At 43.7% G+C, this 414,317-nt stretch overlaps 3 protein-coding genes and 1 pseudogene across 5 annotated transcripts; 3 read left to right on the forward strand and 1 right to left on the reverse strand.

Moving 5' to 3' along the window:
* The first annotated feature begins 80,611 nt into the window (after positions 1 to 80,611).
* Positions 80,612 to 83,768, forward strand: LOC141167334 (nodal homolog 2-A-like). Its single transcript, XM_073654755.1, has 3 exons — positions 80,612 to 80,897; positions 82,816 to 83,522; positions 83,616 to 83,768. Exons 1-3 carry the CDS (start codon positions 80,612 to 80,614, stop codon positions 83,766 to 83,768), a joined length of 1,146 nt encoding a protein of 381 aa, XP_073510856.1.
* A 13,143-nt stretch (positions 83,769 to 96,911) lies between these two features.
* LOC141166847 (uncharacterized) lies at positions 96,912 to 108,547 on the reverse strand. 3 transcript variants are annotated; one of them, XM_073653959.1, is made up of 4 exons: positions 108,433 to 108,512; positions 104,879 to 105,301; positions 98,862 to 98,949; positions 96,913 to 98,717 (listed from the first exon to the last, which is right to left on the reverse strand). In XM_073653959.1, the coding sequence occupies exons 3-4, from the start codon at positions 98,938 to 98,940 to the stop codon at positions 97,105 to 97,107; spliced, it is 1,692 nt and encodes a 563-aa protein (XP_073510060.1). In that variant the 5' UTR covers positions 98,941 to 98,949; positions 104,879 to 105,301; positions 108,433 to 108,512; the 3' UTR covers positions 96,913 to 97,104. The 3 variants fall into 3 exon arrangements, with proteins under 3 accessions (XP_073510061.1, XP_073510060.1, XP_073510059.1); XM_073653960.1 differs by lacking the exon at positions 108,433 to 108,512 and having other exon boundaries at positions 96,912 to 98,717; positions 104,879 to 105,045; XM_073653958.1 differs by lacking the exon at positions 104,879 to 105,301 and having other exon boundaries at positions 96,914 to 98,717; positions 108,433 to 108,547.
* A 192-nt stretch (positions 108,548 to 108,739) lies between these two features.
* On the forward strand, positions 108,740 to 362,447 carry LOC141167335 (uncharacterized; annotated as a pseudogene).
* A 21,411-nt stretch (positions 362,448 to 383,858) lies between these two features.
* On the forward strand, positions 383,859 to 402,108 carry LOC141166848 (uncharacterized). The gene is made up of 3 exons (XM_073653961.1): positions 383,859 to 383,971; positions 392,905 to 393,573; positions 396,182 to 402,108. Exons 2-3 carry the CDS (start codon positions 392,931 to 392,933, stop codon positions 396,301 to 396,303), a joined length of 765 nt encoding a protein of 254 aa, XP_073510062.1. The 5' UTR covers positions 383,859 to 383,971; positions 392,905 to 392,930; the 3' UTR covers positions 396,304 to 402,108.
* Positions 402,109 to 414,317: the final 12,209 nt, after the last annotated feature.

Genomic DNA, 414,317 nt, shown 5'->3' on the forward strand with positions numbered 1-414,317 from the left:
GTTCTCAAAATTTTGGGTGACAGTCATTACTGGTTTGTGACACTTCTAGACCCACGCTACAAGGAGAACTTTATATCTCTTATTCCTGAAGGTCTACAAAAATGGGGCTGTACCAGAAGGCCCTTGTTGCGGAACTATTAAAAAAATTCCCATCTGAAAACGCTGGCAGCAGAGGGCACTCTTCGTTGGACAACCAAGGAGTACAGGCGAGAGAGACACAACTTCAATCCAGCAGAGGCAGGGGAACACTGTCAAAGTTCTGGGAGAGTTTTCTCAGACCCTCCCATCGTACAGGCCCTGAGGCGTGGGGTACTCTCACATGGAGTGCAAAGTTTGGGAAGATGCTGAGGGAGTACCTTACCGACCGTACCAACGTCCTCCGTGATTCCGCTGTGCCTTATAATTATTGGGTATCCAAGCTGGATACGTGGAATGAACTGACTCTCTATGCATTGGAGGTCCTGGCCTGCCCTGCCGTCAGCGTTTTATCAGAGCGGTTTTTTAGTGCCGCTGGTGGAGTGATAACTGATAAGCTCATCCTCCTGTCAACGGAAAATGCTGACAGGCTGACTCTTATAAAAATGAACAAGGGCTGGATTGGGCCAGACTTCTCAACACCACCGAATGATAGCAGCGTAACATAAACTCAAATCCAGTGTCTTTTCTTGGGAGGTGTATTCCCATGCACCTTTTCACACCCACACATGGGTATACGCTTCCTGATTTTGGCTATTTACTCTTGTCCTCCTCCTTCTCCTCATCCTGCACCACCATATCACCAGGGTGACCGTGGTCCGTGATGCAACACCCACATAGTTTTTTTTTAAAGGGTGTTTATGATGCCTGTAAAAAAACATTTTTATACAGTATGTTCATGTATACCCCCCAGGGGTAAATGTTTGTCAGCCCATACACTTAGTTCATGGGCATTACAAGAATAGGAGTCCCGCTCCTTTCTAATGGGAACATTTTTTTATGAGGCCCTCCTCCACGTCTCTTCCAAGGGGCATTGAAGTGCCTCCAAATTTTTGGCAGCCCTTGCATTCACTGCATAGGCCAACACTATGGGAGACTCCTTTCTTATGGGAATTTTTCATTACTGTGGCCCTGCTCTGTGTGACTTTAAATTCTTAGTGGGGTTTTTCCTAAAATTGGTCTGCTGTTGGACTCACTGCATACCCTATAACTGTATAGCAGACTCTCTCCTTTCTAATGGGAATTTGTCATTACTGTGGCCCTGCTCTATGTGTCTTTAAATTCTTAGTGGGGTTTTTCCTAAAATTGGTCTGCTGTTGGACTCACTGCATACCCTATAACTGTATAGCAGACCCTCTCCTTTCTAATGGGAATTTGTCGATACTGTGGCCCTGCTCTATGTGTCTTTAAATTCTTAGTGGGGTTTTTCCTAAAATTGGTCAGCCGTTGGACTCACTGCATACCCTATAACTGTATAGCAGACTCTCTCCTTTCTAATGGGAATTTGTCGTTACTGTGGCCCTGCTCTATGTGTCTTTAAATTCTTAGTGGGGTTTTTCCTAAAATTGGTCAGCCTTTGGACTCACTGCATACCCTATAACTGTATAGCAGACTCTCTCCTTTCTAATGGGAATTTGTCGTTACTGTGGCCCTGCTCTACGTGTCTTTAAATTCTTAGTGGGGCTTTTCCTAAAATTGTTCAGCCGTTGAACTCACTGCATACCCTATAACTGTATAGCAGACTCTCTCCTTTTTAATGGGAATTTGTCGTTACTGTGACCCTGCTCTATGTGTCTTTAAATTCTTAGTGGGGTTTTTCCCAAATTTTGCAGCCCTTGCAGTCACAGCATGGGCATTACCACTATAGGAGACCCGCTCCTTTATAATGGGAACATTTTTTTTACTGAGACCCTCCTCTATGTCTCTTCAAAGGGGCTTTGGGTTGCGTCCAAATTTTTGGCAGCCCTTGCAGTCACTGGATACGCAATAACAGTATAGGAGACCCACTTGTTAATAATGGGAACAACAAAGCATAGCCGGCTGATGGCTCTCTAACAATAGCGAGGGCCGACTGCTGGCCTTTTAAGAATAGTAAGGGCTGTCTGATGGCCCTATAAAAATAGGCTTTATGACTTTCAGAGTCCCTACATCATAAATAAAACAGGATGTGTCTGATGATGAGTCACACACCACATTGCCAGATAAGGTTGTAAAATGTTAAAATGCCATTTCCCGGTGAATGCATTTGTCTTAAAAAATAACGTAAAAAAACCAAAACAATAGGATCTTTCTTTAGTATAAAAAACAGTATTAACCTCAATGTAATCACATTGTTCAGCTCCTGCACCTCCTCCTCCATCTCCGAAATGACCACATCAGTCACAAGCTGACAGCATTGCAGTACTGCCTTGGCCAAGCAGCAACAGGCTGTGCTGAAGATAACATGCTTAATGCTTAATTGACAAACCGCCAAGCGCTGCAGAGTTGTTGAAAGCTGTAACACAGCAGCCTGATCTGTGGCTCTCACCGCTGAACATACAGCCAGGCATGGTGATGTGTGACAATGGGCGGAACCTAGTGACGGAGAAATGACACCCAGAGTAAATACGGTTTCCCTCTATGCCAGTCCTTTCAACGAGATAAATACAACTCTCATCAAAAAAAGTTGTGGACTGGCTCCGTACCGTCCCTGGCCACATTCACCTGTCCACATGTTTGTGGTTAGGCGGTCCTTCCCAGTAAGTGCACTGGGAGGGCATGGGCATGAGTAATGTTGTGGGACCCGTGCTTGTGGAAGGCGGAAACGACACCGGGAGAAACAGTGGCTGCTGGGGACCGAGTATAGACACCCGGCCGCCGCTGGCAAGAGGTTGTGAAAATCTTCCGCCTCCACGAGCCTAAAAGGCCATATTTGAAATGCAAGCAGCTGCCCAGAAATCTGGCAGTTTAGGGTTGCGGCCTGTGGGTGGGTGGGTGGGTGTCTGGCTGCATACTTGCGCTTGCATTCCAAGTAACAGAAAACTAAGCAGATGGTGGCCTTTATCATCATCCTGAAGGAGAAGCCAGGGCCCACCGGAGGGGTCTCCGGTTCTCTGGTGGGCCCGTCCAACCCTGCCGAGAAGTAGCCCTGGCTAAGAAAAGTGTGGGGGAAGTTTCCCGGACAGTCTATGGCTGCTTTTTTAATGAGGATCGGACATGCTTACGCCTGTTATTTCTTAAACCGCATTGCAGATCAGGCCATTGTCCAACTCTGCATCCATGAAATTAAATGCGCAAAGAAAGATGTTTGTGTGTCAAAGCACCACCGACAAGTGCGAGTTGATGTTGGACGGGCTGCCATTGCTTCTGCAACAAGCTGCATTAGAGGACTTCCTGGGAGAAATGACACCCAGGGTAGATACGGCTTCCCTCTATGCCAGTCCTTTCACTGAGCCAAATACAACTCTCATCAAAAAAAGTTGTGGACTGGCCAGAGGCGTACATAGGAATCATGGGGCCCCATAGCAGAAGCTCTAATTGGGCCCCCCCCCCCCCCCAAAAAAAAGTTAATAATTGTTGGGGTCACCAAAGAACAGAACTCACAACTTTCCATCCTTTACATAGTAATTTTCCTCCTGCTGAAGTCCTAGATCTCTCTTTCATTTCCAATAAAAGGGCCCCCCAAACACAGTATGATACCCCCATGGTGAATTCCTCCACATACGCAGTATAATGACCATACTGTACCCCACCTCAACTCCCAGGGCAAAGTATGCTGACCCCAACACAGTATGATCCCCCAACTGTGAGCCCCTAGAGCTAGAGAGGATGGTACATAATAAGGGAGGGTGTTATACATAATAAAAGAGGAAACTATATAACTAAGGATGGCACTATACATAATAAGTGAGCACGCTATATACTAAGGGACTGTGCTATACATAATAAGGCTACATTCCTGCATCTCTGTGCAGTGTCGGTGTGCTGCCCTGTTTTACCGACGCATTGAGCATGTCCTATTCTATTCTAATCCTCAAAATCGGATCAGAACAGGACATTCTCTGACCCTCTTAGATCTCATTCTCAGATCCGTGATTTTCATGGATGTGTGAATGGATCTATAAAACTGTACGAGTCCGTGGACCATCCCATAAAAAGATCTGGCAGCACACGGACATTTCACACAAATGTGAGAATGTGGCCTAAGGGATTTTACAGATAACATTAACACTCCAAGTCACACAGTGCAGATACAGAATAATATTTACATCCAGGCACTTACTGCTGACGTCTCAAATGATCAGAGTCGGTTTCTGCTGCTTCTTCTCCATCTGGTCAGACCTTCATGTCGACATCTCCCAGCCACTACTCATCTTGTCACGATGATCTCCAGCCTAGAAAATAACAAGGTCACATATTGTACTGTATGTTTACATGTGTCTCCCCCGCTCTGCGTCCTCGAATACAGATATGTAACCCCCCCATTAATATACTATTAGCCAATTAGTAATCAAAATATAAAGTGATAAGCAGCACTGTGCCCCCCATTAACTATAATCTGCACCGGCCAATAATATAAATTATTCAGTCTCTGTGACTCTCCCCAATTAACTGTAAGGCTATGTGCACACGGAAAATATACAAGGCTTCACAGTACAAGCAAAGTGAAACCCCCATCATTGCTCTCTCCAAGCACCCTCATCATGGCTCTCTCCCAGCACCCTCATCATTGCTCTCTCCCAGCACCCCCGTCATTGCTCTCTCCCAGCACCCCCATCATTGCTCTCTCCCAGCACCCCCATCATTGCTCTCTCCTAGCACCCTCGTCATTGCTCTCTCCCAGCACCCTCGTCATTGCTCTCTCCCAGCACCCCTATAATTGCTCTCTCCCAGCACCCCCATCATTGCTCTCTCCCAGCACCCCCATTATTGCTCTGTCCCAGCACCTCCATCATTGCTCTCTCCCACCACTCCCATCATTGCTCTCTCCCAGCACCCCCGTCATTGCTCTCTCCCAGCAACACGTCATTGCTCTCCCCTTCCCCACCATCCCCATCATTGCTCTCCCCAGTCCTATCAGCCCCATTATTGCTCTTCCCAGCCCCATCATTTCTCTCCCTAGCCCCATCATTGCTCTCCCTAGCCCCATCAGCCCCATTATTGTTATTCCCAGCCCCATCACTCCTCTCCCCAGCCCCATCAGCCCCATTATTGCACTTCCCAGCCCAATCATTCCTCTCCCCAGCCCCATCAGCCCCATTATTGCTCTTCCCAGCCCCATCATTCCTCTCCCCAGCAACATCAGCCCCATTATTGCTCTCCCCAGCCCCATCACTCCTCTCCCCAGCCCCATCAGCCAAATTATTGCTCTCCCCAGCCCCATCACTCCTCTCCCCAGCCCCATCATTCCTCTCCCCAGCCCCATTATTGCTCTCCCCAGCCCCACCATCCCACCATCGCTCTCCCCCCACCTCCCTTCCCCAACGTTTCAGTAAAAAAAAAAAAACTTACCTCAGCTCGCTCCCCTGCAGCAGCATCCTCCTGGTTGCCGGCAGCTTTCTTACTGACACAGGTGCGCGCTGCATGATGACGTCATCAAGCTGCGTGCGCCTGGGTCAGGGAGGAAGCAGAGGAGGAACCCTCCAGCTCCGCTGCCATTCTCCTGCCAGCAGCGGAGCAGCAGGGATCGCTCCCTGACCGCTGCGTGGGGACCCGGCGCAGCTGCACCGGCGGCGGTATGTCCACCACTGGACTGCTATGGGGCCCTCCCGGTTCACGGGCCCCATAGCAGTCGCGTGGTCTGCCGCCATTGGCGGTACGCCACTGGGACTGGCTCCGTACCGTCCCTGGCCACATTCACCTGTCCACGTGTTTGTGGTTAGGAGGTCCTTCCCAGTAAGTGCACTGGGGAGGGCAGGGGTAATGTTGTGGGACCTGTGCTTGTGGAAGACGGAGATGATACTGGGAGAAATAGTATGGACACCCGGCCGCCGCCGGCATGAGGTTATGAAAATCTTCCGCCTCCACGAGCCTAAAAGGCCACATTTCAAGTACAAGCAGCTGTCAAAAAATTGGCAGTATAGTATTGCAGCCGGTGGATGGGTGGGTGGGTGGGTGACGTGCTGCATACTTGCGCTTGCATTCCAAGGAATGGGGTAGGGACATCTGAACGCTGTACTGGGACAAGGACGTGGACGGTGATTGTTGCAAGTCTGCAACAACAGGTGCATGGCGGGAGGCATCTTCGCATGCGCCAAGGATCACTTATGATGGGCACACTTTTAGGCAGTGACCTGGGAGTCAGAAATGTTTCCAGAAGTCTTCCCCATGCTGTTCCCATGTCTTTTCAGCACTGTATGCATATGTCTGATGATGTGTCACACACCACATGGCCAGATAAGGTTGTAAAATGTTAAAATGACATTTCCCAGTGAATGCATTTGTCTTTGTTGAAAGCAATGCAAAAGTGCAAAAACGCATCAAAAACACTATGTGTGAACATAGCCCAAGGTGTGGAGGAGTATTTTTGGTTTTGGTTATTTATTTTGCCTTATATACAAATCATTACCCTGGAAAGGATGTTCCTTAATATATTTCCCAGGAAAATCCATTTTGGTTTTGTTTTTGTATGTTTTATTGTGAATCCGTAAAAGTGGCGTAATACTCTGACCACGATGCTGACAGCAGTGATCTTGGAGCCAGAGATGCTTCCAGGGGTCTTCCCCATGCTGTTCCCATGTCATTTGAGTACTGTTCCCATCAATTTGGGCAATATTTAGGCCCTCTGCAGACCGCCGGGGGGAGCCGCCTGAAAAATGCTCGAGTTTCCCATTGACTTACATTGGGCTCGTTGCTCTGGTCAAGCACCCGGGTATTCCAATTTGCTCGACCCGAGCAACGAGTACCCGAGCAATTTAGTGTTCGCTCATCACTATAAGTCACCTCTCCTTCTCTACTGCAGAGAGAGGTTGTCGAAATTGACTCCTCTGGGCAGCTAAATTCCATGTGGTGTCTGCCACCCATCAGCGGAATTGTGAGGTATATTCAGCTACAGAGCGCCGCCCTTGACGTAGATTATGCAACTTGATTTCAGCAGTAGCACAACGATTCGGGTCATCAAACACTTGATCCATAGCTGTGATGAAAGAACCTAAGTCATTTAGGCGATCACAATTCTTTTCCACATAAGTTGAGGCCCATGCAAGAGCGTCATCAGTCAGGAGATTAATGATGAAAAGAACCTTTTTCCTGTCACTCGTAAATGGAGAAGGTTGCATTTGGAAATGGATGCAACATTCATTAAGGAATCCACAGTAATGATGGTGATCCCCGCTGAACTTTGTGGGCAGTGGCATGCGTGCGTTTGATTCCGGGCCTGAGTTGTGTAAATCCAGAAGTTGCCTCTGCAATTCAATAATTTATTTTTGCTGACCCAACACCTGTGTTTGTTGTTATGTTCTGCTACCAGAGCTAAGGAAAGAGAGGAGATCTGTCCCTACGATAGAACTCAGCTTAATCCCTACGATGTAACAGGGGACCTGATCCTGCGATCAGACCTGCTAAAGTCCTAAGCTAGTCTGTACGGAGACCTATAGATGTGGGGAAGGAATCCCTACAAGTACTAAGGACTGGGAGGAAAATGGGACACCTCCTAACAGAAATAGTAGCAGACAGACGAGCAAACAAAATATATAGAACATAGAGGTCCGTAGACCAAGCAAACTAACAGAGTTAGATACAGAGCACAGGCTAGCTAGAAAGTAGTTATACAATGAAGTCCAGCAAAGCCAGAAGGGCGGAGCAGGATTAAATAGGCCAACAAGGTCATGTGACCAGCAAAGGAAAAAACCTAAGAGCAAGGTTCTAACATTTGTAACTTAGAAATTTTTTCTTGGTATGTAGTACCAAAATGTTGAAGTTCAGAAATTTGTTGTCTCATGGTGGCTGCAAGAGACTTCATATTGTGCGCAAGATTATTCTGTTAGTAACTGAACTGGGTAGTGATATTGCAACCATTAGAGGCAGCACTGGTCGGTAGCGTAGTCAGGGAAGCCAAGAATTTGGTACATAGGAAAGCAGTATTGTCTTTGTAGGATTTAGCAGGAGAAGGAAGAGCTTGACTAGAGGCTGGGAGCTCAATAACATCGCAAGGAGGGAGGTGCCAGGCCAGGTTTAAGTAGGGTGTTGAATCAGGATGAAGCCAATCAGGTACACCATAGGGTGAAGCTACTCAGGAACAATATGGGTACTAGAATCTAGATTAGCCAGGAACTCTTCAGCTTGCTGAATAGCTCAGTGGGAAGAGCTGCCACCTGATGCACAAGGTGCTGTGTTCGAGTCCTGACACGATGTGAAAAGGTCCAGGTGGCAGAGTCGCTGTCACATGCCCAAAAGCAGCAGTGCAGAGCAGTGCTACATTGGAACAAAGACCTGTTCTCAGAATTACCGGGTTGTACTCAGGTCATAGAGCATGAGGTTCTCAAAGAGCCTCATGTTCGGGTGAATTTGAAGCCATATCAGATTCCCAAATCCCACCGAGAAGTGATCTCGAAAGAGGTGAAGCGGATGCTGTGCCTGGGAGTCATTGAAGAATCCAAGAGTGTCTGGTCCAGTCCCATAGTCTTGGTGCCGAAACCAGATGGAGAATGGCGGTTTTGCAATGACTATAGGAAGCTGAATGAGGTCTCTAAGAAGAAGGGGAACAATACCCGAGTGACCACGTGATTCCTAGCACTTCAGGATATTAGCTTCCATGTAGAACATAGGCTTCGGAAACTGCAAGGCATTGCTGATGCTCTGTCGAGGGTCCACTGTTTGATGGCGGAAGGGTAGAGGGGGGGTATGTAAGATGGCCGCCAGACAGGTCCTTGAGGGGAGATATGTATCATCGAGGTTTGTAGCTTCGGTGATGTAAGCCCAGGAAGCATAGGAAGCTCAACCGAGTCATTGCTGAAAATGTTGATACCCTTGAAATTGTTCCAGATATTACCCACATCTGTAAGTTGCCACAGGGGACTTTGAACGAGCATCACATGCTTGAAACAAAGTTGTTTACCTACAACTTTGGAAAGGTGACAACAATTTTGTCTGACCCATTTTGGAGGTTTTCTGTGAAAGTATGTCTAATTTGCCTTTCTTTTCTCTGTTTTTTTTTTTGTGTTGTTCCAATAAACACAAAGGAAATAAACATGTGTATAACAAAACATGTGTAAATGCAATCATTTTCTGGGAGAAATACTTCATTTTCTGGAACAATTTCAAGGGTGCCATGGCTATACTTTTATATATACATTCATACATGCATGTTTTTATACATGCATACTTTTATACAAATATACTTTTATACATACAATACATACAAACGGTACTTTTATACATAGATAGATATTTTTACACATACAGTACATACATACTTTTATACATAGATACTTTTATACATTTTTGTGCATGATTGAAAAGAAATTCCTCCATTATTTCTGGGGTTTTTTTGCTCACGATGCTTACTGTGTAGTATTTATAATATGTTTTTTTTTATGACGGCCATCATGGTTACAAGAATACAATATTTTTTAATAGTTTTTCAACTTTTGCACCGTATAAACACTATGTTGCTGAATTTGAAGGACCCATAAAACAGTTAAAAAGTGAACAGAGCTTTAAGGGGTCTTGTGGTTTTAGATTTTTTTTCCTATAATATAATAGCATGAGGTTAAAAAATAAATTAAAATCTACACACCTTATATATATATTTTTTTTACATTCTTTAGCCACACTTGGTCCTTTGATCGTTTCAGTAAAGCACTCCAAATCTACTGGATTGTTAGATTTTCTAAATAATTATATTCCAGATTAAAGACATTTCACTGTAGAAACATCTTCAAATATACAGCTTGATTTTTCAAGACAGGAACCAAGTGTAACCATTACATGAATCCTTTGCCCCTGTTTTCAATAAAACTCTGCTATGTATCACTGGTCTCCATGGCACTGGAGGATTCTGGGTAATTTTAATCATTGTCATATAACAGATGTTAGTGGTCACCAGATCAAACATGAAACCACAGAAGGAAAAAATTGTGATTGTAAACCTTTTGCATAATAAACCTCAGGCCTCTCCCAAAGATTGCGGCTTTTTTTTGTGAATTCAATATGATTCTCCAAAATTATGGGCTGCACAACAAAAAAACTGACTCATTGACTGCCAGAAATCGCTGCAAATCGGAGTAGTGTAGAAGATATCAGCCTGTTCAAAAGTAAAAGGAAATATTTTTATTATATTCTACAGTTTTTTGGACTTTTTAAATAAATAATGTAGAATATTTTGTAGTGAAACCTCTATGCTGGTGTTTTTGGAAAATATTTTTTTTAATATTTTTATATTAATGCATTTATTTCAGAACATTTATAAAGTTTTATAAAGAATAACCTTACATTAAAAGGAGTTGTCTCATAAAAAGAAAAAGCATAGGGCCAGATACATTAAGACCGGCATTGCTCATGCCGGTCTTGATGAGCAGATAGGGTGGAGTCAGTCACTCCTGATTCATGGAGAGATGTATACACCGCTTCATGAATCTGGAGCATCGGATGAGTGGCGTACACCTCATCACAATTCCTACTCCAGTCTCTGCTGGTGTAAGATTTGAGGAGTAGCGAATGCCACCACTCTTTATGAATTTGACAAGCGGTAGTCACCTTGCCCCCCGTACCATCACAGCTTCGTTCACTTAGTAGGATCTTGGGGTAAATGCTGTGAGAACGCCAAAAGTCGCATAATTTTAGCACAGCCAAAATTGAGTCAAAATTATGTGAATTTTCAAAGCTTTTTACGTCAAAATACTGGTGTAAAAGATTTGATGAATCAAGCTCATAGTGTAAATTATTATTATTTATTTTGGAAGCATCATTGATTCCATGGTGCCGTACATCTGAACAGGGTTTACATATAAAATACATATGTAAACTAATGAACAAACTAAGAGTGACTGACTGGTACTGAGGTGCAGAGGATGTTGCCCCCATGAGTTTACAATCTACAGGGGTTTTTGTGTTTGCAGCAGCTCTGGTGGTAGTGAGGAGACAGCGTGGTCATTGCAAGCTGTAGGCTTTCCTGAAGAGATGAGTTTTCAGATTGCACCTAAAAGTTGTAAATATGGGAGACATTCGGATGTGTTGAGACACTGAATTCCCCAGAACTGGGGAAGCTCAGAGGAAGTCTTGGAGGTGATTGGGTGAGGAATGTACAAGAGTCGAGGCGAGAAAGGGGTCTTGTGAGGCCTAGAGGTTACGTGTTGAAAGAACAGCATCTGGAGATTAGTTTGGAGATATATGGATGATAACAGATTATGGATGGCCTTATAAGTCATGGTTAGTAGTTTGAACTGTATTGGAGAATAGAAAGCCAGTCAAGGGATAGGCAGAGGGCATAGGCGGAGGAGTAGTGTGGGAAGAGGTGGATAATCGGGCAATTAATTAATTATAGTTAGAATTAGTTGACCACCCGATTATAGAAAGGGGACATGAATTATTTGTCCTAGGGCCTCCAGCACCCTTGGGCTTAGGAAGCCTTTACCACCTAACCTTTTTGATTGTCACTTGGTGATCCTACCCAACTCAGAAGAAGTTGGGAAGTTTGGTGAGCATGTGATTGACTCCCACTTTTGTTGAATATGGGAGTTTGACTGTCTCCACTGCCAACAAACTTTAGTGAGAGGGGCACACAAATGCACTGTGACTCCTCCTTTTTGTGGCTACAACAGGAGGTTAGATGGTGGTCTTTTTCGGGAGGCCAAGTTTTTGTCAAGTAGCCACCACCTACCTTGATCCAGACTGCCAATGAAATAAAGGGGCTGCCATGTAATACATGCCAGGGCAGAGACCGCCAGATGGCTTTCACCTCTGGCAAGTAGATGGGAGTCAAGAGCAGAAGATCTCCCTCTTTGATGTCCATATGCACTTAGTCATTCTTGTCAACTCTCCCAGAACATTCTTGAGACTCCCAGAAACAGTGAAGAGCTCCCAGACTCCTAGAATTCTTTGGGGTACAGCAGAAGCCTCCTGAAACCTACCGGCAAGTATCTTGAAGGTTTTCTGTTCATGGTGCTCTGGTTTTCAAAAGCACCTACAGACTCAGTGTTGAATGTGATTGTCCCCCAGTCTTTGTGTTATCTTACATTATAACCTGTGATCACTATTACAAAACTAAAGATGAATGCCTAGTTATCAAGATTCCAATTTTTTTAGATGATCACTAGAAAAATGAAGCAGCTTTCCATAGGATAAGTCTTAGGGGGTTAATTTCAGCAGTGGTCCAATCTAGTCTAGATATCAGCGACTGGTCTTTCAGAAAACACACAGTCTCATGTTAAAAGAAGCACATTTTAAGAGGACACGAACAATGAAGTAGAGTGGAGTCTCTCTCTAGTGGCACATTTATAATATTACACTCCAGGTTTCTGCATAAAAAAACAGTGATCAAAACAGTGTCAACTAAGTACCCTATGGTTTTTACATGTACTATTACTAGTTACTTAGTGCAGGGTATTTGTTCATTTAGTTTTTATTCTAGCTCATGTGGAACAGGCAGTTCAGTTCTGAGAACCAGCTCATAGGAAAGATACCCTGGAGTTAAAAAAAATACAACGAAGAGCCACAAAACTGATACGGGGCATGAAAGATCTTACTTGTGAGGAAAGCTTAAGATAATTAAAATACTTTAGTCTTGAGAAGAAACGTCTAAGAGGGGGTCATGAATAACTTGTACAAGTACATAAATAGTTCATACAAAAAATGGGGTCAAAAGCTCTTTCATGTAAAAACCCCTCGAAAAACAAGGTGGGCACTCCCTCCTTCTGCAAAAAGACAGGTTTAATCTCCAGAGGAGACAAGACTGTTTTTACTATAAGAACTATCTGTGGGATATTCTACCTCCAGCAATGGTTTAAAGAAAGGCTTAGATGCTTTTTAGACAAAAATAGCATATATAATTATAAAAATGTGTAAAGTTCTTAATGTTTGGTCCAGTGAATCTGACTCGCCCAGGGGGATATGGGGGACTCGGTACCCGGGCCTTTACCTTCTTGTGAGGTCACGGCAGTCGGCTCCCAGGCCCGTACTCTGGGGTCACTCTTTAAAAGGGGCTTGTTACTTGAAGGGACGAGTAACAGTTTTGTCTCGTGACGCCACCTGTGGTTCCTGGTAATGGGTACCAGCACTGCTGCAGACCTCCGGGGGTGATGGGATGGCAGCTGGGATGCTTTGGCTCCCCACAGGCGGGGCGGGCACCCGGGGCAGGGTTGATGGAAGGGATGCAGGTGAGAGGTGGCCCGGTCGGATCAGGGGGAATGATGGACACGCACACAGGGGATTCGCTTCAGTACCTTTACTGGTGTAACGGCAGGTATGGTCCAGGGTATTCAGTAGGAAGGGTGCACTTCTGGACTCTCCCCAGTGAGCGGGTAATAGGCCTCCTGATCCGTTTCTTCCTCTCTCTCTCTGAAGCTCCTGGCCAGCCTGGAACTAGGCCTAGCTCCTGTCCTGTTTCACTCTCTCACCTGTCGGCTTGGTAGTAGAACTTTTCTCTGGCAACCACCATCCCTGGACGCTGGGGCCTTCGTGGTTCCTAGTTCTGTAAATGATTCTAGCTTCAGGTTGACCAGGGGTTTGTAATCTTCCTTGTATGCCGGTTATCCCTACTGGGTGTAGAGGACCCTGTAGGCGCAGACCTGGTGTCCGGCTTGTGTCCTGGGGTGAGCTAAAGGTGCTCCTCTGCCCCCTTAACTCCTCTCTCCTCTCCTTGCCTCCGGCCACACTCTAGGCCCTCAGGCTTCAGCACGTGCTTTGGGCCCTGGCTTGCCCTCAGCACAGCAGCACAACACCGATCTCAAGTGCAAGCACACTCTCCCTACCTAACTCTACCCTCCAGTATATATATCTCTAACAGGGCTCCCTCTGGTGGTATGAGGTGGAAGGGTGGAGGTGTCTGTGTGTACTGAGGGCCTCTTGTGGAGAAGTCCGTCCATGCACCCTTTTGGGTCCTGTGGTACCTGTAATAGCAGGGTGCCACAAATCGACAATTGTGATCAGGAGGGAAAGATTACCTCTTTTGGGGAGGACTGGGTCACATATTATGGTTGTATACATACCACATTACATTAATCACTTGCCATCCCTCGGTTGAACTTGATGGATATTTATCTTTTTTCAACCATATTAGCTACGTACAGTAACTATTAAATTGACATCTTATAGCGAGTTCTTGGGACTTTATCCCCTTCCTTATATAGGATGCAAATGAATGTCCCATGTCAGGTCAGGTCCTCATGTTTGGACTGATCGCAGCATAGTTAGCAGATGCCGGCTGTGTCACACAACCACCATGTATTTGTAGTAGCTGCGACTGGAGCTAGTTCCAATCACTGCTGTTTAACCATATAAATGCCGCAGTAAATCACTGACTCACTAAATGATGTGATTGCCGATATGCGAGCAGATTGTCTTTCAGTCATGGGCATATTGAGGGCCCCCATCATCTCCAATTTAGTCCACCAGTGGCTGGGCTTTATAAAAGAACATACCATCACGCAATACCATCAGGGAGATATTTGATTGGCTCTAAGGCTATGTGCCCACGATGCAGAAATGAAGCAGAAAATTTCTGCAGCATTTCTGCATCTCCCTGGCAGAAAAAACGCATGCAGATTGTGCATGCGTTTTTCCTGCAGAATACATGCGGATCCACATGCAGATTCACATGCGTTTCCGCATGCAGATTGACAAGCGCTTTCCAGGCGATAGCATCACTTGGAAAGTGCTTGACAACTAGGTCACACTATATAAATCCATGCAACCGGCTTGGATTTATACAGTGTGAACCGTAAAAATTAAAACAAATAAAGCTATACTCACCCCCGAGGCCCCGGTGTGTGCTGCAGCGATCGTTCCTGTCTGGTTCCCGGCTGCCGGCATATCACGAGAGAGAGCGGTGAAGGGCCTGCGGTCACATGACTGTGACGTCACCGCAGGTCCTTCAGCGATGCCGGCATTCAGAGAGAAGCCACCGGACAGGTGAATATAACTTTATTTGTTATTTTATTCTTTTTTTACAGATACAGTGGTACCCAGGTCTGGATGAGAGTCTTCTCTCCTCCAGAACTGGGTACCATCCGCACATAGAGACGCATAGAAGCCGCTTGTACAAATGTACAGTCGCGGTTTCTATGCGTTTCAATGCAATGGCGGGAGTTCCGCTGCACTTCCGCAAAATTAAATGACATGCTGCGGATTTTTGTACGCAGCATAAACGCTGCGGAAAAATCCGCAGCATGTGCATAGAACATGCGGAATCCCCTTGGGGACCATGGGGTGCGGATTACCTAGCGTTTAACAAGCGCTTACGCTGCGGAAATTCCGCAGCATAAACGCTTGAAAAACGCTACGTGGGCACCCAGCCTAAATTTATTCTACAGTAGGACAATGACCCCAAGCCTACAGCCAAGGTCAATAAGAACTATCTTCAGTGTAAAAAAGAGCAAGGAGTCCTGGAAGTGACGATATGGCCCCCATAGAGTCCTAATCTCTACATCATCCAGTCTTTCTGGGATTACACAAAGAGTCAGAAGGATTTGCACAAGCGACATCCACAGAAGATCTGTGTTTAGTTCTCCTAGATGTTTAAAAGAATCTCCCTGCCAAGTTCCTTCAAAAACAGTTCTAGTGTATCTATCACTGATGCTGTTTTGAAGGCTAAGAGTGGTCACACCAAATATTGATGTGGTGACGGTAGTCGAACCCCCACTGTTCTGATATCCTGGGTCCGTGTCACCATCCAGCGCACCAGGGCAAGAGCAGGGGCACTGGACAAACTGGGGGGCCCACTCGCTCTAGGTAGCATCTAGAATGGAGTTGTTCCTGTTAGAGGATGATGTCATTGGTAGGGATGGGGCCTCCTCCAGTTCAGGGTGGACCAGATACCAGGAATCAGCGTGGTGGTGCTGGAGATGAGGTGATACTTCACTACACAAGATCATGGAGGACTGAGGAGCTGCATAATGGGTCAGTATGGAGACGGGAATTATGTATTTTAGTTTTTTATATATAGGTCTTAGGCTATGTTCAAACATCATGTTTTTTTCAGCATTCTTGATGCGTTTTTTTATGCAAATTTTTAGCTTCGTTTTGCAGTACCAGCAAAGTCTATGAGATTCCAGAAATCTCATGCACACATCATGTTTTTTTTTGTTCAGTATTTTGTGCTTGCACGTTTTTTTGCAAAATAGAGCATGTTACTTCTTTCAGCGTTTTTTCAGCATTTTTTCACCCATTGGAGGTAATGGGTGGTGAAAAAAACACTGAAAAAAAGCACCAAAAATGCAGGTGTCAAGTTTTCAGCGTTTTTTCAGCATTTTTTGTGCCTAAAGCAGAATGAGACTTTTTTTTCACTGAACTTTATGTACATGCATAACAGAAACAAAAGGACAGTGAAAAAAACGCTGAAAAAACGCACCAAAAAAAAGCAAGAAAACAGCAACAAAAATCCTGAACAACCTCCTGGCAAGAGATCAGGTTTTGCTGCAGGAAATAAACGCAGAAAAAAACATGATGTGTGAACTGTGAGTGGTCTAATACTGTACTACATGGGGTGTTGCATGTAGTTTGTCTTCCACAGGGAATGTGTAGAAGTTGCATGCACGGCACTACATGTTGTGGAGGATTGTATAGGGGAGTGATGTTGCATGTTGGGGGCTTGCATAAGTAAGTGGGTAATATTGAGGGTCTTGCACAGGGAACGGGTGATGCATGCATGTGCTGCATGTTGTGGGGGCTTGCACAGGGAATGGGTTAATGCTGCATGTTGGGGTCTTGCATATGTAAGGGATTCATTCCTCTTGCACATGGAATCTGGCTGATGCTGCGTGCACATGGCTGCATGTTGGGGGGCTTGCACAGTGAAGGGGGTGCATTATGATATGTGGTATGTGTTAAAGGGGCCCACTAAGACTCTTTTGCCTGGGGCCCACGAAAACCTGCTGATATCGATGACCTATTTAAATGTCACTTGCTTAACCCAGCAGGAAGTAGGGCGGCGTCTAAAAATCACTAAAGTTGACAAATCCCCGGGCCCGGATGGGATACACCCACGAATACTGCAGGAATTAAGTAACGTCATAGATAGACCATTATTTTTAATCTTTAAAGATTCCATAATAACAGGGTCTGTACCACAGGACTGGCGTATAGCAAATGTGGTGCCAATATTCAAAAAGGGGACAAAAACTGAACTTGGAAATTATAGGCCAGTAAGCTTAACCTCTACTGTAGGTAAAATCCTGGAGGGTTTCCTAAGAGATGCTATAATAGAGTATCTGAAGAAGAATAACCTCATGACCCAATATCAACATGGGTTTACGAGGGACCGTTCCTGTCAAACTAATCTGATCAGCTTTTATGAAGAGGTAAGTTCCGGACTGGACCAAGGAAATGCAGTGGATGTTGTGTATATGGACTTTTCAAAAGCTTTTGATACGGTTCCACACAAAAGGTTGATGCATAAAATGAGAACAATGGGGATAGGGGAAAATATATGTATGTGGGTTAAGAATTGGCTCAGTGATAAGAAACAAAGGGTGGTTATTAATGGAACACACTCAGACCGGGTCTCAGTTAACAGTGGGGTACCACAGGGGTCAGTATTGGGCCCCCTTCTTTTTAACATATTTATTAATGACCTTGTAGGGGGCATACAGAGTAATATTTCAATATTTGCAGATGACACTAAACTCTGCAGAGTAATTAATACAGAGGAGGACAATTTTATATTACAGGAGGATCTATGTAAACTAGAAGCTTGGGCTGATAAATGGCAAATGAGCTTTAATGGGGATAAATGTAAGGTAATGCACTTGGGCAGAGGAAATAAAATGTATAATTATATGCTTAATTGTAAAACACTGGGCAAAACTGTAACTGAAAAAGACCTGGGTGTATTGGTGGACGACAAGCTCACGTTTAGTGGCCAGTGTCAGGCAGCTGCTGCAAAGGCAAATAAAATAATGGGATGCATTAAAAGAGGCATAGATGCTCATGAGGAGAAGATAATTTTACCTCTATACAAGTCATTAGTGCGACCACACTTAGAATACTGTGTACAGTTCTGGTCTCCGGTGTATAAGAAAGACATAGCTGAACTAGAGCGGGTGCAGAGAAGAGCGACAAAGGTTATTAGAGGACTGGGGAGTCTGCAATACCAAGACAGGTTATTACACTTGGGGTTATTTACTGTGGAAAAAAGAAGGCTTAGGGGTGATCTTATTACTATGTACAAGTATATGAGGGGACAGTACAAAGACCTTTCTACTGATCTTTTTACTCTGAGGCCAGAGACGGGGACAAGGGGGCATCTTCTACGTCTGGAGGAAAGAAGGTTTAATCATAATCACAGACGGGGATTCTTTACTGTAAGAGCAGTGAGACTATGGAACTCTCTGCCGCATGATGTTGTAATGAGTGATTCACTGTTAAAATTTAAGAAGGTCATGGATGCCTTTCTTGAAAAGTCTAATATTACAGGTTATAAATACTAGATTCCTTGATAGGGCGTTGATCCAGGGAACTAGTCTGATTGTCGTATGGAGTCGGGAAGGAATTTTTTTCCCCAATGTGGAGCTTAGTGTTTGCCACATGTTTTTTTTTTTGCCTTCCTCTGGATCAACATGTTAGGCTATGGGTTGAACTAGATGGACTTAGTCTTCCTTCAATCTTAAAAACTATGTTACTATTCTACAAAGATCCTTTAAAATTCCCTTAAAACATTTTTAGGAGATTATATTGAGATATACAGTGTTTAAAAAGTCTGGCTCCTGGGAGACAATGCAAAATCGGTAACAGGACCACCTACCACGTGCCTTTATAATACAAAGCATGAGGGCCCAGGTGCAACTGCCACCCCTTACCCACTATAGTTACTCCCTGAGCACATCTTACATCTCATATGGACATTACGATATAGGGGAAATAATAGAAAAACAAGGTGAGCTCTACTGTTCTCCATCAATAGGAAGAAAGTGGATTAAGTCAATTTACCGTTTAGAAACAATTATGTATATACATTGAGAGCTACAGAAATGACGCTCTTGTTTAACTTCCTGGCTAGTTTATATATTGATTGGAAATACAGATCTTCTTCCAATATCACTGGTTGATTGCAATATAATGTAATTTATCTCTGATCCATACACTGTAATCAGAGGTGGAGTGGCAAAACAATCTGGATAATTGAGGTTCCTTGTTTAAGAGCTGCTAGGGTTGATGGACGTATGGTAAGAACATAGTTGACATGTGGTACCAGGGGTATAGCTACTTTACCAAATCTTTTTTATTGGAATTTACAAAAGTCAAATGCACAAATACAAAAACTAACATCAAGAAGTACAAAGAACTGCATAGAGTTGTACGTTTCAAGTAATAAATGGTTGCTTGGAATTGCAGCCATTTTTTTTTTTTATGAAAGAGGAGAGGGATCAGTAACTTTTGAGTTGGATATCACAAAATCTGAAAAGAATGAAAAAAAGGGGGGGGGCGAGTGGAGTGATAAATTGAAGGGGGGTGGAGGATTACATGGATGCTTATAGGAAAACCGTTTCTAACCAAGTTGCGTCTGAGCATAAAGACCCCCCATACACATAAGTCCAAAGTCGTCTGAACAGACCAGTCTAATGTGTATGGAGTCTCCTGACTTTCCCTGATAGATGATTTTGGGGGGTAGAAGGATCCAGTCTATTCTCACGGATCATTTTGTTCTCCCTGGAGACAATCTGCTGCCAGAGGTGTCATGCAGCGACTCTTTCATAAAGAACAGGGTGGGGACAATGTATTTTCGTGCCCTAGGCAGATGAAGCCAGTGGAACATCCCACATCCAAACAAAGGAATGGGTCAAAAACTAAGGTCACAGGACCCCTAACGCATTCCCCCCTCCAGATGTGTCAGGTAACAAGTTCTGATGACTATTTACACTAGAATTGTTACATTTTTCACCAAAAACTACCAGCAAAAGTAAAAATAAGTATTATACTTTAGGGGTGTGGCCTATCAGAGAGTGCAATTTCACAGTTAGATATAGGAATCACTGATTGACTGGGGACTGTTTACATGACACCAGTGACATATAGTGATATTCATTCCTGACTTCCTCTATTTTAAACATGAAACCCAAGGATAGTCATGGAAACTAATATAGCTCAATTCTAATTGGGAATACGTCTGGTGGTGTTTGCGTCCATCATGCATCAAATATATCTTGCAACAAAACTGATGGTGGTTCTTTTGCAGGATTCCTGTACTTATGGTGGTTCTGGTGAAATATTCATGTAGTGATGATGTTTCTAGGGATAGTTGTTCTGGTGCTGTATTTGTGTACTATTGATGACTCTAGTGATGTATTCATATACTGACAATGGTTCTGGTGATGTATTCATAACCAAAACAATCATCAGTACATGAACACGACACCAAAATCATCATCAATACATGAATGTGTTACCAGAACTACCATTAGTGCATGAATATGTCACCAGAACCATCATCAGTAAATAAATACACAAGAACCACCAACAGTACAGAAACACATCACCAGAGCCACCAAGAGTGCAGAAATGTAGCATCACAAATATCATAAGTACAAGAATACATAAGCAGAGCCACCATCAGAGCAGGGGGTTGGACCAGATGGCCCTGGAGGTCCCTTCCAACAAATGCCCGATGGGCTGCGACATTAAACTACAAAGTGGGCCGCTGGCCGCTTAAACCTCCTATGAAGCTTACACAACATACAACCCGCGGGCCACATGCGGTCCGCCAAAGGGTTTGTTGAGGCCGGCGAGGTTGTCAGGAAGACACTGCTCCCGTCTCTCCTTCCTCCTATATTCAAATTTATACACGCCTTTCAGACGTGAATACATTTCAACCTTAGGCACCGGGACTGGGGCAGAGGAGTGAGCATCAGCCCCAGCCCCGACATGCAGTAGCATGATGAGGTCAGCACATTGCTTTATTAGCCCATGCAGCAACGTTTCGGTTCCATAATAGAGAAAGATCCTGTTTGTCACCGTGATAGGCCAAGCTGTGCACCCGTTGTGACCTGACAGTCACAGTTACCCCTAGGCATGCCAAGATCTCTGTATTCATGTTGGCGTACTCTTTTGCGGGTCCCGTTGAAGCACCGGAGCGCGAAACAGCCATCGTCCCAACAGTGTATCACATGCTCCCCTGCCTGTCTGTTTTTACTATGGATCAAGAATAAAGGAGTGTTTTTCACATTTACCGGTGAGTGCTACTCTTTTTTTTCTTTTGCAAGTACGTTACCATAGACTTTCTTCACTGTAGCACCCGGTTAAAAATGGGAGGAGGTGTGTAATAGAATCCCAAGGATATATTGGTATGCGGCAAAGGCTATGAATGGTGCAGAGGTGCCGGTATTTTTCTGCTCTTAGACTGGACCAGTGCTGTTGCTTTAAAAGCATTCAACAACTGTTAGAAGTAACACAAGCACATGAGACAGGAAGTGTTGTGCTCCAGAAGCATCCAGCAAATAGTGGGGTTAACACAGTCACAGGAGAAGGGGAGTGTTTTAGCAGATCCCCAGGGGGATTGTGGGGAAGTTGTTTACTCTCTGGCTGGAGCCGAAGAGAAAGGTGGTGTGTGTGTGTTCTGTACCTCACAGAAGCCCCCTGCAAGTGAAAAGTATTGAAGTCAGGAGTGAAGCTAAGCACAGGTCAGGTACAGTTCCTGAACTAGCAGTGCAGAGTATTGTCAGGTAGAAAGATAAGGACTGGAAGAAATGGTGTCACAGGGATCATCTCCCTCAGCAAACCCTCTCCCCCCTCTATCTCACTGTGCTGTAAAGAATGCTGTGTTCATTAATGTGCCTTTGCATTAGAACTGTGCTGTCCTGTACTACTGGGAAGACTGTGAACTGCTGCGCTACTAAGGAAACTGTATTGTTTGTCACTGGAGCCTGTTGCTCATAAAACTTAACTTGCACTGGCTGTGCGACTTCTTATTAAATGCTACTGTTCTACCGTTTATGAGGACTCTTCTCAAGTGTGTCTGGTCAGCAAGTGAAACAACCTACGTGTCTGTGCCTGAGTGTCAATACCCCTGTGTGCCTGAGAGAAGCGGCAGCATATGGTCTATCGTCACCCTGAGTAACGGTTCACCAAGGATTCCAAAGAATTCCAAAGAATTCATGTAACCTGTCTCGCCCCTATCTGAACCTAGCGGCATGCGTGTAACATTGGTGGCCCGTACGGGGAGTCCTGAGCGGGAATTAGCATATAGAGGGAGAAAAGGAAAAGTGTCTGGTAAAACACAGCAGCACAGCACCTCAACTCAACTCTGCTACACCAGCTAAAGGGGACCAGTCCTAAAGAAAACTCACTAGCAGCAATGGATGTGGAAATACAAATGGACAGAATTAGTGAGCTGCTTCTTCAGTTAACCTGTGAAGAATTGAGAACAGTAGCAGAACATAAAAAGATGTCAGAAGAACAGATTTCCAAAGCACACAACCGCAGGCAACTATTAGCTGCCATTAATGCAAAAATGGATGAGCTGGGGGAGAAAGAAGCTGAAGATGTCATGGGGACATTCCTAGAGGAACTAACACAATTTCTAACCAGGTTAAAGTTGGAGGATGGAGGGGCGGCACCAATTACCAAAAGCGGAAATCTCCGTCCACAGACTGAACTACAGGAATTGAAATAACAATTCAAAGCCCTAACAACAGCCCTGCAAGAATCGACCAAAACCACTGAACGAGTGATAGACTCAGACAGGACCTTTAACCTGCTCAGGTTAGATAAATCAGGGAGACATTCCCCTCTAACCCCACAAATCACCATAAGGAAGGAATTCAAGATCCTGGGACAGATTTCAGAGTGTGAACAGAAAGAGAGACTGTCTTATAGGAACTTGTTGCACCAGATCGATGCAGGCTTACAGAAAGGCTACCAGCCAGATGAGATTGTTGAGGGGGTGGTGAAAGCGATCAGCCCAGGACTGAACCTCCGTAGTATGCCAGAAATTAAAAGCCAATTGACCTTGCAACATAATTTTAAAAGGGCACTATAAAGAAGAGAGTACTTCTTTATAGTGCCCTATAAAGAAGAGAGAATTGTTCCACCGACTCATTAACCTCTCACAGAAAAACAATGAATCACCCCAAAATTTCTTGTTCAGAGCAATTGACCTGAAAGATAGACTGTTGTTTGCATCCAGAGATGTAGAAGCGGAAGAGAAGTGTGATGCTGGACTAGACTAGAAGAAGTTCTTGAGATCATTGGGAATGGGATTAATCAGCAAAGATATCAAGTTGCAGCTGAAACAGTACCTAGAAGAACCTGGCATTTTGGACAAAGTCCTAATTGAAAAAATGAATAAGGCTGCTAGTTTGGAGTCAGAGAGCGAACAGAAGTTAAAGAAAGGCTCTGCTCCTAAAATCATCAAGATGAGTCAGCTGAAGTTGGAGACCTCCGGTGGCCAGTCCGAAGATCATCATAGAGATCCTCCAGTGCCACCTCTGAGAGGGAACCTTAAATAACCAACAAAAGAGAGGCCTGCCAGCGCTGACTGGGAGGAAGTAATAGGAGAACCGCAAGCCGAGTTGATTGAGGTGAAAAAGTTGATTCCTTCCAGGCCAGAACCGATATCCCTCAGACCCAGGAATGGGTTCCAAAACAGAAGATACCCGGCATGTGAAGCGTGCCGTTCATCAAATCAGAGTACGGTGTGTGTCCACTGTCTAAGATGTGGTAGGAAGGACATTATGCCAAGGAATGCCAATGGTCACGGTCGTTTGGGTTAAAAGACAGGAGATTACCAGTGCAAATCCAAATCTCACCAAACCCCAGAATGGCGCATGAGGTAAAACGGCTGCGTCAGTACTATCCCCAAGTGTGTTCCCGTCTACAACAGCTGCGAGGGAGACAGGGGCATCAGTTACTTATTGCCCAGTTCGGAAGTCAAACGATGTACTCCTGGGAGGGGGATTCCTCAGTCAGTAAAAATAGCCTCATCAGCCTAATCGGTGAAAGGTGCTTTATACAGTGACAGCTAGATGGACTCCTAGTAAAAGCACTGTGGGACACAGGAGCCCAAGCGAGCCTTTTAAATGAAGAATGGAGAAGGTGCTACCTGCCACACACTTGCCTTCGGTCACTTAAAGAACTCTTGGGACCAGCGGAACTCCACGGCAAAGCCGTCAACCAGACCGAAATCCCTTTCATAGACTAGGTGGAAGTGACTTTCCAACTCAGGGCCACGAAGAACAGCAACACCATTGAGCTTTTGGTACCTTTTCTCATGACCAGTGATCAGAACATGGCAGAGGATCCTATCCTGGGTTATAATGTAATCAGTGATGTCATCACGAAACACAAGACAGGGGCGATGGTGGTGGATGCAATTACCACATCGCTCGCCATACCCAACGCCGTGGTGGAAAAACGTGATTCATAGAGTAAGGAAAGCACAGAATACAATGAACCTAAAAAAGTCAAGGTAGGCTTGCGCCCAACCATCATACTTGCAAACCAAATGGTGGGGGTGAGGTGTGGAGTCCGGGTAGAACCGGGAAGAAAAGTCCAGAAAAGACTGTTTGTGCCAAAAGACTCCTCAGAACTTCCGGAAGGCCCAGTTCAAGGTGAGACTGTGCTTCCAATTCCTACTGGTGGGTTTGCTCGAGTGACAGTACCGGTGATGAATACTGCAAAACACGAAATTAGACTTTATCCAAAGACTGTGTTAGGTCACATTGAAACTGTTAAAATGGTATATACAGCCAGTGTGAGACCAGACCAGGGGTCTACAGTGAATTCAGTCTCCCCATCAAGGAACAGGAGTTGCCCATGGGAGGAAATTGCGCAACCCACCTCGGGGTCCTGGGATCCCCCAGAACCCCTGGAATACTTGTCTGCTGAAGATTTAGCGGTAGCAAAACAGATGCTGGGAGAAGAGTGTCATGCGTTCTCCAAAGATGACTCTGATATAGGCTGTATCCCGTCGTTGCATTTGAAAATCAATTTGAAAGACACGACCCCAGTAACCAGAAGTTACATGTCTGGGCCAAAACCATTACAGCGTGAAGTGAAAGAATACTTACAAGATCTCATCAACAGAGGTTGGGTCCTGTGTTAGGAAGAAGGACGGTACGTTGAGACTCTGTTGTGATTACCGGGAACTAAACCGAAAGTCAGTACCTGATCGACACCCGATACCAAAGATCCAGGATATGCTGGATAGCCTATCAGGAAGCACCTGGTTCTCTGTCCTCGATCAGGGTAAGGCATACCACCAAGGGATTTGCGAAGAGTCCAGTAGACCCTTGACAGCATTCATCACACCGTGGGGATTATATGAGTGGATACGCATACCGTTTGGGCTCAGTTCAGCTCCAGCAGAATTCCAGAGGAGCATGGAGACATGTTTAGGAGAATTGAGGGACGATATCTGCCAGCCGTACTTGGATGACAATGTGGTACACAGCAAAACCTTCCGGGAGCATGTTGAACACGTGAGGACCGTATTACAATGGTATCAACAACACAGAGTTAAGCTGACTCCAAAGAAGTGTGAACTGTTCAAAAGACAAGTCCAAATTCTAGGGAAAATTGTGTCCAGAGAAGGATATACCATGGACCCAGCAGAAATCGCTCCTATACTGGCCTTAAAAGACAAGTGGCCCTCTATCGTCGGGGAGTTGAGGCAGATATTAGGATTCCTCTCCTACTATCGTACTTACGTTCGCAAATTCTCCAGGATTGCCGCTCCACTATAACTCCTCTTGCAGGGGACAACAGAGACAACACCCACGGAGAAAAAGAAGAACGCGGGTAGGACTGGGCTTTTTGTACCAACAGCCCATTCTCTGGAGAGCAGACCACCAGGAGGTATTGGAAGAACTAGTAGACTACCTGGTAAAACCACTTATCTTGGGATATCCTGGTTTCAATTTACCATTTGTTCTTCATTGTGACACTTCTCAAGTTGGACTGGGAGCTGCCCTGTATCAGCATCAAGATGGAAAAATGAGAGTCATCGGTTACGGTTCAAGAACATTGACAGACACCGAGAAGAATTACCATCTACATTCTGGAAAATTGGAGTCCCTGGCATTGAAATGGGCTATCTGTGAACGATTTAGAGATTATCTCTATGACAGCAGAGAGTTTGAGGTATACACTGACAACATCCCTTTGACCTATGTCCTTACTACAGCCAAACTGAATGCAACAGTTCAGAGATGGGTCGCTGAACTAGATGACTTCAATTTCAGCATCAAGTACAGGCCAGGAAAATGCAATATGGATGCTGATTGCTGACGGATTGTCAAGAATGCCACTAGAGCCTGAGGAGTTCATGGAAGAATGCTCGGAGGAAGTCAGTCTGGAAGCAGTTGAGAGCACTACCCAAGCAGTACAAGCTTATCAGGAGGAAGACACACCATTGTGGTGTCCGTTGACGGTGGAAACCACCATAAAAGCGAGAGAACAAGATCACTCCTGGTCTATTCAGCAACTACCAAAAGGGAAAATCTGTAGAGCACAACGGGAAGATCAGATAATTGGTAGAATACTACTTTATGTGGACCAAAATCGGTTTCCAAGGAAACGGGAGAGAGACAATGAGTCACCAACAGTATGTGTTTTAATTAAAGAATGGACGAAGCTCTACCTCAGTGAAGACGGTATCCTGTATCATAAAGGAGGAAAAAAACGTCAGTTGGTACTACCCAGAATATTCCATAGGTTGGTCTTCAAAGAACTCCATGAAAACATGGGACACCTGGGAGTGGAAAGGACAACAAATTTGATCCGTGAACGTTTCTTTTGGCCATACATGCAGAGAGATATTTAGAGGTACGTGACCAGGGAGTGTGGGTGTCTGAAAGATAAACGTCCCAACACGTTAACCCAAGCACCTATGGGCAACATCCAAACTACGTATCCGTTTGAGATGGTCTCAATAGATTTTCTACATCTCGAGATGTGCAAGGGTGGTTACGAATACATCTTGGTGGTGATGGACAATTTCACTCGATTTGCTCAAGCATATGCCACCACCAATAAATCGGGTCAAACAGCAGCAGAGAAGATATTCAATGATTTTGCTTTGAGGTTTGGGTTCCCTACAAGATTACACCACGACCAAGGAAGAGAACTTGAGAACCAGCTCTTTGCCAAGCTAGGAAAGTACTGTAGAATTCAGAGATCCCACACAACACCCTATCACCCAGAGGGTAATGGACAAGTGGAACGTTTTAACCGGGCATTATTGTCGATGTTGCGCACTTTAACTGCTGATGAGAAGAAAGACTGGAAGAGCTCCCTGTCAAAAGTGGTACATGCCAATAACTGCACAAAGAGCGATGCGACGGGTTACTCACCCTTTTTCCTATTGTATGGACGATCGCCAAGACTGCCAATCGACATCATGTTCGATACTCCGATGTCAGAGACTTGCAGAACGTATCCGGAGTACGTTCAGAAATGGAAGGAACGGATGGTAGAAGCATACAACATAGCGTCCAAAGTGGTTACGCAAGGACAGAGCAAGAGTAAGGAGTACTATTATAGAAAATGTTATGGAGCAGAATTGGCACTGGGAAGCCGGGTGCTAGTCAAGAACGTACGTGAGAAAGGCGGTCCAGGAAAACTTTGTTCTTACAAGACAAGGTGTATGTGGTCGTAAGGAGGAAAGCTGATGACAGCCCAGTGTATGAAATCCGATTGGAAACGCGGGAGACAAGAAAACCAGAATAGTCCATCGGAATTTACTACTACCCTGTGATTCTCACCACAACAAGACTTCCCAGAAGTAGACCGACATCGTCTGAGATCGACTAAAGGACCACCACAGACTGAAGCTCCGGAAGTGGATAGTGACCTTGAAAGTTCAGATGGAGAAGAACACACCATTGTATTTCTCAGACTGGCAAGGAGAGGGATGTACTATCCTCAGGAGAGTGAACTAAGTCCTGAGGCTCCAGAGTTCGTACCAAGGAGTACAGATGAAGTTCAATTCAGATCTGATGATCGAACACCGGCCACTGAAGAGACCAATCGACACTCAGGAGAAGCGGAATTACCAGACCGTGCAGAAACAAGCGACTCAGGAGAAGTACAGGAACTTACAGAGGCAGCTTCAATAAGCATCTGAGGAAGCACGGGAAATGAGTGCGGCGGAAGAAACTTCTGTGACCGAAGAACCCGTGGTCTCTGATGAACAACCCACCAGGAGGATGTCGACTCGAGAAGTGATGCTGACGTATGAGATACTTGGTGAACCAAGTTAAGTGCCAAGGACTGTCGACTGGAAACAGGTATCTCTGCCTGTGGACCAGGTAAGCCCACTTGAGTGGTATTCACCACCGAGAGGCAGTATGGAAGATGTTGCCTGATGGAAAGACTTGTTGTCATGCTTTCATTTTCCTTAAAAGACTTTGTAGAAACAAAGAACTGTTAAAGCATAGAGAGATAGAGCTGGTTGAAGACGTACGAAAAGCTCCAGATGAAGAGATGCTGATTGTTTTAATTGTGTTGTTTATTTCTTACAAGCATCCTACAGGAAAAAGGTCATACGATTAGGTTGTTATCAATGTTTATGAATGTTATACCAATTTCACAATGCCAATTTGTATATACAGTTATCCAACTTTCACCTCTGTCTCAGAATTGGTCAGATTGACCAATTAAGACGAATGTCGAGGACGACATTCAAAAAGGAGGGAAGAGTGTGACATGCAGAAGTAGTGCTGTTGCAGAGTGTGACTTGCAGAAGTAGTGCTGTTGCTTTAAAAGCATTCAGCAACTATTAGAAGTAACACAAGCACATGAGACAGGAAGTGTTGTGCTCCAGAAGCATCCAGCAACTAGTGCCGTTAACACAGTCGCAGGAGAAGGGGAGTGTTTTAGCAGAGCCTCAGGGGGATTGTGGAGAAGTTGTTTACTGTCTGTCTGCAGCCGAAGAGAAAGTTGGTGTGTGTGTGTTCTGTATCTCACAGAAGCCCCTTTCAAGTGAAATTATTCAAGTCAGGAGTGAAGCTAAGCACAGTTCAGGTAGAGTTCCTGAACTAACAGTGCAGAGTATTGTCAGGCAGAAAGATAAGGACTGGAAGAAATGGTGTCACAGGGATCATCTCCCTCAGCAAACCCTCTCCCCCCTCTATCTCACTGTGCTGTAAGGAATGCTGTGTTCATTAATGTGCCTTTGCCTTAGAACTGTGCTGTTCTGTACTACTGGGAAGACTGTGAACTGCTGTGCTACTAAGGAAACTGTACTGTTTGTCACTGGAGCCTGTTGCTCATAAGACTTAACTTGCACTGGCTGTGCGACTTCTTATTAAACGCTACTGTTCTACCGTTTATGAGGACTCTTCTCAGGTGTGTCTGGTCAGCAAGTGAAACAACCTACGTGTCTGTGCCTGAGGGTCAATACCCCTGTGAGCCTGAGAAAAGCTGCAGCACATGGTCTATGGACGTCCTGAGTAACGGTTCCCCAAGGATTCCAAAGAATTCATGTAACCTGTCTCGCCCCTAACTGAACCTAGCGACGTGCGTGTAACACCAGGTCATAATAGCCCTTCTGCGGTTTCCCCGTTAGATATGGTGCCAGTACCTCCGCCCACTGCTCTGGAGGCAGTATCTTCTGTTCTGCAACCCTTTCAAACATAAGAATGCCTCAACATCATTATCCGGGGTCATCTTTTGCAAGGCTCTCCTTACCATCTTCCTCACATTTGAATCATCACCTTGACTTGGAAGTGGGGAGCTTTCCTTGCCAAGGAAAGTCTCTGCCAGGAGTTCCACCTGCCGTTGCATCTGTTGCATCTGTTGTATATCGAGGTCGTTGGTCTCCTGCTGAACCTGCTGCTGGATGTTAGCCTGAAGCAACTGCTTAATTAGCTCCTCCATGGCTTCAGACCATGCTTGCACTGCTACAGCTGCCTTGAAACAGGACATGTAGTTTCCAGACAGTAATCAGCTGTATCCTCTGGGATTTCTGCCCGCATTCAAAGCACTAATTGTAAGGGATTAGCTCTCTGGTAGATGCTGGTGCACACACAAGGATCTAGTTCATTGGTTCAAAAGAAACGTGTGGTTTATTAAATGTCCATAAACCGTCCAGTTTAACAAAACAAAAATCCTCTTCTGGGCACAAAAAGTATAACAGAACTAAAACGGAAAATAAATAGTCCAAACATAGCACGGGTTCACCAGTTTAAACATCATACCTTCAGTCAGCCTCTAGCAGAGACTGAGCCACACAAGCAAGGTCTTTCACCTTGCACACACTCTCCTAATACAGTTGGACTTCCTTATATCTGCCGAACCACTCCCCAGGGTGTTGATATATGAACAGCCAGTCTCACCCATCTCTCTGACTGCTTGTAAACCCTGCCCTTAGCACACTTTTAACTCTCTCAGCACTATATGCGCTGGAGTCTGCTTTTCCGGGCTTACATCACCGAGGCTACCCTCCTCAATTATACATTTCTCCCCTAAAGGACCCATCTGGCGGCCATCTTACAATATATACTGCCTGAATGTTGGGTAAGTCGAAGTATCTATAAATATACACTGCACAGTACCACTGTCCTGTATACTGGGTGTAATTCTCAGTATCTATATTATTCTGTATACTGTACATGGCTATGTTGATAAAGTATTGTGCCGACTGACAATTTAAGGATTATTACATATGTATTTGTTAGGAGCATTAATTATAAAATTAAGCACGTTAACATGCTAAATCCTAACAGTGTGTAATATACTCACTGTCAGGATTTGACACTGCTTGCCAGTTCCAGCAGTTATCACATGACCACTCATATGTAATTTTCATACTTAAAGGGGTTGTCCGGTCCAAACCAATAAGTCTGCACTCATTCTGTGTGACTGCAGACTCATGAATCCCCCCCAGTGCACACACTGTGCGCTGCAGGGATTCACAAGTTTCAGACCCGGGACCGGAGGGTGTGTATGAGTTATATATACTCACGGCCAGTGGGTGAGGCCTTGCTCCACACACTTTAATTGAGCCGAGGCTGCACCCCGACTGAAGACGCGGTCGGCCAGTGGGCATGGCCAACTAGAGGGCGTGGCCTCGCATAATACAAGTGTATGGAGAGCAAAGTCGCACCCACTGGCCGGTAGTATGAATAACACATACATACCCTCTGATCCGAGGTCTGAAACTGGCGAGTGCACAGTACCTGCGCTGGGGGGATTCACGAGTTTGCAGTAACGCAGAGTGACTGCAGACTTCTCGATTTGGACCGGACAGTCACTTTAATCACATACCAACTAGCTTTTCTTTCTGCTTCTCTCAAAAAGACACAGGCTGTAGTATGTGACTGTAAATATGCAAGTTGCATATGAGCGGTCACATTATGACTACTCAAAATATAAAATAGTTATTATCATTACTGTTCCTATTAATATTACTGTTATCACTAGTCAAAATTTCTAATTAATAATAACTAAGCACAAGATTAAGAAATGGTTCAGCATGAATTACAAAGGGGAAAACTCTCGAAAACACTACGGGCCCAATTCATTATTGTATTTGCATCTGTTTTGTGTGGAGTGTTTTGCACCTATTTTTGTTTGCACCATATTCATCTTTCCATATGCGCATTTTTTAAAGTCATTTTATGTGCTCCTCTCAGGCTATGTGCACACGTTCAGGATTTGAATGGAGAAATTTCTGCAGCGTTTCTGCATCTCTTGGACAGGAAAAACGCTGCTGAAAAAAATGTGCGTTTTGCTGCGATTTTTACGCATTTTTAAAGGAGTTTTTAATGCATTTTTTATCTGTTTTTGTACAACAATGAATGCTTTTTGGACCTAAAGAAAGATATTTGAAATAAAGACACATGGGACATCGCTTTAACCCTTGGATTACCGTCAGACTTGGGGTGAGTATATTGGTTAATTTAAATTATTAAAAATGTGTCTTTGGTATTTCAATTAAAGTGTTTACTCTGTGTGTGTTTATTTAACTCTTTATTTAATTTGGTTTGGTAATGAAAGGGTCTGATTGACATCTTATCATCACTAGTGTTGAGCATTCCGATACTGAAATATCGGGTATCGGCCGATATTCGCGGTATCGGAATTCCGATACTTAATTCCGATACTATTGCAATATCGTATACCGGAATCGGAAGTTCCCATAATGCAATGAGACATTTTCATTTTATTCAGCCAATGAGGATCCTAAGAAGTGTGGGCACATCCTGTTAGGCATGTAGGCATCTTAACTAATGGCATGGCTGTGATTGGCTGCTGAAATGATGTCATGATGCACTATAAAAGCCACCGCCGCCATTTTGAGCTCACTCTGCTGTGAATTCAGTTAGGGATAGGACGCTGTTGTTCTGAGGGACAGTTTTAGCTACCTATTTGCTCTATACTGCTTTACCCAAGCTACTTTCTAAATCACTGTGCCTTGCAGTGCTAGTGCACAGTTCCCTGTGCTGTTCACCGCTATCTGCAAGGTCTGTGTGTGTGAGTGCAGCTCACCCTGTAGTGTGTGCTTCAGCCAAGTCTGGTTGTAGTGCACTCAGTGTGTGTCACTGCCTCATACATTGTCCTTTTTTGCCAATTCATAATTTTTCCTGATATCTCCTATTAGTGTGGTGGTTCCATCTGTATTCAGCTAAATTGGTTCCAAACACACTATATAGGAGTAGATAGAGAAATTTTTTTCCGTCTTGCAGCACTAGTGCACAGTGCTCTGCATCTGTACTGTTCACCGCTGTCTGCAAGGTCTGGTGTGTGAGTGCAGCTCACCCTGTAGTGTGTGCTTCAACCCCGTCTGGTTGTAGTGCACTCAGTGTGTGTCACTGCCTCATACATTGTCCTTTATTGCCAATTCATAATTTTTCCTGATATCTCCTATTAGTGTGGTGGTTCCATCTGTATTCAGCTAAATTGGTTCCAAACACACTATATAGGAGTAGATAGAGAAATTTTTTTCCGTCTTGCAGCACTAGTGCACAGTGCTCTGCATCTGTACTGTTCACCGCTGTCTGCAAGGTCTGGTGTGTGAGTGCAGCTCACCCTGTAGTGTGTGCTTCAACCCCGTCTGGTTGTAGTGCACTCAGTGTGTGTCACTGCCTCATACATTGTCCTTTATTGCCAATTCATAATTTTTCCTGATATCTCCTATTAGTGTGGTGGTTCCATCTGTATTCAGCTAAATTGGTTCCAAACACACTATATAGGAGTAGATAGAGAATTTTTTTTCCGTCTTGCAGCACTAGTGCACAGTGCTCTGCATCTGTACTGTTCACCGCTGTCTGCAAGGTCTGGTGTGTGAGTGCAGCTCACCCTGTAGTGTGTGCTTCAACCCCGTCTGGTTGTAGTGCACTCAGTGTGTGTCACTGCCTCATACATTGTCCTTTATTGCCAATTCATAATTTTTCCTGATATCTCCTATTAGTGTGGTGGTTCCATCCATATTCAGCTAAATTGATTCCAAACACACTATATAGGAGTAGATAGAGGAGCCTTTCTGCAGCATTGGGCCCTGCAGCCCCAGCCAGATTAGTATTAGCCTATTTTTTGCAGCCTCATCTATTGCATTGTAGGTTACCTTCCTACATTGTAATAGCTACAAAAAGTTTGTGATACTATCGTTATTACATCTTTAGGCACATCCAGTGTCTTTTTGTGACAAAAAAAACCTAAATAAAGTTCACCAAACACTCCACTTTACAGTTGTGTAGGCCACATTAGCTCATATTAAAGTCTAGTCCACACTTTATAAAATTAGTGTTTCTTATACCTGTTAGCAGCTGTTCAGGAATAAGCACACTAAGCCCTTAGTACTTTTCTGCCTATCTTTATCAGTCTACCAAGATGAAGAAGGCAGGGAGTAAGGCATGTGGTCGTGGTCGTGGGCGTGGGCGTGGAGTTTCTGCAGGGAGAGGACGTGAGGATTCTGTGCCTGCAGGGAGAGGACGTGGGGATTCTGTGCCTGCTGCGGGCACCAGTGACTCAGCATCCCCCAGTTTTACCAGGGAACAGTCCTTTATGCGCAGCTTTGTAGGAGCTAGCCGTACCCCACTGCTGCGCGAGGACCAAATTGAAGCCGTTGTCGGATGGATGGCAGCTAACGCATCGACTTCAATTAGTTCCAGATCCTCTCAGGTCCTGAGCACTGAAGAGCACCCATCTGTCTCTTCACCACCTGCCAAATTGCCCAGGCAGTCAGAGAGCCCTGGACAGGAGCCATCTCTACTTCTGTTCTCTGAATCTCTTGGCTTGGAAAGAGGGGGCCAGCCAAGCAGAATTCGAGAATTTGAAGAAGAGGTAGTATGCAGTGATGCGCAACCGTTTTGTCTCTCTGAATCTGAAGAGGCGGGTGGGCCAGTGCCTATGGTCAGCAGCACACCTCAGTACGCATCTGATGATGAGACTCAGGTGCCACTTTCTGGTGCGTACTGTGCTGTCGAGACTACCCAGGAGAAGCAGTTGTTTGAAGAGGGTGGTGTAGATGATGAGGTCCTTGACCCATCATGGCGTGAGGGACAGGAAGGTGGTGGGAGCAGCTCTGAGGAAGAGATTCCCCGAACGGCCCAAAAAGGAGGGAGAGGGAGGGGGCAGACTTGGTTGCCTGTAGCCTCCACTTCGGCACCCATTAGGAGCATGGCTCTTCCAAAATCCAAAGCGGGCGCTCCCAAGACTTGCAGTGCCTGGTCCTTTTTTGACACAGTTGCAGATGACATTTGCTTTGTCAAATGCAAGCTGTGTAATCAGAAGGTGAAAAGAGGGAAAAGTGTCAGCAACCTCAATACCACAAATATGTGGAAACATGTGCGGACCAAGCACGTGGTGGAGTTACACAAACACACTGAAGACCTAGGCCAACCTACAGCGCCACCTACCACCTCTTCAGCTCGTGTTGTAGCCTCTTCCTCCAGCTCACACACAGCTGGTTCGGCTTCCTCACAGGATCGCCATGGAAGAATCTCTGGCACTGTTGTACAGAGACACAGTGTAATTCCACCCACAGCACCACTTTCCCAGTCATCCTCACACTCCCAGGCCAGTCTACAGCCATCGTTAGCACAGGCATGGGAGAAAAGGCGCCCATACTCGGCAAACCACCCCCGAGCACAGGCTCTGAATGCTGGCATTGCTAAACTACTGGCCCTTGAAATGCTATCATTCAGGCTGGTGGAGACTGACACATTCCGTAACTTTATGGCATTGGCAGTCCCACAATACAACGTGCCCAGCCGCTTTTATTTCAGCAGGCAAGCCGTCCCTGCCCTGCAACATCATGTGGAGGGAAAAATTAAACATGCGCTACAAAACGCCGTCAGTAGCAAGGTCCACCTGACCACTGATGCGTGGACCAGTAAGCATGGACAGGGACGATACCTTTCCCTCACTGCCCATTGGGTAAATGTTGTGGAGCCGGGTACAGATCTTGAGAGTGGCGCTGTACGTGTTCTGCCAACTCCAAGGATTGCAGGAATCCAGTCTGTACACATTGACTCCTCCTCATACTCCAGTTCCTCTGAATCAGCGCTGCAGGAGCCGTCACGGTCTACCTCCACATCGACCCGTGAACGGTTACCTGTTATGATGACCGATATGAGCACAGCCGTGGCCAAACGTCAACAGGCCGTATTAAAATTAATTTCTTTGGGGAATCGAAGCCACACAGCGCAGGAGCTCTGGAATGCCATCAAGCAGCAGAGTGACGTGTGGTTTGTGCCAGCGAATCTCCAGCCAGGCATGGTAGTGTGTGACAATGGCCGAAATCTGGTGGCAGCTCTGGGCCTAGGCAACCTCACTCACATCCCATGTCTGGCACATGTGCTCAACTTGGTCGTGCAGAGTTTTTTGAGGGACTATCCGGATCTTGATGCACTGCTTCACAAGGTCCGCATAGAGTGCGCTCACTTGCGGCGTTCCAGCAATGCAAGATCACGCATTGCAGCTCTGCAGCGCCGATTATGTCTTCCGGAACATCGCATCATATGTGACCTACCCACCAGGTGGAATTCAACGTTACATATGTTGGAGAGGTTGTGTGAGCAGCAGGCAGCAGTAATGGAGTACCAGCTGCAGCAGGCGCAAACAAGTCGCAGTGCGCGCCGTTCACACTTCACCACCACTGAGTGGGCCTCTATGAAGGACATTTGCCACGTTTTGCGTGCCTTCGATTATTCCACGCGGATGGCGAGTGCAGATGATGCACTAGTCAGCATGACTATCCCCCTTATCTGCCTGCTTGAAAAAACACTGCAAGCACTAAGGGACGAGGTTTTGGAAGAGGTGGAGGATGAGGAGTCACAAATGCCATCTGCTTCTCTACAGTCTGCGCAACGTGGTTCCTCACAAAGGCCTAGGCAGGGGACACTTTGTGAGGAGGATGAGGAGGAGTCAATGGATGAGGAAGACATCTGTCCAGAGGAGGGAGGTACACAATGCTCTAGTAGTCAGTATCTAGAGCGAGGGTGGGGTGATGCAGAGCAGGCAGAGATCACGCCTCAAGCAGGGGACAGCGTTTCTTGGCCAGTTGGCAGTCTGCAGCACATGGTTGATTTCATGCTGCAGTGCCTCAGAAACGACCGCCGCATCGCCCACATTCTCAACACGGCTGATTATTGGGTGTCCACCCTCCTAGATCCTCGCTACCGGGACAACTTACAAAGCCTCATAACACCATTGAACCGGGAGCGTAAAATGCGGGAGTACCAAGACGCACTGGTGCATTCCATCATGTTCTCCATTCCAACCGAGAGCAGTGCTGCTAGTGCTTTACAAAGCAGCTCAGTGCGTCGAGGCAGTGGAGGAAGCTCTGCACAAAGAGGGAGCAGAAGCAGCGCCTCAGCACAAGGCAAGACCAGTATGGCCGAAATGTGGCAAAGTTTTGTGTCCCCGCCGCCACAAATGTCTACACCATCACAGACAGCTCCAGTCAGCAGGAGGCAACGTTTCCGTCAGATGGTGACAGACTACATGTCTTGCCCTCTTAGTGTACTCCCAGACGGCTCTTCTCCCTTCAAGTTTTGGGTCTGTAAGCTGGATACATGGCCAGAGCTTAGTCAGTATGCACTGGAGGTGCTAGCTTGCCCTGCTGCTAGTGTATTATCGGAACGCGTCTTTAGTGCCGCAGGTGGTGTACTAACAGACCGTCGCATGCGACTATCCTCCGATAACGTTGACCGGCTTACTTTTCTCAAAATGAACAAGGCCTGGATCTCTCATGAATTTGCCAGTCCTCTTCCAGAATAAATAATTGGTTGGCAACAGTATCCAGGTCTCCTGTTCTGTTCATGTTTCTACCACCTGAACTGTAATCCCTGAGCTCCAACACCGCCAGTTGGCGCTCGGAAGTGCCGTCTGCACAGTCAACACTTGCTGCCGTGTTATTGGGGTTCAGTAACGTCAGCTGTTCTCCTGCTGTGCGGACGGCAATTTCTCCTGCTTTGTCCACATCCACTGTACTACACATTTTAAAGTTGCTCGAATTACACCTCTGGCTCCTCTGTTTTCATTCTTATCCCTGGGCTCCAGCACCGCCAGTTGGCGCTCGGAAGTGCCGTCTGCACAGTCAACACTTGCTGCGGTGTTATTGGGGTTCGGTAACGTCAGCTGTTCCCCTGCTGTGTTCACGGCAATTTCTCCTGCTCTGTCCATATTCACTGTGCTACTTATTTAAAACTTGCTCCAATTACACCTCTGGCTCCTCCGTTTTTAGTATTTACCCTGGGCTCCAATACCGCTAGTTGCTGCTCAGAAGTGCCGTCTGCACAGTCAACGCTTGCTCCAGTGTTATTGGGATTCAGTAACGTCAGCTGATCCCCAGCTGTGTGTCCGGCAAATTCTCCTGCTTTGTCCACATCCACTGTAGTACGGATTTAAAACCTCCTCCAAATACACCTCTGGCTCTTCTGTTTTTAGTATTTACCCTGGGCTCCAGCACCGCCAGCTGGTTCTCGGCAGTTCCATTGGCTCTTGTACCTTCTGCTACCCATCCGGGTTCCAGTACCGTCAGCTGGTTCTCGGCAGTGTCTTTGGCACGGGTACTCCCTCCTGCCCAGCCTGGTTCCAGCACGCCAGCTGTTTCCGGGTAGTGTCAACGTCACTTTGCCTCCAATGCGTTGTCCTGTCGTGTTGCGGTCGGGTTAGCCGACTCTATGGTGCCTGCAGTTTAGGTGACTCCTATGTGGGCTGCGGGATCTGGCAATGAAGGCTGGTTCCATAGTGCCAATAGGACAAGCACCCTCTGTAGGACTGTGGGTTTTGGTAACTGCGGCCGGCTCGCGGCCTTGAACTTTTTTTTTACATGGGTACCTTCTGCTACCCATCCGGGTTCCAGTACCGTCAGCTGGTTCTCGGCAGTGCCTTTGGATTAGGTGCCTCCTTCTCGGTATCCAAGTTCCACCAACGTCTGCTGGTCCTTGGTAGTGCTTTCTGGCACAGGTACCTCCTGCTTAGTAACCGAGTTCCAGTAACATCAGCTGGTCCTCGGTAGTTCCATTGGCTCTTGTACCTTCTGCTACCCATCCGGGTTCCAGTACCGTCAGCTGGTCCTCGGTAGTTCCATTTGCTCTTGTATCTTCTGCTACCCATCCGGGTTCCAGTACCGTCAGCTGGTCCTCGGTAGTTCCATTTGCTCTTGTATCTTCTGCTACCCATCCGGGTTCCAGTACCGTCAGCTGGTTCTCGGCAGTGCCTTTGGATTAGGTGCCTCCTTCTCGGTATCCAAGTTCCACCAACGTCTGCTGGTCCTTGGTAGTGCTTTCTGGCACAGGTACCTCCTGCTTAGTAACCGAGTTCCAGTAACATCAGCTGGTCCTCGGTAGTTCCATTGGCTCTTGTACCTTCTGCTACCCATCCGGGTTCCAGTACCGTCAGCTGGTCCTCGGTAGTTCCATTTGCTCTTGTATCTTCTGCTACCCATCCGGGTTCCAGTACCGTCAGCTGGTTCTCGGCAGTGCCTTTGGATTAGGTGCCTCCTTCTCGGTATCCAAGTTCCACCAACGTCTGCTGGTCCTTGGTAGTGCTTTCTGGCACAGGTACCTCCTGCTTAGTAACCGAGTTCCAGTAACATCAGCTGGTCCTCGGTAGTTCCATTGGCTCTTGTACCTTCTGCTACCCATCCGGGTTCCAGTACCGTCAGCTGGTCCTCGGTAGTTCCATTTGCTCTTGTATCTTCTGCTACCCATCCGGGTTCCAGTACCGTCAGCTGGTCCTCGGTAGTTCCATTTGCTCTTGTATCTTCTGCTACCCATCCGGGTTCCAGTACCGTCAGCTGGTTCTCGGCAGTGCCTTTGGATTAGGTGCCTCCTTCTCGGTATCCAAGTTCCACCAACGTCTGCTGGTCCTTGGTAGTGCTTTCTGGCACAGGTACCTCCTGCTTAGTAACCGAGTTCCAGTAACATCAGCTGGTCCTCGGTAGTTCCATTGGCTCTTGTACCTTCTGCTACCCATCCGGGTTCCAGTACCGTCAGCTGGTCCTCGGTAGTTCCATTTGCTCTTGTATCTTCTGCTACCCATCCGGGTTCCAGTACCGTCAGCTGGTTCTCGGCAGTGCCTTTGGATTAGGTGCCTCCTTCTCGGTATCCAAGTTCCACCAACGTCTGCTGGTCCTTGGTAGTGCTTTCTGGCACAGGTACCTCCTGCTTAGTAACCGAGTTCCAGTAACATCAGCTGGTCCTCGGTAGTTCCATTGGCTCTTGTACCTTCTGCTACCCATCCGGGTTCCAGTACCGTCAGCTGGTCCTCGGTAGTTCCATTTGCTCTTGTATCTTCTGCTACCCATCCGGGTTCCAGTACCGTCAGCTGGTTCTCGGCAGTGTCTTTGGCACGGGTACTCCCTCCTGCCCAGCCTGGTTCCAGCACGCCAGCTGTTTCCGGGTAGTGTCAACGTCACTTTGCCTCCAATGCGTTGTCCTGTCGTGTTGCGGTCGGGTTAGCCGACTCTATGGTGCCTGCAGTTTAGGTGACTCCTATGTGGGCTGCGGGATCTGGCAATGAAGGCTGGTTCCATAGTGCCAATAGGACAAGCACCCTCTGTAGGACTGTGGGTTTTGGTAACTGCGGCCGGCTCGCGGCCTTGAACTTTTTTTTTACATGGGTACCTTCTGCTACCCATCCGGGTTCCAGTACCGTCAGCTGGTTCTCGGCAGTGCCTTTGGATTAGGTGCCTCCTTCTCGGTATCCAAGTTCCACCAACGTCTGCTGGTCCTTGGTAGTGCTTTCTGGCACAGGTACCTCCTGCTTAGTAACCGAGTTCCAGTAACATCAGCTGGTCCTCGGTAGTTCCATTGGCTCTTGTACCTTCTGCTACCCATCCGGGTTCCAGTACCGTCAGCTGGTCCTCGGTAGTTCCATTTGCTCTTGTATCTTCTGCTACCCATCCGGGTTCCAGTACCGTCAGCTGGTTCTCGGCAGTGTCTTTGGCACGGGTACTCCCTCCTGCCCAGCCTGGTTCCAGCACGCCAGCTGTTTCCGGGTAGTGTCAACGTCACTTTGCCTCCAATGCGTTGTCCTGTCGTGTTGCGGTCGGGTTAGCCGACTCTATGGTGCCTGCAGTTTAGGTGACTCCTATGTGGGCTGCGGGATCTGGCAATGAAGGCTGGTTCCATAGTGCCAATAGGACAAGCACCCTCTGTAGGACTGTGGGTTTTGGTAACTGCGGCCGGCTCGCGGCCTTGAACTTTTTTTTTACATGGGTACCTTCTGCTACCCATCCGGGTTCCAGTACCGTCAGCTGGTTCTCGGCAGTGCCTTTGGATTAGGTGCCTCCTTCTCGGTATCCAAGTTCCACCAACGTCTGCTGGTCCTTGGTAGTGCTTTCTGGCACAGGTACCTCCTGCTTAGTAACCGAGTTCCAGTAACATCAGCTGGTCCTCGGTAGTTCCATTGGCTCTTGTACCTTCTGCTACCCATCCGGGTTCCAGTAACATCAGCTGGTCCTCGGTAGTTCCATTGGCTCTTGTACCTTCTGCTACCCATCCGGGTTCCAGTACCGTCAGCTGGTTCTCGGCAGTGCCTTTGGATTAGGTGCCTCCTTCTCGGTATCCAAGTTCCACCAACGTCTGCTGGTCCTTGGTAGTGCTTTCTGGCACAGGTACCTCCTGCTTAGTAACCGAGTTCTAGTAACATCAGCTGGTCCTCGGTAGTTCCATTGGCTCTTGTACCTTCTGCTATCCATCCGGGTTCCAGTACCGTCAGCTGGTCCTCGGTAGTTCCTCAGCTTTCTTGTACCTTCTGCTACATTTCCAAGTTCAAGCTTTTTGAAATGGTTCTTGGTAATCACTCTGGATCTCCCTGACGAGGACCCTGAAGACGAGGACCCTGAAGACCAACCCTAAGAAGACGAGGACCCCGAAGACAATGACCCTGAAGACGAGGACCCTGAAGACCACCCCGAAGAAGACGAGGACCCTGAAGACCACCCCGAAGAAGACGAGGACCCTGAAGACCACCCCGAAGAAGACGAGGACCCCGAAGACGAGGACCCAGAAGACCAACCCGAAGAAGACGAGGACCCCGAAGACGAGGACCCCCGAAGACGACGACCCTGAAGACCACCCCGAAGAAGACCAAGAAGATGACCCTGAAGAAGTTCACCAAGAAGACAAAGAAGAGAAGACAAGCACCAAGATACAGAAAAACAAGAGACAGAAAACCAAGAAGCAGAAATACAAGAAGCTGCAGAACAAAAAGCGGAAGAACATTAAGCATAAGACTAAAAATCAGAGCAAAAGATAATATCTAAATTATAAGCAGAAGATGACTAAGCAGTGTATGGGGGTGAGTCCGTTCCTCCTCGTGGTGCCCCTGGAAAAGACCTGCTGCTGCAGGCCAAACTGAACGCGGACAAATCCTGTTGTAAATCTTTTGTGACGGGCAGAACGAAAGGTGTAATGTCCAACCTTTTATAGATAACAACTACAGGAATGCCTGTCACAAATAAGAATATGATGAAGAAGAAGAATATGAAGAAGATGAAGAAGTAGAATATGAAGAATGTAAAAAAAAGAATAATACGAAGAAGGTGAAGAAGAAGAAGGTGAAGAAGAAGTGGATGAAAAAGATGCTGAGGATGATGAAGGAGAAAGTGTGGGAGAAGTAAAAAAGAAGGTGAAGAGCATGGAAGTAGTGAAACATAAATATCTGACAAAATATAAAAATACTTAACATAGTTAATATTTCCGTAACTCAGAACATAATAAAAAAATATTAATTCCTGCTATTCCATTTGACTGGGCTAAACCTCTATGCCTTTATTGTCTCCCCCACCTCCCCCAATACATTCTACATTATTCTTAGTTGTTTTCCTTCATGTAGAAATAACCTACAAGGAAAGAAAGGGTTTATTTTAATTCCGATATTTATGTCCCATTGACTTGCATTGGTTTCCGGTATCGGAATCGGCGATATCCGATACTTTTTCGGTATCGGTCCGATCCAATCCGATCCGATATTTCCCGATATCGGAAGGTATCGCTCAACACTAATCATCACCAAACAAAAGGGCTAGGTGTCAGCTAATCCCATAAACCCAATCTTCATTAGAATTTCCATTCAAGTCATTTCTGGGGCAGCTGAGAACTGCTATTTTTAGCCTAGGAAGGTGCCATTAGGCAAACATGTTCCCTGGCAATTAATAACAGCTCACAGCTGTTTCGTTAGCCACTATGTCCCCCCGTTCAGTAACAAGCAGCGCTTTGGATGCAGTGTATATTAGCTGCGTCCAAAATTCTGTAATTTATTGCCGCACTAAGTCTCTGCTACAGAAATTTATAGAATCATAGAATCATAGAATGGTAGAGTTGGAAGGGACCTCCTGGGTCATCTGGTCCAACCCCCTGCTCAAAGCAGGATTCACTAAATCATCTCAGACAGATGTCTGTCCAGCCTCTGTTTGAAGACGTCCATTGAAGGGGAACTCACCACCTCTCGTGGCAGCCTGTTCCACTCATTAATCACCCTAACTGTCAAAAAGTTTTTTCTAATATCTAATCTGTGTCTCCTCCCATTTAGTTTCATCCCATTGCTTCTAGTCTTTCCTTGTGCAAATGAGAATAAAGATGATCCTTCTACAATGTGACAGCCCTTGACATATTTGTAGACAGCTATTAAGTCTCCTCTCAGTCTTCTTTTTTGCAAGCTAAACATTCCCAAATCCTGCAACCGTTCTTCATAGGACATGGTTTGCAGACCAGTCACCATTCTGGTCGCTCTTCTCTGAACTTGCTCCAGTTTGTCTATGTCTTTTTTAAAATGTGGTGCCCAAAACTGTACACAGTATTCCAGATGAGGTCTGACCAAAGAGGAGTAAAGACCGATAATGACTTCACGTGATCTAGACTGTATGCTTCTGTTAATACATCCCAGAATTGTATTTGCCTTTTTTGCTGCTGCATCACACTGTTGACTCATGTTCAGTCTATGATCTATTAGTATACCTAAGTCTTTTTCACATGTACTGTTGCTTAGCTCTATTCCTCCCATTCTGTATATGCTTTTTTTCATTTTTATTGCCCAGATGTAGTACTTTGCATTTTTCCCTGTTAAAAACCATTCTGTTGGTTGCTGCCCACTGCTCCAGTTTATTTAGGTCTTTTTGAATCCTCTCTCTCTCTTCTCTAGTATTAGCTATCCCTCCTAGCTTTGTGTCATCAGCAAATTTAATCAGTTTACCCTCAATTCCTTCATCTAAATCATTGATAAAGATGTTGAACAATACAGGTCCCAGGATGGAGCCCTGTGGTACCCCACTTGAGACATTCATCCAGCTGGATGTGAAGCCATTTGCAACCACCCTTTGAGTCCGATCACTAAGCCAGTTATGAATCCACCTAACAGTTGCCTGGTCCATTGCATACTTGGTCATTTTTTCAATAAGGATGGTGTGAGATACTTTGTCAAATGCTTTGCTGAAGTCAAGATATACTATATCTACAGCATTTCCCTGATCCACCCAGTCAGTGATTCTGTCATAGAAGGAAATTAAGTTAGTCTGACATGACTTGTTAGTTACAAACCCATGCTGACTCTGGTTAATCACTTCATTCTTATCCATGTACTTACATACATGTTGTTTAATAATTTGTTCAAAGATCTTTCCTGGTATAGAAGTCAGACTCACCGGCCTATAGTTCCCTGGGTCCACCTTCTTCCCCTTTTTGAAGATAGGAACAACATTTGCTCTTCTCCAGTCTTCTGGGACTTCTCCTGTTCTCCAAGAATTTTCAAAGATTATGGAGAGTGGTTCTAAAATTTCTTCTACGATCTCCTTCAGTACTCTGGGGTGTAATTCATCTGGACCTGGAGACTTGAACTCATTCATGTTAGCTAAATATTCCCTCACAATCTTTCTGTTTACAGATAACTTGGATTCCTCTATTCCTTTGAAAGGACAGTGAAGATCAGTTGATGTTACATTTTCTTTCTGAGAGAAAACAGATGCAAAATAGGAATTAAAAAGTTCGGCCTTCTCAACATCCTCTCTTACCATTTCTCCATTTTCATCCTGTAAAAATCCTATAGCATCTTTGACTTTTCTTTTACTTTTGACATACCCCCAAAATCCTTTTTTATTGCTTTTGACATCTCTTGCAAGCCTTAATTCATTGTCAGCTTTAGCTAACCTGATACGTGCCCTGCAGGATCTGCAGACTGCATTATAATCTTCTTTAGATATGCCTCCCTCTTTCCATTTAATAAACATTTCTTTCTTTCTTTTTAGCATGTGTTTAAGTTCTGTGTTCATCCATCCTGGTTTCCTTAAATGCTTCCCATTCTTCCTACTTTTCGGGATTGTTAATGATTGTGCTTTGAGAATCTCATTTTTAAAAATTTCCCATCCTTCCTGGACATTTTTGTCCTTAAGGACATCCAGCCATTGGATCCCTCCTATTCTCTTTCTGAGTCTCTTAAAATCTGCCTTTCTAAAATCTAACCTTGAAGTTTGAGTCTTCACATGTCTTCCTCCTCTAGTTATCCAAAATTCTATAATAGCATGATCGCTGCCTCCTAGGGTCCCAGCCACCTTTACCTCCTCAACCATTTCCTCCCTGTTTATAAGGATTAGATCCAAAGTAGCAGATCCCCTTGTTTTCTCCCCTACCTTTTGGAAGATAAAGTTGTCAGCAAGAGAGGATAAGAATTTGCTTGACCTGTTAGTTTTACTTGAGAGAGATTCCCAACAAATGTCTGGATAGTTGAAATCTCCCATGACCACTACGTCATATTTTTTGGAGAACTTGGTCATTTGATACATAAAGAGTTCATCCATATCTTCAGCTTGCCCAGGTGGCCTGTAGTAAATGCCTACAATGGTGTCCTTTCCGTTGTTCTCTCCTTGTATTCTTACCCAAACAGTTTCCACAGAACTCCCAGTCTCTGAAGCTTCAATCTCTGTGCAGATATACGCTTTTCTAACATACAATGCAACACCTCCTCCTCGTTTATCAAGTCTGTTTCTTGCAAATAAGTTGTATCCTTTTAGCCTTTTATTCCAATCATGTGTATCGTCCCACCAAGTTTCAGTGATTCCAATGACATCATATTCCTTTTCCTGCATTAGTAGTTCCAATTCTCCTTGTTTGTTGCCCATGCTTTGTGCATTTGTATAAAAACATTTTAGTTTGTGATTGGTTTCTCTTCCTCCCATATTTTTATTATTTAAATTGTTTTGTCTTTGTTCTTCTTTTCCACTTCCAGTAGCAGAGATCTCAATAGTATTTGTCAGCTGTATGGCTTTTTCTGGCCTTTTGCTTCCCTTCCCACATTGTTCTAGTTTAAAGCTCTTCTGATGAGTGTAGCAAGGCGACTTCCAAATACATGTTTTCCAGTCTTCGTAAGGTGCACCCCATCTCTAGCAAGTAGTCTATCGTATAGGTAATTCATTCCGTGATCCAGAAATCCAAATCCTTGTTGACGGCACCATCGACGTAGCCAGTTGTTCACCTGTAGAATCTTATTCCACCTCATTGTTCCATGGCCATCCACTGGGAGGATGGATGAGAAGACCACCTGCGCTCCCAATTCTTTCACTTTCTTGCCTAAGTCTTCAAAGTCACTGCAGATGGTTTCCAGGTCCTTTCTTGCGGTGTCATTTGTCCCCACATGTATTAGCAGGAATGGGTAGTGATCTGTAGGTCTGAAGAGTCTTGATATCCTGTCAGACACATCTTTAATTTTTGCTCCTGGAAGACAGCACATTTCTCTTGAGGTTATGTCTGGTCTGCAGATAGCGGCCTCTGTTCCTCTTAACAGGGAATCCCCCATGACCACCACTCTCCGTTTTTTCTTCACAACATTCTTCTTTCTCCATCCAGGAGGATTCTGAGGGCTTACAAGGTTATTCATTGCTGGCAAAGTCTTATTTTGCTGTATTTCTTCATGGTTCTCCTGCGTGAGAGCCTGGTACTGGTTCCTGAGCAGTATAGGTGCTGACTGCCTCTCGATCCTCCTGCTTCTGTGGGTCACATGCTTCCATTCCTCTGTTTCGTCAGGTGCAGTTCGAATTTCTTCTCTTTCTGAATCATGAAGAGATAATTCTGCTCTGTCTAAGAACTCTTCACCTTCCTTAATGATTTTCAAGGTAGTTAACCTCTCTTCTAGATTTTGCAACTTTTCCTCCAACAGGGACACAAGCTTGCATTTCTGGCATGTGAAGTTTGGCTTTTCCACTAGCAAGTCTGTGAACATGTAGCAGGATATGCAGCTCACCAAATGGCTCCTGGACTCTTCCATGTTCTTATTGTTAATGTTCTGAAAACAGTGAAAAAAGCTTAAAAAAAAAAGCTTCAAAATGCGCGCGCCGGTAGGCGCGCGGTTTACCGATGTCCTCTTTTCAGCTCCAACAGCCAAAATCCAGTGTTCTTTGAGCTCGCGGAGACTCTTCACTTACCCCAAAATGCAGTGGGAATATGCAAATTATCTCCTCAGGACTCCTCCCCTGCCGTGGGTGAGTTTGAGTATGTGCCCACGATCAGGAGCCGCTGCAGGTTTGAAGCTACGTGTTTATGCAGCGTCAAACCCGCAGCATCCAGATGTTACAGCATAGTGGATGGTATTTCTAGAAATTCCATGTCCACTATGCGTGCATCTGAGGCTACAGATCAACCACGGACACTGACATGCGGCGCGTCTTTCAGGACCGCAGCATGTCAAATTCTCTTGTGGAGTCGCTGGTCTCCACAACAGAAATTTGACCACTAGAATGAATTGAATGCGGTAAATTCGGATGGCTAGGTGAACACATGTGAATTTACCTGCGTTCGATAGAATGCAAAAATATGCTGCATCCAAAGCGCTGCTACATCCGGATTGTGAGCACATAGCCTAAAAAAAATAGCTTGGCCTCCCGCATCATTTTCATAACCAGCAGAGGGAAAGCTGATATTAGGAGCCGGGGAAGGGACCATTAGCCAAAAATGTTCCCTGGCTATTAATAACAGCCCACAGCTGTTTGCTTAGTCTTTACTGGCTAGATTACAGGGGGAACCCAGAAAAAAAATGATGTAGGGTCTCCCTATAAAATCTAACCAGAAAGGCTAAGCAAACAGCTGCGGGCTCATATTAATAGCCAGGGAAGGGGCCATGGATACTAGCCCCCTCCGCGGCTAATAATATCACCCCTCAGGAGTCCCAGAAATGTTGCATCCATAAGATGCACCATATCAGGCGCTTAGCCTCCGCTCTTCCCACTGCCCTGTAGCGGTGGCGAGTGGGGTAATGGGGAAGGGGTTTATGTCAGCCTTGTATTGGCGGCTGACATGAAGCCCAGGTTAGTAATGGAGGGCGTCTATAAGACACCCCCATTACTAACCCCGTAGTAAAGGTTTACAATGCTTTTTCAATAAAGACACGGCCAGAATAAAGTCTTTTATTGAAATAAAATTACACGTTTTAATAATCTTTTTATTATTCTCTCAATCTCAGACGCCATCGTCTCCTGGAAAAAAATAAATAAATAAAAAATAACCATATCCCTCACCTGTCCACTGTCATGACGTAATCCAGATTGTCCCACGGTGATCCGTTTCACTTCTACAGCAGCCACATCAATCACTGATGTGACTGCTGTAGAAAATATCATGATACACTGACAGGAGTGTAATCACTCCTGTCAGTGTATAGTGCTGTGCTGCAGGCTGAGGTCATGTGAGTTCATCAGCTGATAATCAGATGATTAGCTCTGGTAACCTCTTACTGCATCAGTGGAACATGGAAACATTCATATAAATATTCCCACACAGCACCGGTGCCGTAAATTGAGGTCCCAGAGCTTGTCAACTGATCTTCAGCTGATGAACTCACTTGACCTCAGCCGGCAGCAGCGATGTACACTGCCAGGAGCGAGCGCGCTCAAGTCAGAGTACCGCCAGCCGCCGGGATGATCGCGTCGCTGGGGGACATCAGGAGGACGGCGGGACACCGGAGAGGTGAGGATAAAAGGTGTTTTTTATTTTGATATTGATATTATTTTGATATTGATTTTTTTTTTTTTTTTTTTTTTGACACCGTGCACAGCCCCGGCTCGGCTGAGGAGACTACTTCTCCCTTCTGTTAACAGCGGGAGCGGCGGTTGGACGATGGGAGAAGTAGTCTTCTTCCCCGACCCTGAGTACCATTTTTGCAGCGTTTTTGCAGCATATTTGACCCATTGACTTCAATTGAGTCAGTCACATATGCAGCAAACAACCACAGCAAATCTGCAAATATATTTATATCTGCGGGTTTGCTGTGGTTCAAGTGAAGTCAATGGGCCGGAAACGCTGCATTTACGCTACGAACAATGGACATGCTGCACTTTTTACCGCAATGACAATCCTGAGCGGAAAATTCCGCATCATGTGCGCAGCACATCAGGATTGTCATTGCATTAGCTGCCAGATGGATTACATAGAGTTTTTGATGAATTTCCGAGCCGAAAAAACGCTGTGAAAACGCATCAAAAACGCACAGTGTGCACTTAACCTCAATCTCTTTTCAGTTTGCCACCGTGGTTTAAGTTTAGGATTTCTCGTTTTTTTTGGCGCTGGTTTCATCATTTGTGACTTTTCAAAATGTAGTGATGAGCGAGCACTAAAATGCTCGGGTGCTCGTTGCTCGGGTCGAGCAAATCGTAATGCTCAGGTGCTCGACCAGAGCAACAAGCCCACAGTAAGTCTATGGGTAACTCAAGCATTTTTCAGGCGGTCCCCCTCGGAGGTCTGCAGGGGGCCTAAATTTTGCCCAAATCGATGGGTACCGTACTGAAATGACATGGGAACAGCATAGCGAAGACTCCTGGAAGCATTTCTGACTCCCAGGTCACTGCTGTGAACAATGTTGTCAGAGTATTACGCCACTTTTACGTACTCACAATAAAACATACAAAAACTAAACCAAAATGGATTTTGCTGGAAAAAACGTTAAGGAACATTCTTTCCAGGGTAATGACTTGCATAAAAAATGCTCCTCCACACCTTGGCTATGTTCACACATAGTGTTTTTGACACGTTTTTGCACTTTTGCATTGCTTTCAAAAGGTAAAAAATACATTCACCGGTAAATGTCATTTTAAAATTTTACTACCTTATCTGCCCATGTGGTATGTGAGACATGATCAGACACATCCTGTTTCATTTATGAAGGAGGGACTCTGAAAGTCACAAAGCCTATTTTTATAGGGCCATCAGGCGGCCTTTACTATTGTTAAAGGGCCAGCAGTTGGCCCTCACTATTGTTAGAGGGTTATCAACTGGCTATGCTTTGTTGTTCCCATTATTAAGGAGAGGGTCTCCTATACTTTTATTGCGTATGCAGTGACTTGCAAGGGCTGCACAAAATTTGGAAAAACCCCAATACCCCTTTAAAGACACATAGAGGAGGGAATCATTTAAAAAAAAAAATCCCATTATAAAGGAGCGGGTTTCCTATACTGTTATTGCGTATGCAATGACTGCAAGGCTTGCCCAAAATTTGGAAAAAAAACAATACCCCTTTGAAGACACATAGAGGAGGGCCTCATTTTAAAAAAATGTTCCCATTATTAAGGAGCGGGTCTCTTATACTGATATTGCGTATGCAGTGACTGCAAGGCCTGCCCAAAATTATGAAAAACCCCAATACCTCTTTGAAGACACATAGAGGGCCTCAGTTAAAAAAATGTTCCCATTATAAAGGAGTGGATCTGCTATACTGTTATTGCGTATGCAGTGACTGCAAGGCTGCCAAAAATTTGGACGCACCCCAATACCCCTTCGAAGAGACATAGAGGTAAGGCTCATTAAAAAAATGTTCCCATTATAAAGGAGCGGGTCTTCTATATTGTTATTGCGTATGCAGTGACTGCAAGGGCTGCCAAAAATACTGAAGCACCCCAATACCCCTTTGAAGAGACGTAGAGGAGAGCCTCAGTAAAAAAATATATTCCCATTATAAAGGAGTGGGTCTCCTATAGTGGTAATGCCCATGCAGTGACTGCAAGGGCTGCCAAAAAATTGGACGCACTCCAATACCCCTTTGAAGAGACGTAGAGGAGGGCCTCATTAAAAAAATTGTTACTATTGTTAAGAAGTGGGTCTCCTATACTGTTAATGCCCATGCAATGACTGCAAGGGCTGGTAAAAAATTGGACGCACTCCAATACCCCTTTGAAGAGACATAGAGGAGGGCCTCATTAAAAAAATTGTTTCCATTGTTAAGTGTGGGTCTTCTATAGAGGTTATGCCCATGCAGTGACTACAAGGGCAGCCAAAATATTGGACGCACTCCAATACCCCTTTGAAGAGACGTAGAGGAGGTCCTCATTAAAAAAATTGTTACCATTGTTAAGGAGTGGGTCTCCTATACATGGGCTGAAAAACATTTACCCCTGGGATGTATACATGAACATACTGTATAACATACAGAATGTTAGAGGTAGGCCTCTGAAAACATTTCCTGCAGGCATCATAAACACCCTTAAAAAAATGTATGTGCGTGTTGCATCAAGGTCACCCTGGTGATATGGTGGTGGAGGATGAGGAGAAGGAGAAGGAGGAGGACAACAGAAAGTAGAAAAAAATCAGGAAACGTATACCCATGTCTGGGTGTGAAGAGGTGCATGGAAATAGACCCCGCCAAAAAAAGCCACTGAATTTGACTTTATGTTCCGCTGCTATCATCCAGTGGTGATGAGATGTTTGGCCCAATCCAGCCCTTGTTCATTTTAATAAGAGTCAGCCTGTCAGCATTGTCAGTTGACAGGCGGATGCGCCTATCAGTTATAATGCACAAAAAAACCCGCTCTGACAAAATGCTAGCGGCACGGCAGGCCAGGACCTCCAAGGCTTAGAGAGCCAGTACTTGCCATGTGTCCAGCTTGGATACCCAATATTTATAAAGCACAGAAGATTCACGGAGGACGTTGGTACAGTTGGCAAGGTACTTCTTCAGCATATTCCAAAACTTTTCCCACCTTGTCAGAGTACCCCATGCATCAGGACCTGTGCGATGGGAGGGTGTGAGAAAACTGTCCAACACATTTGACAGTGTTCCCTTGTCTCTGCTGCATCGTATTTGTGTCTCCCTCGCCTGTACTTCTTAGTTGTCCAAGGAACTGTGACCGCTGCCAAAAGCGTTTTCAGATGAGATTTTTTTTAACAATTCCGCAACAAGGGCCTTTTGGTACTGCAACATTTTACTAGACCTCGTACAATGCGAGGGTCACGGGTAAGGCAAAGCAACATAAAGTCAGCCATGTGTGCCAGACTGGTAACAGTCAAGTCTTCCCTGTCCTGACCAAGAGGACAACTGTCCATGCTCTCCTCCTCATCCTCCTCCTCGTTCTCCCTCTCCTCAGGCCATCCACGCTGAACAGACGGTATGAATGTTGTGTGGGTAGTACCGTCTGTAGCGCAGGAAAACAGCTACTGTTCCTCCTTCTCCTCATCTCCTCATTATCACCCAATCCACGTTGAGATGAAATGAGGCTGGGCTTTGAGACATCACCCTGTATGGTTCCTTGCTCCATCTCATCATGCTACAGCTGCAATGCCTCTTCTTTAATTGTGATTAGCAAGCGTTTCAGAAGACAGAGAAGCGGGATGGTGACGTTAATTATGGTGTCATCGCCACTCATCATCTTGGTGGAGTCCTCGAAGTTATGGAGGACAGCACAGATGTCTGACATCCATGTCCACTCATCAGTTCCTATGTGCGGAGGCTGACCTGAATGCCGACGGGCGTTTTGAAGCTGGTACTCAATAACTGCCCTCTGCTGCTCACAAATCCTTCCCAACATCTGCACCGTTGAGTCCCAACACGTTGTGACATTGCACACCAGTCAGTGAGTTGGAAGCTGAAAATGCTGCTGAAGCACGGCGAGGGCAGCGGAAGCTGTAGATGACTTTCGAAAATGGGCACACATGCAGCGTACTTTGACAAGCAGCTCAGGCAGATCTGGGTAGGTTTTGAGAAACCACTGAACCACTAAGTTGAGCACATGGGCCAGGCATGGTAAGTGTGTGAGGTTGCCTAGCTTCAGAGCCGCCACCAGGATCTGGCCATTGTCACACACGACCATGCCTGGCACAACTTTTCAGAGGTGTGTGGTTTGTCCCCTAAGCATATTAGCTTCAGCAGTGCCTATTGCTGCTTGGCCGAGGCAGTGCTGCAGTGTTCCGTCCCAAGGTTCAACTGGGTCCCGGCTTCCATTATATTAGCCCAGTGTGCCATCAGCGAATGTACCGTCCATGGCCCCAAGCACTTGTCGACGTATCCGTGGTTAGGTGGACCTTCCCAGTAACTGCATTGTTGAGGGCATGGCTAATGTTCTAGGACACGTGTTTGTGTAATGCGGGGAAGGCACACTGGGAGAAATAGTGGCGGCTGGGGACTGAGTACCAAGGACGGCCGCCGCCATGAGGTTGCGGAAAGATTCCGTCTCCATGAGCCTAAAAGGCAACATTTCAAGTACAAGCATTCGAGAAATATGTGAGTTTAGTAGTGTGGCCTGTGGGGCACTGGCTGCGTATTTGCTCTTGCATTCCAAGGACTGGGGTAGGGACAATTGAACGCTGCGCTGGGTCAAGGACGTGGACAGTGATGGTTGCAAGTGTGCAATGACAGGTGCAGGGCAGGAGGCATCTTCGTCTGCGCCATGGACAGGGAATTGGCAAGCACACACAACTGCGGAACAGGCAGTGGTGTCACCCGCAGACACTGTTTCTGGACCCTGGCGTTCAGCCCACTTAGTCGGGTGGTTTGCTGTCATGTGCCTGAGCATGCTGGTGGTGGTCAGGCTAGTAGTTTTTGCTGCCCATGCTGGTGCTGGCGTGGCAGATGTTGCAAATGGCCTTTTTGGGTTATCTGGACAGTCTTTAAAAAAGAGCCAGACTCTGGAAGACCTAACAGTTGGACTGGCAACTTCCCTCGTGTTGTGTTCCAGGGAACAGTTGCCCGCCTTTTGTCTGTGGCCACCCAACTGCTTGTTCCTGCCTGTTATGGTGCTACACATTGCTCCTCCTGTGTGCTGCTGCCTCGCTATGCATGTCACCTTGCCAGGTTGGGTCTGTGGCTTCATCGCCCACCACCTCGTCTTCCATGTACGCACCCTGGGCCTCCTCCTGACTTGCTGGCAATTGTGTCTCATCATCATCATCAATATCCACTTCTTGCAACAGTAATTGCACTTTCCCACCGTTGCCTTCGTGTGACCGTGGCTGCTCAAATATTTGGGCATTGCTACATGCGATCTCTTCTTGCCCTGCTTGAAGCTAGCTGGGCGAGAGGCCCGAATCTATAAATGGAAAAGTGAACAGCTCTTCGGAGTGTCCAAGTGTGGGATCAGTTGTCTCTGGGCACCCGGCATGGTGGGAGGAAGGAGGATCGGGTGAGGAATATGTGGTCCAGATTCATGGCTACTGAGACTTGACTATGTGGAAGACAGGGTGGTGGTGGCAAACTGACTGGATACATTATCTGCTATCCAACCAACAACGTTTTCACACTGCTCTGGCTTCAAGAGTGGTGTTCCGTGGCCCCCTAGTAATTGGGACAGGAAGGTAGTTCGACTTGATGTGGGTGTTTGTTGTGCTTCCTCAGCAGGCACAGTTTCATCTTGCCCACGGCCTCGGCCTCTGCGTGCACCATCACCATTACGTCCACTTCCCCATCCCTTGCCACGCGCATTTACCATTTTAAATGGAGTGTAATATTTGGCCCGCTCCACAAAATGTCTGTAGTATTACCGCAGTAATATGGGATCACATCTGATGACCATGGTTTTAGGAAGTGGTCTTATAGACATGGTATTGGTCAGCGACCAAGTGTGAATAGGTTCAACAAAACACAGCTGCCTGACTTTAAATGGAGTGGAATATTAGGCCCTCTGCACAATATGTCTGTATCATTACCACAGTAATATGGGATCACGTCTGATGACCACGGTTTTAGAAAGTGGCCTTATAGATATGGTATTGGTCAGTGACCAAGTGTGAATAGGTTCAACAAAACACAGCTGGCTGACTTTAAATGGAGTGGAATATTTGGCACGCTCCAAAACATGTCACGATTGTTAGCGCAGTAATATGGGATCACGTGTGATGATGGAAAAGTTTCTCTGCTTACACAATACAGCAATGCGAATTAAAAAAAAAAAAAATCTACCTGTATTCTACTAACAAGCAAATTTAGCAGTAAAATGGAGTACTGTATTGCTTTTTATGCAAATAGCCAGGATTATGAGCAAAGAAAAATACCCCTGATATGTAGGGCTATGGATATCTGTAACAGCAGCAGCAGACAGAACGTGCACAGAACGTGCAATGGACCCTATTGTGCTGTATAAACTGTCCGCAAACCCTGCCTGCCAAACTCCTGCTATCACCCTCACCAGTAATATATGCATACATAGTTACATAGTTTATAAGGCCGAAAAAAGACAAGTGTCCATCCAGTTCAGCCTATTTCTTGTACACTGCAGCTATTCCGCAGCGTTGATCCAGGGGAAGGCAGAAAAAAAAACATGCGGTATAGGCCAATTTACATCATTGAGGAAAAATTCACTTCCCGACTCCAATCTGGCAGTCAGATTAAATCCCTGGATTAATTAACTATCACTAAGCATAAGATGTAATTTTATTGTTCTCAAGAAAGGCGTCCAGGCCTCTCTTGAACTCATTAAGTGAGTTGGACATCACCACTTCCTCTCCCAGAGAGTTCCAGAGTCTCACGGCTCTGACCGTAAAGAATCCCCTTCTATGCTGGTGCAGGAACCTCCTTTCCTCCAGACGCATAGTGTGCCCCCTCGTCTTTGTCACCATCCTTGGTATAAACAGGTCATGGGAGAGATCTCTGTACTGCCCGCTGATGTATTTATACATGTTTATGAGGTCTCCCCTAAGCCTTCTCTTTTCCAATGTAAATAGGCCTAATTTTGACAACCTCTCTGGGTATTCTAGTCCCTCCATTCCCTTTATTACCTTAGTCGTCCTCCTTTGTACCCTCTCTAGCTCCAATATGTCTTTCCTGAGCACCGGAGCCCAGAACTGTGCACAATATTCTAAGTACGGCCTTACCAGCGCTTTATACAGAGGAAGAACAATGTTCTCATCATATGCCCCTATTCCTCTTCTGATGCATGCCATGACTCTATTTGCCTTCGCAGCTGCTGCCTGACACTGGGCACTCCAATTTAATTTGCTGTTGGATTAGTGCAGCTGGATTAGTCCTTAAAAGGACTGTTAGTTTACATGTATATATTCAGGTGCATCTCACTAAGTTAGAATATCATCAAAAAGTTAATTTATTTCAGTTCTTCAATACAAAAAGTGAAACTCATATATTAAATAGAGTCATTACAGAGTGATCTATTTCAAGTGTTTATTTCTGTTAGTGTTGATGATTATGGCTTACAGCCAATGAAAACACAAAAGTCATTATCTCAGTAAATTAAAATAATTAACAAAAAAACACCTCCAAACGCTTTCTAAGCATTTAAAAAGATCCCTTAGTCTGTTTCAGTAGGCTCCACAATCATGGGGAAGATTGCTGACTTGACAGATGTCCAGAAGGCAGTCATTGACACACTCCACAAGGTCCCAGAGTTCCAATTTTCATTTGGAAATCAAGGCCCCAGAGTCTGGAGGAAGAGTGGAGAGGCCACAATCCAAGCTGCTTGAGGTCTAGTGTGAAGTTTCCACGATCAGTGATGGTTTGGGAGCCATGTCATCTGCTGGTGTAGGTCCACTGTGTTTTATCAAAACTAAAGTCAGCGCAGCCGTCTACCTGGAAATTTTAGAGCACTTCATGCTTCCCTCTGCCGACAAGCTTTTTTCTCCAGCAGGACTTGGCCCCTGTCCACACTGCCAAAAGTACCAACACCTGGTTTACACACAACAGTATCACTGTGCTTGATTGGCAGCAAACTCGCCTGACCTTAACCCTATAGAGAATCTATTATAGAGAATCTATGCGGTATTGTCAAGAGAAAGATGAGAGACACCAGACCCAACAATACAGACGAGCTGAAGGCGGCTATCAAAGCCACCTGGGCTTCCATAACACCTCAGAGGGCCACAGGCTGATCGCCTCCATGCCACGCTGCATTGATGCAGTAATTGATGCAAAAGGAGCCCGACCAAGTATTGAGGGCATTTACTCAACATACATTTCAGTAGGATAACATTTCAGATTTTAAAAACCTTTTTCTAGCTGTTATAAAGTATTCTAATTTACTGAGATAATGACTTTTGTGTTTTCATTGGCTGTAAGCCATAATCATCAACATTAACAGAAATAAACACTTGAAATAGATCACTCTGGTTGTAATGACTCTATATAATATACGAGTTTCACTTTCTGAATTGAAGAACCGAAATAAATTAACTTTTTGATGATATTCTAATTTAGTGAGATGCACCTGTAGCTGTGGAATACCTGACTAAAACAAACACCAATTCTCTCCCTCACTCAGCAGCAGATCTCCCTACTCTGCCTGTTTCCGGGGTAGAGTGTGACGAGCCTAGGGTCACCAGGTCTTATATAGACCTGATGACACTGTGCGGCCAGCCAATCACTGTAATGCCACAACCAACATGGCTACGGCATTACAGTGTGTGGCAGGCAATCTCTGCATGTTAATTGGCTGTCTAAAGAGCGTCAAACATGCAGGGAGGGGACCCAAGCTGCCGGCTGCCGGCCGAGCAACCCGGAAATACTCGGCAAGCACCAAGCATCTCGGGTGAGTACCGAGCAATGGTGATTTTTGGTGATTTGGGAGCAAAATTTGTCAGCGAATACCATAAGACAAAAAAAAAGTGACTTCAAAAAATCATAAATGATGATCTTTAGTACATTGAAAGGATCATCCCTGTATAAACTATTTTGGAATATATCATGGGAAAATATTAAATGACTAGTTCTAGGATTACTGTAAATGTTCTCATATATTAGCTGAATCCTCAGTAACATACAATAGGTTCTATATGTTCTCCATTCTTAAATTAGGGTTCTGCTTTACTGATATAAGATGCACATTTTTTCTATTAACAGATATTTATCTCACTTTCTTTTATTAACAAAATAATAGACATATGCGTTCTGGCATTGACCTCGATGGTCAATGTTAGAATTAAAACTACACATTTCCAAACTGATCAGGTTTCTACATCAGGCCTCTAGTGAAGGATCATATTATAGAAAAATTGTACATGAGAACCACATGTAGCAAAAACAAAGACAAATTTTATTAATTACGGCAATACAAAAGAAGGTGCATTAAAACTGTTAAAAAGTAGGAAAGCACAAGATGGTGCCACAATCCAACTTATAATGTGTAACAGGCGGCAAGTCAAAGAACATATATATGTCTTATGTTATACAATGAAATGAGTCAATGTTCCCTAATAGTAAAATACACTTCAGAAAGTTATATAATATCAAGGGTAACTTAAACCAAACAGAAAACTAACAGAACAAAAGAACCAAAGAGATGTATGAAAGGAAAGAAATGACCTCCTGTGGAATGTGATGCCAGGCCCCGATTTAAACCTTGTAAAGAAGTATTTCTGTAAATACCTCTTGTTGCCATATTTGCCTGTGAGCGGCGCTATCGCTGACCTCTCGATCTGCATCACCCCCGACTCTGCTGATGTCACGTCAACTTCCTGATTTCCTGGATTCTCCCAGGCGTGACCAGGTCGCATTCCCCTGGATGGACTGGACTGCGGGCGGCGTTTCATCGCACATCACAGCCCAGTATCCAGCACGTGCTTGCGGCCAATGTAAGGAGAGTAGAAAGGGAAAGTGCGCGCTGGATACTGGGCTGTGAAGTGCGGTGAGAAGCCGCCCGCAGTCCAGTCCAGGGGTATGCGTGCGACTGGGTCACACCTGGGAGAATCCAGGAAATCCGGAAGTGGATGTCAGTGGCGGCTGCAGCCGGGGTCACGTGATGCGGATTGAGCGAGCAGCGATAGCGCCGCTCACAGGCACATATGGCAACAAGAGATATTTACAAAAATGCTTCTTTTCAAGGTTTAAATCGAGGGGTGAATTATATATTGTAGTGGACCACCATTATTTAGGGAGCAAAAACAGGTGTACTCAGCACTTTTAGGTTCAATATATTTTTATTAACATATATAACATTGCAAGTAAGTCTACAATTGAACATAGTCTTAACATGAGTGTGAGGCTGGAACGATTCCTATGCCTGATGCAGGTTCAAAATAGTGATAAAATTATACAGTAATATTTTTAAACCTCTTATTATGATATATATGTCAATTACCTTGTTTGTCCAACACAAGTGTATTAAAAAGAAAGAAAAAGAAAGAGAGGGGAGAAAGAAGAGAAGGGGAAAAGGGTTAATAGGTCACTGATTTTCACATTTAATAGTCTGAGCAAAGCTTAATTATGAAACTATTGAAAAAAAATCGCCTTGTATCAACCATGTCTGAAGGTGGTTAGATTCTTTGAACTGAATCCAAGGGTACCATATAGCAAACCATTTTGAATCTGACCCGTTATCAAACGCCCTGAGCTCCCCTACTCGCTGGAGCCCATCCACCGCCTCCACCCAGTCTATTCTTTTTGGTGAGAGAGAAGATCTCCATAGCCGTGGTATAATTTGTCTAGCGTCAATATAAAGTATGGCAAACGGTCCTTCTAATTTTTCGAGATAGACCCCCAGGAACATTGATAACAGAGCTATCTCGCGATCTGGCTCAATCTGGGAATTGCGTAGGCGATTGTAGAGAAAGAATATGTTACTACAAAGTGGTTTGATTCCCTGACAGCTCCACCAGATATGTAACACTGACTCGGGAGCACAGGAACACCTCCAGCAGACATCCGCCACCCCAGGATAAATTCTATGCAATTTAACAGGTGTTCTGTACCACCGGACCAAGATCTTATAATTCAGTTCCTGTAATCTACAAGACAGTTAATTTATGGGCGAGTATGAAGGATTTTGTCCACCTCTCAATTGGAATGACGCATTCCAGCTCCTTATGCCATTAGCCAATGAAGTTCAAAGGTTTGTCCCCAGTCTCTCCCGACACTACTACATTATATATTAATACATATCAAAAAAGGTCAATGGTTTACAACTTCCAATTCATACAATATCCACAAACAAACTCAAGCCACATGAGCCCGGTTTTAAGGAAGATATGAGTACAATTATTTGTTAAAATTAAATAATTTTTATTTCAATAATTAAAAGAATTTTTTTGTAAAAAACAGGTACCTTCAAAATTCACAAAATCAAATTTCCATTAGAGGCTTATATTATTACAGTAAACTACCTCCTCTGATGTATCAAGAAATTCTATTCCATTTTTATTGCACCCTTTCCCTAATAATAAGGTGCTGAAAAAGTTGAACCCCTTTATTCAAAAAATAAATAAAAAAATCCAGAGACATAAAGTGCAAGTGCAAAAAGGTATTTTCCTCTCTGTATTGAAAGATGTATAAATATAAATACACTTGTGAGTATATAAATAAGTGAATTTTTGTTATGTTTTACATTATATCTTTCAGACAAAGTAATGACTGAAAGATAGGGGAATAAAGCCAGCAACAATTGATTTAATACCCTGAAAAGGGAACTGTGCATATAGGGACAGATTCATTCAGTATTCACAGTTAACAGACACAAGGTCCTAAGGAGAGTACTTACATATTTCAGTATCCAGCCTATGGAGATGAGATTGCGGTCTACCCCGATGACGCCGTTTCGCCTTGGGCTTCTTCAATGGGGGGCGCCCCGCAATCTCATCTCCATAGGCTGGATACTGAAATATGTAAGTACTCTCCTTAGGACCTTGTGTCTGTTAACTGTGAATCCTGAATGAATCTGTCCCTATATGCACAGTTCCCTTTTCAGGGTATTAAATCAATTGTTGCTGGCTTTATTCCCCTATCTTTCAGTCATTACTTTGTCTGAAAGATATAATGTAAAACATAACAAAAATTCACTTATTTATATACTCACAAGTGTATTTATATTTATACATCTTTCAATACAGAGAGGAAAATACCTTTTTGCACTTGCACTTTATGTCTCTGGATTTTTATTTTTTTTTTAATAAAGGGATTCAACTTTTTCAGCACCTTATTATTATGGAAAGGGTGCAATAAAAATGGAATAGAATTTCTTGATACATCAGAGGAGGTAGCTTACTGTAATAATATAAGCCTCTAATGGAGATTTGATTTTGTGAATTTTGAAGGTACCTGTTTTTTACAAAAAAAATCTTTTAATTATGGAAATAAAAATGATTTAATTTTAACAAATAATTGTTCTCATATCTTCCTTAAAACCAGGCTCATGTAGCTTGAGTTTGTTTGTGGATATTACATTATATATTAGAGAGATGGCATAGGTGGTGCTTCCCTTGTGAAACATAAGTGTTGGAAGGAGGTAAGAAAATGGGGCAGCTCAGACTCTGGAGACAGGGACCTAATATAGCTATGAAGTTGAAAATATTGCAACCAGTTTCCAGGTGCCCTCCTCATCTCCTAATTTGGCCTCTAGAGTTTTAATTCCCAATTGATCAATCTCTGACGCGTGGTATAGTCCCCCTGCGGTGAGGGAAGCACCCCATGAGTGAGATCCTGCGAGGAGACGGGGAATTGGGGATGATCTGCCAAAGGGGTAAGCAGTCCTGGTATATTTGCCATGTGAAGGTGCCCGGCAAACCCCCTCCAGGCGTTAGCTATTTTGAGTAGCATAGAGGACATATTAATTTTCCCTAGGTTAACATTTAGAGGTAACCAAAAGATGCTTTGATATAGTGTTGCGGAGAGCTCATGTTCTATTTCTATCCATACTTTAGATTTTCTATTACGAAATAAATCTAGTATTCAGTTTCCAATGGTTGCGGCATGGTAGGCCATGTGCACTCCAGCTTCCTTGGGTCTAGTTAACTGTGTATAACTCAGGCGAGGTCTTCTATTGTGCCATACAAAATTTCTCATCATTTTAAGTAATTTAGTGAAGAAGAGTCCATCAATGTTTCAGGGGATGATGTAAAAGAAGTATAATATTTTAGGCAAAATGTTGATTTTGAGCATGTTAATTTTTCTGAACCACGAGAGTGGGAGATTGTACTCAGCACTTTTAAAAGTGAATATATAAAGGTTTTTCAACTGGTATGGAAAAAAATTATCCTTTTTTATGATCTGCAACAGGTTTGCTAGTCTCAAAATGAGTAGACAGTGACATAGGCTTTTGCTCAAGCTTTCCAAAAATTATCCCTTTTTTTTAGAATTCTTTATTTATTGATTATATACAGGTATAATGGCAACAACAGAAACAATTATAAAACAAAAGTGCAATCAAGAATAATGTGAATCAATGAAAATAAGGGGTAAAAAAAAATTATCTGAACAAATAATTCAGTTCAACCAGAATGTGAGTAGATTGAAATGTTCAGATCAAAGTACCGTAACCAAGATAAACAAGATGAGTACATCAAATAACTAAGAGTTGGATAATGAGGGAATTAATTTAAGTAAGTGTCAAAGGGGTAAATAATATAGTTAAGTAGGTAGAGGTGCGAGATTATGGTAGTAGAAGAATGGCAAACAAGGCAAGGAGACCAGGTCTTTTGGAATAGTGAATGCGTGTTTGTTTCACAGCTTGAAAGTTCTTCCAGTCTATTGATCAATCCTATCTTATGGAGCCATTCTAAGTGGGTTGGGGGGAGGATTTTTTCCAATGAAGTGGGATTAGATATTTTGCTGCTCCTATCATTATAGCCAAAAGATTGTATTTTTTTTCTAAGTGCTTGCAAGAGCAAGACAGTAGTACTTTGGCTGCTTTTAAATTTCTTGTTATTAAACCCAGATCGCGTAGTGTCCTATTTACTTCTGTCCAAAATATTTGTAAATTAGGGCAATTCCAAAATATATGTGACAGATTACCAATACTGGTACTGCATCTCCAACATAAGTTGGTGTCTGAAAGGTCCAAATGATGTAGAAATTCAGGAGTCCTATACTACAGAGATAACATTTTGTAGGCATTTTCTTGTAGGAGCGTGCATCTAGAGAAACCATGGGAGTTAGAAAGAATATGTTTGACTTCAGAGTCATTTAGAGTAATGCCTAATTCCTTTTCCCACGAGATCAGATAAGTCAGTTTATACGTTATTGAGGGGGGGAAGCTATGTAGTTATATATTTTAGATATCATTTTGGGGAAAGAGAAGGGGAATTTAGTGAGTAGATCAAGCCAGGACTAGTTTCCAAGACATGGAAATTTTTGCTTAAATTGTTTAAGAATGTCAATGATGTGAATCTGTTCTAAAAATTTGATAGGTGTGTTTTCTAGCTTCTTTTGGCCATGAGTTTGTCATGGGAACTTTACTGGTTATTAATTGGGAAATGGTATACATGGGCAAATAAAACCACAGGTCATATAAATCTATATTGGGGTCAAGAAAATAATGTACGCTACAGATTGCGGCTAAAACTGGAGGAGTAGTTGAAGCTGATAGAGTGTTAACTAGAGCCCTCTTAATTTTTAGGGTTGTGATAGTAATGTCATCTAATTTGTTGTCTATTGGGGGTGGGTTATCAGTCCATATATAACGATTTTATTGTTTACAAAGAAGAAGAAGTTCAAGGTCGTCTTTGCTAGTTTGTTTTTGGGAATGGACCATTTTGAGCCACATGCCAATGTGAATTGCTTTGTATTATGAATTGATGTCTTGTAGTCCAAGGCAAACTAATGATTTAGGATAGGCAAAAAGTTTGTATGGTAATCTTGCTTTTTTATATTTCCACATATAATGGGAAATGAGTTGATTAATAGCTGTAAAAAAAGGTTTTAGGAAGATTGATAGGAAGCATGTTCATTGTGTATGATATTTTTGGGAATATGTACGATTTATTACATGTATCCTACCAATTCGAGATATTTATAGTAAGTCATAAGATTTTAGGAGGGTTTTAATGGTGTTGGTAAGTGTTAAGAAATTATTTTGGTACAATTCTTTTAGATCACTGGTAATTAGAACACCTAGATATTTGATATCTTTTGAGGACCATTTAAATGGGCCGTTTTCTTTAAGATTCTATATATCTTTTTTTTAGGCGGAAATGTTCAGAGCTTCTGATTTGTCTAAATTGATTTTGAAATTTGATAATTCACCAAATTATTCAAAAAGTTTGTTGAGTTTGAGGAAAGATTTCATAGGGTCTGTGAGTAGACGTAAAAGGTCATCAGCAAAAGCTGTAGTTTTTTGTTCTGTATGTTCTACTTTTAGTCCTTGAATAGTCGGATTTTGCCTCATCTTTTGTATTAGAGTTTCCATAACTAAAATGAATAGTGAGGGGGAAAGAGGGCATCCCTGCCTGGTTCCATTTTGAATGTTGAGGCTCCGGGAAAAGGAGCTTCTGACTCTTCCTTTCACTGGAGGTAGTAAATAAACTGTTAGGATTGCATCAATAAATGCAGTTGGGAAGGCAAATTTTTTCTAAAGTGCTTTCCATTAAGCACCAGTTAATTCTATCAAATGCTTTTTCTGCACTGGTTAAGAGGAGAGTCTGGGGGGTCTTTCTTTTTAAGGCATATGAAATTGAGTGCAGGATCCTAGCGGAATTATTTTCCCCTTCTTCGCCTTTCACAAAAAAACGTTTGATCTGGGTGTATTAGTTTTGGGAGGATTATACTTATTCTTCTAGCTAGAATTTTTACCCAGAGATTTGTGTCTGGGTTCAGTAAAAAGATTGGGCGGTAGCTACTACATAGCATTGGATCCTTGCTTTCTTTAGGGATGATTGATGTGAATGCTTTGAGGGCTTGCTTGGAGAAGGGAGGGAGTCCCCGAGTGTAAAGAATTAAATAATTTTACTAAGTGGGGTAGTAGAGATTTGATGAATTTTTCGTAATATATAACCTCAAAACCATCATGACCAGGTGATTTCCCATTGGGAATAGTTTGAATTGTGTCTAGTATTTCCTGTGGGGTGATTTGAGATGTTAGTACCGTATTTCATAATCGCTCAGTTGGAGTGTAGGGAGTGTCAGAGAATTTAGAAAATCATTTATTTTTTGGGGGGCTTCCAGCAGGTTTTTCATTGTGTTTGGTGTTTCTAAATTATAAAGGTTTTCATAGAAAAATTTAAAGAAATTGGCAATATCTTCTGTTGTATTAAGTAATGTTTTGTTGTCGGCCAAAATCTTTCTGATAAAGGACCACTCTGATAAACCACAATCCCACCTTTTGTGTGGTTTATGAAGAAAACAAAAAGCGAAAATTCCAACTATTGGTAAAAAAGATTTTTTCAAAACTTTATTCCATGTAAAGTTAAAAACTTGTATCCAAGGCAGAATGTGCAAAAGTGACACATTTTGAAAGTATGCAAACGTTCTTTATCAAAGCTTGTTCAAAATGACTGACTGCCAACCTTAAATCAAATCAACAACAAAAGCACATGATAGAATAAAAACAAAAACATGGGAAAATATAACAAATGTAAAAATATAAAAAGGACGAAAGAATTCAGTGAAAATACGAAGGAGATGAGAGCAACGTTATTACTAATGGTATGCAATTTCGCTCCTCAAATTTAAGCCATGAGGAAAACGAGTACACAGATTAAATATCCAAAAGGCTTCTCTGGTCAATAGATGTCTCTTCATTTGTCTATGAAAAATGACGGTCCCCACAGTTAGGCCTAGTGCCCACGATGCAGAAATCAAGCAGAAATTTTCCTGAGCATTTCTGCATCTCCTTGGCAGAAAAACGCATGCGGTTTTTACATGCATTTTTGAAGCGTTTTTGATGCATTTTTGCATGCGTATTTGCCATGCGTTTTTCCAATGCATTGTATAGGCAAATCTGCATGCGGAAAAGCACAAGAATTGGTCATGTCCGGATTTTTTCTGCAAGTAAAATCCGCGCAGAAAAAATCCTGACCATGTGCACAGACTTGCAGAATGTCATAGGAAGTCATGGGATAAGTTATGCAATGCGTTTCTGGAGTGTTTCCGCGCTGCAAATCTGCACCAAAAACGCATCGTGGGCAAACAGCCTTAATGTTAGTGATATCATTTAGATTTTCAGTGATATGGATCTTTAATTTACGAGACGTACATCCAATGTACATTTTATCACACATATTAAATTTTATGACATACACACGTGGTCAAAATTGTTATTACCCCTCGTTTAATAAAAGAAAAACCCACAATGGTCACAGAAATAACTTGAATCTGACAAAAGTAATAATTAATTAAAAATCAATGAAAATGAACAAATGAGAGTCAGACATTGCTTTTCAATCCTGCTTCCACAGAATTGTTAAAAAAAATTAAACTCATGAAATAGGCCTGGACAGAAATGATGATACCCCTGAAAATAATGTGACAAGAGGGACATGTTAAATCAAGTTGTGTCCACTAATTAGCATCACAGGTGTCTACAATCTTGTAATCAGTCAGTGGGCCTGTATATAGGGCTACAGATATTAACTATGCTGTTTGTATGTGTGCAAGGTTTCCAAGCTTCAGAGCCACCACCAGGTTCCGTCCATTGTCACACATGACCGTGCCTGGCTGTAGGTTCAGCGGTGACAGCCACAGATCTGCCTGCTGTGTCACAGCTGTCAACAACTCCACAGCGGTGTGCGGTTTGTCCCCGAAGAATATTAGCTTCAGCACAGCCTGTTGCCACTTGGCCGAGGCAGTGCTGTAGTACTTCCAGCTTCTGATTGATGTGGTCATTTCAGAGATGGAGGCTAAAGAGGAGGAGGAGGTGCAGGAGCTGTAGAATGTAGGGGCAACCTTGATTGACCCAGGGCCCGCAATCCTCAGCGTCGGGAGGACATGTTTCGTCCCAGGGTCTGACTGGGGCCCAACTTCCATTGTATTAACCCAGTGTGCCATCAGCGAGATGTACTGTCCATGGCCGCAAGCACTTGTCCACGTGTCTGTGGTTAGGTGGACCTTTCCATTAACTGGGTTGTTGAGGGCACGGCTAATGTTCTGGGACACGTGCTTGTGTAAAGTGAGGACAGCACACTGGGAGAAATAGTGACAGCTGGGGATTGAGTACCAAAGAACAGCTGCCACCATGAGGTTGCGGAAATATTCAGTCTCCACGAGCCTAAAAGGCAACATTTCAAGTGCAAGCAGTAGAGAAATGTGGCAGTTTAATGCTGTGGCCTGGGGGTGGCTGGCTGCGTATTTGCGCTTGCGTTCAAAGGAGTGGGGTAGGGACAACTGAACATTGCGCTAGGACAAGGAACGCGGTTGCTGATGATGGTGGTTGCAAGTGTGCAACGACAGGTGCAGGGCGGGAGGCATCTTTGCCTGTGCCATGGACAGGGGATTGGCGTGCACGCACAACAGTGGTACAGGCAGTGGTGTCACCGCAGACACTGTTTCTGGACCCTGGTGTTCAGCCCAACTAGTCGAGTGCTTTGCTGTCATGTGCCTGAGCATGCTGGTGGTGATCAGGCTAGTAGTTTTGGTACCCCTGCTGATGCTGGCATGGCAGATGTTGCAGATGGCCTTTTTGGGGTTAACTGGACAGTCTTTAAAAAAGAGCCAGTCTCTGGAAGACCTAACAGGTGGACTAGCAACTTCCCTCGTATTGGTGTCCCAGGGAATTGTTGCCTGCCTTGTGTCTGTGGCTACCCTACTGCTTGTTCCTGCCTGTTGTGGTGCTACAACTCCCTCTCCCTCTGTGCTGCTGTCCTCGCTATGCATGTCACCTTGCCAGGTTGGGTCAGCGACTTCATCGTCCACCGCCTCATCTTGCACGTTTGGACCCCAGACCTCCTTTTGACTTGCTGCCAATTGTATCTCATCATCATCCACCTCTTGCGACAGTAATTGCAGTTTCCCACCATCACCTTCGTGTGACCGTGGCTGCTCAAATATTTGCGCATCGCTACATGCGATCTCCTCTTGCCCCGCATGAAGCGGGCCGGGCGAGAGGCCCAAATCTATAAATGGGAAAGTGAACAGCTCTTCGGAGTGTCCAAGTGTGGAATCACTTGTCTCCAGGCACTCGGCATGGTGGGAGGAAGGAGGATCAGGGTGAGGAATATGTGGTCCAGACTCACGGCTACTGTGACTGGACCTTGTGGAAGACAGGGTGGTGGTGGTGGTGACAAACTAACTGGAAGCATTATCTGCTATCCAACCAATCTTTTCACATAATTTCATAATGCTATAATCAACATGGCTGCGGCATTACAGTGAGTGGCAGGCAATCTTTGCATGTTTATTCGCTGTTAAAACGGTGCCAAACATGCGGGGCGGGGACTCAAGCTCCCACCCGAGAATTCAGGAAATACTCGCCGAGGAGCAGGATCAAGGAGTACAGAGCAGGAGCAAGCACGCTTGCTCATCGCTAGTAACAATGTTTTGAGCTTTTGACTTTCAGCTCCATATTTCACCATCCACTACTGCTTTGAATGTGAGAAAACCATCATTTTATAGCCAATTATCTTGCTATCTCATACATAAATTTGACTTGCAACTATTTTTCATATGATTAGTTATGCAGATTCTTGTCATGTCACTGCATTGTTACTGTTTTGCTCCTAAAAATCTAAATGCTTGATGCATGATATAATCACTGCTTTATGCGGCTAATACAGATGCTCCAAAATATGCAACGCTGAATTCCAACAGGTTGTGATGTTGCAAATCTGGCGGTACCCAGGCAGGCTGTTCTAATTTTGCAAAGCCTGGAGGAGGTGCTTCATCATGTAAAAACAAACATTTTCCTGGCAATGGGCACCACCTTCCTCGTGCAGGCATCTTTTTTAAAGAAATTTTCCATAATTCAGTTTAGGATGTGTGCAATGCAGAGAGTGTGAGTTGCCTTGCCTAAACCTAAGGCAGCCACAATGTTCAGGGCATTGATGCTCACAACAATGCTCACTGGTATTTGATGGGCAGCCATGCAGTGTGAGATTTGCTGCTTGATATACAGCAGCAACTTGACTTTTGTCGCCCCCTGCTTACAAAAAACTGTTTGGAAGTGCTTTACCGTTCATGAATTATATTATTATATGAAATCTGTGCCCTGTTTCTGTTGGGGATGGGGTGATGTCTATTAAGGAGGATGCGGAGAAGGTGATGGGGAAGGTATATACGTTGCTTCTCCAAGTGTTTATAGTGCAGTGCTCTTTCAAGCTCAAGAACAAGTCAAGTGAGCGGCCCATGTTCTACTGCACGTGAGAGTACAGAGCGAGCACCCCTTCCTGTGAGAAATAAAGGTGTTTGGGTATCTACCAGTGAGGCCTAGTGTATGCCATCATTTCTCGAATTGCTTCGGACTCCAAGTGTTACAGCAGTGACTGTACCACCAGCAACTTGTCCAGGTGGTAGTTGACTTGACACACACTTGGATGACTGGGACTGCATGCCCCCACACACAATCCGTCATGGATATCTGACCATGCGACAAAAAAGAATCATGAGTAGTTGGAGGATGACAAGCAATCGTTGTGGATGACAATGTTGGTGATGATGACGACGTCCTGCACACACTGCTTTTTATTTTATTTTGAACACTTCCCAGTAAAACCAGTAGGAAGCTTATTCAAAGAGTATTTGAAGCATTTTTTATGTGGATTTGCAGTAAAATTTGCTTTTAAATCCTCTTAAAAAAAACTGTGTGAATAGGCCCTAAAAAGGAAAAGGTGATGAATGCATATGGCTCTCTACAATAGGTCATGGGTTTTGTGATTACTGCCAAATGCTTCACAAATCCTATTACCTATAGTGAAGAGAGTCACAGAAGGCCACCTGTCTAATTCACATACCTCATTCTGGAGTACTGAATGGGTGATGAGATCTCATTCTCCTGATGTATGAGGCATCCAGCGATATGTACACTGGGCATATTACTATTTGCCAATCCCTGCTCCTTAGATGCCAGCCAGTACTCTTCTTTGTGTGGCTGCTCCCATATAGTTAATCTGTCAGATAAGCATTTTTCTACCCATATGGTTGGGGGCCGCACAGAATGCCGTTGATGGTTGCATGTGACCCCGGGCCGCAGGTTGTGCACCACTGGTGTAGGAGGACAACTTGAGCCTTGCTCAGATTGCAGGCCAGCTTGTTTTTCCCAAATGAGCAGATGATGTGGCTTCAAGAACTTATAATTCATAGTCTAGTTGAGCTGGACAACCACAATTTATTTTCCTGCTGCAGCGCTTGCAGAGTCCCAAAGATTTGTCTAACACCAATGTGGAGCTAAAGTCTATCACTCAAGATGCCAGCATGAAAGTAGTGCCACAACAATGATGAGACCTTTCAGGCCCAGTTGAGCCTCCACCGCCAACAGCATGTGACCTGCTACAAAGCTGACCACAGAAACGCGGATTTTGCTTGAGCGGATCTTTTAGCGGCACGCCATTTCTGCTGTTTATCGGTGAGGTTGATGCCCTAAACAATTAATAACATCAACTCTAATCTGATTTCCAGGTCTTGTCCACTACCCAGTCATCATCATCCTTGCCTCGGCTGACAATTGCCAAAGTGTAGGAAATGTCATGAGCTCCTTGCCCCCACGCCTCATTCCTCTAGCTGTGACTCAGAATGCCAGTGTCCCTAGTACCCCACCTGGCAATGCCACCAACACAGCTAGGCATCTGAGTTGTGTCCTTCATCTCCTCTGGCCTCATGTCATTCTAATACAAAGATTGAATGCATATCTCATCCAATAAATCAACTGGAAAAAGTTGTTTTTGTGAAATATCCTTAGTCCCCTGAGTTTTGTGGCTTAGCAGACTAAGGTGCAGAGGAGGTGGACTGTGCAAAACACTGACTCAAACTGACTGTCACTGTCACAGTTAACAAGACTGGCGGGCTGGACTGTTAGACAGACTGGCGGGCTGGACTGACAGGCAACGGGACCTGAGGGCTGAGGAAAGTGTTAGCACATAAAACAACAACCTTGCACAGGCACCTCCATTTTGGAGGAGGTGCCTTATATATGAGAAGTCCTCCAGCCATTGGCCGGGGACTGTTTAGGACGGCGTGCGCGGTCCTTTTAAGAGGGAGGCAGCAGCAGGGGAGCAAGAAGACGCTGGACCGGGACCGCGGCGGTGAGGGGAACGGCATCTCTGCCCGGCAGGAGGCAGAGACGCCGATGCTACAGTACGCCCCCTTTACACCCCCTCTTCTTTAGGCCCGCAAGAATTTTTTTAAGAAGATAATGGGCATGAATGTTCTCCCTGGGTTCCCAAGACCTCTCCTCTGGGCCAAACCCCTTCCAATCCACAAGAAAGAAAGTCTTTCCTCTTACCCTCTTGGTGGCCAAAATGTTTTCTACCTCAAAGACGTCCTCAGCGGAGACTGGAGCTGGGGTGGTACCTGGAGCGTCAGAGAAGGAATTAAGAACAACTGGTTTGAGGAGGGATACATGAAAGGAGTTGGGAATCCATAGGGTGACCGGGAGTTTCAGCTTGTAAGCCATGGGATTGATTTGGTTCAGAACCTTGAACGGACCGATGAACCGCGGACCCAACTTATAAGAAGGTATCTGGAAACGGACATATTTGGAGGAAAGCCAGACCTTGTCTCCCGGACAGAAATGAGGTGGATCCAGACGTCTCTTATCAGCATGCTTCTTCATCCGCTCGGAGGACAGAAGAAGCGCAGATCTAGTGTCTTCCCAAATAGCCGAAAATTCACGGACGAGAGACTCCGCGGCAGGATTGTCCACTGAAGAGGAGACGGGAAACTGAATCCGGGAGTGTCGACCGTAGACCACAAAAAATGGGGATTTAGTTGAAGACTCGCTCTGATGGTTGTTATAGGAGAACTCGGCCCATGGCAGGAGCTCAACCCAATCGCTATGGTGAGCATTGACAAAGTGCCGAAGAAAGCTGGTAAGGATCTGGTTGACACGTTCCACTTGACCATTGGACTGAGAATGATAAGCAGAAGAGAAATCCAAAGAGACATCCAGCAGCTTGCACGTGGCTCTCCAGAAGCGTGACGTGAATTGAACTCTGCGATCCGAGACAATGTGGAGGGGTAGGCCGTGGAGACGGAAGATGTGATGGATGAAGTACTTAGCCAGCACAGATGCAGACGAAAGACCAGGCAGAGGGATGAAGTGGGCCATCTTAGAAAAGCAGCCGGCGACCACCCAAATAACAGTACAACCGGCAGAAACAGGGAGATCCGTGATGAAGTCCATTGCAATGTGTTGCCATGGAGCGGAAGGCACGGGAAGAGGAAGAAGACAGTCAGCTAGAAGATGCCTGGGAACCTTGTTACGGGCACAAGAGGAACAAGCCGCGACAAAGTCCGCAACATCCTTGCGCAGGGAAGGCCACCAGTAATGTCGGGCGATGAGCAGAAAGGTCTTCCTCTGACCAGCATGACCAGCTAGTTTGGATGAATGGCCCCAGAGTAGAACCTTCTTTAAATTCGGAACCGCTACAAAGGTCTTACCGGGTGGAAAATGAGACAGGTCAAACGGAGCAACAGTCATAACTTTGGAGGGGTCAATGATATGTAGAGGCTCCTCCTCTTGGTCTGGTCGGAAGACAGAAATGAGCGGGATAGAGTGTCAGCTTTAACGTTCTTCTCTGCCGGGCGGTAATGCAGAGTGAAGCAGAATCGGGCGAAGAATAGAGACCACCTGGCCTGATGAGGATTTAGTCTTTTGGGGTTCTGCAAATAAGCGAGGTTCTTATGGTCAGTGTAGATGACCACCGGGTGCAGAGCCCCCTCGAGCAAATAGCGCCACTCCTCCAGCGCTAACTTGATGGCCAGCAGTTCTCGATCTCCTATAGAGTAGTTGATTCGGATGAGGAGAAGAGCTTGGAGAAGAATCTGCAGGTCACCATTCGCCCGGGCGAGGATTTCTGGGTGAGCACTGCTCCGGCCCTGGAGGAAGATGCATCAACCTCCAGGAAGAACTGCTTGTTGCAATCCGGACGGTGTAGCATAGGAGCGGAGGAGAAGACTTGTTTAAGGGAGACGAAGGCCTTCTCCGCTTCGGAAGTCCATTCCCTGGGATTAGCTCTTTTACGGGTGAGCGCAGAGATGGGAGCAGTCGGGGAGAAGAAATTAGAAATGAATAGGCGGTAATAGTTTGCAAAGCCCAGGAATCTCTGAATCGCCTTCAACCCCTCCGGTCGGGGCCACTTTAAGACGGCAGACACCTTCTTGGGATCCATCCGCAGACCAGTCTCACAGATAACATAGCCCAGGAACGGCAGAGAGGTCTGCTCAAAAAGGCATTTCTCGTATTTAGCGTATAGGCGATTCTTCCGGAGCCTCAGCAGAATCTGACGAACATCCCTCCAGTGTGAGGGCAGATCCGAAGAGAAAACCAAGATATCGTCCAGGTACACCACCACGCAAGAATACAGGAGATCTCGGAAGATGTCGTTGACCAGCTCCTGGAAGACGGCTGGAGCATTACAGAGACCAAAGGGCATCACACGGTATTTGTAGTGACCGTCCGGGGTGTTGAATGCCGTCTTCCACTTGTCTACCTGGCAAATGCAGACCAAATTGTACGCCCCACAAAGATCGAGCTTGGTGAAGATCTTCGCGCCTTTAAGGTGGTCAAACAGCTCCGAGATGAGAGGCAGGGAGTACTTATTTTTGATGGTGATCTGGTTAAGGCCCCTGTAATCGATACAGGGACATAGAGAACCGTCTTTCTTCTTGACGAAGAAGAATCCTGCTCCAGCCGGAGAGGAGGATTTCTGGATAAATCCCCTAGCAAGATTCTCCTCTATGTACTCAGACATGGCATGGGTCTCGGCCAGCGACAAAGGGTAGATTCGCCCACGGGGAGGAGAAGCACCTGGTACCAGGTCGATGGGGCAATCATACGGCCTATGAGGTGGTAGTGTCTCAGCCTCCTTTTTGTCAAAGTCATCCGCATAGGACCAGTAGGGCGCCGGCAGACCAGGTAGATTAGCCGGAGTAGACGGGGGTCAAGCAGGACGAACTGGAACCAGACAGGACTCATGGCATTACTGACCCCAATGGAGCACTTCACCAGATCTCCAATTCAGGAAGGGCTCATGTCTTTGTAACCAGGATAGACCAAGCAAGAGGTAGAGAGTGAGACCGGACAGCACATGAAAGGAGATCCTCTCCGAGTGCAGCATTCCCACCTGAAGGGTTACAGGCTCAGTGACAAGCAAGATGGTCTCCAGGAGAAGCTTCCCATCCACAGAGGCAACCGCTAATGGTTCAGCCAGAAGTACGGTAGGAATCTGGTAACGCTCCACGACGGCCTGTTGAATGAGATTCCCAGTGGCTCCAGAATCCAGGTGGGCTGTCTCAAAGAAGCGGGTCTCACCACTGGAAATGGAAATAGACAGAGTCAAAGATGGAGAGGGTTTACTCTTGCCTAGGACGACCTCTCCGAGCGGTCCTAGACACTGGAGTTTCCCGGCCTCACCGGGCAGGAACGGATCAGATGCTCTATACTGCAACAGTAGAAGCAACTCCCCTCGGCTCGGCATGTCTCCAGGCGAGACATGACCATCTTTGTTTGGTCAATTTGCATAGGCTCAGACGAACACGCCCGGGGAATTGCTGGTTGCGAGGCTGGCCTTTGGAATGTTGGAGCATGACGTGGAAATCTTCTCTCCCGTGTAGTCTCCTTAGCACGTTCCAGAAAATGGATGTCAATCCGGGTAGCTAATGACACCAGGTCGTCCAGGGTGGAAGGGATGTCACGACCGGCTAGCTCTTCCTTGATCCATCCGGAAAGACCCTCCCAAAAGGTGGACAACAGGGCCTCATTGTTCCAGGCAAGTTCGGATGCGAGGGTTCGGAAACGTATGGCATACTGGCCCACAGTGAGACTCCCTTTGCGGAGATGGAGAAGTGAGGAGGCAGTAGAAGATTTTCATCCGGGCTCATCGAAGACCTTCCAGAAGGCAGAGAGGAAAGCCAGAAGATCGAACACCAGGGGATCCCCTCTTTCCCACAGGGGGTTTAGCCATGCCAATGCCTCCCTGGTGAGGTGAGACATGATGAATGCCACCTTGGCCCGGTCGGAGGTGAACTGGTGTGCCAGGAGTTCAAAATGCAGCGTGCACTGATTTATGAAGCCCCGACATAAGACGGGGTCACCACCAAAACATGGAGGCGCAGAGGGCCGGGGTCCAAAGCCGGGTGCCACGGCGCCACTGGGTTGAGGTGCCGCCGGAGCGGGTGCCGCTCAGTTAGAGACGGAAACAGTCGGGGTGGACAGCGCATCCAGGCAGGAGTTGACTGTCCACAGATAGGACAGGATAGTATCCTGTTGGGATCTCTGGCGAGAGACCTCTTGATACAAGTCTAAGAGCGAAGGAGCCTGGGAGCCACCGCGTTCAATGGCTTGTGCAAACTGTTACGGGTCCGGGTGGTGGAACCTCTGTGCTTCAGTGCAAGGAGGGACCAGAGGGGCGTGACTAAGTGCCTACTCGGACCGACCAAGGTCACACGGCGGCTTAGTCGACACCGTGAACCAGGGAGGGACCGGGCAGGTGAACCAGGTGCCACTCTGGGACTGACCTTGTGTGAGAGGAGGTGACTCCCACAGGTCAGATGACTGGAGCTGACCGGTACAGCAGATGAGCACGGCAGGAAGGCTGGCGGGTGGTCCGGGTAGATAAGCCGGAGGTACAGCTGGTAGCCAGACAGGTGCTCCGGGTAGGCAAGCAGGCGGGTAAGGTGGATAGCCAGACAGGTGCTCCGGGTAGGCAAGCAGGCAGGTAAGGCGGATAACCATACAGGTGCTCCGGGTAGGCAAGCTTGGCAGGAGCTCCGGGTAGGCAGGCTGACGGGCACGGCAAGTAACTGGCAGGTGCTCCAGATAGGCAGGCTGGCGGGCGTGGCAGGTAACTGGCTGGTGCTCCAGGTAGGCAGGCTGGTGGGCACGGCAGTTAGACAGACTGGCGGGCTGGACTGTAGACAGACTGGCGGGCTGGACTGTTAGACTGACTGGCGGGATGGACTGACAGGCAGCGGGACCTGAGGGCTGAGGAAAGTGTTAGCACACAAAACAGCCTTGCATAGGCACCTCCATTTTGGAGGAGGTGCCTTATATAGGAGGGAGTCGCGGTCCCTTTAAGAGAGAGGCACGCGGTCCCTTTAAGAGGGAGGGAGCGCGCATGCCCTAAGCACAGTGCCTGGGAAGCTGTGCGCGGTGCGCCACAGCAGCGGCAGGGGAGCAGGAAGATGCCGGACCGGGACCGTGACGGTGAGGGGGACGGTGTCTCTGCCCGGCAGGAGGCACAGACGCCGATGCTATAACCTGTGTGTTTTTTTGTGGATTATCTCTGTGATTTTAAGGAAATTTATTAAAGGTTACATTTTATTAGAGTCTCTTAAAAATGTTGAACAAAACTTATTCTACCCTTGAAAAAAATAAATAAATAAGAAATGCTAGGTAGATACACATGATGCCCAAAAAGCCAAGTGCAATAACAGCCCATAGTATTGTTGTGGCATGTGCAGGTCTCAAATTTGACTACTTAAACAGGCATTCAAAAACAGACCTGTATAGCATAGCATAATAATAATAATAATATGGCCTGCAGAGTCTCCGGACTTGTCTCCCATTGAGCACATCAAGGACGTCATTGTTCGGCAACTACACAGGCAGCTGCCAGCGGCATATCTTGATGATTTACCTAAATGCATTGATGATTTGCCCAATTTCTACACATGCTGCTCATACTCCATACTGACTAAATCAAGATGTTTTGAATATGTTTTTTTTCATATTTTCATTATTTGCAGATAAGTAATATGTCTTATCCATACTGTGATTTCCATAACTCCATGACTTTTCCTTCTTGGTGATATAATTTCAATGCTGAGAAGTGTATTTATTTTTTGACATAGCCGTACTTGGGCTTGTTTTTGTTGGTTTAAGTTATATTTTGTAATGGCAACCTTTTGAGGTTCATACAATGTATGCAGTAATATATTTTTCTGGTTGGATGGAAATAAAACCCAGTAACTTTGCAATTGCTTTTTGGGATTTTTTTAAAACATTTTTCCTGGAGTATAACTAACATAAAAACTTTATTCTATGGGTTTTTACAGATGCCCAAATACCATATTTAATACTTTAGTACAACATGATAACTTTTTTTTTCATACAATGCATTACATTTTATTAAATGCAACATAGCTTTTTGAGATGTTTTTGTTTTTTTAACAAAACATGCTGCAGTTTTCATTGGTATTTGGAGTTTCTGGAGAATGATACTTAGATGTAATTACTAAACTTTGAGGTTGTGGAAAGCCTCACATTTAAATGAAAGATATTAGCAATTATAGAATACAATACATGAAAGAGACTACATTTATTAAACAGAGGATAATCCTATCTCATAAGCTCCGTCAGTAGATGTTACTATTAACACCTACACCGAAAGCACAAAACCAATTTGTGGCACCTATGACATAGAAGTGTTACTGAGCAAATAATGGCCCCAGTGGTCTGTATTGTATAGGGTGAAATAAATACATCATTTGAAGTTAAGGATCTAAGTTTCTTACTGGTGTTATCTTCTCACTGACAGAAGAAGAGCACACATTGGCATGAACTTTCTCAAATACTTTTATTATAACCTTTGACTTTCTAATTATTTTTGCCTCCTCATCTCTTATTTTCTTTATGTAGTTAGTACTATTTTTATTCTGTAGTAGAAAGCAATCTATTCAATTTCCCTTCTTTTGCCTTTCTGATTTCAAAACTTTTCTCTTTTCTAAGTTATATTCCGTTACTTCCTTTTTCAGCTTTAACTTTGCTTCTTCATATCATCCCTCTTTTCAGGCTATTTCTGTTACTACTAGCTTATTTATTTTATGTTTCTATGTTGATAATTTTTTACCATTCAGAAGAAATATTGACCCACATTTTGACATTAATATGACATTGTTAAATTGTATTCTACAATAATCACATGGTGTTTTAGTAAAAATAATTTTATATTATTACAATTAGTAATAATTGTGTAACATGATTGTTGACCTTATTTTTTTTTTGCTCTCAACTGACAAATCATTGGGAGTTATCCTTCAATATGTCTTTAATTACAGGGAACATTGAAATACAATTGGCAGAGTTGAGGGTTCATTTTGTTCCTAGGAGAACCCATAATGTGACCCTTGACATCTCTCACAGTAAAGAAGGCAAAGGATAAACTTTTCATGGGAACGATAAAAATTGAGTTTAGTAGTGAAAGAGGACCCACTTTGAAAACTATCAATAACACTCAAATAATACAATCCTATTTCCATAAAGGTGAACATTTTAATATTAAAAAAGCCATAGAGGAGAAGGGAATGCCCAAGAATGGTCAAGAAAGCAGCTGTACACAAGTGTACACGGATAGAGTTATATTAGTGTTTTTTTCCGGTGTTAAAAACAGAAAGACAATCTGCTAAAGGGTACGGACAAATAAAACAAAATTTTAGGTTCAAGTATAATATGAAACAGAGGTTTTGGTTTGGATATAAAAAGTGTTTTTACTGTTATATGTAATATTATGTCACACAATTTATACATTCAGATGGATAGATTATAACAGAGATGAGCAATTCGATTGAACTGTCGTAGTAGGTCCTCCATGGCAGCTGGTCAGAACTTCTTTGCATCCTTGGTGCCTCTGACGTGAGCTAAATCTTCTGACGTCTTAGGCTGTGTGCCCACGATGCGTTTTTTAAGCGTTTCCGCAGCGGCAAAAACGCTGCAGAAACACTTAAAAAACACATGGTAGAAGGTCTGCCATGTCCCCCAATGATAATCCGCATGTACTGTGCACATGCTGAGGAAATTTCCGCTGCGGATTATCATTGCGGAAAAAAACGCATCACTACCAATTATTTTGCGGAAGTGCAGCGTTTTCACCGCCATTGACTTGCATTGGAACGCTTGGATTCCGCATCACTGTTTATGTAGATGCGCATTCCACGTGTTCTAATGTGTGGATGGTACCCAGGTCTAGAGGAGAGGAGACTATCCTCCGGACCCGGATACCATAGAAACTGTGAAAAAAAGAATAAAATAAAAAATAAATGTTATATTTACCTTCTGACGGCCCCCGCTCTCCTTCTCTTCACTTGCTGGCAGCTCGCGATGGACTGGAGGACCTGCGCTGACGTCATAGTCATGTGATGGGTCACGCGATGCTGACGTCGGTAGGTCCTTCAGTGTACCGCAATCTGCCGGCATGAGAGGACGAGAGTGAAGCAAGACTGCGGGGGCCATCGGAAGGTAAGTATAGATTTGTTTTTTTAATTTTAAACATTCTTTACAGTCGCACTATATAAATCCATGCCGTTTGCATGGATTTATATAGTGTGACCAAGTTGTCAAGCACTTTCCAAGTGATGATAAAATCGTTTGGAAAGCGCTTGTCAACCCGCATGCGGAAATGCATGTGAAGAACGCTTCACATCCGCATGTCCCTGGCAAGAAAAATGCATGTACAATCCGCATGTACAATCCGCATGCGTTATTTCTGCCAGGGAAGATGCAGAAACGCTCAGGAAAAATCCGGAGCATTTCTGCATCGTGGGCACATAGCCTTAGCGTCACATGAGGCCCAGTGACTTGGCCTCACGCACCATCAGGACATCGTGGAACCATACTAAGCACCAAAGGCGTGGAGGATACCAGCACAAGGATACTGGGCATAGAAATGAAGACCAGTTGCCACTAAGGACAGGAAGGACTATGTGGCGGACCAGGGCAGTGCAAGTCAAATTACTCATCTTAAAAGACCCCATACACAATAGATAGCTGATGGCTGAAGAATGATTTGTATGATAATTCTGCCGCCATCAATCTCTCCAGGCTCTCCCATATACAACAACGCTCAATCTGCCAAGCGCTCCTCTGTTATCTATGAGAGAGACACTGCCGGACTCCTCTCATGGTGGCTTATCTCACGGTGAACAAAAGAATCGGCATGTCGGATCCTTCTCTCCACTACATTGTTTGTCTGGAGAGAGTTGGGAGGCCCCTATACACATTTGACTGCTAGTTGAGCCCCATAAAATCAGCGGGTTTGGCCGACATTAATCTAATACATAAAGGGACCTTAATAGATCGATAGATAAAAAATAGATATACAGATAGATATTTAAAGTTGAAGACATTTTGTTATTTTTTTTCCCTAAAAAATCATAATTTTGAATCATTTTTTAATTATTTAGATATAGCTAAATTCATAAAATATTTTTATGTTATGAAAGATGCTTTAAAATATAAAAGTATAAAGAAAATTAAATTTGTCACTGGAAGGCATGAAACATGAACACTTGGAAAAAACTGTTCTTTAAAAAAAATAATTTAAGAAACTAAAAAAGTAATGCAACTTGATCAATTAGTTCACATTTCACATATTTAAAATAATGATCATGACAATAATAATAATCTATTTTTTTTTTTATTTAAATTGCATTATGTCAAGTTTTATTGAGTTTTCAATTATATATGACTATTAAATTAAGATTTGATATATTTTCTATTTCTTATAATCATGTTGTGAGAATTTACCAATGGTAACAAAATAAGGTGTATTAGTCTCTTGTCTTTCTATTTTATGACTATAAACACAGACAGGAGTGAAATTATAGTGGGCTGCAGTTGCACCTGGGACCTGGAGTCTTCAAGGGCCAGAAAATTCTCCTTGGCCCATATGGGAAGAGCAATACTAATAAAGACTTGCCATATTTGGGGATTCTGTTGGCGATTTTGCATTGGGGCCCACAAGCTTCAGGTTATACCAGTGAATGCAGATATCATTTTAGATAGAAAGATAAAAATGCACAGGACAGAGATACATGATTTTGATAGACAAATAATCACATTATCATTGTAGAAACTGTATCCCCCTCAAAGAGTTTTACTGTTTTTTTTAACTCTTAAGAGTTTGTTTTACAGACATTACAGAACATTTATTTTACATTCACAAGTATTGATGTCAGCTAATGACTTGATTCATTATAATAACAGAGGTGTCTACTCTAAGATCCCTTTGTTGAGATCACATAGATGAAAGGTCAAAGGTGTTAACATGGAGGCTTTTGATCTATAGGTATATAAGGTAGGAGAACCCTCAATACCTTAGTTTAAATCTCCTAAGAATCAATACAGAAGACCTCTAGAAAGATGTCTTGGTTCACCTCCATCTTATACTTCACCATCATCTCCATGATTCTAGGAATGTCTTCTTCTCGACCAGGGCAGCCAATGATGATTCCTCTTCAGCATTCAACTCTTGGTTTGAAGGCTTCACCTACATTACATGGAAAGACACAGTTCCAGAATATGAAGCACACTCCCTTTATGATGGAACTCTACCAGACTCTCATCTTGGGGAATATAACCAATCTATCAAGCCAGGAATACTCCACTCTTCAAGATTCTGACACCATTCTAAGCATCAGTGCCAAAAGTAAGAACACAGTCTTTGCTAATTATATGTTGATGTTTAACCCCTTTTTGTATTTTCTCTAGACAATGTAGATATCTACAATTTTGATTTTTACTAAAACTATATTGTTATACTGAAAATCACACTTTATTTAATATATAGCAGATTTCATTATACCTCAAACTCCACCCTCCCTTCCTCTCAAAAAATTATACTATGGTTACTAAATAAGTCATACTCCTTTTTTCCCCTACTTACTATGGTTACTAAATAAGTCATACTCCTTTTTTCCCCTATTTATTCCATTTTTGCCAAGCACTTTCGACTATTCCCTGGTTTCCTATATTAACATTTTTCACAATCTTTTATTTTCCTAACCTCCGTTTCTCATTGATTTACATTTGGGACTGTTCTAGCCATCCAGTTTTTAGTTATTGATAGACAGGCTAGAATTTTTTTGGGTTATAAAAAGCCTTCAAAATTCTTTTATTCGTGCATTGCTTTTTTCTCATGCCCCATATAAATTTCCCACATTATTTCTATATTACTCAGCCAAAACGTGAACAACTTAGAACATTTCCACCATATATGTGATAGGTCAGCATCTTCTTCCTTACACTTTCAACTAGTGATGAGCAAATCTACCAAAATTCAAATTCGACAGTTCACTCGAATTTGACCAGGAAATACAATTCACATAAAAGTTATTTGATGTTCCTTATTATGCTCTGGTGCTTTAGGTAATATCTTTACGCTGATACTCAATTAAGATATAGGGTGATAAGGTCCTGGTTTCAGTTTATCTTTATTTGCTTTAAGTATGTGATTTGGTTCTCTAGTTGGTCTTTCATTTGTTTATCAGTTTTAGGATTTTTATTTTGGACAAGTATTCCTCAAGTTCTGTCTTCTCATTGATAACTGAAGAAGAGTACAGATTAGCATGACATTTCTGAAATACTGTTATTATAATCTTTGCCTTGCTAACTACTTGTGCCCTCTCATCTCTTATTTTCTTTATGTCGTTAGTACTACTTAGATTCTGTATTAGAAAGCAATCTTTTCTGTTTCCCTTCTTATGTAGAATCACTTTCTGATCTAAAAAAATCTTTCACCTGCATTTTTTTTCTAGGTTATATTCCGATGACTCGTTTTTCAGCTCTAACTTTGCTTTTTCAGATCTTCCATCTTTAGGGTTGTCTCTGTTACTATTACTATCCAGATATTCATATAGCACATATATGATTTTCTTTCAGCTAGGGACATAATAGTATAAGTCCCCCTCATCAATATACCAAAATTTGTAGAGTGGATTACTCCAATATAATTAATTCCTACATGTGAACACCAGAGGTATTAACAAACCACCATTTATTACAATTCAAATATAATTTTCATTAAGAAATATTAACAAATGCACATATTTAATACAAAAATAGTATTTTTAAGAGGAGAAAGTCAACAGAAAATGACCACATAAAACGCATTATCCTCAAATGCATAAATACAAATACAATGTGCTTCCATATATGATAAAGCAAAATATTAATAGATATAAAGGAACGGAAAATTGATTTGAGAAGAACATTCAATGCTTACCCATAGTGTATGTAGTATGGGGTCCACCACAAACGCCCCAACTCGCTTTTAGTGTATAATGCTTCTTCAAGGGCAGTGTGTAAAATTCTTTCACCTCTAACTTTGTTTCTTCAGATCTTCCCTCTGTTCAGACTCTCTCTGTTACTATTAGTTTATTTCTGACTTTTTTATGTTTATATGTTGAAAATGTTTACCATTTTTAAGGGACGGTGGCCAACTTATTGACATTAACATGACATTGCTAAAATTATATTCTACAATAATCATATGATGTTTTAGTAAAAAGTGATAACTGTGTAACATGGTTGTTGACCTTAATTTTCTTTTTTTTTTTTGCCACCAGATTGCTCTCAACTGTCAAAACATTGGGAATTATCCTTTGATATGTCCTCAATCACAAGGAACATTGAAATACAATTGGCAGAGTTGAGGATTCATCTTGCTCCTGGGAGAAGCCATAATGTGATCATTGACATCTCTGACAGTAAAGGTGGCGAAGGAAAAACCTTCCTGGGATCGGTGAAAATTGACTTTAGTATTGAAAGAAGACCCACTTTGAAAACTATCAATATCACCAGAATGATACAATCCTATTTCCATCAAGGTGAACATTTTAATAATAAAAATTACATAGAGGAGAAAGGAATGCCCAAAAATGTTCAAGAAAGCAGCTGTACAGAAGTGTCTACGAATAGAATTGTATTGGTTGTTTTTACCAAGGACAATCCTTCTGCTAACCTCCATGGATATCCCAACCTCATCCAGACAGTTGAGTCTTCTAAGCATGTGACGACCCCAGTGTCTGGCATTAAAAGACTTAGGAAAAGTAGAAGTGCAGAGCAAGCTATGATCATGGCCAACTTTCCCACCAAACCTACTGTAGATGGAAAACCACTGTGCAGAAGAGTTGACATGATGTTGAACTTTGTAAACTTTGGATGGGGGGACCAGGTTATCTATCCCAAAAAAATCAATGCATATAGATGTGAAGGAGCTTGCCCTATACCTTTAAGTGAGATCTTCAAGCCAACAAACCATGCGTATATTAAGGTAATTACTTTTTTTTTCTAAAATATTACATATACATTTATACCATTGTAACAAATAACTTTCATAATGATTATTTTTTTCTTTTGTTTTCAGAGTTTGGTTAAGTTGTACAATTCAGATGAAGTTGATTACCCATCGTGTGTCCCAGTGAAGATGAGTCCATTATCCATGCTGATGAATGAAGGAGGAAGGGTGGTATTGAGGAACCATGAAGATATGATTGTTGAAGAGTGTGGATGTCACTGAGACGATTTAACATGACTTACACCTTTGATAACTGGAATGGGAATGTGCTGTAACCAGTCATGATCCCTCAGAAGAACTCCCTTGGATCCCTATTTGCATACCAGACTATTGTAGCATTGAACTGCAGGGGTGTACTAAAGGGGGCACAGAGGATCCCTGGAGCCGGAGAATGCTCAAAAATCACTTTTACCCCATTTGCAAAGACAAAAACAACTAAAGATGCGAAATGAAGAGTTGAAGCCGATATAAATGATTCTACTAGGCACTGAACTAAAGAATTTTTTAAATAAGTTTTTAAAATATGGTATTTTATTCATTCTGATTCCTAAAGTAATATGTGTATAAATATGTAAGTACGGTATATATTTCTACTTTGTTAGGAATAATTAAAAAATAATACATTGCAATTCTGTCTCTTGTGTGTTTTATAAATTGGCGACAATCAGGTGGTGGCTATAGGAATCTGATGTTATTAATGACATCAAAGGGATTCCCTGTACAGAGGGAGATCAGAGAAATGCAGAGAACATGAGAGACGCACATATAAGGATCGCTGTTAACATTTACTGATCAGTGTATATGGGGATATGAAGGAAGACAGGGGCAAGAGGGAAGTCCTAGCATGTCATGGTGTCCCACAATGTAAAACATATGCCAGTCTTAATGGGATTGTCCATTTTATTTGGACTCCTTACTAATGTGTGGCAGATGGGAATACAGCACATTATTATTATTTATTATTATAGCGCCATTAATTCCATGGCGCTTTAAACATGCGTTGGTTTCATCCTTGTCCAGCTCAAACGCAGTTAGTCGTGGTCAGGAGCTCGTCCCTATAGTGCATCTACACACATGTTGGCCCAGGATGAGGAGGAAACCAGAGCATGCACATTTGCCTCCCCGGAAACTCGCGGACGGATGAGACTGATTACATAGCTCTCCATGTCACGTGATAGACGAGAGCAATGTAGAAGCAGGGAAAAAGGGTTCACCTCAGCAGGGAGCATTGCTCACAAAAAATAAGTAACAGCAGAACTTCTGATGAAGATATACTAGTAATGTATTTCTTTTTTTTCTTTATATTGAGATATATTGGAATTGGCTTTTTCCTTCATTTTTCTGCTCCCATTTTTTCACTAGGATTAATATAATTATAAAATCCTTACAGTTATATATCTGGCTGGATATGGAGGGTCTCCAATCTCATGAGCAATTTTTTAATGTAAATAATCCTGCTAGATTAAACAGAGTTGCTTCTATTTTTTCATTGAGAAATTTCATCTCATCCTGATTTGAACACTCATATGCAAAATTGGGAAAAAATGATGTCACCACGACTAAAATCATGGTGGGATTTCAAAACTTTACAAGCTTATGTTGATAACTGTATGATTCCTCGTGGTTTACGTTTGAAAAAAAGGCCAACTACAGTGTATAATAATGAATTTGTGAAATTATGGGATGATATTTTATCAAACTGCTCACTAAAGTTAATTCAGCTTATTTTGAAATATGAACAGTCTAAACTTGATGAATTAGAAAAAAATATAAAAGACATTGAAATTTCTATAGCATCTCATGCCAATTCATCAGCGTACACTGCTTTTCAGAAGAAAATCAGTGAGAACCTTACCAAACGAGAAGACGATATAACGAAAATTAAACAAAATAAATTTCAATGGGATTCAATTGACTATTCCACAAATCAAGTGTATGATTGGCACATTCAAAGACGCAAGGAAAAATCTCCTAAATCTATCCTGAAAGAAAGGGCATCAAAAAAGACAACCAGGAAAAAATATTCTACCAAGAGTTGTTTTTACTTCCACAGAAATAGATTCTAGTGATCCACCTACTGACATTTCTGATGTAGAGATAGCCACATTATCAAATGAGCCAAATCCTACAACGAAGAAAAAACAGCCTATAAAAAAACTATAAAAAAACTAGGCGTTCAGGCCGCAAACACCGCAGAAAAAGTGCATCAGTATTTCACACGGAAGAGAATTTAATCCATCAGAGTGAGAATTTTACTGTAGTCAACTTGTCTGCTACTATAATCAATGAAGATGAAATAAAAATTCTCAGTAAATGACTTCATTTTGTACCCAGTTCCCAGTCCAATTTATTTTCTACTTTAATTGATGTAAACAAGTTTGTTCGTAATATGACTATAAAGAAATTTTTTTTTGATCCCAATGAAGGTCATGAAACATCCGAGGCAATAACTTCTCGTATTTTTGACTCTTTTCTGCCCTCCTTCAGTGAACAAATTTCAGCTAGACATTTGGAAAATTTGTCTGAAGCTGATCTTGCTATTTCATCGCTTCATGATACTCACTTCAGGAAAAGAATACCTAATCCTACTTTTTATCCAATACAAGGTAGGAGTAATTGTATGGATGATTTTCAAGTATTAGTGGAGGCTGAACTAAAAAAACTTGAATGCCTCAAATAAAATCAAAAAGGAGAATCTCAACAAGAGAGAGAAAAGTGCTTTAAAGTCTCTACAATAAAATGAACGTGTCATTATAAAAAACGCGGATAAAGGAGGATCTGTGGTAATCATGGACACTAAATTGTATGAAATGCAAATCTGTGAAATGTTGAACGACTCAGCTACATATAAACTGCTAAGATCTGATCCAACTAATACAGTACGGATTCAATTTAGTACTATCTTGCATGAAGGAGAACATCTGGGAATTTTGGATCAAAAACAAGTTGAATTTTTCAGCCCTCTTAAACCAAGAGTACCTCTTTTTCATGCACTGCCCAAACTACATAAAAGGACATTTCCACCTCCAATGCGACCGATTGTTTCAGGCATTGACTCTTTGTCTGAACATTTATGTGAATGGATTGATGAGAGACTTCAACCTTTCACGTGATGCTCTCCCAGTTTTGTCCAGGATTCCAAGTATGTGTTAAATATCATGAATGGTTTGGAATGGACAATCAATAATAGCTGGCTTACATGTGACGTAAACGCACTATATTCTATGATTCCACACACTTTAGCCCTTTATGGGATACGCATTTATATGGAGAGATATTCCAAATATAGCACGAGCTTGCGAGATTTCATATTAGATGCTACCTGGTTTTTGCTGAAAAACAATTACATCAAATTTTCAGACAGTTTTTTTCTACAACAGAAAGGTTGTTCTATGGGGGCGAAATTTTCCCCCTTTATTGCTGTTATTTTTCTGAATTGGTGGGAGGACAATTATATTTATTCAGAACTGAATCCATTTCTATATATTGTTACATGAGATATATAGATGATGGTTTAATAATATGGTCCGGTCCCCATGAGTCAGTTTATGATTTCACTCAATATATTAACAATAATCCGTTTAATATTTCTTTCACTTTCCAACATGAAAAGGAGTCGATTCCATATTTGGATATCAACTTAAAAGGGTCAATTATAACTGGTAAAATTGATCGCTCCCTATTTCGCAAACCTACTGCTGGGAACTCTATATTGCATGCTAACAGCGGCCATCCCAGGCATGTTGTGAATAATGTTCCAACAGGAGAATATATTCGAGCTAAAAGATGTTGTACTAACAGAGAGGTTTTTTTGAAGGAGTGCACTATTATTGACCGCAGATTTAAAAACCGTGGCTATTCAACTAATGTGCTCGAAAGAGCAAAACTTAGGGCTGATAGTAAAAGCAGAACAGAATACTTACAGCAGAAAAAAACTGCACGAGAAAATCTGCCTAATCTAACTTTTTCAACTACATATAGCAGTAATTTTCATCAAGTGACTGATGTGATTAAGAAATACCTTCCAGTATTATATGCTGATGACACCTTGAAAAAACTGCTAGAAAAAGGAGTACATTTTGAATCCAGGAGAGGAATTGCTATTGGTAACATGATATCACCTTCTGATCACACAGTAAGGCAAAAAACTAAAGCAAAACGCAACTGGTTATCTGTGTCCGGTTCATACAAATGCGGCAGACGAAAGTGTGGCTTATGTCCATACATGGATAATTCTAAGGAAATTAAAGCCCCAGCTGCTCCATACACACATAGGAGCTGTACATTTATAAATTGCAGTACAGCCTATGTGGTTTATGTTATCACGTGCACGCCGTGCAATCTTCAATATGTTGGTTGCACCACACGACCTCTCAGGACCAGAATTGCAGAACATATGTATGATGCTGCAAATGTCACAACAAGAGCTCTGTCAGGAGCATCTTACCATTTTCTGTCTGTCCATGGAGGTTGCAAAAAGAACTTCGGCACTCCATACATGAATATATAAGAAATATTGTATCTAAACTGATGTCACTTTGAAAAATGAAGGTTTTTTGCGCATAATTTGGCCAATTTATGTGTGCCCATCAACCACGACAAGGTCACCTTCATATGATGGGAAACTACGCTACGCTACCACTGGATATGCCACTCTTGGGCTGTAAGCCTGTATGAACAATATGTCTCTGCTTGGGCTTTAAACCTACAATGTATGGGCTGGTAGAGCTAGTTAAAACCACCTGTGAATGAATAGAAGGAATTAGTGGGAGGGACGCATGGTCAGAAAAAAGGCTGTCAAAATTCTAATAGTGTGAACACGTACCTGCTGCAATGTCCCAGGAGCGGGATCCCAAAAATGATTAATGTCCATGGAGGTTGTCTGGACTTTTTTCATGTTCATGCATTGGAGGAGGCTCTCACCAGTGATCGAGGCGGGGATAGAGATAAAGTATTGCATTTTAGAGAAGCGCAATATATTTTTAAGTTTAATTGCAGAGTCCCTTCTGGATTGAATAAGAAAATGGATATCACGTATTATTATTGAATTAATGCTTTTTGCACCTATGACATTTGTTTGGTTTATTAGCATAATTGTCTCATCTACATGATTAATTGCTCACCTTATTCACTTTCCTCTCCTTTTTTTTATATTTAACCCAGCTTTTGTACTGATCACAAGACATGTTTAAGACTGAGGACATTTTTGTTCGAAACGCGTAATCCCCTGGATCTACAATTGTAATAACATGATTTTAAAGGAATTCTAATAAACATGAAGTTTTAACACACATTCAGATTCTGATTTGGATGTCTGTTGCTGGATCCCTGTTTTTTGTTGTATGGAGGACTATGTGGGGCCCATTATACTGTATGGAGGACTATGTGGGGCCCATTATTCTGTATGGAGGACTATGTGGGGCCCATTATTCTGTATGGAGGACTATGTGGGGCCCATTATACTGTATGGAGGACTATGTGGGGTCCATTATTTTGTATGGAGGACTATGTGGGGCCCATTATACAGTATGGAGGACTATGTGGGGCCCATTATACTGTATGGAGAACTATGTGGGGCCCATTATACTGTATGGAGGACTATGTGGGGACCATTATACTGTATGGAGGACTATGTGGGGCCATTATTCTGTATGGAGGACTATGTGGGGCCCATTATACTGTATGGAGGACTATGTGGGGCCATTATACTGTATTGAGGACTATGTGGAACCATTATTCTGTATTGAGGACTGTGTGGGGACCATTATTCTGTATGGAGGACTATGTGGGGCCCATTATACTGTATGGAGGACTATGTGGGGCCCATTATACTCTATTGAGGACTATGTGGAACCATTATTCTGTATTGAGGACTGTGTGGGGCCCATTATTCTGTATGGAGGACTATGTGGGGCCCATTATTCTGTATGGAGGACTATGTGGGGCCCATTATACTGTATGGAGGACTATGTGGGGCCCATTATACTGTATGGAGGACTATGTGGGGCCCATTATACTGTATTGAGGACTATGTGGAGCCATTATACTGTGTGCAGGACTATGTGGGGCCCATTATTCTGTATGGAGGACTATGTGGGGCCCATTATTCTGTATGGAGGACTATGTGGGGCCCATTATTCTGTATGGAGGACTATGTGGGGCCCATTATTCTGTATGGAGGACTATGTGGGGCCCATTATTTTGTATGGAGGACTATGTGGGGCCATTATTCTGTATGGAGGACTATGTGGGGCCATTATTCTGTATGGAGGACTATGTGGGGCCCATTATAGTGTATGGAGGATTTTGTGGGGCCAATTATACTGTATAGAGGACTTGGTGGGGCCCATTATACTGCATACTGGCTGGCCCATGACTTTGTCCAAGTGTTTCATTTTGGCCCTCTGTGTGTTTGAGTTTGACATTAATGATGAGCGAGTATGTTTTGTTAACCCTTTCGCCGAGTATGCGCGGACGAGCACCGAGTAGTTACAGCTGCTCGGTGTTATGTTTGAATCACTCCTGTGTGCATGATTTGCAACTGTTTGACAGTTTTAACACATATGAGGATGGCTTGTTTCTTACACATTCCTCACATGTATTAAAGCTGTCAAACAGTTGCAAATCATGCACACGGGAGTGATTCAAACATATCACCGAGCAGCTGTAAATACTTGGTGCTCGTCCGAGCATACTCGGCGAAAGGGTTAACAAAACATACTCGCTCATCACTATTTGACATCCATGTTAGTAGGACCCACAGTGTATGGAGTGTATGCAGCCTGAAGAGCACAGATCCGTAAACTGTGCAGTGGTTGTTCTTGGGGCTGTAGCTAATCTCCCATTACAGTGGTGCAAACAGCAGAAATAGGATAATAGTCCCAAATTGGCTGATTTTTTTGTTGTCTATTTTTACCCTTTTGGGTTGATTTAATATCTAGCAGTTATTCCTTGCACATTTGGAATTGTATACTTTGTATTATCTGTCCAGCAATTATTTTTGGGTATTGTGTTACTGGCATATATAGTCATTTTTCTATATATCATCACACTCTATATCTGGGACTTATTGCACCATAGGAGGGCTGCCTTTTCAACTGATTCCACAGGCAAGGGTAAGTGGTAATACACACTGTAGGGATGGTACTCACTCAGGTGCGTTGAGAGGCAAACAGGAGGCATGTTCCTTTAAATGTCCACAGCGATTTATTAACTTCATAAACAGGCAAAAGTAAAAAGTGAAAATAAACAGCCTTTAGTGCAGGCACAACAAAGGAGAACAGTACTATGAACAAAGTCTCTGGTACACCGAACATGTGGTCACACAGGCTGGTGAGCGTACAGCACACAGCTCAGTCTGGAGACCACACACAGGCCTTCTCCCTCCAAACACAGACTATGTGCCAAACAAACAGCCTCCATTTTATAGGCTGCAGCCTCCATTTTATAGGCTGCAGCCTCCATTTTATAGGCTGCAGCCTCCATTTTATAGGCTGGTGACCACACCCAGAGGTGAGGTATGTGGGTAGCTGAACCCGCCCATTCTCTCCTAGCTACCTGTACCCCGGCTCCCAGGTGCACCAAACGATCCTCTCAGTGCATGCGTGCACTAGAGAAAATACACTGGGTTACATCCCAGAGACCAGCCATCTCTGGGATACATACCTCCCATTGACTACAAGACTATTAGCCACCTTACAACACTAATATGTGTTTTTACTGATAGTGGCTTTACTTCTCGTGATATTAATAAAGTATAATTTTGGTTATATATTGTTAAGTATATACAGTATATGCTATATACACTTATTTCATGCAATAAAATGCAATTTAATTATGTAAAAATCATACAATGTGATTTTATGGATTTTTTTAAGATTCTGTCTCTCACAGGTGAAGTGTATCTATGATAATAATTACAGACCTCTCCATCAGTGTATCAAATACTTATTTTCCCCACTGTATATATATATATATATATATATATATATATATATATATATATATATAATGTATAATTATGTTATATTTTTTGTACATATGTGATTTATTCATACTTGTGATGCCTACCGTAGTGTTGTATATATGATATATATTTTAGGTTGGCATTGAGAAGACACTATAGTCATTCTCATAGTATAATATCAATCAGATGACAAATTAAAAGACTAACGTTTGCAAATGAAACTGGGAATAAAACTAAATATAATATTTATTTGAATTATTTCTCCATTTAACCTCTATGGGGTTGACATACACAGCTGAGGGGTCCTAAAAGGGTCAGTGTATGACTGGTATTCTCTTTAAGGTGCTCTATGAATCCCTAATTCATACACCACTCCTCAGGTCCTGCATCAGGTATAACAAATTGGGCCTCATTTATCCAAACTGTCTAGCAGGAAGACTGTTCTTGTTGCCCATGAAAACCAATCAGAACTCAGCTTTCATTTTTGCAGAGCAGTTTAAGAAATTAAAAATAAGCGCTGATTGGTTGCGATGGGCAACAAGGACCGTCTTAATGGTTTGATAAATAAGACCTAGAGGATCAGTTTTCTGAGGTGTTTCTTATAACTGATTACTGATCATTTTTAGCCTCATGTATAGCTTTGTGGCCATGAAGAGATTTTACGAGATTCCCCGCTCACAGAGTAGCCATCGTTTTTTTTTTGCCAGTATGGACAAAGTGTTAATGCAGTATGGAAGTTTCATGCAAAGACTCTCTCTGTTTTGGGGGTTCGGTGATGGCTCACAAAATTGGACTTGTCTGTGAAGCCTTTACCACATTCTGCATATTCGTACGTTTTTTCTCTTAAGTGAGTGTATCGCAAGATAAGATTCCAGAATTATGTTATTTTTCACATTTCACATACCGTCCAGACGTCAAGTCCTTTCCCGGAGTCAATAATTTGTTTTATGAAAGTTGAGCTACAGGAAAAACTTTTACTGCAAATATCACAACAACCAAAGAGCCTATCATCCGCATGAGCTTTTACAATGCCTTGAAAAAGGATTCACACCCTGTAAACTTATCCAACTTTTTTCATGTTACACCCACAGACTTAAATGTATTTTATTGGGATTTATTGTGATATACCAACACAAAATAGCAAGTATTTTTGAAGTGTAGAGGAAAAGATACATTTTTTTTTATAAAAATCTGAAATTTTTATACATATATCTGTATATATATCTATATATAGATATATCTATATACATAATCTATACTTTTAGTTGTATTCTGATTTCCGTTGTCTTGTTACTCCTATGTCTTGATCCGCTACCTACCTGATTCTCTGACCTCGGACTGTTACCTGACTACGCTTTAGCCTCACTCCTGTTTATTACGAGCCCTCTTGGTACTGACTACAGACCTCTTGACTATCCTACCTCACGATAAGTCCGTGAGTAGTGACTAGCGTCACATTACAATTGGCCAGTCTGGAGGGTCTTCCGGGGAGATGTGTTCTCGGAAAAAGAGGCAGAGATATTACCTCCCCATTCTCCTTATGATTGTGCTATTAATCTTATCCCTAATGCCAAATTGCCTAAAGCTCACCTGTATATTTTATTGGGTCCTGAATGTACCAACATGAAAGAATATGTAAACGAAAGTTTACAGAAGGGTTATGTCTGTCCTTCCTCCTTGCCTTTAGCTGCTGGGTTTTTCTTTGGGTGGGTCTTCGTCCTTGCCTCGATTTCCGTGAAGTAAACAAAATTACGGTTAAGATTACTTACCCACTTCCACTCATCCCTGACCTATATAACCAGCTTACTGGGGCTAAATGGTTTTGTAAACTGGATATTAGAGGGGCTTATAATTTGATAGGCATCTGGAAGGATGATGAGTGGAAAATTGCATTTTTAACATTTGAGGGTCTATTTGAAAATTGTGTCATGCTTTTTGGGTTAACCAATGCGCCAGAAGTCTTTCAAAACTTCATGAATTACATATTTCCTGACATTGCTAGAAGGTTTATTGTGGTTTACCTTGATGACATTTTAATTTTTTCGCCTGATCTAGATTCACACTATGAACATATCCATTTTGTCTTACATAAGCTCAGGGAAAATTCTTTGTTTGCTAAGTTGGAGAAATGTACTTTTTCTGTTCAAGAAATATCATTCATGGGGTTCATTGTATCTACTGAAGAGTTTAAGATGGATCCTGGGGAGGTGAAGGCTATAATTGATTGGGTTCAACCTTGAGACCTTAAAGCATTGCAATGTTTTCTAGGATTCGCCAATAACTACAGAAAGTTTATTAGGGGTTTTTCACAGATCGTTAAACTTCTTACTGATCTCACACGTAAGGGGGCTGATCTTAAAGTTTGGTCGCTCCATCCTATTGGAGCCATTAGTAAATTGAAAGAGTGTTTTCTATCTGATCCAAGAATGTGCGGGAAGATGCATTATCATGCAGCCTTGATTCAGTTTCTCCCCCAGAGCCTCTATCCTCCATTCTTCCTCAGCATATTGTGGTGTCTATGGTATCCTCAGAGCTGGAAGCAGAGATCTGTGAAGTCCAGTCATTGGCTCCTTCCACTACTACAGGGTCCAAATTATTTGTGCCTGTGTATCTAAGATTACGTTTGGGCCCCGCTACACTGAAAGCCATTGCTAGACTCTTTTGGTAGCCATCCATGCTTAATAATATTAAACATTTTGTATCCGCTTGTGATGTTTGCGCACGCACTAAAGTCTGTCATAACCGGCTGGCCGGAGGCTCCATAGCCAATTCCGGAAAGACCAAGGACTCATTTGTCCATGGATTTCATTATAGATTTGCTTGTTATTTGGATGGTACTTGACCGATTCAGTGAACAGACAAATTTTGATCCATTATCAAAGTTACCTAATGCTGGAATACTTTCCAGATTATTTATCAATCATGTGGTGAGATTGCATGGAAATCACTCTGAACATTGTATCTGAAACAGGGGGGTGCAATTTGTCTCCAAGTTCTGGAGAGCGTTTTTCAAAAAATTGGGGATTGATTTGTCATTTTCCTCTGCCTACCAAATAGGAACATATACTGTATATATATATATATACACACACACTTTTGTATTTATGTCCTTCCAACTTTATAAGGAGCCTGTATACTTTATCTTGTGATCTATTTGCAGTCACTTTTCTCACTTGAGTTCTCATTAATTGCACTTACTTATGCGCTAGTTGTTTTTTATTTGCAGTACAAGTGATATGATAATGAGTTGTGCTTTATGTTCCCGTGTTTACTTCTCTGACACACTGCAGATTTGTTTGTTCCCATCCATGCTTCCCTTGCTTCTTGTACATTTCCACATACACACATCATGAATACATATTGTCTCTCACATTCCCCTTTCATGCGGAGTGCGCACATAGTAGCTGGCCGGTGTGCAATGAATCCAACGAGCATCGCACTTCCCCTCCTCCCAGCTGATGTGTCTGCGGGGATTTGTGACGTGGCACACTGTCTCCGAGTCTTCCGGCATGGCACTGCCTCCGGAAGCGCCATCCAACTACATGTCTTGTACTGATGGGTGAGTGCCTATCTAAAGGAGCCCTGCACACTGTCCTATGTATTCCCCCCAAGGAAGCTAACGCGAAACACGTGTTGGGGTACTCGTCCTCACTCTATCCAGGTTGTACAGATGAGTATCTCATACATGTGGTGTGTGTTGAAATGTATATATATATATATATATCCATATATAAGTTGTGTCTAACTCTTATACAAACAGTCAAGATATTATGGGATTGATTTTCTACCCTCTATGTGATTACCCTCCTTTGGGTATTATATCTAGCAATATATACTACTAATAGTGCACCACTCATCTGATACTGATGTTGTTTATGTATTGCTGTCTGAACCATTGTCTTTATTTAATGTATTTTATGGTATGGACTATTGATTGCCACACATGGGAATTCAGACTACCCATTAGACCACATATTCTATATTACTGATTCATATTTATAGCTTCCATAATCTCTGTTGCATGGTTCGGCAGTGTACAAACTCTCTTTACCAACTGACCGATATTGTCGTCTGTGTGACCTGGCTGTGTGGGGTCTCTTTGTCACTTCTCCCCTTTTAGTATTTTAATTGCGTATAATGATGAATCAATAAAAATTCACTATTTTATCTTATAGCTGCATCAGCTTCGCTTTCTTTTTCGTTTTCTAAGAGGTTAATGTACCTGGAATGCAGACTAAAGGGGTTCATCTGCCATACATTATGCCACCCTACACCATAATCCCGGGACTTGGACTTTTGTCCTTCGTGAAGGCCTCTTCATGGCATAGCCCACATGGTCTCGTCAGGATCGAAGAATGTGTACACAAACCATAAGATGGCTTTTGCGCGATATTGGGCGTGGAGGCAGATGTTCAACTACAGGTGTTTCATTAACCTGCAAATGATATGCTCTCAATGGCAACCATGGTGCAGAGCAAGTTGGATATGGAGGCTCTAATGGAGGTCTATCTACTTCAGCGATGAGTTCCGTATTTATCTTGGATGCAATGATAGCCGGAAATTGGGGCAATGCCATTAAGAGGCCTCAATTTTGTTTCCATTTTCTTATCATTTGCATATCATTAACACGTCTAGCGATTCTGTGATTTCCATAACTCCAAGACTTTTCCTTCTTAGTATTGATATTTCAATGTTGAGAAGTGTTTATTACGCATGGTGCAACTGTATCGTGTCTGTGGTTGGCTAACGACATGTGTTGCCCATAGGTGACACTAGTGAAATAGCCTTCTTGCTTCTGTTGTGCATACTTTATTCTAGGTGAGCATTACACTTCTGCTCACTAAGAACTTTCTGGGAGCCGAAACAATATTAAACTTGTAAAGAATCAATCACTCCTTCTCACATTGGCTTTATTTCAGTTTTCGAGTTGGTAACATCTTCAAACAAATTTTTTAATTACAGCTCTAAAATTTTGAAGCCAACAAAAATGTCCTCTAGGCTATGGATGTGGTTAAACAGAAATTCTCCATCCCTCATCCTTATCAATATTGTAACAAAATTGTAAGCTAACCAATTTGAGGCCAGTCAATGTTTTAAGGCAGCCACATTTGTAAAGGACTTTAACTTCAGCCAAAAGTATCAACGATGTGTAAAACATATAACTTATATTTCAATTAACACTTAAATTCACCAAGTTAATTATCTGGTTACTTTAACACTGACATCACCAAATATGCTAAAGAGATGAGAGCACAACAATGTAAATTCATATATTAAAAAATTAAAGGCAAAAAGGTCTGAAAGTCCATCAAGCTGTCATAATTTATGTGCGAAACACTTGGCCACTTCCACGCAACAATGGATCAATGACAAGTTGGAGAAGTCAACAAGTTCTGTAATACAGACATATACAATTCAGGTTTATTTAGAAATATGAATCCATGTAACTTTGAATTAGGCATAAGTATAATGTGATTTGCTAGCCACCATGACGCAAATAAATATTCAGATGTTGAAAAATGCGATAGTGCTAGTTCTTGATTTCTTGGCATAAACAGATATCTGTAATCTTATCCTTGTTGTACAATACATTTAGGCCTTCTCAAAAATTACAGTAGCTGTTTCAGACCCTCTACGGTCCATTTTGGTGTCTATAATCTGAGTTGGTTGCTCACCTCTACGGTGGATTCTCTGATGTTTAATTAGCGTTGAACAATCTGTAAAACTTCTTCCGCAATCTTTACAAGTGTAAGGCTTCTCCCCAGTGTGAATCCTTTGGTGTTTCACCAATGTAGAACTATCTGAAAAGCACTTTTCACAGACCTTGCAAGAATATGGTCTCTCCCCAGTGTGAATTCTTTGGTGTTTAATTAAAGTGGAGTTGTCTATAAAACTTTTGCAGCAGTAATTACACACATAAGGCCTCTCGCCTGTATGGATTCTCTGGTGTTTGACCAAGGTTGAGCTATCTGTGAAGCTTTTACCGCATTCTGTACATGCAAAAGGTTTCTCTCCAGTGTGGAAGCGTTGATGGACAATGAGGTGGGAGTTACAAGAGAAGCATTTCCCACATAATGTGCACGTGTATGGTTTCTCCCCTGTATGGGTCCTCTGATGGTTCACCAGTGTTGACCTGGCAGCAAAGTTTCTCCCACACAGGATGCAGGCAAAAGGTTTTTCGCCTGTATGAGTCCTCTGGTGTTTCACCAGGGATGAACTGTCGATGAAGCTTTTTCCACATTGCGAGCAAGTAAATGGTTTGTCCCCAGTATGCGTCCTCTGGTGTTTCACCATAGCGGATTTTTTTGTAAACCTATTTCCACAAGTCATACATACAAATGGTTTCTCTCCAGTGTGTACCCGTTGGTGTATCACAAGCGTTGAGCTGTCAGTGAAGCTCTTTCCACATTCCTGGCAAACAAATGGCCGTTCTCCTGTGTGAGCTCTCTTGTGCACTATAAGATGAGCTTTAGAAGAATACGTCTTTCCACACTCTTTACACGCATAGGGCTTCTCTCCAGTGTGACTTCTACGATGGACTACTAAGGTGGAGTTCTCAGTAAACCTCTTCCCGCATTCCATGCATTCAAATGACTTTTCCCCTGTGTGGATCTTTTGATGTTTAACCAAATTTGACCTGTCTGTAAAACTCTTCCCGCACTCGATGCAAGTGAAGGACTTTTCACGGGTGTGAATCCTATGGTGCTTTACCAGATTTGACCGATCCGTAAAACGTTTCCCGCAAACGGTGCACGTGAATGGCTTCTCTCCCGTGTGAATCCTTTCATGTTTTACCAGGGATGGACGGTCCGTGAAACATTTTTCACAATAGGAACAAGAGTAAGGTCTCACACCCGCATGAATTCTTTGGTGTATAACAAGGTGTGAATTATAGGAGAAAGTCTTTCCGCAAACGGTGCATGCATGGGATTTTTGACCCCTATGGGTCTTTTGGTGCTTCACAAAAAGTGCACTGTCTGTAAAACTCTTCCCGCAATCTATACAAAGGTATGTGGTCATCTCCAACACATTTCCAGTTTTGGGATCTATGGAGTTGAAAATGTTGTAGCAGTTGTCTACTATTCTGGTGTAAGTCATGCCAGGGTGAGCTTGAATGTTGCTAATATACTTTTCCGATGGCCTCTTTTCGGCTTCTTGATTTGATGTGGCGCAAGCTTCTCGTAGTTTACTTATCATTACAATTTCTGTACAAAACAATAAAGCTGAAATTACTAAAAAAAATCCTAAAAAAAATCTTACTAAGTGTGTAATTCCAAAGGGTGAAACTTAACATGCAGATGTCAGTCCACCCATCCACAAAATGACATGACACGTACGCATTCACTTACCTTTACTGGAGTCGTCATCATCAGATTCTGTAGTGTTTAGCCTTTCGTTCCTAGATGACCTTTCATCTTCATAATACATTGTGATAATCTAGGTAAAAAAAAGAGTTGTGTCATTACAGAGACCCATGAACTAACACCTCTGGGTTCATGTGCAAGACCCAGGTAGGAGTTATCTATCTGGACACATTAGTAAAATCTCAATCACTTTCATTTTTTAGATGGCGGAATCTTAAAGGAACCTGTCGGGAGGTTTTAGTACCACCAACTAGTCTATGCTTAGGTGGCTGTAATGTAGATTAAATCCTTACTTTTTTTTTTAGTAATCCTTTATTCCAATCCCAAGTAATCGCTTTTTGTAATTTTTATGTAAATCAGCTTCAAGTGCAGGGGGATTGGCCCAGCACTTACAGCTCTCCAGCCTCTTTCCCCACCCACCAGTCTTCTGGTCACTGAAAGACAGGTCACTCTTGTCTGAGTGATCAGCCTCTTCCATCAGGTACTATCACTTTTTGGGGTGGCGCACATGTAGATCCATGGTCTGCGGGCGTCAGGGGTGGTCTGTCATGTGACCGCAAGTAAGCGATTTGCCTACTTCCAGACACATTTTGACTAGAAATGCCCTGCCTTGCAGATTTCACTTGTATTGTGCAAGGCAACACATGTCTAGTAGGCATATGGCTGCATGTATGTAAACTGCATACTTATGGTCACGTGCCCATCCTCTCCCAGAGAATCCTGACAGCACGCACTGAGCACATTGTGAGGATTCATAAGTCTGCAGTCACATAGACTGCAGACTTGAAACCCCAAGCCTAGACAAACCCTCTAATCTGCATCACAGCCACCTGACATAGATTAGATCAATTGGGGTACTAAAACAGGCAGCATGGTGGCTCAGTGGTTAGCACTGTTACTTCACAGCATGGGGGTCCTAGGTTTAAATTACACCAAAAACATCTGCAAGGGGTTTGTATGTTCTTCTAGTGTTCGTGTGGGTTTCCCAGTTTCCTCCTACACTCCAAAGACAAACAGATAGGGAATCTAGATTGTGAGCCCCAAAAGGGACAGTGATGGTGATGTCTGTAAAGTGCTGTGGAATTAATGGCGCTATATAAGCAAAGCCTAAAAAAATAAATAATAAACCTGCTGACAGGTACAATTAATATCTAATCTACAAAACTGAAGTTGCAGCTGGCATTAACTAGGGCTGATGAACCACTTTAGGGTATGTGCACACAACATTTGCTGGAAAAAGCTCTAAAAAAAACATTACAAAGAACAAACTTAATGCACATCAATGTCAAAACTACACGTTGTACACACGTTCAGTCTTTCGTCACTTCTTTTTTTAACTGCTTCACGCTGCGAAACGGCTAAAAGAAGTCACTTGTTCATTCTTCGGGCAGCTTCTGTTTGGAAGCCGTTCACTAAGTAAATTTTAAATTATCAAAAAAAGATGTCGATGGTGGAGCCCCTAAAACAACTGAAGAGACACCCATGAAGGTGCTTCAGGAAAAACACCACCAGCTTTTTCCTGAAGCATCTTAACCTTGAAAAACTCAGCGAGTCTGCCGGAGTCTTATAGATGTCGTGTGCACATACCCTTAAAGAGGTTATCCAGTTTAGAAAGAGGATTTAAAGCAGGCCTGCACAACATGCAGATCGCCAAATGATGTTGTGCGGCTGTTCTGGATACGTCGCTCCCCTTCGGTATTCAAATTTGCGTCTTTCAGACATGATGTATTCATGTAATTACCCCTTTAATTTTTTTGCAGCCCTTGGGATTGGTTCAGCATGGCAATGTGGTCCTTGGACCAAAAAATGTTGTACACCCCTGATTTAGAGTATACTTCTGAAGGACTGGCTACCAGGACAAGTCTAATTTTTTTTTATATTTTACAGCATTCCAAGAGCTAAAACTTTTTTTTTCCCACAGCATAGCTACATGAGGGCTTGTTTTTTGCAGGATAAGTTTTACATTTTTGTTTTTCCATATAATTTATTGTTTGACTTTTTAATCAAATGCACTCGGCTGCACTTGGAACATACATAGGAGTGAACAGAATGAGTCCTCTCAGCCAGCTCTCATGCCCCTGCGGTTACAGCAGCGGTTGAAATAGCGGTATGGCGGCCTCCATTCTGGAGATAGGGGACCCACATTTATTAGACATTTTTGCCATATTCTGTGGAAATGTCATAATTTTCTGTTATGAGACAACAACTTTAATGAATGTATAAATAAAAAAAAAAAAAAAGGTGTCTGATAGTTTATTAAACTCCAATTGAGACCCCTATTGTAGTTTGATGATCTGGGGACAGATACTTTAGAGGTCAAGTGTCTAATAATTTAGGGATTTGGTCTAGAATCTGATCATTTCGGAGTCTGGTCTGAGAGCTTATACTTTAGGGGTTTGGGCTAGAATCCGATAATTCAGGGGCCTGGGCTGGAGTCTGATAATTCAGGGGCCTGGGCTGGAGTCTGATAATTCAGGGGCCTGGGCTGGAGTCTGATAATTCAGGGGCCTGGGCTGGAGTCTGATAATTCAGGGGCCTGGGCTGGAGTCTGATAATTCAGGGGCCTGGGCTGGAGTCTGATAATTCAGGGGCCTGGGCTGGAGTCTGATAATTCAGGGGCCTGGGCTGGAGTCTGATAATTCAGGGGCCTGGGCTGGAGTCTGATAATTCAGGGGCCTCAGCTGGAGTCTGATAATTCAGGGGCCTCAGCTGGAGTCTGATAATTCAGGGGCCTCAGCTGGAGTCTGATAATTCAGGGGCCTCAGCTGGAGTCTGATAATTCAGGGGCCTCAGCTGGAGTCTGATAATTCAGGGGCCTCAGCTGGAGTCTGATAATTCAGGGGCCTCAGCTGGAGTCTGATAATTCAGGGGCCTCAGCTGGAGTCTGATAATTCAGGGGCCTCGGCTGGAGTCTGATAATTCAGGGGCCTCGGCTGGAGTCTGATAATTCAGGGGCCTCGGCTGGAGTCTGATAATTCAGGGGCCTCGGCTGGAGTCTGATAATTCAGGGGCCTCGGCTGGAGTCTGATAATTCAGGGGCCTCGGCTGGAGTCTGATAATTCAGGGGCCTCGGCTGGAGTCTGATAATTCAGGGGCCTCGGCTGGAGTCTGATAATTCAGGGGCCTGGGCTGGAGTCTGATAATTCAGGGGCCTGGGCTGGAGTCTGATAATTCAGGGGCCTGGGCTGGAGTCTGATAATTCAGGGGCCTGGGCTGGAGTCTGATAATTCAGGGGCCTGGGCTGGAGTCTGATAATTCAGGGGCCTGGGCTGGAGTCTGATAATTCAGGGGCCTCGGCTGGAGTCTGATAATTCAGGGGCCTCGGCTGGAGTCTGATAATTCAGGGGCCTCGGCTGGAGTCTGATAATTCAGGGGCCTCGGCTGGAGTCTGATAATTCAGGGGCCTCGGCTGGAGTCTGATAATTCAGGGGCCTCGGCTGGAGTCTGATAATTCAGGGGCCTCGGCTGGAGTCTGATAATTCAGGGGCCTCGGCTGGAGTCTGATAATTCAGGGGCCTCGGCTGGAGTCTGATAATTCAGGGGCCTCGGCTGGAGTCTGATAATTCAGGGGCCTCGGCTGGAGTCTGATAATTCAGGGGCCTCGGCTGGAGTCTGATAATTCAGGGGCCTCGGCTGGAGTCTGATAATTCAGGGGCCTCGGCTGGAGTCTGATAATTCAGGGGCCTCGGCTGGAGTCTGATAATTCAGGGGCCTCGGCTGGAGTCTGATAATTCAGGGGCCTCGGCTGGAGTCTGATAATTCAGGGGCCTCGGCTGGAGTCTGATAATTCAGGGGCCTCGGCTGGAGTCTGATAATTCAGGGGCCTCAGCTGGAGTCTCATAATTCAGGGGCCTCAGCTGGAGTCTCATAATTCAGGGGCCTCAGCTGGAGTCTCATAATTCAGGGGCCTCAGCTGGAGTCTCATAATTCAGGGGCCTCAGCTGGAGTCTCATAATTCAGGGGCCTCAGCTGGAGTCTCATAATTTAGGGGCCTCAGCTGGAGTCTCATAATTTAGGGGCCTCAGCTGGAGTCTCATAATTTAGGGGCCTCAGCTGGAGTCTCATAATTTAGGGGCCTCAGCTGGAGTCTCATAATTTAGGGGCCTCAGCTGGAGTCTCATAATTTAGGGGCCTCAGCTGGAGTCTCAATTTAGGGGCCTCAGCTGGAGTCTGATACATTATGGACCTGGTCTACAGTATGATAATTCATGGTTTAAATCTGGGATCTGATAACTTAGGGGCCTGGTCTTTAGCCTACTAATTAAGGGACCTGATAATTAAGGGGTGTGGTTTAGGGTCTGATGAACAAATGCTCCTTCTCCAGGGAAGGGTGCATTAAATGTTTACTATTGGACAAAGTCTAGGTCCTGGGTTCTAGGGAGAGGAAGATAGCGGCAACAGGATGAAGTAGATCCATAAAAAAATGACACCATTCTACATATTTTCAAAAGTTGTCAGGTTTGAGCCATTTGTTAATGATTTTGACCTCCTGAATTCAAACCTGAAGATGAACATTTTTAGTTGGCTCTTGTTTCTATGATATCAAAGTGTTTTCCTTACTGCTACAAATAATTAAAGCATAAAAGTTTCAGTACTTTGTAACATTATTATTTTTGCAAATATAAAGATGCAGAATATTTTATACCAGTTTTCTGATATTTATTTAGAGGAAACTTCGCATCAATACAAATAACTAAAACATATCTAAACACTATTGCGAATTATAAAGAGTTACAGAATTGCACTACAAAATTTGGTCCTCATTCAGTGATGACGCTTTTTTGCTCGTCTCTTGTACTCCTGCATCGGATCAGCTCTTACAATTGTCCAACAGTAATCTGCAAGCATTGATGGATTCCATTTTCCTTTATGTATTTTCTCCATCGCCTCAATATCTTGGTGAAATCTCTCACCGTGCTCGTCGCTCGCTGCTCTGCAGTTTGGTGGGAAGCAGTCTAGATGTAAGAAATGAATCTTTAAGGACATGTTACAGCCAAGATCCTTACATGTTTTGAGATTTTCCACCAACTCTTCATAGTTATCTTCTCTTGGGTTTCCCAAAATATTAGTTATCACTAAAACGAATGCTAACCATGCAGCCTTTTCCTTGCTCTGCAACAGACGGAGAAACTCCACATCTTTAATAAGCTTATGAATCTGAGACTCCTTCCTTTATCTTCGCTTCACTTGAGTTAACTTGGAAATTTATCAGTGCGATACTTGAATGCTTTTGCATTTTTATCCATTGCCTTTACAAAGTTCTTCATTAAGCCCAACTTGATATGCAACGGTGGTAACAAAACCTTATGTGGGTCAACAAGTGCTGGATACAGGACATTTTTACTCCCTGGCTGACGTGAATGTCAGAGAAGCCAGTCTCTTATTGTAGTGATATCCTCTTGCACGATTATCCCACTCACACAGAAAGCAGCAGTACTTTGTGTATCCACCCTAGAGATCAACTAGGAGAGCAACCACCGTTAAGTCACCACAGAGGGACCACAAATGTTGGTCATAGTTCAGGCACCTCAACAGCTGAAACCTGTTGTCATAAAATTCTTTTATGTAGACTGCATGACCAACTGGAATTGAAGGTAGCGCATTGCCATCAGCAAGACGGCTTTTAGGCTTGTTTTGAACGAATCGATGAAGAGCCTCCATTCCTCTTCCTCGGCTATGACCTCTTCAGAGCTTCAACTGTTGATATTGTTGCATGGCACAAGATCGCCCTACATGAAGAAGTATTGAACAAGATCTTTATTCTTTATCATGGTTGCGGAACAAAGAAATACAGACATCGTCCGGTAGGAGATTCCACTACTGTAGCCTGGAACCTAAGAGCTCAGCCTTACTCTTGGGCAGATCCAAGTCTCTAACAAGATCGTTCAGTTCACTTTGTGTTATACAGTGTGGTTCAGGTGAGGTTGCTGACATAAAGTCTGGGTCATGCAAGGAAGATGCTTCAGGATACCAAGAGCCCTCTTCTTCTTCACTGGACTCACCTGAAAATGTTTCTGGTGCTTTTGGAACCGGTAGTTCTTCTGTATGTGGTACTGGAAGTATTGCAGATGGAATGTTTGGATACTGTAAAATCCACTTCTTCTTTGAAACTCCTTTCCTGATGGAGGACACCATGCAGAAATAGCAATTGGTAGTGTGATGAGTTGGCTCTCTCCACATCATTGGGACTGCGAAAGGCATAGATTGCCTCTTCCCATGCAACCACTGGGTAAGATGTGATGCACATTTATTGCAGCATATGTGTGGAGCCCAACTCTTGTCCTGATCTCCTATTCTGCAACAAAAATACAGGTTGTAGGATTTCCTTATCATGGTAGTCAAGTTTCGCCTTTGTGACCCAAAAGTAACTTCTCCGCATATGTAGCAAAAACTATCCACTCTGTTAATGGAAGAATGAGGCATATCTGAAAAAATATATAGAAACATGTCAATATGCTAAGAAACGAAGCTAAGAATTCCTAAAACTGTATTCCTTACACAGAGAGCATTTATAAAAGTAGGTGATTCAACTGTAATTAGGATTGTCATCAGAGCTGAGTTGGCATTTTTTAATTGGTCACCCTAAGAGGAGAGAATACTTAGGCTGTGTTCACACGATGCGTATTTCATGCGTTTCCGCGGCGTTTTTGCAGTTGCGTAAACGCCGCGGAAACGCATGAAAAACGCATGGTAGAAGGGAAGCAATGTTCCCCAATGGAAATCCGCATGTGCTGTGCCCATGATGCGGATTTTTCCGCAGCGTTAACGCTGCGGTCAAAAATCCGCAGCATGTCAATTAATTTTGCGGAAACGCGGCGATTTCGCCGCCATTGACTTGCATTAGAACGCGCCAATTCCGCAAGACAGCATTTGTACTTGCGTAATTGGTGCGTTCTAATGTGCGGATGGTACCCGGGTGTGGAGGAGAGGAGAGTCTCATCCACACCCAGGTACCATTAAAAAAGCTGTAAAGAAGAATAAAATAAAAAATAAATGTATTCTTACCATCTGTCGGCCCGCACAGCGCTCCCGCTTGGTTCCCGGCACTTGCAGTGAGTTGTAGGACCTGCGGTGACGTCAGAGTCATGTGACGGGTCACGTGACGCTGACGTCGGCAGGTCTTTCAATTCAAAGTTGCCGGCGAGGGAGAACAGATTGAGCAGGACAGCGCGGGCCATCGGAGGTAAGTATATACACTCTCTCGGTTCACACTGTATAAATCCATGCTGTTTGCATTGCATGGATTTATACAGTGTGACCTAGTTATCAAGCACTTTCCAGGTGATGCTAACATCGCCTGGAAAGCGCTTGTCAATCTGCATGCGGAAACGCATGTGAATCTGCATGTGGATCCGCATGTATTCTGCAGGAAAAACGCATGCACAATCTGCATGCGTTTTTTCTGCCAGGGAGATGCAGAAATGATGCAGAAATTTTCTGCTTCATTTCTGCATCGTGTGCACATACCCTTAAGGCTCAATATACTAAATCAGTGGTTCCCAACCATTCTGACCTTAAAAGCCACATTCAGCTCTGAGAAGGTCGAGAGCCACATCCAGCTCCTGCCGCCCTACAAACTCACCGTTACGGGTATAATAATAACTAAAGCTTTTCCACAGAAATCACCCCGAAGCAGTATACTAAGATCAAGGGGTTCCCACAATACCCCGATTCAGTATTCTCCCATCAAGCACTCCAAACACATTGGCATCTAGCTTCAAGCACCTCATCTGACAAGTAGTATCATCCTGTTCCCAGTGTAACATACTTAACACATTTACGACCTAACACGTATAGGTACGTCATAGGTCGCCTCCTCCTGTTTGATGCGGGCTCCGGTGCTAAGCCCGCATCTTTTCCGGCACATGACAACTGATTTCATCAGCTGACATGTGCCCCTAAAAGCCGTAGGTGGAATCGCAATAACGGGCAATCAAAGCTTCGTATGTGCCCCAAAATGGTATCAATAAAAACGTCAGCTCGGCCCGCAATAAAATAAGCCCTCACCCGGCCCCAGATCCTCAAAAATGGAGACACTACGGGGGATCGGAAAATGACGCCATTTTTTTTACCACTTAAATAAAAAAGAACCTATGCATGTTTGGTATCTGCAAACTCGCATCGACCTGGAGAATCATAATGGTAGGTGAGTTTTAGCATTTAGTGAACATGGTAAAAAAATAAATAAACAATTATGGAACTCCACTTTTTTGCAATTTCACTGCACTTGGAATTTTTTTTTCGTTTTCCAGTACAAGATATGGCAAAACGAATGATGTCGTTCAAAAGTACAACTTGTCCTGCAAACAACAAGCCCTCACATGGCCATAATGATGGAAAAATAAAAAAGTTATGGCTCTGCAAAGAACGGGAGCAAAAAACAAAAACGCAAAAACCCAAGGTGGTAAAGGGGTTAAATTATCTTGAAACCCCTAAGACCAGTATATGTGCATCCAGATCTGCTCTTCTGTGCAGGGCTACTTACAAAATTCACTATTTTGAGATGTGCTCTTCATACCTGTTTGCTAGACCTGGAGCTAATGCACCAAGATGGCAGACAGCCGTGAGCTCCATGTGGCCCCCGAGCTACAGGTTGGGGACCCCTGAACTAAATAGATGATGTAATAGAAGAGCTACTAACAATGCAATAATGATGATGATGAAATAATAAAGATGCGATCCTTCTATAAGCCTGTAAGAAAGGTGTCGTAAGTAATTACAACCTCCTCTGGATCTTGAAAATTAGAGCCAATCAGCAAATTTAAGCTTTATACTTGTTTTCAGCAATTAGTTAGAGAGGTTGTCCACAATTTTATCATTGATGACCTATCCTTAGGATCGGTCACTAACGTCTGATCTGTCGGGGTCCGACACCTAGCACCCTGCCGATCAGCGGTTATCGGTGGTGGCTGTAAATACTCACTTACAGAGCTGCTCCGTCTTCTGATAGTGGCCGCAGCGGGTACTGCACATCCACCTATTGATTTGAACAGGAGGCGGATGTGAAGTACCCTGCACCGGCCACTATGGCAGCTGAGAATTTTGACTCAAGTGGCAAAAATGTATGACGCTGCGCCTCATTTCGTTTAGTTTCATCTGCCCCTTTTAGCCCCCGAGGAGGATACGGTTTTGCAACTATGTCGCACGCAGGACACAATTAAGGCAATCTAGTAAAGATCACATTCCTATGGCCAGGACGGAGTTTGGTCGAATAGAACATAACGATTCTCATTCCCTGACAGCAAGCTGAGGTCTTGATAAACAAGCTAGAGAAATTACTTTATGCTCCACCTGCAGTACCACTCTACGATCAGCAGGGGGCATCAAAGACATAAGCCAGACATAAGCAGGGACAGAGGGGGCGCTGTACTGGGAATAATACTGAAGCCACACTTAGGGGTCTCCATTTCTCCCCCGGGTCATGCACACGTCCCGGTTTGTACAGTTCTATGTCATATTAGGACGTGTGCTGCCAGTGTGACATCCAGCATGGAGTAACGCCGCTCACACCGCAGCTGAGGTAACTCCGTCATCATCACCAGCGCAAATCTCCTACCTGGTGCTGCCCGCTGTCTTTGTGTAGAAAGGCGGAAGGGCTGTGGAGGGATCTCAGGCTCCTGATTGGCTGCTACGTCATGTGACGTCAGCGGGAAGGCGCTGTAGTTCTGTAAACTACCATTCTCATTGGTGAATACCGACCTTGGGACTTTAATTCCCAGCATGCTCTAGGTTACTTTACTTTCCCCGTTTGTCTACGTGGGTCTATGTCTCTACATTCCTTTATACGTCCCTAGGGCTACGTCACTTCTGTTTACTGACGTCTTCTGGGAATTGTAGTTTTTTTTTAATGCAAGTAAATTAGCGCTGATGGGCAACTGGACTACAACTCCCAGATGTCTTTTAAAGCAGGTTGTAATATGGGAGATATAGTTCTCACTGAGCCTGCAGAGAAAATCCTGGCCTATTCATATGGATTTTATCTATAGGAACCTGGCAGATATTGGCAGTGGCGGTGACCTGGACTCATTGTGAATAACCTGTGGTGTGTGGTGCCTGCTGGGTATTGTAGTTGTGGTGTAGCAGGACTACAAGTCCCAGGAATCAAGATTATAAGTGCAGGTGGGAAAGCAGGGGAGCAGGTAATGTGTGAGCCTGTGTGATGGCATGTTCTTATGTGTCACCTGTGATGGTGGGGTCCATGTGTGTGTACAAGGTCATTCACTCACTAAGTTACCTGGAAACATTGCTGTAACTTCTAAAAGAGACGATTTCTCACATTGAAATTGGGACTGTACACACCTTGGCTCACCAGAAACTGATGTTTTAACCCCTTTACCCCCGAGGGTGGTTTGCACGTTAATGACCAGGCCAATTTTTACAATTCTGACCACTGTCACTATATGAGGTAATTACTCTGGAACGCTTCAACGGATCCCCCTGATTCTGAGATTGTTTTTTCGTGACATATTCTACTTCATGATAGTGATAACATTTCTTCGATATCACTTGTGTTTATTTCTGAAAAAATTGGAAATTTGGCAAAATTTTTGAAAATTTCACAATTTTCAAACTTTGAATTTTTATGCCCTTAAATCAGAGAGATATGTCACACAAAAGAGTTAATGAATAACATTTCCCACATGTCTACTTTACATCAGCACAATTTTGGAACCAACATTTTATTTTGTTAGGGAGCTATAAGGGTTAAAAGTTGACCAGCGATTTCTCATTTTTGCTACAAAATTTACAAAACCATTTTTTTAGGGACCATGTCACATTTGAAGTGACTTTGAGGGGTCTTTATGACAGAAAATACCCCAAAGTGACACCATTCTAAAAACTGCACCCCTCAAGGCGCTCAAAACCACATTCAAGACGTTTATTAACCCTTCAGGTGCTTCATAGGAACTGAACCAATGTCGGAGAAAGAAATGAACATTTAAATTTTTCTCACAAAAAATGTGATTTAGCCCCAAATTAGCATTTTTATGTGGGTAACACAAATGGACTATACAATTTGTTGTGCAATTTCTCCTGAGTAAGAAGATACCCCATATGTGGGGGAAAATCACTGTTTGAGCACACGGAAGGGAAGGGGCTCCATTTGACTTTTTGTATGTAAAATTTGCTGGAATAATTAGCGGACACCATGTCGCATTTACAGGGCCCCTTATGTGCCTAAACAGTGGAAACCCCTTGCTTCACAAGTGACTCTATTTTGGAAACTACACCCCTCAAGGAACTTATCTAGATGTGTGGTGAGCCCCTTAACATTTGGGATCACGTTTATCCTGCGCTCTACGCTGAGCACTAATATTTTGGTTTCCATCTATATCTCCGAGTGACATGATTCAGAGGAAACCCCCGAGAGATCCATTCTCTATAATGAGACAGCAGAGTTACTCAGGACGCCATCTGGCCTCTGTTCAGCATTGTTATTTTTTCAGATGTGCACAAAACTGTGGCCGACGGCATTTTATCTACGCCTAAAAAGACGGACACCGCTGGATCACAGGCCAGACGGCATCCACAGTGTCCCCCATCTGCCTCATTATAGGGAATCTTCCACCAGGGGTTCCGTCTGAATCACGGAATCGCTGAGTCCTAGAGAGGGAGGGATGATGAAAGGATCAAGAAGGTCTTTGCAAGGCCAAGGGCAGCGACCTTCTACAGTCAGATCCAGAATGACTGTATGTCAAACCTGACACACCCATGAGAGCTGGGTATTGATATGGGTCTGCAAGTGATTAGCTCTGATCGCTGTGGTTTAACCATTTAAATGTCACTTGAAGTTTCTGACAGCAACATTTAATTGGCCCAGTTGCGTGAAGCAATCATTTCGGCATACACAGCCCCCTTGCCATGGCAGCCGAGGGCCTATTGAAGGCTCCCATTAAATTGGTACTCCTATGAAGCCGATCCATAGGAGCCCTTTTTGAACACGACAACACCAGGCCACATGTTGCTTGTGCTACTGTGAGCAGCCTGCATGGCTTAAGCATGTTACCATGGAGGCAGAGTCTCCGGACTCCCATCGAGCTCATCTGGGACGTCATTGGTCGGCAATTGCACTAGGAGCTGCCAGAAGTGGATCTTGATGATTTGTCCAAGTGTATTCAGTGCGGCAGAACATTCCTCTGCATGTGGCGTTCATACTCCGTACTGAATAAATCGAGATGTTTTCAAAATGTTGTTTCAATTTTTTTAACATTTGCAGATCAGTAACCTGTCGATCCATCCTGTGATTTCCATAATTCCAGGACTTTTCCTTCTTATTGTTATAATTTCAATGTTGAGGAATGTTTATATACAGTGGGGAAAATAAGTATTTGATACACTGCCAATTTTGCAAGTTTTCCCATCTACAAAGAATGGGGAGGTCTGTAATTTTTATCGTAGGTCACTTCACCTGTGAGAGACAGAATCTAAAAAAGAAAAAACAGAAAATCCCATTGTATGATTTTTACATAATTAAGTTGCATTTTATTGCATGAAATAAGTATTTGATGCAATAGAAAAACAGAACTTAATGTTTGGTACAGAAACCTTTTGTTTGCAATTACAGAGGTCAGACGTTTCCTGTAGTTCTTGACCACGTTTGCACACACTGCAGCAGGAATTTTGGCCCATTCCTCCATACAGATCTTCTCCAGATCTTTTACATTTCGGGGCTGTCGCGGGGCAACATTGAGTTTTGGCTCCCTCCAAAGATTTTCTATTGGGTTCAGGTCTGGAGACTGTCTAGGCCACTCCAGGACCTTGAAATGCTTCTTACAGAGCCACTCCTTAGTTGCCCTTGGCTGTGTGTTTAGGGTCATTGTCATGCTGGAAGACACAACAACCCAGGAGGTTGTTGGCCAAAATCTCACGATACATGACCCCATCCATCCTCCCATCAGTACGGTGCAGTCGTCCTGTCCGCTTTGCAGAAAAGCACCCCAAAATGTGTTTTCCCCACCATGCTTCACGGTTGGGACGGTGTTCTTGGTGTTGTACTCATCCTTCTTTTTCCTCCAAACACGGCGAGTGGAGTTCATACCAAAAAGTTCCATTTTGGTCTCTTCTGACCACATGACCTTCTCCCATGCCTCCTCTGGATCATCCAGATGGGCATTGACGAACTTCAAACGGACCTGGACATGTGTTGGCGTGAGCAAGGGGACCTTGCATGCCCTGCAGGATTTTAATCCATGCTGGCGTAGTATGTTACTAACAGTAATGTTTAAGGCTGTGGTCCCAGCTCTCTTCAGGTCATTGACCAGGTCCTCCCATGTAGTTCTGGGCTGATTCCTGACCTTTCTCAGAATCATCCTTACCCCAAGAGGCGAGATCTTGCATGGAGCCCTAGACCGAGGAAGATTGACAGTCATCTTGTGTTTCTTCCATTTTCTAATAATTGTGCCAACAGTTGTTGCGTTCTCACCAAGCTGCTTGCCTATTGTTCTGTAGCCCATCCCAGCCTTGTGCAGGTCTACAATTTTGTCTCTGGTGTCCTTAGACAGCTCTTTGGTCTTGGCCATGATGGAGAGGTTGGAATGTGATTTGAGTGTGTGGACAGGTGTCTTTTATACAGGTAATGAGTTCAAACAGGTGCAATTAATACTGGTAATGAGTGCAGAGTAGGAGGGTTTCATAATGAAAAACTAACAAGTCTGCGAGAGCCAGAATTTTTGCTGGTTGGTAGGTGTCAGGATTGTCAGGAATTCACGAATACATGATCCTGATTACTCACTACATAGCTATCGGCAAGTGAGCTTATGGCGTACACGCCTCCGGATTCCAACGCATGGAATATGTGTATATGTTTTTAAACACCTAGACAACGGATGTAAGCAGGGCCTAATCATGCACAAAAAACAAAAAGAGATTAGACCCCAAAAATGTAACTTTTAATTAAATATACTAAAAAGGGCTCAACAATCCCCACAACAACAAACCATAACACAAGGAATAACAGGGATAAGTCACACATCATGCAGCAGTGACTGAGTGTCTGGCGAGAGGGACTTATGTCCTCTCCAGGTCCCCTGATGAACCCTCTTTTTGGTTTTTGAATATGTGTATATGCCCCCGTACGGTCACTGCCAGCTTCATGATAGCCCAATTACGATTATTCGCTGCCACCACCGATCAGTTTTAAGATATAATACAGGCCTGATCGGACGCCTGCTTTCTGGTAGCGTATGGCTTCAGGGAAGGAACGATTACAGAGCAAAAGAAACAGGACTATTACATTTTATATTTAATCCAAAAGGGAGGCAGTGTTTATGAAAAATATACAAAGGTTTTACAAAGGGAGACAATATAGTACAGAATATACAGTTACACGAAATAAAATGGGATTAAAGACTAACTTACTATACAGATCGCAGAGACGATTCAGTTTAGCTGGAGGGGAGGCACTCCAATTCTGCTCGTTATTGAACGGGACCCCTGCTATAAAATATATACTCATGGCATACTCACAGATCCGGAAAAACATGCGTATTGTTCCTTAGCTGACCCTGCCGCTAAAAATGTGTCCCATCACAATCGGGGTTATAGAAACTCTGATATTCCATATTTCATTTTGGTGCCGGCGAGACTGCAGATTGAACATATGTGCAAATGGGGATGCCCTGGGGGTGAGAGAGAATTCATTTGAAGCTAGTAGCTGTATCCTCTTTCCCCAGGTGTTTATTTATCACAGGTCTATGCTACTAGGAACTACATTCGTATGTTAATTAGCCTGGACACTTGGTGGCTCCTGCTATTTGCATAGAAGCCACTTCTCTAGAGTGTAAGCTCTTGATCCTTTTACAAATACTATAGGGGAGCTGGAAGAGGGGCTTGGAGGGGAACTTCAGAGGGAGAGGGAAATTTTCAGAATTTTCTATGACAGTAGGTAATCAAATACTTATTTCATGCAATAAAATGCAAATTAATATGTAAAAATCATACAATGTGATATTCTGGATTTTTTTTTTTTAAGATTTTGTCTCTCACAGGTGAAGTGTACCTATGATAAAAATTACAGACCTCTCCATTCTTTGTAGGTGGGAAAACTTGCAAAATCGGCAGTGTATGAAATACTTATTTTCCACCACTGTAGATAAAATCTCATGTATTTATTTTTTTTCTTTTCCATACAGGACCTTTTTTTGGGCAGAATCATGCCTAGCTGTTTGGTAAATCAATGTAATAGCACCACTGGAAGAAAAGGCCAGAGTGAGCAGATAATTCTGCACTCTTTCCCTAATGATATCTCAAGAATAAAAGTATGGCTGCAACAGACCGGTCAGATCTTTAAAGATCTAAATGCTATGGCCCAAAAGATATTGGATAGGAACCAACAGAACAAATATCGTCTGTGCTCGCTCCACTTTACCCCAGATTCGTATATTAGAAATCCCTGCTATCGAAAATCTTTAAGTTTTGTTGCTGTACCCTCTATTTTCCCAAATGTCGAAGAAGGGGAAAATATCATTGAAGAAGATTTGAAGAAAAAAAATCTGAAAAGACAGAGGAAAAAAAAAATAGATGCAAGAAACAAGAGCCTTCAACATTCTTTGATAATACTTCCAAACAACATAACTATCCAAAGTATAAAAGTGGGAGAGGACCTTCTTAAGGTCTATCACACCAGCTTCCCTAATGAAAGACTATATGCCCGGGAAGAAATGCTGCATGATGTGGAATTGACAAAAATTGGGTTTTGCAACATTGAAACCCAGACAGATGACACTCTATCGAATTCCCCTCTTGTTTTTAAAGAGAAGCAAGCGGTAGGATCTGATGTTCTGGACAGGCCGCCCTCATCCGGTGCGTATCAACATATTCAATTACTGTGTTGGTAATATTTACAAGTAGAGATGAGAAAAAGGATTTGCAGACAATGGCCATGTAATTAGTCCATGATCACTAGAGCTTTGCGAACCTTCTCCATGGCGGCATTCCCTTCTCCAATTTTGATTAGTCAAACAGCCACGATATCATGCGTCAACAATTATGTCATCCTAGACCTTTGAATCAAAAGTGGAGCCAGGAATACCAGTAGGTAAGAGGCTACTCGCAGGGCTCTGATCTGGTAATCCTGGGCTACTGATGTGGCCGCTGGACGAGGGTTCTGCAAATCTTTTTTTTTTTTTCTCATCTCTATTTACAAGCCAAGGACTTTTTCAATTATTATAAGATTTCTTTGAAGGTTCTAGCATTACTATCGTTATCAATAGCAAATGAGTCACTCCTGATCTGGGCCACATAGAAAGTACCTTAGAGACACAAAGGAGGCAGACAATTAAAGGAATTCTATCAGCACAAAATGACTGTTCAAACCAAATACAGGCACTCGTTGCACCCTTAGCGCTGCCAAACACTTAAGTGCTCCTTCCCACCTGCTTGTTTTGCCTCTATCTCCACCCTTCTCTGGCTGTATGAAGCCAGAGCTGTCAATCAAAGAAGAGGAGGGTGGAGTTGGAGAGAAAACAAGCAGGTGGGAACGTTCACTGAATGTTTGGCTACGCCATGTTGCACCCGAGTGCCTGTACTTAGTTTGAGCAGTCATTCTGTGCCTACAGAGTCCCTTTAAAATATTATTCCACAACATGCTAGTAAAAAGATTCAGACTTATTTTGGGGTTGTATTTCTATTCTTACCGAGCTTACCAAAGCTCCTCTAGTAACAATATTTCTACTGAACCAGCGCCGCTGGTCCAAACTCTGTTCTCTCCCATGCTGCTACATGAGGCAGCTTTTCGTCTCTTGTATTGGTTAAGCGCAGATGCACTGAAGCTGGCCGGATCGGGAGGTAATGGTGTGCTCTAGTGATTCATGCCGGTCTCAGCAGCACTAAAATGCTCGATTGGAAAGTCCTTGTAAGCGCTGAGCAAGTTCGGCCATCGCTTCTACTTGGTGGCCAGTAACTGAGGCCGTAAGTCATAAACAATAAAATAAAAAAAATTACATTCATATACACCTTCTTGAATTTCATCTATCTCCTCCCTTCTCTGGCCCTATGAAGCCAGAACTGTCAACCAAACAGAAGGATGGAGATTGAAGGAAAACCAGTTGGTAAGAAGATGTATATAAGTTATTGGCCCAGCCGTAATGCTCCGAGCGGCGGGACTTAATTTGAACGGTCATTCTGTGCTGACAGAATCCCTTTAGCAAAAAAGCAAACCTTCATATAAGGAAACTAGTCTGATAAATCCCGTTTTGATAGTGCCATAAGTTTGTACAGTGAGCACAATGCCATTTTGTGTCTGATGTTTAAAACACATAATCAATATGGTTCAAATTGTGAAAAAACGTTTTGTTTTTTTTTGGGGGGGGGGGGGTTATGTCACAGATTGCACCAGCATTTAGCTTGATATATCTTCCCATTGATTTTATATGGTTTAATTTGGATTGTGCTAGACCGCCCGCACTGACGCACATCAGTGTTGAAAAACAACATTTTATGGTCAAAGTTTTAAAGGGGTTTGCAGGTGAAAATAAGTTATCATCTATCCACAGGATAGGTGATAATTTATTAATCTATGGCATCAGACCGCTGGGATGAGCACCGATTGGCAGAATAGGGAGCTTTTATCCCTGTTAGAATGAAATGGAGTTCACATACTTGACTAGCCAAGCGTAGATGGAATAAAGGACTTATTACATAGTGTCAAGATTGAAAGCTCGAGCATGAGACTCTTACTCAATACGAGGAAGACCAAAATATTGACCACTGCCTGGTACTACCAGTACACAATTGAGATGGTCGGCGACGAACTGGAAGTTGTAAAGGGCTTCAACCTACTCGGATCAATGATCACTGAAGATGCAGCGGCGACACCAGAAGTCAATAGGAGAAGAGCAGTGGACAAATCAACAATGAAGTCACTGGACAAGGTCTTCAAATCGAGGAACATTTCACTGGTGAGGAAGACACGGCTCGTAAATAGTCTGGTCTTTTCTGTAGTAATATGTATGCGAATCCTGTACAATAAAGAAACAAGACAGAAGACGAATCAACGCCTTCGAAATGTGCTGGAGAAGGAAGTTATCAATACCATGGATGGCAAGAAGGAACAAATAAATAAATTTTGGAACAAATCAAGCCATATATGTCACTCAAACCAAGGATCACCAAGCTACAACTTGCCTACTTTGGACACATCATACTAAGAGAGCAATCACTGGAGAAGGACATTATGGTTGGAAAAATAAAAGGAACCAGGGGAAGAGGAAGACCAACAACCCGATGGCTTATTATCTATCTCGGCTTGCACAAGCTTGCGCTTCCTACAGAGCATTCATCCATCAAGTCGCCATGGCTCAAGATCGAGCTGAAGGCTGTTAAATAATAAAATATATAAAAAAAAAAAAATTAGCCACAAAATGTTGTTTACAAACGTTTTCTCTTTATCAAAGTTTTCGATTTGTTCATAAACTTGAGAATTCTCCAATCAGTGAGGTGTTAGTCAGTTTAGTCTTCTTTCGGGCGATAGTAAACTGTTTATTTTTTAATAAACATTTTTTCTATTAATATTCCATTTACTTTCAGATGATCACTGTTGAAAACAATTTGACTTTTTTATCAAGATCACTTAAAAATTCTGTGCAGATTGTTTTTTTTAATACACCTTTATAATAGTGCTATGTCTGAGATCTTCTTTTCTATTTTTTTTTTATATATATATCAAGAGAATGCCAAGAGTGTGCAAAGCAGTCATCAAAGCAAAAGGTGGCTACTTTGAAGAACCTAGAATATAAGACATATTTTCAGTTGTTTCACACTTTTTTGTTAAGTATATAATTCCACATGTGTTAATTCATAGTTTTGATGCCTTCAGTGTGAGTGTACAATTTTCAAAGTCATGAAAATACAGAAATTTCTTTAAATGAGAAGGTGTGTACAAACTTTTGGTCTGTACTGTATGTGTTTGGCCAAGATCAAAGAGCTGTATAAGGACCCCAGGACCAAAATTGTAGACCTGCACAAGGCTGGGATGGGCTACAGGGCAATAGGTAAGCAGCTTGGTGAGAAGGCAACAACTGTTGGTACAATTATTAGAAAATGGAAGAAACACAAGATCACTGTCAATCTTCCTCGGTCGGTCTGGGGCTCCATGCATGATCTTTCCTTGTGGGGTAAGGATGATTCTGAGAAAGGTCACAAATCAGTCCAGAACTACACGGGAGGACCTGGTCAATGACCTGTAGAGAGCTAGTACCACAGGCTCAAACATTACTGTTAGTAACACACTACACCATCACACAAGGTCCTTCTGCTCATGCCAGCACATGTCCAGGCCCTTTTGAAGTCCGCCAATGACCATCTGGATGATCCAGAGGAGGCATTGGAGAAGGTTATGTGGTCAGATGAGACCAAAATAGAACTTTTTGGTATCAACTTCAGCTGCCGTGTTTAGAGGAAGAAGAAGGATAAGTACAACCTCAAGAACACCGTCCCAACCGTGAAGCATGGTGGGGGAGACATCATACTTTGGGGGTGCTTTTCTGCAAAGGGGACAGGAGGACTACACAGTATTGAAGGGAGGATGGATGAGGTCCTGTATTGCAAGGTTTTGGCCAACAACCTCCTTCCCTCAGTAAGAGTATTGACAATATGTCGTAGCTGGGTCTTCCAGCATGACAATGACCCTAAACACACAGCCAAGGCAACTAAAAAGTGGCTCCGTTAGAAGCATTTCAAGGTCCTGGAGTGGCCTAGCCAGTCTCCAGACCTGAACCCAATTGAAAATCTTTGGAGGGAGCTGAAACTCAAAAGATTGTGACAGTAAGGCATCCAAGATGGTGCCTCCTCACAGCATACTGGCCAGAGAACTGGCGACTGAGATAACTGCAACTAAACTGGAGTGATTTGTGAGGGTGATGGAGGATTCCTTCGCACACTCAGGGGGATATTCATCCTGCAATGTAGCTGAGGGACGGGTGACTGGGAAAATAACACGAGGACATCACAAGGCTTAAATGTGCCCCTCCCCAGCAGCAGTTGAGAGAGCCCTTGACAGAACCCCTGAGAGGACAAACAACGGGTCCAAACAATGTACTCGCAGAAGAGGAAAAAGCAACTCTTAGAGATGTATACTCAGCCATTAATGGCTGCAGCTCTTTCCTGGATGTCCTTAGCATGCAAGTTGGAGGACTTAAAGAAGATATTAACCGCATTAGACATGCTATGCAAAAATCAAATGAAAGAATGGGGGAAGTGGAAAGTAGAGTGGGTGCTTTGGAGGACCAAGTACCATGCATGCAGAAAAATGTTAAAATAAATAAGCAAAATATCTGGATGATCTGGAAATTGGGCTAAGACTAACCTACACATAGTAGGGGTACTGGAGAAGGTGGAAGGTCAGGACCTGATGGTATATATTGAAGCCTGGCTGCTGGAAAACTTTGACAAAGATGCCCTATCCCTCTACCCCCTTCTTTGCCCCAGAACATGCCCATAGGGTCCCCACTCGACCTGGACCACCTGGTCAGCCATGTCCTTCTATCATACCCTGAAAGGATGTCACAGTGTAGAGGGATCATCCTTTATTCTCAATTGTTTCTTCATTTCCATGTGCAATGGAATGAAACTAAATGGGAAAAGATACAGATTAGATATGAGAAAAAACTTTTTGACAGTGAGGGTGATCAATGAGTGGAACAGGCTACCACGAGCGGTGGTGAATTCTCCCTCAATGGCAGTCTTCAAACAGAGGCTGGACAGACATGTCTGAAATGGTTTAGTGAATCCTACATTGAGCGGGGGGTTGAACCAGATGACCCTGGAAGTCCCCTCCAACTCTAACATTCTATGATTCATTTTCCTCTGCCTTCCACCCTGAAACCAACAATCAGACTGAGAGGACAAATCAATCTTTGGAACAAATTTTAAGGTGCTTTGCGGCAGCTTGGCAGGAGGATTGGTCTTCATTTTTACTGCTCGCTGAGTATGCCTTTAACAAACGGGTAAATCAGGCTGCAGGAACATCACCATTTTTTCGTAACTATGGTTTTCCATCCCCATTTTGGTGAGTTTTGTATGATTTGTTTTGGTTGTCCTGGATTGGAGGTCGCTGTGCAGAGACTTGGGGATGTCTGGAGGTAGGCTGAAAGAATATTGGGACTGCTCAGATTCGCCAAAAATGGAAAGCCGATTAGCTGTCATCCAGAAACATCAAGCTTAAGGTAAAATCGGCGTAGTTGGGTCCGAAGTCCATCAGTCCATATGAAATTCTGGACGTCGTCAATCCGGTGGCCTTTAGGTTGAAGCTTCCTCCATCTCTCTGCATCCCTGACGTTTTCCATAAATCCCTGTTGAAGGAGTTTGTCTCCTCGGTGGTGTCACCCTTGTCCCTACCTCCTCCGGTTGCTGTTAATGGCAGTTGAGAATATGAGGTTCAGAGAGTTGTTGAATCTCGTAGGGTCCGAAATTCCCTCCAGTATCTCATCCACTGGAGGGGATACGGACCTGAGGAGAGATCCTGGGTCCCAGTTTTAGATGTGAAGGTCGAGCGGTTAGTCAGAGCCTTCCATATGAAGTTTCCTGGGAAACCTGGGGGTCCAGTGAGTCCTCCTAGAATAGGGGGTACTGTAGCGATTCCACCCCTCAGTACTGAGCTGTCTATGCAGTGATGTGACAGCTCAGTTGTCCAGTCTGATGCCGGTGCATGCTGAGCTGTCTGTGTTTTTATTGACAGCTCGGCCGTCCAATCTGAGACAGGGAGGTGCTGAGCTCTCATTGGGTGCTCCTGCTTTCCTTGACTGTTCCGCTACATAACTGAGCTGGTAGTCTCAGCTGTCAGCCGTAGCTTCAGTGAAATGTGATTGTTTACTCTGTGCCATGTATTTTGCTTGTTGATGTATCACTGCCTGACCTTGGACCTTGTTCTGACCATCTGTCTGTTTAACCCCTTTGCTCTGATCTGCTATCCTCCTGGTATTTTGACCTCGGACCTTTACCTGACTACGACTCTGTCTCTTCCCTCTGTTTATGACGTACCCTCCTGGCTATTGACCTTGGACTCTTCGACTATCCCAACTCACAGCTTGTCCGTGAGAAGTGACTCAGCGTCACAAATCCTTTGCAGGCAATGACTGCCTGAAGTCTGGAAGCCATGGATGGTACCAAACTCTGGTTTTCTTCCTTTGTTATGCTTTGCCAGACCTTTACTGCAGTTGACTTCAGTTGTTGCTTGTTTGTGGGTCTTTCTGCCTTGCGTTTTGTCTTGAGCATGTAAAATGCTGCTCAATGAGGTTGAGATCTGATAATTGACTGAGCCATTGAAGAATATTCAATTTCTTTTCCTTTAACTCCTGGGTTGCTTTCGCAGTATGTTTTGTGTTATTGTCCGTCTGTACTGTAAAGCGCTGTCCAATCAACCTTCCTTGTTTGAATCTGAGCAGAAAGTATAGCACTGTACACTTCAGAATTCATCCTGGTGCTTCTGTCTCCAGTCACATATCAATAAACACTAGTGACCCAGCGCCATTGGAAGCAATGCATGCCCATGCCATCACACTGCCTCCACCATATTTTACAGAGGAAGTGCAGTGCTTTGGATCATGAGCCATTCCAAGCCTTCTCCATACTTTCTTCTTCCCATCATTCTGGTATAAGTTGATCTTAGTTTAATTTGTCCAAAAAATACTTTTCCAGAACTGGGCTGGCTTCTTTAGATGTTATTTTCCAAAGTCTAATCTGGCTTTTCTATTTTTAAGGCTGATTATTCGTTTGTACCTTGTGGTGAACCCTCTATATTTGCTCTCATGAAGTCTTCTCTTCATGGTAGACTTAGATATTGAAACACTGACATCCAGGAGAGTATTCTTCACTTGGATGGATGTTGCGTATGGGTTTATCTTCACCATGGAAAGGATTCTGCGATCATCCACCACTGTTGTCTTCCTTCCGTGGATGTCCACATCTTTCTGAATTGCCAAGCTCATCAGCGCGCTTTTTATTTGCAGAATGTACCAAACTGTTGATTTGGCTCGTCCTAACATTTCTGATATCTCTCTGATGGATTTCTGCTTTTTTTCAGCCTAATGATGGTCTGTTTCACTTTCATTGACAGCACCTTTGAACTCATGTTGTGGGTTCACAGCAACAGCTTCCAAATGTCACACGTGGAATCAGCTCCAGATCTTTTTCCTGCTTAATGATGGATTAATGACGGAAAAGCCCATGCAACCCATTATAGAGCTTTTAAGATAATTGTCCAATTACTTTAGTCCCTTGAAAAAGAAGCTGCTACATATTAAAGAGCTGTTATTATTAAACCCTTATTGCAGTTAGGATGTGAATACTCTCAAATCAAAGCTGAGAGTCTGTACTTTAAGCACATATTGATTATATAACTGTATCTTGAATATGTTTTAGTAAACAGGTAAAACTTATCATTGTCCAAATATTTCTGGACCTAACTAACCATATAAAAATATATATACAGGGTGGGCCATTTGTATGGATACACCTAAATTAAATGGGAATGGTTGGTGATATCAACTTCCTGTTTGTGGCACATTAGTATATGGGAGAGGGAAAACTTTTCCAGATGGGTGGTGGCCATGGCAGCCATTTTGAAATCAGCCATTTTGGATCTTTCTTTTTTTTAATCCTGCTTCTGAGGATAAGTTTATCCGAGTCACCAGCCTCAGAAATCGCAGGTTAACAGCAGCTCAGATTAGAGACCAGGTCAATGCCACACAGAGTTCTAGAAGCAGACACATCTCTACAACAACTGTTAAGAGGAGACTTTGTGCAGCAGGCCTTCATGGTAAAATAGCTGCTAGGAAACCACTGCTAAGGACAGGCAACAAGCAGAAGAGACTTGTTTGGGCTAAAGAACACAAGGAATGGACATACCTGGTTCCTACCGTGAAGCATGGAGGAGGAGGCGTGATGGTGTGGGGGTGCTTTGCTGGTGACACTGTTGGGGATTTATTCAAAATTGAAGGCATACTGAACCAGCATGGCTACCACAGCATCTGCAGCGGCATGCTATTCCATCTGGTTTGCGTTTAGTTGGACCATCATTTATTTTTCAACAGGACAATGACCCCAAGCACACCTCCAGGCTGTGTAAGGGCTATTTGACCAAGAGGCAGAGTGATGGGGTGCTGCACCAGATGACCTGGCCTCCACAGTCACCAGACCTGAACCCAATCGAGATGGTTTGGGGTGAGCTGGACCGCAGAGTGAAGGCAAAAGGGCCAACAAGTGCTAAGCATCTCTGGGAACTCCTTCAAGATTGTTGGAAGACCATTTCCGGTGACTACCTCTTGAAGCTCATCAAGAGAATGCCAAGAGTGTGCAAAGCAGTCATCAAAGCAAAAGGTGGCTACTTTGAAGAACCTAGAATATAAGACATATTTTCAGTTGTTTCACACTTTTTTAAGTATATAATTCCACATGTGTTAATTCATAGTTTTGATGCCTTCAGTGTGAATGTACAAATTTCATAGTCATGAAAATGCAGTAAAAACTTTAAATGAGGTGTGTCCCAACTTTTGGTCTGTACTGTATATAATTAGCTCTGTCAAAAATTAAGAGACCTCTGCACAGTTTTCTAAACATCACCATCTCTTCATGTCTGACAGCCATTTCATTCCAGTGTCAGTTGAATTCCAACCACAGTCCACCTCATTCTACTTAATGTGCTTCTGATTAGGTGATCACCTGAACCGAATCTTATGTAACGAGGGAAAGTATAAAAAACACTACTGTGGTCTTCACAATCCTCTTGCAATAGGACAAGCTGGATGGCAAAACAAGTGCTAGGAAGAGCCCAAAAGTAATTTGAATGAAAAAATAACTTGTAACCATACCAAAGGAGCTGAAAAGAAAAGTCTTGAGTGAGGAAAAGAAGGGCTCAATTCTGGCTTTACTAGCAGAGTGATACAGTGAGCGTCATGTTGCCTCCATCCTTTAAAATTTCAAAGACGGCAGTCCATTACAACAAGGTCAAGCAGCAGACATTGGGGACAACAAAGCTACAGACTGGCAGAGGGCTAAAGCGACTCTCCACTGACCGGGATGACCGTCATCTTATTCGAATGTCACTCAGCAACCGCAGGATGACATCAAGTGACCTACAAAAGGAATGGCAAATGGCAGCTGGGGTAAAGTGCATGGCAAGAACAGTTGGCAACAGGCTCCTAGAGGCCACAAGTCATGTAAAACTAGAAAAAAGCCTTTCATCAATAAGAAGCAAAGGAGAGCCAGGCTGAAGTTTGCCAAAGACCATAAGGATTGGACCATAGAGGACTGGAGTAAGGTAATCTTCTCTGATGAATCTAATTTTCAGCTTTGCCCAACACCTGATCATCTAATGATTAGACGGAGGATCAGTGATGATCTCTGGGTGCTTCAGCAAGGCTGGAATTGGGCAGGGTAATCTTTGCGAAGGACGTATGAATCAAGCCGCATACAAGGTTATCCTTGGAAAACACTTGCTTCCTTCTGCTCAGGCAATGTTCCCCAACTCTGAGGACTGTTTTTTCCAGCACGACAATGCCCCATGCCACACAGCTAGGTCAATCAATGTGTGGATGAAGGAGCATCACATCAAGACCCTGTCATGGCCAGCCCAATCTCCAGACCTGAACCCCATTGAAAACCTCTGGAATGTAATCAAGAGGAAGATGGATAGTCAAAAGCCATCAAACAAAGAAGAACTGCTTAAATTTTTGTGCCAGGAGTGGCATAAGGTCACCCAAAAGCAGTGTGAAAGACTGGTGGAAAGCATGCCAAGACGCATGAAAGCTGTGATTAAAAATCATGGTTAGTCCACCAAATATTGATTTTTGAACTCTTCCTGAGTTAAAACATGAGTATTGTTGTTTCTAAATGAATTTGTTTTCTTTGCATTATTTGAGGTCTGAAAGCACTGTTTCTTTTTTTATTATTTTGGCGATTTCTCATTTGATGCAAATAAATGCAAAATTTTTAGCTTTGAATTTCTTAGACATGTTGTCAGTAGTTTATGGAATAAAACAACAATGTACATTTTACTCAAAAATATACCTATAAAGAGAAAAATCAGGGAAAATGAAAATTTTTGCAGTGGTCTCTTAATTTTTGCCAGAGCTGTGTGTATATATAAGTCGATTTGAAAATTAGTGGGTTTTTGGCCATCTAAAATTTTTCAAAAACAGAATTGGAATACTACAGAATAACTCAAAGATGAGACGTTCACCTGACTGATTTTTACTCCATTACTAACCTGGGCTTCATGTAAGCTGCCAATACTGCCAAGGCTGACATGAACCCCAACCCTATTACCCCACTTTCCCCAGCACCAGTGTAAGTGGGAAAAGTTAAGGCTAAGCGCCAGATTTAGCGCATCTTATGGATGCGCCATTTCTGGGGCCGCTGAGAGCTGATATTATTAGCCTCGGAGGTTGCCAGGATCCCTTCCCTGGCTATTAATATCAGCCCGCAGCTGTGTGCCTAGTCTTTGCTGGTTAGATTTTACAGCGGGACCCTATGTCAATTTTTCTGGGGTCCCCCTGTAATCTAACCAGTAAAGGGTAAGCAAACAGTTGTGGACTGTTGTTAATAGCCAGGGAATATTTCTGGCTAATGGTCCCTTCCCCGGCGAGTAATATCAGCCCCTAATGATTGGCTTTCCCTTTGCTGATTACGAAAATGACGTGGGAGCCATTTTTTTTTTCATTCAAGAGTATGTGCCCACGATCTGGACGTAGCAGCACTTTGGACGCAGCATATTCTTGCTGCGTCCAAAGCGCTGCGTTCTATGTGTTCACTGAACCATGCGGAGTTACCGCATTCAATGCATTCTAGTGGTCAAATTTCTGTTGTGGAGACTAGCGACTATGCATGAGAAATTGACATGCTTCAGTCCTGAAAGACGTGCCGCATGTCGGTGTCTGCAAGTGATCTGCAGCCTCAGATGCACGGATAATGGACATGGGATTTCTGGAAATACCATTCACTATGCTGTAACATCTGGCCGCTGCGGGTTTGATGCAGCATAAATACACAGCGTCAAACCTGCCGCATTTCCTGATCATGGACACGTACTCAAACTTACCCACAGCATGTGAATTTCCTTAGTGGAGATGCTAGTCTCCTCTGTAGATTTTGACTGATTGAAATATCATTACATGCGTTGTTACCTTTTTAGTCAGCTGAAAACTGTTAGCTTTTTCAATGCTTCTGGTTTTTAATGCTATTATGGCTTTTTCTAGATTCCGCGGTTGCATTATCTATGGGACTGATGTCTAAGTTGAAGCTACATATGGATTCTTTGCTCCGAGAGGTAAGATGCTGTGCAGAGTGCTGCCACTTCCCACAAAGTTGTCCATCCTAAACCATATGTTCTTCATAGTAACCGGTTTAATTTATTCATTCATACGTCCTAATAGGGCCACTGCTGCGGAGTTGCCTACTTGTTACAAGCCCCTTTAAATGTTAATAAGTGCCATCTTCACATGTTGTGTCAAGGCATATGAAGTTGATAGATGGGTCTGCCTGCTTTCTGTCAGTGAATTTAAACATTGTTGATAACATCTAGAAAGCCTTTTCTAGAAATGTCCATAGCCATTAATATTTGCATTAGTTTAATTTGCATCGGGGCTCTGGATCTTTAAGCCAAATCTATCTCCAGATTTCACAACATACGTTATTGAATAGATCTCCTAGTCTTGATATGGTTGGTGTCAGAATGAGTCCAAGTGTATTCAGTCTCTGCCTGACTGACAGCTATTCAGACTCCACCCTCCCAGTTTAACTGACAGCTGCAGTTTGTACAGAGCAGCATGAGATCTCAGCACTAGAGAGGAGGGACACTAAGGAACTGCCAATCAGGATAGGTGGGCAGAAATTTAGCTTTACATTTCAAGATACATTATACATCCATTCTAATATTAATTGTCAAAATAGATGCACCAGCCTCATCAGGTCTAAGAGATCTACTATGCAAGGGTGTATCCATCGCAGTCACAGATGATGCAAACGTCCGTGCGGGTGTGGGCCCATCGATGCCATCACTGAGGACGCACATTCAGCTGAAGTGTATTACAGTGCAGAGACCCTCCTGCTCTCTGCACTGCAGTACACTCCACCATCCACCAGCCATTCAGAGGCCGGAAGCTGATGTCGACGTGCCCGTCACAAGCGGCACATGGCAGAGACGTCATATGCTGCTCATGGCTGGCCGAAGTGAGAAAAGGTTATAGAAGAGGAAGCCGAAGCTGTGGAAGGTAAGCAGATTTTTTTTTTGATGTGTTGGAAAAGTGATAGAAAGGACATTATACCAGAAAGGGGCCCAAGATGAGGGACATTATACCAGAAAGGGGCCCATGATGGCGGACATTATATAAGGAAGGAGCCCAGCATGGGGGACATTATATCAGGAAGAGGCCCAGGCCCATTATTACAGGATGGGTGCTTGGATGTGGGACATTATTATAGAAAAGGGCAAGGAGGGGGACATTACTACATGTAGGGTGAACACATATGTTTAGAACACTGCAAAGGCCCATACATATGACCAACATTGGGGTGGGGGCCCAGGTCCAAATTTTGCACCAGGGCCCATCGGACTCTAGTTCCACCACTGCTACTATGTACAGTTGAAACCAGAAGTTTACATTCACTATATAAAAAGACACATATGCATGTTTTTCTCAATATGTGACTTGAAATCAGAATATACCCTTCCCGTTTTAAGTCAATTAGGATTAACATAATTTTTAATATTTGCCAAATGGCAGAATAATGAGAGAGAGAATGTTTTAAGGCATTTTTATTACTTACTGTGAAGTCAAAAGTTTACATAAACTAAGATTACTATGCCTTTAAACAGTTCTGGACTGCCCATATGATGATGTCATGTGTTTGGAAGCTTCTGATCTGTTTTTTTTGGCAACATCTGTGTTAGAGACACATCTTTTGGATGTCTCTAATTAAACACACTGCTTCTTTGTGTAGTATCATGGGAAAGTCTAAAGAAATCAGCCAAGTTATCAGGAAGAGAATTGTGGACTTGCACAAGTCTGGCTCATCCTTGGGTACAATTTCAAGATACTTGAAGCTGCCTCGTTCATCTGTACAATTAATTATACGCAAGTACAAACAAGATGGGAATGTCCAGCCATCATACCGCTCAGGAAGGAGACGGGTTCTGTGTCCCAGAGATGAATGTGCTTTGGTCCGACGTGTGCATATCAACCCAAGGACAAACGTAAAAGACCTTGTGAAGATGATGATGAAAGCTTGTAAGATTGTGTCAATATCCAAAGTGAAACGAGTACTGTATCAACATGGGCTGAAAGGCCACTCTGCCAGGAAGACGCCATTACTCCAAAAGAAACATAAAAAAGCCAGATTAATGTTTAGAAATGCACACAGGAACAAAGACCTTAATTTTTGGAGACATGTCCTGTGGTCTGATGAAACTAAAATTGAACATTTTGGGCATAATGACCATAGTTCCGGTTGGAGAAAAAAGGGAGAAGCTTGAAAGCCTAAGAACACCATCCCAACTGTGAAACACGGGGGTGGCAGCATCATGTTGCGGGGTTGTTTTGCTGAAGGAGGGAGTTGTGCGCTTCACAAAATAGATGGCATCATGAGAAAAGAAGATTATGTGGAAATACTGAAGCAACATCTCAAGACATCAGCCAGGAAGTTAAAGCTTGGGCGGAAATGGGTCTTCCAAATGGACAATGACCCGAAGCATACTGCCAAAATGGTAACAAAGTGGCGTAGGGATAACAAAGTCAATGTTTTGGAGCCCTGATCTCAATCCTATTGAATATTTATGGGCAAAGCTGAAAAGGCAGGTGTGAGCAAGGCGACCTAAAAACCTGGTTCAGTTACACCAGTTTTGCCAGGAGGAATGGGCCCAAATTCCGACCAACTATTGCGAGAAGTTTGTGGAAGGATATCCCAGACATTTGACCCAAGTCATTCAGTTTAAGGGCAATGGTACCAAATCCTAATGAAATGTAAGTAAACTTTTGACTTTTCAGTAAGTAATAAAAATGCCTTAAAACATTCTCTCTCTCTCTCATTATTCTGGCATTTGGCAAATATTACTCTAATAATTATGGTAATCCTAATTGACCTAAAACGGAAAAGGTTTATTCTAATTTCATGTGAGATATTGTGAAAAACATGAATGTGTCTTTTTATATAATGTATGTAAACTTCTGGCTTCAACTGTATGTAGCTTATATTATTTAATCTGGTGACAGATCTGCCTTAAGCTATTGTTCCTTTAGTAGTCATCCTTGTTTCTTTATATCTTAGGTTCCAATCAGGTTTGATGATGTGGCGGTGTACTTTTCGGCAGAGGAGTGGGAGAGCTTGGGAATGGGGGAAAAGCTGATGTACATGGATGTCATGCTGGAGAATTACTACACCCTTTTTTCTCTTGGTAAGACTCTATGGTCAAAATGAGAACTTTTATGGCTTTTATGGACACTTAACCATCTGCTTTCCTCTTCACACATTTCAAGCCTTGTCGGGAGTCTGAGATCTGTTTGGGACAGGTGACACTGATCTGATAACTGGAGATATGGAGGTAGTTGCTAAAATTTTATACAAAAGCCCATGAAGGAGAAACTCAAGATCATCCTTTTCATCCCTGGAGACCCTATATTATACCTCGCCTTCTGCTACCTACAGCTGCAATTAAAATTATTCAAGCCCAGTTGCCCAATTACAACTCTGGCTTAGTTGCAAAATTCACAAACTTTCTGCTGCTTGTCCTTGTTTCCTTGGTTAATTGAAATGTAAATAACCCAACTAATATAACAAGTGGTTTCTCCAAATTCTGCACAAAATGCCACTTTTACTGACTACTGCAGTCTCAAAATTATTCAACCCCTTCATGACAAGTGTCTTTAGTACTTAGTAGAGTTCCTCTGGCTGCTATGACTAGAAATGAGCGAACTTGTTCGGAAAACGTTCGGTAATTTAAAATTCGGCATGAACATTGTACATTCGGATTCGTGTTCGGATTCCCGAGCATTTTGCTCAAAAGTCGGTCGAGCCCAAACCCGAACATCCCTGGTTTCCCACGCTGTCATCTGCGTGACAGCGTGGGAAACAGTGACTCTGATCATTGGTAATATCATTACCACGGGTCAGAGCGCTGCAGGATCACGCTGTCAGATGTCAGAGTGATCCCACAGTTGTGACAGTGACCGGCGGTAAAAAGCTCCCCAATGGTCACAGGCGTTGGCTGGTGACACTACTACCCCCATTAGCCGATGCCTGCTGTCAATGTAAACAGCGAGCGCAGGTGCCGCTGATGGGAGAAGTAGTCTCATCAGCCAGCGCCTGTGCTCACAGTGTAAAAAAAAAAAATTAAAATAAATAGATATTAAAATAAAAAACACATTATACTCACCTATCCGCCGTAATCATTTGTCCCCTGGCAATCAGATCAACCGGCAGCACTCTATACACTGACAATATATAGTGCTGAGCTGCCGGGAGAGAGGTCACATGAGTTCATCAGCTGATTATCAGCTGCTCCGAATTTTCTCACTCAGTGGTGGTGCAGTAAGTGAGGTCACCGGAGCTCATCAGCTGATGAACTCATGTGACCTCTCTCCCGGGAGCTCAGCGCTATACACTGACACAGGAGCGATTTACACTCCTGTCAGTATATAGCCGACTGTCCTCTAGAACAGTCACATCAATGATTGCTGATGTGACTGCTCTAGAAGTGACCCAGATCTTCGTGGGACACTCTGGACTATGTCATCATGTCGGTCAGGTGAGGGATATGGTGGTTTTTTATTTTTGTTTTTTTACAGGTGACAATGGCTTTAGCGGATTAGGCGTTAGGTGAGTATACTGTGTTTTTTATTTTTAAATAAATGATTAAAACCGTGTGGATTTTTTTTTAAAATAAAGGATTTTTTTCAGGCTGTGTGTTTATTTATTATGGGGGTGTCTTATAGGCGCCTCTCCATTACTAACCTGGGCTTCATATCAGCTGCCAATACAAGGCTGACATGAACCCCAACCCTATTACCCCATTTGCCACCGCACCAGGGCAAGTGGGAAGAGCGAGACTAAGTGCAAAATTTTGGGCATCTTATTGTTGCACCGTATTTGGGGTGGCTGAGGGCTGATGTTATTAGCCTCGGAGGGCGCCAGCTTCCAAGACCCCTTCCCTGGCTACTAATACCAGCTCACAACTGTCTGTAATAATATCAGTCCTCAGTGGCCCCAGAAATGGAGCATCAATAAGATGTGCCAAATCTGGCCTTTAGACTCCGCTTTTCCCACTTGCCCTGGTGCGGTGGAAAGTGGGGTAATAGGTTTGGGGTTCATGTCGGCCTCATATTGGCAGCTGACATGAATCCCAGGTTAGTAATGGAGAGGCGTCTATAAGATGCCCCCATTACTAACCCCATAGTCAAATTTGAAATAAATTAACACCCAGAATAAAGTCTTTAATTTTAAATATTGACACGGACTTCTTTATTTAAAAAAAAAACAAAAACACTTTTATACTCACCTGTATTCCCATTCCATTGAAGCCCATGTCTCCTGTAACGAAAGTAAAATAATAAAGCAACATAATGCTCACCTGTCCCCAATGTGAAGATAATCCTTCAGATACCCTTGTCCCCTGTAAATGAGTTAAGAAAAAAAGAAAAAACATATTCCTCACCTTTCCGACGTGCAGATAATAATCCATTTGTGTCCCGCGGCGTGTCCAGCTCTGCTACATCTGGCATGATGCTAGCGTTCAGCCTGTCAGGCAGCAGAGACACTGAACTGTGCATGCTAGCACAGCTCAGTGCCTCACGGTGCCGTCAATCACATGACCGGTGTTCATAACCAATGAACTCCATTCACCTCAATGACATTAAGCGACCGCCATGGGAAAGTTGTCACATCGCTCGCGGTGACATCATTGAGGTCAACAGAGTTTATTATCAGCACGTCTGAAAGGTGAGGAATAGTAGTCTCATCAGCCGGCGCCTGTGACCGCGGTAAGCTTTTTACCGCGGGTCACTGCCAAAGCTGCGGGATCACGCTGACATCTGACAGTGTGATCCCGCAGCGCTTTGACCGGTGGTAACTATATTACTGACAATCAAAGCCCTGTTTTCCACATTTCCACGCTGTCACGCAGATGATAGCTTGGGAAACTACTGATGTTCAGGGCCCCGTTTGGGTTGGGGCTTGGGTGCCCAAACACGAACCTTTTTTTGATGTTCAGGTTTAGTCGACAAACCTGAACATCAAAACGTTTGCCCATCTCTAGTTATGACCTGCTGCAAATGTGATGTATAGCCAAACACCAGCTTCTGGCTGTGTTCCTGAGGAGTCTTGGCCCATTCGTCATGGACAATAGCCTCCAGGTCACTAATATTCTTGGGTTTGCAGCTGCACCTGCCTTCTTTACATGCCACCAAAGATTCACAATCTTCCATGACTTCTTCTCAAATCAAGTCTTGGTGTATTTTCGAGGTATTCTTGGGATGATTGTCCTGTTGGAAGGTCCAATGATGCCCAAGCTTTTAGAAGAGATTACATTTTCTCCTATGATTTCCTTTAGCTTGATTAAATCCATTTTACATCAGGGATAAAAAAACACACACCCCAAGAGCAGGTCTGAACCGGATTTCTCTGTGTGATATTGTAATAAGGTCACAGAAATCTCAATGCCTGTACCTACTGTTAATGCAGGTGACGGGGGAAGAGCAGAGCTGTGTGCCATCACATACACCTCTTTGATTGCATGCCAGACATGCAGCTCTGATCTCCTGGCATTTCTAATCACAAATAAAGCAGAGAGGTGTATGTGATGACACACAGCTCTGCTCTCCTCCTGGCATTTTTAATTATAGATAAAGCAGAGAGGTGTATGTGATGACACACAGCTCTGCTCTCCTTCTGGCATTTCTAATCACAAATAAAGCAGAGAGATGTATGTGATGACACACAGCTCTTCTCTCCTTCTGGCATCTCTAGTCACAGATTTAGCAGAGAGGTGTATGTAATGACACACAGCTCTGCTCTCATACCCTACCAATAATCACAGTAGCTTCTGGCAGTGAGAGCTATGTTTTCTGCTTACACATATTAATCTTTGCAGATCACACAGAGAAAGCCTGTTGTAAGCTTTTCTGTGTTAGAACCCTCCTGTTAGTTTTTTCTATTTTGCTGGTCACATGAATTTTTGCCTATTTAATCCAGCTCCGCCCCCCTGGCCTTGCTGGACTTCAGTGTTACATTTACTCTTAAGCTAGCCCTGTGCCTTGTACCTTACTCTGTAGTTTTTTGGGCTACATTATCTCCAGCGAGGGCTTTGAGATGGACCCGGTGAAGGTTCAGGTGGTTCAGGAATGGCCTAGGCCTATTGGTTTGAAACCAATACAGAGATTTTTGGGTTTCGCCAATTATTACAGAAAATTCATTAAGAATTTTTCTATAATTGTTAAGCCGCTGACTGATCTTACCAGGAAAGGTGCGAATACGGTCCAGTGGACTACTGAGGCCATTGAAGCTTTTGTGTATCTCAAGGAGAGGTTCAGTTCTGCCCCCATCCTTATGCAGCCTGTTGAGACCAAGCCTTTTTTGGTCGAGGTTGATGCTTCTTCGGTGGGGGTCGGTGCTGTTTTGTCTCAGGAAAACAAGGATGGAGTACATCCCTGTGCTTTTTTTTTCAAAAAAAATTTCTGAGACCGAACTTAATTACGATGTCGGTAATCGGGAATTGCTGGCGATTAAACTCGCATTTGAACATTGGCGTCATCTCTTGGAAGGTGCTAAATTTCCCATTCAGGTTTTTACTGATCATAAGAATCTGATCTATCTTGATGCTGCCAAGCGCTTGAATGCCTGTCAAGCTAGGTGGGCACTTTTTTTTCCGCGGTTTAATTTTTCTGTTACTTACATTCCGGGTACCAAGAATGTAAAAGCTGATGCTTTATCTCGCAGTTTTTCTCCCATGGTTGGTACCGAGGAGGAGGAGAGCATTTTACAGGAAGGTGTTGTGATAGCAGCATTGGACTCCGTTTTGGAAGATGGGATTCTGAAAGCCCAGGAGGATGCCCCATCTAACACTCCCATGGGAGGTTGTTTGTGCCTAGGAACTTTAGGAGAGATTTGTTTGTGGAGTGTCATGACTCTCGGTTGGCAGGTCATCCAGGAATTTCGGAGACTAAGAAACTTGTAGGTCGCAGTTTTTGGTGCCCTGGGTGGCAGAAGGAAGTCATTAAGTGGGTGCGTCAATGTACTGTGTATGCTAGATCTAAGTCTTCACATGCTCCTGCTGCAGGGTTGCTTTGCCCTCTGGAGGTTCCTAGTGCTCCTTGGACGCATCTTGCTATGGATTTTATTACTGACCTTCCTGCCTCTGAAGGTTTCACTGTTATCTGGGTGGTCGTGGACCGTTTTAGCAAGATGTGTCACTTGGTTCCCTTCATCAAACTGCACTGCGCCAAGACACTCGCTAAGGCTTTTGTTAAAGAAATTGTCAGGCTCCATGGCGTTCCTACCGACATTGTTTCCGATAGGGGACCTAATTTCGTGGCTCGTTTTTGGCGTGCCTTTTGTGACAGGTTGGGAGTCCATTTGTCATTTTCATCTGGTTATCATCCTGAGTCTAATGGACAGACAGAAAGAAAGAACCAGGATGTTGAACAGTTTTTGCGTTGTTTTGTGGCTGACAATCAAGAGGGATGGTCTGAGTTTCTGCCACTGGCTGAATTTGCTCTTAACAACCATACATCCTCTTCTGCTGGGTGTTCTCCTTTTTTTTGTTGTACTGGGAGACATCCGTCGTTTGGGTTATTCTCCAAATTGGTATCGGCTGTGCCTGAGGAGGAGAATTTTTCCGGTGATTTGGAGAGAGTTTGGACTGATGTACGTCGTAACCTTCAAGAGGCTAACAAAAAATCCAAGAGGTACTTTGCCAGGAAACGTCAAGAGGTTTTGTTTACTGTTGGTGACATGGTTTGGTTGTCCTCTAGGAATCTGCGGTTGAGGATTCCTTCTAAGAAATTGGTCCCGAAGTTTGTGGGTCCGTTTAAGGTGCTTCAGGTAGTTAACCAATCTGCTGTTAGGTTGGAGGTTCCTACCTCCTGGAAGATTAATCCGGTGTTTCATGTTTCCTTATTGAAAAAAGCTGATGTTTCTGATAGGGACGCCACTGTCTCTGTTCCTCCGGTGGAGGGAGACGGTGAATTTGAAATTTCTCGCATTCTTAATTCTAGATGGCTTAGAGGGAGATTACAGTATCTCGTCGCTTGGAAAGGTTTCGGTCCCGAGGATAACTCCTGGGTAAGGGCGGATGATGTCTCTGCTCCTAGACTTGTTGGAGCGTTTCACAGGAGGTTTCCTGATAGACCTGGGCCTGGAGGATCCGGAGGATCCTCATAGAAGAGGGGGTACTGTTAGAACCCTCCTGTTAGTTTTTTCTATTTTGCTGGTCACATGACTTTTTGCCTATTTAATCCAGCTCCGCCCTCCTGGCCTTGCTGGACTTCAGTGTTACATTTACTCTTAAGCTAGCCAGGTGCCTTGTACCTTACTCTGTAGTTTGCTTGGTCTCTTGACCACTAGTACTTCTGTTTGTTTGTTTGTCTTTGCTCTGCTACGATTTCCGCTAGGAGGTGTCCAACTATATCCCAGTCCTTAGTTCTTGTAGGGACCCCTTCCTTATATCTATAGGTCTGCGTTCAGACTAGCTGAGGACTTAGGCGGGTCTGTCCACAAGGAACAGGTCCCCCGCTGCATCGTAGGGAATCAGCTTAGTCCTATTGTAGGGACAGTTTTCCTATCTTTCCTTAGTGTTTGTAGCAGTTCATAACATTCTGGGTGCGTTTTCTTTGTCCTTTTTCCCAGACACATGATGTCTCCTGCTTATCTTTGAGCTACATCATACAGGGAAAAAAATAACTGCCCCTTTAAACCACCTCCTTGGTTAGAGTGGAAATTATCATATAATCTTTCAAGCTAATGTCTCTGCAATGGAGATGAGAAATAAATAAAATAAAAACTGCCAACTTGTTTTAAAATGTGTGCTGATTTAATCTGGATCGTGGCGAGAGCTACGATCTACGACTCGTTTTAAATCTGAGGCCAAACTGTAAAGTCCCTTTCCCAAATCCCAAGCATAGCCGCAGGATGCACTGTTCGAGGTTAAGTCACTGCATCCCCTGAACTTCATGATAAACTCTATTGTAACTGCTGACATAAGATTTTATCCAATTTGCTTCCACAGGATTTGTCTATGAAAAACCTGAAATCATCTCGATAATTGAAGAATTTCAAGACCAATACCATACAGCAGGTAACCGATAAAGGAAATCTGGCATTTGTGTCTTGTAAATTTCTGAACTTCACAGGTTTTATGTCTTTTTGTACCATGTTCTCCATCATTATTTCAGCTCGTTCTCCACAGTTCACTTTGCAAATAGTCTCAATCTAGTAGCGATTCCTAAAGTAATATTTTCCTAAACTAAAAATCTGGTGAATAGGGGTTAGGCAACTGACACAGTTCCTGATTGATCCATGATAAAAGCTGATTGTTACGGATCCGGGTGGTGGAACCTCTGTGCTGCGGTGCAAGGAGGGACCAGAGGGGTGTGACTAAGTATCTACTTGGCCCGACCAAGGTCGCACGGCGGCTCGGTCGACTCTGTGAACCAGGGAGGTAACGAGCAGAGGGACCAGGTGCCACTCTGGGACTGACCTTGTATGAGAGCAGGTGACTCCCACAGGTCAGAAGGCAGGAACTGACCGGTACAGCGGATGAGCACGGCAGGCAGGCTGACGGGTGGTCCGGATAGACAAGCAGGCTGATTCAGCTGATAGCTAGACGGGTGCTCTGGGTAAGCAGGCAGGTGCTTCCAGGTAAGTGGGCTGGCGGGCACGGCAGGTAACAGGCAGGTGCTTCCAGGTAAGCAGGCGGGCAGAGCCCATAGACAGATTGGTGGACTGGACTGTAGACAGACTGTCAGGCTGGAGGGAAGTCAGACTGGCGGACTGGACTGAAGATCAGACTGGCGGACAGGACTGACTTGCAGAGGACCTGAGGGCTGAAGCAAAGTAAGTTTCACAGAACAACAACCTTGCACGGGCACCTCTATATTGGAGGAGGTGCCCTTTATAGAGAAAGTACTCTGGCCATTGGCCGGGGACTTTTTAGGATGGCGCGCGCAGCCCCTTTAAGAGGGAGGGAGCGCACGCCCTAAGCACAGAGCCAGGGAAGCTGCGTGCATCAGCAGCAGCTGCAGGGAGGCCGGAAGACGCCGGAGCAGGACTGCGGCGGTAAGGGGGACGGTGTCTCTGCCTGGCAGGGGGCAGAGACGCCGATGCTACACTGATCCATGTCTGTCCCGTTTCAAGTGTAGTACATGGTTTCTCCATTGACATAAGGTTGGGATAAGCAAACCTAGAAATGCGGTCACATTTTCTGGGTTTCACCAGTGGTGTCACTCACCTTTGGTTCACATTTTTCCTTTTTACATGTTTGTTTTTGTGTCCAAAATAAGGTGCTGTGACAACACAGCTTCTAATCTTAATTAGCTATACGTCTAGATTTGTTAGGCCAAGAGAAATACACAATTGTGTTTGTGTTGTCTTTTGATTGTATGTGTTTTTCTTTGGCTGGTTAAGAAGGACATATTAGTATTTGTATAAACCTGATTGTCGACTAGTGACATATTGCACTAAGCCAGCTAGTTGTTGCTTTTACAAGAGCTGGGGGATACCAACTATTTAAATTAAGTGCTCAAACAATGAGACCTGAGCCCTGCACCTTTCCCCTTGACCTTTGATTGATGACCTGAGCCACAGAAAAATATAAAAAGGGATTTCTTTCGTGCTGCAAAGAGAATCAGATTCAGAGACACTCTTCAGGATAGTAGCTTGGTAGCATGGCTCGATCCAGAGGGGGTCAGATTTGGATTCTACAGGATTCCAGCCTAAGGGTACACGGCCCTGACTGGAAGGATACTGATCTACTCCATTGACCATGAGAGAACCCATGGATACATTTGGGGAAACCAGGTTGGGACAATGAGGTCACTTGACCCCATGGATATGTTGTTTGGGGTTTCCAGGTGGGACCCTCCGGTCGCCTGGATCCCATGGAGACGTTCGGAGAAGCCAGACTGGACCAGTTGGTTATCTGGCCCCATGGAAACTCTCGGAGAAGCCAGGATGGGACACTCGGGTCTCCTGACCTTGTACCTCGATAGAATGTCAGCTTCCTAAGCTTGCCACTACCTCTTTTCTGTGGTGGGCCGCCAAAAGCGGGGGGCCACTGGTTGAGGTAGTTGGCCCTCGAAGTCCCAAAGTCACAGTTGATCTATTCCCGGCGGGCCAAAAAAAGGGGTATTTGCTGGGATTGTTCTATCTGTTTATTGTCTGTTTGGTGGTTCAATAAAATATTGCCACACTGTGTTACCCTAACGCTGTGTTGTCTGAGTAGTATTACACCCAAGGAAGACTCCGGGTCTTCACAGGTGCATATTAGTTTACCCCTTTAACGACCATCGATACGCATTTTTACTGTGTGATTAGCAGGAAAACCTAAAAAACCCCGATATAAACCTGTTATCACTGTAATCACACTGACCTGAAGAACAAATCCACCTTATCACTTATCCCGCACAGCGAACCGTGCAAAAATAAAAACAATTCTTGTACTGCTGTCTATTGGTTCATTCTACCTCCCAAAAATCGGAATAAGGCTCAGCTCACATTTATTTTTCGCTCTCCGCTGAGCGCTTACGTCGGGGTTTCTGTCTAAATTCCCCAAAACCACGATTGATAAAAAACCCAAAACGGAACCACTCACTTATAAGGCAGATGGAGTCACTTTGGAGTGGTCTGTGTTCCAGCGGTGTAGCATCATTTTTGGCATCTTCTTAGCGCACAAGTGTGGGCGACCACAGATCTGTGCACACCTAAATAGGAGGATACCACCTGAGTAGACGCCAAATGGACTCCAAAGTGTCTCCATCTGCCTCATTATGGTGAGTGGTTCCATTAGGGGTTTCATCAGAATCACATTTTTGTGGGACTTACATGGAAACCCCAACGTAAGTGCTCAGCGTAGAACACAATAAAGTGATCCCAGCCTTATTCTGGAAGTAGTTGAAAAATGTTATGTACCCTAAAATTTTACCAGTAAAACCCTAATTTATCCTGCACAAAACCAGCCCCCACTCAGGTCCGTCATCTGTCACTGGAACTATAGGGGGTCCCACGTTACTGATAGGACAGAGACTCTGTAAAAGGGACATGGCTCCCACCCCCTCAAATAAAACCCAGTGAATTCTGCGCTCCCAAATCCAAATGCCCCCCTCCTTCTGAGCCCCACTGTGCCTAAACAACAGTAAGCGGCCACATGTTTGGCATTATTGTAGTGGGGAGAGAGCACTTAACAATTTACGGGGTGTGTCTCGCCAGAAGCACAAGCTGGGCACAATGTATGAGGGCCCTACCAACTACACTGTATGGAGGCATAAAATATGAGCACTAAACTGGCATATTTGCAATTCTCCAGGAAAAAAGCCTGGCGTGGATGTTACAAAATAGTCACTGCAGCCGTAGAGGTGCAATTTATACAATAGGGTCACTTTTGTGGTTTTTCTGCTTTTCTGCCACCTTTAGGGTTCCGCAAATGTCGCCTGCAAACTATTTTAGCTAAATCTGTACTGCAAAACCAAATTTCGCTCCTTCTCAGCCCTGACGTGTGGCTTAACAGTAATTTCTGACGACATGTGAGGTATCACCGCATTTGGGAGAAATTGCATAACAAATTATGGGGTCCGTTTTTACCTATTATCCATTGTGAAAATTAAAAATTTGGGGCTAAAACTACATTCTTGTGAAAAAATTAAAATTTTCCATATGACAACCTAATGTTATCAAATTCTGTGTAGTACCTGTGGATTCAAAATGCTCACTATAGCCCTGGATAAAATTCTTGAGGGGTGTAGTTTCCAAAATGTGGTCACTTGTGGGGGGTTTTCCACTGTTTAGGCACATTGGGGGCTCTCCAAATGCGACATGACGTCTGCAGACAATTCCATCAAAGTCTGCATTCCAAAACGTCACTCCTTCCTTTCCGAGCCCTGCCGTGAGCCCAAACAGTAGTTTCCCCCACTTATAGGGTATTGGCGTACTCAGGAGAAATTGCACAGCAAAGTATTGTGTCCATTTTCTCTTGTTACCCTTGTGAAAATAAAAAAAATTGGGTCTGTAAGTACATTTTGTGGGAAAAATGTGTTTTTTAATTTTTTTATTTTTACGGCTCTACGTTATGGGGTATCAGCTTACTCAGGAGAAATTGCACAAAAAAATGGTATGGTGCAATTTCTCCTGTTACCCTTATGAAAATGCAAACTTAGGGGCAGAAAAACATTTTATGGGAAAAATGTGAAGATTTTATTTTTTTGGCTCAATGTTATAAACTTCGGTGAAGCACCTGGGGGTTCAAAGTGCTTACCACACATCTAGATACATTCCTTGAGGGGTCTAGTTTCCAGAATGGGGTCACTTCTGGTGGATTTCCACTGTTTAGGCATATCAGGAGCTCTCCAAACGCGACATGGCGTCTGCTCTCAATTCCAGCCATTTTTGCGTTCAAAAAGTCAAACTGTGCTCCTTCACTTCCGTGCGCCCAAACAATAGTTTTCCTCCACATATGTGGTATCGGTGTACTCAGGAGAAATTGCACAACAAATTTTGGGGTCCATTTTATCCTGGTACCCTTTTGAAAATAAAAAAAATGGGACTAAAGTAACATTTTTGTGAAAAAAAGTAAAATGTTCATTTGTTCCTTCCATCTTGCTTCAGTTCCTGTGAAGCACCTGAAGGGTCAATATACTTCTTGAATGTGGTTTTTTAGGGGTGCAGTTTTTAGAATGGTGTCACTTTTGAATATTTTCTGCCATAGGGCCCCCAAAGTCACTTCAAATGTGATGTGGTCCCTAAAAAAATGGTTTTGTAAATTTTGTTGGAAAAATGAGAAATTGCTGATCATCTTTCAACCCTTCTAAGTTACTAACAAAAAAAATATGTTTCAAAAATGATGCAGATGTAAAGCAGAAATAGAAAAAACTGATCGGCGCTTCCAAAACAAGAAATAGATGTGAACAGGTGCTTACTAGGAGCAGCCATCTCCATATACAACTAACAAACAAAGTAGCACTCTGTAACGCTAAGTATGCAAACATGAAATATATGAAATATAAATAGCATTACTGATGTAGAAAATAGAAATAAATGTGAAATCTAAGCGCATAAATTGGCCAATTCATGTGTACCTGGTAGCCGCGATAAGGCGTTTCTCAAAATACCAGGACCTTATCAATGTGAATTCCTCTCTATGAGACATCTGTCTGCTTATGTGTGGGATAATAACATCCTGCTGTAATTAAAATCGCCTGTGGCATAGAGGCGGAGTGCTCAAAGCTTATAAGTAGAAACGGAAAAAACTGACCAGCACTTCCAAAACAAGAAATAGGTATGAACAGGTGCTTACTAGGAGCCGCCATCTCCATATACAACTAACAAAGTAACACTTTGTTACGCTAAGTATGCGAACATGAAATATGAATAGCTGCTGTAGAAAATAGAAATAAATTAGAAATCTTAGCAAATAAATTGGCCAATTCATGTGTACCTGGTAGCCGGGATAAGGCGTTTCTCAAAATATTTTTTTTTCTGTTTCTATGTATAAGCTTTGACTGAGCACTCCACCTCTATTTCATATATTTCATGTTCCCATACTTAGCGTTACAGAGTGCTACTTTGTTTGTTAGCAGTTGTAAAGTAGACATTGTGGAAATGTTGTTCATGCACTATTTTTTGTGAAATAACTCTCTGGTTTAAGGGCATAAGAACAAAAAGCTTGAAAATTGCGAAATTTTTAAAATTTTTCGCCAAATTTCCAATATTTTCACAAATAAACGCCAGTCATATTGAACAAATTTTACTACTATCATGAAGTACAATATGTCACAATAAAAAAAATCTCAGAATCACTGAGATCTGTTGAAGTGTTCCAGAGTTATTACCACATGAAGTGACACTGGTCAGATTTCAAAAATTTGGCTTGGTCATTAAGGTTAAAATTGGCTTCGTCCATTAGGGGTTAATAAAACATCTTTATCAGGGTCACAGCTAAGGTGAAACATTGACAAGATATGCATTTAACACTTGCAGATTTGTGGAAATTTTTCACCTTGTCTGGATTTGGCCTTAGAGATTGTAAGGAGTGCAATTGCTAAAGCTTAGGCCCCCGTCTTGGCAAACATATTATGGCTGTGTCAACTTTTTTTTAAAATATACAGAATTGTATGTAGAGCCTAACTTCATGGTTGCTCTGTACACTAGGAGCTAGGACCCACCTTCTCTCAACTACCCATCTCTTGCAATTAACATTTAACCCTGTGCTACTTGCTTGGAGCCCATTCTCTCATTACAAATTCTAGAAAAATTGCACTTGGCTTGTACGCCTTCTTTGCCTACATGAAGATCCCACCATGATTGGCTGCTTTTCGGCCTACAAAAAAGTAAGGTCAAATCTTGTTCTACTGTTGCAGATGTGCAGCCCATCAGGGTGAAAGAGGAGCCGGAAACTGAAGTGTCCACTGCATATGGGACATCGGAGAGTTCTGTGGGCAGAAAATCGGGACGTCTGTTACATGCGCAAATGTGCAATAGAGTTGAGCAGCCGGCCTGTCACTCAGAAGCCCCTATAGGGCAAGATCTGGTAGATCAAAGTTTCTATAAAGGTAATATGTTTTTATTTTCATTTCATTCTTCATTCATTGTACATATTTCACACTAAATATGTATAAATTACAAGAAATATACGCATTATGCATCACCAACAACCCCAACCCTCCTTCTCGGTAGAAATATATATAATTTATGAGTTTGGTGTCCTACAAACCTCTTGTCCCAAGAATACACATTCCAATCCGGTTGATCCATATATCTGTACATCTGGAGAAGCTTTCCTCATTTAATTTTCATTGTTGTGTCTTATGACATTAATGACTTATCCTCAGGATTGGTGGGGGTCTGATTCTTTGCACTCCCCACAGATCAGCTGCTATTAGCTTCAGTATTGGCGCCATTGAAGATAATAACAGCTGATCAAAGGGGGTGGTTAGTGTTGGACCCCCACCGATCCTGAAGATGAGTCATCAATATCATTGTAGTGGAACCCCCACCCTCCTTTAACCCTTGAAGAGACTCTGTCACCAGGTTTTGCTACCCCAACTGAGAGCAGGATAATATAGGGGCAGAGACCCTGGTTCCAATGATGTATCCCTTACTGGGCTGCTTGCTATCATTTTGATAAAATCACAGTTTGATCTTCTGCAGATGTATCAGTTCTCTGAATGATGAGTTCTGTATAACCCCGCCCATACCCCTGATTGGCAGCTTTATGCCCATGCACAGCGTACCCAGAAACCGGCCAATCCTCTTTCAAGACTACTCGGGTCTCTTCATCAGGCTCAGTGAAGAGACCTGAGTAGTCTTGAAAGCTTGCTATTTGTTACCATCTTTTCAGTTAGACATTAAAAATGTATCAACCACTAAGGACTCTCAAGTGTTAATATTTTCCTATCTATTGGCTAACATGGTATAAAGAATATATTTTTCCTTGGTGATGAACCAAAAATTTAGCAAAGATATATAATTTTATATACCCAACACCCTTTCCCGATATCTGGAATAATTTTCGAGAAGATAAAATAATTTTCCTCAACCTGTTACACAATTTGGAGATTGATCTATATCTCTCACTTGTGTCCTACATATATTGTTTAATTTATTGTTCCCTTTCTATGAATAAATACCAATACAGAGTCTAACTCATCGAAATTGGAGAACAAGACTCCCATTCAAGCCCCTGAGATCTGATGTGACATGTCAGGAATACTTTCCAGTTTGAACAATGGTGATAAGCGCACAGTGGCCGGTCTGCCTCTGAAACATGTCTTCCGATGCTTCGGAACATCTCGCCCCTTACTCTTCTTTAGAGTTAGAGCCCCTTTCCCTCATCACCCATTATAGGAAAAGCATTCACTCTGCTCCCAGACCTCCATTGCCTACATGATAATCCCACCGTGGGTGTTTTGATCTTTACTAGGTGTATATGCAACAAAGGTCACGGATGAATCTTCTATTCCTCTGTTGCAGATATGCAATCATTCATAGTAAAAGAAGAACCTGAGTATTATTCAGAGACCGATGTGTCCAAGAGATATTTGCTGGTGGAAAGTCCTGTGTGCCGCCAACAGAAGCTTTTGGTACGATCACAAAACTGCAATGGACTTGAGAAGCTGCTCTATCATCCAGAAGACTCTACAAGTCAAGAACTGGTAGACCAAAGTTTTTATAATAGTAAGAAAGCAATTTTTTTATTCAATTAATGTGAAAAATATAAGACTCCTACTCGTCATACAAGTCATCCCATCACCCCAGCCCTCACCACTACCATAAAAGTACCATGGAGATAGGTGCACTCATACATGGTCACTTTTCCAACTCCTCTTCTCTTTATCAGGGTGCTATAATGGGGTCAGGACAAAATACTGCGTGATTGCGAGCCAATATATAATCTTGAAAATTACAGAATTTACCTCCCCAAAGCTCAAAGGATCCTGATTTTAAGTATTTAATAATCAACATTACTTTCTAGTTTGTATCCCGGAAGATGAGGAATGAATCTGCAGTCTGTCTCTGAGAAGACCTGTCAGCTCTCCCATGTCTTGTTTTCTTAGACCTCTGCCTTGTGCCAATCCTCTGTTTCTCCTACAAGGAATGTATGAATAAATTGACAACCAGGTGTCAGCAATTGGGGTCAGGTGTTCCTACACAGTCCGACACTGTCCAATCAGTGCTATTACTATCAGACCTTGTAGGGGAATGGTAACACCCAGTTGTCGTACAGGAATACCAGAGGAACGGCACGATGCAGAATTAAATGACAAGATGCTCCAGGATTGTCGTTCTATGGGGAATACAGGTATTCTGGAAAACAGAAGATGTCAGGACAGCTGTTGGGTCTAATTACATGTTTTTTCCCATGTGAGGGTATATATGTCCCCCTAACCTTACTTTTCTTAGTTGCTGTTGATTTTATGCTCCTCCATTCTAGAAAGACAGTGCACTTTATGCATACAATTCCCATTCCTACAACTCCACCTTGGATGGTGCGTCGTTCCAGCTCGTCTATATCAGAATCCCACTCTGACCGTATAGACTTCTACCCATCTTGGTGTACATACAATAAGGTTGTGTTCACACTGAGTATTTTCAGGAGTTTTTGGAATGGAAACTATTCAGAATCCTCCCCAAAAATTGCTTCAAAAAACACTTCCAAATCCTTTCTATAGGAATTCCTTGTGGCTGTTTATATGAGGAGTCTTTTAAACTTCTCTCTTTTTTTTTTAAACCTGAAGATGTTTTGGAAAACGCCTGTGGTAAGCAGGTGTATGGTAATTCTTTTGGAGCGCTGTCCAATTAAAAGGCGTCAAAAAAACTTTTTAATATATAAAAAAAAAAACCTCTTCAACAGCCTCGGGAAAAGAAAAATTGCTCCAAAACCTCCCCAAATACAGGCGTTTCTTGAAGCATTTCTGCTTGAAAACTCATGGTTTCTAAACTCCTTTAGAAAAGGAGCCGCCTGAAGAATGAGCATGTTAAAATCTATATTATAAGGCTGGATGCGTGTCTCTGTCTGAAGCCTCATTAGACTGAGCATGCTCAGTGTGGCGCCATGACGACAATATGTCCAGGACAAGAGAGAGAGGAAGAGAGAGACACATTCCTGAGTACACCCCTATATTATCAGTACATTATACATACAGCGCTCAGCATAAGTGAGTACACCCCTCTGTATCCTCAGTACGTTACACATACAGCGCTCAGCATAAGTGAGTACACCCCCCTGTATTCTCAGTACGTTACACATACAGCACTCAGCGTAAGTGAGTACACCCCCCTGTATTCTCAGTACATTATACATACAGCGCTCAGCATAAGTGAGTACACCCCCCTGTATTCTCAGTACGTTATACATACAGCGCTCAGCATAAGTAAGTACACCCCCCTGTATTCTAAGTACGTTATACATACAGTGCTCAGCATAAGTGAGTACACCCCCCTGTATTCTCAGTACGTTATACATACAGCGCTCAGCATAAGTGAGTACACCCCCCTGTATCCTCAGTACGTTATACATTCAGCGCTCAGCAAAAGTGAGTACACCCCCTGTATCCTCAGTACGTTATACATACAGCGCTCAGCATAAGTGAGTACACCCCCCTGTATTCTCAGTACGTTATACATACAGCGCTCAGCATAAGTGAGTACACCCCCCTGTATTCTCAGTACGTTATACATACAGCGCTCAGCATAAGTGAGTACACCCCCCTGTATTCTCAGTACGTTATACATACAGCGCTCAGCATAAGTGAGTACACCCCCTGTATCCTCAGTACGTTATACATACAGCGCTCAGCATAAGTGAGTACACCCCCCTGTATTCTCAGTACGTTATACATACAGCGCTCAGCATAAGTGAGTACACCCCCCTGTATTCTCAGTACGTTATACATACAGCGCTCAGCATAAGTAAGTACACCCCCTGTATCCTCAGTACGTTATACATACAGCGCTCAGCATAAGTGAGTACACCCCCCTGTATCCTCAGTACGTTATACATACAGCGCTCAGCATAAGTGAGTACACCCCCCTGTATTCTCAGTACGTTATACATACAGCGCTCAGCATAAGTGAGTACACCCCCCTGTATTCTCAGTACGTTATACATACAGCGCTCAGCATAAGTGAGTACACCCCCCTGGATCCTCAGTACGTTATACATACAGCGCTCAGAATAAGTGAGTACACCCCCCTGTATTCTCAGTACGTTATACATACAGCGCTCAGCATAAGTGAGTACACCCCCCTGGATCCTCAGCACTTTATACATACAGCGCTCAGCATAAGTGAGTACACCCCCCTGGATCCTCAGTACGTTATACATACAGCGCTCAGCAAAATTGAGTACACCCCCTGTATCCTCAGTACGTTATACATACAGTGCTCAGCAAAAGTGAGTACACCCCTATGTATTCTTAGTACGTTATACATACAGTGCTCAGCGTAGGTCAGTACACCCCCCTGTATTCTCAGTACGTTATACATACAGCACTCAGCATAAGTGAGTACACCCCCCTGTATTCTCAGTACGTTATACATACAGTGCTCAGCGTGCGTACACCCCCCTGTATTCTCAGTACGTTATACATACAGCGCTCAGCATAAGTGAGTACACCCCCCTGTATCCTCAGTACGTTATACATACAGCGCTCAGCGTAAGTGAGTACACCCCCCTGTATTCTCAGTACGTTATACATACAGCGCTCAGCGTAAGTGAGTACACCCCCCTGTATTCTCAGTACGTTATACACACAGCGCTCAGCATAAGTGAGTACACCCCCCTGTATTCTCAGTACGTTATACATACAGCGCTCAGCATAAGTGAGTACACCCCCTGTATCCTCAGTACGTTATACATACAGCGCTCAGCAAAAGTGAGTACACCCCCCTGTATTCTCAGTACGTTATACATACAGCGCTCAGCATAAGTGAGTACACCCTCTGTATTCTCAGTACGTTATACATACAGCTCTCAGCGTAAGTGAGTACACCCCCCCTGTATTCTCAGTACGTTATACATACAGCGCTCAGCATAAGTGAGTACACCCCCCTGTACTCTCAGTACGTTATACATACAGCGCTCAGCATAAGTGAGTACACCCTCTGTATTCTCAGTACGTTATACATGCAGCGGTCAGCGTAAGTGAGTACACCCCCCAGTATTCTCAGTACGTTATACATACAGTGCTCAGCATAAGTGAGTACACCCCCCTGTATTCTCAGTACGTTATACATACAGCGCTCAGCGTAAGTTAGTACACCCCCCTGTATTCTCAGTACGTTATACACAGAGCACTCAGCATAAGTGAGTACACCCCCCTGTATTCTCAGTACATTATACATACAGCGCTCAGCATAAGTGAGTACACCCCCCTGTATTCTCAGTACATTACACATACAGCGCTCAGCAAAAGTGAGTACACCCCTCTGTATTCTCAGTACTTATACATACAGTGCTCAGCGTAAGTGAGTACACCCCCCTGTATTCTCACTATTATATATACAGCGCTCAGCGTAAGTGAGTACACCCCCCTGTATTCTCAGTACGTTATACATAGTGCTCAGCAAAAGTGAGTACACCCTCCTGTATTCTCAGTACGTTATACATACAGCGCTCAGCGTAAGTGAGTACACCCCCTGTATTCTCAGTACATTATCCATACAGCGCTCAGTGTAAGTGAGTACACCCTCTGTATTCTCAGTACATTATACATACAGTGCTCAGCGTAAGTGAGTACACCCCCTGTATTGTCAGTGCATTACACATATAGCGCTCAGCATAAGTGAGTACACCCCCCCGTATTCTCAGTACGTTATACATACAGCGCTCAGCGTAAGTGAGTACACCCCCCTGTATTCTCAGTACGTTACACATACAGCGCTCAGCATAAGTGAGTACACCCCCTGTATTCTCAGTACATTATACATTCAGCGCTCAGCATAAGTGAGTACACCCCCTGTATTCTCAGTACGTTATACATACAACGCTCAGCGTAAGTGAGTACACCCCCTTGTATTCTCAGTACGTTATACATACAGTGCTCAGCAAAAGTGAGTACACCCTCCTGTATTCTCAGTACGTTATACATACAGTGCTCAGCGTAAGTGAGTACACCCCTATGTATTCTCAGTACGTTATACATACAGCGCTCAGCGTAAGTGAGTACACCCCCTGTATTCTCAGTACATTATACATACAGCGCTCAGCGTAAGTGAGTACACCCTCTGTATTCTCAGTACGTTATACATAGAGTGCTCAGCGTGAGTACACCCCTCTGTATTCTCAGTACGTTATACATACAGCGCTCAGCGTAAGTGAGTACACCCCCTGTATTCTCAGTACATTATACATACAGCGCTCAGCGTAAGTGAGTACACCCTCTGTATTCTCAGTACGTTATACATACAGCGCTCAGCATAAGTGAGTACACCCCCCTGTATTCTCAGTACGTTATACATACAGCGCTCAGCATAAGTGAGTACACCCCCCTGGATCCTCAGTACGTTATACATACAGCGCTCAGAATAAGTGAGTACACCCCCCTGTATTCTCAGTACGTTATACATACAGCGCTCAGCATAAGTGAGTACACCCCCCTGGATCCTCAGCACTTTATACATACAGCGCTCAGCATAAGTGAGTACACCCCCCTGGATCCTCAGTACGTTATACATACAGCGCTCAGCAAAATTGAGTACACCCCCTGTATCCTCAGTACGTTATACATACAGTGCTCAGCAAAAGTGAGTACACCCCTATGTATTCTTAGTACGTTATACATACAGCGCTCAGCGTAAGTGAGTACACCCTCTGTATTCTCACTGTTGTATATAAAGCGCTCAGCGTAAGTGAGTACACCCCCCGTATTCTCAGTACGTTATACATAGTGCTCAGCAAAAGTGAGTACACCCTCCTGTATTCTCAGTACGTTATACATACAGCGCTCAGCGTAAGTGAGTACACCCTCTGTATTCTCAGTACATTATACATACAGTGCTCAGCATAAGTGAGTACACCCCCCGTATTCTCAGTACGTTATACATACAGCGCTCAGCGTAAGTGAGTACACCCCCCGTATTCTCAGTACGTTATACATTCAGCGCTCAGCATAAGTGAGTACACCCCCTGTATTCTCAGTACTTTATACATACAGCGCTCAGCATAAGTGAGTACACCCCCTGTATTCTCAGTACTTTATGCATACAGCGCTCAGCATAAGTGAGTACACCCCCTGTATTCTCAGTAAGTTATACACACAGCGCTCAGCATAAGTGAGTACACCCCCCTGTATCCTCAGTACGTTATACATACAGCGCTCAGCAAAAGTGAGTACACCCCCTGTATTCTCAGTACGTTATACATACAGCGCTCAGCTTAAGTGAGTACACCCCCCTGTATTCTCAGTACGTTATACATACAGCGCTCAGCGTAAGTGAGTACACCCCCCTGTATTCTCAGTACATTATACATACAGCGCTCAGCATAAGTGAGTGCACCCTCTGTATTCTCAGTACGTTATACATACAGCACTCAGCATAAGTGAGTACACCCCCCTGTATTCTCAGTACATTATACATACAGCGCTCAGCGTAAGTGAGTACACCCCCCTGTATTCTCAGTATATTATACATACAGCGCTCAGCATAAGTGAGTACACCCCCTGTATTCTCAGTACGTTATACACACAGCGCTCAGCATAAGTGAGTACACCCCCCTGTATTCTCAGCACGTAATACACACAGCGCTCAGCATAAGTGAGTACACCCCCCTGTATTCTTAGTACATTATACATACAGCGCTCAGCAAAAGTGAGTACACCCCCTGTATTCTCAGTACTTTATACATACAGCGCTCAGCATAAGTGAGTACACCCCCCTGTATTCTCAGTACGTTATACATACAGCGCTCAGCATAAGTGAGTACACCCTCTGTATTCTCAGTACGTTATACATACAGCGCTCAGCGTGAGTACACCCCCCTGTATTCTCAGTACGTTATACATACAGTGCTCAGCATAAGTGAGTACACCCCCCTGTATTCTCAGTACGTTATACATACAGCGCTCAGCGTAAGTGAGTACACCCCCCCTGTATTCTCAGTACGTTATACACACAGCACTCAGCATAAGTGAGTACACCCCCCTGTATTCTCAGTACGTTATACATACAGCGCTCAGCATAAGTGAGTATACCCCCCTGTATTCTCAGTACGTTATACACACAGCGCTCAGCATAAGTGAGTACACCCCCCTGTATTCTCAGTACGTTATACATACAGCGCTCAGCATAAGTGAGTACACCCCCCTGTATTCTCAGTACGTTATACATACAGTGCTCAGCATAAGTGAGTACACCCTCCTGTATTCTCAGTACGTTATACATACAGCGCTCAGCAAAAGTGAGTGCAGCTCCTGTATTCTCAGTATGTTATACATACAGCGCTCAGCGTAAATGAGTACACCCCCCTGTATTCTAAGGACATTATATATACAGCTCTCAGCATCAGTGAGTACACCCCCTGTATTCTCAGTACGTTATACATACAGCGCTCATCATAAGTGAGTACACCCCCTGTATTCTCAGTACCTTATACATACAGCGCTCAGCGTAAGTGAGTACACCCCCCTGTATTCTCAGTACGTTATACATACAGCGCTCAGCAAAAGTGAGTGCACCTCCTGTATCCTCAGTACGTTATACATACAGCGCTCAGCGTAAGTGAGTACACCTCCCTGTATTCTCAGTACGTTATACATACAGTGCTCAGCATAAGTGAGTACACCCCCCTGTATTCTCAGTACGTTACACACACAGCGCTCAGCATAAGTGAGTACACCCCCCTGTATTCTCAGTACGTTATACATACAGCGCTCAGCATAAGTGAGTACACCCCCCTGTATTCTCAGTACGTTATACATACAGTGCTCAGCATAAGTGAGTACACCCTCCTGTATTCTCAGTACGTTATACATACAGCGCTCAGCAAAAGTGAGTGCAGCTCCTGTATTCTCAGTATGTTATACATACAGCGCTCAGCGTAAGTGAGTACACCCCCCTGTATTCTAAGGACATTATATATACAGCTCTCAGCATAAGTGAGTACACCCTCTGTATTCTCAGTACGTTATACATACAGCGCTCATCATAAGTGAGTACACCCCCCTGTATTCTCAGTACGTTATTCATACAGCGCTCAGCGTAAGTGAGTACACCCCCCTGTATTCTCAGTACGTTATACATACAGCGCTCAGCAAAAGTGAGTGCACCTCCTGTATCCTCAGTACGTTATACATACAGCGCTCAGCAAAAGTGAGTACACCCCCCTGTATCCTAAGTACGTTATACATACAGCGCTCAGCAAAAGTGAGAACACCCCCTGTATTCTCAGTACGTTATACATACAGCGCTCAGTGTAAGTGAGTACACCCCCCTGTATTCTCACTGTTATATATACAGCATTCAGCGTAAGTGAGTACACCCCCCTGTATTCTCAGTACGTTATACATATTGCTCAGCAAAAGTGAGTACAACCTCCTGTATTCTCAGTACGTTATACATACTGCACTCAGCATAAGTGAGTACACCCCCCTGTATTCTCAGTACATTATACATACAGCGCTCAGCATAAGTGAGTACATCCTCCTGTATTCTCAGTACGTTATACACAGAGCACTCAGCATAAGTGAGTACACCCCCCTGTATTCTCAGTACATTATACATACAGCGCTCAGCAAAAGTGAGTACACCCCCTGTATCCTCAGTACATTATACATACAGTGCTCAGCAAAAGCGAGTACACCCCTCTGTATTCTCACTGTTATACATACAGCGCTCAGCGTAAGTGAGTACACCCCCTGTATTCTCAGTACATTATACATACAGCGCTCAGCGTAAGTGAGTACACCCTCTGTATTCTCAGTACATTATACATACAGTGCTCAGCGTAAGTGAGTACACCCCCTGTATTGTCAGTGCATTACACATATAGCGCTCAGCATAAGTGAGTACACCCCCCCGTATTCTCAGTACGTTATACATACAGCGCTCAGCGTAAGTGAGTACACCCCCCTGTATTCTCAGTACGTTATACATACAGTGCTCAGCATAAGTGAGTACACCCCCCTGTATTCTCAGTACGTTATACACACAGCGCTCAGCATAAGTGAGTACACCCCCCTGTATTCTCAGTACGTTATACATACAGCGCTCAGCATAAGTGAGTACACCCCCCTGTATTCTCAGTACGTTATACATACAGTGCTCAGCATAAGTGAGTACACCCTCCTGTATTCTCAGTACGTTATACATACAGCGCTCAGCAAAAGTGAGTGCAGCTCCTGTATTCTCAGTATGTTATACATACAGCGCTCAGCGTAAGTGAGTACACCCCCCTGTATTCTAAGGACATTATATATACAGCTCTCAGCATAAGTGAGTACACCCCCCTGTGTTCTCACTGTTATATATACAGCGTTCAGCGTAAGTGAGTACACCCCCCTGTATTCTCAGTACGTTACACATACAGCGCTGAGCATAAGTGAGTACACCCCCTTGTATTCTCAGTACGTTATATATACAGCGCTTAGCGCAAGTGAGTACACCCCCCTGTATTCTCAGTACGTTATACATACAGCGCTCAGCATAAGTGAGTACACCCTCTGTATTCTCAGTACGTTATACATACAGCGCTCATCATAAGTGAGTACACCCCCCTGTATTCTCAGTACGTTATACATACAGCGCTCAGCGTAAGTGAGTACACCCCCCTGTATTCTCAGTACGTTATACATACAGCGCTCAGCAAAAGTGAGTACACCTCCTGTATCCTCAGTACGTTATACATACAGCGCTCAGCAAAAGTGAGTACACCCCCCTGTATCCTAAGTACGTTATACATACAGCGCTCAGCAAAAGTGAGAACACCCCCTGTATTCTCAGTACGTTATACATACAGCGCTCAGTGTAAGTGAGTACACCCCCCTGTATTCTCACTGTTATATATACAGCGTTCAGCGTAAGTGAGTACACCCCCCTGTATTCTCAGTACGTTATACATATTGCTCAGCAAAAGTGAGTACAACCTCCTGTATTCTCAGTACGTTATACATACTGCACTCAGCATAAGTGAGTACACCCCCCTGTATTCTCAGTACATTATACATACAGCGCTCAGAATAAGTGAGTACATCCTCCTGTATTCTCAGTACGTTATACACAGAGCACTCAGCATAAGTGAGTACACCCCCCTGTATTCTCAGTACATTATACATACAGCGCTCAGCAAAAGTGAGTACACCCCCTGTATTCTCAGTACATTATACATACAGTGCTCAGCAAAAGCGAGTACACCCCTCTGTATTCTCACTGTTATATATACAGCGCTCAGCGTAAGTGAGTACACCCTCCTGTATTCTCAGTACGTTATACATACAGCGCTCAGCGTAAGTGAGTACACCCCCTGTATTCTCAGTACATTATACATACAGCGCTCAGCGTAAGTGAGTACACCCTCTGTATTCTCAGTACATTATACATACAGTGCTCAGCGTAAGTGAGTACACCCCCTGTATTGTCAGTGCATTACACATATAGCGCTCAGAATAAGTGAGTACACCCCCCCGTATTCTCAGTACGTTATACATACAGCGCTCAGCATAAGTGAGTACACCCCCTGTATTCTCAGTACATTATACATTCAGCGCACAGCATAAGTGAGTACACCCCCTGTATTCTCAGTACTTTATACATACAGCGCTCAGCATAAGTGAGTACACCCCCCTGTGTTCTCACTGTTATATATACAGCGTTCAGCGTAAGTGAGTACACCCCCCTGTATTCTCAGTACGTTACACATACAGCGCTGAGCATAAGTGAGTACACCCCCTTGTATTCTCAGTACGTTATATATACAGCGCTTAGCGCAAGTGAGTACACCCCCCTGTATTCTCAGTACGTTATACATACAGCGCTCAGCATAAGTGAGTACACACCCTGTATTCTCAGTACGTTATACATAAAACGCTCAGCGTAAGTGAGTACACCCCCCTGTATTCTCACTGTTATATATACAGCGTTCCGTGTAAGTGAGTACACCCCCCTGTATTCTCAGTATATTATATATACAATGTTCAGCATAAGTGAGTACACCCCCTGCATTCTCAGTACGTTATACATACAACGCTCAGCGTGAGTACACCCCCTTGTATTCTCAGTACGTTATACATACAGTGCTCAGCAAAAGTGAGTACACCCTCCTGTATTCTCAGTACGTTATACATACAGTGCTCAGCGTAAGTGAGTACACCCCTCTGTATTCTCAGTACGTTATACATACAGCGCTCAGCGTAAGTGAGTACACCCCCTGTATTCTCAGTACATTATACATACAGCGCTCAGCGTAAGTGAGTACACCCTCTGTATTCTCAGTACGTTATACATAGAGTGCTCAGCGTGAGTACACCCCTCTGTATTCTCAGTACGTTATACATACAGCGCTCAGCGTAAGTGAGTACACCCCCTGTATTCTCAGTACATTATACATACAGCGCTCAGCAAAAGTGAATACACCCCTCTGTATTCTCAGTACTTATACATAGAGTGCTCAGCGTGAGTACACCCCTCTGTATTCTCAGTACGTTATACATAGAGTGCTCAGCGTAAGTGAGTACACCCCTCTGTATTCTCAGTACGTTATACATACAGTGCTCAGCAAAAGTGAGTACACCCCTCTGTATTCTCAGTACTTATACATACAGCGCTCAGCGTAAGTGAGTACACCCCCTGTATTCTCACTGTTGTATATACAGCGCTCAGCGTAAGTGAGTACACCCCCCTGTATTCTCAGTACGTTATACATAGTGCTCAGCAAAAGTGAGTACACCCTCCTGTATTCTCAGTACGTTATACATACAGCGCTCAGCGTAAGTGAGTACACCCCCTGTATTCTCAGTACATTATACATACAGCGCTCAGCGTAAGTGAGTACACCCTCTGTATTCTCAGTACATTATACATACAGTGCTCAGCATAAGTGAGTACACCCTCTGTATTCTCAGTACGTTATACATACAGCGCTCAGCGTGAGTACACCCTCTGTATTCTCAGTACGTTATACATACAGCGCTCAGCGTAAGTGAGTACACCCCCATGTATTCTCACTGTTATATATACAGCGTTCAACGTAAGTGAGTACACCCCCCTGTATTCTCAGTACGTTATACATAGTGCTCAGCAAAAGTGAGTACACCCTCCTGTATTCTCAGTACGTTATACATACAGCGCTCAGCATAAGTGAGTAGACCCCCTTGTATCCTTAGTACGTTATACATACAGCGCTCAGCAAAAGTGAGTACACCCTCTGTATCCTCAGTACATTATACATACAGTGCTCAGCAAAATTGAGTACACCCCTCTGTATTCTCAGTACGTTATACATACAGCGCTCAGCAAAAGTGAGTACACCCCCTGTATCCTCAGTACATTATACATACAGTGCTCAGCAAAAGTGAGTACACCCCTCTGTATTCTCAGTACTTATACATACAGCGCTCAGCGTAAGTGAGTACACCCCCTGTTTTCTCACTGTTGTATATACAGCGCTCAGCGTAAGTGAGTACACCCCCCTGTATTCTCAGTACGTTATACATAGTGCTCAGCAAAAGTGAGTACACCCTCCTGTATTCTCAGTACATTATACATACAGCGCTCAGCGTAAGTGAGTACACCCTCTGTATTCTCAGTACATTATACATACAGTGCTCAGCATAAGTGAGTACACCCCCCCGTATTCTCAGTACGTTATACATACAGCGCTCAGCGTAAGTGAGTACACCCCCCTGTATTCTCAGTACGTTACACATACAGCGCTCAGCATAAGTGAGTACACCCCCCTGTATTCTCACTGTTATATATACAGCGTTCCGCGTGAGTACATCCCCCTGTATTCTCAGTATATTATATATACAGCGTTCAGCATAAGTGAGTACACCCCCTGCATTCTCAGTACGTTATACATACAACGCTCAGCGTAAGTGAGTACACCCCCTTGTATTCTCAGTACGTTATACATACAGTGCTCAGCAAAAGTGAGTACACCCTTCTGTATTCTCAGTACGTTATACATACAGTGCTCAGCGTAAGTGAGTACACCCCCTTGTATTCTCAGTACGTTATACATACAGTGCTCAGCAAAAGTGAGTACACCCTCCTGTATTCTCAGTACGTTATACATACAGTGCTCAGCGTAAGTGAGTACACCCCTCTGTATTCTCAGTACGTTATACATACAGCGCTCAGCGTAAGTGAGTACACCCCCTGTATTCTCAGTACATTATACATACAGCGCTCAGCGTAAGTGAGTACACCCTCTGTATTCTCAGTACGTTATAGAGTGCTCAGCGTAAGTGAGTACACCCTCTGTATTCTCAGTACGTTATACATACAGCGCTCAGCGTGAGTACACCCTCTGTATTCTCAGTACGTTATACATACAGCGCTCAGCGTAAGTGAGTACACACCCATGTATTCTCACTGTTATATATACAGTGTTCAGCGTAAGTGAGTACACCCCCCTGTATTCTCAGTACGTTATACATACAGCGCTCAGCAAAAGTGAGTACACCCCCTGTATCCTCAGTACATTATACATACAGCGCTCAGCGTAAGTGAGTACACCCTCTGTATTCTCAGTACATTATACATAGTGCTCAGCATAAGTGAGTACACCCCCCTGTATTCTCAGTACGTTACACATACAGCGCTGAGCATAAGTGAGTACACCCCCTTGTATTCTCACTGTTATATATACAGCGCTTAGCGCAAGTGAGTACACCCCCCTGTATTCTCAGTACATTATACATACAGTGCTCAGCGTAAGTGAGTAAACCCCCCTGTATTCTCACTGTTATATATACAGCTTTTAGCGTAAGTGAGTACACCCCGCCCTGTATTCTAAGGACATCTATAATATAAGGCGGGATGCGTGTCTCTGTCTGAAGCCTCGATAGACTGCGCATGTGTGACGCGCAGTCTGGCTCCTGACAGAAGCAGGCATCCAGCCGTTACAGGTAAGAGGAGTATATGGCGCCGGAGATCGTGGTATGTGTAGACACTGAACGCATACCGCGATCTCCGGCACCATACTTACATACTTACCTGACCGGGAGGAGCGTTGTCGCGGCGCCTCTCTTCGCTGGAGACCGGGGGCGGAGTGAAGACGTTGGACTGGCGCGTGCGCATTGTGCTATCCGGCGCCATTTTACTGAAGACACATTTACAGTGTGTCTTCAGCAAAATGGCGCCGGACAGCACGGTGCTCCAGCGCTGCACTCCTCCCCCGGCCTCCGGCAGAAGAGGACGCAGCAGCGCTGGAGTACAGAGAAGAAAGGTGAGTATAACTGTTTATTTTTTTTGTATGTGTGTACAGTGTGAAAGGGATGAGGGGACCACACATAACAGGATTGTGGGGTGAGGGGACCATGCATATATCAGGATTGGGGGTGTGAGGGGTACCACACATACCAGGATTGGGGGGTGAGGGGTACCACACATACCAGGATTGGGGGTGAGGGGTACCACACATACCAGGATTGGGGGGTGAGGGGTACCACACATACCAGGATTGGGGGTGAAGGGTACCACACATACCAGGATTGGGGGTGAGGGGTACCACACATACCAGGATTGGGAGTGAGGGGTACCACGCATACCAGGATAGGGGGGTGAGGGGTGCCACGCATACCAGGATTGGGGAGTGAGGGGTGCCACGCATACCAGGATTGGGGGGTGAGGGGTACCACACATACCAGGATTGAGGGTGAGGGGTACCACGCATACCAGGATAGGGGGGTGAGGGGTACCACGCATACCAGGATAGGGGGGTGGGGGGTGAGGGGTGCCACGCATACCAGGATTGGGGGGTGAGGGGTACCGCGCATACCGGGATTGGGGGGTGAGGGGTACCGCGCATACCAGGATTGGGGAGTGAGGGGTACCACGCATACCAGGATTGGGGGGTGAGGGGGGTACCACGCATACCAGGATTGGGGGGTGAGGGGGGTACCACGCATACCAGGATTGGGGGGTGAGGGGTACCACGCATACCAGGATTGGGGGTGAGGGGTACCACGCATACCAGGATTGGGGGGTGAGGGGTACCACGCATACCAGGATTGGGGGTGAGGGGTACCACGCATACCAGGATTGGGCGGTGAGGGGTACCACGCATACCAGGGGTTGGGCGGTGAGGGGTACCACGCATACCAGGGGTTGGGCGGTGAGGGGTACCACGCATACCAGGGGTTGGGCGGTGAGGGGTACCACGCATACCAGGATTGGGGGGTGAGGGGTGCCACGCATGCCACGATTGGGGAGTATGGGGTACCACGCATGCCAGGATTGGGGAGTGAGGGGTACCACGCATGCCAGGATTGGGGGGTGAGGGGTGCCACACATACCGGGATTGGGGGGTGAGGGGTGCCACGCATACCGGGATTGGGGGGTGAGGGGTGCCACGCATACCGGGATTGGGGGGTGGGGGGTGCCACGCATACCGGGATTGGGGGGTGAGGGGTGCCACGCATACCGGGATTGGGGATGAGGGGTGCCACGCATACCGGGATTGGGGATGAGGGGTGCCACGCATACCGGGATTGGGGATGAGGGGTGCCACGCATACCGGGATTGGGGATGAGGGGTGCCACGCATACCGGGATTGGGGATGAGGGGTGCCACGCATACCGGGATTGGGGATGAGGGGTGCCACGCATACGGGGATTGGGGGTGAGGGGTGCCACGCATACCGGGATTGGGAGTGAGGGATAGGGTGCCATGCATACCAGGATGAGGGATACCATACACACCAGGATAGGGATGAGGGGTGCCACGCATACCAGGATTGGGGGTGAGGGGGGCAGCACATACCAGCATGGGAGACCATATACCAATAAAAATGCTCGCCCCCCCCGGGCGTAGAACGGGTTCAATAGCTAGTAAGTGATATAAGATGGAACATTTTCACAGCGATGCCGTTTTAACATTACTTTGCATCATGTTCATTTTATGGGGCGCTTTTTCTGGCGGATTGCAGGCAGATAGTGTGACCATGTGCACACAGCCTAAGCGTCACATATAAATCCTTTGTATTTCTCTTTCAGCAGCACAATCCATCACAGTCAAAGAGGAGCTAGAGTATTTTTTTGAGACTGATGTGTTCCCCAGATATTGGACAACGGAAAGTTCTGTGTGCGTCAAACCGGATCTTATGTTACCAGCGCAAATGTGCAATGGAGTTGAGAAGATGGTCTGTCATTCTGGAGACTCTACAAGACAAGACCTGGTAGGTCAAGGTTTCAATAATGGGAATAAATCTTTAGTTCAGGCAATTCGTGACCAGTATGAAGGAACGACGTGGGTTGGGTCAAGTGTCACCAAGTCTGAAGTGATGGCTGAGCGCAAATCCCATCTCACGGAGAGATCTCACAAATGCACGGACTGCGGAAAATGCTTCAACAGTACTTCACACCTATTAAGACCGAGGAGAATCCATGCAGGTGAGAGGCTTTATTTATGTGGCAAATGTGGAAAAAGTTTCATTGATAGCGCCTAGCTTGTCATACATGGAAGGACGCACACCGGTGAGAAGCCATATGCCTGTAGCAAATGTGACAAGAGGTTCATATGCAAGTTGCACCTTGTGAGACACCAGAGATCTCACACGGGTGAGCGGCCGTACGTGTGCAGCAAATGTGGTAAAAGGTTTGCTCAGAGCTCCAATCTTCTCACTCACTTGAGAACCCACACGGGGGAGAAGCCGTATTCTTGTTCTTATTGTGAAAAATGTTTTATCCGGAGGTCCCATCTTGTGCGTCATCAGCGGATTCACACAGGACAGGGGCCCTATGCTTGCAGTGAATGTGAGAAAAGCTTCACAGAAAGTTCTGGTCTGCTGAAACATCTGAGAACACACTCAGGGGAAAAGCCTTATGCCTGCAGCCAGTGCCAAAAATCATTTATGGACAAGTCCGCCTTGGCCAACCATCAGAGAACTCATACAGGGGAGCGGCCATATCCTTGTAGAGACTGCGGGAAAACGTTCTCTCACAGCTCCGCTCTGGTGAAGCATGTCCGTATTCACACTGGTGAAAAGCCGTATGCATGCAGAAAATGTGGGAAAAGTTTTTCTCAGACCTCGGCCCTTGTGAATCATGAGACAACTCACACTGGAGAAAAGCCATTTTCATGTTCTGACTGTGGGAATTGTTTTACACAAGCGTCCTCCCTTGTAAAACACCAGCGGACTCACACAGGAGTGAGGCCATACACCTGCGGAGAGTGTGGGAAGAGTTTTACATACAGCTCCGTGCTCGTCAAACATGAGAGGACGCACAAAAAATAACACATTGCTTAAATATAAATTAAAAAAAACCTTTCCCAAACCTAAAAACACCCTTAAATTAAATGGTTTCTCCAGGAATAATGAAAGAAAGAAAATGTCATTAAGAATAAATATCTTTAGTTTAGAAAATCGTATTCATTTTGTCAGGAGGTAATAACTACAATCATCACCATCTTGTTACACTGACAGAAAACAAAATAATAGGACAGGAGCCTCTGAGCATGTGCAGTAGGACGCTCTGCTGCTGTGTCCTGGAAGGAACTTATACTATTAGCTCCAGGACACAGCAGCAGAACTGCACATGCTCCCAAACACATCTTGTGAAAGGGTTATTCCCACACTATCAATCATGTAGGTTTTCTCTGGCCAGTTTGCACATGCTCAGTAGACGCTTGCTATTCTTCTATAATGGGTATCCTCCTCTTAAAGGGGTTGTCCGGGCATGGGAATTTGATTACTTATCTAAAGTATAGGCAATTAATAGCAGATCAGTGGGGGTCCAACTACTTTTGCCCCCACTGATCAGTTATTTTTTTTTGTTCCAGCAGCCGGGTTTAAACACAATGAATGGAGATGCTGAGCACAGCTTTGTTCAAACTGTAGCTGCCGCTGCTGGGTACTGCAGGACAGCTCCTGTTCTTTTGTATAAAACCAGTGCTGCAGTGGCCGCTACACTTTGAACAAAGCTGCGCACAGCAGCTATTTTTTGTGTTGTTGCGGAAACCCCTCTGTAGGGAGAGCTTTGGGGGAGACGCTAGGGGTCTCCACACTTTTGGCAGTCTTGACCAAATTAGGGCTACAATATACACACGTGTCTGTGTACAGAGCCTATCTGCTGGGCCTTAAAACAGGGATCCTTTTTATTATCAAGTTAGAAAAAGGAAGTGAATAACGGTAGCAACATACAGTGGTGGCCAAAAGTATTGGCACCCCTGCAATTCTGTCAGATAATACTCAGTTTCTTCCTGAAAATGATTGCAATCACAAATTCTTTGGTACGATTATATTCATTTAATTTGTCTTCAATGAAAAAACACAAAAAGAATTGTCCTAAAGCCAAATTGGATATAATTCCACACCAAACCTAAAAAAGGGGGTGGACAAAAGTATTGGCACTGTCTGAAAAATCATGTGATGCTTCTCTAATTCGTGTAATTAACATCACCTGTAACTTACCTGTGGCACCTAACAAGTGTTGGCAATAACTAAATCACACTTGCAGCCAGTTAACATGGATTAAAGTTGACTCAACCTCTGTACTGTGTCCTTGTGTGTACCACATTGAGTATGGAGAAAAGAAAGAAGACCAAAGAACTGTCTGAGGACTTGAGAAACCAAATTGTGAGGAAGCATGAGCAATCTCAAGGCTACAAGTCCATCTCCAAAGACCTGAATGTTCCTGTGTCTTCCGTGCGCAGTGTCATCAAGAAGTTTAAAGCCCATGGCACTGTGGCTAACCTCCCTAGATGTGGACGGAAAAGAAAAATTGACGAGAGATTTCAACGCAAGATTGTGCGGATGGTGGATAAAGAACCTCGACTAACATCCAAGCAAGTTCAAGCTGCCCTGCAGTCCGAGGGTACAACAGTGTCAACCCGTACTATCCGTCGGCGTCTGAATGAAAAGGGACTGTATGGTAGGATACCCAGGAAGACCCCACTTCTTACCCTGAGACATAAAAAAGCCAGGCTGGAGTTTGCCAAAACTTATCTGAGAAAGCCTAAAACGTTTTGGAAGAATGTTCTCTGGTTAGATGAGACAAAAGTAGAGCTTTTTGGGAAAATGCATCAACATAGAGCGTACAGGAAAAAAAAAGATGCATTCAAAGAAAAGAACACGGTCCCTACAGTCAAACATGGCGGAGGTTCCCTGATGTTTTGGGGTTGCTTTGCTGCCTCTGGCACTGGACTGCTTGACCGTGTGCATGGCATTATGAAGTCTGAAGACTACCAACAAATTTTGCAGCATAATGTAGCGCCCAGTGTGAGAAAGCCGGGTTTCCCTCAGAGGTCATGGGTCTTCCAGCAGGACAATGACCCAAAACACACTTCCAAAAGCACTATAAAGTGGTTTGAGAGAAAGCACGGGAGACTTCTAAGGTGGCCAGCAATGAGTCCAGACCTGAATCCCATAGAACACCTGTGGAGAGATCTCAAAATGGCAGTTTGGAGAAGGCACCCTTCAAATATCAGGGACCTGGAGCAGTTTGCCAAAGAAGAATGGTCTACAATTCCAGCAGAGCATTGTAAGAAACTCATTGATGGTTACCGGAAGCGGTTGTTCGCAGTTATTTTGGCTAAAGGTTGTGCAACCAAGTATTAGGCTGAGGGTGCCAATACTTTTGTCTGGCCCATTTTTGGAGTTTTGTGTGAAATGATCAATGATGTGATTTTTGCTTCATTCTCTTTTGTGTTTTTTCCTTGCAAGCAAATTAAATGAAGATAATAAGACCAAATAATTTGTGATAATACTCAGTTTCTTCCTGAAAATGATTGCAATCTGACAGAATTGTAGGGGTGCCAATACTTTTGGCCACTACTGTATATGGGCATAAGATCATTTGAGCAGAAAGTTTATAGCTTATAAATTCAACTCTCCGGTAACCTACACTTATGAAACCAGACAATGTCTAAAACAGTTTCCCAAATTAGCAAGACTTACATACTGTCTGGTTACTTTTAAAATAAAATAAAACTTAATGCTAAGCAAGAAGTGAAAACCAAAGTTATTCTTCTGAGATATAAATTGTCTTAAATGATAATAAAAGTAAGCTAATTAAGAACAACATCTACAAGACATGAGAAAGACATGAGCCATCGTGAGGAACAGTATTGACGGACGCGTGTGTGATGGAAGTGCTGGGCCGTCTCCTGTTAGCCATGGAAATTATTATGTTTGGTTAATGGCCAGATAGTTTAGGATTTATTTTTTTAATGTTGATGTGATTTACTTTACCTCTATGAGAAGAAAATAAAGTTGATTAATTCCAGTATGAATAAAAACCTTTACTTTTGTATTGAAGTTTTTATTGAGTTTGAGTCTAAACACTTAAAGGGAATCTGAAAGCAGTTTTTTTGCTATGTAATCTGAGAGCAGAATGGTGTAGAGGTAGAGAGCCTGATTCCAGAGATGTATCACTTACTCTGCTGCTAATTGTTGTATCAAAATAATCAGTGTTTTATTTGCCGAATTATATCACTAGAGGACGTCTGATGTCCTGTAGTCATCCTGCTCCCTGTAACACCGCACCACTGAATGGCTTTCTGTGTATACTGTATATTGACAGAAAGCTGCCAATCAGGGGTGTGGGCAGGGTGGTACACAGCTCAGCATTCAGAGAGCTGGTAAATCTGCAGCAGAGAAAAAAATGATTTTATCAAAACTATACCAAGCAACCCAGTGAGTGACACATTGACCACTGGCTCCAGGAAGTCTTCGATCAGTGCTTTGAACAGAGCAAGCTCTTACCTAGCTACTATGGAATAATTGAATTAACCTCTTCCTTCACCCATATAGGGGTGGGGGGGGACTGCCTAGCCTTGGAGTGATTACAGAACCTGCAGGCGGTGGTACACCTCATTTTCACATGTCAGATTATAAAAGTTGCATCCCCCAGAGCAGAGGGAAATGAAGTCTATGCCCCCAGGTCTCCTGGATCAATTAAAGGCTATAATTATACTTTCATAGGCTGTTTATAAAAATGATCAAAAAAAGTAAATAACCCCATAAATTCCAGAGCCAAAGACCTGTTGAGCGGGCGTATTAGATATTTTAGTGTTTCTTTTATTTTAATACTGCCATTTGCCTCATACATCACTGTTTTTGGTATAAATTATATTACCACATGTCAAACAATTTACCAGTTGGTGCAGTAGTTCCTAAGAAAACCATCAGAGTCCGCATTCATGATCTGCAGGTTTTTGAGTCTGTGTATTTGAATAATTAATTGAAAGGGGAGTGTTCAAAATAATAGCAATGTGGAGGTCAATTAGCGAGGTAAGTCATTCTGTGAAGAAACAGGTGTGTATCAGGTGGCCCTTATTTAAGGGTGAAGCTAGCACATGTTGTGTATGCATTTCTCCTTGAAAGCCTGAGGAATATGGGTTGTTCAAGACATTGTTCAGAAGAACAGCGTACTTTGATTAAAAAGTTGGAGAGGGTAAAACTTATAATGAAGTGCAGACTGTAACGGGTCTGGGAGGTGGAACCTCTGAGCAACGATACAAAGGGGCAGTCCTTGTAAGGAAGCGGGTGGCTCCCAGGGTAGGTGGGCAGGTAGTCACGGCAAGTGACGGGGACAGTCTCTGGGTAGAAGGGCAGGGGGTCACGGCAAGTGACGGGGACAGTCTCTGGGTAGAAGGGCAGGAGGTCACGGCAAGTGACGGGGACAGTCTCTGGGTAGAAGGGCAGGAGGTCACGGAAAGTGACGGGAACAGTTTCTTGACAGGCGGGTGGTCACGGCAAGTGATGGCTAAGCCTCCAGGTAGGCTAGCAGGCAGGTAGCAGGCGCACGCTCCCAGGTGAGCGGGTAAGAGTCTCTGGACAGGCAGGTGGTCACAGCACGTGACGGCAGAGCCTCCAGGTAGGCTAGCAGGCAGGTAGCAGGCGGACGCTCCCAGGTGAGCGGGTAAGAGTCTCTGGACAGGCAGGTGGTCACAGCACGTAACGGCAGAGCCTCCAGGTAGGCTAGCAGGCAGATAGCAGATGGACGCTCCCAGGTGAGCGGGTAAGAGTCTCTGGACAGGCAGGTGGTCACAGCACGTGACGACAGAGCCTCCAGGTAGGCTAGCAGGCAGGTAGCAGATGAGCGCTCCCAGGTGAGCGGGTAAGAGTCTCTGGACAGGCAGGTGGTCACAGCACGTGACGGCAGAGCCTCCAGGTAGGCTAGCAGGCAGGTAGCAGATGAGCGCTCCCAGGTGAGCGGGCAATGAGATCCATAGACAGACTGGCAGGGCTGGTAGGCAGACTGTCGGACCGCAGGAATGCAAGTAGATAGACAAGTATCAGGCAGGTATCAAGCAGGAATCTGGCAGGTAACTGGTAACGGGACCTGAGGGCTGAAGCTGAGTGATAGACTATGCAACAACATTGCTCGGGCACCTCCATTTTGGAGGAGGTGCCTTATATATGGTGAGGTCCTCCGGCCATTGGCCGGGGACTCCTTAGGACGGCGCGCGCGGCCCCTTTAAGAGAGGGGGAGCACGCTCGCACCCTAAGCACAGTGGCTGGGAAGCAGCGCACGCTGCCAGCAGAGCGGGAGGAAGACGCCGGGCACGGAGCAGAGATGTGAGGGGAACAGCGTCCCTGCCTAGCAGGAGGCAGGGACGCCGACGCTACAGTACCCCCCCCCTTTAGGCCCCCCCTTTTTTAGGCCAGACAGAAATTTATCAAGGATGAGAGGGGCTTGGATGTTCTCCCGGGGCTCCCACGTTCTCTCCTCAGGACCAAACCCCTTCCAATCTACTAGAAAAAAGGTCTTTCCTCTTACCCTTTTGGTGGCCAGAATGTTCTCTACCTCAAACTCGTTTTCAGCGGAAACCGGAGCAGGAGGCGTACCTGTAGACTTGGAAAAAGAGTTAAGTACCACGGGTTTGGGGAGAGATACATGGAAGGAGTTAGGGATCCGTAAGTTGGCCGGGAGTTTCAATTTATAGGCCACTGGGTTGATTTGTTTGATAACTTCCAGTGGGCCGATGAACCGAGGCCCTAACTTGTAGGAAGGAATCTTGAGCCGGACATACTTGGACGAGAGCCAGACTTTATCTCCAGGACGGAATTGTGGAGGATCCAGGCGTTTTTTGTCAGTGTGTCTTTTCATCCGCTCGGACGACTGAAGGAGTGCGGATCGGGTACTCTCCCAAATGGAGGAGAATTCGCTAACGAGAGATTCTGCAGCCGGATTGTCCACCAAGGTGGAGACGGGAAATGGGATCTGAGGATGCTGACCGAAGACTACAAAAAACGGGGATTTGGAGGAAGATTCGCTCTCGTGATTATTGTAAGAGAACTCGGCCCATGGTAGGAGATCCACCCAGTCCGAATGGTGGGCATTAACGAAGTGCCGGAGGTAACTGGTCAGGTTCTGATTGATCCGCTCCACTTGACCATTGGACTGTGGGTGGTAGGCGGAGGAGAAGTCCAGGGTGACGTCCAGCAGCTTACATGTGGCTCTCCAGAAGCGTGAGGTGAACTGAACCCCACGATCCTACACGATGTGGAGGGGCAGGCCATGGAGACGGAAGATGTGGCGGATAAAGTCTTTAGCCAGCTCGGGTGCAGACGGAAGGCCCGGCAGGGGAATGAAGTGAGCCATCTTGGAAAAGCGGTCAGCGACCACCCAAATGACCGTACAACCGGCAGTGACAGGGAGATCCGTTATAAAGTCCATAGCTATATGCTGCCACGGGGCAGCAGGTACTGGAAGAGGAAGGAGGCGACCGGCTGGCAGATGTCTCGGAACCTTGTTGCGGGCGCAGGACACACAGGCTGAAACAAAGTCTATTACGTCCTTGTGCAGGGTAGGCCACCAGTAATGCCGGGCAATAAGCTGGAGGGTCTTTTTATGACCGGCGTGGCCAGCTAGCTTAGACGAGTGACCCCAGTGTAGGATCTTCCGATCAGGTACAGTTACGAACGTCTTTCCGGGAGGGAGACGATTTAGATTCACGGGGGCCACCTGCATTACTCTGGCGGGATCAATGATGTGCTTAGGCTCCTCCTCTAGATCAGACACCAGGAAGGATCGGGACAAGGCGTCAGCTTTGATGTTTTTGTCTGCCGGGCGAAAATGAACGAAATCAAAGCGGGCAAAAAACAAGGACCACCGGGCTTGGCGCGGGTTAAGTCTCTGGGCGCTCTGGAGGTAAGCCAAGTTCTTGTGCTCCGTGTAAATAATTACCGGGTGAAGAGCCCCCTCGAGCAGGTAACGCCACTCCTCCAGTGCCAGCTTACTGGCCAATAACTCTCGGTCTCCTATAGAATAATTGCGCTCAGAAGAGGAGAAGAGTTTGGAGAAGAAGCCGCAAGTTACCATTCTTCCGGAAGACGACTTTTGGGTAAGTACTGCTCCGGCCCCAGAGGAGGAGGCGTCCACTTCCAGGAAGAATTGTTTGTTGCCGTCCGGACGATGCAGCACCGGGGCGGAAGAGAAAGCCTGTTTTAAGGAAAGAAAGGCTTCCTCTGCTGCGGGCGGCCATTCTCTGGGATTAGTGCCCTTACGAGTGAGCGCAGAGATTGGGGCAGTCCGGGAAGAGAAGTGCGGTATGAAGAGGCGGTAGTAGTTGGCGAAGCCCAGGAACCGCTGAATAGCCTTCAACCCCTCTGGTCGGGGCCACTTCTGGATGGCAGACAGTTTCTCAGGATCCATTCGTAGGCCGGTCTGAGAGATTATGTAGCCCAAGAACGGAAGCGAGGTCTGCTCAAAGAGGCACTTCTCATATTTAGCGTAGAGGTGGTTCTGCCTGAGCCTGAGCAGGACCTGACGAACATCCCTCCGGTGAGTGAGAAGATCCGGAGAGAAGACCCAAGATGTCGTCCAGGTACACCACTACGCAGGAGTAGTGAAGGTCCCGGAAGATGTCATTGACCAACTCTTGAAAGACGGCGGGAGCGTTACAGAGACCGAAGGGCATTACCAGATATTCATAGTGGCCGTCCCGGGTGTTGAATGCCGTCTTCCATTCATCCCCCTGACGGATACGGACCAGGTTATACGCCCCACGGAGGTCCAGCTTGGTGAAGATTCTAGCCCCCCTCAGACGGTCAAATAATTCCGGAATGAGCGGAAGGGGGTATTTATTCTTCACCGTGATCTGGTTAAGGCCTCTATAGTCTATACAGGAACAGAGTGAGCCGTCCTTCTTTTTGACGAAGAAGAAGCCTGCTCCCGCCGGGGAGGTCGATTTCCGGATAAATCCCCGGGCCAGATTCTCCTCAATATATTCAGACATGGACCGGGTCTCAGCAGCGGACAAAGGGTAAATGCGCCCACGGGGAGGAGCAGCGCCGGGCATCAGGTCGATTGGGCAGTCGTATGGTATATGAGGGGGTAATGTCTCTGCCTCCTTTTTATTAAAGACGTCCGCATACGACCAATAAGGAGCCGGAAGACCAGGTAGATTGGCTGGGGTAGGAGAAGGACAGACAGGATGGACGGGAACTAAACAAGTCTTATGGCAGTCCGGTCCCCAGCGAAGGACTTCTCCGGTCTGCCAATCAAGCACGGGTGCATGTTTTTGAAGCCAAGGTAGGCCTAGCAAGAGGGCGTGAGAGAGTCCAGGCAGAACATGAAAGAAGATGCTCTCAGAGTGCAGCATTCCCACCTGCAGGGTTATGGATTCAGTGATGATTTGGATGGGATGTGGTAAGAGGCCCCCATCCACGGCAGCGACAGATAAGGGTACAGCCAGAGGTTTGGTGGGAATGCGGTATTTCTCTACCAGGGACTGAGAAATGAGATTTCCGGCAGCTCCAGAGTCAAGTTGGGCTAGTTCAAATAACGGTTCTCCCCGCAGATGATAGAGACCGACAGCAACAGAGATGGAGAGGGTTTACTCTGGTCTAGGACGACCTCTCTGAGCGATCCTAGACACAGGCGTTTCCCGACCTCTCCGGGCAGGAACGGATCTGGTGCTCCTTACTGCCACAGTAGAAGCAGCTCCCCTCGGCTCGGCATAACTCTTGACGGGTCTTGACCATCTTGTTCTGGTCGACCTGCATAGGCTCGGGTGAGTGCGCCTGGGGAGTAGCGGGAGAAGTGACGGATTTCTGAAAGGTAGGGGCTAGACGTGGAAACCTCCTCTCACGGGTGACCTCTTTGGCGCGTTCCTGGAACCGGATGTCAATCCGGGTGGCAAGAGTTAAGTCGTCGAGAGTGGTAGGAATGTCCCGACCGGCGAGTTCATCTTTAATACGGCTGGACAGACCCTCCCAAAAGACAGACACCAGGGCGTCGTTATCCCAGGCCAGCTCCGAAGCAAGGGTACGGAACCGTATGGCATATTGGCCCACGGTGAGATTTCCTTGATGGAGGCGTAGCAGAGATGATGCGGATGAGGTCTTCCGTCCGGGTTCGTCGAAGACTTTCTGGAAAGCCGTGAGAAAGGCTGGCAGGTTGGACACCAGGGGGTCTCCTCTCTCCCATAGAGGATTTAGCCAAGCCAGTGCCTCTCCCGTGAGATGGGACATGATGAAGGCTACTTTGGCCCGGTCAGAGATAAACTGGTGGTACAGGAGTTCAAAGTGCAGGGTGCACTGGTTTATGAAGCCCCGAGCTTGAGTGGGGTCGCCTCCGAAGCGAGGAGGTGCAGAGGGAGCTTGGGTGCCACCGGGTTCCATGGCCCGAGCAAACTGTAACGGGTCTGGGAGGTGGAACGTCTGAGCAACGATACAAAGGGGCAGTCCTTGTAAGGAAGCGGGTGGCTCCCAGGGTAGGCGGGCAGGTAGTCACGGCAAGTGACGGGGACAGTCTCTGGGTAGAAGGGCAGGGGGTCACGGCAAGTGACGGGGACAGTCTCTGGGTAGAAGGGCAGGAGGTCACGGCAAGTGACGGGGACAGTCTCTGGTTAGAAGGGCAGGAGGTCACGAAAAGTGACGGGAACAGTCTCTTGACAGGCGGGTGGTCACGGCAAGTGATGGCTAAGCTTCCAGGTAGGCTAGCAGGCAGGTAGCAGGCGGACGCTCCCAGGTGAGCGGGTAAGAGTCTCTGGACAGGCAGGTGGTCACAGCACGTGACGGCAGAGCCTTCAGGTAGGCTAGCAGGCAGGTAGCAGGCGGATGCTCCCAGGTGAGCGGGTAAGAGTCTCTGGACAGGCAGGTGGTCACAGCACGTGACGGCAGAGCCTCCAGGTAGGCTAGCAGGCAGGTAGCAGATGAGCGCTCCCAGGTGAGCGGGCAATCAGATCCATAGACAGACTGGCAGGGCTGGTAGGCAGACTGTCGGACCGCAGGAATGCAAGTAGATAGACAAGTATCAGGCAGGTATCAAGCAGGAATCTGGCAGGTAACTGGTAACGGGACCTGAGGGCTGAAGCAGAGTGATAGACTATGCAACAGTATTGCTCGGGCACCTCCATTTTGGAGGAGGTGCCTTATATATGGTGAGGTCCTCCGGCCATTGGCCGGGGACTCCTTAGGACGGCGCGCGGGGCCCCTTTAAGAGAGGTGGATCGCGCGCGCGCTCTAAGCACAGTGGCCGGGAAGCAGCGCGCGCTGCCAGCAGAGCGGGAGGAAGGCGCCGGGCACGGAGCGGAGAGGTGAGGGGAACAGCGTCCCTGCCTAGCAGGAGGCAGGGACGCCGACGCTACACAGACAATGATAGGCTGTTCAGCCAAAATGATCTCCAATGCTTTAAAATGGAAAGTAAAACCAGAGAGATGTGGAAGAAAACGGAGGACTACCATTCGAATGGATCGAAGAATAGTCAGAATGGCAAAGGCTCAGCCAATGATCAGCTCCAGGATGATCAAAGATAGTGTCAAGTTACCTGAGTACTGTGACAGTTAGAAGACCCCTGTGTGAAGCTAATCTCTTAACAAGAAGTCCCCTGCAAAGTCCCACTGTAAAAAGACATGTACTGAAGCAGATACAATTTGACAAATAACACATCAATTGGCCTAAGGAGAAATGGAGAAACATTTTGTGGACTGATGAAAGTAAAATTGTTCTTTTTGGGTTCAAGGGCCGCATACAGTTTCAGACGACCCCCATACACTGCATTCAAGCCACAGTACACTCTGAAGATAGTGAAGAATCGTGGTGCAAACATCATGATATGGGCATGTTTATCTTACCATGGTGCTGGACCTATTTACCGCATACCAGGGATCATGGAACAGTTGCATAAATTAAAATACTTGAAGAGGTCATGTTGCCTTACGCTGAAGAGGATATGCACTTGAAGTGGGTGTTTCAACAAGACAAAGATCCTAAACACCAGTAAACAAGCAAAATCGTGGCTCCAGTCCAACAAAATTGAGGTTATGGAGTGGCCAGCCCAATCCCCGGACCTTAATCTGATATAACACTTGTGGGGTGACATAAAAAATGCAGTTTGAGGCAAAGCCAACAAATGCCCAAAAATTCTGGGAAGTAGTCAAAGCATCCTGGACTGGAATAACAGTTGACAAGTGCCAGAAGTTGGTGAACTCCATACAACGTAGATGTGAAGCAGTTCTAAAAAACTGTGGGTATACAACTAAATATTAGGTTAGTGATTCACAGGAATGCTAAATCCTCAAAAAAGAGAGTACATATTGTGAGTTTGTAAAGCCAAATGCAGATACTGCTATTTTTTTAGAACAGCCCAATGTTCATTTTTGTTATTTTCTGTAAAGTAGTTAAAAATTCTATACAATTCTCCATGTTTTGAATTAGAAAACAGTGTTCAATGTTCCCAATGCATGGAAATAAAAACTAGTATCAAGATTTTGTGCTTGACTCACGATTTTGAACACACTGCTATTATTTTGAACACTACAGTATGTATATAATATATATATGTCTCTGTTTAATGTGGTAAAATTAGTAAACGCAGAGTATCATAGACAAATTCTGCAGGCTTTTGTTAGAAATTTTGTTGGTAATATTTCAGCACTGTATGTGTGTAACACAATTTTTGTTCCTGGGTTCTGTTATATTTCAACTGCTCACATATAAACTTGATAAAAAAAAATCACCAACATTCCTCATGAACTTTGATTTTGTCATAATGGCCTATGCTAGTTTTGTACTTAATGAGATAAAACACAAAATTTTGACTTGTACTTGTGTTTTATCATAGAAACAATAAACATTTCACTACAAATATACAATTATTGTAACATCCCTGGCGGCGTGCTGGCATGGCTTACCATCTCCCACCATGCAAGACCGCCAACTTACCTATCAGTCCAGGCTGCACACTTTGCTCCAGTATGTGCTGTGTGCATGTCTCTTGTCTGATTGCTTAGGGCGGCGGCACTGTTACTGCTTGATTCTTAAACTTACAGTGTGCGCAGTCCTAATGCCTCCCCAGCCTATTGCTGTGAGTCACTGGATACTTAAACCCCCTCCACCCAGTGTGTTCTGTGCAACTGAGTTGCCAGGTCCTGTCCTGTATCTTGTCTGTTTCCGCCACCCTGGGGGCTGAGTATCCAGGCCTGTTACCTGTATCTGTGACTTCTAGTCTGTTTCTGCCACCCTGGGGGCTGAGTTCCCAGGCTGGTTCCTGTATCTTGTTCCGGGTTCAGTGCCTGTCTGAACTGTGTCCTAGCCCGTTACCTGTTTGTCTCTATGTCCGTACCTGTCCTTTTCCTGCAGTGTCTGAACCTGCACCTAACTCCAGCTCGTTGTCTCTGTACTTCCGTTTGCGAGTTTTGTGTCCACTCGCTGCTTCATTGTAAGTACCTTGTGTGTATCTGTATCTGGTTCTGCTTGTCTCGTTTCCCTGCCTCCGTATCTACCTCCTGTGTTCTAACTATCTTTCTGTGTTTCCCAGTCTGTTCCATGTGAACAGAGCCCTGTCCTGTCTGCCTGCACCTTCTTCTCAGTTCTGCCTCGCTTGTCCACCGCACCTGTGGTTTCGCCCTGCTCTGCTTATCCACAGCGCCTGCGGTTTCGCTCTGCTTGTCCACCGTGCCTGCTGTTTCGCTCTGCTTGTCCACCACGCCTGCTGTTTTGCTCTGCTTGTCCACCGAGCCCGCTGTTTCGCTCTGCTCTGCTTGTCCACCGCGCCTGCAGTTTCGCTCTGCTCTGCTTGTCCACCGCATCTGCAGTTTCACTCTGCTCTGCTTGTCCACCGCGCCTGCGGTTTCGCTCTGCTCTGTTTGTCCACCGCGCCTGCGGTTTCGCTCTGCTCTGCTTGTCCACCGCGCCTGCGGTTTCGCTCTGCTTGTCCACCACGCCTGCTGTTTTGCTCTGCTTGTCCACCGAGCCTGCTGTTTAGCTCTGCTCTGCTTGTCCACCGCGCCTGCGGTTTCGCTCTGCTCTGCTTGTCCACCGCGCCTGCGGTTTCACTCTGCTCTGTTTGTCCACCGCGCCTGCGGTTTCACTCTGCTCTGCTTGTCCACCGCGCCTGCGGTTTCACTCTGCTCTGCTTGTCCACCGCGCCTGCGGTTTCGCTCTGCTCTGCTTGTCCACCTCGCCTGCGGTTTCGCTCTGCTTGTCCACCGCGCCTGCGGTTTCGCTCTGCTTGTCCACCGCGCCTGCTGTTTGGCTCTGCTCTGCTTGTCCACTGTGCCCGCGGCTCTGTTCCTGTATCCCAGTCTGTACTGGTCCCTATCCAGCCTGCGTTCCTACCTGCCAGTATCTGCCAGTCTGCATACCAGCCGTGCCTGCCAGTACCCGCCTGTCTGCATACCAGCCGTGCCTGCCAGTACCTGCCTGTCTGCATACCAGCCGTGCCTGCGAGTACCCACCTGTCTGCATACCAGCTGTGCCTGCCCGTTCCTGCATTCCCTGGTGTGGGTCAATAGCTGTGACCGGGGTCTGACCTGGAGTAGCACCTGGGCCACCTCCCACGTCCCTCCTCAGACCACGGAGTCGATTGAGCCGCCGTGTGTTCGTGGTCGGATCTGGCGAGGCCCCTAGTCACGCCCCTCCAGGCACTCCTCGGTTCGTGGACCACTAACCACGCTCACGCCAGTCAGTCCGGGCGTGAGCGTAACATTTATTATGAAACTCGATCAATGCTATGTATAATATCTAAAAAAACTATTCTATCTTCTGGATTTGCGACCATATTGCATATCACTTTCACGAATAAGTCCCCAAATATAGTCTCCCATCATGTTCTCGTCATACTGTCCTTGGGAACGGTGTTCAAAGTTCGTTATGTCCTGGTGAAAGCGCTCGTCTTGTTCCTCTGAATAAGCTCCCATGTTCTCTTTGAATTTATCAAGATGGGCATATAAAAAATTTAGACTTTGAGTGACGTCCTTCAGCCCATAGTTTTCGTCTTTGTGATTGCCTAGAAAACTTGGATGCTTTTCATCTAATAAGTTCCATTACTTGAGCCTTGATGTCAGAAGCTCAGCATAGGACTTGGTGAGACCAAGGTTCTTTGATCACATAGTTGAGGTCTTTTTGTTGTATGGCATCGGTTCCTCAGCTGCATCTGAAAAATTTAAACCGGGATCTTCAATGTATACCTTGGTGTCTGACTTGCTGCTTTCTCCTGAAGGTAGTTGATCTCTGTGTGGAGGAGTTGGTAGAGGGAGCTCAGGGCAATGAAGTACTGGGGCGATGGATGAAGGACTGTCAGGATACATGACAGGTGGTGCGTTTTTGCCAGTTCTCAAAATTTTGCTAAATAAAAATCTGCCATCTAAACACACAAAATAAGGTGCCCACGGTTTGTCTTCATCCCCAACAGGCACGTCAAAGTATGCTTTGTAGGCCTCACACATCTTAGTAGATGATTTCACAGAGAATTTGAGAATTTTTTTTGCTCTTGTCTTTATAAATTGGCCACAGACATAGCAAAATGCATCTGTCGGATGTATGCAACCTCTTGAAGCCATCTAAATTAACTGTAGCCGTGTACACAAGTTTACTTACTCTGCAGAAGAGCAAATGAAATGGTTAGTTTAGGATAACTGTATTTATACTGCTATGTACACTTCTGGACAATTCAAGAATGTTCTAGATAATTCTGGACAGTTCTAGGAACTTTTTGATAGTTCTCACAGTTCAGGAACCTTCTCGAAGTCTATACTCAGCACTGAATATATCACGAATATTTTTAAAAATAGATAAATTTCAAAATATCATTGTGCTGACCACAAAAGCAAAGTTTATGGGGAATAACTTTTTTTCTATTCATTTTAGGTACAAAGAATTAGGAACACACACTTGACACCTGTGAACAAAAAATTATGTATAATTGTTACATAGTGATTTGGGCACTGTATTTTGGCATTAGTTGGCTGTAATTTTTTATTTTTTTGTACATATTTGAGTACTATATGATGCTATTTGGGCTTTGAATATTGATATTATTTTAGTCTTCTATTGTGATTTTGTTCTGTTACCGTATTTTGAGCACTTTATATTGAACTGTATAGTGGTATTTTGAGCACTGTATATTGGTATTAATTAGATAGGATTTTTTGGTACATATTTGGGCACTGCATGTTGGTACCGTAATTATTTCACTGTATATTGGTATTTTTTTCATTATTTGAGCAATGTATTTTGGCATTATTTGTGCTCTACATATAGTAATCATTTTAGTACTGTATTGTGATGTGTTACTGAGTATTTGTTGTCTGTATTTTGTAATTTTTGTGTGAATTCTGTTTGCGTTGTCTGTATTTTGTATTTGCTGTCTATATTGTGTACACCGAGTGCAGAATTATTAGGCAAATGCATATTTTGATAACTTTGATACTTTTTATACATGTTGTCCTACTCCAAGCTGCATAGGCTTGAGAGCCAACTACCAATTAAATAAATCTGGTGATGTGCATCTCTGTAATGAGGAGGGGTGTTGTCTAATGACATTAACACCCTATATAAGGTGTGCTTAATTATTAGGCAACTTCCTTTCCTTTGGCAAAATGGGTCAGAAGAGAGATATGACGGGCTCTGAAAAGTCCAAAATTGTGAGATGTCTTGCAGAGGGATGCAGCAGTCTTGAAATTTCCAAACTTTTGAAGCGTGATCACCGAACAATCAAGCGTTTCATGGCAAATAGCCAACAGGGTCGCAAGAAGCGTGTTGGCCAAAAAAGGCGCAAAATAACTGCCCATGAATTGAGGAAAATCAAGCGTGAAGCTGCCAAGATGCCATTCGTCACTAGTTTTGCCATATTTCAGAGCTGCAACATTACTGGAGTATCAAAAAGCACAAAGTGTGCGATACTCAGGGACAAGGCCAAGGTAAGGAAGGCTGAAAAACGACCACCTTTGAATAAGAAGCATAAGATAAAACATCAAGAATGGGCCAAGAAATATCTTAAGACTGATTTTTCAAAGGTTTTATGGACTGATGAAATGAGAGTGACTCTTGATGGGCCAGATGGATGGGCCAGAGGCTGGATCAGTAAAGGGCAGAGAGCTCCACTCAGACTCAGACGCCAGCAAGGTGAAGGTGGGGTACTGGTATGGGCTGGTATCATCAAAGATGAACTTGTGGGACCTTTTCGGGTTGAGGATGGAGTGAAGCTCAACTCCCTGACCTACTGCCAGTTTCTGGAAGACACCTTCTTCAAGCAGTGGTACAGGAAGAAGTCGGTATTGTTCAAGAAAAAGATGATTTTCATGCAGTACAATGCTCCATCACATGCATCCAACTACTCCACAGCGTGGCTGGCCAGTAAAGGTCTAAAAGAAGAAAAAATAGTGACATGGCCCCCTTGTTCACCTGATCTAAACCCCATAGAGAATCTGTGGTCCATCATAAAATGTGAGATCTACAGGGAGGGAAAACAGTACACCTCTCGGAACAGTATCTGGGAGGCTGTGGTGACTGCTGCACGCAATGTTTATCAAAAACAGATCAAGCTACTGACAGAATCTATGGATGGAAGGCTGTTGAGTCTCATCATAAAGCAAGGTGGCTATACTGATCACTAATTTTTTTGGTTTTTGTTTTTGCATGTCAGAAATGTTTATTTCTAAATTTTGTGCACTGATATTGGTTTACCTGGTGAAAATAAACAAGTGAGATGGGATTATATTTGTTTTTTATTAAGTTGCCTAATAATTCTGCACAGTAATAGTTAGCTGCACAAACAGATATCCTCCTAAGATAGCCAAATCTAAAAAAAACCCCACTCCAACTTCCAAAAATATTAAGCTTGGATATTTATGAGTCTTTTGGGTTGATTGAGAACATAGTTGTTGATCAATAATAAAAATAATCCTCTAAAATACAACTTGCCTAATAATTCTGCACACAGTGTATATTTGTGTGGATCAGTGATGATGAAAGCTATGCCGTCGGCAGTCTATTTTGCCATCAGGGACACCCGAGGTTTCATCTGAGATGTCAAACTACGCATACTGACCAGCGCCAGCATCGGCAGCAGGACGTTGCGCGATGAGGTGGTTTGTATTGACAACATACAACGCAAATTCAGTGTGGCTCCTTCACGGGTGCCACGTTACTGCGTGGAAGAAAGGCCTGGCAATCTACTTGCGCATTGTGCCAAGAAAACTTGGAGAGTACAACTAAAATAATTCAATATAGTGCTGGAAGATTCACCCCTAGGTCGGAAGGCACTCAACGAGCTACTGGGGAAGAGCCGCTGGTCGGCCTGAGTATGACCAATGCTCATGATAGGCCTGGATCAAAGCCGCAAGGTCATCTTGATGCTGATGTCACTTGGTCGAAAGGTAAGATCAAAACCTGCAGAGATATCATAAAGTTCGGAATTTGGAATGTACAAACTATGAACCAAGGCAAACTTAACATCGTCAAAGCCTATATGGACAGAACAGGACTTTACTTACTCAGAATTAGTGAACTAAGATGGACTCAATCTGGGCATTTCCAGTCAAACTAAAATGGGGTCTACTATTCTGGCAATGATAACCGAAGAAAAACCATGTCGCTTTTATCCTCAAACAAAGATTGACCGGCACTGTCCTGAAGTGCAAGGCAGTCAGTAACATAGTAACATAGTTTTTAAGGTTGAAGGAAGACTAAGACCACCTAGTTCACCCCATAGCCTAACATGTTGATCCAGAGGAAGGGAAAAAAAAAACCCATGTGGCAAACACTAAGCTCCACATTGGGGAAAAAAATTCCTTTCTGACTCCATACGACAATCAGACTAGTTCCCTGGATCAATGCCCTATCAAGTAATCTAGTATATATAACCTGTAATATTATACTTTTCAAGAAAGGCATCCATGCCCTTCTTAAATTTTAGTAGTGAATCACACATTACATTATCATGCGGCAGAGAGCTCCATAGTCTCACTGCTCTTACAGTAAAGAATCCCCACCTGTGATTATGATTAAACCTTCTTTCCTCCAGATGTAGAAGATGCCTCCTTGTCCCCGTCTCTGGCCTCAGAGTAAAAAGATCAGTAAAAAGGTCTTTATACTGTCCCCTCATATACTTTTACATAGTAATAAGATCACCCCTAAGCCTTCTTTTTTCCACAGTAAATAACCCCAAGTGTAATAACCTGTCTTGGTATTGCAGACCCCCCAGTCCTCTAATAACCTTGGTCGCTCTTCTCTGCACCCGCTCTAGTTCAGCTATGTCTTTCGTATACACCGGAGACCAGAACTGTACACAGTATTCTAAGTGTGGTCGCACTAGTGACTTGTATAGAGGTAAAATTATGTTCTTCTCATGAGCATCTATGCCTCTTTTAATGCATCCCATTATTTTATTTGCCTTTGCAGCAGCTGCCTGACACTGGCCACCAAACGTGAGCTTGTCGTCCACCAATACACCCAGATCTTTTTCAGTGACAGTTTTGCCCAGTGTTTTACAATTAAGCATTTAATTATACATTTTATTTCCTCTACCCAAGTGCATTACCTTACATTTATCCCCATTAAAGCTCATTTGCCATTTATCAGCCCAAGCTTCTAGTTTACATAGATCCTCCTGTAATATAAAATTGTCCTCCTCTGTATTGATTACCCTGCAGAGTTTAGTGTCATCTGCAAATATTGAAATACTACTCTGTATGCCCCCTACAAGGTCATTAATAAATATGTTAAAAAGAAGCAGGCCCAATACTGACCCCTGTGGTACCCCACTGTTAACTGAAACCCAGTCTGAGTGTGTTCCATTAATAACCACCATTTGTTTCCTATCACTGAGCCAGTTCTTAACCCACATACATATATTTTTCCCTATCCCCATTGTTCTCATTTTATGTATCAACCTTTTGTGTGGAACCGTATCAAAAGCTTTTGAAAAGTCCATATACACAACATCCACTGCATTTCCTTTGTCCAGTCCGGAACTTACCTCTTCATAAAAGCGGATCAGATTAGTTTGACAGGAACGGTCCCTCGTAAACCCATGTTGATATTGGGTCATGAGGTTATTCTTCTTCAGATACTCTAGTATAGCATCTCTTAGGAAACCCTCCAGGTTTTTACCCACAGTAGAGGTTAAGCTTACTGGCCTATAATTTCCAAGTTCAGTTTTTGTCCCCTTTTTGAATATTGGCACCATATTTGCTATACGCCAGTCCTGTGGTACAGACCCTGTTATTATGGAATCTTTAAAGATTAAAAATAATGGTCTATCTATGACGTTACTTAATTCTTGCAGTACTTGCGGGTGTATCCCATCCGGGCCCGGGGATTTGTCAACTTTAGTGATTTTTAGACGCCGCCGTACTTCCTGCTGGGTTAAGCAAGTGACATTTAATGGAAATTTTTTGTTATCACTAATCATGTTTTCTGTCATGCGATTTTCTTGTGTACATACGGTTGAAAAAAAATCATTTAGCATATTGGCTTTTTCCTCATCCTCATCCACCATTTCACCCAGGCTATTTTTAAGGGGGCCAACACTATAATTTTTTAGTTTTTTACTATTTATGTAGTTAAAGAATATTTTGGGATTATTTTTACTTTCTCTGGCAATGAGTCTCTCTGTCTCAATCTTTGCTGTCTTGATTTGGTTTTTACAGAATTTAATTTTCTGTATTTATTTAATGCCTCATCACTACCTACTTGCTTTAGTTCTCTAAATGCTTTTTTTTTGTCACTTATTGCGCCCCTTACCGCTCTATTTAGCCATAGTGGTTTCCTCCTATTTCTAGCATGGTTTATTCCTATAGGGTATATATTGTGCACAGGTCCTATTCAGGATGCTAATAAATGTCTCCCATTTGCTTTATGTAGCTTTATGTCTCAGGATATCGCCCCAGTTTATTGCACTAAGATCATCTCTCAACCATTGTAATTTTGCCTTCCTGAAGTTTAGTGTCCTTGTAACCCCTCTACTACACATCTTATTAAAGGTTACATGAAAACGTATTATTTTGTGATCACTATTACCCAAGTGAACCCCTACTCGTATATTTGATATGCGGTCTGGCCTGTTGGTTAATATTAGGTCTAGCAGTGCCCTCCTTCTTGTTGGGTCCTGAACCAGTTGTGAAAGGTAATTGTCTCTCATAGTTGTCAAAAACCTATTACCTTTGCTTGAACTACAGGTTTCTGTTCCCCAATGTATTTCAGGGTAGTTGAAGTCCCCCATAATAATGACTTCTCCTTGAGTCGCTGCTTCATCTATTTGCTTTGAGGATATTTTCCACTGCTTCCATTATTTTTGGAGACTTATAATAAATCCCTATCAGTAATTTATTATTTTTTTCACCCTCCCCTTATCTCCACCCACAGGGACTCTACATTTTCATTAGATTGACATATATTCTCACGCAAGATGGGTTTTAAGGATGATTTTACATATAAACACACCCCCCCTCGCTTGTTTGTACGGTCATTTCTGAACAGACTATAGCCCTATAAATTAACTGTCCAGTCATTGCTCTCGTCCAGGCATTGTCTAAGATATCCCCACCATGTCATAATTATTTTCCAACAAAATTAATTCTAATTCCTCCATTTTGTTGGTGAGGCTTCTGGCATTAGTGTACATGCATTTTATGTATCTTTCTGTACCTCTATTCCTTCTTACTATATTGACTTTTCTAACCCCACCCCCAATTTCTTTATTTCTGCCCAGGTCACTATCTGCACTATCTTCCCCACCTATAAAATGAAAACCCTCCCCCCCAAATCCCTAGTTTAAACACTCCTCCAACCTTCTAGCCATTTTCTCCCGCAGCACAGCTGCACCCTCCCCATTGAGGTTCAGCCCGTCCCTAGCGTAGAATCTGTAGCCAACTGAGAAGTTGGCCCAGTTCTCCAGGAACCCAAACCCCTCCTTCCTACACCATTTCCTGAGCCACTTACTTATCTCCCTAATCTCCTGTTGCCTCTCTGGCATGGCATGTGGTACCGGTAGTATTTCAGAGAATACCACCTTGGAGGTCCTTGCTTTAAGCTTGCAGTTTAATTCCCTGAAATCATCTTTAAGGACCTTCCACCTACCTCTAACTTTGTCATTTGTGCCAATGTGCAGTGATAGTCATCTCGATACGATCCAATCCATTTCACAGTTATACAAGTCTACTCACCAACAACATATCCTGATGAGGAGGATGTTGAACTATTCTACGATTAAGTTCAAGAAGAAATTGACAAGACTCCAAAACAAGACATACTTATTATCATGGGAGACTTGAATGCCAAAGTGGGCCACGGCAAAAATAGAACTGTTGTTGGAAACTTTGGACTTGGTGAACGAAACAAGGCTGCAGGAATATTCATTGACTTTTGGATGACAAATCAACTGTCCATCATGAACACCTATTTCCAAAATTGCAAACAGAGACTCCGAATGTAGCTTATAAGAATCAGATTTACTACATAGATGTTCACCAAAGATAGAGGTCGTTGATAATTACCATGAAAAACAAGGCCAAGAGCTGACTGTGGAACTGATCATGAACTTTTAACAGCAAAGATTAGAGTCAAGCTGTGCAATCGGACTAGACAACAGGATGTTTCCATCTTCGATTTGACCAACATACCTGAAAGTTTTAGGAACAGTCTGCGGAACCGATTTACATTACTGGACACGGATGAAAAAAAGCCTGGACACGTATAAAGACTATTATTGTTTAGGAGACCAGTAAGACAAAGAACTTTATTACCATAAGATATGTACAGAGATAGAAAGCAAGCATCTGAGGGGCAAGACAAGAAAGGCATTCCTATGGGTCAAAGAGATACGACAAAAGTTTCAACCAAGAGTGGGCATGTTGAAATACGCTAAAGGGAACAAACTGAGCCAGAGTAAATCAAGGAAAGATGTCAAGAGTACACAGAGCACCTCTACGAGGATGACTCAATGATACGGGAAGAAATTGAGACTGGAAATAATAGAGAGCCGAAGATCCTGAAAGACTAAGTCTTTGCTGCGATAAAGCTTCTGTCAAACAACAAAGTGCCTGGATGTGAAAATATTCCAATAGAGCTGATAAAGTCTTCTAAAGCAGCAGTTGATGTCATCACACGCCTATGTCAATAGATATGGACAACTGGTAAATGGCCCAAGGACTGGACAAGATTGGTATTTATTCCTATTCCGAAGAAGGAAGTTGCTATGGATAGTTTCCACAATCAGACTATTGCACTCATACCGCATGCCAGAAAAATATTACTGAACATCCTACAAAGACGGTTACAGCCTTACTTTGACTGTCAAAGGAACAAGCAGGATTCAGAAAAGGCAGAGGAGCAAGAGATGTGATTGCTATCATTAGATGGATAATGGAAAAGGCCAAAGAATACAACAAGAAGATCTATTTTTGCTTCATCGACAACAGCAAAGGCTTCAACTGTGTTGATCACCGGAAACTTTGGAATGCCATGAAGGATATGGGTGTGCTGAACCATCTGATCAGCCTCATTAGGAACCTTTATTTACATCGACCAAGAAGCAACAATCCAAACGGAAACGGCAACATGGCATGGTTCAAAGTAGAGCGAAGCCTCGGCTGTCACCATTTCGCTTCAATTTACAGAAGCTATTTTCAGGAAGGCTGAACTTGACGAAAAAGAAGAAAGGAATCAATATTGCTGGACGAATCATCAACAATGTTAAATAGGCAAACAATATAAGATTGATAGTAACAAGTGTAGATGGAATGAAAGACTTATTACGGAATGTCAAGATGGAAAGCTCGAACATGGAACTGCTACTCAACACAAAGAAGCCAAAGATATTGACTACTTCCAGGTATAACCAGGACACATTTGAGATGGAAGCAATGAACTGAATGTTGTAAAGGACTTCAACCTCCTCGGATCAATGATCACTCAAATTGCAGCAACGACACCAGATGTCAATAGGAAAATAACTATGGGCAAATTATCAATGAAGTCACCGGACAAGGTCTTCAAATCGATGAAAATTTCACTGGCGATGAAGACACAGCTTATACATAGTTTAATCCTTTCTGTAATAACATACGGATACGAAACCTGGAAGATAAACAAGACTGAAGAATCAATGCCTTCGAAATGCTGGAGAAGGATGTTATCAATACCATGGATGTCAAGAAGAACAAACAAATCAAATTTGGAACAAATCAAACTAGACATGTCACTCGAAGCAAGGATCACCAAGCTACAATTTGCCTACTTTGGACACATAATATGAAAGAGCAATCACTGGAGGACATCATGGTCAGAAGAATAGAAGGAACAAGGCGAATAGGAAGACCAGCTGCCCGATGGCTTGATACAATCAAGATAACAGCGGAGAAGACCCTGTTGGACCTACAGTGGCTGGGGAAAGTATTTACCCCCTTGGCTTTTTACCTATTTCATTACATTACCTGTTTTAAATATTTTTGTAATCCAGTTTGTGTGTGTGATGCATCCAGCAATATATAACCAGTAAAAGAGGGAGGGAGAAGCGCACCAACGCTGCTGATGGTATAATCCGCTGCATATAATTATAAATGGTGGGTGCCGTATCCAGCTGAAAGAATCAGCCATAGCAAACAAGTAGAAGGAAGTTCAGCACATTCATCCATTAGTAATGTTTAAAAAATTAGTTGCTTTATTGTTGTGCGTTTTTTCCTTTACCTCGTGTTCTGAGAAGTAAAAGCTTGTTATCCCATGTAATCTGCTCTGTGAAGTTTCTACCGCAACTGTGGGTATCCAGAAGCTGTGCAACAGGATCAACAATGGAGCAACTAATTTTTTAAACATTATTATGGATGTGCTGAACTTCCTTCTACTTGTTTGCTCACTGTACTAAATAGTTGGTGAAGTGAAAAAAATATAGACTTAAATTTATGGGATCAAATAACTAAAAATTGGCATCTGCATGTTTATTCACCCCTTTTGCTATGAAGCCCCTAAAAATTTCTGGTGCAAGCAATTACCTTCATAAGTCACATGCATAGTGATAGGAAGTCCTGGTGTGTGCAGTCTAAGTGTTACATGGTCTGTCAGTATATACACTTTACCTTTTCTGAAAGGCCACAGAGGCTGCAACGCCATTAAGCAAGAGGCACCTCTAACCAAACAACACCATGAAGACTAAGGAGATCTCCAAACAAGTCAGGGACAAAGTTGTTGAAACATACAAGTCCGGGTTGGGTTATAAGAAAATAAAAAAATATCCCAGTCTCTGATGATCCCCCAGAGCATGATCAAATGGAAAAAACGTGGTACCACAACAAACCTGCCACGAGAGGGTTGCCCACCAAAACTCTCAGCGCAGGCAAGGAGGGCAGTTAATCAGAGAGGCAGCACAGAAACCAAAGGTAACCCTGATGGAGCTGCGGAGCTCCCAAACAGAAACTGGAGTATCTGTTGATACGACCACAATAAGCCATACACTCCATAGAGGTGGCCTTTATGGAAGAGTGGGCAGAAAAATGGTCTTAGTCAAGGGGAAGATGCATGGTGCGAAAAACAGAGATCTTCTTGAACAAAACCTGTTTCAGTTTGTGTGATTTGAGACTGGGACAGAGGTTCACCTTTCAACAAGACCCAAAGCATACTGCTAAAGCAACACTCGAGTGGTTTAAGGGGAAACATGTGAATGTTTTGGAGTGGCCTAGTCGAAGCCCAGGCCTTAATCCAATTGAGAATCCTTGAAGATTGTTGTTCACCAGAGGAAACCATCTAACTTGTAAGGAGCTGGAGCAGTTTTGCCTTGAGGAATGGACAAAAATCCCAGTGGAAAGCTCATAGAGACTTATCCAAAGCAACTTGCAGCTGTAATTGCCACAAAAGGAGGCATAACAAAGTACTGACATTAGGGGGGGGGGGGTGAATAGTTATGCACACTGAAGTTTTCAGTTTTTTGTCCTATTTGTTGCTTGCTTCACATTAAAAAGAAATCCAAATGTTCACAGTTGTCGGCATGTTCTGTACATGAACTGATGCAAACTCTAAAAATAAATTTCAGGTTGTGCGGTAGCAAAATACGAAAAGTGCCAATGGGGGGTGAATACTTTTGCAATCCACTGTATCTAGGCTTGCACAAGATTGAGCTTCCTGCAGAGCGTTCATCCAAGTCGCCATGGATCGAGATAAATAAATAAATATGGAGTCTGATATATTAAAGGCCTGATCCAGAGTCTGATATTTTAAAAGTCAGTTGTTTGATGAGAACATTTAGGAACCTGGTTGAAGGTCTGATAATTATGGGTCTGGTCCGAGATCTTATACTTTAGTGGTCTGGTCTATAGTATGATAATTTCAGGGCCTGGGTTGGAGTCTGATACGTTGGGGCCTTGGTCTGGGGCCAGACCTGGTCTAGAGTATGATAATTTAGGAGTTATGTCTGAAATCTGATCATTCAGGAACCTGGTCCTACATCAGTTAATTAAGGGGTCTGGTCCTGTCTACTAATTAAGGGTCCTGGTCTGATGAATGGAAGCTCATTCTCCAGGGAAGGGTGCAGTAAATGTTCGCTAATGGGCCCAGTCTAGGTCCTGGCTTCTAGGGAGAGGAAGATGGCGACATGATGAAGTAGATTCAGAAAATACTTTTATTGTTCTTTTATTTCTGAGGGAGGCGCTAATCTGTGAATTTTGACTCAAGTGGCACAAATGTGTTACTCTGTGCCAATTTTGTGCCACATTTCATTTAGTGTCATGTACTCTGTGTTTTTTTGTCCCCGAGGTGATGCGGTTTAGTAATTATGTCACGGCGCCCTCTAGTAAAGATCACATTCCTATGACCAGGACGGATTTTCAGCTTTTGGTTGTATATAACATAAAGATTCTCATTCCCTGACAGCAAGCAGAGATCTTGAGAAAGAATCTATAGAAATGACTTTATGCTCCACCTGCAGTACCACTCTGTGATCAGCAGGGGGGCATCACATCCATAAGACAGGCATAAGCGGGACAGAGGGGGCGCTGTACTGGGATAGTAGTGAAGCCACACTTGGGGGTCTGCATTTCTCCCCCGGGTCATGCACACGTCCCGGTTTGTACAGATCTATGTCATATGAGGACGTGTGCGGTCAGCGTGACATCCAGCATGGAATAAGGCTCCACACGCCGCATCATCACCTGCGCATGCGCACATCCCTTATGCGCACTCAGCCCTTAGCCTTTTTGTGGGAGGAGGAAAGCACTGTGGCCGGAACTCAGCCTTCTGATTGGATGCTGCATCATGTGATGTCACCAGGTAGGCGCACACTCGCGTGCCGTAGTTCTGTAATCTACCATTCTCATTGGTCAATGCCGGCCGTGGGACTTTAATTCCCAGCATGCGCTACGTTGCTTTATACGTCCCTAGTGGTACGTCACTTCTGTTTACTGACGCCTTCTGGGAATTGTAGTTTTTTTTTAATGCAAGTAAATTAGCGCTGATGGGCAACTGGACTACAATTCCCAGATGTCTTTTAAAGCAGGTTGTAATATGGGAGATATAGTTCTCACTGAGCCTGCAGAGAAAATCCTGGCCTATTCATATGGATTTTATCTATAGGAACCTGGCAGATATTGGCAGTGGCAGCTCAGTGTCGGTGACCTGGACTCATTGTGAATAACCTGTGGTGTGTGGTGCCTGCTGGGTATTGTAGTTGTGGTTTAGCAGGACTACAAGTCCCAGGAATCAAGATTATAAGTGCAGGTGGGAAAGCAGGGGAGCAGGTAATGTGTGAGCCTGTGTGATGGCATGTTCTTATGTGTCACCTGTGATGGTGGGGTCCATGTGTGTGTACAAGGTCATTCACTCACTAAGTTACCTGGAAACATTGCTGTAACTTCTAAAAGAGACGATTTCTCACATTGAAATTGGGACTGTACACACCTTGGCTCACCAGAAACTGATGTTTTAACCCCTTTACCCCCGAGGGTGGTTTGCACGTTAATGACCAGGCCAATTTTTACAATTCTGACCACTGTCAATATATGAGGTAATTACTCTGGAACGCTTCAACGGATCCCCCTGATTCTGAGAATGTTTTTTCGTGACATATTGTACTTCATGATTGTGGTAAAATTTCTTTGATATCACTTGTGTTTATTTCTGAAAAAATTAGAAATTTGGCAACAATTTTGAAAATTTCGCAATTTTCAAACTTTGAATTTTCATGCCCTTAAATCAGAGAGATATGTCACACAAAAGAGTTAATGAATAACATTTCCCACATGTCTACTTTACATCAGCACAATTTTGGAACCATTTTTTCTTATTAGGGAGTTATAAGGGTTAAAAGTTGACCAGTGATTTCTCATTTTGCTACAAAATTTACAAAACTATTTTTTTAGGGACCACATCACATTTGAAGTGACTTTGAGGGGCCTTTATGACAGAAAATACCCAAAAGTGACACCATTCTAAAAACTGCACCCCTCAAGGTGCTCAAAACCACATTCAAGACGTTAACCCTTCAGGTGCTTCAAAGGAACTGAACCAATGTCGGAGAAAGAAATGAACATTTAAATTTTTCCCACAAAAAATGTGATTTAGCCCCAAATGTAGCCTTTTTATGTGGGTAACAGGAGAAAATGGACAATACAATTTGTTGTGCAATTTCTCCTGAGTAAGCAGATACCCCATATGTGGGGGAAAATCACTGTTTGGACACACGGAAGGGAAGGGGCTCCATTTGACTTGTTGTATGTAAAATTTGCTGGAATAATTAGCGGACACCATGTCGCATTTACAGGGCCCCTGATGTGCCTAAACAGTGGAAACCCCTTGCTTCACAAGTGACTCTATTTTGGAAACTACACCCCTCAATGAACTTATCTAGATGTGTGGTGAGCCCCTTAAATCTCCATCTAAATCTCCGAGTGACATGATTCAGAGGAAACCCCCGAGAGATCCATTCTCTATAATGAGACAGCAGAGTTACTCTGGACGCCGTCTGGCCTCTGTTCAGCATTGTTATTTTTTCAGATGTGCACAAAACTGTGGCCGACGGCACTTTTATCTACGCCTAAAAAGACGGACACCGCTGGATCACAGGCCAGACGGCATCCACAGTGTCCCCCATCTGCCTCATTATAGGGAATCTTCCACCAGGGGTTCCGTCTGAATCACAGAATCGCTGAGTCCTAGAGAGGGAGGGATGATGAAAGGATCAAGAAGGTCTCTGCAAGGCCAAGGGCAGCGACCTTCTACAGCCAGATCCAGAATGACTGTATGTCAAACCTGACACACCCATGAGAGCTGGGTATTGATATGGGTCTGCAGGTGATTAGCTCTGATCGCTGTGGTTTAACCATTTAAATGTCACTTGAAGTTTCTGACAGCAACCTTTAAATGGCCCAGTTGCGTAAAGCAATCATTTCGGCATACACAGCCCCCTTGCCATGGCAGCCGAGGGCCTATTGAAGGCTCCCATTAAATTGGTACTCCTATGAAGCCGATCCATAGGAGCCCTTTTTCAACACGACAACACCAGGCCACATGTTGCTTGTGCTACTGTGAGCAGCCTGCATGGCTTAAGCATGTTACCATGGAGGCAGAGTCTCCGGACTCCCATCGAGCTCATCTGGGACGTCATTGGTCGGCAATTGCACTGGGAGCTGCCAGAAGTGGATCTTGATGATTTGTCCAAGTGTATTCAGTGCGGCAGAACATTCCTCTGCATGTGGCGTTCATACTCCGTACTGAATAAATCGAGATGTTTTGAAAATGTTGTTTAAATTTTTTTATCATTTGCAGATCAGTAACCTGTCGATCCATCCTGTGATTTCCATAATTCCAGGACTTTTCCTTCTTATTGTTATAATTTCAATGTTGAGGAATGTTTATATACAGTGGGGAAAATAAGTATTTGATACACTGCCGATTTTGCAAGGTTTCCCATCTACAAAGAATGGGGAGGTCTGTAATTTTTATCGTAGGTCACTTCACCTGTGAGAGACATGATCTAAAAAAGAAAAAACAGAAAATCACATTGTATGATTTTTACATAATTAAAAGAACAGAACTTAATGTTTGGTACAGAAACCTTTTGTTTGCAATTACAGAGGTCAGACGTTTCCTGTAGTTCTTGACCAAGTTTGCACAGACTGCAGCAGGGATTTTGGCCCACTCTTCCAGTCAGATCTTCTCCAGATCTTTCAGGTTTCGGGGCTGTCACTGGGCAACATTGAGTTTCAGCTCCCTCCAAAGATTTTCTATTGGGCTCAGGTCTGGAGACTGTCTAGGCCACTCCCGGACCTTGAAATGCTTCTTACAGAGCCACTCCTTAGTTGCCCTTGGCTGTGTGTTTAGGGTCATTGTCATGCTGGAAGACACAACAACAACAACACAGGAGGTTGTTGGCCAAAATCTCACGATACATGACCCCATCCATCCTCCCTTCAGTACGGTGCAGTCTTCCTGTCCGCTTTGCAGAAAAGCACCCCAAAGTGTGTTTTCCCCACCATGCTTCACGGTTGGGACGGTGTTCTTGGTGTTGTACTCATCCTTCTTTTTCCTCCAAACACGGCAAGTGGAGTTCATACCAAAAAGTTCCATTTTGGTCTCTTCTGACCACATGACCTTCTCCCATGCCTCCTCTGGATCATCCAGATGGTCATTGGCGAACTTCAAACGGACCCTGGACATGTGCTGGCTTGAGCAGGGGGACCTTGTGTGATGGTGTAGTGTGTTACTAATGGTAATGTTAGCGTGAGCAAGGGGACCTTGCATGCCCTGCAGGATTTTAATCCATGCTGGCGTAGTATGTTACTAACGGTAATGTTTAAGGCTGTGGTCCCAGCTCTCTTCAGGTCATTGACCAGGTCCTTCCATGTAGTTCTGGGCTGATTCCTGACCTTTCTCAAAATCATCCTTACCCCAAGAGGCGAGATCTTGCATGCAGCCCCAGACCGATGAAGATTGACAGTCATCTTGTGTTTCTTCCATTTTCTAATAATTGTGCCAACAGTTGTTGCCTTCTCACCAAGCCGCTTGCCTATTGTCCTGTAGCCCATCCCAGCCTTGTGCTGGTCTACAATTTTGTCTCTGGTGTCCTTAGACAGATCTTTGGTCTTGGCCATGATGGAGAGGTTGGAATGTGATTTGAGTGTGTGGACAGGTGTCTTTTATACAGGTAACGAGTTCAAACAGGTGCAATTAATACTGGTAATGAGTGCAGAGTAGGAGGGCTTCATAATGAAAAACTAACAGGTCTGCGAGAGCCAGAATTTTTGCTGGTTGGTAGGTGTCAGGAATTCACGCATACTTGATCCTGATTACTCACTACATAGCTATCGGCAAGTGAGCGTATGGCGTACACACCTCTGGATTCCAACGCATGGAATATGTGTATATGCATTTAAACACCTAGACAACGGATGTAAGTAGGGCCTAATCATGCACAAAAAAACAAAAAAGAGATTAGACCCCTAAAATGTAACTTTTAATTAAATATACTAAAAAGGGCTCAACAATCCCCACAACAACAACCCATAACACAAGGAATAACAGGGATAAGTCACAAATCATGCTGCATTGACTGAGTGTCTGCCGAGAGGGACTGATGCCCTCTCCAGGTCCCCTGATGAACCCTCTTTTTGTTTTTTGAATATGCGTATATGCCCTCGTACGGTCACTGCCAGCTTCACGATAGCCCAATTATGATTATTCGCTGCCCCCCACCGATCAGTTTTAAGATATAATACAGGCCTGATCGGACGCCTGCTTTCTGGTAGTGTATGGCTTCGAGGAAGGAACGATTACAGAGCAAAAGAAACAGGACTATTAAATTTTATATTTAATCCAAAAGGGAGGCAGTATTTATGAAAAATATACAAAGGTTTTACAAAGGGAGACAATACAGTATCGAATATACAGTTACACAAAATAAAATGGGATTAAAGACGAACTTACTATACAGATCGCAGAGACGATTCAGTTTAGCTGGAGGGGAGGCACTCCAATTCTGCTCGTTATTGAACGGGACCCCTGCTATAAAATATATACTCATGGCATACTCACAGATCCAGAAAAACATGCGTATTGTTCCTTAGCTGACCCTGCCGCTAAAAATGTGTCCCATCACAATCGGGGTTATAGAAACTCCGATATTCCATATTTCATTTTGGTGCCGGCGAGACTGCAGATTGAACATATGTGTAAATAGGGATGCCCTGGGGGTGAGAGAGAATTCATTTGAAGCTAGGAGCTGTATCCTCTTTCCCCAGGTGTCTATTTATCACAGCTCTATGCTACTATGAACTACATTTGTATGTTAATTAGCCTGGACACTTGGTGGCTCCTGCTATTTGCATAGAAGCCACTTCTCTAGAGTGTAAGCTCTTGATCCTTTGACAAACACTATAGGGGAGCAGGGAAGAGGGGTTTGGAGGGGAACTTCAGAGGGAGATGGAAATTCTCAGAATTTTCTATGACAGTAGGTAATCAAATACTTATTTCATGCAATAAAATGCAAATTAATATGTAAAAATCATACAATGTGATTTTTCTGGATTTTTTTTTTTTAAGATTTTGTCTCTCACAGGTGAAGTGTACCTATGATAAAAATTACAGACCTCTCCATTCTTTGTAGTTGGGAAAACTTGCAAAATCGGCAGTGTATCAAATACTTATTTTCTACCACTGTAGATAAAATCTCATGTATTGATTTTTTTCTCTTATTTTCCATACAGGACTTTTTTTTGGCAGAATCATGCCTAGCTGTTTGGTAAATCAATGTAATAGCACCACTGGAAGAAAGGGCCAGAGCAAGCAGATAATTATGCACTCCTTCCCTAAGGATATCTCAAGAATAAAAGTATGGCTGCAACAGACCGGACAGATCTTTAAAGATCTAAATGCTATGGCCCAAAAGATATTGGATGGGAACCAACAGAACAAATATCGTCTGTGCTCTCTCCACTTTACCCCAGATTCGTATATTAGAAATCCCGACTATCGAAAATCTTTAAGTTTTGTTGCTGTACCCTCTATTTTCCCAAATGTCGAAGAAGGGGAAAATATCATTGAAGAAGATTTGAAGAAAAAATATGTGAAAATACAAAGGAAAAAAAAAATAGACGCAAGAAACAAGAGCCTTCAACATTCTTTGATAATACTTCCAAACAACATAACTATCCAAAGTATAAAAGTGGGAGAGGACCTTCTTAAGGTCTATCACACCAGCTTCCCTAATGAAAGACTATATGCCCGGGAAGAAATGCTGCATGATGTGGAATTGACAAAAATTGGGTTTTGCAACATTGAAACCCAGACAGATGACACTCTATCGAATTCCCCTCTTGTTTTTAAAGAGAAGCAAGCGGTGGGATCTGATGTTCTGGACAGGCCGCCCTCATCCGGTGCGTATCAACATATTCAATTACTGTGTTGGTAATGTTTACAAGTAGAGATGAGAAAAAGGATTTGCAGGCAATGGCCACGTAATTAGTCCATGATCACTAGAGCTTTGCGAAACTTCTCCTCCTCTTCCTTCTCCATGGCGGCATTCCCTTCTCCAATTTTGATTAGTCAAACAGCCACGATATCATGCGTCAACAATTATGTCACACTAGACCTTTGAATCAAAAGTGGAGCCAGGAATACCAGTAGGTAAGAGGCTGCTCGCAGGGCTCTGATCTGGTAATCCTGGGCTACTGATGTGGCTGCTGGACGAGGGTTCTACAAATCTTTTTTTTTTTTTTCTCATCTCTATTTACAAGCCAAGGACTTTTTCAATTATTAGAAGATTTCTTTGAAGGTTCTAGCATTACTATCGTTATCAATAGCAAATGAGTCACTCCTGATCTGGGCCACATAGAAAGTACCTTAGAGACACAAAGGAGGCAGACAATTAAAGGAATTCTATCAGCACAAAATGACTGTTCAAACCAAATACAGGCACTCGTTGCACCCTTAGCGCTGCCAAACACTTAAGTGCTCCTTCCCACCTGCTTGTTTTGCCTCTATCTCCACCCTTCTCTGGCTGTATGAAGCCAGAGCTGTCAATCAAAGAAGAGGAGGGTGGAGTTGGAGAGAAAACAAGCAGGTGGGAACGTTCACTGAATGTTTGGCTACGCCATGTTGCACCCGACTGCCTGTACTTAGTTTGAGCAGTCATTCTGTGCCTACAGAGTCCCTTTAAAATATTATTCCACAACATGCTAGTAAAAAGATTCAGACTTATTTTGGGGTTGTATTTCTATTCTTACCGAGCTTACCAAAGCTCCTCTAGTAACAATATTTCTACTGAACCAGCGCCGCTGGTGCAAACTCTGTTCTCTCCCATGCTGCTACATGAGGCAGCTTTTCGTCTCTTGTATTGGTTAAGCGCAGATGCACTGAAGCTGGCCGGATCGGGAGGTAATGGTGTGCTCTAGTGATTCATGCCGGTCTCAGCAGCACTAAAATGCTCAATTGGAAAGTCCTTGTAAGCACTGAGCAAGTTCGGCCACCGCTTCTACTTGGTGGCCAGTAACCGAGGCAGTAAGTTATAAACAATAAAATAAAAAAAATGACATTCATATACAGTCATGGCCAAAAGTATTGAGAATGAGACAAATAGTAATTTTTCCAAAGTTTACTGCTTCATTTTTTGTAATGGCAATTTGCATATACTCCTGAATGTCAAAGAGTGATCAGCTTATGAGCAATTACTGTACTTGCAAAGTCAATATTTGCCCAGAAAATGAACTTTAACCCCCAAAACACATTTCAACATCATTGCAGTCCTGCCTTAAAAGGAGCAGCTAACATCGTTTTAGTGATTGATCCATTAACACAGGTGTGGGTGTTGATGAGGACAGGGCTGGCGATCAATCAGTCATGATTAAGTAAGAATGACATCACTGGACACTTTAAAAGGAGGCTGGCTCTTGGTATCATTGTTTCTCTTCAGTTAACCATGGTTATCTCTAAAGAAACACGTGCAGCCATCATTGCACTGCACAAAAATGGCCTAACAGGGAAGAGTATCGCAGCTACAAAGATTGCACCTCAGTCAACAATCTATCGCATCATCAAGAACTTCAAGTAGAGAGCTTCCATTGTTGTCAAAAAGGCTCCAGGGCGCCCAAGAAAGACCAGCAAGCGCCAGGACCGTATCTTAAAACTGTTTCAGCTGCGGGATCGGACTACCAGCAGTGCCGAGCTTGTTCAGGAATGGCAGCAGGCTGGTGTGAGTGCTTCTGCACGCGCTGTGAGGCGGAGACTCTTTGAGCAAGGGCTGGTTTCAAGGAGGGCAGCAAAGAAGCCACTTCTCTCCAGAAAAAAACATCAGGGACCGACTGATATTCTGCAAAAGGTACAGGGAGTGGACTGCTGAGGACTGGGGCAAAGTCATTTTCTCTGATGAATCCCCTTTTCGATTGTTTGGGACATCTGGAAAACAGCTTATTCGGAGAAGAAGAGGTGAGCGCTACCACCAGTCTTGTCTCATGCCAACTGTAAAGCATCCTGAAACCATTCATGTGTGGGGTTGCTTCTCATCCAAGGGAATCGGCTCACTCACAGTCTTGCCTAAAAACACAGCCATGAATAAAGAATGGTACCAGAATGTCCTCCAAGAGCAACTTCTCCCAACCGTCCAAGAGCAGTTTGGCGCCCAACAATGCCTTTTCCAGCATGATGGAGCACCTTGCCATAAAGCAAAGGTGATAACTAAATGGCTCATGGAACAAAACATAGAGATTTTGGGTCCATGGCCTGGAAACTCCCCAGATCTTAATCCCATTGAGAACTTGTGGTCAATCATCAAGAGACGGGTGGACAAACAAAAACCAACAAATTCTGGCAAAATGCAAGCATAGATTATGCAAGAATGGACTGCTATCAGTCAGGATTTGGTCCAAAAGTTGATTGAGAGCATGCCAGGGAGAATTACAGAGGTCTTGAAGAAGAAGGGGCAACACTGCAAATATTGACTTGCTGCATTAACTCATTCTAACTGTCAATATAACCTATTGATACTCATAATATGATTGCAATTATATTTCTGTATGTGATATAAACATCAGACAAACACTAATAAAAACCAGAGTCCAGCAGATCATGTGAAAATATAATTTTGGTGTCATTCTCAAAACTTTTGGCCATGACTGTACACCTTCTTGGATTCCATCTATCTCCTCCCTTCTCTGGCCCTATGAAGACAGAACTGTCAAGCAAACAGAAGGATGGAGATTGAAGGAAAACCAGTTGGTAAGAAGATGTATATAAGTTATTGGCCCAGCCGTAATGCTCCGAGCGGCGGGACTTAATTTGAACGGTCATCCTGTGCTGACAGAATCCCTTTAGCAAAAAAGCAAACCTTGATATAAGGAAACTAGTCTGATAAATCCCGTTTTGATAGTGCCATAAGTTTGTACAGTGAGCACAATGCCATTTTGTGTCTGATGTTTAAAACACATAATCAATATGGTTCAAATTGTGAAAAAACGTTTTTTTTTGGGGGGGGGGTTTTATGTCACAGATTGCACCAGCATTTAGCTTGATATATCTTCCCATTGATTTTATATGGTTTAATTTGGATTGCACTAGACCGCCCGCACTGACGCACATCAGTGTTGAAAAACAACATTTTATGGTCAAAGTTTTAAAGGGGTTTGCAGGTGAAAATAAGTTATCATCTATCCACAGGATAGGTGATAATTTATTAATCTATGGCATCAGACCGCTGGGATGAGCACCGATCGGCAGAATAGGGAGCTTTTATCCCTGTTAGAATGAAATGGAGTGCACATACTTGACCAGCCAAGCGTAGATGGAATAAAGGACTTATTACATAGTGTCCAGATTGAAAGCTCGAGCATGAGACTCTTACTCAATACGAGGAAGACCAAAATATTGACCACTGCCTGGTACTACCAGGATGCAATTGAGATGAACGGCGACGAACTGGAAGTTGTAAAGGGCTTCAACCTACTCGGATCAATGATCACTGAAGATGCAGCGGCGACACCAGAAGTCAATAGGAGAATAGCAGTGGACAAATCAACAATGAAGTCACTTCACAAGGTCTTCAAATCGAGGAGCATTTCACTGGTGAGAAAGACACGGCTCGTACATAGTCTGGTCTTTTCTGTAGTAATATGTATGCGAATCCTGTACAATAAAGAAACACGACAGAAGACGAATCAACGCCTTCGAAATGTGCTGGAGAAGGAAGTTATCAATACCATGGATGGCAAGAAGGAACAAATAAATCAATTTTGGAACAAATCAAGCCATATATGTCTCTCAAACCAAGGATCACCAAGCTACAACTTGCCTACTTTGGACACATCATACTAAGAGAGCAATCACTGGAGAAGGACATTATGGTTGGAAAAATAAAAGGAACCAGGGGAAGAGGAAGACCAACAACCCGATGGCTTATTATCTATCTCGGCTTGCACAAGCTTGCGCTTCCTACAGAGCATTCATGCATCAAGTCGCCATGGCTCAAGATCGAGCTGAAGGCTGTTAAATAATAAAATATAAAAAAAAAAAATTAGCCACAAAATGTTGTTTCCAAAAGTTTTCTCTTTATCAAAGTTTTCGATTTGTTCATAAACTTGAGAATTCTCCAATCAGTGAGGTGTTAGTCAGTTGACTTTAGGATTAATACTCTTCTTTCGGGCGATAGTAAACTGTTTATTTTTTAATAAACATTTTTTCTATTAATATTCCATTTAATTTCAGATGATGTTCACTGTTGAAAACAATTTAACTTTTTTTTATCTAGATCAGTTAAAAATTCTGTGCAGATTGTTTTTTTAATACACCTTTATACTAGTGCTATGTCTGAGATCTTCTTTTACATTTTCTTTTATATATATATACAGTACAGACCAAAAGTTTGGACACACCTTCTCATTTAAAGATTTTTCTGTATTTTCAGGACTATGAAAATTGTACATTCACACTGAAGGCATCAAAACTATGAATTAACACATGTGGAATTTTATACTTAACAAAAAAGTGTGAAACAACTGAAAATATGTCTTATATTCTAGGTTCTTCAAAGTAGCCACCTTTTGCTTTGATGACTGCTTTGCACACTCTTGGCATTTTCTTGATGAGCTTCAAGAGGTAGTCACCGGAAATGGTCTTCCAACAATCTTGAAGGAGTTCCCAGAGATGCTTAGCACTTGTTGGCCCTTTTGCCTTCACTCTGCAGTCCAGCTCACCCCAAACCATCTCGATTGGGTTCAGGTCTGGTGACTGTGGAGGCCAGATCATCTGGCGTAGCACCTCATCACTCTCCTTCTTGGTCAGATAGCCCTTACACAGCCTGGAGGTGTGTTTGGGGTCATTGTCCTGTTGAAAAATAAATGATGGTCCAACTAAACGCAAACCGGATGGAATAGCATGCTGCTGCAAGATGCTGTGGTAGCCATGCTGGTTCAATATGCCTTCAATTTTGAATCACTCCCCAACAGTGTCACCAGCAAAGCACCCCTACACCATCACACCTCCTCCTCCATGCTTCACGGTGGGAACCAGGCATGTTGAGTCCATCCGTTCACCTTTTCTGTGTCGCACAAAGACACGGTGGTTGGAACCAAAGATCTCAAATTTGGACTCATCAGACCAAAGCACAGATTTCCACTGGTCTAATGTCCATTCCTTGTGTTCTTTAGCCCAAACAAGTCTCTTCTGTTTGTTGCCTGTCCTTAGCAGTGGTTTCCTAGCAGCTATTTTACCATGAAGGCCTGCTGCACAAAGTCTCCTCTTAACAGTTGTTGTAGAGATGTGTCTACTGCTAGAACTCTGTGTGGCATTGACCTGTCTCTAATCTGAGCTGTTGTTAACCTGCGATTTCTGAGGCTGGTGACTCGGATAAACTTATCCTCAGAAGCAGAGGTGACTCTTGGTCTTCCTTTCCTGGGGCGGTCCTCAGGATCTTTAAATGAGAAGGTGTGTCCAAACTTTTGGTCTGTACTGTATGTGTTTGGCCAAGATCAAAGAGCTGTATAAGGACCCCAGGGCCAAAACTGTAGATCTGCACAAGGCTGGGATGGGCTACAGGACAATAGGCAAGCAGCTTGGTGAGAAGGCAACAACTGTTGGTACAATTATTAGAAAATGGAAGAAACACACGATCACTGTCAATCTTCCTCGGTTTGTCTGGGGCTCCATGCATGATCTTTCCTTGTGGGGTAAGGATGATTCTGAGAAAGGTCACAAATCAGTCCAGAACTACACGGGAGGACCTGGTCAATGACCTGTAGAGAACTAGTACCACAGGCTCAAACATTACTGTTAGTAACACACTACGCCATCACACAAGGTCCTTCTGCTCACGCCAGCGCATGTCCAGGCCCGTTTGAAGTCCGCCAATGACCATCTGAATGATCCAGAGGAGGCATGGGAGAAGGTTATGTGGTCAGATGAGACCAAAATAGAACTTTTTGGTATCAACTTCAGCTGCCGTGTTTAGAGGAAGAAGAAGGACGAGTACAACCTCAAGCACTCCGTCCCAACCGTGAAGCATGGTGGGGGAGACATCATACTTTGGGGGTGCTTTTCTGCAAAGGGGACAGGAGGACTACACAGTATTGAAGGGAGGATGGATAAGGTCCTGTATCGCAAGGTTTTGGCCAACAACCTCCTTCCCTCAGTAAGAGTATTGACAATATGTCGTAGCTGGGTCTTCCAGCGTGACTGACCCTAAACACACAGCCAAGGCAACTAAAAAGTGGCTCCGTTAGAAGCATTTCAAGGTCCTGGAGTGGCCTAGCCAGTCTCCAGACCTGAACCCAATTGAAAATCTTTGGAGGGAGCTGAAACTCAAAAGATCGTGACAGTAAGGCATCCAATATGGTGCCTCCTCACAGCATACTGGCCAGAGAACTGGCGACTGAGAGAACTGCAACTAAACTGGAGTGATTTGTTAGGGTGATGGGGGATTCCTTCGCACACTCAGGGGGATATTCATCATGCAATGTAGCTGAGGGAAGGGTGACTGGGAAAATAACACGTGGACATCACAAGGCTTAAATGTGCCCCTCCCCAGCAGCAGTTGAGAGAGCCCATGACAGAACCCCCTGAGAGGACAAACAACGGGCCCAAACAATGTACTCGCAGAAGAGGAAAAAGCAACTCTTAGAGATGTATACTCAGCCATTAATGGCTGCAGCTCTGTCCTGGATGTCCTTAGCATGCAAGTTGGAGGACTTAAAGAAGATATTAGCCGCAATAGACATGCTATGCAAAAATCAAATGAAAGAATGGGGGAAGTGGAAAGTAGAGTGGGTGCTTTGGAGGACCAAGTACCATGCATGCAGAAAAATGTTAAAATAAATAAGCAAAATATCTGGATGATCTGGAAATTGGGCTAAGACTAAGTAACCTACACATAGTAGGGGTACTGGAGAAGGTGGAAGGTCTGGACCCAATTGTATATTTTGAAGCCTGGCTGCTGGAAAAGTTTGACAAAGATGCCCTATCCCTCTACCCCCTTCTTTGCCCCAGAACATGCCCATGGGGTCCCCAATCGTCCGGGACCACCGGGTGGTCAGCCACGTCCTATTATCATACCCTGAAAGGATTTCACAGTGTAGAGGGATCATCCTTTATTCTCGATTGTTTCTTGCATTTCCATGTGCAATGGAATGAAACTAAATGATACAGATTAGATATTAGAAAAAACTTTTTGACAGTGAGGGTGATCAATGAGTGGAACAGGTGGCCACGAGAGGTGGTGAGTTCTCCTTCAATGGAAGTCTTCAAACAGAGGCTGAACAGACATGTCTGAGATAGTTTAGTGAATCCTGCATTGAGCTGGGGGTTGAACCAGATGACCCTGGAGGTCCCCTCCAACTCTAACATTCTATGATTTATTTTCCTCTGCTTTCCACCCTGAAACCAACAATCAGACTGAGAGGACAAATCAATCTGTGAAACAAATTTTAAGGTGCTTTGCGGCAGCTTGGCAGGAGGATTGGTCTTCATTTTTACTGCTCGCTGAGTATGCCTTTAACAAACGGGTAAATCAGGCTGCAGGAGCATCACCATTTTTTTGTAACTATGGTTTTCCATCCCCATTTTGGCGAGTTTTCTATGATTTGTTTTGAATGTCCTGGATTGGAGGTCGCTGTGCTGAGACTTGCGGATGTCTGGAGGAAGGTTGATAGAATATTGGGACTGCTCAGATTCGCCAAAAATGGAAAGCCGATTAGCTGTCATCCAGAAACATCAAACTTAAAGTAACATCGGCGTAGTTGAGTCCAAAGTTCATCAGTCCACATGAAATTCTGGAAGTCGTCAATCCGGTGGCCTTTAGGTTGAAGCTTCCTCCATCTCTCTGCATCCCTGATGTTTTCCATAAATCCCTTTTGAAGGAGTTTGTCTCCTCGGTGGTGTCACCCTTGTCCCCACCTCCTCCGGTTGCTGTTTCCTGGGAAACCTGGGGTCCAGTGAGTCCTCCTAGAAGAGGGGGTACTGTAGCGATTCCATCCCTCAGTACTGAGCTGTCTATGCAGTGTTTTGACAGCTCAGTTGTCCAGTCTGGTGCCGGTGCATGCTGAGCTGTCTGTGTTTTTATTGACAGCTCGGCCGTCCAATCTGAGACAGGGAGGTGCTGAGCTCTCATTGGGTGCTCCTGGTTTCCTTGACTGTTCCGCTACTTAACTGAGCTGGTAGTCTCAGCTGTCAGCCGTAGCTTCAGCGAAATGTGATTCTTTACTCTGTGTCTTGCATTTTGCTTATTGATGTATCACTGCCTGACCTTGGGCCTTTGTTCTGACCATCTGTCTGTTTAACCCCTTTGCTCTGATCTGCTATCCTCCTGGTATTTTGACCTCGGACCGTTACCTGACTACGACTGCCTCTTCCCTCTGTTTATGACGTACCCTCCTTGCTATTGACCTTGGACTCTTCGACTATCCCGACTCACAGCTTGTCCGTGAGAAGTGACTCAACGTCACAAATCCTTTGCAGGCAATGACTGCCTGAAGTCTGGAAGCCATGGACGGTACCAAACTCTGGTTTTCCTCCTTTGTTATGCTTTGCCAGACCTTTGCTGCAGTTGACTTCAGTTGTTGCTTGTTTGTGGGTCTTTCTGCCTTGCTTTTTGTCTTGAGCATGTAAAATGCTGCTCGATGAGGTTGAGATCTGATAATTGACTGAGCCATTGAAGAATATTCCATTTCTTTTCCTTTAACTCCTGGGTTGCTTTCGCAGTATGTTTTGTGTTATTGTCCGTCTGTACTGTAAAGCGCTGTCCAATCAACCTTCCTTGGTTGAATCTGAGCAGAAAGTATAGCATTGTACACTTCAGAATTCATCCTGGTGCTTCTGTCTCCAGTCACGTCATCAATAAACACTAGTGACCCAGCGCCATTGGAAGCCATGCATGCCCATTTCATCACACTGCCTCCACCATATTTTACAGAGGATGTGCTATGCTTTGGATCATGAGCCATTCCAAGCCTTCTCCATACTTTCTTCTTCCGATCATTCTGGTACAAGTTGATCTTAGTTTAATTTGTCCAAAAAATACTTTTCCAGAACTGGGCTGGCTTCTTTAGATGTTATTTTGCTAAGTCTAATCTGGCTTTTCTATTTCTAAGGCTAATTAATCGTTTGTACCTTGTGGTGAACCCTCTATATTTGCTCTCATGAAGTCTTCTCTTTATGGTAGACTTGGATATTGAAACACCGACATCCAGTAGAGTGTTCTTCACTTGATTGGATGTTGTGTATGGGCTTATCTTCACCATAGAAAGGATTCTGTGATCATCCACCACTGTTGTCTTCTGTGGATGTCCAGGTCTTTCTGAATTGCCAAGCACATCAGTGCGCTTTTTTTTTGCAGAATGTACCAAACTGTTGATTTGGCTGGTCCTAACATTTCTGATATCGCAGATGGATTTCTGCTTTTTTTTCAGCCTAATGATGGTGTGTTTCACTTTCATTGAGAGCTCCTTTGAACTCATGTTGTGGGTTCACAGCAACAGCTTCCAAATGCAAATGTCACACATGGAATCAGCTGCAGATCTTTTACCTGCTTAATGATGTATTAATGACGGAAAAGCCCATGCAACACATTATAGAGCTTTTAAGATAATTGTCCAATTACCTTTGGTCCCTTGAAAAAGAAGCTGCTACATATTAAAGAGCTGTTCTTATTAAACCCTTATTGCAGTTAGGATGTGAATACTTTCAAATCAAAGCTGAGGGTCTGTACTTTAAGCACATATTGATTATATAACTGTATCTTGAATATGTTTTAGTAAACAGGTAAAACTTATCATTGTCCAAATATTTCTGGACCTAACTAACCATATAAAAATATATATATAGGGTGGGCCATTTATATGGATACACCTAAATTAAATGGGAATGGTTGGTGATATGAACTTCCTGTTTGTGGCACACTAGTATATGGGAGGAGGAAAACTTTTCCAGATGGCTGGTGACCATGGCGGCCATTTTGAAATCAGCTATTTTGGATCTTTTTTTTTTTTTTAATGGGAAGAGGGTCTTGTGACACATCAAACTTCTTGTTGAGAATTTCATAAGAAAATCAATGGTGTGCTTGGTTTTAACGTAACTTTATTCTTTCATGAGTTTTTTACAACTTAATGACCACTTATAAAATGTGTTCAAAGTGCTGCCCATTGTGTTGGATTGTCAATGCAACCCTCTTCTCCCACTCTTGACACACTGATACTGCAGAAGAAATGCTAGCACAGGCTTCCAGTATCCGTTGTGTCAGATGCTGCACATCTTGTATCTTGATGGTATGGTGTGGTATATGGGGTACAAAGATAGCGGGGCCATTCTTCATCAATGGAAACCTCAATACCACTGGATATCTGAAAATGCTACATGATGATGTGTTGCCCTATTTATGCACTGAAGATGGCACGTTCCCTGAGTTTTTCCAACAAGATGGTGCACCACCACATTATGGGTGTCAGGTCCGAGCATTCCTACATGAAGCCTGGAGGTGTGTTTGGGGTCATTGTCCTGTTGAAAAATAAATGATGGTCCAACTAAACGCAAACCGGATGGAATAGCATGCCGCTGCAAGATGCTGTGGTAGCCATGCTGGTTCAGTATGCCTTCAATTTTGAATAAATCCCCAACAGTGTCACCAGAAAAGCACCCCCACACCATCACACCTCCTCCTCCATGCTTCACGGTGGGAACCAGGCATGTAGAGTCCATCCGTTCACCTTTTCTGCGTCGCACAAAGACACGGTGGTTGGAACCAAAGATCTCAAATTTGGACTCATCAGACCAAAGCACAGATTTCCACTGGTCTAATGTCCATTCCTTGTGTTCTTTAGCCCAAACAAGTCTCTTCTGCTTGTTGCCTTTCCTTAGTAGTGGTTTCCTAGCAGCTATTTTACCATGAAGGTATGCTGCACAAAGTCTCCTCTTAACAGTTGTTGTAGAGATGTGTCTGCTGCTAGAACTCTGTGTGGCATTGACCTGGTCTCTAATCTAAGCTGCTGTTAACCTGCGATTTCTGAGGCTGGTGTCTCGGATAAACTTATCCTCAGAAGCGGAGGTGACTCTTGGTCTTCCTTTCCTGGGGCGGTCCTCATGTAAGCCAGTTTCTTTGTAGCGCTTGATGGTTTTTCCAACTTCACTTGGGGACACTTTGAAAGTTTGCCCAATTTTTCGGATTGACTGACCTTCATTTCTTAAAGTTATGATGGCCACTCATTTTTCTTTAATTAGCTGCTTTTTTCTTGCCATAATACAAATTTCATCAGTCTATTCAGTAGGACTATCAGCTGTGTATCCACCTGACTTCTGCACAAAACAACTGATGGTCCCAACCCCTTTTATAAGGCAAGAAATCCCACTTATTAAACCTGACAGGGCACACCTGTGAAGTGAAAACCATTTCCGGTGACTACCTCTTGAAGCTCATCAAGAGAATGCCAAGAGTGTGCAAAACAGTCATCAAAGCAAAAGGTGGCTATTTTGAAGAACCTAGAATATAAGACATATTTTCAGTTGTTTCACACTTTTTTGTTAAGTACATAATTCCACATGTGTTAATTCATAGTTTTGATGCCTTCAGTGTGAATGTACAATTTTCAAAGTTATGAAAATACAGAAAAATCTTTAAATGAGAAGGTGTGTCCAAACTTTTGGTCTGTACTGTATATATGTTAGCTCTGTCAAAAATTAAGAGACCTCTGCACAGTTTTCAGAGTGAGGAAAAGAAGGGCTCAATTCTGGCTTTACTAGCAGAGGGATACAGTGAGCGTCATGTTGCCTCCATCCTTAAAATTTCAAAGACGGCAGTCCATTACAACAAGGTCAAGAAGCAGACATTGGGGACAACAAAGCTACAGACCAGCAGAGGGCAAAAGCGACTCTCCACTGACCGGGATGGCCGTCATCTTATTCGAATGTCACTCAGCAACCGCAAGATGACATCAAGTGACCTACAAAATGAATGGCAAATGGCAGCTGGGGTGAAGTGCACGGCAAGAACAGTTGGTAACAGGCTCCTAGAGACAGGCCACAAGTCATATAAAGCTAGAAAAAAAAAGCCTTTCATCAATAAGAAGCAAAGGAGAGCCAAGCTGAAGTTTGCCAAATACCATAAGAGTTGGACCATAGAGGGCTGGAGTAAGGTAATCTTCTCTGAGTCTGATTTTCAGCTTTGCCCAACACCTGGTCATATAATGGTTAGATGGAGACCTGGAGAGGTATACAAGCCACAGTGTCTTGCACCCACTGTGAAATTTGGTGGAGGATCGGTGATGATCTCTGGGTGCTTCAGCAAGGCTGGAATTGGGCAGGTTAATCTTTGCGAAGGACGTATGAATCAAGCCGCATACAAGTTTATCCTTGAAAAACACTTGCTTCCTTCTGCTCAGGCAATGTTCCCCAACTCTGAGGACTGTTTTTTCCAGCAGGACAATGCCCCATGCCACACAGCTAGGTCAATCAATGTGTGGATGAAGGGGCACTACATCAAGGCCCTGTCATGGCCAGCCCAATCTCCAGACCTGAACCCCATTAAAAACCTCTGGAATGTAATCAAAAGGAAGATGGATCGTCACAAGCCATCAAACAAAGAAGAACTGCTTAATTGTTTGTGCCAGGAGTGGCATAAGGTCACCCAAAAGCAGTGTAAAAGACTGGTGGAAAGCATGCGAGGACGCATGAAAGCTGTGATTAAAAATCATGGTTATTCCACCAAATATTGATTTTTGAACTCTTCCTGAGTTAAAACATGAGTATTGTTGTTTCTAAATGAATTTGTTTTCTTTGCATTATTTGAGGTCTGTAAGCACAGTTTCTTTTTTTTATTATTTTGGCGATTTCTCATTTGATGCAAATAAATACAAAACTTTTAGCTTTGAATTTCGGAGACATGTTGTTAGTAGTTTATAGAATAAAACAACAATGTACATTTTACTCAAAAATATACCTATAAATAGAAAAATCAGGGAAAATGAAAATTTTTGCTGTGGTCTCTTAATTTTTGCCAGAGCTGTGTGTATATATACGTCGATTTGAAAATTAGTGTGTTTTTGGCCATCTAAAATTTTTCAAAAACAGAATTGGAATACTACAGAATAACTCAAAGATGAGACGTTCACCTGACCGATTTTTACTGCCAATACTGCGAAGGCTGACATGAACCTCAACCCTATTACCCCACTTTCCGCCGCACCAGTGCAAGTGGGAAAAGTGAAGGCTAAGCGCCAGATTTGGCACATCTTACGGATGCGCCATTTCTGGGGCCCCTGAGAGCTGATATTATTAGCCTCGGAGGGGGCCAGGATCCCTTCCCTGGCTATTAATATCAGCCCGCAGCTGTGTGCCTAGTCTTTGCTGTGTGCCTAGTCTTTGCTGGTTAGATTTTACAGTGGGACCCTATGTCAATTTTTCTGGGGTCCCCCTGTAGTCTAACCAGTAAAGGGTAAGCAAACAGCTGTGGACTGTTGTTAATAGCCAGGGAACATTTCTGGCTAATGGTCCCTTCCCCGGCTAGTAATATCAGCCCCTAGTGATTGGCTTTCCCTTTGCTGGTTATGAAAATTACGTGGGAGCCATTTTTTTAAATTCAAGGGTATGTGCCCACGATCCGGACGTAGCAGCGCTTTGGACGCAGCATATTCTTGCTGCGTCCAAAACGATGCGTTCTATGTGTTCACTGAACCATGCGGAGTTACCGCATTCAATACATTCTAGTGGTCAAATTTCTGTTGTGGAGACTAGCGACTACGCATGAGAAATTGACCTGCTGCAGTCCTGAAAGACGTGCCGCATGTCAATGTCCGCAAGTGATCTGCAGCCTCAGATGCACGGATAGTGGACATGGGATTTCTTGAAATACCATTCACTATGCTGTAACATCTGGCCGCTGCGGGTTTGATGCAGCATAAATACACAGCGTCAAACCTGCCGCATTTCCTGATCATGGGCACGTACCCAAACTTACCCACAGCATGTGAATTTCCTTAGTGGAGATGCTAGTCTCCTCTGTAGATTTTGACTGATTGAAATATCATTACATGCGTTGTTACCTTTTTAGTCAGCTGAAAACTGTTAGCTTTTTCAATGCTTCTGGTTTTTAATGCTATTATGGCTTTTTCTAGATTCCGCGGTTGCATTATCTATGGGACTGATGTCTAAGTTGAAGCTACATATGGATTCTTTGCTCCGAGAGGTAAGATGCTGTGCAGAGTGCTGCCACTGCCCACAAAGTTGACCATCCTAAACCATATATCCTTCATAGTAACCAATTTAATTTATTCATTCATACGTCCTAATAGGGCCACTGCTGCGGAGTTGCCTGCTTGTTACAAGCCCCTTTAAATGATAATAAGTGCCATCTTCACATGTTGTGTCAAGGCATATGAAGTTGATAGATGGGTCTGCCTGCTTTCTGTCAGTGAATTTAAACATTGTTGCTTACATCTAGAAAACCTTTTCTAGAAATGTCCATAGCCATTAATATTTGCATTAGTTTAATTTGCATCGGGGCTCTGGATCTTTAAGCCAAATCTATCTCCAGATTTCACAACATACGTTATTGAATAGATCTCCTAGTCTTGATATGGTTGGTGTCAGAATGAGTCCAAGTGTATTCCGTCTCCGCCCTCTCTGCCTGACTGACAGCTATTCAGACTCCACCTTCCCAGTTTAACTGACAGCTGCAGTTTGTACAGAGCAGCATGAGATCTCAGCACTAGAGAGGAGGTACACTAAGGAACTGCCAATCAGGATAGGTGGGCAGAAATTTAGTTTTACCTTTCAAGATACATTATACAGCCATTCTAATATTAATTGTCAAAGTAGATGCACCAGCCTCATCAGGTCTAAGAGATCTACTATGCAAGGGTGTATCCATCGCGGTCCCAGATGATGCAAACGTGACAAGGTCCGTGCGGGTGTGGACCCGCCAACGCCATCGCTGAGGACGCATATTCAGCTGAAGTGTATTACAGCGCAGAGACCCTCCTGCTCTCTGCACTGCAGTACACGCCACCAGCCAATCAGAGGCCGGAAGCTGATGTCGACGTGCCCGTCACAAGCGGCACATGGCAGAGACGTCATATGCTGCTCATGGCTGGCCGAAGTGAGAAAAGGTTATAGAAGAGGAAGCCGAAGCTGTGGAAGGTAAGCAGATTTTTTTTTTGATGTGTTGGAAAAGTGATAGAAAGGACATTATACCAGAAAGGGGCCCAAGATAAGGGACATTATACCAGAAAGGGGCCCATGATGGCGGACATTATATAAGGAAGGAGCCCAGCATGGGGGACATTATATCAGGAAGAGGCCCAGGCCCATTATTACAGGATGGGTGCTTGGATGTGGGACATTATTATAGAAAAGGGCAAGGAGGGGGACATTACTACATGTAGGGTGAACACATATGTTTAGAACACTGCAAAGGCCCATACATATGACCAACATTGGGGTGGGGGCCCAGGTCCAAATTTTGCACCAGGGCCCATCGGACTCTAGTTCCACCACTGCTACTATGTACAGTTGAAACCAGAAGTTTACATTCACTATATAAAAAGACACGTATGCATGTTTTTCTCAATATCTGACTTGAAATCAGAATATACCCTTCCAGTTTTTGGTCAATTAGGATTACCATAATTTTTAATATTTGTCAAATGGCAGAATAATGAGAGAGAGAATGTTTTAAGGCATTTTTATTACTTACTGCGAAGTCAAAAGTTTACATACACTAAGATTACTATGCCTTTACACAATTCTGGACTGCCCATATGATGATGTCATGTGTTTGGAAGCTTCTGATCTGTTTTTTTGGCAACATCTGAGTTAGAGACACATCTTTTGCATATCTCTAATTAAACACACTGCTACTTTGTGTAGTATCATTGGAAAGTCTAAAGGAATCAGCCAAGTTATCAGGAAGATAATTGTGGACTTGCACAAGTCTGTCTCATCCTTGGGTACAATTTCAAGATACCTGAAGGTGCCTCGTTCATCTGTACAAACAATTATACGCAAGTACAAACAAGATGGAAATGTCCAGCCATCATACCACTCAGGAAGGAGACAGGTTCTGTGTCCTAGAGATGAATGTGTGCTTTGGTTCGACGTGTGCATATCAACCCAAGGACAAAAGTAAAAGACCTTGTGAAGATGATGGTGAAAGCTTGTAAGATTGTGTCAATATCCACAGTGAAAAGAGTACTGTATCAACATGGGCTGAAAGGCCACTCTGCCAGGAAGAAGCCATTACTCCAAAAGAAACATAAAAAAGCCAGATTAATGTTTGCAAATGCACACAGGAACAAATACCTTAATTTTTGGAGACATGTCCTGTGGTCTGATGAAACTAAAATTGAACATTTTGGGCATAATGACCATAGTTCCGGTTTGAGAAAAAAGGGAGAAGCTTGGAAGCCTAAGAACACCATCCCAACTGTGGAAGCCTAAGAACACCATCCCAACTGTGAAACACAGGGGTGGCAGCATCATGTTGTGGGGTTGTTTTGCTGCAGGAGGGACTTGTGCACTTCACAAAATAGATGGCATCCTGAGAAAAGAAGATTATGTGGAAATACTGAAGCAACATCTCAAGACATCAGCCAGGAAGTTAAAGCTTGTGCGGAAATGGGTCTTCCAAATGGATAATGACCCGAAGCATTCTGCCAAAATGGTAACAAAGTGGCTTAAGGATAACAAAGTCAATGTTTTGGAGTGGCCATCACAAAGCCCTGATCTCAATCCTATTGAATATTTATGGGCAAAGCTGAAAAGGCAGGTGTCAGCAGGGCGACCTACAAACCTGTATCAGTTACACCAGTTTTGCCAGGAGGAATGGGCCCAAATTCCGACCAACTATTGTGAGAAGTTTGTGGAAGGATATCCCAAACATTTGACCCAAGTCATTCAGTTTAAGGGCAATGGTGCCTGTGAGGACCTGGCCACTTACTAAATACTTCTCCAGCACTGAGCACCCATTTTCATCGATCTTATTTTTGTATTTTGTTAGAAATTTGCTTGCTGTGTTTTGTTAGTGATTTGTTTGCTCATCAGTTAAACCTCAGATATCTATTCCATTCACTGACCATATCTCCGAGACCTTGGGCCATTGTTCTCTCCGTCACCACAGGTAGTCTCACATGCAAACCCAGGGGATGGGTTCCACCTGAGAAAATATCTCCACTAAAGCCCCCGTCTCACATAGCGAGATCGCTAGCGAGATCGCTGCTGTGTCACGGTTTTGGTGACGCAACAGCGACCTCACCAGCGATGTCGCTATGTGTGACACTTTGCAGCGATCAGGCCCCTGCTGTGATGTTGCTGATCGCTGCAAAGTGTCCTGGACCATTTTTTGGTCGTTGCCCTCCCGCTGGTCAGTACACATCGCTGTGTGTGACCAGCGGGAGCAGCGATCAGGCTGGTAACCATGGTAAACATCGGGTTACTAGGGGCACACGCGCACCTAGTAACCCGTTGTTTATCATGGTTACCACTCTGCTACAGTGAGCCGGAGGTTACCGCTCTCTTTAGCCGGCTCGTAACCATGATAAACAACGGGTTACTAGGTGCGCCTGTGCCCTTTGTAACCCGATGTTTACCATGGTTACCAGCCGGCTCCTGCTTCAGCAGCAGGCTGGTAACCAGGAAGGACATCGTGGAAAGATTCTTTCCACGATGTCGCTGCTCCCCTGATAGTTGGTGAGCCTGCCTGTTTGACAGCTCACCAGCGACCACATAGCGACGCAACAACGATCCCTGACAAGTCGTATCGTTGTCGGGATCGTTGCAGCGTCGCTAAGTGTGACGGGGCCTTAAGGCACATTAGCTGGGGGAGGGAGGGGTGAGCTCTTCTGCTGAGTCAGGGGGCTGAACCCTGTGCAGGAGAAAGAGAAGATTCATTGCTAGTCGGACGGAGAGCTGGGTGGAATCCATCATCCGAAGGAGCATATGCTGTGACTGCCAATATACCGGCGGGAGATACAAAAAGCTGTGGGCCAACCAAAAGTTGGGGGACAGTGGGCATCACCTGGTATGGGGCAGTGGAACTGCTGATCCCAGGTTGGAAATTCGAGGACTAAGAGAATTGCCTGTTGGACATTTACCTGGAATTTCTGTTCACCGTGGTCGGAAGGAATAAAACTATTTGCATCGATAACCTGCCTAGGTGATTATTAAAATCCAAAACCGCACATCTTTACAGTACCAAATACTAATGAAATGTATGTAAACTTTTGACTTTCCAGTAAGTAATAAAAATGCCTTAAAACATTCTCTCTCTCTCATTATTCTGGCATTTGGCATTTGGTAATAATTATGGTAATCCTAATTGACCTAAAACGGAAAAGGTTTATTCTGATTTCATGTCAGATATTGTGAAAAACATGAATATGGGTCTTTTTATATTGTGTATGTAAACTTCTGGTTTCAACTGTATGTAGCTTATATTATTTAATCTGGTGACAGATCTGCCTTAAGCTATTGTTCCTTTAGTAGTCGTCCTTGTTTCTTTATATCTTAGGTTCCAATCAGGTTTGATGATGTGGCGGTGTACTTTTCGGCAGAGGAGTGGGAGAGCTTGGGAATGGGGGAAAAGCTGATGTACATGGATGTCATGCTGGAGAATTACTACACCCTTTTTTCTCTTGGTAAGACTCTATGGTCAAAAGGAGAACCTTTATAGCTGCTATGGCTGTTATGACTAGAAATGAGTGAACTTGTTCGGAAAAGGTTCGGTAATTTAAAATTCGGCATGAACATTGTACATTCGGATTCGTGTTCGGACTCCCGAGCATTTTGCTCAAAAGTCGGTCGAGCCCAAACCCGAACATCCCTGGTTTCCCACGCTGTCATCTGCGTGACAGCGCGGGAAACAGTAACTCTGATCATTGGTAATATCATTACCACGGGTCAGAGCGCTGCGGGATCACGCTGTCAGATGTCAGTGTGATCCCACAGCTGTGACAGTGACCTGCGGTAAAAAGCTCACCAATGGTCACAGGCGTTGGCTGGTGACACTACTACCCCCATTAGCCGATGCCTGCTGTCACTGTAAACTGCGAGCGCAGGTGCCGCTGATGGGAGTAGTAGTCTCATCAGCTGGCGCCTGTGCTCACAGTGTAAAAAAAAAATAAAAATGGATATTAAAATAAAAAACACATGATACTCACCTATCCGCCGTAATCATGAGTGTCCCCTGGCAATCAGATCAACCGGCAGCACTCTATACACTGACAATATATAGTGCTGAGCTGCCGGCAGAGAGGTCACATGAGTTCATCAGCTGATGATCAGCTGCTCCGAATTTTCTCACTCAGTGGTAGTGCAGTAAGTGAGGTCACCGGAGCTCATCAGCTGATGAACTCATGTGACCTCTCTCCCGGGAGCTCAGCGCTATACACTGACACAGGAGTGATTACACTCCTGTCAGTGTATAGCCAGCTGTCCTCTAGAATAGTCACATCAGTGATTGCTGATGTGACTGCTCTAGAAGTGACCCAGATCTTCGTGGGACACTCTGGACTATGTCATCATGTCGGTCAGGTGAGGGATATGGTGGTTTTTTATTTTTGTTTTTTTACAGGTGACAATGGCTTTAGCGGATTAGGCGTTAGGTGAGTATACTGTGTTTTTTATTTTTAAATAAATGATTAAAACCATGTGGATTTTTATTTAAAATAAAGGATTTTTTTCAGGCTGTGTGTTTATTTATTATGGGGGTGTCTTATAGGCGCCTCTCCATTACTAACCTGGGCTTCATATCAGCTGCCAATACAAGGCTGACATGAACCCCAACCCTATTACCTCATTTGCCACCGCACCAGGGCAAGTGGGAAGAGCGAGACTAAGTGCTAAATTTGGGGCATCTTATTGATGCACCATATTTGGGGCGGTTGAGGGATGATGTTATTAGCCTCGGAGGGCGCCAGCTTCCAAGACCCCTTCCCTGGCTACTAATACCAGTTCACAACTGTCTGTTTATAACTGTCTGTAATAATATCAGCCCTCAGTGGCCCCAGAAATGGAGCATCAATAAGATGCGCCAAATCTGGCCTTTAAACTCCTCTTTTCCCACTTGCCTTGGTGCGGTGGAAAGTGGGGTAATAGGTTTGGGGTTCATGTCAGCCTCATATTGGCAGCTGACATGAATCCCAGGTTAGTAATGGAGAGGTATCTATAAGATGCCCCCATTACTAACCCCATAGTCAAATTTGAAATAAATAACACCCAGAATAAAGTCTTTTATTTTAAATATTGACACGGACTTCTTTATTTAAAAATAAAAAAAAACACTTATACTCACCTGTATGCCCATTCCATTGAAGCCCATGTCTCCTGTAACAAAAGTAAAATAATAAAGCAATATAATGCTCACCTGTCCCCGATGTGAAGATAATCCTCCAGATACCCTTGTCTCCTGTAAATGAGTTAAAAAAAAAACAAAAAAAAAAAACATATTCCTCACCTTTCCGACGTGCAGATAATCATCCATTTGTGTCCCGCGGCGTGTCCAGCTCTGCTACATCTGCTTGACAGGCTGAACGCTGGCATGATGCTAGCGTTCAGCCTGTCAGGCAGCAGAGACATTGAACTGTGCGTGCTAGCGCAGCTCAGTGCCTCGCGGTGCCGTCAATCACATGACCGGTGTTCATAACCAATGAACTCCATTCACCTCAATGACATTAAGCGAGCGCCATGGGAAAGTTCTCACGTCGCTCGCGGTGACATCATTGAGGTCAACAGAGTTTATTATCAGCACGTCTGAAAGGTAAGGAATAGTAGTCTCATCAGCCGGCGCCTGTGACCGTGGTAAGCTTTTTACCGCGGGTCACTGCCAAAGCTGCGGGATCACGCTGACATCTGACAGTGTGATCCCGCAGCGCTCTGACCGGTGGTAACTATATTACTGACAATCAAAGCCCCTGTTTTCCACATTTCCACGCTGTCACGCAGATGATAGCTTGGGAAACTACTGATGTTCAGGGCCCCGTTTGGGTTGGGGCTTGGGTGCCCGAACACGAACTTTTTTTGATGTTCAGGTTTAGTCGACAAACCCGAACATCAAAACGTTTGCTCATCTCTAGTTATGACCTGCTGCAAATGTGATGTATAGCCAAACACCAGCTTCTGGCTGTGTTCCTGAGGAGTCTTGGCCTATTCGTCATGGACAATAGCCTCCAGGTCACTAATATTCTTGGGTTTGCAGCTGCACCTGCCTTCTTTACATGCCACCAAAGATTCACAATCTTCCATGACTTCTTCTCAAATCAAGTCTTGGTGTATTTTCGAGGTATTCTTCGGATTATTGTCCTGTTGGAAGGTCCAATGATGCCCAAGCTTTTAGAAGGGATTACATTTTCTCCTATGATTTCCTTTAGCTTGATTAAATCCATTTTATATCAGGGATAAAAAAAAAAACACACACCCCAAGAGCAGGTCTGAACCGGATTTCTCTGTGTGATATTGTAATAAGGTCACACAGATCTCAATTGCCAGTACCTACTGTTAATGCAGGTGACGGGGGAAGAGCAGAGCTGTGTGCCATCACTTACACCTCTTTGATTGCATGCCAGACATGCAGCTCTGATCTCCTGGCATTTCTAATCACAAATAAAGCAGAGAGGTGTATGTGATGACACACAGCTCTTCTCTCCTTCTGGCATCTCTAATCACAAATAAAGCAGAGAGGTGTATGTGATGACACACAGCTCTGCTCTCCTCCTGGCATTTCTAATCACAGATAAAGCAGAGAGATGTATGTGATGACACACAGCTCTGCTCTCCTCCTGGCATTTCTAATCACAGATAAAGCAGAGAGATGTATGTGATGACACACAGCTCTTCTCTCCTTCTGGCATCTCTAATCACAAATAAAGCAGAGAGGTGTATGTGATGACACACAGCTCTGCTCTCCTCCTGGCATCTCTAATCACAGATAAAGCAGAGAGGTGTATGTGATGACACACAGCTCTGCTCTCCTTCTGGCATCTCTAATCACAAATAAAGCAGAGAGGTGTATGTAATGACACACAGCTCTGCTCTCATACCCTACCAATAATCACAGTAGCTTCTGGCAGTGAGAGCTATGTTTTCTGCTTACACATATTAATCTCTGCAGATCACACAGAGAAAGCCTGTTGTAAGCTTTTCTGGGTGCGTTTTCTTTGTCCTTTTTCCCAGACACATGATGTCTCCTGCTTATCTTTGAGCTACATCATACAGGGAAAAAAATAACTGCCCCTTTAAACCACCTCCTTGGTTAGAGTGGAAATTATCATATAATCTTTCAAGCTAATGTCTCTGCAATGGAGATGAGAAATAAATAAAATAAAAAACTGCCAACTTGTTTTAAAATTTGTGCTGATTTAATCTGGATCGTGGCGAGAGCTACGATCTACGACTCGTTTTAACTCTGAAGCCAAACTGTAAAGTCCCTTTCCCAAATCCCAAGCATAGCCGCAGGATGCACTGTTCGAGGTTAAGTCACTGCATCCCCTGAACTTCATGATAAACTCTATTGTAACTGCTGACATAAGATTTTATCCAATTTGCTTCCACAGGATTTGTCTATGAAAAACCTGAAATCATCTCGATAATTGAAGAATTTCAAGACCATTACCATACAGCAGGTAAACGATAAAGGAAATCTGGCATTTGTGTCTTGTAAATTTCTGAACTTCACAGGTTTTATGTCTTTGTACCATGTTCTCCATCATTATTTCAGCTCTTTCTCCACAGTTCACTTTGCAAATAGTCTCAATCTAGTAGCGATTCCTAAAGTAATATTTTCCTAAACTAAAAATCTGGTGAATAGGGGTTAGGCAACTGAGACAGTTCCTGATTGATCCATGATAAAAGCTGATTGTTACGGATCCGGGTGGTGGAACCTCTGTGCTGCGGTGCAAGGAGGGACAAGAGGGGCATGACTAAGTATCTACTCGGCCCGACCAAGGTCGCACGGCGGCTCGGTCGACTCTGTGAACCAGGGAGGAACCGAGCAGAGAGACCAGGTGCCACTCTGGGACCGACCTTGTATGAGAGCAGGTGACTCCCACGGGTCAGAAGGCAGGAACTGACCGGTACAGCGGATGAGCACGGCAGGCAGGCTGACGGGTGGTCCGGGTAGACAAGCAGGCTGATTCAGCTGATAGCCAGACAGGTGCTCTGGGTAAGCAGGCAGGCGGGCACAACAGATAACAGGCAGGTGCTTCCAGGTAAATGGGCTGGCGGGCACGGCAGGTAACAGGCAGGTGCTTCCAGGTAAGCAGGCTGGCAGAGCCCATAGACAGACTGTCGGGCTGGAGGGAAGTCAGACTGGCGGACTGGACTGAAGATCAGACTGGCGGACAGGACTGACTTGCAGAGGACCTGAGGGCTGAAGCAAAGTAAGTTTCACAGAACAACAACCTTGCACGGGCACCTCTATATTGGAGGAGTTGCCCTTTATAGAGAAAGTCCTCTGGCCATTGGCCGGGGACTTTTTAGGACGGCGCGCGCGGCCCCTTTAAGAGGAAGGGAGCACACGCCCTAAGCACAGAGCCAGGGGAAGCTGCGTGCACCAGCAGCCGCTGCAGGGAGGCCGGAAGACGCCGGAGCAGGACCGTGGCGGTAAGGGGGACAGCGTCTCTGCCTGACAGGGGGCAGAGACGCCAATGCTACACTGATCCATGTCTGTCCCGTTTCAAGTGTTAGCACATGGTTTCTCCATTGACATAAGGTTGGGATAAGCAAACCTAGAAATGCGGTCACATTTTCTGGGTTTCACCAGTGGTGTCACTCACCTTTGGTTCACATTTTTCCTTTTTACATGTTTGTTTTTGTGTCCAAAATAAGGTGCTGTGACAACACAGCTTCTAATCTTTATTAGCTATATGTCTAGATTTGTTAGGCCATGAGCAATACATAATTGTGTTTGTGTCGTCTTTTGATTGTATGTGTTTTTCTTTGACTGGTCAAGAAGACATATTAGTATTTGTATAAACCTGAATGTCGACTAGTGACATATTGCACTAAGCCAGCTAGTTTCAGATTCAGAGACACTCTTCAGCATAGTAGCTTGGTAGCATGGCTCGATCCAGAGGGGTCAGATTTGGATTCTACAGGATTCCAGCCTAAGGGTACACGGCCCTGACTGGAAGGATACAGATCTATTCCATTTACCATGAGAGAAACCATGGATACATTTGGGGAAACCAGGTTGGGACAATGAGGTCACTTGGCCCCATGGATATGTTGCTTGGGGTTTCCTGGTGGGACCCTCCGGTCGCCTGGAACCCATGGAGACGTTCGGAGAAGCCAGAATGGACCAGTTGGTTATCTGGCCCCATGGAAACTCTCAGAGACGCCAGGATGGGTCCCTTGGGTCTCCTGGCCTTGTACCTCGATGGAATGTCAGCTTCCTAAGCTTGCCACTACCTCTTTTCTGTGGTGGCTCGCCAAAAGCGGGGGGACACTGGTTGAGGTAGTTGGCCCTGGAAGTCCCAAAGTCACAGTTGATCTATTCCCGGCGGGCCAAAAAAAGGGTGAGACTGTGTAATTTTGCACCATCTTGGGTATTTGCTGGGATTGTTCTATCTGTTTATTGTCTGTTTGGTGGTTCAATAAAATATTGCCACACTGTTTTACCCTAACGCTGTGTTGTCCGAGTAGTATTACACCCACGGAAGACCCCGGGTCTTCACAGGTGCATATTAGTTTACCCCTTTAACGACCATCGATACGCATTTTTACTGTGTGATAGCAGCAAAACCTAAAAAAAAACCATATAAATCTGTTATCACTGTAATCACACCGACCTGAAGAACAAATCCACCTTATCACTTATCCCACACAGCGAACTGTGCAAAAATAAAAACAATTCTTGTACTGCTGTCTATTTGTTCATTATACCTCCCAAAAATCGGAATAAGGCTCAGCTCGCATTTATTTTTCGCTCTCCGCTGAGCGCTTACGTCGGGGTTTCTATCTAAATTCCCCAAAACCACGATTGATAAAAACCCAAAACGGAACCACTCACTTATAAGGCAGATGGAGTCACTTTGGGCTGGTCTGTGTTCCAGCGGTGTAGCTTCATTTTTGGCATCTTCTTAGTGCACAAGTGTGGGCGACCACAGATCTGTGCACACCTAAATAGGTGGATACCACCAGAGTAGACGCCAAATGGACTCCAAAGTGTCTCCATCTGCCTCATTTTGGTGAGTGGTTCCATTAGGAGTTTCATCAGAATCCCATTTTTGTGGGACTTACATGGAAACCCCGACGTAAGTGCTCAGCGTAGAACACAAGATTGTGATCCCAGCCTTATTCTGGAAGCAATTGAAAAATGTTATGTGCCCTAAAATTTTACCAATAAAACCCTAATTTATCCTGCACAAAACCAGCCCCCACTCAGGTCCATCATCTGTCACTGGAACTATAGGGGGTCCCACGTTACTGATAGGACAAAGACTCTGTAAAAGGGACATGGCTCCCACCCCCTCAAATAAAACCCAGTGAATTCTGCGCTCCCAAATCCAAATGCCCCCCTCCTTCTGAGCCCCACTGTGCCTAAACAACAATAAGCGGCCACATGTTTGGCATTATTGTAGTGGGGAGAGAGCACTTAACAATTTACGGGGTGTGTCTCGCCAGAAGCACAAGCTGGGCACAATGTATGAGGGCCCTACCTACTACACTGTATGGAGGCATAAAATATGAGCACTAAACTGGCATATTTGCAATTCTCCAGGAAAAAAGCCTGGCGTGGATGTTACAAAATAGTCACTGCAGCCGTAGAGGTGCAATTTATACAATAGGGTCACTTTTGTGGTTTTTCTGCTTTTCTGCCACCTTTAGGGTTCCGCAAATGTCGCCTGCAAACTATTTTAGCAAAATCTGTGCTGCAAAAGACAAATTTCGCTCCTTCTCTGCCCTGACGTGTGGCCTAACAGTAATTTCTGACGACATGTGAGGTATCACCCCATTCGGGAGAAATTGCGTAACAAATTATAGGGTCCGTTTTTTACCTATCATCCATTGTGAAAATTCCAAAATTTGTGGCTAAAACTACATTCTCGTCCAAAAGTTTAAATTTTCCATATGACGACCTAATGTTATCAAATTCTGTGTAGTACCTGTGGATTCAAAATGCTCACTATAGCCCTGGATAAACTTCTTGAAGGGTGTAGTTTCCAAAATGTGGTCACTTGTGGGGGGTTTTCCACTGTTTAGGCTCATTGGGAGCTCTCCAAATGCGACATGACGTCTGCAGACAATACCATCAAAGTCTGCATTCCAAAACGTCACTCCTTCCTTTCCGAGCCCTGCCTTGAGCCCAAACAGTAGTTTCCCCCACTTATAGGGTATTGGCGTACTCAGGAGAAATTGCACAACAAAGTATTGTGTCCATTTTCTCTTGTTACCCTTGTGAAAATAAAAAAATTTGGGTCTGTAAGTACATTTTGTGGGAAAAATGTGTTTTTTAATTTTTTTATTTTTACGGCTCTACGTTATGGGGTATCGGCTTACTCAGGAGAAATTGCACAAAAAATGGTATGGTGCAATTTCTCCTGTTACCCTTATGAAAATGCAAACTTGGGGGCAGAAAAACATTTTATGGGAAAAATGTGAAAATTTTATTTTTATGGCTCAATGTTATAAACTTCTGTGAAGCACCTGGGGGTTCAAAGTGCTTACCACACATCTAGATACATTCCTTGAGGGGTATAGTTTCCAGAATGGGGTCATTTCTGGTGGATTTCCACTGTTTAGGCATATCAGGAGCTCTCCAAACGCGACATGGCGTCTGCTCTCAATTGCAGCCATTTTTGCGTTCAAAAAGTCAAACTGTGCTCCTTCACTTCCGTGCGCCCAAACAATAGTTTTCCTCCACATATGTGGTATCGGTGTACTCAGGAGAAATTGCACAACAAATTTTGGGGTCCATTTTATCCTGGTACCCTTTTGAAAATAAAAAAATGGGACTAAAGTAACATTTTTGTGAAAAAAAGTAAAATGTTCATTTGTTCCTTCCATCTTGTTTCAGTTTCTGTGAAGCACCTGAAGGGTCAATATACTTCTTGAATGTGGTTTTTTAGGGGTGCTGTTTTTAGAATGGTGTCACTTTTGGATATTTTCTGTCATATAGGGCCCCCAAAGTCACTTCAAATGTGATGTTGTCCCTAAAAAAATGGTTTTGTAAATTTTGTTGGAAAAATTAGAAATTGCTGATCATCTTTCAACCCTTCTAAGTTACTAACAAAAAAAATATGTTTCAAAAATGATGCAGATGTAAAGCAGAAATAGAAAAAACTGATCGGCGCTTCCAAAACAAGAAATAGATGTGAACAGGTGCTTACTAGGAGCAGCCATCTCCATATACAACTAACAAACAAAGTAGCACTCTGTAACGCTAAGTATGCAAACATGAAATATATGAAATATAAATAGCATTACTGATGTAGAAAATAGAAATAAATGTGAAATCTAAGCGCATAAATTGGCCAATTCATGTGTACCTGGTAGCCGCGATAAGGCGTTTCTCAAAATACCAGGACCTTATCAATGTGAATTCCTCTCTATGAGACATCTGTCTGCTTATGTGTGGGATAATAACATCCTGCTGTAATTAAAATCGCCTGTGGCATAGAGGCGGAGTGCTCAAAGCTTATAAGTAGAAACGGAAAAAACTGACCAGCACTTCCAAAACAAGAAATAGGTATGAACAGGTGCTTACTAGGAGCCGCCATCTCCATATACAACTAACAAAGTAACACTCTGTTACGCTAAGTATGCGAACATGAAATATGAATAGCTGCTGTAGAAAATAGAAATAAATTAGAAATCTTAGCAAATAAATTGGCCAATTCATGTGTACCTGGTAGCCGGGATAAGGCGTTTCTCAAAATATTTTTTTTTCTGTTTCTATGTATAAGCTTTGACTGAGCACTCCACCTCTATTTCATATATTTCATGTTCCCATACTTAGCGTTACAGAGTGCTACTTTGTTTGTTAGCAGTTGTAAAGTAGACATTGTGGAAATGTTGTTCATGCACTATTTTTTGTGAAATAACTCTCTGGTTTAAGGGCATAAGAACAAAAAGCTTGAAAATTGCGACATTTTTAAAATTTTTCGCCAAATTTCCAATATTTTCACAAATAAACGCCAGTCATATTGAACAAATTTTACTACTATCATGAAGTACAATATGTCACAATAAAAAAAATCTCAGAATCACTGAGATCTGTTGAAGTGTTCCAGAGTTATTACCACATGAAGTGACACTGGTCAGATTTCAAAAATTTGGCTTGGTCATTAAGGTTAAAATTGGCTTCGTCCATTAGGGGTTAATAAAACATCTTTATCAGGGTCACAGCTAAGGTGAAACATTGACAAGATATGCATTTAACACTTGCAGATTTGTGGAAATTTTTCACCTTGTCTGGATTTGGCCTTAGAGATTGTAAGGAGTGCAATTGCTAAAGCTTAGGCCCCCGTCTTGGCAAACATATTATGGCTGTGTCAACTTTTTTTTTAAATATACAGAATTGTATGTAGAGCCTAACTTCATGGTTGCTCTGTACACTAGGAGCTAGGACCCACCTTCTCTCAACTACCCATCTCTTGCAATTAACATTTAACCCTGTGCTACTTGCTTGGAGCCCATTCTCTCATTACAAATTCTAGAAAAATTGCACTTGGCTTGTACGCCTTCTTTGCCTACATGAAGATCCCACCATGATTGGCTGCTTTTCGGCCTACAAAAAAGTAAGGTCAAATCTTGTTCTACTGTTGCAGATGTGCAGCCCATCAGGGTGAAAGAGGAGCCGGAAACTGAAGTGTCCACTGCATATGGGACATCGGAGAGTTCTGTGGGCAGAAAATCGGGACGTCTGTTACATGCGCAAATGTGCAATAGAGTTGAGCAGCCGGCCTGTCACTCAGAAGCCCCTATAGGGCAAGATCTGGTAGATCAAAGTTTCTATAAAGGTAATATGTTTTTATTTTCATTTCATTCTTCATTCATTGTACATATTTCACACTAAATATGTATAAATTACAAGAAATATACGCATTATGCATCACCAACAACCCCAACCCTCCTTCTCGGTAGAAATATATATAATTTATGAGTTTGGTGTCCTACAAACCTCTTGTCCCAAGAATACACATTCCAATCCGGTTGATCCATATATCTGTACATCTGGAGAAGCTTTCCTCATTTAATTTTCATTGTTGTGTCTTATGACATTAATGACTTATCCTCAGGATTGGTGGGGGTCTGATTCTTTGCACTCCCCACAGATCAGCTGCTATTAGCTTCAGTATTGGCGCCATTGAAGATAATAACAGCTGATCAAAGGGGGTGGTTAGTGTTGGACCCCCACCGATCCTGAAGATGAGTCATCAATATCATTGTAGTGGAACCCCCACCCTCCTTTAACCCTTGAAAAGACAATTCCCATTCCTACAACTCCACCTTGGATGGTGCGTCGTTCCAGCTCGTCTATATCAGAATCCCACTCTGACCGTATAGACTTCTACCCATCTTGGTGTACATACAATAAGGTTGTGTTCACACTGAGTATTTTCAGGAGTTTTTGGAATGGAAACTATTCAGAATCCTCCCCAAAAATTGCTTCAAGAAAACACTTCCAAATCCTTTCTATAGGAATTCCTTGTGGCTGTTTATATGAGGAGTCTTTGAAAATTCTTTTCTTTTTTTTAAACCTGAAAATGTTTTGGAAAACGCCTGTGGTAAGCAGGTGTATGGTAATTCTTTTGGAGCGCTGTCCAATTAAAAGGCGTCAAAAAACTTTTTAATATAAAAAAAAAAACCTTTTCAACAGCCTCGGGAAAAGAAAAATTGCTCCAAAACCTCCCCAAATACAGGAGTTTCTTGAAGCATTTTCTGCTTGAAAACTCATGGTTTCTAAACTCCTTTAGAAAAGGAGCCGCCTGAAGATTGAGCATGTTAAAATAAGTGATTGCAGACAGATAGTGTGACCATGTGCACACAGCCTAAGCGTCACATATAAATCTTTTGTATTTCTCTTTCAGCAGCACAATCCATCACAGTCAAAGAGGAGCTAGAGTATTTTTCTGAGACTGATGTGTCCCCCAGATATTGGACAACGGAAAGTTCTGTGTGCGTCAAACAGGATCTTATGTTACCAGCGCAAATGTGCAATGGAGTTGAGAAGATGGTCTGTCATTCTGGAGACTCTACAAGACAAGACCTGGTAGGTCAAGGTTTCAATAATGGGAATAAATCTTCAGTTCAGGCAATTCGTGACCAGTATGAAGGAACGACGTGGGTTGGGTCAAGTGTCACCAAGTCTGAAGTGATGGCTGAGCGCAAATCCCATCTCACGGAGAGATCTCACAAATGCACGGACTGCGGAAAATGCTTCAACAGTACTTCACACCTATTAAGACCGAGGAGAATCCATGCAGGTGAGAGGCTTTATTTATGTGGCAAATGTGGAAAAAGTTTCATTGATAGCGCCTAGCTTGTCATACATGGAAGGACGCACACCGGCGAGAAGCCATATGCCTGTAGCGAATGTGACAAGAGCTTCATATGCAAGTTGCACCTTGTGAGACACCAGAGATCTCACACGGGTGAGCGGCCGTACGTGTGCAGCAAATGTGGTAAAAGGTTTGTTCAGAGCTCCAATCTTCTCACTCACTTGAGAACCCACACGGGGGAGAAGCCGTATTCTTGTTCTTATTGTGAAAAATGTTTTATCTGGAGGTCCCATCTTGTGCGTCATCAGCGGATTCACACAGGACAGGGGCCCTATGCTTGCAGTGAATGTGAGAAAAGCTTCACAGAAAGTTCTGGTCTGCTGAAACATCTGAGAACACACTCAGGGGAAAAGCCTTATGCCTGCAGCCAGTGCCAAAAATCATTTATGGACAAGTCCGCCTTGGCCAACCATCAGAGAACTCATACAGGGGAGCGGCCATATCCTTGTAGAGACTGCGGGAAAACGTTCTCTCACAGCTCCGCTCTGGTGAAGCATGTCCGTATTCACACTGGTGAAAAGCCGTATGCATGCAGAAAATGTGGGAAAAGCTTTTCTCAGACCTCGGCCCTTGTGAATCATGAGAGAATTCATACTGAACAAAAGCCATTTTCATGTTCTGACTGTGGGAAGTGTTTTACACAAGCGTCCTCCCTTGTAAAACACCAGCGGACTCACACAGGAGTGAGGCCATACACCTGCGGAGAGTGTGGGAAGAGTTTTACAAACAGCTCCGTGCTCGTCAAACATGAGAGGACGCACAAAAAATAACACATTGCTTAAATATAAATGAAAAAAAACCTTTCCCAAACCTAAAAACACCCTTAAATTAAATGGTTTCTCCAGGAATAATGAAAGAAAGAAAATGTCATTAAGAATAAATATCTTTAGTTTAGAAAATCGTATTCATTTTGTCAGGAGGTAATAACTACAATCATCACCATCTTGTTACACTGACAGAAAACAAAATAATAGGACAGGAGCCTCTGAGCATGTGCAGTAGGACGCTCTGCTGCTGTGTCCTGGAAGGAACTTATACTATTAGCTCCAGGACACAGCAGCAGAACTGCACATGCTCCCAAACACATCTTGTGAAAGGGTTATTCCCACACTATCAATCATGTAGGTTTTCTCTGGCCAGTTTGCACATGCTCAGTAGACGCTTGCTATTCTTCTATAATGGGTATCCTCCTCTTAAAGGGGTTGTCCGGGCATGGGAATTTGATTACTTATCTAAAGTATAGGCAATTAATAGCAGATCAGTGGGGGTCCAACTACTTTTGCCCCCACTGATCAGTTATTTTTTTTTGTTCCAGCAGCCGGGTTTAAACACAATGAATGGAGATGCTGAGCACAGCTTTGTTCAAACTGTAGCTGCCGCTGCTGGGTACTGCAGGACAGCTCCTGTTCTTTTGTATAAAACCAGTGCTGCAGTGGCCGCTACACTTTGAACAAAGCTGCGCACAGCAGCTATTTTTAGTGTTGTTGCGGAAACCCCTCTCTAGGGAGAGCTTTGGGGGAGACGCTAGGGGTCTCCACACGTTTGGCAGTCTTGACCAAATTAGGGCTACAATATACACACGTGTCTGTGTACAGAGCCTATCTGCTGGGCCTTAAAACAGGGATCCTTTTTATTATCAAGTTAGAAAAAGGAGGTGAATAACGGTAGCAACATACAGTGGTGGCCAAAAGTATTGGCACCCCTGCAATTCAGATAATACTTAGTTTCTTCCTGAAAATGATTGCAATCTGACAGAATTGTAGGGGTGCCAATACTTTTGGCCACCACTGTATATGGGCATAAGATTATTTGAGCAGAAAGTTTATAGCTTATAAATTCAACTCTCCAATAACCTACATTTATGAAACCAGACAATGTCTAAAACAGTTTCCCAAATTAGCAAGACTTACATACTGTCTGGTTACTTTTAAAATAAAATAAAACTTAATGCTAAGCAAGAAGTGAAAACCAAAGTTATTCTTCTGAGATATAAATTGTCTTAAATGATAATAAAAGTAAGCTAATTAAGAACAACATCTACAAGACATGAGAAAGACATGAGCCATCGTGAGGAACAGTATTGACGGACGCGTGTGTGATGGAAGTGCTGGGCCGTCTCCTGTTAGCCATGGAAATTATTTTGCTTGGTTAATGGCCAGATAGTTTAGGATTTATTTTTTTAATGTTGATGTGATTTACTTTGCCTCTATGAGAAGAAAATAAAGTTGATTAATTCCAGTATGAATAAAAACCTTTACTTTTGTATTGAAGTTTTTATTGAGTTTGAGTCTAAACACTTAAAGGGAATCTGAAAGCAGTTTTTTTGCTATGTAATCTGAGAGCAGAATGGTGTAGAGGTAGAGAGCCTGATTCCAGAGATGTATCACTTACTCTGCTGCTAATTGTTGTATCAAAATAATCAGTGTTTTATTTGCCGAATTATATCACTAGAGGACGTCTGATGTCCTGTAGTCATCCTGCTCCCTGTAACCCCACCCGCACCACTGAATGGCTTTCTGTGTACACTGTATATTGACAGAAAGCTGCCAATCAGGGGTGTGGGCAGGGTGGTACACAGCGCAGCATTCAGAGAGCTGGTAAATCTGCAGCAGAGAAAAAAGTGATTTTATCAAAACTATACCAAGCAACCCAGTGAGTGACACATTGACCACTGGCTCCAGGAAGTCTTCGATCAGTGCTTTGAACAGAGCAAGCTCTTACCTACAGGGGTGGCCAAAAGTATTGGCACCCCTGCAATTCTGCCAGATAATACTCAGTTTCTTCCTGAAAATGATTGCAATCACACATTTTTTGGTCTTATTCTCTTCATTTAATTTGCTTGCAAGGAAAAAACACAAAAGAGAATGAAGCAAAAATCAAATCATTGATCATTTCGCACAAAACTCCAAAAATGGGCCAGACAAAAGTATTGGCACCCTCAGCCTAATACTTGGTTGAAGAACCACTTCCGGTAACCATCAAAGAGTTTCTTACAATGCTCTGATGGAATTGTAGACCATTCTTCTTTGGCAAACTGCTCCAGGTCCCTGATATTTGAAGGGTGCCTTCTCCAAACTGCCAATTTGAGATCTCTCCACAGGTGTTCTATGAGATTCAGGTCTGGACTCATTGCTGGCCACCTTAGAAGTCTCCAGTGCTTTCTCTAAAACCATTTTATAGTGCTTTTGGAAGTGTGTTTTGGGTCATTGTCCTGCTGGAAGACCCATGACCTCTGAAGGAGACCCAGCTTTCTCACACTGGGCCCTACATTATGCTGCAAAATTTGTTGGTAGTCTTCAGACTTCATAATGCCATGCACACGGTCAAGCAGTCCAGTGCCAGAGGCAGCAAAGCAACCCCAAAACATCAGGGAACCTCCGCCATGTTTGACTGTAGGGACCGTGTTCTTTTCTTTGAATGCCTCTTTTTTTTTTCCTGTACACTCTATGTTGATTCTTTTTGCCAAAAAGCTCTACTTTTGTCTCATCTGACCAGAGAACATTCTTCCAAAACGTTTTAGGCTTTCTCAGGTAAGTTTTGGCAAACTCCAGCCTGGCTTTTTTATGTCTCGGGGTAAGAAGTGGGGTCTTCCTGGGTATCCAACCATACAGTCCCTTTTCATTCAGACGCCGACGGATAGTACGGGTTGACACTGTTGTACCCTCGGACTGCAGGGCAGCTTGAACTTGTTTGGATGTTAGTCGAGGTTCTTTATCCACCATCCGCACAATCTTGCGTTGAAATCTCTCGTCAATTTTTCTTTTCCGTCCACATCTAGGCAGGTTAGCCACAGTGCCATGGGCTTTAAACTTCTTGATGACACTGTGCACGGAAGACACAGGAACATTCAGGTCTTTGGAGATGGACTTGTAGCCTTGAGATTGCTCATGCTTCCTCACAATTTGGTTTCTCAAGTCCTCAGACAGTTCTTTGGTCTTCTTTCTTTTCTCCATGCTCAATGTGATACACACAAGTACACAGGACAGAGGTTGAGTCAACTTTAATCCATGTTAACTGGCTGCAAGTGTGATTTAGTTATTGCCAACACCTGTTAGGTGCCACAGGTAAGTTACAGGTGCTGTTAATTACACGAATTAGAGAAGCATCACATGATTTTTCAAACAGTGCCAATACTTTTGTCCACCCCCTTTTTTAGGTTTGGTGAGGAATTGTATCCAATTTGGCTTTAGGACAATTCTTTTTGTGTTTTTTTCATTGAAGACAAATTAAATGAAGATAATAACACCAAAGAATTTGTGATTGCAATCATTTTCAGGAAGAAACAGTATTATCTGACAGAATTGCAGGGGTGCCAATACTTTTGGCCACCACTTTAGCTACTATGGAATAATTGAATTAACCTCTTCCTTCACCCATATAGGGGTGGGGGGGGGCTGCCTAGCCTTAGAGTGATTACAGAACCTGCAGGCGGTGGTACACCTCATTTTCACATGTCAGATTATAAAAGTTGCATCCCCCTGAGCAGCGGGAAATAAAGTCTATGCCCCCAGGTCTCCTGGATCAATTAAAGGCTATAATTATACTTTCTTAGGCTGTTTATAAAAATGATCAAAAAAAGTAAATAACCCCATAAATTCCAGAGCCAAAGACCTGATGAGGGGGCGTATTAAATATTTTAGTGTTTCTTTTATTTTAATACTGCCATTTGCCTCATACAGTAGTGTTAAAAATAATAGCAGTCTAATATGACTAACCAGATTAATCACTGTTTTTGGTATAAATTATATTACCACATGTCAAACAATTTACCAGTTGGTGCAGTAGATCCTAAGAAAACCATCAGACTCCGCATTCATCATCTGCAGGTTTTTGAGTCTGTGTATTTGAATAATTAATTGAAAGGCGGTGTGTTCAAAATAATAGCAATGTGGAGGTCAATTAGTGAGGTCAATTATTCTGTGAAGAAACAGGTGTGTATCAGGTGGCCCTTATTTAAGGGTGAAGCTGTTGTATATGCATTTCTCCTTGAAAGCCTGCGGAATATGGGTTGTTCAAGACCTTGTTCAGAAGAACAGCGTACTTTTTTTAAAAAGTTGGAGAGGGTAAAACTTATAATGAAGTGCAGACAATGATAGGCTGTTCAGTCAAAATGATCTCCAATGCTTTAAAATGGAAAGCAAAACCTGAGAGATGTGGAAGAAAACGGAAGACTACCATTTGAATGGATCGAAGAATAGTCAGAATGGCTAAGGCTCAGCCAATGATCAGCTCCAGGATGATCAAAGATGGTGTCAAGCTACCTGAGTACTGTGACAGTTAGAAGACGCCTGTGTGAAGCTAATCTCTTCACAAGAAGTCCCCTGCAAAGTCCCACTGTAAAAAGACATGTACTGAAGCAGATACAATTTGCCAAAGAACAGATCAACTGGCCTAGAGAAATGGAGAAACATTTTGTGGACTGATGAAAGTAAAATTGTTCTTTTTGGGTTCAAGGGCCGCAGACAGTTTCAGACGACCCCCATACTCTGCATTCAAGCCACAGTACACTCTGAAGATAGTGAAGAATGTTGGTGCAAGCATCATGATATGGGCATGCTTCTCTTACCATGGTGCTGGACCTATTTACCACATACCAGGGATCATGGACCATTTGCATAAATTAAAATACTTGAAGAGATCATGTTGCCTTACGCTGAAGAGGATATGCACTTGAAGTGGGTTTTTCAACAAGACAAAGACCCTAAACACCAGTAAACAAGAAAAATCGTGGCTCCAGTCCAACAAAATTGAGGATATGGAGTGGCCAGCCCAATCCCCGGACCTTAATCTGATATAACACTTGTGGGGTGACATCAAAAATGCCGTTTCTGAGGCAAATCCAACAAATGCCCAAAAATTCTGGGAAGTAGTCAACGCATCCTGGACTGGAATAACAGTTGACAGGTGGCAGAAGTTGGTGAACTCCATACAACATAGATGTGAAGCAGTTCTAAAAAACTGTGGGAATACAACTAAATATTAGGTTAGTGATTCACAGGAATGCTAAATCCTCAAAAAAGAGAGTACATATTGTGAGTTTGTAAAGACAAATGCAGACACTGCTATTTTTTAGAACAGCCCAATGGTCATTTTTTTGTTATTTTCTGTTAAGTAGTTAAAAATTCTATACAATTCTCCATGTTTTGAATTAGAAAACAGTGTTCAATGTTCCCAATGCATGGAAATAAAAACTAGTATCAAGATTTTGTGCTTGACTCACGATTTTGAACACACTGCTATTATTTTGAACACTACTGTATGTATATAATATATATGTCTCTGTTTAATGCGCTAAAATTAGTAAACGCAGGGTATCGTAGACAAATTTCTGCAGGCTTTTGTTGGAAATTTTGTTGGTAATATTTCAGCACTGTATGTGTGTAACACAATTTTTGTTCCTGGGTTCTGTTATTTTTCAACTGCTCACATATAAACTTGATAAAAAAAATCACCAACATTCCTCATGAACTTTGATTTTGTGACAATGGCCTATGCTAGTTTTGTATTTATTGAGATAAAACACAAAATTTTGACTTGTACTTGTGTTTTATCATAGAAACGATCAACATTTCACTACAAATATTGTAACATCCCTGGCGGCATGCTGGCATGGCTTACCATCTCCCACCATGCAAGACCGCCAACTTACCTATCAGTCCAGGCTGCACACTTTCCTCCAGTATGTGCTGTGTGCATGTCTCTTGTTTGATTGCTTAGGGCGGCGGCACTGTTACTGCTTGATTCTTAAACTTACAGTGTGCGCAGTCCTAATGCCTCCCCAGCCTATTGCTGTGAGTCACTGGATACTTAAACCCCCTCCACCCAGTGTATTCTGTGCAACTGAGTTGCCAGGTCCTGTCCTGTATCTTGTCTGTTTCTGCCACCCTGGGGGCTGAGTTCCCAGGCTCGTTCCTGTATCTTGTTCCGGGTTCAGTTCCTGTCTGAACCGTGTCCTAGCCCTTTACCTGTTTGTCTCTATGTCCGTACCTGCCCTTTTCCTGCAGTATCTGAACCTGCACCTAACTCCAACTCGTCTCTGTACTTCTGTTTGTGAGTTTTGTGTCCACTCGCTACTTCATTGTAAGTACCTTGTGTGTATCTGGTTCTGCTTGTCCCGTTTCCCTGCCTCCGTATCTACCTCCTGTGTTCTAACTATCTTCCTGTGTTTCCCAGTCTGTTCCATGTGAACAAAGCCCTGTCCTGTCTGCCTACACCTTCTGCTCAGTTCTGCCTCGCTTGGCCATCGCACCTGCGATTTCGCTTTGCTCTGCTTGTCCACCGCGCCTGTGGTTTTGCTCTGCTCTGCTTGTCCACCGCGCCTGCTGTTTCGCTCTGTTTGTCCACCGCACCTGCTGTTTCGCTCTCCTTTGCTTGTCCACCGTGCCTGCGGTTTCGCTCTGCTTTGCTTGTCCACCGTGCCTGCGGTTTCGCTCTGCTCTGCTTGTCCACCGCGCCTGCGGTTTCGCTCTCCTCTGCTTGTCCACCGCGACTGCGTTTTCGCTCTGCTCTGCTTGTCCACCGCGACTGCGGTTTCGCTCTGCTCTGCTTGTCCACCGCACCCGCGGCTCTGTTCCTGTATCCCAGTCTGTACTGGTCCCTATCCAGCCTGCGTTCCTACCTGCCAGTACCCGCCTGTCTGCATACCAGCCGTGCCTGCCAGTACCCGCCTGTCTGCATACCAGCCGTGCCTGCCTGTACCCACCTGTCTGTATACCAGCCGTGCCTGCGAGTAGTGGGACCACTAACCACGCTCATGCCAGTCAGTCCGGGCGTGAGCGTAACAATTATTATGAAACTCGATCAATGCTATGTATAATATCTAAAAAAAACTATTCTATGTTCTGGATTTGCAACCATATTGCATATCACTTTCACGAATCAGTCCCCAAATATAGTCTCCCATCATGTTCTTGTCATACTGTCCTTGGTAACGGTGTTCAAAGTTCGTTATGTCCTGGTGAAAGCGCTCGTCTTGTTCCTCTGAATAAGCTCCCATGTTCTCTTTGAATTTATCAAGATGGGCATAAAAAATATAGACTTTGAGTGACGTCCTTCAGCCCATAGTTTTCGTCCTTGTGATTGCCTAGAAAACTTGGATGCTTTTCATCTAATAAGTTCCATTACTTGAGCCTTGATGTCAGAAGCTCAGCATAGTACTTGGTGAGACCAAGGTTCTTTGATCACATAGTTGAGGTCTTTTTGTTGTGTGGCATCGGTTCCTCAGCTGCATCTGAAAAATTTAAACCGGGATCTTCAACGTATACCTTGGTGTCTGACTTGCTGCTTTCTCCTGAAGGTAGTTGATCTCTGTGTGGAGGAGTTGGTAGAGGGAGCTCAGGGCAATGAAGTACTGGGGCGATGGATGAAGGACTGTCAGGATACATGACAGGTGGTGCGTTTTTGCCAGTTCTCAAAATTTTGCTAAATAAAAATCTGCCATCTAAACACACAAAATAAGGTGCCCACGGTTTGTCTTGATCCCCAACAGGCACGTCAAAGTATGCTTTGTAGGCCTCACACATCTTAGTAGATGATTTCACAGAGAATTTGAGAATTTTTTTTGCTCTTGTCTTTATAAATTGGCCACAGACATAGCAAAATGCATCTGTCGGATGTATGCAACCTCTTGAAGCCATCTAAATTAACTGTAGCCGTGTACACAAGTTTACTTACTCAGCAGAAGAGCAAATGAAATGGTTAGTTTAGGATAACTGTATTTATACTGCTATGTACACTTCTGGACAATTCAAGAATGTTCTAGATAATTCTGGACAGTTCTAGGAACTTTTTGATAGTTCTCACAGTTCAGGAACCTTCTCGAAGTCTATACTCAGCACTGAATATATCACGAATATTTTTAAAAATAGATAAATTTCAAAATATTGTGCTGACCACAAAAGCAAAGTTTATGGGGAATAACTTTTTTTCTATTCATTTTAGGTACAAAGAATTAGGAACACACACTTGACACCTGTGAACAAAAAATTATGTATAATTGTTACCTAGTGATTTGGGCACTGTATTTTGGCATTAGTTGGCTGTAATTTTTGATTTTTTTGTACATATTTGAGTACTATATGATGCTATTTGGGCTTTGAATATTGATATTATTTTAGTCTTCTATTGTGATTTTGTTCTGTTACCATATTTTGAGCACTTTATATTGAACTGTATAGTGGTATTTTGAGCACTGTATATTGGTATTAATTAGGATTTTTTGGTACATATTTGGGCACTGCATGTTGGTACCGTAATTATTTCACTGTATATTGGTATTTTTTTCATTATTTGAGCAATGTATTTTGGCATTATTTGTGCTCTACATATAGTAATCATTTTAGTACTGTATTGTGATGTGTTACTAAGTATTTGTTGTCTGTATTTTGTAATTTTTGTGTGAATTGTGTTTGCGTTGTCTGTATTTTGTATTTGCTGTCTATATTGTGTACACCGAGTGCAGAATTATTAGGCAAATGCATATTTTGATCACTTCGATATTTTTTATACATGTTGTCCTACTCCAAGCTGCATAGGCTTGAGAGCCAACTACCAATTAAGTAAATCTGGTGATGTGCATCTCTGTAATGAGGAGGGGTGTTGTCTAATGACATCAACACCCTATATAAGGTGTGCTTAATTATTAGGCAGCTTCCTTTCCTTTGGCAAAATGGGTGAGAAGAGAGATTTGACGGGATCTGAAAAGTCCAAAATTGTGAGATGTCTTGCAGAGGGATGCAGCAGTCTTGAAATTTCCAAACTTTTGAAGCGTGATCACCGAACAATCAAACGTTTCATGGCAAATAGCCAACAGGGTCGCAAGAAGTGTGTTGGCCAAAAAAGGCGCAAAATAACTGCCCATGAATTGAGGAAAATCAAGCGTGAAGCTGCCAAGATGCCATTCGCCACCAGTTTTGCCATATTTCAGAGCTGCAACGTTACTGGAGTATCAAAAAGCACAAGGTGTGCGATACTCAGGGACAAGGCCAAGGTAAGGAAGGCTGAAAAATGACCACCTTTGAATAAGAAGCATAAGATAAAACATCAAGAATGGGCCAAGAAATATCTTAAGACTGATTTTTCAAAGGTTTTATGGACTGATGAAATGAGAGTGACTCTTGATGGGCCAGATGGATGGGCCAGAGGCTGCATCAATAAAGGGCAGAGAGCTCCACTCCGACTCAGACGCCAGCAAGGTGGAGGTGGGGTACTGGTATGGGCTGGTATCATCAAAGATGAACTTGTGGGACCTTTTCGGGTTGAGGATGGAGTGAAGCTCAACTCCCAGACCTACTGCCAGTTTCTGGAAGACAACTTCTTCAAGCAGTGGTACAGGAAGAAGTCGGTATCATTCAAGAAAAAGATGATTTTCACGCAGGACAATGCTCTATCACATGCATCCAACTACTCCACAGCGTGGCTGGCCAGTAAAGGTCTAAAAGAAGAAAAAATAATGACATGACCCCCTTGTTCACCTGATCTGAACCCCATACAGAAACCTGTGGTCCATCATAAAATGTGAGATCTACAGGGAGGGAAAACAGTACACCTCTCGGAACAGTGTCTGGGAGGCTGTGGTGGCTGCTGCACTCAATGTTGATCGAAAACAGATCAAGCCACTGACAGAATCTATGGATGGAAGGCTGTTGAGTATCATCATAAAGAAAGGTGGCTATATTGATCACTAATTTTTTTGCTTTTTGTTTTTGCATGTCAGAAATGTTTATTTCTAAATTTTGTGCACTGATATTGGTTTACCTGGTGAAAATAAACAAGTGAGATGGGATTATATTTGTTTTTTATTAAGTTGCCTAATAATTCTGCACAGTAATAGTTACCTGCACAAACAGATATCCTCCTAAGACAGCCAAATCTAAAAAAAGCCCACTCCAATTTCCAAAAATATTAAGCTTGGATATTTATGAGTCTTTTGGGTTGATTGAGAACATAGTTGTTGATCAATAATAAAAATAATCCTCTAAAATACAACTTGCCTAATAATTCTGCACACAGTGTATATTTGTGTGGATCAGTGATGATGAAAGCTATGCCGTCGGCAGTCTATTTTGCCATCAGGGACACCCGAGGTTTCATCTGAGATGTCAAACTACGCATACTGACCAGCGCCAGCATCGGCAGCGGGACGTTGCGCGATGAGGTGGTTTGTATTGACAACATACAACGCAAATTCAGTGTGGCTCCTTCACGGGTGCCACGTTACTGCGTGGAAGAAAGGCCTGGCAATCTACTTGCGCATTGTGCCAAGAAAACTTGGAGAGTACAACTAAAATAATTCAATATAGTGCTGGAAGATTCACCCCTAGGTCGGAAGGCACTCAACGAGCTACTGGGGAAGAGCTGCTGGTCGGCCTGAGTATGACCAATGCTCATGATAGGCCTGGATCAAAGCCGCAAGGTCGTCTTGATGCTGATGTCATTTGGTCGAAAGGTAAGATCAAAACCTGCAGAGATATCATAAAGTTCGGAATTTGGAATATACAAACTATGAACCAAGGCAAACTTAACATCGTCAAAGCCTATATAGACAGAACAGGACTTTACTTACTCAGAATTAGTGAACTAAGATGGACTCAATCTGGGCATTTCCAGTCAAACTAAAATGGGGTCTACTATTCTGGCAATGATAACCGAAGAAAAACCATGTCGCTTTTATCCTCAAACAAAGATTGGCCGGCACTGTCCTGAAGTGCAAGGCAGTCAGTAACATAGTTTTTAAGGTTGAAGGAAGACTAAGACCACCTAGTTCACCCCATAGCCTAACATGTTGATCCAGAGGAAGGAAAAAAAAAAAACATGTGGCAAACACTAAGCTCCACATTGGGGAAAAAAATTCCTTCCTGACTCCATACAACAATCAGACTAGTTCCCTGGATCAACGCCCTATCAAGGAATCTAGTATATATAACCTGTAATATTATAGTTTTCAAGAAAGGCATCCATGCCCTTCTTAAATTTTAGTAGTGAATCACTCATTACAACATCATGCGGCAGAGAGTTCCATAGTCTCACTGCTCTTACAGTAAAGAATCCCCGTCTGTGATTTATGATTAAACCTTCTTTCCTCCAGACGTAGAAGATGCCCCCTTGTCCCCGTCTCAAGCCTCAGAGTAAAAAGATCAGTAAAAAGGTCTTTGTACTGTCCCACCATATACTTGTACATAGTAATAAGATCACCCCTAAGCCTTCGTTTTTCCAAAGTAAATAACCCCAAGTGTAATAACCTGTCTTGGTATTGCAGACCCCCCAGTCTTCTAATAACCTTGGACGCTCTTCTCTGCACCCGCTCCAGTTCAGCTGTGTCTTTCCTATACACCGGAGACCAGAACTGTACACAGTATTCTAAGTGTGGTCGCACTAGTGACTTGTATGAAATTATGTTCTTCTCATGAGCATCTATGCCTCTTTTAATGCATCCCATTATTTTATTTGCCTTTGCAGCAGCTGCCTGACACTGGCCACCAAATGTGAGCTTGTCGTCCACCAATACACCCAGATCTTTTTCAGTCACAGTTTTGCCCAGTGTTTTACAATTAAGCATTTAATTATACATTTTATTTCCTCTACCGAAGTGCATTACCTTACATTTATCCCCATTAAAGCTCATTTGCCATTTATTAGCCCAAGCTTCTAGTTTACATAGATCCTCCTGCAATATAAAATTGTCCTCCTCTGTATTGATTACCCTGCAGAGTTTAGTGTCATCTGCAAATATTGAAATACTACTCTGTATGCCCCCTACAAGGTTATTAATAAATATGTTAAAAAGAAGGGGGCCCAATACTGACCCCTGTGGTACCCCACTGTTAACTGAGACCCAGTCTGAGTGTGTTCCATTAATAACCACCCTTTGTTTCCTATCACTGAGCCAGTTCTTAACCCACTTACATATATTTTCCCCTATCCCCATTGTTCTCATTTTATGTATCAACCTTTTGTGTGGAACCGTATCAAAAGCTTTTGAAAAGTCCATATACACAACATCCACTGCATTTCCTTGGTCCAGTCCAGAACTTGCCTCCTCATAAAAACTGATCAGATTAGTTTGATAGGAACAGTCCCTCGTAAACCCATGTTGATATTGGGTCATGAGGTTATTCTTCTTCAGATACTCTAGTATAGCATCTCTTAGGAAACCCTCCAGGATTTTACCCACAGTAGAGGTTAAGCTTACTGGCCTATAATTTCCAAGTTCGGTTTTTGTCCCCTTTTTGAATATTGGCATCACATTTGCTATACGCCAGTCCTGTGGTACAGACCCTGTTATTATGGAACCTTTAAAGATTAAAAATAATGGTCTATCTCTGACGTTACTTAATTCCTGCAGTACTCGCGGGTGTATCCCATCCGGGCCCGGGTATTTGTCAACTTTAGTGATTTTTAGACGCCGCCGTACTTCCTGCTGGGTTAAGCAAGTGACATTTAATGGAGAATTTTTGTTATCACTAATCATGTTTTCTGTCATGCGATTTTCTTGTGTAAATACGGTTGAAAAAAAATCATTTAGCATATTGGCTTTTTCCTCATCCTCATCCACCATTTCAGCCAGGCTATTTTTAAGGGGGCCAACGCTATCATTTTTTAGTTTTTTACTATTTATGTAGTTAGAGAATATTTTGGGATTATTTTTACTTTCTCTGGCAATGAGTCTCTCTGTCTCAATCTTTGCTGTCTTGATTTGGTTTTTACAGAATTTAATTTTCTGTATTTATTTAATGCCACATCACTACCTACTTGCTTTAGTTCTCTAAATGCTTTTTTTTGTCACTTATTGCGCCCCTTACAGCTCTATTTAGCCATAGTGGTTTCCTCCTATTTCTAGCATGTTTATTCCCATAGGGTATATATTGTGCACAGGTCCTATTCAGGATGCTAATAAATGTCTCCCATTTGCTTTGTGTAGCTTTATGTCTCAGGATATCGCCCCAGTTTATTGCACTAAGATCATCTCTCAACCGTTGTAATTTTGCCTTCCTGAAGTTTAGTGTCCTTGTAACCCCTCTACTACACATCTTATTAAAGGATACATGAAAACGTATTATTTTGTGATCACTATTACCCAAGTGAACCCCTACTCGTATATTTGATATGCGGTCTGGCCTGTTGGTTAATATTAGGTCTAGCAGTGCCCCCCTTCTTGTTGGGTCCTGAACCAGTTGTGAAAGGTAATTGTCTCTCATAGTTGTCATTACCTTTGCTTGAACTACAGGTTTCTGTTCCCCAATGTATTTCAGGGTAGTTGAAGTCCCCCATAATAATGACTTCTCCTTGAGTCGCTGCTTCATCTATTTGCTTTGAGGATATTCTCCGCTACTTCCATTATTTTTGGAGACTTATAATAAACCCCTATCAGTAATTTATTATTTTTTCACCCTTCCCTTATCTCCACCCACAGGGACTCTACATTTTCATTAGATTGACATATATTCTCATGCAAGATGGGTTTTAAGGATGATTTTACATATAAACACACCCCCCCCTCGCTTGTTTGTACGGTCATTTCTGAACATACTATAGCCCTGTAAATTAACTGCCCAGTCATGGCTCTCGTCCAGGCATTGTCTAAGATATCCCCACCATGTCATAATTGTTTTCCAACAAAATTAATTCTAATTCCTCCATTTTGTTGGTGAGGCTTCTGGCATTAGTGTACATGCATTTTATGTATCTTTCTGTACCTCTATTCCTTCTTACTATATTGACTGTTCTAACCCTACCCCCAATTTCTTTATTTGTGCCCAGGTCACTATCTGCACTATCTTCCCCACCTATAAAATGAATACCCCCCCCCCCCAAATCCCTAGTTTAAACACTCCTCCAACCTTCTAGCCATTTTCTCCCGCAGCACAGCTGCACCCTCCCCATTGAGGTTCAGCCCGTCCCTAGCGTAGAATCTGTAGCCAACTGAGAAGTTGGCCCAGTTCTCCAGGAACCCAAACCCCTCCTTCCTACACCATTTCCTGAGCCACTTACTTATCTCCCTAATCTCCCGTTGCCTCTCTGGCATGGCACGTGGTACAGGTAGTATTTCAGAGAATACCACCTTGGAGGTCCTTGCTTTAAGCTTGCAGCGTAATTCCCTGAAATCATCTTTAAGGACCTTCCACCTACCTCTAACTTTGTCATTTGTGCCAATGTGCAGTGATAGTCATCTCGATATGATCCAATCCATTTCACAGTTATACAAGTCTACTCACCAACAACATATCCCGATGAGGAGGATGTTGAACTATTCTACGATTAAGTTCAAGAAGAAATTGACAAGACTCCAAAACAAGACACACTTATTATCATGGGAGACTTGAATGCCAAAGTGGGCCACGGCAAAAATAGAACTGTTGTTGGAAACTTTGGACTTGGTGAATGAAACAAGGCTGCAGGAATATTCATTGACTTTTGGATGACAAATCAACTGTCCATCATGAACACCTATTTCCAAAATTGCAAACAGAGACTCCGAATGTAGCTTATAAGAATCAGATTTACTACATATATGTTCACTAAAGATAGAGGTCGTTGATAATTACCATGAAAAACAAGGCCAAGAGCTGACTATGGAACTGATCATGAACTTTTAACAGCAAAGATTAGAGTCAAGCTGTGCAATCGGACTAGACAACAGGATGTTTCCATCTTCGATTTGACCAACATACCTGAAAGTTTTAGGAACAGTCTGCGGAACCGATTTACATTACTGGACACGGATGAAAAAAAGCCTGGACACGTATAAAGACTATTATTGTTTAGGAAACCAGTAAGACAAAGAACTTTATTACCATAAGATATGTACAGAGATAGAAAGCAAGCATCTGAGGGGCAAGACAAGAAAGGCATTCCTATGGGTCAAAGAGATACGACAAAAGTTTCAACCAAGAGTGGGCATGTTGAAATACGCTAAAGGGAACAAACTGAGCCAGAGTAAATCAAGGAAAGATGTCAAGAGTACACAGAGCACCTCTACGAGGATGAGTCAATGATACGGGAAGAAATTGAGACTGGAAATAATAGAGAGCCGAAGATCCTGAAAGACTAAGTCTTTGCTGCGATAAAGCTTCTGTCAAACAACAAAGTGCCTGGATGTGAAAATATTCCAATAGAGCTGATAAAGTCTTCTAAAGCAGCAGTTGATGTCATCACACGCCTGTGTCAATAGATATGGACAACTGGTAAATGGCCCAAGAACTGGACAAGATTGGTATTTATTCCTATTCCGAAGAAGGAAGTTGCTATGGATAGTTTCCACAATCAGACTATTGCACTCGTACCGCATGCCAGAAAAATATTACTGAACATCCTACAAAGACGGTTACAGCCTTACTTTGACTGTCAAAGGAACAAGCAGGATTCAGAAAAGGCAGAGGAGCAAGAGATGTGATTGCTATCATTAGATGGATAATGGAAAAGGCCAAAGAATACAACAAGGAGATCTATTTTTGCTTCATCGACAACAGCAAAGGCTTCAACTGTGTTGATCATCGGAAACTTTGGAATGCCATGAAGGATATGGGTGTGCCGAACCATCTGATCAGCCTCATTAGGAACCTTTATTTACATCGACCAAGAAGCAACAATCCAAACGGAAACGGCAACATGGCATGGTTCAAAGTAGAGCGAAGTCTCAGACAAGGCTGTCACCATTTCTCTTCAATTTACAGAAGCTATGTTCAGGAAGGCTGAACTTGCCGAAAAAGAAGAAAGGAATCAATATTGCTGGACGAATCATCAACAATGTTAAATAGGCAAACAATATAAGATTGATAGTAACAAGTGTAGATGGAATGAAAGACTTATTACGGAATGTCAAGATGGAAAGCTCGAACATGGAACTGCTACTCAACACAAAGAAGCCAAAGATATTGACTACTTCCAGGTATAACCAGGACACATTTGAGATGGAAGCAATGAACTGAATGTTGTAAAGGACTTCAACCTACTCGGATCAATGATCACTCAAATTGCAGCGACGACACCAGACGTCAATAGGAAAATAACTATAGGCAAATTATCAATGAAGTCACCGGACAAGGTCTTCAAATCGAGGAAAATTTCACTGGCAATGAAGACACAGCTTATACATAGTTTAATCCTTTCTGTAATAACATACGGATACGAAACCTGGAAGATAAACAAGACTGAAGAATCAATGCCTTCGAAATGCTGGAGAAGGATGTTATCAATACCATGGATGGCAAGAAGAACAAATAAATCAAATTTGGAACAAATCAAACTAGAAATGTCACTCGAAGCAAGGATCACCAAGCTACGATTTGCCTACTTTGGACACATAATATGAAAGAGCAATCACTGGAGAAGGACATCATGGTCAGAAGAATAGAAGGAACAAGGCGAAGGGGAAGACCAGCAGCCCGATGGCTTGATACAATCAAGATAACAGCGGAGAAGACCCTGTTGGACCTACAGTGGCTTGGGAAAGTATTTACCCCCTTGGCTTTTTACCTATTTCGTTACATTACAACCTGTTTTAAATATTTTTGTAATCCAATTTGTTTGTGTGTGTGTGATGCATCCAGCAATAAATAACCAATAAAAGAGGGAGGGAGAAGCGCACCAACGCTGCTGATGGTATAATCCGCTGCATATAATCATAATTGGTGGGTGCCGTATCCAGCTGAAAGAATCAGCCATAGCAAACAAGTAGAAGGAAGTTCAGCAGATTCATCCATTAGTAATGTTTAAAAAATTAGTTGCTTTATTGTTGGTCCATTAAAGGCGTTTTATCGCCAGAAATGCGTCAGATTTTAATGTCCCCTGTATTTGTTTTTGAATGGATCTGTTGGTATATGCAACAGTTGTGGACTTCTTTGTTTGTTTGAAGGAGGACTGTATTGTATTGTAAAGAGAAAAAAGTCTCTCTTGTATTTTCTGTTTTGTTCTTACTTCCTGGTGCAGTACTGTGTGACTGTGCATTTTTTCCTTTACCTCGTGTTCTGAGAAATAAAAGCTTGTTATCCCATGTAATCTGCTCTGTGAAGTTTCTATCGCAACTGTGGGTATCCAGAAGCTGTGCAACAGGATCAACAATGGAGCAACTAATTTTTTAAACATTATTATGGATGTGCTGAACTTCCTTTAACTTGTTTGCTCTCTGCACTAAATAGTTGGTGAAGTGAAAAAAATATAGACTTAAATTTATTGGATCAAATAACTAAAAATTGGCATCTGCATGTTTATTCACCCCTTTTGCTATGAAGCCCCTAAAAATTTCTGGTGCAAGCAATTACCTTCATAAGTCACATGCATAGTGATAGGAAGTCCTGGTGTGTGCAGTCTAAGTGTTACATGGTCTGTCAGTATATACACTTTACCTTTTCTGAAAGGCCACAGAGGCTGCAACGCCATTAAGCAAGAGGCACCACTAACCAAACAACACCATGAAGACTAAGGAGATCTCCAAACAAGTCAGGGACAAAGTTGTTGAAACGTACAAGTCCGGGTTGGGTTATAAGAAAATAAAAAAATATCCCAGTCTCTGATGATCCCCCAGAGCATGATCAAATGGAAAAAACGTGGTACCACAACAAACCTGCCACGAGAGGGTTGCCCACCAAAACTCTCAGCGCAAGCAAGGAGGGCAGTTAATCAGAGAGGCAGCACAGAGACCAAAGGTAACCCTGATGGAGCTGCAGAGCTCCCAAATAGAAACTGGAGTATCTGTTGATACGACCACAATAAGCCATACACTCCATAGAGGTGGCCTTTATGGAAGAGTGGGCAGAAAAATGGTCTTAGTCAAGGGGAAGATGTATGGTGCGAAAAACAGAGATCTTCTTGAACAAAACCTGTTTCAGTCTGTGATTTGAGACTGGGACAGAGGTTCACCTTTCAACAAGACCCAAAGCATACTGCTAAAGCAACACTCGAGTGGTTTAAGGGGAAATGTGTGAATATTTTGGAGTGGCCTAGTCGAAGCCCAGGCCTTAATCCAATTGAGAATCCTTGAAGATTGTTGTTCACCAGAGGAAACCATCCAACTTGAAGGAGATGGAGCAGTTTTGCCCTGAGGAATGGCCAAAAATCGCAGTGGCAAGATGTGGAAAGCTCATCGAGACTTATCCAAAGCAACTTGCAGCTGTAATTGCCACAAAAGGAGGCTCTACAAAGTACTGACATTGGGGGGGGGGGAGGGGTGAATAGTTATGCACACTGAAGTTTTCAGTTTTTTGTCCTATTTGTTGTTTGCTTCACATTAAAAAGAAATCCAAATGTTCACAGTTGTCGGCATGTTCTGTACATGAACTTATGCAAACTCTAAAAATAAACCGTGTAATTCCAGGTTGTGCGGTTGAAAAAAATATGAAAAATACCAAGGGGGGTGAATACTTTTGCAATCCACTGTATCTAGGCTTGCACAAGATTGAGCTTCCTGCAGAGCGTTCATCCAAGTCGCCATGGATCGAGATAAATAAATATGGAGTTTGATATATTAAAGGCCTGATCCAGAGTCTGATATTTTAAAAGTCAGTTGTTTGATGAGAACATTTAGGAACCTGGTTGAAGGTCTGATAATTATGGGTCTGGTCCGAGATCTTATACTTTAGTGGTCTGGTCTATAGTATGATAATTTCAGGGCCTGGGTTGGAGTCGGATACGTTGGGGCCTTGGTCTGGGGCCAGACCTGGTCTAGAGTATGATAATTTAGGAGTTATGTCTGAAATCTGATCATTCAGGAACCTGGTCCTACATCAGTTAATTAAGGGGTCTGGTCCTGTCTACTAATTAAGGGTTCTGGTCTGATGAATGGAAGCTCATTCTCCAGGGAAGGGTGCAGTAAATGTTCGCTAATGGGCCCAGTCTAGGTCCTGGCTTCTAGGGAGAGGAAGATGGCGACATGATGAAGTAGATTCAGAAAATACTTTTATTGTTCTTTTATTTCTGTGGGAGGCGCTAATCTGTGAATTTTGACTCAAGTGGCACAAATGTGTTACTCTGTGCCAATTTTGTGCCACATTTCATTTAGTGTCATGTACTCTGTGTTTTTTTGTCCCCGAGGTGATGCGGTTTAGTAATTATGTCACGGCGCCCTCTAGTAAAGATCACATTCCTATGACCAGGACGGATTTTCAGCTTTTGGTTGTATATAACATAAAGATTCTCATTCCCTGACAGCAAGCAGAGATCTTGAGAAAGAATCTATAGAAATGACTTTATGCTCCACCTGCAGTACCACTCTGTGATCAGCAGGGGGCATCACATCCATAAGTCAGGCATAAGCGGGACAGAGGGGGCGCTGTACTGGGATAGTAGTGAAGCCACACTTGGGGGTCTGCATTTCTCCCCCGGGTCACGCACACGTCCCGGTTTGTACAGATCTATGTCATATTAGGACGTGTGCGGTCAGCGTGACATCCAGCATGGAATAAGGCTCCACACGCCGCATCATCACCTGCGCATGCGCACATCCCTTATGCGCACTCAGCCCTTAGCCTTTTTGTGGGAGGAGGAAAGCACTGTGGCCGGAACTCAGTCTTCTGATTGGATGCTGCATCATGTGATGTCACCAGGTAGCCGCACACTCGCGTGCCGTAGTTCTGTAATCTACCATTCTCATTGGTCTATGCCGGCCGTGGGAGTTTAATTCCCAGCATGCACTACGTTGCTTTATACGTCCCTAGTGGTACGTCACTTCTGTTTACTGACGCCTTCTGGGGATTGTAGTTTTTTTTAAATGCAAGTAAATTAGCGCTGATGGGCAACTGGACTACAATTCCCAGATGTCTCTTAGAGCAGGTTGTAATGGGAGTTGTAGTTCTCACTGAGCCTGCAGAGAAAATCCTGGCCTATTCATATGGATTTTATTTATAGGAACCTGGCAGATATTGGCAGTGGCAGCTCAGTGTCGGTGACCTGGACTCATTGTGAATAACCTGTGGTGGGTGGTGCCTGCTGGGTATTGTAGTTGTGGTGTAGCAGGACTACAAGTCCCAGGAATCAAGATTATAAGTGCAAGTGGGAAAGCAGGGGAGCAGGTAATGTGTGAGCCTGTGTGATGGCATGTTCTTACTGTGTCACCTGTGATGGTGGGGTCCATGTGTGTCTATATGGGTGGGATGGAGACAGACTTCTCTGCTCACAGCCCGGACAGCTGCGGATGGCGCCAATAGGTTCTCATTCACTTGCAGGAAGGAAGCAGAGATCTTGAAAATGATGAGAAATGGAAGCAAAGAATAATGATCATCATCAGACATTATCATCACTGTAGTGATGAGTGAGCGTGATCGTTTAACCCTTTATCTCAGCATGCTCAGGTGCTTACCAAGTATCTTCGGCGTGCTCGTATATTACGTTCGAGTCCCTGCGTCTGCATGATTTACAACTGTAAGACAGCCTGAGCACATGCAGAGATTGCCTGTTTGTTAGGGAATCCTCAGATGTGTTGAGGCTGTCTTACAGCTGTAAATCATGGTGACGCAGGGACTCGAACGTAATATACGAGCACGCCGAAGATACTCGGTAAGCATCCGAGCATGCTTGGTGAAAGGGTTAAACGAGCACTCTCCTTCATCACTAATAACCAGCAAAGGTAAAGCAGACAGCTGCGGGCTGATATTATCAGGCTGGGAAGATCCCTGATTGTATTGGGCCCTTCCCAGGCTAAAAATACCAGCCCACAGCCGCCCCAGAATTGACACATCAGCGATGCGCCAATTCTGCCATCTAGCCACAGCTCTTCCCAATTGCTCTGGTGTGGTGGCAATCGAGGTAATGGTTTATGAGGGTGATGTCAGCTGTGTAGTGTCCACTGGCATCAAGCCCAGGGGTTAGTAATGGAGAAGCAGCTATCAGACATCCCCATTACTAACCCAGTAAGTTCACCCTCTAGCCTGTTTTCACCTTCATGACCAGGCCTAATTTTACAATTCCGACCACTGTCACTTTATGAAGTAATTACTCTGGAACGCTTCAACGGATCCCCCTGATTCTGAGATTGTTTTCTTTGTGACATATTGTATTTCATGATGGTGGTAAAACTTTCTTTGATATTACTTGAATTTATTTGTGAAAAAGTCGGAAATTTGGCAAAATTTTTGAAACTTTTGCAGTTTTCAAACTTTGACTTTTCCCTTAAATCCAAGAGATATGTCACACAAAGTAGTTAATAAATAACATTTCCCACATGTCTACTTTACATCAGCACAATTTTTGAAACATAATTTTTTTTCTGTTAGGAATCTATAAGGGTTAAAAGTTGACCAGCGATTTCTCATTTTTCCAATAAATCCATTTTCTTTTGAGGGGCCTTTATGACAGAAAATACCCCAAAGTGACACCATTCTAAAAACTGCACCCCTCAAGGTGCTCAAACCCACATTCAAGAAGTTTATTAACCCTTCGGATGCTTCACATTAATTTTTGCAATGTGGAAGAAAAAAATGAACATTTATTTTTTTTTTCACAGAAATTTTACTTTAGACCCAAATTGTTTTTTATTTTTGCAGGGGTATCAGGAAAAAATGGACCCCAAAATTTGTTGTGCAAATTGTCCTGGGCACACCAATACCCCATATGTGGGGGAAAACCACTGGGCGCACAGCAGGGCTCGGAAGGGAAAGCGCAATTTGACTTTTTGAATGTAAAATTTGCTGGAATAATTAGCGGACGCCATGTTGCGTTTGGAGAGCCCCTGATGTGCCTAAACAGTGGAAATTCCCCACAAATGATCCCATTTTGGAAACTAGACCCCTCAATGAATTTATTTAGATGTGTGGTGAGCATCTCGAACCCCACTGGTGGACACAGACTGAAAAGGGCCCCTGTGCAAGAACAATATATGGGCCCTTTGCAGCCCAAGAGTTCCTAAAATGCAGAATTGAACCTGCTTTAGAAATGAGCCCCCTTACCTCTCGGGGCCCCTATGCAGCTGCACAGGTTGCACCAATGATATGTCCGCCCCTGTTGAACCCACAAGTGCTTCACAGAATTTTACAATGTCGATCTGAAAAAAGGAAAAATATTTTTTTTTTTCCCACAAAAATGTTGTTTTAGCCCCTATATTTTCATTTTCACAAGGCTAGCAGGAGAAAATGGACCCCAAAATTTGTTGTGTCATTTTTCCTGTGTACACAGATACCCCATTTGTGGTCGAAAATTACTTTTGATGCACAGTGCAAAACTCAGAAGGGAATAAGGACCATATTGGAGTTCAGATTTTGCTGGACTGGTTTGAGTGTGCCATGCCACATTGGAAGAGCCCCTGAGGTGCCAGAACAGCAGACCCCCCATAAGAGACCCAATTTTACAAATTACACCTGGACGTCGTGGGATCGCGATGGATTACGTTGGAGCTGCGGGGATTTTTTTTTTATAATAAATTGGTGAACGAGGGAGTGTTTCTTGTTTTTATTTCTTTACCTCTCTCTTTTTATGCCTTTCAGGTTCCCAATTTTGGACTACTTTGGATTTGTTGGACTAAGTCTGATCTTCATTGGGTTTTTGTTCTCTTTTTTTTTTTTTTTTTTTTAAATTAAATTGCGGAACGAGGTGTGGGGGAGTCTTTTTAAAAATAAGCTTTTTTTCTGTGTGTGTTTTTTATTTTTGATTACTGGGCTAGTTATGGGGGAGTCTGATAGACACCTCTCCATTACTAACTCCTGGGCTTGATGCCAGCTGACATCAACCCCATAAACCATTACCCCTGACCAGGACAATTGGGAATAGCCAAGGCTAAGTGCCAGAATAGCCGCATCTAATGTGATGCGCCAATTCTGGAGCAGCTACAGGCTGGTATTTTTAGGCTGGGAAGAGCCAGATAACCATGGAGCTTCCCAGCCTATTAATATCAACTCACAGCTGTCTACTTTACCTTTGCTGGTTATAAAAAAAAAAAAAAAAAATAGGGGGAGCCCATGTCATTTTTTAAAATTATTTATTTATTCACTTAATAGGTTTAATAAGACTAAACACCCATGGTCCATGTGTCGTGCAATTTTTTTTCTCACCTCCATTGGCGAGTGCGATCCGATTCTCACAGACAATCGCAGCATGCTGCGATTCTTTTTTTCTCTCAGTCCGATTAGAGCTGAGGAAAAACTCACAGATGAGCTCTGACTTATTAAATCACATTGGACAGAGTGCAATGCGATTTTTTTTCTCACATTGCACTCGTCTGATTTATACGCTTGTGTTAGCGAGCCTGCAGCATGGTCTTAGGGTTCGCTCACACTAGTGTATAAATCGGATGAGTGCAATACGATAAAAAAAGGGATTACACTCAGACCAATGTTATTCAATGAGGCAATGCAGATCACTTTTTTGTTTCTCAGCTGTATTCGGCATGAGAAAAACATCCCAGCATGCTGCAATTACACTCCAAAATCGGTACAGTGCAAGAAAAAAAAATCGCATGCCATACGCACCATCAGTACGGCATCCAATCTTTACGGATACATTGCTGTTCTGTAGCATAGGGAACTGTATATGGTCCTGTAAATGATTAATAGCTGCTGAGTAAAGAAACGGATTGTATACGGATGACTAGTGAGAAAAAAAATTCCTATATGAGACGGATTTATACGCTGGTGTGAGCGAGGCCGAAGAGGCTTCTGTCAGTGCAGCACTGACAGGTATAAAGCATTGCATTGGATTATAACAGTGATCAGAGTGATAAAAGTTAAAGCCCCATAGAGGGACTAAGTAAAAGAAAAATTGTAAAAATAATTTAAAAAAATTACAAAATAATAATATGCCAATAAATACATACATTTATGTGAAAACAAAAAAGGTACACATATTTGGTATGGCCTCCTTCAAAATGACCTGATCTATAAAACTGTCACAATAGTTAACGCCTTCAGTGAACACCATAAAAAACGTGGCAAAAAACTATGCTTTTTCATAAAAAAAAAAAAAAAAAGTGGAATAAAATACAATCAAAAAGACGTATGCAAATAAAAAATGGTACCGCTGAAAACGTCATCCTGTCCCACAAATAACAAGCCACCATACAGCTCCGTCAGCATTTTTCCTCCCAAAAGTCGGAAAAGAAAGCAATCAAAAAATGTCATGTGCCCGAAAATACAACTCTTCCCACAAAAATAGAAGCCCTTACATGACTCTGTCAGCAGAGATATAGAAAAATTAAACCTCTCAGAATTTGGCGATGCAAAAACTTTTTTTTGTAAAAAAAAATATATATATGTGTGTATGTGTATGTATGTGTATATATATATATATATATATATATATATATAGTGAGTGACAGTGGCCAAACATAAAAAAACTATATACCATAAGTCTGGTATCGCTGTAATGGCACCGACCTGAAAAATAAAATTGTCTAATCACTTATACCGCAGAAAGAATGGTGTATAATATAAATAAAACCAATTCTTGATCTACTGTTGATTTGTTCACCTTGCCTCCCAAAGATCACAGTAAGGCTCGGCTCACATTTATCCTGTGCTCTACGCTGAGTGCTTACACCGTGGTTTTCATGTAAATCTCTGAAATATGTGATTCAGACAGAACCCCCGGCGGAAGATTCCCTATATTGAGGCAGATTTAGGCACCTTGGACTCTGTCTGGCTTATGATCCGGCGCTGTCCGTCTCTTTAGGTGTGCATAAAAGTGCCGCCGGCCACAGTTTTGTGCACTTCTGACAAGGACACAGCTGAACAGAGGTCAGACAGTTCAGGGTAACTTTGCTGCCTCGTTATAGTGAATGGATCCATCGGGGATTTCATCTGAATCATGCCACATGGAGATATTAGATGGAAACCCTGATATCAGTGCTCAGCATAGAGCACAGGATAAATGTGATCCAAAATGTTATGTAAAATGTTCCCAATAAAAGCTTCAACACAATCCACAAAAAAAGCAAATCCCGACTCAGGTCCGTCATCTGTTAACCCTCCGTCACATACAATAGGCCTGACAGGCACATCTCTTTTACTTTCATTTCTCCTTCCTCACCAGATTGTGAGGAAATACCCTCCCTTCAGGTAGTCTCCTGTCTCTAGCAGCTCTGTGAAACCTCATACCACAGTTGGATTGCAGAGCTTCAGGAGGACAGATATAACTGCGCTAATCTCTCAGGCTCATTGTATGTGAACACGTCACACTCAATAAGGTTGGTATTTTATGTTTTTATTCATCACAATTGTTTATTTAGCTTGTTTTATGAATGTATAGCACAAAGTGTGATGATATTTCATAGAAATAAGGCAGATTAAAAAAGAAAGTGTGCTGCTCAGGCATATACAGTAGTTCCCTAACACATATTCCTTCTCTTGCTTCAGATTATCTGATGAAATGGAGAGGAAAATGTACAATTTATCAAAAAACCTTGATGTTGAGGAAGTAACAAACATGCTGTTAGATGATGCAGACCCCACACTGAATGAGGATTTAGGAGAGGAAAGTGAGATTGATTCTCATGATGAGGTGGAAGTATGTGAAGTGGATTCTGAAACAGAGCAAGATGGTGACAGTGATGAGGATGAAGATGTAGAATCTTATTATATGGGAAAAGATAAAAAAACCCAATGGAACAAGATGCCATTCCAGAAAAAACGTAGGGAACCTCAAAACATTATTACTCACCTTCCTGCAGTTATAGGAACTGCAAGTAATGCAAAAACTGCAGTTGAATGCTGGAATAGTTTATTCACAGATGACATTCTGGACTGTATTGTCACATATACCAACCAATATATAGACATTATAAAGGACAAGTTCATCTGCAACAGAACCATCAAGGCCACAGATGAAATAGAACTGCGTGCTTTTTTTGGATTATTATACCTTGCAGGAGCTTATAGGGCAAATAGACAAAGTTTGGAGGAACTTTGGAGTAAAGATGGGGATGGAGTTGAAAAATTTGGCCTTGTTATGTCCATAAACAGATTCAAGCTTCTAATTCGTTGCCTTCGGTTTGACGACAGAACTACCCGAACCGAACGTAAAACACATGACCGACTTGCTCCAATTCGTGATATATTCCAAAAATTTGTTGAAAACTGTAAAAAAAGCTATTGCCCTGGGGAGAATCTCACTATTGACGAAATGCTCCCTGGTTTTCGTGGTAGATGTGCCTTTCGTCAATATATTCCATCAAAGCCTAACAAATATGGAATAAAAATGTATGCCCTTGTTGATGCTAGTAAGACCTACACTTACAACCTGGAAGTTTATGCAGGAAAACAACCAGAAGGTCCTTACTGTGTCAGCAACAAACCCAGTGATGTTGTAAAAAGACTGGCTGAGCCCTTATTTGGATCGGGTCGCAATATAACAGCTGACAATTGGTTTTCAAATTGTGATCTGATTGATTATCTGAAAATGCAGAAGCTTTCATATGTCGGAACTGTAAGAAAAAATAAAAAAGAATTGCCTACACAGTTTGTAAGTGTGAAAGGGAGACAACAGTACAGCAGTATGTTTGCATTCCATAATGGAAAGGTTTTGGTTTCCTATGTACCACAAGCAAAAAAAATTGTACTTCTTCTATCAACACTTCATGATGATGATGCCATCGATCCTGGGACTGAGGCACAAAAAAACCCGGAGATAATTACATTTTATAATGCAACCAAAGGGGGTGTTGATACAGCTGATCAGATGTGCTCAACTTTCAACGTCAGCAGAAACACCAAACGCTGGCCAATGGTCATATTTTTTGCTATGTTGAATTTGGGTGGTATAAATTCACAAGTCATTTACCTTGAAAACAAGCTTGAACCACTCCGTAGACGATTCTATCTGAAAAAATTGGCCCATGAACTAGTGCTTGGAGAGCTACGCAGGAGAAGTATGAAAACAATCGGTATCCCCTCTCGCCTTCAAGTTCAGCTCAAAAGATTCCGCCCAGAAGATGATAGTGAAAATTCACCACCTGCACCACCTCCCAAAAGAAGGAGATGCACCACCTGCACCACGGAAAGCGGAATCAGAAGGCTTTCTAATTATGAATGTCACAAATGTCATAATGCAATCTGCCTGACACATGCAAAAATGATGTGTAATTCTTGCTCTTTGCTCTGCAAGTGTAATTTTTCTGGGGAAACTTCAGGATCTAATTCTGATTGAATATGTGTTTAATAGTACTTAAGGTACCTTAAAATTAAGTTTGTTTCCATAAATTTTCTTTGTAGAGTTTTTTGACTGAGTCGAACTGGGGACTATTTGGCGGGAGTTTTGAAATGTTTGTATTTCAGAGTTATTAGTTTTATGTTAAGTAAATGGGTTTTTTTGCACCTGATTATGTGTAGTCTCTTTTATTACATCACTGATCACTTTTAGAGCACTGAAATTGCAAACATTAGATATTATAGGTATTTTTCTAGCCTGCGCCTGACAGTCACATTGTATGTGAACTCGTTAGAACCGATATTGTAGAGCACAGGATAAATGTGATCCAAAATGTTATGTAAAATGTTCCCAATAAAAGCTTCAACACAATCCACAAAAAAAGCAAATCCCGACTTAGGTCCGTCACCTGTTAACGAAAATATAGGGGGCTTACGCGTTACTGGTAGCATAAAGGCTCTGGAAAAACAAAATGGCTTCTCACCCACCAAAAAAGAAATCCAAATCCTAATGCCCCTCTTCCTTTCGGAGCCCCAAAGTGTGCCTAAACCATATTTAGTGTCCACGTTTCTCAGTACTCTAGTGATGAGAGCCCGCCTAATTTACGGGGTCCATGTCTCCAGAAACATGAGCTGGGCACTACACTGGCAGATTTGCAATTTTCACTCAGAAAAATCCACTGCTGCTTGTTTCTGGAAAACACCCATGGAATCAAAATCATCATTACACCTGTAGATAAATTCCCAGAGGGAAGTAATTTCCAAAACGGGGTCACTAGAGATTTGGCTCTTCTGGCACTTATAGACTCTATATATGGAGTCTGCAAACTATTCTAGGAAAATCTGCGCTCCAAGAGTGAAATAGTGCTCCGAGTCACGCCGTATGGCTAAGCAATACTGTACAGCCACATTTAGGGTACTGCCACATTCAGCAGAATTTGTGTGACAGATTTTGTTGCCGTTTTGACCCATTTTCTCTTGTGAAAATGTAAAATCTGGGGCTAAGACAACATTTTAGTTGTAGAAATGTAATTATTTTTCTTCACCACCCAATGGTATATAATTTTGTGAGGCACATGTGATGTGAATATGCTCACTGCACCCCTAGATGAATTCATTGAGGGGTGTAGTTTGTAAAATGGGGTTACTTATGGGGGGGGGTTGCTGTTCTGGCACCTCAGGGGCTCTACCAATGTGACATGGCACCCTCAAACTACTCCAATAAAATCTGAACTCCAATATAACTTTCCTTCACTCCTGAATTTTGCACTATGCGTCAAAGTAGTTTTCGACCACATATGGAGTATTGGCATACTCGGGAAGAATTGTACTATTCGTTTTGTCCTATTACCCCTTGGAGTAGAAGTTGAGGCCAAAGCAACATTTTAGTGGAAAAAAATGCCCAATGTTATACAATTTTGTGAAGCGCCTGAGATTTAAAAATGCTCTCTACTCTCCTAAATTAATTCCTCGAGAATTGTAGCTTTCAAAATGGGGTCACTTGTGGAGGTTTCTGCTGTTTTGGCACGTTGAGGCTCTTCAAATGTGACATGGCATCTGAAATCTATTCAAGCCAAAATGGCATTCTTTCCCTGCCGTGCACCCAAACAGTAGTTTTTAGTATACTCAAGAGAAATTGCCCAACAAATTTTATGGTCCATTTTTTTTCCTGTTTCCCTTGTGAAAATGAAAAAATTGGGGCAAAAGCAATATTTTCGTGTGAAAAATGCATTTTTTCATTTTCACTGCTCAATGTTCTAAAATTCTGTGAAGTACCTGTGTGTGCTCACTATACCTCTAGATAGATTCCTTGAGGGGTGTTGTTTCCAAAATGGAATCACTTGTGGGGGTTGTCCACTGTTTAGGCACATCAGGGGCTCTGCAAACGTGACATGGTGTCCACTATCTATCCCAGCTAATTTTGCGTTACTAAAGTCAAATGGCACTCCTCCCCTTCCCAGCCCTGCTGTGAGCCCAAACAGTAGTTTTCCACTACATATCAGGAATCAGTTTACTTAGTAGAAATTGTGCAACAAATTGTATGGTCCATTTTCTCCTGTTACTCTTGTGGAAATGAAAAATTTGGGACAAATGCAACATTTTTGTGTGAAAAATTTAAAATGTTTACCTTTCCCTTTCACATTGCTTTAATTCCTGTAAAGCCACTAAAGGGTTAATAAACTTTTTGTATGTGGTTTTGAGCACCTTGAGGGGTGCAGTTTTTAGAATGGTGTCACTTTTGGGTATTTTCTCTAGCATAGACCCCTCAAAGTCACTTCAAATGTGATGTGCTCCCTAAAAAATTGGTTTTGTAAATTTTGTTGGAAAAATTTGAAATTGCTGATCAACTTTTACCCCTTCTAATGTCCTAATTTTTTCCTATTATGTTTCAAAAATGATGCTCATGTCAAGTTGACATATAGGAAGTTATTTATTAACTATTTTGTGTGATATAACTCTCTGTTTTAAGGGCATAAAAATTAAAAGTTTGAAAATTGAGAAATATTCTACAAAATTCCGATATTTTTGCAAATAAACGCAAAAAAATATTTACCTTAGTTTACCACTAATATGAAGTGTGTGTCACGAAAAAAACGTCTCAGAATCACTGGGATAAGTTGAAGCGTTCCAGAGTTATTACCTCCAGTGGTGACAGTGGTAAGAATTGAAAACTTTGGCCTTGACAGTAAGGTGAAAATAGGTTTGTGGGTGAAGCGGTTAAAGCCGAATATCAGGGGTAATAAGAAATTCTGAAGAAGCGATAGAACGTAATATTTTGGTTTTGATGCAAAAAATGGCTGCCACATTCGGGTATAAACTTCTGAGGCCACGAAATCTTCATCATTGGTGTTTTTGGGAAAAATTGGACAAAATTCTTCGCCGTCGGCAATTTCCAAAGTAGTGTAGCTAGGTACAGGAACTTCGTCACAGTGAGCAACTGGTCTTAGAGCTGAGGGGAGATTTGGGAACTGGATGGAAGATTTTGTCTTTGTGTTCATGCCAGTAATATTGACCATACAGAAGTAGCAGTCATCAACATGATTTTGAGGCTCTCAACACACCATTGGAACTCCAAAGCTGAGACTTTCTCTGACCCGTAGCCCACTGTCTCAGGTTCTCAACATGTCCTGCACACTTTTTGTTGTGCCTAAGGTTTTTCCTGGTCACCCAGTTTAACCCCGAAATATGCATGATAAGCTTTACTTCCAAAGTCACATATTTTTGTCCTTTTGGTTTTGTAAAACATCCACAAATGTAACAGAATATATCAGGATCATTCCTGCACCATCCACAAACTATTCGAGTGTTGGATGACATATTCAACAAAAACTTATTTAACAGAGTTAAATTTGTTGCAGTTCTCTAAGCCTCTTGAACGACTGAATGCTGCTTTCTGTTTTCACGCTTCTTACATAGCCATGAAATTCTGACGTCAGCAGTTTTTAACTGCTTATTAAGCCGTCTTCATCTTAGTTATACTGATTGCGTATTCAGCATTTCTTTTTGCGTATTCAGCATATCTAAATAATATTCTATATAATGTTATTACTAGTGTTGAGCATTCCGATACTGAAATATCGGGTATCGACCGATATTCGCGGTATCGGAGTTCCGATACTTTTACAATATTGAATACCGGAATCGGAAGTTCACATAATGCCTGCGCTCTGCCGTGTCTCTGAAGGATGGCAAGCTGGATGGCAGCGCTCAGCTTACTGTACTTGTCATTTAGTGTAAAGGATTTATTAAAAAAAATAATAGTGTTTTCGTGCACCGTCTCTTAAAAAAAGCCGGCCGGCAATTCAGCATCTGTACCCGACAATTTACAACAGAAAGAATAGAGGATCACACATAGATTAGATAGAAACATGTCAGTCACATATATATGAAGTACAGTGATAGTGTTGATTACTGTACTTGTCATTTAGTGTTAAAATAAAGGATTTATTTAAAAAAAAATTGGCGTGGGGTTCCCCGTAATTTTAGTCTCTAGCGGAGGTTAAGCAGACGGCTGGGGCAGATGTTTGAAGCCTGGGAAGGGGGTAATACCCACGGAGCTTCCCAGGCTACTAATATCAGCCCCCAGCTGAATACCTAGCCTTTACTAGCTATTAAAATGGGGGACCCCCCCCAAAAAAATGACGTGGGGTCCCCCCTATTTTAATAGCTAGCAAAGGCTAGGCAGACAGCTGGGGGCTGATATTAATAGCTCAGGAAGGGTGCCATGAATATTGGCCCCCTCCCAGGCTAGAAACACCAGCCGCCCCAGAAATGGCGCATCCATAGGATGCGCCAATTCTGGCACTTAGCCTCGCTCTTCCCACTGCTCTGTAGCGGTGGCAGTGGGGTAATAGGGCTGGGGTTGATGTCAGCTTATAATGCCAGCTGACATCAAGCCCAGGTTAGTAATGGAGAGGCATCTATAAGACACCCCCATTACTAAAAAAAAAACAACACCCAGAAAAAAGTCCTTTAATTGAAATAAACGCACAATTCTTTATTGTTCTAAATAAAACCATACTTACCATCACGCCCATTCCTGCTGAAGCCAACGATCTCCTGCAATAAAAGTAAAATAATAAAGCAACATCATCCTTACCTTTCCATGGTTCCCACGACAGCTTCAGCTCTGCTACATTCACATGACAGGCTGGATCGCTGCAGAAAGCTGCCATCCAGCTTGCCATGCCGCAGACACTGAGAAGCGCAGGCATGCTTGCGCTCCTCAGTGTCTCGCTGTGACAGCATCCAGATGAGCTGAGTTCATTGGACATGAGCTCACCTCATGCACGTCACTGACAGCGTGGGAAAATTCTCACGCTGAAGCGCTGAATGCAGGAGAATTTTCCCACGCTGTCAGTGACATGCATGAGGTGAGCTGAGTTCATTGGACATGACCTCGGCTCATCTGGATGCCGTCACAGTCTGACACTGAGGAGCGCAAGCATGCCTTCGCTTCTCAGTGTCTGCGGGATGACAGGCTGGATGGCAGCGTTCTGCTACGATCCAGCCTGTCATCTCGATGTAGCAGAGCTGAAGCTGTCGTGGGAACCATGGAAAGGTAAGGATGATGTTGGTTTATTATTTTTCTTTTATTGCAGGAGATCGTTGGCTTCAGCTGGAATGGGCGTGATGGTAAGTATGGTTTAATTTAGAACAATAAAGAATTGTGTGTTTATTTCAATTAAAGGACTTTATTCTGGGTGTTTGTGTTTTTTTTAACTTTGACTATGGGGTTAGTAATGGGGGTGTCTTATAGAGGCCTCTCCATTACTAACCTGGGCTTGATGTCAGCTGGCATTATAAGCTGACATCAACCCCAGCCCTATTACCCCACTGCCACCGCTACAGGGCAGTGGGAAGAGCGAGGCTAAGTGCCAGAATTGGCGCATCCTATGGATGCGCCATTTCTGGGACGGCTGACGGCTGGTGTTTCTAGCCTGGGAGGGGGGCAATATTCATGGCACCCTTCCTGGGCTATTAATATCAGCCCCCAGCTGTCTGCCTAGCCTTTGCTAGCTATTAAAATAGGGGGGACCCCATGTCATTTTTTTTTTGGGGTCCCCCATTTTAATAGCTAGTAAAGGCTAGGTATTCAGCTGGGGGCTGGTATTAGTAGCCTGGGAAGCTCCGTGGGTATTACCCCCTTCCCAGGCTTCAAACATCTGCCCCAGCCGTCTGCTTAACCTCCACTAGAGACTAAAATTACGGGGAACCCCACGAGAATTTTTTTTTTAATAAATCCTTTATTTTAACACTAAATGACAAGTACAGTAAGCAACACTGTCACTGTACTTCTTATATATGTGACTGACATGTTTTTATCTATCTAATCTATGTGTGATGCTCTATCTTTCTGTTCTAAATTGTCGGGTACCGCTGCTGAATTGCCGGCCGGCTTTTTTAAAGAGACGGTGCATGAAAACACTATTATTTTTTTAAATAAATCCTTTACACTAAATGACAAGTAAAGTAAGCAACACTGTCACTGTACTTCATATATATGTGACTGACATGTTTCTATCTATCTAATCTATGTGTGAAGCTCTATTCTTTCTGTTCTAAATTGTCGGGTACCGATGTATGCCGCTGCTGAATTGCCGGCTTTTCATGTTTCACTGTGAGCACTGTTCCCATCGATTTGGGCAACCACCTCCCCCAATACATTCTACATTATTGTTAGTTGTTTTCCTTCATGTAGAATTAACCTACAAGGAAAGAAAGGGTTTATTTTCATTCCGATATTTGTGTCCCATTGACTTGCATTGGTTTCCAGTATCGGAATCGGCGATATCCGATACTTTTTGAGTATCGGTCCGATCCAATCCGATCCGATATTTCCTGATATCGGAAGGTATCGCTCAACACTAGTTATTACTGTAAGAGTTCCTTAGTAAACATCATATTGCAGAAAAAATGGACATGACTGGAGGAAACTGATGTGATTTTTGGATTCAGTACACCAAAATTCATAAAGATCACATGTTATCTTGTATTCAGTAAAAGTGATGTAGAACAGTGATATCATCACATAAGGAAAACTTATTCACTTGGAAGAGAATCTGTCCTGTGGAGATACTGCCATTATCATGTAGAGTGCGCCTCTGTAGCCGGGGAACCCTGTTGCCCAACTTTGTGTACAATTTTTTTTACTTAAATGCATGTGTTTGAGGGCAAAAAATATAATTTTTATAAATTGGGTTTCATTAAAAAATTTTCATAGCTTGCCTTCTAAAGCCCCTATGTATCAGAGTACAAAGTTGGCTGCAGAAGGAGTTTACTGAGAATCCATCAGTTAGCTCGTTCTAATGGGAGAGTTTGTAACTCTTTCTAGATTTTTCTGAGCTCCTCTCAGCTGATTTGTGACCACAGGCCACATCAAAGGTGAATGTGCAGGAAAACAAAGAGCCTGTAAAAGCAAAATGGTGCAACATTTTTAATGAAACCTGATTGCAAAAATGATTTTTAGCCATAAATACATTCATTTAAGTAAAAAAAAGTATGTCCCCATAAGAGAACGACCCCTTTAACCCACTCTAGACGTAGTACACCGGGTATTGAGATAGGTCGGGAACTTATTAGCTCTGATCACTATGGTTTAACCATTTAAATGCCACTGTAATTTCTGACAGCAACATTTAAATGGCCCAGTTGTGTGAAACAATTGTTCTGGCACCCACCGTACCCTTGCCATTGTAGCCGAGTGCCTATTGAAGGCCCCCATCAACGCCATCTTGGTACTCCTATAAAGCCGATCCATAGGAGCCCTTTTTAAACACAACTCCAGGCCGCATGTTGCTTTTGCTACTGTGATCAGCTTCTGTGGCTTAAAGGTGTTACCATATCCTGTAGCGTCTCCAGACTTGTCTCCTATCGAGCACATCAGGGACATCATTGGTTGGCAATTACAAAGGAAGCTGCCAGCAGCAGATTTTGATTATTTGCATTTAGCACGGCAGAACATTCCTCAGGCAACCATTAATAACTTCACTGATAACAGCCAAGAGTGTACGTGTGGGGTTTTCTGTACTTGGCGCTCACACTTCGTACTGAATAAATCAAGATGTTTTGAAAATTTTGTTTCCATTTTTTCATTATTTAACCACTTTACCCCCGAGGGTGGTTTGCACGTTAATGACCAGGCCAATTTTTACAATTCTGACCACTGTCACTATATGAGGGAATACCTCTGAAACGCTTCAACGGATCCCACTGATTCTGAGACTGTTTTTTCGTGACATATTCTACTTCATGATTGTGGTAAAATTTCTTCGATATCACTTGCGTTTATTTGTGGAAAAAAAAAAATGGAAATTTGGTGAAAATTTTGAAAATTTCACAATTTTCAAACTTTGAATTTTCATGCCCTTAAATCAGAGAGATATGTCACACAAAATAGTTAATAAATAACATTTCCCACATGTCTACTTTACATCAGCGCAATTTTGGAACCAACATTTTTTTTTTTTAGGAAGTTATAAGGGTTAAAAGTTGATCAGCGATTTCTCATTTTTACAACAAAATTTACAAAAACATTTTTTTAGGGACCACATCTTATTTGAAGTGACTTTGAGGGGCCTTTTATGACAGAAAATACCCAAAAGTGACACCATTCTAAAAACTGCACCCCTCAAGGTGCTCAAAACCACATTCAAGACGTTTATTAACCCTTCAGGTGCTTCACAGGAATTTTTGGAATGTGGAAGAAAACCAATGAACATTTAACTTTTTTCACAAAAATGTTACTTTAGACCCCAGTTTTTTATTTTCGCAAGGGTATCCGGAAAAAATGGAGCCCAAAATTTGTTGTGCAATTCCTCCTGAGCACGCAGATACCCCATATGTGGAGGCAAACCACTGTTTGGGCACACGGCAGGGTTTGGAAGGGAAGGAGCACCATTTGACTTTTTGAATGTAAAATTTGTTTGAATAATTAGCGGACGCCATGTTGCATTTGGGGAGCCCCTGATGTGCCTAAACAGTGGAAACCCCCCACAACTGACACCATTTTGGAAACTACACCCCTCAAGGATTTTATCAAGGGGTATTGTAAAAATTTTGAACCCAGAGGTATGACACTGAATTTGATAACATTAGGTCAACATACTGAATAAGTTGTCATTAGTCTTGAGTGCAGGTGCTCGCTATTTGAGTTTGCATTGGGTACTCGGGTATGCACCAAGTATCGCAGGTGCTCAAGTGACATGCTCGAGTCCCCACCCCGCATGTTTCATGGTTATTAGACACCCCCCAAAAAAACATGCGGGGATCGCTCGTGCATGGCAGGCAAGGTTTTTTTTGGCTGTATAACAGCTGCAAAACATATGGGGCAAAGACTCGAACACCCATGATACTCGGTGCATACCCGAGCACCCGATGCAAACTCAAGTAGTGAGCCCTTGCGCTCAACACTAATTGCCATATCGTCATCTTTTATTTTTTTTACTTCTGAAAAAATCCCAACCCTAGCACAACCCTAATACAACCCCAACCCTAACCCTAATACAACCCTAACCCTAGAGTTTATTTTTTACGCCGTTCCTCGTGCAGTATAAAAGTGATTAGAGGACTTTATTCTTCGGGTCAGTGCGATTACAGCGATACCAAATTCATATCGGGTTTTTATGATTGACAGCTGTCTCACACTAAAAAAAATAATTTTTTTTTGCATCACCATATTTTGAGAGCTATTTTTCCATATTTCGGCCGACAGAGTCATGTGACGGCTTGTTTTTTGCGGGACAAGTTAACGTTTTTATTCGTACCATTTTCGGGCACGTGACATTTTTTGATCGCTTTCTATTCCGATTTTTGGGAGGCAATATAAACAAAAACCAACAATTCAGGAATTATTTTTTAGGTTTTTTTTATGCTGTTCTGCATGTGGTAAAATTGATAAGGCAGCTTTATTCTTCGGGTCAGTATGTTTACAGCGGTACCACATATATATTTTTTTATATTTTGGCGCTTTTACACACTAAAATCTATTTTATAGAAAAAATAATATTTTTTTTGCATCGCTTTATTCTGAGAGCTATAACTTTTTTATTTTTCGGCCGTTGGAGCTGTATGGCAGCTTTTTTTTTGCGGGACAAGATGACATTTTCAGCGGTACCATTTTTATTTACTTTCATCATTTTGATCGCGTTTTATTCCATTTCTTGTTTGGCGGTATGATGATAAAGCATTGTTTATTGCTTCGTGTTTTTTTTGTTTTTTTTTACAGTGTTCACTAAAGGGGTTAACTAGTGGGACAATTTTATTGGTCAGGTCGTTCCAGGCGCAGCGATACCAAATATGTGTACTTTTATTGTTTTTTTCATAATATGTATTTATGGGTATAGTATATTTTTATTTTTTGGGGATTATTTTTACAATTTTTTTTTTCACTTTCTGACAATTTTTGAACTGTTACACTTTGTCCCACTATGGGACTTTCACTTTTTACATTCTGATCGGCTGTATAGCATAGAGAGCAGCAGCTCCCTGTGCTATGCAGCCTGTCAGCGCTGCACAGGGAGAAGTTACACACTGCGCATGACCAAAGTAACTTCTTGCCTCCTGGTGACCCGGATGTTGTCATGATGACATCGGGTCACCATGACAACATCCGGGACCCGGCTCAGACACCGCGGGACGCCAGAGAGGAGTTAAGTATCGGCGCTTACATCCCCCTTTGCTCCCGCAATGTTGCGATCGACTTAGATCGCATCATTTCTGGGTTTAATGTGCAGCGAGTGGTGCGACACCACTTCCTGCACATTGTCACAGCGGACACTCAGTACTATCAGCTGACACCCGGCGGCGATCTCACCAGGGCGTACTATTGCGTATCTGGCCCATAAGGCCCAGGGCACAGGGACGCATTAGTATGCCTTGGGCCAGAAAGGGGTTAAATATCAATAATAATAATAATCCATCCTGTGATTTCCATTATTCCACGACTTTTCCTTTTTGGTGTTGCAATTTCAATGTTGAGGAGTGTATATAGATAAAATCTCATTTATTTATTTTTTTCTCTTACATACAGAATAATTTTTGCGGGCAGAATCATGCCTAGCTGTTTGGTAAACCAATGTAATAGCAACACTGGAAGAAAAGGCCAGAGTGAGCAGATAATTTTGCATCCCTTCCCTAAGAATATCTCAAGAATAACATTATGGTTGCAGCAGACCGGACAGATCTTTAAAGATCTAAATGCTATGGCCCAAAAGATATTGGATGGGAACAAACAGAACAAATTTCGTCTGTGCTCGCTCCATTTTACCCCAGATTCGTACATCATCAATGTCAACCATCATGGAAAATCTTTGAGTTGTGATGCTGTACCCTCTATTTTCCCAAATGTCAAAGAAGGAGAAAATATCATCGAAGAAAATTTGAAGAAGAAATATGTGAGAAGAGTAAACCTAAAAATAGAAACAGAAAATCAGAGCCTCCAACATTCTTTGATAGAACTTCCAACCACCCTAACTATCCAAAGAATAAAAATCGAAGAGGACCTTCTTCAGGACTCTCTCACCAGCTTCGGTAATGGAAGACTATATGATGGGGAAGAAACGTTCCAGGATGTGGAAATTATAAAAATTGGATTTTGCAACATTGAAACCCAGACAGATGACACTCTATCGAATTTCCCTCTTGTTTTCAAAGAGAAGCAAGCGGTGGGATCTGATGTTCTGGATAGGCCGTCCACGTCCGGTGCGTATTGACTTATTCAATTAGTGTTGTGTCAATGTTTACAAGTAGAGATGAGAAAAAAGATGTGCAGGCAGCGGCCAAGTTAATAGTCAATGATCAACAGAGCTCTGCAAACCTCCTCCTCCATGCCAGCATGCCCTGCTCAAATTTTTTAGTCAGGCAGGCACAATATCATGCCACAATGATGAAGTCACCCCAGACCAGGGGCGTACATATAAATCTTGGGGCACCATAGTAAAAATTCAATCCCCCCCCACAAAAAAACCCACATAGTTCTGCAAACAGTATAATGGCCCCCACATAGTCCTTCATATAAAATTATGGTCTCCACATAGCCCTCCAAATAGTATTATGGGCTCAGCAAAGTCCTCCCTACAGTATATTGGCCCCACATAGTCTTCCATACAGTATTATGGGCCCCACATAGTCCTCCATCCAGTATAATGGGCCCCACATAGTCCTCCATCCAGTATAATGGGCCCCACATAGTCCTCCATCTAGTATAATGGGCCCCACATAGTCCTCCATACAGAATAATGGCCCCACATAGTCCTCCATACAGAATAATGGGCCCCACATAGTCCTCCATAGAGAATAATGGGCCCCACATAGTCCTCCATAGAGAATAATGGGCCCCACATAGTCCTCCATAGAGAATGAGCCCCACATAGTCCTCCATCTAGTATAATGGGCCCCACATAGTCCTCCATCCAGTATAAAGGGCCCCACATAGTCCTCCATACAGAATAATGGCTCCACATAACCCTCCATACAGTATTATGGGCTCCACAGAGTATTATAGACCCCACATAGTCCTCCATACAATATTATGGGCCCCACACATAGTATTATGGGTCCCTTATAGTCCTCCATACAGTATTATGGGACCCACATAGTCCTCCATACAGTATTATGGGCCCCACGTAACCCTCTGTAGTCTCCATGTAATGTGGGACGTTCTGAGACATTGTGCCTGTTCTAAATTAAATAGTAAAATTCAAATGTGAACGGAAGAGCCACGACTGATACAGATCTGCCCTGATGCTCAAAGTGTTAGTTACATTATCGGTCAGGGTTTCATAGGTTGTTAATCGTCATACATGGTAACAATATAATTGGCTCAGCTTATCTCTACATATGTTCTGGCATTAGCATACATACATCTCATTGGCTAAAGGTAATTCTGTCTACACCCAGCTTTTGGATTTTAGGAATATCTCACTTTCTAGTTTTGTTTCTCTTTCCTATGTTTTCTCTAAGTCTTTAGACAAAGACATTCCTAAGGGACTCCTTATCTGAAAACAGACATACTGGCTCAAACTCCATTTCAGATAGCAAGGAGTTACACTTAAAAAAATCAAAATGGAGTCAGAATAGATAAAGTATAAATCCTGCTCTCACACCTCCATACAGTATTATGGGCCCCACATAGTCCTCCATACAGTATTATGGGCCTCACGTAGTCCTCCATACAGTATTATGGGTCCCTTATAGTCCTCCATACAATATTATGAGCCCCGCATAGTCCTCCATACAGTATTATGAGCCCAACAAAGTCCTCTATACAGAATAATGGGCCCACATAGTCCTCCACGTAGTATAATGGGCCCCCTTAGTCCTCCATATAGTATAATGGGCCCCACATAGTCCTCCGTACAGTATAATGGGCTCCACATAGTCCTCCATACACTATAATGAGCCCCTCATTAATATAAATACTCCCCTCTTCTCGATCCCCCGCTGCTCTGGTCTATGCAGCACATCTTCTGAAGCTTTGCACTGCTCGGCACAGCAGGTGCGTTGTAGTGACGTCATCGCGCCCGCTATGCTGAGATGTCAGACGCAGAGGGAGGCTTGACAGCTCCCTCTCCCTTCATTGTTTTCAAATGTATCTGCATCCAGCATCACGGGCGCGGGTGTTAGAACCCTCCTGTTTGTTTTTTCCATCTTGTGTTTTGTGGTCACGTGACCATCTGCCTTTATATTCCAGCTCCGCCTTTTTGGCTGTGCTGGACTTCAGTGTTGTTTGACTGTTTTGCTAGCCAGGTGCTTTGGTGCCTATATCTCTCAGTTCACTTGGTTCCATTCATGCCAAGACAATTGCTAAGGCGTTTGTTAAGGAGATAGTCAAGTTTCAAGGCGTTCCCACGGATATTGTTTCTGATAGAGGACCTCAGTTTGTGGTTCGCTTTTGGCGTGCTTTTTGTGACAGGTTGGGAGTCCATTTGTCATTTTCGTCTGGGTATCATCCTGAGTCTAATGGACAGACTGAAAGAAAGAACCAGGATGTTGAACAGTTTTTGCGTTGTTTTGTGGCTGACAATCAAGAGGTGTGGTCTGAGTTTCTGCCTCTCGCAGAATTTGCTCTTAACAATCATACATCCTCCTCTGCTGGGTGTTCTCCTTTTTTTTGTTGTACTGGGAGACATCCGTCTTTTGGTTCGTTTTCCAAATTGGGGTCGGCGGTGCCGGAGGAGGAGAATTTTTCCAGTGATTTGGAGAGAGTTTGGACTAATGTACGTTGCAACCTGCAAGAGGCTAACAAGAAGTCCAAGAAGTATTTTGACAGGAAACGAAAGGAGGTGTTGTTTACTGTGGGTGACATGGTGTGGTTGTCCTCAAGGAACCTGCGGTTGAGGATTCCCTCTAAAAAACTGGGTCCTAAGTTTGTGGGTCCATTTAAAGTGCTTCAGGTTGTTAACCTGTCTGCTGTTAGGTTGGATGTCCCTACTTCCTGGAAGATTAATCCTGTGTTTCATGTTTCCTTGGTGAAAAAGGCGGATGTGTCTGATACGGATGCCACTGTCACAGTTCCTCCTTTGGTGGAAGACGGCGAATATGAAATTTCACATATCTTGAATTCTAGATGGCATAGAGGGAAATTACAGTATCTTGTCTACTGGAAGGGTTTCGGTCCCGAAGATAACTCCTGGGTAAGGGCAGATGATGTCTCTGCTCTTAGGCTTGTTAGAGTTTTCCAGATAGGCCTGGGCCTGGAGGATCCGGAGGATCCTCTTTAAAGAGGAGGTACTGTTAGAACCCTCCGGTTTGTTTTTTCCATCTTGTGTTTTGCGGTCACGTGACCATCTGCCTTCATATTCCAGCTCTGCCTTTTTGGCTGTGCTGGACTTCAGTGTTGTTTGACTGTTTTGCTAGCCAGGTGCCTATATCTTTCAGTTCGCTTTGTCCTTTGGGACCTCAAGTACCTTTTTGTCAGTTTATCTTTTGTTTTCTGCAACAACTTTCTCTGTTAAGGAGGTGTCCCATTTTTGTTACAGTCCTTAGTTCTTTTAGGGACCCCTTCCCTTTATTCTATAGGTCTTCGTTCAGACTAGCCTAGGACTAAGGCAGGTCTATTCGCTAGGAACAGGCAGCCCACTACATTGTAGGGATTCAGCTTAGTTAGTCTTACTGTTTTTTTTTTATCATCTATTTACAAGCTAAGGACTTTTTCAACTATTAGAAGATTTCTTTGAAGGTGCTAGCATTACTACCATTGACAATAGAAAATGAGCCCTGGAAAACAACAACAAAAAAAAATACTTTTTATTATACACTTCTCTTTCTGCGGTCTCTACAGAGACCTTACCTGCATTTCTGTCTGGTTTTGAGGACATATTTTCTGAGAAGGGGTGTCAGGATTTGCCTCCTCATCGTGAGTAGGACAGTCCCATTAACCTGATTCCTGGAGCTAAACTACCCAAGTCCAGACTGTATAATCTTTCTGATCCTGAGCGACAAGCCATGAAGGATTTCATTGCTGAGTGTCTGGAGAAAGGACATACCAGACCCTCCTCTTCGCCCGTGGCGTCAGGGTTCTTCTTCGTTAAGAAGAAAGATGGGGGGTCTCCATCCCTGTTTAGATTTTCAGGAATTTCATCAAATTACCGTCCGAGATCCATATCCTCTTCCTCTGATCCCGAATTTATTCATCTAGATTGTGGAAGCTAAAGTGTTCTCGAAGTTGGATTTAAGAGGAGTCTACAATCTGGTTAGAATCAGAGAAGTGGATGAATGGAAAACAGCTTTCAATACCCCTGAGGGGCATTTTGAAAGTCCGGTTATGCCTTTTGGTCTCACCAATGCTCCTGCGGTTTTCCATCATTTCGGAAACTATATTTTCCACCATATAGTGGGCAGGTTTGTGGTGATCTATTTGGATGATATTTTGATTTACTCACCTGATTTAGAGACACATCAGCGTCATGTTAAACAGGTGGTACAGATTTTAAGAGCTAACAAGCTTTTCTTTTTTTGTATTCATTTATTAAACAAAAAAAAATTACACAATTTATATATAACCAATATATGACATAGGCACGTTCATCATCATAATAATAATAATAATAATAATAATAATAATAAAACGGCGAGTTTATATAATGAGTTATTTGCATAAACTTCAATTCCACAAGTCCATATATTTTGTGAGGCTTATGGGACAATAGAGGAGTAATTAGAATAATTTATTATTCAAATTTATATATATTTGGTTATACATAACTCAGAATGATGTAATACATCTAACATAGTTTTTCACTCTTTAAGAATATAATAGATAAGACTACCATGCTGCCAAGAACAATTTATACATATTCTTCAAAAAGAACCTATTAAGATTGCATTATTATTAATGACATTGTGATACTATCAAGTGTGGGTCAATGTATCCTTTACTACAGCTATTATAATGATACCAGAACATTATCTATGTGTCGATATAGTAAGATAAGACGAGTTCGACACATCCCACATCTTATTGAAGCCTCTATTCTGATATATTGTTCGCTCGTAATGTATAAATGAATTTACCAGCTCAACCCAAGCTCCAAGAGATGGATGTAGATTGCCCATCTAGCTTAAAGCCAGTATTTTCTTAGCTAAGAAAAGAGTCTCCCGTAGGAAAATTTTAACGAGGTGTCACCATATTTCCTCTTCCAGCACACCAAATAAGCATACTAATGGACTAAGAGTAAGAGGAATAGATATAAGGGAGGTTAACATCGAGGTTACCTCATTCCAAAAGGATAGGATAGCTGGGCATCCCCACACCATATGTATAAAATCCACATCCATTGTATGGCATCTTAAGCATTCTGAAGTTTGAGACCGTCCCATTCTGAACAACCGTAACGGGGTCAGGTATGATTGGTGTACTATATATAATTGGGTCATTTTGTTATTAGCCGATGGGGACACCTTAGTTGGAGATTCAAGAATCTCCTCCCACTCTTCATCTTGGATATTAGGAATGAGGAGTTTCCATTTCTCTCTTACTGTCTATAGAGTAGAATCAATACCCACGGACAACATGTATGTATATAAAGTGGAGATAAGGCCTTGGGGAGCTTGTGATTTGAGGATCTCTATTAAAGAGAAGGACGATATTGTTTGAGTTGTATTTATGTTACGTAAGTGTGATTGAATTGCTGATCTGAGCTGTAGATGGCGAAAAAACTGAGGCCTGGGAATTCTATATTTAATATGTATTTGTTCAAAGGACATTAGGACATTGTGATCATATAAATCTTTAACCGAGGAAACATTATATGAAATCCAGAATTGAGTGGACGAGTGGTTTATTAGCACTGGGAAGTAAGTATTATTCCATAATGGCATTTCAGCTATGATGCCATCAAAGCGAATCACTTTTTTAATCTGTCTCCAGACTGATCGTGCCAATCAGAGTAGGGGTAATAATCTAGGGGCATTGGGTTTATCTGCTTCTAGGAAACCCAGCAGGCAATCGACCTTTGCAGCATGGGACAAATTGCTCTCCGAATTACGTAGGTAATTATTGGGCATCCTTTTACTCAAAGCTTTGAGCTGTCCAGCCAAATAATACAAAAAGAAATCCGGCAATGCTGCTCCTCCCATTTGTTTAGACCTATGTAAGGTGGACAATTTGAGCTTGGGTCTAGTCTTCCCCCATATGAAGGACGAGATTAATGAATTAAGATTTGAGAAGAAAGATTTAGTAATCAATACTGCACTATGCTGGAGGGAATAACTGAACTTTGGAAGTAGAATCATTTTAATCAGGTTTATACACTCAGAGACAGATAGTGGTAATTAACTTCAGATGGCAAATTTAAGCTTGGTGAGGTCTAACAGCGGGAGAATGTTTAATTGTAGATCGTGTCTGCTGTTTTTTGGTATATTTACCACTTGTAAAAGGGGGTACTGTCACGGGTGTGTCAGGATTGACAGACAGTCATATGGTGTCTGGCTGAAGAAGGTCGCTGAGTTTGGCCTTACAAACATCCCCCTGAGCTTTTCATTATTCTTCTCTCTTTAGGGCCCAGCGGTGATCCTCACCTTGCTTGGGGATTATACCTTTCTCTTTAGGACCCCGAGTTATCCTCACCTTTCTACTGTTATTCAGCAATTCCTTCCTGTGTCCTTAAATTCACTCAGACCCTCAGAGAATTGCTGGTGATAGCGTGTTTATACCTATTCAGGCCTGGGGTTCTAGTAGTCGACTAGAATTACCTTGGAGTTCCTTTGTGGATTGTTGCCGTCCTTTCTCCGGTGTCATCTTGGAGCTAAGTGTATTCCCCTGTTTGTTTCCCCTGTGTGTAGTTTAGTTGTAGCGGGGCTGATTTAGCGCTAACGCCTCCCACTCCCTACCTAGGGCCTAGCCTTAGGGTCAGCTAGGGCCAGGTTTCCTGCTTGGCGATAGGTGCAGAACCTATTTAGGGTCTATAGGGGAGTCAGGGTTTGTCGTTAGATCTTTTTAGGGGTTTCCACTTTCCCTAGTTGTAGGGCTCCCTCCCCTTTTCCCGTTGTATACACTGGGTTGTCCCCATACCCAGCATGACATGAACGATCTTTAGGGAGATCGATCTTGTGCAAGCCTAGATAGGTCCACCAGGGTCTTCTCCGTCGTTATCTTGATAGTATGAAACCATCGGGTTACTGGTCTTCCTCTACTCCTTTTTTCCTTCTATTCTTCCGACCATGATGTCCTTCTCCAGTGATTGCTCTCTTCGTATGATGTGTCCAAAGTAGGCAATTCGTAGTTTGGTGATCCTTGCTTGCATTGACATATATGGCTTGATTTGTTCCAAAATTTGTTTGTTCTTCTTGCCATCTGTGGTATTGTTAACATCCTTCTCCAGCACCACATTTCAAAGGCGTAGATTCTTCTTATGTCTTATTTCTTTAGCGTCCAGGTTTCACATCCATATGATACTACAGAAAAAAAACAGACTATGTGCGAGCCATGTCTTTGTCGCCAGTGATATGTTCCTCAATTTGAAGACCTTGTCCAGTGACTTCGTTGTTAATTTGCCCATAGCTATTCTCCTATTGACTTCTGGTGTCGTCGTTGCATCTTGAATGATCATTGATCTTAGTAGGTTGAAGTCCTTTACAACTTTTGTTCGTCTCCATCCATCTCAAACGTGTCACGGTCGTACCTGGCAGTAGTCAATATCTTTGTCTTCTTTGTGTTGAGTAGCAGTTTCATGTTCGAGATTTCCATCTTGACACTCCATAATAAGTACTTCACTCTGTCTTGTTGCTATCAATATTGTATTGTCTGCTTATTTAAGATTGTTGATGGTGCGTCCAGCAATTTTATAATTCCTTCTTTTTCGGTAAGTCCAGCCTTCCTGAAAATAGCTTCTGCATATAAATTGAACAGAAATGATGACAAGATGCAGCCTTGTCTGATTCCTTGCTCTACATTGAACCATGATGTGTCACCGTTTTCCATTTGGGCTGTTGTTTCTTGGTCGATATAAAGGTTCCTAATGAGGCTGATCAGATGGTTCGGCACACCCATATCCTTCATGGCATTCCAAAGTTTCTAGTGACCCACACAGTTGAAGGCTTTGCTGTACTTGATGAAGTAATAAATAGATCTCCTTGCTGTATTATTTGGCTTTTTCTATTATCCATCTAATGTTAGCAATTACATCTCTTGTTCCTCTGCCTTTTCTGAATCCTGCTTGTTCTTCTGGCAGCTAAGAGTTACAAACTCCATTAGAATGAGCTCACGAAAAGATTCTTAGTTCATCTCATTCTAAAGACCTACAAATAGGAAGTGTAGATTTTGAGCCCCATTGGGGACAGCAATGCTAATGTATGTAAAGCTATGCGGAATATGATAGCACTATATAAGCAAAGCATAATAATAATAATTCTGCAGCAATGAGCAGGGAACCAAGCCAAATGGAGCAAACTGTTTAATGCAATCCACTTAACATGCATTTAAAGGGAATCTTGTCAGTAGGATCAAGCCTCCTTGACTGTCTGTAAGGACATTCAAGTCATAGAAAGCTGAATAAAATGATATCTTGATATCTGCGATCCGATGTCTTATTCCAGATAAATCCATGTTTTTCTTAATATGTAAATGAACTGTTACCTTTATAGTCAGCTGAAAAAAGTTAGCGTTTTTAATGCTATTATGGCTTTTTCTAGATTCCGCGATTGCATTATCTATGGGACTGATGTCTAAGTTGAAGCTACATATGGATTCTTTGCTCCGAGAGGTAAGATGCTGTGCAGAGTGCTGCCACTGCCCACAAAGTTGGCCATCCTAAACCATATGTTCTTCATAGTAACCAATTTAATATATTAAGATGCCACACTACAGTCGTCGTACTCTGGCGACATCGTCAGAGCTTAAAAAAAGAAAAATGTCTGTGCCCTTGACTCTGGGACTCCTCTTTATTCATTCATACGTCCTAATAGGGCCGCTTCAGCGGAGTTGCCCTTTTGTTACAAGCCCCTTTAAATGGTAAGTGCCATCGTCATGTGTTATTGTCAAGGCATTTGAAGTTAATAGATGGGTTGCCTGTGAATGGAAACATTGTTGCTTACATCCAGAAAGCCTTTTCTAGAAATGTCCATAGCCATTAATATTTGCATTAGTTTAATTTGCATCGGGGCTCTGGATCTTTAAGGCAAATCTATCTCCAGATTTCACAACATACATTATTGAATAGATCGCCTAGTCTTGATATGGTTGGTGTCAGAATGAGTCCAAGTGTATTCAGTCTCCGCCCTCTCTGCCTGACTGACAGCTATTCAGACTCCACCCTCCCAGTTTAACTGACAGCTGCAGTTTGTACAGAGCAGCGTGAGATCTCACCAGTAAAGAGGAGGGACACTAAGGAACTGCCAATCAGGATAGGTGGGCAGAAATTTAGTTTTACCTGTCAAGATACGTTATACAGCCATTGTAATATTTATTTTCAAAGTAGACGCACCAGCCTCATCAGGTCTAAGAGATCTACTATGCAGGTGCATATTGATCGCAGAGGGTGCAAAGGCCACAAGGCCCAAGCGGGTGTGGGGCCCGCCGACGCCAGCACCTATTTCAGCTGAATAGGCGTCCGAGGACACACATTCAGCTGAAGTGAATTGCGGCTCAGAGATCCTCCGGCTCTCTGCTCTGCAGTACACGCCGCCAGCCACTGAGAAGCCGGAAGCTGACGTCGACGTGCCCGCCATGAGTGGCGTATGGCAGAGACGTCCTATGCTATCCATGACTGTCCGAAGTCTGAAAAGGTTATAGAAGAGGACACCGTACATCGTGGGAGCAGAGGAAGGTAAGAAGATTTTTTTTTTTTCTTTTTTTTGATGTGTTGGAAAAGAGCGTCAAAAAGGACATTATACCAGAAAGGGGCCCAGGATGAGGAATATTATACCAGAAAGGGGCCAGGATGAGGGATATTATTTCAGAAAGGGACCAGAACGGGGACATCACTACATGGAGGGTGAACACCTTTGTCTTATAAGATCTAGAACACTACAAAGGCCCATACTTTTAACCAACTTAGGGGTTGTTTTTGTACCAATTTTGTACCAGAGCCAACCGGACTTTAGTTCCACCATTGCTACTCTGTAGCTTATATTATTTAATCTGGTGACAGATCTGCCTTAAGCTATTGTTCCTTTAGTAGTCGTCTTTGTTTCTTTATATCTTAGGTTCCAATCAGGTTTGATGATGTGGCGGTGTACTTTTCGGCAGAGGAGTGGGAGAGCTTGGGAATGGGGGAAAAACTGATGTACATGGATGTCATGCTGGAGAATTACTACACCCTTTTATCTCTTGGTAAGACTCTATGGTCAAAAGGAGAACTTTTATGGGCACTTAACCATCCGCTTTCCTCTTTACACGTTTCAAGCCTTGTCGGGAGTCTGAGATCTGTTTGGGACAGGTGACACTGATCTGATAACTGGAGATATGGAGGTAGTTGCTAACGCTTTATACAAGAGCCCATGAAGGAGAAACATGAGATCATCCCTGAAGACCCTATATTATACCTCGCCTTCTGCTACCTACAGCTGCAATGAAAATTATTCAAGCCCAGTTGCCCAATTGCAACTCTGGTTTATTAGCAAAATTCATAAAATTTCTGCTGCTTGTCCTCGTTTCCTTGGTTAATTGAAATGTAAATAACACAACTGATATAACAAGTGGTTTCTCCAAATTCAGCCCAAAATGCCATTTGTATGGACTACTGCAGTCTCAGAATTATTCAACCCCTTCATGACAAGCATCGTTAGTACTTAGTACAGTTCCTCTGGCTGTTATGACCTGCTGCAAATGTGATGTATAACCAAACACCATCTTCTGGCTGCGTTCCTGAGGAGTTTTAGTCCATTCGTCATGGACAATAGCCTCAAGGTCACAAATTTTTGGGGGGATTGCAGTTGCACCTGCCTTCTTTACATGCCGCCAAAGATTCACAACCTTCCATGACTTCTTCTGATACCAAGTCTTAGTGTATTTCCGAGGTATTCTTGGGATGAGATGATTGTCCTGTTGGAAGGTCCAATGATGCCCAAGCTTTTAGAAGAGATTACCTTTTCTCCTATGATTTCCCAATACTTGATTGAATCCATTTTGCCCTCCATAAGCTGTAGGTTTTTAGTGCTTGAGGAAGCTAAGCAGCCGCAGATCATCAGCAAATTGTATCTGTAGAAACATTCACTGCTTTTATATAATTTTGTATTCTTTTCTTGTTTGTGAAAGGCAATGATTGAGGACCTGTCACCATTTTTTACATGCTAAACTGGCTACATCATGATAAAGTGGCTGAAGATCTGAATAAAATGTTTTTATCTTTTGATTTCTCATCTCCATTTTGGAGATATTAGCTTGTAAAGTTTATTTGCTAATTTCTGCTACAACCAAAGGGGCGTTAACAGAGATTCTTCCCTGAGGGTGTTTACTTCTTTTTACCCAGCATGACACTGCCCAATTATAAGTAGAGATAAAGAAAGAACTTGCCCCAAAAGAAGGTCTGAAATGGACTTCTCTGTGTGATATGGTAGGACTGATACGTCTAACAAGGTCACCCAGATCTCATTGCCAGCACCTACTGTGATTACAGGTGACAGAAGGAGAGCAGAGCTGAGTGTCATCACATACACCTCTCTGAATCTATGCCAATCAGGCAGCTCTGCTCTCCTCCTGGCATTTCTAATCACAGATAAAGCAGAGAGATGTATGTGATGACACACAGCTCTGCTCTCCTCCTGGCATTTCTAATCACAGATAAAGCAGAGAGATGTATGTGATGACACACAGCTCTGCTCTCCTCCTGGCATTTCTAATCACAGATAAAGCAGAGAGATGTATGTGATGACACACAGCTCTGCTCTCCTTCTGGCATTTCTAATCACAGATAAAGCAGAGAGGTGTATGTGATGACACACAGCTCTGCTCTCCTCCTGGCATTTCTAATTATAGATAAAGCAGAGAGGTTTATGTGATGACACACAGCTCTGCTCTCCTCCTGGCATTTCTAATCACAGATAAAGCAGAGAGGTGTATGTGATGACACACAGCTCTGCTCTCCTCCTGGCATTTCTAATTATAGATAAAGCAGAGAGGTGTATGTGATGACACACAGCTCTGCTCTCCTCCTGGCATTTCTAATCACAGATAAAGCAGAGAGATGTATGTGATGACACACAGCTCTGCTCTCCTTCTGGCATTTCTAATCACAGATAAAGCAGAGAGGTGTATGTGATGACACACAGCTCTGCTCTCCTCCTGGCATTTCTAATTATAGATAAAGCAGAGAGGTGTATGTGATGACACACAGCTCTGCTCTCCTCCTGGCATTTCTAATTATAGATAAAGCAGAGAGGTGTATGTGATGACACACAGCTCTGCTCTCCTCCTGGCATTTCTAATTATAGATAAAGCAGAGAGGTGTATGTGATGACACACAGCTCTGCTCTCCTCCTGGCATTTCTAATTATAGATAAAGCAGAGAGGTGTATGTGATGACACACAGCTCTGCTCTCCTCCTGGCATTTCTAATTATAGATAAAGCAGAGAGGTGTATGTGATGACACACAGCTCTGCTCTCCTCCTGGCATTTCTAATTATAGATAAAGCAGAGAGGTGTATGTGATGACACACAGCTCTGCTCTCCTCCTGGCATTTCTAATCACAGATAAAGCAGAGAGGTGTATGTGATGACACACAGCTCTGCTCTCCTTCTGGCATTTCTAATTACAGATAAAGCAGAGAGGTGTATGTGATGACACACAGCTCTGCTCTCCTCCTGGCATTTCTAATCACAGATAAAGCAGAGAGGTGTATGTGATGACACACAGCTCTGCTCTCCTCCTGGCATCTCTAATCACAGATAAAGCAGAGAGGTGTATGTGATGACACACAGCTCTGCTCTCCTCCTGGCATTTCTAATCACAGATAAAGCAGAGAGGTGTATGTGATGACACACAGCTCTGCTCTCCTCCTGGCATTTCTAATCACAGATAAAGCAGAGAGGTGTATGTGATGACACACAGCTCTGCTCTCCTCCTGGCATTTCTAATTATAGATAAAGCAGAGAGGTGTATGTGATGACACACAGTTCTGCTCACCTCCTGAGGTCACACAGTTCTCATTGTTGGCACCTACCGTGATTATAAGTACAGGGTGAGGAGAGCAGAGCTGTTTGTCTGGGATAGATGCAGAGAGATGTATGTAATGACACACAGCTCTGCTCTTATACGTCGCCAATAATCACAGTAGGTTCTTGCAGTGAGATCTGTGTTTTTTACTTACACAGAGAAAGCCTGTTGTAAGCTTTTCTGGGAGCGTTTTCTTTTTTTTTTTTTTCCGCTGCCCGACGCCTCCTGCTGATCTTTGAGCTACATCATACAGGGAAAGAAGTAATTGCCCCCAAAGAAGAATCTCTTCAAACCGAGTCCTCGCCTAGAATGGAATCTATCATATAAACTTTACAAGCTAATGTCTCTGCAATGGAGATGAGAAATAAATATAATAAAAAACTTCCAACTTGTTTTAAAATTTGTCCTGATTTAGTTTGGATCATGGCCGCAGGACACACTGTTCGAGGTTAAGTCACTGCATCCTCTGAACTTGATAAACTCTATTGTAACTGCTGACATAAGATTTTATCCAATTTGCTTCCACAGGATTTGTCTTTGAAAAACCTGAAATCATCTCGATAATTGAAGAATTTCAAGACCATTACCATACAGCAGGTAAACGATAAAGGAAATCTGACCTCTGTGTATTGTAAATTCCTGAACTTCACAGGTTTTGTGTCTTTGTACCTTGTTTCCATCATTACTTCAGCTCCTTCTCCACAGTTACTTGTGTTTGCAATTTGCAAATAGTCTCAATCTAAACAAAATAATAAAGAGGGCACCACCATATATCAGGGATCTAATATATAAATAGTCTCAATCTAGTAGCGATTCCTAAAGTACTATTTTCCAAAACTAATAATCTGGTGAATAGGGGTTAGGCAACTGACACAGTTCCTTAGTGATCCATGATAAAGGCTGATCCATGTCTGTCCTGTCTCCAGTGTTAGTACATGGTTTCACCATTGACATAAGGTTTGGTTAAGCAAACGTAGAAATGCAGTCACATTCTCTGGGTTTCACCAGTGTTGTCACCCACCTTTGGTTCACCCTTTTCCATGTTTGTTTTTATGTCCAAAATAGGGTGCATATTAGTTTAATAAAACATCTTTATCAGGTCACCGCCATGGTGAAATCCTTGACAAGATATGCATTTAACACTTGCGGATTTGTGGAACATATCCACCTTGTCTGGATTTGACCTTAGAGATTGTAAGGAGTGCACTTGCTAAAGCTTAGGCCCCCGTCTTGGCAAACATATTATGGCTTGTGTCAACTTTTTAAAGATACAGAATTGCACGTAGAGCCTCACTTCATGGTTGCTCTGCACACGAGGAGCTAGAACCCACCTTCTCTCAACTACCCACCTGTTACAATTTACATTTAACACTGTGCTACTTGCTTGGAGCCCATTCTCTCATCACAAATTCTAGAAAAATTGCACTTGGCTTGTAGACCTCTTTCCTACATGAAAATCCCACCATAATTGGTTGGATTTCGGCCTACAAAAAATGAAGGTCACGTATGAATCTTGTTTTACTGTTGCAGATGTGCAGCCCGTCAGAGTGAAAGAGGAGCCGGAGTATCATTCAGAGACTGAAGTGTCCATTGGATATGGGACATCAGAGAGTTCTGTGGGCAGCAAATCGGGACGTCTGTTACTTGCGCAAATATGCAATAGAGTTGAGCCGGCCCGTCACTCGGAAGCCCCTATAGGGCGAGATATGGTAGATAAAAGTTTATATAAAGGTAATATGTTTTTTTTTCATTTCATTCTTCATTCATTATACATATTTCACAATAAATATGTACAAATTACAAGAAATATACGCATTATGCATCACCAACAACCCCAACCCTCCTCGGTAGAAATATAGATAGTTGCTCCATATATCTGTACATCTGGAGCTTTCCTCATTTTCATTAATTTAAGGGGTTGTCTTCTCATACGACATTAATGACCTATCCTCCGTATCAGTGGAGGTCCGACACCTGGCACCCCCTCTCCCCCAGCTTTAGTATTAGCGCCATTGAAGATAATAACAGCTGATCGAGAGGGGTGGTTTGTGTTGGACCCCCACCGATCCTGAGGATAGGTCAGCTGTGATCCCATGCTGTAATGATTATAGGGACAATCCCTGTAATGTAAAAAAAAAAAACCCTCTTCGAAAAGAGAGAAAAGAAAAACTGCTCCAAAACCTCCCCAAAAACAGGAGTTTTCTGAAGCCATTTCTGCTTTAAAAAACTAAGGTTACGTGCAGTTTTTCCAGCATAAGCCACGTAAGGAAAATGCCGCCAGTCATTTTCCTGAAGTAACTTTGCCGTCATTTCTTCCAGCGGCTTCACCACCCAAGCTATTCTCTCGATACTGTAAAGTTTAGAGAGCAGGTGGCTTCCGAGCGAAAGTTGCCGAAGAATGAACATGTTAAAAAAAGTGATATGAGACAGAGCATTTGCACAGCAATGCCATTTTGACATTACTGTGCATTATGTTCATTTTATAGAGCGCTTTTTCAGGCGGATTCCGGGAAGACTGTGTGATCTTGTGCACACAGCCTAAGGGTCACATATAAATATTTTGTATTTCTCTTTCAGCAGCACAATCCATCACGGTAAAAGAGTAACCCAGGTATTCTTCTGAGACTGATGTGTCCCCCAGATATTGGACAGCAGAAAGTTCTGTGTGCGTCAAGCAGAAACTTGTTATAAGCGCAAATGTGCAATGGAGTTGAGAAGATGGTCTGTCATTCCAGAGACTCTACAAGACAAGACCTGGTAGATCAAGGTTTCAATAATGGTAATAAATCTTTAGTTCAGGCAATTCGTGACCAGTATGAAGGAACGACCTGAGTTCGGTCAGGTGCCACCAAGTCTGAAGTGACGGCTGAGCGTAAATCCCATCTCACTGAGAGATCTTACAAATGCACGGACTGCGGAAAATGCTTCAACAGTACTTCACACCTATTAAGACAGATGAGAATCCATGCTGGTGAGAGGCTTTATTTCTGAGGGAAATGTGGAAAAAGTTTCATTGATAGCGCCTAGCTTGTCATACATGGAAGGACGCACACCGGTGAGAAGCCATATGCCTGTAGCGAATGTGACAAGAGGTTCATATGCAAGTTGCACCTTGTGAGACACCAGAGATCTCACACGGGTGAGCGGCCGTACGTGTGCAGCAAATGTGGTAAAAGGTTTGTTCAGAGCTCCAATCTTCTCACTCACTTGAGAACCCACATGGGGGAGAAGCCGTATTCTTGTTCTTATTGTGAAAAATGTTTTATCCGGAGGTCCCATCTTGTGCGTCATCAGCGGATTCACACAGGACAGGGGCCCTATGCTTGCAGTGAATGTGAGAAAAGCTTCACAGAAAGTTCTGGTCTGCTGAAACATCTGAGAACACACTCAGGGGAAAAGCCTTATGCCTGCAGCCAGTGCCAAAAATCATTTATGGACAAGTCCGCCTTGGCCAAACATCAGAGAACTCATACAGGGGAGCGGCCATATCCTTGTAGAGACTGCGGGAAAACGTTCTCTCACAGCTCCGCTCTGGTGAAGCATGTCCGTATTCACACTGGTGAAAAGCCGTATGCATGCAGAAAATGTGGGAAAAGCTTTTCTCAGACCTCGGCCCTTGTGAATCATGAGAGAACTCACACTGGAGAAAAGCCATTTTCATGTTCTGACTGTGGGAAGTGTTTTACACAAGCGTCCTCCCTTGTAAAACACCAGTGGACTCACACAGGAGTGAGGCCATACACCTGCGGAGAGTGTGGGAAGAGTTTTACATACAGCTCCATGCTCGTCAAACATGAGAGGACGCACAAAAAATAACACATTGCTTAAATATAAATGGAAAAAAACCTTTCCCAAACCTAAAAACACCCTTAAATTAAATGGTTTCTCCAGGAATAATGAAAGAAAGAAAATGTCATTAAGAATAAATATCTTTAATTAGCAAATCACATTCATTTTGTCACTATAATCACTACAATGACAGAAACCAGAATGTTAATAGGACAGGAGCCTCTGAGCATGTGCAGTAGGACGCTCCGCTGCTGTGTTCTGGAAGTAGCTTATACCACTAACTCCAGGACACAGCAGCAGAACTGCACATGCTCACAAACACATCTTGTGAAAGGGTTATTCCCACACTATCAATCATGTAGGTTTTTTTCAAGCCAGTTTGCACATGTTCAGTAAAATGTCTGCTATTCTTTTAGAATCGGTATCCTCCTCTTAAAGGGGTTGTCTGGGCATAGGTATTTGATTACTTATCTAAAGGAAAGGCCATTAGTAGCAGATCAATGTGGCTCCAACAACCTTTGCCCCCGAATGATAAGTGGCCGTGACTGGATTTAAACACATTGAATGGAGATGCTAAGCGCAGTTTCGTTCAATGTGTAGCAGGCGCTGCTGGGTACTGCAGGACATCTCGTGTTCTTTTGTATAGAAGCAGTGCTGCAGTGGCTGCTTCACGTTGAACAAAGCTGCGCTCAGCAACTACTTTCAAAGTGTTGTCGTGGAAACCCCTCTCTAGGGAGAGCTTTGGGGGAGACGCTAGGGGTCTCAACACGTTTGCCAGTTTTGACAAAATTAAAGCGTCAACCGGTTACGGAGACAAAGCTACAATTGACACATGTGTCAGCTGGGCCTTAAAACAGGGATCCTTTTTTTATCAAGTTAGAAAAAGGAAGAGAAATAACGGTAATAGCATATACAGTGCTGGTCACCATTATTGGCACCCCTTCATTTTTTTCATAGACTGTACAATATCTTCAGAAATGAATGGAAATGTACCAAAGTTATATCCTCTGGATTTTTTAATTAGTGGTCCAAACTAATACAACAATAAAACATTGTTTTTCATCTTCCATGTTGCAATTTCAAAGAAGAAACAGAATAAACAGCATGTGCAGCAATAAAGGCACCCCTAATTAATACTTGGTTGCACACCCTTTGGCATTGCTGACAGCCTCCAAACGTTTCTTGTAGCCATCTATAAGCTTCTTGCACTTCTCAGCCGGGATTTTCTTCCACTCTTCCTTTGCAGTTTGTTCAAGCTCTTGAATGTTTGCAGGGTTCTTTTTCTCAATGGTAGATTTCAGCTCACCCCAAAGATTTTCAATGGGATTGAGGTCAGAACTCACGGCTGGCCATTTTAAAGCAGTCAATTTTTTCTTTTTCAACCATTCCTGTGTACGTTTGGCTGTGTGCTTTGGGTCATTGTCTTGCTGGAGGACACATGATCTTCGACTCAAACCAAGTTTTCTTACACTGGGTAGGACATTTTGCTCTAAAATCTCTTGACAATTCTCTGATTTCATGATTCCTGTGAAACGGTAAAGGCCTCCAGTACCAGACTCTGCAAAGCAACCCCACAGTATTATGGATCCTCCATCATGCTTAACTGCTTGTAAGGTGTTCTTTTCCTTATAAGCTTCATTGCACCGTCTGTAAACAAACTGCTGCTTTGCATTGGCAAAAAGCTCTATTTTTGCTTCGCCTGTCCACAGAACATTTTCCCAGAAGGATTGTGGTTTGTCAAGGTACTCTTTGGCAAAGATCAGTCCTTCCTTTTTATGCATTTTCTTCAGCAATGGTTTCTTCCTTGGCCTTCGCCCATAAAGCTTTGCTTGGTTTAGTGTGTAGCGTATGGTACTTGTTGAACCCATAACCCCAGACTGTTTCAGGTTGGCCTTCAGGTCTTTTGATGTTTGACATGGTGTTTTTCCACCATTCGCACCAACCTTCAAAGACATCTCTTGTCAATTTTCCGCTTTCCCCCACGTCCAGGGAGGTTCTTGACGGTTCCATACTTGGCAAACTTCTTAATAACATTGCGCACTGTTGAAACTGGGATACCAAGGTCTTTGGAGATGGCCTTATACCCTTTGGAAGTCTTGTATTTGCTAATAATAGCAGCTCTGATGTCCTCAGACAGCTCCTTTGTCTTCACCATTGTGACAAAGGAACAGGGCCTACCATGTGGCTTTTTAAAACACTGACGTCATCATTCATTGGCTAATTCATGTCACATGGGCACTGACAATTAATCACAGGACAATCTCTTTTATGATTTACCACAAGCGAGTCAAAATGTGTTTCCATACTAAATTAATGTAAAGGGTTGACAATACCACTGTCACAGCAAGCTTTAGGTTTTTCTATTTTTCCCTCCCATTGTTTTTGGTTTTAAATTATTGTTTATCATTTACTCTTTTGTATTTTACACGAGGGCTCTATACAAAAGGCTGTTTGACTTGATTCATTGTTTTCAGGAGATATTCCACATTATGTACTTAAACTGCATGGGTGCCAATAATGATTAGCAGGACTGTATGACCATAAGATCATTTCAGCAGAAAGTATATAGATTATAAGGTCAACTCTCCGGTAACCTACACTTATGAAACCAGACAATGTCTAAAACAGTTCACCAAATTAGCAAGACTTACATACTGTCTGGTTATTTTTAAAATAAAATAAAACCAAAGTTATTCTTCTGAGATATAAATTGTCTTAAATGATAATAAAAGTAAGCTAATTAAGAACAACATCTACAAGACATCAGAAAGACATGAGCCATCGTGAGGAACAGTATCGACGGACGCGTGTGTGATGGAAGTGCTGGGCCGTCTCCTGTTAGCCATGGAAATTATTATGTTTGGTTAATGGCCAGATAGTTTAGGATTTTTTTTTAATGTTAATGTGATTTTCTTTACCTCTATGAGAAGAAAATAAAGTTGATTAATTCTAGTATGAATAAAAACCTTTACTTTTGTACTGAAGTTTTTATTGAGTTTGAGTCTAAACACTTAAAGGGAATCTGAAAGCAGTTTTTTGCTATGTAATCTGAGAGCAGAATGGTGTAGAGGTAGAGAGCCTGATTCCAGAGATGTATCACTTACTTGGCTGCTTGTTGTCGATTCAAAAAAAAAAATCTGTTTTATCTGACAAAGTTTATCACTAGAGGACTAGATGTCTCATGCCCTGTAGTCATCCTGCTCCCTGTAACCCCGCCCACATCTCTGATTGGCTGCTTTCTGTCAATATACAGTGTACACAGAAACCTGCCAATCAGTGGTTTGGGTGGGGTTATACACACCTCAGCATTCAGAGAGCTGGTAAGTCTTCAGCAGAGAGAACAGTGATTTTATCAAAACTACAGTAAGCAGCCCAGTGAGTTAAACGTCGCTGGAGTCAGGTATTTACGGTACTAAACTTTGTTTAAAGCTAAACTAACGCAACAATTCGTAAACAAAGCAAACCCCTTACAATAACATGGGGGGGGGCACTTAAAACTATTCCGTATTTCTGTGCATGTCACGCCTAGCCAGATAAATTTAAAGTGAGTCATTAAGCTCTGAAATCTTAATCTTACTTATCAAAGTAAGCAGAGGTCACTGTAGGGAATCTGGCACTAAGAAGAATTATGCCTTTTGTTTAAAAATCCCATGTATATTTTTGGGTAAAACTTTCTTTATAATCTTCGCAATTGAGTTGCACTGTAGTGTCATGGAGTCCAGACAACCCTTCTGCAGATAGGCTAACTTTGTCCCCCACGGTATTAACTGGTAGCGTGGAGTTAGCCATTGAAACTGAGGAAGGAAGAGTGCTCCAGACCATGCTGCTCAATTACAATGTTCAGACCACCTCATTTAAGAAGAACAAAGAATATTTTCTAGCCATTTTTAAACGTAAAGGGTATCTGTCACCCCCCTGGGAGACTTGAGACCTCTAATATGGGCATACAGGTTATAGAAAAGTAAATCTATACCTACCTGTATGGCCCATAGTAGAGGTCTGCTTCCAGTGAAATGGAGTTTTATAAAATCTGTTTTCACATGCTTGTCATTCTTGGACGCCAAGAAATCCCCGCCTATCTCTTTAGTTAGCCCAGAAATCCCCGCCTGCTTATTTAGCATGTCCCCCCCCCCCTTCCCCTGCATGCTCCCCGGCACATCAGAACACTGCAGAACAGTGCAGAGACAAATGGGACCTGGAGGAAACAAAGCATTCCTGAAGTGAGTGTCGCATTGCGCATGCCCAAGAAATGAGTTAGACCAGTGCACATCACAGAGCACTGTGATGTGCAGGGGAAGGGGGTGAACATGCTAAATAAGCAGATAGGTGGGGATTTCTAGGCTAACTAAAGAGATAGGCGGGGATTTATTGGCGTCCGAGGACGCCAAGCATGTGAAAACAGATTTTATAAAACTCCATTTCACTGCAAGCAGACCTCTACTATGTTCCATAAAGGTACAGTACAGACCAAAAGTTTGGACACACCTTCTCATTTATAGATTTTTCTGTATTTTCATGACTATGAAAATTGTACATTCACACTGAAGGCATCAAAACTATGAATTAACACATGTGGAATTGTATACTTAACAAAAAAGTGTGAAACAACTGAAAATATGTCTTATATTCTACGTTCTTCAAAGCAACCACCTTTTGCTTTGATGACTGCTTTGCACACTCTTGGCATTCTCTTGATGAGCTTCAAGAGGTAGTCACCGGAAATGGTTTTCACTTCACAGGTGTGCCCTGTCAGGTTTAATAAGTGGGATTTCTTGTCTTATAAATGGGGTTGGGACCATCAGTTGTGTTGTGCAGAAGTCTGGTGGATACACAGCTGATAGTCCTACTGAATAGACTGTTAGCAGCTTTTTTCTTGCCATAATACAAATTCTAAGTAAAGAAAAACGAGTGGCCATCATTACTTTAAGAAATGAAGGCCAGTCAGTGCGAAAAATTGGGCAAACTTTGAAAGTGTCCCCAAGTGCAGTTGCAAAAACCAGCAAGCGCTACAAAGAAACTGGCTCACATGAGGACCGCCCCAGGAAAGGAAGACCAAGAGTCACCTCTGCTTCTGAGGATAAGTTTATCCGAGTCACCAGCCTCAGAAATCGCAGGTTAACAACAGCTCAGATTAGAGACCAGGTCAATGCCACACAGAGTTCTAGCAGCAGACAAATCAACTGTTAAGAGGAGACTTTGTGCAGCAGGCCTTCATGGTAAAATAGCTGCTAGGTGTTATGCACACGCCCGGGCTAAGCGGCGTGTGCGTGTGATTGGTAGTGATTCCACTGGACCGTGCCGGAGAGTGAATGCCTGGAGGGGCGTGACTAAGTATTCACCCGATCCGACCAGGGTCGCACGACGGCATACGACGCCAGTGCACCAAGGAGGAACCGAGCAGAGGGACCAGGTGCTACTCCAGGACAGACCCCGGACACGGCTGTTGACCCACACAGGGGAATACAGGAACAGGCTGGTAGGCTGGCACACAGACTGGTGGGTATAGGCAGGCACGACGGGTATGCAGGCAGGGGGGTAAAGGCAAGCACAGCTAGAGTGCAGACAGGGAGGCACTAGCAGGTAGGAACACAGGCGGGATAGGACCCAGTACACACCGGGACTCAGGAACAATACAGGCAGAGGGTTACAAGCAAGCACAGCTAGAGTGCAGACAAGGCTGAGCAGGGAGGACAGGGCTCTGTTCACACAGAACAGACAGGAAGGGAAAGACAGAGCCAGATACTCACACAGTACTTGCAGAGACAACAAGCAGGAGTTAGGTACGAGTTCAGACTCTGCAGAAAAAGGAAGGGAACGGACATAGAGGTAAAACAGGTAAAGGACAGGAGAGAGTTCAGACTGGAACTGAGTGTACGGAGGAGACCGACACTGCAGAGGGATACAGGAGCGGGTCTGGGAATACGGCCCCCAGAGAGGCGGAACGAACAGGCAAGGAGCGTGTTCAGACAGGACAGACCAGACGCAGGAGCGGGTCTAGGAAATCGGCCACTAGAAGGCGAGAGGAACAGGCTAGGAGCGTGTTCAGACAGGACAGACAAGAGAGCACAGAAAGGACTCAGTTCAGACACGGGAGCTGATACCGCAAAGCAGGAGACATACAGGACTCAGTTCAGACACGGGAGCTGATACCGCAAAGCAGGAGACATACAGGACACAGTTCAGACACGGGAGCTGATACCGCAAAGCAGGAGACATACAGGACTCAGTTCAGACACGGGAACTGATACAAAAAGCAGGAGACAAGAGACGGGACCTGGCACCTTCAGAGTGCAAGCACACACTGAAGGAAACACTATGCTCAGGCAGGGATAGAAGGGAGCTGCTGAGCTATATACCAAGTGACAGACAGCAATAGGCTGAGGACGCACAAGGGGTGTGACCCACAGCAGGTACAAAAGGCAGGAAGTGATCGGGCGCCGCCCTTAAGCAGCAGAAACAGACACAAACAGACAGCATGGAGGGAAGCCAGAGAGACATTCTGGACAGGAGATCAAGTGCGCCCTCTTGCACAGTGGGAGATGGACCACCATGCAAGGACGCCGCCAGGTATGTTACAGTACCTCCCCCCTTACGCCCCCTCTTCTTCAGGCCTGCCAGAATCTTCCGCAGGGAATTCGAGGGCCAGTCGTTCACTGGGTTGGAGGGGGACAGAGACTTAAGGGTAATCTCTGCTTCGAGGTACATCTTGTCAAGCTCACAGGAAGAAATAGACGGGTTATCACGTACATAATGAGGAAAAGTCACTGTCTCTTTGTTATCTGGTGGTATCCCGGAGGATTCAGGAAACAACTGGAGGTCCTCCGCCGGGTCAGAAGAGTGCAGAGGCTCAGAGAAAACAACTGCTTCAGAGTACACTAGGTCGGACTCACTGGAGGAAGCAGGCGAGGTATCGGGTACCGAGTATAGGAAAGTCTCTGTCCATTCACCACCAGGTGGCACCCCGAAGGGTTCTGGAGACAGCTGGCGGTCCTCTGCCTGGTCAGAGGGGTGTAGAGACTCACGGGTAACCTCTGCTTCAGAGTACACTAGGTCGGACTCACTGGACGAAGCAAGCGAGGTATCAGATCCAGGATATAGGAAAGTCTCTGTCCATTCACCACCAGGTGGCACCCCGAAGGATTCTGAACACAACTGGAGGTCCTCCGCCTGGTCGGAGGGGTGTAGAGACTCAGGAGTAACCTCTGCTTCGGAGTACACTAAGTTGGACTCACTGGACGAAGCGAGCGAGGTATCAGGTACAGAGTATAGGAGAGTCTCTGTCCTTTCGCTACCAGGTAGCACCCCGAAGGGTTCAGGAGACAACTGGAGATCCTCCGCCTGGTCGGAGGGGTGTAGAGACTCGGAGGTAACTACCACTTTGGGGTACCCATTGTCAGGCTCACAGGACGAAGCGGACAAAGTATTGAGTACCGGGTGTAGAGAAGTCTCTCTCCATTTGTCATCGAGTGGTATCCCGGAGGGTTCAGGAGGCAACAGGGGATCCTCCGCCAGGTAGTAGAGGTGCACAGACTCTGAGGTAACCACAGCTTTGGAGCATCCTTGGACATGCACACCGGTTAAAGAGAAAGAAGCATCTGATGCCGGGTGCAGGAAGTTCTCCTGTGTGGAGTCTGGATGGGCAGAAGTCTCTTCGGCCAGGAGAACTGGTGCACTACCCACGCACATTACCCATTGGGGTTTCTCCGGGATACAGGGAGATGAAGCTTCAGTAGGGACTCCAAGGCTGGGGTCAGGAGGTCTCAGGGAGGACAGACCCTGGCGTGACGGCTTGCCTCTAAGTCTAGCACGTCTGGACTGCCTCTTGAGGTTGAGAGAAGTATTCCGGAAAGCGTAGTCACCCTGTGAGGATTCTGGGTGGGCAGTAGTCTCATTGGGCTGGAGGACTATTGCGCTACCCACACACATTACCCGTCGGGGCTGCTCCGGGATATTGGGAAGTGAAGCTTCAGCAGGGGCTTCAGAGTTAGGGTCCTCGAAGACCATACGAAAGGCCACCAGGAAGGCCTGCAGGTCAAGGATGACAGGATCCCATGCTTCCCATAGGGGGGTGACCCATTTCAAGGCATCACCCGCTAGGTAGTCAATCATAAAGGCCACTTTAGCCCAATCGGAAGGAAAATAGAGAGGGTAGGCCTTAAAGTGTAGCATGCATTGCTCCACAAATGCACAACACTGTCTTGGATCCCCATAGTAACGTGGCGGATCCGCAGGAACGAGGGCTGATAGATCCATCTGGACGGGTGCGTAATTCGCCTGGAACTCAGCTAAAGGGGGGAAAAAAATTTATTTATTTTATTTTAATGCATGTATTCGCTGGAAAAACTTCTCAAAGAGCGAAGGCCGTGGGGGTCAACGGGAACCATGGCCTGAGCATGCTGTTATGCACACGCCCGGGCTAAGCGGCGTGTGCGTGTGATTGGTAGTGATTCCACTGGACCGTGCCGGAGAGTGAATGCCTGGAGGGGCGTGACTAAGTATTCACCCGATCCGACCAGGGTCGCACGACGGCATACGACGCCAGTGCACCAAGGAGGAACCGAGCAGAGGGACCAGGTGCTACTCCAGGACAGACCCCGGACACGGCTGTTGACCCACACAGGGGAATACAGGAACAGGCTGGTAGGCTGGCACACAGACTGGTGGGTATAGGCAGGCACGACTGGTATGCAGGCAGGCGGGTATGCAGGCAGGGGGGTAAAGGCAAGCACAGCTAGAGTGCAGACAGGGAGGCACTAGCAGGTAGGAACACAGGCGGGATAGGACCCAGTACACACCGGGACTCAGGAACAATACAGGCAGAGGGTTACAAGCAAGCACAGCTAGAGTGCAGACAAGGCTGAGCAGGGAGGACAGGGCTCTGTTCACACAGAACAGACAGGAAGGGAAAGACAGAGCCAGATACTCACACAGTACTTGCAGAGACAACAAGCAGGAGTTAGGTACAAGTTCAGACTCTGCAGAAAAAGGAAGGGAACGGACATAGAGGTAAAACAGGTAAAGGACAGGAGAGAGTTCAGACTGGAACTGAGTGTACGGAGGAGACCGACACTGCAGAGGGATACAGGAGCGGGTCTGGGAATACGGCCCCCAGAGAGGCGGAACGAACAGGCAAGGAGCGTGTTCAGACAGGACAGACCAGACGCAGGAGCGGGTCTAGGAAATCGGCCACTAGAAGGCGAGAGGAACAGGCTAGGAGCGTGTTCAGACAGGACAGACAAGAGAGCACAGAAAGGACTCAGTTCAGACACGGGAGCTGATACCGCAAAGCAGGAGACATACAGGACTCAGTTCAGACACGGGAGCTGATACCGCAAAGCAGGAGACATACAGGACACAGTTCAGACACGGGAGCTGATACCGCAAAGCAGGAGACATACAGGACTCAGTTCAGACACGGGAACTGATACAAAAAGCAGGAGACAAGAGACGGGACCTGGCACCTTCAGAGTGCAAGCACACACTGAAGGAAACACTATGCTCAGGCAGGGATAGAAGGGAGCTGCTGAGCTATATACCAAGTGACAGACAGCAATAGGCTGAGGACGCACAAGGGGTGTGACCCACAGCAGGTACAAAAGGCAGGAAGTGATCGGGCGCCGCCCTTAAGCAGCAGAAACAGACACAAACAGACAGCATGGAGGGAAGCCAGAGAGACATTCTGGACAGGAGATCAAGTGCGCCCTCTTGCACAGTGGGAGATGGACCACCATGCAAGGACGCCGCCAGGTATGTTACACTAGGAAACCACTGCTAAGGACAGGCAACAAGCAGAAGAGACTAGTTTGGGCTAAAGAACACAAGGAATGGACATTAGACCAGTGGAAATCTGTGCTTTGGTCTGATGAGTCCAAATTTGAGATCTTTGGTTCCAACCACCGTGTCTTTGTGCGACGCAGAAAAGGTGAACGGATGGACTCTACATGCCTGGTTCCCACCGTGAAGCATGGAGGAAGAGGTGTGATGCTGTGGGGGTGCTTTGCTGGTGACACTGTTGGGGATTTATTCAAAATTGAAGGCATACTGAACCAGCATGGCTACCACAGCATCTTGCAGCAGCATGCTATTCCATCCGGTTTGCGTTTAGCTGGACCATCATTTATTTTTCAACAGGACAATGACCCCAAACACACCTCCAGGCTGTGTAAGGGCTATTTGACCAAGAAGGAGAGTGATGGGGTGCTACGCCAGATGACCTGGCCTCCACAGTCACCAGACCTGAACCCAATCGAGATGGTTTGGGGTGAGTTGGACCGCAGAGTGAAGGCAAAAGGGCCAACAAGTGCTAAGCATCTCTGGGAACTCCTTCAAGATTGTTGGAAGACTATTTCCGGTGACTACCTCTAGAAGCTCATAAAGAGAATGCCAAGAGTGTGCAAAGCAGTCATCAAAGCAAAAGGTGGCTACTTTGACGAACCTAGAATATAAGACATATTTTCAGTTGTTTCACACTTTTTTGTTAAGTATATAATTCCACATGTGTTAATTCATAGTTTTGATGCCTTCAGTGTGAATGTACAATTTTCATACTCATGAAAAAACAGAAAAATCTTTAAATGAGAAGGTGTGTCCAAACTTTTGGTCTGTACTGTATGTATAGATTTACTTTTCTATAACCTGTATGCCCATATTAGAGGTCTCAAGTCCCCCAGGGGGGTGACAGATTCCCTTTAAGATATGGCTTTTCTTAGCACACGGTCCAGTCATGTGTTTACTATGATATAGAGTTTGAAGCTGACCGACTCCCATTAAAATCCAACATTTTGATCTATAAAGTTGGATTTCCTGACATCTTGGTACATTCTTTTCTTTTCAAAATTCTGTTTATTATTAATATCAAAGAATAAATTCCACATACAAGTTTGAGAGTTACTCATGGAATAAAATTACAGTATAATAAACGATTATTAAGCAATATGTTAACAAGCAAGAAGAAAATAGAGCTCACACTATAACATTATTTCAGTTCTCGGAAGACCGGGCGAGCCGGTTGTAGTGCGGCGTGTAAGTCAAATACAAGGGTAGAGTAGAACATATAAAGTCCACTTATGCATTTTAAACTTGTCTGAAAGAAAACAAGGAGTTTAGAAACTGCAAAAAGCATAAATTTAAATAGATATTAATAAAGAGTAAGATAAAGGAGAGAAAAGAAATGGAGGGTAGATACAGTAAGGGGGGGGATAGATAGAAAAGGGGAAGAGAGGGATATGGGAAGGAGGTGGGAGGGGAGGGGGGGTGGGGGAGGCACAATGTGTCATGGATTATGACAAGATAAAATTAGTTAATTTATTGGGGGAAGGATCTATAGGTAATCCACGGTTGCCAAATATCTAGGAAGGAAGCCTGAGTGTGATTCACCAGCGATATTGTTTCCGCAACGTGATAAAGCAAGTGAACTTTGTCCTGGATGTGCAGTAAAGTGGGAAGGGTAGTGGTTTTCCAGTGAATCGGTATTAACAGTTTGGCCGCGGCAATAATATGTTGGGCCAAAATCGATGTCTTTCTGCGATCAGGCCAGATCAAAAAGTTCAACAAAACTGTCTCTGGTTTCAGCCGCAAGGTTTTCTTTACCACAATGTGGATAAGGTTCTCTACGTGTTGCCAGAAATTGAGGATGATGGGGCATTGCCACCGAATGTGAAAATAGTTACCAGAACCAGTTCCGCATCTCCAGCACGAAGTTGATGTGTTTGCACTCCAGCCAGAACTCCGAAGAGGTGTATGAAACCATCTCGTGACTATTTTGAAAGAATTCTCTTGTGCACGTACACACTGGATCGGGCCATGGGAATGCTTATAGATATAGAGAGTTTGGGCCGGTGTGAACTGGTAACTTAAGTCTCGTTCCCAATGAAAAATACATGCTCTCTTTGGGCAGGTGGCAGAGGTGAGTAGGGTCTGGTAGATAGTAGAGAATATTTTTTGGGGTCTAGTAGTCCTAGTGCAAAGTATTTCATAGTTGGTTAGAGCTCTGGAAAGATTGGAATGCTTAATATGTCGTTTAATAAATTCTTTAATGGAACCGTATTGGATAAAGTTTAGCGACGGTAGGGATGGATTAAGCTGTAGATCCGATAGTGGGGCTAGTGAACCATCCTGTAGTAAATGATCGATAGAGATGTTAGAGTATTTTAGACGGCCTCTAGTTTGCCCTGAGCGTGGCATTGAATGGGTTAGAATGTCTGGGGGAGAGAGACGGGGTTAAAATGTCTCTGGAATCTTGCCAAACTTTGAGCGTGACCCTAGTATGAGGGTTTGGTATAGAGGTGTAAGGTCGGATGTGAGACTGTGTTAGATAGAGGGATCTAAGCGGGAGAGGGGCGAGTGCTTCCTCCACCTCAACCCATTGCTTATCTTCAGAGCCTCTTAACGATGTCCACCGTTCTAGCCAGAATTGCGGCTCTATAGTAGCGCCTGATGTCTGGTGCACCCATTCCCCCACATGTCCTTGGTAGGGCCAACAAGCGGTAAGAGATGCGGGCCTTTTTACTCCTCCAAATGTATGAAGAGAAAAGAGAATTTACCCTCTGAAGATAAGACAGAGGTATCTTTATGGGAAACATCTGAAATAAGTAGGTAAATTTAGGCAGAATCAAACTTTTCAATATATTTTTTCTCCCCATCCATGATAGGTAGGTGTCTCTCCATTGCTTATTGAGATTTACTGTGGAGTCAAACAGGGGGGGAAAGTTCAATTTAAATAAATCTCCGTCCATTCTGCCTATCTTCACCCCAAGGTATGTGATATGTGTCTTAGGCCAAGTGAATGGGTATAAGTTTTTCAATTTTGCTAGGGAGTGTGTGGGGACATGAAAGTCCAGAGCTTCTGATTTGGAGAGATTTATTTTGAAATTAGAGAGACTGCCATATCGCTCCATCAGCGCCATCAAGGCAGGGAGACCTTTTAGAGGATTGGTTAAGAGGACCAGGAGGTCATCAGCAAAGCTGCCGTTTTAAAATTTGAGTTGTGTATTCTGATGCCCTCTATCCTCTGATTTTCTTGTATTGAGATTAATAAAGGTTCCATAGCCCAGACAAACAACAGTGGAGACAACGGGCAGCCTTGTCTGGTCCCATTATGTATGGTGAATGTGTTTGACAAGGAATCGTTGATTTTGATGCGTGCAGTTGGGTTATGGTAAATAGCCATATGGGAAGTAACCAGTGCAGGTGGTAAGCCGAAGCGTAGAAGTGTCTCCTTTAAGTAGATCCAGTCCACCCTGTCGAAGGCTTTCTCAGCATCTGTACCCAGTAGTACCAAAGGGGTCCTGTGGGCTCTGGCATATTGAAGGAGGTGCAAAATTTTGTGAGTCTTGTCCTTTCCCTCTCTCTTGCCCACAAATCCAGTTTGATTCAATGAGATAAGATTTGGCAAGAACTCGGCAATCCTACGTGCAAGCATACTGGCCAGCAGTTTCAGGTCAACATTCAATAGGGATATAGGTGTGTAGCTGCCACAAAGGGTCGGGTCCTTGCCTTCTTTATGTATTAATGATATTTTGGCTTCGAGCATTTGTTGTGGAAGAGGTTGACCCTCTAATGTTTCATTACAAATCTTCAGAAGATGGGGCAAGAGGAGAGGGGCGAAGGTTTTGTAGTATTGCGCAGAGAATCCATCTGGACCAGGGGCTTTGCCTTTCAGGCACCTTGACAGGGTGGACTAAAGTTCTCCTAGTGTGAAGGGTTTAGATAGTTTGTTTTGTTGAGATGTTGTTAATACCGGGAGATTCAATGTACGCAAAAAGTGAGCAGTATTTAACTTTCTCTGTATCTCATGAACTTCTGTGTCATTTGGGCAAAGATTATATAACAGAATAATATTCCAGAAACGCCGTTTCAATGTGGGTAGGGTTCTGTGCTGTAACACCTCTGGAGTTCATAATGGAGTGGATGTGGGTGCGGGCTTGCCTTTTGCGGAGCCGGGATAAAAGAAATTTGGAGGCCTTATCTCCGTGTACAAACATCCTGTTTTTTCACGACGCATACAATTTCGCCGAACTGACATTAAGAATATCTTTCAATTTTTGTCTCTTACTAATGATGGTGGCCAAAGTTATATTGTCATTGTTTTTTTGTGGTTCAGCTCCAGCTCTGCTATATCGTTTTATAAGTTTTGAACTTCCTGATGTCTCTTTTTATTATAATAAGATGCAATGGAAATAAGTTTGCCTCTTAGCACAGTTTTTTATGCTTCCCAGAGGGTTTGGGGGGAGGTCCCCTCTAATTCATTTTGTTGGAAGTATTGGAGAATTTTATTACTCAGACGCGATCGGAGAACAGGTAAGCCCATTAATGCTTCATTAATCTGCCAAGATCTGGGCCCCGAGCGCATTCCAGGTGTAAATAATGAAAGTAATACAGTGGCGTGGTCAGAGTAAACGTTCGGGGTTATATTTGCAGTAGAAAGTCTAGGCAGAAGCGATCTTGGTACAAATATGTAATCTATACGGTGGTAGGATTTATGAGGATTGGAGTAGAAGGTATAATCTCGTACGGAGGGATTTAAGTATCTCAATGAATCAATTAGTTGCATAGAATTAAGAGTGGTGCGCAGTCTCACTAGATCTATAGAAGAGATAGCACTTTTTTGTTTGGAAGTGTCCAGCTTAGGTTCCAAAGCGATGTTGATATCTCCTCCAATCAAGAGAATACCCTCTCTAAAGCTCTCTATCTTCTTTAGAATCGATATTAACCATTTAACAATTTTTTTGTTGGGTGCGTACAGGCTACATAGGGTTACTAATGACCCATTAAGTAACCCCTTAACACATATGTAGCGCCCTTGAGGATCTACGAGAGATTCTCTAAACTGGAATGGAACTCCCTGCATTATGGCAATGGAGACTCCTCTCGAGCCAGATTGAGCTGAAGTGGCATGGTACCATGTAACATAGAGTGAACGTTCAAAGTTTGGCAATCTATTGGGTTTAAAATGGGTCTCTTGTATGAATAGCACATCTGCCTTTTGTTTTATAAGTCTATGTAGTGTGGGGTAGCTGGAGCTCGGCGAGTTTAAACCGTGGGCGTTTAGGGATGCAAAAGTAATTACCTTATCGGCGTCTGTCATAGTTGAGTAGGAATTTCCCAGGTGGTGCTTCCGGTGGAAATAAGCTAATTGTGCCTATAGGGGTTAGGAGATGGAAGGGAAGAGGATGAGGGGACGAAGGGAAGGAAAGACTAGAGATCAGAGAGAAATGGAAAAAGAAGAGTATCAGTTTAGATGATTGAAAACAATATGAAACAATTCCAGATTCAAATTCAAACCACATATATAATACCTGGCGTTGATAGCCAGTTTAGGGGAGCATGACCAACATACAAATTTATATTCAACGACAACATCATTGAAGAGCATTGCATAACAGGAGTTACGTGGGGTAACAAATAGCGAGGCCAAGACCTAAAGGGGGGCATGGTATGATGAGACCAACAATATACTTAGGGATTCAAAAAAGAGAAGAGGTCGAGGCCCGTTTCCGAAATCCTTGTCAGAGACCAACAGAGTCCAGGAGAAAAGAACAAAACAGTTTACCCTTTCATGATTGTCCCGAAATGGACCAACGAAGAGATGGGACAGCGACGAGTGTCAAAACCACTCAGGTGATATCATCAGGCCTTTTAGAAGTCGGAGACTTAGCTGACTTTCTCCTCACACGTTGTGCTTTCGGGGTAGCTTGTTGCCAAGGGACTGGACTCGGAAAGGGTTGAATCAGCGTCACAGAATGAAATGTCTCCAAATCAGGGTAGGATGCAAGAGATATGTCGAGGGTTTTGCAGGCAGCTTTAACATCTACAGATGATCTAACGATGATCTTCACATCTCCTGCTGTCACATGGACTCCGAAGGGGAATAACCAACGGAAACGGTGACCTCTCTGCAGTATAGCATCTGTGAAAGGTTTCAACAACCTTCGTTTTTTCAAAGTGATAGCCGACAGATCTTGAAAGAGCTGGATCCGTGTGTCTTCATAAGAGATCTCCTGTTGTTCCCTTGCTCTACGGAGGATCAGATCTTTAACTCGGTAATCCAAAAAGCGGCATAATACGTTTCGGGGTGCCTCTGTTTGGGGCGGAGGGCCCTATGGACCTGGATTAGTTTGGTTTCTCGGGGGTCATCATCAGTAAGTATGCCCCTGAAGATCTCTACTGCAATTTTGCCCAAAGCTTCAAAAGCCACAGATTCGGGTAGGCCTTTAATTCTAATATTGTTGCGACGCTCCCGATTTTCGTGGTCCTCCAGGGTATTATGGATCAGATGTAGTTGTTGTTCATGAGCGTTCAAATTATCAAGCAGCGCATTGGCTTGTTGTGAGAATGCAATTTGAGATTGTTCAAGCGACTCCATCTTATGACCCTGTTGAGTCAGATCATTTTTTATCTCTGCCAATTCTCAACCAATTGGTTCGAGGGTTTTAGCCAATATTCGCTTTATAAAGGAGCGAGTAACCGTGGAATCCTTAGTCTGGCATTCATCATCTGAATCATCTATGTTTGTCATATCTAAGCGCTTGGCGGTCTTTGTTGATTCAGTTGTAGAGCCTCGTTTCCTTAAGAATTGGTCAACATCAGCTTGAGTGACGGATTTCACAGCTTTAGATGTATTTTTAGGGGGCTTAACACTGGACTTCCCCATAGTGTTACTGGAAAGCTCTGTAGAGGAGAATATATTCAAGTTATGGTACAATGGCTCCCCCTGCTGGCTTAGGGGTGTTTAATACGACATATCTTGTCAGGTAGTGCTATATGGTCAGAATCCGAATATATTACTGGTAGATCCTACTGGTGGGAGTTGTGGTACACCAGAAAAGAGAATTAACTGCTGTACAATCCACTGGATGAGAGCTTATAATAAAGTGCAAAAAAGCTCTATGCACAGCTTCTCTATCGCCTCTAAGATGCTCAAGACGTCAGTCCCAGGACAAAGCTTGCAAGCTCAATTGGGGCTAGAACAGTGGGCTGGTGATATAATGTCAGAGGGTGTCCAGATAATGCTGGGACCTGCTGCACAGATTGATATATAAAAGCAGCAGCCTCAGCCTCTGTGACTTTAATTGTTCTTCAGCCCTGCTCAGATTAGGCCAGGGTCTGTGGTACAAATCTTAATAAAAGAGCAATAGCCACAGATTCAGGAGTCTCCACTTCTCCCCAGCACTGCTTAAGTCCCGTGCTCCTAGTCTGGAGCCCCCCGCTCTGGTGATGGGGCTGAAGGGAATCCCAGGCCTCCGTGATCTCCGGAGCTCTCAACGCTCTTCAATGGCGTTGACCCCCCTGTCTCTCCGTCTCTCTCACGGAGTGAGCTGCGCGGTCAGCCGGATGAGGGAATCAGAGACAGACGCGGCTGTGCCGTCTAAGCCGCGCTCCTCTCAGGAAGCAGGACCGCGTGCGCGCCGGATCAAGATGGCGATGGGCGTCGGAGGGACACAGTGCAAACGCACCTGGGTCGAGCGGTAAGGCTTCTGCAGCTTTCTTTGTCAGGCTCCTCGGGTCCCAGAAGCTGTGGGCGACAGGCACCAAAAGTCTAGGGGGTGGATGGCGTCTTTTGCGAGGCCAGATGGCTCGGATGCTGCTGATCTGGAGAGGAGCTCTGTTTGCAGCAGCCTCATCAGTCAGCGGCCATCTTGGATCTCCTGACATCTTGGTACATTCTTCCCTTTTTTCTTAACCCTTCTCTCAATCTCGTCTTTTTTTTTTTTTTCTTCCATTCTTGCCTCCTATTGTATTTATTTGTATGATACTGGAAACATGCACTGACAAGGTCAGGCCTACAGTCAACATTGAAATGGCAACATCAAGGGGAAGTTATGGACTAGGCTGCGTGCACACGATGCGTTTTTCATGCGTTTCCGCTGCGGAATTTCCGCAGCGGAAACGCATCAAAAACGCATGGTAATCCGCACCCCATGGTCTCCAATGGCATTCCGCAATGTCAATGCACATGCTGCGGATTTTTCCGCAGCGTTTCTGCAGCGCTCATAAATCCGCAGCATGTTCATAAATTTTGCGGAAGCGCAGCGGAAGCGCCGCCATTGACTTGCATTGAGACGCATAGAATCCGTGTCTGTATATTTGTACAAGCGGATAATATGCGTTTCAATGTGCGGATGGTACCCAGTTCTGGAGGAGAGAAGACTCTCATCCAGACCTGGGTACCATTGTACCTGTGAAAAAAAAGAATAAAATAAAAAATAAAGTTTATATTCACCTGTCCGGCGGCCACTTCTCCTTCCAGGACCTGAGATGACGTCGCGGTCATGTGACCGCAGCCTGTCTCGCGAGATGCCGGCAAGCCAGGAAGGAACAAGGAAGGAGCGCGACAGCACACGCGGCGGCATCGGAGGTAAGTATAGCTTTATTTTTTTTATTTTTACGGTCACACTATATAAATCCATGCCGTTTGCATGGATTTATACAGTGTGACCTAGTTGTCAAGCACTTTCCAAGTGATGCTATCGCCTGGAAAGTGCTTGTCAGTCCGCATGCGGAAACACATGCGTTAACGCATGTGAATCCGCATGTATTCTGCAGGAAAAACGCATGCACAATCTGCATGCGTTTTTTTCTGCCAGGGAGATGCAGAAATGCTGCAGAAATTTTCTGCTTCATTTCTGCATCGTGGGCACATAGCCTTATGGAAATCACAGGATGGATAGACATGTTACTGATCTGCAAATGATGAAAAATGGAAACAAAAATTTCCAAAACATAACTATTTATTCAAAATGGAGGATGGACACCACGTGCAGAAATCCCAGAACTTACAGCCTTGGCTTCTATCAATGAGGTTATTAATGGTGGTCAGAAGAATGTTCTGCACATTGAATGCACTTAGGCTAATCATCAAGATCCACTGCTGGCATGGGAAACATGACCGGGGATGCTGGGCCATGCAACCTGGTCACAGTAGCATGAACAACATGCGGCCTTGAGTTGTATTGACAAACGTCTCCTGGGTCACTATGGAGAAATGGACGTATCATTAGTTTACAACCAAATTAATGTGAAGCTGAGCTGTTAATGTACCTGGAATGAGAATTAGAGGGGGCCAGCTGCTGTACATTATGCAACCCCACACACATGCTCCCAGGAGTCTCTGGTGTCCCTCGTGAAGGCCTCTTTAAAGCATTGTCCACATGGTCTCATCAGGTTTGAAGAACATGTACACAAACCATCAGAAGGCTTTTACACGAGATTGGGTGTGGAGGCAGAAGTCCAGCTACAGGTGTTCCATGGACCCACAAAGGACATGCTTTAAAAGGCTATAATGGTGAAAACCAAGACGGGAATGGAAGCGGGAAAAGAGGTCTATCTTCTTCACCGGTGAATCTAGCTTTTGTCTTGGACGCAATGATAGCCGGAGATTGGTTCAAGACATGTTGGAAGTGCCATTAAGGGGCCTTCATAAGTGAACGTGAAATTGCCCAAGGAGCAGTTTTTCAACACCAGGCCGCATGTTGCTCTTTCTACTGTGAGCAGCCTGCATGACCTAAGCATCCTATCATAGCCTGCAGCGTTTCCGGATTTTGTCTGGGACGTATTTGGTCGGCAATTACAAAGCAAGCTGCCAGCAGTGGATATTGATGATTAGCTGCCCAAGTCCATTCACTGTGGCAGAAGAGTCCTCAGACAACCATTAATAACCTCACTGATAGTAGCCAAAGCGTGCAAGTGCAGGTCATATTCGATATTGAATAAATCGAGTGTAGTGCCGGCGTCCCTGCCCTCTGCTAGGCAGGGACGCTGCTCCTCTCACCGCTCTGCTCCGTGCCCGGCTTCCTCCCCCCGCTCTGCTGTCAGCGCGCGCTCCGTCCCGGCGTCCTCCTCCTGCTCTGCTCTCAGCGCGCGCTCCTTCCCGGCCCCTGTGCTTAGGGCGCGCGCGCTCCCCTCCTCTTAAAGGGGCCGCGCGCGCCGCCCTAAAGAGTCCCCGGCCAATGGCCGGAGGACTTCATCATATATAAGGCACCTCCTCCAAAATGGAGGTGCCCGAGCAATGTTGTTTGCACCTGTGTCTCACCTGTGCTTCAGCCCTCAGGTCCCGTTGCCAGTTACCTGCCAGTTACCTGCCAGTTTCCTGCCAGTTTCCTGCTAGTTACCTGCCTGATTCCTGCCTGAATACTTGTTACCTGCCTGCCTGCCTGAGGTCCGACGGTCTGCCTTACAACTCCGGTCAGTCTGTCTAAGGACCAACTTGTCCGCTCACCTGGGAGCGCACATCAGCTACCTGCCTGCTTGCCTGAGGTCCGACGGTCTGCCTTACTACTCCGGTCAGTCTGTCTATGGACCAGCTTGCCCGCTCACCTGGGAGCGCTTCTCCGTTACCTGCCTGCTTGCCAGCCCGGAGGCTCCGTTGTCACGTGCTGTGACCACCAGCTATCTCAGAGACTCTTGCCCGCTCACCTGGGAGCGCATCTCCGTTACCTGCCTGCTTGCCAGCCCGGAGGTCCCGTTGTCACGTGCAGTGACCACCAGCTATTCCAGAGACTCTTGCCCGCTCACCTGGGAGCGCTTCTCCGTTACCTACCTGCCTGCCAGCCCGGAGGTTCCGCCGTCACGTGCCGTGACCACCTGCTATTCCAGAGACTCTCGCTTGCTCACCTGGGAGCACACATCTACCATCTGCCTGCTAGCCTACCCGGAGGCTCCGCCATCACAGGTCGTACCTACCCCTTACCCAGAGACTGCCCTGATCACTTGCCGTAACTCCCTGTCCGTTCACCCAGAGACTGCCACCCGCTCCCTTACAAGGGCCGCCCCCTTGTATAGTAGCTCAGAGGTTCCGCCTCCCGGACCCGTTACAGTTTGCTCGGGCCATGGAACCCGGTGGCACCCAAGCTCCCTCGCTCTCGGACCTCGCTCTTGAACTGTCCCGTCAGAGGTCCCAACAGGAGGCCATCCTGGGTCACCTGCGGAATGTTAATACTCGCCTGAACACTCTGTCTGATCCACCAACAACCTCCGCCAGTGCCATATCTTGCAATCCGGCGGCTCCGCTGCTCACTAATACTATGGTATCCTACCCCGGACCCCGGCTTTCTGCACCTCCTCGCTTCGGAGGCGACCCCGTCCAGGCTCGGGGCTTCTTGAATCAGTGCACCCTGCATTTTGAACTTTTGTCCTACCAGTTTAACTCCGACTGGGCCAAAATTGCCTTCATCATGTCCCATCTCACCGGGGAGGCCCTGGCCTGGCTGAATCCTCTATGGGAGAGAGGAGACCCCCTGGTGTCCAACTTGCCTGCTTTTCTCACGGCTTTCCGGAAAGTCTTCGACGAACCCGGACGGAAGACCTCATCTGCATCATCGTTGCTACGCCTCCGTCAGGGGAGTCTCACCGTGGGCCAATATGCCATACGGTTCCGTACCCTTGCCTCGGAGCTGGCCTGGGATAACGACGCTCTGGTTTCCGTCTTCTGGGAGGGTCTGTCCGGCCGTATTAAAGATGAACTTGCCGGTCGGGACATTCCTACCACTCTCGATGACTTAATAACTCTTGCCACCCGAATTGACCTACGGTTTCGGGAGCGTGCCAAAGAGGTCACCCGTGAGAGAAGGATTCCACGTTTAGCTCCTACTTTCCAGAAACCCGTCATTCCCTCCATCTCTCCCCAGGTACACTCTCCTGAGCCTATGCAGGTCGACCAGACCAAGATGGTCAAAACCCGTCAGGACTCACGCCGTGCCGAGGGGAGCTGCTTCTACTGTGGCAGTAAGGAGCACCGGATCCGTGCCTGCCCGGAGAGGTCGGGAAACGCCTGTGTCTAGGTTCGCTCAGAGAGGTCCACCTAGACAAGAATAAATCCTCTCCATCCCTGCTGTTGTCAGTTTCGATCATCTACGGGGAGAACCGTTATTTCGAACTAGCCCAACTTGACTCTGGAGCAGCCGGGAACCTTATTTCACAGTCCCTGGTTGAGAAATACCGCATCCCCACCAAACCTCTGGCTGTACCCTTGTCTGTCGCTGCCGTGGATGGGGGTCTCTTACCTCGCCCCATTCAACTCATCACCGAATCCATTACCCTGCAGGTGGGAATGCTGCATTCTGAAAGTATCTCCTTTCATGTTCTGCCTGGACTCTCTCACGCCCTCTTGCTAGGTCTGCCCTGGCTCCAGAGACATGCACCCGTGCTAGACTGGCAAACCGGAGAGGTCCTTCGCTGGGGACAAGACTGTCATAAAACCTGCCTGGTTCCCGTCCATCCCGTCCGTCCCTCTCCTACCCCAGCTAATCTACCTGGACTTCCGATTCCTTATTGGTCTTATGCAGATGTCTTTAATAAAAAGGAGGCAGAGACATTACCACCACATAGACCATACGACTGTCCCATTGATCTGCTACCCGGTACTACTCCTCCCCGTGGGCGTATCTATCCTTTATCCGCTGCTGAGACCCGGTCAATGTCCGAATATATTGAGGAGAATCTGGCCAGAGGATTCATCCGGAAATCTACCTCCCCGGCGGGAGCAGGCTTCTTTTTCGTCAAAAAGAAGGACGGCTCTCTCCGTCCCTGTATAGACTATAGAGGCCTAAACCTGATCACGGTGAAGAATAAGTACCCCCTTCCGCTCATTCCAGAATTATTTGATCGTCTGAGGGGGGCTAGGATCTTCACCAAACTGGACCTTCGTGGGGCGTACAACCTGGTTCGTATTCGTCAGGGGGATGAATGGAAGACGGCATTCAACACCCGGGACGGCCACTATGAATACCTGGTAATGCCCTTTGGTCTCTGTAACGCTCCTGCCGTCTTTCAAGAGTTGGTCAATGACATCTTCCGGGACCTTCTCTACTCCTGCGTAGTGGTGTACCTGGACGACATCTTGGTCTTCTCTCCGGATCTCCAGACTCACCGGAGGGACGTTCGTCAGGTCCTGCTCAGGCTAAGGCAGAACCATCTCTACGCTAAATTTGAGAAGTGCCTCTTTGAGCAGACCTCGCTTCCGTTTCTGGGCTACATTATCTCTCAGACCGGCCTTCAAATGGATCCTGAGAAACTGTCTGCCATCGAGAAATGGCCCCGACCGGAGGGGTTGAAGGCCATTCAGCGTTTCCTGGGCTTCGCCAACTACTACCGCCTCTTCATACCACACTTCTCTTCCCGGACGGCCCCAATTTCTGCGCTCACCCGTAAAGGTACTAATCCCAAAGAGTGGCCACCCGAAGCAGAGGAGGCCTTTCTTTCCCTTAAACAGGCCTTCTCTTCCGCCCCGGTGCTGCATCGCCCAGATGGCAACAAGCAGTTCTTCCTGGAAGTTGACGCCTCCTCCTCTGGAGCCGGAGCGGTACTTACTCAAAAATCATCTTCCGGGAGGATGGTAACTTGTGGCTTCTTCTCTAAACTCTTCTCCTCCTCTGAGCGCAACTATTCCATAGGAGACCGAGAGTTATTGGCCATCAAACTGGCATTGGAGGAGTGGCGTTACCTGCTCGAGGGGGCTCTTCACCCGGTAATAATTTACACTGACCACAAGAACTTGGCTTACCTCCAGCATGCCCAGAGACTTAACCCGCGCCAAGCCCGGTGGTCCTTGTTTTTTGCTCGTTTTGATTTTGTCCTTCATTTTCGCCCGGCTGACAAAAACGTCAAGGCGGATGCCTTGTCTCGATCCTTTCTGGTGTCTGATCTCGAGGAGGATCCGAAACATATCATCGATCCCGCCAGAGTAATGCAGGTGGCTCCCGTGAGTCTAAATCGTCTTCCTCCTGGTAAGACGTTCGTACCAGTACCTGATCGGGAGAAGATTCTACACTGGGGTCATTCGTCCAAACTAGCTGGCCACGCCGGTCAGAAAAAGACCCTCCAGCTTATTACCCGGCACTACTGGTGGCCTAACCTGCACAAGGATGTAATAGACTTTGTTTCTGCCTGTGTGTCCTGCGCCCGCAACAAAGTTCCGAGACACCTGCCGGCCGGCCGCCTCCTACCTCTGCCAGTACCTGCTGCCCCCTGGCAGCATATAGCGATGGACTTCATTACTGATCTGCCCGTCTCTGCCGGTTGTACGGTCATTTGGGTGGTCGCTGACCGCTTCTCCAAGATGGCTCACTTCATTCCACTGCCAGGTCTTCCGTCTGCACCCGAGCTGGCTAAAGACTTTATCCGCCACATCTTCCGTCTTCATGGCCTGCCCCGTCACATCGTGTCGGATCGTGGGGTACAGTTCACTTCCCGTTTCTGGAGAGCCACTTGTAAATTGCTGGACGTCACCCTGGACTTCTCCTCCGCTTACCACCCACAGTCTAATGGTCAAGTGGAGCGGATCAATCAGAACCTGACCAGTTACCTTCGGCACTTCGTTAATGCCCACCATTCTGACTGGGTGGATCTCCTGCCATGGGCCGAATTCTCGTACAACAATCACGAGAGCGAGTCTTCCTCCAAATCCCCGTTTTTTGTAGTCTACGGTCAGCATCCTCGGATCCCGTTTCCCGTCTCCACCTCGGCGGACAATCCGGCTGCGGAATCTCTTGTTAACAAATTTTCCTCCATATGGGAGAGTACCCGGTCCGCACTCCTTCTGTCATCCGAGCGTATGAAAAGACACGCTGACAAAAAACGTCTGGACCCTCCTCAATTCCGCCCTGGGGATAAAGTCTGGCTCTCGTCCAAATATGTCCGGCTCAAGATCCCTTCCTATAAGTTAGGACCTCGGTTCATCGGCCCACTGGAGGTCATCAGTCAGATCAACCCGGTGGCCTATAAATTGAAACTCCCGGCCAACTTACGGATCCCTAACTCCTTCCATGTGTCTCTCCTCAAACCTGTGGTACTTAACTCTTTTTCCAAGTCTACAGGTACGCCTCCTGCTCCGGTTTCTGCTGAGGACGAGTTTGAGGTAGAGAACATTCTTGCCACCAAAAGGGTAAGAGGAAAGACCTTTTTCCTGGTAGATTGGAAGGGGTTTGGTCCTGAGGAGAGAACGTGGGAGCCCCGGGAGAACATCCATGCCCCTCTCATCCTAGCTAAATTTCTGTCTGGCCTAAAAAAGGGGGGGCCTAAAGGGGGGGGTACTGTAGTGCCGGCGTCCCTGCCCTCTGCTAGGCAGGGACGCTGCTCCTCTCACCGCTCTGCTCCGTGCCCGGCTTCCTCCCCCCGCTCTGCTGTCAGCGCGCGCTCCGTCCCGGCGTCCTCCTCCTGCTCTGCTCTCAGCGCGCGCTCCTTCCCGGCCCCTGTGCTTAGGGCGCGCGCGCGCTCCCCTCCTCTTAAAGGGGCCGCGCGCGCCGCCCTAAAGAGTCCCCGGCCAATGGCCGGAGGACTTCATCATATATAAGGCACCTCCTCCAAAATGGAGGTGCCCGAGCAATGTTGTTTGCACCTGTGTCTCACCTGTGCTTCAGCCCTCAGGTCCCGTTGCCAGTTACCTGCCAGTTACCTGCCAGTTTCCTGCCAGTTTCCTGCTAGTTACCTGCCTGATTCCTGCCTGAATACTTGTTACCTGCCTGCCTGCCTGAGGTCCGACGGTCTGCCTTACAACTCCGGTCAGTCTGTCTAAGGACCAACTTGTCCGCTCACCTGGGAGCGCACATCAGCTACCTGCCTGCTTGCCTGAGGTCCGACGGTCTGCCTTACTACTCCGGTCAGTCTGTCTATGGACCAGCTTGCCCGCTCACCTGGGAGCGCTTCTCCGTTACCTGCCTGCTTGCCAGCCCGGAGGCTCCGTTGTCACGTGCTGTGACCACCAGCTATCTCAGAGACTCTTGCCCGCTCACCTGGGAGCGCATCTCCGTTACCTGCCTGCTTGCCAGCCCGGAGGTCCCGTTGTCACGTGCAGTGACCACCAGCTATTCCAGAGACTCTTGCCCGCTCACCTGGGAGCGCTTCTCCGTTACCTACCTGCCTGCCAGCCCGGAGGTTCCGCCGTCACGTGCCGTGACCACCTGCTATTCCAGAGACTCTCGCTTGCTCACCTGGGAGCACACATCTACCATCTGCCTGCTAGCCTACCCGGAGGCTCCGCCATCACAGGTCGTACCTACCCCTTACCCAGAGACTGCCCTGATCACTTGCCGTAACTCCCTGTCCGTTCACCCAGAGACTGCCACCCGCTCCCTTACAAGGGCCGCCCCCTTGTATAGTAGCTCAGAGGTTCCGCCTCCCGGACCCGTTACATCGAGATCTTGTGAAAATTTTGTTTCCATTTCTTTATCATTTGCATATCATTAACACGTCTATCTATCCTGTGATTTCCATAATTCCAAGACTTTTCCTTCTTGGTGTTGCACTTTCAATGTTGAGAAGTGTATATTATGTTTGGCGCAATCGTATGGTGTCTGTGGTTGGCTAATAACATGGGTTGCCCATAGGTGGCATTAGTGAAATAGCTTTCTTCCTTCTGTTTGCATACCTTTTTCCAGGGAGCATTGCACTTCTGCTCACTAAGAATCTATTGGACGTTAAAACAAGGTTAAACTTGTAAAAAATCAACCACTCCTTCTCACTTTGTCTTTATTTCAATTTTGCTAGTTGGTTACTTCAAAACTTTAGAGATGGAATTAAAAGATTTATATGACGACAAAAAAAATGTCCTCTAGGTTATGGATGTAGCCAAACAGCAAAGATTAGAGTGGAACTGCACAAACTGATTAGACAACAGGATATTTTCAACTTCGATTTCACCAACATACCTGAAGTTTTTTGTAACAGTCTGCAGAATTGATTTACATTACTGGACATGGATGAAACAAAGAATGCCTGAGGAATTATGGAGACATATAAAGACTTATTAGTGAAGAAGCCAGTAAGACAACAAACAAGAGGCGGAAGAGACCCTCGCAGCCATGATTAACAGAGGGGACCCTAAAGATCATCGAAGAAAGACGAATGGAAAAAGCTGAAGGTAACAGGCAGGACACAGACAATATCAGTAAAAGACTAAAGTATGCCATTCGAGCAGACAAAGAACTTTATTACCAGAAGATATTGTAGGGGTTTGGTACTCACTCAGCTGCTTTTGAGGTAGGCACAGGAGTCAGTTTCTTTAAAATGTCCAAGGCAGGTTTATTCGGACTTCATAAACCACACTTTCAAAGTAAATAAAGCATAACCTTGTCTGGCACAAAGTAACAAAACAGGAAAATAAACAGTCCATACAATACTGCGGGTTCACCCGCTCACAGTCAGTGTCCTGTAGCACATACACTATTGAGGTCTCCACATCTCCAGCCACAGACACTGAATGAGATACTCGGTCTCCATTTTTATACACATGTCCTGGGGTAGGGATATGTGAGCAGCCAATCCCACCCGTCTCTTATGACTGCTCGTAAAAACCGGCCCTAATACGCCCAATTAACCCTCTCAGCACTATGTGTGTTGGAGCATACTTTTCACTGTTTTACATTACTGAAGCTACCAACCTCAGAGATACATATCTCCCCTCAAGGACATGTCCGGTGGCCATCTTACATACCCCCTCTGCCCAAAGCCGGGGGACTTGGCACCTTCCGCTGATAAACAGTGGATCCTCGACAATGCATGCATTTTCCCGGGCATATGCTCTACATGGAAGATAAAATCCTGAAGGGCTAGGAACCACCTGGTCATGCGAGCATTGTACCCCTTCTTCTCGCTCATCCACCTGAGTGGGGCATGGTCTGATACCAGCCTGAACTTCCTGCCTAAGAGGTAGTACCTTAGGGTGTCCAAGACCCACTTAATGGCCAAACATTCCTTCTCCACAATGGAGTAATTTTTCTCACAGGAGGTCAGCTTCCAGCTTAAATACATTATGGGTTGCTCCTCCCCGTTCACCTGATAGGACCAGCACCCAGTCCGACATCTGACGCGTCCGTCTGGACCACAAACTCCTTTGAGAAATCCAGAGCCACCAGCACTGGCTGTTTACACAAAGCCTTCTTTAGTTCCTGGAAAGCAGCCTCTGCTTCTGGAGACCACTTAGCCATAACCGACTTTGTCCCTTTAAGGAAGTCTGTCAAAGGGGCGGCTATCATGGCAAAGTTGGGGATGAACCGGCAGTAGTAGCCCACGATGCCCAGGAACGCTCTGACCTGCTTTTTTGAGAGAGGTTGTGGCAAACCCTGGATCGCGTCAATTTTATATATTTGGGGCTTGATCAAGCCTCTGCCTATGACATAGCCGAAATACTTGGCTTCCTCCAAGCCCATGGCACATTTCTTCGGGTTGATGAAAAACCCCGCCTTCCGCAGAGCATCGAATATTGCCTGGACTTTGCTCAGATGGCTTCGATGATCCTGGCTGTAGGTCACAATATCATCCAGGTAGGCCGCTACATACTTCTTGTGGGGAGCTAGAATCCGGTGCATGGCTCTCTGGAAGGTAGCTGGAGCTCCTTGCAACCCAAACGGCATCTTGGTGTACTGGAAACACCCATCTGGACTTGAAAAGGCTGTCTTCTCTTTGGCATCTTGGGCCATAGGAATTTGCCAATACCCTTTTGTGAGGTCAAGGGTGGTAATGTACCTGGCCGGCCCTAGCCTTTCAATTAGTTCATCTACCCTGGGCATTGGGTATGAATCAAACTTAGAGACCTCATTCAGTTCCCTATAGTTGCTGCAAAACCGCCATTCTCCATCTGGTTTCGGCACTAGGACTATGGGACAGGACCAGCCCATCTTGGATTCTTCAATGACTCCCAGACTTAGCATCCGCTTCACTTCTTTTGAAATTACCTCTTGGCGGGCTTCCGGAATCTGATACGGCTTCAGGTTTACCCGGACATGAGGCTCTGTAAGGACCTCATGCTCTATGATCTGGGTACAATCTGGTAGTTCGGAGAACAGGTCCCTGTTCCGCTGCAGCAACTCTCGGCACTGTTGCTTTTGGATAAGTGACAGCGACTCAGCTACCTTGACCCCTTCCACATCGGCTTCAGATTTCACTACCAAACATGGAGTGTCTACGGCAGGGGTCCTCAAACTTTTTAAACAGGGGGCCAGTTCACGGTCCCTCAGACCATTGGAGGGCCGGAATATAGTTTTTTAAAAAAAAACTATGAACAAATTACTATACACACTGCACATATCTTATTTTGTAGTAAAAAAAAAACAATACAGGAACAAATACAATATTTAAAATGAAGAACAAGTAAAGTTAAATCAACCGGTATTTCAATAGGTAGGTAACTGTACCCAATAGACAGCATAGGTCCTCAATAGGCAGGTAAATGACCCCAATAGGCAGCATAGGTCCTCAATAGGCAGGTAAATGTCCCCAATAGGCAGCATAGGTCCTCAATAGGCAGGTAAATGTCCCCAATAGCCAGGTAAATATCCCCAATAGGCAGCATAGGTCCCCAATAGGCAGGTAAATGTACCCAATAGGCAGCATAGGTCCCCAATAGGCAGGTAAATGTCCCAAATAGGCAGGTAAATGTCCCAAATAGGCAGCATAGGTCCCCAATAGGCAGGTAAATATCCCCAATAGGCAAGTAAATGTCCCCAATAGGCAGGTAAATGTCCCCAATAGGCAGCATAGGTCCTCAATAGGCAGGCTGTTCCCCCCTTATTATGCCCCATGCAGGATTTCCCTTTCTCCCACCATATAATGCCCCGTGCAAGATATCACTCCCCTGTCTTTATAATGCCCCATTCAGGATGTCACCCCCCCATATAATGACACATGCAGGATATCACTCCCTTGTCTTTATAATGCCCCATTCAGGATGTCACCCCCCCATATAATGCCCCATGCTGGATGTCACCCCCCATATAATGCCCCATGCAGCATGTCACCCCCCCCCCATATAATGCCCCATTCAGGATGTCACCCCCCCATATAATGCCCTATGCTGGATGTCACCCCCCATATAATGCCCCATGCAGCATGTCACCCCCCCATATAATGCCCCATGCTGGATGTCACCCCCCATATAATGCCCCATGCAGCATGTCACCCCCCTATATAATGCCCCATTCAGGATGTCACCCCCCCATATAATGCCCCATGCTGGATGTCACCCCCCATATAATGCCCCATGCAGCATGTCACCCCCCCATATAATGCCCCATTCAGGATGTCTCCCCCCCATATAATGCCCCATGCTGGATGTCACCCCCCATATAATGCCCCATGCAGCATGTCACCCCCCCCCATATAATGCCCCATTCAGGATGTCACCCCCCCATATAATGCCCCATTCAGGATGTCACCCCCCATATAATGCCCCATGCTGGATGTCACCCCCCCATATAATGCCGCATGCAGCATCACCCCCCCATATAATGCCCCATTCAGGATGTCATCCCCCCCATATAATGACCCATGCTGGATGTCACCCCCCATATAATGCCCCATGCAGCATGTCACCCCCCATATAATGCCCCATTCAGGATGTCACCCCCCCCATATAATGCCCCATTCAGGATGTCACCCCCCCATATAATGCCCCATTCAGGATGTCACCCCCCATATAATGCCCCATGCTGGATGTCACCCCCATATAATGCCCCATGCAGCATGTCACCCCCCCATATAATGCCCCATTCAGGATGTCACCCCCCCATATAATGCCCCATGCTGGATGTCACCCCCCATATAATGCCCCATGCAGCATGTCACCCCCCCCATATAATGCCACATGCAGGATGTCACCTCTAATATAATGCCCCATGCCTCCATACATAAAAAAAAAAAATCCAATACTCACCTCCCTCCTTGCCTGCTGCCGCTGCTCTGGTCCGGACTCCAGCGTCTCCGGCGTTGTCCCGCTCTGCGCTGCCTGTGACGGCTCAGGGGAGGGCGCGGTGTAAAGACGTCACCGCACCCTCTGACCTGAGACGTCACAGGGAGCGCAGACCAGGAAGACAGCGGATCTGCGAAGGCACGGGGAGAGGTATCGGGCTGCCGGGGCCCTGAGAAAGCGGGGGGAAGGGCGGGCGCTGACACCGCTCTCCTCTGTCCACAGCCCGGCGGGCCGGATAAAAGTCCTCCGCGGGCCGCATGTGGCCAGCGGGCCGTAGTTTGAGGACCCCTGGTCTACGGGCTCCCTATCTCGCCATGGCTTGATCAGGTTGACGTGGTATACCTGGTAGGGCTTTATCCTCCCTGGTTGGTGAATTTTATAATTGACATTGCCAACCTTTTCCACTACTTCATAGGGACCCTGCCACTTAGCCAGGAATTTGCTCTCCACTGTAGGGACCAGCACCAGTAACCGATCTCCAGGGTTGAAGTGTCTCACCCTCGCTGACCTATTGTACACCCTCGCTGACCTATTGTACACCCTCGACTGTGCCTCTTGTGCTTTGAGGTGTTCTTTCACAATGGGCATTAATTCTGCAATCCTCTCTTGCATTTGTGCCACGTTTGATTACACTCCTGTAGGGTGTAGAATCAGCCTCGTGGGTCTCCTTTGCTATGTCCAGGAGTCCACGGGGGTGTCGGCCATACAACAGTTCGAAAGGGGAGAATCCAGTAGAGGCCTGTGGGACTTCTCTGATGGAAAACAGAAGGTACGGGAGTAGGCAGTCACAGTTACGGCAGTCTTTCTCTACGACCTTCTTCAAAGGGCCTTTAAGGTTTTATTGAACCACTCCACCAAGCCATCTGTCTGTGGGTAGTAGACTGAGGTCCTCAGTTGTGTGATTTTCAGGATCTTGCACAACTCCCTCATCACCTTTGACATAAATGGAGTCCATTGGTCCGTTAGGACCTCTTTAGGCAACCCCGTCCTGGAAAAGATATGGACTAACTCCCGGGCTATACAGTTGGAGGAGTATCATAGTGGCACGGCCTCCGGATACCGCGTAGCATAGTCCAGTACCACCAGGATGTACTGATGTCCTCTGGCAGACTTGACCAGGGTTCCCACTAGATCCATGGCGATGTGCTCGAAAGGGATCTCTATGACAGGTAGAGGCACTAAAGGGCTAAGGAAGTGAGCCACCGGAGAGGTGGTACAAGACCTACAATAATTCACTATCTCTCGGTGACCCCCGGGCCAGTAGAACCTCTGGAGGATCCTTTCCTGGGTTTTTCCTACCCCCAGATTACCACCTAAGATATGTGCATGGGCCATATCTACCACCCTTCATCTGTATGGCCCTGACACTAGTAACTGCTCGATTACCTCCCCTCTGAGCTTGGTGACCCAATATAGTAACTCCCCATTTACGGCAAAGTACGGATATCAGGTGTCAGGCCCCGGCTCTTGAGCAACACCATTAAGAACCGTTTTAAACACCCCTTTTAGAGTTAAGTCCGTGAGCTGGGCAGTTCCAAAGTTTCCCCCAAACGCCTCCAGTTCAGGGATGTTAGCTTCCGGGATGCGGCATCATCCTCATCCTCAACCAGCACACAAAAGGGAAACCTGTCGGCTGTGGCCTGCGATGAGGTTTCTTCAGGGGCGACTTGGTTGTTGCCCAGACAACCCGGCTTCCTCCCTTTCTCCCACAAGTCCCAAAACAAGGCAAAGTCCCGCCCTATTATAACAGGGTGCAACAGGTCCTTGACTACGCCGACCTCATGGTACTCGGTGCCAGTTTGTGTCTATGACCACTCGGGCCAGAGGGTAGTCCTTAGCGTCCCCATGGATACAACGGACACTGACCTTTTTCCCCGGAACCAGTCTACGAGGAACTGTGGCCCTCACTAGGGTTACCAAACTCCCCGAGCCTAACAGAGCAATCACTTGCATACCATTCACCGACACGAGGCATGCCTGCGGTTCCTCACCTGGCTGAGGGACAGCACGGCAGGCAGGATATGCAAAATATGAGCAACGCTGTCATGCGCTGAAGTCCATCGGCTAAGTTGTCATGGGGCACCAGGCGGCTATGTGACCTGGGGTGTGCAGAGGAAGAACAAACAAATCAATCATGGAACAAATCAAGCCAGACATATCACTCGAAGCAAGGATTACCAAGCTATGACTTGCCATCATACGAAGAGAGCAATGACAGGAGAAGGACATCATGGTCGCAAGAATTGAAGGAACAAGGCAGAGAGGAAGACCAACAACCCAGTGCTTGATACTGTCAAGATAATAGCGGTGAAGACCCCGGTGGACCTATCCAGGCTTGCACAAGATCGATCATCCACCAAGTCGCCATAATTTAGGAGTTAAGTCTGGGATCTGATAATTTTGGAGCTTGGTATTACGTCAATTAAGGGTCCTGGTCTGATGAATGGATGCTCATTGTCCAGCGAAGGGTGCAGTAAATGTTAGCTAATGGGCCCAGTCTAGGTCCTGGCTGCTAGGGAGAAGATGATTGCAACAGGATGAAGTACATCCAGAAAATATTTTATTGTTCTTTATAAGGGAGGCGCCAAATTGTGGGTTTTGACTCGAGTAACAAATATGTTTGACTCTGTGCCTCATTTTGTTTCATTTCATGTACTCTTTTTTTTTTTTTTGCGCATAAGGATGATCGGTTTTGTAATTATGTCATACACAGGACACAAAGCAAATAATCTAGTAAAGATCACATTCCTATGACAGGGCGGATTTTCAGCTTTTGGTTGTATATAACATAAAGATTCTCATTCCCTGACAGCAAGCAGAGATCTTGAGAAAGAATCTATAGAAATGACTTTATGTGCCACCTGCAGTACCACTCTGCGATCAGCAGAGGGCATCAAAGACATAACACAGACCTAAGCGGGACAGAGGGGGCGCTGTACTGGATGGTAGTGAAGCTACACTTAAGGGTCTCCATTTCTCCCCCGGGTCATGCACACGTCCCGGTTTGTACAGTTCTATGTCCTATTAGGAAATGTGCGGTCAGCGTGACATCCAGCATGGAGTAAGGCTGCTCACACCGTAGAGGAGGTATCCTGCCATCATCATTGCGCATGCGCACATCCCTTAGCTGCCTGTTTGTGGGAGGAGGAAAGCACAGTGGCCCGAATTCAGGCTTCTGATTGGATGCTGCGTCCTGTGACGTCACCAGGTAGGCGCACACTCGCATGTGGTAGTTCTGTCAACTGTCATTCTCATTGGTCAATGTCGGTCGTGGGACTTTAATTCCCAGCATGCTCTACGTTCCTTTACACGCCCCCAGTGTTACGTCACTTCTGTTTACTGACGCCTTCTGGGAGTTGTAGTTTTTGTTTAACACGAATGAATTTGAGCTGAAGGGCAACTGGACTACAATTCCCAGATGTCTCTTAGAGCAGGTTGTAATGGGAGTTGTAGTTCTCACTGAGCCTGCAGAGAAAATCCTGGCCTATTCATATGGATTTTATCTATAGGAACCTGGCAGATATTGGCAGTGGCAGCTCAGTGTCGGTGACCTGGACTCAGTGTGAATAACCTGCGGTGTGTGGTGCCTGCTGGGTATTGTAGTTGTGGTGTAGCAGGACTACAAGTCCCAGGAATCAAGATTATAAGTGCAAGTGGGAAAGCAGGGGAGCAGGTAATGTGTGAGCCTGTGTGATGGCATGTTCTTACTGTGTCACCTGTGATGTTGGGGTCCATGTGTGTCTATATGGGTGGGATGGAGACAGACTTCTCTGCTGAATACGTTCCCCAGAGGACAACCCCTTTAATCCATTCTGTTTGTGTGACTTAATAGTACGCAGGGTTCAGTAACGAACTTGCTCTGATCGCTATGGTTTAACCGTTTAAATGTCACTGGAAGTTTCTGACGACGGCATTTAAATGGCCAAATTGCATCAATCAATCGTTCCATTGCCCCCTGGCTATGGCAAGGCAGCTGGGGGCCTATTGCTGAAGGCCCTCCATCAACTCCATCCTGGTACTCGTACGAAGCTTATCCATAAGGCTGCGCTTTATTGGAGATCAGCCATTTTCTTGTATACCGCTGTACTGAAGTATTGCTGTATATAGAAGAAAAGTCCCCTAGAAAGATGAAAAAATATATAAAAAGCATAAAAAAAATATACATAAGAGTTGGAATCATTACCCCACCACCTCTTTACCATTTTCCAAATGAAAAAAACAATATAAATAATAATAATAATAGTTTTTATTTTTATAGTGCGAACATATTCCGCAGCACTTTACCAATTTTAGGGGGGACATATACAGACAATACAGAATAAGCATATCTCATATCGAAAGGAGTGAGGGCCCTGCTCGCAAGCTTACAGTCTATGAATATAAATAAACCTATTTGATCTTAATGCATTAAAATATAAAATTATTTAACTCATATGCAGAGAAGAAAAATTGCCATTTTTAAGTTCTCGCCATCCCCCAAAATAGATTAAAAAGCAAAAAAAAGCGTCCTACATACCTCAAAAACGTATCGATAAAAAACTACAGCTGACTGTGCAAAAACAAGTCCTCGCACAGCTCCGTCCATGGAAAAATAACAAAAAGTGACAGGTCCCTGAAAATGGTGACAGAATTTTTTTTTTTATTTTACAAATATTTTTTTTCATATATCAGTGGCTTAAAAATTCCGTTTTCTTTTCACCACAAACTTATTGACCTGAAGAATCTAACTGGTTATTGTTTTTAATATTAGCTATTTTTTCCTGCTAACAAATTTGTATTCATTACCTCTGTCCATTCATCCATCCATCCACACTCCTCAACATTGAAATTGCAACATCAAGAAGGAGAAGTTATGGAAATCACAGGATGGATAGAGAAGTTACTGATCTGTAAATGATGGAAGAATGGAAGCAACACTTCTTGATTCATCCAGTATTGAGTTTAAGTAACACGCGCAGAAATCCCCGCACTTACAGTCTTGGCTTCTATCTGTGAGGTTATTAATGGTCATCTGAGGAATGTTCTGCCGCTCTGAATGCACTTGGGCAAATCATCAAGATCCGCTGCTGGCAGCTCCTTTTGTAATTGCCAACAAATGACTTCCTGGATGTGCTCAATGGGAGACAAGTCCGGAAACGCTGCAGGTCATGGTAGCACATTTAGGCCACGCAGTTTGCTCACAGTAGAACAAGCAACATGCAACTTATTGTGGTCGTGTTGAAAAATGGCTCCTGGGACACTTTGGAGAAGTGGCCATACCACTGGATCTACCACCAAATCAATGACCAGTGTGACGTTCCCTCTTCATGGCATTACCCGTGTGGTTTCTAGATGGTTACCGGAGGCTGGAATGGAAGTCTATCCTCGTCTGCGATGAGTTCCACTTTTGTGATATCTGGAGATTTGTTAGGAGGCTACGTGGTCAATGCAAGGAATAAGCTACACTAACAGCTCGGTTTTACATTGATTCGGTTGTAGAACCAGTGATACGGTAATTTCTCCAAAGTGACCCAGAAGCCCTTTTTCAATACAACACCAGGCCGCATATTGCTTGTGCTACTGTGAGCAGCCTTGGTCATCTAACTGTGCTATCATGGTCTTCAGCGTCTCCGAACTTGTCTCCCATCGAGCACATCTGGGCCGCCATTGGTAAGCAATTACAAAGGGAGCAGGCAGTAGCGGATCTTGATGATTTGCCCAAGTGCATTCAGCGCGGCAGAACAATCCTCAGACAGCCTCCCTGATAGCAGCCAAGATGTGTAAGTGTGGGGATTTCTGCACATGGCGCTCATACTGAATAAATCCAACATTTTGTTTCCATTTTTTTCCTTATTTGCATATCATTACCATCTCTATCCATCCTGTAATTTCCATAATTCCACAACTTCGTCTTCTTGGTAGTGCAATTTCAATGTTGAGGAGATTTATACAGTGAGGGAAATAAGTGTTTGATCCCTTGCTGTGTTTGTAAGTTTGCCCACTGACAAAGACATGAACAATCTATAATTTTAAGGGTAGGTTAATTTTAACATTGAGAGATAGAATATCCAAAAAAAATTCAAGAAAATCACATTGTAAAAATTAGATAATTTTTTTTGCAGTGAGAAATAAGTATTTGATCCCCTACAAACCATTATGCGTTCTGGTTCCTACAGACCAGTTAGACGCTCCTAATCAACTCATTACCTGCATTAAAGACAGCTGTCTTACATAGTCACCTGTATAAAAGACTCCTGTCCACAGACTCAATTAATCAGTCAGACTCTAACCTCTACAACATGGGCAAGACCAAAGAGCTTTCTAAGGATGTCAGGGACAAGATCATAGACCTACACAAAGCTGGAATGGGCTACGAAACCATAAGTAAGACACTAGGTGAGAAGGAGACAACTGTTGGCGCAATAGTAGGAAAATGGAAGAAATACAAAATGACTGTCAATCGACATCGATCTGGGGCACCATGCAAAATCTCACCTCGTGGGGTATCCTTGATCATGAGCAAGGTGAGAGATCAGCCTAAAACTACACGGGGGGGGGGATTTGTTAGTGATCTCCAGGCAGCTGGGACCACAGTCACCAAGAAAACCATTGGTAACACAATACGCCTTAAAGGTTTAAAATCCTGCAGTGCCCGCAAGGTCCCCGTGCTCAAGAAGGCACATGTGCAGGCCCGTCTGAAGTTTTCCAGTGAACACCTGGATGATTCTGTGAGTTATTGGGAGAAGGTGCTGTGGTCAGATGAGACAAAAATTGAGCTCTTTGGCATTAACTCACCGTGTTTGGAGGAAGAAGAAGGATGAGTACAACCCTAAGAACATCATCCCAACCGTGAATAAGGGTGGGGGAAACATTATACTTTGGGGGTGCTTTTCTACAAAAGGGACATGACAACTGCACCGTACTGAAGGGAAGATGGATGGGGTCACGTATCGTGAGAATTTGGCCAACAGCCTCCTTCCCTCAGTAAGAGCATTGAAGATGGGTCGTGACTGGGTCTTCCAGCAAGACAATGACCCAAAACATACAGCCAAGGCAAAAAAGGAGTCATTCAGAAAGAAGCACAGTAAGGTCATGTAGTGGCCTAGCAAGTCTCCGGACCTTAATCCCATAGAAAACTTATGGAGGGAGTTGAAGCTCCGAATTGCCAAGCGACAGCCTCAAAATCTGAATGATTTAGAGATGATCTGCAAAGAGGAGTGGACCAAAATTCCTCCTGACATGTGCGCAACCCTCATCATCAACTACAAACAACGTCTGACTGCTGTGCTTGCCAACAAGGGTTTTGCCACCAAGTATTAAGTGTTGTTTGCCAGAGGAATCAAATACTTATTTCTCACTCATTATCTAATTTATACAATGTGTTTTTCTTGTTTTTTTTTGGATATTCTGTCTCTCAATGTTAAAATTAACCTACCCTTAAAATTATAGACTGTTCATGTCTTTGTCAGTGGGCAAACTTACAAAAACAGCAAGGGATCAAATACTTATTTCCCCCACTGTATAAATCTCCTCAACATTGAAATTGCACTACCAAGAAGAAAAAGTTGTGGAATTATGGAAATCACAGGATGGATAGAGATGGTAATGATATGCAATGATATGATATTTCCCCCGCTGTATGTAGATAAAATCTCATTTCTTTCTTTTTTTTTCTCTTAAATACAGAATATTTTTTTGGGCAGAATCATGCCTAGCTGTTTGGTTAATCAATGTAATAGCAAAACTGGAAGAAAGGGCCAGAGTGAGCAGATAATTTTGCATCCCTTCCCTAAAGATATCTCAAGAATAACAATATGGCTGCAGCAGACCGGACAGATCTTTAAAGATCTAAATGCTATGGCCCAAAAGATATTGGATGGGAACAAACAGAACAAACATCGTCTGTGCTCGCGCCACTTTACCCCAGATTCGTACATCATCAATGTCAACCATCATGGAAAATCTTTGAGTTTTGATGCCGTTCCATCTATTTTTCCAAATGTCAAAGAAGGAGAGAATATCATCGAAGAAAATTTGAAGAAAAAACGCATGAGAAGAAAAAAGAAACAAATAGATGCCGAAAACCAGAGCCTCCAACATTCTTTGATAGAATCGCCAACCACCATAATTATCGAAAGAATAAAAGTGGAAGAAGACCTTCTTCAGGTCTATCCCACCAGCTTCACTAATGAAAGACTATATGCCGGGGAAGAGACGCTGAAGGATGTGGAACTCAGAAAAATTGGATTTTGCAACATTGAAACCCAGACAAATCACACGCTATCGAATTCCACTCTTGTTTTTAAAAAGGAGCAAGCGGTGGGATCTGATGTTCTGGACAGACTGCCCTCGTCCGGTGCGTATCAACATATTCAATCACTTTTTTGGCAACTTTTACAATTAGAGATGAGAAAATGAATTTGCAGGCAGCGGCCACGTCAGTGGTCCATGATAACTAGAGCTCTGCTAACCTTCTTCTCCATGGGGGCATGCCCTGCTCCAATTTTGATTAGCCGACCAGGATGTTGCAACGATGAAGACACGCCAGACCTTCGAATCATAAAGTGGAGCCGCGGATACTAGTAGGTAAGAGGCGATTCACAGGGCTCTGATTTGGCATTCATTCACCACTAACGTGGCCGCTGGACCAGGATCCTGCAAATCTTTTTTTTTATCATCTCCATTTACAAGCCAAGGAATTTTTCAACTATCGTGTTTCTCTGAAAATATGGCCTAGTAGGATTTTTGGAGTGTGTTTCAAATATAAGCCTTACTCCACAAGAAAGCAATAGTTACAGTCAGGGTTGGTATTAGGGTGGGGACTGGGTAATTTCTCAACGCCTCCACTCTCTTAGGGGCCCTATGACCAAAATGTCACCTAAGGTCCTTTAACTGCAGGAATGTAGAAGAACAGAAGAGGAGACAGGCTGATATGTACCGTAGTGCGGTATATGTTTTTTTTGGGGGGGGGTTTATTTTTGTTTTTAGTAGCAAAACAGCTTTTCGTGATTTTGTGCTCTCTGTAGGGTGTTGTTCTCAGGTAGGCAGTAGGTAGAGTTCACACAGGCACTGTTTTGATACAAGAATCCAATGTGACATTTATTTTTCATTGGTTGCACAGTACTAAACAAAAACCATAAACATAAATCCCTAGCCTTGTCCAGGTGCTAATTAAACAACACAAACTCTGGCTACTGATACACGGCTGAGCTAGTCCCAGTTCGGTCAAACACAACAGCTGTCGTCCATTCCAACCAGTTATACTTGCAGTTTGGTGCACACGGCCTGTGCCGTCTCTTCTCAGAGAGAGATTTTGGCTTATCTCTCTTTAGCGCCAATACAGTCCACTCTGCTCAGCTTCCCCAGCTGACTGCCTGGGATGAACACCTAGCCTGGTTATATGCAGAGCCGGCCAGGTGCACTAATTAGAGCCTTTAAAGCTAGGATTTAACCCTTGCCTACCTGGCTTTGCTACATACTCCCCCCCCCCCCCCCCCTCTCTGCCCAAAGCCAGGGGCTGGGCACCATCTACCAACACACAGAGTCTACAGGGCTTTAAATTGACCCGAACGTGAGTCTCATGCTTGATGACACGAGGGTGACCTACTACTTCCAAGAACTATCCCGATTTTTCAGTCGTGCTGATTTATGGAAAGGAGCAAAGTTCCTGCCACTTTGACACCAGCAATGTTGGCTTCTGACCGGGCCAACAAGTAAGGAGTTTCAAGCAGGTCCCTACCCTTCCAGGGTTTTAGTAGGTTGCCATAATACAGTAGCATGTAAACGTTTGGGCACACCTGGTCAAAATGACTTTTTTTGTGAACAGTTAAGCAAGTTGAAAATTAAATGATCTCTAAAAAGGCCTAAAGTTAAAGATGACACATTTCCTTTGTATTTTAGGCAAAAAAATATATTGTTATTTTTTTACATCTTAAAAATTACAAAAAGGAAAATAGGTCAATGCAAAAGTTTGGGCCCCCTTGGATATTTTTATGCTCAGATAACTTTGACCACAGTTTCAGACCTTAATTAGCCTGTTAGGGTTATGGCTTATTCACTATCATAGTTAAGAAAGGCCAGGTGATGAAAATTTCCCAGCTTTATAAAAACCCATATACAAGTACTTTAGCAATAAATCAGATAAAATGTAACTTTTATATCAATTAATTAAAATAATAAAGTCTATATTTATAGACTTTTTAATTGATATAAAAAAGTTACATTTTATCTGATTTATTGCTAAAGTATACAGTGGGTACGGAAAGTATTCAGACCCCTTTAAATTGTTCACTCTTTGTTTCATTGCAGCCATTTGGTAAATTCTAAAAAGTTCATTTTTTTCTCATTAAAGTACACTCTGCACCCCATCTTGACTGAAAAAAAACAGAAATGTACAAATTTTTGCAAAAAGAAAAACTGAAATATCACATGGTCATAAGTATTCAGACCCTTTGCTCAGTATTGAGTAGAAGCCCCCTTTTGAGCTAGTACAGCCATGAGTCTTCTTGGAAATGATGCAACAAGTTTTTCACACCTGGATTTGGGAATCCTCTGCCATTCTTCCTTGCAGATCCTCTCCAGTTCCGTCAGGTTGGATGGTGAACGTTGGTGGACAGCCATTTTCAGGTCTCTCCAGAGATGCTCAATTGGGTTTATTTCAGGGCTCTGGCTGGGCCAGTCAAGAATGGTCACAGAGTTGTTCTGAAGCCACTCCTTTGTTATTTTAGCTGTGTGCTTGGGGTCATTGTTTTGTTGGAAGGTGAACCTTCGGCCAAGTCTGAGGTCCAGAGCACTCTGGAAGAGGTTTTCATCCAGGATATCTCTGTACTTGGCTGCATTCATGTTTCCTTCAATTGCAACCAGTCGTCCTGTCCCTGCAGCTGAAAAACACCCCCATAGCATGATGCTGTCACCACCATGTTTCACTGTTGGGATTGTATTGGGCAGGTGATGAGCAGTGCCTGGTTTTCTCCACACATACCACTTAGCCACAGTGATCTTGGGGTTCTTCTTTACCTCTCTCACCAAGGCTCTTCTCCCACGATTACTCAGTTTGGCTGGACGGCCAGGTCTAGGAAGACTTCTGGTGGTCCCAAACTTCTTTCATTTAAGGATTATGGAGGCCACTGTGCTCTTAGGAACCTTGAGTAATGCAGAAATTCTTTTGTAACCTTGGCCAGATCTGTGCCTTGCCACCATTCTGTCTCTGAGCTCCTTGGGCAGTTCCTTTGAGCTCATGATTCTCATTTGGTCTGACATGCACTGTGAGCTGTGAGGTCTTATATAGACAGGTGTGTGCCTTTCCAAATCAAGTCCTATCAGTTTAATTAAACACAGCTGGACTCCAATGAAGGAGTAGAACCATCTCAAGGAGGATCACAAGGAAATGGACAGCATGTGACTTAAATATGAGTGTGTGAGCAAAGGGTCTGAATACTTATGACCATGTGATATTTCAGTTTTTCTTTTTTAATAAATTTGCAAAAATTTCTGCATTTCTGTTTATTTTCAGTCAAGATGGGGTGCAGAGTGTACATTAATGAGAAAAAAATGAACTTTTTAGAATTTACCAAATGGCTGCAATGAAACAAAGAGTGAAAAAATTAAAGGGGTCTGAATACTTTCTGTACCCCCTGTATATATTATTCCTGATTCAGTTGCTCTACACTAGCTCTTTGCTATTTATTATTTATAAAAACCCAGCCTCCTCTAACCTTGTGCCAAAAAACAGCAGCCATGGGTTCTTCTAAGCAGCTGCTTAGTTGCCCTTTCCTCAGTTCGAAATGTAATTAAGATTTAGCAGTTAACAGGAACAGTGGAGGTTAAGATAAGGTCCGAAAGAGCAAAATTTCAGAATGAGCTGCTCATTGGATTGCTAGAGAGGCAAATCAGATCCCCCGCTTGACTGCAAAAGACCTTCATAAAGATTTAGCAGGCTCTGGAGTTGTGGTACATTGTTCTACTGTTCAGAGACACCTGCACAAATATGGCCTTCATGGAAGAGACATCAGAAGAAAATCTTTCCTGCATCCTCTCCATAAAATTCAGCATCAGAAGTCTGCAACAAAAAAAAAAAAACATCTGAAAAAGCCTGATACATTTTGGAAACAAGTTCTGTGGACCGATGAGGTTCAAATAGAACTCTTTGGCCACAATGATCAAAGGTATTTGTGGAGAAGAAAGGGCAGAATTTCAGGAAAAGAACATCTCACCAACCATTAAGCATTGGAGTGGATCAATCATGGGGTGGATTGTGTTGAAGCCAATGTCATTGGGAACATTTCACAGGTAGAGCGAAGAATGAATTCAATGAAATTTCAACAAGTTCTTGATACAAACATAACACCATCTGTAAAAAAGCTGAAGTTGTAAAGAGGATGGCTTCTACAAATGGATAATGATCCTAAACACACGTCAAAAGCACAATAGACTACCCCAAAAGGCGCAAGCTGAAGGTTTTACAGTGGTCCTCACAATCCCCTGATCTGAACATCATTGAAAATCTGTGGCTAGACCTGAAAATAGCAGTGCATGCAAGACGACCCAGGAATCTCACAGAACTGGAAAAATTTTCCAAGGAAGAATGGATGAAAATCCCTAAAACAAGAATTGAAAGACCCTTGTCTGGATACATAAAGCGTTTACAAGTTGTGATAGTTTCCAAAAGGGGGCGCTACTAGGTACTAACTATGCAGGGTGCTCAAACTTTTGTGTCGGCCCATTTATCTAGTTGTAATTTAAAAAATGACAATATTTTTTTTGCCTAAAATACAAAGGAAATGTGTCTAACTTTAGCCCTTTTAGAGATCATTTCATCTTCAACTTGCTTAACTGTTCACAATAACAGTAATTTTGACCAGTGGTACCCAAGCTTTTACATGCCACTGTATATGGGAAAGGCCTTCCTTTACCCTGGTCGTTGTACTTTATAGTTGGCCTCTCTCACTTTTTCCACCACTCTATAGGGCCACTGCCACTGGGTAAGCAACTTGCTCTCCCCTGTGGACACTACCACAAGTACCCAATCCCCAGGCTTAAATTGTCTCACTCAAGGCAACCGATTATACCCCCTGGATTTTTCTTCTTGGGTATTGAGAAGGGGCTCTTTTACATGTCTCTTCACTTTGGTCCCACTACCCAAGCGATTATTATACCTGACCCTTTGCAGAAAACAATTATCGGCTCCCATCTTCTAGGGAACCCCATTTAACACACATTTTCCAGAATACCTTTTTACTGTTAAGTCCCTGAGCTGGGTAGTCCCATAGTTGTCCTGGGACTCCTCCAGATTAGGGACATTGGCTTCAGGGGATGATTCCTCATCCTCCTTTCTACCCAGTACAGTGAACGTAAATTCACAGTTTACAGTTAGGTCCATATATATTTGGATAGAGACAGCATTTTTCTAATTTTGGTTCTAGACATTACCACAATGAATTTTAAACAAAACAATTCAGATGCAGTTGAAGTTCAGACTTTCAGCTTTCATTTGAGGGTATCCACATTAAAATTGGATGAAGGGTTTAAAGACTAAACTTCAGACAGAAAGGCCCACAAACAATCAGTAACTGAAATCCACCGCAGTGAAGGCCTGGCAGAGCATCAAAAAGGAGGAAACACAGCGTCTGGTCCATGAGTTCAAGACTTCAGGCAGTCATTGCCAACAAAGTGTTTTCAACCAAGTACTAGAAATGAACATTTTATTTACAATTATTTAATTTGTCCAATTACTTTTGGTCCCTTTAAAAACAGGGTGGCACATGTTAAGGAGCTGAAACTCCTAAACCCTTCATCCAATTTTAATGTGGATACCCTCAAATGAAAGCTGAAAGTCTGAACTTCAACTGCATCTGAATTGTTTTGTTTAAAATTCATTGTGGTAATGTCTAGAACCAAAATTAGAAAAATGTTGTCTCTGTCCAAATATATATGGTCTATTCTCATCAGATCTATATCCACAAGTATACACCACCAAAATAGTCATGTAAGATAGGGAAAGGGGAAAGTGTGGATACAAAGAAATTTAAAATGCATAAACTTTATTGATTAATTAAAATCCTATAGATGTAAAATTGCTCATGCATCTATAGATGCATATGAGGTAACCACCTACTGATAGAAAAAGTGGTACCCACTAATAGATCTGGCTGGATGTAGTGTAGGGCAAATTATGGGACACCTCAGTCAAGTCCCTCTAATGTAGGCCCGAGGTTATATATAATATATATGTGATATCCCCATATATTGGAATAGCCTAAATATGAATGTCAGGTGGAACAATTAAAGTTGGAAATATATAGTTGCTATAGTAGCAAAATGTACATGTATAAGTCTGCCTTAGGGCATTACTATTCACCACCTGACGGACATATATATATATAGGCTTGCATAAATCCAGTTGTTTTAAGTATTGTAACAGTGGGAGATATCAGACATCAGCACTCACCCTCTGCTCAATCACACAATTGCACAGTATATGTATTTAGGCTGCTTATTAATGAGCCGGCACTGTTCAAAATCATTAGCAGGAGGAGATCACACTATCGGCTCTGATCCCTCCTGGGACATTGGGCATCTCTCAGTTGTTCTTGAGCCCCTTCTTTGGGTATCCCTGAAAGGTGACTTCAGGCTCCCTTGACTGCTCAGGGAGTTCTCTACAGCCAAGTATATTTTCCTAGTCTCACAAGGTTATCTGGATTCTGAGGATTTCCTTATCCACTGCAGTTTTGTATGGATTTAGGTAGTGAGTGTATAAATCTGTTCACTACCAATCTTTCCACTATTTGTACCGGAGAGTGGGTCCTCTGGCTGCAGCCATTTCTGGTCCAGGTGTACCAGGTCAAACGGTGGACTGGCTCGTCCCTTTGGTAGCGCCAGAGGTGCACCCATTGAGTGCTAGAATCTCCGCCTTCAGATTGCCATACTCCTTGGTATCCGGCAGGGAAAGGTCATAGTACACTTTCTGTGGTTCCCCAATAAGGTATGGGGCCTCTGCCCATTGCTTTGGGGGCAGTTTCTCCCTGTCTGCCACCCTCTCAAACAGGAAAGCCTCAACATCATCCTCCGGAGTCATTTTCTTCAAGACCTCCCATACCGTTCACCTTACTCAGATACCTTCACTTTGGCTAGCGGGTTGTGCCATCTCCCTGGCCTGGACACTTTCTGACAGAAGAGCCATCTGCTGCTGTTGTTGAAACTGCAGGGTCAAGAGTTTGTTGGTTTCCTGTTGGGTCTGCTGATGCTGCTCCTGCTGCTGATGCTGCTGTATTTGCTGCTGCTACTGCACCTCGACTAACTGCTTAACAAGCTCCTCCATGCTTTCAGACTGTGTTCGCAATGTTGTATCTGCCTTTACCCAGGACAATCAATCTTTACATTGCAATCAATTGTTTTATCTAGGACTTCATGCCCACATTCTCCACCGATTGTAGGGATTCACGCTCTCAGGTAGACAGTAGGTAGAGTTCACACAAGCACTAGTTACACAGTACGAAACAAAAACCATACACTTAAATCTCCAGCCTCGTCCAGGTGCTAACTAAACAACACAGACCCTGGCTACTCATACACATCCGAGCTAGTCTCAATCCAGTCAACCAAAATGGCTATTGTCCATAGCAACTAGTTATCATTGCAGTTTGCTGCTCATGGCCTGTGCAGTTTCTTCTCAGACAGAGATTTTGGCTTGTCTCTCTTTCTTGAACTTCAACACAAATCCACTCTGGTCATCTTCCCCAGCTGACTGCCTGAGATAAACACCTAGCCTGGTTATATACAGAGTCAGCCAGGTGAGCCTGTAGAGCTAGAATTTAACTCTAGCCTACCTGGCTTTGCTACCGCTGTTTTTGTGTGGTTTTTTTTTTTCTTTTTTACTTTTTTTTTTTCACTTTTTTATTTAAATTTCTTATTTTTTTTTACTTCGTCTCACTGTAGGACATGAATATTTTTTACTTTGATCGCTGGTCTCATACACTGCAGTACTCCAGTGCCTGAGACCTATCAGTTCTTCACTGACAGATCCTCTTAGACTCTGCTTATAGCCGGGTCTAAGAGGCCACCGAACCATGAGATCATCAGATGACCTCTGGGTGCCATGGCAGCTATCAACACCCACAATGACGGACTGTCTTTTAACCATTTAGTTGCCGCTGATGCGATTGACAGAGAAATCTAAGGGATTAATCGGCCCCGGTCAGTTCGGGACCGATGCCGCAGGATGTCAGCTGTCATATACAGCTGATGCCCGTGGCATTTTCGTTTGTGAAAAAGCAGCGCTAAGAAATAAGGCCGCTTAATGACCTCCATGAAAAGGCATATTGGTGGTCATTAAGGGCTTAAATGCCACTGTCTGTGATTGACACTGCCATTTAATAAGTTGAGTTGCAGCGATCGGATTTAGCTCCAGTCATTGTTGTTTCAACATTCCAGTCATTGCCTGTTGTGTTTCACAACCAGCAGTTCCCAGTGGGGTATGATCTGCTTATATGAACCTTTTGGGCCCTCACAGGCTCCATGGCCTGGATACATCTGCAGCCACTATTGTTACAACCCCTTTAACATTCTTCCAACCTGCAACCACCACTAGAGGGAGCTGTTTTATTCTGGAATCCAATATGTAGCAGCATGTTGTAAGCTCCAAAGCGCCCTCTAGTGGTGACTGAAGGGTAGCACAATGTGGGGGTGGGGGGGGGATTAAAGCCTTGTATTAAAAATGTAAAGCTCAAACTGCTGTCAAGATAAATTAAAAAAACGCAGAATTAAAATACTAAAAATGTGAATGATGAAAGGTGGACTTTTAAGGTTGTGTAGACCTTACCTGCTTCCGTATCGCTGCTTATCTTGAAGCAAGAATTGGGCAAGAATCTGGGAACATCGGGTGACAGCTCCTGTGGGGCCTGTAGTAACAGCCATATTACTTGTCACTCAGCTTAGCTACAAACAGTAGTATGGTTTTTGATGCTATTATGGCTTTTTCTAGGTGCCGCGGCTGCATTATCTATGGAACTGGGACTGATGTCTAAGCTGAAGCTACATATGGACTCTTTGCTCCGAGAGGTAAGATGCTGTGTCGGGTGCTGCATTGTCCACACGGGTGACCATCCTAAGATGTTCTTCTTGGTAACCGATTAGGTTATTAGGATGGCTCCTTTATGGTCGTCGTATTTTGGGGACATGCCACTTTCCCAGCCTAACTGACAGCTGCAGCTTGTACTGAGCAGCGTGAGATCTCAGCAGCAGGGAGGAAGGACACTAAGGAGCTACCAATCAGGTTTGGTGGACAGAGATTGAGTTTAGCCTTTCAAAATACATTACACAGCCATTCTGATATTGATTTTCAAAGTAAGCTCACCAGCCTCATTAGGGCTAAGAAATCCACTATGTATGCAGCTTGTATTGTGACAGATCTGCCTTAAGCTATTACTCTTTTAGTAGTTGTCCTTGTTTCTTTATATCTTAGGTTCCAATCAGGTTTGATGATGTGGCGGTGTACTTTTCGGCAAAGGAGTGGGAGAGCTTGGGAATGGGGGAAAAGCTGATGTACATGGATGTCATGCTGGAGAATTACTACACCCTTTTATCTCTTGGTAAGACTCTATGGTCAAAAGGAGAACCTTTATGGCTTTTATGGGCACGTAACCATCCGCTTTCCTCTTCACACGTTTCAAGCCTTGTCGGGAGTCTGAGATCTGTTTGGGACAGGTGACACTGATCTGATAACTGGAGATATGGAGGTAGTTGCTAACGCTTTATACAAAAGCCCATGAAGGAGAAACATGAGATCTTCCCTGGAGACCCTATATTATACCTCGCCTTCTACCTACAGCTACAATTAAAATTATTCAAGCCCAGTTGCCCAATTACAACTCTGGTTTATTAGCAAAATTCACAAACTTTCTGCTGCTTGTCCTCATTTCCTTGGTTAATTGAAATGTAAATAACACAACTGATATAACAAGTGGTTTCTCCAAATTCATCCCAAAATGCCATTTGTATGGACTACTGCAGTCTCAGAATTATTCAACCCCTTCATAACAAGCGTCTTTAGTACTTAGTACTGTTCCTCTGGCTGTTATGACCTGCTGCAAATGTGATGTATAACCAAACACCAGCTTCTTCCTGAGGAGTCTTAGCCCATTTGTCATTGACAATAGCCTCCAGGTCACTAATATTCTTGGGTTTGCAGCTGCACCTGCCTTCTTTTCATTCCGCCAAAGATTCACAATCTTCCAGAACTTCTAAAACCAAGTCTTTTTGAGGTATGCTTGAGGTCCAGTGATGCCCAAGGTTCAGTTTCCTCACAGAAAACTTGACATTTCCTTCTGGGATGTCCTGATTCTTGATTGAATCCATTTTTCTCTCCCCACATGCGGCAGGTTTCCATATCCAGAGGAAGCAAAGCAGCCGCAGAGCATCAGCAAACTTGTGAACTCTGCTTCCAGCTGTATCTCTAGGAAAATTCAATGCCTTTTCCTTGTTTGTGAAGGTCAATGATCTTTTCCTTTAAGAGTGCATTCAGACATCTGTATAAATCAGACTGAGATCGGACCACAATGAACGGACTGGTCGGCGGGTATCCCGACTTTAGTGTAAAAGCTTCATAGAAATATATGAAGTTGTCATGTTCCGGCCGGGAGACCCACCGGCCAGTCCATGCATTGTGGCCCCATCTATACGGACATCTGAATGCACTCTAAAGAGGATCTTTCGACATCTTTTACATCATGATAAAATGGCTGAAGATCTGAATACAATGTTTTTATTTTTTTTATTTTCTCATCTCTATTTTGGAGCTAATTCCTCTTTAAAGTTTATTTGGTAATTTCTCCTATAGTGCTTTTACTTTTTTTTTTTTTCCTCTTGCATGACATTGCCCAATCATAAGCAGGAACCATCAAGGTTATAAAAAAAAAAGAACACGCCCCGAGAGAAGGTCAGAACCGGATTTCTCTGTGTGATCGGGTAGGACTGATATATCTAATAAGGTCACACAGATCTTACTGCCAGTACCTACTGTGATTATAGGTGGCAGGAGGAGAGCAGAGATGTGTGTCATCACATACACCTCTCTGAATCTATCCCAAATACACAGCTCTGCTCTCCTCCTGACATCACAGATAATGCAGAGAGGTGTATGCAAGGACACACAGCTCTGCTCTCCTCCTGACATCACAGATAATGCAGAGAGGTGTATGCAAGGACACACAGCTCTGCTCTCCTTCTGACATCACAGATAATGCAGAGAGGTGTATGTAATGACACACAGCTCTGCTCTCCTCCTGACATCACAGATAATGCAGAGAGGTGTATGCAAGGACACACAGCTCTGCTCTCCTCCTGACATCACAGATAATGCAGAGAGGTGTATGCAAGGACACACAGCTCTGCTCTCCTCCTGACATCATAGATAATGCAGAGAGGTGTATGTAATGACACACAGCTCTGCTCTCCTCCTGACATCACAGATAATGCAGAGAGGTGTATGTAATGACACACAGCTCTGCTCTCCTCCTGACATCATAGATAATGCAGAGAGGTGTATGCAAGGACACACAGCTCTGCTCTCCTCCTGACATCACAGATAATGCAGAGAGGTGTATGTAATGACACACAGCTCTGCTCTCCTCCTGACATCACAGATAATGCAGAGAGGTGTATGTAATGACACACAGCTCTGCTCTCCTCCTGACATCACAGATAATGCAGAGAGGTGTATGCAAGGACACACAGCTCTGCTCTCCTCCTGACATCACAGATAATGCAGAGAGGTGTATGTAATGACACACAGCTCTGCTCTCCTCCTGACATCACAGATAATGCAGAGAGGTGTATGTAAAGACACACAGCTCTGCTCTCCTCCTGACATCACAGATAATGCAGAGAGGTGTATGCAAGGACACACAGCTCTGCTCTCCTTCTGACATCACAGATAATGCAGAGAGGTGTATGCAAGGACACACAGCTCTGCTCTCCTCCTGACATCACAGATAATGCAGAGAGGTGTATGCAAGGACACACAGCTCTGCTCTCCTCCTGACATCACAGATAATGCAGAGAGGTGTATGTAATGACACACAGCTCTGCTCTCCTCCTGACATCACAGATAATGCAGAGAGGTGTATGCAAGGACACACAGCTCTGCTCTCCTCCTGACATCACAGATAATGCAGAGAGGTGTATGTAATGACACACAGCTCTGCTCTCCTCCTGACATCACAGATAATGCAGAGAGGTGTATGCAAGGACACACAGCTCTGCTCTCCTCCTGACATCACAGATAATGCAGAGAGGTGTATGTAATGACACACAGCTCTGCTCTCCTCCTGACATCACAGATAATGCAGAGAGGTGTATGTAATGACACACAGCTCTGCTCTCCTCCTGACATCATAGATAATGCAGAGAGGTGTATGCAATGACACATAGCTCTGCTCTCCTCCTGACATCACAGATAAAACAGAGATCTGTATGTAATGACACATTGCATACACCTCTCTGCATTCTATGTGATGTCAGGTGGAGAGCAGAGCTGTGTGTCATTACATACAGATCTCTGCTTTATCTGCGATTACAGGTGGAGAGCAGAGCTGTGTGTCATTACATACATACATGCATCACGCTGCATTATCTGTGATTCAAGTGCCGGGAGGAGAGCAGAGCTGTGTTATGGGGATAGATGCCCGTAATCCCATTAGGTACTGGAGTGAGATCTGCGTTTTCTGCTTATGTACAGTGGTGTGAAAAAGTGTTTGCCCCCTTCCTGATTTCTTATTCTTTTTCTTGTTTGTCACACTTAAATGTTTCAGATCACAAAACTAATTTAAATATTAGACAATATTTAATATTTAAATTTGTTTTGTGATCTGAAACATTTCAGTGTGATAAACATGAAAAAGAATAAGAAATCAGGAAGGGGGCAAACACTTTTTCACACCACGGTACATCAGTCTCCCCAGATCACACCAACAAAGGCTGTTGTAAGCTTCTTTGGTTGCGTTTTTCAGACGCCTGCTGCTTATGTTGGGACAACATCAATTAGGGAAAAAAGTAACCACCCCATGGTGAAGATCCTCTTTAACTCTTTGGTGCCATTGTCTTGACAATTAAAGAATATTAGAGACCTGGAGGCTGCTGCCCATGAGGAACAGGCTAAGATTCCTCAAGAACGCTGCCTGAAGCTGGTGTCTGATTATGCATCATGTCTGCAGCAGGGTATAACAGCCAGAGGGATTCCACTAAGTAATTAAGACGCTTGACATGAAGAGGAGGATAATTCTGAGACTGCAGTACTCAGTAAATAAGGCACTGGATTCCCTTTACACTGTGAAGTGGTGGGGTTCTTTTCAGGCAGCCCCTACTAATAAGAAAGGATGGAATATCCTATTAATATGTAATCACCTGTAATGGTGGAAGATCTTGTGCAAACTTGCAGAAAGGCAAACCAGTAGCCAAGAATGTATGAGATACTCACGTTAACAGGCTGTATCTCACTGAATTGATCTTTTAGTTGCAATATAACCAAAGATATTGCAGGTTAAAGATTATTCCCATCTTCACAGATGGATGTTGTCAGATAGAGCTTGTCAAAACCAGCACCTTTCCTATTTACCGCTTAATAAAATTTGCTGCTGATCTTGAGGTATTAACACTTTTCATTTATTTACCGCTCGTTGTCTAAGAGACCGACCACCACTGCTGTCTAGCTTGTAAGCACTGCGCTAAAGCTGGCCAGGATTAGGAGGTAACAGCGCGTTCCAGTGATCCTTACCAGCTTCAAAACAGTGTACAAGCTCATTAGAAAAGAGCTTGTAAGCAATGCTCATATTCCGCTGTCTATCAGAGGTGGTTGGTCTCTAAGGTAATAAGCTGTAAACAAAATAAAAGTGTTAATATCTCAAGAATGGCTGAAAATTTTAATAAGCAGTAAATTACAAAATGTCTTGTATTTCTGACAATTAGTGTTGAGCCACCCCCGTAGGGTTCGGTTCGTCAAACACTGGGATGTTCGTGGAACTGTTCATCGAACACCTTAGAGCACTGTTGAACACCGTCGAACAGCGTTAAAACCAATGGCAGGCAAATAAAAACACATAGAAAACACCTTCAAAGGTGTCCAAAAGCTGACAAACTGCTCAGAAGACACTCTCTTTAAAAAAGCCGGCCGGCAAGTCCGCATCGGTACCCGACAATTTAGAACAGAAAGAATAGAGCATCACACATAGATTAGATAGATAGAAACATGTCAGTCACATATATAATAAGTACAGTGATAGTGTTGATTGCTGTACTTGTCATTTAGTGTTAAAATAAAGGATTTATAAAAAAAAAAATTGGCGTGGGGTTCCCCGTAATTTTAGTTTCTATCGGAGGTTAAGCAGACGGCTGGGGCAGATGTTTGAAGCCTGGGAAGGGGGTAATACCCACGGCGCTTCCCAGACTACTAATATCAGCCCCCAGCTGAATACCTAGCCTTTACTAGCTATTAAAATGGGGGACCCCAAAAAACTATTTTAATAGCTAGCAAAGGCTAGGCAGACAGCTGGGGGCTGATATTAATAGCCCAGGAAGGGTGCCATGAATATTGGCCCCCCCTCCCAGGCTAGAAACACCAGCCGTCAGCCGCCCCAGAAATGGCGCATCCATAGGATGCGCCAATTCTGGCACTTAGCCTCGCTCTTCCCACTGCTCTGTAGCGGTGGCAGTGGGGTAATAGGGCTGGGGTTGATGTCAGCTTATAATGCCAGCTGACATCAAGCCCAGGTTAGTAATGGAGAGGCGTCTATAAGACACCCCCATTACTAACCCCATAGTCAAAGTTAAAAAAAAAAACACAAACACCCAGAATAAAGTCCTTTAATTGAAATAAACACACAATTCTTTATTGTTCTAAATTAAACCATACTTACCATCACGCCCATGCCGCAGACACTGAGAAGCGCAGGCATGTCCAATGAACTCAGCTCACCTCATGCTCGTCACTGACAGCGTGGGAGAATTCTCCTGCACGTGCGGTGAGCGTGAGAGAATTCTCCTGCGCTCACAGCAAGCGCAGGAGAATTTTCCCACGCTGTCAGTGACGTGCATGAGGTGAGCTGAAATAATTTAAAAAAAAATTGACGTGGGGCTTCGCCCTATTTTTGTGCCCAGCCAGGTACAGCAGGCAGGAACGGGCAGCCCCCAACCACCAACTGCCTATTTGTACCTGGCCGGACACAACAATATAGGGAAGCCCTTTTTTTTTTTTAAATTATTTCATGAATTTTCAATGAAAATACGTGGGGCTTCGCCCTATTTTTGTGTCCAGCCATGTACAACCAGGCAGCTGGGGGCTGGAATCCGCAGCGCAGGGAGGCCCAAGCTTTCTGCCCCCCCCCCGCTGCAAATTGCAGTCCGCAGCCACCCCAGAAAATGGCGCGTTCATAGAAGTGCTGTACCCAACTCATCCAGGGCCCTGGTGCGGTGGCTCACTGGGTAATAAAGGGGTTAGGGCCAGCTTGGTATTATCAGCTGGCCCTAAGCCCGAAATTCATGGGGTCACGCCAATATTAGACATGACCACCATGAATTTCTAGTAAAGTATTTTAAAAAAACACAACACCCAGAATAAAGTCCTTTAATTGAAATAAACACACAATTCTTTATTGTTCTAAATTAAACGATACTTACCATCACGCCCATTCCAGCTGAAGCCAATGTCTTCTGCAATAAAAGTAAAATAATACACCAACATCATCCTTACTTTTCCATGGTTCCCAGGACGGCTCCAGCTCTGCTACATTCACATGACAGGCTGGATCGCAGCCGAAAGCTGCCATCCAGCTTGCCATGCCGCAGACACTGAGAAGCGCAGGCATGCTTGCGCTCCTCAGTGTCTGGCTGTGACGGCATCCAGATGAGCCGAGTTCATGTCCAATGAACTCAGCTCACCTCATGCACGTCACTGACAGCGTGGGAAAATTCTCCTGCGCTTGCGCTTGCCGTGAGCGCAGGAAAATTCTCACGCTCACCGCATGCGCAGGAGAATTCTCCCACGCTGTCAGTGACGTGCATGAGGTGAGCTGAGTTCATTGGACATGAACTCGGCTCATCTGGATGCCGTCACAGCCAGACACTGAGGAGCGCAAGCATGCCTGCGCTTCTCAGTGTCTGCGGCATGGCAAGCTGGATGGCAGCTTTCGGCTGCGATCCAGCCTGTCATGTGAATGTAGCAGAGCTGGAGCCGTCCTGGGAACCATGGAAAAGTAAGGATGATGTTGGTGTATTATTTTACTTTTATTGCAGAAGACATTGGCTTCAGCTGGAATGGGCGTGATGGTAAGTATCGTTTAATTTAGAACAATAAAGAATTGTGTGTTTATTTCAATTAGAGGACTTTATTCTGGGTGTTTGTGTTTTTTTTTTAACTTTGACTATGGGGTTAGTAATGGGGGTGTCTTATAGACGCCTCTCCGTTACTAACCTGGGCTTGATGTCAGCTGGTATTATAAGCTGACATCAACCCCAGCCCTATTACCCCACTGCCACCTCTACAGAGCAGTGGGAAGAGCAAGGCTAAGTGCCAGAATTGGCGCATCCTATGGATGCGCTATTTCTGGGGCGGCTGACGGCTGGTGTTTCTAGCCTGGGAGGGGGCCAATATTCATGGCACCCTTCCTGGGCTATTAATATCAGCCCCCAGCTGTCTGCCTAGCCTTTGCTAGCTATTAAAATAGGGGGGACCCCACGTCATTCTTTTTGGGGGGTCCCCCATTTTAATAGCTAGTAAAGGCTAGGTATTCAGCTGGGGGCTGATATTAGTAGCCTGGGAAGCTCCGTGGGTATTACCCCCTTCCCAGGCTTCAAACATCTGCCCCAGCCGTCTGCTTAACCTCCGCTAGAGACTAAAATTACGGGGAACCCCACGCCAATTTTTTATTTAATAAATCCTTTATTTTAACACTAAATGACAAGTACAGTAATCAACACTGTCACTGTACTTCTTATATATGTGACTGACATGTTTCTATCTATCTAATCTATGTGTGATGCTCTATTCTTTCTGTTCTAAATTGTCGGGTACAGGTGTATGCCGCTGATGAATTGCCGGCTTTTCATGTTTCACTGTGAGCACTGTTCCCATCGATTTGGGCAACCACTGTAATGCCACAACCACCATGGCTGTGACATTACAGTGAGTGGCAGACAATCCCTGCATGATGTGAAAAAATCCAGTTACGCTTTTGGTGCACGAACAGTTATCGAACATAATCTCGAACAGCCGAATTTTTTGCAAATCGTTTGCGTTCGTCGAACGACTCGAACACCGCCCAAAACAGCTCGAATTTGAGATTGGCGAACAGTTCTAGTCGAACACCGCTCATCTCTACTGACAATATCAACCTGGGAATAACTCTTTAACCCTTGATATCTTGGGCTAGAGCCTCAATTCAGTCTGAGATGCAGCTTATTAGACAATACCCATTTATGAAGATGGGAAAAAGCCTTGAATGTGAGAGCTACTTGTTTGTCTGCAGTTCTCACTCCAGACTTGATTTAAAATTTGTCCTGATTTAGTATGGATCATGGCTAGAGCTACTATTTAGGACTCGTTTTCACCCCTTACCGACATACAGTACAGACCAAAAGTTTGGACACACCTCATTTAAAGATTTTTCTGTATTTTCATGACTATGAAAATTGTACATTCACACTGAAGGCATCAAAACTATGAATTAACACATGTGGAATTATATACTTAACAAAAAAGTGTGAAACAACTGAAAATATGTCTTATATTCTAGGTTCTCCAAAGTAGCCACCTTTTGCTTTGATGACTACTTTGCACGCTCTTGGCATTCTCTTGATGAGCTTCAAGAGGTAGTCACCGGAAAAGGTCTTCCAACAATCTTGAAGGAGTTCCCAGAGATGCTTAGCACTTGTTGGCCCTTTTGCCTTCCCTCTACGGTCCAGCTCACCCCAAACCATCTCGATTGGGTTCAGGTCTGGTGACTGTGGAGGCCAGGTCATCTGGCGTAGCGCCCCATCACTCTCCTACTTGGTCAAATAGCCCTTACACAGTCTGGAGGTGTGTTTGGGGTCATTGTCCTGTTGAAAAATAAATGATGGTCCAACTAAACGCAAACCGGATGGAATAGCATGCCGCTGCAAGATGCTGTGGTAGCCATGCTGGTTCAGTATGCCTTCAATTTTGAATAAATCCCCAACAGTGTCACCAGCAAAGCACCCCCACACCATCACACCTCCTCCTCCATGCTTCACGGTGGGAACCAGGCATGTAGAGTCTATCCGTTCACCTTTTCTGCGTCGCACAAAGACACGGTGGTTGGAACCAAAGATCTCAAATTTGGACTCATCAGACCAAAGCACAGATTTCCACTGGTCTAATGTCCATTCCTTGTGTTCTTTAGCCCAAACAAGTCTCTTCTGCTTGTTGCCTGTCCTTAGCAGTGGTTTCCTAGCAGCTATTTTACCATGAAGGCCTGCTGCACAAAGTCTCCTCTTAACAGTTGTTGTAGAGATGTGTCTGCTGCTAGAACTCTGTGTGGCATTGACCTGGTCTCTAATCTGAGCTGCTGTTAACCTGCGATTTCTGAGGCTGGTGACTCGGATAAACTTATCCTCAGAAGCAGAGGTGACTCTTGGTCTTCCTTTCCTGGGGCGGTCCTCATGTGAGCCAGTTTCTTTGTAGCGCTTGATGGTTTTTGCAACTGCACTTGGGGACACTTTCAAAGTTTGCCCAATTTTTCGCACTGACTGACCTTCATTTCTTAAAGTAATGATGGCCACTCGTTTTTCTTTACTTAGCAGCTTTTTTCTTGCCATAATACAAATTCTAACAATCTATTCAGTAGGACTATCAGCTGTGTATCCACCAGACTTCTGCACAACACAACTGATGGTCCCAACCCCATTTATAAGACAAGAAATCCCACTTATTAAACCTGACAGGGCACACCTGTGAAGTGAAAACCATTTCCGGTGACTACCTCTTGAAGCTCATCAAGAGAATGCCAAGAGTGTGCAAAGCAGTCATGAAAGCAAAAGGTGGCTACTTTGAAGAACCTAGAATATAAGACATATTTTCAGTTGTTTCACACTTTTTTGTTAAGTATATAATTCCACATGTGTTAATTCATAGTTTTGATGCCTTCAGTGTGAATGTACAATTTTCATAGTCATGAAAATACAGAAAAATCTTTAAATGAGAAGGTGTGTCCAAACTTTTGGTCTGTACTGTATAATGTACTAGTACGTCATATGTTGGCTCCCTGACTTTGATGTTGGCTCAGAGGCTGAGCCTGCATCTTTACCTGCAGGTGATGGCTGTGTTATTCAGCCATCATCTGCCTTTAACAGTCGATCATGGAGCTGGCACGCTTCTCTAATCAGTTGGCACCCCCGCGATGTGCTCGTGGGGCGCTGATGGATTGCCATAACAGTAAACGGTATGCTGAAGACCCCCTGCCTTTCACAACAGTGCTCCTGTGAAAGCCAGCCTGTGATTTTTGCTATATACAAAAGTTCAAGTCCCCTAAGGAGGCCAAAAAAAAAAAACTGTAAAAAAAATACAAAAGTTCAAATTACCCCGTCCCCCTTTAAAAATTAAGAAATAAAAAAAAATACAAATGTGGTATAGCTACATCCGTAAAAAAAGTCTAATCTATCAAAATATTAAATAACCCTATCGGTAAACTGCACAATGAGAGAAATAAATAAAAATGCCAGAAATGCCTTTTTTCAACTGCTGCAACATCGCAAGGATAAAGCAATAAGAGGCGATCAAAATAATATCAATAAAAATGTCGGCACAACAAGCCCCCACACGTCTCTATCACTTGAAAATTGAAAATGTTACTGGCCTCAAAAAAATAGCAACGTGAGCAAAAAAAAATTTTTTTTAACAATTTTCTGATTTTTGTTTTCCCACCACTTAAATAATAAAAAAAAATGCATTTTTGGTATCACTGTAATTGTACTACCTCCAGGAATCATACTGATCGGTCATTTTTACTGTCTACTGAATGCTGTAAATTAAATTTAAAAAAAAAATTGCGGAATTACACTTTTTTCGCTATTTCGCTGCACTTGCAATTTTTTTTCCCATTTTCCAGTAGATCCCATGATAAAATGCTTTGTGTCTGCCAAAATTACAACTCGTCCCGCAATAAACAAGTCCTTACACGACTTTGTCGACGGAAAAAAAGCTATGGATCGTGGAAGAAGGGGAGGAAAAAAAACGCTAACACAAGGGGTTAAATCTGAGGCCAAACTGTAAGGTCCATTTCCCAAAGCCCAAAGACCCAAAGATAGCTCAGGAATGTTCAGAGTGAAAGAGAACCCATCACTAGGTTTTCCCAGTATAAACTAAGGCCATCACTTTCATATAAGTATCCAGCACCCTCTGTATAACTACAAAAATACCTTTGATAATCCCCCCCATACATGTCGGTCCAGTCCGATGGGCGTCACTGGTCTTGTTCTTCGCTTTTCCCCGCTGAGGGCAGAGAAAACTCCTGTAATGCTCATGCACCGGATTTATTTCAGGGTCGTTGGAGCTTTTTTACCCTCTACCGGTGCATGCGCATTACAGTACTTTTCTCTGCCCTCAGCAGGGCAAAGCGAAGGACGCCTGCACCGGTGCGAGACTGGGGGTGCTGTGGGATGACGTAGGGCACTTTATCCACAGAAAGGCGGGGATAGAAGTGAGGTGGTGCTAAGAAAGACCAGCAACATCCATTGGACTGGATTTTGTTGTATCAGAGGATTATAAAAGGTATTTTTTGGATATGCAGAGGGGGTTGGGAATTATATACAGGTTTCTAGACTGCTCTAAAAGAACCATTGAAGGTGGTGGCTTTAGTTGATATTGGGAAACCCTGGTGACCGGTTCCCTTTAAGTCACTGCATCCCCTGAACTTCATGATAAGCTCAATTGTAACTGCTGACATAAGATTTTACCCAATTTGCTTCCACAGGATTTGTCTTTGAAAAACCTGAAATCATCTCGATAATTGAAGAACTTCAAGACCATTACCATACAGCAGGTAAACGATAAAGGAAATCTGGCTTTCGTGTCTTGTGTATTCCTCGACCTCACTTGTTTTGTGTCTTTGTACCCTGTTCTCCATCATTATTTCCACTCCTTCCCGTACAGTTCCTTGTGTTTGCAATTTGCAAATAGTCTCAATCCTGTCGCGATTCCTAAGGTCATGTTCTCGAAAACTAAAGATCTGATGAAACAGCTGAGACAGTTCCTTGGCAACCCATGAGAAAAGCTGATCCATGTCTGGCCTGTCTCCAATGTTTCACCATTGACATTAGTGGGGTTAAGCAAACCTTGAAATGCGGTCACATTCTCTGGGTTTCTCCAGTGGTGTCACCCACCTTCGGTTCACCTTTTTCCTTGTCGTATATGTACGTCCAAAATGAGGTGCATATTAACCCCTTAAGCCCCGGAGCATTTTTCGTTTTTGCATTTTCGTTTTTGCTCCCCTTGTTCCCAGAGCCATAGCGTTTTTATTTTTTGGTCAATATGGCCATGTGAGGGCTTATTTTTTGCGGGACGAGTTGTACTTTTCAACGCCATTACTAGTTTTATCATATCCTGTACGGGAAAACAGGAAAAAAATTCCAAGTGCGGTAAAATTGCAAAAAAAGTGCAATACCCCAGTTGTTTTTTATTTATTTTTTTTACCATGTTCACTGAATGCTAAAACTGACCTGCCCTTCTTATTCTACAGGTCATTACGAGTTCATAGACACCAAACATGTATAGGTTCTTTTATATTTAAGTGGTGAAAAAAAATTCCAAAATTTGGTAAAAAAAAAAAATAAAAAAATAGCGCCATTTTCTAAGACCCGTAGCGTCTCCATTTTTCGTGATCTGGGGCTGGTTGATGGCTTATTTTTTGCGTGCCAGGCTGACGTTTTTATTGATAACATTTGGGGTAGATCCGATGTTTTGATCGCCCGTTATTGCATTTTATTGCAATTTTGCGGCGACCAAAAAACGTAATTCTGGCGTTTAGAATTTTTTTCTCGCTACACCGTTTACCGATCGGAATAATTCTTTTTTTATTTTGATAGATCGGGCGATTCTGAACGCGGCGATACCAAATATGTGTATGTGGGGTTTTTTTTTATATATTTTATTTTGAATGGGGCGAAAGGGGGGTGATTTAAACTTTTATATTTTTTTATTTTTTTTTATATTTTTAAAAACTTTTTTTTTTTACTTTTTGCATGCTTCTATAGTCTCCATAGGAGACTAGAAGCAGCAACTGTCCGATCGCCTCTGCTACATACAGGGGACCAGCAGATCCCCTGCATGCAGCAGAAATGGTCCTGTGCTATGAGCGCCGACCACTAGGTGGCGCTCATAGCGACAAGATCATGACAACCACAGGCGTCTGCTGCAGACCCTGGGTTGTCATGCACGCCCATCGGCGACCCGCGATCACGTGACGGGGTCGCCGGTGGGCGGGGCTTATGACGCGCTACCCGGAAGCGCGCGTTAAATGCTGCTGTCGGAGATTGACAGCAGCATTTAACTGGTTAACAGCCGCGGGTGGATCGCGATTCCACCCGCGGCTGTTGCGGGCACATGTCAGCTGTAAGAATCAGCTGACATGTGCTCGGTTCAGTGAGGGCTCAGCGCCGGAGCCCTCACTGAACCGGCGGTACGCAGATATGCGTACTAATACGTCCCCGGTAAGTAAGGGGTTAATTTAGTGAGATATCCTTATTGGGGTCATGGGTTCTGTGTTCAGTTCTGGGCACCACATTTTAAAAAAGACATCGAAAAACTGGAGCAAGTTCAGAGAAGAGCGACCAGGATAGTGAGCGGACTGCAAACTATGTCCTATGAGGAACAGTTAAAGAATCTGGGAATGTTTATCTTGCAAAAAAGAAGACTAAGAGAAGACTTAATAGCTGTCTACAAATATCTGAAGGGATGTCACAGTGTAGAAGGATCATCCTTATTCTCATTTTCACATGGAAACACGAGAAGCAATGGAATGAAACTGAAAGGGAGAAAATACAGGTTAGATATTAGAAAACACTTTTTGACAGTGAGGGTGATCAATGAGTGGAACAGGCGGCCACGAGAGGTGGTGAGTTTTCCTTCAATGGAAGTCTTCAAACAGAGGCTGGACAGACATCTGTCTGAGATGGTTTAGTGAATCCTGCATTGAGCAGGGGGTTGGACACGATGACCCTGGAGGTCCCTTCCAACTCTAACAGTCTATGATTCTATGGTGAAATCCTTGACAAAATTGGCATTTAACACTCCACCTTGTCTGGACTTGGCCTTAGAGATTGTAAGGAGTGCACTTGCTAAAGCCTAGACACCCTCTCCATACATTAACCCATCGTAACGAAAAAAAAACTCTTGGCAAACCATTTCATGGCTTGTGTCAACTTTTACCTAATTTCAAGGTGGCACTGTGTCTGTATGCCAGGTGTATACCAGGAGCGAGGACCCACCTTTTCCCAGTTCTCTCACCTTTTACAAATAATATTTAACCCTGTGCTACTTGTTTGGAGCCCATTCTCTCATCACAAATTCTAGAAAGGAAAATTACACTTGGCTTGTAAACCTCATTTGCTACATGAAAATTCCACCATGATTGGTTGGATTTTGGCCTACAGAAAACTAAACTTGCGTATGAATGTTTTTTTTACCGTTGCAGATGTGCAGCCCGTCAGGGTGAAAGAGGAGCCGGAGTATCATTCAGAGACTGAAGTGTCCACTGGATATTGGACATCGGAGAGTTCTGTGGGCAGCAAATTGGGACGTCTGTTACATGCCCAAATGTGCAATAGAGTTGAAGCCTCTACAGAGCAAGATCTGGTAGATCAAAGTTTATATAATGGTAATGTGTTTTTTTTTATTTCATCCATTCATTTATTTTATTTTTTTTTTTCAATTTCATCCATTGTACATATTACACAATAAATATATAGCAATTACAAGGAATATGCCCATTCTATTTCACCAATACTTCTCTTTGGGAGAGAAGAAGGAGGAAGAGTAAAAAATGAATATATATATATATATATATATTATGCAGCTGTGGCAAAAATTAAGAGACCACTGCACAGTTTTCTAAACATACCCATCTCTCCATGTCTGACAGCCATTCCATTCCAGTGTCAGTTGAATTCCAACCACAGTCCACCTCATTCTACTTAATGTGCTTCTGATTAGGTGATCACCTGAACCAAATCTTATGTAACGAGGGAAAGTATGAAAAACACTGCTGTGGTCTTCACAATCCTCTTGCAATAGGACAAGCTGGATGGCAAAACAAGTGCTAGGAATAGCCCAAAAGTAATTTGAATGAAAAAATAACTTGTAACCATACCAAAGGAGCTGAAAAGAAAAGTCTTGAGTGAGGAAAAGAAGGGCTCAATTCTGGCTTTACTAGCAGAGTGATACAGTGAGCGTCATGTTGCCTCCATCCTTAAAATTTCAAAGACGGCAGTCCATTACAACAAGGTCAAGCAGCAGACATTGGGGACAACAAAGCTACAGACCGGCAGAGGGCGAAAGCGACTCTCCACTGACCGGGATGACCGTCATCTTATTCGAATGTCACTCAGCAACCGCAGGATGACATCAAGTGACCTACAAAAAGGAATGGCAAATGGCAGCTGGGGTAAAGTGCGCGGCAAGAAAAGTTGATAACAGGCTCCTAGAGGCAGGCCTCAAGTCATGTAAAGCTAGAAAAAAGCCTTTCATCAATGAGAAGCAAAGGAGAGTTTGTAAGGTAATCTTCTCTGATGATTCTAATTTTCAGCTTTGCCCAACACCTGGTCATCTAATGGTTAGACGGAGACCTGGAGAGGCATACAAGCCACAGTGTCTTGCACCCACTGTGAAATTTGGTGGAGGATCGGTGATGATCTGGGGATGCTTCAGCAAGGCTGGAATTGGGCGGGTTAATCTTTGCGAAGGACATATGAATCAAGCCACATACAAGGTTATCCTTGGAAAACACTTGCTTCCTTCTGCTCAGGCAATGTTCCCCAACTCTGAGGACTGGTTTTTCCAGCACGACAATGCCCCATGCCACACAGCTAGGTCAATCAATGTGTGGATGAAGGAGCACCACATCAAGACCCTGTCATGGCCAACCCAATCTCCAGACCTGAACCCCATTGAAAACCTCTGGAATGTAATCAAGAGGAAGATGGATCGTCACAAGCCATCAAACAAAGAAGAACTGCTTACATTTTTGTGCCAGGAGCGGCATAAGGTCACCCAAAAGCAGTGTGAAAAACTGGTGGAAAGCATGCCAAGACGCATGAAAGCTGTGATTAAAATCATGGTTATTCCACCAAATATTGATTTCTGAACTCTTCCTGAGTTAAAACATGAGTATTGTAGTTTCTAAATGAATAAGAACTTGTTTTCTTTGCATTATTTGAGGTCTGAAAGCACTGTTTCTTTTTTATTATTTTGTCGATTTCTCATTTGCTGCAAATAAATACAAAATTTTTAGCTTTGAATTTCGGAGACGTTGTCAGTAGTTTATAGAAAAAAACAACAATGTGCATTTTACTCAAAAATATACCTATAAAGAGAAAAATCAGGGAAAATGAAAATTTTGCAGTGGTCTCTTAATTTTTGCCAGAGCTGTGTATATATACACTGCTCAAAAAAAAAAATAAAGGGAACACTTAAACAACAGAATATAACTCCAAGTAGATCAAACTTCTGTGAAATCAAACTGTCCACTTAGGAAGCAACACTGATTGACAATCAATTTCACATGCTGTTGTGCAAATGGAATAGACAATAGATGGAAATTATTGGCAATTATCAAGACACCCTCAATAAAGGAGTGTTTCCACAGGTGGGGACCACAGACCACATCTCAGTAGCAATGCTTTCTGGCTGATGTTTTGGTCACTTTTGAATGTTGGTTGTGCTTTCACACTCGTGGTAGCATGAGACGGACTCTACAACCCACAGAAGTTGCTCAGGTAGTGCAGCTTATCCAGGATGGCACATCAATGCGAGCTGTGGCAAGAAGGTTTGCTGTGTCTGTCAGCGTAGTGTCCAGAGGCTGGAGGCACTACCAGGAGACAGGCCAGTACACCAGGAGACGTGGAGGGGGCCATAGGAGGGCAACAACCCAGCAGCAGGACCGCTACCTCCGCCTTTGTGCAAGGAGGAACAGGAGGAGCACTGCCAGAGCCCTGCAAAATGACCTCCAGCAGGCCATAAATGTGCATGTGTCTGCACAAACTGTTAGAAACCGACTCCATGAGGGTGGTATGAGGGCCCGACATCCACAGATGGGAGTTGTGCTCACAGCCCATCACCGTGCAGTACGCTTGGCATTTGCCACAGAACACCAGGGTTAGGGTTAGTGTCACCACTGGCGCCCTGTGCTCTTCATCAGATAAAGCAGGTTCACACTGAGCACATGTGACAGAGTCTGGAGAGGCCGTGGAGAGCGATCTGCTGCCTGCCACATCCTTCGGCATGACCGGTTTGGCCGTGGGTCAGTAATGGTGTGGGGTGCCATTTCTTTGGAGGGCCGCACAGCCCTCCATGTGCTCGCCAGAGGTAGCCTGACTGCCATTAGGTACCGAGATGAGATCCTCAGACCCCTTGTGAGACCATATGCTGGTGCGGTTGGCCCTGGGTTCCTCCTAATGTAAAACAATGCCAGACCTCATGTGGCTGGAGTGTGTCAGCAGTTCCTGCAAGATGAAGGCATTGAAGCTATGGACTGGACCGCCCGTTCCCCAGACCTGAATCCGATTGAGCACATCTTAGACATCATGTCTCGCTCCATCCACCAATGTCACGTTGCACCACAGACTGTCCAGGAGTTGGCGGATGCTTTAGTCCAGGTCTGGGAGGAGATCCCACAGGAGACCATCCGCAACCTCATCAGGAGCATGCTCAGGCGTTGTAAGGAGGACATACAGGCACGTGGAGGCCACACACGATACTGAGCCTCATTTTGACTTGTTTTAAGGACATTACATTAAAGTTGGATCAGCCTGTAGTGTGTTTTTCCACTTTAATTTTGGGGGTGACTCCAAATCCAGGCCTGCATTGGTTAATAAATTTGATTTCCATTGATGATTTTTGTGTGATTTTGTTGTCAGCACATTCAACTTTGTACAGAACAAAGTATTCAATGAGAATATTTCATTCATTCAGATCTAGGATGTGTTATTTGAGTGTTCCCTTTATTTTTTTGAGCAGTGTATAATAAATATATATCCCGGCACCTCACCTCGGCGTCTGAGGGAGCATGGCAGTGACGTCATGCGTTGCTCAGATGCGGAGGTGAGATGCTGGCGGAACAGGATGCAGCGCTGGAGCAGAGGAGAGGAAGGAAGGTGAGTAGAAGTGTTTATTTTTTTCATGTGTGCAGTGATGGGGGGCCATGTATACCAGGATAGGGGGGCCATGCATACCAGAATGAGGATTGGGGGTGCCATGCATACCAGGATTGGGGTGAGGGGTGCCATGCATACCAGGATTGGGATGAGGGGCGCCATGCATACCAGGATGAGGATTGGGGGTGCCATGCATACCAGGATATGGATGAGAGGGCAATGCATACCAGGATTGGGGATGAGGGGGCCATTCTTACCAGGATGGGGAAATTTAACAGTAGCTGCTGCATTTCCCACCCTAGGCTTATACTCGAGTCAATAAGTTTTCCCATTTTTTTTGTGGTAAAATTAGGTGCCTTGGCTTATATTCGGGTCTGCTTATACTCAAGTATATAAGGTAGTTGTGTTTAGAGCTTGCGCAGACTCTTTATCATTCTCCACATCCCGGGGCCATTAAACATGATCGATTATGCTAAATTTAAGATCTTTCTCTTTATGGTTCAATTCTGTGAAATGTTTAGATACTGGAAGATCCATTTTTTCCTTCTGTATCATGTAACGATGATGGTTCAATCTTGTTTTTAGGTCCCACGTTCTTTCGCCAATGTATATTAGCTTGCAGGGACATTGTAAGGCATAAATAACATGATCTGTATCGCATGTCAAATAGCTTTTTATACGATATGTTACACCTGTAGCTGGATGCTTGAAATTCTCTCCCTTTATCATATTATTACAATTTATGCATCCCAAACTCTGGAAACATCCTGTCCTCTTTCTACCAGTTAAAGTGCTCTGAGTTTTACTTTTCAATGATCCAATATCTGAGCGATTCTTTTCATATTCCTTCTAAAACTATTATTTTTACAAAGTAAAAAACCCGATCATGCAGTTTGGCCCTATCCTCACATTTTTTTTAAAATTGATTCTGGACAGTTTCTACTTTTAAACTTGTATGTCAATTCATCAAAAACTACTTGTGTCTCATCTTCTTTACTAATTATCCTTTTTAACCTAAGAAACTGACTATACGGAAGTGATTCAACTAGTTTTCTAGGGTGATAACTTTCAAATTTTAACAAATTATTCCGATCTGTAGGTTTAGTATATAATTTGGTTGAAAAACCTACCCCATCACGTTGTACCATTATGTGCAAGAACTAATCTCTGTAGTGGAACGTACAAGAGTGAATTTAATATCGTTATCCATCTCATTAAGACATTTTTTCAAAATTCAAAAGTTGAGTTATAGAACCCCACCAGAGGAAGACGTCGTCTATGTATCTCCACCACCTCAACATATTGCCGAAGTGGTGGGACACAGACGAGGTCCTCCACCAATGACATCATCATAAGGTTTGCATACGCCGGGGCCATATTGGCCTTCATCACTGTACCGCGTTTTTGAAAATAAAATTAACCTCCAAAAAAGAAATGATTATTCCTAAGAACCAGTTCAAGCAGATCAGCTGCTATTATCTCCAGTAGGGGCGCTGTTGAAGATAATAACGGCTGATCGAGGGGGGTGCTTGGTGTTGGACCCCTACCAATCTGATATTCATAGGTCATCAATATCATTGTAGTGGAAAACCTTCTTTAACCCTAAAAGGGAATCTGTCGTCAGCTTTTTGCTACCCCAGCTGAGAGCAGTATAATGTAGAGGCAGAGACCCTGATTCCAGTGTGATGTGTCACTTACTGGGCTGCTTGTTTTTATGAAACTACTGCTTTATCTACAGGAGATTATCAAGAGAGGACTAGTACATCTGCTGCCAGGAAGTCCAACCACGCCCCAAACACTGATTAGCAGCTTTCTGCCTATGCATAGTGTACAAAGAAAGCTGCCAATCAGTGGTGGGGTGGGGTTATACAGAGCTTGTGAATATGGAGGACTACATGGTAGCATGGTTACTAGTCCAGGAACGATAATCTCCTGCTGATTAAAATATTGATTTTTATAAAAAATACAGCATGCAGCCTAGTAAGTGACACATCACTGGAATCCAGGTCTCATTCCTACATCATGCTGCTCTCAGATTGGGTAGCAAAAACCTGGTAACAGATTCCCTTTAAATTCTTAATCACTGTAAATAAGCAAGCTACTTGATTATGAAAACAATTTAGTAGCAAATATATAATTTAGGTATCCAACACCTCTTCCCGATATCTGGGCCAACTTTACAGAAAAAGAAATTATTCCTCTCAACCTGTTACGCATTTTAGAGATTGATCTCTATCCCTCACTCGCATCCTACATATATGGTTTAATTTAATAGTCGCTTTTCATGAATAAATGCCAATACAGAGTCTAACTCCTCAAAAAATGGAGAATTGTACTCCAGTTTCAAGCCCGAGATCTGATTGAAAAATGTCAGGAATACTTTCCAGCTTGAACAATGGTGATAAGCGCACAGTGGCCGGTCTGCCTCTGAAACATGTCTTCCGATGCTTCGGAACATCTCGCCCCTTACTCTTCTTTAGAGTTAGAGCCCCTTTCCCTCATCACCCATTATAGGAAAAGCATTCACTCTGCTCCCAGACCTCCATTGCCTACATGATAATCCCACCGTGGGTGTTTAGATCTCTACCAGTGGCGTAACTAGAGTCTGATAGGCCCTGGTGCAAGATATGGACCGGTCCCCCCATCCTGATTATATATGTCTACATAACCCTCCATCCTGGTATATATGTCCCTCATGCTGGTATATATAATACCATCCTGGTATTTATGCCGCTGATACTGGCCCCATCCTGGTGTATATCCCCAATCCTGGTATATGTGCCCCGTTCTGTCTCTGTTCTTTAATGTATAGAAAAAAAATAAACCATTATACTCACCAGGGGTGAACATAGAAGTCATGGAGCCCCATAGCTGAAGTATAATGCACTCCTCATAGTCCTCCCTGTAGTATAATGAACCCCCCATAGATGCACCCCCCATAGTCCTTTATATAGTATAGGTACCCCTCATAGTCCGCCATATAGTATAATGCACACCCCCCATAGTCCTCCACATAGTATAATGTACCCCCCGTAGTCCTCCATGTAGTATAATGCACCCCCCATAGTCCTCCATATAGTATAATTCACTCCTCAAAGTCCTCCTTATAGTATATTGCACCCCCCATAGTCCTCTATACAGTATAATTTACCCCCGTAGCCCTCCATATAGTATAATGCACCCCCCATAGTCTTCCATATTGTATAATGCACCCCTCATAGTCCTCCATACAGTAAAATGCGCCCCCATAGTCCTCCACATAGTATAATACACAGCCCATAGTCATCCATGTAGTAGTATGACCACGGGCACCGTGTACTCACTGATTTAAAAAAAATAAATGATTATTCTCACCTTCCCTGCGCTCCCCCGCCATGTGGCGTTCTCTGCGGAAGCCGGCAGCTGACTTCAGCGTGCAGGCGATGGGAGCGCATTACGTCACTGTCATGTGCACCCGGTCACAAGCACGCCGACATCAGCTGCTGGCCTCTGATTGGCCGGCAGTGTGTATTGCCCATCGGGTCTGTGTGCTGTAATACACTTCAGCTGAATGTGCGTCCGAGGACGCACACCCAGCTGAAGTGTTTGCTGGCGTCGGCGGACCTCTCACCCGCCGGGCCTGGTCGCAGCGGCAACCTAGGTCATTACGCCCCTGATCTCTATTGATCATTGTATACATGCAACAAAAGTAACGTATGATTCTTTTATTCCCCTTTTGCAGATGTGCGACCATTCGCAGTGAAAGAGGAACCTGAGTATTATTCAGAGACCGATGTGTCCACAAGATATTGGTCGGCGGAAAATTCTGTGTGCCGCGACCAGAAACCTTTGGTACAATCACAAAATTGCAATGGAGTTGAGAAGCCAGTCTGTCATGCAGAAGACTCTACAAGACAAAACCTGGTAGACCAAAGTTTTTATAATGGTAAGAAAGTTATTTTTTATATAATTTATGTGATCTAGTATTTATACTCCACAATTAATATATAAAATAGACAAAACCTAAGATAAAAAGCAAATACCTTGCAATAAATAAATAAAGAATTAGCAACAGCGGATGAAAATAATATAGGGTACTTAGTTAACATAATTTTGCGTAAAAGCCATCCCACCATGTCAAGTTGACCCTATTCGGGACGGTCCTAACCTCTATTATTAAAACCTTAGCATATGTTAAGTGATGTAATGTGGATAAGGTCTGAGAAGGACTGAGACCCGACTAATGGACACCCAGCCTTGAGGGACTACAGTTGAAACCAGAAGTTTCTATACACTCTATAAAAAGACACATATGCATGTTTTTCTCAATATCTGACATGAAATCAGAATAAACCTTTCCTGTTTTAGGTCAATTAGGATTACAATATTTTCCAAATGACAGAATAATGAGAGAGAGAGAATGTTTTAAGGTATTTTTTTTACTTACCTAGAAGTTAAAAGTGTACATACATTTCATTAGTATTTGATACCATTGCCCTTAAACTGAATGACTTGGGTCAAATGTTTGGGATATCCTTCCACAAGCTTCTCACAATAGTTGGTCGGAATTTGGGCCCATTCCTCTTAACAAAACTGGTGTAACTGATCCAGGTTTGTAGGTCGCCTTGCTCACAGCCTTTTCAGCTTTGCCCATACATTTTCAATAGGATTGAGATCAGGGCTTTGTGATGGTCACTCCAAAACATTGACTTTGTTATCCTTAAGCCACTTTGTTACCATTTTGGCAGTATGCTTTGGGTCATTGTCCATTTGGAAGTGCCATTTCCGCCCAAGCTTTAACTTCCTGGCTGATGTCTTGAGATGTTGCTTCAGTATGCAACCCGACATGGGCTTTTATTCTTGGAGTGGACTACAGGATAGCAGTGGGGCGGTCCACTCCCTCCAGCCCAGGTCTTTCATGTGGCTCATGTCCACAGTTTTCATTTAAAAACCTGCAGAAAAGGTTTGGGTGTGTTAATTTTGTGTTTGCAAGCTGCAGAGCAGGAGGCTCTGTGCAATACTGGCCTGTGTAACCTCAACGCAGAACCCAAGAAGGCAAAACTCTGACGCACCACAGAGTGTTACGGCTTTGCAGTTGCCCACGGCAACGGGTCTGGAAACGGACTGTACTTTGACAGCCCGGCTGCGATCTGGAGGATGCCAATTAACATTACTTTGTGAGTTTCTGTAGAATAAAGACATTTGATTTGAACTTTTCCTGGGTCACTCTCTCATTACCGCCGCACTACAGCATGCATGTGAACACCGTCACATTACAGCATGCAGCGTGTAGGCACGTGTTCACACTGGCCATGGTTGTTTAGATCGCTACTGATCATAGTATACATGTAACAAAGGTCACATATGATTCTTTTATTCCCCTTTTGCAGATGTGCGACCATTCGTAGTGAAAAAGGAACTTGAGTATTATTCAGAGACCGATGTGTCCACGAGATATTGGACGGCGGAAAGTTCTGTGTGCCGCGACCAGAAACCTTTGGTACAATCACAAACTTGCAGTGGAGTTGAGAAGCCGGTCTGTCATTCAGAAGACTCAACAAGTTTTCATAATAGTAAAGAAAGCTTTTTTTAATTTCATTTGTGATCTAGTATTTATACTCAACAATTTATGTATAAAATAGAAGACTCCTACTTGTCATACAACTCACCCCATCACCCCAGTCCTCACCACTACCATAAAGGCACCACGGAAATGGGTGCACATGGCCACTTTTCTAACGCATCTTCTCTTCATCAAAGTGCTTCAATGGAATCAGCAGACCCCCTTTCTGCTAATGTATGAGGGTCCTAGGCATGACCACACAGTGTAGAAGTAGTACTTTCCATCCCTGCTCCCTCTCTTTTTCTTTTTGACATAGAAAGCAGATTTCATGATTGTGAGTCTCCAAATTACAGAATTTGCCTCCCCTACAAAGCTCATAGGATTTTAAGTATTTAATAATCAAAATTACTTTCTAGTTTATATCCCGGAAGAAGAGGAATGAATCTGTAGCACTTTATGCATACAATTCCCCTTCCTGCAACTCCACTTACGATAGGATTTTTTTAGTGTGTCATTCCAGTTCATCTACATCAGACTCCCACCCTGATTGTATAGACTTAGCCTCATTGTATGTACAAGAAGATGAGTATATGTTCACACTGAATATTTTCAGGAGTTTTGGGAACAGAAACTCTTCAGAATCCTCCCCAAAAACTCTTTCAAATCATTTGTATACGAAATCCACTTTGCTGTTCATATGAGGAGTTTTTTATAACTTTCTTTTCTCCAATGACTCTCCACAACAACAACACAGGAGGATGTCACCCCACCCTAATAGGTATAGTAGAACAAGGCACTCCTGATTTTTGAAGGTGCACAAGTAGGGACCCAATCCCTAATCCAATATATGAAGAACTTGGCACAAACAGCAAACACAAAGAGGTCAAATAGCCCCTTCCACACCCTCTCTCTAGTGTTTTTCCTTCCTATTGGGGCATGAGGAGGTCATACCTGCAGTGCTCTGTGTCTGGCGGCAGAGCCTGCTATGTACCTGGATTTGACTCGGGCAGCGGAAAATGATTGCGATGCTTTTCCTCTTCGTGCTGCTCCTGTCTCCTCGGACACAGGACTGCTCCATCCTTTCTGCTCTTCTGAGTAAAGTTGGCTGGCTTTAGGCTTGGGGCCACCCCAAGCTCCCCAGCCTTACTCCTCCCACTCCCCTGTGGGCCGGCGTGTGTGAGTACAGGAAGTGACGTCAGCCGCCGAGTGCTCCCATACAGCATCACTTCCAGTTGCGTTCCAGGCTGCAACGCATGATCGATTACGGAACCCGTGCATATTGAGGGGGTTTAGTGTCAGGATAGCCGCTAGTGATCACAGTGGAACCAACCCCCCTTGTTTTCTCATCGGACCACGGGGAGGAGTCTCATCTGGTGAGATGAGAGCGCACTGGGTCTGGTTACTTGTGCCCTGGACACAAGACACCCTAAGGTAGGACCTATCCTTTGGTTATGGAGGGTTTATGGTCTTCCCGCTTCACATTTGCAGAGCCCAGCTCAAATTCCTTCCCAATAAGCCTCCTGGCGTTGGTAGGTCCTTCTCCTTGGTGCAGGTTATATATCTTAGCCCTATTTCTCCTTCTCCCCTCACTATGATGGTGACAAGGATCCTCCTCCAAAGAGTAAATTTAAATTGGCAAGCCGTAAATGTGCAATATGTGCTAGGAGGCTTTCATTCTCCTATAGAAAACCGCTATGTCCGGGGTGCACAGACAAGGTTATTAAAGAGGAGCAGCCTTCCTTAATGGAAGAAATTAAGGGGATGGTTCACCAGCAGATTGAGTCTTCCCTGGCCTCTTTTTCCCAGTCTACATCCGGAACATCTTCAAGGTCTAAGAAGCGGAAAATTAGTCTAGAGGAGGAGTAAGACTCAGATTCTCAGATCACATGTCTATTCCGGAAGAATTACTGGAAGAGGGAGAATTAACCTTAACCCTGGGCCTAGCCCAGGAGAACAAAATATATTATTTTTCATCCGAGATATGGAAAACTCCTTAAAGCGGTAGGGAATACCATGCAAGTGGAGGAGGAGAAAAAGCAGGAGCAGGCTGGTAACCATGATAAACATCGGGTTACTAGGGGCACACGCTCACCTAGTAACCCGTTGTTTATCATGGTTACCACTCTGCTACGGTGAGCGGGAGGTTACCGCTCACTTTAGCAGGCTCGTAGCCATGATAAACAACGGGTTACTAGGTGCGCGTGTGCCCCTAGTAACCCGATGTTTATCATGGTTACCAGCCTGATCGCTGCTCCCGCTGGTCACACACAGCGATGTGTGCTGACCAGCGGGAGGGCAACTACAAAAAAATGGTCCAGGACACTTTGCAGCGATCAGCGACCTCACAGCAGGGGCCTGATCGCTGCAAAGTGTCACACATAGCGACATCGCTGGTGAGGTCGCTGTTGCATCACCAAAACTGTGACACAGCAGCGATCTCGCTAGCGATCTCGCTATGTGAGACGGGGGCTTAACTCACCTTTCTTCCCAAGAACCGCAAAATGCCCTGATGTCTGGTCTGCAGGGTTTTTTTTGTTTGAGAGTAAAGAGTAATCTCTCCAGTTCCAGAGATAAAAAGAAGCAGAGGTCACTACTCCCTGGCTTTTCCTTGTAAAAAAAGCCAAGCGTAGTCTACAGAATAATCATAAACTTAAAACCTCTGAACAAATACATCATTTACAAAAGGTTGAAGATGGAGTCCATAAAATCTACCGTCCCCCTAATAGGGGAAAACTTCATCATGGCAACCATCGACTTACAGGACACCTATTCTCATGTCCCAACCCATCTAGCCTACCGAAAATTATTAAGATTTGCGGGCACTCAAGGGAAATAGATTCTACACTTCCAGTTCAATGTTTTGCCTTTTGGGATATCATCAGCTCCTCGAGTGTTTACAATGATCATGGTGGATCATGTATAATTCCTTATCTCAACAATTTCTTGCTCGTGGCCCCGTCTGTACCGCTGCTCAGGGAACACCTACAGAAAACAATTCAGATTCCTTAGTGTGGCTGCTGAACCCTCAGAAATCAGACTTGGTCCCTTCCACTCCAAAAACCTTTCTAGGTATTCTATTGGACTTTCAGAAACAGACTTCCTTCTTACCAAAGGAGAAACAAATTCAAGTAAGATCCAAAATATCTTTCCTGCAAAGCCAGAGGTCGGTGTGATTAAGATTTGCGTTGTCAGTCCTGGGCTCAATGACATTATGCATTTAGGTGGTGACCTGGGCCCAGGCCCATACCAGAATTCTAAAAACTTACATCCTTTCAAGTTGGGACAGATCACCAAAATCCCTGAGCAAGAAGATTCCAGTGCCCGATCAGGTAAAGTCCTCCTGGACTCAGAATCCCCCATCAACAATAACAGTCGATGCCAGCAGAAGAGAATGGGGAGCTATGATCTCCCAGACTTCCTTCCAAGGGATCTGGACACAAGAAATCAGCCAGCAATCACCCAATTTAAGGGAACTGAAGGCAGTAGAGGAGACCCTCAGATCAGCAGTATCCATAATTCAAGGCACCGAGGTAAGGGTTTATTCAGACAATATGACCATGGTAGCTCACCTCCGTCATCAGGGAAGCACAAAGTACGAAAACCTAAAGGCAGTCTCAACAAGAATTTTTTCTTGGGCAGAGGAACTTCTTCTCTCTCTATCTTCTATCCACATAAGAGGCTCAGCCAACGTCCAAGCCGACTTTCTGAGCAGGAAGGATGTGCATCCAGGCTAATGGGGCCTAAATATGAAGATTTTCCAGATGATGACCAGAAGATGGGGTTATCCAGAAGTAGACCTGTTTGCAAGTCATCAGAATGCAAAAGTAGATCAGTACTTCTCCCTGAACCCAAGCAATGTGTTACGGGTCCGGGTGGTGGAACCTCTGTGCCGCGGTGCAAGGAGGGACCCAGAGGGGCGTAACTAAGTATCTACCCGAACCGACCCTGGTCGGACGGCGGCTCACGAATCCGTGACCAGGGAGGACCCGAGCAGAGGGACCAGGTGCTACTCTGGGGACGACCTTGTAGAGAGCAGGTGGCTCCCACGGGTCAGATGGCTGAGACTGACCGGTATAGCGGGTGGGCACGACAAGCAGGCAGAAGTCTCTGGGTTAGCTGACGGGAGGTCACGGTACGTGACGGAAGAAGTCTCTTGGCAAGCGGGTAGGTGGTCACGGCAAGTGACAGCGGGAGTCTCCAGGTAGGCTAGCAGGTGGTCACGGCAAGAGACGGCAAGCAGGTTGTAGTTTCTAGGCTTACAGGCAGGTGGTCACGGCATGTGACGGTAGAGCCTACAGGTAGGCTAGCAGGTAACAGGCGGGTAGCAGACGTGCGCTCCTAGGTGAGCGGGTTTAGCAGGCACGACAGGTAGCAGGCAAGTAACTGGCAGGTGCTTCCTGGAACGAAGGTGGACTTGCCCATAGACAGACTGGCGGAAGACCGGAGGCAGACTGTCGGGCAGGAGGGAAGAGAAGCTGGCAGACAGGACTGGTAGTCAGGCTGGCAACGGGACCTGAGGGCTGAAGTAGAGGTAAATATTCTGTGCAACAACTTTGCTCGGGCACCTCCATTTTGGAGGAGGTGCCTTATATATGGGAGGTCGCCCGGCAATTGGCCGGGGACTCCTTAGGACGGCGCGCGCGGTCCCTCTAAGAGAGGGGGGGCGCGCGCGCCCTAAGCACAGTGCCGGGGAAGGAGCGCGCGCCGGCAGCAGCGGGGAGAGGAGCGCTGGAGGATGCCGCACCAGGAGCGGGAAGGTGAGAGGGACGGCGTCTCTGCCTAGCAGGGGGCAGAGACGCCGATGCTACACAATGCCTGTATAGAGGTGGACTTGATTCAACCTGGCATATGCATTTCCACCGATTCCGGTTTTACCAAGGACACTGCAAAAGATAAGAACCGAGACAGTCAAAACAATCTAAGTAGCACCTCTCTGGCTAAAGAGAAGCTGATTCGACACTGTAAACAACCTGAAGTTAGAAGGTCCCCTGATTCTCCCACCTATCAGCAACCTTCTTGACCAGGGTCCAATCTACCACCCGGCCCCAGAAACCTGTGTCTGGCTGCCTTGCTTCTGCATTCGCAATCCTAAAAGTTAGCGGCCTCTCAGAAAAAGTCATACATACCCTTAAAAAAGTATGACAAAATATGGAAAACCTTTGTATCTTGGTGTGGCTCCAGTCTCAAACCCCCATCATCCGGACAGATCCTAGATTTCCTACAAGACGGTCTGGAAAATGGCCTCAAACCTAACACCCTCAGGTTTCAGCCTTAAGCTCATACTTCGACCAAAGCTTAGCAGATAACCATTGGATAAGGAAGTTCATCACTGCAGCCTCTCATGTACATCCAAGATTGACCAACCTAATCCCATCCTGGGATCTGGATATCGTCCTCAAGGACCTAACACTACCTCCATTTGAACCTATATCCTCGATAGACCTAGACAAACTATCCTGGAAAACAGCCTTCCTGGTAGCAATTACAACAGCCAGGAGAGTTGGTGAACTTCAGGCCCTCTCAATCGGAGAACCCTATTTGAAGATTCTGGAAGATAGACTTATTCTCCGTCTGGACCCATCTTTTTTGCACAAAGTGGTCTCGAAGTTACACAGGTCTCAGGAAATTCTTCTTCTTTCTTTTTGCCAAAATGCAGCAAATGATATGGGGGAAGAATTTCATTCCTTAGATGTATGAAGAGTGGTCCTTCATTACCTTCAATGATCAGAATCCTGGAGGAACGATCAGAATCTCTTTTTTCCAGCTCTTCGGTCAAAACAAAGGGAAGAAAACATCAAAAAGTACCATAACCAACTAGATAAAAAGGGTAATTTGCAAAGCATATCGAAACCAGAATACTTAGCCTCTGAAAAATTTTCAGCTCCCTCCACTAGGGCTATATTTGTCTCCTGGGCTGAGAGGGCAAGCACTTCCATCGAGGAGATCTGCAGAGCCGCTACCTGGCCCTTGGTCCATACTTTTTCTAAAAATTATAGACTAGAGTTAATGTCCATTAAAGATTTAGCCTTTGGGAGACAAATTCTTCGGGCTATTGTCCTTCCTTACCATTAGTCATTGGTATTTCTCCTGTGGTGCTGTCGTGGAGGTTTATTAGAGAAAATAGAATTAGACTTACCGGTAATTAATTTTCTAAGAACCCTCCAGACAGCATGGGTAATTCCCACCCTTTTTGTTCTTTCTTGTATTACTTTAACTCCGGTGTTAAATATTTTGAAGCGTTCATACCTTGGTGATCCTTTTCAAAAACACTGGAGAGAGGGTGTGGGAGGGGCTATTTGACCTATTTGTGTTTCCTGTCCCTATTAGGGTGGGGTGACATCTTCCTGTGGTGCTGTCGTGGAGGGTTCTTAGAAACCAAATTACCAGTAAATCTAATTTTATTTTATTTTCCATGAAGAGGTTTTGAAAAATGCCTAGTGGTAACAAAAAAGTGCATTTCAATTCTTTGAAGCAGCTCCTGATGGAAAATGATCTAAACTCAGTACTGTCCAATTATAACTTTTTACTTTGCTTTTTACTTTATTTAGTTATTAAAAAAAAAAAAAGAAACTCTTCAAAACAGCTTCAGGAAAAGAAAAACTCCTCCAAAACCTCCAAAATAAGGAGTTTCCAGGAGCAGCTTCTGCTTGAAAACTTATGGTTTTTGAACTGCTTAAAAAAATTCAGTATGAACATATCATAAGGCTACGTGTACATGGCGTCTTTTAGACTCCAGTGCAGCCGCTGAGCTTTTCCAGCCGAAGCCATTTCAGGAAAACACCGGCAGTCGTTTTCCTGAAGAGGCTTTGTCATCGTTCTTCCAGTGGCTTCACCGCCACAGTCTTTCACTCTATACTGTGAAGTATAGAGAGCAGGTGGCTTCCGAGCCGCCCAAAGAATGAGAATGTCACTTCTTTTAACATAGGACGGAACATGTGCACAGCAATTACATTTTGACATTGCTGTGCATTATGTCCATTTTATAGAGCGCTTTTTCAGCGCTTTTTTCAAGTGAATTCCGGGCAGATAGTGTGATCATGTGCACACAGTCTAAGGAACACATATAAATCTTTTGTATTTCTATTTCAGCTGCACAATCCATCACAGTCAAAAAGGAGCCAGAGTATTTGTCTGGTACTAAGGTGTCCACCAGATATTGGACAGCGGAAAATTCTGTGTGTGTCAAACAGGAACTCATGTTACCAGCGCAAATGTGCAATGGAGCTCAGAAGCCGGTCTGTCGTTCCAGAGACTCTACAAGACAAGACCTGGTAGACCAAAGTTTCTATAATGGTAATAGATTTTTAGTTCAGACACATGATAGCCAGTCTGTCTCTGAGATCAGGATCCCTTAAATTAAATATTTAATCCCACGCTTGGCCCCATTTACTGCTTTCTGGTTGGAGTCCCTTCCTTCCTCACCTATCATAAGAAAATGGTCATTGCCTAAATGAAACTTCCACCCTGGTTGAGTAGGTTTCTACTGACCATGGTGTAAATATAGCAAAGGTCACATGTGAATCTTCTGTTTTTCTGTTGCAGATCTCCAACCCATCACAGTGAAAAGGGAGCCAGAGTATTTTTCTGATGAAACTGATGTGTCCTCTACAGATTGGAAAGTGGAAAGTTCTGTGTCCGGCGAACAGGAACTTATGTTACAAGTGCAAAAGTGCTATGGCTTTGAGCAGCCGGTCTATCATTCAGAAGACTCTACAAGACAATACCTGGTAGACCAAAGCGTCAATAATAGTAATAAATCTTTAGGGCAGCCAATTGGTGACCAGTCTGAAGGAACAACATGGGTAGGGTCAAGTGCCACCAAGTCTGAAGTGACTGCTGAGCGTAAATCCCACCTCACTGAGAGATCTTACAAATGCACAGACTGTGGAAAATGCTTCAACCGTAGTTCACACCTATTAAGACACCAGAGAATCCATGCAGGTGAGAGGCCTTATTCCTGTGGGAAATGCGGAAAAACTTTCATTGATAGCTCCCAGCTTGTCATACATAGAAGGACGCACACCGGTGAGAAGCCATATGCCTGTAGCGAATGTGACAAGAGGTTCATATGCAAGTTGCACCTTGTGAGACACCAGAGATCTCACACGGGTGAGCGGCCGTACGTGTGCAGCAAATGTGGTAAAACGTTTGCTCAGAGCTCCAATCTTCTCACTCACTTGAGAACCCACACGGGGGAGAAGCCGTATTCTTGTTCTTATTGTGAAAAATGTTTTATCCGGAGGTCCCATCTTGTGCGTCATCAGCGGATTCACACAGGACAGGGGCCCTATGCTTGCAGTGAATGTGAGAAAAGCTTCACAGAAAGTTCTGGTCTGCTGAAACATCTGAGAACACACTCAGGGGAAAAGCCTTATGTCTGCAGCCAGTGCCAAAAATCATTTATGGACAAGTCCGCCTTGGCCAACCATCAGAGAACTCATACAGGGGAGCGGCCATATCCTTGTAGCGACTGCGGGAAAACGTTCTCTCACAGCTCCGCTCTGGTGAAGCATGTCCGTATTCACACTGGTGAAAAGCCGTATGCATGCAAAAAATGTGGGAAAAGCTTTTCTCAGACCTCGGCCCTTGTGAATCATGAGAGAATTCATACTGGACAAAAGCCATTTTCATGTTCTGACTGTGGGAAGTGTTTTACACAAGCGTCCTCCCTTGTAAAACACCAGCGGACTCACACAGGAGTGAGGCCATACACCTGCGGAGAGTGTGGGAAGAGTTTTACATACAGCTCCGTGCTCGTCAAACATGAAAGAACGCACAAAAAATAACACATTGCTTAAATATAAATGGGAAAAAAAACTTTCCGAACCTAAAAACACCCTTAACAACGTTTAACGAAAAAGGAAGGCATACTTTCTTAACTTAAATTTTCTAGGGACAATGAAATAAAATGTCATTTAAGAATAAATCTCGAAATATTTTTAATTAGCAAATTACAGTAATTTTTTCAAGAGTTAATCCCTACACTACATTAAAATCACCACCATCTTGTTAAACTGACTGAAACAAGAACATTAATAGGACAGGAGCCTCTGAGCATGTGCTCTGCTGCTGTGTCCTGGCCATAACCTATACCAGCAGCACCGTGGCTCAGTGGTTAGCACTGCAGCGTTGACGTCCTGGGTTCAGATCCCACCACGAACAACATCTGCAAGGAGTTTGTATGTTCTCCCTGTGTTTGCGTGGATTTCGACCGCGTTCTCCGATTTCTTCCCACACTTCAAAGACATAGTAATAGGGAATTGTGAGCCCCAATGGAGACAGTGATGATAATGAATGTAAGTGAAATTAATGGCACTATATAAGTGAGTAAAATAAATTAAATATCACTATCTCCAGGACATAGCTGCAGATCTGCACATGTTCAGAAGCACGTATTTTATTCAACAACACGTCGCACATGCTCAGTAGATGCCTGCTATTCATCTCTAGTGGGTATCCTTCTCTTAAAAGGGTTGTCCTCACATAGATACTTGATGTTCTATCTAACGGATATGGAATTAATAGCAGATCAGTGGGGGTCCAACATCCAGCACCCCCACCGATAAGCTTTTTTATTTTTTTGCTCCGGCGGCTAGATTTAAACACCATGAATGGCAATGCTGAGCGCAGCTTCATTCAAAGTGTAGCAGCTGCTGCAGGGTACTGCAGGACAGCTCCTGTTCTCTTGAATAGAAGCTGTGCTGCAGAGGCTGCTACGCTTTCAACAAAGCTGCGCTCAGCAATCACTTTCAAAGTGTTTAGAGCCAAAAAACAGCAGATCGGTGAGGGGTGCCGGATGTTCGAAGTCTGACAATCATGCACATTGGTCATCAGATACCTATGCCTGGACAATCCCTTTAATGAATGCATGATGGCACCGTCCTCACTACACAAGGGTGGACACTACAGGGCCACTCCGGTCCAAGGAGGAACATCGATCCTCGTCTCTCGATTTGCATGATAACGTAAGATCATAAGCACCAGCCACTAAACCACCAATTACTTTTTTAGTATAAAAAAACATGAATATTTACATCCATACTTGTTAGAATGGATAATATAAGCGCAACTAGGCCATTATCTATACTGTCAGAAAGCAAATTTGGCTTTGTTGCCCACAGCAACCAATCAGAGCTCAGCTTTCACTTTTTAAATCGCTCTGGTAAAATGAAAGCTGCACTGTGATTGGTTGCTATGAGCGACAAAGAGGACGCATAAGGGGAATGTAGCTGAAAAACATTTACATTGGTGCTAGAGACAGACAAGAATTACGTTTATTGGTAAATTATAAACACAGCGCTATGTCTCCTCTCGTCAGCTCTGCCCCAGCGGCCACTAGCAGATTATAGACGAGATTGGGGGAGGAGCTAATGTTATCTGTGTGTGGGGGAGAGCAGGGAGCCTGGAGAAGAAGCAGGGGGTTGTGGGAATTGTAGTTTACAGTGGTCACATGGGCAACGCTGAGCGATTTCCCACTTTAAATGGAGCAGAGAATGATTTAATGTTCAAAAGTGATTAACTGCCTTGACAAAACAATTGTGATTTACTAATTAAAATTATTGAGGGATATATTCAAAATAATTTTTATATACACCAGGGCTGTGGAGTCGGAGTCTCAGAGTCGGTGTCCGTTTTGGTGGAGTCGGTATAAAATGGACCTACTCCGACTCCTAAAATATATAATAAATTGGGTACAGTAGTTCAATGCAGTTTGTGGGGAATATTTTTTCATAAGAATTTGGGAAAGTTATGAAATGTCCTATAAATGTCTGTCCTATTCCTGATCTAAGGGTCTAGACTTTTAGCTGAGATGAATCTGTGCTGTAGTTTATGTACGTGATTAGTAGTGAAGCTCCTCCTCTACTGATAAGGGGAAAAAACAAACACACAGGGAAGGAATGCCTGTACTCATCTCAGAACTGCTGGAGTGAACAGGAAAGCAGGATTAAGAACAAAAAAGAACAGGTTCTTGCTATTATAACTGATAATGCTTCAAACATGATAAGTAGAATTAAACTGATGAATGAGAATAATGAAAGTGAACAGCAGCTAGAAGAACATTTCAGATTCAGTACGTTGGAGATGGAAGGCCACAGTCCTTTTCCCATAATGGAGGAACAAACAGATATTACTACAGAAGAACAGCAAAATGACTCTTTACAATTAGATGATCTTGTTGAAGCTGCTTCACACCTCTTTCCTATTCATCACATGTGCTGTGTTGTGCACACGCTGCAGCTGGCAAGAAGAGCTAGTCTGCAAGAAGGACATGCTGCAACTCTGCTCAGAAAAGTGAGGAAATTGGCTATTGCTGCCAGAACCTCTAAAATTGATTCCATCTTGAAGAGACGCGCTGGAAAAGGGGCAATTGTGGAGTTACAAAATGTTTCACTTGCTCTCAAAGAAGTAGAAGAGTTCAATCGTTCATCAAAACTGACTGTGCACGAGGCAATTCCTTTATACCCTGAAATTGTTACAGATGTTGCCCATGTGGTTACTGCTTTGCCACCAACCCAAGTTACTATAGAGAGGTTCTTCTCCAGCCTTAAAATAATTAGGTTAGATTTTAGGTAATCTATGAAGGAGGATCTGATGGAGGCGATACTATTTCTCAGAACAAATTCATAGACTGCACAAATGTTATTCAGTACGTTTTTGTTGAAAACTGTTTTTTTCCCCTTACTGCACAGTGTATAATACATTGTAAATATGCAAAAGTTTTTTATTCTAAAGTTGTATTCCAATAAATATATTTTATGTTCTATCTAAATAGCTTGATTATTGTATCATAATAATGATTAAAAAGCCTGATGGTACCATTTTACTACAGTAAATTTATCACTTAAACATGAGCCATGTATGAGGGAGTCGAAGTCGTGGAGTTGTAGTCGGTGTCATGGAAATTAAGCAGTCGGAGTCGGAGGTTTGGCTTACCGACTCCACAGCCCTGATATATACATAAATTTTCTTTTGGATTCAGGTCAGGTGATTGGCTGGGCCATTCTAGCAGCTTTGTTTTCTTTCTCTGAAACCAATTGAGAGTTTCCTTGGCTTTGTGTTTGGGATTATTGTCTTGCTGAAATGTCCACCCTCGTTACATCATGATCATCATCATCATCCTGGTAGATGGCATCAGATTCTCATCAAGAATGTCTAGGTGATTTTTATCAAGAATGTCTTGGTCCATTCATTCTTTCTTCAATTACATGAAGTTTGCCAGGGCCGTTTGCTGAAAAACATCCCCATACCATGATGTGTTCCCACCTCCAAACTTTACTGTTGGTATGTTTTTTTTTGTGTTATGGCATCCAAAGAGTTCAATTTTGGTCTCATCTAACCAGGCTATATTCTCACAGTATTTCACAGACTTGTCTAAATGTTGTTGAGCAAACTTTAAACGCTCTTGAACATGGTTTTTGCTCAGCAATGGAGTATTGCTTGGTGAGCGTGCATACAGGTCATGGAGATTGAGTGCATTACTAATTGTTTTCTTTTAAACAATTGTAGATGCTGATTCCAGGTCTTTCTGTAGCTCTGCACAGGTGGTCCTTGGCTCTTGGACAACTCTTCTGATAATTCTTTTCACTCCTATGTCTGAAATCTTGTGGGAAGCACCTGGTCGAGGATGGTTTAGGGTGAAATTATGTTCTTTCCACTTCTGGATTATGGCCCCAACAGTTCTCACTAGAAGCTTCAGTAGTTTAGAAATTCTTCTGTAACCAATGGCATCAGTATGTTTTGCAACAGTAAGGTTGCAAAGGTCTTGAGACTGCTCACTGGTTTCACCCATCATGAGATGTTTCTTGTGTAGTACATTGGTAATGAAACACCTTTTTATATGCAATCAGTTGAACCAGCTGATATTATTTTTCACTAAGTGGCAGGATAGCTTTCTAATTACTGATAGATTTCAGCTAGTGTCATGACTTTGCATGGTTTTTTCCACCTCTCTTACTTCATGTGTTCAATACTTTTTTGTTGTCATTTCTCATTGTTACACATAACTTAAAGGGGTTGTCCTGTCTAAAATTAATATTCTGCAGTCACTCTGAGCCGGGAACGGTGGTGATGTATGCAGTATGCATACTCCCGGGCAGAAGCTGTCTAGTGTGCCAGGCCGACCAGTGGGCGCGGCCTCTCTCAATACACTTGTAAATCCTGAACAATCCCTTTTAGAGTTAAGGAATTCCTTTTTAAGTAAAATATAAAAAAAAATAACTAGGACATTTTTTGGGGGGAAGCAGTTGATAGTAAAAAAAATTGATGCAAGTTCTGAACAACTTTATAGTGGGTGGAGCTTAGCGGGTGGCTGTGTGGTCTGCCTCATAGTCACAGATTCATTTACACCACAAACGTAGTGTAAATTATAGCTGAAGTCGCTCTTCTTATTTTTCTTTTGTCTTTTGGTATTTGTTGACCTGTTTTTCCCCCAAATTATTCAAAAAGGAAAAGTTAATGTCTTTTGTGCAAATTAAAAAAAAAATGCTCTTGTTTTTTGTCTTTGGCTATGTTCACCTATACTTTTTGGCAGAAAAAATGCTGCATTTAAAACACAAGGTTTGCTGCGTTTTAGCAGTGTTTTTTAGCTGCATATTTTTGGTGTGGATTACATGTGTGTTTTGTCAAGTTTAATAAAATTAGTTTCATTCACCAAACACGCAGCAAAAAAAAAAAAAACACTGCAAAAATGCAGCAAAACCTGTTAAATGCGTTTTTCCTGCGCTTTGACACTTTCTCTGTGGGTCAAAGAATGCTGAGATTGTTGGCATGTTGCTGATTTTAAAAATGCTGCAGTTCTCAAATTGTCAGGAAAAAAAAAGTGTGTGCTTGAGGCTTCTGAAATCCCATAGCTTTTGCTGGTACTGTAAAATGCAGCTTATTTGCATAAAAAAAGATGCAAAAAAACTGTGTGAAAATACCTTTTAACTTATTTTGCATCTTTTTAGCTAAAAACGCCTTATGGTCCACTATAGCAGAAGTGGGGGAACCTTTTTTCTGCCAAAGGCCTTTTAAATATTTGGATATTTATGCCATCATTCGGGCGCCATACAAAATTATCAACTTGAAAATGATCCTGCTATATTTGGTCAAACAGTTAACTCACCCCTAATGTGGTGGCTGGAACTGCTTCTATTTGCTGCGGCTGTAATGTTAGGTGGTAATGATGATGTTGCTACTCGCAACTGTTTTTCCATGTTTGTGTCAACTCTTGTGAGGATGAGTTTTGTAAAAGTTGTTCTGAACACAGTTGTATATTACACTCCAGATCTCCTCACAGGGGGAAATTAATCGCTATTCACGTTACATTTATAGAACTCAAGCAGTGATAGTATATACACTACATTTCAAAAGTTTGGGGTCACCCAGACAATTTTGTGTTTTTCCATGAAAACTCATACTTTTATTTATCAAATGAGTTGCAAAATGATTAGAAAATATAGTCCAGACATTGACAAGGTTAGAAATAATGATTTTTATTTGAAAGCATAATTTTCTCCTTCAAACTTTGCTTTCGTCAAAGAATGCTCCCCTTGCAGCAATTCCAGCATTGCAGACCTTTGGCATTCTAGCTGTTAATTTGCTGAGGTAATCTTGAGAAATTTCCCTCCCATGCTTCCTGAAGACCCTCCCACAAGTTGGATTGGCTTGATGGGCACTTTTTGCGTACCATACGGTCAAGCTGCTCCCACAACAGCTCAATGGGGTTGAGATCTGGTGACTGTGCTGGCCACTCCATTACAGATAGAATACCAGCTGCCTGCTTCTTCATTAAATAGTTCATGCATAATTTGGAGGTGTGCTTTGGGTCATTGTCCTGTTGTAGGATGAAATTGGCTCCAATCAAGTGTTGTCCACAGGGTATGGCATGGCGTTGCAAAATGGAGTGATAGCCTTCCTTATTCAAAATCCCATTTAGCTTGTACAAATCTCCCACTTTACCAGCACCAAAGCAACCCCAGACCACCACATTACCTCCACCATGCTTGACAGATGTCGTCAGGCACTCTTCCAGCATCTTTTCAGCTGTTCTGCGTCTCACAAATGTTCTTCTGTGTGATCCAAACACCTCAAACTTTGATTCGTCTGTCCATAAAACTTTTTTCCAATCTTCCTCTGTCCAATGTCTGTGTTCTTTTGCCCATATTAATCTTTTCCTTTTATTAGCCAGTCTCAGATATGGCTTTTTCTTTGACCTGAAGGTCAGCATCCCGGAGTCGCCTCTTCACTGTAGACGTTGACACTGGCGTTTTGCGTGTACTGTTTAATGAAGCTGCCAGTTGAGGAGCTGTGAGTCGTCGATTTCTCAAGCTAGAGACTCTAGTGTCCTTGTCTTGTTGCTCAGTTGTGCATCGGGGCCTCCCACTTCTCTTTCTACTCTGGTTAGAGCCTGTTTGTGCTCTCCCCTGAGGGGAGTAGTACACACCATTGTAGGAAATCTTCAGTTTCTTGGCAACTTCTCACATGGAATAGCCTTAATTTCTAAGAACAAGAATAGACTGTAGAGTTTCTCATGAAAGTTCTCTTTTTCTGGCCATTTTGAGAGTTTCATAGAACAAACAAATGTAATGCTCCAGATTCTCAACTAGCTCAAAGGAAGGTCAATTTTATAGCTTCTCAAATCAGCCAAACCGTTTTCAGCTGGGCTAATATACTTCTGCAAGGGTTTTCTAGGGTTTTCTAAACATCCATTAGCCTTCTTACACAGTTAGCAAACACAATGTACCATTAAAACACTGGAGTGGTGGTTGTTGGAAATGGGCCTCTATACACCTATGTAGATATTGCAATAAAACAAGACGTTTGCAGCTAGAATAGTCATTTACCACATCAACAATGTATAGAGTGTATTTCTGATTCATTTAATGTTAGCTTCATTGAAAAAAAAGTGCTTTTCTTTCAAAAATAATGACATTTCTAAATTACCCCAAACTTTTGAACGGTAGTGTACATCTAAAAGGAGTCACTGAGACTGGTATATATACATCATATAGGAGATACCGGGGCTGCCGTATAGAAATCGCATAGAAGACGCCAAGACTACTTTATATACATCACATAGGAGACACTGAGACTGCTATATATACATCACATAGGAGACACTGAGACTGTTATAGACGCCGAGACTGTTGTGTATGTGTATATACATCAAATAGGAGACAAGGCAAATGGTGCATATATATCACATAGGAGACACCAGGGCTGGTGCAAATACATCACATAGGGGACATCAGGGCTTCTGCATATACATGACATAGGAGACATCGGGGCTGTTGTATACATCACATAGGAGATACCGAGATTGCTGTGTATATATCACATAGGAGTCACTGAGACTTCTGTATATACAGTTAGATCCAGAAATATTTAGACAGTGACCGAATCTGTGATTTGGCCTCTGAATGCCACTATTTTGGATTTAAAATGAAATAACTGATATGCAATTGAAATGTAGCCTTTCAGGTTTAATTAAAGGGGTTAAACAAATATATCCTATGAAACCTTTATGAAATTGCAACCAATTTTCTACAAAACCTTCTGATTTCAGGGGCTCAAAAGTAGTTGGACAAATTAACTTTACTAGTCATTTTTAATACTTTGTAGAGAATCCTTTACAGGCCGTGACTGCCCGGGGTCTGGAAACCATGGCCATCACCAAACGCTGGGTTTCCTCCTTTATGGTGCTTTGCCACCTTTACTGCAGCTGACTTCAGTTGTTGCTTGTTTGCGGGTCTTTCTGCCGTTAGCTTTGTGTTACCCTTGTGAAATGCTTCTCGATGGGATTGAGATCTGGTATTTGACTTGGCCATTGCAGAATATTCCACTACTTTACCTTAATAAACTCCTGAGTTACTTTCGCAATATGTTTTGGGTCATTGTCCATCTTACTGTGACATGCTGTCCAATCAACCTTGCTCCAGTGGTTGAGTCTGAGCAGAACGTATCGCCCTGTATATTTCAGAATTCACCTGGCTGCTTCTGTCTCCAGTTATATCATCAATAAACACTAGTGACCCAGTGCCATTTAAAGCAATGCATGCCCTCGCCATAACACTGCCTCTACCATGTGTTACAGAGAATGTAGTGTGCTTTGGATCATGAGGTGTTCCAAGCCTTCTCCATACTTTCTTCTTCCCACCATTCTGGTACAGGTTGATCTTGGTTTCATTTGTCCAAAAAATGGTTTTCCAGAACTGGGCAGCTTCTTTAGATATTTTTTTGGCAAAGTCTAATTTGGCCTTTCTATTTTTAAGGCTGATTAATGGTTTGCAACTTGTGGTGAACCCTTTGTATTTGCTCTCATGAAGTCTTTTCTTTATGGTAGACTTAGATACTGAAACATCTACATCCTGGAGAGTGATCTTCACTTGGGTGGATGTTGTGAAGGGGTTTTTCATCACCATGGAAAGGATTCTGCGATCATCCACCATTGTTGTCTTCCATGGACGTCCAGGCCTTTTTGAGTTTCCAAGCTCACAAATACATTTTTCAAAATTTACCAAATTGTTGATTTGGTCGCATTTCTGCTATCTTTCTGATGGATTTCTTCTTTCTTTTCAGTCTAATGATGGTCCGTTTTTCTTCCATTGAGACCTCCTTTGACCACATGTTGTGGGTTCACAGCAACAGCTTCCAAATGCAAATGCCACACCTGGAATCAGCTCCAGACCTTTTACCTGCTTAATTGATGATGGATTAATGAGGGAATAGTTCATGCAGCCCATTAAAGAGCTTTTGAGATGTGTAATTACCTATGGTCCCTTGAAAAAGAGGCAGCTACATATTAAAGATCTGTAATTCCTAAACCCTTACTCCAATTAGGATGTGAACACCCTCAAATTAAAGTGGAGAGTCTGCACTTTAAGCACATATTGATTATATAACTGTATATTGAAAAAACGGATTGCATCAGCCCCTTAACAGATAAGATAATTATAGAGGACAAAGAAAAGGATGAGATATTAAGCAGGCACTTTTCATCAGATATAACTAGTTTAGACGGAGGAGCTTTTAAACTAGAACCTGGGGGGAGGGAGGGTAGTTGTGCTAATAAGGGTAGTAGGCAGAGAATGAGACAGTAGGAGTTAATGAGGATTTGCAAGTAAAATAGGGAGCAGAGTAGGAGTAACAAATGTGATAATAGTATTAAATGTCTGCTGGCAAATGCAAGAAGTCTCGCAAACGAAATTAATAAACTGGAGATTTATGTCAGTCACAGAATATGATGTCGTGAGCATTACGGAAACCTGGCTGGGTGAAAGCCATGACAGGTTGACAAAAGTAGAGGGTTAGGCTGTGTGCCCACGAGGCGTTTTTTAAGCGTTTCCGCAGCGGCAGAAACGCTTAAAAAACGCATGGTAGAAGGCCTGCCATGTTCCTCAATGATAATCCGCATGTGCTTTGCACATGCTGCGGAAATTTCCGCTGCGGATTATCATTGCGGAAAAAAACGCAGCACTACCAATTATTTTGCGGAAGTGCTGTGTGTTCGCCGCCATTGACTTGCATTAGATCGCATGGATTACGCATCACTGTATATGTAGATGCGCATTCCATGCGTTCTAATGTGCGGATGGTACCCAGGTCTAGAGAAGAGGAGACTCTCCTCCGGACGCGGGTACCATAGAAAACTGTAAAAAAAAGAATAACATAAAAAATCTACTATATAATTGTCTTATCCCGTCTGTCTTTCTGTCTGTCTGTCTGTCCTGGAAATCCCGCGTCGCACATTGGTCCGGCAGCGGCCAATCAGCGCCGCGGGATTTCTGAAAAAAGATGGCGGCCGTTAGCGGCTCATCTGGCGGACGGAGGTCAGCGGGGAGATGAGTGGCGCTAGCAGCACAACTACCCCGACCGGCGCCGCTGACCTCCATGCGGCTAACGTCGGAAGATCAGCGGCTTGGCCCGCTGATCTCCCGACAGCAAGTGTGAACGGAGGACCGGGGAGCGGCGCCGCCGGTCGGGATGCTTCTGCTGCGAGCAGCCGCTCATCTCCCGGCTTCTCGCAGCAGAAGGAGCCGCACAGGCAGCGCCGCTCCCCGGTCCTCACTAATACGGAGCCGCACAAGCAGCGCCGCTCCCGGGCCCACACTAATACGACGCTGATTGGTCGTGGTGGCCGGCCGCGACCAATCAGCGAGATGGGCGGCAAATTTAAACGCCGCTCTGCTGATTGGTCACGGCCGGCCACCGCGACCAATCAGCGAGATGGGCGGCAAATTTAAACGCCGCTGTGCTGATTGGTCGCGGTGGCCGACCGTGACCAATTAGCGAGATGGGTGGCAAATTTAAACGCCGCTCTGCTGATTGGTCGTGGTGGCCGGCCGTGACCAATCAGCGAGATGGGCGGCAAATTTAAACGCCGCTCTGCTGATTAATCGCGGCCGGCCACCGCGACCAATGAGCGAGATGGGCGGCAAATTTAAACGCCGCTCTGCTGATTGGTTCCGGTCGCTGTCCGCTACCAATCAGCGATATAGGCTGCAAATTTAAACCCCGCTCTGCTGATTGGTCGCGGTGGCGAATCCTTCATTTTTGAATGGAGTAATTTTTATGAATTTTTTTCTAATAAAGTTGCTATTTTAAAATTTTCCTGTTTCCTCGGATCCTGGAGCTGGATACCTTTTTGGTCTCTTCAGTATTGTTGGCGTCTGGTCAGGACGAATTTCCATGCTCCATTCTTCGGATTGCTCAGGTGAGGTGGCTGAAACTTTTTATATACTAAGCCACCTAATATAGCTGAACAGGTAGAGGATGAAATGCTGCAACAAATTAAAAAGGCAGCTAATAATAATAGGGTACTCATTATGCTGGATTTTAACTATCCAGACATTCAATGGGACATAGAATCTTCTGGTTGTACTAAAAACTTCAAGTTCTTATCCACAGTTCAGGACAATTACCTCTCAGCTGGTAGATGAACCAACCAGGGGAGATAATCTGCTGGATCTGGTTCTGACAAATATACCAGATACAATTTCACAACTACAGGTCAGGGAGCATTTGGGAAGCAGTGACCATAATATGCTAAGTTTCAATGTAATTTTCAATCAAACATTCAAAAGGGGAAATGCAAAAACCTAGAACTTTAGGAAAGCTGATTTCAACAAATTAAAGGAAGAGCTCAATTGTGTAGACTGGGAGCATGTAATGGTAACTGGGGATACTGAACATAAATGGGGCATATATAAGGAAATACAGCTCGAATCCTGTAGATAACTTATACCCTCTGGTAATAAAATGTCATGGAATAAAAATAAACCATTATGGATAAATAAAACAGTACAAAGTTTAATAAGACAAAAATAAAGGACATTCAAAATCTTGAAGGCCGAGAATACAGAAATAGCATTTCAGGAGTGTAAAGATCTAAATAAGAAATGTAAAAAAAAAGAAATCAAGCTAGCAAAGTTATCTACAGAGAAACAAATCGCTAGCGACATTAAAATAAATCCCCAAAAATTTGATAAACACATCAATGCCAAAAAGAAAAGAACAAATGGTATCGGCCCTTTAAAAGACAATAACAAGATACTTATAGAGGACAAAGAAAAGGCTGAGATATTAAACAGGCACTTTTCATCCATGTTCACCAACGAGAACTGTCTGTTTCTTGCAACAAGGCAAAAATCAAAGTTCACCACCTGATATTGTCACGGGTGTGTCAGATGTAACAGACGGTCACTCTGGATCTGGCTGCAGAAGGTCACTGTGTTTGACATTGCAGACGTCTTCTTAATCCTTCTGACTTTTGGATCCTGCTCTGATTAACACACCCTGGTCTGGGTGTTTATAAACTCTGTCTGCTTCAAGGAGTCGCCAGTGATATTCTCATTTTCCCTTGTGAAGGCTTGGAGCAATAGCAGTCAGCCAGTTTCCTTTCTGGTGCCCTTGGAGGACGTTTGGTGTTATCTCTCTGGTGTCTTCTCAAGCTAAATTTTCCCCCCTTTGTCTCCCTTGTTGTCTTTAGTTTATAGTGGGGACTGACCAGTGCTTACCCCCCTCCCTATCTAGGGCTTAGCTCTAGGGATATACAGGGATTAGGTTTCCTGTTCGGCGATAGGTGCGGAACCTATATAGGGATGGTAGGACAGGTAGGCTGATATTAGATCTGCCTAGGGGTCTCCACTCCCTCTTTCCCTAGTGTTTGGGCTACCCTCCCCTCATCCCTCCGTGTTGCACTTAGTCTTCCCCACACTGTGCGTGACATCCTCACCGGCCTTGCATATATAAAGAAAAAAAAATGATGTGTTGTTTTTTTTTTTTGTGTGTGTTTTTTTTTCTGGTGTGATTGTTTTTTTTCTCTTGGTTCATGGATTCCATTGCTGAGCTGTCAGAGCAGGTGCACAGGCTGTCTCTGGAGGTGACTGATCTCCGCTATGAGATTCAGCAGCAGCAGCAACAGTGGCTGCAGGTCCCTAATGTTGGGGTCTCTGCAAGTAGGCCGGCCCAGCTTGAACCCAAGGTTGCCCTCCCGGACAGGTTTTCAGGAGGTAGGGACAAGTTTTTTGTTTTCAAGGAAGCTTGCAAACTGTATTTTAAACTTCGTCCTTACTCCTCCGGAGATGAGAAGCAACAAGTGGGAATTGTGATCTCACTGCTGCAAGGAGATCCTCAATCCTGGGCTTTCTCTTTGCCGCAGGGTTTGGTTTGTCTCCAGTCTGTGGAGGTTTTTTTTCGGGGCTCTAGCCCTCATTTATGATGACCCTGACCGAATCTCTTTGGCTGAGTCCAGGTTGCACAGTCTTCATCAGGGAAATCGGTCAGTGGAGACGTACAGCTCCGAATTCCGTAGATGGGCAACTGATACAAAATGGAATGACCCAGCTCTTAGAAGCCAATTTTGTCAGGGCCTTACTGAAAAGTTGAAAGATGCTTTGGCATTGTATGAAACCCCAGAGTCCTTGGAGGCTGCCATGTCATTGGCTATGTGTGTTGATAGATGCTTTCGTGATAGGTGGGTGAGACGACCTTCTCCGGAGCCATCTATTCGGGGTAATGCTCCCTTGCTGGGGGGCGGTCTGGTGGTGAACCAGTACAGGGGGAGGTGGAAGAACCCATGCAGTTAGGAGGGGGTGCCTCTGCATCGTACATTTCCCCAGAGATCCGCAAAAAGAAAGGCGTGTGTTTTTTTTGTGGGAAAAAAGGGACATTTTATTGATACCTGTCCTTCGATTCCTAAGCAAAAGAAAACTATTAACCCTTGGTAGTCTGGAGTTGGATAAACAAGGGGTGCAATTATCGTCAATCTGAAGTTCCCAGTTTGTCCTGACAGCAGAGGTGGTGCTAGAGAGCAAAACCAAGAAAATTTCTGTGTTTGTTGACAGTGGAGCTGGAGTCAGCATGGTTGATGCTGAGTTTGTGAGAACTAATGGTCTTGCTTGCTGTACTTTAGCTAAACCCATTCCCATCTTCACCATTGACTCAGCGCCACTTGCACAGAAAGCTCTGACTCAGATTGTACATGGTGTAAAACTGAGGGAGGGGTCGGTTCATTGTGAGATAATTCCTTGCTATTTCCTGGACGGTCTTCCCATCCCAATTGTTTTGGTCTACCCTGATTGGTGAAATATAATCCGTTGGTGCATTGGCAATCCTGGGAGATCAATGAGTGGGGAGATTACTGCCATGACAGCTGTTCAAATATTTCTCTTTCTACAGTCTCCACAGAGACTTACCTGCATTTTTGTCTGTCTTTGAGGACGTTTTTTCTGGGAGGGGGTGTCAGGATTTGCCTCCTCATCGTGCTTATGACTGTCCTATTAACCTGAACCCCGGAGCTAAACTTCCAAAGTCCAGAGTGTATAATATTTCTGGCCCTGAGAGACAAGCCATGAAGAATTTCATTGCGGAAAGTCTAGAGAAGGGACATATCAGACCCTCATCTTCGCTTGTGGTGGCAAGGTTCTTCTTCATGAAGTAAAAAGATGGCGGTCTACGTCCCTGTTTAGATTTCCGGGAATTAAATCAAATTACTATCCGGGATCCATACCCTCTTCCTCTGATTTCACATTTGTTCAGCTAGGTTGTGGGAGCCAAGGTGTTCTCCAAGTTGGATTTAAGTGGAGCCTACAATCTGGTTAGAATCAGAGAGAGGGATCAATGGAAAACAGTGTTCAATACCCCTGAAATGCATTTCAAGAGTCTGGTTATGCCTTTCGGTCTGACCAATTCACCTGCGGTGTTCCAGCATTTCATTAATGATATTTTCCATTATTTGGTGGGCAGGTTTGTGGTGGTCTGTCTGGATGATATTTTGGTTTACTCACCTGATTTTGAGACACATCGGGGGCATGTTAAACAGGTGCTTCAGATATTAATAACAACCTATATGCCAAACTAGAAAAGTGTGTATTCGCCGTCCAGGAGGTCCAGTTTTTGGGGTACCTGTTGTCATTGTCGGGTTTTCGGATGGATCCAGAGAAGATCCATGCTGTCCTTGATTGGGACCGTACCGAGAACCTGAAGGTTCTACAACGTTTTCTGGGCTTTACTAATTTTTACCGGAGATTCATCCAAAATGATTCAGTAATTGTGAAACCCCTAACTGACATGACAAGGAAGGGGTCTGATTTTTCCAAATGGTCGGATGCCGCCCTGCAGGCTTTTTCCTCCCTAAAGAACTGTTTTGCCATCGCACCTATACTCAGTCAACCCGATGTTTCCCAATCCTTTATTGTGGAAGTTGATGCGTCGGATGTGGGGGTTGGGGCCGTGTTGTCTCAAGCTCCGTCCCCTGGTAAATGGCGTCCATGCGCTTTCTTTTCTAAGAAATTATCTTCGGCTGAGAGAAATTATGACGTGGGTATTGGGTGCTTTTGGCAATTTAAATTGGTGTTTGAAGAATGGCGACATTGGTTGGAGGGGGCTGTCCATCCTATTACTGTTATCACTGACCATAAGAACCTGTCATATCGTCAATCGGCTAAGCGTCTCAACATTAGGCAAGCTAGATGGTCCCTATTTTTTACTAGGTTCAATTTTGTTGTCACTTTCCGTCCAGGGGTCAAAAATGTCAAGGCTGATGCTTTGTCCCGTAGCTTCCCTGGTGGTGGTGACTATGAGAACCCTGCCCCGATTTTACAGAAGGGGGGTAGTCATTTTGGCATTGTACCATGAACTGGAGGATGAGGTGTTGAAGGCTCAGGGGGACACCCCTGCCTCCTGCTCTTCAGGAAAGTTATTTGTACCATCTAATCTGCGCCACAAAGTAATTAAGGAACATCACAACTCTGTGCTTGCTGGTCATCCAGGTGGTAAGGCAACTGTGGACCTCCTTTCTCGTCGGGGTTGCATCGGGATGTGGTTGAACACATATCTGCTTGTAGTATTTGCGCTCATTCTAAAGTATTGCATACCCGTCCGTCTGGTACTCTTCTTCCGCTACCTATTCCTAGCAGGCCATGGACACACTTGTCCATGAATTTTATTACTGACCTACCGGTTTCTGCAGGCAAAACTAGTTTTGGTGGTTGTAGATAGATTCAGCAAAATAGTTCACTTCATCACATTACCGGAACTTCCGAATGCCAAGACTCTTGCTCAGGTGTTTATAAATGAGATCGTGAAGCTTCATGGGGTTCCCTCCAATGTGGTGTCAGATCGGGGGACCCAGTTTGTTTCCAAGTTATGGAAAGCATTCTGTTCTCGACTGGGGGTGCAGCTGTCCTTTTCCTCTGCCTTCCATCCTCAGTCGAATGGACAGACCGAGCACATTAATCAGAATTTGGAGGCTTACCTCAGGTGTTTTGTCTCTGAAAACCAGGAGGACTGGGCATCCTACTTACCGCTGGCAGAATTTGCTATTAATAATCATCGTCAAGAATCTACCGGCAGGTCACCATTCTTTGGTGCATACGGTTACCATCCACAGTTTGGTACCTTTAGTGGGGGAGGGGCTTCAGGAGTTGCTGAGGAGGAATGTTTTGCTTCGTCACTCTCCTCGGTGTGGCGGGGGGTTCTGAGTAATTTGAAGATCATGGCAGACAGGTACAAACATATGGCTGACAGGAAACACTTGCCAGATCCGGACCTGAATGTGAATGACCTTGTGTGGTTGTCTACCAGGAAAATCTAGTTGAAGGTTCCTTCTTGGAAGCTGGGACCTAGGTTTTTGGTTCCTATAAAATAACTGCCATCATAAACCCAGCAGCGTTTCATCTTGAGCTACCTCAGGCCCTTAAGATCCACAATGTCTTTCACAGGTCTCTGCTAAAGAAATATGTGGAACCTCTTGAGTCTTCACCCCTACCGCCACCCCCAATAATGGTTGATGGTAATTTGCAGTTTCAGATTTTGAGGATTGTTGATTCTCATCTCCAACGTCGTTCCATACAATACTTGGTGCACTAGAAGGGTTATGTTCTAGAGGAAGGGATGTGGGTTTCAGCATCAAAGGTGAATGCCCCCAGGCTGGTTCGTTCATTCCACACCTCTTATCCTGAGAAACCTGGTCCTGAGTGTCCGGAGGCCACTCGTAGAAGGAGGGGCACTGTCAAGGGTGTGTCAGATGTAACAGACAGTCGCTCTGGATCTGGCTGCCAAAGGTCACTGCGTTTGGCATTGCAGACGCCTTCTTAATCCTTCTGACTTTTGGACCCAGCGGTAACATCCCTCTTGCTCTGATTGACACACCCTGGTCTGTGTGTTTATAAACTCTGTCTGCTTCAAGGAGTCACCGGTGATATTCTCATTTTCCCTTGTGAAGGCTTGGAGCAATAGCAGTCGGCTAGCTTCCTCTCTGGTGCCCTTGGAGGATCTTTGGTGTTATCTCTCTGGTGTCTGCTTAATCTAAGTTTTCCCCCTTTTGTTTGTCTCCCTTGTTGTCTTTAGTTTATAGTGGGGACTGACCAGTGATTATCCCCCCTCCCTATCTAGGGGTTAGCTCTAGGGATATACAGGGTTTAGGTTTCTTGTTCGGTGATAGGTGCGGAACCTATATAGGGACAGGACAGGTAGGATGATATTAGGTCTGCCTAGGTGTCTCCACTCCTCCTTTCCCTAGCGTTTGGGCTACCCTCCCCTCATCTCTTCGTGTTGCACTTGGTCTTTCCCACACTGTACATGACAGATATACAGTTGTGCTCAAAAGCTTACATACCCCAGCAGAATTTTTCCTTTCTTGGCCTTGTTTCAGAGAATTTGAATGATAACAAAAAATTTTTTATCCACACATGGATATTGGGTGGGTGAAGCCATTTATTGTCAAACTACTGTGTTTTCTCTTTTTAAATCTTAATGACAACCAAAAACATCCAAATGACCCTGATCAAAAGCTCACATACCCAAGTTCTTAATACCGTGTATTGCCCCCTTTAACATCAATGACAACTTGAAGTCTTTTGTGGTAGTTGTGGATGAGGTTCTTTAATTTCTCAGATGGTAAAGCTGCCCATTCTTTTTGGCAAAAAGCCTCCAGTTCCTGTAAATTCCTGGGCTGTCTAGCATGAACTGCGCGCTTGAGATCTCCCTAGAGTGGCTCAATGATATTGAGGTCAGGAGACTGAGATGGCCACTCCAGAACCTTCACTTTGTTCTGCTGTAGCCAATGACAGGTCGACTTGGCCTTGCGTTTTGGATCGTTGTCATGTTGGAACGTCCAAGTACGTCCCATGCTCAGCTTCCGGGCTGATGAGTGCAAATTTGCCTCCAGTATTTGCTGATAACGTGCAACATTCATCTTTCCTTCACCTTTTACCATGTTTCCTGTGCCTTTGTAGCTCACACATCCCTAAAACATCAGCGATCCACCTCCGTGCTTTACAGTAGGAATGATGTTCTTTTCATTATAGGCCTTGTTGACCTCACTCTAAATGTAACGTAACGTTCATGGTTGTGGCCAAAAAGTTCTAATTTTATCTCACTCCAAATTACCTTGTACTAGAAGTTTTGAGGCTTGTCTCTGAACTGTTTGTCATATTGTAAGCGAGATACTTTGTGGCATTTGCGCAGTAATGGCTTTCTTCTGGCGACTCGTCCATGCAGCTCATTTTTCTTCAAGTGCCTCCTTATTGTGCATATTGAAACAGCCACACCGCTAGTTTTCAGAGTCCTGAATTTCAGCTGATGTTATTTGTGGGATTTCTTTGCATCCCAAACAATTTTCCTGGCAGTTGTGGCCGAAATTCTTGTTGGTCTAACTGGCCGTCGTTTGGTTTTTACAGAGCCCCTGATTTTCCATTTGTTAATCACAGTTTGAAGGCTGCTGACTGGCATTATCAATTCCTTGGATATTTTTTTGTATCCCTTTCCTATGTTATACAGTTCAACTACCTTTTCCCGTAGATCCGTTGACAATTCTTTTGCTTTCCCCATGACTCACAATCCAGAAATGTCAGTGGCTGGATGAAAGATTCAAGAGTCCCAGAAACTCACTCTCAGCTTTTATGCACACACACTGATTACAAGCAAACAGGTCACAGGTGAGGATGTTACCTTTAGTAGCCATTCAAACCCATTTGTGTCAAATTCTGTGCATGTTATCAGCCAAAATCACCAGGGTATGTGAACTTTTGATCAGGGCCATTTGAATGTTTTTGGTTGTCATTAAGATTTAAAACGAGAAAACACAGTAGTTTAACAATAAATGGCTTCACCCAACCAATAACCATGAGTGGAGAAAAAGTTTTTTTGTTATCATTCAAATTCTCTGAAACAAGGCCAAGAAAGGAAAAATTCTGCCGGGGTATGTAAACTTTTCAGCACAACTGTAACTAGTTTAACACAAAAAGAAGTACGCCTGCTTCTGAGCAAATTAAACATTGACAAATCCCCCAGCCCAGATGGCATTCATCCACGGATACTGAGGGAATTGAGCTCAGTAATTGAAAGACCGCTGTATCTCATATTCTTAGTCTCTCTTGTACCTGGGATGGTACCACATGATGGGAGGATGGCTGATGTGGTACCGATATTTAAGAAAGGTAAGAAGCTGGATCCAGGTAACTACAGTCCGGTACGTCTGACATCAGTAGTGTGCAAAGTTTTTGAGGGCATCATAAGAGATGACCTGTAGAGTTATATCGCAGAGAATAATATAATAAATGATAATCAGCATGGATTTATGAAAGAGAGGTGGTGTCTAACCAACATGTTGGAGTTCTATGAGGAGGTAAGTGCAAAGTTGGATGTTGGTAATGCGGCTGATGTGATTTATCTGGACTTTGCAAAGGCATTTGATACTGTTCCACATAACAGCCTTATACTGAAGCTACAGAATCAAGGACTCGGGGGAACTATATACAGATGGGTAAGAAATTGGCTAAATGATAGGAAATAAAGAGTCGTCATGAATGGTAAGTTCTGTAAATGGAATATAGTCAGCAGTGGGGTGCCGCAGGGATCTGTGCTTTTTAACCTATTTATTAATGACCTAGTAGATGGGATTGAGAATAAAGTGTCAGTCTTTGCTGATGACACCAAACTATGTAGGATATTTAAAATCTGATCTTGACATTACAATATTGCAAAAAAAATCTGGATAAGATGTCTGAATGGGCAAACACTTGGCAAATTAGATTTTTAATATTGATAAATGTAGAATAATGCACCTAGGATGGAGTAATCTTATTTCTGCAAAAGCAAACAAGATTTTAGGGTGTATAAAAAAAGAGATTCCAACGTACTGTTACCCCTTTATAAATCACTAGTAAGGCCACATCTAGAATACGGGATCCAGGTTTTGGCTCCACATTTTAAAAAGGATATTCAAAAGTCAGAGTCAGTTTAAAGGCGGCAACTAGATTATTAAAAGGGATGGAAGGCCTCTCATATGATGAAATGTAACATGCAGAAGTAGTGCTGTTGCTTCAAACGCATCCAGCAACTATTAGAAGTAACACAAGCACAGGAGACAGGAACTGTTGTGCTCCAGAAGCATCCAGCAACTAGAGGGGTTAACACAGTCAAGGAGACAGGAAGTGTTTAGCAGAGCCCCAGGGGGATTGTGGGGAAGTTGTTTACTGTCTGGCTGGAGCCGAAGAGAAAAGTGGTGTGTGATCTGTATCTCACAGAATTCAGGTCAGGAGGGAAGCTAAACATAGGTCAGATAGACTTCCTTAGCTAACAGTGAGGAGTATTATTGGGCAGAAAGATAAGGACTGGAAGGAATCATGTCATAGGGATCATCAAACTCTCCCCCCCCCTACATCTCCAAGCAGGATAAAGAATGCTGTTTACTATTGAATCCTTGTGATGGAAAAGCCTGTGGTTGTGTATGCAGAGAAGTGTGCTGCTAAGAGATCTAATCTGTACTGAATTATACTAATGAAGAGACTGACCTTACTGTGCCTGCTTTAATAGACTGTACTGTAATGAAGAGTGTTGCTGTAATATCCCTGAATTGCACTGGCCGTGCTTCAGATTAAATCCCACTGTTAAACTGTTGAAAAAGACTCTTGTCAGATGTGTCTGGTCAGCAATTAAATCTATCGTGTGCCTGAGAGAAGCTGCAGCACATAGTCTATGGTCGCCCTGAGTAACGGTTCCCCCAGGATAAGGTAAATAGCTAAATAGGAAAGGTTCTTTACAGTTAAAGCAGTCAGACTGTGGAATTCCGGACCCCCGTCCCTGAAAATTACATTCCACGGATTCCTGATTTCCTTCCCCAATCAGGAATCCAGTTTGAGACAGCAAACCTCAGGGAAATAGACTTTTTCAAAGTCTATTTCTCTGAGGCCATTGTCAGTCTCATGGTGGAGCAGACCAATATCTACGCCCAACAATTTTTGGCTGCAAACCCAAATTCAATGTTTTCTACTTGGAGTCCCGTTGACTCAGTAGAAATGTTGAAATATTGGGGACTGGTACTTCACATGGGGATTGTGAAGAAACCAGAAATCCGCCAATACTGGAGTACTGATATTTTATATCAAACTCTAGTGCTCGGAATGGTGATGACCCGCAAAAGATTTGAGGTCATTCACAAATTTTTACATTTCCGGGATAATGCGGACAGCCTTCCCCGTAATGACCTGAATTTTGACAGACTGTTCAAAATTCGACCGGTCATCGAACACTTCAGCAACAAGTTTGCTGAAGTGTACGTTCCCCAAAGGGAAATTTCTGTGGATGAATCCCTCATCCACTTCAAAGGGAGGCTTCAATTCCGACAATACCTGCCCAGTAAGAGGGCGAGGTACGGAATAAAACTCGACAAGCTGTGCGAGAGTGCCTCAGGGTACACTCACAGCTTTAGAGTGTACGAAGGAAAGGATTCGAGGATCCAGCCCCCAGAATGTCCACCTGCTCTGAAGGTGAGTGGGAAAATAGTGTGGGATTTGATCCGCCCACTGCTTGATAAAGGTTACCATCTATACGTTGATAACTTTTACACAAGCATCCCACTATTTCAGTCCCTCTCTGCCAGAGCTACCGCCACTTGCGGTACTGTGCGCAGAACCCAGAGGGGTCTCCCTTTGACGCTAATTGAGCAGCCTCTCCCAAAGGGTGAGAGCCGAGCCCAATGTAGCGGCAACATGGTTGTGGTGAAGTTCAAAGACAAAAGGGACATCTTTTTCTTCACCACAATCCATGGTCCCGGCACCACGGCCACCACCATTAGAAGTACCCCAGCACCGGTCCACAAACCGGACTGTGCCCTGGGGTACAACAAGCACATGGGGGGAGTTGATCTTTCTGATCAAGTCCTCCAGCCCTACAGTGCCATGCGGAAGGCGAAAGTTTGGTATAAAAAACTGGCCGTGCACATCGTTCAAATGGCACTGTATAACGCATACGTGCTACTACCAACACCTTCAACTTCCAGGAGGCGGTAATAAAGGCCCTGATTTTTAGAGGTGAAGAAGAAGCGGGCCCCAGCACCCCTGGAACTCGAGTCTCCCGTGTGGTACCAGGGCAACACTTTCCCGGTGAGGTCTCAGTAAGGAAAAAGTGCCGAGTCTGCCATAAAAGGGGGATAAGAAAGGTCACCCGTTTCCAATGTGAAACGTGTCCTGACAAACCGGGACTGTGTTTGAATGAATGCTTCAAAATTCATCACATGTCCCCGGACTAAACACATACTGACCTTCCCTACAGAACTCACCCACACTAGCATGACATACACAACATCACACACACACAACAACCTCATGTACACAACACACACACCAACCTATGTCAGGTTGGTGTGTGTGTTGTAGTGTATGTGAGGTTGTTTGTGTGTGTGTGTGGTGTATACACTACACTATACCACACCGTACACCAACCTGACATACACTACACAATTTGTGAAGCACCTGGGGGTGCTCACTATACATCTAGATAAGTTCCCTGGGGGGGTCTAGTTTCCAAAATGGGGTCACTTGTGGGGGAGCTCCAATGTTTAGGCACACAGGGGCTCTCCAAACGCGACATGGTTCCAATTTGTTAGCGGACACCATGTCGTGTTTGGAGGTCCCCTGTGTGCCTAAACAATGGTTTATGACCACATATTAGATATCGGTGTACTCAGGAGAAATTGCCCAAGAAATTTTAGGATGCATTTTATCCTGTTACCCATGTGAAAATTAAAAAATTTAGGCTAAAAGAAATTTTTTGTTGGAAGAAAAAAATGAACATTTTAATTTTTCTATGTTGCTTTAGTTCCTGTGATGCACCTGAAGGGTTAATAATATTCTTGAATGTAGTTTTGAGTAGCTTGAGGGGTGCAGTTTTTGGAATGGTATCACTTTTGGGGTTTTCTGTCATGTACACCCCTCAAAGGGACATCAAATGTGATGTGGTCACTAAAAAAAATGGTTTTGTAAATTTTGCTGGAAAAAAGATAAATTGCTGATGAACTTTGAACCCTTCAAACTTCCTACCCCAAATTTTTTTTTTATCCAAAATTGTGCTGATGTAAAGTAGACATGTGGGAAATGTTATTTATTAACTCTTTTGTGTCACATCACTCTCTGGTTTAGCAGACTAAAAATTCAAAATGTGAAAATTGCGAAATTTTCTAAATTTTTGCCAAATTTTTGATTTTTTTCACAAATATAAACGCAAATATTGTTGACCTAAATTTAATACTAACATGAAGCCCAATATGTCACGAAAAAACAATCTCAGAATCGCTAGGATCCGTTGAAGTGTTCCAGAGTTTTTACTTCGTAAAGGGACACTGGTCAGAATTGACAAAAATGCCAAGGTCTTTAGGGTCAAAATAGGCTGGGTCCTGAAGGGGTTAAGAATTTGTGGAGTGACATCTAAAATCCTGTTTTTGATAAAAAAAAAAAAAAACTAAGAATGCAAAAGAAGTGTGGACTGTAGTGCGGTCCGTGTGCAATGTGTGTTCGCAGGTGTCAGATGTTAGCAGACTCCATGTCACACAGGTGTAAAGACCTTATCAGAAATAAAGGTAAATATTCAGTGATTAACAGAAAAGCGAAGTCTGGAGAGAGTGGACGGCACAGGAGAGGTTTCCTCTGGCCCTGACGGCTACTTCCAGTAGGTGGCACTAGAGCTTCTGTCCTGCTCAAGAAGACTCATCCCACACGTGACTGGTCACATGATCATGATATCATCAAAGGTCCTTTAGCATTTGTGCCAGTGCAGATTGAGCCTGAGAGTTGACTCCTCCCATACATGTGACTGATCACATGATCATGACATCATCAAAGGTCCTTTTTGTCCACTAGGATTTCTTGTCTCCCATCAGGTACTGTGTGCAGATCGTGTTCTCATTGTCTCCCCTGGGGCACGTGTGTGCAAGGGCTTGTGTGTGTGAGCTGGTGGGCACAAAACGTGCAGGTGTGTACAGGGTTCTGTGGTCACAGCCCCACACCTGTGCCAACTGCACGTTACTATCCTCTGCAGGACAGCAGAGATCTGGGGTATAGGAAAAGATACATAAAGCAACATCAGGTGTTATAGGGGGGAGGGGTGGAGGACCTTAACCCCTTCCTGACTGAGCAATTTTTATTTTGCTTTGTTTTTTTTCCTCCCTTTCTTCCAAAAATGCATAACTTTTTATTATTATATCTAATTATTATTATTATTTTACTGTTTGAAGTTTTTACACTTTTTTTTTGCAGAACGAGTTATAGTTTTGAATCACGACATTTATTTTACCATACAATTTACTGAAAAGCGTGAAAAAAAAAATCCAAGCAGGGTGAAATGGTGGAGAAAATACAGTTCCCGACATTGTTTTTTTTTTGTTTTTTTTTTAATCGGGGTAAGTGACTTTGAGGGGCCTTTATGACAGAAAATACCCCAAAGTGACACCATTCTAAAAACTGCTCCCCTCAAGGTGCTCAAAACCACATTCAAGAGGTTTATTAACCCTTCAGGTGCCTCACAGGATCTGAAGCAACATGGAAGGAAAAAATTAACATTTAACTTTTTTTTTTCATAAAATGTTTTACTTTAGACCTAACTTTTTTTATTTTCACAAGGGTAACAAGAGAAAAAGGACCCCCCAAAAAAACAAATTTGCTGTGCCATTTCTCCTGAACATGCCGATACCCCATATGTGGGGGAAAACTATTGTTTGGGCGCACGGCAGGGCTCAGAAGGGAAGGAGCGCAATTTGATTTTTGAAAACAAAATTTGCTGGAATAATTAGCGGATGCTATTTCGTGTTTGAAAAGCCCCTGATGTGCCTAAACAGTGGAAACCCCCCACAAGTGACCCAATTTTGGAAACTAGATCCCTAAAGGAACTTATCTAGAGATGTGATGAGCACTTTGAACCCCACAGGTGCTTTACATAATTTTATGAGCTAGAGCCGTGAAAATAAATCATATTTTTCCCACAAAAATGTTCTTTTAGACCCATTTTAACAAGGGTAACAGGAGAAAATGCATAGTACAATTTGTTGTTCAATTTCTCCTGAGTAAGCCAATACCCCCATATGTGGTTGAAAACTACTTTTGAGGCACAGTGCAAAGCTCAGAAGGGAAGAAGCGCCATATTGGAGTTCAGATTTTGCTGGACTCGTTTGAGGGTGTAATGTTACATTGGCAGAGCCCCTGAGGTGCCAGAGCAGCAGAAAACCCCTCCCCCCCAATATGTGACCTCACTTTTCAAACTACACCCTCCAGTGAATTCATCTAGGGGTGCAGTGATCATATTGACACCACGGGTGGGTCACTGAAATTTATACCATTAGGCGGTGAAGAAGAAGAATTACATTTTTACCAAATGTAACAAACGTTGTTTTAGCCCCAAATTTTTATAAGGCCTAATAGGAAAAAATTGACCTCTCAGTTTGTTGTGCAATTTCTCCTGAGTGCGCCAATACCCTACATATAATTGGGAACTACTTTTGAGGCTCCGTGCAAAGCTCAGAAGGGAAGGAGCGCCATATTATAGTGCAGATTTTACTGTTATGGTTTGCGAGCGCCATGACCCACTGGGAGAGCCCCTGAGGTGCCAGAACAGCAGAACCCCCTCATAAGTGACCCTATTTTACAAACTACACCTTTTAATGAACCACTTGCTTTTTTGCGAGATGAGTTGACATTTTTATTGGCACCATTTTTGGACACGTGACATTTTCTATTCCAATTTTTGGGAATCGGATTTTTTTTCCGCTGACGGAGCTGTATGGCAGCTTGTTTTTGCGGGACAAGATGACATCTTCAGCTATACCATTTTTATTTACATTTGTCTTTTTGATCGCGTTTTATTCCACATTTTGTTCTGTGGTACGATGATTCTGTACATCAACCTATGGAGCGTCGTTCTGAGAACGAGGCTTCATAGGTCACTCCAGGTCATGTCTCACGAGCTAACTAGGGTTACTATGCCAGCCCCAGTTACAGGGGAAGTCAACAATAATAAAAATGTGTTTAAATGTTGAAATGTTGCACAAAGGTCGTTTATGACCTTATAGTGAAACAAATTAAAAAAATAATCATTTGTCAAATACATAATAATTTCTATGGAAAGATGAACACCATTTTGAAATGTATTTTATTGTTCCTTTGTGGTTGGGAAAAAAAAACAGTTGTTTGAATGTCCAAACAAGAGAAAAAAATAGAACTCTTGAAACCGCATGTACGAAAAAAATCTAAAATGTACCTGGTCATGAACAGGGAACAATTACCCAGTCTTGAACTGGTTAAATAGCTCAGAAGATTTAATATAACTTGTCGTTTGTATGAATTCAATACGCAATTAAACTTATAGGCTGCGTTCACAGGTTGCAACTGGGGTGTATATTTTTGCAGTGATCGCAATAAAAACCCAAACATTTTAAATGTATGATATTAAAAAAAACACAGTGACCACAGCGTGTGAACACAGCCTAAGTGACTACTGTAGTCTTGGAATTTTTAACCCCCTGCATAGAATCCCTCCTAAGAGCACACGTCTGCACATTACGGTAGGTATTGTCTCAAGAACACCTGATGTAATATTCAAGGGCTTCACAAACTATTGGTTTGTTGTCTGTGACGTTTGATGGCTGAGTTAAGAGAGCCGTCCAAAAAATTGAAAAGAGATTGTCTTGCACAAATGAGGAAAATTATACAAAAGATGCCATTGAATGTTCCTAGAGATATAAGTAGCGTTCTCAAGTTCAAAGTTACAGGATCCAATCATTGGTTTCACTACAATGACTTAGCAGGTAGAGAGGAGGCTGTCACTGGCAGCCACCATTCTGCTGAGGCGGCAAATGGTTAAAAACCCTTCAACTGCTTCAATAGACCGCAGAAAGTAGCAGCTGGCACTGAAGTTTCAATTTACACTAGTAAGGCGCAAACTAAACATTGACGGTCTCCATGCCGAACTCCATAACTTTTATCTACACTGAGCCAAAAGCACAAGAAAAGTCTGGTCCAATATGCTCAGAAATATATGAATAAGCCACAGAACATTATGAACTTTGTTCTGTGAAGACATGAAACTAAACTGGAATTTCAGGAGCCTATGGTTCAGCAGCATGCCTGAAGTAGGAAGAAAAACCATTCGCTAAAAAGAACACCCTGCATATAGTGAAGCATCGTGGTGGCTTGTTGATGCCTACAGTTAAGCATAACAGTGGCTTAGTGATGCCCACAGTGAAGCATGGAGAAGGCTTGGTGATGCCTACAGTAAAGCATGGCGATGACTCGGTGATGTCCTGAAAACTGCATTATATCTCCATGCAATGCTCTGCAGCCTATCAATTTCTGGTATATATTTTTCACTGCTTGTGTGATCTGTCCTGAAAACTGCATTATATCTCCATGCAATGCTCTGCAGCCTATCAATTTCTGGTATATATTTTTCACTGCTTGTGTGATCTGTCCTGAAAACTGCATTATATCTCCATGCAATGCTCTGCAGCCTATCAATTTCTGGTATATATTTTTCACTGCTTGTGTGATCTGTCCTGAAAACTGCATTATATCTCCATGCAATGCTCTGCAGCCTATCAATTTCTGGTATATATTTTTCACTGCTTGTGTGATCTGTCCTGAAAACTGCATTATATCTCCATGCAATGCTCTGCAGCCTATCAATTTCTGGTATATATTTTTTCACTCCTCTAGCTTTTTTTATTCCATGATACTTAAAGGTCATCACACTTACTTTAAGAGTTTATGATCCATGCCGAGTTTACTAGTCTGTTTTTTTTTTTTTTTTTTTCCCCTGCACTTTATGGTCTCCTGTTGTCTTTTAAGCTAGTGATTGATTGTTAATGAGTTAAATCTGTGCAGATCTAAGCAGATACGTCCCTATATATTGAGACTTAGTTAAGGGGAGGCATTTATGCGGGGGCATTTATGCATATAGCATTTATGCATACTTTATCGAAGTGCCATAATTTAGCAAAGTGCCCTGGCAGTTAGAAAATGGCAGTTGGACAGGGCAGGAGACAGGTAAGACATGCAAGACAATTAAACAAACTTGCTTCCAGGTCATCTTTTTGGCAAACAGTATTCACCATTTGTATCTGTGCCATTTATACTCTGGTTGCTACAATCATCCACATTCACCGTTCACCCACAAATACGGCACACTTCATCCATATTAATCCCTCACTCCTCTCTTCTCCTATGTACAGTTGTCATGCTCTCTTCACAATGTTATACCACGCAGATCCATTCATTCCCACCATACAACGCAGGAAACGCTCTCACAAATCACTCAATCATCTGCTCACTCTCTGTATCTTCCTTCTATTAGTCGCAGGTGATATTTCTCCCAACCCAGGACCCTCCAGTAATAATAACACTAACTCTTTCCCTGTTACATTCAGAAACCCTGCTAATATCATTAATATTCCCTGCATATCTTCTGTCTCATTCAACTGTGCCCTTTGGAATGCACGCTCAGCTTGTAATAAACTCTCTTACATCCATGACTTTTTCCTCTCTAATTCCCTCAACCTTCTGGCTCTCACTGAAACCTGGATCCAGCAGTCGGACACCACCGCCGCTGCAGCTCTCTCCTATGGTGGCCTACATTTCTCTCATACCCCGCGACCTGACAACAGATCAGGTGGAGGTGTTGGTCTGCTTCTTTCAACAAAATGTACTTTTCAGGTTATCCCCCCTGTACCCTCCCTTATCTTCCCATCCTTTGAGGCCCACACAGTCAGACTCTACCGGCCCTTCTCCCTGCGAGTGGCGGTTGTCTATCGCCCCCCAGGTCCCCCCCGTCAATTCCTGGATCACTTTGCTGCCTGGCTTACAAATTTTCTATCCTGCGACATCCCCACGATAATCATGGGAGACTTTAACATCCCAATTGGCGATCCTCTTTCCCCATCTGCCACGCATCTTTTATCATTAACCTCCTCCTTCGGCCTCTCACAGCTTGCTAATTCTCCTACACATGAGGACGGGAACACATTGGACCTGATCTTCTCCCGGCTTTGCTCAGTACATGACTTTACGAACTCTCCCCTTCCACTCTCTGACCATAATCTTCTTTCATTCTCTGTCAAGAACTGTGACTCTACTCAAGACACTCCCACCGTCCAGACTTATAGAAATTTACGCGCCATTAACACCCAGAAATTTATAAAAAGGTTGCAATCATCATTGGCCCCAATCTCCTCCCTCTCATGTCCCGAATCTGCATTGAAGCATTATAACAAAATAATGCTATGCGCCCTGGATGAAGCCGCACCTCCTACACAAAGAACAATTCGGCATAGACGGCGACAACCCTGGCACACGCCTCAAACACGTCTTCTCCAGAGGTACTCCAGGTGCGCTGAACGGCTGTGGAGAAAATCAAATCTGCCCGAAGATTTCCTCCACTATAAATTTATGCTGAAAACATATAACTCTGCCCTTCACCTCTCCAAACAAACCTACTTTAACAACCTCATCATCTCACTTTCCAATAATCCTAAACGACTCTTTGACACGTTTCATTCTCTCCTCAATCAAACAGCACAGGCCCCGACCACCGACCTCAGCGCTGACGATCTGGCTAACTATTTCAAAGAAAAAATTGACCATATCCGACAGGAAATTTTCTCCCAATCCCCAAATGTTATGCATGCTCCCCCCCGCCACATTGTATCTTGCTCATTTTCTGACTTCGAACCAGTCACGGAAGATGAAGTGATCAGGCTCCTTGCATCTTCTCGCCCTACCACCTGCACCAGCGACCCTATTCCCTCACATCTCCTTCAGTCCCTTGCTCCAGCTGTCACCTCTCACCTAACTAAAATTTTCAACCTTTCCCTCTCATCTGGTATCTTTCCCTCTTCTTTTAAACACGCCAGCATACAACCATTACTTAAAAAACCATCCCTCGACCAGAACTGCACGGCCAACTACAGACCTGTTTCCAATCTTCCCTTTATCTCTAAACTCCTGGAACGCCTGGTCCACTCCCGTCTAATCCGCTATCTCTCAGACAACTCTCTTCTTGACCCTTTACAATCTGGTTTCCGCTCTTTACATTCTACTGAAACTGCCCTCACTAAAGTCTCTAATGATCTACTAACAGCTAAATCTAATGGTCACTACTCCCTGCTGATTCTCCTGGATCTCTCTGCAGCATTTGACACTGTGGATCACCAGCTCCTCCTCACTATGCTCCGCACTATTGGCCTCAAGGACACGGTTCTCTCCTGGTTCTCCTCTTATCTCTCTGACCGCTCCTTCTCTGTGTCCTTTGCCGGCTCCTCCTCCTCCCTACTTCCTCTTACTGTCGGGGTTCCTCAAGGATCAGTCCTAGGCCCCCTTCTTTTCTCCTTATACACCGCTCCTATTGGACAAACAATCAGTAGATTCGGTTTTCAGTACCATCTCTATGCTGATGACACCCAATTATACACCTCTGCTCCGGACATCACCCCTGCATTACTACAAAAGACCAGTGATTGTCTTTCTGCTGTGTCTAACATTATGTCCTCCCTCTACCTAAAACTGAATCTGTCAAAAACTGAACTACTCGTCTTTCCTCCCTCCATTAATCTACCTGTGCCCGATATTGCCATCTCCGTTTGTGGCTCAACCATTACTCCCCAGCTACAAGCCCGCTGTCTTGGGGTCATTTTTGATTCAGATCTTTCTTTCACTCCTCACATCAAATCACTCGCTCGTTCATGTCATCTACACCTCAAAAACATCTCAAGAATCAGGACTTTTCTCACCTTTGACTCGGCAAAAACTCTTACTGTCGCTCTTATTCATTCTCGTCTTGACTATTGCAACGCTCTACTAATCGGTCTCCCTCTTACTAAACTCTCCCCTCTCCAATCCGTCCTGAACGCAGCAGCCAGGATCATATTCCTCGCCAACTGCTACTCAGATGCCTCTTCCCTGTGCCAGTCATTGCATTGGTTGCCCATCCAATATAGAGTTCGTTTTAAACTTATCACGCTTACCCACAAAGCGCTCCATGCTTCAGTACCCCCCTACATCTCCTCCCTTGTCTCAGTCTACCACCCTACACGTGCCCTCCGTTCTGCAAATGACTTGAAACTAAAATCCTCCATAATCCGAACTTCCCACTCCCGTCTCCAAGATTTCTCGCGTGCTGCGCCAATTCTCTGGAATGCACTACCCAGGACAGTTCGATTAATTCCCAATACCCACAGTTTCAAGCGAACCCTAAAAACACATTTCTTTAGACTGGCGTATCATTTAAACACACTCTGTCCATCCCAGCTTTCCCCCATATTAAAATCTTCTTCAACTTCGGGTTCAAACCAACCATGCACATAAAAGCCTCTGTCAGGACTGCACACATACTGGCTAGCGACCAGTCCATGTATTATTATTTATCCTATTCAGTATATCAAGGCTGCATTATACAATATATGTACTTTTTACCTTTTGTGTCTCCCCCACTTCCTCATAGACTGTAAGCTCGCGAGCAGGGCCCTCACTCCGTTCGATATGAGATATGCTTATTCTGTATTGTCTGTATAAGTCCCCCCTAAAATTTGTAAAGTGCTGCGGAATATGTTGGCGCTATAAAAATAAACTATTATTATTATTATTATGATGCCTGTTCTGAAGCACGGCGGTAACTTGGCGATGCCTACACTGAAGCATGGCGGTGGCTCGGTGATGCTTTAGGGTGTTTTGCTTTCTCTAGCATTGGAAAGCTGCATAGTGTGTAGAGCAAGATGGATTCAGTTAAGTTTCAGCAAATCCTGTGAGAAAACACACTCCTTTGAAGAAGTTGAAGCTGAGGAATCATTGGACCTTCCTTCAACATTATGATCCCAAGCATACCTCAAAGTCCACCAAACTTTTTTCTGAGAAGAAGTCCTGGAGGATTCTGGAGTGGCCGTCACAGTCGCCTGACTTGAAAATCTTTGGTGAGATTTGAAAAAGGTGGTTGTAGCACGCAAATCGAAGAATATTAGTGACCTGGAAGCCATTGCCCATGATGAATGGGCTAAGATCCCTCAGGAACACTGCCAGAAGCTGGTGTCTAGTTATACCTCACATTTACAGCAGGTCATAACAGTCAGAGAAGCTGTAATAAGTACTAAAGATGCCCGTCATGTAGGGGGATGAATAATTCCGAGACTTGAGTAGTCAGTAGAAGTGGCATTTTGTGAATTTGGAGGAACCACTTGTTATATTAGTTGCTGAGCTATTTACATTGTTCTTATTTCATTGATTTATTACAAACAGCTGAAAGTTTGTTAACTTTTGCTAATAAACCTGATTTACAATGAGGTTTTGAATAATTTTAATAACTGTAGGAGTAAACCAAAAGGCTATGATTCTAGTAGAAGTCAGAAGGCAGCATGACGTAGTCGACAAGGTCTTCCTGGCCACCTCCAATTGGCATATACTGTCAAAAATGATGCACAAAAGAGCACACAGTAACTCCGTCTGCATCATTATAGTCAGCAGCTCCATCAGTACATATGCCTGAATCCCCTTTTGCGGGGGATTTGTACATAAGCCCTGACGGATCCTCTGACTGTAGGAAAAAACGCTGTGAACCCAACCTAACTTGTGTAATTATGACGTTACCGGTCCACACATTGCTCCTTTATGGAGGGGTTTGTATGTAATCAAACCCGTCTGTCTGTGGCTTCCATTCAATAATCGTACACAGCACTGCACATGTATTAGCTTTTCTTCTCTTGTTATCCAACAGTAAACATTATAATAACCCCTCTAACATTTTGCTGTGTTACAAGACTATTTTTTTTTCTTTTACATACAGGGAATTTTTTTTTTTTTAGCAGAATCATGCCTAGCTGTTTGGTAAACCAATGTGTCAGCAAAACTGGAAAAAGGGGCCAGAATGGGCAGGTCATTTTGCATCCCTTTCCGAAGGATGTCTCCAGAATTAAAGTATGGCTGCAACAGACCGGACAGATCTTTAAAGACCTAAATGCTTTGGCCCAGAAGATATTTGATGAAAACAAACAGAACAAATATCGTCTGTGCTCGTGCCACTTCACCATCGATTCATACATCATCAACATTCACGGAAGATCGTTAAGAGTCGATGCCGTTCCTTCTATCTTTCCAGTCGTCAAAGAAGGAGAATGTATCATCGAGGAAAATTTGAGAAAAGACCGAGTCAGAAAAAGAAAAAGACGTTTTGATCCAGGCACCAACAGCCTCCATCATGATGGAATAGATCCTCCAATGATTGATAGAATAAATGTCGAAGAAGACATGTTTCAGGACTACCCAACAAGCTACGATTATGAATCGCTTAGGATAATAAAAGTGGAGGAAGACTCACTTGAAGATCCACAATGGCCAGAAATAGAATTTCGTGATGTCGGAACCCAAACAGATCACACGCTAGTAAATTCAATCCTTGTTTTTAAAGACTGTCAACCAATGGAAGATGACGTTCTGGAAAAACCACAATCGCCCGGTATGTATCAACATATTAAATTTTTCTCTCCTCCTCTGTGTCCCATCTTGCATTCAAAATAAAAAGGTTTTACTTTTCTTGTGAAATGTATAGTCCGCATACCAGGTGCCCTTTTTTTTTTTAAGAATTTTGCCATCGTTCCGAGGTTCTGGCCTTGTCCGCACAGCTATGCCCCTGCTGTGCCGGGAACTGCAACACTGCTATCAACTAGCACGTTGACCCCTTTATTCTGTGGACTGGTGGGGGTCTCCATAGTCAGACCCCATTTATATACCGTCACTTATAATGTTAGGGGAAAAAAACATTTAAAAAAAGGGCTGGATGACTTTCTCACAAATTTCTTTGTGGGTTATAAATATTCTAGCAATAGAGGAAGTATAACTTGTGGAGAAAGGTTGAAATTGATGAATCTGTTTCTTTTTTTTTAACCTATATTACTATGAATCTGTCAGTAGGTTTATTTTCCATGTAATCCAAGAGCAGCATGATGTAGAGACAGAGACCCTGATTCCAGCGATGTATTAATTACTTGGCTGCTTTCTGGAGTCTTGATTAAAAACAGTTTTCTCTGCTGCAGATCTAGTAGATCTCTGAATGCTGATCTTTGTATAACCCGTCCACACCACTGATTGGTAGCTTCCTGTGTTCACTGTAGAAACCTGCCAATCAGTGGTGTGGGCGGGAATGGACTACCTGGTAGCAGGTTTACTAGTCCTCTAGTGATAATTTCCTGTTGATAAAACAGTGATTTTATAAAAACTACAGAAAGCAGCCCAATAATTGACACATCACTGGAATCAGGGTCTTTGTCTCTATATCATTCTGCTCTCAGATTAGGTGGCACAAACCTGCTGACAGATTCCCTTTAAGTGGTGAAATTTTTTTATTTATTTTTACAATGGAGCTGTGTGAGGGCTAGTTTTTTACTTGACGAGCTGTTATTTTTTGGGGTACCATTTGGGGTATATACAACATTTTTTTTCACTTGTTATTGTAATATCTAACATGGTTGTTTTATTTTTTTTATGTCGTAATTTGTAAAGGGAGAAATTTAAATGGGTTTAAAGGGACTTGAATTTGCCATCATTTAATCGCTTGTTGTATATCCTGCAATACCACAGTACTGAAGGATATGGTAGAAATCATGGTCTGCAGTGAACACCAGCCTGTGGCTGAGCTACCAAGATGGCCACCACAGCGACCTTCAGGAGGCCCCTGGCGGCTATGGCAATTAATCGGCTGCCTGAAATTACGTCCCAGGTGGGCTAATGGGTGCCCATTCAGATGTGCTGGCAGGATCGTGTACGTTAAATGCCACCATCAGAGATTAATAGTTTAAGCAGTGATCGTAGCTGCTGTTAGTGGCGGGTGCAGACTGTATAACACAGCCTGCACCCGCCTGGTGTGGAATGGGCTTAGCTCCTGAGCCACGTCATGGCGATCCTTTTAGTGGGTCCCTGACTTTAAAGGTGTCTCGCTGTGCGCTGACCACTCCTAAGTAATATTGCCCCAGCAGGGCAAGCGACCTGGTGCCCCACAGCACCCATGCTGCAAGGCAAAGCCCCTACGGCTTCCCAGACTGAGAGCAAAAATAGGCAGAAATCCTCAATCAGTCTCCTTCTAATTAAAAACACCTGGACTAAATGAGAGAAGTGCTAGTCCAAGTAAAGCAAGATAAAGAGGGGACAGACCATGCGAGATACCATAGCTGTAGAAAAAGACATGGACCACACATCGAAAACTTATACATCAATCTATTTCGAATACGCAAAACTTTACAAAACCGAATACAGAAATCTTAGTTTAGCTTTTAGTAATTTTTTTAAACACATGTTGAAGTTAGAGAAATCATCAATCTAGTATGACTCGTACAATAGATCTGCAAGACATAGCATGATTGCTCATATCCCATCATCCCGATAATTTAATAGATGCATGGTCTTCTCAGATGAATGTACAGAATGCTAAAAGATAATTTCACAGAATAGTATTCCAATCCAGTCACTGTTTGATGACTACAGTTGTAGTGTCCTTATAATTTTGCCAGTCCGGTACCCAACATTCACCTCTTCCATGCTACCATGCTGTTCTCAGCTTTCGGTGGCAATCTATAGTAGTCTCCTCACTTAGAATTTCATGTTCCTACACCAATGTCCTAAGGTGTCTCTCCAACACTAACCTTCTGGACCAAAGCCATATGAGTCAAGGTCTTACCAAACATTTTGCCACTAATTGTAAAAAAAAAAAAACAGCAAAGCATATCCATTGATGCACCACAATCTACAATCCAAGACCCTTCTGTCCTTGGCTACAACCTTCTTAATGAGGCCATGTCCACCTACGTTGGCCAGGTAATATCTCTTTACCCGTGAACCTCCTAATTTAAACCTATAGCCCCCCATTTGTGTTTAGTTGGAGTTACTTTTCCTTATGGACTATTCTAGTACAAAAAAAAAATAAAGTGACCTTTTACCTAATTCCCCATCTAAGGATAATGTGCCCTTCAACTATTCTACAGGAAGATGTCTCTCTAGGTGGTTCAACCTCCACCATCCGTGGTGTACATAAAACAAAGCTCATGTAAGAATCTTCTTGTTTTCTGTTGCAGATGTGCACCCCATCACAGTCGAAGAGGAACTGGAGTCTTGTTCAGAGACCGATGTGTCCACTCGATACTGGAAAGTGGAAAATTCTGGGTGCGGCGAAAAGGAACTTCTGTTACAAGACTAAAAGTCTGATGGAGCTTAGCATTCGGTCTATTATTCAAGAGACTTTACATGATAAGACCTGCAGATAAAAGTTTCTCTGAAGGTTATGAATCTTAAGTCCAGACAATTAGTGACCAGTTTTTTTTAGGAACGACGTAGGTTGGGTCAGGTGCCTCCAAATCTGAAGTGATGGCTGAGCCTAAGTCCCACCTCACTGAGAGATCTTACAAATGCACGGATTGCGGAAAATGCTTCCATTGTACACTGCTCAAAAAAATAAAGAGAACACTCAAATAACACATCCTAGATCTGAATGAATGAAATATTCTCATTGAATACTTTGTTCTGTAAAAAAGTTGAATGTGCTGGTGGATGGAGCGAGACATGATGTCCCAGATGTGCTCAATCGGATTCAGGTCTGGGGAACGGGCGGGCCAGTCCATAGCTTCAATGCCTTCATCTTGCAGGAACTGCTGACACACTCCAGCCACATGAGGTCTGGCATTGTCCTGCATTAGGAGGAACCCAGGGCCATCCACACAGCATATGGTCTCACAAGGGGTCTGAGGATCTCATCTCGGTACCTAATGGCAGTCAGGCTACCTCTGGCGAGCACATGGAGGGCTGTGCGGCCCTCCAAAGAAATGCCACCCCACACCATTACTGACCCACTGCCAAACCGGTCATGCTGAAGGATGTTGCAGGCAGCAGATCGCTCTCCACGGCGTCTCCAGACTCTGGTCACATGTGCTCAGTGTGAACCTGCTTTCATCTGTGAAGAGCACAGGGCGCCAGTGGCGACTTTTCCTGGTGTTCTGTGACAAATGCCAAGCGTCCTGCACGGTGTTGGGCTGTGAGCACAACCCCCATCTGTGGACGTCGGGCCCTCATACCACTCTCATGGAGTCGGTTTCTAACCGTTTTTGCAGACACATGCACATTTGTGGCCTGCTGGAGGTCATTTTGCAGGGTCTGGCAGTGCTCCTCCTGTTCCTCCTTACACAAAGGCTGAGGTAGCGGTCCTGCTGCTGGGTTGTTGCCCTCCTGTGGTCCCCTCCACATCTCCTGGTCTATCTCCTGGTAGCGCCTTCAGCCTCTGGACACTACGCTGACAGACACAGAAAACCTTCTTGCCACAGCTTGCATTGATGTGCCATCCTGGATGAGCTGCACTACCTGAGCAACTTCTGTGGGTTGTAGAGTCCGTCTCATGCTACCACGAGTGTGAAAGCACAACCAACATTCAAAAGTGACCAAAACATCAGCCAGAAAGCTTTGGTACTGAGATGTGGTCTGTGGTCCCCACCTGCAGAACCACTCCTTTATTGAGGGTGTCTTGATAATGGCCATTAATTTCCATCTATTGTCTATTCCATTTGCACAACAGCATGTGAAATTGATTGTCAATCAGTGTTGCTTCCTAAGTGGACAGTTTGATTTCACAGAAGTTTGATTTACTTGGAGTTATTATATTCTGTTGTTTAAGTGTTCCTTTTATTTTTTTGAGCAGTGTAGTTCACACCTATTAGGACATCAGAGAATCCAGGCAGGAGAGAGGACTATTTATGCAGGAAATGCGGAAAAAGTTTCATTGATAGCGCCAAGCTTGTCATACATAGAAGGACGCACACCGGTGAGAAGCCATATGCCTGTAGCAAATGTGACAAGAGGTTCATATGCAAGTTGCACCTTGTGAGACACCAACGTGTGCAGCAAAACTTTAGTTCAGAGCTCCAATCTTCTCGAACCCTCAGGGGAGAAGCCGTAATTATTGTTTTAATTATGAAAAATGTTTTATCTGGAGGTCCCATCTTGTGCGTCATCAGCGGATTCACACAGGACAGGGGCCCTATGCTTGCAATGAATGTGAGAAAAGCTTCACAGAAAGTTCTGGTCTGCTGAAACATCTGAGAACACACTCAGGGGAAAAGCCTTATGTCTGCAGCCAGTGCCCAAAAATCATTTATGGACAAGTCCGCCTTGACCAACCATCAGAGAACTCATACAGGGGAGCGGCCGTGTAGGGACTGCAGAAAGGTTTTCTTTCACAACAATGGTAAAGTGTAGTTTCTGTTTTAGTTTTTATTTCACAAACTAATAGTGCATTTGAAAATAAGCGAATCTGTAATATATCCTATCAGAGAAAGTTGCCTCTTTCTCCTGGACTGATCATTCATTCTCAATTCAAGGCTAAAAGACGTAAAATCTGTACATTGCTGAGACCGGAGATGACAGTTGGTGCTTATGAGATTCTATGCAGAGGGGGGGGAGCTTAGAGGCTGGCACAGATATTCTGCTGCAAGTTCTGAAACGACAGTTACTTTTTACATCTGTGGTAAAAAAAAAAAAAAAATTAAACTGTAACAGTCTTTTCAGGAGAACTTGCAGCAGAATGTCTGTTTGCCTCTAGCTCCTCCCTCCTTCCATCTCCCTAGAATCTTATGAGCACCAACTGTCATCTCCTATATCTGTAATGGGGAGTTCTGTTTTCACAGAATACAGATTTTCCCCCTGAACTGAAAGAAACAGATTTCTCTTATAAGTTACATCTCAAAATTGCTTATTTTCAATAAAAACTAAACTGGCGATTACTCTTTAAGCATGTCCGTATTCATGCAGCTAATGTGGGAAAAGCTATCCTGTCCAGCCTTTTTTTTTTTCGTACACTCTCCTTGGATAACTTGGACAAACATTTTAAGTTCCTCATGTATAGTCTTCAGTTCAGGCTTTTGGACTTGTGTTCATCCTAAGGCTTTACTTGCTGTAGGGCTTTATTCACACATCAGTATTTTTTTATCAGAACACAGATCTCAATTTTTCAATTATAGTTTTTCTTTGTAAGTTCCGCTTCTGGTTTTGGCATACAAGCATTGATGCAAAATACTGACCAACCACTGATGTGTGAATAAGCCCTTAGGCCGTGACGGGAAGATGACTGCAGACAGAGAGTGGCAACGTGAACAACTCCTGTGCTGAACTGATACTGGGGGCGATGAGCAACATTTGAAGAATCAGTGCTACTACTTTCAAGGGGCTGTAAAGAAGCACTCCTATCAACATTTTTATTTTCTTAACCCCTTCACGACATTTGATGTACACGTGTAGTTGCTAAAAATATTACAAAAATTTTTAAAAAACATAAAAGTTCAAATCGCCCCCCGTTTTGCCTCATAAAAACAAAAGAATTTTAAAAAAAAATATTAAAAAATACACATATTTGCTATCGCCGCGTTCTTAAAAGTCCGATCAAAATGTAAATTAAATTAATCCGAATAATAATAAGAAAAATTAAAACACCAGAATTACTTTTTTGGGGTTTTTTTTCGCAACAATGCAATAAATTTCAATACAAGGCGATCAAAACATCATATCTACCCCAATATGGTATCGGTAAAAATGTCAGCCCCAAAAATTAAAACATTACGGGTCTCAGAAAATGGTGACAAAACCAATATTTACTAAAAAAATATTTCCACCACTTTAATAAAAAAAAAAAACTATACATGTTTGCTATCTGCATTCTCGTACTGACCTGGAGAATCATATTGCCAGGTCAGTTTTACCTTTATAGTGAACATGGTAAATAAAAAAAAAAATATGTGGAATTGCACTTTTTTTTGCAATTTCACCGCACTTGGAATTTGTTTCCTGCTTTGTAGTGCATCACATGATAAAATGAATGCTGTCATTTAAAAGTACAACTCGTCCTGCAAAAAAAAAACAAGCCTTAATATGGCTATGTGGATCAAAAAATTAAAAAGTTATGGCTCTTATGGGAGGAAAAAAATGGAAAATCGCCCTGGGGTGAAGGGGTTAATATATTGCACTGTGTTCTTACAATTGCTCATTATCCCTTCTACCCAGCTAATTCTTCTTTTCCATTAGGTCTATGACATCACGCGATTAAAAACTGACTAGATGAATCCTTCTAAGCTCCATGTAGAAACATGAGGTCAATTTTCCCTGCACAACTCATGAGTCGCTGCAAAAGTCCCTGACAGGGGGGGAGGAGGGAGCAACTGGGTCAGGAGTTGAAGAGGGGAATGAAAAATGCAAGGACAAGAGACTTCCTGTTTCTACATAGAGCAGAGAAAAGAGAAGAATTATCTGGGTATAAAGGCAAAACGAGCAATTGTAAGTACACAGTGCTATATAATATGATGACTGCAATTTTATTAAGAGGATAAAAACTTTGATGGGAGGAGTGCTTTTTTAAGTCTACATGTTGGGATTCAGCTATAAGTAAAGCTATAAAGGCTCCAAATCTTACAAGTTGCAGGTTTCAGCAATGCTAAAAGTTTTTTCCAGAATTAGAAAGAAGCCATATTTTTCTATCAGAAACAGCGCCACCCCTGAGCATGGGTTGGCTTGGTATTACAGCTTAGTTCCAACTGTGACTTGCAGTATCAGACACAACTCATGGTCAGGGGTGGCTCTGTTTCTGATAGGCAGCAGCCTGTTTTTTTCTAATCCTAAACAATCCCTATTAAGACTTGCTGAGCTTAAGACAAGAGCAGATATTACAATTATAAGCAGAATCAGTCGTGATATAACATTACACCAAATGGCATTGCCCTCGGTCGGCATTTACTAGCCAATGTGCCGTAAGGCTGAGTTCACACATCCGAGGGAAGCAAAACGACTTTTTTCTCAAGTGTCATCCTAGCTACATCCATTTGATAAACGGATGGAACATCCAAGTATTAAGTCGGTCTTGTGCTTTTCATCCGCTTTATATGGAACCCCATAGGCTTCAATGTCCAAGTTTGAGCCACAAAATGAGAACAGGGCTCACGGACCGGAGACACGGATCCATTTTTAAAAAATTATGTGTGTATGAATCAATTAAACTCTATGGGTCGGTGTGGTATCTTGAGAAAAAATGGACAGCACACAGATACCTAAAAATCATGTGCTAGCCAAATAACTGTGCCCCATAGGAACCACTGCCCATAGCCGTATTTAGTCAGCAAACCTATCCAAGAGTAAGGCTCACCAATTTATTTATGGGAATATGAAAAAAAAGTATACCTCAGAACTTATGTGAACCCAGGTAGGAGAATCAAAAATGTTAAACCATTTTTCCAGGATTATTTTATTAGTTTTTAGGCCCATAGTAAAGATAAGCAGGCAGGTAGTTCCTAACTACCTGCCTCTTATACCCAGTTTCGGCTTAGAGCAGTCGCCAACCAATCCGGCTAGCATTCAACTGCTCCGTGTCAAAGCAGCATCTCTTCGTCTTTTGGGCTGCTCTGTCGACAGGGCTGATCATGCTGATTAACCGCTGGCTCTCCGCAGTTAGGCAGCAGGGAGCCGGCTGTCTATCAGTATGACATCGGCAGTCACTCCCTGTCAACAGAGTGGAAAAGAAGCCGTTGCTCTGTCGATGTGACGTCATCGGAAGCTGCTGAATCGCCGGCAGGAGCAGTCTGTGTCCTCTTTGTTTTGGCAGAGAACAGCATCGGGTGCAACAGGCAAGTGGTTAGCAACTACCTGCCTGTTAGTTCTTAGGCACATAGTGAAGAAATGTAGTAGTCCTGGATAGCCTCTTTAAGATCGTGTGGTCACCTGTGAGAAGAGGTCCATCGCCGCCTCCGATGGAAGACTGAGACAGACACCATCAGGGACAGCCTGACATCTTTCAGTCAGCACCACATAACGCCACCTGGCTGCCAAATACAAGCAATGACCACCCAATGTTTGGGACTTGTATATATTGTTTATACTTAATTGTCCTCTGTGTTTTACATTTACTTTTATCCTCTGTAATTTTATATTAGTGTTATTACATATTGCCATGTTCTAAATAAACATTGCAGTAATGGAATTCTGTTTCTTCAGGTGGTAATATCAATTAAAAAAAAAGGAAAAAATGTTATATATCACTTCTTGGGCTGTGTGAAGACCCGGGGTCTTCCTTGGGCATAATACTACTCAGACAAGACAGAGTGAGGGTAAAACAGTGTGGCAATACTTTATTGAACCACAAAACAGGCAATAAACACGTAGAACAGTCCCAGCAAATACCCAAGATGGTGCAAAATTACACAGTCTCACCCTTCCGCTGGCCCGCCGGGAATAGATCAGCTGCAATTTTGGGACTTCCAGAGCCAACTACCTAAACCAGAGGCCCCCTGCTTTTGGTGGGCCCCCACAGAGAGGAGGTAGCGACAAGCTTTGGAAGTTGAAGTCCATCAAGGTACAAGGCTAGGAGACTCCAATGTTTTCCTTGGACTGACCATTTCCCAGCGGTGGTGACTTCTTTCCGGTATTTAATGGCACAAAAAAAACCTTGAAAAGCAAAAAACAGGAAGAGAGCTAATCTTCCAGGCACCTGGGCGAGAGCTGTCCAGAGATCCATCGTACAGTAAGTTGTTTTTGGCCCTTTGATAATGGTTGAGACGCTGCATTGCCAAATCTGAAAAGTCTGTTTCACATGCAATCCGCAGTCCGAACCATATACAAAACAAAACAATGGTGACGAGAACCAAGTGATCTGTCATGTCCTTGCATGTTAGATCTTTCCAAGCTTATAGGAATGTGCGCTTCTGTATTTTCTCTCTGTGGTATAGATAATTCTCGCCAGGAGGAGATGACGACGCTGTATGATGGCCGCCCTGGCCGTTGCCTCCTTTCCTTCACACCACCTGGCGGTTACAGCATCTTCTTCACTTTTTGCTTGTCTCTCCTGATGAGCAGCTCCTGACCCGTTGATTGACTGAGGCGGTCTACTATGGAGGAGTTTACTGTAACACCAGGCTGACCTGAAAAAATAAGTTAGAAAAATACAGATAATTCTCAAAAAACAATGGAGACGCAGGGGCTTCATTATTATTCATTTTAAAGTAATTTGTAGAGTTTCTCTAAAAAGTAATATACTTTTCGTTGTTTTTGCTTCATGTGTTCCCATTAGTGTGGCTGCTAATCTGTGCTCCTAGGGCAAAACAGTGGACAAAATTGTTCTCCTTCCACCTCTGGCAGCTATTAATTTTCATAAATAAAGGCAGTTAACAGCTGTATAATTTAGCATGTTTCTAGCATCAGGATTTTGTATCATCATTTCGATCTCATGTACCTTTTATGTTTCACTGCTAATCTGTGTTCCGAGGGACTCCCTTTGCACAGAATTGGACTCCTTCCATCTCTGGCAGCTTACAATAGTCTTACAAGGCTGTTAGTAACCTTTTTACAGTCATCTACAGCGTTTCTAGCATAGAAAAAAAAATTTTCATTTTCTTTCATTTGTCCCACATCCTTCCCACTCTGGAAGCTAACAATATGGTCCTTTCTTCCCCCAGAAGTCTTCTTAGCCACGCTGATCGGCTACTGCTACCCTGACAAGCAGTCACCAAGCTGCGGGGAGAGTGACTGAGCATGTGTGACCACCAACACTCAGCTCAGTAGGTGGACGTGCACATTGCCATACACTTTCAACACCAGGTGGCACCATAGATTGTAAATTAATGTTATTCTTCACTAGGTAATTTTTTAACACTGATTTAAAAGCCAGAGATAAAGCCCTGTCCCTTTTCCCCATACCTATTATTGTCTGAGGTCAGTATGTGAGAGGAGGTTGAGGTGAAATAAATGTTTCCAAGAAAACAAAATATTTTTTTGGGTTCCTTAACCCTGGAAAACAAAAGATAATGACCTTATGTCTCCTAAAATTCAATGGGGACAGCTAAGGCAGATCTACAGTGCGAGGATCCCTCAAACATCTCCCTGTATCTCAGCTTCTGGGTGAGATGTTCCTCTCCATTGTAGGTATGTTCTCACCTTCTCAGACTCCATAGCTGGGCATCTCCAGTTGAACAAGGAGTGTTGCAAATTTTAATTTCCAATGCCAAACTTTAATTTTTCCAAGAAATTTATTTTCCATCAGATTCAGAGTGTTGAAAATATCCAACTATTTCTGCACGAGAAACCGGAAAAAGACAAATGAATGGGAATTTGAGTTAGGGGTTTTCTTGTCATTCACACAATGCAGTTTTTATATTTTTTCTCCCATTTCTACAGTCATAATCATGACTTGTCTCTGACTAGAAGAAATAGTTTTCCTGAACTAAGTTGTGTCTCATAAACCCACAATCCCATATCTGGAATTAATGGCATTCCTGTAAGATCTGTCACCATGTAATTATCGCTAGTTCTCCGATCTCTGGCAACCCCCCCCCCCCCCCATGAAGAGGATGTAGCCCTGCGCCCCCTTCAATCTTAGGATTGGTGGGGGTTCCAGAGTTCAGACAACCAGTTATCATTAAGTGATGACCTAGCAAGAAGCCATCACTTACTGAGGAATACCTCTGTAATGCCAGTTTCCATACTGGTACCAGGAAACCAGCAGAATTTTTAACTTGTCCTAAAAACAAAATATCATTTGTTCACAGGATAGATGGACATCCATTCGCTAGGACCCCCACCAATCACAAAAAACAAGGGTCCCAAAGTCCCCTGTTTTAAGGAAGCCTTACTAAGCATGTGCGACCAGCACTTCTACAGACAGTGAGTGGTGGCACATGCACAGCAACGCTTCATTTGTGTGGATGGCCCATCAACGATCATAAATCTGAAACCTATCCTATGGATGGGGGGGATATGTCGTTTAGGGGAACCCCTTTAGACTCAATGTAACTCAGGCAAGACAAGATACAGAAATCCTATATCCACTGGACAAATCAAAAATTGTACAAGCCTGATTACCATATTTATTTTATGGAAGGGCCTGAGCCATGAATGGTGCAATACATGGCAGCACACTTAGGGCCAGAAGGTAAAACTAGGGATGATGAAATAGGAGAAATATTAATACAGCGGCTGCCGGACTCCTAGACGTGGAGATGAAGCAATGAAGTTAGATCATACCAGATACTGAATATCACAACCTCCCCTCCTATACAGCCAAAAAAAACACCCACCACATGACTGTTTATATGATAATTATTGAAAACGTAAGATGATACTGAATAGATTTTGTAAATCTTAAAATCATTCAATAAAAAATTATTTAAAAAAAACGAAAAAACGTACTTTTCTTTATTCTGCCGTTTTGATCCAGCAGCAGCATAAAAATGCTCTGAGGAGCCTAAGAGGAAGCCAAGAAATTGGGAAACCGTGTTCAGAATGGAGAAGAAAGGACAGGAGGGTTAGTGAGGATAGAAGTCGGGAACTGAAAAGGGAAATTCTTTCCTCTCACTATGGGACGTATAGACAGATATTGAAATATTGGTTTCTGCCATTAAACATATACAATATAGTATAAAGGGAAGACACAAGGTATATCTACCCCTGATATTAGGAGCCTCAGTGTAAGAACATGTCACATACAACAATGGACAACCTCATCAGGAGCATGCCCAGGCATTGTAGGGAGGTCATACAGGCACGTGGAGGCCACACACAATACTGAGCCTCATTTTGACTTGTTTTAAGGACATTACATCAAAGTTGGATCAGCCTGTAGTGTGTTTTTCCACTTTAATTTTGGGGGTGACTCCAAATCCTGGCCTCCATTGGTTAATAAATTTGATTTCCATTGATGATTTTTGTGTGATTTTGTTGTCAGCACATTCAACTTCGTACAGAACAAAGTATTCAATGAGAATATTTAATTCATTCAGATCTAGGATGTGTTATTTCAGTGTTCCCTTTATTTTTTTGAGCGGTGTATTTTAAAACTGATCAGTGGTGGCAGCAAATAATCTTAATTGGGCTGAAGCTGGCAGTGATCGTACGGGGGCATATACACATATTCCATGCGTTGGAATTCGGAGGTGTGTACGCCATATGCTCACTGCTCGCTTGCTGATAGCTACATAGTGAGTAATCAGGATCGTGGGTGCGCGAATCCCTGACGTACCCTGACAAAGTAACGGCAGCGGTGGGATATTGCATGATCCTGCCGGTGTCGTCCCTGACAATCCTGACAGCTGGACATAGATCTCCCTGAGAATCTGCCTCCAGATTAGGCGTTAGTATGAGATCAGGAGAGCGGACAGTCATTCATTACATTATGTGAAGAACTTGGCAATCAAGTATAATGTGAAGTAGTAATTTTAATTGCAATCCACTGTAATATATGACGTTTCGGTCTATTATAGACCTTCCTCAGACAAACAGATTGTTCATAGAGTAGGTGACACAAAAAAATGCTGAGAACTTGTCTGAAGAGCAGCGCGAGGTGATAGTGGAATCCCACTGCAGGAATGGCGCCTCTGCAAGTCAGTAGATTATAATAGACCCAAACGTCATATTTTACTGTGGACTGCAATAACAATTACTACTTCACATTACACCGGAGTGCCAAGTTCTTCATATATTGGATTACGGATTGGGCCCCTACTTGTGCACCTTCAATCAGAAGTGCCTTGTCCTATTACACATGTAAGTCATTACGTGTCTGACACGGGTAACACCTCTTTTTATTTAAAATAAACTCTGGAGGCAGATTCTCGGAGAGATCTACAGTACAGACCAAAAGTTTGGACACACCTTCTCATTTTAAGATTTTTCTGTATTTTCATGACCATGAAAATTGTACATTCACATTGAAGGCATCAAAACTATGAATTAACACATGTGGAATTATATACTTAACAAAAAAGTGTGAAACAACTGAAAATATGTCTTATATTCTAGGTTCTTCAAAGTAGCCACCTTTTGCTTTGATGACTGCTTAGCACACTCTTGGCATTCTCTTGATGAGCTTCAAGAGATAGTCACCGGAAATGGTCTTCACTTCACAGGTGTGCCCTGTCAGGTTTAATAAGTGGGATTTCTTTCCTTATAAATGGGGTTGGGACCATCAGTTGTGTTGTGCAGAAGTCTGGTGGATACACAGCTGATAGTCCTACTGAATAGACTGTTAGAATTTGTATTATGGCAAGAAAAAAAGCAGCTAAGTAAAGAAAAACGAGTGGCCATTATTACTTTAAGAAATGAAGGTCAGTCAGTCCGAAAAATTGGGAAAACTTTGAAAGTGTCCCCAAGTGCAGTTACAAAAACCATCAAGCGCTACAAAGAAACTGGTTCACATGAGGACCGCCCCAGGAAAGGAAGACCAAGAGTCACCTCTGCTTCTGAGGATAAGTTTATCCGAGTCACCAGCCTCAGAAATCGCAGGTTAACAGCAGCTCAGATTAGAGACCAGGTCAATGCCACACAGAGTTCTAGCAGCAGACACATCTCTACAACAACTGTTAAGAGGAGACTTTGTGCAGCAGGCCTTCATGGTAAAATAGCTGCTAGGAAACCACTGCTAAGGACAGGCAACAAGCAGAAGAGACTTGTTTGGGCTAAAGAACACAAGGAATGGATATTAGACCAGTGGAAATCTGTGCTTTGGTCTGATGAGTCCAAATTTGAGATCTTTGGTTCCAACCACCGTGTCTTTGTGCGACGCAGAAAAGGTGAACGGATGGACTCTACATGCCTGGTTCCCACCGTGAAGCATGGAGGAGGAGGTGTGATGGTGTAGGGGTGCTTTGCTGGTGACACTGTTGGCGATTTATTCAAAATTGAAGGCATACTGAACCAGCATGGCTACCACAGCATCTTGCAGCGGCATGCTATTCCATCCGGTCTGCGTTTAGTTGGACCATCATTTATTTTTCAACAGGACAATGACCCCAAACACTCCTCCAGGCTGTGTAAGGGCTATTTGACCAAGAAGGAGAGTGATGGGGTGCTATGCCAGATGACCTGGCCTCCACAGTCACCAGACCTGAACCCAATCGAGATGGTTTGGGGTGAGCTGGACCGCAGAGTGAAGGTAAAAGGGCCAACAAGTGCTAAGCATCTCTGGGAGCTCCTTCAAGATTGTTGGAAGACCATTTCCGGTGACTACCTCTTGAAGCTCATCAAGAGAATGCCAAGAGTGTGCAAAGCTGTCATCAAAGCAAAAAGTGGCTACTTTGAAGAACCTAGAATATAAGACATATTTTCAGTTGTTTCACACTTTTTTGTTAAGTATATAATTCCACATGTGTTAATTCATAGTTTTGATGCCTTCAGTGTGAATGTACAATTTTCATAGTCAAGAAAATACAGAAAAATCTTTAAATGAGAAGGTGTGTCCAAACTTTTGGTCTGTACTGTATGTCCGGCCCATAGATAATAACAGCTCATTTACATATTAAAGAAAACGTGGTTTTCTCTGGAATAAGACATCGGATCGCAGACATCAAGGTATCATTTTATTCAGCTTCCTATATATACGTCCATATAGACGGCTTAGGAGTGTTTATCCTACTGACAGATTCCCTTTAAATAGCAGCAGTCAGGGGCGCAGATATAGAGTTAGTAGAATAAAACAGATAACCGACAACGGGCTCCGTAACCTTCACTTCTATTACATCTATGTTAGAACCTTCACATCTGCAAAGGAAACCTCAGAACAAACGACTGGAGGGTTTCTCACTTCACTGGTCTTATATTTTTGGACTCTTCCAACATCAGTCATCATTATGTACAGTTTATGCAGAGAGGGTTGTATACCAAGCGATAGAATATATAATTATAAATACCCCTTACCAGCCACCGGCCCCTCTACCTTCAACTTTGGTAGCCACAGTGGCCATCAGCAAATCTGTTTCCAGTGCCCCATGGCCACATTGGAGTGGCATCACTGCTCAGACAAGACCAAGGGCTCAGAAGACTGTGCTGACTGTAACCCTGATGTAGGAGACCCCCCAAGTCAATAGCCCCCCAATATGTACAGCCAAGTTTTACACTGTGTTCCAAATTATTATGCAAATAATATTTTCTCAGATTTTCCCAAATTACCTATATGAATTGCAGTCATTGTAATTTTCCAGTCAAATAACTATTAGAGTACAATTGAAAGGTTTTTGTACAAACTGCCTATGATAACAGTATATTTTTTAAAAAATAAAAAACTCAGACTGCACTCAAAATGCATGTTCCAAATTATTATGCACAGCAGAGTTTTCAACCTTTTAATTTTAATAAAGAACAAAAAAATGGTCATTTTTGAAATTATAAGCATTAGCAGGTTATTCCAAACTGAAATCAAACAGTTTTCAACTCAAAACTTTATTCTAGGTGATGTTACATTTGCACATAGGACCCCTTGTTCGAAAGGAGCTTCTGAACTCTCTCGTCCATTGAATTTGTCAGGTTTTGGATGGTTTCTGCTTCAATTATTTTGCATGAGGACAGAATACCCTCCCAGAGCTGTTGCTTAGATGTGAACTGCCTCCCGCCATCATAGACACTCCTCTTGATGATGCTCCAGAGGTTCTCAATGGGGTTGAGGTCAGGGGAGCATGGGGGTCACAACATAAGTTTGTCCCCTTTTATGCCCACAGCAGCCAGAGATGCAGATGTGTTATGTGCAGCATGAGACGGTCATTAGTCCAGACATACTAAAATATAGCATTAGTTTAAGTTTGCTAACAGTCTGAGGTTTAATGTTTATTACTGAAGGGAATTAGACTTTGTATATGCTGTGTTTGTCATTAAAGTTGAACCAGACCCAAATGATTGCACAGTATTGTAAATAAGACTACAGGCATATGGCTTAAGATGGAGAAGCTTATTGTAGTACCAAAAATATAAGTGGCTATCTGAAACCCATTATGATGTATCCAACCTTTAATTAATATTCTGATTATATATTCTGTGTTAAGGTATACTTTATCTGTGAATGTATCTCACTGATACATAGCTTCTTAACACAATATACTGTCTGGGAAGAAAACCTTGTTCTGATTTATAATCCGGTGTAGGATTTACTTTTATCATATGTAAACATTATGACAGAAGAATGGTCCGTGAACAGGTCTTGTCCGGCATTGCTTATCTATGATAGTTGGCCACTGTCACAGGACTGGAATGCTGGACAACAACCTATGAAATTTCATGCTTGCGTAATATTAGGTTGGGTAAGCCTTTTTCTAAAATGTATAAAGCTGTTGAAGAATTCAGTTATGGCAGAAGCATTGTGGACCTTTGAAGAGGACGCTCTTTACAGTGTAGGGGACCTAGGACGCATTCTCTGCCCATCGCTGAACGCTTCTCCAGCTGAAGTTTCCGCACCCCGCATAAGCCTACTCAGAAAGTGTTTTAACGGCTGATCCGCGTTTGTGGGACACAGAAGAGCGCCCCTATACACCAGTCTGTGGGAATTATCCAAGTGCCGGGAAGGGCGTCCTTCACCCTCCCTCCTGGTCAGGAGACCATTCTCCCACTGCCACAACCTTGAAGGTATTGAGGTGGGCATAGGTGAAATAGACCAGAACGTCCTGGTGGCCCGGACACTGGCACTGGTCCAAAAAAGGGAGAGTACCCATCCAGGTCGTAAATATGGGGCAGAGAGAAGTCCATTTACCCCCGAGAGTGGAACTGGCTAGGCTGTACTTACAGTACAGACCAAAAGTTTGGACACACCTTCTCATTTAAAGATTTTTCTGTACTTTCATGACTATGAAAATTGTACATTCACACTGAAGGCATCAAAACTATGAATTAACACGTGGAATTATATACTTAACAAAAAAGTCTGAAACAACTGAAAATATGTGTTATAGTCTAAGTTATTCATAGTAGCCACCTTTTGCTTTGATGACTGCTTTGCACACTCTTGGCATTCTCTTGATGAGCTTCAAGAGGTAGTCACCGGAAATGGTTTTAACTTCACAGGTGTGCCCTGTCAGGTTTAATAAGTGGGATTTCTTGCCTTATAAATGGGGTTGGGACCATCAGTTGTGTTGTGCAGAAGTCTGGTGGATACACAGCTGATAGTCCTACTGAATAGACTGTTAGAATTTGTATTATGGCAAGAAAAAAGCAGCTAAGTAAAGAAAAACGAGTGGCCATCATTACTTTAAGAAATGAAGGTCAGTCAGTCCGAAAAATTGGGAAAACTTTGAAAGTGTCCCCAAGTGCAGTTGCTAAAAACATCAAGCGCTACAAAGAAACAGGCTCACATGAGGACCGCCCCAGGAAAGGAAGATCAAGAGTCACCTCTGCTTCTGAGGATAAGTTTATCCGAGTCACCAGCCTCAGAAATCGCAGGTTAACAGTAGCTCAGATTAGAGACCAGGTCAATGCCACACAGAGTTCTAGCAGCAGACACATCTCTACAACAACTGTTAAGAGGAGACTTTGTGCAGCCGGCCTTCATGGTAAAATAGCTGCTAGGAAACCACTGCTAAGGACAGGCAACAAGCAGAAGAGACTTGTTTGGGCTAAAGAACACAAAGAATGGACATTAGACCAGTGGAAATCTGATGAGTCCAAATTTGAAATCTTTGGTTCCAACCACCGTGTGTTTGTGCGACGCAAAAAAAGTGAACGGATGGACTCTACATGCCTGGTTCCCACCGTAAAGCATGGAGAAGGAGGTGTGATGGTGTGGGGGTACTTTGCTGGTGACACTGTTGGGGATTTATTCAAAATTGAAGGCATACTGAACCAGCATAGCTACCACATCATCTTGCAGCGGCATGCTATTCCATCCGGTTTGCGTTTAGTTGGACCATCATTTATTTTTCAACAGGACAATGACCCCAAACACACCTCCAGGCTTTGTAAGGGCTATTTGACTAAGAAGGAGAGTGATGGGGTGCTACGCCAGATGACCTGGCCTCCACAGTCACCAGACCTGAACCCAACCGAGATGGTTTGGGGTGAGCTGGACCGCAGAGTGAAGGCAAAAGGGCCAACAAGTGCTAAGCATCTCTGGGAACTCCTTCAAGATTGTTGGAAGACCATTTCCAGTGACTAAAGGTTGAAGAAACCAGCTTCTAAAAGTGCAAATATTTATTGAAACAAATCCACGCAGTTTAAAAATTTCCAAATTACATCGGGGAATCTCACATAGAAAAAACTCAACGCGTTTCGAACACAGAGCTGTGTTCTTTGTCAAAGCTGACATGCATATGACACACTATAGTATTATATCCAATAACAACCAATCAGATCGATATACTTGATCACATGAGAGTGTGAATAAGGTGCATAATTAGTGTGAGCCAATCACATAAAATGGAAAAAGGCAATAAAACCATTATAGAAAAAAAGGACAAGAAAGGAATTAAAATTCATTTTAACATAGAGTGTTACATGAAATAGATAAAATAAATGAACAGAAACATGAAGTAAAATCAATAATGAAACACGATTTCACGACGTGCATTGAGTCCGTCTGGGAAGCGGGATCCAAGGTTGTAAATCCAGAAAGCTTCTCTGGTGAGTAAACCATGTCTGGAATCTCCTCCTCGATGTGCAGGTTTAACCATCTCTATACCAATGACCTGTAGAGAACTGCACGATCTGAGGTGAAATTGAATAAAATGCCTAGAGGCATGTGAAATATTACGGTTGGTACTAGAAAGAGAAGATATATCAGTTAAATGTTCTGAAATGCGAACTTTAAGATTTCTTGTTGTGCAACCAACATATATGAGATCACAAATTTTGCATAGAATTATATAAACCACATTCGTGCTATTGCAATTTATGTGTCCTTTGATTCTAAAAGTTTCTGTGTGGTTATAATTACAAAATTCTTTGGTAGCTGATGTATATTTGCATGTCCGGCATCTATTTTGGCCGCACTTCTAGAAACCAGAGTGATTCAACCAAGTATTACTTTTTAAATTATTAGGGGAGAAAAAAGACGGTGAAACGATGTTACCAATAGTGACACCTATCCTTGCTATTACGGAGCAATTGGATTGTAAAATTTTAGATAAAGTTACATCCTCATACAAAATGGATGTGTTTGAAAAAAATAGATTTGATTATATTAAACTGAGGGCTATACTGCAATGACAGGACTAGTCTATTAGAATTATTATGAACAATACGTGGTCCCAAATTTTGGTGTCTCTTATGCTTGATTATATGTTTAGCTCTGTTCAGGGTCCATTTAGGATACCCCCTTTCCAAAAGTTTGGACCATGTATGTGTAAGTTCTGTAGATAGAGTGTTTTCATCATTGCAATTCCTTGCAATACGTGTGAATTCACCCACAGGTAATGCTTTAATGGTGTGGGGCGGATGACTACTACTTGCATGCAAGATAGTGTTTCCAGACTGTGGTTTACAATAAGTACTGGTCAATATGTGTCGATCTGGGATACCCCGCAAATTCAAATCCAGAAATGAAATGGCAGAAATTTCAACCCTATACGTAAATGTCAGATTGCAGTGATTGACATCTAAATTTTGCACAAAGTCGGGTATGGCAGACACATCGCCCGACCACACAAACAGTAGGTCGTCTATGTACCTGCCATACCACACCAGGTGTTCGGCAAAAGGATTATCAGTACTGTAAAGATAACCTTCCTCCCAATAGGCCATAACTAGATTAGCTAATGATGGAGAGTGTTTAGCACCCATTGACACGCTTTTAGATTGTAAATAATATTGTCCATCAAAAGAAAAATAATTACATGTCATAAGAAAATTGACCACTTGTATAATAAATGTACATAGGTCTTCCGTATAATCACTATATTTTTTCAGATGATATGAGAGTGCTTCCACTGCAATTTCTCGGGGGATTGAGGTATATAATGCCGTTACGTCACAAGCAATCCATGCAAAATCTTGTCTCCAAACTATATTTGAAAGTTGTCCCAATACATCTCCAGTATCTTTGAGAAAACCAGCTGTTCGTTGTGATAATGGTTGCAAAAGCGAGTCAACCCACTCACTTAATCGTTCAGTGACTGATCCTATGCCCGAGATGATGGGCCTCATAGGGGGTGGGCTGACTCCCTTATGTACCTTGGGCAATGTGTGCATAATAGGGGTGATTGGAAAATCTACCAAAAGGTAATCTCTTTGGTTTTTAGATAATACACCCAACATATAACCGTCATTTACTATTTCATAGGTTTGTTTTTTAATATCTGCAATCGGATCACACCTTAATTTACGATATGTAGATGAATCCTCCAATAAAAATTCAATCTGGGATCTGTATGTGTCAGTGTCCAGCACAACTACTAAGCCCCCCTTATCAGCCATACGTATAACAATATGTGGCATATTTCTCAATTCCTG

Source organism: Phyllobates terribilis, unplaced genomic scaffold (genome assembly GCF_046119375.1).
Source record: "Phyllobates terribilis strain yellow unplaced genomic scaffold, ASM4611937v1 Scaffold_11__3_contigs__length_659146591, whole genome shotgun sequence".
Taxonomy (NCBI): domain Eukaryota; kingdom Metazoa; phylum Chordata; class Amphibia; order Anura; family Dendrobatidae; genus Phyllobates; species Phyllobates terribilis.

Bases quoted from the DNA above. Each gene is read 5' to 3' on its own strand.
- LOC141166848 (XM_073653961.1), top strand. From the start codon at position 392,931: ATGCCTAGCTGTTTGGTAAACCAATGTGTCAGCAAAACTGGAAAAAGG. The intron at 393,574-396,181 runs GTATGTATCAAC...TTTCTGTTGCAG, and splicing joins GGAAAAACCACAATCGCCCG to ATGTGCACCCCATCACAGTC.
- LOC141166847 (XM_073653960.1), bottom strand. From the start codon at position 98,940: ATGTATTATGAAGATGAAAGGTCATCTAGGAACGAAAGGCTAAACACT. The intron at 98,718-98,861 runs GTAAGTGAATGC...TGTTTTGTACAG, and splicing joins TGATGACGACTCCAGTAAAG to AAATTGTAATGATAAGTAAA.
- LOC141167334 (XM_073654755.1), top strand. From the start codon at position 80,612: ATGTCTTGGTTCACCTCCATCTTATACTTCACCATCATCTCCATGATT. The intron at 80,898-82,815 runs GTAAGAACACAG...TTTTGCCACCAG, and splicing joins TCTAAGCATCAGTGCCAAAA to ATTGCTCTCAACTGTCAAAA. The intron at 83,523-83,615 runs GTAATTACTTTT...TTTTGTTTTCAG, and splicing joins CAAACCATGCGTATATTAAG to AGTTTGGTTAAGTTGTACAA.